The 531,231-nt window shown below is 40.4% G+C and overlaps 1 protein-coding gene across 2 annotated transcripts; it reads left to right on the forward strand.

The window, feature by feature from the left end:
- Positions 1-167,257: 167,257 nt before the first annotated feature.
- XKR4 (XK related 4) lies at positions 167,258-471,322 on the forward strand. Of its 2 annotated transcripts, XR_013959308.1 has the most exons (4): positions 167,258-168,390; positions 359,419-359,618; positions 458,519-460,659; positions 468,160-471,322. XR_013959308.1 is itself a non-coding variant. In XM_080646397.1 (3 exons), exons 1-3 carry the CDS (start codon positions 167,579-167,581, stop codon positions 459,463-459,465), a joined length of 1,959 nt encoding a protein of 652 aa, XP_080502523.1. In that variant the 5' UTR covers positions 167,258-167,578; the 3' UTR covers positions 459,466-460,911. The 2 variants fall into 2 exon arrangements, 1 of the variants encoding a protein (XP_080502523.1); XM_080646397.1 differs by lacking the exon at positions 468,160-471,322 and having other exon boundaries at positions 458,519-460,911.
- Positions 471,323-531,231: the final 59,909 nt, after the last annotated feature.

The raw sequence follows: 531,231 nt of genomic DNA on the forward strand, positions 1-531,231 counted from the left end.
TCTTCATTCTTTAAAGTAGATTCTTTCTTTAAAGAGCCTTACTCTTCCCAGGGCTACTCTGCAGATTGGAAGAGACAACACATGCCAGGCACTTGCCCCCTGGCTGACATGTAGTTGAGCTGATTGCATGGTAGTTCCATTCTCCAGAGTAACAAGCAGACAGGCATGAAGTCACATATACTAGGTAACCTGACTGTTCAGTTATCCTTTTATTTTTGTCACTTAGAATGTGTAAAAAGAGTAAGTTTGCCCTTAAGTGCTAATAGATTCTTGGGACAAAAGTAGTATATATAAAAGTTGGCTTACCTTGCAGAGAGAAACCAGGCTTGGACTATGGGATAACTTCTTGCTACATCTGCTGGGAAGAGCTAGTTTGAGTTCTGCCTCTGAGACCAACTCTGGGTATAAGAAAGTGGGGGAGAAGTTGGTTCTACGGGATTAAGAGCCCTCTATTTCTTCCTCCTAGTCAATGCCAGCATATTCCTTCCTGGTGTTGTAATATCCCCAGGCTAGTCTAGCTCTATAGTCTATGGGAGGAAGTGATGGTGGTGGTGGGCACTTAAGAAAATTTCTAAGTGTGGGAAATGTTATGAAAGAGATTATGAAATTCTGATGGTTTGCTATTACTTAAGCTATTAAATAATAGGGTGGCATTTCACCTTTTTTAATACTCAGAGTTCAGTGTCCTAGATATATCTTATAATACAGAAAGTGTCAGCTTGCCCTAACCGGTTTGGCTCAGTGGATAGAGTGTTGGCCTGCGGACCGAAGGATCCAGTCAAGGGCATGTACCTTGGTTGGGGACACATCCCCAGTAGGGGGTGTGCAGGAGGCAGCTCATCGATGTTTCTCTCTCATCGATGTTTCTAACTCTCTATCCCTCTCCCTTCCTCTCTGTAAAAAAATCAATAAAATATATTTTAAAAAAAAGTGTCAGCTTATAAATCGGTCTTCCTCACTAGATTATAAATATCTCTATGTTAGGGAGTGTGCCATTATTTTCATCTTTGTATATCTGTGGCCTTGCACAATGCCTACATTATTGTGTTAAACATTTATTTAGTTGAACTGAAAATTGTATGCGGTAGATATTATGTCCATTCAACAGATAAAGAAATTGAGGATGAGAGATGTAAAACACCATTATTTTACTCATATTGCAACAGCCAGGATACAAACTGAGCTCAAAGTGATTCCAAAGTGAGTTTTCCACAATGCTACCTAGATAAACAAATACTCTTGGACCATATAAAAAACTTGCCAAGAATACATACTGTGTGGACAGGTTTGTTTCGCTTCCTTGAACTTTGAACATCTGTGTCTTAGCCTATGAGATAAACAAGAGGGTTTTCAGAGTAAAGGGAAGTTCTAGACTCATTGGTACTGTTCCTTAAGTTTGTAGAACTCACCATATTTAGCTTTGATGAAAGTTGCTTATTTTCTTAAAATAAAAACTCATGTTTATGTCATTGGAACTCATCTCAAAACACATTGGTTTCTAGTGAGAAATGTAGTCAGAGTACTGAGCATATGTCTGTTCTTTATCCTATTCTTTCATCTAACTCCTTTCGCATATTTTTAGTCAAGTCTCATGATATTTCTGTCTTATACTCTGTGTCTGTGTAATCCGCTGATAGCTTCTGGAAAGGGCTTAATTTTTAGACTCTGAAAGGGTCCCTGAGACCTTTTCAATTATTAGCAACCAAAAAAAAGCATTTGGTAGGAAGACAAAAATTTAATGTGCTGAATTTAAAACAGTCTGCTATTTTTTTCTCCTTTGCATTTCATTCAGGTTGAAATAAGAAACATTGGAGAGATATATAAAATAAGGATAGGACATGATGCAACTAGTGAACAACCTGAATGGAACTTACAGAAGGTAATGTTTTATATTTTGTGCTTCATAGTTAGTATGAAAAGAAATATGCAGAAATCTTAACCAGTGAGAAAGATAACATATTTTCCTAATTGTTGCTATTAATGTGAACAATTTTTTAAAAATTTTCAATTGCAGTTGACATACAATATTATATTAGTTTCAGGTGTACAACCCAGTGATTAGACATTATATAATTTACTAAGTGATCATCCCAATAAATTGAATACCCATCTGACACAACTGATAGTTATTATAATATTACTGACTATATTCCCCATGAACTTTACATCCCCATGACTATTCTATAACTACCAAATGGTACATCCCTGCAATCCACATCTCATCTGGCAACTATCAGAATGTTCTCTGTATCTATGAGTCTGTTTCTGTTCTGCTTTTTTTTTTTTTAGATTCAATTGTTGATAGATGTGTATTTGTTGCCATTTTATTATTCATATTTTTAATCTTTTTTTCCCCTTATTCTTCTTAAAGAAGACCCTTTAACATTTTGTAATACTGGTTTGCTGGTGATGAACTCCTTTAGCTTTTTCTTGTCTGGGAAGCTCTTATGTGTCCTTTGATTCTAAATGATAGCTTTACTGGGTGGAGTAATCATGTTGTAGGTCCTTGCTTTTCATCACTTTGAATATTTCTTGCCAGTACCTTCTGGCCTGCAAAGTTTCTGTTGAGAAATCTTATAGGAGCTCCCTTGAATATAATGAATTGCTTTTCTCTTGCTGCTTTTAAGATTCTCTCTTTGTCTTTAATTAAAGAGAGACATTTTCCATTTTACTACTGGTGTGTCTTGGTGTGGGCCTTTTTGGGACTCTGCTATTTCTGGACTTATATGTCTATTTCCTTCATCAGCTGTGCCTCTGAGTGGTTACACTATGAACTGTGGTTGGTTCACTAGTGCTGGGCTTAGGGCCACTTAGCAATAGGTACAACACACACCTTGTTTGCAGTTTGTGGACCTTTCAGAGATTTTAGGAAAGTCCTTAGTGCATTCCCTGATTGGTCACTTGTGTGGATTAGCCTTGGAAAGAGGTTACGGCCAGGTGTGTGAATTGGGTAGCATAGGGTCTCAGAGAATCAACAGGGTGGAAAGGAAGTACTATTAGCCTGGTTAATGGATACTCAGACTTGGCACTCACATGTGCCTGCAGTCTGGTTTGGAGGAGGGATCAACAAAAGGACAGTGATTCCTGCTGATACTTTAACTCCAGGCGAGAGCTGCCCTCTAACATTTGTCCTGAAAACAGATAATTCAATTCCTCCTCATATGTCTCTGGCACTTTTTGAGCTGCTGTCCTTCTCTGGAGTTTAAGGCTAATGTTTGTGACTGAGTGAGTTTGTTCTCAGTCCCTAAGACAATGCCTGAGTTTACAGCAGCCCTCCATCTCACCGGGATGAAATCCTTGTTGAATTTTACAGCCAGATATGGTGGGGACTTCTCTTCCTGGCACTGGTGCTCTCAGCTGGGGAGCCCAGTGTTGGGCTGGAATCCTCGCTCCACAGATGAGATATTCCTGCTGATTCTTAGCTAATGCACACGGGACCAGCCCATTAGGCATCTCCACCCCTCCTACCAGTCTTGACATGGCTTCTTAATATCCTCAGTTATAGGTGTTCTGTTCAACTAGTCTTCAGGTGGTTGTGAAGGATGGCTGTTCTATAATTTAGTTGTCATTTTGATGTGGTCCTGGGAGGAGGAGGCAGGCATAGCCTTTACCTACTCTGCCATCTTGATAGGAGGTCCTGTTGCTTTCTGTTTTATATCCCACATGTAAATGAATGAAATCATATAGTTCTTGTCCTTTCCCATCTGACTTATTTCACTTAGTATTATACTCCTAAGATCTATCCATATTGTTGCAAATGGCAGTATTTCATCCTTTCTTATGACTGAGTAGTGCTCTGCTGTGTATATGTACCACATCGTTTTGTTTTCTAATCATTCATCAAAAGATACTTAGGTTGTGTTCATATCTTATCTACTGTGTACTAGTATAATGTTTCAGCAAATATAGGGGTATATATGTCTTTATGAAGAAATTTTTTTAAAGTTTTCATGTTGATACCCAGAGGAGGAGTTGCTAGATCAGATGGTAGCTCTATTCTTAATTTTTTGAGGAATCTCCATACTTTTTCCATAGTGGCTGTACCAATTTACATTCCACAAGCAGTGTACAGGGGTTCCCCTTTCTCCATATCCTCTTTAACAGTTGTTATTTCTTGTCTTACTGATTATAGACATTATAACAGGTGTGAAGTGGTATCTCATTGTGGCTTTGATTTGCATTTCCCTTGTAGCTAGTGAAGTTGAGCATTTTTTTATATATCTGTCATAGAGGCTATTTTTAAAATTTTAAAATTTGAGTTTGCTGCCAGTTGGCTTTTAAGCTAATGGGTTTCAGTCTTCAGGGAAGAAATAATCAATGTAGGGGACAATATACAGAGGCCATCTTTGACTCATTTATATAATAGTTCCACATCTGGAAATATGACTAATGTTTGTATGAATCCAATAATAGTTATCACTTATAATTTGTATGATTTAGAAAATGACTAGTCTATGTACTAATCCATTCTTTTGAGCTCTCCAGAGCTATGGAGAGTTCTGGGAGAAGCTATTAACATGAGATTCCAAGAAACCATTTTAACCTAGAAAAGCTAGGTCAATTATTGCTTTATGATGTTATAGCTAAGTGAAAATGAACTTGCCACAAGTCTGGCCTTAGCCTTTGCAAGGATATAAACTTAGAATCAACTATAGATTCTGCTTTCAATCTGGGTGAAGAAACAAAATCAAGTAGCAAATATAATAATTAGAGAGTAGTTAAAGGCTAAGCTGCATGTTCAGACCCTAATCACAGTAGATTTCTAATAAGAAAAATACATGTGTGCTCTAGAGTAGAGATTTTCAACCTTTTTCATCTCATGACACACATAAACTAATTACTAAAATTCTGTGGCACACCGAAAATTATATTTTTTTGCCAATCTGACAAAAAAAAAAAAGGTATAATTTTGATTCACTCACACCAGATGGCTATTGTATTGGCTGTTGTCATTTTTAAATTTGACAATGTAAGGGAAAAGAGGTCAGTGCCCTGACTAAATAGCCAGGTATTGTATGTTTTAAAAATTCTTACAGCACACGGGTTGAAAATCGCTGCCCTGGAGGAACTGGGAAGGCTTTGTGGACAAGGAGGATTTTAAAGAGCAGAGAGGTGTTGAGTATGGGCAGAGTAGGGAGGGGTGGTGAATGGAAAGTAACTTGAAGATTGCATATTTCTATTTTCAGTGCTGCACATAGATTATCATGAAATAACTATGTATGTAAAATGATTTGTTTCCTAATGAGAGGGAAAATGTCTTTTTGCAAAGCGAAAGTAGATTCCTTGTATTTGAATGGTCTTCAAATAGCCTGAAATTTATTAGACACAAATTGTGTGACCTTGTTTGGGTGGAGTCAGTTGATAAACACACTGACTTATAGGTCTATCAACATCATGTCTTCTCAGGTATACATTCTGTGTACATGATTACCACATTCTGTCTGATATATTTTTTTAGTTTTTATTTAATAATTCTTTATTGTTGAAAGTATTACATTTGTCCCCCCCTCCCCCTGTCTGATAATTAAACTTCAGTCATTATTTCTTTTTCCAATATTTAAAAATTTCACCTGAAGTTTATCCCTATGCAAAATAAAGTTCAATTCATCTATATGTATTGGCTAGTGAAACAATTCGGTGATATTTATATCTTGAATACTAGAGGCCTGGTGCATGAAATTCGTGCATGGGGGGCGGGGGTCCCTCAGCTCGGCTTGCACCCTCTCATAATCTGGGACCTTTCGGGGGATGTCCAACTGCTGGTTTAGGCCTGATCTCACAGGGATCCCTACAGGATCGGGCCTAAACTGGCAGGCTGACTTCCCTTTCGCAATCCGGGACCACTGGCTCCTAACTGCTTGCCTGCCTGCCTGATCGCCTCTAACCATTTGCCTGCCTGCCTGATTGCCCCTAACCACCTCTGCCTGCCTGCCTGATAACCCCTAACTGCTCCCTGGGGGGTAGGGCCAGCCAGGGCGAGGAGCCATGGTGTTCTGGTTGTTCCACTGTTTTGATTGCTGGGCTTTTATTATATAGGATATTCCTTTTAATCAATATTTCCCTTTTCTTAAAGGGCTTTTCCCTTTTTCTTACTAGGTCTAGCATGGTCCTATTCTAATTAACTCTATATTTTGAGACAGGTCAGGACCGAGATAATTTCCCTTTTATGTTTCAATGTGTCTGGGTGGGAGGAAGAGAACAACAGTTCTCTCCTTTGTGGACTTTGGTGTTAAAATATAGAAGAGTACAGATGCATAAAGGCTTACACAATTGTACTCATTATCAAAGTACTTCATCAAGTATTGCTAGCACACCCATTATGTGGAAGAGGTTCTGCTAGGAGTTTGAGCATGCCGGCATGACTAAGATGTAGTTATTTTCTTCAAAGAATTCATTCTATAATTAACCTGACTAGAAACCAGGTTATGGATTTGTTCTCCTTGGAGTTTTAATTTTAATTGTCATATCTCAGCGAAAATGCTTCTCTTACTACATCTGTCCTTCAGAGGATTTACTGAAGGAGGTAAATTGATTTCTCCCATTCTCTCAGGTTCTAAGCAGAAAGGTTGGGTAACCTGACTGAGGTGTTATAACCTCAATGTGTTCATTCAGACATTGTAAATGCCACTCTATGTCTGTTGCAGGCAGCTATTTTTAGGAGGTGTATTTAACTACTTGGTTGAAGTTTCTTAAAATAACCCAGAAATTTAAGGTTTCTAAGAAACAGAGTGAGTTTTTATGGTAATGTATTCTTGTGAAATAACTAATATTTGCTGTTCTAAATCAGCAGGGGGAGCTCAACAAATAAACTTTAGTTTCTATCGAGGCCGGTCCTAAAATGGTTTCTATTCATTTAGGAAAGTAAAACAAATGCTGAAGATTTTATATGAAAAAGACACTGCTGTTCTTTAAATATTTTATTTATTTGTTTGTTTGTTTTAGAAGAAAAATGAGTATATGTTTCAATGAAAAAAATATTTTTGGAAGCTCACATTTTTTCTACATCTACCCCAACATAAGGTTTGGCTTTGAAGTTTAATATGACTGCGTTTTTTTCCTCAGCCATACTGACTTTTTTATATTGCTCACATTTGGCAGCTCTGTGTCAAAGCTAAAGCAGAAGTCAGGGCTTCAGGTTGTTTTAGTCTAGAACTATACTAGATGATGTCCCAATCTGAAAGTGAAATGGAAATGCCATTTTCAGAAAGATAATGGTCAGTTCTGTAATGATCAAAGGCTTCCTTCTGTAGACTAAGAAAATCTAAAAGAAAGTCTGCCATTATTAGCATGTACACCAGGAGGATTTTCCCCCCATCAATCATGATGTATTGTTTATAGCCAAATAGTTCCATGATGTATTGTTTATAGCCAAATAGTGATGAACAACGAGAGTACTTATGGGATGTTATTGTTTTGGGGAAGCCAGTGCTTCTAACAAGTATTTGTTGAAGTTATTCCTGGTGTCCCAAGTTAAAATAGGTGAAAACATGTTTTGTTTGTTTGTTTTGCTTAACATTTAGGCTTTCAGCAGGGGACATTTGCTTTTTTAAATTACTACTTCTTGACATGATATAATAATCTACTTGATATGAACTCCCAGCAGTCTTGAGATTAGCTAAACTAGGTAGGAAATTATTTATTTACCTCTGAAGTTTTAAAGCATCTTGTAAATATTTCCAGTTCCTGTTCATTTTCAGTTACTTCTTCACCTCAGGTTTCTAGAAAGAACCATGGAAAAGAAAGAGCAAGTTCTGAAATGCCGTGAGGAAAATAGTTTGTTTTTGAGGATTTTCTAGTTCAATGAACAGCAGGAAGCACCTGCTTCTTATTCTCCCCAAATCTCCAGTCAAATGTTTAATCTCAAAAGACTCCAGCAGTTTATAAAAATATTCTAAAAGTTGTGCCAGCTTATTTGAACCAAAGATAAATTTTTGCATTTGATAGTCCTTCATTCTATTGTGGATACCATAGTTGATCCTCCTTGTACAAATAGGGTGTCATCACAAGGAATAGTGCCAGAAATAAGGAGACTTAGAATCAAGCTTTAACTTTGTATCTTATTTGTAAGAACAGTTAGTGTGTTCTCTGAGAACACATTTAGACCTTATTTTATTTTCATATTTCCAACTCCAAAAAGAAAATACTAATGACTGACATTGGTACTTGCTAACCTGACCCAAGTACCAGATTCCTCCACCCCCATAAAGCTTTATTACTTTGTCCTATACAATAAAAGGCTAATATGCAAATTGACTGAACGGCGGACTGACCAGTCGCTATGGCACACTGACTACCAGGGGGCAGATGCTCAATGCAGGAGCTGCCCCCTGGTGGTCAGTGTACTCCCACAGGGGAAGCCAGGCTCACAGCGCAGCGGCAGTGGCCGGAGCCTCTCCTGCCTCCGCAGCAGTTGGACATCCCCTGAAGGCTCCTGGACTGCAAGAGGGCGCAGGCTGGGCTGAGGGACTCCTCCCCCCTCGCCCCCCCCAGTGCAAGAATTTCATGCACTGGGCCTCTAGTCTAGTATAATATTTTAAACACTTTAAGGGCCCAACAAATGTGTTGGGGGCTATTTGCCTTTATTATTTTTAAAAGAAGCATTGGATAAATTGAATCTACACTAATAAAAGAGAAACATACAAATTGACCGTACCTCCACTACACCCACAAGCCATGCCCACCAGCCAATCAGGAGTGAGTATGCAAATTAACCTATCAAAGATGGCAGGTAAATTTGCATATGTAGGCGGAGCGGGCAGCGCCATGACCCGCCCCTGGGGGTCCAGGTCCATCGGGGGCCGGGGGAGGCCGGTAGGGCAGCGCCAGACACCAACCTTGGGGTCCGGGTCCATCACAGGCCCCAGGAGGGGCAGTGAGTCTGCCTAGCCATGCTCGTGGGGCCCTGGGAACATCGTCACCCCAGGGAGGAGCAGCTGGGCCTGCCTAGCCACTCCTGTGGGGCCCCGTGAACATCGCTGCCCTGGGGAGGGGAGGCCGGCCCACCTAGCCACACTCGCAGGCCCCGGAAACATCGCTGCCCCATGGAGGCGCAGCCGGGCCTGCCTAGCCACTCCCATGGGGTCCTGTGAACATCGTTACCTGAGGAGGAGCAGCCGGGCCCGCCTAACCACTCCTGTGGGGCCCCGGGAACATCGCTGCCCCGGGGAGGCGCTGCTGGGCCTGCTTAGCCATTCCTGTGGGGACTATGAACATGACTGTGGGGCTGCCTGAGGGGCGGCTCCAGGGCGAGTGCCACAGCTTTGGCAAAGCGGCTGGCCAGGAGGCGGGCGTTCAAAGGGGCCCTGAGCAGTGCCTCACCATTCCTCTATGAGGACACCCCACACAGGCGCTGCCTTTGCCAGCAGGCTCTGGGCGACATCTGCAAATGCTACTGCAACCTCTAACATTCTGGGCAAAGAACTGACTCTGTGCCCCTCTGGGTACCAGGCTTGCTAGGAGTGTGCTGTCACCAATGCCACAGATCAAAGGCAAAAATCTGGCGAGGCGGGGTGCACCAGAGGGGGCTCAGGCTGGGGCAGGGGACCAGAGGGCAGGGATCTGCCTCGCCTGCAGAGAGAGAGGTTCTGCAGTGGCCCCAAGATGCGGGTGGGCCCGGCCGGGGATCAAGGGGCATGGAAGGACGCCCAGGCGGAGGGGCAAGGTGCCACCTCAGTGGAGGGGTGCCGCACTGCAGGGTACCGGACTGACTGAAGTGATTCAGAGAAGCTCCCAGTGCTAACCGGCCTCCCCCAGGCGGCCTTTGCACTTCAGAGGTGGCGACTCCTGCTCCCGCCTTGACCCAAAAGCAAGCCCGCGCCACCCTGCCCCATGGCAGAGCATGCCTAGGCGGTGAGTGCGAAGCCTTCCACTGGCTCCGGAGAATGGGGGGGCACTAAAGAATGGGGACAGGGGACCGGGGAGAGGAAAGAATGTGGAGCGTCCGCAATGAAGAGGTGCTTGAGAACGAGGCTCGGAAGCCTGACGGGAAGGTTTGTTCTGTTTGCCCAGCGGCTGCCCCTTAGGAAGGGCAGAGGGCATGGCTCTGAGGGCTCCCTGTGTACTGAGTCAGGTTCCACAGCCAACTGGAACTGGCCGCAGTTTCCTGGTCTGTAAAATGGATTAAGCATGTTCCAGCGCCTTCACTGAGCTTTGATGGCCAATTGAGATACTATATAAGGAAAATGAGGGAAGAAGTAAGAAAGAAAAGGAAAGGAGAACAACACAAAAGAAAGACTGGAAGGAACCTGTAAACCCATTGTCACTTAAATAGGGAATATTGTCAATAGTGTTGTAATGATGGTACGATGCCAGGTGGGTACTGGAAATATCGGGGAACACTTTGTAAAGTATATGATTGTCTAACCACTATTCTGTATCTAATATAAAACCTGAAACCAGTACAAAATAATATTGAATGAAAATTGGAGTGAATTTTTTTATAAATTTCAAAGTTTAAATAAAGTCTGTAAAGGAAGGAAGGGGGAGAATAAAAATAGCGTTTTTCATTTTACCACTTTATTGTCTTTTCAGTACATGAAAAAGACAGTTGTCTTTATATGGTGCTTTTATACTTTTCTAAGTCATTATCTCATTTTAATTTCAGGGCAACTTAAAGACAAGATAATTATTCCCTCCACTATTCAAAGAAAGGAAACCTTTGTGTCTGGTCCCAATGATTCAATCGTCAAGCCCTTATTGTAAAGCAGGGTTAGTAAAATTTTCTGTGAAGGGTCATATCTATACTAATGAAAGCCTTGGGGGTGATCAGGCCAGCAGGGGAGGGTAGTTGGGGGCAATCAGGCTGGCAGAGGAGCAGTTAGGTGTCAATCAGGCTGGCAAGGGAGCAGTTAGGGGACAATCAGGCAGGCAGGCGAGTGGTTAGGAGTCAGCAGTTCCGGATTGTGAGAGGGATGTCCGACTGCAGGTGGGATCGGGCCTAAACTGCAGTCGGACATCCCCCAAGGGGTCCCAGATTGGAGAGGGTGCAGGCTGGGCTGAGGGACACCCTCCTTAGTGCACAAATTTCGTGCACTGGGCCTCTAGTCCTATCTAATAAAAGAGTAATATGCAAATTGACCGTCACTCCAAGACACAAGATGGCTGCCTCCATGTGGTCAAAGATGGTTGCTCCCATGTGGACACAAGATGGCCACCACAAGATGTCCTGCAGGGGAGGGCAGTTGTGGGCAGTTAGGGGTGACCAGGCCGGCAGAGGAGGGCAGTTGGGGGAGACCCAGGCCTGCAGGGGAGGGCAGTTGTGGGCAATCAAGCAAGCAGGGAGGGCAGTTGTAGGCAATCAAGCAAGCAGGGAGGGCAGTTAGGGGTGACCGGGCCAGCAGAGGTGGGCAGTTGGGGGAAACCAGGCCAGCAGGGGAGGGCAGTTGGGAGGGACAAGGCCTGAAGGGGAGGGCAGTTGGGAGCAGACCAGTCCTGCAGTGGAGGGCAGTTGGGGGGAACCAGGCCTGCAGTGGAGGACAGTTGCGGGGACCCAGGCCTGCAGGGGAGGGCAGTTGGGGGGGACCAGGCCAGCAGGGGAGGGCAGTTGGGGGGGGGGACAAGGTCTGCAGGGGAGGGCAGTTATGGGCGATCAGGCCAGCAGGGAGGGCAGTTAGGGGTGACCAGGCCTGAAGAGGAGGGCCGTTGGGGAAGACCAGGCCAGTAGGGGAGGGCAGTTGGGGGCAATCAGGCCAGTAGAGGAGGGCAGTTGTGGGGGACCAGGCCTGCAGGGGAGGGCAGTTAGGGGTGACCAGGCCAGCAGCGGAGGGCAGTTGGGGGCGACCAGGCCTGCAAGGGAGGACAGTTGGGGTGTCAGGCCTGTAGGGGAGGGCAGTTAGGGGTGCCCAGGCCAGGAGGGGAGGGCAGTTAGGGGCGACCAGACTGGCAGGGGAGGGCAGTTAGGGGTGCCAGGCCAGCAGGGGAGGCCAGTTAGGGGCAATCGGGCCAGCCAGGGAGCAGTTAGGCATTGATCAGGCTGGCAGGGGAGTGGTTAGGGGTGATCAGGCTGGCAGGCAGAAGCGGTTAGGGGCAATCATGCAGAGGCAGGTGAGCGGTTGGGAGCCAGCAGTCCTGGATTGTGAGAGGGATGTCCCAGATTGGAGAGGGTGCAGGCTGGGCTGAGGGACACCCCACCCCCATGCATGAATTTCGTGCACCAGGCCTCTAGTATATAATAAGAATAGAAATGTTACATATTTTTTGTTTTGTAGAACAAAGCTTTATGGCATTTCAGAGTAGGATTTCTAAAAGTATTTTTCTCAACTTTTCTCATCCTAGTACACTCTTTGTTCTTATAGCCAGTGTCCAGCAGACAACTAGTCACAAAAATTTAGTTCACAGAAAGTGTTTGTTTGATTTGGTTTTATATTATTTCTCCTCCAAGAAGATAAGGTTAAATTTAGAATTAAATAATATATGTGAAGAGTATTTCATAAATCAAAGTACAATATAAATATAGGTGATGGTAGTAATGATTTTTGGTTCTTAATTGCACTTAGTCTTGGTCATAACAGGCAGGAAAGGAAGATATGGAGCTTGGGCCAAGGAGAAGGGCAGTTGGCTCACTCTGCCCTAGTGATCCGGCCGGTGTGTTCTCTGAGCTTCCTGGACCTGATCCTTACTCCATTGGGTGTCCTGGTTGGCATGAAAGATAGGCACTAAGGGCAGGTAGGGAAGGGCTACAGGGCCATCTCTGAAGGGCTAAATAGGGAGGACATTAGCAGAAGAGGTAAACACATGGAGAGGAGTAGAGACAATGCAGGTACCTGGGGTTTAGAGAAATGGACATCTTTTCTCTAATGTGTTCCTGCCTGATATTGCAAGTCAGAATGGGGACCACCTCAGAAAAAGCATGCAAAGATTATTCAACTAGGAATGTAGGAGACTAGAAGTGTCAGGAAGCTTTATGGGGATGGGGGGCGGGAGATGCGATAAGTGAAAGAGGGGTTAAAGGATAGCTTTCCATTCCCAAAGACTTGGAAGATCTCTTTCTTTTGAAGTTAGGGGTTTTGCCTTTTGTTTATGGAGCTCTTGACTGATGTAGAGAATTCAGGGTAGGGACCTTACGAGAGGTAGCAGGAGAAACTCCTTTAGATTGACTTAGGGGAGAAGAGGCGAAGGAGGCCTTTCTCTGTCTTCCTAAATTGTCCAGGTCATTCTACCTAGAACTCAGGGATTTAAAATAGAATTTCTCTTTCTGTTATTAAAGAACTGAGCATTTGGCTGAAGTTTTCTTTGTGCTGTCTCTAGGAGGATATTGGAGAGTGAGGAACCACAAGCAATCCCAAATAACAATTAAGAATTCTGATCTCTAATTTCTGTGATTAAGTTTGATACTACTACTAATACCACCACCACCACCAAACATTTATTGGGCACTTAGGGTATAGATCATCACTTTTAATTTTTATGCCACAACAAGGTTGGTAATATTATCCTGACTGAGGATATTGTAATTCATTTTTGAATTGATGATAAGCAGTTCTCAATATCACATAACTGTCACATGGATTTGAAAAAAGTGGTCTGGCTCTTAGGTACACACACTACCCTTTTACGGCCAACCCGGAAAATCAGATGTTCTAAAATGAATCTCCCTTGCAATATCCCTTGGTATTGCAACTCACACTTGAGATTGCTCTGCTTTGGGAAATAATTTCCTATTTGTCTTTTTCGTAATGTGTTTTCAATTTCATTTCATTTCATTCTTGCTCTAAAACATTCAGTCTTCAACCTGGTGAGGCAGGTAGGTATGATACCAATTTTGCAAATGAGGACCTGAAGATCACAGGTCATCATGTAAAACTTTCACCTAAGGACATACATCTAGTAAGTAGCAGGGCCAGGACATAAATCAAAGCATTTTGATCCAAGTCCAAGTTTATTCCAGTTGGCCTTCATTTTAGTCCTGGGCTTATGCATTTTGGTCTTCCAGGAATTGTGACCCCCTTTATGACTTTAATATTTGACATTTTTGTAAAAACAATAACAAACACAACCAACAATAAGATCAATAAATGTATCTTTCTTTATCTATCTACATCACTCTATTGAATTATTGAGTTATCTACTACCCAACTATGTATCTTTCTATCCCAAGATTTTTCAACCTTAGCACTACTATTGACACTTGGGGCTGGATAATTCTTTGTTGTGTGTGGGGGTATGTACTGTACATTGTAGAATGTTTAGCAACTTCCCTGGTCTCCATCATTAGATACCAGTAGCACTTTCCCTAGCTTCCCCAATTGTGACTACTAAAAATGTCTCAGACATTGCCATATGTCTCCTGGGGGTTGGGGGCAAAGATCTCATTCAGTGGAGAACCACTGCTGCAACTCTTAATTGCTTAACCAAACAAACAAATTAACTTAGATTCATTTTTTTATTTGAGGCATCATGACTGAGAAGGTAAATGGAACTCATTTAGAGTCCTCATCCCAAAGGCTTTTTAGTGGAATTAGTAGGGTTTTGTTGTTTAAGAAAAATGACTAAGACTCATCAGTGGGTACTTCTAAAGATGAAGGAATAGTGGCACCTCATAAATGAGTGGTTTCTTGCCAACTTCCATAGGGAGTTTGGTGTAGAGGAGGAACCGTTAGAGTTTCAGCTAGAATGACCTTGTAAAAACTGTGTGCTTCCTGGGGAAGACTTTAAGACTTTAAGACTTCCAGAATCTAGAAGACTTCCATTCACCTGCTTATAATGACCCTTGTTTATCTGAAACATCTACTTGGTTCCATCTGATATTATTTTTATTATATCTTAACCTTTGCATTATGCAAAATACACATAGAACTTATTGTATATTAATAAGTGTTTATTGATATGCATGCTATAATATATTCTTATGTAGTTAAAATATTTTGTGTCTATACTTCACAGATAATCTACAAAATCTTCTTAGTGGTAGAGACAGTTTCTTTTTGTTAAACTCCCAACCATGCCCAGTGCAGTGCTGTGAAAATCCACTGTAAAAATTGTCATTGCAAGGAGACTAAGCAATGATTTCATACTCAATGTTCTTTTCATGTCCCTTTGGTTGGAGCAAGTAAGGACACAATCAGACATTAGTGATCCAATGAGGTGTACTGATTTAGTTTAATTACCTGTGTTGACAAATACCCATTTCATTTATTTAATCATTCAACAAACAATTTAAGGACTGCCTTGTGAAAGCTGGTAGAAGTACCATGTTGAGTAGAACATGTTATGTCCATCGCATCAGTCAAATATTAGGTATTAAGTCATAGTCATGAATAAGTGGTTTCCATGGATCACAAAATAAGGTCACCTAACCCAGCTCAGGGTCTCACAAAAGGCTTCTTAGGAGAGGTTATGTCTAAGCTAGGTAATGAAGGGTGGGCAGATTCAACACGGTAATGAATCACATGAAAGATGTTCTAGGCAGATATACAAGTGTGTGTGTGAAAACTCTGAGGTGAGCAGGAATGTGGCTAGGTTGTGGAATTCTGCTGTATGCCTGCTTTGGTGACTAATCTGACCACAAAAATCTCTTTTGGAGTTTCACCTATAGGTTGCTTGTTTACCAATTGCTAGAGGTGAAATTGAGAGCTTTGAATCAGTCTATTTCAAATCTTGAAGCCTTCATTTTCTTATCTATAAAATTATAAGAATTTAAAAATTCAAATTGGCAATGGTTAAAGGAGATAATTAAAAAAAGTCACTCAGCATAAGTCATTTATCTGGCAAAATATATTACCTAATAAGCAGCAGCCACTGCTACTACTAGTAATCATCATAACCACCACCAGAGTGTGCAGTGCATTTGGCGATCCCTGGGCTGCATTTTGAACTCTGTGTGACATTGGAAATCACACAATTTGGTTATTGATTCTTCTAATCTCAGGTGACCATGCAGCATATAAAGAGCAAGAAGACCCTAGATTTTGCAGCAAATGTGTGGTTATCTTGAAACCAAGCCAATGGGGATGTTGTCTGTGAGCTTCCTGCCATAAAAGGAGGACAAGTTATGTTTCCATGTGTGTTATGATCTGCAGTAACGTATCTTTCATATACAAATTGTTTTACAGTTGCTTAAATTTATTTCTGAACTATTTAGTTATAGAATATTTTTTTTCTATTTCCAAGAGAATTGTTTTACCCATTGAGAAGTGACTTTTTCAGCATCACAGCATGAGTCATTGGTGGATCTGGGATTAAACATAATCCCCAAAAGGTTCTTACTGTCCAGCTACAGTCTCAGGGGCTGAGGCTATGACAAAGAAAAATGTCACATCTGCTTTGTCTGGCTTTGCCTGGTCAGTGGCTACCTAATGTCATTACCTCACTAATGATCTATTTCCTCATCAAACCCTACATAATTTTAAACTTGAAGCATCATGTACAATAACATTGTCACCTTTGCTGCTAAAATACTAAGCATGAAATCTTTTCCTATGCCATACATAAAAAACAATAACAGCCTTTAAAAAAATCTTTTATTTCCCTTTCTTAAAAAGCTATAAGCCCCCTGGGCATTTGTTCATGATGTGAAAATGCCCATTTAAAATTAAAATTAATAATTGAAAGATAAAATCTCTCAGACATAGAAAGTCCAGGTTAAGGGAATTCTCATGTGATTTTGGTTTGTTTTTACTGTAGCCTAGCCCATGGATCTGGGCCCTGTTTGTATGGACTCCCATGTGATGGATTTCCTCTTGTTTCTCTCCCCTTTGCTTTGCCAGTAGTGAGATACCATGTTGACGTCCATACTGGGCAACTGAAGCGAGCAGAAACAGAGTCGGAAGTTTCCCTGTGTCTCTAGGGGGAGAGGGGAGACCCTGGCCTTAGAATGCTATGCAACTCCAACATGCCAGTCAGATTTCAAAGAGGACAGGTGAGTCTGCACAAATAGTCCCCCTGTTCTTCGCAGTCTCTCTGAAGGTGCCCGTATATGATTGAAAGTGAAAGGTGCTCACAGTGCTTCAAGTTTTCACTTTAGGACGTCTTTAGCAAAGTTTCCTGACCCGACTTCCTAATGTGCTTTATTTTAGAAGTTGTTCTCAAAAGAAAAATGGGACACACTACACTAGCTTTGAATAACAGAACAAAGATAAAGGTACTCAAAATTAGTGATAATCTGAGAAGGAGAAAAAGATAAGTTGAGATGATATCAGAGAAAAATATACATGAACATGCTCTGTTGAGACTGAAAGTTACAAAGTTTATGCTAAAAGATGAGGTTATAGAAAGGCCATTATAGTACATTTAACATAATAACACAATAGCCTTTCTTTAAACATCTTGCCTGCCGCCAACTATATCATTTTCACACATTAAAGTCCTTTATTTTATTTTGTCCTTTATATATATATGCAAGAATCTTTCTATGTATATGGTGTCTGAGGAGTTGTGCTGAGATACATAATCAATCCAATTAGATTTCTTTATCCTCACCTGAGGATATAGGTTTTTTAAAATTGATTTTAGATAAAGGAATAGAGAGAGAGAGAAAGAGAGAGAGAGAGAGAGAGAGAGAGATAAAAATGTCAATGTAAGAAATAAACATTGACTGATTTCCCCCTGTATGCCCCCCGACTGGGAATTGAACACACAACCTAGGAATGTGCCCTCACCAGGAATTGAACCCCTAACCTTTTGGTGTAAGGGTCCATGATGCAACCAATCAAGCCACCCAGCCAGGCAATCCAGTTAATTTTTAAAGTTATTTTGCTATATATATAGAAATACAGTGCTATTTAGGGGGTCTGAAATTTAAGAGTAGAGATTATGTAACCCAAGGGTATATTTTTAAAAATGAAGGTTCCCAAACCAGTTGGAGAATGCTGTTTCTCATACTTTTTTTTTTTGTAATTATAGTTCATGAGATATTTTGAAACATCAGAGGTGTTAAAGCTCACCTGAGTTTTTATTTATCATAGCACATTATACAGAAGCTTTCATCAGAATGAAGAGGAAAACTAGAACTGGTGTGGATGAGGGGAAACACAAAATTATGCCTAATTTTTGCTGTGAGACTGAGTTATAAATTTTGAGCAGAAACACAATTTTATATACTATGATATTATTGTTACTATTACGCCAAGTGATTAGTGAAGTTATACACTGGAGAATCTTCCCAGCTTTCCATCAGTCCCAGATGCTCACCCTACCACTTCGTGATCAATTGTGAAGCTTCAGTACCTGCTAGTTGGTTGCCAGCATGCAGTATTGTGTGAAGTTACATGCTCAAGTTTGACAGCTCATCATTTACCACAGAGTGGAGAAGATGTATTATAGGTTGAAATTAAAGTTGCAATCAGTACATAAATAAGTGTCATGATTTTAAAATTTAGAACTAGAGGTAGAAAAGTGTTTTCTTCCCTGATTCATTATAGATCTCACATTTTTCTGTTATTTTCCTCACTGCTTAGAATGTAATGGAAATGCTGAATGATTGCAAGAATTTTGCAGTTAAGAAACTGTGGCAACAATCTTTTGGTTTATCCCCAGAGTAATTTCACACCAGCCACAACTCACATCGTTAGCCACTGATTGGTCTGGTTGTTGTCCAGCGATGTAATCAAAAGGCAGCAACAGACATAGTAGACTGAGTTTAATTTTATCTTCAAAAGTTAAGTTACTTTAAGAGACAGGAAGAAACCAGAAAGCTGATTCAGGAAATCTTTCTGGACCTTGAGGTATTTGCTCTAAGGCAGACCATAAGACGAAGACTGGAGTACAGGCAATTTATCTGGGAGGTGATCCCAGTGAGTACCTTTGAGGCGAAGAGTGGGAAAGTGAGGCAGGAAATGGGGAAAAGCCAATATAGGGACAGTAATGAGTTAATTACTACTGGAACTTTTTTTGTTAGGTACCTTTAGAGAAACTGCAGAACATCCCTCAAATTGTCCCACCACGGGAAGTCCTCAGGCAAAGAAACAGTGAGGCATAGGGACGGAGAAAGAAAGCTGCCAGCGTGCCTACGCCAGCCAGCAAAGCAGCCGATGAGCCCAGAAATGGACTCAGATGACAGGGGGCATCAATTATATCTGCTACAGCAGGTGATGCATATCAAGAAATGTCCCTTTAAAGGCACCCCAGAGAACATGCACAATCATCTGATTTACAGAAATGTCATGGGACTAGTAATTGTTTCGGTTTGGTCTAAACAAGAGATTTCCATAAAAAAAAAAAGTGGAACCAACAGTTGACACCCAGTAATATGTCATGAAATACCAAATTGAAATTTAACCTGGTAGCAATGTAAGCAAAATAAGCAGCCCTGAGTCAGCATTTCTACCGCAAAGTAGAGAAAAGTGGCTAATAGTCAAATGGCATGTCTGGGAATGTCTCAGACATAGTTAAATCCATGACCCTTTTCTCAGATAACTTTAGGGTAGTTATTCCCAGCAACAATCTACGAGGAAGTAATGTGTGAAGGAGTTCTTTTTATTCTCATCAATGTAGCATTTCCTTTAGGTCCTACATCTCTCTGGAAATTCAGTAACTTTTTGGACATGACAAAGCAACCCTACTTAGAAAAGAAGATGCCAGGATGTTTTTTCACAAGAATCCCAAGAATATGCTCTATCTAATTTATGGAGAGAGGTACAGGAGAGAATTTTTGGAGACTGGAAGGGAGAAAGGGGAGGTGGGGAGAGAGGAGAAATTTGTGCCTACGTGCCTCAAAGTAGATCAGCATTCATGAAAACGAAATGTGCTACATATGGGGCCACGTGCTGCAACCTGACCACCTAATAAGCTGCATACAGGGGCAGGAATCCAAGCCAGAGAAAAGCCATGGACCAGAAGCCTTTGTATTAGGGCTTATTTATTTGTTACACTGGATACTACTGCAAATGGAGAAAATAAAACTGCAAGAGAGAAAGAAGCACAGCCAGAAATATATTTTTAATAGATAAAAAAGTAATTTGCTTATTTTTCTTTCCTTATTACCCCTTTTGATGCTGGCTGTAGTAACATTATCTCTTTTAAAGTATTATGCCGCCTCAGGCCATCCTTGGGCTATTATTATTACCTGCATTTGTCATGTGCTGGACTCAAGTTATTTCTGTGGGGTTTTCCTCTGTCTCCTGCACCAGACTGACACATTTCCAGTAGAGGCAGTGTCACTCGGCAAGCTGCAGAAGGTGCTGTTGCGCTGTGAGGCCAGTGACAAATCTCAGTACTGGTCTTGTGAGAAGGTCATCCTCAGAGAACCTGGCACCACGTCCCAGTCCATCTTCACCTGTGAAAGGTAGTGCTGGTCTCCATGGTACTTCAAGAGAGTGTGCTGCAGTGTGGACAATGCTGTGTGTGTGAGTGTATGTGTGTGTTTTAGGTGCGTGGATTTGTGTCATTGACTCAGTATTCCACAGCATGTACCATTCATTGTTGTTTAAGTAAATAATCTATTGGTAAGTATTGCAAGTAAAAATTATCTTGCACCCTAGCTGGTTTGGCTCAGTGGAAAGATAGTTGGCCTATAGACTGAAGGGTTCATTTCTGGTCAAGGGCACATGCCCAGATTGCAGGCTGGATCCCCAGTAGGGGACATGCAGGAGGCAGCCAGTCAATGGTTCTCTCTCAATTGATGTTTCTATCTCCCTCTCTCTTCCTCTCTCAAATCAATAAAAATATACTTAAAAAATGATCTTGCAATTTCTTGGTATTTCAATGTGCTATATGTCACAAAAGGACCAAAAGATTAACACTGAGAATTATCACACACATAGTAAGAATATTTGTTTAAATGTTGGTTTCTTTACATTACTAAAATCGTCACGATATAACAATTTCATAAGGGAATTAAGTGAGGGAAATTTTAGAGAGAACTCTCGGAACAGCACATAAGAAAGACAAAAGACAACGATTAAAATCTAGATAATTTGGGATTTCCCTTAAGCCCCATAATGACAAGTCCAGGAAGCAACTCCCTCCATTTCTGACCTGGCCCTCCTGCCTGTAAGCCTTGCTCTCTAGATCCTTACTGAGTCTCTCAGGAAAACTCCCCACTGGCACGGAGGCACTGAGTTTATTGTCACTTGGTCTCTCAGTCCCAGGGAAGCGGATGGACCCCAGACCCATGAATGCGGTTGAATAAGAAGAGGTTTCCATGTGAAAACCCAATCTATTGTGGACATGGAATAAGAAACTTCGGGCTGTTTTTGGCATTTTGAATCTTTAATGTTGGGAACTGTCCAACAGCCTTTACAGATTTTTTTTTCCCCTAAAAGAGGCCACTCTTAATAATTTCTTGCTATTCTGAGAGTGTATTTGTGCTGCTGCAGATTTCTGGTCTCTTCTTTGTCAGTTTGAGCCAATCCTTGGTACAAAACTGACAAGTAGTGATGGTGGGAAACTGACAGAATGAGGCGCAGGGATGAGTCTTGTTCGTTTTCTCGGTATGGGGCTGAAGACATAGAACCTTCTTACGTGCATTTAGTATTTCTTCTGCCATATTCAATGTGAGTCAGGGTTGCCACATGTAAAATGTATCACAGACAAGATCTATGCTATGTCAACTTCTTATGCTCTTTTCCCACGGAAACAACCCATATTTTTTAGGGCAAGATCACTCAAACACATTCCGTGGTTGTCTACTTTCATCTTAAAAGTCTAGGAAAAAATGTTTTTTCTAGATTTTTTTTGGTTCTGTATTTGTGTTTTTTACTTAGCCCATAACTTTGGGGTGATCTGGGCTGTTCAAGCATGCTTTTTGCGGGTGGCTGCATACATGTATGGTGTTCTTGGATTAGCAAGCCCCTAGCTTTTCAAAAGTGGAAAGATGAGCAGTGCTGACAGCTCAGTAGGACTGTCTGAGCTCACAGTTCACCTTTATACCCCGACTCCAGCACCATCTGGTGACTCCAAGGCCAGTGTGGTGGAGTAAGTCCCACAGCTCAGCCTTGGAATACCTTGGCATTTAGGGGTTCAGTAACGACCACGTTTTCCTGCCCCCCCCCCACCTCTCATGTCTTTTCCAGCAGCTCCCGTGCTCCAGCCACATGGAGTCTCATTTCTGAACCGTTGCCAGTGCTATTTTCTCTCCCCACGGTGCCTTCCTCACCTCTTGTTAGCCTGTCAAACATCTGCTTACTGTCCAGCCTGTCGCTCAGGTATCATATCTTTATTGAAATTGGTTTGTTCTTTATTCATTTACTTCCCCATTCTTGCCATTAAGAAGTGGTCAGTCTCCTCTTCTCCTATAATATCTGTAATTATTTCTTACATCACCTACAACACCTAAAGGTATCAATTGGCGAATTGATACCTTTACACATCTGTTTTCTTCTTTCACACTGAAATTTTCTTCAGCACAGTTTCCTTGTCTCTCTCATTCTTGTATTCCCCAGCACTTAGCAAAGTGCCTGCCACACAAAAGGTGCTTTCTAAGTATTTATTGAATAGATGGAAGGAATGGAAGTATGTTTGAATGTGGAATCATTTGAATAACAGTAACTGTGGTTATTGTGGTAAAGTAGTAACATTTATGTACCACTTAATAGTACATAAAATGTTTTATGTGACTATTCGTTTCAGCTTCACAACAGCTGCAGGCAACTTAGTAAAGAGAGGAGTATCACAAAGCCAGCAAGTGGGAAGGATGCTTTCTGAGTTCAGCCTTGGCTTTTTCTGCCAAAAGGAACTTCTAACACAGAATTTGCTTGGTTGAGAGGGAAGCTGGTGTGATTAGCTATTATTCACTCTGAGTACATTTTCCAAAGCGGTAATATTTTCACCAAATTTTAGGGTAATATTCTTTTTGGAGACAATGAAGGAAAGATATTAAAGAAAGCTATGAGAAAGCAAGACAGAGGATGTTAAAGATACAGGTTGTATTAAAGATTGAGGATTTATTAAAATGGTGGAGCTTATTTTTCTGTGCCAAATTATCCTCAGGCCACACTTTTGAACCTAGCCCACGTATCAGGTTCAGTCTTAGACCTGGCTTGCCTTTGTTACAGCTTGGTATGTGGAGTGTGCTCCCCAGGGACCCCAGTTGCATTTACAAGTGTTCCTGATTGAGGACTGGTAAACCTGAAGGGGTAGATGGTTAGCAGGGTTAGTAATTTGTGTATTTTATTCTGCAAGCCACAGTTGTGACATCATTCTTACCAGTGATGAGTCCATAGTATATTGGATCATGTTTGATTTAAAGCTATTTTAATAGTTACCTTTTAATATTCAAAATCAAAGAAGAATAAGGCTTATTGTAAAAATTAAGAAAAACAAAAATTAATTTTCTCTCTTTTTCTTTTTTTCAGATGGCTTCCCTTTATGTCTCAGGGCATAATTCATTCAGAAATTGAACTTTATCTTCAAGGTGAGGATTAACAAAATCTTCAGTACAAGAAAGTACAAGATGATTTTGATAAACTGGATGTCATGGAATAATCCCCAGTTGTCCCAGAATGTCCTCTTTGATAGTTTACCCTTTGCATCAAATTTATAATTATTTTTCACAGTGAAAATAAAAACGTATATAAAGATGTGTCTTGCAATGTTATATGCCCTACTGTAAGTTATAAATTAGTCTAAGGATTTGCTATACTGTTAAAGAGTTAAACTCATACTTCTTTTTCTTCCACTTATATCATCAGACAGATCTATTATTAACTGCACTTCACTTTTATTTTTTTGCAGAAATGCAAGTAAATCATCAACCTAAAATATAAGAGGAAGCAAATGGTAAATGTTGTTGCCACTTTTCATCTTTTAATCATCTAAAATAACCGATTTCTTTTTCAAGATGACCTGCACTGACTAGTTTTTGTATATTCTTATTGTATATTATTAAACTATTGATAGAAAAATATTTAAAATGAATATAGGCACAGGCATTAAATTATTGCTTGATTTATAGAGGAAGTAACATAAATGACCTTAGCTCCAAATGCTTTTTCCTTTCAATAATTTAAATATAAGAGAAATAATCATTTTTTCAAATGATTAATTTCTATTCATTATACTTTTTCTTTATTAAATTTGCATATTGATTTCTAGTTTTTAAGTCTTTTGAGGTTAGCTTTTTCAATTAGGTCCTCTTTAAATCAACCCCAATTGTATTATTAGTATGTTTACATTTTAAAGCTGATGTGAATGCAATGGATAAATGCAGATAAGCAATATGCAAAACAAGTTAAATAGCCAGTGTTTTGATAGTCATTCAGCCTTCCTTGATAGAACCTTGTTTTACACCTTTCCCTGGCAGACAAAATATCCATTTTTCAACATAGAAATTGAATTGAATGGATTTGACATTGAAACAGTAATACTATGATCTTAGCATCTTCAGAATGTCTAACAGCTATGAAGAAACATTGCCGAAAGAGTTTATTCTCAAACAGTTTAGAGATAATTCACAGAAAGCATAGTATAGTTTGGGGTAAAATATAATTAAGTGATTCTTAATATGAGGCAAGGTTTCTCAACCTTACAACTATTAATTGGGCCGAATAACGTTTTTCTTGTGGGAGACTGTCAAATATATCATCATCCCTGGACGCTAATAACACCTACCCCATTCCCTAAATTGTGACCACAAAATATGTCTCCAGGCATCACCAAATGTCCTCTGAGGCAAAATCACCCCCAGTTGAGAACCACTGACCTAGAGACTAGTGGTCCTGATGGAAGAGAGGCTGAGAAATGTTGAATGGCAAGTCTGGAAAGGCAGATGTGGCAGACTGTATTTGCTGAAAATGTCTAGAACATTTCCTGTCCCATGTGCTCCTCCAGACCTTGGCTATCCCCCATCAGAAGGCAGGACCAACCTGGGCAGACCTTTGAGACTGCCTCCACGGTGAGTGTGCAGCACGTGTCATGCTATGCGACTTTTCCGCTGTACACTGGCAGGTCACCAAAATCAGTACTGCTCTGCCTGGCTGTTCTCTCTTCATCTCTCTCTGGAGATGTTTGTCCTTAGAACCCAGCCACTTACCGCGGCCATAAGGGAGCACAGACCACACGGAGAGCTCCACATGGAGAGGCACAAAGGCTGTTTCCCCGATCCCTGGCTGAGCTTCCAGCCAGCAGCCAGCATCAACTTGCCAGTCATTTGAGAGGCCATCTTGGAGACAGATCCTCCTGTCCGCAGTTGAGCCATCCCAGTTGACACTGTGTGAAGCAGGGGTGATCCTTCTCTGCCAAGGCTGACCCAAATTGCAGATTCACTGGCAAAATAAATGATTATCATTGTTTTAACCTATTAAGCTTAGAATGGTTTGTTACAAAGCAGTAGATAATTATAGCCATGGAATTGGTAGAGGGTAGTTCATGTAGACCTGCATATGCATGTAGGTCAAGATTTGAATTCTGGATATATTGAGGATCATGAGTTGCTATCCTAATGAGTGGCATACCGTGAAGTGGATCTGAAAGTAGGTTTGGATCTAGTAAATTGCTTGGAGGTTGGAAAATGAAGCACTTGAGAACTGTTAGTGAATACTCAAAGAGAAGTAAGAATAGGTTTCTATGTTAGCTAAGGTAAGGTGGATGATCAATAAAGGCAGGGATATGGGGGGGGGAGTGTAGCAGCAACATTGAAGGATAAGCTTGAGGGGAATTTGGGGTAAAGGCAAGATGGAAATGCCATTGATGAGAAGCTAGAATCCCAGTTGAGGATGGCCACAGGGACTCTGGGGCACCTGGAAAGAACATGACATTTAGCTATCATGCTATTCTCCCTGACAAGGATCAAGGTTTGAAATGGAGTTGAATGTACTAAACAGAGGGGAAGGGGTTCATGGTAAACTGCACTGAAGGATTAATAGTTAATCCTTCCTTAACAGTGAGATACAACCAGCTGCCAACAAGCAGAGAGGCTCCTGAGCATCCTGGGTGATAGTGCAGATTCTAAATCTTTACTACATCCCCTGCTCACCGCATGACATGGAGCGATCACTGTGTTTCTCCATGCCTCCTACTTTCTTCCTTTCTTTTAAAAAAATATATTTTATTGATTTTTTTACAGAAAGGAAGGGAGAGGGAGAGAGTTAGGAACATCGATGAGAAACATCAATCAGCTGCCTCCTGGACACCCCCTACTAGGGATGTGCCTGCAACCAAGGTACATGCCCTTGACTGGAATCGAATCTGGGACCCTTGAGTCCGCAGGCCAACGCTCTAGCCACTGTGCCAAACCAGTCAGGGCTACCTCCTACTTTCTTATAAAATAGAGACAATAATAGAAACTATCAGGGTTGCTGTAAGGATTAGGTAAAATAGTATCTATAAAACGTGTACCGATAAATGTTAATTTTTAGACTACATTTTTCCTTGTGTTGAAATGCATCATGGGTCCTGAGCATCTGGCAATAGTCCCTGGAACAAGCATTTGGGCTGGAGCAGGCAGCACACCCAACTACTGTTAACTCTTTATACTCCTGGTTGTCTCTATTCAGCTCTGTAAATTGGGGTGTCTTTTACTACATCCCACAATAATAATAATCAGAATCATTGAAATGACAAAAGATTTACTCTATACTCATGACATACAAAATATATAACAGATTCATTTCTGATAGTGTTTTATGGTTGTTTTCTGAACTTCAAGTGAAGAAAATTGAGCATTATTTGAAACCCTTTTATTCTAAGCAGCATAGCTATTTCTAATTCTGTATCAAATGTCCCAACTCCTGTGCTATTCAGCACATAATTTCTTGATTGCTTTACATGTATACTAGGATTAATATTATTTGTCTCTTAGAAAAATAAAAGTTCTTCTGAAGTACTTAAAAAATTAAAAAAAAATCTCATGATCTTATGAAGCTATATTTTGAAGGACTTGTGAGTTTATTTACATAGACTTGTTTGGAGATAAAATTATTAAAAATTAGAATAAAGTAATAATTTGTCTGTTTATAGTGTCTTTGCCAAATCTCACTTAAATATATTTACATGCCCTTCAAAATTTGGATGATACAAGGTCAATATTGTTTTTATTATTATTGTACTAATAAGATGAATTATGAGGCAAATAACAATGTCCTTGTCCTTTGTACCAAAAAATGACACAGATGAAACCTCATCAGAAGGACTTGTTCTTTTTAAATTATGAAATAGTCAAATATTGTTCTGAAACATTTTGATAATACCTTGAATATTTTCTCACACATGCAGTCTTTTAAAAAATACTCCTTAATGAATCCCAAAAGATTTCATAAATCATTCACTCATTCATTTTTTGAGAGACTACTATGTGTGAAATATTGTACTAGTAATGAGGCAATGGGAATATGGAAACATTTAAGATCAAAAGTTGGCCTTCAAGTGGCTTATAGTCTCGGTGGGTAGATGGGGGTAGGAGTGCACAGACAGATGGCATTTATTCACATATCTAAGAATTGAAGTGTGCACAGGGTCCAACAGAAACAAGGAGAGATGGGTTCATTCCAGTTATTGCGCAGGATGTCTGGAAGGGCTTCTTAGAGGAGGTAACTTGTGAGTTGAGCCTGGAATCAAAGGTGTTCACCAGATGGGAGGAGGAGAAGAGAGAGGAGAAACATTCTGGCAGAGGTATTTCAGGCAAAGTCCCAGAGGTGGGAAGGAGCCCTTTAGGATAGATAAAGGATGGTGCAAGGGGAAGTGGCTATAGGGGGAATGGGTTCATAGGGGGCAGAGCTGCTTGATGGGGTGCTATGGGCATCAGTATCATGAACAGTTGAATTCAGCATTTGACAGGCATGCCTATCTATGAGCCATGTTAAAATATCACTAAGGATGTAAAGATGGAGGTCATTTTATTTACTCTGACCTCCCTCTGGAAACAAAGGGGATGTGGGTGGAAGGAATTCTTGGATTCACGCCCTGGAGTCTGGAGGACCCTCACAGGGCTTTGGGAAAGGGGGTGAATCTGGTTAATGTTAGAGCCTTTGCCCCCTAAGTCACCTGCTGTTCCCATTCTCCTCCATCTTCCTCTGCCACAATGCTCAACCTCTCCACCAAGTCAGAGTCAAATACACCAAGTACTCAGGGAGGTTGCGGTCTGTAGAGGAGCAGTGGGTTTTGTCACTCTCACTGCACCTTACTGCACCCTGCTGTTAAGGTAAGTGACTGTGCTTGCTGTCTGGTGTGTCATCAGGCGAAGCATGCCTGTTCCATAGTTTTCCCTGTGAATCATGGTGACTTAAGCTTTGAGTCTTTCCTCCGTCTGTTGGACTAACAATTACATGGGAAGAGCTTAATTTACATGCATCTTCCCTGCATTTCTTTGAGTACTGTATTCAGTGGGTAGTTGCCAAGTAACTGAAAATGTGTCTAGACACAGATGTTTCTATATTCAACTACAGGGTCCATTTTCTGAGCTACAGAGTCAAATGCATTGCAGCGCTGTGACAGAATTCTGTGCAGAATAAGAAAGATAAAATGTTAAGATCTAAGGAAGAGGCTATTCAACATCACTAGCTATAGGGACTTTGTTCACCAACATAAACCACCTATGCCTTCCTGAAAATAAATCTGCAGTTAATAAGGAAAACTTTGGAAAGGAAAAGGTTAACAGCAGGCCTGCAATCTGTTTCCCCCCTTTACCTGGGAAATGAAAGTGATGCCTCCATCAAATCCCCTGGCATACATGCTAATAATCAGACCTCCTGGTAAACACACTAATGGTATTTTTAAGTAAAAAGATAATAGAAAAAAAAAAGATAATAGAAAGCTCTTATCTGTGGAATGCTTTCAGCAGCCATTCCAGTTTTCTGTTGCTGCACAAGAAACCACCCCCAAATTGAGTGACTCTAAACAATTTATTATCATCTTGCACCTTTCAGTGGGTTGATGTGGCTCAGGTAGGTGACTTTTGCTTGGAGACTCTTGGGGTCTAAGAGGGAGCGTTCTAACAGACCCAGGCCTATTTAGACCCTGGAATCTTGGAATGTCTCTTGTGATGCATTCTATTGGACAAGGGCAACCCAGACTCAAAGGGAGGGGAACAGACTCCACCTCTTAATAGAGCAATAAAATGGTCACTGCAAAAGCGCAAGTGGGTTAGTAGATATCAGTCAGGCCTTCTTTAAATATGCTCTCAGACATAGCCGGATGTGGCTGCTTTGTCCAGGTTGCCGATTGTGAATAAACTTGGTGTTTATGGGTTGGTGGGAGCGTGACTGGAAACGGTTACTTAAGCTGGGAAATCAATGGGGGTTAATAGCTTTGCATGCGTTGTTTAAATATCTCATCATAACCATTTTGTATTTTAGATAGACATTCTTAGAAAAAATAAGTGATCATATTTAAAAAAGTAAACTTTACAAAATAGTAGAAAATACGTATTTTATTCTGACAGTAGAAAAGAAAATGATGCCCAGCCAGGAAAACTTGAGAATCAACAAAAATCACCACGGAAGACATTTCATTAGTGACCCCACCTTCAAAGCTCCTGTCATGGTGACATGCTAATTACAGATGGGAAGGTCACAGGAGCATTATATAATTCAGTGGCTCCCTGCTGTTTGTCTCTGTTTTATTGAACAAGATACGTAAGCCCATGAACAAAGCCATTCCTATCCTTCTCCCTGTGATAGCATGACATGAAAATCCCAGGGTAGGCTCACAGGGCAGAGGAAGGAGGTAAGGATGAGGTGGGAAAGAAGATCTATAAAAAGAGAAAGAGATTCTGTAACTTTTTGAACTATGCATCCAAGCACAGGTGAAAAAAAAAGGCTTTCTGTAGGAACTAATACCATGATAGGATTCTCAATGGGACTATAGTTGGAAAAGCTTCCTGTTTTCCCAGATGAACTGGAATTCCTCAGAGCAAACTTGCTACAAGGTGGAGTGTAGAGTGAACCCCTCTGAGTTCTCCTCCTTTGGCGTTTGGTACTGAGGCTTAAGTTCTATTTTTTTTTAATCAACTGTCGCATTATGCAAAATTTACTTGTTGCAAGTTTTATTAAACGGTTTAGAGATAATCAAATGATCTTTGTGAATGTATTGGGGAGAGGGAATAACATTATGAATTAAAAAGAAAGATAACATCTTAGTGGAGGAGTGACTGAGACTCAGGTGTCCAGAATGGTGGCAGGTCTCACTCATCTTTGTAAATGTTAAAAATACTCACAAGGCAGTATGCACCTGCGGAGCCTTTAAAAATAACAATAAAGACATCTTTAAGTTGTCCCTTCCATCCAGGGGTAACCTGGATGGGTAGGGTTGCACGCCCCACATAGAGTTCTAGCAGAAAAGCCTCTGCCCTCTGTTACGCTTGACTACGTGGTGTGGGCTCAGCATGAGCAGGTTTTACTGCTGTGGGTTTGATGGTGTAATTTTCCAAAGTGCACAGAACGATAAAGAAATCCTATTTCAATTTATTTTTCCAACCCAACCAGTCATAGTACAAGTTGTAGATCTTTTAAAAGATGTTTTCTGTCATGCCCTGCTTGCCTCAGCCTTCCTGGGCCTCCACCATCACCACAGAGATCCAGTCTGCTTATAATATACCTTGTCTTTCTCTATTTCAAATACATCTTTTCTACACCCTCCCTCTCCCAAACCTAACTCCTGTTGTAAGTCCTGCTTTTAACATGTTGCTCCTTATTTATTGGTTCATTCCAACCCTTAGGGGACTCCAGCAATCTTTCTTGAAAATGTTTTTAGCTCTTTTTGCTTCATTTTGGTCTTCTGTGTTCTCACCAGGATTCTGCTAGGACTGTATTACTAACCTCAACCTGACAGGGCCTTTCCTAGTACAAATAACAACTTAGTGTCCGGTTATCAGTATGTTTGTCATTCTTCCCACTCAAAGATTTGACAGTGATGCCTAAATAAACTTCTAATTTTTCCAGCCAAATAATATTAAATGCCTCCAAACACAGCATTTTTGCCCCAAATATATGCTGTCCTGAAAAAGCTCACTGCTTATTTGCTTTGCAATTAAAATGCTATTGTTAATCATGGATTCCTTTTAAGCTAGCATGTGGAGATATTTCTAAAACTTCTCCCCATGCTAGCTTAAAAGGAATCCATGATTAACAATTATCTTAATACTTCTTGATCTCACAAATTATTCATTTCACAACTAAGTAGATTATGTAGAATTCCTCATTTCCTAATATTAATATGATTTCCTCCACAATTTCTCATTGATTTTCTTTTTCCTTTGCAGAAGGAGATTGGAAGGTGACTGTTGTCACTGGGGATCTTGAAAATGCGAGCACCACGGCAACAGTATCCCTTTATGTTTATGGAGAAGCAAGATGTTCAGGTCCAATTATTTTAGGCTCTGGGAAACACCAGCTGTTTAACCCCAACAGTGCAGATATGTTCAAGGTAGAATTGATATGCTATCACCTGCTTGTGAAGATATCTCCTGATCTACAGTCCCTAAGATGAAATAGAGAATTGTGTCTGTTTTGCATTTATGTGACATTTTTTTGGAAAACATGATTTTATTTTTTATTTTAATGGAGTTGGAAAACAGGAGTAATAATAGAAATAGAAGTTTTTGTTTGTTCCCCACATTTTATTTGCATTAAGGAACTTTAGAAAATTTAAAATTTATTATGGAAAAATTTACTTCTAGTTCACCATCAGGTCAAATATTTTCATTTTGACTATCTTTTCTCATCCTTGTTCATGTCGTGGAGTATGATGCTATGATGGAAAGGTGGTGAACCTCATGGCCACGACAGGGTGGAAGGAGTCAGATGGCCAGGATTTGAATGGCCAAGATTTAGCACTTACTAGCATAGCTACTTGTACAAGTTACTTAATTGCTATGTGCCTCAATAACCCTTACCTCAGAGAGTTAGCATGAGGATTAAATGAATTAATCCATGTAAAGTGTTTAGTGTAGTGCCTAAAATGCTCAGTGTGTGTTTGCTATGAATATTATAGTACATAAACATTTTTGTAGTCCCTTATTTGCAAAAGGAGATACAGTCTTCCTAATTATAAATTTTATTAAATAAATGTTGCGTATTTGAAGTTTACCATTTCATTTGCTATTGATGGACATTTAAATGGCTTCTAGATTCTTACTATTATAAATACCTAGAGTCCTGGTGCACAATTTTGTGCATGGGTGGTTTCCGGCCAGCTGGCCCCAATGGGGGCTGATCAGGGCTGGGCTGGCTTGGGGGAGGGTCCATGGGTGGTTGGTGGCTGGCCCCACCCCCTATGGGGTGTGGGTACATGAGGGTTCCTTTTTTTCCGCATCCTCACCAGCACTTGTCATTTGTTGATTTGTTGATGATAGCCATTCTGACAGGTGTGAGATGGTACTGCATTGTTGTTTCGATTTGCATCTCTCCGATGGTTAGTGACTTTAAGCATGTTTTCATATGTCTCTTGACCTTCCTTATGTCCTCTTTTGAAAAGTATCTATTTAGGTCCATTGCCCATTTTTTTATTGGGTTGTTTATCTTCCTTTTCTGACAAAGTACTTTTAATAGTGTCTAATTTAGCCCTGGCCAGGTGGCTCAGTTGGTTGGAGCATCGTCCAAAAGGTTGCTGTTTCGATTCCCGGTTAGGACACATACCCATGTTGCAGATTTGATTCTGACTGAGGCAACTGATTGGTGTTTCTCTCTCATATTGATGTTTTTCTCTCATATTGATGTTTCTCTCTTTTTCCCTTACTCTCTCTCTAAAAATCAGTAAAAATATATCCTGTGGTGCGATTAAAAATAATAAAATTTTTGAAAAGTGTCTAATTTATAGTACAGTTCCTGGCAGGATATAGTAAGCAACTGATAAATTTTCTTTTTTTTTTAAATATATTTTATTGATATTTCACAGAGAGGAAGGGAGAGGGATAGAGAGTTAGAAACATCGATGAGAGAGAAACATCGATCAGCTGCCTCCTGCACACCTCCCACTGGGGATGTGTCCGCAACCAAGGTACATGCCCTTGACCAGAATTGAACCTGGGACCCTTCAGTCCGCAGGCCGACGCTCTATCCACTCAGCCAAACCGGTTTCAGCACAACTGATAAATTTTCATTGTTATTTTTTTAAAATAAATCTTTATTTTTCAGATTATTACAGGTGTTCCTCTTTTTCCCCCCCATAGCTCCCCTCCACCTGATTCCCCACCCCACCCCATGCCCTTACCCCCCACCACTGTCTTCATCCATAGGTGTAAGATTTTTGTCCAATCTCTTCCCGCACCCCTCACACGCCCTTCCCCCTGAGAATTGTCAGTCCACTCCCTTTCTATGTCCTGATTCTATTATATTCACCAGTCCATTCTGTTCTTCAGATTTTTTATTCACTTGATTTTTAGATTCACTTGTTGGTAGGTATGTATTTGATGTCATTTTGTTGTTCATAATTTTTATCTTTACCTTTTTCTTCTTCTTCCTCTTCTTAAAGAATACCCTTCATCATTTCATGTAATCCTGGTTTGGTGGTGATGAACTCCTTTAGCTTTTTCTTGTCTGTGAAGCTCTTTATCTGACCTTCAACTCTGAATGATAGCTTTGCTGGGTAGAGTAATCTTGGTTGTAGGTTCTTGCTATTCATCACTTTGAATATTTCTTGCCACTCCCGTCTGGCCTGCATAGTTTCTGTTGAGAAATCAGCTGACAGTCGTATGGGTGCTCCCTTGTAGGTAACTAACTGTTTTTCTCTTGCTGCTTTTAATATTCTCTCTTTGTCTTTTGCTCTTGGCATTTTAATTATGATGTGTCTTGGTGTGGTCCTCTTTGGATTCCTTTTGTTTGGGGTTCTGTGCGCTTCCTGGACTTGTAAGTCTATTTCTTTCACCAGGTGGGGGAAGTTTTCGGTCATTATTTCTTCAAATAGGTTTTCAGTATCTTGCTCTCTCTCTTCTTCTGGCACCCCCATAATTCTGATGTTGCTACGCTTGACATTGTCCCAGAGTCTTCTTACACTATCTTCACCTTTTTGGATTTTTTTTTTTTGCTTTTTGCATTTTCGTTTGAGTGTTTTTTGCTTCTTTGTATTTCAATTCTTTGACTTGATTTTTGTGTTCCTCTAGTCTGTTTTTGGGTCTCTGTATAATATTTTTTATTTCAGTCAGTGTATGTTTATTTCTAGTTGGTCCTTTTTCATATCCTCGAGCGTCTCGCTAAATTTATCAGCCTTTTCTAGGATATTCTTGAAAAGCCTTATAACCGTGGTTTTGAATTCTATATCCAGTCGTTTGTTTTCCTCCATTTCTTTCGTTTGTGATCTGATTCTTTGATGCCGCATTTTCATTGCTTCCCTGAGTTGGTAAGGTAAATTTGTGTGCTAGGTTTCCAATATGGCCCAGTGGGTGTGCCTCCCAGTTAACCTGAGGTAAACACTCTTGGTGCACCCCTTTGTGGACTGTGTGTACAGCCTTGTTGTAATTAAGTCTTGATTGTTGTTGGTATCACTGGGAAGAATTGACCTCCAGGCCAGTTGGCTGTAAGGATCAGCTGTGTCTGTGCTGGGAGAAGTTCGGTGCTGGAGACAGCCTTATAGGATTAGACTTGCCAAATTGCAATAGCCTCTGTGCTCAGCTTGGATGGGGTGGAGTCTCAGTCTGGGCTTCCCGTCAGCCTTGCCCTCGCGCGCACGTGCGCGCCTTCAGACCTCTGCCTTCCCCGGCTCCTGAGTCTTCGCCCGAGAGTCCAGACTCCCCCCACAAGAGCGTGGGTCCCCAGGGGCTCGCCTGGAACTGGGGTTCAGTGCAGTCAGAACTGGGGCTCAGTGCAGTCAGGAGCCTCTGACTCCTTTCCACTAGGGAAAGCCTGTGGCAACCTCCGCAGCCTTTGTGCGCACTGGCATGCATGAGCCTTCAGACTTCTGCCTTCCCCAGCTCCCGAGTCTTCGCCCGAGAGTCCAGACTCCCCCCCACAAGAGCGTGGGTCCCCAGGGGCTCACCCGGAACTGGGGTTCAGTGCAGTCAGAACTGGGGTTCAGTGCAGTCAAGGGCTTCCTTCCCCCTTCCGCCAGAGAAAGTCAGCCAGGCTCTCAGCCGCCCTTCCTCTCTGCGCGCACAAAGACCCTTTGCCGTACCTCCAATTCTCTGTGAGCTTTTCTCTTTCCTTCTAGTTGTAGAATTTCCACTCAGCCAGCTTTCCTGTGGTTCTGGATGGTGTCCGTTCTGTCTTTTAGTTGTAGTTTTGAAATTGTTGTGCGAGGCAGCAGTTTAAATGCTTACCTATGCCGCCATCTTGGTTTCTCTGGCTTTCATGATTTCTGATGAGAAGTCAGCTGCTAACTTTTTTGAAAATACCTTATATGTGATGAATTGTTTTCTTTTGCCACTTTTTAAATTTTCTTCTTGTTTTTGGCTTTCAATAGTTAGACTATGTAGACTGTCTTCCTGCTGTTTTTCTCAGCTGCCATAGACGCAGTGTTGTTGTTTTTTTAGGGTATTGTGGAGCTTGGGAGAGAGATAGAAATAGACCAAGTTATAATGCACTAACCCTTCTGTTCTTACTAAGATTCATAGCTTTCATTGAATAAATGCTCCTTGGATTGTTGTGACCCTTTGATTAACTTCCAGAATTTTTGAAAATTTGATTTAAAAAGATTTGCCATTGTTCTATGGAGCAATGGATCTATGAAAGGCCTCAATATTCCATTCCATAAGTCTTTCTCTACCTGTTTTTATCTTTATTTTATTTTGTTCTATTTTACTGAAATTTCTATTTCTCTATAAAAACTTCTAATTCTAGCTGTGATTCCTATAATTTTCTGAAGATAAGTAAGAACTGACCCAATGTAAATGTGACTTTGAGCCTACAATATGTCATGTGACCAAATCCATGGAATTTAAGAGCCACCAGGCAAGTGGAGTTGAAACATTGACTATCCCGTTACTGTCAGAAAATTTTCACATTACAGTGAAAATTTTCCTTTTGTATAACTGGTTCATGTTATATGTGGCAATGTGAGGCAACTCTAATGTTTCCCTAACCCAATCATAGGTCTTGAAGGGGAACTTGAGTGTAGTATGCTATAGGAGGAATCTAGTTTCAAAAAAGGAATTGCAAAGTGATGGAAGACCCTATATTAATTTTGGTAGCTACCCTCCATAGATTATAGGGTCAGCCCTATAGGAGCACCTGAAATGTCACTTAGATCTAGACTGAAGGAAATGAGACATCCTCAGGAAAATGACCAACCCAAAAATCAGAACAAAGAGTCCATTATAGCAGAAAGTTTGAAGATAGAGAGGATTTCCTAGACTGCAGGGGCTATAGATCTCATTCATTCGCTAAATCGTGAATAATTTTTTTCTTTATGTTGACATTATTACAGATGTCCCCTATTTCCCTCCCTTTTGCCCCCCTCTATGCAGGCCCTCCCCTCCCCTTTCTCTGGCCCTATCCACATTTTTATCTGAGTCCATGGGATATGCATATATGGTCTTTGGCTATTCTGTTCACCTTTGTTAATCTTATCCATTGACTAGCATAGACTAGACACTCATGAATATCTGTTGAAAGCATGAAAGTTTAATGGAAATGACTTTGCTGGAATGTGTTTAATATATGTTACTTTCACCTGAGGCATTCATTGTTGAATTTTCCTGTGATCATTCTCACCTTGAGGGCATAATAAAGGCATCGCATGTATCTTGTATGGTTATTATTTACTTATAAATCTTTCCAGAGATTTAGCTAAGCTTTTTATTGCATTTTTATAAATCAAAACATTAAATAGTATTCTCTGTTGCTTGGGAATAGTTAATGTCTAAGCCATTCACTCTTAGAAAATAGTTTCCTGTTTCTGGTTCAGCACTATATAAAGTCAATTAATTTTGTAGATAGATAGGTTTAATATTATGAGCTCATAGGGTACTTTCACAATTATTTGAATATCCCTTATGTTCCTAGAATAAAATGTAAAATACATTTTTTTTGCCTTTTAAAATGCAATTTAGGTCAGCAGGAATTAGAGGACCTATATTTGAGTTCCACCTCTGACCTTTACTAGCTAAGGAAATATGGATAAATCACTTAAACATTTCTAAGCTTTAATTTCCTCCTTTGTAAAATGGGTACAATAATACCTTATAATATTATTGTATATATTAAAAGAGTTAAAATCAAAATACTTGGTGTAAAGTATGAAATATTCTTGTCTTTGTACTCCTGCCCACAAATTGGGGTAGGCTTCTTGATGGGGTGAAATTTAAAATAAATTTTCAGATGAATGAAGACAGGAAGGCAGCTTGGCAGATGGCTGGTAGGTGGCTATTGCTGGCATGGGAGTTCTATGTAGAAACATGTCAGGAGGCTGGAGTAGGAGGAAGGAATAGAGGGAGCCAAGACTAGGTTGGCTGGACTAGAGTAAAGCAGTGAATGCATAAGTAATAGCAAGAACGTTTATCTTGGGCCTTTTCAGTGTTTAAAGGTCAGATGTCCGTATGGATCTAAAAATTACTAGCCATTAACTACATTGATGCCAGTGTGTCATTCTGATTTTGGCACAACTCTGTATGACTTCCTTTTTTATATTTTTCTTTTCCCCTCTCCTCCTCCTATCCATCCTCTTTCTTTATCTATTTTTCCCCTCCCATCCTGTACCCTCCCCTCTCATCCCCTCTCCTCTCTTCCTTTCCTTTTCCTGGTGGACTTGAAATTTGGAGTTCAGTAATGGAGTTTGACTCCATTTGGCAGCACTAAGCAGTGTCCTGCCAACACAGCTGACTTTCCTGTGGGTGGTAGATCCCAGGGACAATTTAACTTACTCTTTTCTTCAGCTACCAAACTTGAAGTATTTTCTAAAAGCATATATATATGGACCACCAAATTTTCACATATGAATTCTTATCAAGAGAAGCCAGTGGAGTTTCTCTACTTAAATATAGAACAAACTACCGAAACCAAAACCCCAATACAGAATAAATTACAGAAAACAGATTATCATTATTTTAATAGCTGAATTTTCTCAGAACAGCTAAATATTAAAACACAAAGGTTTTGGCCTCAGATAACAATCATTTTTGTTTGTTTATTGGAGGGTTACCAAAAGAGTTTGGCATGCCCACTCCTGAAGAAGCCAAAACTTTTGTGGGAAGAAAAAAATGGCATTTGCTAATGTCTATTCTGAACTAAATGTTAGATATTTAGTAAAGTTGATGAATCTATTTAACCCTTGCCTTCAAACTACCAACATGCTTATGTCTTCCCTATTCTAAAAATGACCCTTACTCTGCTCTTAAATTACTGCCCACTCTCCTTCCCTTCTTTACAAACCTTTTGAAATATGAACTTACCCTGTTGCTTCACTTCTTTCTCTTCCTATTTTCTCCTAAATCACTTACAGTTTGGGATTCTCCCCTGTCACTCCATATAATCCCTGTTTTCTAGGATCAGCAGTGAAGTCTTAATTGTCTCATCAGTTGTTATTAACTGAAGTTGTTAATCAGTAACCAGTTGATATTATAAGATATTATTTAGAAACATAAATCTAGAATACTCCATTTTCTCGAAGAAGAGAATAAATGCCCTAGACTGTAACAAGGGAAATTAAAGTCATAATCAAGAAAGAACTATAAATCAAGGTAAAATAGTCTTGGAATAATATTTACTATGTTTTCTTCTTCTCCAATAATATTAAACAACTGGATAATTTTTTAGTATATCCTAATTTAGAGGAAAACAGCCTATAAGTAAGAAAATTTACTTTTTAAATTAAAAAATTTCCCTCTAATCATGATCTTTGATATTGTACATGTATTAGACTTTTAAGAACATAGGCTTTTTAAGGAGAAAAATAAGAAATATCTTCAAGTTGGAATAGGAAGACTAGAAAACCCCTATCGCAGTTCTTAGGTGGAATAGAATAAAATATAAACAAAAGGTTGGATCCATTTTCTCAAAAGTAATTTTAAGAAGACTAAATTGTTTCTTCTTTCTAAAGATAGGGTGTTCAAAGGATATTAATTATTGTAATGTAATTCATCAAGTGTTTATAGAGCACACGATATCTTCAACATTGTCTTAAGACCTCTGGTAGGTATAGAACTGTAAAATACAAAGCCATCACATTGAAGAAAAAGGACGTATACACGTGAGACAGATAGGATTCCAGAAATTTTATGAGTTGGTGCCCATTAAGCAGTATAGATGAATATGCTTTAGGGGCTCAGAGAAAGGATCTGCATTCTCTCTTGGGACAAGCCAAAGCTAAACCCTTTATAGCTGTTGACTGGTGGGCCTTTCATCTGGGATCAAGGTGAGCTGGAGATGTCGTTCTATAAAAGCCAGGTAGCTTACGTAGCTCAAGGGAGCAAGGACATTGCCTCTCTTTGGATTCCTGGCTCATTTTTCTCCGGCCTTCTTTGTGTTTCCCAAATATAAGACTGTCAGCCCCAAACACAGCAGTACTTATCCCTTTGCTGAGCATTCCCTACGTCTTCTTAAACTTGCCAGGCAACCAAGACTGCAAAATCTTATATATTTTTTTAAAAATCACTAAAAACTTTGGCTTATTCTTCAGTCATAAGTATTCACCTAAGAAAATTAAGGGTCCAAAAAAATGTATGGAAAAGAATGGAATTTCAAAGTATCATCTCCCAAATGTTATTCAGAAAAAGGTGCTGTTGACTAAGTTCATTAATATAATTCCTTATTGTATCAAGGAGTAAGGTTTATTTTCATATACTATTATTAAGTTTCCAGGATATATTAAATAGTTAAAAAGGTAGAGAAAACATTTATGCTACCATTTATTTAAGAAAAGGGACATTATGTGAATTTATCCATATATATCCATATATTTACACATATATATTCTTAAATTTTAAAAAATAAACATTTGAAAGATTAACTATAAGCTAATAAATGATTACATTTGTGGAAGGAGGGCTAGGTCAGAGGGGTCAGGAAGGGAAACTAAACTTCTTTGAATAAACCTTATATTGCAGTTTTGATTTGGAAACATATAAATATTTTATGTAATTAAAAAAAATAGTAACCCCTACAAGTGAAAGGAAAATGAAACAACTTGTGTATCTGGATGATGTAAGGACACAGCAAATAATTATTTCAAGTTACATTAAAACCTAGACATTTGACTACCAACCCTAGTAGGATATATAGTAATAATTTAGCTGGCAGTAGTTTTGATACTAAATCTGAGACTGTAATATATCTACTGTGGGATAAAACACACGAATGTTAGTATCTTGGAGAACCACTTAAAATTCACTGGTTCAAAAAGGCTAATATAAAAAAAAATGTGGACAAAGATTTACCAAGCAAAAAAGAATAGTAAGAAAACAAGGGCTGCCCGGCTGGCGTGGCTCAGTGGTTGGGCATCTACCTATGAACCAGGAGGTCACGGTTGGATTCCCGGTCGGGGCACATGCCCATGTTGTGGGCTCGATCCCCATTGTGGGGTGTGCAGGAGGCAGCCGATCCATGATTCTCTTTCATCATTGATGTTCTTCTCTCTCTCTCCCTCTCCTTTCCTCTCTGGAATCAATAGAAATATAGTTTTAAAAAAAGAAGAAGAAAGAAAACAAGGGCTGCAAACTGACAACTAAAAGCATTAAAGCCAAAAAACATTAAATGAGATAAAAAGGACACTTTGTAATGTTAAAAGCTGCATTCCACAAGGAAGATAAAACTGTCGTGAATACCAGTACATAAATAACACAAGAAATACCCATACTAAACAAAAACTATGAGGGAATGCAAGAATTTGAATAGAAACCCACTAATATTAGGGAGCTTTCATATGTTACTCTTATTTCAAGACAGGTCAAGTTGACTCAAATTAATCAATTATATAAAAAAAAGTAAACAACATAATCAATAAGGTTGATGTTTTGTTTATATATCAAGTGCTACACCCTAATAAAGAATATTCCCTCATTTCAAATGCACATGGAATTGCTAACTAAATTTGCGTGCCAGTAGAAACATGTGTGGAGTTTTCACATAGAGTTGCTCAAATTTCACCTTGGAGCATATGATTCTAAGGTCTGAAACGCTGCTCACATTATTCTGATTTTTATCAACATCTGAAGAGCCCTGACAAAGGAGACAGATTCCGTAAGGTACATTGTCAGTGTCTAGAATTTGAGAAAATACTGACAAAATATTTGTTACTGAGAATGTTTTAGATCACCCTGGATACAGAGTTTTTATCAACATCCTTGATTTTTTTCCTGCTCAGACCTTTCAAGCATCTTCTGAACGTTGTTTCAATAAATTAATTCTTTTATTCTTGTGAATGTATTTATGCATTTTTATGAATTCATTATGCCTCACTGGTTATTTATTTCTAATGCTAAGCTGCCTTTCAGGTGAAATATCACATTACAGCGGTATTATTGTCCTTGACATTCTTCACTAAGTTTGAATATTGGGCTCCAGCATCAGAGTAAATAAGAATGGTGTTCGTGACTTTTCCACTAAACTAGAGGTATAAATTTGAAATAAAACAAATAATGGGTCAAGATAACATGGACCAATTTTGCGAAAGACACAATTTGCAACACTCATACAAAAAGAAATAACTTTTATCTAATAAAGAAATGAAATCATAATGAATAACCTTCAAAACTGAAAGCAATAGGCCAAGGTGGGTTCACTGATAAGTTTTATCAAACATTTAAGGAAGATTTCTTTGAGAATATGGAAGCAGAAGGAATCCTTCCAGACTCATTTTATGAGATCAACATTACTATAGTACCAAAATCAGACAAAGACATAACAAGAAAAGAAACTATAGACTAATATCTCTGGTGAACATAGATACAAAAAATCCTCAACAAAATATTAACAAAGTGCCCTGGCCCATGTGGTTCAGGGGTTGGAGCGTGGACCCATGCACTGAAGGGTCTTGGGTTCTATTCCTGATCAAGGGCCCGTATCTGGATTGCAGGTTTGATCCCCAGCCTGTATGAATTCAATTACCTGACATTCTGGAAAAGGCAAAACTATGCAGACAGTAAAAGGATTCCAGGGATTGGGTGGTGGGAGAGAGGAATAGGCAAGGCACAGAGGATTTAAAGGCATTGAAAATATTCTGTATGAGATAATAATGGCATTACACATTTGTCCAAAGCTATCCTATATAATAAAAGCCTAATATGCAAATAGACCGGACGGTGGAACCACTGGCGGAACAACCGGTTGCTATGACACGCACTGACCACCAGGGGGCAGATGCTCAACGCAGGAGCTTCCCCCAGCCTGCAGACCCTGACTGGTGGCGGTGGGGGGCCAGGCCAGCCAGGGTGGCTGCCAGCAGGGGCCCCCCTGATCGCCCCGCCGGTCACCCCACAGAGGGAGGAGACCAGCAGCGGTGGCGGAGGGTAGGGCCGGTGAGCGGGTGGCGCCAGGCCAGCCAAGATGGGCATCCCGCTGGTTGCCCTGCAGATCAGCCCTGATCGCCGGCCAGGCCTAGGGACCCTACCCATGTACGAATTTTATGCACCGGGCCTCTAGTAGAATATAAGATATCAGGAGTGAACTGTAATGTATACTATGGATTTTGGGTGAGTATGATGAGTCAATGTAGGCTCATTGATTGTAACAAATTTGTAATTCTGGTGGGGAATACTGATAATGGGAAGGCTCTGCACGTGTGGGGACAGAGGGCGTAGGGGAAATCTTAATTTTGGTGTGAACCTTGAACTTCTCTGACAAAACAAGTCTTAATAAAAAAAGGAAAAGAACCCCCAATAGCATATTTCACACTCATTACTTGAATCTTCTAATGTTAATGGCTTTACCTGTTGTATAGGATACCCTGTGAAACTGTGCCAGGTTAATCAAACTTTGTTCAAAACAGTGACTGAATTTATACAACTGGAAAATATAAGCAACCTAGTCAGACTCTTGGTGTTTTGTCAGTACATTAGTTATGACATCGCTGGCAATGGCACCTGCTTATATCTGTAGGTACCACAGAGGGCACATGAATGTTGTCAGTGTTTTCCAGACTGTTAGAGAATCTTGTCATTACATAAGGCATCTGAAACTTTGTGAATGATGGGTCCTTATGGGTACCAGCACCTCCAGTATATATGTTAGTTGCTAAGAGACACTCATCTCTCTGAGTGGAGATCATGCTGCTCTTGTGCAGAATGGGTGTATCTAGTATAAAAAATGAAAGAAGGTAATGAACGTAGTCTTTATTTTGTTTTTTCTTAACCTAGTGTCAATTGTAGAGCTTAAAGATGGGCATCCTCTCAATGTAAAATCAGACATCTGTCTTAAGTATATGTGGTTAAAAAATACGGAAATTGACCTCTTTTTACAAGGTTCCCTGCCTGCATTTAGCAAAGAAGTATAACTAGTTTTTGGCAAGCAGTAATAATAGCACTGGATTAAAATTTCAAATACAGTTCTCCTGTTCTCACCCCCACATTTGTTTCAGAAATACAATTCCTAAACTTTTACACCTTGCTGTATGTGAACATATGTGCCTTAAGAGCTCATAACTTACATACTCAGGCTTACATTTATTTGGTGATAACTTTGAAAATGGAATATTACCTGTCACAGAAATGCCTTGTATTTCCCCTCCATTTCCTTCCCTGTATTCTTAATAAAAATATTATTTGTTTAAAAAAAATCGTTGCTAGGAATGGATAAGGAAGAACATTTAGTGCCTCCATAGGATGGATGGGTCTCCTCGCCCTGAGACAGAACTGCTGTTAGGTTACCAAACATGGACTCTGTGGTGCCCCAAATAAGCTAAGTGCATGAATTTAAGCTACCGTTGTCTTTAAAGTATGATTTGCCAGAGAATTCGGTTTCTGAGAGAAAAAGGAATAGAATAAGCAGGTTTCTGGTGGCAGAGGTGAGGTGTCTCATTCTTATTTGTATGGTAGAGTGTTAAAATGATATTTATTGATTGCCTGTAAAGGGCCCTGTTTGTTTGAAGTATTCTACGTATCTCCTCTAATTAAATTTCTTCCACCTGCTATAATGTAGGCTGCAAAAGAACAGGTAACTTTTTAAGAACAATAGGCAGCTTGGTGGACATGGCTCAGTGGTTGAGCATCGACCTAAGAACCAGGAGGTTGTGGTTCGATTCCTAATCAGGGCACATACCTGGGTTGTGGGCTTGATCCCCAGTGTGGAGCATGCAGGAGGCAGCTGATCAATGAATCTCTCTCAGCTTGTATGTTTCTGTTTCTCTCTCCCTCTCCCTTCCTCTCTGAAATCAATAAAAAGGTATATTTAGAAAAAGAACAATGGGCACACAACCTTTTTTTTTGGCCCAGGTATATCAGACTCTGTCAGTCTTTCTAGGTTAGAGACTGAGGTACACATCTCAAAGAACCAGGCAGGAGGGTATCACCTGTCTTTTAAATAGCAACTCTTTTGAAGTGGGAATGATGTTTTCTTCCTTTTAGTCAGAAGTAATCATGGTAGTACATAGCTAGAGACTTTCCTTGCTAAAATGTGCCATAAGCTGGGCCATCATCTCACTATATCCATTTACTCCTTTGACTGCATGAGCATAAATGTATGATGTATTGTATGTGTATTTTGTGTATTTCTGATACTTGTCTATTCATTCATTTAGATTTGAGTTTATCCCTTAACCTAGAGAGCTACTAGGTGTAGTGCATTTGCATGAGGGTTTTCCAGAGAAATCAATGATATGTATATGAGAGAGAGAGGGAAGAGAGAGAGAGAGAGAGAGAGAGAGAGAGAGAGAGAGAGAGAGAGAGAGAGAGATTGATTTTCTTAATCAAGAAGATGTGAGCAAAGCTTTCCTTTCTTTTTTTATTTTTCACTTAGATTCATTCTTTACCATTTGTTTCTTAAAAAAACTTACTCCTGCATGGATATAATAACTTTCTAGAACTTAGGTGGGTCTGATGCACAGACATTGATATATATACTTGCTTACATATTTGTCCTTTTCTATCTGAAAACTCTGTTGTGTGATTAAAATAGTCCTTGATGGCCACATCCAGTTCAACCAAGATCCACTTCATAGAGTCCACTAAAATGTGTAAGTTCGTTCTATCTGCCAATATTATCTGGCCGATAGCATAAATAATTAATGCATATTTTACAATGTGAATAAAGAAGATGAGCTATTTATAAAGCTAAAATTCTAGTTCTAGAAAATACTTGAATAGTTTTAAATTATCCAAATGATTTCACTTGGTACTCTGACCTTCATTACATAACTCTTTACCTACTCTTCCTGGGCATTTGCTTTTGTTACTGCCTTTACTTAGAAAGGAATGTGGGTCTATACATGAACTTGCAGATCTTTCTGAAGTGTAGAGGCACATACAGCTTGTTAACACCGTATGCTATCACAAATAAGCGACTCATGTTCTTACTCCTCCGTTTTTTTTCTTCATTCTGTGCTGCAACATTTGAATCAGGATCAGGGGGAGTTCTGTAGATGCTCCCAGAGGAGGTCCAGTTCTCCTCGGACATCTAAATAGCCTGGCGAGACAGTGTCAGTGAAGGGAGTTCAATGGAAGAGATGGGATCCGCTGCTGACATTGAGTTATGAAAAAGATTCATGCAGGAGGCAAGTAGTAAGGGACTGAGTTGTTCTTAAAACCCTTAAATTCAAACATATTCCCTGTATTTACTTCAACCTTGTTCCAGAAAGACATGCTGTACATAAAGATGGCTGTTTCTTTCACAGCCATTGTACCGTAAAGAAAATAAAAATCTATTTTGCTTGATTGCTTTTCTAGGAAAAATAGCACTCTCTCCTGGAGCTAATTGTGCAACATACCTTGATACAGAGAACTGCATGCATGACATTTGCAGTTGTTAGGTGAATGCTGAAAATTAAGTAGCAACTTCAGCTTAAGGTGGGACTAAGAAAGTCATTTGTGATGCATGCAGTGTGATAGTGAGAGCATTTTCTTCCAAATGCAGTGTGAAAAAGAAAGCTGAAAATGTTTGACAGTATTCCAGTTGGCAAACAGTATGCTTTTCATCAGTCAATACTGCTGAGCATTCAGTGTAAAAGCTCACCTGAAAATGAAATCAACTGATGAGAGCTTAGACAGTGAGCACTAGCCCCATTCTAAACAGTGTTACATATGTGTTTGAGCACATACCTGAGTAATCTTTTAAAAGAATGCACACATCTGACCATATGTCCTAGTGAATGCCATTAAAATCCCTGCCATGGTTTTCAGAACAAAATAAACATAATTTGCATTTGGCACCAACATGAACTTGTAATTATCTTGGGATAAAAATGATACAAAGCAATATTTTAAAATGACTTGTATGCTGGAGTTCCCTGCTTCTCAAAAGGCTTTCAGTAAGAGGGATGGGAACTAAGCTGGTTGTTTTTATCTCAGCAAAAATATTTTAGAGCCCTCGCTGGTTTGGCTCAGTGGGTAGAGGGTTGGCCTGTGGACTGAAGGGACATGGGTTCGATTCTGGTCAGGGGGGGACCAAAGGGACCCGGGTTCGATTCTGGTCAGGGGTGCATACCTTGGTTGCAGACTCCTCCCTGGCACAGGTCCTGATCAGGGCACGTGTAGGAGGCAACCAAAAATATATCGATGTTTCTCTCTATCTTTCCCTCTCTCTTCCACTCTCTCTAAAATCAATGGAAAAATATCCTCGGGTGCAGATTAAAAAAGAAAAACGATTCTTTGAAAAGGCATTTTGTGAACATTTGTAATTTTCAGTCCTATTCCATGGGCAATTATTTTCTTGCATATAGTAGCTAATCATTTGTTAAAAAGATTTTCTAAAATTTATCTGTTGAATTTTGCCATTATTATTATTATTATTATTATTGAATTTGATTGTCAAAGTGTTGTTCCCAGGAACTTTCAAATCTCTTTGATAGGCATAAGGTTCCAGCCCTCTTGCTTTGTTATGATGTGCAGATTTCATTGCAAATGTTACCGCTTCCAACCTCAGCCAGACTTTGTCTTTTCACATCTGCACTTCTGCAGCGTCTTTATTATATGGCCCTCCTGCCAGGCTTTTCCCTCTAACCGACTGTCCCCAAATCCACCTTCAGAATATTATCACCAACACTACTTATAATCCTATGCTAGAGGCCTGGGGCACGGAATTCGTGCATGGGTTGGGTCCCTAGGACCTGGCCGGTGATCAGGGCCGATTTTGGGGCGACCGCCAGGGTAATCAGGGGGCCCCTGCTGGCACCCGCCTTGGCTGGCCGTCGCCACCAGTAGGGGCCTGGGGGCAACTCCTGTGTTGAGTGTCTGCCCCCTGGTGGTCAGTGCGCATCATAACGACTGGTCGTTCCGCCGTTTGATTGACTTGCATATTAGACTTTTATTATATAGAATTGAAAGCTATGCAGAAAAAGTTGGTGACTCTGTGGAAGTGAAATATGTGTCTTTGTGTGTGTGTGTGCAGAATAAAACTATGTTTAATACAGAGGGAATGGTCACAGTTAATTTTCTAAATAATTTCCTCCCTTATATATGTAGGGAAATATTTTTTTGTTAAATGACTTTAAAATACCTCATTATTCCACCTGTTAATTCTATTGATGCTCATACAGACATAAAATGTTTTTCTAAAAGTAATATGCACTCTTTTTTTTAATTTATTAGACTTGGGTTAAAGTATTATAAAATTCCACTTATAGAGAAGGTCATAATTAATATGTGGCCTACTTCATTTTACTTTCAGAAAAGAACTATGAAAGCCATTTCGTAATTGGAAAATGTGACCATTCCTTATAGAGCTTGTATTTCCTACCAGGAAGTTTGACCAACCTAAATGCTCACAAGCAGAATTTTTCCATAAAATAAGGAAAAAGATACAAACAAAACTCTTTAATCATTTTTAACATCTCAAAGATTCAGTATGTTAACAACACTTGCTTAGGTCATTTTCTCATGCCAAGGCCATGTTAAGCTGCCCTGGTTAGGAAATAATTTGACTGACAGTTTTGAACCAAATGTGCACTGCATCTGCATTTTTAATTTGCATGCTTCTTATGCAACCTTGGACCAGTTACTTTAGCTCAATTTCCTCAACTGTGAAATGGATTCAATAAGCAGTATCTTTGCAGAAATGCAAAGCGTAGCTGAAATAAACCTTATGCTAATGATGGTCTGTTCTGGCAGGACATTTCCTGTCCTCTTGCTTCTAAGAAATGCTATTTTATAAAACGCCATCAGATTTATTTAGCCCGAGGCTTTTCAGAACAGCATCTATCTCACAACACATTCAGGTTCGGTAACAGTGAGAAATCTCAACATGGAAAACTAAGAGAAACCACAGACCTGGGATGCAGGACATCTAATAGGAACTGAGTCAGAGCTTGAGGCCCAGGTCCCCTCTGGGAGAGCCCCTGCCTGGGGAAAGGTGGAAGGTGTGTGGCAGCACCCCGCCTTGCTCAGGGTGCATGCCACTGGGAAAAGCCAGCCACCTGTCTTCGCCCCCATGAAACTTTCAGAGGCAAATGACTGCCAGGGTCTCAGAACAAGGCAGAGATACTGCCAATCCCAGAAACCATGGAGCCAAAGAAGGAGGAAATGATGGAGTAGCCGAAGGAGGAGGGCCCTGTAGTGAGGTGGAATATAGGAGTGAAGCTCTGGAGACTGCAGAGAGAACTCAAGAGGCCATCCGTTCTGACCTCACCACATAGGACAGAGAAGGGGGGTGGGGGCTGGACATGTGGAAGGATCTGGGAGAGGTGAGGTGCATGACTGCAGGGCCCAGAACACAGTTAGGAGCCTGATGTCCGCGCAAGAGTAAAAGGAGCCCTGGTCCCTAGGAATCCACAGGAAGATCCATAGGAGAGAGTACCCTGAGAAGAAGCATCAAGATAAGGGGGAAAGCGGGAAATGGCTTTTACTAATCTGTCACCATTAATTGTCCCAACAGCAGCTGTATTTCCACACACACAAAACCCACATGTGTCTGCTGGTGCCCGTATTTTGTCTTGAATAATACATACTGCTTAAAAGAATCAGGATACATTCATTCTTTGTCTTCGATCAGGAAAAAAACAACAGAATTGGTCTGGAATATCCTTCTGTTTCTGGAGTCAATGTTAGCTTCAAAAATGTCAAGGGCGGTGCTGACAGACAGAGAATGAATTTAAAGGGGCTTTCACTGGCTAAGCTGGAAGTGCCATCTTCATAATAGTGATAATAATCATAACAGTTAATTGAAACAAGGAGAGACTGTGAAAAGCCATGAATTAGTAATTATATTCAAAAGAGAAAAGAGAATAAGAAACGTAGAAAATGCAGTCATGCAAAGAAGGGTATATATAATAGTTTATGTTTTATTATTTATGATTTTAATAAATAAAGGGGTGTTAATAAATGGGATTCCTGTAAAGCTCCAGCTCATTTGAAATTTTAATAAATTAACTTCTGTAAAGGACCTAAACAATCTGCAAATTGTGACAAAAAGTTACCCAGCGAGTAGCATATTTGATTGTAGGAATGTTAGCTTTCAATGTATCAACCATGATTTTGGATAGTTTTGATGTCATTCAGCACAGCATAGTTTCCATTACCTGGAATACAAAAGAAAGAAATTAGAAAAATGAATCATTAATAATTTAATTTAAATGATAAGTAAATTCTCTTCTATATTTTGCAAATTGTTTATATCTTCTATAGATACAAATGTATTAAATTTAAAAACTGAAATTTTATTGTGTATACCATGAATATATGCTTTGTTTCTTATTTTATTTATGTACAAAAATGTATTTGTTTCTATCTGTATGGGAAGGAAGAAAAAAGTACAGAGCATTGTGAGTAATTCAAATAGTCCAGGAAGAAGTAGACAATGTATTACACTAAGGTGAGGAAGGACTGCCTCCACCCCATGCCATACACAATGGCCAAGTAAAGAGGGGGTTATGTGGGCTTCAAAATGGTGAATTAGCCAAGTGCCTAGAGGAAGAACTATGCAGACAAAATCATCTCCTAGGAGATAAGACCTCTAAATGGCCTTTCTAATCATAATAGAATGCTTATAAGTACATTTTAAATGTTTTTCTTTTTAAAATGATTTTAGATTCACAGGAAGTTGTAGAAATATTCCATATACCCTTCATCTAGTTTTCTCCAATTGTTTCCATTTTACCAAATTATAGCTTAATATCAAATCAAGATTTTGACATTGGTACAATCTGTATGAATAGTTTTTATGTCACTTAATCAGGTGCATAGGTTCATGTAACCACCTCCATAATCAACATATGTATAGAGCTCTTTCATCCCCCAAAGATTTCCCTGGTGCTATTGCTTTCTGGTCACAGCCCCCACCCCCAGCCATGTTCCACCACCTTCCCTGGAAAACACTATTCTGTTTTTAATCTCTATGATTTTGTCATTTTGAGAATATTATATAATTGGAATCATACAGTCTATGGTGTTTTGATATTAGCTTATTTTTACCTTCATTTGACATAATGCCCTTCAGATCCATCCAAGATGTTGCATGTATCAATAGTTTATTCCTTTCTATGGCTGATAGTAGTCCATTGTGTGGCTGTACCACAGTTTGCTTAACGATTTACCTACTGAGACATTTTGATTGTTTCTAATTTGGGACTATTATAAATAAAGTTGTTAGGACAATTGTGTACAGGCATTTGCATGGACCTAAGTTTTCATTTCTCTGAGATAAAGGCCAACAGTGTAATTGCTGAGAGGTATGGTAGTAAATGTTTAATTGATTTGTTTTATTTTTTTTAGGAAACTGCCAAACTGTTTTCCAGGTGGACTACTATTTTACCCTCTCACCGGCAATTTACGTATAACATGTATCAGTGATCTCATGAGGTTTTTTTCATCATTGCAAGCATTTGGTGTAGTCATTAATTTTTTATTTTATCTCTCCTAATACATGTATAGTGATAGTTCATTGTGGTCTTAATATACACTTCTCTATTGCAAAACATCTTTTCATGTGCTTATTGTAATCTGTATATCATTTTTGGTAAAGTGGCTCCTTATACCATTTGACCATTTCATTGTGGTTTTTTTAAAATGTTGATTTTTGAGAAGTTGGTTTTGTTTTTATCTGCACATTTATATCTACCCACATTTATTAAAGGATATATACTCTATAGAAAAATGTGGATATATGCGAATATATAAATAATATACACTAGATATTACTAGTTCTCTTTCAAACATGTGATTTGCAAGTATTTTCTCTCATTCTGTAGCTTGAATTTTCATTCTATTAGTAGGGTTTCTTACAGAGCAAACGTTTTGAATTTTGGTGAAATTCAATTTATCAGGGTGTTTTACTTTTATGGATTATGCTTTTTGTGTCATGTCTAAGAATTCAGATCTTTTTAAGATGGTCAAAAGGTGAAAACTTCCAGTTACAAGGTAAATAAGTACCAGAGGTGTAATGTACAACATGATGACTAAAGCTAATAAATTCTATGAGTTCTCATCTAAAGAGAAAATATTTCTTTTTTTCCCCTTTCTTTTTAGTCTATGTGTGAAGATGGATGTTAGCTGAACCCATTGTAAATCAAACCATCATGCTATGCACCTTAAACTTGTACAGTGCTGCATGTCAATTATTTCTCAGTAAAACTGGGGGGCAAAATCACACTTTCCAATACAAAGTCACTCTGTTTCAGGGCTATTTGATTAGCCCTAGTTTAAACTCAGAAGCATATATGGTTTATTTTCCTTGGGACCCCACTTTAATAGGAAAAAAAACACAATGTATTATAGACTCCAGAAAGTTAGATTATTTTCTTTAGGTCTAACCACTGAATAAATAGTGGATATCAATAATTACAATAAACCATTTATTTTTCAAGGTAATAATAGTGAGTTGCTAAAAAAAGATATAGTGAAAATTAGCTGGATTTAATATATTAGTTTGTCCATGGTCAATGAATTTATACTTTGCCATATGTACTAGCATTTACAAGTAACTAGTTTTAAAGGAAATTAGTAAGAAATATTTAGGGGGGAAGTAGATATTGAGTTCACAATTGAATATGAATTTGTAATTTGACAAATCATATCAGAGATGTAGGAAATTTTATTTCCCTTTTCTCCTTTGTGTTGCAGATTAATCTTAAAGATATTGGTGAAATCTACAAAATACGTATTGGACATGACAACAGTGGAAAGGATCCCAGGTGGTATCTGGAAGAAATTCAACTCAAAAACATGGACACATGTGAGCTGTTTTGTCTAACTGTTGACTCCTGGATAGCTGAGAATGAAAACGATGGCGAAAGATGGAAAAAAATGCTCATTGTGAGAACTAATAAAGCATCTTTGCCAGGTATTTAATTTTGCTTCCTTTGTGATTGGTATTAAAGATGAAAACAATTGAAATGATACAGAACAGAGAATAGGAACCTTTTCCAGTAAAGATCCAGACACCATCGCTTCTCGGCCTTTTGGCTAAGATCAAGTGTAGTAAAGATCCAGACACTAAATATCTATTCTTTGTGGGCCATGAAGTCTTGAAACTGTTAAGGTCCTATAGATAATATGTAAAGTAATAGTGTGGCTGTATTAAAAAATATTATTTATGGGCACTGTAGTTATAATTTTATATAATTTCAATTTATCAAGGAATAATACTCTGTTTTTTAATGTTTTAACCATTAAGAAAAGTGAAAAGCATTCTTAGCTCCTGGACTGTCCAAAAACAGATACTGGAAGATTTAGCTTACAGGCCGTAGCTTTCCTTATTTAGAACATCAGGCTTTAGGATTAACACTTGCACGGTTGTTCAAAGGTGAACATGTACATACAAGGATGTATGTGTGTCGTCAATTCCTCTTTCTGCAAATGGTTTGCTGGCCGTCTCCATGTGGCTTTCTTGTTGGCTATACTGTTAGTAAATGTTATCAATCATGAATTTAGGAGCACCTAAATCCCTCACTCAGGTTTCTGTTTGTTTGTGAACGCACATACTGCCGTAATTTTTCTCTGTCCATTCCATGTGTCTCTGATAATCACCTTGTTTTCACTGCTGTGTTGAAAATATTCTCTCAATGGATATGAATGACCATTTTGTCCTAAATTAACTGTGTGTCTGTGTGTTTTCTGTGTCCTGGAACTCTTTACTGCATTTGACACTGTTGATCTCTCATTTGAATATGCAGAGACGGACTCTGGAACTAGACACACTGGTTTAGTTTTGGCTTGGTGATGTAGTTAGTTGTGCTAACTAACCTTAGCCAGAATACCTCATCTCTGAAATGATGAAAGTGTGATTGTTTGGAGTCATGAGATAATGCACTTAGTCTTCCTGGTACATAGAATCATGTAATAAATACTAGCTATTACCCTCTAACCCTGACCTCGGTTATATGATATAAACATAATTCTTTACTGATTCCTCCATTAAAATTTTTTTTTAATCACTACCTCTACGTGGTTCTCTTTCCTTGAACACATGGGTTTAAATACTTGATTTGTCACTGTCCTTTTGAGCCTCTCCCTAACTCCTGTTGCTAACTTTACACAGAGGACTAACATTTCATCTTCAGCCTTGTCCTCTTTCTTGCCTAGAGCCCCAGGATTTCATTAGGCAATTCACCCTCATCATCTTTAATACCTGTTCTTGGTCTATCCTGCCATTCCACACAAATAAAGGGAAACATACGTATACAATGGTCATGAGCTGCCTAGTGTAATGGGAACCAGAGGACATAAGATGATTCAGACAGGGCTCCTGTTCCCCAGAAGCTGTTCAGTTTTCATGGCTTCAGTGAACATGTTCAATCTGTTGTCTTCCCTCTCTCCGCCCTTTCATCAGTTTCTTCTCTTCGGCTCTCCTCCGAAGGCTCCCCTCCACAGCTCACGGGTGCTTTGAACTACCACATCCCAACCTGAGCATGTGGATAAAAGGGAATCCTAGTGTGTTGCTATTGGTAGGCATGCCATGGTGCAACCACTATGAAAAACAGTATGGCATTTCCTTTAAACGTTAAAAATAAAACCACCATGTAGTCCAGCAATTTCCCTTCTGGGTGTTTATCTAAAGAAAATGATAACACGAATTGAAAAAGATATATGCACTGTCATGTTCATTACTTGCAATAGCAAGGTATGGAAATAATATAAGTGGTTATCAATCAAAATCTTGACATTTACAACAACATGGGCAGATGTCTAGGGCATTATGCTATGAAATAAAATAGACAGAGAAGGACAAATCCTGTATTATCTTTCTTATATGTAGAAAAATACCCAAACAAAAAACAACCAGCTCAGATACAGAGAACAGATAGTTATTACAAGTAGAGAGAGCTGGGGTTTGGGAGAAATGGATAAACTGTCTTTTTTATGTTGTTTAAATAAATTGAATAAAAATTTTTAAAGACTCAGCAAATGCTTCATGCTCTGCTACATGAATCAGTCTTAACTAATAGAGGAATGTTAGCAATTACAGAGGATAGATGAGGAAAAAATTAGAGCTAATATCTAGCAGTCTAGAATTCTAGGACCTAGCTATACTATTCACCAAGTTGCTAACATCAGTCAAGAATCCATTCTTTCTAAAAGTGATATATAGAAGAACTTTTAAATCCATAATGTCAATAAGGAACAGAAGAAATCTTATTGGTCTGATATACTAGTTATTTCTCAATATATTGTGTTTTTAAAAGCTGCATTATTTAAAAAAAGAACTTTACTTAAGCTCAATTGCACAACTATATTGTATGCAAAAACGTAGAAAGCAGTTGTGTGGGTTTCAAAAAAATTCAAGATACAAAAGAAACTCATTGTACTTTAAATGAACTATTGATCTTGGGGGTTCATTTAACTTGAACAGCAATAAAAGCTCAGCATGTCTCCTCTGCATCTTTCTATTCACCCGTTTCTCAAACTAGCTAATGAAACTTTACCCATTAGCATCTCCCATTTAGAGGGGTAATTTCTTAGCTGAAGCACACCAACCCTTTCTTACAGCAATTTCTCCTATAAAGTAATGTCATGTAATACACGACACCTAAAGCTAATCTGATCCAGTCCTTTCATTTTATTCCAGTTCTGGCAAATCAATTCAGCTGCCCTTTTCCCAGACATTGAGGGGGAAAACATTAAAATAAGAAAATAAAAAAATAACGACACATCAATGTTCAGGAATTAATGGGGGATCAAAACCTACTGAGGAGCGAGGGGCAGTCTGGTCCTGCTTAGTATTGCTTTTGGAAAGTCATTCTGGGTGCCACCGACAAGTTCACTTCCTATTCCTGTGACATCAAGGGAAGGCGAGCAGACTCACACCATTGCGTTGGTGCTTCTCTGTTCTGGGTTTGAAAGGAGGGGTTGACCTTCATTTTGGGATATGTCTGTCCATCTGCCAACATTTTCTGAAATAGCTCAGGGAAGAACACAAAGAATAATGTAGGGGAACTTTTTGTTTTTAATGAAGCTACTAATGCTCAGGCTTGCCAGGCTGGATAGAGTTCTAGTGACACCCTTGAGGGTTTTATTTATTTATTTTTTTAATTTAGTGGCACAGAAAAGAGTCCTTTCCCTTATAATTGGCACTTAACACTCGAGCCAATTAATTTTGTGACTTTGCCTCTTCTTTTCAAATGATAACTGGAATGTTTTCAAAAGAAAAGGTTTTCTGAGAGTATCTGTCTATAAATCACCACTCTTCAGGGGCTGAGCTAGATTGCTGGTGGGACCAGAGCAATCTTCTCCTGGGCGCTAGTATGCCAAGCTGAACTCATCCACACCAGCTCCGATTTGCTCATGTCTGCCTGTTTCTGGGGACCGGCACCAGGAGCTGCTGATCGCCCTTGGTTGGTTGTCCTTAAAAATCTTTAGTTAATGGCCGGTGGGGATGGCCCAGAGATGATAAGAATGTCATCTGAGCTCACCATAGCTGCTTCACACATTCTGGCTCCAGGCTTTCTTCAGGAGAGACAGATGGTGATGCGAGGTGAGGTCTTGGGCCACCTCTGTGCGTGAGGAAGTGTTTGATGCTAGGTTTCTGCAAGTGCACAGGTGTGCTTAACGGTTTGCTCCGAAATAGAAAATAACTATCTGTGACTGTAAGAAAGTACCATCATAATAGAAATGTGTCTGCTTCCAAATATATGCATTTATCAGACTTTAAATAGTGAGAAAATATGTGTGTTTCTGAAACATTTTCTGATATCTTACAGCAAGTTGTGGATGATAATAGCCGAGTTAAGATAAGTTTGAAAAAACAAGCAGGTTTCTTTTAATGCTTTAGCCTTTACCACAATACCTAGGTTCAAGGGGGAAATGTGGGCTTTGGACAGAGACAGACCCTTTCATTGACGAAACAGCTGGAGCTCAGAGAAGCAGAGTCTGGATCAAATCTTGGTCTCAATCACTGGCTTTGGAATGAGGGCAAGTCGCACCGCTTTTCTGCTATCACGATGGGAGGGCAAACAGAAAGCTATCACGATGGGAGGGCAAACACAAAGAACACCCTGTTCTCAGCCCCATAGCCAGTGTGGTCTCCTGAAAAGATCAGGCAGATTATGTCACTCCTTTACTTATAACCCTCCAAAGGTTTCCCAACTTACCAAGAGTAAAAGCGAAATCATCACAACTTCCTGCAAGGCCTGTCACCCTCCCCACAACTCGAGCCTCAGTGCTCCCTCAGGGCATCAGGCAAGCTGTCCCCTTAGCTCTCAAGCCTCTGCTCTTCTATTTTATCTGCTGTGCTGTGCTGTGCCTCCCCAGGCCTCTGCATGGCCAGCTCCTTTACTTTGGGTCAGGTCTCCAGTCCAAGGGATCTTCTCACTAGGCCTTGTTGGTGACTGTCTACAAAATAGCAAGAAATTCCACTTCCCTCCCCACCCTGGGATTTCCTCCTACAGCTCAAAGGTAAGATAAATATTTTACCACCTAGAGGCACATGAAGCTTCGGCCCTAAACACCAATGTATATAAAGTCTTGGACCACAAACATTCAGTGCAGACTAAAGTGTCGGCACATGCTTACCACTGAATCTCATTTACCATCTGTATCTGAGATCCGGTTTCCTTGGGCAGTTTGTATCAATGATATCCCCATGATGAGTGCTGAGAAAGCTTCATTCTTGGTGACTTGAGAGAAAGCACTGAAACAGTCCATTAATTAAATCAAATTAAAGATTCAGCCAAGGGGTTTGTCTTGGGAAGTTCAGTTGTGCTGCCTGTAGAGTTCCCCAGGTTTCAGCAGTGATGCTTATGCTCCTGAGGTGGTCGGAGCAGCATCACAGGTACCCATGTGCAGGGAGGAGCCGCCTCACACAGGGCATAAGGGCTCGGCAGGGCAAAGTCACTGAGTATTACCTAGGAACATTTGAACATCATGATAAAAACATGGCACTAGGGAAGTCCCCCAAACATAAACAGTTACATTTCTTTTTTCTAATTAGAAAAAAAATAATTTAAAAAACCCTTACATTCACTAAAGCTATTGTGTGCACTTTGACAAGGATGGGGGCACAAGTGCAAAGTTCATGACCTTAGATGCAGTGATTATTTGTTTATGTCACCCTAGGTTGGTAGGACTGAAATGTTTTGAGAGTCTGTCTCCATGAATGGCGGGAAGGGGACTGAGAAATCAGGGCCCCGTGGCCCCATGGTCATTTGCCAGCTGGAAGGAGTTGGGAGACTCTATGGTACCACCATCTCTGAATTGGGGGCTAAATATTTGGAAGGCCCTGGGTGGAGAATTTTCCATTTTGGGCCCTACTTAAAATTTAAGGTCCCATGAGTTTCACTGAGCATTAATGTGTTTGCTCCCACTCAGGACAGGGAGTGTGTGTGTGTGTGTGTGTGTGTGTCCACCTACACACGTTTGCACAGGGGCACATCCTCTAGGGTAAGTTCCTTTGTCTCTTCCTAATGAAAATTTCAACCATTCTCTGGGAGGAGAATGAAAGCCTGCGACTTTAGGGTAACAGCTGGAAGGATGATATTTTTTATGTGACTCTATTGCTTACTTTAAAAATGGAGATTTTTTTTTTCGTAACAGATTGAGAATTCTTGGGTGATTTGAACCAAAATAGAATAATACCACTAGGCCATACTGCATATAGTAGTAAAGAGGCATTTTAAATAAGCTCACTTAAGAGAATCTTCTAGCACATGTCTGGCCTGAAGTACTTGACAGTGGTAATTCCTTGCCCACCCCTTGCCTTCTTCAGTCACTCCCGTGAGGATGGTAGTCTTTAGAGAGGCTCAGTCTAGGAAGCCAAATTCTATTGTCAATTTCTGATAGCACATATCAATCTAAGACCAGAAGACAAATCCAAAGGGCCAGAAGCCATCTGGACCCTGAAATAATCTGGGCAATGAGAGCAAAGTTAGTAGCAAAAAACGATCCTGGGAAGGTGGGGTTGGTTTGAGACGCAGTCTGGTCAGCAGCCACAGAACCTTTTAGGTGATTCATGCTTGAGCAGTTCTGTGGGCAACCAGCAGAGAGCAGCACACAACACTTTTCCTAGGTGGAGGGAGTAAAAGGCATTCGCTTACTCAGCATTATTCAGGAAACATTTAACATGTGCTAGGAGGTAGGGGTTCGAAAGGAAAAAGACGTGAGCACTGCACTTAACGGCAAATGAGGTTTAGGACACGGAGACCAAGACACTCAATACCCGGATAAGTGCAGTCCTGCAGGATACGCTCAGCATGAGGGTGGACAATGGCTTTGACAATAGACAATCCTGTCAACACTGCTATTGCTTTTTGATCCTTGATAATTATCATTGATAATTCTGGTGACATTAAGAACAGAATTACTTAACATTCTTTCATAATTTACCCCAAATCATCCTAAATTGTGAAGATGGCTTCCCTTTAGGACATTTCTCTGTCAATAGCTGCCTAAATCTAGGAGGAAAATTTTCTGGTCCATTTATGTGCATTAAACTTGTTCCTGGGAACACAGTGTTGAGAAGTATTTGAGGTCTGTGCAGGTAGCAGGGAAGGGGCATGAATTGATCACGGGGCAGGTACTATGGTTGAGGGAGAGCTGAGTGCTGCATTTAGTGCTACAAATATATGGTCTCTGTTCTAAATAATTTTTGGTGTAGACTTTTTAAACCATGAACGATTAGTTTGTTTAACTTTGTGTTTTAATATTTTTTAAAATATTTTTATTGACTTCAGAGAGGGAAGGGAGAGGGAGAAAGAGATGGAAACATCAATGATGAGAGAGAATCATTGATTGGCTGCCTCCTGCACACCCCTTACTGGGGATCCAGCCTGCAACCGGGGCATGTGCCCTGACCGGGAATTGAACCGTGACCTCCTGCTTCATAGGTCAACTCTCAACCACTGAGCCACCAAGCCAGGCTGTTTTAATATTTTAAATGTACTTTTTTTTTTTTAGTTGTAAACAAGTTCACTTATCATCTGAAATGAAGAAAAAATTTCTGTAAACAAAATCATGGTCTCCCTGTAAAGACTTCCAATCATGTTTGTCCACATATTTGTTTTCATGAAGCATTCCAGTGTAAGTTTAGCCAGTTCAGTTCAGGTAGTTGCACAGGTTGTGAGACCAGATCTCTTTTATAGGTAGTTTAAAAGATTTCTTTCATTGTCTTAAATTCATGAGAAGTGTTCTAAATTTTTGCTTCAGCTCAGCCGGCTTTCACTCTTGGGGTATTTTAGAATATGTAAGACTGCACAAGAAGCTGATTTATCTTCTCTGCTTACACCATTTCCCAATATACCACATTTGTCTTTTTAAAGGTCAGGCATGATGGAAATAGGCAATGTTTCTCACGTACCTTGTTTTCTTGTTGGATTTTTATGTCTGAGTTTTTTCGAAAATGTTAATGTACATTTCTATAAATGCAACTGTTCAACTGCACAGAGTATGACTTATAAAGAATTCTAGAACTTGAAATAACAAGTACTCATTGTGTCCAAGATATTATTCATATTCGTAGTGCTAGCAAGAATAGTCTCTTTTCTAATTTTAGTGACTTTTACCAGTGTCTTGGAAATTACCTTAATTCTAAGGTCAAAAATGGTGGATTAAAATTTGCTGGTACCTCACTCTTTCTTTAGAATTATATTTAAATTTGCAATTCTCTAGGATCTTTGTATTTCTTCTCTATCAAGATTATTAAAAATCCACACAGAAGAGTAATCTCCATGAAGGAGCAGCATGAATGGCCAGCTGTGATTAGAATAGGCCAACTTCAGGGGGGAAAAATTGCCACTTTCATCTAATTAAGAGAGAGAAGAGTTTTGTGTGTGTGTGTGTGTGTGTGTGTGTGTAAGAGTTTTTTGTGTATTTTAAGTATAACCTCTTATAATAACTGTGAAAGTGTAGTGGTTAATGGAAGTGCATAATTGTTAACAATAATTACTTTGAAACAGTAGTTGTGGGAATGGCTGGGCGTCTGTATGAATGAGATAAACATGAAGTGGTGGAGAGTATGCTTGAATAGGGGTACACATAAGAAAAGGAGTGGGCCCAAGTACCATAGAGAACGTCGTGTCATCTAGATTAAAGGACGTCGGATTTTTCTCCAGGGTATCTAATAAATTCGAAGAAAAAATAAAAATGAGAAAAATAATATGAGATTTCTGACATTTCGGTGGTGGTTTATGAGGTCTACATATGCACTGACAGGAGGCCACGTGCCGGGACAGAGTCTAATGTATTTATCAACCTCATCGTCTCTGGGGGGGATTCAGGGAATCGAAGGCTTCTTCAGTCCAAAAATAACAAAGTCAAGTTTCAACATGGGCAGGTAATAGAAAGATCCTTATAAATTGTTACCCCCCACCCTTCCTGTAATTTCTTTATCTAAAAAGACACACACTCAGAAAATTCCTGAGATAGTCATTTGGTAGTAAATAGAAAGTACAGAGAGGTGAGGTCACTTCTTGGTGTGTATCTTACTGTTCTGGAGTTGAGTTGAGGTGGGGCTGAACCAGAACAATGCAACCATAGTAAGTAGCAATTTCTCCTATTAAAAATAAACAAAACAAAAATAAAAACAAAACAATCAAGGTTCTACTTCCAGCTAGGGCAGTCTAACTTGTAACAAAATGGCCGTCCTGCTGAGAATTAGAAATGTTTGATGAACATCTTTTATTTATTTATTTCTGCTGTTGTTAATCCTCACCTGAGGATATTTTTCCATTGATTTTTAGAGAGTGGTAGGAAGGAGAGAGAGAGAGAGAGAGAGAGAGAGAGAGAGAGAGAGAGAGAGAGAAACATCGATGTGAGACATATCGATTGGTTGCCTCCCACACAAACCCCAACCAAAGCTAGGGAACATGCGCTTGACCAGAATCAAACCTGGGGCCCTTCAGTCCACAGGCTAATGCTTTATCCACTGAGCCAAACCGGCTAGGGTGATAAACATCTATTAAATAAATTTTAAAGGCATTGGAGAGCTGCCAAGGAAGTTAAGGCTTAAGGGCTCAAGATTCTGGAAAGAAGAAAGTCCAAAGGAGAAGCTGATATGTACCATGGCTTTCAGCCATTTGTAAATGGAAGCTTAGAAGCAAGAAGCCAATCAGAAAATGACAGTTAAGAGCCTGTGATGCTGTGTGGAGACTTAAGAGGTTTTATCAGGTTGGGATTCAGTCTGGGCCCAGCAGTAAAGATAGGCTGTGGTAAACTCTCACTTGAAAAGTGAAACCTTCATGTGAATTCTCCCAAAACAGAGCCTAGGGCAGATCCTGGGCAGGAGGTAATCCAGGAAGCACAGAGAAGAAATGCAGAGAAGGAGAGAAGGAAAGAGGTGAAGACAATATAACCAAGATGTATATTCTAGACTTCACTGCTGTTTGCATCAGGGACTGGGTCCCTCTAGGACCTCAGCATCAATTTTTATTTATTCTTTTTCCACCTTCTTATTGGCAATCAATTAACTCTAAGTTGGAAAGGAATATTTACATACCTAAGTTGGAATTGTTTTTTTAAATATATTTTTATTGATTTCAGAGAGGAAGGGAGAGAGAGAATCATTGGTCAGCTGCCTCCTGCACGGCCCCTACTGGGGAGCGAGCCCACAACCCAGGTATGTGTCCTTGACTAGAATTGAACCCGGGAGCTATCAGGCCGCAGGCCAACACTCTACCAAGGGTCCTCAAACTTTTTAAACAGGGGGCCAGTTCACTGTCCCTCAGACCGTTGGAGGGCCGGACTATAGTTTAAAAAAAAAAACTATGAAAAAATTCCTATGCGCACTGCGGGCCCAGGACGAGTCGGCTGCTAAGCAGGACAGGCAGCTGCACCAGGCGGGCCAGATAAATGTCCTCGGTGGGCCGCATGTGGCCCGCGAGCCATAGTTTGAGGACGCCTGGCTTAGAGCTTAAAAATGGCCTTTACCAGAAAGAAGCATGGGTATTCTAGATACAACCCAAAGAGAAAGGAAGAAGAAAAGGGAAGGTCCCATTGTATAGGAAGAAAATAGATGCATGATAAAATGAATGAGGACTATATAGAGGAAATTATTAGAAAGAGGCAGAAATAAGATATTAAATAGAGGAAGGAAAGACATAATATACTGTCTTCTATACTCGGTGTCATGAAGGATGGAAACTTCTATTGAGATTTAGCTTTTATTCCAAGTCTCCCTGGAAACCGTGCATGGATTTGCAGAAGAGCTGATGAGAGTCAAGATTGTAGACTTGGGCATGAATCAAACAGAGCAGCTAATAGGAATTCCTGGCTTAACCAGGCTCTAGTTTTTAAAAAATCATTTTTGAGACTCCTCTTGGTTGTGAGAGAGAAACAGAAGATCTAACCCCAAATGCTGAAAGAGACGATGTTGAGGCACGGTGGTAACAATAGCAACAGCATCTACAGGGCAATCCCCAGTGACTCCCAGGTCAAAGGAGGAAAAGTTAGGGGTTTGTTTGAAGGAGCAGGCTGGACATTTGTAGGGTAAGGTGTTATTACCAACTAGGTTGATTAAAAAAAAATAAAAATGATGGAAGGAAAAAAAGGAAAGAAACATTATGATTTTTAATGTTTAAAGAGCTAAAAGCTACAAATGTCTTAATACTGGTTTGTTTGTTTTTCAGTGAAACACCGATTAACAAAATCTGTGCAGGTATAGGAAACACTTCAGCGAAACTTGCAAACCTTTTATTTTCCTTCCCATTGTTAAAAAGAGAAGCTACTTAACATTATTCTTTTTCTTTTTTATAAATCTTTACTGTAGAAAGTATTACATATGTCCCTTTCCCCCCCATTGCCCTCTCCCACGCCCCTCCCCCAACATTATTCTTTTAACTTGAACAAAGTTGTATCTGTGGGTATCTAACCTCAAATAGAATAAAGAGAAAGCCTCAGTAGAGCCTTACATTTATAGCAAACTTAGCAAAGACTCAAAATATTCAGGAAATACCTAAATATCTTAAAACAAACACAATAGCCGCCTGGGCCTCCACCCAGAGATTCTGATTCAGTAGTTATTGAATCATCAGAAATATGCTGTCTAGTTTTTTGTTTGTTTGCTTCTTTTTTTACGAGCACCTGAGGGGATTCTGATTCATGTGGTCCTCAGACCATTTGTTGAAAAGCGCTGCCTTCTGATGTAAAAGTGCTTTGTGTCAAATTACAGTGGGAAGGCTGGGGAAGGTTGGGGGGTGGGGGAGGAGGTAAGAGATCAACCGAAGGACTTGTATGCATGCATATAAGCATAACCAATGGACGCAAGACACTGGGGGTGGGGGTGGGGTGAGGGCATGTGCGAGGGCGTAGGGAAGGCCAGGGAAAGGTCAATGGGGAACAAAAGGAGACATATGTACTACTATTTGTAATACTTAAAACAATAAAATAAAATTTTTTAAAAAAAGAGTGCTTTGTGGAGGACCTGCTATGCCCGGCCCTTTGCCACAGGTTGGGCATTCAAATGTGAACAAGGCAGGGCTTAGTGGAAGCAGACACAGAGGAAATAAGCAAGTATAATAAAGTACGACACAGTGTTAAAGTGACACACAGGGTGTTATTGTATCCCATGGCAAGGGGACCCCCCTAGTCCAGAAGAATATGAAGCTCTCCTCCAAGAAACGATGAAAACATGTAGGCATTTAAAAAACAAACAAACAAAAAAAACAATACACAAACATGATAGGCAGGCTGAAGGTGAGAGCTAGATTTTGGCAGGAGAGTTGGGAATTTTGATGGATTTTTCTCATAGGGTAAGGCAATGTGACCTCAGTTAAGAAAAGTTGAAAGTAATTACTATAGCATAATTTTCTTTTTAATTTTTTAAAAAATTATTGATTTGACAGAGAGAGAAAGGGAGAGAGAAACACCGATTTGTTGTTTCACTTATTTTTGCATTCATCAGTTGATTCTTATATGTGCTCTGACTGGGAATTGAACCCACAAACTCGGCGGATGATGCTCTAACCCAGTGGTCGGCAAACCGCGGCTAATGAGCCACATGTGGCTCTTTGGCCCCTTGAGTGTGGCTCTTCCACAAAATACCACGTTTTTAGCAAAGGCCAGCTTAGGAGTACCCTAATTAAGTTAATAACAATGTACCTACCTATATAGTTTAAGTTTAAAAAATTTGGCTCTCAAAAGAAATTTCAATCGTTGTACTGGTGATATTTGGCTCTGTTGACTAATGAGTTTGCCGACCACTGCTCTAACAAACTGAGCTACTCAGCTAGGGCTCTATAGCATAGTGTTAAAAGTCTTTAACTAAACTCTCCTTCCTACATTCTGCATGTTTTTCACTAAAAGAAAAGAAAATTACCATAATAGAAAATGTAGGCTATGATTTTCAAAATTTGTATTATATAAGGTCTGATAACCCACCCCCCACTCTGAGCCTAGAAAATTACCAATACCAGTGCTTCTACCTGTATTTGCTATTCCTATCCTTTCCACCAAAGTAGCTATTCTGAATTTTTGGCTTATCATTTCTTGATGTTTTTATCCTTTTAAAAAAAGGCTTTACTACTTATGCAGGTATCCTTGAAAATACTTTTGACAGTTTTTGTGTTTTGTAAAAATCAAGATATGCTATCTGAAGTCTTTCATGACTTATTTTTCCACTCAAGATTATGCTTCTAAGATTCACTCATTTTCTTATGTGATACTATAGATAATTTATTTTCATGTCTATGGAATATTCTATTGTGTGATTCACATAATTAAATTTTTATCTCTTGTTAATAAAATGTGTTTTTTCCAGTTTGACTATCATAAACAAACTGAATAGACTGTGTACATCTAGTGTATAAAAACAAGAGTTCCACTAGGATAGGGGTTCCCAGTGGAAGTGATTTTGCCTTCTCCAGGGACATTTGGCAATGTCTGAAGGTTTTTTAGGTTATTACATTGGATTGGGGGTGCTACCAGTATCTAGTGGGTAGAGGTCTGATTGCTGCTAAACAGTCTATAATGCACACGACAGTCTCCACAGCAAAGAATTGTTAAGCCAAATGTCAATAATACTGAGGCTTAGGAACCCTGCAGCAGGGTAAATGCATAGAATTAAATTGCTAGATCAACGAATATGATTATATTCAGCTTTATAAGATCAAGCACTTTTCCCCCAAAAGTGATTGTACTGTTTTACTCTTACCTGCAGTGAGCAAGAATTTCTGTTGTGCAGTATCCCCACAAACACCTGGAACACCTAATATTTGCCTTCTCTAAATAGTTATAAAATGGTATCCCATTGTGGTCTTAATTTGCATTTTCCTGATTTCTAAGAAGATTCAGCATTCTTTCATTTTTTTGAATTTCTTCTTCTGTGGAAATACATGTTCTTGTTTATAATATTTAGGGTGAAGGCAAAAGTCATTTCAAAGCAAGTGAGGCGGAAACTGCACACACTACTTCTTCATGTTTTCTTGCTGAGAAATTAGTCATATGTTATACATAGCTGCAAAGAATCCTGGGAAATGTGGGCTCTAACACCGCAGTAACTGAAGAAGGGGAAAACAACTAGCAGTTACTACCACAATATTTTGTCCAGTTTGTGATATATTTTAATGAACTGAAATTATTAACTTTAATGTAGTTGAACTTAACAATGTGGTATTTTTTTTTCTAATGCTCAGTATGTTTTGTATTTTAAGAAGTCTACTCCTAGGGTGTTCTATAAATAAATGTTCATATATTTGTATGTGCATGTATAAACAAGTTCATACATATGCACACATGTATACATATATTAAGCCTTTAAGCTGTAGATTTTTACAGGGTCTGTAGTTGGTATTTGTGTATGACATGAAGATGGAATCCACTTTCATTTTTTTCCTGTGTGGGTAATCAGTTGTACCACCACTATTCATCACCCACTCCATCTTTTCCTCAGTGCTCTACAAAGTTATCTTTATCAAATCCAGGCAGTCCTTGCTTTGCCTGATTTCTGTATGCACAAATTTCAATTACAATTATTTAGTTAATTAGCACAAGTCCACCGACAACATGGTTCAAATGTCAGGTACCACAGTTTATTAATTGTTATTGCATAAAGCATAAACTTCACAGCTAGTTCTTCAGTCCACAAATCACTACATAAATAATTGATGCACATTGTGATCTGCAACCAGTCACTTTACTTCTTTCCTAGTCTTTTGGTGATGTGTTACTACCCTTGTGTCACAAGTTCATGCACAGACCGCAAAGCAGGTCATTGTATTGACTCCATGTCTCCCAGTGATCAACGCATGTGACATTTTATAAAAATGTATACTTCAAAGATGAAAGCAAGACAAAAAAATAATAGAAGGTGATAATGCTGGAGTTCAAATCAAACACAAATGGGATGACAGAAGAAAAATGTGACTGTGGGAATGCTGCCACTGCCACCATTTGAGAAACTTTCTAAGCAGCAGAAAAACTTAGTGAAGGGAGCTTTTGACCATAAGTGAGAAAAGTGGTTGTGACAAAAAGGATGAACATGTCCCAGAGGAAGTGATGTTGGTAAAAACTTTACCTTGAAGGAACTCTCAGAGGTGTTGTACAACATTAACAGCATAGAGCCGTGGTTGGCAAACTGCGGCTCGCGAGCCACATGTGGCTTTTTGGCCCCTTGAGTGTGGTTCTTCCACAAAATACCATGGCCTGGGCGAGTCTATTTTGAAGAAGTGGCGTTAGAAGAAGTTTAAGTTTAAAAAATTTGGCTCTCAAAAGAAATTTCAATCGTTGTACTGTTGATATTTGGCTCTGTTGACTATTGAGTTTACCGACTACTGGCATAGAGTGATAAAATGTTGGAAGCTGATTGAAACTTAGGGGAATAGAAAAGATACTTGCTCTTTACTATATAATATAAAGAAGGCAAGCACCATTCAAAATACTTTAAAAAAATTTATTGTCTGAAGTTTTACATATGTCTCTTTTCCCCTGCTTGACCACCACCCCCCGCCCCAGCCATTCCCACCCCGAGCAAGCCCCCACCACCCCAGTGTCCGTGTCCATTGATTATGCTAATATGCATGCATACAAGTCCTTTGGTTGCTCTCTAACTCCCCCCTCCCCTGCCATTTATCCCTGGATCTATTCTTGTTCATCAAATACTTTTGAAGGCTTTTTAAAAATTTATTTACAAGGAACTAAACCTTATAATTCTCAATGTTTCTGTTTTAAATTGCGGCATACTAAATATTCATGTTGATATTTTTATTTTCTTCTATCTTTCTAACTAGCAGTGAGAGAGTTTTTGATGTTTCAGCAAACATGTTTCACAATGAACAATCATAATTTCCCCCATTAGTTAGTAAGATGGCTTGGCAGGGCGTCAGCGTGCTGTCTTTTATGTGGTTCTGCACCACTGCACAAAGCAAGGACTGCCTGTATCACGTTTGTGCAAATGTGTAGGTCAATCCTGAATTCTTTTTTCTGTTCCATCAGTCAACTTATGTACGCCAACAACAATTCTGCCTTGTTGTAATTAGCATAGATTTACAATACATTTTGATAACCATTAGTCTGACTCTCTTATCTTACTCTGATCAGGAGTGGCTCTGACATTCTTGGGCTTCACTCATCCACATTCATTTTATCATCTGCTCATCAATATTCTTATAAAACCCTGTGGTGAATTTGAGTTAGTTACACTAAAGTTTTAGATTGGTTTGAGAGAACTATATCTCTCTAATTTTTTTGTACTTACAAATATGGGATAGCTCTTTGTTTATATCATTCCTTAAATTTAAATAATTTTTCTACAAATTATACTACATCTGTCTTTAGATTTACCAATACATTATTAAATTTTTATAGCAATTCAACACTGTAAGTTTCATTGAATTATGCTTCTTAACTCTTCCTTTCTGGTCAATAGGAATGTAATTAATTTTTATATATTTAGCACATATTTACCATTTTTTCACCTCTTTTAATTCTATTTTCTGAAATTTCTCTAGGTTTTTAATTTAGAAAGTACATTATTTGTGAATAATGAAAGTTCTGTTTCCTCTTTTCCACCACATTACTTTTCATTCTCTTTCTTTCCTTTTCTTTTTCCCCTTTATTTAATCACATTGACAAGTGCATTAATCAGTGGTTACCTCTAAATTTTCACCATTAAGAATGATGATTGATTGTGACTTTACATTATTATTTAAACATATCAATATTCTATAAACAATGTATTGACAAGCATTCATGTGAATTTACTTCTCTCTTTATTCTTGGCCTTTAAATCCTTTTTCTTTTTTTTCCTCCAGAATTATTAGATTTTGTGTCCCTAATACGGAATCTTGTTTTCTCCTCTGCTTCTACTACTCTGAGTTATATCATCACTCATGTTTTCATTTCTCCACTGGTATAATTGTGATGTGCATATTTTCATATTCAAATTGCCTGACAAGTGTACTTAAAAAAGAAAATTTGGGAGTCTATGAATAAAATCACAATACTAGTATATTTTATGTTAAAGAGTCAAAGTGATCTCCTTTGTCAATTTATCCAGGTAATGGATGGTTTCTTGGGTAGTCTATAGGTAGCTGATAAACAATAGACAGTTTTTTCCCACAGTTCTGGAGGCTGGAAGTCCCAGAGTAAGGTCCCAGACTGGATGGTTGTCTTCTGGTTGTAGCCCTTTTCTGGGTGCAGATTGCTGACTTCTCACTGTGTCCTCACATGGCAGAAGGGGCAAGCTATCTCTCTAGAGTCTTTTTTTTTCTTTTCCCAGTTACATTTTATTAAAAAAAATTAATGTATATATTTATTGGTGATAGTATTACAGATATCTTGCATTTTCCCCCTTTTATTCTCCTCCTCCCAGTGCCTCCCCTCCTCCCACCTCACATACAGGTCTTCACCACCCTATTGCCCATGTCCATTGGCTATGCATATAAGTATATAAGTTCTTTGGTTTATCTCTTCTCTTCTCCCCAAACCCACATCAAGTTATGTCAGTCTGTTCCATGGCCCCAGAATCTTTTTTTCTTAAGGCCACTAATTCCATTCATGAAGGATCTCCTCTTATGACTTAAGCATCTTTCAAAGGATTTCCACATATGACTTCTGGGGGTAGAAGGACAAAAACATTTAGACCATTGCAGTAATATAGCTCAATAATTTTTATATTGATTACATGTTGAAATAGCTTTTGAATTTATTAAAATATTTAAATTAATTTAATCTTTACTCTTTTTCACTTTTTTTTAAAAAAAATATATGTGCCTTGTGTTATATATCTCTGGAAGATTGCTGTTCTAGAGTCTGCTTTAGCAACTAAACACCAGTTATATGAAAGGAGAGAAGTAAAGATTTCCACTAAGGAAAGTCCAAATGAGAAATTTTTACTGATTTTAAGATTTATTAGAATATTGGTAAAGTTATCATAGAATGTTTCTAAAAACTGACATTTTAGGATGAATCAGTATAACTTGAATGTAGGACAAAGGTTTGCTGGAGTTGAATTCCTAAAGATCATTTTATGTGGCTTGAAATCTTAACTGATTTTTAAATTTCTGAGCCCCTCTCTGAAGGCCTCTTTAATCCTTAACTATTTTATTTTTTACTATAAGTAATGCGCCTTCCTTTAACATTTTCATATTAATTGTCTTCCCTCTTTCCCTAGCAGATGGCTAGATGAGTACCAAGATGATGGCAAGACTGAACGGGAACTGCTTGCAGTGTAGTAGGAGAGATCGGATCTGTGGCCTTGTGAAAGGGCCAGCTTGGGTCTGTCACTGTATTGTGGCTTCAAAAAACTATTGATGTGACTCTAGTAATATGTTTTCACTTTCCTTGTGCTGGAGCAAACCCTTGAGAAGGATCACTTTGTGCTAGACACAATTATTGCTTTGAGAAACTTCAAGAGTTGGGAGAAGTACCAGTCAACACCTGACCAAGATCAGCCTATATTTGGAGTACACATATTATTTCTTCTTTTTCTTCTTCTTGTTCTGCTCCTCCTCTTCCTCTACCTCCTCTGCTGCCTTCTCCTCCTCGTCCTCCTCGTCCTCCTCGTCCTCCTCGTTCTCTTCTTCTTCTTCTTCTTCTTCTTCTTCTTCTTCTTCTTCTTCTTCTTCTTCTTCTTCTTCTTCTTCTTCTTCCTCCTCCTCCTCCTCCTCCTCTTTCCTCTTCCTCCTCTTCTTCTTCATCCTTTTCCTCTTCCTCCTCGTTCACCTCCTCCTTCTTCCTTCTTTTAGAGACTCTGACACCTCATAAGTGTCCTGAAATATTTAGGTAGCCTTTGTAGAAAGAAACTGAAGAGGTGCATAACATTTGATTGCTAAAAAATACTTTTACACAACATATGTTCATTTTAAAGTGGAAGTCTTAGTCTTAGGTAATGGCATATTTCTCTTAGTATTGGTGGTAATATCAAGAAGGAAAGGTGAAAAGAAAACAATCGATTTGATTAAATTCATTCTCACTGCACTTCATGCTGGTCCTCATCAACTCGGTCTTTGGGGAGCTGGTCACTGGGGTTGCTGTGGACAGCAGCAGAGGGAACACATATTGAGACAGACATCTTCCATCCATTAGCCACTTTCCTTGATTATCTTCAAATGCTTGTCAAGTTGGTGCCACAGGCAGCTTCTTCCAATCTTTCAAATCGGGCCGTGAGAAAAAACCATTTGTCAAAAGGTGAGATAGGTTCAAAGTTAGTCAAGTTGTGAAAGCAAAGGAAAAGTTCTCATAGGAAATTGTAAGTGCTACTCCAGTGAAATTATGAATGATAAGAAAGCTAAACAGTCTCTTACTGATATGGAGGAAGTTTTAGTGGTCTGGACAGACCATCAAACCAGCCACAGCGTTCCCTAAGATAAAGCCTAGTCCAGAGCAAGACCCCAACTCTCTTTAATTCTATGAAAACTGAGAAAGGCGAGGACGCTACAGAAGAAAAGTTTGAAGCTAGCAGAGATTGGTTCATGAGGTTTAAGGAAAGAAGCCATCTCCATAACACGGGAGTGCAAAGTGAAGCAGCACGTGCTGATGTGGAAGCTGCAGCAAGTTATCCTGGAAAACCTAGCTAAGATTAATGAAGGTGGCTACGTTCAACAACAGGTTTTTAATGTAGATTAAAACATCCTTATGCTGGATGAAGATGCCATCTAGGACTTTCATAGGTAGGGAGGAGAAGCCCACGCCTGGCTTCAAAGCTTTGAAAATCCTAGGGCTCTTAAGAATTTTGCTAAATTTACTCTGCCTGTGCTTTGTAAGTGGAAGAACAGAGCCTGGATGATAGCACATTTGTTTACAATATATAAAAGCCCACTGATGAGACATATTGATCAGAAAAAAATATTTCTTTCAAAATATTACCACTCATTTATAATGTACCTTGTTATCCAAGACCTGTGATAGAGATGTACAAAATTAGTGTTGTTCTCATGACTGCTAACTCAACCTCCATTCTGAAGCTGTGTCAAAGAGTAATTCACTTTCAAGTCTTATTGTTTAAGAAATACACTTCAGAAGGCTATAACTTCCATAGATACTGATGCTTCGGATGGATCTGGGCAAAGTCAATTGAAAACCTTTTGGAAATGATTCATCATTCTAGATGCCATTAACAATATTTGTGACAGGTGGGAAAAGGTGTGCATATCAATATGCACAGGAGTTTAGAAGTTGATTCCCACCCTCATGGATGACTTTGAAAGGTTCAACACTTCAGTGAAGGAAGTAACCACAGAGGTGGTGGAAATAGCAAAAGAACTTGAATTAGAAGTAGAGCCTAAAGATGTGACTGAACTGCTACAATCTCATGATAAAACTTGAATGGATGAGGAAGCGCTTCATATGGATGAGGAAATAAAGTGATGGATTCTGCTGCTGGTGAAGATGCTGTGAAAACTGTTGAAATGACGGCAAAGGATTTAGAATACCTCATAAACTTAGTTGATAAAGCAGCAGCAGGGTTTGAGAAGATTTATTCTAATTTTGAAATGGGTTTTTACTGTGCAATAGTAAAATGCTACTAAACAGTATTGCATGCCACAGAAAATTGCTCATGAAAAGAAAAGTCAATCGATGTGGCAAACTTTATTGTCTTATTTTAAGAAATTGCCACAGCCACCTTACCCTTCAGCCACCACCACCTTGATCAGTCTGCAGCCACCAACACTGATAAGACCCTCCATCAACAAAAGGATGATGACTTGCTGAAGGCTCAGGTGATGAGCCTTTTTAAAAGCACTTTTTAGCAATAAAATATTTTTAATTAAGATATGTACATTGATTTTTTTCAGACATCATGCTATTGTACTTAATAGACTACAGTATAGTGTAAACATAACTTTTATATACCCTCAGAAACAAAAAAAAATTTGTGTAACTTTTTTTTAAAATATATTTTATTGATTTTTTATAGAGAGGAAGGAAGAGGGATAGAGAGTTAGAAACATCGATCAGCTGCCTCCTGCACACCTCCTACTGGGGATGTGCCGCAACCAAGTTACGTGCCCTTGACCGGAATCGAACCTGGGACCTTTCAGTCCGCAGGCCGACACTCTATCCACTGAGCCAAACCGGTTTTGGCTGTGTGACTTGTTTTAATAAGATGTTCACTTTATTGTAGTGGTCTAGAACCAAACCCACAATATCTCCTATGTATGTCTGTAATCACTGATATATTAATCTCGTTGTGTTCTTCTTGTATTGACCAGCAATTAGAGTTCTTCAAAGATCATTGATTTTTTTTTCCAGGTAAACAAATTCCTTTGTGCTTTGGACACTGAGGGCCAGAATTTATTTTACATCACTAAGTAATGTGTCCAGAATTACCTGCATTGTGAAGTCTATTAAATGCTGTTTATGGAACAGTGCTTGGGTTTATAATTTAAGCAATTGAATTAAAAATGTACTCTGACAATTTTGTGGAAAAGCAGACAGCCATTGATGATACTTATGGTAGTTTATACTTTTTTTTTTTTTTTTTTTTACTTTAAAAGGTTTTCATCAACTAGACTGCAAAAGAATTACTAGGGGTTCTTGTTAAAACATAGATTACTGGGCCCTGCATCCTAGAATCTGCATTTTTTAAACAAGTGCAGTTCTTTTGCACAATTTTTCTTGGAACTACTGGGCTTGCCTTTTGATATCAACTTTAAATTAATAGTGTCTGTTCTGACTTTCTGTTCGTGTGCTACCTGGCAATTCTAAAACAAAAATAATCAGAAATTCTCCTGTTTAAATCTGAGGAGTTCATTTGTTTTTAGAAATAGCTTTTTTCATAACATAAGAAAAATTATAAAACATCAACTGCTTTTTAAATCTTAAGTGCAGGGGTCCTCAAACTTTTTAAACAGGGGGCCAGTTCACTGTCCCTCAGACCTTTGGAGGGCCGGACTATAGTTTAAAAATAAAACTATGAACAAATTCCTATGCACACTGCGGGCCCGGGACGAGTCGGCTGCTAAGCAGGACAGGCAGCGGCACCCGGCGTGCCGGATAAATGTCCTCGGCGGGCCGCATGTGGCCCGCGGGCCATAGTTTGAGGACGCCTGCTTAAGTGTATACACATTCAGTATTGTTAAAGTTCTACTGATCAATTAATATATATTTTTGTTAATTGGGAATTAATGAAACCATTAAGAAGTTACTATATTGTCTTTCGTAGGATCAATCATTGTCTCATGTTTCTAGAGTTCATTATGTTGAGTTACATTCCTTCTATACTAATTTGTTGAGAGTCTGTATCATGAAACAATAGTGAATTTTGTCAAATAATTTTTCTGCATCTATTGACATGATTATATAATTTGAGAGAGAGGGAGAGAGAGAATGGAAGGGAGAGAAATATTAATGTGAGAGAGAAACATTGATCAGATATCTCCCACCTGGGATCCAAACCGGAACCCTCCCATACACACCCGGACAGGGAATCAAACCACAACCTTTTCATATGTGGGAGTACACTCCAACCAATCGAGCCACTAGCCAGGGCTGAACAAGCTTCTTCTTAACGCAACCAAAAATGAGACATCAAGGACTCTGCTCTTTGGCACTCAAAAGTTTCTGGCGTTCACAGATAGATTTTTTTTCAGTGAAGTTTACAGTTCTAGAAAATTTGGTATAGAAGGACCTGGTGTTCTGACCTCAACCTACCAAGGTCTTCATGCTGACTGCTATTGCTTTCTCTGTATGTCAGATTGCTAGTCACACAAGATGTGACTTGAAACTAACAAGTACCAGAAGAACTAAATGACCTAAGGGAGGAATATTTAACTCAATTCTAAAGCTATATTTATGAGGGGGTAACTGTAGTCCTCTACTAAGAAAATCTATTTAAGTACCTCTAATTGTTGACGATAGCTCTAAAAATGAATGGGTTGGTGTTTTTTTAATATTATGTTCATAGTTTAAACTCAATGCATATTTAACATTTGTACCAAATGAAGTTTTCTAGTGACACTAAATATTTGTTTTCCCTTTTATGAGTTTGTTCACTTTACAGTTCATAAAAAGTTAGAACACTGTTTTTCTCTTATGGATTTATATCCTTCCAAGTATTATATCTTTATTAAGTATATTAATTCTGGATTTAGCTTCTGCTCCCAATAGGGAGTATCTTTTTTATTCTAATTCTGACAAGACTATGCAAAATTGCCTTCTTCTCATTAGCATTATGCTCTTTTTGGCATTTTAAAAAGTATTTTAAATAATGACTGCATAAAATGTCATAATATTTGGAATTGAGCCCTTTCGTTATATCATCCAATGTGAAAAGCTTTTGAAAAGAGCTGCAAGAACATGTTTAAAAATAAATATCTTCAAGACATTTTTCCTATCACCTGTGAATCAAAATAACTTGCCGTGGTCGGCAAACTGCAGCTTGCGAGCCACATGAGGCTCTTTGGCCCCTTGAGTGTGGCTCTTCCACAAAATACCACGGCCTGGGCGAGTCTGTTTTGAAGAAGTGGCGTTAGAAGAAGTTTAACTTTACAAAATTTGGCTCTCAAAAGAAATTTCAATCGTTGTACTGTTGATATTTGGCTCTGTTGACTAATGAGTTTCCCGACCACTGATAGGGCATCTTGTTTTTCCTTAGCTCCTCCCCCTCCTCAATTTACTAACTTCCCCAATCAGACAAAGTGCCCCAGTCAGCCACCATTCTCTCACAGGTGCTGCATCTATCTGATTTAAAATGTGTTTTGTTTTAAACCTTTGTTTTGACTGGATTGATTAAAAATTATTTTGTGATCTTTACTAACCTAAGAGAGGATGTAATGCCGTGAATTAGGTACATTGTCCCGTGATTCAAAACGCTTTTTCTTAATGTACCAGATTAAGCCAGAAAAAGACTGAAAACCTCAAAACAGGCTTGCCACTGTTTTTTTGGTGTTTTTTATTTTTTTTTCAAGAGTGATTGCCACTTTTTTCAAATTGTACCCAGACAGGAAGATTACTGAATGTACTGTTCTGGAGCAACAGAATCACCTTAAGACAGGGAAAATAACAGTGATTTTTTCCCCCACTGGCACTCCTCAATCTATTGCCTTTTTCTAGTTCTGAGGGCATTGGCAACTTGAAGAGTGACAAATTATCCTTAGTAACATCTGCAGTATTAGCTCCTAATTATTACCTTGATACTTATTAAGGTGCTATTGAGTTATATATAAGGCATATAAAACATTGCTCTGTCTTCTATGTTGGCTCAATCTTTTGGAAGATAAGAGATGGGCCCTTTTGTTAACATAATATATTTTTTGAAAAGTAATTTTATAATGAAAATATCTCCATGTGGTTTTGGTCTATGTTTTTTATTATAAGTGAGGCTGAGAATCTTTTCATAGGGAACCATTTTCAGATTTTAAACTATACAATCATTTTTCAGCCTATTTATCAATAACAACTTTTACTCCTCTATTTTCAGATACTCTATATGTTTATGTAGTAACGTTTTTTAAAAATTTGTTTTTATTGACATTAGAGAGAGAGGAAGCAAGAGGGAAGAAGATTAGTGGTTTGAGTGAGCAGATGGAGAGGGAAGAAATAAGCAGCTGGCTGTGTTTGGCCTGTAATGAGAGAATGAACTCTTACTGTTGAAAATTTCAAAGGATTGAGAACTCTGATAATGACTAAACCCAGAGTTTGTCCACCAAACTGTGGTTAAGTGGAGGGTAATGAAGATTGCTGGCCAGAGAAGGCCAAGGGGTTGTAGGTGGATCCACTGAAGATTGAAATTGCTAGAATGAGAGAAGGGTTAGGATAAAGACAACGGTGCTTATTACCATTTTTTCAAAATCCAAAACAGTTCAATTAGGCTGATAGGTATAAAAACCTGTGCACTAGTAATGGAAACGCGAATGTAAAATCTTGGTCTTTTGCAGATGGAACTTAAGCACATTTGTCCTTTTGTATTGACCTCTAAGTTTATACAACGAAGAAACTGAATTGAGACAAATTAGCATTCTATTTGCTTCAGGAATGAAAAAATAAAAAAGTAAAAGTATCAGCCTGTCTATAGAATATTGGTAGTAATTCAATAGCTCTTACCCTAAGGTTAGTGGATTTTCACACATTTTCTCTTCATCCTCTATGAACTGCTGGATTACTAATTGTTATTCCACTGTGTGTTTTTTGTTCGTTTTAGATTTGTTGCTTCTGAAGAAAAATACCTCCAGGAAAAGTTCACCTTTCTCCCCTTCTCTATATCCTGTTCACGGTAAGATTAGGCAGTGACCCAAGTTTTGGTTTCCTTCTGTGCTTTTTGCATGCTTGTTTTCAGCTCCTGAGACGTAAACTCAATTCTAAACCACTCTGTGTGGCCCTCTGAGCTCCTGCAGGCTGAATGCTGAGTATTCAGAGGCTGTAATAATTGATGGGGCTTCCGGTTCTCCTTTAAGATACACTGTCTGTCTTCCTGCACAAGCGATCATCGTGTGTCATCTTAGCTACGTATGTCCCAACAGCTGACAAGCAATGATATGCTTAGTGGAACTTTAAACAGAGCATGGAAGCTTCTGGAAACACTGTATAACATTGACAGTGGCAGTGCTTAAAATTCCTAATTGCTTCTATACTAGTAGAGCTCAGGGTACCCAACCAAGCCTCAGGGTACCTGAGTTCCAATTCTGGCTTGCCTTAATCAGCTCGTTCCCACGGGCAACTCAGAGTCATTGCACTTTAGTTTTTGTTGTTGTTGTTTTGTTGTTTTTGTGTTTCTTTGTGTGTGTGTGTTTTTTTTACCTAGGAAAGATTCTTAAAAGCCACAAATATAATAGGATTATTTGAACTGTGTTGATGTTATATTTTTAAGGAGATAAGGATATCAACACAAGTTAAATGCACACAAAAATATTCACAAGCTGCCAAAAGGAAGACATATTTTAAGTCAATTGGTGCCCTCCAATGTCTTCCCTTCAGCATCCCCAAGGTGCTTGTTCTTTAATTACAGGTGGAGCAGTACATTCCTCAGGCTGTCGCAGGTTACATTGAATCCCAAGAGTTTTTAAAAAGGTACAGTGTTTGGAATCTAAAATAATTACCTCTAAGCTGATGATACCACTTTGTGATATTTTAAATATACTTAGGGACATTTAATGAAGCATTACTATTTTAACTTCTTTCATTGTTTTAGATTAATTCCATATTGTTCTTAAGTAGTAACACATGCAATAATTTTCAAAGTGGAATTTAATTCTCTCTATAAAATAATAAAATAAAAATAACACATTTAAATAGAACTGCATTGCTACAACGTAATCTGTAAGTGTCTAAGCATTATTATTATTGAAATTTTTAAAGAAGCCTTTCACTTTGAAAAAATAAAAAATCCTAGGTTTACTGGTTTTATGTCATACTAGAGGTCCAGTGCATGGATTCGTGCACCGGTGGGGTCCCTCAGCCTGGCCTGCACCCTCTCGCAATCCGGAACCCCTCAGGAGATGTTGAATTGTCGGTTTCGGCCGGATCCTCGCAGGCCAGGCTGAGGGACCCCACCGGGCACAAATCCATGCACTGGGCCTCTAGTATGCATATAAGATCTTTGGTTAATCTCTTCCCGCCCTCCCACCCCCTTCCCTCTGAGATTCATCAGTCTGTTCCATGTTTCCATGCCTGTGTGTTGAGCATCTGCCGCCTGATGGTCAGTGCATATCATAGCTACCAGCTGAATGGTCAAATGGTCAAATGGTTGGTCGGTCACTTAGGCTTTTATATATGTAGATTATTTAAGTATATTATACTATATTCCTGTTTCTTTTTTTAAATTTTTTAAAAATATATATTTTATGATTTTTTACAGAGAGGAAGGGAGAGGGAGAGAGAGTTAGAAACATCCATGAGAGAGAAACATCAATCAGCTGCCTCCTACACACCCCTTACTGGGGATGTGCCCGCAACCAAGGTACATGCCCTCAACCGGAATCGAACCTGGGACCCTTGAGTCCACAGGCCGACGCTGTATCCACTGAGCCAAACCAGTCAGGGCTATTCCTGTTTCTTAAAGCAAGTGTTGGGGAATGTAGTCCCAAAAGTGCATAGATTTCTAGGGATCAAGTAATTTAGGAGTTTTGGGTTATACTCTTAGTTGGTAATAGATTTTTCAAACATGGAAATTCTCAATGCCCTTTCTTATCAGAAAGTATCCATGTTCAATGAAGAAAAGACAACAGACATTCATTGAGTTCATTTTTAGTAACAAATTAGGAAGGGAGAAACAGAGAGAAAATGGCTACAATTTTCAACCTGCTTGTTATACTGTCCAGAATCTTTCACTTGAGTCTGCCCACATTTTAAATTTCAAAATATAAAAGAAAACATTATTTCCATGTACTTGTTTTTATTTCAATTTATAGGTGGCTTAGATTGGTAAGATGTGAGTCTAAAATGACTGGTTTATCATCTTGACCCATGCCACTGCTTCAAGACATTCATTTTTGTGTGACTTTAACATATACACTTTACTTCAATTTGCTTGAATATTATAAAACATGAATAAAAATACTTTTTGAACCTGCTTAATAGTATTTAGAAAAAAATCCAATTTATCTAAAATCAAAATCCAACAGTGAATTAAATAATGTTTGGAGAAAACAATAGAAGACTGAGAAATTGAGTTAATTTTTCAAGTTTTTTTTTTGAAATGTTTAATTCTAAAATGCATAGATGTAATATTTGAATTATCTAATTAATTAGAATATTAAAGTCAATATATAATTAAATGACAATGTAAAAAAATCCAACTGTATTGGAGCACACCATGATTGAGAAACATACTTTGTATCCCCCATAGTGTCTTGATTCTAGCATTCTAGAAGCTTGTTGTGGGAATGAATCTTCACCCACTCTTCCATCCTGCATCTAATATGCATCCAAAGGTGAGGAATACAGGGGAAATAGAATCTTATTTCCCAGCGGATTACCTTTCCATCACTTCACATACAAAAGCCACGTAAACGCCAGCTGGGACTTTTTGTGGATATGACATGGGGTGTTCTCCCCTCCTCTTCTATAACTCTGTATCTTCAGTACAGAGTTCCTCTGCTTTAATTCTGGTTTGCATATTGCATATTAACGTAAGAAGGTGTTCAGACAAAGGATTGATTCCATAGTGAGGAGGACTTTGAGACAGTATTGTACTAATGTAAAAGTCCAAGAACATGGAAGAGGAAAGTGGTATGAGGGTAGAGATCAGCAAACGAGCCTTCTATTGTCATCCACATACACTTTTTGAACTGCTTATTCACATCAGAGAATGGAGGCCAGTTTCTGTCTCCTGAAAAGGTGATTTCTTGACAGTAAGTCTATATAGGTTGGTTACCAAGGGGGTGGGGTGCTATCCATGCTAGCAACATGTACCACTATGAATCCCGGCTGAACGATGGAGATGAGCATGCTTCCCTGCTTTTAGATCTAGCTTTACATTTCAGGGTCACTGTGGGACTCTTGGCTTCAATAATACAGTCACGCCCCTAGGGATCACAAACAGTAAAGACATTTCACAAGCATTTTTCATAAATGTGATAAATTTTGAAACTTGTGCATTTATTTTTGCCAGCAAATTTTTGACTCATCTAGTTCTTGGCATTCACTGTCAGGATTTTGGCAAAGAGTGTTATTTTCTATCAAAAGAAGAGATCTTTTCTTTTTCTGATCATGCATAGTTTGTAAAGCAAAGACTTGTTTACCATCTAATGTAAAGAATCATTTTCCCTACTCGGATTTCTATCAAATGGGGACAGTGATAGACACTCACTGCCATTTGACTTTATGGTAAATTCCACAGAGTTTTTAGTAAAGCTACATAAAACCTGCCTTCTTACACATTTTCACTTCTATAACTTTTGTTTCTTTTGTCTGGCTTCCTTCAAATTTGTAATGATGCATATATTTATGATATAATACCATCTTATATTTAAAAATGGCCTTTAAGTCAAGCTTTTAGTCTTTTTTTAAATGTATAACTTTTTTTGTTTCTTTTTTTGTTCTTGTTAATCCTCACTTGAGGATATTTATTCCATTGATTTTTAGAAAGAGTGGAAGGGAGGGAGGGGGAGACATCAATGTGAGAGAGACACTGAATTTTATTGTGAGTTACAAAGTGCCATGAGCCTAGGAAATACCATGTAATGCAATATGAAGGAGAAAAACCTATTCCACAAAATAATTTTCTCTGCATTGCCTAAATACAGTATAAACAATATTTACATATGTGAATAATGATAAGGTTAGGAGGAAATGGTTATCTTGCTTTAATAACAGAAGAGGAAAGAGAAAGGGTGTGGGGGTCAACACATCCTTCTGCTGAGTGATGGGTCCCATAATGGCATTGTCAGCGGTGGTCAAGGGGGTCTCTGTCTATGGACAGTACTCTGTGAACCCAGTTCTTGACTTGCTTGTAGGAATGAATTCATACAATAGACTACAAATGGCAGCAAAAACAAGTGAGAATTTATTTGTAGAAAAGAAATACACTCAGATAGGATCTGAGTGGGCAACTCAGCTGGTGAAACTGAGTGCCCCACTTGGGTGGGGTTTGGGACATTTACATCCTAGACTGGAGTGCTCCTCAGTAAGTCTCCCCCTTCCTTATTTCTAAAAAAAAAAAAGTGTCTTTAATTTGTAAGTCTCCTTCATCTAGGTATTATGCCATTAGATCCCATCCCGGAGGGCTCTGAATCTTTCCTGCTTGCATAGGGTCTGACGCCTCCATTGTCTATTTTCAGTTTGTCACGTCTCACACTTAGTTCCTCCAAGCCCCAGCTGCCTCTCCAGCCTCTCCCAGCTCACATCTTTCTATCTGCCTGCTCTAACAGTGTGACTGTGTTGGAACCAGAGGAAAGTCTGCTGCATAGAATATTACAAATCTGACAAATGACCCAGGGAATTCCAGTTTCTGGTTCCACATGTAAGGAGCTTGGAAGTCACCATTTTCTCATAACAACAAGTAAAAAGTTATTGAACAAACTGCACAATAAATAATACTAATAATAAATAATAATAATACAAATTAGAGACCAACAAGCAAAAACAGAGAATTGCAACTTACTAGAGCATAAAGTCAGGAGCTGAAATCTGCACAGGAACCAAGGCCAAGGTAGGAAGTGTTAAACTGTAACGGATGAATTGCTGGAGGCTCAAAGTAGACAGGTTTGATAGTTAAAAACTTCAAGGGGACCCGGTCATTAGGAGCCCCACACTTCTGTGAGTTTTACCTCTAGGAGTTCTACCAGGTTCTCACAGTAGATATTGTCAGGGTTGGGGGGGGGGGGCGGTTCCCTTCACCTCCACTAGGAAGAGGGAAAGGACCCATTTTTGCAATATGCCAGAGCACTCTGTTCTTCTTCGCAAGCCCAACCCTCAGGAGAAACTGTCTAACCAGAGCCTACCTGTTGGGGTTTATTGGAACCTGTCTGACCTGACAGAGGGGAAAGTGCACAGTACTCAGTGCTAGCCATCCTGTCCCACCTAAAGGGAGGAGAAGACAACTAAGAAACACTTGTGAGGTTCACTCAATTAAAAAATGGGCCAACGACTTTAACAGACACCTCACCAGAGAAGACATACAGATAGCAGATAGACACATGAAAAGATGCTCCAAGTCTTATGTAATCAGGCAAACGCAAATGAAAACAACAGTGAGATACCCCTCCCCACTTATGAGAATGAACAAACCCTGACAAGACCAGATGCTGGAGGAGATGTGAACTCCCATTGCCGGTGGGAATGCTAGATGGCACAGCCACTTTGGAAGGCAGTTGGCAGTTTCTTACAGAACTAAACACACTTACCACGCAATCCAGCAATCATGGCCCTGACAGTCAACCAAAGGAGTTGAAAACTCCATACAGAAACCTACCTGTGGATGTTTATGGCAGCTTTGTTTGTAATTGCAAAAACCTGGAAGCAACCAAGATGTTCTTCAGTAGGTGAGTTCTATATAATAAAGAGGGAATATGCAAATTGACCATCATGTCATCACAAAGATGGCGGTGCTCATAGCCACAAGGTGGTGGCGCCCAGTTCCCTCAGCCCCGCCGGAGTCCCCCAGTCCTTTCAGCCCCACCAGGGGTGGGGGGGATGGCAGGCACACGGTGTGGCTGGACCCACCCTCAGCCCACCAGCCACCCAGGGCTGCCCAAGGCTCAGGTAACCAGGGCTGGCCGAGGCTTGCACTGCCGGCAGTGGCAACAGCAGAGGTGTGATGGGGGTGTCGCCTTCCTCTGATCAGCGGGTCGCCTCCTGCCCCTGAGGGCTCCCAGGCTATGAGAGGGGGCAGGCTTGCCGAAACCGGTTTGGCTCGATGGATAGAGCGTCAGCCTGCGGACTGAAGGGTCCCAGGTTTGATTCCGGTCAAGGGCATGTACCTTGGTTGCGGGCACGTCCCCAGTGGGGGGTGTGCAGGAGGCGGCTGATCGATGTTTCTCTCTCATCGATGTTTCTAACTCTCTGTCCCTCTCCCTTTCTGTGGAAAATCAATAAAATATATTTAAAACAAATGGAGAGGGGGCAGGCTGGGCTGAGGGACCCCCCATTCAGTGCATGAATTTTCATGCACCGGGCCTCTAGTTCTATATAATAAAAGGCAAATATGTAAATAGACCGAACGGCAGAACAACCAAATAACTGGTCTCTATGATGTGTGCTGACCACCAGGGAGTGCGTGCAGAACATGGTGGGCATTGGCAGCAGGTGGCAGAGCATGGAACATGGTGGCAGAGCATGAAACACGGCTGTGGCAGGATGGTGGAGCAGGTGATCAGGGGCACCAGACCAAGGGGGGGCGTCCGTCGCTGTCATCTGGGCGAGCCTCTGGTGGTTACTGAAAATTCTTTGCTCCCGCGTGCCATGGTCCTGCCTGGTAATTGCACCTGCTGCCGGCGCCAGCCCCACTAGTACCCACTGCCAGTGCCAGAGCCGCTGTTTACACCCGCTGACAGAGCCAGCTCTGCTTGCACCTGCTGCTGGCGCTGGCCCTAATCGCTCCATGCTGTCAGCAGGTGCACGCAGGGCCGGCACCATCAGCATGTGGGAGCGGCGGCTGCAGGAGCAGGGCTGCCGGCAGACAGGGAACTGGGGGCCATGGCAGGAGGGGCCAGGCAGGGGCACAGAGGATGGGCTGAGACCTGCCTTATGCCCACCACAACCTCGTGGCCCACAGTTCCTTTCAAGGTGCACGAATTTGTGCACTGGGCCCCTAGTCTATATAATAAAAGCCTAAGTGACAGTTATGATGGGACGACTGGTTGCTATAATGCACACTGACCATCAGGGGGCAGATGCTCAACACAGGAGCTGCCCCTGATGGTCAGTGCGCTCCCATAGGGGGAGCACTGCTCAGCCAAAAGCTGGGCTCATGGCTGGCGAGCACAGCGATGGTGGCAGGAGCCTCTCCCGCCTCCGTGGCAGCGCTAAGGAACTGCGAGCGAGCGGTAAGGAGCAGCAAGCAGGTGGGCGTTAAGGAGCGAAGGGTCCTGGACTGCAAGAGGAATGTCTGCCGAGGGCTCCCAGACTGTGAGAGGATGCAAGCCAGGCTGAGGGGACCCCCCCTTAGTGCTTGAATTTTGTGCACCGAGCCTCTATTTAATAAATAAACTGGTACATCTAGACAGTAGAATATTATTCAGCACTAAAAAGAAATGAATTATCAAGCCATAAAAAGACAAAGAGGAAACTTCAATGTATATTACTAAATAAAGCCTTATTATTAATTGGCAATTCATACTATTAATCTGAGAGGCTATCTATAATAATAAAAGTGTAATATGCTAATTAGACTAGATGACCTTCCTGATGAAGCCGCGGTGGGGGGCTGAGGCAGAGGCAGCCATTGTCGTGGCGGGGGCCGAGTCTCTTGCACAAATTTCATGCATCGGGCCTCTAGTATACTATATGACATTTCAGAAAAGTTGGTTTCAAGTCTATGAAGACAGTGAAAAGATCAGTGATTTCTAGGCATTAAGGAAGAGAAAGGGATGAATAGATGGAACAAAGAGGATTTTCAGGGCAATGAAATTACTAGAGGCCCAGTGCACAAATTCGTGCACGAGTGGGGTCCCTAGGCCTGGCCGGCGATCAGGGCTGATCGGGGTTGTCTCACCCAGTCCCAATTGGGGTGAGGCCAATTGGGTCTGCCAGCCAGGGGGAAAGAATAGGGGAGGGACCACGGGAGGTTGGCAGGCCACCGAGGGGTTGGCCGTGGGAGTGCACTGACCACCAGGGGGCAGCTCCTGTGTTGAGTGTCTGCCCCCTGCTGGTCAATGCACATCATAGCGACTGCTCGGCCAATCGTTCTGGTCATTGTGGTCATTTGGTCTGAACGGTTGCTTAGGCTTTTATATATATAGATTGCTGCTTACATGTCATTATGCATTTGTCTATATCCACAGAATATAAAATACCAAGAGTTAGCCCTAATGTAAACTATGGACTTTGGGTGATGATATGTCAATGTAAATTCATCAGTTGTAACACATGTACCATCTGGTGGGGGATGTTGATACTGGGAGAGACTGTTTATGTGTGAAGGGAGGGAGTATATGGGACATCTCTGTACCTTACTCTCAATTTTCCTATGACCTTAAAACTGCTATTTAAAAAGTCTTTAAGCCCTAACTGGTTTGGCTCAGTGGATAGAGCGTCGGCCTGTGGACTGAAGGGTCCCAGGTTCAATTCCGGTCAAGGGCACGTACCCTGGTTGTGGGCACATCTCCAGTAGGGGGTGTGCAGGAGGCAGCTTATCAATGTTTCTCTCTCATCGATATTTCTAACTATCCCTCTCCCTTCCTCTTTGTAAAAAAAAATCAATAAAATATATTTTTAAAAAGTCTTTAAAATAATGACCCAAATTTGGTAAGTTTACCTTTAAAAGTATTAATTTTAATCACAGTAGCTTTTTAAAGGGAATTTGAAAGGGTTGCGTGAAACAGTAAAGAAGCATGGCCTCAGATCTCTTCCCAAGCGGGTGTGACTTGCTGTCTTAACCCAGGCAGATAAAAAGTAACAAAAGCAAGAGATGTGAAGGAAAACCCGTGATCAGAGGAACATTTGGAATTAATTCTCAGACATTTGGGTATGCAGCAAAGACCAGAATTGTCTAAGAAAATTTATTTTGCAACATTCTGCCAAATCCCAAATGCCAGAGAGTCTTGGCAGACGCCTTGAAAATTCAGTCTAGCTGCTCGACATCATTTTCCAAAGCCTGGGCTTGGTGATGTTACATGCAACAGTGTTGACAGGAAGCAAAACTGCTCAGATGCTACCCTACTTTAGAAAAATGTCAATAACCAAATATACTTTAAATTCTATTATGAAAGGATTCTTGTTTATAATGCCTCCCCCCCCCCAATTTATTTTTGTCATTTTATAGTTTCATGTTGAGATAATTAAAGTTCCTTTTCTATAACCTGGCCTATGTTTGAAGAGAGAAATGAAGCTAAACAAGGTACTGCTCAGTATTACATATCAATTGTTACATTTGAATGGATATGTATAGCATTTAACTAATAGATCAAAGTTTTTAACACTGATCATTTCACTCTTCTGTATTTCTTATGGACAGTGAAATGAAGGTAATTTCTCTACTTAGTGTAATAGAAACTTCATGTAAATGAAACTCATGATCAGGTTAGGGGTTAAAAATCTAAACAATGTAGCAAATTGCATTTTTTACATTGGAATAATCTTTTGTAATTAGTTTATTGTTAATTAAATGTATTGGGGTGACATTGGTTCATAGGGTCATATAGGTTTCAGGTGTACATTTCTATGTAAATGATGTATATATTGCATTATGTGTCCACCACCCAAAGTCAAATCATCTGCCACCACATGTTTAGCCCCTTACCCTTTGCTCCCTCCCACTCCCTTGCCTCTGGTAACCACCATGCTGTTGTCTGTCTGTATCACAGCAACTTGTTTTTGCTGCTACATTACACAATTTCCCCCCATCTTTTCCAAACTTCAGTTCAAAGCCTCTGTAATGAAATGAAATAATAGAGAGATCATCCATAGTATTATTTTATACAAACTTTGTTCATATATGGGTGTGTGTGTGAATAGGATTGCAATATAAAATGGATTCTTATTGTTGTCATAGTAAAAAAAAATCTTTGAAAGTCCTGCTATCGTATTTTGCAGCAATACCAGTAAGGCTTCAAAGAAAGATATGCACAACCAAAGGTTTGTAACATGATCCAATGGGTTACGAGAAGAAAATATTAGAATCTCTATTTCTCTTTCTTATTTTTAGTGTAAAAATTATGAAAGGAATATTTTGTATCTGTGTTTTAGAAAATATACAAGGTTAGAAGAAGTTAGGTATTTTATTATGTACTTTCAATTAAAATGAACTTTCACAAAATGCACAGGCCCCTGAAAACAGATCCTGCAAAGAACCCGAGGACTTAAAGGTAAGAATAGCAGGTACAGTGAGAAACAGTGCACTGGCAGTCCTCCTATCCCTGGTGTTTCCTGACCATGCCATAGTTAAAAACAAATGGAAATTTGCCAAGAAGTCATGCAAAACTAAACAAACACACACACACACACACACACACACACACACACACACACACACCCCGCAAAGTTATCAAGAAGACTTCTCAGAATATAAATTTGCACTCACTACCATCCTTAACAATAAAATTTTTCTTTAAGTATATATAGTACCTTCAGATATTAGCAAAAAAAGTAGCATGTAGCCATGGCATAAAAATGTGCAAGGTATTTTAAAATTAACAAATGTTTTATTTTAAAAAGCCTACATATTTTTACCAAGTTTAAATTATTTAACACATGATTCATATTTTATAAAACTTCATCAAATGTTATGCTAAAAGTTTAAAGTTTGAGATTTTTTACTGATAGCAGAAGACAAAAAGACACACAGTGTTGGAGAACCATTCGCTTTTCCTATTGTAGCCACTCAAAGTGGCTAAGGCAACAAATGGACAACAACGTGAAGACAAACTAAAATGTATTCTTTTGTGAGCAAATATTCCTATTACTGGAATACACATAGAAAATAGTGGTTAAAATGGTAAAAAACACATCCTATATAATAAAAGAGTAATATGCAAATTAACCACCACTCTGCTACACCCACAAGCCACGCCCACCAGCCAATCAGGAGCGAATATGCAAATAAACCCAACCAAGATGGCTACGGCCACAGAGAGCAGGAGGGAGGCTTGGGTTTCCCCGGCAATGGAGGAAGCCAAGCTTTCTGCCTGCCCTTGCCGGCCTAGGCCTCCACTCAAGGCTACAAAGTTTCAATGATAGAAGATACATAAATCCAAACAGAAATGGAGGCAGCCACAGAGCTGGAAAGAGCAGGAGGCTAGGGTTGCCCCTGGCGATGGAGGAAGCCAAGCTTTCCTTACATCCTGGCAGGCCCAGGCCTCACTTAAGGCTACAAAGTTTCAATTATAGAAGATACATAAATCCAAAAAAAAAAAAAAAATGGCTGCTGCCACGGAGCAAGCAGAAGGCTTGGCTCTGCTCCAGGCTACAAAGTTTCAATTGTAGAAGATAAATAAAACCCAGATACCACAGCCTCCACTTGGGTCACCAGGGGGCGTGGCCGGCCTGCAAACCACCACAGGCCCCTCACCCAGGCCGCCCCACGCCCCAAGGGAACCCCCACCCTGATCCGGGACATCCCTCAGGGCAAACCAGCTGGCCCCCACCCATGCACCAGGCCTCTATCCTATGTAATAAAAGAGTAATATGCAAATTGACCATCACTCCAACACACAAGATGGCTGCCCCATGTGGTCAAAGATCCTGCCCCCATGTGGACACAAGATGGCCACCACAAGATGGCCAGCAAGGGATGGCAGTTGGGAGGGACCAGACCTTCAAGGGAGGGCAGTTGGGGGCGATCAAGCCTGCAGGGGAGGGCAGTTAGGGGTGACCAAGCCGGCAGAGGAGGGAAGTTGGGGGCGACCAGGCCTGCAGGGAAAGGCAGTTGGGAGGGACCCAGGCCTGCAGGGGAGAGCAGCTGGGGGGTACCAGGCCTGCAGGGGAGGGCAGTTAGGGATGACCAGGCCTGCAGGGGAGGGCAGTTGGAGGGGGACCCAGGCCTGCAGGGGAGAGCAGTTAGGGGCAAACAGGCTGGCAGGGGAGCAGTTAGGCATCAATCAGGCTGGCAGGGGAGTGGTTAGGGGGTGATCAGGCTGGCAGGCAAAAGTGGTTAGGGGCAATCAGGAAGGCAGGCAGGCGAGCAGTTGGGAGCCAGCAGTCCTGGATTGTGAGAAGGATGTCCGACTGCCCGTTTAAGCCTGATCCCGGCGGGATCGGGCTTAAACGGGCAGTCGGACATCCCTTGAGGGGTCCCAGATTGGAGAGGGTGCAGGCTGGGCTGAGGGACACCCCCCTCCCCCGTGCACGAATTTCGTGCACCGGGTCTCTAGTATTAGAATAAATTACACAGCTTTGAACGAATGCTAACTATATCATTAGATGAAAGTATACAAATGTTTTAACATGTTACAGCAGTTTTATTCAATAGCCAGCAAAGCAATTATGAAATGCAAAAAAAAAACAACACTTTTTTTTGTGTGGATCACTAAAGGAAAGAGGTAGCAGAGAAGATATACACAGTGAATATATTATTAATAAAACTTGTATTTTGTGGAAAAGATGTATAAGTGTAATCACTAATGAAACAGTTCTTTTGACTGGATTAAAAAATATCAGGATAAGATACAAAGCAAGAACCTCTCATAATAATCACTGAATTATTCATGTAGCAAAGAAGCTGAAACCAGAAGTGTACAAAGTCCTACAAGACAACATCTGTATCTATATGTATATAGCTAAATTATAAAATATCATCTTTAAAACATGGTAGAATATTTATAACATTTTGTAATGAAACAGGGAGTGATCACTAAATATTTTAAACACACAATTCACTTATTTAATGGCAAAGCACTAAAAAATTATTCAACTTAAAGAATTACTTTTTTCTTTTATAAAAAATGAAATTCAAAATTTGTAGACATTTTCTATAAGTTATTGATACTATTAGAAATTATTATGCTACCCATCATAAATTTTAAACAAAATTAATGCATTTAATTGCTCTCTAAAGATTAAAGTGACTTTTAAAAATGTATAAAATGTTATTACTTTTAAAAATAAATCTGTGTCATAGAAAGACAATTTTGAAAATGGCTACCTGGAAATATATCCCCATTATATTAGTTGCTGAAAACAATATACTGATACTCCTTGATTGACTATGGGGGTTACATCTGGATAAACCATCATAAGTTGAAAATATTGTAAGTGAAAAATGCATTTAATACACCCAACTTACAGAACATCACGGCTTATCCTCACCTGCCTTAAATATGCTCAGAATACCATATCCAAAAAAAAAAAAAAAAAAAATGCGGGCAATGCAATACACTGTGGAGTAGCCATTGTTCACCCTCGTGATCACAAGCCTGGCTGGGAGCTGCCGCCCGCTGCTGGTCCCAGAATCACGAGAGAGAATGCACTGCTGCGGGTGGTCCCAGAATCACGAGAGAGAATGCACTGCCTAGTGCTTGCCCAGGAAAAGACCAATACTCAAAATTTGAAGTGGTGTTTCTAGTAATGCATATCACTTTTGCAGTAAAGTAAAAAAATCGTAAGTTGAACCATTGTAAGTTGGGGACTGTATGTATGTGCTACCTATACAAATATTTTTGAATATAGACTTAAAAATTTGGAAACAGAGTTTTCTAACCACTAAAAAGACTCCAAATGAATAGTTTCAATAAATACTTATTATACTTGTTAAAATATAAAGTGAACACCTTCCCTGTTAGTTTTCAAGAACAACTGATTGATGTAATTACTAGCTGAATTTCAACAACAAAACTTTTGCAGCAGATGAATGCTACTGAAGAGTAATTATTAAAATCCAGGAGGTGCAAACTGATGCACTTCCTCCCTTTGGATTTACATATAATTTTGTGGAGTATCTTTCTCAGTTACAATGGCCATAAAATCCAAGTATCAAAATAAATCCACATGAAAACCAGCACTTCAAAATCATCTTACCTAATAATAGACAAACATGTAAATTGACCATACCTCTGCTATGCCACCAGCCAATCAGGAGTGATATGCAAATCAACCCAACAAAGATGCTTGCGTTGTCACCATGGTGATGACGCAGGCGTTCTGCCCCACCCCCAGTCTCTCAGGGCCTCTGGGAAGCATGGGAAGGCGGGGCCAGAGCAGAAAGAGGCTGGGCCGGAGTGGAAAGGCAGTGCCGGCAGCCAGGGAAAGGAAAGCCCATTCTAGCACGAATCTTCGTGCATCGGGCTTCTAGTATAAAAATAAGTGTTGAAAGTTTGAACTAACTATATTATTGAGAATCATTCTAGTTGAAGTTTCAAATAGATCAAAAATGTTAGTCTTCACAATGTAGACCTTCATTTCTCTTGCATTCTCCCAGCACAGTGGGTGACCAGGTGACCTTCCTCCAAGATGTGATTTAAGGAGCCAGGCTTTTTCCATCACGTAACTCACCAACCCCTATGGTTTTGCATCATCTGTATCCAACCAGTGGAAACAGAGAATGGGAAAACATTAGTTTGGAAAAACATAAAATATTGATCAATGTAAAAATGTATGACAGTGAACAAAATATAACTAATATAAAATAACATTTCTACGGTGTTCCAAATCTTGACATTCAGCAAATAGTCTGTGATTTTAAAATGACCAGAATCAAACCCACAACCTGCAACATTCTGGTATATGGGAGGGCACTCCAACCAACTGAGCCACCCAGCCCAGGGCTGTATTAGAATATTAATATTCCAATTTGGGTCTTGGGAAGATTCAGAAAAAATGACAGTATGTAAAGTCATAAAAGAAATACTTAATAAAGTAACTTATTCCATAAATCCTCTCAATAAAGATTCCACCATTTAGGGGAAGCAAACAAGATTGACTTGTCCTATTTCAAGGAAAAATAACCTTAACAAAATACTTCCCAGTACAAATTCTGGGTCCATTTAATAATACACATCTGTGAATAAGGCTTCTTTCTTAGTATTCACACCAGTAATGACCATGACGTTGGTTCTTGTTCAGTTTATTGCTCTAAGTTCTTATGTGACATTTGTGCTTTACTTGGCCAACGTCCATACAGGGGTGCAGTCAGCATCTGGAACAGATAAAGACATCTTCCCTGCCTATTTGAGAAACAGGATCCTTCCTGTAAAATAAAAACTCAATTTTTGCAACATAGAAGTACGTTTTGGAAAAGGAGAGTTAGAAGTAGATATCTGAGAATGCAGTTACTGCAAATGTAAATTCTCATGTCCCAGCATACTTCGCATGTAATTTATTTAACAAAGGCAAGTTAAAAAAATTATTTGAAACTATATTTTAATATGTACAGAAGAGTGACTTTAAAAAAAGAAGCCTTTACATATATTTTATTAATATTTTAAGTGAAGATTTAAAAAATTGGTAGGGTTTTTCTTTTTTTTCATTTCTTTGTTGATGGTTCCTAAATATTAATATTTGGACTGACATTGTTGTAAACCTATAAAGTGTATGTTGCTTTACTGTAATGTCAGGCAGGTCTTAAAACATTACTAATTGCATAAAGTACTTATAATCACAGTTATTTCTCTTTGAAAAATTAAGTCAACAACTTAAAATAGAGTAGACAGTACATCCATAATGCAATACACAATTCACAATGGGGAAAAAGTAAAAACATAGAGGTGTGCTGATATAAAAATAAAATCCAAAATTCTTTTAAAAGCATCTATATAGAAAAATTGAGAATTAAATAAAACTTCATATGAAAATACTTGTTAATATTGATAAGAAAATATAAGAAATATAAAACTGCTAATTACACCAATTTTAATCATACATTTGGGATCTGGGAGGAGGATGACTGGGACTCTGTGGGCTGAACTTTATTGCAGACTGTCAGGACTTTACTTATTAATTTCACTCCTACATCCCCACCTTAAAGAGGAACCGTAATGACACGTAAGGTCTCCAGTTATAACATCAATTAAGACTCTTCGTCAAGCAGTACTCAAAATACTTGGGTATTCACCTTTCCTCAGTATATATCACCCAAGTAAATGGCCATGTGTCTCTTTGGGACAGACTGGGAGAACCATTAGAGTATATACTTTTGTGGTCTTGTGGGGTCTTCTTCCTAGGAACCTGGACTCTTCTTTAATCAATGATTCCAAATCTGTAAGTCTGCTCAGGTCTTAGAAATACACAGGGGATTGTGACGTTTTACTGGGGACAACTGCCTTCAGTCTTCTTACTCTTTTTGACTATAGATGCCAAGTAGCATGCTTGGTGACTCTCCTATTTTTTGATCACAGGTGTATCATTCTCCGTGAAGCAGGTCTATAACTCCTGTGGGCCAAACCCCACTGGACGCCCCTGTGACCATCCTAGTCATAGTAATTGTGGCCTGCTGGCTTCTGGTGGTCCAGTGCTACCCCCAGGCCTTTTAACTTTGGAGACTATTAATGGCATAATGAGCCCAGTCTCGGACTGCCTCTCTTCTGGTCAGCCCTGCTGCAGAGGAGCCACCACCGAGCTACTTAGAAATGTGGGTACCCCTCTCACCAGCACATTCCTCATGGCTTTGGTGAATGGTGTATCCTCTGGACCGCCTCATGGAATGTAATCCCCTGGGGGGTCTTCTGGCTGCACAAAAAATATTCATTCCAGCTCACCCACCTCCCTCATGTTTTCCATTCCTTCCTCGACCACTTGACAAGGCACCTCGGGCATTTCTGCTTTGCTTGGCATTAGCTGACATCTTCTCCAGGCTTCTAGGACCACGATAGCAGTTGCCAGGTGTTAAGTCTCATTTCCAAAAAAGTGTCTTCACCTTTAAAATATTTGCTAACCCACAAACTCATTCCTGTAATACCAGCAATTTCCTAAGCGAAAACAACTTTTTATTCACCCACGTAAAATAGTAGGTTGTTAGAAACAACGGGAGAAAAACCCAAAGCCACAACAGTAATTTCAAAGGCATCATTTGCAGTGTTCCCTCAAATTACCTTGTCAGGCTCTTAGACCGATCTGCCTTCGACATAACAGAAGTTAAATACTTAGTACGGTTTGAAATGGAAACAAAACCATAACTCCTTGCCTTTCTGTATTTTGTAAATGTATACAGTAAGCATGTCAAATTCAAAGGCTAATACAGGCCAAAGAAATGAGGCATGCGGCCCACGGGCTGTGAGTTTGACATGCTTGGTTCCACTGCAAAATACAAGTCAAATGCTTGTAATAAAAGATTTTGTTTGTCTCATGCAGAGCAGCGAGTTAAAAGTGAACAGGCAGGAAGCTTGGTCTGGCTACTTGCACTGTATCATTTGAGCAACCAAGGATGCTTTTCCCAAAGGGGCTGCAGAGCCAGGTCTACTTGCCTCCTGTGGAGCGGGGCAGGGTCACGGCAAGTGTCAAAAGATCGTTTCCCAGCTTCACCACTTGGTATGTGCGTGAGCTTGGGCGAGTCATTTACCCCCATTGAACTTCACCTTCTTTTCCTGGGACAGAGTGGTAAAGACACCTGCCTTTTTGGCTTGTGTATGATCACGTTAGGGGAAGGGTAAATAATTCAGTATGACTAGATCATGGAGTGTGTTTAGGGGCCTGGAAAGCAAGGAAGCTGGAACAGAGGGCAGAGTTGGGCGGATGAAAGGCACAGAAAACCACAGTAGGGACCTAGGACTGTATTCTACAGGATTTGAATTAGTCAGAAGTTTGTGCTGAACTGTATATTTTTGTTTCAGACCTAATTCTTAATTAAGTTTTTTATTTCTTCATGTCCCCAAGCAAACAGCATCTTCATTTTTAAGGAAAGTCACAGCTTTTACTTAATTAGGACTTTTTCTATTAGAGTATGTCACCTCTTATGAAGAAGGCAACAGTTGATAAAATTCCAACTCTCACCCTCCCCCTCCCAACAAAAAACAACGAGGAAGCAAAAACTTAAAGAAATGTAGTCAAAAATAAAAATAGTAACACTGGGGTCAATAATGCATAAAATACATGTGATCAAATTCATCACCTGCATCAACAGAAGTCCAAAATTTACATTTTGCAATCTAGACCTGCCATGTACAGTACAATAGCGACTAGTGACAAACTCAAAAGGTGCTCTACCTGTAAAACATACCACAGATTTTAATCACTTAGTACAAAGAAGTAATCCTATATAATAAAAGAGTAATATGCAAATTAACCATCACTCTGCTACACCCACAAGCCACGCCCACAAGCCAATCAGGAGCAAATATGCAAATAAACCCAACCAAGATGGCTATGGCCACAGAGAGCAGGAGGGAGGCTTGGGTTTCCCCGGCAATGGAGGAAGCCAAGCTTTCCGCCTGCCCTTGCTGGCCTAGGCCTCCACTCAAGGCTACAAAGTTTCAATGATAGAAGATACATAAACCCAAACAGAAATGGCTGCAGCCACAGAGCTGGAAAGAGCAGGAGGCTAGGGTTGCCCCCGGTGATGGAGGAAGCCAAGCTTTCTGCACACCCTGGCCAGCCCAGGCCTCCACTTAAGGCTACAAAGTTTCAATTATAGAAGATAAATAAATAATTTTAAAAAATGGTTGCCACCACAGAGCAAGCAGAAGGCTTGGCTCCGCTCCAGGCTACAAAGTTTCAATTGTAGAAGATAAATAAACCCCAGATCCCAGGGCCTCCACTTGGGTCGCCAGGGGGCGTGGCTGGCCTGTAAACCACCACATGCCCCTCACCCAGGCTGCCCCATGCCCCAAGGGAACCCCCACCCTGATCCAGGACACCCCTCAGGGCAAACCAGCTGGCCCCCACCCATGCACCAGGCCTCTATCCTATCTAATAAAAGAGTAATATGCAGATTGACCATCACTCCAACACACAAGATGGCTGCCCCCATGTGGTCAAAGATCCTGCCCCCATGTGGACACAAGATGGCCACCACAAGATGGCCAGCAAGGGAGGGCAGTTGGGAGGGACCAGGCCTGCAAGGGAGGGCAGTTGTGGGCAATCAGGCCAGCAGGGGAGGGCAGTTGGGGGCGATCAAGCCTGCAGGGGAGGGCAGTTAGGGGTGACCAGGCCTGCAGGGGAGAGCAGTTAGGGGTGACCAGGCCTGCAGGGGAGGGCAGTTGGGGGGGACCCAGGCTTGCAGGGGAGAGCAGTTGAGGGGGACCAAGCCTGCAGGGGAGGGCAGTTAGGGGTGACCAGGTCTGCAGGGGAGGGCAGTTAGGGGCAAACAGGCTGGTAGGGGAGCAGTTAGGCAACAATCAGGCTGACAGGGGAGTGGTTAGGGCAGCCATGGGCAAACTATGGCCCGTGGGCCGGATCCGGCCCATTCTGCTGTTCTATCCGGCCCATTCTGCTGTTCTATCCGGCCCGCGGAGCCGAAAGAGTGGAGGGTTCTCTTGCTCTCAACTCCGCTCCTTTACTTTGAATTTATATTAGTTCACACAAACACTCTATCCATGCTTTTGTTCCGGCCCTCCAGTCCAGTTTAAGAACCCATTGTGGCCCTCGAGTCAAAAAGTTTGCCCACCCCTGGGTTAGGGGGTGATCAGGCTGGCAGGCAGAAGCGGTTAGGGGCAATCAGGAAGGCAGGCAGGCGAGCAGTTGGGAGCCAGCAGTCCTGGATTGTGAGAGGGGTCCCAGATTGGAGAGGGTACAGGCTGGGCTGAGGAACACCCTCTGCCCCCATGCATGAATTTCATGCACCGGGCCTCTAGTATTTTTATATTGATTACAAGCTGAATGATATTTTAGAATAGTGTTGGATAAAACGTATTGTTAGAATTAATTTCACTTTTTTCTTTTACCTTTTTATAAAATTTAATTTAAATTTTTTTTTACTCCTCCCCCAAGGATATATTTCCCATTGATTTTTAAAGAGAGTGGAAGGAAGGAAAGGGGTGGGGGGAGGGAGAGAGAGAGAGAGAGCAAGAGAGAGAAAGAGAGAAACATCGATGTGAGAGAGACACATGGATTGGATGCCTCCCACGTGCCCCCTGACCGGGGCAGGGGATTGAACCTGCAACCCAGGTATGTGCCCTTGACCAGGAATCAAACCAGTGATCCTTTGGTGCGTGGGCTGATGCTCTAACTACTGTGCAACACCAGCCAGGGCTCTTTTACCTTTTGAACGAGGCTACTAGAAAATGTAAAACTGCATATGTCGCACACCTTCCATTTTGATAGAAAAGCATTATTCTAGATTATTCTATAGCAATATTAGAAGCAGAAGCAGCACTCAGTACCATTATTCTCTTTTCAGGTAATTTCTGAAGAATGATTAAAGATGCTTGAAGACAGAGGTTATGCTCATCTTTATAATTCCTGGAGCAAGCGCAGTATGTATCAAAGGCCATGAGTGTAACGATTTTTTTTTTTGCATTTGTGCTTTAAGTTGGGAAATCACAATGATGTTCCTACCAAAACCTGAGCTTTGAGCTGACCTTTGCCGTTGGCTGTGATCAGTCTTTGTGCTCTGGGTTGGTCCCCAAAGCCTCTCTTTAGAGAGCACAGGTGTATGGGAGAGCAGTGTGAACAGCTGGGAGTCAAGGAGCCGCCATAAACACAGTGGGTCTGCACAGCAGAGACGCCGCAGGTGGAGAAAGCTGAGGCTGCCATCAAGTAAAAATTCAAGTCATTTGCATTCTCTTGTGCTGGTGTTTCACCTTTTCTTATCTATTTCTGGAGGACAGAAAGTAGACAAGGGCTGAGCCCCAGTTCCAAACAGGCAGGAATTTGACAGACCACATATATATATTGAAATCAATATATATTGATTTCAGAGAGGAAGTGGGGGGAGAGAAACACAATAATGTGAGAGAATCATTGATCAGCTGCATCCCACTTCTTCCCACTGGGGATCAAGCCCACGACCTAGGCATGTGCCCTTGACCGTAATCGAACCCGGGGTCCTTCAGTCCACAGGCCAAACCACTGAGCCAAACCAGCCAAGGCCAGATCCTTTTCAATGATAAAACTGTTAGCGTGATTTGGTTTGCTCTTTTACAGTTGTGTTAATGACATGCTATCATGCAAGGTCTTATTTTTTTTAAGGTTCTTATTTTTAAAAAATATTTTAATTGCTAAGTTACAGCATTAAAGGTTTTTATTGTGTTGGAAAATATAACTCTTCTGATTTTTATTAGATAATCTAAAAATTGCAGAATTGTTTATAATTGGAGGAGAACAGCAGGTGGTTGCCTATGGAAATCAAGCTTCAAAGTCACCCCATATCAACCCATTTTCACGTTGTGAGAATGCAAGAGATCATTACTATTGTTCCAAATTTGCTATTATGTGTTCAGAACATATAATCCCCAAAAGGTAATAAAGTGAGTTTCTGGAAATGCTTTTTGACAAAAGTATCTGCCACTTTGGCTGACCTGCTAAAAATGAAAAGAATAGTTTAAGTATCTGAGATGCTGAAGATAATCCTCTGATCACATCAAAATCTCTGTGCAAGTCCCTCAGTTGTAAGCAGATTAGATCCTGATCCATTTGTCCTGGCAATAAAGAAAAAAAAGCAAGGAAAAAACTCTCCTTAAAGGTTTACTAGCCCGCACCTAAGAATATCTTGTTGTTTTTCTTTGTTAAGAACAGAAAGAAAATCTCTATCTTTTGTTAAGTGTTGAAGCTGGTAGGATCATGAAACAAACAGCAAACATTAATCGGCAGGCCCGCCTGCCAATTTCACCATCCTCCTCCTGTGATAGATGTAAGTGGTGGGCCAGTTGGTAAATTAATTCGAAAGTGATTTTAAAGAATGCACTCACTGGCTGGTGGATCTCCATAGCAGGCAGACACTCAGGGTTAGAACTTTGTAATTAGCTGCTGGCACAGGACCCTCAGTGATGATTCAAAGCTACATTAAGAGAGAGCTACTGGAGTAATAATAATAATTCAACCCTGAAGGTTTGCACAGCTGGTGTGTCAGTTTGGCATCGCCGGTCTCTTGAGCTGTTAAGTATGTTGGAGTTTCTCATGACAAACACAGAGAGAGGGCCTCCGTGCACGGCTCATTCAGGTCTGAAGAGTTTACTGATAATCACACTCCGGGTTCTGTGCCTGCCCCACAGGAGCTACAGCTAATTATCAGGAAAGCCCTCTGCAGCGAATCTGCTCAGAGTCAGAATTTCAAAATACAGGCTTCAATGTGATGGGATGTCAGGAATAGTCACTACCAGCCTAATAATACCAGGCATCAAATAATGTAGATGTATGCATATGTGTTTAGGTATATGATCATTCCTTCATGCCAACAAAAGATTTATTTTCATTTTTTTTCCTCCTCAACTAATTTACACAAGGGGCTCTTGTCTTCGAAGTGGCATTATTGATATTATAGTTTCCAACAAAAGTCACCATTTTTAGCAGTTGTGTTTTGTGAATATGCCCTTGCTGATTTGATCTTCCTCTGACATTAAAAAAAAAAGTAGGATAATCTAGATGATTATCTGGAGGGGGTCTAGAGACAGGCAGGCATTTGCTCAACATAGGTGGGAAGCTATGCAGGGGACTTGCATGGGATTTTCTGGTTCCCAATCTACTGTGTAGCACACATTGCAGCAGGGCCACAGAGAAAATGAAACAAGAGCATTTAAACTGAGGGTTATAACAGTGTGTCCACAAAGTGGGCACTATTAAACCACAAATGTCAGGAAGCCCAATGTGACCTGGCCCAATATTGACTTGCACCTCTCTGGGGACCATATCCTAATGGTTTGTGTTGCTCCAGTGACATTCTAGAATGGAGGATATGTTCAGAGTTGCTTCGGCTACAGCATTTCATTGCCTCCAAAATAGAATATGCCCATCTGGGAACACTGATGTTATGAAAAACAAAGGAACAAGCACAGAAGGAGACTATAGCCACAGGGTTCTTGACAGAGGCATTCCAGTGCTTCAAGGTGTACCACTGGACAGTCATAAAGGCAATTTGTGTCTTTTTGTTGTTGTTATTAATCCTCACCTGAGGATAATTTTCCATTGATTTTTAGGGAGAGGGGAAGGAGAGGGAAAGAGAGAGAAACATGGATGTGAGAGAAACACATTGATTGGTTGCCTCTTGCTCAAGCCCTGACCAGGGCCTGGGCTGGGGAGAAGCCTGCAACCAGGGTACATGCCCTTGACCGGAATCAAACTCAAATCCGGGACCAGTTGGTCCACAGGCTGATGCTCCAGTAGCCAAACTGGCTAGGGCGGCAATTGATGTCTTAGCTATGAGCAACCGTATTATCTTTTCCAGTCCTGTTCTTCTGTTAATCCTGTTCTTTGTTGTCATACAGCTGTTCTTAGTAATTCTTCTCTTGTTGTTGTTCTTAGAACTTATTCAAAACCGTTTTAGTTTCTATAAAATAACTGCTTTTTTCCCCCAATTTTAATAATTTGAGTGTTCTGTCATTTCTGTTTGGTGGATTAGCCTATTCAGGCTACCATAACAAAATACCAGTTTGGGTAGCTTAAACAGCAGAAATTTATTTTTTCATAGTTCTAAAGGTTGGAAGTCTAAGACCAAGGTAAAGGCTGAATTGATTCCTGGTGAGAGGTCTCCTCCTGGCTTGTAGATAATCACCTTCTACCTGTGTACTCATATGGGCTTTTCTCACTCACTGAGCATGCAAAGAAAGGGAGCAAGCTCTCTGATACCTCTTTTTGTAAGGACACGGATCTTATTGATCTTGAACTTCTAGCCTCCAGAACTGTGAGAAATATATATTTCCTAATATTTAAGAGGTTTTAAGCCACCCACTTAACCTAGGTAAAATTGTGTCAATCCTGATTATCTTTTCAAATAAAAAACTTTTGGTTTTGTTGTTTCTGTATTGTTTTGTCTCACTCATCTTTGCACTCATTTATTCCATCTATGCTAAGGTTCTGGGAATATAGATAAATAACTCATACTTTTTGCCCTCATGGAGTATGCTGTCTTCTACAGTCTTCTCAGAGTTTAGTGCAAATAAATATCTTCTAGGAAACTTATTTGAAAATGAATATTGCTAGATCATATATACATAAAATATATTTTATTATATCTAGACTCTGATCTAGTTCAGGTCCTAGCCTACCTGAGGATAATTAGGTAATTATTATGCCCTCATTTATGGACCATACACTGAGACTTATAACTCCAGTGAGTGAGTAAGCCATACTAAGATGTAACTATGACACATGCAGGAAGATCTCTGATAGAGGTATGCAGAGGCAGCTGGGAATTACAGAAGCACTAAGAAGAATCAATAGGACTTAGAGGTAAATTTGGGGGTGAGCAGAGAAGGCTATTAAAAGTAAATGATAATTGAGCTTGGTTTAAAAAGCATAACTAAGTCTTATCCCGCTAAAAGGCTTGGGAAGGGGGAGGCTTAGAGGGCTGGAGGCCAGGATAAGATAGGAGAGGGAGGAGAGCATTGTATGTACAGGGAGTCTGACATTGCTGGTGAGTGAAGTGGCATTTCTGTATGAATGACCTACTTGGTTATGCCTTTTAAAATTCATACTTCCTTGTTAAAAATCCTGGTCTAGGTCTAGTTGGGTTGTCATCCTTTGAAGCAAATCTGTGTGGATTTAGACTTTAATTTAGTTTGATTAGGTCAAGATACCATCACTGAGGCACTTCATTCTGGTAAAGATTTCTTACTAAGGAACCCAATTGCTTCATTAGATGAGTCGACTTGGCACATCAGTGAAATGGTTTTCAAGGTATGTGAGCAACCAGATGATGGTGATTATATTAAACTTGACATCTATGCTAGTCAACTAATTAATGGCAAAAGCAAAAACAAGTGCCTTGAGTTGAAGGACATTATGTTTTCTGCCCTCTTAACCAGAAGAATATTATATGTGCATGTGGACAGTAAATGAGAAATAGCGGCATTGACAACCACTACATAAAACCAAAAATAAAATAAAATACAGGAGAGATTTCACAGTCTTCGATATGCTCATCAAAGACTGAAAGTAACTTCTGCTGGGTGTAAAATATTTTCCTAACAATCTATTCTATGCATTTATATTTATAGAAGAACCGTTTTAAAACCAGATCTGCTGGTTTTACTACTCTCTCTGCGCACTTAGCATTATCCTGCTACTCCAGTTAGGGTGCTCTCTTCTCTAAAAAATTTGGCCTGAAGAATTAATGTGAAAAAAAAAACAACAACAGGATTATCAATTTAGCAAATTCTCCTATATGTTCCCAGATATTCAAGGAGTCTTAAAAAATCATTTCCTTCATTTGTTGTGAGGGTTGTTATTCAGAGTAAAAGGTGGGCCATGGAAAGAGTTAGTACCAAAAAAAAAAAAAAAAAAAAAAAAAAAGGTGGTGCAAAACCAGATTAAGCCGAGAGCACAATGTGTTTTTTCCCCTTGAGCCACAGAATGACTTCTCCAAGGAGTGGGATCTTATTCTTAGAATTTCAGTGATGGAGAAAATCCTTAGATGCCTTGTCAATCAGAGCATTCCCCTCCCCCCCAATTGATTCTAGCTTTAATCTTAAAATAATATTTTGAGGACCATGTAACTTCCTGCTACTTAGAGTAGCATGGGGCCAGTGGAACTACTTGTGATGGAAATTACTTTCCATCTGGTCTGCTTCGTGAAACTTCAGCACAGGGCACGTCAGTGAGCCTAGGGTTCCGTTTCCTGAAGCTCTTCACCAGTGCAGAAGGAGGCCAGTGGCTGAGGGTGCAGGTTTAAGGCCGCCTATCCCTCCCAAACACACTCATCATGCTTTTGAGACAAAATACCGAAAAGTCAACCAATGTTTGGGGTTGGTGATACCTTAAATTACTTAAATAGGTACGTGCCACCCAATGAGCTCTTGCTGCTTAGGAGTGTACTGCCAGTACTTTTAGTACTTTTACTTAAATGTCAAATGCAAAGTCTATATTGGGGGGCATTAGGCCTTCCTAAATCTCTTTCCTTATCTGTCAAAAGAATGAATTAAACCAATGGTCTCTCGTTTTCAGTTCTAAAATTCTTCAATTGATGTCACAATATCCAAACACTGCTCTAGTGAAGATAACAATTATTTAAGTTGTATTACTTATTGATCATTTACAGATGAATTCTCTGAGTAGTAGGTTGGCAGGTACAAGGTCACTCCCAGTGCTTTGCTGTGTCTACCACCAACTATGATGTGGAGCACAGTAGAGCAGGATTTAATTTGCTAAATACATTTTCATTCAAATTAAAAAAAGGTGACCCTTAAGAAATTGCTTCATCTCTTTGAAAACCTTGAACAATGCTCTTCCTTGATGTGTTTCTAATTTTAGATCCCTCCAAATGGGCCACTTAGTGAACACTTGTCCCCTGAACACAAATGATGGAGGAATGGTCAAGAGCCAGAAATCTCAGATGGTGTGAAATAATTACAGGATCATTGTGAGCATCTGAACTAGATGCTGAGGTTTTGTCAGCATTTTGCATGCACTTTCTCTCGTCCTGCTTATATTTCCTTTGTCCTGCTCACAGAGACACTGTGAGAGACATGACTATTACCTCTTTCTTATCTATAAGGTAACTGAGGTCGAGTGACTTTAAATAACTTCCATAGGGACACACGATAGTGAGTGGTGCGGAGAGAAAGGGAACCAAGTCTGTTTACAGCTAAGTGGATAATCTCAGCTCAGCCTCTCAGGTTTACTCTTTTTATAGAAGTGCAAAGTAAATACCAGAAAGCTGCTTTAGTAAAACCCACAGAAAGGTTACCTTTGTGATGGGAAAAAAGTTTGCTTTTTATTGAAAATGACCCAGATTTCTCTTCTCAGGTTTATTGACCACACTTGTTCTACTCAAAAGGACCATATTTCTTTACTTTCTTTAACCATATGTTTCCCAGACTATGGAACACTGCACACTTATCACCTCTGGCAGTTGGACACACAGGGTTAGGACCCCCGTGGAGGCGTCACCTCTGGACACAGCTGGAAACATGGACAATGACATCAGTCAGGGGTGGGCAAACTTTTTGACTGGAGGGCCACAATGGGTTCTTAAACTGGACCGGGCCGGAACAAAAGCATGGATGGAGTGTTTGTGTGAACTAATATAAATTCAAAGTAAAGGAGCGGAGGGGAGAGCAAGAGAACCGGATAGAACAGCCGGATCCGGCCCGCGGGCCGTAGTTTGCCCACGGCTGAACCATCCCCATTTGCAATCTTATAGCTAATGCGAGTGCTTTAGCCTTCAGTAAGATTTAACCACAAAGTTGTGGTCCAAAGAACTTATTGCGTCATCAAATCACATGGCGAAATTGATGATGATGCAAAGGTCCTGGTTTGCTGTAGCTCAATCTTTCACTTAAAATGGAAATAAACCAGGTCAAGAGGTCGCATGAAACTCAGTTTAGGTGTGCACCAATCATGAGTGTTTTTAGCTTATGATAATGAGTGCCTCTGCCTCAGGGAGAGAAGTCGTTCCTTCCATCGTTACTGTGGCAGACACACCTGGTGTGCTTCAGGATCCTCAGCAGACACGGGGAAAGAGGCTCAGCAAGAGGAAAGTGAGGGGTCCTTTCTCAGATTCCCTGACTTTTGATTCTATTTCCTTTTTTTCTGAATTGTGGTTATATTTTTATGGACATTTAAACGTAGTATCTTAGGCAACATATTTTTTTTGAGGAATCAGATCATCTCCCTCCTTTTGATATTTTTTTCAGCACAGATTTTATATATTTTTTTCGGGCGGGGGGAGGTTTATAGAATGCTGATTTGATATGAGTGTTCTTTCAACATTTTCAAAATGGTGCTCTGTTTATGTTTACCTTATTTATGTTTAGATATCCCCTATAAACCGTATTCTTGCTTATTTGGGCTCTGTCTTCTCCAATATCTTTTACATTCACTTTAGGTTCTTTTCAGCCATTTAACATAATTATATTTATATTTTTACATTCAATATTAGTTTATAATAGTTTCAGGTATACATTATAGTGGTCAGGCATTTATATAATTTAAAAAGTGATCCCCTCAATAAGTCTAGTACTCACCTGGTACCATACCTAGTTATTACAATATTATTGACTATATTTCCATGCTGTACTTTACAACTCTGTGACTACTTTGTAAGTACCAATTTGTACTTCTTCATTTCTTCACCTTTTTAACCAAGCCCTCTCCTAACTAGCAGCCATCAGTTTGTTCTCTGTATCTATGAGTCTGTTTCTGTTGTTGTTGTTTTTTTAAATATATTTTTATTGATTTCAGAGAGGGAGATGGGGAGAGAGATAGAAACATCAATGGTAAGAGAGTATCATTGATCAGCTGCCTCCTGCATGCCCCATACTGGGGATTGAATCCAAAACCCAGGCATGTGCCCTGATCAGGAATTGCAAGGTGACCTCCTAGCTCATGGGTCAACGCTCAACCACTGAGCCACGCCAGCCGGGCATGTTGTTGATGTTCATTTACTTTGTTCTCTACATTCCACTTATGCTGGAAGCCAATTCCAGCATGTCAGCAGGGCTGAATCACCTGGAAATGGCTGAGGGCATTTCCCCAAACCTGAAAAGGATGCATGAAATGATTGCGTGCTGCCAGACAGCTGAGGGTATTTCAATCTATATGTTACTACCTCCTACTGGCCAAACACCTGAACAGCCATAGGCAATTCTTCCAATCTCACAATAGATTCTGTATACTAAACCCTGGCCTTTGATGTCTATCTACTTTGCCTTAGGACAATTTGTGTTAATAAAAATCAAGGGGTCCTGAGACAAGGGAGAACTTAGTTCCTTTAGCTAAGTCTTTTCAGGCCCCCAAAGTGCCTTCCAAAATTATGTTTCGTCTCTGGACTCTTTAATCAATTTACACACAGCGCCTTCTCCAGATTCTTGAACCCTTCTAAATGCTGGATCAAGACCCCTGGCACACATATAAGTGAAAACATGTGGTATTTGTCTTTCCCAGACTTTATAGGTTTTGATGACTGTGACTTGGTAAAGTCAACCAGGTATCTTGCCTTAGGTCGAGGACAGTGCTGTTTCCAGACCTTGCCTCTTCCAATTCACACTCGGTGTGCGCCCCACAGACCCTTCTTTTTCCTGGTTGAAAGCATCAGTCTTCCTCTGACCCTCCCTCCTGTATGTCCTCTGCTGAGGATTCTCTCGTCCTTTCCTTTCCTCCCCTGCTCACTCAATGGCCAGTCATTGCAGTTCCACCTCTTGGTTTGGGGCAGTAGCGGCGCTTAGGAACACGAGGTTGCTTTACTTCTAGTCCTAGCTCCTCAACACTGAACCACTCTGTGCCACCTTTTTTTTTAATTTATAAAACAAACATGGAAACGGCTACCTATATCAGGAGCTATTCTGAGTGCTTGAGCTGTACCAACTTGCATCCTTTTCACCTTCAGAAGGTGAATGAATTCTTCAACACTGCAACATTCTTTAGGAAATAGTTCACTGCTCCATTAATTGAAATAGAACTTCACTGGCTTAAGTGAGAGCATACTTCTTTAAAAGGTAAATGTCTTCCTCCCTGATTCCTGGGATAATATTTTAAAATGACCGTGGGCTCCTTAGAAGTGTGTCCAAGTCCTAAAAGGAAACTTCCTTGAAGTAAATGATCACCCTGTCCTAAGGGTCACGGGTACTTCTAAATTCAAAAAGGAATTTCCCTCTTGAAGATGATATGTTGCCTCTGAAAAAGATCATTTGCACATTGGATATACAGGTATATTATAATTGATTAGAATTAGTTGACTTCACTCTGGCTGGTGTTGCTAAGTGGTTAGAGCACTGGCTCAAGCACCAAAGGGTCTGGGTTTGATTTCTGGTCAAGGGCACCTACCAGGAGTGCAGGTTCAATCCACAAATTGATGTGTCTCTCTCACATGGATATTCCATTCTCTCTCTCTCTCTCTCTCTCTCTCTCTCTCTCTCTTTCTCTCTCTCTCTCTTTGGCTTTGAATTTTTTTCAGGATCCTTGGCTGATTGAAATAATAGCCAGTGGAAGGATGCTGACCCTTGGCTTCTTACCTTTAGAGGTTATTATTAGGATCTCTGGTGGCTTCAGTACCTAAGGGTGTGTTTCTAAATCCCTGTTCAGTCAACCTGTCAACCTGGTGGTGGTTGCTGATGAAAGACAGGATTGGGATTTGAAGATGGGTTTTAGTTCAAAACCTGTTGTACTTCAGAGTAAGGAAGCCCAGTAAAAACCCTGCCTTCTGAGCTGTTTGAGCCCCTGGTCTTTAAAATGCCATGCCACTTGATGTGTTTAAAGTGTAATCTCTTCTTCTAAACAGGGGTCCTCTCACACTGAAGTGACCCCTCTCATGTAAGTTGGGTGACTCTGGAAGGTAGAGCTGCATTTCTGAGAGCCCAGGTAGGGTAGGGACACAGCCCTGTGACGGTGCTCTAGCCTGAAGCTCAGAAAGGGCAGGCTCAGGAGCAAAAGGGGAGGCCCTGCAGGGCGGTTCACTCTTCCTTCTCAGTCATTATAAGACTTTGAAATAAGCATTTATCTTAAGAAAATATCCAGTAGTCCTAACATTGTTTCAGATTTAAATTTGACTCCCACCCCCTCAAAAAAAAAAAAAACACCCTAATTTTATTGTGCCAGGAACTCTTCTAAGCATTCATGTGTATCAGCAGTTAATCTGTAATAGAGCCTTAGCCAGTTTGGTTCAATGGTTAGAGTGTTGGCCCCTGGACTGAAGGGTTTGATTCTGGTCAAGGGCACGTACTTTGGTGCAGGCTTCATCCCCAGCCCTGGTTAGGACATGTGTGGGAGGTAACCAATCGATATATCTCTCTCACATCGATGTTTCTCTCTCTGTCTCTCCCTTTCCCTTCTATTCTCTAAAAATCAATGGAAAAATATCATCAGGTGAGGGTTAACAAAAAAATAAAATAAAAAAACATCGACCTATGAACCAGGAGGTCACGGTTCAATTCCTGGTCAGGGCACATGCCCGGATTGTGGGCTCGATTCCCAGAGTGGGGCCTGCAGGAGGTGGCCAATCAATGATTCTCATCATTGCTATTTCTCTCTCTCCCTTCCACTCTGAAATCAATAAAAATATTTAAAAAATAAAATAAAAAAATAAAAACTGTAAAACAATTACATAATTCAAGCACTATTAATATCCTCTTTTGTAGTGACCAAGCTCAGGTACAATCAAGTTAAATACCTTGCTCTGGATAATAAAATATGACTAGAATGTAAAATTCCCAAAGTTTGAACTCTGACAGTAAATCTAACCCTAACCCCAACTCTAACTCTAACCCTAAGCCTAAATCTAAGCACAATCTTAATCCTAACCTATTGTCTACAGAAAACTCTTTTTTTCCCTATTGATTAAGGTATTACATATGAGTCCTTATCCTCCCATTGCCCCACTCCCACTCATGCCCTCACCCCACTGGTGTCTGTGTCCATTGGTTAGGCTGATATGCATGCATACAAGTCCTTTGGTTGATCTCTCTCCCTTACCCCCACCCTCCCCTACCTTCCCTCTGAGGTTTGTGGTCTGATCAATGCTTCTCTGTCTCTGGATCTGTTTTTGTTCATCAGTTTATGTTCATTATATTCCACAAATGAGTGAGATCATGTGATATTTATCTTTCTCTGACTGGCTTATTTCACTTAGCATAATGCTCTCCAGTTCCATCCATGCTGTTGCAAATGGTACGAATTCCTTCTTTTTTTACCGCAGCATAGTATTTCATTGTGTAGATGTACCACAGTTTTTTAATCCACTCATCTGCTGATGGGCACTTAGGCTGTTTCCAAATCTTAGCTATAACTAACTCTTAATTACTATGCTATGATGAACTATTACATGTTAATCAATATTATTTGGGGACTAATGAAATCATTCAATACAAAATAAAATGTATAGAAATTATTATCTTGTGAAAAATAAGATACTTTTATTAACTAGACTGATAAATTTAGTGAACGGCCACATATTATGGCTTTGGACTAGTGAGTTAAAGAAGGTAGTTAAAAGGTGTAGCTGCCAATTATGCCTAATTTCCATATAGTTTTAATGTAGAAAAATGCTCCATTAGGACTAGACTATAAAAACATTTGTAAGGATACCAGAAATGGGATTTTTCATTTTTAAAGTTGCATTAGCATTCTTACAAAATACTCTTTTCTTGTAAGATTTATCTGTAAGACTTTATCTTGCCTCAGAGATTCTAGTAAACAGCAACTATATTTTACCATTGAAATAAAGTGCTGTCAAAATATTAAATTAGCTGAAACCGGTTTGGCTCAGTGGACAGAGCGTCGGCCTGTAGACTGAAAGGTCCCGGGTTCGATTCCGGTCAAGGGCATGTACCTTGGTTGCGGGCACATCCTCAGTGGGAGGTGTGCAGGAGGCAGCTGATCGATGTTTCTCTCTCATCAATGTTTCTAGCTCTCTATCCCTCTCCCTTCCTCTCTGTGAAATATCAATAAAATATATATTAAAAAAAATATTAAATTAGTTATACAACAACCCAGCTACTGAGGACACAAATATTAGATCTGTTGCATTCTAGAGTTGGCAATGTACAAAGAAGAATGGAAAACATCAATATTGAAATGGATTTGCCATGAACTGAAAGCTCATTTAGAAAATGATAGACTTTTTCCCCCTTGTGAGCCAAACACCAGCTGTAAGGTCAATGGAAATTAAATTTCACATTTAATCTTCTATTCAAAGACAGTAACAATGGAAATAAAATTCCAGATCCACAAATAGGCCAGGCAAATAAGGCAAGGAGATAACAGAAGAATGCATTTCCATAATAGTGTCGATCTCCAGGATTTTGCTCCAACAACATTTAGAACAGGTCCTTGTGAATCACATAGGTGTCTAATACCTACTTGTTGGTTAAAGGCATGAAATAAACTACCACAGCTGATCTGTATGTTTGAATAGTTCTGGAGAGAGACTTCAAGATATTGATGAACTATATCATATTTTAGCTAAGCTGCCCCTTTCAGAGCATATGGAGAGGATAATACACTTTTTAAATATTTGTTTTTTCTCAAATGACAGAGAAATAAGTTATTTCAACTCAATAAAGAGTCTAAACATGTTAAAATTTCTTTTTGATAAAAAATTTCTCTTCAGCCCTAACTGGTTTGGCTCAGTGGATAGAGCGTCGGCCTGCGGACTGAAAGGTCCCAGGTTCGATTCCGGTCAAGGGCATGTACCTTGGTTGTGGGCACATCCCCAGTAGGGGGTGTGCAGGAGGCAGCTGATAGATGTTTCTCCTTCATTGATGTTTCTAACTCTCTATCCCTCTCCCTTCCTCTCTGTAAAATATCAATAAAATATATATATTTTTAAAAATTTCTCTTCAAAGTAAAATTTGGTTAGGAATAGTGATTGAACTCTACATTGGTAACTCTAGCCATCTATGTAAATTGACCGATTTATTTAAGTTGATAAAATTTCCAATAGAAAGGAAAGAAAGAACATTATACAGCACGTTGTAGTCTCTCCCAGAGTTTGTTCCCTTATAACAGTACAGGGTCACTACTGAGCATGTCTAGCTAAAGGTATTTCGGTGCTAAGTCAATTAAATTACCATTACTCTCTGTTCTTTTCTTCATGGACTGAATAATAAACTTTATGCCTAAAGTTGGGCTGGTTGCTTGATAGAATTATGTGATGGAATATATAACAGATTATGTCACTCTCTTGCTTACATCCTTCATTGGCCTCCTTTTTCCTCTAACATCCTGGACCCTTCATAGTGACTTGTGAGACACCCCCATAAATGCCCTTCTGCCAAGTTGTGCTACATCATCTGCTTTCAGTTTCCTCCTCTATCACTAAGCTTCAGTCAGTGTTTTTTTTTTTGCTCATAATATTTGGTTCTTTTTCTTTTCGCTTGTCACCATTTATCATATTTGTATGTACGTTTTTTTTGTTAGTGCCTTTTTTCCCACTAGATCAGGGCAATGAACAATTTAGGGTGTGTGCTTGTTAAATGAAGAAATGATCACTGACTTCAAAGACATTGGAAGGCATGGGGCGGAGGGGGGAGGGGAGAGACAAAACTATAAACATAAACCAGGGAATTATATAAAAGAAGAAATATCAATTATTCTCTGATTATATTGTAAACATTATGGCAGTTAAGGAAAATGAGTGATCTAAAGTGGAGTTTTTAGGGGAAGGTTTTGGGTGGAATTAAGCCTGAATGGATATAACAAAACTGGTGGGGTGAGGTGGTTTAGATGAGGAAATGGCATAGGCATGAACTTCCTGTAACAATGAGAACTTCGTGTGAGGCTGCCACGCCTTAAGTGAAGTACTCAAAGGAGGAGTTAATGAGGTTCAGGATTTGTGTACATCTTGTACCTCATACCTGTGCTGTGGTCCACATATTGAACAAAGGTGAGGGTTCAAGAGATTTAATACATTATATTTTGTTTCTCAGTGCCTCACATGTTGTGAGTTCTATCAAAGTTCAAGTTGTTGCTCAATATTTTGGAAATGAGAAGGAACAAATTCTTTTATTGGCCTTTTAATGAATATGAACATTGTAATGGGTTGTCAGCTTGACTATTCCTAAATGGAAGTGTTCTACAATATGTGGCCACAAAGCAATGTAGTGTCTCATTTCTCTTTAGGTTATGCTTTTGGATAGAAAAATTCTACCCCTCCCCCCTTTTTTCTCTCAATATATATTTTCTCTTTTTAACCTAGATTGTTCTGAGTGATCTCAGGGAATTTCTTCTGGATTATTTTCATGTATGTAACACCTACTTGAGAATTATTAAAATAGTCATTCTAAAACATAGTTATTTGTTCTTCACCACCCCACCACCAAAAAAGCTTATGATCTTTAAAGAAATCAAACTTCAATACAGCATCAATATGATAATGCAAAAATAACTTATGAAATATAAATAAAAGCTATAAATCACTCTCTTCCTTTATCTGAAAATTAATAGATTAAAAAGTATCCTCCCCCCCTCAAAAAAAAGGCACAAGAACATTTATTTTTCTTTGCTCCTCAAATTTGTCTTCTAGTTGTTGAAAGCAGATGAAATCTTTTATCACTATATTTAGACGTCAACCAGGCAGGTCGGTGCCATGGCAACTGCTGAACAAAGAAATGTGAGCAAGAGAGGCTCATGCATGCTCTCAGGAGGTACTTACTTAGTGCCACTCCAGCGAGATTAAAGATACTGCCTGGCTAAGGCTACATGCCTTGCTGTTCTTCACTCTTGCAACAGGGGAAGCAGGTCATCTGAGCACCACTGTCACCCCATATCCCTGAAGTCCAAGAGGTGGCTGAAGGAGGCATGCCAATGAGCTTTGGGACCCTCACCGGAATCCAGGCCACTCTCTGGGCCCCCATAATGATGCCTTTACCTTAAAAATATCCTATTCACCTTGAGTCCCAGATTATTCTAGATGCTCACTTTACAATAAGATATGGATGACATAAGGTTATTCCTTTGTATCCCAACCTCTTCCTGCATACTTATTGCATGGTTAGGGCTCATGAAGTTAACAAGTTCCTATTAAGAACTTGCCTTTTGCCCAGTACTATTTTAGACACTAGAGATGGAGAAGGGAAATGCCAGGAAGGGACCTTATCTTCTCAGACCTTAAATTCACTAGGAGAGACACATGATAAAATAGTACGTAACAATAGTACATATATAGTAGACATTTATTTTTTTTATTTTTTTTAAATATATTTTATTGATATTTTACAGAGAGGAAGGGAGACGGATAGAGAGCTAGAAACATCGATGAGAGAGAAACATCGATCAGCTGCCTCCTGCACACCTCCTACTGGGGATGTGCCCACAACCAAGGTACATGCCCTTGACCAGAATCGAACCTGGGACCCTTCAGTCCGCAGGCCGACGCTCTATCCACTGAGCCAAACCGGTTTCGGCAGTAGACATTTATTTTTAAATGCTGTACTTGTAAGTGATTTGAAAACTACCAACCAGGCAGGTTTCATACTTAGAGGCTGGTTTCAAGATGGATGGAGCACTCAGGGAGGGCTGCTTTGAAAGGCTGACATTTGAGTTGAGACTTCAGTGATGGGAAGGCTAGCCACCCAAGAGCGGAGGAGGCATTTTCAGTGGTCAGCAATGCAAGGGCACTGCAGAGAGAATGACCTGCCATATTCCAGAATCAAATAGAAGTCCAGTGTGGCAGGAGAGTAGAGAGCACCAGGCAACGTCAAAACTGTGTTTGTCTAATCTATTACCTGCACACCTTGCAGAAGCATTCACGTCTTAGGCACCCTCAAATGGGTCTGGGAGACCCCAGGAAGCCGTGTCTTCTGGGAGCTAAAAGGAAGAGCACATGTCTACCAGCAAGGAACATTGTTTTCCTTCATTCTTGAGAGCTCCAGCTCACCTGCGCTGGGGCAGAAGCCTCACTGGGCTTATGAAGCATAAAGGAGCCTTAGAAAATGCGATTTTACTGGCAAAATAAAGACTTTTGACCCTTCTAATTTTTTTTAAATATATTTTATTGATTTTTTACAGAGTGGAAGGGAGAGGAGGGATAGAGAGTTAGAAACATCGATGAGAGAGAAACATCGATCAGCTGCCTCTTGCACGCCCCCTACTGGGGATGTGCCCGCAACCAAGGTACATGCCCTTGACCGGAATCGAACCTGGGACCCTTGAGTCCGCAGGCCGACGCTCTATCCACTGAGCCAAACCGGTTTTGGCAACCCCTTCTAATTTTTACTTAATCTGGTCACAAATGCTTGGAGGAAGAAAGGAGCAGAATGCATAGAAACAGGAAGAAGGTACCAAAGACAAGCATTTCCCTGGACCAGTCATGCTGGAATATTCTCCATGTCCTAGTGATGAATATGAACTAGAAACCAGAGAATTAATTTTCTTTTTTTTTTAATATATTTTATTGATATTTCACAGAGAGGAAGGGAGAGGGATAGAGAGCTAGAAACATCGATGAGAGAGAAACATCGATCAGCTGCCTCCTGCACACCTCCCACTGAGGATGTGCCCACAACCAAGGTACATGCCCTTGACTGGAATCGAACCCGGGACCTTTCAGTCCACAGGCCGACGCTCTATCCACTGAGCCAAACCGGTTTCGGCGAATTAATTTTCTTTAAAAAGAGGGTATGGTACGTAGGTAGTGAACGTATGAAGTTATAGTTGTGAAAATACATTTTCAGGTTAAAATATATTTCATTTTGTTTCATATGATCTTGCTATTAAAAAGAAGAAAATTACTCTTCCTCTGTGAGGTACTGACCCTTAAAATAGAGATAAAATTGATTATGTCTTATATTTAGTAGGAACTGTGGAGAGAGCCAGGACATTTTGGAACGCACTCAAGAAATATTATGAAAAACCTACCAAGCAGAAAGCACTGCACTAAGACTTTTGAGTGGTTGAGCCCAAGCAAGGCAGTCCCATTATTTGTTCATTCACTCAACACACTGAGTGCCAGAGTAGATTGGTTCTGATTGCTGGTGTCCAGTTTATAGCTATGTTAATAGCACATTCCCTAGGGTTTCCTGTGAGAAATAAATGAGATAAAGTTGCTTAATGATACTTGTTAACTGGGAGGGAATTGGTAAATAATTATTGTCTTGCCCCTTTCTATCCTCTTTAAGATAAAACATTGAATTATGACTCTTGAAGAAATAAACCTTTCAAGCGCCTGTCTAGTTTATTTCCTATGACATTCATGTCTGAAACTCCTATTACAACAATGGTAGAATTTTCTAGTATCACACACCAGGGAGGGGGCGTTTAAACAACTAAACTTTTTGGACCCATGGTTCTGGAGGCGAATGTCCCAGATCAGGGTGTCTGCTGGCTTTTTCTAAGAGCTGTGAGGAAACCATCTGCTCCAGTCCTCTTGCCTTGGTTAGTGGAAGGCTGTTCTCATAGTCACATAACATTCTCCCATGTGTATCCCTATGTCCAAATGTCTCCTTTTTTATTTTAAAAATAAGGAAACCAATTATATTGCATTAGAATCCATCCTAATGATATCATCTTAAGTACTTATGTCTTCAACAACACTATTTCCGTATAAGGTTATATGTTGAGGCCCTGAAGGTAGAACTTCAACATATGAATTGGGGGGAGGGAGGGTCAGGGGGAAGTCAACTCTACAAATGGTATTGTTTTATTTGTAGCATTTGAACACACCTTGTTCCCTCTACTCTTTTGTTCTTTCCTAAAATCTCTTCCTACCCAAATCTTTCTCATCCTTCAAGTCTAATTCAATGCTCTCCTCCTATCTGGAGCTTTTCTTTAATTTCTCTAACTGGAGTTGACTTAATTTAAAAAATCTTAAATGCAGTTATTTTAATTTGTCTTTAAAATAAGTTTATGCTGGTACTTATTTTCTGTATCATTAACATATAGTACTATTCAATCAATAAATATTTTGAATAAATTAAGGTATTTATAAAGATGTTTCTTCTTCCTAAAGAGGCTATAAACTCTCAAAATTTTTAGGGATCAGATTTATACTTCTTTTTATAATGAATGTTTTTTCATACAGATTCTTGTATGTAGAGTAGACAAACAGAGAAAATGCTCGAGTGAGAATGAGGAGAATCATTTGGAAAAGGATCCCACTCAGACAGGACCCCGAAGGGTGGCAGAATTTCAGTCTAGAGGCTAGCACTTAGCCTTGTTAACGTTGAACACTGACTCCAACAGCAAATGGAGAGTGGTTTCATTTTTAAGATAAACACATGCATGAGGTCGATGAATAAAATCAGAACATCAATTTATTAACTCACAGTGAGAAATGAACCATCATAAACACTGAAGGGCGATGTCTCTTGGTTAGTTTTATGTGAGAAGCTGGATAAAACCAGAAGTTTGCTGGGTAAGCATAGATTCATATCAAGGGAAAATCAATAAGTGATTTGAATATTTAATGGCACCAGACTAAGGTAATTTGATGAATTTACCTTCATAGTGTGGTTCATTTGCCAATGGAATAATTTCCTGAGTCTATTTCCTAAGCAAACCAGCATTATCAATGTTTGAATCTTGAACTATTCTTTCTCTTTGTGTAAACTGATTATCCTGTTCTTTTAAGATCTTCTTGGATCAGAATTTTCTTTTAATATCCAAATAAAATACTATATGGCTTCCATATGGTGTGAGTATAAGACATTCCGTCATTTCTCAAATATTTCTGAGGGTTTCTTCTCCAAGTTGTCATTTATTATCTCTCACTTCAAACTACTGCTATTGGGACTCCCTTCCTAATCACTTCTCCATCTAACTACTGTCTCAATATGTTGTTTTATCTCTTGCTGATCTAGTTAGTCCCCTATATGAAATCTTATCTTTATTTCCCAGAAAATAAGGAAACTTGACTGTACTAGTTAACTAACTTGCTGGAAAGTTGTGTCATAAGAGAATTTCAAAAGAACAACAATGAAAAATCGCCCAGATATCACTGCTCCAAAAGATGATTGGCCTGGTCCATTATAGACCATCCCTAAGCACCAACTTCTCCACACCCTGTTGTTGAACCTCCTATCCTACTCTGATTAGTGACCTTCTCTCTTGCCATTTTCAGCCCCCACATTCCCAAGCTACCGTCTGCAGCCTACATGAAAAAACAGTAGCCTACTATGTGCCAAACATTGTGATAGGTATACAAATATAGCCCATTTTCTCAAATATAGCTCATTTTCTCAAATACTAATTTAAAAATTACACAAATGAGTGTATAATTACAAAGTGAGGTTAGTACTCTGATATTTGGGGAGCATCAGACAGTAGCTTCTGGCCTAGTATCAGGAAGAGCTTCTGTCAAGACGTCATAACACTGATCAGAGGACTAGGACAATGAGAAGGTAGAGGGAGGAGGGGAGAGGGGCACAGTCTTCCAGACAGAAGAACACATCACACAGCGGAGGTGCCTGGAGCACTTGGGAGAATAAAAGAAGTCCACTGTGATTGGAGAGCAGTGAGCATGGAGAAAAATGGTTTGAGAGCGCGTGCTGAGGCTGGGAAAGTGTAGGGACTTAGAGGATTGTTAAAACGTACATTAAAGTTTTGAATAAAGTCACTCTGGCTTAAGTGTGTAGAATGAATTGGAAGTAGACCAGAGCCTGTATAATGGGGTACATAGGTCCCCTACTATAATTGTGTTTTTGTCAGTTTCTCCGTTTTGTTCTGATAGTGGTTGCTTTGTATATTTTGGTGCTCCCTGATTGGGTGCATATAAATTGAGAAAGGTTATGTCTTCTTGTTACATTGTCCCCTTTGTCATTATAAAATAACCATCTTTGTCCCCTGTTACCTTTTTTATCTTAAAATCTATTTTGTCAGATATAAGTATGGCCACACCCACTTTTCTCTGGATGCCATTTGCTTGGAGGATCATTTTCTCCTCTTTCACTTTTAGTCTGTATTTGTCCTTGCTGCTAAGAGATGTGTCTCCTGAAGGCAGAATATAGTTGGGTTTTGTTTTTGATCAAATCTGCTCTTCTGTGCCTTTTTATTGGTGAGTTCAGTTAATTTACATTTAGCGTGATTATTGATATATGAAGATTTCCTATAGGCGTTTTATATTTGTTTTCTGGTAGCTCCATGTCTCCATTGTTTCTTTCCTCTTGTGTTTCTGTCTGTTGTTTTAATGGTTGTATTCTGTGATTTATTCCTCTTTTTTTTTTAAATCCTCACTTGAGAATATGTTTTTCATTGATAATAGAAAGAGAGGATGGGAGAGGGGGAGAGAGAGAAACATCAATGTGAGAGAGAAATTTCAATTGGTTGTCTCCCATATGTGCCCCAATTGTGGATCACACCTGCAACCTGGGTATGTGCCCTGACTGGGAATCGAACCCATGACTCTTTAGTGCACAGGATAAGACTACACTCTAATCAACCAAGCCACATTGGCCAGGGCTGTTTTCTTTTTCTTTTTTAAGTTATATCTCTCAGGTTTGGATTTTCTTTCTTTCTTTTTTTTTTTTTTGTGTGTGTGTGTGTGTGTGTGTGTGTGTGTGTGTGTGTGTGTGTGGTTACCATTATGCTTATGCAAAAGAAAGTTTTATATCTACAGTAGCCTTTTTTTCTTCTGAATGCAACTTATCTCCATTTCCCTTTGCAAACTCAGACCTTTACTTCCTCCCCTTTTATGTTTTTGTTGTCACAAATTATCCCTATTTGTGCTGTGAGTTCATTTCCAAATTGCAGTGGATATTGTCTTCTTCTCCTCTCTATTTTTAATGTTTTTACCTCCTTTAACCTTTAAGTTGTATTTAAGTATATAAATACCCTATTCTGAAAAAGGGTTGCAATATCCTGCTTCTGTCTATCTGTTAGTCACCTTACTTATATTTTTGTATTATTTTGTCTTTTGTTTCAGGTAGAATAACCCCCTACAGAATTTTCTGTTTTGGAGGTCTTGTGGTGGTAAACTCCCTCAGCTTCTGTATACTTGAAAAGGTCTTTATTTCTCCTTCATATCTAAAGGATAACTTTGCTGGATATATTACTCTCAGCTGGTAATTTTCTCTTTCAATCGTTTTCTCCTAGCTTGTGGATTTCTGCTGAAAAATCTGATGATAATCTAATGGGATTTCCTTTGTAGTTTACTGTCTTCTCTCCCCTGGCTGCCTTTAGAATTTTCCTTTGTTATTCATTTTTGACAATTTTAATACAATGTGCCTTACCAGTAAATAGACCTATTTGGTTAAGATAATTGGGTGTTCTGTTTGCTCCTTGGATTGGAAGATCTACTTCTTTCCAGGTGTTTGGGAAGTTCTAGTCAACATTTGTTTGATTAGGATCTCTGTTCCCTTCTCCCTTTCTTCTTCTGGTATACCCATTACTCTTTATTGTTCTCTCTGATGAAGTCAGATAATTCTTGTAGAGTTCTTTCTTTCCTTCTTTCTTTTTTTACTCTTAAGTCTCTTTTTTCTTCCATCTGCATCATTTCTAGATTTCTATCTTCAATACTACTAACTCTTTCCTCCATTTATCAGCTCTATTTCCTAAATTTGCTAGTTCATTCTTCATCTCTTTTATGGAGTTCTTCATTGCCAGAATTTCAATTGGTTCATTTTTAAAGTTTCAATTTCTTTGGTAAAGTACTCCTTTTGCTCATTAATTTTATTTCTGAGTTCATTAAACTGCCTATCTGAGTTTTCTTGTTGAGTTTTATCAGAAGTGCAATTTTGAATTCTTTATCATTTAAATCGCATATTTCAATTCCTGGAGATTTTTCATCTTTATTTCTGAGCTGCCTCATTTGATGGATTCCTCTCTGCCTAGGTATCTATGGGAATGATATCTGCTTTTTATTTAAGAACTAGAGGCCCAATGCACGAAATTTGTGCAAGAGTAGGCCTTCCCCCCCTTCCCCCCCCCCCCCCCCCCCCCGGCTGCCGGCATCGGCTTCCCTCTGGCACCCAGGACTGGGTTTCCCTTGCAGCCTGGCTTCATCTGGAAGGTCAACCAGTCTAATTAGCATATTACGCTTTTATTATTATTATAGATAGCAAGCACTTCTCTATTTAGTAGGTTGATAAGAAGTCTTTTTTTTGGTTTCCAGTAGGTGGTGCTGAAGTGCAGTTTTTTAGTTTCTCCTGCAATGCTCTGTCTTCCAGCATCTCTTCAGGTCAGTGGAAAATGCCCTGTATTTCCTGAGTAGGTGGCATCTCCTCTGTGACCAGGTCGCCTTCATTTCAGGACACCATCCTCATGGGGGAATGTGGTGGGTAATGGCTTCTGAGCCTGTGAAATTCCATCTCTGTCCCCTGCAACCAGATGCTGCCCTCACTGCCCCAGGAGTGCCAGGTACCCTGGCTGGGCTCAGCCACAATGGGTAGGGTCAGGGTGAGCTGTGAGAAGTTGGCTGATGTGTTGCAGTAGAGACCTCAGCTGCCTCACCTCTGTATCTCCACCCCTATCACTGGGATTAGCTGCAGCGTGCGTGCATCTGCCACTCAGGGAAAAATGATTCTGCCTCTTCAGTTCTCAGCTCTGCAGATAATGTGATCTGTAGCCCAGCACTCACTGCTACAGCTTCTTCTGGGGCCTGCTACTAGCTCTGGGAGGAACAGGGTAAGGGCCAGGCTCCATGGCTTTGATTTCTGCCTGGCAGTGGCAGCTGCTAGACAGTCACAGCTACACCTCTGTGCTCTGTGTCCACCTGGTCACTGGGCTCCGCCACAGTGCATACCAAACACTCAGGCAGGAATGCTCACTGTATTTATTTACTTTACCAGACTGCACAGAGTGCAGGTGGCAACCTGATTCCTCCCCTTTCTGAGACCCAGAGTGAGCTCTGGGCTGCGTCTGTGGCACCCATCTCTGCCTTTCTCTCTCTCTCTCTCTTTTTAAAATATATTTTTATTGATTTCAGAGAGGAAGGGAGAGGGAGAGAGAGATAGAAACATCAATGATGAGAGAGAATCATTGATCGGCTGTCTCCTCCACTCCCCACGGTGGGGATGGAGCTGCAACCTGGGCAGGTACCATGACCTCCTGGTTCATAGGTCAACACTCAACCACTGAGCCACACCAGCTGCTCTTCTCTCTTTACTTTTCTCCCACTCGCTTGGAGGGATTAAGCAAAGGGAAAAAAACATAGACACAGACAAGAGGTGATTACAAGAGGGAAAGGGGTTAGGGGAAGGGAGGTAGAAGAGGGTGATAAAGGGGCGATACATGGTGATGGAAGGAGACTTGACTTGGGGTGATGAATAGACAATACAATATATAGATGATGTATTATAGAATTGTACACCTGAAATCTATATAATGTTATTCACCAATGACAGCCCAATAAATTCAATTAAAATAAATTAATATGTATAGAAGACATTTATTCATTTGTACTTTATGAGGCCTAAGTAATTACATGTAATATATACATGTGCATACTCTTCTATTTAGCCATTACCTCTTATAGCTACTGCTTAGTTGTCTGTGCTCAAGGATAAACTGCCATTAGGCTTGATAGTCATGAAGAGACCTCTGGTTCACCTGGTAGCTGTCTCAGCAACCACAGACAAGCCCCTTGGGATAAAAGTAGCTGCTCAAGGACCCACACTTAGAAGTATTTTTAATGAAATGAGGAATCATCACAGTAAAAATGTTTCAAATTGACAAAGTGTCTTTGGACTTCCTGCTAATAATTTTCTAAAATAGTATTGGAAGAGAATTGATATAGCCAAGCATTTTTGTTGATGTTGTTGTTAGGGAGCATTAAAACTGTTTCTACTTTATGGCAAATATAAGAGTTTGGATTAGATTCAGAATTACAGGCAATGCTCAAGTCAGCAGAACTTGATTTTATTTCCATTTTTGAGCTCACTTATTGGTAGAACCTGAAAAAAGATAATAATAAATTCACTCGTACAACAACAAAACTTAGATTCTCTGAGCTACAGTAACTGAGAGGGATTGTGATGTTTAATTGGATGATCCGGGCATGTAAAAGTTATCACAAAACCCAACATCATGAGTTGTACTGACCATTCTTGCATCTTGTCTTATTAAATTAGGAAATGCAATTAGAAGGTAAAGTCTGGAAATTTATTAGATTCGTTTAATACTGTTCTCAAAAGGTCCTGGTGTGATACAATTGCAAACAGCAAAATGCTTATCTTTCATGTGTTTTATAACTTATTTCTATTGTAAGAGAAAAAAGAAAATATTTTGTTATTTAACTCTGCATTATTTCCACAGGTTATCTAATTTTTTAATAACCTAGCCTTAATTTTATTATTTTTTTAAAGAAAGTGAATCATTGTTATCTGCTTTTAGAAAATTAAGTTATAGACAATGTGCTATTAAAAATCTTGGATAACTTCTGGTAATTTAACAAATATTTCTGAAGAACAATAGATATTGCAAACATTATTATAAAGCATTTTGCAAATTTCAAGAATACAAAGGGCTTTCACTGACTTTATCACAAAATCAGAAGGAAAGTTGCATTTTATTATTTCCTTCTGTATTGTATTAGGTCTTAAGTAATTAATTTGGTATTAGAAGTATTTCAGATATATCCAAACCAGTGAAAGTACTGAGTATGTCAAAGAAGCATAAAAAAAGGAAAAATTGTGTATAGATTTGAAGTTTTTCAAAATACTGTGTGTATACCCTGGCCAATGTGACCCTGTTGTTTAGAGCATCATCCCATACACCAAAATGTTATGGGTTCGAACACATACCCGGTTGCATGTTCAATTTCTGGTTGGGGCAACATGCAGGAGGCAACCAATTGAGGTTTCTCTCTCATATCAATGTTTCTCTTTTTCTCTCCCGCTCCCTTCCTCTCTCTCTAAAATCAGTGAAAACATATTCTCAGGTGAGGATTAAAAATAAAAATACTGTATGTGTTTAAAAACCAGTTCATTATGCAGAACAGTGTCTAGGAGGATAAAGGTAAGTAGAAAATCACATTGTAGACTTCCCAGTTTAATCTTAATCTAAATGATACTCAACTGCCTCACCACAAATAAATACATATGCTCATTATCATTTACATACTGTTTTGTCAAAACATTAATTTGAATTTCAATTTCCTTTTCAATTAGAATCCAGGAAAGGAGAAAAGTAATGCCTTTGCCACTAAGACACCAATATTGGAAATCAGGTGAGACATATGCCACTGCCACCAATATTGTGCCAGTCAGCTTAAATCTAGTCATACATCAGCTGCTCAGCGGCTAATACCTATGTGAGGATTGCCTTTACAGGAAAGTCTTTTTACATTTTCCTTGTGCTACTCAAAAATAGAGTTATGTTTAGAGTATACTATCCAGTCATAATACACATTTTTATTTACTAGAGCAATTTCTTTTTGGTTCTTAAATTTATCCAAACTGTCTGGTATAAATTTATCCCCCAAAGAAACATATACAATTTGTGAAACAGCTCAGTTCTCCTAAATGCCTGGCTTTCTGCTTTAAAGTAGAAGCAATATAAGCCACGGCAAGAACACATTGTTGGGTTCTGTTCTGCTCAGATAAATGCTTGGTTGAGAAAAGTGAAAATGCATTTCCTTTTCCTGATTTTTTTTTTTTTTTTTTTTTGGCTATCCCAGTTTTTAAAATTAAAACCATTTTATCTTACATTTATTACATCCTTCTATAACTGGGTCAGAAAGTACATGGGAAATATAGCTAAAGGGTTAAGAAAAAAAAACCAGTACAAGAATGGAAATAATCTGGGCCAAGTATGTTTGATTTGGGGGAATATCTGCTTCTGGATTGATGGAGTAGAAATACCTTCCTATATTTAGTTCCACTCAGTACAACTAAAAGCCTTGGACATTATATGTATAACAAACATAAGGAGACTCTAAGAGAGAGAAGGAAGACTGACTAGAGACCTCAGGCCCCACAGAACACAATGGCGATGCATCCCCTGAGTTTTCTTCTTGTTTTTTTTTATATCCTAGACTGAATACTAAACAAGTTTGCAACCCGGAAATGTCAATGGGCACACACAAAAACAAACCAACAACAAAGCCCCAATAAAATGTTTCTTTCTCTAGTCTAATGACCAGGGAAGGAGCAATCTAGAAACACATAAAATCTTTTAGGCAATAATCACTCTGCTCTAGCCAAACATCACAGAAAAGTGTGGCTGCTTTTCCACCCCTGCTGCCAGAGACTGAGTGGAGAGCCTAGCTGCTTACCCTCTTATGACTAGAATAAGGTGCCCCAACCCCCTGGACAGGGTGATATCAAAGACTGTGTAGGAAGCACAAAACTTTCACCCTGCTTGATGGTACTGAACCCCCTGCTTTCATGAGATGTCAATTAAGACCTGAATTTCCATATGATCTGGTAGCTATAAATTGCTCTTTCACCTCCTCTGTGAGGTGATATCAGAGGATTCGTACAAAGTCAGAATTTTCACTACCACACAGGAATAACATAGCCACCCCCATCACGTGAGTGGAGGTCACTTGGGGAGCAGTAATAAGACACTCCTGCCACTCTTAGCCAGGATGGTATCAATGAAGGCCTAGTGGGGGGAATGCTCATCAGAAACCTTAAGAGGCTAGGAAGAAGTGGCACAATATTCTCAAGTGCTAAAGTTTTAAAAGTGCCAATGAGAATTCTATATCCTTTAGAAATAAAGGGAAAATTAAGACATTCTGAGATGAGAAAAAATAAGATAATTTGTTGCCGGCTGACCAACCTTAGAAGAATGACGAAAAGAGGTTGTCTAAAAAGAAAGAAAATGATAAGAGAAGGATCCTTGAAACATTAGGGCAGATGAAAGACCAAGGTAAAGGGGTAAAATATGACTAAATATTCATTTTCTTCTCCTCTTGAATTTTCTAAATTTTCTAAGTTGAAGCAAATATTATAACATTACTGATGTGATTCTCAATGTATGGAGAAGAAATATATACCCACATCCTATCTAATAAAAGAGTAATATGCAAATTGACTGTACCTCCGCTACACCCACAAGTCACGCCCACCAGCCAATCAGGAGCTAGTATGCAAATTAACCCAACCAAGGTGGCTGTGGCCACGGAGAGAGCAGGAGGCTTGGGTTTCCCCAGCAATGGAGGAAGCCAAGCTTTCCGCCTGCCCTGACCTGCCTTGGCCTCTGCTTAAGGCTACAAAATTTCAATTATAGAAGATAAATAAATCCCAACAAAAATGGCTGTGGCCACAGAACGAGCAGGAGGCTTGGCTCCGCTCAAGGCAACAAAGTTTCAATTATAGAAGATAAATAAATCCCAGATATCAGGGCCTCCGCTTGGGTTGCGGGGGGCATGGCCAGCCTGCAAACCACCACAGGCCCCTTGCCCAGGCTGCCCCACGCCCCAAGAGAACCCCCACCCTGATCCGGGACACCCTTCAGGGCAAACCAGCTGGCCCCCAGCTGGGCACCAGGCCTCTATCCTATCTAATCCTATCTAATAGAAGAATAATATGTAAACTGACTGTCACTTCAACCCACAAGATGGCTGCCCCCATGTGGACACAAGATGGCCACCACAAGATGGCCAGCAGGGGAGGGCAGTTGGGGGTGACCAGGCCGGCAGAGGAGGGAAGTTAGGGGCAACTGGGCCTGCAGGGAAGGGCAATTGGGGGGGACCTAGAGGCCTGCAGGGGAGAGCAGTTGGGAGGGACCAGGCCTGCAGGGGAGGGCAGTTAGGGGAAAACAGGCTGGCAGGGGAGCAGTTAGGCATCAATCAGGTTGGCAGAGGAGTGGTTATGGGGTGATCAGGCTGGCAGGCAGAAGCGGTTAGGGGCAATCAGGAAGGCAGGCAGGCGAGCAGTTGGGAGCCAGCAGTCCTGGATTGTGAGAGGGATGTCCAACTGCCCTACCAGGATTGGGCCTAAAGGGGCAGTCGGACATCCGTTGAGGGGTCCCAGATTGGAGAGGGTGCAGGCTGGGCTGAGGGATAACCCCCCATGCACGAATTTTGTGCACCAGGCCTCTAGTATAATTATAAGTGGGTTTAGTAAAAAATGTAAAAAAGGAAAGGCTTCTAAACTTCACTTAAGCTAGAAGAATCAAAAGGCTTGTATAAGTTATGCATGTATAATATAATGCCTAAATAAACCACTAAAAATCTTTGTATTAGAAGCTATATAAAGAAATATACTAAAAATGCTACATATAAATCAAAACTGGAATTCTGAAATAAAATGTTTAACTAAACTAAAGGAAGGTAGGAAAAGGCAACAGAAAAACATATAACAGAACAAACAGAAGACAAAAAGTAAAATGGCATGTAAGCCCTATAATGTCAATACCACATTAAATGTAAATAATCTAATAGGTGGCTTCATGGTACATGGTACATTGGACTTCTAAATGTAAATGGTATAAATGCATCAAATGAAGGACAGGGATTGGCAACCTCTTTATAAAGAAATAATGACAGAAAACTTCCCTAACCTGGAGAAAGAAAAAGTCACACAAGTTCAGGAAGCAGAGTCCTAGTCAAGATGAATGCAAGGAACCTCTCACCAAGACACATTATAATTACAATGACAAACCTTAAAGACAAAGAAATCTTTTTTAAAAAATATATATTTTATTGATTTTTTACAGAGAGGAAGGGAGAGGGATAGAGAGTTAGAAACATTGATGAGAGAGAAACATCTATCAGCTGCCTCCTGCACACCCCCTACTGGGGATGTGCCCACAACCAAAGTACATGCCCTTGACTGGAATCGAACCCGGGACCCTTCAGTCCTCAGGCCGACGCTCTATCCACTGAGCCAAACCAGCCAGGGCCAAAGAAAGAATCTTAAAGGCAGCAAGAGAGAGACAGAGAGTTACCTACAGGGAGTTCCCATTAGGCTGTCAGCTGATTTCTCAACAGAAACATGTCAGGCCAGAAGGGATTGGCATGAAGTACTGAAAGTAATGAAAAGCAAGGACCTGAACCCATCTATCCAGCAAAGCTATCACTTAAAATTTAAGAAAAAATATAGAGCTTCCCAGACAAAAAAACGGCTAAAGGAGTACATTACCACCGCCAGCATGTAAGAAATACATGCTGTAAGAAATATTAAAGGCACAGCTTTAAGAAGAAAAACATATGTATAAAGAAATAAAAAGGGCAATAAATAAGTATGTAACATTAACCTTAAATGTAAATGGATCAAATGCTTCAATCAAAGGACATAGGATAGCTGAATAGATAAGAAAACATAACATATATAGGGAGTTCCCCTCAAAAAATGTATACATACACTTTGAATAATTATAAAGGCAGTGTTTATTAAAAATACATTTCATTTTCAAATACACTGATGAAATAAACAGGTCCAGAGGCATGTATTCATGGAACAGACCCACAGATCTCAGAAGGGGAGAGGGTTGGGTGGATGGGAAGAGATTAACCAAAGAACTAGTATGCATATATGCATAGCCCATGGACTCAGGCAATTGTGAAGTGAAGACCTGGGGTGGGGCAGGGGATGGGTAGAGGGGTACAAACGGGGGGAAAATGGAACCTTTGTAATATTGTCAACAATACATTTTTTTAAAATATATTTTATTGATATTTTACAGAGAGGAAGGGAGAGGGATAGAGAGTTAGAAACATCGATGAGAGAGAAACATCGATCAGCTGCCTCCTGCACACCCCCTACTGGGGATGTGCCCGCAACCAAGGTACATGCCCTTGACCAGAATGGAACCTGGGACCTTTCAGTCCGCAGGCTGACGCTCTATCCACTGAACCAAACCGGTTTCGGCAACAATACATTTTTTAAAAAAAACTATGTCCACAAAAAAAGCATATGTGATTGTTTATAGCAACTTTGTTTTAAAAATCTCTAAACTAGAAACAACAATGTCCTATAATAGGTGAACAGTTAAACAAACCCATGGCATAGAATATTATTCTGTAATAAAAAGAATGCACAAAAATAAAAAGGAATGGAACAACTTGCATACATTTCTAGGACATTATGCCAGGTGAAAAAAATCCAATATAAAAAAGTCACTGTATAATTTCCCATATGAGTCCATTGTATAACATTCTCACAATGACACAATAATAGCGATGGAGAGCAAGTTAATGCCAGGGATCAGGGATGGTGGGAGTAGGAAGATGAGGGTGACTGTGAAAGGATACCACACGGAAAACTTTGTGGTAATGAAATAGTGGTGTATCTTGATTCTGGTGATGGATACACAAATCTGCTCATGCAATGACAGAACCATCCACATGCTTTATCCCAATGTCAAGTTTCCTCATTTTGAGAGTGTACTCAAGAGTAACCAGCATAGGGAAACTGGGTGAAGGTACTCTGGTCTTTTCTGTGCTGTCTTTGCAATTTCCTATGAACCCATAGAGTAATTATTTCAAAACAAAGAGGTTGGGTTTTTTGTGTGTGTTTTTTAAAATCCTAATTTGGCTCTGATGTTCCATGGAGCTCACTATCGATAAGACGTGGTGTGTTGCAGAATCAGGAGCCCTTTAAAGGATATAAATTGAGATGCTTGTCCATCACGTGATAGTTTGGGTCATTGCCTTCTAGGTTCTTACTCTTTGGACTTGGGAATTGATCAATAAAGTCCTACTTGGGCTGAAGAGTTTGGGAAGCAGCAGTGTTTCTTCACTATTTTAAAACGCAGAATAAAGCAATAGTGGATATTTTAGTTGTTCTATAAATAAAACACTTCCTCTTTCTTTTACTGGAGACAGATGGATTGAGTCCCTGCTGAGTGGCCATTAAGGGAAGCACTGTCTGCTAGGTATGTATCTAGTTGCACGGAAGATGATAATTGATTATGGAGCTAATATCATCTAATAGATTTTTCTCAAAGTACTGCATTTTTGGTATGCTTAAAAATTCCTGAAAAGCTACCTATGAATCCTAGATTTCATTCTAATTAAACTGGAATTCATTTAGTTTTAGAATTAGTATAACTAGAGCAAGCTTACTTTTTACACATTTGAAACTTTTCTTTTTTTTAATTTTTAATTTCTTTTTTTCTTTGTTTTTTTTTTTTTGTTTGTTTGTTTTTTTTAATATATTTTATTGATTTTCACAGAGAGGAAGGGAGAGGGATAGAGAGCCAGAAACATCGATGAGAGAGAAACATCGATCAGCTGCCTCCTGCACACCTCCTACTGGGGATGTGCCCGCAACCAAGGTACATGCCCTTGACCGGAATCGAACCTGGGACCTTTCAGTCCGCAGGCCGACGCTCTATCCACTGAGCCAAACCGGTTTCGGCTCTTTTTTTCTTTGTTGGTTAAGGTATTACATATGTGTCCTTAACACCCCCCCTCCATTGCCTCACCCCCCACCTCCCCACTCATACCCTTACCCCCCTGGTGTCTGTGTCTGTTAGGCTTATATGCATGCATACAAGTCCTTTGGTTGATCTCTCCCCCTAACCGCACCCCCCCAGTCCCCTACCTTCCCTCTGAGGTTTGACAATCTGATCAATGCTTCTCTTTCTCTGGATCTGTTTTTGTTCATCAGTTTATGTTGTTCATTATGAAACTTTCCTTACAGTGCTTAGCTAAGTGTTATTTGGTAAGTGGCTCTAGTTTCACATTCTTCAAGATCCTTTGGTGCTACTTCTGGTGCCAGCATGGCCCAAATCATAGAACCAAAAAGGACCTTACACATAACCTGGTCCAGAGGACTCAAAAGGACAGCTAACAAGTGTTCTCTCTTGAAACATAACTATTTTATTGAATTTTAATGCCTTCGGTTGGGCATAAGATACCTGGTGGCCACAAGCCCAAACCAGCCTCTCCCGGTCACCTCCGCTGCTTTCCCACCGTACCTGCCTTACCTGGAATTTGAGTGTGAAACTCGTCCTCTTTGTTTAGTGCTCTCATAGATGAAAAAACAGACGTCATAAGTTTTTAAGGTATTTTATCAAGGTCCCATAGCTAATACATTGCAAAGTTGTGTCTATGTCCATGTCTCAGTCTTCTGATCCCCCACTTACTCCACGGCCCTGCACACCCAGCAGGCGTTAAAAAAAAAAAAAAAAAAAAAAGCCAGGTCCTGGGGAGAGAATCACAAACCCCACACGTACAGAAGAATTTCTCTGTGTGTCCAAAAATGCTCAAAGCGGGAGACTCTGGCCAAGTTCATAGCCATCTCTCGTTGCAAAATCTGGATCAGACCCTACTGCGCAAAACAGCTTGTGTCTCCGCCAGCTCTCCCTCCCCAGCCCCGGCCGAATTGATTTTGTGCTTCCTGTTTTTCTGTGCTTGACAAAGAAAGCAAAAGTAACATGCTGTCAATGGAGAGTTGCCAAAAAAGCAGAATGGCCTTTTAAAAAATCACTTACTTCAAATTTCCCATTGTAGCTCAGGTTGCCTTCCAAGCAGACACTGCATTATGCTAATGATATGCTAAATCATTAAGGTCTTTCTATTTGTCTATTGATTGTTTAAGTAGAATGTTATGACGGGGAAGTATTGGTGCTAGCAGTATCGATCCACCTTCAGTTGTGTTCTTAAGCAGGCGACTCTGGTGTATACATTATCCCAACTCTGATGCATTGTGTGTAAGAAGCCATTTCATCATAAGGTTCTAGAAAAGTTGAGAAAAAAAATAGACCATATAAAATAATACTAATACTGATTACTTGTTGAGTGGTTTCCCTGAGCCAGGAATGGTGCTAGGAATTTTACTTATATCCTTTCTAAAAATCAAAACTATTCATAGAGACTGCTGTCTTCTTTGTACATTTGGTGAAACAGACTCAGAAAGGTAAAGTCACTCAGCTAAACTCTCTTGGCAGGTAATGCCTGTTATCAGGAGTTGAAGCTAGACCCATCTGGGATGAAGTCCATGCTCTTAAAAAATGTTGGTACTTTGCTTAAAGAATATCTCCAGTTTACTTGATCTGCTCTCTCTCTTTGACCTCTGGGGTATCAGACAAAAAGTTAGCAGTTTGAGGCTTCCAATTCTTAGTAATATTAGTTGTCCTCCCCTTAGTGACAAGGCGAAGGACATGGGGATGGAGTGGGTGCTACACAGCAGAGCCCCTCTGTGAAGTAGTAACATACATAATCTAGACACACACTTGGCACCACCCGGAACCCAGCCCACTAACTGGTGATTCCAGGCCACTTATGGTCTAGTGTAGTCTTCAGGGAAGCCAGCAGTAGTGAGTTCTAGGGGGTGGGGGGGACAGGGTTGGGGTGGGACTTGGGATTTGGAGAGTTACGTTGACCCCTGGTCACTTGAATAAAATTTCCAAAATCAAGGATCATTTTTAAAAGACTAAATAGATTACAGAATAGTTTTCATGTTGAGATCCATGGAGATGACTTAACAGACAGGAGGCTGGGGAAAGGGACAGGTTAGAAAGGGATGGGCTGAGGAGAAGGAAGAATTGAAATGATGGTGCTCTGGGTCCCCACCAGCCCCCAGTAGAGCAGCCCTGTCTGTCTTTACACCATGGAGGTGATATATAAGCTCTGTCCTTTCAGGAAAGTACTCTGTGGGGCAAGAGTTCTGAAATAGGAGTTGAATTGGCCTGAAATATTTGAAAATTTTCTCATTTATTTTACTTTAACTTTAGAATTTTAGGAAGCTTTATATTCCTTGACTGTTTAGCTCCCCCTCTCCCCCACCCTCCTGTGCCAGAAGCCAATTCTAGCATGTCAGCAGGGCTGAATCATCTGGTAATGGCTGAGGGCATTTCCCCAAACCTGAAAAGGATGATTACTTGCTGCCAGACAGCTCAGGGCATCTTAATCTACATGTTATTGCCTCCTACTGGCCAAACACCTGAACAGCCGCAGGTAGTTTCACCAATCTGACAATGCTTCTGTATACAAACCCTGGCCTTTGAAGTGTATATCTCTACCTTGCCTTAGGACAATTTGTGTTAATAAAAAGCAAGGGGTCCTGAGACAGGAGAGAACTTAGTTCCTTTAGCTAAGTCTTCTCTGACTCTCCATGATGCCTTTCAAAATTATGTTTCGTCTCTGGACTCTTATTTAATTTACGCACAGTGCCTTCTTCAGGTTCCTGAACCCTTCTAGATGCTGGATCAAGAACCCTGGCATTACTCCTGTTAATTTAGAAAGTGGGATTATTTTACTCTAGCAGTCATCCTGATTCTGATGCCTCTTCAGCAGGGCACAGAACACTGTAACCATCTTTTAATTCTCCATTCACTGACTCACACACTATATGGATTAGCTTTCAGTCAGACAAAGGGACAGCCATTATATCACGCAAAGTAACTAATAACAACATTCTTTCTGTCAAATGGGACTAATAGTCTCTTGCTGCCTCTTCTAGAATTCTATACTCTAAGCTTCAAAAGCCCATTGTTTTCATGATTTTTTTTCATCTTTAACACTTTATCTTATCCAGTCTTCATTCATTCATCCTTCCAATGTATGGCTCATCCTCTTTGCATTGAATGTTGCTCTCTTTCTTGCTTCTACCCCAAACTGTTCTTTTACTAAGCTTTGGGCTCTGTTTAAATATTTGTTTCCCTTCTTTTTATTTTCCTTTCCTCATGACATTATTTACTTAAAAAATTTAGAAATAAAACCTCAAGACTTCCCCAGAATTGATTCTCAATCACTATTTTCTTTAGAGAAGAACAATGTACTATCAAAAATTAGATAGAAAAATCTAGCATTGCTTTTATTTCAGTTCAAGAAACATTTGTTGCATGCTTCCTGCTTGCTACGTCTTCCTGCTGTGCACACAGTCCATGTTATCCCAGGACTCAAACATTCCATGCCCTATGCTCTCTCCCCTGGCCTTTTCAGGGTCACTCTCCACAACTTTCCTCCTGATTCCATGCCACCTTCAGCGCATAAACATCCTTCTCCCCTCTTAAAAGAAAAGTAAACATATGTGTCCCAAAACACACCCATATCCAAGCACAATGATGCGCTCAGCTTCTCAGCCAAACTTTTAGAAATGATGTATTGCATTTCCTCTCTCCAGTCCTTCAACTTGTCTTCAGTGTTCTAATCCACTGTAACCGAGTCCATCTGTTGTGCACCACCCATTCTGCTCCTTCTTTTAAAAAAATATAACTTGCCCTTTAAAATCTGCTCTAATTATTCACCCTACACTTGCACATATCAGTTTATAAGTCTGTCTTCCTTACCAGACTAAGCCCATAAGGACAAGGATCATGTTTGAATTAGTTTGTCATGTTAAATTGCTGTTTAAATTGCTATTAACTGTTTTTAATTTATAAAAACAGCAATTATGGTTTAACCTACTATCTCTGTATTCTTAGCACCAAATATAGTATATGGCATAATGTTTAAGGTCAGTAAATACTTAATAACTGAAGTAATACATATAATATCTATACCATATAGACTTGTTGAATAGTGGTTGCAAACTTTTAGCTGATATTATTTCTCAGAATTTACCTTCTCTTAAATGTGTTGTTCTGAAAATCTTCAAATCAGTATTTTACTGAAAAAGTTATCCATATACTTATAGAATCTAATATATTATACAGATTTTAATATATATACATTACTGATAGTATATATGAAGCCATATTATATATCTTTGAAATAAAACATTTAGTTTGTCATTGTTATTACAATCATTACAGTTGTAGTAAAAATTTGGAACTCATTGTAACTTTCTAATGAAAATGGTTTCAGCTTTTATTTGGGTGTGTTCCTTTTAAACGAAAAGATGATGCCATCATTTAAAAGCAAATTTCTAGGTTATATTTAGAGCATAGCCTTTTTTAGAATGTGGTTTTCTTACCACATGGCAGCATGTGGCAGGTGACACTGACTTCTACTCCTGCTCCTGACTTGGGAAATTGAGTTCACCTTAAAATTTTCATCTTCAGAAGTAGTAGAAGCATAGAGACCTTCTCTCAAATCAGAAGCATGTCCTCAAAAAGGCAGAAAGATGTTCTACTTTTCATTCTCTCTAGAGAATACATTTCTATTTTTTATACCTTTGAATGTTTTCTCTACTCTCTTTTCAATGGCTTAATCACAACCCTGGATGTTTTTTGCTGTTGTTCTTGTGAGGGTTTTTTGTCCTGGAGGCTGTTGAACTGGGAAAACTGCATCGCATTACCTTCCATATTAGCAAGTCAAATGTATCCTTTAAGTAAGCTAGAAAAGTTGAAAGCAAATGTATCCAGCACAAATCACTTGGGGACATGAGTAGCCATTATGTCATGTAGGAAAATCAGAACTCAGGCAGGAGGCTGAAGTATACCAGAATTCTACTTCTGCTCACCCCAGAAAGTCCAGGGTACAATGGGAATAGGCCCTCACTACTGTGCATCCCCATGGCAGGAAGTGTTGTCTCTGTGAAAAATGCACCAGGTGTTATACCTGTGGGGTTTGACCTGACCTCAGTTGAGCAACCTTGGTACTTGAATTCTGGGTAGGAAAGATTTCAGAGCCAAGACTCAAACTATAAGAGCAAGCTTATTTAAAAAGTCACAGAGGTAGCCCAAGCCAGTTTGTCTCAGTGGATAGAGCATCAGCCTGTAGACCAAAGGGTCCTGGATTTGATTCCGGTCAAGGGCATGTACCTTGGTTGCAGGCTTCTCCCCAGCCCCGGCCCTGGTCAGGGCTTGTGCAGGAGGCAACCAATCGATGTGTTTCTCTCAAATCGATGTTTCTCTCTGTCTTTCCCTCTCTCTTGCACTCTCCCTAAAAATCAGTGGAAAAATAGCCTCGGGTGAAGATTAACAAAACAAAACAAAAAAGTCACTGAGATAGAGGAAGTGACCCACAAAAGAAAGGGGCTTAGGAAACAAATTATAGAGGCAAAAGGAGGGCCCTTGGAGCTTAGGAGAAAAAGAGGTGAGCAAAATGTGCTGGGGTGGGGTAGGGAGAGGAAAGGTGCAGGTGTAGAGGGTACTCTGTCCTAAGGGCTGTTAAGGGAAGGGATTTTAGGGGAGGTCCCTGGAAGAGGATCTCAACAGAATATTCATCAGCTTTTCAGGTGTGTTCTTTCAGGGTTGTGGTCTCCACTGATTGGTAGGCACCAGGGCAGGCAGTCATTAGTCAATACAGCTGGTCCTGAGGACAGCCTTGGTGTCACTTGTCCGGTGACCTTGCTGCTTTACTGGGCCTGGAACTGAAACACAACTGAGGCAGGTCAGAATTTCATTGTCCTGGGGACTTAATGCTTAAGGGCTATTCTCAGGTCCCCTTGATTGTTTCCCACATGACTAGCAACATGCCAGGGGAGAAAAGGTCAGGGGAGGGTCCCAACTAAATGACCAGTGATATGAAGCGTCAGGGGGTCTATACCGCCTCCCAGCGATGTGCTGAGGAGGGAAGGTTACCCTGGGGCCGAGGGCCTTGTTTTCCCAGTTTTGCCCATTGCTAGGCACCTGGGATTTACTTTCTGTCCTGGTGACCTTCTGTACCTGGCCTAACTTTCTTGCTGTCTCACAGCTGTCTACTGACCACAGAAGGACACACTTGCTGAATTCATTTCTCCACCATCAGTGAAAGGCCATGGGAAGCAGAGTGTACAGCAGTCCTAGCAGAAGGAGAATTCGGATAAGAAAAGGAAGGAAACTAGTTATTATTAGCAGATACTATGTCATATATATCATTACATAGCCACTGCTATGTTGAATATAACGAGGTAACCCTAGGTAAGGTTCTAAGTTCTACTTTGGCAAGAACATCCAACTGCCCATGCTGAAGTTGAAAAACTGCTTATCTCATGCAAATGTTACATTCACAAAAGGTACCATAAGTCTTTGATTCATTTAAAAGGACAAAAAGAATTCAACCTCCTAAAGGGTGAAATGTTTATGCAAAATTGTACACTGGGAACACCAAAGAGTCTGAAGCCCAATGGGGTGGCTTAGAGTTGAATACTATGACTTCGAGCAAATGCCAGTGTCTTTGGCCATGGCTTCCTCAAATGGAAGTGGAAATAAGAATTCTGTTTCTCAGGGTTGTTGTGAGCACTGAAAGCCTTGAACATTTTAAAGTGTTTTGTACATGTAAAGTGTGAAACAAATGTTAATTATCTTATCTTCCACTTTCTGGGAAAGGAGTTAACAATCTATTCAGAGTTTTCTGCCTCTTAGCACTCTGAAGGCTGCCTGTTATCTCCTCAATGGATCTTGAAAAAGGGTGAGGCAGCCCTACCTGGTTTGGCTCAGTGGATAGAGTGTCGGCCTGTGGACTGAAGCGTCCTGGGTTCGATTCTGGTCAAGGGCACATGTCCAGGTTGCAGGCTCAATCCCCATTTGGGGGCATGCAGGAGGCAGCCGATCAGTGATTCTCTCTCATCATTGATGTTTCTATTTCTCTCTCCCTCTCCTTTCCGCTCTAAAATCAATACAAATATATTAAAAAAAGAAGAAGAAGAAAAAGGGTGAGGCAGAAGTGGAAAGAATGAGGCTGGAGAATTAGAAAGACCTTAATTTGAATCCTGGTTCCATTACTCATGTGCTGGATAATATCTGGAAAATTACTTTTTGGGAGGCTGGGCGACAGCATGCAGAGTGGTTAAGTGATTTGAATTTTGAATTTCATCTCTATCACTTAGCAGTCATGTAATCTTGGGGACGTTGACCCACTTTAATCGATACTTCTATCAAATGGAGACAATGACGTATATTTCTCATAGTATTCAGAGGACTAATAATGTTGCCAGAGAATTGCACCTGTGGAGTTTCTTTGTCACTAGGGTGTGGGGTACTTGTGATATCTTGAGAAAAAAGACTCTCAGAGGAGAATGAGTGGTTTTTATTTGCGTAGAGTTACATCCCTCAGTTTGCAAAGTCCTATGTCCCTTTAAGCCAGGCATAGGAAAGGTGTGGCTGGGTCTTCAGTGGAGCTAGAAGCAGAGCCAGTGCCCAGAGTTTTTGTTCCAGGGCGGAGCTGGGTCTGATGTAGCACCAGGCTAGTTACAGTCCGTTAGTCCATTGTGTGGAGTCCACATGGCTGTGAGCCACATGGAGGAGCGCAGAGCGCAAGAGCCCTGCAAGCCGGGAGTCAAGCGTGAGTAGCAAGAGAAGGAACTTCCTTTGTTCGGGAGCTGAGTATCCCAGGTTTCAGGCCCTTGCAGTGGCCACGCCTATTCTGGCCACTGACTCGTTCCTAGGTGTGACTGACAGGGGAGCATCTTCTCACATCACTCAGACCTTACTGGGCATGCATCTACATTGCAGCTTCCCTTTGCTTCTTTCCAGTTATTAATTACCTGGTTATTACAACAGTATCAGTGACACTGACTAATCATAGTTTGTTTTGGGGAGCGTAAAATAGTCAGAACATGGACAAGCAGACCCTTGCATTATACTGAGATGGCCTGGGAACACGAAGTGTCTGTGAAAGCCAGCGTTCAGAGAAGGAATGTGGATGACCTTTCCAAGTAAATGCTACCTTACTTCCTTTTTCTTGGCTGTAAATTAGATATTAAAGCACTACATCGGAAGAAACTCATAGAAGAAAGCTCATTTATGTTTTTGAAGTGAGTAAATATATTTGATCTTTAAACCCCCCAGGCAACCTGGTGTGTAGGGAGCTTGGGGGAAGCACTTTTAACAAAGATGCAGACTTCTAAATCTCCCCCACATGTGAGGAAAGCACGCTGTCACATGAAGGGGTCAAATGTTTCCACACAGCTATTTCCCACACTACCTGGGCATAAAAAAGAGTAAGACTTTTAAAGATGCTCACCTCTAGACCCCTAAATATGGGTTGTCTTCAATGCCCTGCCCCCTGTGACTGCTCTCATAGAGCACATTGTCAGGACATAGGCAGACATTTCAGTGATTATAGACCCTGCAAATCCTTCTCAGTCCCCTGAATAAGGTTTTACGCACATACAATGGAATAGAAAGCCAATTACCATAATGGACCTCAACTCTGCTATTTGGGGCCCACAGTGCCTATTTTACATTCTTCAGGAAAAAGACATACCCCCATCTCCCAGCCCAGGCAAGGGTCACCTAGTGACAGGCAGCATCACCCAACTCTGCAATGGAAAGATAGTGCAGCCCAAAGCAAAACACTGTTTGTGATCAAAAGAATTGGAGCTGCAAGTCATCTCCTGCTGGAGGTTCAGTTCTGTTTTTTTCACACCTAAGAGAGATGTTGGATGCCCAACTGTAATTTATTATGACTTGGAAGTCCATCTTCAAATGGGTTGGTCCAGCCAACCTCTCTCTTTACAAAAATATAGGTTATAATAATAAAAATAAGTAGTTATTATTATTCATAGAGGACTTTATAGATTAAGAAGTCCTCTTCTATATAGAAGCTCATCTGCTTCTCGCAACAATATAGGGAACAAATGTCAAGCATTGTAAGAGAGAAGCATTTGGCTAAACTCCCAAATCAAGGACTTTTTGCTTAACTGTCTATAATCACCACATATTTTAAAGGTGATGATCTCACAGAATTCTCCAGGCAAAGAAAGACTCTAATACAGTGGTTCTCAACCTTTCTAATGCCGCGACCCTTAAATACAGTTCCTCATGTTGTGGTGACCCCCAACCATAAAATTATTTTTGTTGCTACTTCATAACTGTAATTTTGCTACTGTTATGAATCGTAATGTAAATATCTGTGTTTTCCAGTGGTCTTAGGCGACCCTGCTAGCGGTTCTCAACCTGTGGTCAATTCACTAGGAAGATATAACAATCCTGTTTTTAACTAATAACAGAGCTTCAAAATAAATGTATTAAAAATTGAGACAAAAGGAGAAATATAGTTGAATTCAATTGTAGTTAAATATTTTAACACTTCTGTTTCAATAATTGATAGAACCATTAGACTAAAACCTGTGAGAATATAGGTTTGAGCAAAACGATCAATTATCTTAACCTCCTTGACATGTATGGGACACTCCACCCCAAAAGAGCAAGATACAGCCTTTACCATTGGGTGTAATGTTAGTTGTGGACTTTTATCATGCCCATTATCTAATTGAGGAAATGTCTTCTATTATAGTTTGTTAAAAGCTTGTATCATGAATGAAATTCCTACATAGGGAAAAACACAGTTCCACCTGTGTTTTTTCTCATATGAGTCCCTTTTACTGCTCACATAAAATAGTTCACTTCTGATCATTAAATGTGTGGAGATTTTTCCCACACTAAGCAATTCTCTGCGACACCAGCTGGGTGTCCTACAATTTAATTAAATTCTGACACTATCTACCTAGAGATTTACCTACCTAGAGATAGTGTCAGATCCCAAGGGCTCAGTCCCACAAGACTGCCCCAATTGCTGGCACAGGTACACACTCCAGACACCAGTCAGAAGCCCAGATAATCACCTGTGCTTCTGACCAGCCTGCTATAGAATGAAGATTCCCACCACACCACCTCAGGTTTGATTAATTTGCTAGAGCAGCTCATAGAATTCAGGAAGACATACATCCAAGCCCTGGAGCATCTGTTCCTGTGGAGTTGGGGTGTATCACCCTCCATGCGTGGGTTTATTCACCCACCTGGAAGCTTTCCAAGCCCTTTACTTTTGAGATTTTTATGGAGGCTTCCTTACATATGCATGATCAATTACTAACTCCATTTCCAGTCCCCCTTCCTTCTCTGGAGAATGGGGGTTGGGTGGGGCTGAAAATCCAAAGCTTCTAATCATGGCTTGGTCTTTCTGGTGACCAGCCCTCATCCAGGAGCCACTAGAGTTGCTACATTAGAATCAAAGATGCTCTTAGTTCTCTTATCACTTAGGAATTTATAAGGGTTTTAGGAGTCTTGTGCCAAAAAACAAACAAACAAACCAAAAAAATGAGGGCAGAGATCAATATACTAATATCTGTATTTTCTATAATCTCACAATGATCTATATCTCAATCAGGGTGTGCATTACATACATTTGTCAAAACTAATAGAACTATAAAATTGAGATCTTTATATTTCACTGAGCAGTAAACTGTGCTAAAATTAAGGAAAAATTTTAAAAAAATACCCTTTAGTCACTAGGACAGAAAATCACCCTTATCTCTATTACCTTGAGTTATGTTCAACTGCATCAACCAACAAAGTCCAACGAATAGAAGTAAGCAATGTGTACTGAACACTCTCCGTAAACTAGAATAGTATCAGTATAAGTTGCTTAAATTTTCTATTATCTGATAATTTAGAGAAATAAAACTTGCAAGATACATACAAAGCTTTTCCCCGCTCTCATTTTTTTTTTTTTTTTTTTTTGCTCAGCCCTGGCCAGTGGGTCCCAGGTGTGGTCTGGGGTATCTGGCTCAATGGCTGAAGTCTGAGTCACCTTCCAGTGGAATTAATTCAGTTCCTTACAGACCTTCAAAGATGAAGTAAGTCAGTGCTAATGTTAACAGAGGGGAGAGAGCCTTGTCTCCCTTGATAGCTAGTGGGGGTGGATTTCTTGCAATATCCGGAGAAAAAGAATTTTCTGAGACTTGCACTGGAGATTGAGTGATTTTTATTTGTGTGGCTTTAAGTCCCTGAGTTTCCAATGTTCCATTTCCCTTAGTCCAGTCATAGAAGATGTGTAGCAGGGGCTTTAGTGGAGCTAAAATCAGAGGCAGTGTCCAGAGTTTCCTTTCCATGTTGGAGCCAGGTCCAGTACAGCATCAGACTAGTGTAGCTTGTGTGTCCTCACTGGAACCCATTAGTCCATTGCTTGTGGGGTCCACATGTCCGAGGACCATACGGGCAACTGTAAGAGAGCCAAGAGTCACAGGAGTCATGAGCCAGGCACACCAAGAGCAACAAGAGAGAAAATTCCTTTGTTCAGAAGATTATGTATTCTCCAATGTTTGCACACTTGCAGTGTCCATGCCTACTCTGGCCAATCCATGGTTCCCCAGGCTTTACTGATAGACAGTACCTTCCCTATGTCACCACAGCTTTACAGGTAATGCATCTATCTTCCCTTTGTTGGGTCCCTTCCCCCAATGTTTTGTAGGGAATAGGCTAGTGGTTCTTGGGGGAGTGCAAAGTTGCAGCTTCCTGGTGAAGTGACCCACATGACATGCCTATAATGTCTGGCCTTCCCTTTGCTTCTTTTCTATCCTATATAATAAAAGGCTTATATGCAAATAGACCAAATGGCAGAACAACTGAACAACTGGTTGCTATGATGTGCACTGACCACCAGGGGTCGTGCGCAGAACATGGCGGGTGTTGGCGGCGGTGGGATGTTGGAGCAGGTGAGCGGGGTGCCAGACCAAGGCAAGGTGTTGGTTGTTGTCATCAGGGCGAGCCTCTGGTGATTACTGAAAATTCTTTGCTCCTGTGCTCTGCATTCCCGCCCAGAGCTTGCATCTGCTGCCGGTGCTGGCCCCGCTCACACCCAGTGCTGATGCCCGGTGCCGGTCCCTATTGCTTGGCCTGAGGGGCAGTCAGGGCTGGCAGCTGGCCCCAATCACTCTGCACTGTCAGTGCATGGGAGCGGCGGCGGCGGGAGCAGGGCTGCTGGCAGGCAGGGGACAGGGCCATGGCAGGAGGGGCCGGGCAGGGGCGTGGAGGTTGGGCCGAGACCCGCCCCTGTGCCCAGCGCAGTCTTGCATCCCACAGTGCCCACAGTGCCATTCAGGGTGCATGAATTCGTGCACTGGGCCCCTAGTTATTAATAACTAGACATAACAAATCATCTAGTTCAACCTTCTTTTTTTAAAGGTAATGAAACTCAGGAAGGAAATAACTTGCCCAAGACCATACAGCTCTTAGTAGCCAGGTCTGACTCCTACTCTAGTGCTATTTTACCAAGATTTCCTGGTGAAATATCTGGAGTCCAAGAGCTTTAGAAATCTCAGTCAAATAAATCTCACTTCTCATGGAGTAGAGATCCAGATCAGTAACCTGTTAAATTTCATGGTCAAAAGCGGTGGATTAGATAAAGCCTCTATTATAAAAGGTTTTGGACAAGGACTAATTACAATGGTATCACTAACATTATTGTATTTCCATTGTTTCCCTTTCAGGAGCTAAGTGAACAATGCAGTGAATTACAGCCACCATCCCACATGTATAAGATGTTAAAAGTGTTAGATTCCAGAGCCCAACACCATAGTGCATAAAAGAACTTTATACAATAAATGTCTCCCCAGCAAGCAGAAGCCAAACCATGCTGCCCTCTAGACCTGGATGCTATTATTATGCTATTATTATCTGTAGAGAAGAGCAGAGATAGTGCCTGTAGGAGGAAAGACATAGAGAAAAGGGGAAAGGCATTTTAATTTAGGTTCACACCAATTATCAAAACACTGTCAACAGTGAATTTAAAATGCATTTGGGGGACGTTTCCCATAAGTAGGTTAACTATAAAAATATTACCAAAACTATGCAGACTGCCTCCTCTAAGCAGAATGTCTTCAGAAACACTACTTTTCTGACTCACTTTAGAAACTTTAGCTGCAGGCAACTCTAGCCCTCGGGTCTTCCCCAGGCCTTCTTATTTTCTTTAGCATACTTAATAAATATTTAAACAACACCTTTTTTTAAACCTTCCTCTTTCGTGTCTGCATTCCTATAAGGTACTCCTGATACCTTAATCCTGAATTGCAAAAGACTGCACATCTAGCACAGTCTTTCTCCCCGTGAACGTTTATAACCGAAAGCTCTGCAAGCTACGCCCATGGGTTTGCATTTCTTGGGAAAAGAGGGAGAAAGGAAAAGCAAATGTTCCATTCACTGGTGTCCAAAAGGCCCAACCGAAGCCATTCCTCAGGATCTCTGCGCATTCCAAGGCAAGCCTGCTTGGCCCAGAGGGGTCGCTCTCCCTCCCCTAACCAGGTGGGATGTAGATTCCCATGGCCCACCAAGCTGCAGTTGGGTTTGCAGCTTGAGGTACCTGCCAGGACCTACCCGTGAACCAGCCTCTCTCCTGAAGCTGCCGCTTTTGACTAAAAGTGTGTCAATTAGTTGTGCAGCTGCCTCTGCAGCTTGGGGCTCCCGAGGGACCCTTCCATCACACCCACTCAACTCTACCCCAATACCCAGGTGCTTGGAACTCTACGATGAAAGATTCATGGTTTTGGAGGAATCATTCCTTTCACTGGGCATTTTTAAAAATCAACATCTCCCCGAAAAGAACAAGCTTTGTCTCTCACTCCTACCTTAGCATTGTCCCGTCTGGCAGGTGATTTTCTTTGGCACAAGTGACCCCAGCTTTAAGAGGTCACAAGCTACCTGCTTGGAAAGGAGAGTGTCTCCTAAGAAGGTAGAAGAAAGGTGGACTTGACCACTGGGCACAGATTCCCCCTCACACCCACGGAGCAAACACCTAGTCCTTTCTTGGATGAAACTGGATCAGCATAAGGTAAAGATGACTCCTGGTTCTCTAAGTCTAGAAGCCTAGGTTTGAGCTCTCTTTCCTCCTGATGGGGAGTGCTTAGTTCTAGAAAAACAAGGGACTTCAAAAGGCAAATTTCAAGCTTATTACCCAAGTTTAATCTTTTTTTCTGATGCTTTTCAGCTAAAGTGCTAACAAATCTTATTTTTATATTGATTTACTTGGCAGGAAGTTCATTATTAACCCTGGTAAGCTTGAAATTCAAGAAAAAAAATCTCTTTCATTATTTTTTAAAAATATATTTTTATTGCCTTCATAGAGGAAAGGAGAGGGAGAGAAAGAGATAGAAACATCAGTGATGAGAAGAATCATTGATTGGCTACTGGTAGCCCCACATTGGGGATCGAGACCACAGCCCAGACATGTGCCCTGACCCGGAATCGAACTGTGACCTCCTGGTTCATAAGTTGACGCTCAACCACTGAGCCATGCTGGCCAGGAATGTCTCTTCCATTATTGATTTAAAAGAAATACCAGCACTTACTGGGACTGAAATTATTCTTAATTCCCGGAAGCAAAGGCCTGGCCACAGTATGACTGAGTATCTGATTAAGGTGATTAAGATGATACTAAGGGTACAGGAAGCAGTGCCAATGTCCACATGGCAGTCTGGAAAAAGAAGACCTTGTTTGAAACTCTGCAGCTCCTTAGTCTCAGGCCCATTCAGACCTTTTGGAAGAGGAAAGGTGAGTTTTTGATAAGTCTGTCCTATTAAATAAATGAGCATAGCTCACACAGGCACCATTATTCTCTACATTTTCTGATGTAAAGGAAATCTTTATAAAACTTGATATTTATGTCAGCTACATTTTTCCTATTTTAAAACTCAGAGGATTGGCCACTGAATTAACCTATTTGAGTGTGGGTAGCCTGGGTATCAGCTGTGAGGCTTTGACGGTCAAGTTAGGATATTGTGCTGATTGGTGAGTGTTTATCTGGGTTCCTCAGAGTTAAACTCTCTCTCTCTCTTTTAAAAAAATATTTTTATTGATTTCAGAGAGGAAGGAAGAGGGAGAAAAAGATAGAAACATCAGTGATGAGAGAGAATCATTGATTGGCTGCCTCCTGCACTCCCCACACTGGGAATCCAGCCCACAACCCAGGCATGTGCCCTGATTGGGAATCGAACTGTGACCTCCTGGTTCTTAGATCGAGGCTCAACCACTGAGCCACACTGGCTGGGCTAAACTCTCTTTTAATATATGCTCTAGTTGCACCATCTAGTTCTGTCCATAATTCCTGTGCTATTGCTCTCATAGTCACACAGGTCTGTGGGAGGTTTCTGCACTGTTTTCTTGGTCTCCCTTCCACATTATATTGCTAAGCAGTTCCAAAATCCTTCAAGATTTTTCTTCCCTAACAAGAAATGTTTACCTTGACAACTACATTTGCAGGCTATGTCTCCCAAAATAGATTTATGAGGAAGGAAAACAGAAAGATAAAGGGTATTGAAGGACTTCTTACCCAGCTGAAGATATTTTATTTATTTTTAATTCTTTATTGTTTAAAGTATTACATATGCTCCTTTTTTCCCCATTGGCCACCCCCATCCCCCAGCACATGCTCCCACCCCCCTAGTGTCTGTGTCCATGGGTTATGCTTACTAGTATATGCATGCATACAAGTTCTTCGGTTGATCTTTTACCCCCCACTCCAGCCTTCCCCTGCCTTCCCTCTGAGGACTGACAAACTGTTCGATGCTTTTACTGAAGATATTTTTAAATGTCAAAACACAAGGGACAAACTGCTAGAGAAGGAAGCCAGGAAGAAACATGAGGGGGTTTGGTGGGAGGCCACAGGGGATCATGACTGTACAGGGTCAGGATCTGACACCGAAGGCGAATCCTGAGCTTCCCATTCTGAAAAGGAAGATTAAAAAAACCTTCCCCATTTTGTCAGAATGCATTAGATGAACCATTGTATGCATTGGGACCATTATTAGTCTTTGCAATCATAATTCTTTTTTTTTGTCTGTATGTTTCTTGTCTGTCTAGAATAAAGATTTTAATTTGAAATTTATTCCATCTTTTTACTAAGAGGTTATGAAAAATAATCTTACATTTCCAAACTTATCCCGTATAATTCTCTTACTGGTCTTCCTGCATTCAGAGGGCAGCAATAATAAAAAGTAAAATATCTGAGTATGTAGGATAGTTTCTGAAACAGCAGCCCCTAACCATGCCACTCTCCTGCTCAAAAACCTTCCATATGGCTCAGCTTTCCCTTTCTGGCTTTTTCTTTTATATCTGAACTAAGTGACTTCATGGTACCTCAAGTTTACTCCTCCCACCATCCTATTTCAAAGACATCTGTCAGCATCTGCTAATTCTTTCAGGTCCATGTCCTACACACTTCTTGATTCCTTCTCCTTGGTGTAAACTCTCCCTCTTTCTATCCCCTTAGAAAATGTGCAGGAGTGTGTGTGTGTGTGTGTGTGTGTGTGTGTGTGTGTGTGTGTGTGTGCGCGGGCGCACATTTCATTCATCTTACCTTAAAAAAATTATTTTTAGCCCTAGCTGGTTTGGCTCAGTGGATAGAGCATCGGCCCGCAGACTGAAGGGTCCTGGATTCGATTCTTGCCAAGGGTACATACCTCAGTTGCAGGCCCTTTGTCAGAGGTGTTCTTTGCAAATACCATCTCCTATTTGGTAGGTTGCCTTTTTGTTTTGTTGGTGGTTTCCTTGGCTGTGCTGAAGTTTTTTTAGTTTGGTATAATCCCAGTCATTTATTTTTGCCTTCACTTTCCTTACCTTTGGGATCAAATTCATAAAATCTTCTCTAAGACCAGGGCCCAGGAGTTTAGTACTACATTTTCTTCCATTAATTGTTCTGCCTTGTATTGTAAATTATTTGTGCATCAGCTCTGCCTATGTCTGAGTGTAAACACCTTCCCAGGGGGAAGGAAGGCATCTCCATTATCTGGTATCCTCAGCGGGCTCCACTACTGTAGGCTGCTCAGCTTTGGTGACACTAAATGCCTGTCTGCTGAGTCCATTTCTCAAATTGTAACTGGGTGGGGACCCCATCCCTCTATGTTCTCCACTTCAAAATTAAGAATTGTCAGTTGATAACTTGAAAATTACATGTAAAAAAGAGAATATTAACCCTGAACAAATACAGGAAACATCCTGTTATCCATCTCCTTGGTACAGTCACAAACCTGGACCAGCCCAAATCTCACCTTCCAATACTCTGACTTCTCTATATAGGGTGGAGCCAAAGGGTTACCGTTGCTTGTATGGAAAATAATACAATAATTAATAAATAATAACACAAAAATAAACTGTTTCATGTACTCACAACTATAAACCTATGTTGGCCCCACACCTTTCTATTTTAAAGGCTGAGACATGCCATTTTAAAACAAAGAATCTGGGACAGGCAGAGGGGATTGAATTTGGGCATAATGGAAAAGGACTGGTTAAGTTCTCCTTAAGAAGAACTTCACTGAGCTGGAGTTATCCCAGATAGCTATCAGTGCCTTTTATATTCAAGATACCGCCACTGACTGTGTTGCTAAATATGTGCACGAGGAAGGCTGAAAAGACCAATGTGACCAGCTGTATTTTCTGCAGTGCATTTGAATGAAGGCTGTTCTTTCCCGAGCAGCTGTAGAGGCTGTTTGCTGAGCTTGTTGCTATTTTTGATTCTGCTTCTTCAAAAAGAAAAGGAAAAAAAAAGGAAAAGTCACACCATCTCTGGTAACCCCCATGTCTAGCTGCTCTCTGTGCACCTTCCTTGAGCTTGGACTATACTCAGCTGATACTCCTATGTTTTCTGTTCCCTATTTTCAGTTCAGTCTATTGCAGTTGCTGCTTATGGAATCCACAGTTGCACATTAGCATCTCATGTACAGCAGCAAAGAAGTTGCAAATAGTGTTTCAGGAGAGCAGGTTCACTGGCTGAATTCCAAGGCTTTATTTTTGCTTTTGATTTTTTTGTTCCCACCTAGCAGTTTATTAATGGGTATTGGCTCCTGGGTAACACTGCTGAAGCCGCCCTAAATGATGCATGTGAAGTCTGAAGTGGATCCAAGCCTCTCAGCCTCAGGGATGTAAACCCTGGCACCTGTCAGCACTTAGACCTTCTGCAGCTTAACTCCTCATGTCACCACACCTCTGCCCACATGGCCACCATCTTTATTGGTGTCAGTCATCTGCTTATTGCACGTCTTGACTCCCAGGAACACAGTTTGAATATGCCTTTGGGATCTTAATTGGTGAAGGAAATCTCTGGCTTTATGTAGATGGACACAGAACATCTATTTCCCGCCAGGTTACTGTCCCTTATTGCATGAATGATCAACAGAATGCAATGTCTTGCATAATCCTCCAGGCTCTAGACATTTATGCCTCTGGCCTACATTCATTGACATTAAAGGCCATATACTCCTACCCACCAGGTCCTCCCGTATCACTAGAGTACTTTGTTCATTGGAGTCCGTTACCCATTAGCTAGGCAACTCAAATGTTCCCTGCTGTGACCTTCACGTACAGCTTCAATGTTCTTCTCATCTATCAAGTTCATCCTCAGGTAAAATAAGAACTGTCTAATATTTCCCTCTAAACAGGATTCAATAGAAACCATTATACAATTTATAAACTGTCTAAGGTCTAGCTGATGTGAACACACAAGATCCTCCAAAGTCAATCTTGGTTCTTCTCTTCCTCATGGTGAGAGGCATGGTGCTGGACTTCCTCACTGGGCTTTGCCCCTTGTGAGCTTGTGTCCTGTGGAAGTGATGCACCTTCTAAATTATCCGTACAATCAGGGTAATAGTAGTAGTTACATCATAGGGTTGCTATGACAAATAAATGATTTCCTATATGTGCAAACTATACTAACATATGTAAGTTAATGAAGCTATGGAAAATTCTCATTCATATAAACAATTTTGTATATCACTTATAAAATCTATAAAGTTGATGCAATCCATAGTTTATAGAATGTTTTAATTGGCCAGGTTCTTGCCATCACTGGAGAATTGACAGATGAATTGTTTGGTCAGTTTTTTTATGATCCTCTCTTTTTTCTTGTGATCATGATAAGGATGTGAAAGCCTTATCTTTCTTTGGCAATTTAAAGGTCATGGGACAAAATATGTAGAATATTTAGACCTCCCCTTCTACCAATTATTTAAATTATTAGAGGCAGACTGTCTAACTTTTGGAACCAGTTTCTATAGTACAATAATCCTTACTAAAATACTAGCATGCAGAAAGCCATACATTTTAATCAAATTTCAGTGAGCATTTTTAAATATGCTTGAGTCTACTGTTTTCTTCATGTGCTTTGTCATAAGTCAAATCAATGAATTACATGTCAGCATTTCTCCTTGGAATAGTGGTAGGAAAGTATCTTCCTTATATTTTATGAACATAAATCAACTAGACTGTTAGGATCACTTAGATAAAAAAAAAAAAAACACAAAAAAAAAACAATGCTCATGTTTATTAAATGCCAGAACTATGAAATAAATAAGAATGAGCTGATTTTGTACAAGCAAAAGGAATGCTACAACACTATTCTTTGGGATTCGTATTGGTGTTTGTATTCATTGGAAGTTATAGATTAGAAGGGCTGCATAGACAACTTACCACAATCTTATAATTTTATCTATAAAGTACCTAACATTCAAAGAGGTGAAGGTCACAAAGCTTTTGACCCAGTTCACTGACCTTGACATTGCATGACTTAAGTCAGCAAAGTAGCCTCAAATAACTAATTCGAATGATTCAAAATTGAAATCTGGTACTGATATGTACTTACCAAAATCTCTAATATATTCAGTGAGTAAATACATACAGTCCCAAGCCTAAAAATGATGAAGTAAATTATCTTCATTAAGTCTGACTTACTCAGAAATCGTTTTTTTTTTTTTTTTCAGAAAAACATAAAATCTCACATGACTGCCTGTTTACCTAGCCAGAGCATCAAGATCTATATCATTAGGTTATAGAAACATTCTTTAATAGCATTTCACACTGGGAGAAGAAGCAAAATTTAAAATGTAGAAATTGGTCTTCTATTGGTTCATGTTGTTAATTTAATGGGATTCAGTAAACTGCAGTTTGTACTGTACTTTAACTGAGATCAAAACTCACCTTTAGAGTTTTGAGAATTGTCCTCAAGATGCTCACTATTACCTATGAATAACTTTCAAAAATGACTTGAAAGCTTGGTGACACTAAATGGAGATAGTAATAAATACCTCCCCTGGAGTGTTTCTCTACAAGCCTCAGGCCAGGAGTAAGAATAAAAACACAGAGAATCTTTATATCTGAATGTTTAGCATATCAAAATGTTTTGTCACTTGAGTATTTTTCCCCGATTGCTTATGACTGTTTTCTTTTTTAAAGTAGAAATTAGAGGAATGTTCAGGGAGAAAACACAGCTCCATCTTTGCAGTGGGTCTGTACACAAATTTGTATTTTGTCTTAGAGTGGAACTAACTTGTAAGTTGTTTATAATAGTGAAACTATCTCATAAAATCTTCTATTTATTAATATATTTCCATCTCTACTTCTAAGCTTTCTAGCTTTCTTCACTATGTTAAAGATTCTTTTGATTGCAAGAGATAGACTCAATTAACATTAGCTCAACTCAAAAAAGGAAATTTTTTGTTTTGTTTGGGTTCCTAGGGAACCTAGAGGTGGATTTGGCCTTGGGCAAGGCTGGATCTAAGAATAAAAATAATATGATCAGGTTTTCTCTCTTTCTCCCTCTCTCAGCTTTCTCATAATTTCTTCTGATTATTTCCTATTGAAGATGTGCTTTCTCTATTTTGCCAGTGTAGAAGGCAAGACAGAACCTTAGGTTCATAATTTTCCAACCTCTCTACTTAGCATCATTTGAATAAAGAGACTTCATCTCTTCCCAGTCCAAATGTCATTCCAGAGAATGGTCTCTGATTGACCTTCCTGAGTCAGGTCCCCAACCGTAGTTTAATAACTGTTGCCTAAGAGATGGGTTACTGTTACAGGCCCAGCCTGGGTCACATGCCCACCCTTCAGCTAGAGATTGAGTTTGGGACACAGTATGTGATAGCTCCATCATCAATGGGGAATGGGAAGGAGTTCTGCAAACAGAGGGGGTGCTATAAATATAAGAAAAGGGGATGGGAGAATGTGCTAGTCAAGCCAAAAATGTTAGCTACTATGGTTTGTCATACTTGGCTTTAGCTTTTTCAGCAGGGATAACTTAAAGACAAGGTACATAACTCAAAAAGGCATGATTTGGTCCTACTGATGACTGAGAAAATACCACCACTTCTGCAGCCTCAGGGGGGTTCTTAGCCATTGTCCTTTACATGAGCCTTACTCTCTGCCATGAGTAAGGGTGGGTCCAGCTTTCCTGCCCAGGGACAGAAGTAGACGTCTGAGGTGTGGATAAGACAGAATGGCTATCAATAAATAGGTCACATCATTACTAGAACACATGCTTTGGTGTAAGAGAAGATAGAGGTTCAAATCCCAGCTTGACAATTCAGTGACTTGTGACCCAGACTTTCCTGAGCCTCAGTTTCTACCTCATTGGGTTATTGCGAAGATTTATTGAAATGATACCCGCAAAGCATGTGAATAACATGCTGATAAGTAAGCTTTTAATAAGCAGCAGCCAGCATTATTATCAAGGATATTGTTTTTGTTGTTATTTTCCTACCTCTACTTCTCAAGCCGTGAATGCACCGTAGCGATTTGGAATGTGGAAGTCTATTGAATTAAGAGCCCAATGTTACATTGGTATATACGTGGTTGTATAAGCACACAACGCTCTCTCATACAAGAGCTTTGTATTTTCTCATTTAGTATTCAGAGCCCCCGCTGAGTGGAGGTTGTTAATATCCAGTTTTCCTGTGAGGAAGATGAAGGTCAGTGGGATTGTGATTGTATCAGGTGACACAACTGGTAGTCACAGAGATGGGATTCAGATGTAGGTTTTCGAGTCCAGATTCTGTTCTCTATTAATTGTATCACATTTAAAGACCTATTTTTCTGAGAACGCAGCATGTGCCTCAATATGCCTTGCTAATCAGATGGCATAATGGGCAAGAACAGTGGCCTGAGGAGACCGAGGATTCTCATTAGCTCACCAAGATTTTTAACATTTTGCCAGGGATTGTCTCAGAAGGTGATAATAGCTGGCAAGCTGTGACCTGTTGGAGAGAAAAGTTTAAAAAAAAATAAAAAAAAGGAAGAGAAGCTGAGTGAAAGAAAGAAAAGGATGAAAGTTGGGTGAGGACAACTAAAGTCTGCCTGATTAAACTTATTCCACCTTTTGATGAAAGAAAAGAATTTATCCTTGCCCAAAGACAACAATGATTAGTTAGAAAGTCTAAGAAAGGAGAAGCGATAATACCATTTTAAGAGCAACTTGAAATAAGTTTCTCTCTGAATATTTCATATTTTTAAACTTCAGAAAATGATATTCTTAAAGATTTCTATAAATTCAAATTTATTTTGATAATTTCATTTACTATTATTTCATTTATTTCCCTTCCCCATACAAAATTTCTAAATTTTAACTTATTACTCACAATTTCACCTTATAAAACATTCTTTATTCTATATTGACATGGGGATTTAATTCTTAATTATTACTCTAAACCCAAATTTTGAATTCCCACAGTTTTCTGATATTCCTATCTTCTTTTAGGGAATGTCTTGACAATCTCTTGAAGAGAGCAGAAAAGACATACAGATGAGACATACCATACACACCTGAGCTTTGAAAAATGTCAACAGCTACATCTATGAGAGGAAATCACAAACCTGTCATCTGGGCTCTTTTAAAAATTTATTTAGTTTTTTTTCATTTTGATTTTTAGTCATTCTCTTCCCTACATACACAGGCAAAACCCAGAGAATATAAATGTGAGAACAAAAAATAATGTTATATAGCTTTCAGTCATTCATTTCATCAAATAATATTGTGCTGAAAAGAGGAATGCAAGGCTTATATATATATTATCTCAGAAGTGGGGCAGTTCCACTCTAATACGGGAGAGGAGGTATTGGCATACATATTGCTTTTCTTATAACAAATTCTTTCTTATTCAATTTATTGGGGTGACATTGGTTAGCAAAACCATACAGGTTTCAAGTGTGCAACTCAATAAAACATCATCTGTGCTGCATTGCGCACCCATCGCCCCAAGCAGTCTCTTTCCTTCCCCATTTTCCCCCCTTTGTCCACCTCTACCTACCCCCCTTTCCCTCAGGCTATGTTTCTGGTATTTTGCATTTGAGACGGTTTTACTTTAGAGTGGAAAGGGATATGGGGAAAGAGCATTTGAGAGAAGGTAGCCTTGGGATGACCAGGCATGAGAAAAAGGCATTGCTGGTAGAAGGGAATACGGTGAGCAAATGGATACACCACATGAAGGCAAGAGGGAGCTGCCTGGCTTGCCTGGAACACAGGGATAAAGAGGAAAAATTTGGCTAGAAATTCATTGGAAATAAGATCATGGAGGGCCTCTAGTGTCAGGCTGAGGACTTTGGATATAATATAGCTCATGCAGTAATAAATTTCCAAGAAGTAGAAAGATTCAAATTTGGTAACTCACATTTTAGAAAGTGAGAGTTTCTATTTCTCTAACATCTTAAAAATATAGACTGTATTAGTCTTCTTGAGTTGCTATAACAAAATATCACAAACTATTGGTTTAAATAACAGACATTTGATGGATGCCCTCTCACTGTGTTCTCACATGGTCTTTCTTCATTCCCTGTGCATAGAGAAAGGGGGAAGGGGGATATATATATATATATATATATATATATATATATATATATAGTCTCTTCTTATAAGGGCACTAAACCAGGATCCTATCCTCATGAGCTCATCTAACCCTAATTATCTCCCAAGACCCCATCTTCAAATATCGTCACATTGGGGGCTCAGGGATGGACATATCAACATGAATTTTGCAGGGACACAAACGTTCAGTCCCTAACACAGGCTAATCCAAATAAAATAAATACAATTAATATAAAGATTAGAATGATTAGCTTTAGGGTGATTGCCTGCCTGGTAAGTGTCTGTGAACTTCCCGATTCGTGACCTTCAGAGGAACCTGGCACCTAAGAAGGCAGAGTTGGGAATAAGTTGAGACTCCAACACTGAAGAGGATCTTATTAATAGTGTTGCTTAATTTTATTTTTTCTATTAGTGCTTGCTACATGAACAAAATGTAAAGTGCTGTTCAAACCTGAAATGTTCCTCTTCAGCTGTTCTCCTTGCTAAGTGTGGCCCTCAAATCCTCACTGCCTCTCTCAGCTGTCGTCCAAGAGGTTTATGAACCGGTAAGAAAGCTAATAGTTCAAGAACTAACTCATTTATAGGAAACATAAAACAGGGGTTTTCTCTTGTCCTGAAATATCCACATAATCCATCCAAAAAATGAAATAAATCTCACACCTGGGTGTGCCATGCCGGCATGGCCAAGGGTGACCCTGAGTGGGGTTGGTGAAAGGCTTAGAAAAGACAGACAAGAGGATGAAAGCTGGGTCTTGGTGGGACGCTGCTTCTCTGAGAGACAGCGACCGCGACCACAATCCGTGTCTTTATTTTATAGCAGATGCCACGAGGCAAAGTAAGGGCGTGGTCAAGATGTTTACAACGTTCTCGTGGGTTTCAATCCTACTCAATTACATGCACCTGATCAAGCTTTGTTTACTTGCAGCCTATATCACTTAGGCACCTGGGGCCACGTATTCGGACCATAGGTTCAAGCTTACAACTACAGCTGTTGGCTATAATTGTGCTGGGAGGGCCCTGCCCTCCAAGCTGGGACTTGCATGTGGCAATGAGAGGACTGTGCCCTCTCATCAGTCCAAGGCTTAAACCTGTCCAAACACTGTAGCCGCTCCCCACACCAGGGCTCTTTGCTTTGCTTTTATCTTCATCTCATCCTGGCACAACTTGCTCAAAATCAGAAAATAATCTGTATTTGAATGACATACAGGAGGAAAGGGAAGGGACTGAGCATTTCCCAAACACCAGATAGTGCATCAGACATTTCGTACACATTTTATTGAAAAGCGACAAAAGCCCTTGAGACTGTGTAAATATCTCTACTACACAGATGGGAAAACTGAGGCTCAGAGAGATTCAATGGATTGTCAGAACTCACTCACTGGTTCGTCACAAGCCCGCTGAGAAACCAGGGTCTCATGTGCCAGCAGATGTTACCCATACTGCTCCCCACAAAACCGTAACATTGAAATCTGCAGGATTTTACTCACTTGGAATAGGTTGACTCTTAACAAGCCTTAGCAAATCTTTAAATTTTCTCGCAGGTCAGAATGCTAATATACTTACATAAAAATAGAGACAGCCAGTGGTTTCAGTGGTTGAGAGTTGACCTATGAACCACAAGGTCACAGTATGATTCTGTTCAGGACATATGCCCAGGATACTGGCTGGATCCTCAGTAGGGGTGTGCAGGAGGCAGCCAATCGATGATTCTCTCTCATCATTGATGTTTCCACCTCTCTCTCCCTCTCCCTTCCTCTTTGATATCAATTAAAAAAAAATAGATGGAGCGAGATTGTTGTGGGAACTTCATCAGGCTCACTGCTTCAGCCCTAGTTATCACTGAGGTGCACTCAACCCTTGTGCGCACATTTTGTCTCCTCCAGGGACCCTAACATTCTCCAGTCAGGGGCCACTTTCCCTGTTCTTGGCAGAAAGCTTTTGCACGTACATTGGACATTCTGCAGCCATGCAGTTTAAACCTCAGCTTCCTTTCTCACTATTCTGAACTACATTTCAAGGAAAGTATATATTTTCCCTGCATTTTTAACAACTATTTTCATTATTCCTCAGTTAGTACCTGTCATTCACAAGCCAACTGATATCTTCAAAGAGCCAGATATTTACGTCTGCTGTAGAATTTTAGACCAAACAAATATTTGTATAAAATAAAATAGATAAAATAAAATTTAATTTAAAAGTTCTCCACAAGAATCCTAAATCTTTCCCTTCTCTTCTCATGACAGCGAATACAGCTGGGAGCAAAAAGCAGGTTTTCAGGGGGTATCTATTGCCTGTGTGGCTTGGAGAAAGTCATAGACAGCAGCCAATGATTTTTTTCCTGGTGTGTAGGATGAATACTAGAAAGAGCAATTTAGTTCATCTTCAGGGCATGAGCAGGATGGTCGGGTTTCAGGTGAAGTGGGGATTCATTCTTGCAATTAGTGAGCATATTTGCTAACTGCCTCTTGAATTCGTTGGGCTACACCTAAGGCAAGCATGTTTGGATTTTTTTCTCCCCCACACAGATGATTAATAGAGGATGACAGTGAATTCCTTGTTAGGAAGCTCTACCAGCGAATCTGCTTTTCTTTTGTCCAGCACTTATTCTCCGTGTGCTTCTCTTTTTTCAAGTAAATTCTAATTTCCCAGATTTCTTCATGTGAATTTTAAGGGTATCATAATTATTTATGAAGAATATCAAAACAACACATTACTAACATGGTAGATTTTAAATTTCTTTAATATGTAATCCATTCATGGGCAATATTAAGTACTTTACTAGACTGATGTGTAAGTAAAGAACGAATGGAGAGTCACGCAGTGAAGTTTGTTGTCTGTGTATATTTTCGATATACTCAAGCTAGCTCATACTTAACTTTTTTATCTAAGACTTTGTCCTTATACCTAGAAGCTGATCATCCATGTAGCTTTTAATAAGATGAGATGAATGAGTAACGACCATATGTGGACACACTTGTTTGTTCTCCAAAAATTCTTTACTATATCTATATAGATAAATGGAGCAATGCATTAAATTAATAATGTTAATAGCTGAACTGGGCATTTGTTGGAAGGTCTCTCCTCCTCTTCTTTCCATAAATTCCCAGCTGTGTCATTTGAATAGGATTGCCCTCATGCCCCACGGAAGAAGTCAGCCTTGATGGCTCAATTGTGCTCCATTCATCCAGGATTTGTTATGGATGAACACGTGTTGCAATTCGGGCCAATGAGACTGAGATGCTCAGTGAGGGGCCTCTGGAAAAGAAGCAACCTCTTTCTTCTGGGGGAGCTATCAGAAAAGAGAGAGTTTCTTTCTCTGCATAGCATGCTATGGGTTTAAGGTCTGAACTGCTGCAGCTTTGATACGATCAGGAGGGGAGTGGGCCTGGAGATGATGCCAATGCTGAGAGAACTTCAAAGAAAGCCTGCACTTAGCAACCTGGTACCTCTGTATCAAGCCTCTCCTGAAGCTTGGTCTATTATGATTTTATTGTTGTTTTAATCCTTACCCCAGGGTATTTTTTCCATTGACTTTTAGAGAGAGTGGAATGGAGGGAGGAAGGGGGGGAGAGAGAGAGAGAGAGAGAGAGAGAGAGAGAGAGAGAGAGAGAGAGAGAGAGAGAGAGAAGAGAAGAGAAGAGAAGAGAAGAGAAGAGAAGAGAAGAGAAGAGAAGAGAAGAGAAGAGAAGAGAAGAGAAGAGAAGAGAAGAGAAAACATCAATGTGACAGACACATCAATTGGTTACCACCACACACACCCTGACTGAAGCTGGGGATCGAACCTGCAACTCAGGTACATACCCTTGACCGGGAATCAAACCCACAACCCTTCAGTGTGTGGGCCAACACTCTAACTGCTGAATCACACCAGCCAGGGCTCTACTATGGTTTATTACATTAATCAATATTTTACCAGGTTTGCTCATACCAGCTTGCATCATGCTTTCTGTTTTTGGCAACCGAAGCATGCTAATGAATGCAACCTCCCAGATATCTGAGGAAGAGTCATACATCTATTTCATTTTAGTTGTAGTTTTCCTAAAGCTCTCCCTCTTTCTCTTTGGATCTTTCTATGTCAGAAAAGGCCTTTACTCTTTATTCAAATTTTAGAAAATAATTTAGCCAAATACACTGTGGAGTTCTTCAGCTGCCTCTTACAGAGTTTGAGAGTCTATCATTCAACAAGTGTTCATTGAACACATGCTATGTGACAACCACCCTCTTTTCAAAAATAGCATCTCCATTTTTATGATTTTGCTATTTAACATCCACAGAATATTTATTTTGAAGAAACTATTAGGCAGTTAAATATATGAACTACTGATTTAGCATAACCTTCTCATCTTGAAGATTACAAATTCGAGGCTAAAGGAACTTAAATGATTTGTCCAAGGTCTCACAGTAAATTTAAGGATTAGAAAGAAATTTCTGGTTTTCTGACCTACTTTCTAGTGGCATTTCATTATATTTTACTGCTTCCTCACATTATTATTTATGATATTATTATTTTTCTCAGGTTTTAATGAGCCAAATCACTTTGGTCTGCAAAAATTGAATCTGAAAGCTAGCAAGAACTGACTTTCCTATGAAATTTCTAGCACTTCCTATTTTCAGGCAGGCTAGAAATACCCTGTGAACAGCCTTTCTCATAAGATTTGGCATCTGCTTCTTCCTATGATCAGAAATAAGAATTGTAGAGGTTTCAGAAAATTGACTAGAAAATATACCTGAAGTGTTCTACATACACATGAGAACTTTCAAATATCAGACCCAGATACTGATATTACCCAAGTTCTCTTGATTTTTCCCTGTAGACCAAATGTTTGTCCTGACTTGAAAGTGTTCATAGCAGTCGTTTGCTTAATACAAAGTTTATATGTGATAACACTTATTTAAGAATTAAGATGAAAGCTTTTTGCTCATGCACACTCAGGAATCATTATTGACTGACCATCTTCTATAGCTGTATCCTTTCTCCCAACAGAAAGTCACCAGTTCTTCCTGGAAGTGCCTCTCCTTTTTTTGTGTGTCCTAATAAGTTATAACTCAAGTGGTTCCTTGAAGGATCCAAGTAGACAAATAATGGCATAATATTAGTTCTTCAGAAATATAATTTCTGTAGGGCCTGGTACGGATCTTAACTCTGATCCTGGGAGTATAGTCTCATTACTTAGTATCAGTACTCATTATATAAACCTCTTTGTTGTGACTAGCTGTGTGAATTACTGGTCGCATTACTATGCTTTCATTCATTGTATGTAATGTTAATTCTCTTCTTACCATATTGAATTTTCATGTGTAAATAAACCCTGACTAATCTTATTTTCCATTATGGATAAAGAATACTTTTCTTTAGTAGCTATATTGTTTCTTGGGGCAAAGGAGCTGGCCTTTACCACGTCTGTCTGTCTAAGCAGTGTGCTCATCCATTATGGATCAACAACATGCAGAATAACTGTATTTTGACCTTAAAACACATTCAGATATATTGTTTTTATTTTGATCAAGGAGTGAGGGTGGCAACTTCCATCTCTAATTTTAGAGATCTTCCTTGGAGATTATAGTTCCAGGCCAGCATTTTCCAAGTTGTGTATATGAATAGAGTATTGGGGAAATCAACTGAATGAATAACTGGAAAGGATTTATTTGAAAAGGAAAGAAGAGGCACATATAGAAGAATGGGTTATCCACTTTTAACAAAGAAAAAGGCCCTTTCTCTTTCTGCATTTACACTTTCTGCACTTCATATAGAGATTTAATATATCTGACTCTGAATAAGTAGGTAGGTATATAGATACTCACATATGTCTGTATATATTTAACTATGAAGCATTATTAGTAAATAAATCACTCTAAAAATTCAATCTATTCAGGAAACCATTAGTCAGGAGATTTTAAAATTTATTAGGGTAAAAAGATCTGTAGAGGAATGAAAGTATTTTTGTAATGGCAAGTATTTATTGAGTTAATCTAACAACTTTGATCCTGTCATTTAGCCATTACTCTACAAGAAAGTTGCTATTATTGTTGTTTATCACATTTAGATGATGGGGAGGATGCCACAAGGTATTGAATTTTGTTCATTTGAGTCTTTTCCAACAATATATATTTGAATATATCCACTTTAGACATATTACAGTTTTTATTAATATAACAAAAAATGAACATTACACAAGGTTTCTTTATGGTGAACTTACGTCAATAAAATTCTGTGGGTTTCTTACAATGTGTTGTCAGAACAACAAGCTAAGTTGTGCACCGCAATTTTTGTTTTTAAATCCTCAAAATACAAGTTTATTTCACTCATTGGTTTTACCTGACTTATTTACATCTTTGAAAAGCACAACCATAGACAGATCCCATTTTAAGATTTGCCATGCCCTTTCCTGGGTGGCCAAGAGTAGGAAGTCCTACCCTGATATCCCAGGGGACTCTGATTAGCAGCTAGCTGCATGGTTATTGATCCAGTGTTTCTGAGTGAAGATCACTGTGTTCTTTTCCACATTCCTCATCTCTTACAGGTCTTTATCCTGATGTTTTCAACACAGTTGGAAGCATAACTATCCCCACCGATGACTGGACAACAACACTTTGGTCTACCAGCCAGCTCCAGGGCTTCAACTGATTTTTATTATCAACTAGATTATTTTCAGGATTCAAGTGCAACACAAGACTCAGGAATCTAGAGCTATGGCTCTCTTCCCTCTGTTGATGCTAAAACCATAGCAGTAACAAGTCTTGACTTTCCTAACCCCAACCCTGGCCAGATCCTCTTTTTTACCATGAAGTACCTCTTGTACCAGAACTATCACCTATGAAGAAAGTTGTAGACACCCCATTTTCTTGATTCAGAGAACTCAGTCTACTTCCTCTAAGGTTTGAAAGCAAAGAACAAAGTCCAACTGACCTCAGTGTCCTTGGACTTAATGACACCCAGGGCTCAACCAGAACGAGAGTCTCTGTGAATGAAGCACATGCCAATTTTGGTTATAACTTGTCTATTAAATAACATTCTTGTGTTGAATACATGATGTGACATTTACTCAGTAATTAGCTCCAGGGAATTTCAAATTCTTGGTGAGGCTATTATGGGTGGGCAGTTCACACAATATTCACTATGTATCCCTAGCAAGTTTAAATGAGCCAAATTTCTGATTTGAATCTGCCTTCTGAGAGTTCTTTCACAATCCTCTCTGTTCTTATTCCTATGTGCAGCAGACAATCAGACATAACCTTTGTAAATTTAGAAAATAAAAACTGCTTTTGAGTAGAGAAATTATTTTGCTAGGCTTTTTATGCTATTTAATTTAATTATTCACATTCATCCTCTGTACATTTTTAATATATTTATACAATTCCTTAAGATTTTCCCATTGTTCAAAATAACATCTATATATTTTGGTGGATGCTTTACTAATGTCTGTTTATTATCACCTTAAAAATTGTGTCATGATTTAATTTAGTTCAATTGAATTCAAATTCTCTTGAGATTATTTAGGTAAAAGACTATCACATTTTTATTCTTCCTGACAAGTGGTTTATTATGTTTTCACAATTTATCTATAACATATCTTTGGCAGCAGCAGAAGCACTAAAACATTAAATATCTATTATAATTCTGGCTGAGTGTTGCTGGGTGTTTTTCTTTGCTTTGCCTTTTTTTTTTTTTTTTTTTTGAAAGTGCCATATGAGAGAAAGAGAATTATTCCATCATTAGTCATTTTAATTTTTGTTTAGTCATATCTTTTCTATCAGAATAATTTAAAACACTTTAAATCTACATCTAAAGTATGAAGAAGCAAAGTTGAAATGTAAAGCCACTGGGTTTTTCAATTACTTCCAGTTTCATTAGACAAACAAGAGGGAGTTTCCATTTCCACTGCCTTCCCTGCTTTCATATTTTCTGAAGCATGCATGAATCACCTCAATTTGCTGTAATACCCTTCCTCAAGGAACCTGGGAGCTTAATTAGGAAAAAGAGTTCAGCAGCCTCTGGATCCAGGCCCAGCCCAGTTCTCCCTCAGACTTCAAAGGCTGCTCCTGCTGCCAGAAGATTCAGGAGGAGGAGGTAGGAGGTGAGCATGGACCTCGGGCACTTAAGGATGGGCTCTCTGTGATCCTTTAAAGCTCGGGGAGCCAATCTAGAGGAGGATTAAAGGTAGGGGGTCAGTGTTGTGGAAAGAATTTGCTCATATCAATACCAGAAACTTTTATGTTATAACACAAGATTTTGGTGTTGGCTCAAATTAGGGTTATATTTTGGGTTAGTGTAGGGTTAGGATTAGGGGCTAGGAACAGGGTAGGTTTGGGTTATGTTTAGGGTTAGTGTTAGTATTAGGGTTATGATTAATTGTATTAAAGTTAGTGTTGGAATTAGGAAGAAAGTTAGAGTTGAGGTAAAGTTAGAATTAGGGTTAGAGGTAGGTATGAGTTTAAGATAAACCTTTTTTTTAAAGGATTTCAGTGGACTTATTTTTTCACTAGCCATCTTGAGTATATTCCATTTTTACCTTTTCGTGAAATTTAATTTCAGATAGTTTAGTAAATATGCTATATGTTTTATGCCTCTTTATTCTTAGAAATTCTACTTGCTCTGCTAATTCTTTAGGGACCCTCACCCAACATTATCTTCCTGCAAAGGCATCTCTGATTCCAGGAGTTTAATTATACCTGACCTTGAGTTCTTATTCTATCTTTTATACATATTGCTAATATGTTTGTCATACTATATTACTAGTATGTGTACCTGTTTGTCTGGACTGGACTAAAAGCTCTTGAAAAAATAATTTCTATCTTCTCCACTTTTTATGCTCATCTCCCAGGTGCCAGGATTATTGTATATATATAATATATATAATACATAATATATATATCAACTTACTGTCCATATTGTTGACATTGTCTCTAATTTTAAAAGCATTTTCACAGCCATCACAAAAAGAAAAATAATATCTCAAATATAGTTTTAGTTGAGAAGAGTGAAGCTCAGAGAATGCTGTTCAAAGAAACCACTTTCCCAAGGTAAGCATTCCAGTCCAGGATGAAATTGTGGCCAGTTGGATGTCAAAGTCCAGGCTCACTTAAGGCACCACTATGCTCACTGCCTGCGGGCAGCTACATAGATCACAGTTTCAGACCCTAGGAAGTGTGCAATCAGTATTTGTTGAATTAATGAAGTGATCGATTTTAAAAATTCAGACCACTCCTGGTACTTGAGACTAGGGTCATAGGTGGTATTTTGGGGGTGGGGGGAGGTAGGGGGAAAGACCACAGAGAATTGTCTTCATCTCATTTTTTTAGGGATACCAGCTATCAAAATGATTTATCACTGTCAATGTTGACTACAGCCAAGGAAATGTTTGCCAGTTTCTCCACTGGAACATTTCTTTACTCCCCCTCCCTTCTCAAACTCTATTCTTCGGCAGTGAGTTATTAAAGTGCAGGTCACACTCAAGGTGTAGGGTGAGGGGAGAAATTAAGCTCCTTATTCTGAAGGGGTTTGAATGCTTTTTAATTCTCTTACTTCCCTCTCAAGTACCAGCATCTAATATAAATAAAACTCTTTCTTATTCAATACTGTAGTAATTTTAAAATTTGTCTAAGTCCTCATATGGAAATGATGTGTATTCTGCTTTTGATTGCAAATGAACATTCCAATTATGTCAGGGTTAAACAGGTTTTAACTGACTGACTTGGGGACTTAATCACCATTGAACGTTTTCTTTTCTTACAGAAAAATGCATTTTAAGACCTAAATGACTCACTAACATACTTCAGAAACAAAACACACTTAGCTGTTGATGGCTATTATGAAAGATAGAAAGAAACCCAGGGCTCCCTCTTTTACTACATCAAATCAAAACCTGTGTTCCCAGAATTGAGTGGGAATCTTTGGTAGACACTTTATTTTAGACCCTAAACTGCATCCTATTTTCGTTTCTTTTCCTCAGCTTGTGTTGCTATACCAATTTGGAAATTAAATTAATTGGGGTAATTCAACCCTCCAAATTCCACTAATGATCGTTTTTGGTACTTGTATCCCTTAGCACTCATCTACTCCTTCCCTAATTACTTCCAAACTTTACATTTCTTATATTGCTCTAAATTTTGTTTAATGGCTATTTGTGTTAATTTTTAAAATTTTTATTTCAGAAGTCTCTGTTTGGGGAGCTTTAGCCCTGAAAGCCACTGTTATAGTTCTAATTGTTCTCAGAAGAGGTGCAGATGATTCATCTGAGAAATGTTTTTCCAGAATATTTATCAAATACCTGTTAATATGCCAGAGACTGTGTTAGGCTCTGAGTACAGAGTGTATATGATACGTGATTTTTGGACTGGAACACGTGGTGTTCCCCAGATTCTTTGTTCATCTGAGTCAAAGAATGAATCCATGGACTGAAGATGGTATAGCAAAGGTGGAGATTTATTGAAGAACAAGTACAGACTCCCACATGGGGAAGGGGAAAGAATCTCACAGTACAGACTCCCACATGGGGAGGGGGGAAAATGTCCCATGGACTTCCTGTTTCCCTGGTTTATAACCAGTGCAGTTCCTGTGTCCCGATATCCCCTCTGATTGGTCAATATTCCTTTTTGAATTGGTTACTATAGTAACTCCTGAGTTTAAAGGTCAAACATCTCATGGGACATGTGATGCCCTCCTCCTTCATTGTTCTTCTATTCCTTCTGGGCTTTCTTCCGCCTTCTTTACTTTGTAAATATAGACTTTTTATTACTCCCAGTTCCTTGTCTTATGTAAATGTAACTGTTGCTGCTTCCTTGTCTTATGGAAATGTAATTTCTCTCAGTCTGTGGTTTTTTTTTCATGGACCCCCAATTCTAAAAATTCCCTAAACCTGCCTATATCCCCCTAAAATTCCTATTTCATATACATGGAGGATTGATGGAATATTAAAAATTATAAAGAGTTTAATATAAGATTTCCCTATAATTCTCCACTCTGCTATCAGAATGGTCAGTCTAAAATAAAAAATAGTCATGTCACTCTTTTATTTTAAATTAGAGGCCCAGTGCACAAATTCGTGCATGGGTGGAGTCCGGCCAGCCCACCCTGATCAGGGCAATTGGGCTGGGCCGGCTGGTGGGAGGAGCCGAGGGCTGTTGGCCGGCCAGCCCCGCCCCCTGGTCAAACTCACGGTAGAGGGGACAATTTGCATATTAGCCTTTTATTATATAGGATGCTTTAAGATTCTCTACAGGTTTGGGGGAGGCAGGGGAAAATTAACTTATCTCACAAGAATTGTGTTTTGAGTCTTTCAAAATCTTAAAGTCTTGTTTGACTCTCCCTCTCTTTTTCGATATTATGATAGGATGTTTGTGTTCTTTCACAAACATGTCATGTGGTCTTAATATGGCAATTGTTTTGGAAAAACATAGGGTGCAACATAATTGCTATAATAAAATACCTTAGACTAGGAGGACACAGAGATTCAGTCCATAACACACCACAAGTAGTATCCTTAATTCTTTATTTCACCTCCACCTTTTCAGGGTCAAATCAAGTGACACAAAATATTTAATATTGACTTTTTTTTGTACTCCCTACTTCTCCTGAGTCCATATATTTCCTCCTTAAACTTGGATTATAAGAAAATAAAAACAACCGTAGGTGAACCCTAACATACTCTGCTTTCCCTCCTCTAAACTCGCCTGATGTGAATCTTTTTGGCACACATTAACATTTAGCACATATTAGGATGCTGCTTCTGTGTTGGAGCCTCCTGGATAAGCTAAGAGCCTAGTGGGAAGAGTGTGAGCTCTCTGCAGAATGGGGAGGTTATCCACAGGTTATTCCCAGGTTAGCCACAGAACAAGGCAGAACCTTGAATGGAAAAACTGAGTAGGAGCGTTTGGTAGACAGGCAAAAGAATCAGGCCTCTTTCTCTTGACCAGAACAAAGTGGGTAAGTAAGGGGAAGAGAAGGTCTCTACTCAAATGAAGATGACTCAGCTGGAGGTAAAGGGCCACACGCAGGAAGATCTGAAGTGAAGACTTGGAGAAAATGAAACAAGCCCTCTGGCTACGTGGAGAAGAGCATCACAGAAAGAAAGGAGAGCACATGCAAAGCCCCTGGTATGTCTGAGAAATCGTAACGTGTAGCTGGAGCAGAAGGAAGGAGAGGATGAATGGCAGGAAATAGGGTCAGAGGGAAACTCGTTGCTCGGGAATCAGATTACGTAGGGCCTTGCACGCCAATATGAAAACTTTCCTTTTTATACAGTGCAAGATGAGAAGATGTTGGAGAAATCAGTCAGGGCTGGCTTCATGGGTGTGTGTGACTTGTGCAGGAGAACTGGGCTCCATGCTTAGAAAGACCTCAAGCTTTTAATAAGGTGCAGTTGCCCTCTTTAAACCTTCAATTTGTGTTTTATAAGTGAAGTCCCATGAAGAGGTGGAAGAAGCATGAGGAACATTAACAGATATTGTTTATCGTGTGTTTAAATGTGCTGGACACGATGTTAAACAGTTTATATGCCTCATTTTATTTATTCCTGGCAACTGCATCAGTTGCTAGAGATTGTTATTCTTTCTATTTTACAAACGTTAAACATGAGGGCCAGGAAGGTTACATAACATGTCCAAGGACACCTCTGGCTGAGTCTGAACTCTGAGCTCTTACCCATATGTCGGGTGTACTGGTTGTGACAGAACAGGTGATATTAAAATCTGCATCCTGAGATGTGAATAATAGACTAATGGGATTAGAGACTCTTGAGACGAATATTGTTTGCAAAGCCCAATGATATGCGTTATCTCATTTAATCCTCATATTAACCTTGTGTGTTAGGCAATTTGCCCAGGTCGTGGTGGGGCCAGTAAGTAGCAGAGCTTGGATGTGAATGCTCCTCCTCCGACCTCCTGCTTGGCTACTCCTTCCACTAACTTCTAGGGATGGTTCAGACAGATACTTTAAAGAGTCCAACCAGTTTTGAATAAATGTTAATAAGGAAACCATTACTAGTTACTTCTTTCTTAGAACCCAACAGGGTAAGTTTCATAATTTCATGCGAACATTAGTACAGAATGTAGCATTCTTACTGTTGTGCAATGTTCTTTCCATAAACTCATGCGTTCGTTCAACTGCAATTTATTGAGCAAATAGTCTGTGCAGGCTCTATGATCAGTGCAGAAAATGTGATTAAATAAGAAACAAACCTTCAATGAGCTCAGGCCTCCTGAACCTCAGATACTCTGCAGAACCTTTCACACCTGGTTGAAACTTTAAGGCACTGCATTCAACCTACAATATACTCTATCCCCTAGGACCCAGTTGCCTAAGAGATCATTTCTCTCCCCATTGGTTTGGCACAAAATTAGTTCAGTTGTAGTGCCTTGGAGATGGAATCTTAGATTTGGACCTTAGGGAAATAGAACCAGTGTGTTTTCCACAAAAAAATTTTCCTACTCCGAAAGGGTCCAGTTTTAAAGCTAGATTTGAACATAGACTCTGCCTGGCTGAATGGTACTGCATTGACGCTCATTCACCACGTGATCGTGCCTTTTTCTAGAAAAACTGGACCTGTACATGCCAAGTAAGGCAGTGCCAGGGCACCAGTCTAATGATAAAGAATGATGCCTCCAGGGGTGGGGCAAGTTCCACTTTGTCCAGGTTGGATGAGTTGTAGCACTTGTCTGGGGTGGCTATTTCTACATGCAGAGACATTTGTGCACTCCTACTTCAGAATGCTACTAATTAAGAATGGCACATAACACTAGTTCGAGCTGAGCCTGGTGTCTACGACAGGGAAGGAGGAGGGTGTTATGTTTTGCCTCAAGATTTAGAAGACCACAGTGTAACACGTGTTGCCTCACTTCCCTCTGGTCTTAAAACATGTGACTCACGGTATAATTTAAGAATTACACTCCCTTACTCTCCCATCGCAAGAGCTAGGTAAGACAATTTAAAAACCCAAAATTTTCTTATTAAAAAAAAAGACGAGGATCTTATATGCATTGAGTATTTAAGATTCTTTTTCAAGCAGCAAAATATTTCATATTCTCTTTATGTCTAATTTGGTGAACCACTTTGATCACAGGCTTAATTTATTCGAGTCATTTCGGGAGTCGTGTGACCTTACATCGAGTCTGCAACTCCTATAGCATTAACAGAAGGTAATTCTGGTTTTGGAGTAGGGAGGTGGCACCAGCTTGCAGGAGATCTCCGCCACAGGCTCAGCCTTCGGGCAGGTACTTTCCCGCGGCCTCTGGCCCCGCCCCGCCGCCTAGCAGCCCTGGGAGCAGCCGCTCGGCGAGCCGCGCAGCACCCCACCAGCGGGAGGTGGGGCCCAGCGCAGCCTGCCCCGCCACTCCTCCAGGCTTGGACGCTTCTGGGCCGCGTAGAGCGCGTGGGAAGTACCGTCCAGGTGGCGCAGGCCTGGGCCGCGGAGGGCGCCCGAGCCGCCTCCTCACCCCACTTAGCCAGGTGCCGGGCCTACCGGAGAAGCCCGGAGCCTTTTAGCTGTCCGCTCCTACCCCCGAGGGGCGGGGTCCGGGCTCCTGGTTTCCGGCAGACCCGCCCACCCTCCGCAGCCGCCGCGGCCCAAGGCTGTGCGCCTCGCTCTGCGCCTTCATGGGCTCTGCACACCATCTCTCAGCCCAGCTCTCCACGGCTGGGCACACCCACTGCGACTACCAGTTAAACCCAGTCTCTCAACCCTCTCTGGCCCCATCCGCACACTCAGCCCTTCCCAGGTACCCGCAGAATAGAACGAATACAAAGCGGCCTGCGCCTCCCTAGCCAGGCCACCGCCACACCCGCCGGGACCCTTCCTCTCGCACCTTCCTGCCCCTCCCACCATGGTCGGTCTAAGACTCTAATGCACCCAGTGTTCTCCGAAATCCCGGGATCTGTCTCCCTTGCAACCCCGCGGCCGCTCCTCGGACCCCAGGGACAGCCAAACCCACCACCCTAACTCGGCGGCTCCGCTAGGTCCCGGCCCCTCCTCCGGGGCCCTCCTCTTCCCTTGCCCCTCCCGAGCTGGGGTGGGAGCGGCGGCAGCTGGAAGAGAAGGGATGAGGTCATCCTCTCCCTCGGAGTCAGCTGGTGGAGGAGAGGAAGAGGGAGGAGGGAGCGCGCGCGAGGGGAGGAGAGGAATGTGCCTGTCCGAGAAGCGCCGGGGTGGCCGCTGCTGCTCCAGCTGCTGGCGGCGGCGGCGACTCGGGCGTCAGCGGCGGGGCCGGGACGGCCAAGAGCGCGGGCGGCAGGCAGGGGCGCGCGTGGGGCGCCGCAAGCAGCTTGGCTCCGCGCAGGCAGCCAGGCGGCGCTCCTGCCGGCCCCAGGCGCGCCGCTAGCCCGGCCCAGCGCCCAGTACGGCGGGCGGTGGCAGGCGGCGGGCGGCGGGCGGCGGGCGAGCCGGCGCAGGAGCAGGAGGAGGGGGAGCCGCGACGCCAGGGAGGGAAGCCGAGGCGAGGCGAGGAGGTGGCGGGAGGAGGAGACAGCGGGGAAAGGTGTCAGATAAAGGAGGGTTCTCCTCCGGTTTGGAGGCATCATGGCCGCTAAGTCAGACGGGAGGCTGAAAATGAAGAAGAGCAGCGACGTGGCGTTCACCCCGCTGCAGAACTCGGACCACTCGGGTTCGGTGCAGGGATTGGCTCCGGGCTTGCCGTCGGGGTCGGGAGCCGAGGACGAAGAGGCGGCTGGGAGCGGCTGCTGCCCGGACGGCGGCGGCTGTTCGCGCTGCTGTTGCTGTTGCTCGGGCAGCGGTGGCTCGGGCGGCGGCTCCGGGGGCTCCGGCGGCCCCGGCGGCAGCGTTGCTGGCCCCGGCGGCGGGGCAAGCTCGGCGGCGCTGTGCCTGCGCCTGGGCAGGGAGCAACGGCGCTACTCGCTGTGGGACTGCCTCTGGATCCTGGCCGCCGTGGCCGTGTACTTTGCGGACGTGGGCACGGACATCTGGCTTGCCGTGGACTACTACTTGCGCGGCCAGCGCTGGTGGTTCGGACTCACGCTCTTCTTCGTGGTGCTTGGCTCGCTCTCAGTGCAAGTGTTCAGCTTCCGCTGGTTTGTGCACGATTTCAGCACCGAGGACAGCGCCACAACCGCCGCTGCCGCCTCCAGCTGCTCGCAGCCCGGAGCCGATTGCAAGACCTTGGTTAGAAGTGGATCTGCAGCCGCGGAAGGTGAGGTTCGTCCTTCCACGCCTCAAAGGCAAGCATCCAACGCCAGCAAGTGCAACATCGCCGCTCCCAACAGTGGCAGCAACAGCAGCGGGGCCAGCGGCAAACACAGGTCTGCCTCCTGCTCCTTCTGCATCTGGCTCCTGCAGTCACTCATCCACATCTTGCAGCTCGGGCAAATCTGGAGGTACCGTATCAGGGGTGGGGGAAGAGGGAGATTTGCTGCTGCTACTACATCCCCACTGCTTTGCTTTTGCACGAAAATCGTTTAGGGTTGCTGTGGTAGTAACCCTAGTCATACTCTCTCAGGTTTTTTTTTTTTTTTTTTTAAACTGGGTTCTGCATTTTTAAAATTTGTGATCACAACCTAGGGTGGGAGGGAAGTGAGAAACAAGGGAAAGCAGCAAAGTGGTTTTGCTCACCTCATCCCTCTATCTCCCCACTCTGCTTCACTAGCATCTCTCTTTATATGCTACAACCCTTCCCCCTCCTATTTTTAGTGATACTGTTTCAGTGAGTAGGAAAGGATCCTTGTCATATCGTCTGAGAATCCGTTTTTATTATGTTGAATTTGAGGTGTATGTTGCAATTTGGATGGCTTCTTTTGTTCCCTGAGAAAAATTGCTAATTCTAGTTAAGTGGGAGTTGTTGCTGCTGAAACGTACCCACATTTTAATGATCACTGCTAGAGGAGTGCTGTGCTCCAAGTAAAAAGCTTAATAGGGCCATGGCTTGCCTTTTTTGGAGAATATCTAATATCTCTGTATATCTCCAAAAACGAGTTAGTACACTTTATGGGACCTACACTTACTTTTCCGATGCACTTTATGGTTATCTTGCAATATTACCCTTATCTAATTTCTCATATAACTAAGAACCCCTGGGAAAGGGGCAGTGCATCTTGTAAACTTTAATCGTTCTTGGCATCTTCTTTGGCTGCATTGCTACTTGTCATCTTCCCTACCAAGTCTCCTTACACGCATATCACTTCCACTTTCAAACTGGAGTTTGAGGTTAAACTTGTCAGGCAGAGGGAGCCATCATTGGAGCAGTCACTGCCTGGGTTCAGGAATATAATGGAGCAGTATGCTCAGGAATGTGTCCCTGGGACTTTTATATGTTGTTAAAAGCCTTTGAAGCAGTATTTTACATCTACAGAAATTCTTTGTATCAAAGGATTTACATGCTTACATCCCAGAGCTTTTTGGTTTAAAATAACTTACTGTAAGTAAAATGATGAAAAATCCTAGCAAGTGCACTGTATGGGGCTATTTCTGCTATGCCAGTGTCCTTTTCAATTTCATGTATAGTTATTTTTGTGCCAGGTGAGAAGATTAACTTTGTGATAAGTTAGTAATCTTTTGTAGAACAGAACCAAAAACTTACACTTGTTTATGATGAACAATAGTGTTTTATTGTAAAGAGCAAGTTCAGTGATTATTTTACAACCTTTCCTGGGACTCTTGCTTTGTAAACCAGGGTAATCTTTGCCATAGACAGTGACCTTTGAGATTGTGAAACTTTTATTTTTAAGCAGATACTTTCTGGAAAAGCGGTATATAATATGCAGTCAGGCAAATTGATCTTGGAGACTTCCATATCTTGGACTCAAAGGACTTTATAAAATGTCAGTTAAATGTGATTGCTGTATTTCCCATGGTTGACTATTGTGAAGACATACAGCTTAGTGCTCTTCTTCAAGTTTGATGAAAAACTCAAATGCTTGATTTAATTACTGAAATTGTTTAGTGGCTAGAATGCATATGATTAGCAGTTTTAAGCTGCTTAACGTTGCATTTGGTAACTTTTGCAAACTTTATGCATGATTTGGAAATCACTTTTAATCACCTTTAAAATTCTAGATTTATGTATATAATGCAAACCCTTCTCAGTCTATTAACTGAAGAATTATCCATGTTTCCTACTGATGGATACTTGACGGGAAATTGCTATCAAATTCTGTGAATTGAGGAAGTTGTTTTAATTACAGTTCTATTTACTACGCCTTCTACATCAAACATTTTTCCCAATTAGAAATGATGTTTATTATCTCAAGACTTAAAATGTGGCAAGTGGGAAATAAGAAAAGGGCCTAAACACATCTCAGTGAGACCACAGACACTGGTCAACTGGCCATATAGACGAGCTATCAAAGGGGAGGAGGAAAGGAAGGGGAAGGCTGAAGGCAGAAGGAAAACCACAGGCTGTCAGACAAATGCATTAACTGATCCAGCCCTTGAAGAAACATGTTCACAAACAACACCTTTTTGTTAAGCATTTCTACAATGTTTTCCTGAGGGGCTCTGAAGTTTCTTCTGCTAATGCATGGTCACCTGGGAGGAAGTATTGTTGGAAATATTTTTAGATATTTATCCACATTTCACAATAATGTGTTTAATATGTAAATCTGAATGATCTAATATAACTGTTCCTGGATTGTGGTTCAGATATTTGGGGGATGGTGGGGTAACTTGGTTCAAAGCATGATCTGAGACAACCTCATTTTCTTAAAACTTTAACCTGAATTGAAAGGGGATCAGAAAGTTCTTTGAATTTAACAGTCAGATGCATCTTAAATAGTTTCATCTTCTTTAACTGTAGAATATTTGAATGGAAATTTGGGGGATAGATGCATCTTTGATAACAAACTAGTGAAATGCAATTAATCTAAGATTATTGTACTAGACCACTATGATTTCTTAAATTAGAACATCCCTCTGTCTCTTCTAACTTTTCTTTTCAATGAATAGTACACAAATATTGCAGAAATACAGGAGTACTGAATGGTTCAAAGCTCAGAGGTTATTATTCATGCTTTAACATGCTACTTTCTAAGATCAATAGAATAGATTTTAATCAAGTTGGTAACTGCTCATTGTATATCCATGAAATTCTAGTTACTTTAGGTAAGGGCCAGATTCTAAAAGCTTGTTGTAGATAAAAATCTTTCGAAATAACATCAAAGTGTTTGCTTGTTCAGAAATATCTATTCTAAATATTTTGGACAGATACACATTTATTTATACATTTATTACAGATGCAACTGCTGAAAGCAATGATACATATTCATTTTAATTAAAATTTATTACTGGGAAATTAATGGCAACTTTTAAAGTCACAGGAGTTTATTCTGGGAAAGAGACATTTGAAATAATGAAGTGAACTTTTGCTACAGTGTGAAAAGAGCAATTATGCCTTTAAAGGAACAGTGCCTATGAATGAATGAGAAAGTATTTTTCTTTCTTGTTATTTCAAATAATTCCAGAAGTTGCTAGGAGTGTAGTTCAGCCAGTGGGAATCATAAATGCTCAATCAGAACAGTCTTTAGTCTTTATACCCCTGATCAATTATTTCTAGATGTCTTCTTCCTTCAGAATTTATGACTTATTCTTAAAATTCTACCTGAATGTTTTTGTTTGTTTGTTTGTTATTTTAGCAACTACTCCCCCACTTTTGTAGTAAGGTGGGGAGTATTTACTATTTTTACTAGTTTGGATTTTGTTTCTGAACATCTATCATGAGAGTCACAGGGGTGAAAAAAAACAGCTTTTCTGCTCTTCTCATACTCGATGCTTTACAAGGTATTAGCATGTGTTCCATATTCAAATATATTGGGAAAATGACAGGTTAAACAGATCGCTCTACAGCAGGGCTTCTCAGAGTCTTTAATAGGCTAATGGGCAGTTGTCAATAACTTGTACTTGATATGGCACACAAAGCACTTTGAGGAACATTGTTCTATGCCATTCTTAAACCTGGCCCGAAAGGAACTATAATAACAATTTTATATGGCACTTAAAAATCTACAAATGTACTTATATTCCTTATTTTATTTAATTTTTACAGTAACCGAAGAGGAAACCATTAGTATCTCTCTATATGAGAAACTGGCTCAGAGAGATTAAGCAACTGGCACAAGATCACTCAACTATTATGCGATGTGCCTAGGACCCAAAACCAGGCCTGTTTACCCTAAAGTGTATGTTCTTTCTGCCTCCAAATGCCAACTTGGATAATAAGGACAATAATGAATAAAAGTGACCATTTACTTTGACTAAGGATAGCAAAATGGGAGTTGCAGTTTGGATAAGTTAGGAGATCTTTCTAATAACACTCCAGTAGTTAAATGGCAGAACATAGACTTAAGCTCAGATTGCCTGACTCTTAAGTCCAGTGCTCTTACTATACCATTTGGACGTGTTGAGGTTGTTGTATTAAATCCCAGCTGAGTAACATGATCTTGTAGTAGCGTTAATGATTAAATGGTATAATGTATGTGAAGAATTGAAAGTGCTTTGCAAATGATAAAGAGGTTCTAGAGATAAGAAATGGGCAGGAAAATAGAAAACATATAGATTACCCCTTTGGCTATTGAAAAAAGGCTTTATTGATGCTGAGTTAGTTCTGAATTCTGATATAGGTCAGGCAAGATTGGTGCCCTTTTCTGAGTTTATTGAGTGGTCATTTTCTGTATATTTGTGTTCCCTTTACTGCATATTCATTAGTTTATTCAGTCATCATATATTGAGCACCAAGTCTATGCAGAGTGCTGTGCTAGTTACTAATTATCCCAAGATGAATAAAATACAGATCTTCTTTCAAGGAATCTACCGTCTGACGAGGAAGACAGAAAAGTAGATAAACAATTTCAACACCAGGAAATAAGTAAGCACTGTAATAGAAACAGGAAACTCAAACCACCTAAGTGGTTCAGGTAAGACTCTGGAGCAGTGAATGTTGGAACAAAGGTTTGAATGATGAGGAAATCTGCTCTCTGAATAAAGTGGGGCATTGGCTGTAAAGCCTTGGATATGATTATTGTGAAGGCAGAGGGGCAAGAAAGAACAAGGCAGGTTAAGTGTGTGTTTGGAATAGAGTGAGTGAGAGGTAGTAGCTACAGATGAGACTAGAGAATTAGTTGGGCTGGGCAGTGAAAGGATTTTATATTTTATTCTGAAGGCATTGAGAAACCATTGAAGGATTATAAGGGCAAGGGATTGTTATAAAGTGTTAATAGGTCTTACCCAAAGGAATGGCAAAATGTTGTGTTTCAGAGGACATGCAATCAATTCCCCTCTAACTCAGTCATATTTCTTTAATTCATGGAAATTTATCGATTTTAAAGAGTTTGATATTAGATATAATTGGGGCATATAATAGGCTCACCAAGGTGGAAAAGTTTTTTTCCAGAAAAATAGATTGGTTGAAATTTTTAATTGTATTTATACTAAGGTAGATTCTTGACAAATATTTATTTTGCTATTTTTTTAAGATTTCTTTGTTCTAAGGATTCTGTGGTCTTCACCTTATTGAAATTTAGGTTTCCTGGTCTTTAGAAACTTTTCCTTATATTTTTATCACACTTCAATTTTCAGAGTGCTTCCATATCTTTTATCTTTTTTGATCCTCAGAATAATCTGTGATAATTGACATGGGAGGGGGGAAAAGCAACATGAAAAATGGTTAATGAGATTGAAGATGATTAGGTAGAAGAGGAGCGTAAAAACTTGAGAGCTCTCTAGAAAGCACTGAAATATTTTAACCTAGAAGAGGCAATGGACTCTATGTAGGTTCTGGGATCTACAGGAAGAGATTTGAGTTAATGTAAAGATGAATTTTTTAAGTGGTCAAAGGGATCTCAAGATCAACTAAGATTCCTTAGAAGCACTGAGTTAGTTCCCTGTCACTGAAGTGTCTATTGTTTGGAAAATTATAAGCAGAGTTGCAGAAGAAGAGAATTTATTATACAGAGGATTGAACAAGATTATCTTCCAGCCCTGAGATTTTGACAGTTCCTATCATTACATGCTGCTCTAAACATAGTGGACTAACCTTTGCTTTTTTTTGTGTGGATGGCGAAGAAGGAGTTTGCTTGAAATACTGGAGTTGTGCCACTTTGAAATCTATTCATTGGTTTATGAACCCAATATCTTCAGTGGAGCATCAAAAAATCCATGCAACATCCTTGAGTCCTGTGCTTGGTATTTAAATCTCTGACTTACCTACCATATACTAGTAAATCCACATACAATCAGACAGTCCTCTGAGAATTGACCTGGGTTTCGGTATGAGTTAGAATAATTTATGCATAAATTCATGTAGTAAGTTTTAATACCATTGCAATAACAAGTGCAAAGTTTGTAATTTTTTCCATTTCCTTGAACAATACACTGTTTGCTTCCCAATGGAATTGCAGGCTAACTCCACAGAGCAGCTGAAAGTTATATCTATACAAATGTATGCTATCGTTTTTGAACAGTGTCTACAAATCCTTGAGTCAGTAGCTTTGAAAGTCTTTGCTCAGTCACTTATGTCTGAATATTCAAGCACACAACTTGCTGTTAAATAGGTTTCAGATTTTACAGTTTGAATGAAATAGACTACCTATGAATTTAAATTGCACTAGTCACTGAGAAACAGATAAATAGAATGATTCCCTTTGCATGGACTCGCAGGCTGATCTGACTAGCACAGTTCTTTGACTTGCTTTAGAATTGCATGGCACACTAACGAGGCCTCTGGAAGCAAGACCAGGAATTATCAAATATGAGGTGCAGTGTGGTGTTAGTCCTGCAAAAATGCATACCAGGTGTAATCTCATAACATAGTTGTAATATATAGATGGATTTCGGGGACAACACATTTAATAATTCTCAACAGGAAATATAATTTTGAATAGCATTACATCATTCTGACTTCCTTCCAGCTATATGATGGTGTCTTTGTAACTGCTGGCATGGCTGGTCAGAAAGGAGGACCATGGCAAGTCCTCAACAAGTTCTTCTCGTGGGTGTGGAGCTTCCATGTGTAGGAATATGTGCCCACTGAATATTTACTGATCTTTGAATGAGGCCCAGACATTATTTTTCCTTCTTTATGAGACTGTAGCTGAACTTGTTGCGTGGTTGCTTCTTGAGTTCCTAATGGTACAACGAATCCGAAAAGGTGCAATGTTACCTAGAAAGGATATGACAAATCATCCAGCTCCTTTTTAGATTACCATCATTAGGGAAATGGGGCTACATTTTACAAAATGCCAGTTATCCTCTGGGAAAGATTCATTTAGAATCCTAATTTGGCATTCCTGTTCTTGTTGATAGAAAAGCCAGACTGGGGAAGATTTGGGATAGATATTTTCCCCTTAATTCTTACCTACACTTGATTGCTTGAGAACATACTTATGTACAGAGTGATATTTGGTATTTTGGGTATTTCTGTTTATCTACTCAAAGAAAGTTTGTAGCTCCCACCAGTATGTCTACCACCACCTAGTACATGGATAGAACTGGTACAGATTACTGATTGCTAGGGAAATTAAGGAAGGGGATAGAAATTCCCTAGAGGCAGGAAGTGGTCTGTATGACACCATTCAATCTCTCCTAACACTAACATGAGGTAAAGCATCATAGTTAGAATACCAGTGATGATCTTGTTTAGAGAGGCATCTGTCCTAAGGGGAGTTAGACTCAGTAAAGGGTCAGAGAGATGATTTGGCAGCTCCATAGTTCAGACCCAGACAGGTCACCTAACTGCTCTCACTTACCTGTAGCAACATGGTAGATGAGGTAGCACAGCCTTTAGGGCCCCACACAGTATAGATCTTGTTTCAGTTTCTTTCTTCTGAGTGTCATGTTTCTATCTGTATGAAGTGATTGGTGTAAAAAAAAAAAAAGAATATACAAGTGTTTTTTCTGGTCTAAAATTCTGATCTGATCTTGATCTTATTATAAATTATTTGTATGCCCAGTCCCCAGGGTATAGGCACCAGAAATTCTGAATTTATTCTTCTAAGGCCATTGTTACAGCATTTCTCTGTTTATATACTAGTAAGTCAAAGGGCACTCTACAAAGGATTTCCAAGATTTGGTAATATTACTGTCTAATCCCCAGGAACTGATATTTATACATGAAAAGACAATCTCAAGCTTATTTGTATAATGTAACTTATTTGTCTCATTTTTGAATTTTAGTTATAATCTAATGAAGCTATTTTCACAAAAACATATCCAAATGTTTGGAGCTGATGGTAAAAGTGTTAACTTATAACAAGTTCAAAGGTACATACCATATAGATTGGGGAGCTAAAGTTGGCATCTATAGTTCATGTAGTAAGGAATGCACAGCTGGAGTGCTGTGATTAATAAACAGGAACAATGCTTCACAGGCTTAAAAGGAACTATCTGTTATGTCAACGAGAGAGCTGTTGTCAGAGCCAGATTTGCTTTGAAGTGAAAAGCTTGGCCTAGGCTACACTGTCACTGATCTAATGTGCTAGAAATCGAATTTAAACTCTATACAGCCATCCTGTGTCCAGGGCTGTACTTGTTAAAGAATAGGGATATGTTACACTCAGCTTCCAGAGGAGGACGAAGCATTAACCTTCCCTCATGGGCATTGACTGGATCCCTTGGGTACTAGGGATTTGTTGTGAAGCTGAACAATTTCAATACCATGACAACATTTCAGATTTTTAAATTAAAAGAAAAGTACTTGTTTTAAAGTCATCTGAAGCATGCTCATGTTCATGACTCATAAATAGGCTGTTTGAATCAGTTCTACTTTGTTTGTTTAATTTATGCATATGCCCTATTTTCCTGTCAAGGGAATCCTTGAGGTAAACAAAGCAGTGGGCAGTGTGTGAGGTGGGTGAGGATTAATCAAACAGAAAATCATGACTATATAGAAAAGTTAGGGTCTATAGGGAATAGGAGTCTAAAAGACTTGAAATGACTTTGATTTGACTCCCCATCAAGCACACTCTATTTAAGATGGACAAAGTCACCTTTATGAACCACCAATCTGGAGATTTCAACCATGTCAAAAGCAGTCTGGATTTCTCTTTCTGTAGCTCAGATAATAGTGATGAATAATGGTATTAGTTTTGGGCTGACTTCTTTACTTTTCAGGTTTTTTTTTTATCAGTAGCAGAAAGTCAATAACTAAAACAAAGGTAGCCATTGTAGCAAAATGGTTCCCCATAATTTCCATCATTAGTTCACATGGCATAATCATGGTATCAATATAACATAACAATGAAGAAATGCTCCTTCAGGAAGGCAGGGGAAAGGATCTATAAAGGCTTCTTTTGTTTTGATAGACTTTCAGCTTCTCAATTAATTTCCTGTTTTACAAAAGTTAAATTAATAACAATTTTTTTTTAAATGTAGGTCAGTTCCAGACAATTCCCCAAAGTGATTTAGAATACTTGGGTCTGTTGTTATAACAGAAATTAGGAAGTATGTACCATAGGATTTCGTATTTTCAGGGGATGTACTACTATTAAGGGTAGCAGTCGCAGATGTCCTTTGGGAATTTTCCTGATTTAATGATGGTCGGGTTTGACAAATTGAGTTCTAGATAGAAACAGGTAACATAATACCATCCCAAAGAAAGCATAAATATTAGCTGTGTTCATATTTCTGAAAAGCAATCAATAATAGTTTCAATTACTTAAAGACACAATATCTACTTTAAAATAAGTTTTGAATCAAATGAGTAAATGGAGGATCTGAAGTTGTGATAACAATGGTTACGTTTGTGGGATCAATTTGCTATTAGGGCACCAGTGGGATCTACAATCTGAAGGTATTTGATCTGAGAGTCCTGTGTGATCACACACATCTGAAATAGGCAAGAAGTCAGCGGCCACAGCGTCAAGACCACACAAGGCATGTCATCACAAATGGGAATCCAAGCGAGGCTGGAGACAAACTTGCTAATAGTAAATGTAGGTAAGAATCTGAATTCAAGGGCTTCACAAAAGCCAATCATGATATTCATGCTTCACAATGTAAAACTAGAAGGAAATTTCTTTCACTGATGTTCTCGTTATATAATTTCTTCCTGGTCAGATATTGAGAGCAAGACCAAAGAATGGAGACCAAGTCCTCATTCCACTGCAGGAATGGCAGAGAGCTGTGATGTGATTAAAGGCAGGTGTTCACTCAATCACTATAGATATGTGCAAGTTCATTAAAAGCTCATTGACTAATTACTACTTGGTCATTCTAATCAGTTGCTGAGAATAGCATGACAAAAAAAATAAGTGGCTAATGATAAGTTTTTAAAAAATCTTTATGGTTGAAAGTATTACAGATGTCCCCTTTTCTTCCCCATTGACCCCTTCTAGTCCACACCCGCCCCCTGCCCCTGGCCTTACTGCACTATTGTCTGTGTGCATGGGTTATGCATATATGCATACAAGTTCTTTGGTTAATCTCTTCCCACCCACCCACCCACCTACCCCGCCTTCCCTCTGAGATTCTACACTTTTAGTCAGGGATTCCACAACACATCAGCTTGAAATCATAGCAAGGAACTTATATTAAAAAGGATGTGCTGTCACTGTCTAGGAAAGGAGGCCAGTCATGTTCATACCCCTGAAATCTGTCTGAAACATGTTAAGAGTAGAGCTATTGCCTTGCAACTCAAAGTAGGATCTGCAGCTGCAGTATCAGTCTCTCTTGGAGGTGTCTCAGAATGCAGAGTCTCAGGCTCACCAGAAACCTGTTTAATCACAAATTGAATTTGAAGATCCCCAAGGGATTAGTACAGATTAGTACACACATGAAAGCTTGAGAAGCAGAGTAGCATCTACTCTGCTATAGAAGAAGGAGCGATCCCTTTCCGCTGTAATGGTGAGGGTAAGCTAATTGAGCTGGGCATTATGGTTGATCCTCACGTGTTAACTTGCCTTCTCACCAAAGTTAGCTCACCCAGTATGACAGTGAGGGTTGGTGCTTAGAAATTGTAATGGATAGACACATATACACACAAAGGAACCTTCTTATAGGAAGAAAGAAAACCATGACATCTTCCATTGGTAAAGAAAGTGAGAAATTTTAGTGAATTTTTGTTAAAAATTTATCACTTTATAGTTTTATTGTTCTTTAGGAAAATAATCCAGCTGATCTTTAAGAAATAATCCAGCACATTGACTGCCCACCTTGCCCAGTTGTACTCTGACCTTGTGCCATGCTCTCATTTGGGATGGAGTAGACATTGGGTGGTGAGAGGAAGACCAGACCTTCTCAATGTAGGTGGACACTAAGGAAAGTATTGGGTTCAGAGTAACCAGACCTCAAAGATAGAGAATGAAGAGAGGAATGTAGGGCTGGCACCTTTTACCAAGACTTAGGATCGTAGTCTTTGCTCAGAGAGGTGGAGCTGGGCTGGTTGTGGCATTCTTATTCATGCTTTTGTGAGAAAGAAGCGGCCATGAGGATGAATAAAGGCCCTTCCACCAACAGATATCAGGTGAAGCAGGAGGTCAGGTAGCCAGGCATCTCTCACCCCTGTCTTTAGTCTGTGTGTCTCTACTGGGAAGGAGGAACTAAGGGAAGAATAGGAGGAAATGGAGCTAGGCATCTAGGCCTACAAGAGCAGGTGCTGGCCAGGAGTTCCCAGGGTATTTTTAGATAATAATAAGGAAGGATTGTCAATCCACCTGCTCCATGCAGTTCACCTCCTCACAGTCACCCATAAGGCCCACAAGGCAGGCTATCCCATGGGAAAAAATATGATGGTTCAGCCTGATTTCATACTTTACGGTTTATCCTCCCAATAACATTCAACAATATGACAAAACACAGCACTGTTTGTATTGTAGAATAACGAGATAACAAGAATGGTGCCTTATAAAATGTATATTTGTGTAGCTGTAGCATCAATTTTCCTATTTCGCATTAAACAAAATAGAAAAGGATGACCTTCCCAGAAGTGCTTCTTTTCAGAGTAATAGTTTTCTAATTTCCCTTTCATATGACAGCTGGTGTTGCTATGCTGTCACTTTTGTTGCTAGGGTTCTTTCCCCGTCTATGTGCTGGGATGTGATTGTTTCCTTTAGTGTTCTTCAGTGTTTCCATGGAGAGTTACTAAGTTAATTTTTCACTGTCGGCTTTATCGGTAGGTGTGGTCATCCTGCCAGGCTCTCGACCTGCTTGGCTTTTCAATATGGTAGCTACTAGCTACACATGGCTAGTGAGCATTGGAAATGTGTCTGTTTACAATTGAAGTGTGTTGTGAGTGTCAGATACCCAGGGAATTTTGATTTTGAAGACTTAGTGTAGGGGGAAAAAAAAGAGGGGGAGATGATAAATATCTCATTGATGATTTTTATATTAATTATATGTTGAACCAATAACATTTTGGATATATTGGGTAAAGTAAAATATATTATTAATTTCACCTGCTGCCTTTTTTTTTTACTCATTAAATGTGACTACCCGAAAATTAAAATTACATGTGTGCATTATTTTTCTATTGGGCAGAGCTGCTCTAGATAATGTTAGAGTTCAGTTCCTGAGAAGTGAGAAGAGGGAAAATCCAAAGTGAATTGTTTCAAAATACTAAGAATAAGACTTTGCTACAAGTTACCAGGGAATGCATAGTGAGTAGTTTCACTGCTGGGGCAGGTTGACTTAATGGATTTTGCAAGTAAGATTACCTGCTGGGAAAAACGGACTCTTTGGAAGATAAAACCCTCAATGTGAGTAAAGCCCATTGTCTTCCCTGCTTCCTGCCTTGCTTAGGGCCTAATGACATGCCGAGCTTCTATGGTGGTATAATAAATAGTATTTAATGATAACAATAAAGACTAAACCTTTGAAAGCACCACTGTCGTTTGCCAAGCGCATTCACTCATATTCAACCATCCAGTCTTCTCATCAGCCTCTCAAGGTAGATGTTATAATTGTTGTCATTTGAAGATGAACCGACTGAGGTTCAGAGAAGGTAGGAGACTTGCCCAAGTGCACACAGCTACTGAGCACCAAGTGTCTGCACTCACACTCATGCCTTCAGCTTCCAAATCTATGCTTTTCCCTACCTTCCCACTCCACGATCAATCCAAGAGAATCACCTGGAGAAGCATTTCCTGACCTTTCTGATGGCAACTGTGCTGAAAACTGCGATGAGTTAAATTTTACTGACACCAGTGGGAATTAGTTAAGACCAGTGATTAGTTAAGACTTTCCTCTGGCTACCAGGAAAGGGAGAGATTAAGGGAGGTCAGATTTGATTCGTGACTCTGCCAAAGCTTCTCAACTATAAAATGATGGGTGGGAGACATCCAATAATTTCTAAAGACTCTTCCATATCTATAATTCTATGAAACACGGTATGTAAATGGAGCATATTATACACCTAATTGCATATCCACTTGGGGAACGATATTCATGTTTTATTGACACAGGCTAGGTTTCTAATATACTATTCAGGGGATTGATATTTTATACCTTATTTTAAACACAGATATTATGGATCAATTTTATCCAAAATGTGTCCGTTTCTTTTGATACCTACTGGTAAAATACTAGTACATGTTATTGCCATTGGGAAATCATCACACTAAAGAATATTAAGTAGGCTCCAGTCCAGTGTGAATAGTGTGTAATTAACCTATATTTAAATCCTCAGTTTGCATGCAGTCATGCTTTGCATATACTATCATTCTGCCCCACATCTGTTTATGAATTAGAAATTCAGCTACAAGCATGCATGGCAGAGCCCCTCTCTCAGTCACATCTCTCCCTCTGAGACCAGCAGGATTTACATCTACGTGACATAACTTCAAAATCAACTCCTAAGACCTTCCTCAGAGGACCAGCTCTATAATAGTCTAGCACAGTGGTCAGCAAACTCATTAGTCAACAGAGCCAAATATCAACAGTACAACGATTGAAATTTCTTTTGAGAACCAAGTTTTTTAAACTTAAACTATATAGGTAGGTACATTGTTATTAACTTAATTAGGGTACTCCTAAGCTGGCCTTTGCTAAAAACTCAAGGGGCCAAAGAGCCACAGTTTGCCGACCACTGGTCTAGCATATGCAAGTGCTAGAAAATTCATTCTCAAATACACACAACTCAAAATTTTCAGAAGCAGACACAGCTAAAAAATTCATTCTCAAATGCACACAATTTAAATCGTTAGAATCAGACTCTTTATAAAAGCAATTCTAAATATTCATCTCTAAAGATCAAAAGAATTCCCTTGTGCCTATTTAAAAGATGCTCCCCCAAAGTGGACATGAGTTGCTTAGAAAGGGCTTTCCAGCTGCAGTCTTATTATAACTTATTTGGGGTGGCATTTCATGAAAATGCCATTTTTTTTCTTTCTGATCAATGGCATCTTTGCAAAGTATAATGTTTCTAAGAGATTGAGTAATTTTCAAATGTTTTCTTTTTAATTGATTTTAGAGTGAGAGGAAGGAAGAGGGAGGGAGAAAGAGAAACATAAATCTGAGAGGAACATCGATTGATTGCCTCCTACATGCACCCTGACCGGGGAACAAACCCACAACCTGGGTATGTGTCCTGACCAGGAATTGAACCCGAGACCCTTAGGTGCATGGAATGATGCTCCAACCAACTGTGCCACATTGGCCGGGGCTCCAAATAAATATAATGTTCATGACGTGCAATGGGTTCTGATGTATTAGATTTTTTAGTCCCAAGTAATATGCTTTAAGAAACATGTGTATCGACATTACTGTTATTTTTCTAATGATTTTCTTCTATGTGTTTAGCTGATCATGTGGTTATGTAGGTTAGGATATGCTGGAAAAAGCAGAAATGATGTAATTAAACTCAAATAGCCTGGAGAGAAAATGTCTTCATTCATTCATGTAATACATAGTTCTCAACCATTCACTGTGGGCAGGTTCTGAGCACACCAAGGTCCATGAAATGCACTCTCTGTCTCTCACTTCTACCTGCTTATACCTCAGGGGGTCAAGCATCAACAATGGCAGGAACCAAACTGCTTGGGAGGGTAGGGCCGACATGGGGGACTTCTGTCTGAAAGGTTTCAGGAGGGAGTAACGTATCAGTGGGATCTACGAAGCTTCCGAACAGAAATAAAGAAGGGAAGAGACACTGTACACTGTGTTCTGTAAAGGGTTGTCATGGAAGTTGTGAGGGCAAGAACGTGAGCAGGGAGGTTGAGTTTGGGGCCAAACTAACCAGGGCCTTGCGTGCTTTCCTCACCATCTGGACTTGGTTCTGTTGGTGAATAGAGGCTTAGGGAACACCTTCAGAAATGCGTTCTCCATTGCCTGGTAGCAGTGGGGAGGGTGGACTCGCAGTCTGGAAGTAATGGAGGGGGATGTCTCCTGTACTCTTCAGAGGCAGGGACAAGAAAAAGTGAGAGCTGGACTAGAACAATATAGGGAACTTGAAACTGCTCTGTTATGAGGGAGTGAAATAAAAGCCCTTTCAGTGGGCTTGGCTGGATCGCACTCAGGAGTCTGACTGGTTAAGAACTCTTACTTAATGAGCTATTGGAAAAGGCATAAACATAAACAGAGTTGGGAGCATGTTAAATAAAGATGTGCTGTAAATGCAGGCTGGGTAATTAAAAAAGATTTACTAGAGTAAAGCTAAATACAGTGTAGTGGATAATGAATGGGCCTGTGACAACTCAGTAATAACTACCCTGAACTCTTACAATAGTGTATTAACATATGTGCTCCTCAGAAGGAGGATTTGTTTTTACAGTCAACACCAGTTAGCTTGGAAATTCCCCTCAGAAAAGTTACTCTGGGATTCCTGGTAATGAGCCTGCCGATTAACCTCCCGAGCCAAAGGTGACTGACTGTTATTCATTCATAGATTTCTTTGTTGTTGTTGTTTTGAAAAAAAATATATATATTTTTATTGATTTCAGAGATGAAGGGAGAGGGAGAGAGAGATAGAAACATCAATGATGAGAGAGAATCATTGATCGGCTGCTCCTGCACACCCCCTACTGGGAACAGATCTCGCAACCTGGGCATGTACCCTAATTGGGAATCGAACCTTAACCTCCTGGCTCATAGGTCCATGCTCAACCACTGACGACAACACCGGCTGGACTCGTGGGTTTCTTGTTGAGCCTAAAAGAAGTCTGGTTGTAAATTTGATGCTCCCTTTCCTCAATTTCCTTGCCTCTGGATGCTTTTTTAGTTCTCAGTGGGATTTGCCTTTCTTGCATTAGGAAGTGAATTTCCGTTCTCTTTGTAGGTAGGTGAACTTCAACCTGGAAAAGACTTCTGTAGGTGAGGGAGCATTCCTTGAATGGACAGGGTCCTTTAAGACGTTAGGATGTGGCAAGTGCTCCTTTGATACTTAGCTCAGTAAAGATTCCTCAGAGAGAGGTACTTTTGAGCTAACCTCTTTTATTTCAGTACATCTTCACTTAACAACTTAAAAAATGTTTTCAAGTTTAAAAATAGTAGACTTTACTATTTTTTGAGCTGTTTTAGGTTTACAGAACAATTGAATGGAATGTACAGAATTCTCATATACATCCTTTCACCTCCACTTTCCCCTGATACTGATTATTGTTATTCCACTCATATATTAGTGTGGTGCTTTTGATATAACTGATAGCCTAATACTGATACATTATCATTAACTAAAGTCCATACTTAACATTAGAGTTTACTCTTTGTGTTGTGAATTCTATGGATTCTGACAAATGTATAATGACATGTATCTATTATTACAGATCATAGATCCAACACAGTTTCACTGAAAAGCCCCTGTTTTCCACTTAATTCATTCCTTCCTCCCCTCTGGCAACCACTGATCTTTTTACCCATCCTTAGTTTTGCCTTTTCCAGAATGTCATGTGCTTGGAAGCTGACAGTGTGTAACCTTTTCAGATTGGCTTCTTTCACTTAGCAATATGCATTTAAGGTTCCTCCATATGTTTTGTGGCTTGGTAGCTCATTTCTACTCAGCACTGAATAATATTCCAGTGCCGGATGCACCACAGTTATCTATTCACCTATTTATTGAAGGACCTCTTGGTTGCTTCCAAGTGTTGACAAGTATGAAAAAGGCTGCTACAAACATTTGTGTGCAGGTTTTGTGTGGATGTAAGTTTTCAGCCCATTTGGGTAAATACCAAGGAACATGATTGTTGGAACTTAGAAGAAGAGTATGTTTAGTTTTATAAGAAACTGCCAAACTGTCTTTTAAAGTGGCTGTCCATTTCACATGCCAAATGACCCCATTCGAGGGTACAAAGGTAGTGAACCAGGATGCAAAATGTTATTCTAGAAACAGTTAAGACACCATGAATTTGTCCAAGTTACAGACACACTAAAATTTTGGAGTGTTTTACTGGTTAGAATCTGTGCTTTAGAGTACAAATCATATAATTATTCTTAAATCAGAAATGGGTAAAATAATAAAAATTTAAATTACAGTAAAATACTATAATTATTCCAGTGATGAATTTAAGTCATTGTATGGAATTATTCTGCTAGACATCTAGACATTGATTTCTGGCACCAACTCTCTAGTTTCACATGGATGAAAGAAAAACTATTGGAATAAGATTAGTCTTTTTAAATGTTACCTTTGGAATTAGTGATTTTCATGGATTTATAAACTTGCTCAATAATTATTTTTTAAAAGTCTAACCATGAGGTAAATACTTTCTGTTTTTCAGGGAAAAAATGCACGACCCACTCCAAGTACGCGTGCACACACTTACAGACACATACACACACCTTCTGAAATTCTGGATTTCTGCCAAAGATGTGAACAATCAATTGCCCAGGGGTGGCTACACCTGATGCACTCACTTCTGCTCAGCTTTTACTTTGATGCCCATGGTCTTGAAGGAAAACTGTATACAGTTGAATGGTGGCAAATTAGTTTCTCTACCTTTTAAAAGGCCTTGTCAGAATTGGGTTTTTTTTTTTTTTTTTTCATGTCTCAGATAGGTTTTCTAGGAGTAGAATTAATGGATTTTATTGTAAATTTATTATTTTATTTTTATTTTTTATTTTTATTTTTTTAATTGTTTGAAGTATTACAAATAGTAGTACATATGTCTCCTTTTTTTTTTCCTTCCCCATTGACCTTCCCCCGGCCTCCCCTTCCCCCCAGTACATGCCTTTACCTGCCCCCTCCCCCCAGTGTTTTTTATCCATTGGTTATGCTTATATGCATGCGTACAAGTCCTTCGGTTGATCTCTTACAGCCCCCCCCCCAGAATTGTTTTTTGAATTGTTATGGTATTAGTTAAGATTGATCTGAATTATTTTTGCAATTTTTAAAAGCAGATAATGATTTAAAAATTTTTTTCTCATCTGTTCAACTAAAGCAACAAAGGAGATGCACATGAATACTTTTTAGCCTAAATTAGGTAATCTGATAATTTCCTTATTTCCTCTGTACTACACACACACAACTTGGGTGGCAGTGTCCAGTGTCTTTGCATTATGCATAAATATTCATCTCACTACATGTTCCCAGATTTGTCTCCATATCGCGCCAACTGTTGGGATTTTAAAATTGTATCCAAATATTTGTAAAACTAAAATTGTTACATGATGTGTAATGACAATTCTAGCAAAGGCTGGGAAGGACACTAAAACTTAGTTCATTAAATAAAGTCAGTCATCTTATCTGGTTGAGACAGAATTCTTAGCGGTGAAAGGGATTACGATTGTGCTTCTCTGTCATGAGTATAAATCTAAGTCTGTTGATGTGAATGGGATGATTTGCGAGTGGGCAGTCTGTTGGCACTTTTGGGGTGATTTAACAGAAATGCTGAATAGTCACTTTTCATGTGCTTGAAAGGAAGAGCCACGTTTAAATCATCTATAGACATGAAAGCTCTGAAATCCACCGAATTAACAGTAACGATAGGAAAAGAAATATGGTTCCCATGAACTCTGGTCTAAATGCTGTGACTTGCAGCAAAGTGCTATCTTTCTTTTCTGCTATATAAGAAAAAGTTCATTAACCCGCAGTCACTGGAAGCTTCTCCTGTGGTCAGCTGGGGGCCTCCTAGGGGAATGAGAGGAAGGGCACTGGAAGGAGGGGAGAGGAGAGGCTAGGCAGCCTGCGGATCAGCTGTGTAGAAGAATACCTTCTGGCCTAGCCCGTTTGGCTCAGTGGATTGTGTGGACTGAAGCGTCCGGGGTTTGATTATGGTCAAGAGCAGGTACCTGGGTTGCAGGCTCGATCCTCGGCCCTGGTTGGGGCACGTGCAGGAGGCAACCAATCCATGTGTCTCTCTCACATCGATGTTTCTCTCTCTCTGTCTCTCCCCTCCCTTCCACTCTCTCTAGAAAACAATGGAAAAATATCTTCAGGTGAGGATTAAAAAAATAAAATAAAAGGAACACCTTTGGGAAGCCACTTGGAAGATATTTATATACTGGCGTCCATGTCTTCAATAATATCTCTTGCTTATTTTGAATATAGTTATTCAGACTGATACGTGGCAGTTTTATCAGACTCACACTAGTTACTTTCATTAGTAAATTCTGGTCCTTTCTGGAATGTGCATTCTGTGAGGGCAGAAACTTTGATTTGTTCACTGCAGTGTCCCCAGCATAATATGGTGTCTGGCACATTGTTATCACTTAATAGATATTTGTCGATGAAATGAATGAAAAGAAAATCAGCAGATGATTAGAGAACTTTATTTTCTTTATAATGAAAGACTTGGGTAAATTTCTGATTTCTGTATGTTCCATTTTACTTGTGAATTTAATCCATGGATTGAAAAAAACATATGATGCCCAGGACATGGCCTGGTAGCATGCCTGGTGCCCTTTCTGTTGAATATTGTGGTTGGTATCAGGCCAGAGGACCAAAGGAGTGGATTTCTGCAGAGTCAGGACTGACATTGACCCCAGGGCATAGGCCACAGGACTTCAGAGTCTCTGGCTTGCAAAGACACTGGGTAATCTTAAGTTTGCCTGTCAGTTCCCTTTAAGAACATTGTAAGAGGGGCTGGTGATTCCTAGAGAAAACTATGTACCTTCTTGGGTTCTCAAACCCAAGATGAACCTGGCCCTTAAAAATAGAAGCTTTTGTCTTGCTGTTTGCTGCCCCTTTCCAGAAGCAGCCGCAGAAACCTGTCTTCGCATTTGACACTCCTGAAGGGAGCATCCCACAGGGAAGGTCCCCCGGGGCTCCCTAGTGACAGCCATGAGTTATTACTCCGGTGGTCCCATTCTTATTTTGTCTTATGGAGTAAGAGTGAGCAAGAGATACAACTTCCACCATTTTCTTAGACCCTAAAACTACATTTTACACTTAATTCTGGTGGGACAAAAACAAATGGCGGAATAACCACATCATATTTACTTGATTACATGTCACCATAAAGTACACTCATTTGTAGGAATACTTCTGATACCAACCATTCAGCAATAATTGAATTATGTGGTAAATATACTGTTAAGGTGATCACTCGGTTATCCATTATTATCCAATCAAATTATATTTTGAGCACCTACTCTAATCAAGGCATTGGTTAAGTTAAAGAGGAATCTAAAGAATAGCAGTTTTTCTCAAACCTTTTAAGGGTTATTATGTAATTGGAGAAATAAAATATAAAAATACCTGAAATAATACAAACAACTAATAATCAAAGCTAAAAATGATGAGACATGGACACTTCACAGAAAATTATAGAAGAGAGAAGAACCAACCTTGGAATGAGAGAATACTTTGAATAGAGTATTTAAAATATCTGGTATTGAGGGCACACATAATGGTATTATTTGTACTAAGAAGTATGTTCTGGTATTCTGAAAGAATGTCTTTGCATGTTTAATTTATAACCTCCCATAGCTAAGGAAGGTCTAATACTTAAAGCCAAGAGTTTTGTTTTTTTCTGTTTTTTTTTTTGTTTGTTTGTTTGTTTTTTTCCAGGGGAGGGGAAGATATGGGGCTTAGATTTCTATATTTAAAAAGACAGGAGGAGACTGGCTCCTAGCTCTTTAAAGCCCTGCCATTACTTTGTTATCCTAAAATGGCTACAAAGGAGGGGGGCTAGTTCCAAAGAAAGTTTCTATTTATGTCTGGTCAGTGCAAAGGATGCCTTTTTTGTTTTAGGGTCACCTCATCAATTGTTCCTTTATTAACATTTAGCTTATTTAGGCCATTTTATTAGCTATTAATAAGTTAGTTAAAAAGATATGATGGTGCCTGGCTGGTGTTGCTCAGTGGTTGTCACAGTTTGGTTCCCAGTCAGGGCACATGCCCGGGTTGGGGGTGCAATCCCCAGTGTGGGGAATGCAGGAGGCAGCCAATCAATGATTCTCTCTCATCATTGATGTTTTTATCTCTCTCTCCCTTTCCCTTCCTCTCTGAGATCAATAAAAACATATTTTTATAAAAAGATATGATGGTGTGGCTCAGTTAGTTGAACATCATCTGGAGCACCTAAGGGTCACTGGTTTGATTCCTGGTCAGGGCACGTGCCCAGGTTGCAGGTTTGAGGATCGTGCAGGAAATAGCTAATCTATGTTTCTCTCTCCCTTTCCCTTCCTCTCTCTTTCTCTCAAATAAATAAAAAACATATTAAATAAAAAGAAAAAAGAGGAAATTGATTCTATTTTTGCCACCCATCAATGGGTAGCCAAGAGTGTGTGCTCAGGAAGAGGATGAGGAGAAGGAATCTGCAACATGGAGCAATGAGAGAAGTTCTTAATGTCAACTCACAGGAAAATATTCAGAGAATCTCCTAAAAAAATATATTAGATAAAAACAAAGTCTTGTTTAGATGCTCTAGAAATATATTACAATTACAACAACAGCTAAAGAGTACCTGGATATTTCTAAAACATGGTGTCTGAGAATTGATGCTAAGCTCCACCAAAGCAAAGATGCTGCATCTAATTAAATATAACTTCCTTTTTTAAAAAATGGAGCCAGCAACCCTTCTATGCATGGAAGGATGCCCAACCACCTGAGCCACACCAGCCAGGGCATAGTTTTTCCTATTTATTAAGGCCACATAAATGGAATCCTACAATATATGTTCATTTTTGTCTGACTTCTTTCACTCAACATTAAACTGAGGAGATTTATTCTTGTTGTGTGTTGTTATGGTTCATTTATTCCCCTTGCTGTGAAGTACTTCATCTTGCAAATTTACCACATCATTCAATTATTGCTGGATGTGTGGGAACTTATTCCAGTTTGGGCTATTACAGAAAGCGCTACTGCAATCATTCTTATGCGTGCCTTTTGGTGAACACATGTGCACATTTCTCTTGGGCATATGAATGGGAGTGGAATTGCTGAGTCATAAGGTATGTATATGTTTGGCTTTAATAGGCACTGCATAGTAGTCTACAAAGCTGTTTTACCTCTTGATGATGATTCTAAATTGTAAAGAAATTATTTAACATTTGATGAATTTTTAATTTTTCTCAAAAGAGCTAATATCTTTGAGGTGTAAAAACTGCATTTTGTTCACTTCTGAAACAGTAGGAACCATTAATCAAAGAAGGAAATGGCACAGAAGAGATTGAACTTTTTCATTTAAAAGATCATAGAAGTCATCTAGGGCATCCAGTTATTAAACACATCCCCTAGGGTTCAGAAATACCCTATGACTACATAGTCATACCGTGAAAGAGTGGCAGGGCAGAACTTGCCTTCAAGTCTTTTATGTGTATGATCCATGTTCTTTTTATTATAATTCAATTCTATAGACAAGTTTGGCATCCTCCTCTGGTAAGTACACTAAACATTGAGGGAATTTCTAATAAAGGCAGAAAAAAAAGCATTGTGGTGTAGGAGCTTAAGCCTGCGTGGAAAAGAAAATCTCTACAGTATTTTTGCTGGAGTGATTTTTAAAAATTGATTTTAGAGAAAGAAAGGGAGAGATAGATAGACAGATAGAGACATCAGTTGCCTCTTGCACATGCACTGACCAGGAATCGAACCCACAGCCTGGGTATGTGCATTAATTGGAATCAAACGGGACTATGCTCCAACTAACTGAGCCACACCAGCCAGGGTTTTGCTGGAGTGATTTTTGACTCTTATCTGACATTTATCTCTAATAGCTAATCTGGCATTTATACCAGATTGACCCCTTTCCTTTACATTTTCATTACTTTTTCCCTAATTCAGATCCTCATTGCCCCAGGACTGAATTATTGCAACAACCTCTTACTTAGCTGGCTTCCTCATTGTATTTTCTTTCACCTCTAATATATTTCAGCATATTACTGATTGAATTAGTCTTTACAAAATAACACATTCATTTTGCACTTCTTCTGGTCAGTACTCTTCAACAGCAATTATATACCCATATGCCTATGGGGCCAGGTAATGCAAATGAATAAAGGAGGCCAAATAATGGTCTTTGCATATTATGTATCTTGAATATTCTTTAAGTACATAGAGAATTCTTCTTTGTTCCTTTTTCTTTTTTTTAAACCAAGCACCTCTTGGCCTTGGTTTCATTTCCCTGATTTAATAAAGACCACATCAAAAGAAAAAAAAAATACCTCCATTTTAACCCTACAGTAAGAAAACCAATAGCAACAGCACAAGACCAACTGGAACAGTCGTGGAAACCCAGGAAACCCCCATTTAAAGAGAGATGTCTGCAGCTATTCAGCTCTAGGATCATTGCCATGATTAATTTTGGCCTAGTGTTTTTAGATCTTTCCATTTTTCAAATGAATTGGGAAAGCCAGATTTTTCTGTGAAATCTCTGTATATTTAGATTTTGGGAAAAACTTGTAAGTCAAAAACAAAACAATAGGGGGAAAAAGTTCTGTATGTGAAGTGTGGTTCCCAAACTATTTGTGAGTTCTGCCCTGCATTTAATTTTTCTAATCGTATTATTTGCTCTCATGTTTTAGATCCATTTTTTGTTGCACCCCTCCTCCCAGCAATATTTGGCATAACTTGTGGCATGTATAGAATGTTCAATAGCTCTTTTGTTTGGCTGATAGATTATATAAAATGTGAGATGGCATCTATAGCTCATCAAAATGATCAAAATATTTTAGCAACTATTCAGTTAGTTGCTATGCACACATACTTTATTTAACTCAAAATGTTTTGTTTGCTATTTAAGAACCTAAAACATTTGAATAGTCTGGATTTTGACTTAAATGCATTTAATTATATAAATGCTCATCAAGGTGCGTTTTCCTGGTGAAATCCATAAGACCAGGGTCATCTATTTATAGCTGTCTACCACATAAATTTTGTGTACAATAAATGCAACATGAATACTTGTTGGTTGGTCAGTTCAGTCCAGTAGTCTCATGAGATTTGAAGCATTTTATTATTGGAAGCAGATCTATTTGTGAAATGAAGATATTATCCCTCATTTATATTTAGAAAAATTATTTTAAGCTCCCTTGGTAATATAGATATTATCTTAGGTTTATTTTTACTGGGTGGGTAAGCTGTGAAGTAAAGCTACTGCTTTGGAAATGAACAATGAAATGACATTGTAACCTGAGTTACCACAGAGCATGAAATGTGATCTAAGGCTACACTGTTTTTGTTATACCTTTTATGTTCTGCAAAATGACTCCACTGCTAGTGTTCCAGGAGGTCTGGCATATGCGTTCCTTATCTACTCCCAGAACAAGATTGAAATTCCTAGGAAAAGCCAAGACGTTCCCAGGAGCCCTCCTAAACAGCTGCTATAAACTTCACAGAGACAATAGGCAGGAAGGACATCTTGCAGTGGGGGTGAGAAATACAAGCTTCAGATTTCCAAGAAGCTGATGAAGCTGACTTTCTGAAACTGTGTTAATAGCATGTAATGATTACATTGAGGTGCAAATTAGCTTCCAGTATGACAAATACCATTCTATTACGAAGTACCGTATTTTCTAGAGTAGCATGTTTTGTTATAGAACTTCCTGCGATTTTGGAAATATTTTACATCTGTGCTGTCCAATATGTGGCTATTGAGCACTTGAAAGGTAGCAATTGTGACTGAGAAAATGAAATTTGGACTTTACCATATTTTTCCATGTATAAAATGCTATTTTTTTCTAAAATCGTTAGACTGAAAATCGAGAGGCATCTTATAGAGGGAAGTCAACTGAGAAGGGAGCTGAGGAGGGAGCTGAGTGGGTGCGTAGATGCCCATACCTTGTCAAACAGGTTTCCTCCAATCATGAGCCTTATTGTTACTGACATCAGCTGATGCTGTCATTGGAGGTGGAGGTTGAGAGTAGGCAGATGCAACAGGGACCAGAGCATTCTGGGCCCATTAAGACATCAAAAAATAAAAATATAAATACTGGTAAGCGATTGTCTCACTTTGCAAAATTCAAACTGAATGTAATCAGCTATGCAAAAGAGTACAGAAATAGAGCTGCCAAGAAACAATTTGGACCTCCTCCCACTGAGTGTATGATCAGACAGTGGAGAAAACAGGAAGAACAACTCCTTAAGATGCCAAAAAAGAAGAAGGCCTTAAGAGGAAAACTAGCAAAATGGGCAAACTTGGAGCAGAGGCTTTAGACTTGGATTATGGAGCAGTGCCAGAGTGGCTTATGTGTGTCAACCAAGCTTATTCAGTGTCAGGCAATAATGTTTGCAAGCGAAATGAACATTGTTGATTTTACAGGAAAGGCAAAATGGTGCTTCAATTTCATGAGGGGAGAAGGGTTGGCCATGAGAACACGAACAAAGTTAAAGTGATATGCTGTATAATATCCTAGTACTGGTATGTGAACATTACCTGTGGCAATTACTAAATAGAAATGTGTTCTGTTTTATGTTTAAAATATTGATTTCTTAATTTTGGATTAGAAAAGTGGGGGGCGTCTTATACATGGAAGCATCTTATACATGGAAAAATACGGTAACTTACCAGTCAATAGCCACTAGTGGCAACCATATTGGACAGTACAATTATGGAGGAAAATATAGGCTTAAAATAATTTTTGTTCTTTTTTTAAATATATTTTATTGATTTTTTACAGAGAGGAAGGGAGAAGGATAGAGAGCTAGAAACATCGATGAGAGAGAAACATTGATCAGCCGCCTCCTACACACCTCCCACTGGGGATGTGCCTGCAACCAAGGCACATGCCCTTGACCTGAATCAAACCTGGGACCCTTCAGTCCGCAGGCCGACGCTCTATCCACTGAGCCAAACCGGTTAGGGCTAATTTTTGTTCTTGTTTGGCTCAAGACCCCCAAATGTTTTCAGTGAAGGTCTTTGTGTTTTAATTTCTCAAGGTGAAAAGTCTTTAGAGAGAGCGAGGATGTGGGCAGTGTGAACAAAAGGCAGGGATGACACTGGGCAGAAGAGAGATGCCAGCACTTCTGCTGTCCCTCTGACAAGACTGCCCTCTGGGTGAGGAGACACAACAGCTCCTACCCATGCTGGACCTTTCTTGCACAATAGCAGATGTTGCTATTTAGAGATAATGATTCCATAGAAGTTGAAAGCCACATTCTATCTAATTAGATGAAATTCTGGTATTTTTTTAAAAAATATATTTTTATTTATTTCAGAGAGAGGAAGGGAGAGGGAGACAGAGATAGAAACATCAATGATGAGAATCATTGATCGGCTGTCTCCTGCACGCCCCGCACTGGAGATCGAGCCAGCAACTCGGGCATGTGCCCTGACCAGGAATCTAACCATGACCTCCTGGTTCATAGGTTGATGCTCAACCTTTAAGCCACGCTGGCCGGGCAAAATTCTAGTTTTGAAAATAAACTTGGGTACACCATTAAAGTCCAGGGCAATATGATTTGTGAGGTCCCAGTAGTAAACATATTCGTGCTTATTATTTAAGTAGGTTCTGAGAAAGTCAACCATCTTATCTTTTAGCATGTGTTCTAGAAAATGTGAGAAGCAGGTATATAAGAAAATCCATTCACATATGCTTCATTTTATATTGTATGGCTTCAATTAACATCTCTTTTCATCTTCAAAGGAGAAACTGAAGCTTTATTTGGAAAATCACTGATCATATAATAACAAAATGAAGGGACCAATAAAATAAAACAGTAACTGTAAGTAAGAGATTGGGAAAACCCTGGAGAGGTTAGCTAGGCCAGCTTCAAGAATGAGCCGAGAACACTGAGAGAGAGAAATAGCTCTCCTATTTTTAAAGACCTGTAGAGAAGAGATCTAATAACCTCATTCATCTTTTAATTATGAGGAACATCCTATTTTATGCTGAACCTCATAATTCAGATTCTAATTTACATGCTTTACAGATTCAACAAACTCTTACATGACAAACTCAATTATTTCCAGTCCATCAAGAGCAGAACATGTGGCTTATTTAAGTCTTGGAAGCTGTAATTCAGGGTGGGGGGACTTTGCCCATTGCTGTGAAACTCCTGTTCGGAAGAGGCAGGAAGCTTGTTGACTTGTCCCTTTCCCATTCTTCTAACCCATGCCATGGGCTTAAAATCCAGTGTTTATTAGGGCATTGACATCAAGACTCTGGAAGAATCTCTGTATATATGTGGATAGCAGGTCAGTAAATAACCATGGATGAGCAAAATGTAAAACCCACAAGTCTTTCAGGCTTTGGTACTTTGGTCCTATTTTGCATACTTTAAACTTTCCTGTCATAAATATGAGACTGTGCCCAGAGGGAAATATATAACCAGATCAATTACAAAAACTGAGAAAACTAAAGCTTCTACATTTGTGAGCCAAGACTTTTGACTTTGTGGAGTTGTAGCTGTTTTGACTTTGGAGGACAGGACTGTTGGTAGGAAGGGCCAGGGGCTGAGACTTCTGGTCGCCTTGGACTCATATTCCTAATTTCTTTCACCTGTTTACAAAAGAGGGGTGGGAGGGTTGCATTACAGGCACACCAGTCTGTGTAATAGCATTAATGCATGAACACTGAAGGGTCAAGTGTTTCCAGAAATATGAACTTTCTAATATGTACATTTTAAGAGGTTTGGTTCTAAGAAGGAAACACTTCATAGAGGTATATAGCTTGCTTTTATTAAGACTTACCCTGGCTTAGGTTGACCAGGAACTGATGATCCATCTCTCTGTCCTTGGTGAGAATTGTGTCATATGGTTAGACCTGGGATGAGATACAAAGCTTTCTCCGTTAAGTCACTGTTAATCATCAGGTCAAATAATGTAAAATGCATGACAGTATAAAGTACTTAAATTCTGGCCTCTTTCCTTCCCCACCCCAACAAACAACATTGAATTTTATCCAATTTAATTATCTAGAGGATTATAATTTATTATGTTTCCTTGAGATAATTACATATATATTTTTTTGTTCTTGATTTCCTTTCACAATTAAGACTCAAACCCAGACCCATGAAGTGGTCAGTTAGCTTAAGGTGAAATTAAAATTATGTACAGTTACATTAAATTTGGTGATTTATTTCTCAAAATTGGGTTATTAAATCTTTTGCTCTGTCACAGAAAGAGTCCTTAACAGAGAATGAGCTTTCCTTCCTAATGATTTTCTTTCCTACTATTAATTCTTAAAGTCTGAGAATAAATATAATACAATATTGAAGACAGTAGTACAAATAGGACAAATTCCCCCATCCCTAATTAGATGACATTCAGAATACTGTTCCAAAAACATGTTAACTTTTTTTTTTTACTTTTAAGACATAGTCCAACTTAGGTTGTGCCTATCGACAAGTTAATAATTATTGTATTTGTTTAATGGACAGTATACCATGCTCTGGGTCTCAGGCAGGGAGAATTTGCTAGCCATGTCTATGATATCATTCAAGTTTCTATGACTGCTTCATTGCATGCTTGACCCATCCAAGTGTTCAAATTGCCCACTGAATCATCTACTTAATTGTTCCCTGCACTTATCTCAGTCAACTAGTTCTTTTTTTCATTTGGACTCCCTTTGTTGAAGTGCTAGTGAGAGGAAAATTTGTCATATTGTCAGAAAGAGCTGCCCTAAGCCTGTGAAGGAGAAAATGCAGGGAAACAGGAATGGGGGCAGGAGCACAGAGATGATGCATTTGCAGAGTTTAACACAAACACAAGTAGGCCAATGAGAGAAAGGAAGAAAAGAAGTGGGCCTGGATGGGATGGTGGGGAGCCTTTGGAATTGAGACAAAGTTTAACTTTAAACATTACATAATGTTCCTTAGGATTTCTCAGCAACATGGGGATCGTTTTTGATAACTCACAGGATGATTATTCTCATCATGGTCATCACATGGAAAGAGCATTTCAGAAGATGCCACAAGCTCTGCCTTTTGGAGTATTTATAGCTTGGCTGAGGCCACAGCCCAGCAGCAGCAGCAGCAGCAGCAGCAGACTGGAATTAAGAAAGAACTGGCTGTTGTACTTGAGCCTTGTTCTTTGTAACCTATTGCAGAAACAGATTCTACCTTATGGTGCAATTTATGGGACCCTTTCATAGCAGCATGAGGGGCTAGGTCTAGGGAGGCTTGCCTATCAAAATCCATACTGGGAAGCTTCGGTATTTATTGGCAATAATCCCATACAAGGCGAAACCATATTGATCTGTTATTTATCTTGGAAATGCCTGCCTTTCATTGGTGTACCATGGTGAACTAGGAAGAACTTGGGATTCAGATTGAGTACTAGCCATTCTACCCCTGGCTGGACAAGTCAACGTAAAGCCTCAGTTTTTTTCCATCTGTAAAAATGTAGAAAAATATGACCCTTATTGTGCTTTACATCTCTAAGATAACATAAATAGCATTTCAAGGGTTATTTGCTAAAATTGTCATTGCTTTTTATAACTGAGTCTTGAAATTAATCAAAGCAATAGTTTCATCATCAAGCACTTTTTTATAACTGTACCCAAATACATTGGGTAACTCACTGCAACTGCATTTTTTCTTATTTTGTTGATTTTACGTCCAAATGTATGCTTATAAATGAAACACAGCAGATTTATTGCAAACTAACACTGGTATGTTTTACAAGTTGCTGAAGAAGGAATTGTGAGGGAGAGAGTTGTTAATTAGAGGGGCAGATTTAGCTATTCTAACTATGTAGATCAAATATAATTTGACTATCCAACAATTATGAAATGATCTATATAAAGATATAACTCATACTTAGCTAGTCATGAATGATCCTTCATAACTCTCCCATTTCTAAACCTAATACCCACTACTCCTGCCAGTACCTCTGTACCATAGTCTCACCATGATGCTCACTGGCCCATGAGCTGGCCACGTGTCTTGCTGCTGCTGAGCCCTACACTCCACATGCTGTGTAGAATGCACTCTCTCCCTCTTCACTTTTTCTGCTCAGCAAACTTCTCATCCTGGAAATGCCACTTCAGATGTTATCAGACAATTAAATGTTTTATCTTCTGGACTTGCACAGCCCTTTGTAATTATCTTATAACACATCACTACCACTTGTGTGTTTTTATACTCTAATAAACTGTGAGATCCATAGGAAAAGGATAGTGTCTTCTTTTAGAGAGTTCCACAAAGTCTTGTGCACAGTAAGTGCCAAAAATCAATGTTAGAAAGATTAAGAGAGCAGATGAATGAATGGAGAATGAATGCATGCTTTGTCTAAGTTTACATCAGTAAGAGGGAGCTAATATTTCCCTCCCCATCCCACTTCAGCTCTTTATGAAACAGATGCTTTGCCAAAATATAATTGGTTGAAAATACATGTTTGATTTAGTAATTATCAGGCATGCATGTAGTATTTAAAATAAGTTTAATTATAGTAATATATTAGTACTTTTTCTCTGCACCAGGATTTATAATTTTATTACTAAAGGCCTGGTGTACTAAATTCGTACATGGTAGGGTACCTATTCCTTGCTGGTGATCAGGGCCGATCTGTGGGGTGACTGGTGGGGTGATTGGGGGACCCCCTGGCACCCTCCTTGGCTGGCCTGGTGCCACCCACTCACTGGCTCCACCCCTCGCTGCCACTGGTCGCCTCCCTCTGTGGGGTGACTGGCAGGGTGATCGGGGGGCCCCCACTGGCACCCACCTTGGCTGGCCTGGGGCCTGTGGGCTGGGGGCAGCTCCTGCATTGAGCATCTGCCCTCTGGTCATAGCGACCAGTCATTACGCCGGTCGTTCCACCATTCGGTCGATTTGCATATTAGACTTTTATTATGTAGGATTATCATCTCTCAAGTTATGGGTAATATCCACATCTCACTCAGACTGCCTATCAGAGCCTGTCTCACATAGCACCATGTTAATATTTAATGGACAAGAATAGCACTATCTTATTATATCTAGAATTTATACCTAAATTTGTGGTTTGCAAATTAAAATTCACAACATATTGAAAAGAGAGTGTCTGACCTGTCTAATACCAGATCTGACAGTAAAAGAACCTGAGACTGAGGAGAAAATGACATGAATTACACAAAAGACATGTGGCCAACCACACCACAAACTCATGTCTCTCCTTGTCTAATACATGATATAACCATAAAATGATCTGTGAGCAAGCCACACATAAAATTTCAGGCATCATGCTGCTTTTCCTAATACAGGTATCTACCTATATGACAAGAAATCAATAATTATTTAAAGTACACTTAAACATTTAGTTATTGTTTTTTGTAAATATGAAAATAAGACATTTTCTTAGGTGTTTAAAAGTTATAAAAAATAAAATTTGAAATTTATCACTCTATGCCCTGCACTCATTACTAATATTTTCATGGATTTTGGTTGAAGTACAAAGACAGAGAGAGCTGTGCACAGATAAAATTGGAATCAAGATATAAATGTTTTTGTATCCTATTTCCACCCAACATTTCATTATGAGCATTTATTTCTTCATCAGTAAATGATTTCCCAAAAATATGATTTTAATGGCATATTAATTTCAATATGTGAATTTATCATAATATATTTTACCATTTCCCTAATATTTTTATTGTTAAATACAATGAAGAATATTTGGAGTAATTTTTTGTGTGCATCTTTCCTTGTTTAAGTTAAATTACCAGAAATAATTGGTTGATCAAAATATGAGGATTTTGAAGGTTCCTGGTATGATGGCAAATTGTCTATCTTATCTCATATGTCTTCTAATAGTAGCAAAGTCTACTTAAATGAAAATAATTTCCACGCTTACAATAGAAAAAAAGCAGTTTTGAATTAACCTTAGCTAGAAAACTTCCTGAAAAAGGGAATATTAACAGAATAAGATGCTTTCAACATGATCTATTTTTATGAAAGAGGATCCTAAAGGTCAGTTTCACCAAGGGTTAATGAAGCAAGAGCTTTGATAATTTTCTTCTCTTTTATACATCTAAATACACATAAGATGTTCAATATGTGTCATTTATCCTCACAGAAAAATAGCAGGCTTATACAAAACATTCAATAAGGCAAAAATTAAGAAAATATTGCATTAGCTATGAAAAACCTATTTTGTCTTTAAGGAATGATAAAATAATGGTCAGTCATTTAGATTCTTAAATTCTTAATATTAATAAAGTGTAAAGCATTTTTAAATTGATTCTTTCCAACTTCCATGTAACTTAAATTATATACTAAATCTAGCACTGGTATTCAACCAAACAAAAACTTTAAAAAATGTTAATAATACCAGTGATTTATAAAGTTGGAAACATCTAGATTATAGATTACAAAGTGAAGGAGAAAGTCAACTGATTTATATTGCTGTAAGTGCAGTCAATTCAGCAATTGGATCCAAATGAGAAGTGATATTTATCAGAGAACGGAATGGATCACATAACATTGTGGACTGAGACACTGAGATCTAATTCCATCTCATCTCTTAACTAGATTCACCCTAGTCAAGTGAGTTCATTCTTATGAGCCTTGATTACTCACTTCTGAAGTGTGAGAATTGAATGTTGCCATGTTACTGGAGGGCCTAACTTGCTATGGTACATATTCTTTACAACCCAAAGCTTTGGGCTGGACCTGGTGAAGGGCAGAGGTAATAGTTCCTATTTCAGGCTATGGCTTTTGACCCGTAGTGTTCAGGTGCTCCCTCAGGAGAGTCGAGGCTTACGCTGGGTTGAGTTTAGTGTACGTGTTTGGTTTAGAATGATTAAGACTCAAGTTCCACACTAGAGTTGACCTTAGTTGCTTTAATTGCCACATAAATTGTATCATCAAATTGGCTTTTCAAAGGTCTCTGAATTTTAAAAGGGTTGGGTTATTTGTGTTTACTCAGCTTATATACAACTCTTGGTCCAAGTGAGCTATAGAAAACCTTTTCCTGGAACAAAATTTTAAAAATGACATTTCAGAGCTTTTATCTTCCAGTTTTCTTGCAAGGGAAGATATAAGGGAGAAAGATCCAGTTAGATCTGAAAACATTGGACTTTTAATGGGAGAAATATTCAAAGACTATTCTGTGACGTGTGGATCTTCAAAGAGCATATACAACAACATCTCAGCCTTCCAGAGAGAAGACCAGGTGGAAGTTAGCACTGCTTTTGCAGAACTGCCTTCACTGATGTATATCCACATAATGAAAAAAACAAAACACGTGACAAGTGGGTCAGGCTGATTTCTTGTTTCTTCACACTTAACTGTAGATGGCAAACCCTGAGAACATTCCCTGAGTTCCAATACAAAGGCAACATGTTCAGATTCATAAGTTTGCCACTCTTCGAATGGCTTGTTTTGATACCAAGTCTTAACTTACCTTTAAGTGCCCAGTTCTGTTGAGTTTCTGAGCATGAAAATAGAGATCAAGTCCTTGGTGCAGACAGATCAAATATTTCCTCCGTTACTAACTGATAAATTCAGTGCTTGAGTCTATGCAAATCCACTTGGGAAAGGAAAGTCAGGCTTGCTAATTCATGAAGATATTAGGCATACAGACAATTCAAAGTATTGGGGAATTGACAAAGCATGTTGGCTTTGAGTATACTTTTGATGCCAGTGTAGTCCCAGGAAGGGTAAACACATTGATAAACTCATTGCCCTTGATCTTCCAACACGGATTCTATTGACATTTCTTATAGCTCTAGGTAAAGATTAGCGCTTATATGGCCCATTGATTGCATTTAGGGCTCTTAATGACAGGAAAGAAGATTGAATTCCTCTCCCTATAAACACAGGGAAGGTTATGAGCATTTCATTTTTGGTCTTAACACACACTTTTGAATTTGCAAATCTATTTTTGGATTCTGTTACTAATTCAGTAACTATTTAAAGAGATGGTTTTACTGTAATTCTTAAAAGAATATAATAATATTTTGAATATGATCATTCAAGTCATGGTTTTTGAATCTATATTAACAAAATTTTGAGAAAGTTGTATGAAAAAGGTTTATATTATTCTTGTGATTTGTGTGTGTGTATATCATATATGTATTACAATCTTAAAACTCAGGAAAAGTTGATTCCCTGCCGGCATGGCTCTGTGGTTGAGCGTTGACCTCTAAACCAGGAGGTCACGGTTTGATTCCTGGTTGGGGCATGTGTCCAGGTTTTGGGATCGATCTCCAGTGGGGGGCATGCAGGAGGCGGCTGATCCATGATTCTCATGATTCTCTCTCATCATGGATGTTTCTCTCTCTCTCTCTCTCTCTCTCTCTCTCTCTCTCTCTCTCTCTCTCTTCCCCCCCCCTCCTTGCTCTCTGGATATATTTTAAAATATATTTTAAGAAACTTAGCAAAAGTTGATATTTCTAAAAATTTAGGAACCTTTCTCTATTAAAAAATTAAAGATTATATAGAAAATGTGCTTAATATCAGTGACATCAGATATTAGATTCCACCAAGCTACGTAAAATGTTGGTAGGAACTGGTTAACTCACTTTCTTTGGCTTGCCTTAGGCTTCAGACCTCATAGCATCCTTTCCATATTCATGATACTGGGCAAAATCATCTTAAAAACTTTTACTGGATATATACTGGGGCCAAAGGTCTGTTCTTCAGGACACTGTACTTTAATAGAAATAAGAACCTCATTTTCATTATTAGGTTATTAGCAGCTGTTTATTACCTCAACTCACTTAAACAGCTTTAGTAGAAAGTAGTTATAATTAATTAAAAGCAACTTATTGAGGTGCAAATAGGTTAATTAAATGAAGATTTGGGGGTACATATTGACTGGGAAGGATCATTATAAAATTTATATTCACAGTCAGAAAATAGCACCGGTATACAGTGTGAGGACTAAGTAAGAAGATTTCTGTATACACATGGCAGATTAAACACACGGGTGTCTGAGCAGTTCAAGGAGCTCCCTTCTCTACTCCAGGCAGAAAGATTACTTTTCTCTCTCACCATTTCTGCAGACCAGAAATTGATTTCCTAGAGAAATCTAGTAAGAGAGCTTTAACTTGGGTCAACAGGTCCAGTGGAAGTAGGGTTTGAGATGTAAGAATGAAAACAGAATGAATACAGTGCTGCTGCTGATATATGAGATCCCCACTCTGGTCCCAGACAACCTGTAACTAGCTGTATACTCTTCAGTATTCTTGGAAGAAAGTGAACAACCCCAGAGAAAGTGAAATCACAAATATCTCAATATGAGCAGATACCAAAACTCACCAGACATTAGAACAGTCCCAGTGAAAAACTGAGACCAAAAACTTTTAAAGTAAGAGTTGTCTTTCCCCCAGTTTTATTGATATATAGTTGATATACAAACTGTATAACTTTAAGGTGCACAGATGACTTTACATACATATATTTTCCTGCAGTGAGAACTATTAGGATATACGCTCTCTTAGCAACTTGCATATATACGATGCAGCCCTGGCCAGTATGGCTCGGTTGGTTGGAGCATTGTCCCATGCACCTTATGGTTGTGGTTTGATTCCCAGTCAGGGCATATACCCAAGTTACAGGTTAGGTCCCCAGTCAACCAATCAATGTTTCTCTCTCTCTCCCCGTCTTCCTTCCTCTCTCTCTCAACTCAATTATAAATATGCAGAAGTTTTAATTATAGTTATCATGTTGTTATAGAACCCCCAGAACTTATTTATTTTATAACACTTATTTTACTACCTTTATCCAATTCCCCCAACCCCACCCTCTGTTTCTGGCAATGGCAAATAAATTGATCTCTTTTTCAATGAGTTTGTTTAGCTTCCACATATAAGTGAGATTTATATTATCGCAAATGGCAGGATTTCCCTCTATTTTATGGTTGAATATTATTTCATTGTGGTGTGTGTGTGTGTGTGTGTGTGTGTGACATTTTCTTTATCCATTCATTTGTCAGTGGATACTTAGACTGCTTCCATATCTTGGCTGTTATAATTAATGCAGCAATAAACATGAGGGTGTAGATATCTTTTTAAGAGTTAGTGTTTTTATTTTTATTTTTTTGGATGTGTACCCAGAAGTGGGATTGCTGGTTCTTTGGTAGTTGTATTTTTAATTTTTTGAGGAACCTCTATACTGTTTTCTATGGAGGCTGTACCAATTTACATTCCCACCAATGGTACATTAGGGTTCCTTTTTTTCATTTTCTCACCACCATTTGTTTAAAAGAGTTCTTAGAGGAAACATAATACAGGAGCAGAAGAAAAAATTCAAAATAATATTTTTAAAAGATGATATATTTCATATAATCCTATCTAATAAAGAGGGAATATGCTAATTGACCATCACTCTGTCACAAAGATGGCTGCACCCACAGCTGAGGCCAAGTTCCCATAAGGAGCCTTAACAAGCAATCAGTAGGGACCTGAGGCTATGCCCTCCCCCACCTGGCAGGGCTTGACAGGGGACCTCAGGCGGCGCCCCCCACCCGGCAGGGCTTGACAGGGGTCCTCAGGTGGCGCCCCCCCCACCTGGCAGGGTTTGACAGGGGACCTCAGGTGGTACCCCCAACCTGGCAGGGCTTGACAGGGGACCTCAGGCCACGCCCCCCGCCCAGATGGGTTTGACAGGGGACCTCAAGGTGTGCTTCCTGTCCTGGTGCTGGGCTAGGGGACTTCAGGCTGCTCCCCCAGCGCCAGGCCGGGGTACCTCAGGCTGCGTCCACCACCAGGTGGGGCTTGACAGGGGACTTCAGGCCGACCTCAGACTGTACCCCCTGCCCCAGCACTGGGCCAGGGGACCTGAGGCTGCGCCCCCCCTGCCTGGCTGGGCTTGACAGGGGACCTCAGGTCATGCCCCTGGCCCCAGCACTGGGCCAGGGGACCTGAGGCTGCACCCCGCTGTCTGGCTGGGCTTGACAGGGGACCTCAAGGTATACTTCCTGTCCTGGTGCTGGGCTAGGGGGCCTCAGGCTGCTCCCCCCTCCCCAGCGCCAGGCCGGAGAACCTCAGGCCGCACCCCCCACTTAGTGGGGCTTGATAGGGGACTTCAGGCTGCACCCCCCACCCCAGCACCAGGCCAGGGGACCTGAGGCTGCGCCCCCCTGCCTGGCTGGGCTTGCCCCCCACCCAGCGGGGCTTGACGGGGGACCTCAAGGTGCACCTCCAGTGCTGGGTCAGGGGAACTCAGGCTGCGTCCCCGCCCAGCAGGGCTTGACGGGGGACCTGAGGCTGCACCCCCCTGCCAGTGGAGCTTGACGGGGGACCTGAGGCTGTGCCCCCCTCCCGGTGCTGGGCTGGGGGACCTGAGGCTGCGACCCCCCCGCTTGGTGGGGCTTGACAGGGGACCTCAGGCCATGCCCCCCACCCAGCAGGGCTTGACAGGGGATCTCAGGCCATGTCCCCCACCTGGTGGGGCTTGACGGAAGACCTCAAGGCATGCCCCCCACCCCGGTCTGGGCTGGGGGGACCTCAGGCCACCCCCCTCCTGTCCTGGCATCAGTCCAGGGGACCTGAGGCTACGCCCCCTGCCCAGCAGGGCTTGACAAGGGTGGGACTGGTCGGGTCTGGATCTAGCCCAATTGTGGGGGGGGGGGGGTGGTGTGTGGCCGGGTCTGGGTCTCACGCGATTTTGAGGTGCATGTGGGTGGGCGGGGACTTGACTCTGGGTCCCGTGGTTCGCCCCAGACTCTGACAGGAGGAAGGTTTTCATATACATTTTACTAATTTTCTTTCATCTTTGACACTTCTATTATAGAGACAGGGCAAATAGCAATATTAAATTATTTCCTCTAATTAATGCCCTTTTAATGTGCACGAATTTCATGCACCGGGTCACTAGTATAAAATAAGGAGCTGTTGTAATAAGAGGAACATCAGAAAACAATGAACAGCTCCTGGAAATTTGAAATAATGTTGAAAAGAAAAAAAATGTTGAAGGTTTGTGAGAAGTCAGTAAACCTTCTAGAAAGTAAAGACATTAAGTGAAAAAATGATAAGACTATTAAGTGATTGATCCAAAAAGTTTAACATAACTAATTAAAGTTGAAAAAAAAAGAACAGATTAAAACAAGGGAAGATATTATTTAAGAAATAACACATAGGGCCTGGCCGGCATGGCTCAGTGGTTGAACATCCATCTATGAACCAGGAGGTCATGGTTCGATTCCTGGTCAGGGCACATGCCCAGCTTGCAAGCTTGATCCCTAGTGTAGGGTGTGCAAGAGGCAGCTGATCAATGATTCTCTCTCATCACTGATGTTTCTATCTCTCTATCCCTCTCCCTTCGTCTCTGAAATCAATAAAAATATATATTGAAAAAAGAAATAACATAAAATGCAAAGAATATAAAATTTTAAATTAAAAAAACCATCAAATACCCAATCTAATTAAAAAAGAAAGCACATGCATACCCATGCTAACCATTGTAAAATAAGAGAATAACAGAGATAAAGTGTGGATCTTAAAAATGTTAAAAATGGATCACTTATTCACTCATAGGGAATAGCAGTTAACCATCATATCAACATTAGATAATAGGAAATCGTGGAGATACACCCTAAAATTCTGAGGGGAATATGATTTTCCATATAAAATTCTACATTCAGCGATTTGTCAAGTATAAGAGCAGAATAAAGCTACTTTCAGACGTACGACGACTCACACACTTAAAAAATTATCTCTCATACAATCTACCTCATAAACCTGCTGGGAGATGTGATTCAGCCAAAAGAAGAATTCCCCCAGGATGAGTAAGCCAGCAGATACAAGAAACTGGGCTCTGGACATAGGAGAGCAGCCTTCAGGAGCACCCAGTTTTTTTTTTTTTTTTTTTAATATATTTTATTGATTTTTTACAGAGAGGAAGGGAGAGGGACAGAGAGTTAGAAACATCGATGAGAGAGAAACATCGATCAGCTGCCTCCTGCACACCCTCCACTGGAGATGTGCCCGCAACCGAGGTACATGCCCCTGACCGGAATCGAACCCGGGACCCTTCAGTCCGCAGGCCGACGCTCCATCCACTGAGCCAAACCGGTTTCGGCTGGAGCACCCAGTTTTAAATGGAGCTGGGAATCATGCTGGTGATTGTGGAAGGGGAAGTTCCATGGAGAAAATATGGGGTAGACTGCTATTGTTTTTGTATACTTGGGAAAATACCTTGTGAGGCTTTTGGCAAATCTGTTGGATATTTGGAACATTAGCAATTGATATATAAGAAAACACACATGAAAAAGAGACAATTTGTAATTTAAAGAAATGCTCACAAATATTTGTGAGGAGGGGTATGTAATCAAGTGCACTGAACAGCAGATGATGCTTACATCACATTGTCATAATATGAGACAGTAAAGGCAAAAGTGAGTGGGATATGAGTTAAAGCTTTACCTCAATAGGTAGTTCATTCTGTAAACATGTCTAAAGGCAACAAATAGAAACATAAGATAGTAGATAAATGCTTGTAAAAATTACCTAAAAGAGTTGAAAGTATTTGGGGTATGGGATTGGGCATTGAAGCTAAAAAGGAATAGAGCATGGGTAGCCCTTATTCCCATGTAAATCTAAATACTACTGGACTTTTAAAATAATAATAATAATATAGGTTTAAACTTTAATAAAAATTTTAAAATCCTTAAAGGAATGAAGAGATGGGAAAAGGAATGCACACCATAAATGTTCAGGGAGTCAAAATCTTGTTATTTCCATAGGAAGATCCACATCATTGTGTACAGGGCTAAGGGCTACACTAACAGAATGTCTCCAGAATCTTTTGAGGTAAACCAGCCCCTAAGAAGATTGCTAGCCAGGGAGCTGAACTGAATAGCTTGAGTTCCAAATGTAGTATCTGATCATCTATATATATAAAATCCTAAGTGACCGTTCAACTGTTCGACCAGTAGCTATGACGCGCACTGACCATGAGGGGGCAGACACTCAATGCACAGGTATGGAAACATGGAACAGACTGATGAATCTCAGAGGGAAGTGGGGAGCAGGGAGGGTGGGAAGAGATTAACCAAAGATCTTATATGCATACTAGAGGCCCACTACACGGATTCATGTACCAGTGGGGTTCCTCGGCTTGGCCTGTGGGGATCGGGCCGAAACCAGCAGTCCGACAACCCCTGAGGGGTCCCTGATTGCGAGAGGGCTCAGGCCAGGCCGAGGGACCCCACCAGTGCATGAATCCATGCACTGGGCCTCTGGTAAAATATAAAACAGGTTTTCACAGGGTCCATTACATCATGTTCTAAATTGGTACTCAGTGAATATATATAATCATTTTTCATTGTGTTCTAAGTTGCATGCTGTTCTTGCAGATAGTTCATTGTTCTGTTGTCTTAACTCCCCACTGCGTAGGGACCTAAAAAATGAAATTATCCTTTGCTATTTAGCCAAGTGATCTCTAGGCTATTCACTGCTCTCAAAATGGAAGATTTTCATTTTTGTGCTGGCTCTGCCTGAACTTTCAGCATGTCAGAATATGGTGCAAGATCCACTTCCTAAGTTCTTTCCCCAAATTTGCTCTTTTCTAAATCCAGTGGTCTTTCCTAGAAAGCCTTCAGGTATGTGCCACTTAAGGTCCGGATTCTGCCCAATTTTCAGAGAAATAAAAACAAGAAGAATTAAGGTAATTGACTACCTTATCCACCAAGACAACTTGATCCTTACTCTTGGACTGTCTCATTCCACTTGGTGTTGTACTGATGCTTTTCTTTATTGACAATATCCAGATTTATGCTGACTTATCAGGATACTAAATTGCCTCTCCTGCAGTCTGCACCCTGAGGTACCTCTCTCACTCCAGCTTTTGGCCCCCTATCTGGTCTTAGTTAATGCTATTCCGACCACATTTGTGTTGACCATTTCATCATTGACCACCTATCCCAACCCATTCTGGCTATTATTATCTGCTCCTATAGCTTCTACAGCAACTTTTCATGGCCTAGTCATCCTATGGGATTCTAGAACAAACCATCATCTACATTGTGTGACTTTGGGCAAGTCGTGAACTTTAATGATTTTTTGTTTTATCTGTTGACCAAACAATCATCCTTGTCTTATATTATTTATAGAGATATTTAGCGACGGTTTAAAAATAGAAGTAGTAGAAACTTACAAGGGAAACTTATGCAGTCATTGTGAAATTAGAATACTATAGAAAATTAATATGATTTAGACAAAAGAGAAAGATAATTGGGAAATTCTTAACATTTCTTGCTTTTATTCAGCCGAGATTTAGATATTTCAGACAGCTCTGATGTGGAATGTGAATTTACCAACTCAGAGTTGGTATCTTTATTTTTCTCTTTCCTGTCAGCCACCATGATACCTACAGCTTTTGAATCTGATGCCACTCCTGGTCCTATGCCAAGGTTTCTCAGCTAGGACAACAATCATCACCTAGATTGGCTGCCATGTGACTGTCTGCCAAGAGAGAGATTTGTGTTAGGGGTCCCACAGGCAGAGCTCATTTATAAGAGTACCAAGTTGGAGTTATGTCATGAAAAAAATGTCTCCTTAGCATCACTGTTCTAATCATACACATTTGATAATAGCAGACTAAATCCAGGTGTAACCACGGACTGCTGAGACCACTGGGCTAAAAGTGGTAAGCGGGGAGAATAGGGCTGGGCAAAGGCATCCGCTTTGACTGCTTCAAATCTATTTAAGAGCCATTCCTCTTCTGACTTTCTTAGAGGGGCCAAAATCCTCATGTCAACAGCTTTTAGTGGAGGTAGGGGAGGAAGAAGATTCATATATCACAGGGTATATATAAACCTGGTCCTAATCTGACCTGAAGTATTCTGTGAATACTGCTTAGTTGACAGAGCACCAGAGTCCCAGAAATGACCCTTCCGATTACTCTTTCTGTAAGTGCTTATGCAAGAGGCTGCTGAGAATGCTTAGATGTTGGCTGCATGAGAGGAAGGAACATTGTTAAATTGCCTGTAAATGGCATGAAAGTAACATCAATTTAGAGAAATATTTTTTAAAAACATAAAATATACCTCTTTCCTATTTTAAATTTATTGTACACTTATTATTGGCAAATTTAAATATAAAGAAAAGTAAAACTAAAATTTAAAAATCATCTATAGTTTTACTACATAAAGCCAAACTCTCTCTCTCTCTCTCGTTTTTTTTTTTTTTGCATTTATTGGATGATTCTAATCCCACTGTGCATAGTGCTTTGTGTCCTTGTATTTTTCATTTATCATACTAAGAATTTCCTCAATTTTATAAGCTCTTTAGTAAATATTAGTAAATATTTTCAATGTCTGTTCAATATACATTTGTATGGCATTATAATAAATCATATAACCATTATGTGGAAGATTTGTGTTCAACTTTACTAGAGTGGCTAGAATATACAAGGGTGGGCAAAAGTAGGTTTGCATTTGTATTAATAATACAATAATCCTATATAATAAAGAGGGAATATGCAAATTGACCATCACTCCATCACAAAGATGGCTGCACCCACAGCTGAGGCCAAGTTCCCATAAGGAGTCTTAATGAGCAATCAGCAAAGGACCTGAGGCTACCCCCCTCCCCCGCCCCCGTGGGGCTTGACAGGGGACCTCAGGCCATGGCCCTCGCCCAGCAGGGCTTGACAGGGAACCTCAGGCCACACCCCCTACCCTGGCACCAGGCCAGGGGACTTGAGGCTGTGCCCCCCCTGCCTGGCTGGGCTTGACAGGGGACCTCAGGCCATGCCCCCCACCCAGCGGGGCTTGACAGGGGACCTCAAGGTACACCCCCAGTGCTGGGTTGGGGGAACTCAGGCCATGCCCCCGCCCAGCGGGGCTTGATGGGGGACCTGAGGCTGCACCCCCCCTCCCGGTGCTGGGCCGGGGGACCTGAGGCTGCGACCCCCTCCTGGTGCTGGGCCAGGGGACCAGAGGCTATGACCCCTGCCTGGCAAGGCTTGACAAGGGTGGGACTGGCTGGGTCTGGATCTAGCCCAATGTCGGGGGGGCGGCCGGGTCTGGGTCTCATGCAATTTTGAGGTGCATGTGGATGGGCAAGGACTTGACTCTGGGTCCCATGGTGAGCCCCAGATTCTGACAGGAGAAAGGTATTCATATACATTTTACTAATTTTCTTTCATCTCTGACACGTCTATTACAGAGAAAGGGCAAATAGCAATATTAAATTATTTCCTCTAATTAATCCCCTTTTAATGTGCATGAATTTCATGCACCAGGCCTCTAGTAAATAATAAATAATATAAGAATAGACTCCTCTTCACATACTAATAACTGTAAACCTACTTTTGCTGGCCCCTATATTGCTTTACATGCTTAAACTAACCCTTATAATGTACTTTCCTGACTTGGTCTATATAGTTCTAAAATCACTTCTTGGGGATGTTTATGAATAAACATGGTAGTTTACTTAGAGAGCAATACAAATATATAACTTTTGTAGTAACATTTCTTGCATTGAAGGAATTGTTTTCTCTTTGATTTAAAGAAATAATGATACAGGAATGCAGTGTCATTTAAAGAAGGCAAGATGAAATGTGGTCTCTTTTAGTAACTTAGAACATTACTTCAACTCTTAATATTATGCTTATCCTCCTAAAATATGAGGAAAATGTATATACCTCAAAACATTTTTGGAAGTACTCTTTTAATCCATGAACATGTATTAAATGTCTACTATATACCATACACTTCAAAGCATTGGAGATTTATCAGTGAACAAAACAAAGATCCCTGCCCTCATAGAGTGTATATTCTAATGGGGGAGAGAAAAGACAAATGATAAACAAAATTAGATGATAGATAGATAGACACATTCACATATTTTATGTTATAAGGAAGTATATGCTTTAATAACAGAAAGAAGAGAGGAGTATGAGGAGGTTTAGGGGAGCATGCAATTTTAATATTAAAAGATACCTTTTGAGCAAAGGTTGATAATATCTTTTTTATAGAAATCTTATAAGGATTAAATAAGACAATGTATGTAAATGGCTACTCAATGATCGGCACATAGAAATCACTGAATAAATAATATTATTATGATGATGATTATTTTCAAAGCTAGTATTCAAACCTGAATCTGATTCCAGAATCATCATTCTTTCCACTACCACTTGGAAGTCCCTCCTTGGAAGCAAGTTAGATGCACGAAAGCACATTCATCAATGAGTCTCAAGAGTACAGATTAGGGCATTACTATGTGAAATTGGACTACTTGTGCCCTGTTAATATTCTAACTACCAGTCTAAAATCTACACTAAGAGGGTTTTTTTCCTAATAAGGAAACTATATTAACTCTGTCCATATGAAATGGTTATTCTGAGCTAAACTCGGCAGAATATCTGGACTTAATAATATGCACCTTTGAAGAATTAAAAAAAATAGAATACTCTAAAGTAGTATGATATACATATTATCCTATCTAATAAAAGAATGATATGCAAATTGACTGTCACTCCAGCATCCAAGATGGCTGCCTCCATGTGGTCAAAGATGACTGCCCCCATGTGGACACAAGATGGCCGCCGCAAGATGGCCAGCAGGGGAAGGCAGTTGGGAGGGACCAGGTCTGCAAGGGAGGGCAGTTGTGGGCGATCAGGCCAGCAGGGGAGGGCAGTTGGGGGCGATCAAGCCTGCAGGGGAGGACAGTTGGGGGTGACCAGGCCTGCAGGGGAGGGCAGTTAGGGGTGACCAGGCCTGCAGGGGAGAGCAGTTAGGGGTGACCAGGCTGGCAGGGGAGCAGTTAGGTGTCAATCAGGCTGGCAAGGGAGTGGTTAGGGGGTGATCAGGCTGGCAGGCAGAAGTGGAAATCAGGAAATCCAGGGCAATCAGGAAAGCAGCCAGGTGAGTAGTTGGGAGCCAGCAGTCCTGGATTGTGAGAGGGATGTCTGACTGTACGTTTAGGCCCGATCCAGGTAGGACATCCCTTGAGGGGATGTCGGACATCCCTTGAGGGGTCCCAGATTAGAGAAGGTGCAGGCTGGGCTGAGGGACCCCCTCCCCCCCCGCCCCGTGCACGAATTTCGTGCACCGGGCCTCTAGTACAAATATATAATGTATAATGCTTTACATTTTCTGCAATGTAATGATTTACAAAGAACTAGAACTCATATACATTTCTAGTCCTGGCCTTACTTGTCACCAAGCAAGAGATTTTAGGTTATCATTTCAGCGATATGGGAGTGCCCCCTCCCTAAAATAAATTCACCCCCAATACATACACATATCTGCTGGAACTTCTAAAGATTAACTCTTTAAACTGAAGGTTCCAATGTCTGTTATCATTCAGATAACCTGGGAAGAGAAGACTTATCCTTAGCTGTTTGCATTTAAGTGTCAGTGACATTCAGATCCATTAAAATTGGTTGTGTTTAAGTAGAGGCTTCAGGGCTACACAGTGAAGATCCTGTGGCCCTGAGGGGGAAAATACAGGAGCTAGTAAATGGCAAAGGGACACTTAGGTTTTGTATGTGACCTGCACAGGTCAAAATAGAATTTCACGTCAATGTATAATTCTAAATATTCTTAATTTATCCCTATAGATTCTGGGTCTTCTGAGTCCATAACTCAGGTAACCCTTTTTAAGTAATTAGCAATATTATAAACTAGAGGCCTGGTGCATGAAATTTGTGCATGGCGGGGTGTCCCTTAGCCCAGCCTGCACCTTCTCCAATCTGGGACCCCTCGAGGGATGTGCAACTGCCCATTTAGGCCCGATTCCAGTGGGATCAGGCCTAAATGGGCAGTTGGACATCCCTCTCACAATCCAGGACTGTTGGCTCCCAACCACTCGCCTGCATGCCTGCCTGATTGCCCCTAACCGCTTCTGCCTGCCAGCCTGATCACCCCCTAACCACTCCCCTGCCAGCCTGATTGACACCTAACTGCCCCCCTTCTGGCCCGATTGCCCCCAACTGCCCTTCCCTGCGGCCTGGTTGCCCACAACTGCCCTCCCCTGCAGGCCTGGTCGCTCTGAACTGCCCTCCCCTGCAGGCCTGGTTTCCCCCCCCCCGCAACTGTCCTCCCTTGCAGGCCTGGTTCCCCCCAACTGCCCTCCCCTGTAGGCCTGGTCGCCTGTAGCTGCTCTCCTCTGCTAGCCTGGTTGCCCCCAATTGCCCTCCCCTGCAGGCCTACTCGCCCCTAACTTCTCTCCCCTGCTGGCCTGGTTCCCCCAACTGCCCTCCCTTGTAGGCCTGGTCCCTCCCAACTGCCCTCCCCTGCTGGCCTGATTGCCCACAACTGTCCTCCCCTGCTGGCCATCTTGTGGTGGCCATCTTGTGTCCACATGGGGGTGGCCATCTTTGACCACATGGGGGCATCCATCTTGTGTGTTAGAGTGACAGTCAATTTGCATATCACCTCTTTATTATATAGGATACTATATAAATAATCTTTAAAATAGAGAAAATCATCTAAAAAGTATCCAGCTCACTACAGCATGCATGCATATTTGAGTGTGAGTGCGGGCATATGCACACACACTTCACACACACAACTTTGCCCTTTTCTGTGACCCACTTCAAGACCTCCATTCTCTTCTATTCAGGCCATACCCAACCCAGCCCCACAGGAGCTCATACTGAGCACTAAGCATCACTGGTAGGCACATAGGCGTCCTCCTCCGTCCCCACTGCTTCTCAGTGCTCTTCCTGCATTCCATAGGCATTGGGACCTACCCCTTTTTCTCCATCTCTCTTCTGCCCATACTCTTGCCCTATGCTGGTGGGTAGGATGCTTTCAGCCATTGCTGCATGGCAGGGGAAATGCCCCTTGAACAGAAATAACTCCCATATATTCAGAGATTTAGCCCTGAACAAACTAACATTTTGTGAAAAGTAAAAAATAACTACCTTGAGGACAGAGTTGAAAAGTAAAATATAAGTACCTTGAGGACAGAGGTGAAAGCTTTTCATCTGGGTATTCTCCACAGCTGCAATGTCCTGAACATACTAGTCTTCAGGAACTGTTTAGGTAGTCATATGGGCAAAACATACCCACAGGACCAGCCCCCGCAGTGGCTGGGCCAGAAGAAATGGGGAAGGAGAGCATGCGTGATCTTCTAACACACATTTTTATTTAAAGATTACAGAGAAAGGGAGAGTGAGAGGATAAGACCAAGTCAAATCTGATCCATGTATAAGCAGCATTACCAGTTTTTAAAATTGTTTTGTGTTTTATCCCAATCCTCCTAACCAAAGTTGATATAAAATCCTCAGTGCTCAAGTTGAAAATAAGTGCCTTTTTTTTTTTTTTGTACTAAAAAGTGGTGTATTCTGCTTTTCAATTCCCAGAGATAATTTCCCGACTCTTTCTTACCTCTCCATTGTCCTTCGGGACTGATTGTTCAGAATCAGTTCTTTGAATTCACATGGAGGCAGGGTGATCATTTTTTGGCAGAAGGCAAAAATTTGTAAAATTATGGCTTTGTAGCACAGAGGAAGAAGGATGGTCAGGTCCCATAGAAGGTGAGACCATGAAAATTCAATATTCTTGTTTTTTCCCCAAAAGTTCCTTTTTGGATGAAGAGACAAAGTTGCTTAACTGGTCTTTATTTAAAATTAGAGTGCTGATTTCTAAGAACCTCTCATTGTGAGACTAATGACATCTTAGAGGTGTATTAATGAATCCATGCACAGGAAGACAAAAGAGGAATCAGGGCTAATCAAAATGCCAGCTATTTTAAGATCTTTCCTTGACCATGTAATGACCTTCATACAGATTATGCACCATTAGTATTCATGACAATTATATATATTTTAATTTTCTTGATGTTATAAAACATTAATCATCAGTTCCAGCAATAAGATATTTTTGTTCTTTATTGATTAAGGTATCACATATGTGTCATTATCTCCCCATTGCCCACCCCCCCACACACACACTCATTTGCCTGAGTAGCTTTCTTTTTTTTAATTTTATTGATTTTTTTACAGAGAGGAAGGGAGAAGGATAGAGAGTTAGAAACATCGATGAGAGAGAAACATCAATCAGCTGCCTCCTGCACACTCCCCACTGGGTATGTGCCCGAAACCAAGGTACATGCCCTTGACCTGAATCGAACCTGGGACCCTTGAGTCTGCAGGCCGACGCTTTATCCACTGAGCCAAACCAGTTAGGGCTGTCTGAGTAGTTTTCTATAAAACTTTGGCAATACTAAACTTGCAAATATCATGAAATATGTTTTTTTTTTAAAAAGAAAACAAAAATCTGAAAATAATCTATAAAACCTTTGCTAAATTCTAAATGTCTATAATTAATTTTGGTGTCATAATCTCAGTAAAGAGGTATTTTAAAATCAAAGTGACTTTAATCTTTATCTCTTCACTAAAAGGTAGTTGAGAATCAAAGAAACTTTTGGAAAAATAGGATGTCAATGCTTATATGTCCTGAGAGAAAATAACCAAAGTGCAAATAAAATGAGTGGGGATACTTTTTACTTTTGCTCTTTGTATATCTTTCCCACTCAGGGTCAAGTGCGATCTATTCAGAAATGACTTTGGGCACAACTTTGAACAAAATTAATGGGGAGCAAGAAAACCATTGTATGTGCTACAAAGTCAGTGGAGTTGGCTGTTTCTATCAAGCAAATGAGTTGGGGAAGGAGGAAGTAATGGTGTTGGTGTTGCCCAAACTGTGGTCCAATAACTGTTGCATTGGCAATAATCAATCAACCCAACTGTCTCTGTTCTGTTTAGCCATAGAAGTTATCATTTTCTTTTGCCATGACACATGGCATTGTGGCAATACTTAGGGAGCAGGCATCTAGCCAGAGCATTTAAAGATAAATGTTTCATTTATTAATTTTAAAACATGTCTTAAGCTCCTACTATATGTCCAATACTATCCCTGCTTTGTGGATACAGCAACAAAAACAAATAACCATGTCTCTGCCTATTTATTCCTGAGTAAAGGGGGTCTGAATCCAGTACCACCTCTTGGGCCAGAGCAAAGATGGTCTTCTGCTTTGAGTGAGACATGTAGACATCAGAGTGTTTTGAGTGGTCATGATCTGATTTACATTTTAAAGGGACCATTTAGACTAAGTGTTGAGAACAGATTGTAAGAAGGCAAGGGTAGAAGTTTAAAGTTTTTGCCAATTTTAAAGAAGCTTGGACTGGGCTAGAAGTGGTAAACTGGCCGGAATGGATCTGAGTTGTTTTCATTATTTTTTTGCTTTGTGATGCTGTTTTTCATCAAGGATATAGAGGAAAGAATAAATGCTTTAAATTGAGAAGTGGGAGATGAGTGACATATTAAATTCTTCATCCTGTTTTGTTGAATTCTAAATTACATGAGAAGTTGCTGGGTTATTACTTTATAATAGTTTTTAAATGCATCCATTTCCCCACTTTTGCAAACTTTCCCTCTTTCCTGTGCTTTATTTTATAGAGTCAGAAAAATCAATCTGGAAATATTGCTCTGAGGTAATTAAAATGAATGGCACTTATCCTCACTGAGGGAAGAACAGATGCCCTGTTGTCTACATACCCTGTGTCTTTGTTTGCTCTGTTGTTTTAATTTCATATGCCTATTCAATGTATCTTCTATCAGAATTATGGTAAAAACCCATTCAGATCATTCTTATGATCTTTGGGAAACCACATTCTCAGCTTTTCATTGGTGATTATACCGTCTTCATTTACATAAGCAAGACATTCCAAGACTTTTACCTTTGTTTTACAAATCAGGACATGGCAATTAAGTCTGAAGTATATACACTGAATTCCGTGAGTCTACCGTTCTGTTTGGATCTATTTAACTGATTAACTCTGGTCCTGTGGAACAGTTTTAGCAGACTGCAGGCCTATGGAAAATCCACTTCACATTTGATAGACTGCTCCCTAATGAGCATTTCAGAAACAAGTACAGCTTTTCAAATCATGTTCCTTTAAAACTATTTTTGATCCAGTTTTTATTCTTTCAAGGCACATGTTGCATATTGAATTCTGAAGCGTAAGCAGTCAGGTTTTTAACATGTGCTTTTTGAAATACACGCTTCAAAGTTCTTGTACTTGGTGCATTTGCTAATGTCTTACGTACAGTTCAGAAGGTAAAACTCATTGCCCATGACCTTGGCCCTGGGGAAGGCTCTGCAGCTCTTTGAGCCTTTCTGCCACTGGTGGTTTCTAATCAGCCTGTCTGGACTGAAATTGCCAAGAAGAAGATGGGAGGGCAGGTAAAATGGCAGTAATGCTCATCAGTGGTTTCATTGCTTTGTGAAGATTGAATTTGAACAGTAAATTCCAAAGCCAGTATGAAAGTCTTCAGTTCAGGGTTACACAGGGGCACTGACTTGTTGCTTTCTCAAGGCCCTCAGTGTCTTATGCCCCATTCCTACCTAATACCAGGTGGATAAGAATCCAGCATCAGGGTTGGTCCTTTCACAAAACTGTAATGACTGAAGGGGCACTTAAGACCGGGGCATCCTCCCTCCTGTGTCCTCAGAAATACTAATGTGCAAAATTTTCATTGTTTTCTCTTTTCCATCAAACTAAACTTTACTGATCTCAGATAAAATGATATTGTTTCCTCAATTAAATAAAGACAAAATTGTATAACCACAAGAAATATCTACTAGTCAGAAATTAAGTTTTAGATCTTGGATAATTACACACACACACACACACACACACACACACACACACACACACACACACATATATATCTATTGCAAATAAATACCAAATAAAAAGGGGACATTGGATGTAAGGAGTTCTTACTCTCTTACTAAACGAATATTGATCCTTGTAAGAATAATCAATGTGAGCTAATATCTACTTGACCCTAGTTCAGCTTTTATTTATCTGCCATTTTAGAATCTGTCATGTATGCTGAGTTATGAAAGTAACTTATGTTATACTGTAACAAAACAGGCAGTAGTGGTCCTCCTCTAAACACATATTCATATTCTTCATATTTACTTACTTCAACAAAAGTTTACAGCATATTCCAAACATACCACTCTTGGATTACAAGTGATGAACTAGTCAGGTATGTAGGATACTGTGCTAGGCAGAATAATGGCCCCCCAATGATGTCCTCAGCTGACTTTAAAGGAGGGTGATTATTCTAGAGTATCCAGGTGCACACAGTATAATCACAGAATCATTAAAAGCAGAAGAGGGAGGCACACAAAGAGAGTCAGAGGGAGATGTGACCCAGACAAGGACCAGAGAGATTCGGGGGAGCTGGCTTTGAAGATGGAGGGATGGGACCATGAGTCAAGGAAGGTGGGTGGCCTCGAAAAGCTGGCAAAGACCAGAAAACAATCTCCCCGAGAGCCTCCAGAAGGAACACAGCCCTGCCGCCACCTTGATTTGAGCCCAGGGAGGCCTGTTTCAGACTTCTGGCCCATAGAACCATAAGAAAATAAAGTTGTGTTGTTTTAAGCCACTGAATGTGTGCAAATTGTTACAGTAGCAATAGGAAATTACTAACGAGACAGATGCATTAATCATCTTTCATATCTACTGGTTGCACTCATTGGAATCTAGAAGGCAAGGAGACCACGATGAGGGGTTCTGTGGCAACGGTGCAGTCAGTCAACAGGAACCAGGGCACTCAGGGTAGCAGTGTTTCCCCCCAGAGTCTGACTTTCTGGGTATTGGCAAGTGCATGGTATCTGGCAAAGGGTGACACACCCAGCTCATAGTTTCCCTGTCAGCCCACAGAAGGTCAAGTCTCTCAACACTTCCTTCTTTTCTTTTTTTCCATACAATCTCCTCACAAGTGTGTAAGATAGTTAATATTATTCCACAGTTTACAGATGCGAAAACCTAGGGTTAGAGAAGTCAAATGTCTTGTCAACCCTTCCTCCCTAAGCAGTCAACTTTCTGCCTCCTGGAACTGTTATCCAATAATCAGTCAATTCTTCTGTGGTACATTTTGGTATCACATTATTATATACTTTCTAGAAATTTGTATTTACTGAAAATAGCTAATATATTTACTTCAGAAGGGTGGAAAATGGATCTAAATACTTATACATCTATACACTATACAATAAAAAGAGCTCAGGGAATAATGAAGATGATTTTCAGTATTTATGACAGAAAAATAAAAATGCAATTCTGAATAAAGAACATTTATGAAGTGATAATGCAGAATTTTATTTGTGAGGCATTTGATAGAAAATGCGTTCTTACAAGCATCTATCACAACATCTGAAGGAAGGCAGAGTGGGAAGAAGGGAAGAAAATGGGGCTTGGGGCTGAAAAACATGTGTTTGAATCCCACATCTCATACTTAGCCATACACCCTTTGACAGTCTCTTAAAAAGCCCAGCGTCTTCATGAGTCTACCTACAAAATGGGACAACATGGGTCCTACTTCACAGATTTACTGTGTCCTTTTACTTACTTATCACGGTCACTGACATTTTACCTAGTCATCATGTTAAGTCTCCCTATTCTTTTTTTCCAGCTCTGACTTGCACCACTGCACAGGTGCCTAATCTGACTGAAAAAACACACAACACACATATATATACTTAGTGCATTTTTTTAATTTTTTATTGTTCAATTACAGGTTATATTTAATATTATTTTTATTTACTTTTGGGTGTACATCATGGTGGTTAGACAGTCATATAATTTATAAAGCATTCGCCCTGATATTTCCAGTACCCACTCAGCACCACCCAAGTATTGACTATATTGCCTATGCTGTACTTTAAATCCCTGTGACTATTTTGTAACCACTGATTCGTACTTCTCAATTCCTTCATCTTTTTCACCCAGTCCCCTAAACTACTCCCCTCTGTATCTATGAGATCTCCACCTGAATGTTGCATTTCGTGTGTTGTTTTTTTTTCCTTCCCCATCTCAGTTGGGGACATTGTAATCCATTGACTTCAAGCTACAGACCATGAATTGCACCACATTCTTCCATCGCTTCACCTGCCAATTGGGTAACAGGTTCAGTTTATGTCTCCTTCTAATATCCCTGAGCTCCATTCCCGGGACTTCCTGAGATCAGCCCCTCACCATGCCTCACCTGAACTACTGCCATTGCCTCCTGGCTCCCCTCGCCTCCATGTCCAGGTCTGCCATTTTGTTCTTCCCTCTGTCCCAACAGAGATCTTTGTAAAATACACCTGTCCAGTCATTAAAACTATTTGAGAGCTTCCTTTACATACAAGATAAGGGCTTTCAACAGTTATTTTTTCTCTGCCTCAGCTTTCTCATCTCTAGAAATGGAAATGATAATAGTATGTAACCTTACAGGATTTTTGAATTTTACTGTATTTAAAATAGGTAATATATTTCCATGGTTTAAAAATCAAACATGTGAAAAATCTTACTCCTGCACTTGCCCCACCCAAAAGTTGCTTCTTTGCTGCAAGTGGGCAGTGAATTTTATATTATGCACTAGATGCCTGGTGCACGAAATTCGTGCACGGGGTGGGGGTGGTCCCTCAGCCCAGTCTGCACCCTCTACAATCTGGGACCCCTTGAGGGATGTTCGACTGCCCTGGAGGGATTGGGCCTACACGGGCAGTTGGACATCCCTCTCACAATCCAGGACTGCTGGCTCCCAACCACTCACCTGCCTGCCAGCCTGATCACCCCCTAACCACTCCCCTGCCAACCTGATTGACACCTTACTGCTCCCCTGCCAGACTGGTCACCCCTAACTGCCCTCCCCTGCTGACCTGGTTGCCCCAACTGTCCTCCCCTATAGGTCTGGTCACCCCCAACTGCTCTCCCCTGTTGCCCCAGTCACCCCCAACTGCCCTCCCTTGCCAGTCTGATTGCTCCTAACTGCCCTCCCCTGCTGGCCTGGTCACCCCCAAATGCCCTCCCCTGCTGGCCTGGTCACCCCCAACTGCCCTCCCCTGCAGGCCTGGTCGCCCCCAACTGCTCTCCCCTGCTGGACCGGTCACCCCTAACTGCCCTCCCCTGCCAGCCTGGTTGCCCCTAACTGCCCTCCCCTGCCAGCCTGGTCTCCCCCAACTGCCCTCCCCTGCCAGCCTGGTCCCCCCCAACTGCCCTCCCCTGCATGAATGGTCCCCCCCAATTGCCCATCCCTGCAGGCCAGGTTCCCCCCCCCCAACTGTCCTCTCCTGCAGGCCTGGTCGCCCCTAACTACCCTCCTCTCCTGGCCCAGTAACCTCTAACTGCCCTTTCCTGCAGGCCTGAATGCCCCCAACTGCCCTCCCTTGCAGGCCTGGTCACCTCCAACTGCCCTCCTTTGCCGTCCCAGTCACTCCTAACTGCCCTCCCCTGCAATCCTGAATTCCCCCAACTGCCCTCCCTTGCAGGCCTGGTCCCCCCCCCCCCAAGTCTCCTCCCCTGTAGGGCTGGGTCCCTCCCAACTGTCCTCCCCTGCAGGCCTGGGTCCCCCCCAACTGTCCTCCCCTGCAGGCTTGGTCCTCCCCAACTGTCCTCCCCTGTAGGCCTGGGTCCCCCCAAACTGTCTTCCTTTGCAGGCCTGGGTCCCCCGCAACTGCCCTCCCTTGCAGGCCTGGTCCCTCCCAACTGCCCTCCCCTGCTGGCCTGATCACCCACAACTGCCATCCCCTTGCCGGCCATCTTGTGGCGGCCATCTTGTGTCCACATGGGGGCAGCCATCTTTGGCCACATGGGGGTGTCCATCTTGTGTGTTGGAGTGATGGTCAATTTGCATATTACTTTTTATTAGATAGGATTCTTTCATGTTCTTTAATAAAAATAAAATTGACATATACACACACATAAACACACATATAAATATATATAAAACTTTTAAAATGCCCCCTTTTTTACACTAAAAAATAAAACAACTCAGGATCAAAAGCACTTAGAAAAAGAAAGCAACTAACTTGTGTGGGAATGCAAGGGAGCAAACCGATTTTAAAATAGCACAGGTATTTAAAACACACACATAATGTTACCAAATTTATCAGGTTTACAGTTAGTCTGTTCATAAAGAAAAAACATTCATTTTCTCACATGATTAGCATATCCACAAAATCTGTGACACAGTTTCAGACATCAGCAATGGAAAAGTCAGGGATAAAATGGCTTCTCTTCAGGTATCAGCAATTTATGGAAACCGTTCAAGGTTTCATTCACTTGGGGAGCTAGAGCTAGATGTGTTGACCTGTGTTTTTTGTTGTTGTTTGATTGATTTTTGGTTGGTTTGGTTTCACAGCAGTGTGATTGTTTTCCTTTGACTGTGAATTGCACGCCTTCATCATGGCATCAGGGAAGCTGTCAGTGTTGCTTCCACACCGTTTGCAGCTGGGTTACTGTGGGTGCTCCCGTCACAATGTGCTAGACCTTCAGCTTGGAAGTATCACAGATAAATGCTCAACCACTGCAGTGTCCTGCTCTGCTTCCCCAGGGCACTCCGCTGGCAGTGCCCCTCCAGCAGTGTGGTGAGAATTAGATGGGTTAATGCATGCACCAGCATCAATTCCCGGCCTGTCACGTGGGCGCACTGTTGCTGTTACTATTAGTATAACCTACCCCTCCTTGCTTCTCTAGCCTAATTTCGAAATATTCTCCTTCCTCTGTTTTCTTATAGGTCATGCCCCATCAATACAGAAGTATGTATGGCTTTAAAACATGACATTGTTTCATGCTTTATGCCTTTAATTATGCTGCCCGCTCTCCTTGGACTGCCCTTCTCCCCAATGCTTCCAACACTCTTTCTGGTGTCCTCATGGAGGAGCTGCTTTTTATTCCAGGTTCCTCATCTCTGCAACCCATTGCCTAGTACAGAGCCAGGCACATTGTAGAAACAATGCTTGTTGAACCAATGGATGGTTATAGGGCCGGCCCATTAGCTTTGCCCAAACATACGTGGCTTGTGAGGTAATACCACCAGTTAAGATGAGGATGTTTAATCCAATGACAGTTTTCAGTGTTTATGTTAGAAAAAGGTCTGAAAAAAATGTCTTCTAGATTTCTTCCATAAACCCTTCATCGTAAGATATCAAGTCACCTGGCTTTTAGAAGTCAATTTTTATTTACAGCATAAACAGCATAAATGGATCTCACATCCGCCTAAAAGAAGGGTAGAGCCAGTCTCTTTGCATCCTGCATTGAATTCCTTCCAAAGAACAAAAGGGCATTTATTGCTTGCGCTCTAGCAAAAGAATGGAAACCACACCTTCTATATTTTTCAGTGTCCAGTGCATTGCACAGTGCTTAGTGTACAACATTTAGTAATGCTTGCTGAATATCTAATTGAAGGTTGTTGGTTTTGTTGTTGTTGTTGCTGTTGCTGTTGTTTTCCAGAAAGAGATAAAGCAGACATGCTGTGTGTGGCTTTGTGTTCATTTCTATTACCCTCCATCCATGACTGAATGGCTCCTTGTCATACGTGTTGGGCAGCACGTAGGTAAAGGTTGGACGTCTTGGGGCATTGACCTCTTTCAACTGTTTTTTAGATGTTTGAAGTAGTAAATGTCACTAGTCTCTCCCAGTTGACAGGACAATCACACAGCAGTTAAAGGTAATTCAGGGATGGTTTATCACCTACAAGGCTTGAAATGGAGCTCCTTCGGGGGTGCCAGAAACATCTTCCACAGACGTGGCCTCTGGGATTGTCCCCACCAACTACCTCATGTCATGGCCTCTTTCTCTGGGGTTGTTCTCCACAACCCCCATTCGGAGTCTTCTTCCTCCCCAGATGAGAAGACAATCAGAGAGATGTGACCAAGGCAATATATCTCTCAGTGGTAATCTGGAAGGAGGTAATTTTCTCAGTAGACCAGAATTTTGTATGCACAAACACATTAATGTTAAATAATGTACTTCAAAAATAACAAGGGATAAAATGCTGTTACATTTGGCTCAGAGTATACCCAAAGATAGCATTTTGAACATTATTATCATCTATATAAGATTTTTCAGGAAACCCAGGAGATGGTGAATAATTTGATTTTAAAGCCAAATTTTCACCTGATGGTTGAAGAGGCTTTCAAGACATTTTAATGAGAAGCTTAGGTTTTATAGCACAAAGCTGTAGTAAAAATTGGCTTTGTAAAAAAGCAGTTTGCTATCCAATATTTTGGTTGCTATGTAGTAAAATTTAAGTAGATTATAAATAATATAAGAATAATATAAGGTCTGGCTTTCTAAAGGTCTGGAATCATAGTTAAGGGATACAGCTACTTGACCAATGAATGTTGATTAATTTTTTTAATGTCCAGTTTTATAATTAAAGCTTCCTGCTGAAATAATCAAGATTTGTGCTTTGTTATTCAATGGCTCAAGAAGTCTTCCATGAGCTCTTTACTATGTCCAGAGTTCTGTCAGGACACTAGGTCCATGAAGAAAGCATCCTATTCAAAATTTCAGCTTTCCTAATAGCTAGAGCCAGGGGTGGGCAAACTTTTTGACTCGAGGGCCACAATGGGTTCTTAAACTGGACCGGAGGGCCGGAACAAAAGCATGGATGGAGTGTTTGTGTGAACTAATATAAATTCAAAGTAAAGGAGCGGAGGGGAGAGCAAGAGAACCCTCCGCTCTTTCAGCTCTGCGGGCCGGATAGAACAGCCGAACAGCCGAACGGGCTGGATCCGGCCCGCGGGCTGTAGTTTGCCCACGGCTGACTGCTAGACCTATGTCATGCAAATAGAGGCAGCAAAGAACATCAACTGTGTCAAATTAGAAATAACACACTGTTCTTGATTGAGCTTTATTTTAGGTTCTCTTTATAAAAAGTGATCTGCTTTTGACTCACTTATAAATGAAAAAAAATATACCAATGTATAAAAATATTTAAAACAAATAGTAAATAAATAAAATAAACAAGTATCAATTATGTGACTGGTCCATAAGTTTTAGGGAAGGTGTATATTTAGATGTTTGAGGGTGTAGGACCCTTCCTGCTAGTTACTATACTTAGGGGAAATAGGTTAAGTCACTTAATAGGCACTTCACACTCTATAGAATAGAATTTCTAATACATGTAAAAATGTGAGATTTTTTTCTGTCTGTGCTTGATAGATATGAAGTTGAAACTACCTTCTAAGGCTTGAGATAAGCACACATCCTCTAAGTTACCTAATAAAGTAAATCACAGAGGATGCAGGTGGTCTGTGACAAAACGCAGATCTGCATTGTCAGAACAAAAGAACAAATTCTGCACAGCAACTAATATAAATAAAACTTACATTTCATCATTTTTCAAGGAGCTTAGAAGTATATAGTCTATAAATATAGCATCTTGATTTAGGGATTAACATCACAACATAGGTTAGGTCCCTTCATGACCCAAAGGGCTCAAAATGAACCCATCTCTGCGTCCTGTGCTCAGCCCCTGCCTCTAGAAGAGACATCTAAAGGCAGAGCCCCTACTCCATCATGCATTCAGACACTCCACGCGTGGACTGGGGGCTAGTGTGTGAGAGCATGTGCATGTGCATATGTAGGAAAGCCTCCCAGTTCATTCTTATGTGTGTCAGGGTTGGAAGCACTGCAGGAAGCCATGCTCTCTGAAAGCAATCTATTCCTATTTTGGTAGGCACCAGGCATTCACAAGGGCTTTCTCTCTGGACCTTTGTAAAAAATGTCTAAATTTTCAAATGTGGCCTAGCTTCTGATTTTGATCTGACCTATTTCTGTCGAGAATCGTGTGTTTCCTGTTCATAAGCCTCATGGCACACCTTGGTATACTTTTCACATTTATTAAAAATTTCTCCCACTGGATGGCCATTTTCTTTCTTCTTTTCTATTTTTGCAAGTAAATGATAGTCTGATGATTGGAATCATATGCCAAGGATGAGGGTGATGGGTTGAGCCATGGAAGTGTGGATCAGTATCTCGCTCCCTGGCAAACTCACTTCTACATGCCAACATTGATCTCACTGTGCACAAGGCAAATTTGTGCACCAACAAATTACAAAATAGCAGATGTAATTACCTAATAATAATTTTCAAATAATTACATGCAGAAATGTTAAATTCATAAATGTCAGTGGTGTACCCTTTTTTTTTTAAACTATGTAACACAATATACTTCTCCTTGATTGACCCTTATATTTATAAGGATACCTAATCAGTTACATGTTGGGCTCCCACCCAAGAGCCATCTCAATTCAAGCATAGTCAACTTTTCAGGGAGAAACTGAGCGTGGCAGAGTACCTAAGTATCAGCAGAGAATCTGTGCCCCCCTCCGACTCTTCTTTTTACTAGACATGCTCCTCATGCCTACATCTCCCATTAGCTTTGAAAGGTATTCTTCCCAACTTGAGTTAGCTCCGAGGGTCTCAGTGAGCTGGTCCATGAGCCCTGGAAGTTTCCCTCCCGTGGGAAAAGACTTGTTCTCTTTGTCATTCCTTACACATAGCATTCACTGACACCATCTGAAGAGATGTCATTGTTCTGAAGTTATAAATGTCACATTGCTTCTTTCCAAGAGGGTTTGGTTTCATAGCATGGCTGCTGTGAACTTTAAGATGGTTCTGATTTGTTTTGCATTTCTCATATTGTTCTTTATCTCTTGAAAGCAGATTTATTTTTTTTAAAGTGATGTCCACAGAGTCCCTGCTCAACTCTAGTTCCTTCCCCTTAGCCCACTGGCCAGAGCTACATACTAATAAGCAGCCAGTGACCAGCATTGGCTCACCCACAGACACACACTGCCCTAAAGAGGGGCTCTGGAATTGTCCTATCAAGGATTAAAGCAAATCTCACCATCATCAATTTCTGCATTGCTGTCTGGTTTTAACACATTCTTGTGCTTGTAGGTATATAAGGGGCATAGAGGTAAGAGGTATTGGAGGCCCTTTAGGAAAATTTCAGCAAAGCAGAGGTTATTTCTTTCATTTGTTTCATAAACTATGTGGCCTAAGAGTTTCATCCCTTCGTTGTCTTGACTAAGTAATAGCTGAGAAATGTTAAATGATCTAGTTGGGTGAATTTCAAGGACAAGCTATGCCAATTACTATGTGATCTTGAGCTAACAACTTAAACTCAGTGCCTTGATGTCCTCATTTGCAAAACAGAAATGGTGATATCACCTAATTCATTAAATTGTTGTGAAGGTTAAAAATGATATTGAACATCAAGCATTTAGTGGATGCCTGTCATACTTTAAAGTGTTCTCAGTTTAATAATTATTAGTAAAGCAGATCTGCTGACCCTAGCCAGCAGAGGGCTTCTTCTATCATTCCATCATGTCTTCTCATGGTAAAATACCCTATCAATGTTTGTGTACTGTGGGAAAGGACAGAGCCCTGCTGACCATCAGAAAACTTGGTTTCTAGCCCCAGTTGGACACTACTAGTCATGTGACCTTAGAAAAATCAATTCTTCTTTTGACCTTCATTTCCTCATATATAGCATGAAGACTAGGAAATACAAAACCCTGGGGAACTATGTCATCTCTAACAGTTCTTTTTTTTTTAATTTAATTTTATTCTTTTTCATTGTTTGAAGTATTACAAATAGTAGTACATATGTCTCCCTTTTTTTTTTTCCCCATTGACCTCCCCACCCCCGGCTTCCCCTACTCCCCAGTACATGCCTTTACCTGCCACCCCCCCTCCCCCCGCCCAGTGTCTTGTATCCATTGGTTATGCTTATATGCATGCGTACAAGTCCTTCAGTTGATCTTTTACAGCCCCCCTCCAACCTCCCCTGCCTTCCCGCTGTAGTTTAACAGTCTGTTTAATGCTTCTTTGCCTCTGTATCTATTTTTCCCCCCCATTTCTTTCCTTTAAAAAGTCTTGCCTCTGGAGACTAGAAATAAACATATAATAACAAAAAATGTTTGAGTCCCAATTACAATGTCCAACAGTTCTGAGTCCCCGTTTCAATGTCAAACAGTTCCTTATGTGTACATGTCAGCAATGATATCTGGTCTAACAGTTCTTGGTTTATAAATATGAAAATAGCCATTCCAACTGCTCACTCTTGCATCAGGATATTGGGTATTACCATGGCTCCAACTGCCTCAGCTTTCCTCGCAGAATAATCCAATCCTACTCTTCTAAGAATTCAGAATATGTTGTTGTTTTTCCTTTTGTTAATTGAATGTGGTAAGGCAAAGTGGATTTATCTGAGCACTGGGTTAATAGGTACATAAGAACCTGGTTTTCTTTTTTTCCTCTAAAAAGTAGACAAGAGGAAGCAAGCTTATGGAGCAGATTGAGTGAGAATTTGTGGAATCGGAGATTGGTGTAGAGTAATAGAATATTAGAATTTGTTAGTAGGAAAAATCCCAATAATAATAATCATGAATTAAATTACCAAGCAGTTTTTGGAATATCTGCCTTTGAAACTTTAAAACAGGTTAATTTTCCTGAGATGGTTAAAGTATTGCTCTGTTCAGTGGCAGGAGCATGTGGCCACTCGACCTATTTTTTCTTTAAATATTTTTATTGATTTCAGAGAGGAAGAGACAGGGAGAGAGAGAGATTGAAACATCAATGATGAGAGAGAGTCATTGATCGGCTGCCTCCTGCATGCCACACACTAGGGATTGAGCCCGCAACCCATGCATATGCCCTGACTGGGAATCAAACCCTGACCTCCTGGTTCATAGGTCTACGCTCAACCACTGAACCACATCACTGGGCAGACACTCAACCTATTCATCCCTCAGTCATCTTGCCCTGAGTGTGTGCCTGCTGTAGGACAGTGTTGATATGCAAGACTTCGCCAAATCCATTTCAGTTCTAAAATTCTCCAGTTTTATTAAGAGAGAGATTGTTTTGCCCCCAAACAGGTAATCTTTCACATTTTCAAATTTCAACTCATCTGTAGATTTCTACCAATTAATTGATTTTGTGCTATGCTTCTGATCATTAGAAAATAATCTATAGCCTAAAAATGGTTGGTTTTTTAAAATATAGTTTATTAGTCAACTTTTTATATAAATTATGGAAGTTTCAGCTTTGCATTCGGATTGGCAAATGCCAAAGGCATAGCTAACTCTAAATAGGGTATTTATTCTCTACATTTGTAACCAGAAAATGAGCAACTCTATTTTTGTTGCCTAGATAATAAGACAGCTTTGTTTGGGCTCCTTGGATGCACCATAATAGTACAGAATGGATTGTAATAAAAAGCAAAGTGTGGCGGGTGTAATGGAATATAGTAGGAATTCTTTCAGCTTTACCCATTTTTATTTGTCTTTTGTGCTATTTCCATTAATACCCTTATTATAATAAAATTATAAGTAACCAATATAATTAGATTTTCATTTCACTGAAAATTGGAAATGTCTGAGAATCCTTTTTAGAAGAGTTTCTTCCCCTTCTAGGAGAAACTAGAATTATCTAGTATGCTCCTAGAAGACTTTGATTAAAGTCATTCTTTTTGTGCACCAATGTTCAAGCACAATATTACTACAATTATATACATAATGAGCTACATATTGATGTCAACACATGGATTATAAACCTTTCTATTAGAATTAAATACTGGTTCAAGTGAACTAAACCATCTTAGTTTGGATAGTTGTAAAGATTCACGAACAAAAGGCATTTTATAAAGGCCATTGATGGCATAACATATTTCATTATTTGTTGACCATTAATCCATCAGAGATTACCTGGATAGGCACAGCTGCATGGAGTGGTGTGTGAATACTTCTTGCGTGAATGAGCATGAATTAGATGACTATGAAACTGATGTATCAGTCTTTGGCAAGAAAAATGAATATGTAAATTTCATAGCTCCAATGAAAGCTACCTGCGTACCTTACTTAAGAGGTACCTCAATCCCCACGCATCACTTTTGCTGTTATTGTTGAGGGGGAGGGGGCGGGTGTCAATGTGGCCAAAGGAATTTGGGAGTCATTCTTTTAGTTTTATAATCTTAATACTTTTGAACTATTGCCAGGTATTTTCTCTACTGTAAGTTACCATTTTCCCTTTACAAACTATATTCTTTGTAAGCAAGTCACTACTCCTAAGTCCAGCCCATTCTCAAGGGAAGGGAACTTACCAGGTAAGCTCTGCCTCCTGGAGGGAGGAATGTCAAAGAATTTGTGTTTAGATGTTAAAATGACCATAGTAGTACATATTTTGGAGGAGGTACTCTAAGGCTATGCAAATATTCTGTTGTTTCTCAGAGTTGCACTCAGTAATTTTAGCATTCACCAATGAGTTTTTGCCTGTAGCAATTATTGCCATAGTGATATAATAGTGATTTTTTTTTTGTTTCTCTAACTTTCATACATTTGTTGATTATAATGTTTCTATATGGAAGACTTGTGGCTTCTCCCCCATTTGTTTACTTATTTGGTCACTTATTTATATTTGCTGGCATGGATATTTATTTTACTTTTTGTGTTAGAATGCAGAACTATTATTATATTTTTTATTGCTAAAAATTTTCCAGTTTTGGCCTTTGGGAGCTTTTTTAAAATTAGCCACTGTGCCTTTTTCATTTGGCCCATGATTAACTTATGGGGAAAGGAGTGGTTATGCACTTTCTTACTTTTTAGCACAGCAAGAGGCTCCAGGCTCATCTGGTATTTCCCCTATTCCTATAATCAACAGTTTCTCCAAGGAGCCCAATTCCTTCTTTTGGAGAACGCAGTTTAGAATCCAAGATCTGGGCACTAGATGTGTTGGTTGCTACTTGGGGTTACAAGTCCTTTTCACTAGATACTAGTAGTTAGGAAATACATGTAAGTATACTAAGACATATATATATATATACACTTACTATATTTCTACCTCTATCATCTATCTATCTATCTCTATCATCTATCTATCTATCTATCTATCTATCTATCTATCTATCTATCTATCTATCTATCTATCTATCTATCTTATCTATCTATCTATCTATCATCTATCACCTGACATCTATCATCTATCATCTACCTGTTAAAATAAACATGAGTTCATACTGATAGATTAAACTCTAATTCAGCATCACAGGGTTCATTCTGGCATTTCATTTCGGTTCATGGAGAGGAATCCTGGAAGAGAGTATGAGTCCTCCTATTCTGCACCTCCAGGGACTTACCCTTTTATGGCCCATGTTTAGTCTTTAGCAATGTGGTAAAAATATTTTTAGCTGACTCCTCTCACCAGTTCATATGGTGCCCAGCAGTGTTGCTCCAGGTAAACAAGTGCTTGGGTTCTGTTGCCCCTGTAGATGTCTTTCTTTCCCCAGAGTTCATCGTCATTGGTTGCTCCTCCAACCACAGTTTTCTCATAGGTTTAAAAAAAGTTAATTTGCTTTTGTCGAGTCTTTTTCTTATAAGAGCGGGCATGACCCTCTCAACATCCCCAAGCTGAAACTAGATGCCCCACAGATATTTTTGAGAATTGAAAAATCTCTGTTTTTGTTGTTGCCACATCTCACTGATAAAAATTTGTGCTGTTTTGCCCTTGGGCTTCCCTGTTTATAGGAATCATGGTCTCTTGAAGCTCTCTGCTGGCAGAATATTACTTACATATTTCTAGACACTTATAAGCACTGACTTTTCACAATAAAAATTTTGTCTTTTCCTGCTGTTCTCTTCCATATTCATGTATATCTGTCCTGTGTGTCTGTACAGCTACATTGGTGCTTTTTAAGAAACAAACTCCTTGTAAGTCTGTGCCAGAGTGGCTCACTCTTGAGTACATGTTAAATGAGGACGGTAATGATCTCAGTACTGTCTGTGGTAAACATCACTTTTTTTTTTTTGTAGTTTTTAAAGCTAATTTTCTCTAGCATTAACCTTAGCTTTTCTGTCTTCTAATCAGGATGTGTTGTGTTTAGATAATAAAAATCATTCTTCTTAGGAATATTTTAATTTTTTACTTTTTAGGGCTAAATCATTATTAGTCACATCATAATAATATGCAACTGTAGAATTAACTATGAAGAGGCATAAATATCAATTATATTAATATTCAATAGTGAATGCCAATTTTTAGTTATAGTATTTTAATCTTATAATCTTATGCCACTTGAGAGTCCATTTAAAATTATAAAAAAACCCAACACAATAATTTTTGCATATGCACTGATCCCAAGACATTGTATTGTTAAGCAGTGACACAAAGCAAGTTTATATTTTAATAGCCTGGCTTGATGAAAAGGTGTTAGAGAAATATGGGGATTCTGTTTTTACTGCTTGAGGCAGCCTCATTTGCAAAACCATTTCAAACCAAAGCCCATCTATCACTATGTAAATGACCTCGAGTAATTGTTTCTAGTATTGATATGTTTGAGTTTAGAAGTCCCATGCCTGCCTAGTGGCATTGAGGCAATCATTTCCTGTTGAAAGGTCACCTTCCATTGCTTTATTCTTTCCTTGTCTCCTTTATGCATCCAGTGCACATGTACTCTCTTTCATGAGTCTGTTTTGATATCTGCTGGGTTTTCTGATGGACACGAACAGAAAATAACCACAATTTGAGTGACCTTTTAAGTAATTGTAAGACAATTCAGAAATTAATGAAAGGCCTTCTGGCTAGCATACCCATTAGTATAATAACTAGAGTAATAAGAATGGAACTTTTTGTTGAAAATCAGTGGTAAATATTTAAGCATTATATGGAATGCAAAAACTCTGGACTCTTAAGGGTTTGCCATCACTTTCTGTGGTTAGGCAAAAAAAATGTCTGGGTAAAATATGTAGTTCTGTAGAGAACTACATGCATCATGGTTGTAGTTGAAATTAAAGACTATTAACATTAATATACAGTAAAAATTTCCCAGAAGAGAGTAAAAACACCTAGGGAGGCTAATTGACTGTAAACTCGCTGCCATCTTTGCCCAGCCCAGGCCTTAATTATAGTCAGGTCATTGCCAAGTTCCTGCGAACTTCTTAGGCTCAAAAAAGCCAATGGGGTTGTTAATGGAACCAAAGCATGGAATTACTCATCAAAAATGGTTGGTAACTTCTAAATTATTTATGTTTTTGGGGGAAGAGTTTCATATTTACGTTAGTAAAGGGTCTCTCTAAGGTTCTAGACATTCAATGTGCCCCCAGAGTGTGATAAAAGCAAACTGCAAACTCAGTGATTTAATGATCCCACCCTCGCTGGCAATGGACTGTTTCACCTCTCAAAATAGTGTGAAATATCAGTATAAGTCCAAGCTTGATCCACATAACAAAATTATTAATTGATGTTTTTCCGAAAGGGCAGGGAAATAATAGTTTAGATGTAAGTCTTCTCTTCTAATTCCTGCAGATACCTGGACCCCATTTGTGTTAACAAAGCGCTTAAGCAAGTCAAAGAGATTACAAAATTAGTAAGAATTTTAAAACAAGATTTAAAAAATCCAAGTAGGAGTGATCCATCTGAGATAATCAACTGAATTTTTAAACAGAGTGTATATTTTTTTCAACCTCAAATGTGCTTTATAATATGTCTTGCTTTTCTTGAAGGAAAGTATTCTCCTTAGATTAAAATAATAGTAATAATGAAATAATAGACCATTATATTTGTAATCAGTAATTATGTAGTCATCAAATAAGTGTCCAGTATCTAGGGAACAAGCAATTATGTGAGCTGTGATTACTAAAGAAGTAATTACGATGAGAGATAAACCACTCTTAGTTATGTCTTTTTTTTTTTTTTTTTAAGACTGGCATTTACATAACACAGTCCCTAATCCACAGAGAATGTTTGTTTAGGTCTGACAGAATATGTATCTGTTACGCACAATTTAATACAGGAACCCTTGGCATTTGTGAATTTGACATCCTCAATTTCAACCTAGTGGCTAGTGGCTAGGACAGTGGCTTACTGTAACTACTCTACTACATGAATTTGAATCATTTCCTGCAGTGTTTCTTTGCAGGAACCTAGACTGCCTGGCATTGCATCCCAGGGTCATGACACGCAGCGTCTCTTGTCCAGTGGGAGGAGCTCTGTGTCCAGGAACAAAAGATAAAAATACCTGCTATTGGTAGTGATGGAACTCAGGAAACATAGTTGCTATGGTCTGAATGTTTGTGTTTCCTCCCCCACCCTAAATTCATATTTTGAAAATCTAGCCCTCACAGGTGATGGTCTTTGTAGGTGGGCTTTTTCACCTGTTCTCCTACTTTGACAACTCCTAGGACACTTCCCACACATGACAATCCCACTGAGGCCTAACCTTCACCCACCTGAGGCTTGATTCTCTTACCGAGGCACAGTCTGGGGTGGCCCAGGGTCTCACTGTGGGCCCCTCATTAGCATTTCTGGGGTCCATGCACTTGTGTTCCCCTTCCTGACCATGCCCTCAGGAGCAAGTTACTCGTGTTCTTTCCTGTAGTGAGCAACAAACTTGCTTGTCTGCGGAAGCAGGAGTCCCCAGGCTAGGAAAGACCTGAAACAATGCAGAGCCCAAGCCTCCAGGGAAAGACTGGAGCTCTCAGTGGGATTTTCTCAGAAGCTCAGGGCAGGCGCCCTCAGGCTAACTGAGCCCCAGCCACCGAGCTGCTGCTGAGCCACGACCCTGCTGCATTTGGGGGCTCTGGGTATGAGATCACTGAAGGACAGATGCAGGAACTTAGGCCACCTGCCTGACCACTCTCCCAACTCAAACAACAGCTTTGAGAACATGAGGTCTCTGCAGGCTCCTTGCTGGCCTTGCATCCTCTTCCCCTTCCCCAGAGGGGCCTGCCATAGTCTCCCCTTACATTGAGCCACAGGTCACAGACCTCCCTGCTCAGGTCTCCCTCCAACCCCCCTTTACCTTTCAGTCTGTGCTCTAGATACCCTGCAGCACTCACCTGCCTCTGGGTCAGCTGCGGCCTTCCTTCAGAGTAACAGAGTAACTAAATGCCAGGTCAGATTTTTCTGATGTCTCAGAGAAGGAACAGCTCCTTAATCCCCCTTGAATGATCTGGCTGTTCTGCGACTGAACACACTGACAGATTGGTGCCCCCAGCGGCCACTGAAATGACAGGTCATTCAACCCTGCAGTGCCTGGAATATTTTTAGTCAGCTCCCCGCAAACCTTGATGACTGTGGGGTGCCAGCCCACTCTCTCTGGCTGCTTCAAATAAATCTTTCTTCCTGAGGAGCAACTTGGGTGCTATGGCAAGTCTTAGGGCTGACCTACTTCGAGGACCTCATGAGCAAGGTGAGTGAGTGTCCCTTCTCCCCACAGGAGATTCAGGGTTGGGCACCTTTGGCCCATATATCATGGCTGTCTGACACCATTCTTTTCTTATACTGTGTACACCCCATGGACACCAGTCTGTTTTAGAGAATCTCGGCAGACTTTAAGGCAAGGCCTTGTAAGGGCATAAACATACCTTTGGAGAAACGTGGTTTTGAGCAGGTTATGGGCTCAAAGAGTTCTCAGATCATCTGTTTCCCTATGTATTTTCCTAAAATTAATCTACACATCTCTCCCCCTTTCTATTATCCCTTTCACAGTCAGGCTTTTTCAACTTTAGGAAAAAAAAGTCATATCCATTTGGGACCCTAATATGGTTCATAGTGCTAGAGCTTACACACTTCCTAGGTGTCAAATTAATAGAGCAGGAATGCTGTTGTTAAAAGAAATTAGTGATGCTAATGAATGGGTAAAAATTATGGCTAACAAATCCTTTTACAATTAGCTGGTTTCCAATACTTTGCTTTAAACAAAATTGAAGGAGGACCTAAGGAAGTTGTAAGGTGATATGATTAGAAATTGTATTTTATAATAAATGACTGTGATTTGATACATACGACTTGGAAGAAATACAATGAATTGAGTAGGTCACTACAATGAAACTACTTCCATGCACATCTGTTTGGGTTGACAAAGTGTTCTATTTCTTAATTGTAAAAAAAAAGGGAGAAAAAAGGAAGAGTTAGTATTGCCCTTTGTCAATTCTAGCTATACATTTTCACACATAAGTACATGAACTAATTGAGAAAAAAGCATTACCCATCTTATTTCTTGATGCATTTGTCATCAAATTTGAGTCTTAATGTTAATAATTATCTATCAAAACTATAATATATTTATATTTTTCATTATTGTATACTAATAATAATATAATGAAAACAAAAAAGTTTTTTTACCAGTGAGACACTTCAGACATCTACAGTACATGTTAATTTTTTTCATTTTTATTTAAATATATAATGTTTCAATTAAATTTTCAAAATAAAAATATATTAACTTAAATTACAATAAAGGAAGTAAAAAGGAAATACAAATTTAAGATAAAATAAATTATTTTTAAAAATCTAGTTTAAAAAATAATGTTTTCATATATTTAAGTGGACAATTTTTGCTATCAAATTGCTCAGATATGTAGACTGCATTGCAAACATTTAAAGAGATGATATAATAGTTAAAAATTTATAGTGGCATAAATCTTGCAATTTTTAAAACTTATAATGAAAAAGTTTAGATTTTTTGCTTTTAAATATCAGAGGAGGTGTCTAGTTTTATAATTCTTTTGAGTATACAAACAAATATATGAAGACTACTGTTTAAGATGCTGACCATGAATTGGAAAAATTAACATCATTAAAAGGTCTATACTACCCAAAGCAATCTATAGATTCAAGGCAATCCCTATTAAAATACCAACGACATGTTTCACAGATCCTTCCACTCACCTTCATATTAGGTAATACATTGCTAGTGTATTAATAACATTTGTTAAGAAGTATCCTTAGCCACAACAATTGTTCACGAGCTTCTTGTAAAAATTAGATTTTTGATATTCTATGGACATTAGGCATTCACTTTGTGATCATTGTAATGTGATTCAATAAATGGAAAAAATAAGCTCCTTATGAGCTTTATATTTCAATCTTTAAAATAGAATTTGTCCATCACCAAAGCACTGGCTTCAACAAAATTTTGAGAAATGAAGTTTTATAACTAAGACCCCTGTTTGAAAGTATATTACAAAATTTTCAGTAAAGCTTTGTCTAATATTTTGAGACTGTCAGAAAAACCTAAAAGTATCTACGGGGGTCAAAAGAGTGGTGTTTTTTGAAAATCAAAGGTCTTGCCTAATTGGCAGTATCAGCCCCTAGTGCTCCTCTGTTTTTCAGGAAATATTGGAACATCATTATCATGGCTGCCATTGATCCCAATATAGCAGCCAAAATAGAAAGAGTAGAAGTTCTCTGCCTGCACATATCAGCTAGGTGGGCCTCCATGGATGGACATATATCTGCTATCCTGATAGTGATTTTATCATAGTAATGACTCGTCGTAAGGTTAACTTTCATCTACTCTACATCAATAACTTAGTTTGATGTGAAATCTAAAACAGCTTCCTGAACATCAATAACCTTTTTTACAGAATATGCTATAGATGATTAAAAAAATCAATCAAAATCATTTTTAAAAAACTTAAAAGTGATAATGAGGATTAAATTATTGAATGTCTAAGTCACCAATAGTTATAAATATAACCTTTTAAGTATATAAATATTTTTATTATATACAAATATATGTTATATAAATACACACATTTATATAGACATAACCCATATGAGTACCTTTAAAAAAAATTAAGAAGTAGGCTCCACTTTTGAATATACACTTGTCATCAGTTAGAAAATTGTTGTAAAACACTTATTTTTGTTAGAAAAATTGTACTCATCTTTAAAACTGTCAGAAAAAATATACTCATATATGTCAGAAATTTGTCACAGTAAATAAATAATCATTACAATGTGAATACGTGTAGGTGGTGGCCCAGAGTCCTATTATAACATTAGGACAAATATAACAAGCATATCTCAACCCTCTCTGTTTTATGGTGAAAGTGTATATTCTATGTCTACAGAAAATATAATTTGACCATAAATTTAGCACATTGATAGTCTAGCCTTTGAACCAGCTAAAAACATCTCAGTTTCTTTTGGTTGGAAAGGATATATAAAGTGATTTTAAAAGTGAAGAAAGTATTCATTTCACATACAAAGAAGCCATTAAAAACTTATCTTAATGTAGGCATCAAGATTAAGGCAATAAATGTGGTCAGAGCTCTATTTCTTATGTATTAATGTAGTAGTATAAAATGGTCCATTACAACGCTAGAGGTAATAAGAGCACAATGACAAAAGGTCAAAGGCATTTTCCAAACTACGATGGACTGGGCGGGGCTTTAAAAAATAATAGCAAGGTAAGGGAAGAGAGGTTAAAATCAGCAAAATTCCATTTACATAATCTCAGATTACACGTAGGGACAGGAGATAATGCGTCTAAAGTGCTTAGCACTATGTCTGCCTCATGTGGAACACTGGATAATTGTTAGTTATCATCATCAATTCATCGTTACTTCCTACCCATTAATAATTGCTTAGATGTCATAGGTGCTGTACAATTTAAAAAGTACTTTTACATATGGTTATTTTATTACATCTTCTTGACCAACCTTCCTGTAGGTTATTTCCTATTGTGTAGATAGGGAAGAAAGGCTCAGGGACATTAATGACCTGCATATTCAGTGGTGGGCAAAAGTAGGCTAATAATAATCCAATAATTATAAATAAATAATACAAGAATAAGTTTTATGCTCTCATAACTGTAAACCTACTTTTGCCCATCCCTCTGGTTTCAGAGTAAGTTATAGGATTAATGCACAAAGACTGCACTCTTAATTCAATGGCCTCTCCTGTTTGCCAGCTCTCCTGACCTCTAATTAGTCAATGGCTGAGTTAATGTTGAATTATATATATAAAATAGCTACACAATATTAACCTCTAATGTTTTCCCCAAGCTTACTGTGTGACAGTGATTGAACTAAGCACTTTACCTGCATTGTCCTTTAATCCTCTCAATATCTTTCTGAGGTAGGTGCTATCATCTCCATTTTTAAATTCATTTTTTATATATTTTTATTGTTGAAAGTATTAGAGATGTCCCTCTTTTTCCCCCCCATTGACCTTCTCTATCCCACTCTCACTTCCCCCCAGCCCTTTTTTAGATGAAGAAACTCAGGCTTAAAAAGATTAAGTTACTTTCCTGAAATCGTATAGCTGGCAAATTGGGGAAACTATGAAACATCCAGAACCCTCAACTCCTAACTGCTTCATTACATCAGTTTCACTTCAGTTAGCAGATACCATGTGGCTAAGTCTGCACCCCAGCTACAGTTCCAATCAGAGATGGTGAGGACAAAGGTAGCCAGGAAAATTATTACAATTATAGTGAAATATTCAGAACTTTTGGTAGATCTTTTAGGCAATCCCAAAGTTTATGTTTCATCTATGTGCCAAGAAAGTTAATTGTAAAAATGATATCAGTGAAGTGCTATTGGAAATAGAAGTGATACAAGTGTTCCCAATCATTTTAGAAGTTAGTTAAAAATCACTGTATTTATCCAGTAAATCTGGTCATTCTCTAATTCACATTTGCAATAATATGTTGACACAGTAGTATGATTTAGCCTGGTTTTTTACTATTTAAGAAAGCCTTGTTTATGAAAGTTGTAAGAAGCATTGGTAGCTTGATCACCAGTCTGTCCTTCCTTGACTTCCAGGACAAATGTCAGCAGAAACAATAATGTTTTTCATGTTTTAATAACTGCTGACCAGGTTCAATGTAAGGTAACAAACCAAGACAAACTAAATGTTTATCAACAGTTGCTTTAAGCTATACCAGTATTGAATCCTAGTTAACAGTGTAGACTAGCTGAATCTCACTAAAACATTTTAGTTTGTATTAGCTATAATGAACTAATATTTATTTGAGTAGCATTTCCTTTTAGCAGAACATCATATGAATCTCTTCAGGGATTTTGTTGTTGCTATTACTGTTTTCTGGCTTTTTTAAAGGATAAGTATTGGTTCCAGCCCAGATAATGAAACAAATGTGAGTCTGAAAGTAAATCAAGTACATAAAGCTGACTTTATATCTCCTAGTTGAAATTCTTGAAGAAATCAAGATTAACCAGTACTTTCTCTGTCTTGTCAATTACATCTACAGAGCCTTGGATACAGTACAGGCAAATAAAAGGGACTCACAGATATTTGTTGCTGCAGATTGAGAAGACAATGCATCTGCAAAATTGTCATGTCACTGGGACATTTCTATGCCAATGATTTGTGTGGTGACTGAGCCCATGCTGTTATAATGCAAACTTAGTTTAACCCGAACAGTAAGGAGAATACTGTGTTACATTTACATATTCCTGTCTTCCCTAGACTCCAGAGTAATTTAAAATATGTCATTTTCTCATAGCGTTTCTGGGAAAATTGTGACCAAGAGAATTTTTATAATTCACCAGAGATTGCACAACTGTGCAGTGAACAGCCTTCTCCTCCCTCCAGCTTCACCTCTTACCCTGTCTGTGGAACTGGCAAGAGAGAGAGCGCTTTGTAATTAAGAGATGTAAGGATGAAGCTTCAGATCTGATTCTGGAATTTTCCAATGTTCTGTGAAATGAGAGGTGACTACTGCATGGCCAAAATGAAAGCCAACATTCTGATGGCTCTGCAGAGGCACTGAAATTGCCCGTGGATTCCCATTAAGTTTGTGCAGCATCTTGTTGTCTTCATAGTTGAACATTTATAGGAAGAGACAGCTTCCAATCACTATCTTGTTGTCCAAATAAGGGCTTTATTTATGTCGTATGGGAAATGTGTTATTAAATCAGATTCACTCTAAATATTAAAGAAGAGCATCATTTTTTGCTTGCTAAAACTGAGACAAAATGTCTTTATGTATAAAATGGAAGCTTTGATATTAGCATTATTCAGTATTTTCTAGAGTAAAGAATAGTCATTGCTCAAGAATTTTTCTGACTTAGGCCACTAGTGTGAAGAGGAAGGAACTGGTGCCAACAACTATTCAGTTTCTCAGAAGGACAAAGTCCTAACAAGGGAATTGGTTCCAAAATTTGAAGGATACTCAACAGCTTGGGCTTGCCTTTTAAAAGCTAGTGAATATCTAATCAGCCAGGGGCATGAGGGACCAGAAGTTCGATATGTCATTACAGCCCGTTGGCTCGAGGCCTTACGAGAAGTGAAATGATTTATAGAACCAGAGTGGGATGGCTACCAAGGGAGGTTGGGAGTTGCCTCAGGAGGTTGATAGGAAAGGACTAAACAATGTACTTTCTAGACTGGAGTGTTACCTTGAAAGGATGCCCACCCTACAGGGACCCTTGACAGATTTTGAATTCATCTTCCATGCCTTCAGAACAATTCCAGACCAATCATTAACGTTTACCAGAGATATATTCTTTATGCTTCTCAAACACATTAGGCTTACTGCTCAGCATTTTACTTACCAGTTACTTAGACAGTGCTTCCCAACTTTTTGTCATCACTGCTGACCTAGAAATGATCAGCACTTATGGCTCAAGGCCACTGGTCTGGGGACTTCAGCTGCTCCAAGGCCCTGCCCAAGGATCGCTGCACACCTGTGACCCTTTTGAGGTGTTAAGAGTGCCTTCTGTTGGGTAAGATTTAATTTTGCTTCTCAGCCAAGGACAGGCAGACTTAAACATATCATCATGGATGAAGACAAAGAAACAAATGAGACCATTTCGAAAGTCAGATGCAAACGCTATTTTTTTTTACAAGGTCTGAGAAAGCAGCCCTTAGAGATGGCAATTTTCAAAGTCTACAGAGCAGCTCAGCCCACCCACATTCCCAGACCTTTAGGGAGGACCTTTGAATCCAGCCACAGTTGGGGGGTTATTCCCAAAGGTGCAGGCATTTGAGGTGGCAGATGAGAACATGTCACTGAGTGCTTGGTCCGTGTGGAACAAAGTCCAGAGCTGGGCATAGAATGGCTGCCAGGGCGCTTGATAAAATGACAGGCATTGGTGTGCACGTCACAGTTGGCACCAGCCTGTGATTCATTGTCCGTAGTAATAAGCAGATGTGAACACCTGCCAACAGTTGTCCTGCTTCCAAAAGCTGTAACTTGGCATTGGGCCATGCTGTCCTCCCCGCCTCTGCCTCCCAAACCATACCTTACCACACCTCATGTCTGCATTCACTGGGGAGAAGGGACTTGGAAGTTGGGATGAAAATAGCGTGGCTCTGATGAATGTGAGTTGGCAACAGTGCACCTCATTCCTTTCAGAGGAGCTGGAGCCATTTTCAAATTCCTTCTTCAAATATCCCGATGACAGAAATTATTGCGGGTGGGTGTTTAGATTGTATATGAGCGACTCCATCTCAGACCCACTGAATGAAGTGTATAGGATACCTTGGTAATCTGCATAGGTTATACCCTTCCAGGTTATTCTTCACAGGGCGGTCTGAGGAAGAACACAGCCGGAGCCGTGATTCTCAGCCTTGGCTGGAGATAGAACCCCTGGCGAACTAGAAAGCTCCCACTGTTCAGGCCATACCCATACCAGTTAACTCACAATCCTTGGTAAGGAGACCCAGGCATCTGTAGTTTTCAAGCTCCCCGGTTAACTTGAATGTGTAGCCAAGACTGAGGACCACTGAGCTGGGGGGAGGACTCATCAAAGGGTTCCTTCCTAGCTGTTGTGAAAGTCTATGTCCTCACAGGCACTCATTTGACAGTTGTGTACAGAGCACTTGACCAGGCACTGTGAACATGTGAACATGTGTGGCCTTATTTTAAGGAGCAGGAAGTTACCTACCTTTCTGGAGGCTTGAGTCCCTGGAAGAGAGATATACTGGTACATGAAATAAACACACAGTTCTTGAACAGCAAACCACAGTGTGAAGTGGTGTTAGAAACTGAATAATATCAATCTCTGGGCGCACAGATTGCAGCGAGAGATCAGAATCTGAAGTGGGGTGAGGAAGGGGTGGTTCCTGGAAATTGTATTTTGAGCTGGAATTTCGTGTGTGCACCTTCTCACCACTGGGAATACTTGATAAAAAATGTAAACGTGCATTTTCCACACTTGGCTTCCAATAGTCACAGAGAGGACACAATGGCAGTTAACCAGAACGTGTCAGTGACACATTTAATGTTTTCAAAGGTAAATAAAAAACTTTAGAGAAACTTCCCACCAGGGCCTCCTTGGAGATGGGCTGAAAGGCTGGGCTGGGGGACACTGGGGGCCTAGTTAGGCATCACTGGGATCAAGTGTGGGATGTGTAACTCGCTTCTCTAGTTGCTGCCCTGTGCCGCGCCGGCACAGCCAAGGGTGAACCTGAGTTGGGGCGGCTGAAAGGCTTAGAAAAGACAGACAAGAGAATGAAGGCTGGGTCTCGGTGGGACGCTGCTTCCTGAGAGACAGCGCCAGTGCCCACAAGCCGTGTCTTTATCTTATAGCAGATGCCACGAGGCAAAGTAAGGGCGTGGTCAAGATGTTTACAACATTCTCGTGGATTTTGATCCTACTCAATTACATGCACCTGAACTCTATCAAGCCCACATCACTCAGACACGTGGGGCCACGTGTTCGGACCATAGGTTCAAGCCCACAACTACAGCTGTTGGCTATAATTGTGCTGGGAGGGCCCTGCCCTTCAAGCTGGGATTTGCACGTGGCCATGAGAGGACTGTACCCTCTCATTAATCCGAGGCTTGAACTTGTCCAAAACACTGTAGCTGCGCCCACACTGCCCTACTAGTTGTGAAGACTTTCTAGACTTTCCAGAGTGTTCTGATTAATACTAGCACAGTTTTTAAAAGAATATATATTTTTATTATTTCAGGCAGGAAGGGAGAGGGAGAGAAAGTGATAGAAACATCAATGATGAGAGAGAATCATTGATCACCTGCCTCTTCCACACACACCCATCCCACTGGGAATCAAGCCCACAACCAGGGCATGTGCCCTGACTGGAAATTGAACCCTGATCTCCAGGTTCACCTGGTTCATAGGTTAACGCTCAACCACTGAACCACACCAACTGGGCGACCAGCACAGCTTTGAAAGTAAGAGACACACATTTGGTTCTGTGCTTTCTTATATTTTCTAAAACATAAATAGCAAAAAAAGTATTTGGAATGAAGACGATAACTATTAGCCCCATCTTTTTTGTTGTGCTTTGTTTTTTAAGGTGCAAAAATGCTTTCCTGCCTAGTTGATCACGTTTTAAAATTTTACTGTCACAAAACATACTCATTGCATTTCCAGATACTTTATTTTGTTTTGTACTTAGATTGCTTGGCACACACTTGTTGTTATACCATTAGATTCAAATTCAGAAGTCAGGAATGTTTCTTCTAGTTTCATGCTGAAGACTCAATAAAGACTTGTGGGATAAATGAACAAAATGTCCTTGATGTCAGCACTCTGGAAACAGCCAATTCAGAAAAAGAAGCACAGGGTTATCTCCTTGGGCAAAGAATGTGTCTTCTAATTTCTTTTGAAAAGTTAATTATTAGTGACAAATTTGACCAAGAGAACTCAACACTGTTTAATTTCTATTCTTTTGTAATACGGTTTATTTAACAAGCTAAGGAAGTTGTAAATCCACAACAAAATGTCTATGTTTGATAAGACATCAGATGCAAAAATTCAAGTAAATGCTTTGTTTGTGAAGACCTCATGGTGAGAACTTTATGTGTCATGTCTTCTTATGGCCCTAAAAATAGTATATGGAGTCTATGAAGTTTCCTTTTATTTATGTATTTATTTATTTATTTTTAATTGATTTCAGAGAGGAAGGGAGAGGGAGAGAGATAGAAACATCAATGATGAGAGAGAATCATTGATTGGCTGCTTCCTGCACGCCCCCTATTGGGGATCAAGCCCACAACCCAGGCATGTGCCCTTGACCAGAATTAAACCCAGCACCCTTCAGTCTGCAGGCCAACACTCTATCCACTGAGCCAAACTGGCTAGGGCTATGAAGTTTCCTTTATCCACAATACACCGTAGTGATGTGGGCTTTTTCTGTTCATATGCATTTACTGAGTGTCTGCTGTGAGCCAGAGATGAGAGTAAGGCAAGCCTACAACTATAATGAAGAAAATCCCAGCCTTTGAGAAAGAAACTGCTGGATAAACTGAAAATATTGTTGCAAAAGAAGCTGCATCATTCAATTGGCATGTATTTGATTTCTGACGTATTTATAAATTTGGAAAGAGGCCAATTTCTGATGAAAAATACAGTTTCGGAAACTGCTTTTTTTTTTTCACATTCAGGAGTAAAGATGTAGCTTGGAAGTGGTGAAGGAAATTCCATATAATTATCACAGAAAGAAAGGAGGTAAATTATACTAAAGATACCAAGGCTTAGCATGACAGACCATTTCTGCAAGAAGGCAAGTGGAGTCTGTCTTGTTCACCAGAGTAATGAGTGAACATTAGAATGCCATTCAGCCTCACGGGAACAGTCTGTCTACTCAGGAACACCCAGCTGCCTGAGTCCTGTGAACCTCATGGCATTTCAACTAGAAACAGAGGCTTAAAAGAAAAATTTCACACTCCCCAAATTCCCAAACCATGTTGAAGTTTGTCATTCTTTTCTGAAGGTGCCCCAAGCAGAGGAGGGGAGACAAAGCTATAAATAACTTGGTACTTTGCCCTACCACGTTCTCAACTATCCCTGCCTCAGCTGTGAGGACAGTTTTATTATTTCCAGTTATAATTTGAGTTTTTAGTTATAACTTAACATCTAGCATGCATGGGTCCTGGGGGCCTGGCTCAGGGTGGGATAGGCAGAGGCTGTGGACTTGACCTCAGCCCAGTGGCTTGCCCAACACCCCTGCTGCTCCCACTGGTGGGCCATTTGTGCACTGACCTCTGCACAAATAGAGACGACCCAGCTCTCCCCTCCCTGACGTAAGCCCCAGTGCTTCTTCGGGATGCTGTGTAAATCTCACATTCTCTGTCTCCAAACCTTTTCTCAGTGGACTCCCTGGCCCTAATTCCCATGAAGTCTCTTCCCTTGGATGGGATTGTGCTTGTACTAGGGTTTCTTTTATGTATGACATTTTTGTCAACTCCACTACATTTTGAGTTCTGCCATAGCAGGTATCATTATTATCTTGTCATCATTATCCTCGTCCCTGCTCCTTCCTCTATTGCTTTCTTCATTTCCCTGCAAACACTACTTTACCTATCCTACACACACACACACACACACACACACACACACACACACACACACACACAATGTCTCTTGCCCCTGTGGAATGCCTAGTACAGGGGAACTTAATCCCTGTTTATCTTCTCATAAAGTGGGTCAGGCCACACAACAAAGGAAGCTAGGTAGAGGAAGAAGAAGAAGGAAAAAACAAACCAAGTTCACATCTGCAATGTGATTGGATCAAAGTAAGCCAGTGAGGTCAATGGTGGTGTCTAGACCTTGCCTCTACCCTCGTCCTTCTCAGGCCCCAAGTTCCTCTGGCCCTCTCTCCTCATCCTCAGCTCCCCTGAATAAAGCTGCTGTGGGAAAAGAGTTCATACACGCACTGATAGATGTTGAACCCACAGGCTTCCTGCTACCTCCCCTCTTGAGCAGAACGATGGAGATACTCTCATCCAACTGCTGTTTTTTAGTTGAAAAACTCAAGTTTATGGCACCAGACCAGATAGTACTATGACACACATCGTTGTAGAGATATCATGAAAATTCCTCATGTTCCGTTTTCCCTCCCAATACATCTCTTAACCACTCATGAAAATATGCTAAAGGAATTTCTAATTGTGCTATTTTGAGTACGGTGATTAAGTGGAGCAGTTACTCATTGCCGTGGTTTGTTTTGTTTTATGAAAGGAATCCCTACTGAGTGGGGATCCCTCACTCCACCCCCACAAGCCTGGCCTGTGCTGATACACAGGAGTAGACATGCTGTTCTGTTGTCAATCCCCACCTATTACATACACCATCCTTCTGGTGGATAGACGCCCAGCAGAGAGGGTGCAGAGGATGAAGAAAAGAGAGTTCTGTTGTACTCATAGCCTACTGGCACTGCCAATGGTTTCCTTGTTCTTTCCTGTTTTTTTTTTTTTCTCTTTTTTCTCATCTTGTAAGTTAATATCTTCCCAGAAAAGTACTCTTTGCTCCCAGGCAGTAGGTTCCCAGTCGAGGCCATGCAGTGCCCAGTGGGAATCTCTGGAAAGTCAACCCACTCAAGTGAACGCCAGCTCTACTGTTTCACAGTTCTCGAAAGTGAATGTGCCTGATCAGACAGCTGTGGGACCCAGGCCCTGATTATAAATAGACTATTATAAGTTAGCTAAACTCCCTTTCGACTTAGAGTGTTTTTAATTGGGGGGAGGGGTTCTCAGAACACCCCCAGGAGAAAGAAAAATTGCAGGAAAAGAGAGAGAGCAGTGTCCGTGTGTGTGTGTGTGTGTGTGTGTGTGTGTGTGTGTGTGTGTGTGTGTGTCTTAAATCTTTTATCCTCTTACCTAGTGCTTCCTAAGTGCAGGTACTGTGCTCAGCGGCTTGTGTGCGTTTACATACTTGATTGTCAGAATCACCCTTTTGGCGTTATCCTCTCCATTCCCATTTTACAGACCAGCAGGCTGAGCCCAGAGAGGTCAGTTAATCTGCTAGTTATTTAGGTTCTCGAGCTAGCTAGTTGGCAGATCTGGAATTTGAACCAGGTGCTCAGGGGCTCCAGAGCCCATTGACCATATTCCCCATGCTGCAACCACATCTCTGGGACTATTCTGCAATATGGTCAATAGTGTCATGATGACTGTGTGGGGCCGGGTGGGTGCGCTCTGTGGAGTGTGTGGTTATTTGACTACTGTGCTGTGCATCTGAAACTAGTACAAAATGATATTGAATGTCATTGAAAAAATAAAAAAACTTTAGAAACCACCCTGTGTAGCCTCTACCTGACCCTGTTAAAACACCGTTTTTAAGGTAGTTGTCCAGGGAGGTAGGTTGAGGGACCAGCAATCCTAACTGTAAAGTTTGCAAAATTCTTTCACACACCTGCTATGGTGTGCTCAGCAGGCATGTTGATGGGGTAACCAAGTTCACCTCAAGGTCCAGGGCAGCCCAAAGTCCTGCATATGGCTTTGATTGTGACCTTGCTACACCCCCAGGTGGATCTTGCTGGATGCAGCTGTTCTTCTGCTCTGTAGGTCAGGGGAATCTCTTCCTGTCTTCACCTTACAACACACAGCCCTCCCAGTGACATCCATCAGCCATAGCAGATCCCTTCCCAGAGAAGCCTGCGTATGGCTTGAGTTCCTGCCTTCCAGGTAAGATTTAAATGGAAGGGCCAGTGCTAGAACCATGCCTTTTTCTGATCCAAGTCCACATCCCCCTCCACCCCCCCCAAACATAAGTAAAAGAATTTTAGATGCAAGAGTACTTGTGTTTTTGTTTGTTTGTTTGTTTTGTTTTGTTTTTTGCCCTGGCCAGTTGGCTCTGTTGGTTGAACATTGTCCCATGTACTGAAATGTCATCAGTTCGATTCCCAGTCAGGACACATGCCCAGATTGCCGTCTGGTCCTTGGTTGGGGCATGTAAGGAAGGCAATCAGCTGATGTGTCTCTCACGTCGATCTTTCTTTTCCCTCTTCCTTCCTCTCTCTCTAAAATTAATAAGAACATATTTTTAAAAGAGCACTTGTTTTTTCAAGACCTAGTTATGGAAAGATCCAGTGATTTGTACAAAGGTTGAACTATGACCTCATATTGGAGACCAGGTCAGGAAACACAGATATCATCTGTTTTGGAGTCCTATGTCTTCACATGATCAGTTCTTTTGATCTGGTCTTGGAGTTGACATTTCTTTGGCAAGTCTGGCCCACAAAGGTGTGATCAAAATGAACTAATGTGAGCTTAAGTTATTTTCTATGGCAATCGTTAGAGCTTTTGCATATTTTAAATCTGTTTCTCATGAATAAAGTGGCAGATTTGTAAGTAATTATAAGAAGAAGGAAAAATAGAAATTCTTGTGGGTTTCAAATTGGGTTCTTAACTTGTTAATTGGTCAGAGACAACTTTATTAAGACGGTCCTAAAACATCTAAACATCATTCACAGTATGTGTATATTTTTCTGAAACTTCAAGTATTACTGTTTTGTTATTTATATATACCTATTTCAAAGAAGAGGAAAATTTGACTGCCCCCGCCCCATATTTGATTTGGGATTAAATCAATACTTTTACAAGTAGAATAACTGAGAGAACTAACAATTCAACAAATGGTGCTGAGTCAATTGTTTATTAATATGGGAAAGTTGAAGTTGGATCTTACTTCACATCATACAAAAAATAAATTCCACATGGATTAAAGACAAATATTAGAAGCAATACTTTAGAAGTCTATATAGGGTAATATCGTTAATTACTCAGGGTAGGGAACGATATTTTTAAACAAGACAATAAAAGGTTTTAGTCATAAAAAGGTGATGAGTTTTAAACAAAGCATAAAAAGTGGTAGCCATAAAAGGTTGATGAGTTCAACAACATTAAAATAAAAAAATGTCTGTTAATAAAATTACCATAAAGATAAGGGAAGAACAAGCCTCAATCTGAAATAAGATATATGTCCCATACATGCAAGCAAGAAAGCATTAAAATTGCAAATAAATAAATATCTTTGGCAAAAAAAGTTCAAAAGGCTATTCACAAATAACATGGATAGTCTTTTCACAGAACAGATAAGTGAATGACTAATAAGCACATGAAAATATGCTAAATCACATTAGTAATATGAAAGATCCAAATGAAATCTACCAAGTGATACCATTTTGTATCCTCTAAGATTCATAAAGTTTAAGAAATCTAGTAATAACAAGCACTGGAGGAGACTGAAGCCATAAGATCTTCTATAATACTGCCAGTGGGAGTTAAATTGGTGCTACCACATTAGAAAGTAACTTGGCATCACCTTGTAAAATTGAACAGAAGAATGCTCTCTAGCCTCACTATTTATTTCCTGAGTCTATAACCTGGAAATACCTTTGTGCTTTTGGGGTATATTCAAATGATGGAATATTGCTCAGAAATAAAAATGATTTATGTAAAACTATAAACAAATGAGTTGTAGATACAATCTATATAGGAGCAATACTATGTTTTTTTAAATCTTTTTTTAAAATATGTTTTTATTGATTTAAGCAAGGGGAAGGGAGAGAAAGATAGAAACATCAGTGATGAGAGAGAATTATTGATTGGCTGCCTCCTGCATGCCCCTACTGGGGATTGAGCCCACAACCCGGGAATGTGCCCTTGACTGGAATCAAACCTAAAACCTTTCAGTCTGCAGGACAATGCTCTATCCACTGAGCCAAACCAGCAATATAATTGTTGTGAGGTTGTTTTTTTGTTTTGTTTTTTGTTTTTTGTTTTTTTTAGAGAGAGATTAAAAGCACACAAAGCTAAATCAGGAAGGATGGATGGCTAGATAGATGGTAGACCTAAATATATGTAATATATTCTCAGAAGACTGTTTTGCAAAGACAATGAAATTATAAACACAAATCTTAGATTAGTAATTACCCCCTGGTGAAGGGAAAAGTGACAGAAGCAGAGATAAACACATGAAGACTCTGTTCTATTCAGTATTTGAATGAGAAAAACAAAATGAACCCTAGCTGGTTTGGCTCAGTGGATTGAACATCGGCCTGCAGACTGAAGGGTCCGGGGTTCGATTCCGGTTAAGGGCACATGCCCGGGTTGCGGGCTCGATCCCCAGTGGGAGGCATGCAGGAGGCAGCCAATCAATGCGTCTCTCTCATCATTGATGTTTCTATCTCTCCCTCTCCCTCCCTCTCTGAAATGAATAAAAATATATTTAAAAAGAGAAAGAAAAACAAAATGAAAATAATAGTAAATGATGTTTTCTAACTCTTCCCATGCCTCTCTGCCTTCATTTTTTTCCTAGACGTTTTCAAAATTGTCTCTCTCAAAAGGTAATAGGGGATGGAGAACAGGGATTGTGGGGTCAGCACATAACCAATGTTCTCATTTACACCTCACCAGAATCAGTAAGCTGCGTATTATGTTACTGACTCTAGAGATAAGAAAACTAAAGCCAAGGAAGTGTAATTATCCACACAAAGTCACATAGCTCTAAAATGGTAGAGCTAAGTTTTGCAGTCACATTTATGTTATGAAAGCTAATTTTTGTAACAAGTGATTCAATTATGTCATGTGACATGTGGTTATTATCCTTTAAAACCAAAGGATGTTTTCTGTAGGAAGAGGAGGACTTCCAGTCTGCTTTTGTCAAAAAACGAAACTCTTTGTGCAACATAATACGAGGGAAGATAGCCTAAAATTTAAGTGGGAGTTATCTACATATAAGAAGAGTCTGAGACACCATCTCATATGTATTTATTCTGCATAGATTTTAAGTGATAAAAATAAATAAAAATCCTCAAGCAGAGTTAAATTAAACAGTAAAACCTGGTATCAAAATTATTGCAACTAATTCCTTTTCAGTTATAAGAATAGGGAGATTTTATGTCTCTTTTGAAACCTGGTTTTAAAATAGTTCCAATATTTGTGGGTCCACAGATCTTGTTTGCCTTCATGACATAAACCTTCATACAGAACATTTCAGTTTTTAGTCACAAGTTAGCATATTCTTTGAAGTAGGCATCAATTTGAACAAGCAAAGATAATGGTGCCACAATTTCCATGATGTTGTTACATTTCTGCAAAAAGGAGCATTCCCCTCATCCACCCAGAATAGTTGCTTGGTTTATTGAGAAGTTAGCATTCTGCAGGAATTGTTCTCACACCTGAGACACACACAGGAGCAAGCGCGGCAAACACCTCCAAGGTTCAGTAAGATCCACCTCACACGGCATTCTAGAAGCAGTCTTTTTTCTTTTGACAAAGACCTTTATTCTGCCATGAACCCTGCCAGAGTTTGGACTTCCGTAAGCCATTCCCAAGCAATCTGGTGCTCAGTTCCCTTCCTCGCGAAGGGATGACAGGAAATGGTGGTAATGCTTCAGGTACATGTCAAATGCATTGTTGTTTGCCAGGCCCTTGAATAGCAAATGATGGCTGCTTCATTCATGGTCCTGCCATGGATCTTTGTTCTTCCCATTCAGAACAGCTCTTCCCACTTTACCCTGGATGTTTGCAGCTCCTGCTGAGAGTAGCAATTCGTTCTTGGCAAAGGCTCACACAGCTTGGATCGCACAGCTCCAGTATAACTGCCCTGCGATGAACGCGCAGGCTGAGGTGCTGGCTGAGGTGCAGTGATGGAAGTGGCCTTAGTGGTTTCTCAAAATGGATCTGCTTACCAAGAGGCTCTGGAAACTAAAATATCACAGTTATTTTTGCTAAACTCTGAAAAGGATGTGTGTGTGTTTCTGCATAATGAATGATACTCGCTCTTCAGCCAATTTCTGATAAATCAGGAAGGTACCCAAACCTCAGGCCTTGCAAACCAACAACCTCTCTTCACCCTTTTTCAAAGCCAAACAGTGCATTCATTCCCACTGGAATAAATATTTTTTAAGACACCAAACCTGAGATTTATAGATAGGTAAGCTATTCCATAGGTGTTTGCTTTCTTATAACCTTCTCTATTCTTATACTTTGATGACAAGAGCATAGAAATAGAGTTAAAATATGATGTATATGTCTATACATGTTCTGTTCTAGGGAGGATTTTTAAAAAATATATTTTACTAGAGGCCCAATACATGAAATTGGTGCAAGAGTAGGCCTTCGCAGCCCCGGCGGCTGCCTCGATCCCGAGCTGCAGCCCAAACTTCGTCCGGGAAGGATGTCTGGTCTAATTAGCATATTACACTTTTATTATTATAGATTGATTTTTACAGAGAGGAAGGGAGAGGGATAGATGAGAGAGAAACATCGATCAGTTGCCTCCTGCACAACCCCTACTGGGGATCGAGCCTGCAACCAAGGTATATGTCCTTGACTCAAATCGAACCCAGGACCCTTCAGTCTGTGGGCTGATGCTCTAGCCACTGAGCCAAACCAGTAGGGCCTAGGGGAGCTTTAAGGAAAGAGAAGAATTGGAAGTTCCTTTTTTGTTTTTCCTATGCATTCTTTTAATCCTCACCTGAAGATATATTTTAGAGAATGAGAGAGAAAGAAACACCGATGTGAAAGAGAAACGTTAGTTGGTTGCCTCCCACATGTACCTCCACCAGGGACCAAAACCACAATCAGGTATGTCCCCAGGAATCAAACTAGCAACCTTTCGGTGCATAGGATGATGCTCCAACCAATTGAGCCACACCGGCCAGGACTCTCCTAGGCATGTTTTTACATGTGTTTACTTTAAACCACGAGCTTTCAAAGGCTGAGAACATATTTTCTTCTTAATATTCTCCTCACATTGCCCCATGGCTAGCACATGATTGGCACTTAGTACATTGGCACTTAGTACAATCTTAATGAACTGATGCATTACCTCCTTGAGCCTTATATAGCAACGCTTTAAATTATGTCCTTGTAAAGTTCCTGATAATTATAGAAACTAGACTATTAAAGTTAACAAGCAAGTGATAAATAGGTGTTGCTAAAATAAAGAATTCTCAAGAAGTTGGAGCATGTCCTCCCATAAAATGCTAGAGTATGTGCCCATAGCAAATGCATTGCTTAAACAGGAAGTCCTAGAAAAAAAAATTGTACCTCTAATTCAACATCTATCTTTCCCTACAGATGACTGGATTCTTCATTTGTTAGATCAAAAAGTTGTGGTATTAAAAACTATAGATTTCAAATCTTGGCTTGTATAATCAGGTGAATAGAATAAATGAGTGATTAAGTATAACAAAGGCAATACTCTGGAAATAGTTAAATGCCACAAAGGAAGGAAAGCTTGTGAGTCTTCTTGGATATTAAATAATGAGATGATTAATTTTCTTGGGATAAAAAATAAATTTTTAAAAAAATATAACAGTGTCTGTGGCTCCAGCACCAGGTAGCTTTATATACTGAAACCTGCAATTCCTGAACCAATACACATCAAGCCCAGCTCTTGGGGAGGTGGGGAAGATTATGATGTGACTGGGCAAAGCTTCATAAGGACCCACGTGCCCCCCGGCCCCAATCAGATTCTTCCATTGAACTCCACTCCTAAACCTCAGCCAGTTTTGTTTGGGCTCTCTGTCCTGTAGGCTTAACCATCTCTTTTCTCTATCCCCTACTTCCAATATCTGGTTCTAGCTTTACCACTTACTAACTAGTTGATCTGGAGCTAGTTACTTAATCTCAATTTTATTCTTTAATCATAATCTTTAAAATAAGGATGTTAATTTACAGGACTGTTGTGAAAACTAAATGTAAAGTACTTAATACAGTGCCGTGCATATACCACACTCTACATTAGTGCTAGTGAGGACGCTTTTGTTCATCTCACAGAGCCTTCTCTGATCACTCAATCTAAAGTAGATCAGGAATATTACCCATCATAAAACTTCGTTAATTCCCTTCATAACAATAATCACAATCTGTATGTATTTTATCCTTTTGTTTATGTACTTATCTCTGTCTCCGTAAGTGAAAGATCCAGAAAGGCTGAACTTTGTCTTGTCACCATTCTATTCCAAGCATCAAGCCCCTGGTGCATATTCCTTGAATTATTGATTTAATGACTGAAAACTTTACTGCTTGTGTATATATAAGGAAGCCTGGTTCTCGGGAGCATTATGATTCTCTGTTTCATTTACCTAATTCTGGCTAATTTTTTTTCAAGGAAGGGACTCTCTCTTCTTCTTTTTTTTTTTTTTTTGAGAAATATAAGGTATTCATGCACTAGAAAGGGCAGGAGCCAGGCAGCTTCAGGGATCAAGGTAGTGGATATAGAGGACTGTCTCCTTAGGGCAACATCATGAGGTTCAATGCTCTCCCCTTGATGTTCAAATTACCAGCAAGGAGCATCTGATTGGCTGAACTTGCATCGCATGTCCCACTCCTGACCAGGAGAGGACAGAACACCCTACTGAGAGCGAGACTGCAATGGGAGGCATACTCAGTCACTCAAAGAAAAATGGTGATGCTGTTACCGCAGATAAGACTGGATAAACAAAACCAAGGATGTCCACTAAACACAGGTGTTTATGACTACCATTATTGCAAGAATTAACAATGACAGCCAGGGTTAAATGTTGGCTACATAACTGAGATACCATTTCTTAGTCTCACAAATCCTTCACTTCTCCAAATACATATGATTAATAGAGTACTTACGTTGTACTCTGATTTTGTATTAGTATTGTTATTCATCAATTTGTCCAGAGAGTATTTAAAATGTCATTTTGGTTCAGTAATAAATGAGATGCTGTAGACATTTAAAAGATGAAAGCGAGGCATAGCGCGCCCTTCCTGCCACTTGCAGTCCATGTGACAGTTAAGATACTTCACACATCCAGGGAGTGATGTAATGAAAGAATGCTTCAAGATTTGTAAAGAAAATGATGGCATTTATCTCAGTCTGCATTTCAAGAAAGTAGAGAAAATTGTTTCAGTGCATTCCTAGAAAGTAGCTGAAATTCCCCTAAATTTTTTAGAGTAGTTAAATGAAAAAGGTCGTTGGTTACCTTCAGTCCAAACCTCCTTGAACAGTTGCTCGAGCTGTTAGTTGATTTAATATAGGGGTAAGGAAGACAAAGGCTAGGTTTCTGTCATGCGCACTTGGACACATATTATTACCTGTCTTTGGAGGGTTTCGAACTTGGCAGGGTGAGGAGAGATGGTTTTGGTGTTAGACATGGTAAGGTTAACCTGTTTATTCTTCCACCAACTTCTCTTTACTCCTGGTGACAGATATGCATGTCTGCTAGTAGAAAAGAAAAAAAAAATCAAAGGAGAGACTTAACTCTAAACAATGACTAAATTTGCAGGTAAAAATTATTTAAACTTATTTACATTATATTTAGTGAGAAGGAAAGAATATTCTTTACTAAATTTATATAAATTTATTCATCTGCTCCTTACTCTTAATTTTTTTTCTCCTCTCCCTCTTCATTGTTTCCTTCTTTCTCTAAGAATTTTATTCTGTTGTTTCTTCAAGTACTAAGTATCCTATTTCTTTTCATTTTGCAAGGGTACTCATATTCCCAGCAGTATTAAATTTCTTATTTTCTAAAATTAGTTCCAATTAACTGAATCCAATTTAGCAAACCCTAGAATAAAAAAATATGTATAATCTTCAAATAAAGAATATGGGTAATCATATATGTGTCTTGAAAGTAAGTTTATATTTTGATAAGAAAAAATATAAAATCTCCAGTTCTAGAATTTTCAAACTACTCTATAGATTAGTTTGGAATAGAACACTAAAAGGAAAGATATGTGGCTCTTGTGAATCTACAGGATCATGTCGGATGACTTTGTTCACTTTCAATTTTGTCACTTAGTTATTCTTAACTCTCCACAATTGATTTGGGCTATAAAATCACTTCAAAATAGCACTTCCCAAAGTGTGCTATAAGGAACTCTAAGTTTCATGAAAATTTAATGTTCAGAATTGGGGGGAAAGAGAATGGGCTAGGAAAGTACCGGGTTTAACAAACACAAGTTTCACTTCTCAAGTGCATTTGAGAGTCACTGAGGTAGGATATGTTCTTACATGTTGCACTTCCTAAACATATTTAACCACACGTTTGTTTTTTCTTATACAGAATCATAAGGGTTTATTATTTTCTGATAAATATTTTGGAAAATGCTAGATTAGATTACCTAAATATTGCTTTATGGAATTTCTCATTCTGCAGAAACATTGGTTTCAGGTAAAGGCATTTACTGTATATGATTTCAGAAACACTGATGGAGTATAAACTCACTTTAAAAAATTAGGTGATTTCTGATATTGATGAATTATCATTTATGATATTAAGTTTAATATACATCCTGATTTTGGTATAAGGTATTCTCATGCTAGTTTTAAATAATTTTAAAACTTAGTGCATCATAAATATTTAGAATAAAACATGGTATAAAATTTACTATACTCCTACCCAGGTAGCGTGGCTCAGTGGTTGAGTGTTGACCTATGAACTAGGAGGTCATGGTTTGATTCCCGGTCAGAACATATGTCCAGGTTGCTTGCTCGATCCCCAGTGTGGGCGTGCAGTAGGCAGCCGATCAATGATTCTCTCTCATCACTGATGTTTCTATCTGTCTCCTTCTCCCTTCCTCTCTGAAATCAATAAAAAAAATATATATGTTAAAAACTTACTCTGCTCTTTACCCTTGTTGAGCTTTTCCTGTGCTCCCCTTAACCTATTTATGTGAGTACATCTATCTCATTTAATATAGAAACAACATAAAGTCACACTACGTGACAAGCCATTCTTCAGATTTCACGAGCTTGAATGACTCTTTTACTTCCTCATTTGGCTATTTTTAATTTTTGGTAAGGTATAATGTTTCAATTCATACCCTCGGAGGAAAGGTAGGGGAGGGTGGGGGTAAGGGACAGAGATCAACCAAAGGACTTATATGCATGCATATGGGCCTAACCAATGGACACAGACAACAGGGGGTGAGGGCATGAGTGGGGGGGATGAGGGGGTAATAGGGGAATAAGGATACATATGTAACACCTTAATCAATAAAGAAATTAAAATAAATAAATAAATAAAGATGTGGAAAGGAAAAAAAAGATAATGACTAACTCAACAAGTTATATAATTATTTACATATAAGCATATGTATTGTATAACACAATTTAAAATTTAGAAATTGCACTTTAGGTGGCATAGATTATAAAATGAGCTATTTGGTGTTTGCTTGTTAGCCTCTTTACATTTCCTACAGCCTAAATGGGTTGTGTAATAGGATCATTGTTATCATTGACTCCATCATGGTGCTATGACAAATGCTTATATTAATGATATGCTGTGCCTGGAAAGGTAGATGGGACTGTCTGTTCTCTTCCTATGGAGACAGACGGTAGGTTTAGCAGTGACCCATAATGCTAGCTAGTAGACTCCAGAGCCGAAGGCTGAATTAAGCATGAAACCATCGTTCTTAGCAAATGCCCACAGCATCATATGTACGTCAAAGTCATTCCAGCACAGTGACTGGCTGTTTTGAATGAATGAAATTGCACTGTGTGGTGCTGACAGTTTTTGTTGTTTTCTAGAGAATATTGGAAACAGGTACCAACCAGCAAGTAAAACTATATACTCCACATCAACTGTATTGTTATAATGTCTCAAGGGTATTAGTTTATTTTAAGCTTTTTTAAAGTCAGGAAGTTTGTTTTCTTTTGTAAGAGGTGAAGCAAGCCCTAACAGGTTTGGGTCAATGGATAGAGCGTCGGCCTACGGATTGAAGGGTCCAGGTTCGATTCCAGTCAAGGGCACGTACCTTGGTTGCGGGCACATCCTCAGTATTTGCAAGAGGCAGCTGATTGATGTTTCTCTCTCATTGATGTTTCTAACTCTCTATCCCTCTCTCTTCCTCTCTGTAAAAAAATCAATAAAATATATTTTTAAAAAAGAGGTGAAGCAATATGGGAGGCATTTAGTGACCAGAGTTGACAAGAGTGGAAAATGGCCAAAGTCTTAGGACCCATGTTTCTGTATGAAGCAGATAACTGCCCTCTACCATGGCCATCCACTCCGCGTCCACCAGCGACCATGGTCCATCCACATGGATGCCTGGGCCAAAACTATCCATGAAGCAGCATTTAAAAAGCCCTTCAAAATATAACCAAGAACCTCAACATTCCCTAATGAGGGTAGGCCAGTAGCATTTTTATACATAAAGATTAACAAAATATAGTTTATTTAAGGGTTTATGAAAGGAGACAGAAAAAGCAGGAAATGTGATTTAAGAAATTTCAACAATAAAGATAAATTTTAAAATATATTTATACATATAATCATACCTATATATAAATTATACAAGCATATCTCAGAGATATTGTGGGTTCAGTTCCAGACCACCACAATAAAGCAGATATCACACCAAAGTGAGTCCTACTCTTTTTGCTGGTGGAAGGTCTTATCTTCAATTTGTAAAAACCACATCTGCGAACCACAATAACATGAAGCACCGTAAACAAACAAACAAAAAAGAAGTTTCAAAATTAAGGTAGGACTATAATTCTTTTCTCAGATATACAGGAATTTTGAATTAATTCACCGAAGAGAGAAAACGCACAGCCAGTAGGGTGACTGAGCATATAAATTAGACTGAAGGAGAAATTTTGTTAGGTGTGAAATTAAAAGAATGATAAAGAAGGACTTCACACAGTCTGTGACCTGTGAAATGAGTGTCTGCTTATAAGAATGGGAGCAGTGTTGGAATGAGACAAATCCTGTTGGATAAAAAACAAAACAAAACAAAACAAAAACAAAAACATCTTCCTGATTCATTTTTTAAAGATCCTTCCTAGATTCATTCCTCTTCATTGGAATCCCTGATGCCCAGTAAAATCAGCCAGTGTGACCTGTCCTACTTTCTAAGAAGCTCCCAGCACCACCTTCCCCTTGCTCCCACTGGATTTGTGTGTGTAGTCTTTATGTTCATTTACATCACATGATACCATTACTGTTTTTAGCATGCCTGTCTTGTAGGAATCGAGATAGTGAAAGATAGGAGACAGAAGGCATGCCTATATTTGAGTATAGCAAATTTTACAACATAGCCATTAAGTTCAATTTGCTATAAATACCAGGTGTCAGGAAAAAAACACTTCAAAAGTAACTACTCTTCATCTAAAGAGGGTGAACCTATAGGAAATGGTAACTTCTAAGGAAAGTCATCTTTTAAAGTAAAGTCATTTCCGAATATCTTTTATTTATCATGTATTATTTATCTGACTTATTGCCAGAGCTCTCATTTCTCAGAAGCCTTGGGCACAGGTGTGAAACAGAAATGGAATAATTAAATTCAATAGTTAAAATCCCCACAAAGGAAAAAAATCAGTATGTTGTTGGTTACAATTTAATTAAAGAAATTGCTTAAAATATGTAACAAGGCCTTCACCCTCATCTACAAAGTGAGGAAATTAGATCTAATTAAATGCAGGACTTCTCTTATTGCTCCTTATATAGGAGCATCATATCTGTATTCTTCATAGCTTACCATGTTGTAATTATTTTATTTGTTTTCATTTTGTTTCATAAATATTTGTTGAAATGTAATTCTGCATTTATGTGCATACGTGTGTGTGTGTGCGTGTGTATGTGCGTGTGTGTGTGTGTGTGTGTGTGTGTGTGTGTGTGTGATTTCTGTCTCTGAACTGTGATTCTGGATCTGGGAATTTATTAAAAGTAAAGGTTGTTTCCAACCAACCCTGGCTATTAGGGCTCTTCTGTTTGGCTGCTGTTTGGTTCAGGAAGAATTGCTTTCCACTTCAGTCAGAAATGTCTCTATCTTGCCATGAAAGCCTTGTTCTTTCTGAAGAACTGAATAAAGTCTTGGCAAAGGAGCAGAGCAGCAGCTGCTGTTCCCAACTGGATGATGCTGTCAGGCATCCATGGGGGTTCCCAAACCAAGCAGACCTGCCCTGGATAAGGATCCTCATGGTCTTTGCCTAAATTTACTCAGCCTGTAACATAGGCAGCAATGGGAGCCTGCCCTGCTCCCTGAAACAGTTGACAGCATTTACAGTCCACATCTTTTCTTTTTGGCTCAGCACTCTGACAGATGCTTCTGATCAGGACCAGAGGTGTGAGGCAAAAGAGCATGGGGAGAGAGAGATGGAGCTGGGGGACCCTGAGCTGGCAGAGGGAAGGTACATCCTCACCTTGCATTCCACCCTTCACTAGAACCTGATAGCTTCCTTCTCCAAACCTAGACTGCAGGATTCACCTTATCCAGAGCAACATTCTGAGTCTGGAATATAGTAAATGCTCAATAAATAGATGGATGAAGAGATGGGTAGATGAGAAGAAGGATAGAAACAGGGAGGTAGAGGGAGAAAGCAAGCAAGGAAGGACTTGAACCTAATTTCCTTCATATTAAAACTCTCCTTTCTTCCAGGGTTTCTTCTCTCTATTGGGCTGATGATCTTCTGTGTCCATCACTCTCTGCAAATCCTTCCCTCTCTAAAGGCACATATTACCCTCTCCAGCCCTTGGTCCTCTGTATGTCTCTCTTCTCTCCATTCTTGTGGCTCCTACATTTTTGTGGCTTTCCCTTAGTATTCCCTTGGCCTCCCTACAGAATCTTAGTTCTGCTTGGCCAAATTTCCTCGTTGGATATTCTCTATTATGCATCTACTATATCCTCAAAGCAAATATAGCAATCACCAAAGTAATCAGGTTTATTTTCCATTTTGCTAACTTCTATAGGTTTTCCTGGACCCTATGTAAATTATTACCATTTGAGTGTCTGAGTTTGAAATCTCCTAGTCATCTATGCCTCATGCCTCTCCTTTGTTTCAGCCTTTACTGCCCCCCTTCCCCCCGCCCCCCAGCTCATTCTTCTTACTCTATGCTGACTGCGATGTAATTGTTTTCTAGGCAGGCTTCCTGACTCCATTTTCTTTCTCACTAAAGTTGATTCTATCCACTGAAGAACAATTAATTTTCCCAAATTACTTCTCTGTTCATTCTATTCTCTGATTTAGAACTCTCCAGTGAGTCGTTATGGCTCAAGGCAGTGGTTTCCCAAAATTTTAGATATGACAGAGCAGTAAATAGAGCAATTAGAAAAAGAAAAAAAGGAAAAAAAATTAGAGAAATCGCTTATTTTATTTTTCCTAGAAAACGTTTTTAAAATTGCCATCTATGGTAGCCATTATTACGTTTAAGGAAAGACATTTTAATCTAAAAAGTAGGCATGACAAACTCAGAATAGAAGACAACCGTTTAAATGGGAAACAATGCTTTTATGAAAAGCTCACCTTTATCTCCTTGTTCCTTGCACTGGCGATGACGTCCCTGCAGCAGCATGCACTATCCAGCCCCACTGAGCCTCAAGGAGCTCTCTCAGTTTCTTCTTAGTCTCTCTCTCCTCCTGACGCAGCCCCGTCTGATTACCTCTGACACTGGTGATTTTACTTAAGAGGCAGATAAATGATGATGGAAGGAGACTTGACTCAGGGTGGTGAATAGACAGTATAACATACAGATGATGTGTTATAGAATTGTACACCTGAAACCTATATAATTTTATTAATCAATGTCACCCCAACACATTCAATAAAAATTAAAAAGAAAAACTTAAAAAAGAGGCAGATGACATGTTGCCTGACCTCTTTAGGCCTCACTTTCCTCCTCCTTGAAATGAACACTTTGAAATTAAAGATGATGAGGTTTCTTCTAGTTCTAAAGATTGTATTGTTGCCCTGGCTAGATTACTCAGTTGGTTGAGCATTGTCTTTTTTTTAAATATGTTTTTGTTAATTTTAGAGAGAGGAAGGGAGAGAAAGAGAGGGATAGAAACATCAATGATGAGAGAGAATCATTGATCGGCTGGCTCCTGCTCACTCCTTACTGGGGATTCATCGAGCCCACAACTCAAGTATGTGCCCCAACAGGGAATCTAACTGTGATCTTTTGGTTCATGGGTCAATGCTCAACCACCAAGTGACACCAGCCAGGCCGAGCATCATCTTGATATGCCAAAGTTGCAGGTTCTATCTCCGGTCAAGGCATATACACGAATCAACAATGAATGCATAAATAACTGGAACAACAAATGTATTTTTTCCTCCTCTATCTTCCTTTCTCTCTAAGATCAATCAATAATTTTAAAAAAAGATTGTAATGTTGATTGATTTACCTAATCAAAGGTGATAATTATATTCACTTAAATCTGGTTTTCTATTACATAAACTCAAAATATATAGGATTATAGGCAACGATTTTCCCATCAAAGGATGAGGGAAAAGCCAGAGTATTAAGTTGAAACCATTCTTTATTCACTCCTGCTTAACTGGCCATCTGTAAATTGGGAAAGCAGAGAACATCATGAGTGAAGGGTGACAGGATGATGAAAAATACTCCTTTCATACGCATCATTTCAGTGTGTGTGTGTATGTGGGGCTGAGGGGGTGGAATCCATCACTGATTATCATAAGAGTGATACACCAGCAAAAAGAGTAGGACTCACTTTGGTGTGATATTTGCTTTATTGTGGTGGTCTGGAATTGAACCCACAATATCTCTGAGGTATGCTTGTATAATTTATATATAGGTATGATTATATGTATAAATATATTTTAAAATTTATCTTTATTGTTGAAATTTCTTAAATCACTATCTTCCCTCCCACTTCATTTAGCCTTGAAGGAACTACTAATTTAACTTATATTGTTGTTTTTAGTCACTTGGATTTTGCTTTGTTACCCCCAAGGTAGAGGTCAAGTTGAGCTATCCAAAACAAAACAAAACAAAACAAAAAAAGGGAGGAGGGTGCTCAATCAATCATAGCAATTAGTATTTTTTGGCAAAGGAATTATGAGGTTTGTGATCCATAATCTTGGCCTATGGGTGTGATCTCATGAGCCTGTATTGTAGACTTCTATCCTGGAAGAGCTGAGTGAAAAATGAGTGCAGGACATGAACACAGGGTCTACAGTACTTAACCGCAGAGCACAAGTACTTAACACTATACATTCTACTCTGATCCATCTAATTTGAAAGATTCCCCACCAGTCAGTGTAGTGAGGAACACTGGGCTGAGAGAGCTAAAGATACTTAGCTGGGGTATATTCATATGCAGATTTCCAACCCTGGGGCTGAGAGGGGGGATTATCGTCTCAGATTCTTTTAGTGTACCTGGAGCTTTCAAAAATACTTCTTTGGTATTGACATCAGAATCAAACTGATGGATGGGCTCATAAAACAAAGATGTTTTTTCCTTTCCAGTTTTATGTCTTCCGGAGAAGACACTATTGGTTCAAAATTGAATCCCTTCTCACCACAGATCACATCTTGCCTCTTAAAAGTCATGGCCAAATGGAGGGACCCCTGGATAGCTCTCTTCAAATGTAAAAGTGGAATTCTCACTTTTGGTGTGCACAGGCAACTTGCTGGTCCTCAGTAATGCTTGACTGAGAGCCAGGAATAGGCCATTAGCTGGGAGCACCGCTGGGAAGAGCCCATTAGGGCCCAGCTGCCAGCCAGGGTTTGGGATGTGAAGTGTGCTATATATTCACAGCCTTGAAACTGTGCTTCTCTCAGTATCTGCAGACGGTTGCAAAGCATGTAAAGATGAATCATACACCACCATTAGGTTAATACTTTATCCCTAGATATAAAAAAGAAAGGAAAATTGTGGTCAGTCCCCTGTACATTTGGTATATGTGGAGTTTGCATGAAAATGTCAGAGAAATGACCAAGCTTTTTTATCTTTATGAACATACTAAAGGCCCGGTTCACAATTTTGTACACCAGTGAGGTCCCTCGGCTTGACCTGCGGGATTGGGCAAAAAACCACTCTCTGACATTCCCCAAGGGGTCCTGGATTGTGAGAGGGCACAGGCCAGGCTGAGGGACCCCACTGGTGCATGATTGGGGCCAGGGAGGCATGTGGGAGGTTGCCCAGCCAGGGAAGGACCTTGGGAGGGCTCCAGGGCGTGTCCTGCCTGTCTCGCTCAGTCCCGATTGGCCCGACCCCAGCAGCAAGCTAACCTACTGGTCTGCCCCCTGGTGGTCAGTTCATGTCATAGTGACTGGTCAACTGATAAACTGTCTAAGCAGCCTTAGCATATCATTAGCATATTATGCTTTGATTGGTTGAATGGATGACCAGGTGACAGGACACTAAATATTAGGCTTTTATTATATAAGATAGAGAATCATGTAGAAGCATGGAATTTTCTCATAATAGGGTTTTGTTAAATATAAAACCCATATTTAACAATTACTCATGAGCTAATTAAAAAAAATAATAATGTATCGAAATTTTAGGATGGAGCATCTGTTTCATTCCATATCTCCCATCTCATTTGTGGGCATTTCCAATGAGGAGTGTTAATGTAAGAAACATATTCACACCTGTAAAGAATTTTAGTGAGTTTATTTGAGCCAAACTGTGGACAGTTGCTCGGAAATAGAATCTCAACTCATTGAGGCAATTCTCCAGAGAATGGCAGTTTTTCATTAGGTAGGCTGGAGAAAGCAAAGCGGGGCAGGGACGAAGCCTCGGGATTGGATCAAAAGTAAAATGATAGACACCTACTTCTTCTTAGGTGGGTGCAGGATAGTTGACAGTCAACAATGAGCAGATAACAATAACAATGAGAGAATCTGTGGTGTGCACCCTGGCTCTGTGGGATCCTTTTGTCCCTTGCAGCCCCTTCTATGCCTACATTCTTTTCAGGCTGTGTCTATCTATGTCTTCTTTGCCTACTCTGAGTGGAGCCTGGACAGGAAGGAGGGACAGTGCATTAATGGTAGAGAAAGTGGTATATGGAGGCTGGACAGACTGATTTGGGGAAAGTTCTCTTTGTTGGTCACTTTTCACTCTGTATTCTAATCTAAGCAATTGATTGGAATTAGTCACTCAGTGGGAAAGGGAAATGCTTTTTAAGGACATAGAGATCTCTCACAGACTTGGCCTCAGAATGGGCAGGAAGTAGAGCATGCTCATTGATCTCAGTTCATGGACTTTTACTTTAGTGTTCTGCCATGAATGAAAGTCATCTATTTTCCTTCATGTGTACTGGTTCCTGTCTTGCTACTAACTTAATCTCTTATCCCATTCCTAATTCCCCATACGAGAATCTGATCCAGCCCACCCTTTTTTCTATCAGTCCAAAGGTACTTGGCACCCTTTCAGGTCAAAACTGCACTTGATTCAGTGAGCTGTGCTGGAGGAGGGTGTGCCCTCATGCCTGCACTCATTCCACAGGCTCTGGAAGGAAGTGGATTCTCTGAGAAGGTATGGGCATGCCACCTATGCAGAGCACATCTAATTACATGGCCAAGAACCATGACCCCTGCCATAGCAAAGTAGACATGATTTCCCAATCATAGAGCTTCTTTGTGGGGGAGAAATATCCCCAGAGTGTACAAATGGCTAAACTATGACTTTAAGAGAAAGCAGCAAAATTGTGAAGTTGAGCTTTTCCCACATTTGCTTTAGCTCCTTGTCTCCCTAACCCCATCGAAACACCGTCCTTTAATATTGGGTTAAGAAATATAACAAGAGTATACCGACTGCAAGTACTATGAAAAAATGCGGGAACAGAATACAGTATTTCAGAGGTTGTGATTATTGCATTTGTGAATTTAGAGATGAAAAACAGAACTTAGATAAGAAAAATTGTCCTAAATGGGAAACCCTGAAAATGTGTGTTAGAGCCAGGAGGAGCTGATGGGTAAGTACCACAGTTAAGGCCATTATCAATCCCCTGAAGTCTAAATTAATATCACACAAGATTTAGGAAATTGTGGCCAAGAAAGATATGAGCAAAATGTAATTCCCATGGACCAGAATAGAGAAACCTTCATTACCACATAGATGAAGCTTTCAATTTCACACTAGTATAATTTTAACAGCCAGGAGCTCCTCAGACCTGAAAATCTTTCAAGCTCTACCCAACCTATAGATTTGAATATTTTTCTAAACAAAAAGTAAATTGTTCTTATTACATTGAAAGCAATGCAGAGTCAGATTTTTGGGAAAATGCTTTGTTTTCCATTCTTATACATTTATAACTACCTTTAAAATACTTTTTCAAAAAGCAAACACATATTTTGAACTAAAATGGTAAAATCAGGAGGCACAGATTTTGTGGTCACCCCAAACTAAATACCATTGAGGGCCGAGTCTCAGACTGCCTCTGAACTTCCATGTTTTCAGCCTGGACCAGACATTTCTAAATGTCTTCTCCTGAAATCACTCCACATTACACATATCACAAAACCTTATTACTTCCAAATTCAAACTCCTGTTAAAATTTGTATCACCCCAGTAGTTTTATATCAGTAGGAACACTGGCAATGTTGAGTGATTTTAAGGTAATTGGAGCATATTTATTTTAACAGGCATTGTAATCTGGCAGCCAGTGAAGCAAACACAGGAATATTATATAGCAAATGGGGATATTGAATGGCTTATCCCCAAGAATACAATAATCATATGCATTGAAGGCACAGGGAAAGGCAGGTATGAAGGCTAGGGAACCTTTCAGGACCCACAAACCCCTTTGGCTGTGGAAGCAGCACAGCCGAGTGATTAGGGATAGGGACTCTGTACTTACCACCATGTGTCCTTGGGCAAGGGCTTTGTCTCTGTATTAGTTTCCTGTGGCTTCCATACAAATTATACAAACTGAGTGGCTTAAGACAACTGAAATTTATCCTCTCACAGTTCAAGAGGCTGGAAGTCTGAAATTAAGGTGTTGGCAGGTTTGTTTTTGTTCTTCCTGGAGGCTCTGAGGGAGAATCCGTTTCATGCTTCTCTCCTAGTTTCTGATGTGGCCAGCAGTCCTTGGGGCTCCTTCGCTTGTAGATGCATCGCTCTAATCTCTGCTTCTATCGTCACGTGACCTCACCTTTATATCTGTGTGTCCTCTTCTTATAATGTTACCAACCATTAGATTTAGGAGCTACTCAAATACAGTAGGCTCTCATCTCAATTCTTACTTTAATTATATCTTCAAAGACCCTATTTCCAAATAAGGTTACAGCCTGAAGTTCCTGGTGGACATGAATTTTGGGGGAAGTGGTCACTATTTAACCCATTATAGTTGCCTCCATTGCAAAATGTGGATGCTAAGACTATTGGCCTCATAGGTTGTTATGATATACTAGTAGCCCTGCGCACAAATCCGTGTACCAGTAGCTCTCTACAGGGCCTGGCCGCTCACACCCACTGCCCAGAGGCTCTCTGTGGCCCAAAGGCTCTCCATGGCCCAGAGGCCCATCTGCAGCCGGGCGCAGAATGCTTGCCTCGTTGCTGCGGTGATGAAGCAAGCATTCTGCCAGGCCACTCACACTGCCGGCTCTCAGTGGCTGCCCCCCCCAGGACTGGGGGACTCTGGCGGGGCTGAGAGGACCGGGCGCCGCCATCTTGTGGCTATGGGCGCCACCATCTTTGTGACGGAGTGATGGTTAATTTGCATATTACCCTTTTATTAGATAGGATCAGGTAATGGAGATAGTGCTTAGAACAGTACTTTGTATGTGGTAAGCAGAGCATGTATGTTTTAGCTATTAATTACTGTGATAAGTAAAAAGATTACACTTAATAAATGTAAATTCATTTTTATTTGTTGTAGAGTCACTTGCAGGTACATTTATAGGCACGCCACCTTTCCCCACAACATCAACTACCTCCCTACCTCTCTTCTCCTTTACATACAAACTGTCCATGTGTTGTTGTTTTTAAAAAAGGACCTGAAAGCAAAACTTGTCACAAAATGCTGCCACAGTAATAAAAAGGGAAAAGAAAGCCAAACCAATCCACAGCCGGATCCTGGGTGACAGAGGACAAAGAATCCGTCAAAAAAGCATTTTGCTGCTGGTTGCCAAGTTACAAATTGAGCCTAGATAACCAACTCACTTTAATTAAATTGCCTCTGACTGAGCTCTGGGCTATGATTTTTCATATTGAGTTTGGCTCTGTGGTGAGCCGGCTCAGGCCTCTTGGCATAAAGTTGTGGTCTGACTATTTCAAAACCCAAGGCTTGTCTCCCTCCTGGCCTGCTTAGCCAGTGTCAGCATCACACCTGGTTTGCACTGAAAAAGTGCTACATCTTCCAGCCAGCGGGGAGCAGGAAGCAGAATTCAGAGCAAGCATGGCTAAGGTGGAGACCTGGAGTTACTCACATCACTTTTGCTCACTCACTTTGCCCCGAACTAAATATGGCCACACCTAGAGGCAAGATAGGGAAGTCATGGTCAGGAGCTGGCTGCCATGAGCTCAGCCAAAACCCTGGTGGAAGAGGTGGTTCTATCAGTAGAAGGAGAAGGGGAGAATTAGTGCTGGAGCCTAGTCAGCTGTCTATCACATACAAGAGAAAACAAACACATAAATTACAACCTTAAATATTGTCCAATTATGTTGGTGACAAAGCTGTTCTGATTGCACTTTAAGGATGAATACATGAGGTTCAGTGAACATGAATAATTTATCTCGGTTCATATAGAGAGTAAGTAAATAAATGGAGTTTAGACTCAATCCTAAATCTGACTTCAAATCTGTACAATTGTCCTCTACTCTACTAGTTATTGATGCATTTGAGTGAATACATTTTAAGATTTATTTCAGTTTCAATGGTTAAATATCATGTTTTATTTTTTATATTAACCCATGTGAAAAACGTCATCATTTGGGGGGTCTGTTTTAATGGCCTTCATCGTTCACAATTGTAAAATTTATTTTTACAGTGCTGTTTGAAATATCAATAGATTCTTAGGACATGAAGCTTGAAAAGCCTATTAGCTTCACTGCTCCATGTTAGGTAGAAACGTCATGAATTCATGTCACTTTATACGTAAAGTATCTTGTTTGGTCATGGGTGATAGCTCAAATTGTGTTCAGATAGAAAAGGAAGGCAACAGATCAATATCCATAAACTCTAGGCTCTACCATATGATGCTTTTTATATGCAAAAGACATACTGCCTGCAGCCCAGCGCAATTTAGAAATGCCTCTTGCTCCTTGAAAACCCAGCAGCATCTTTTCACTGGCGTCCAGCCCCTGAGAATTGAAGCGTGTCTCTGTGCACGGTGCTTCCTACACTGTCCTCGCCTCTGTGCGCTCTGCCCTGCTCCTCCGCCCAGTTCCCATGCCATCGTTGTGCTGCTCTTCCTTCTTTGGCCTTTACATGCGGACACGCTTCTAACACTCTGCCCTGGAACTCTCTTAGGCTGGGTGTTCTCCTTTAAAAACCCGTTCATCCCCGTTTCTTCAACAATTAGGAAAATGACCAAATTTGTATGTCTAGCCATGACCCCTCCTGGCATATTATTATTATTTCCTCATATCCCCACTCTAATTTTTCTATCCAAGTTCCCATTCCACCCTGTACCTTTCAAAAGCGGCCTCCTTCAAACAGATTGCTTGGTAGTTGGCACCTCACAGAATCTCCCAAAAGTAATGACTCTTGCAAACCATTTTCCCAAAATGCTTCCTATTCACACTTGAGCTAATGCTCCCTCTCCATTTCTCAGCCCCCTCTGACACCACCCAGATAACAAAATTCCCTGATTCTGCGAGCCCACAGATCTTGCACTTACAACATCTCACTGAGCTTGCATGTGTTTCTGCCTCCCCTCTAAACTGTGAGACCCTTAAGGCAGGGTGTGCTCCCATCCCCAACATGTGGTGCAGGGCCTGGCACACAGTCTCTGTGCACACAGCTTTGAGCTGAATTAAACAGATTCTATGCTTCCAGTTATTTTTCATGAGTTGGCCAGTAAGATCACGTTTATTAATACCCCCAAGAGTAAGGATCATGAAGATTTTTTTAAAAGGGTAAAGACACAGCTTAAAACATACAAAGAACTCTGAAACCTCAAAAATAAAAACTAAAAACAAACAACCCAACCAAAATGGGGCCAAAGACCCCAACAGACATCTCACCAAAGAAAAAATATAGATGACAAAGAAGCATATGAAAAGATGCTTCCCATATGTGTCCATAGGGCAAATTGAAATAACAATGAAATGCCAATATACACCTATAAGCATACCTTGTTTTTGTTATTGTTGTTAATCCTCACCCCAGGGTATTTTTTCCATTGATTTTTAGACAGAGTGTAAGGAGGGAGAGAGACAGAGAGAAACATTGATTGGTTGCTTCCTGCACTCTTCCCCTATTGGGTCAGGATCAGGATCATCGAACCTGCAACTGAGGTATATACCCTTGACTGGAATTGAACCCTGGACCCTTCAGTCTGAGGGTCGATGCTCCAACAACTGAGCCAAACAGGGGAGGCATAGCTTGTTTTATCGCACTTTGCTTTATTGTGCTTGACAGATGTATTTTTTACAAATTGAAGACAAGATCCTCCACCAGCAAAAAGATTATGACTCACTTTATTGCAGTGGTCCAGAACAATACCTGCTATATCTCCTAGGTATGCATGTATTAGAAAGGCTGAAATCTAGACACAGAAAATCCCAAATGCTGATGAGGATGTGAAGCAATGAGAACTCATTTATTGCTGGTGAGAATGCAAGACGGTATAGCCACTTTGGAGGACAGCTTGGTAGTGTGTGTTTTTTAACAAAAGACAAAACTAAACATGCTAACCATGTCATCCAGCAATGGAACCCTTGCTATTTACCCAGAGTTGAAAACATATCCACATAAAAATTTTCATATAGCCCTAGCTGGTTTGGCTCAGTGGTTTTGAGCATCGGCCTTTGGACTAAAGGGTCCCAGGTTCGATTCCAGTCTAGGACACATGCCCAGTTGCGAGCTCGATCCCCAGTAGGGAGCGTGCAGGAGGCAGCCGATCAATGATTCTCTCTCATCATTGATGTATCTATCTCTCTCTCCCTCTCCTTTCCTCTCTAAAATCAATAAAAATATATTTTAGAAAAAATTTGCGCAGATCTTTGCAGCAACTTTATTCATAATTGTCAAAACTTGGGAACTACCAAAAGTCCTTCAGTACATGAATGGATAAATAATCTGTGGTACCTCCAGACAATGGGATATTATTCAGAATCCCCTCCCCCGCCAAAAAAGGAGTTATCAAGCCATGAAGAGGCAGGGAGGAAACTTAAATGTGTATTACTAAGTGAATAAAGATAGTCCAAAAGGCTATATATACATTGTATAATTCTACCTATCTCACATTCTGCAAAAGCAAAACTATGGACTTAGTAAAAAGACCACTGGTTGCCAGGGGTTAAGGAGAGGGAGGGAAAGGAATGAATAGGCAAAGCACAGAGGGTTTTAGGGCAGTGAAAATACTCTGTATGATACTATAATAATGGACATATGTCATTATACATTTGTCCAAACTCATATACTACATAACACCAAGAGTGGGCCCTAAGTAAACTAGGGAATTGGGGTGATTATAATACCTCAATATGTCAACATATGTTCAAATGTACCATTGTAACAAATGTACCATTTGATGGGGGATATTGTTGATGGGGGTGGCTATGCAAGTCTAGGGGCAGGGGACATAAGAGAAATCTCTGTACCTGCCCCTCAGTTTTGCTGTGAACCTAAAACTGCTCTATAAAAACAAAGTCTTAACAAAATGAGAAGTTAAATGGAAAACAGGAATGAGCTAGACGGATGAGAAAGGCCCCAGAAGTTGGGAGGCTGTTTGTATTAAGGGTAAGCCTTGGGCAGTGGAGAAAAATAGAGGTTAAAGAGTGAGAGAGAACATGATTAAATGGAACAAAAGATTAAAACTGTAGGTGGCCAAGAATTATTTGAGCCTCACTCATCACACTAAAAAGGGTGATAGGAGAAAAATAAACTCTAATGTTCCCTACAGGGAAACTGAACCCAGGAGAGAAGTCGATCTGGAAGCCAATTGTGATGAAAACAATTCCAATTTGAGAAAATTTTCTCATTTCCAGTGTAATGCTCTGATTTATAGGAAAGGTAAGCCATTCTACAAACCCGGCAGTGGCCTACCTGGCCCTCTTATAACAGACTATTTCACACTACTAATCAGACCATCTTTAGCCAGCAGAGACCAAGCATCCAGTCTTTTTATGTTGTTGTTACACCTAGTTGTTAGCTGTGTGCAACAACAATGTTGACAATAATATGGCTATATATGTATTTATAAATCTGAAAGTCCTAAACTTTTAGTTCTTATCTTTCCTAGAAACATTACTATTATAAAACTATTTTATATTCTAAATGATTTATAAAGTGCCAGAATGAATGCAACTTATATGCATTCACTTATTAAATACTTGCTTTGTTCTTACTCTTTTCAACTTCTTTCTATCTGATTTTTTTTTTCAATCAGCCCTAATAATAGCACCCGTAGGATGCCATAACAAAATATCATAGATCAGGTGGCTTACAACACAAACATTCAGTCCTAAACAGTCCACCCCAAACCCCCAACATTTATGTCTTTGCATGCAAAATGTATGTATTCCATCCCAACAGCCCCAAAAGTCTTAACTCGTTCCAGCATCAACAGTAAAGTCTAAAATCCAAAGCCTCCTCTAAGTATCACTTAAATCAGATATGGGTGAGACTTTAAGATATGTTCATCCTGAGGCAAAATTCCTCTCCAGCTGTGGACCTGTGAAACCAAGTGGCTATGTGCTTCCAAAATACAATGATGGAACAGGCATAGGATAGACATTCCCATTCCTAAAAGGAGAAGAAAAGAAGTAAAGGGTGATGGGTCTAGGCAAGTCCAAAACTTAGCAAGACAAAACCCATTAGATTTTAAAACCCAAGAATATTCCTCTTTGGTTTGATGCTTTGCCCTCCAGGCCTGCTGGGGTGGCAGCATTATCCCCACAGTTTTCTGTGAAGCTCTGTCATTGTTGTAACCAATGAACCCACGTTTACACATCATTATCATTTGGAGTCCATGGCTTACATTATGATTCACTCTTGATGTTGTACGTACAGTACATTCTATAGGTTTTAACATGTATCCAATGTTAAATTTTATTGCCCTAAAAATTCCCAGTTCTCCACCTATTTATTCCTTTCTCCCCCCCCTCCCCCCACAAATCCCTGGTAACCGTTGACCTCTTTACAGTCTCTGTAGCTCTGCTTTTCCCAGATTGTCATATTGCTGCTATCATACAGTCAGTGGCTTTTTCAGATTGCCTGGGTTTGGTTTTGTTTTCCCCCCAGTAAAATACATTTAAGTTTTTTCCATATCTTTTCATTGGTTGCTTGCAAAATTTGGCAATTATGCATAAAGCAGCTATAAACATCTTGTGCAGATTTTTGTATGGAAATAACTTCTCAGTTCTTGTGGGGAAATACCAAGGAGCTTGACGGCTGGATCATATGGTAAGAGTATACTTAGCTTTGTTAGAAACCACCCAACAGTCTTCCAAAGTGGCTGTATCATTTTGCTTTCCCACTAGCAATGAGTAAGAGTTCCTGTTACTCAATATGCATGTTTTAATTTCTATAAGGCTAGCAGGTGCAGTAGGCAAAGACAGGCTCTGGCATCAGAAAACCTGAGTTAGCTCAGTTGGAGCATCATCCTAATATGTACACTAAGGTTGCAGGTTCGATCCCCAGTCAGGGCACATATAAGAAGCAACCAATGAATGCATAAATAAATGGAACAACAAATTGATGTTTCTTTCTCTCTCTAAAAAATCAGTTTAAAAAAACACACCAAAAACCCAAGTTTTAGTCCCTGCTCTGCCAAGGGAATAATTCTAGGAGGAAGATGATTGTGAGATCCCTGACACCTGACAACTAACGGTGGAAATTTAGTGAGACAATGAAGGTTATTGCACACACAGTGCCTTCCATGCACTTGATAAATTCTCAATGAACATTATAATTATTAGAGACCCGGTGCACGGATTCGTGCACAGTGGGGTCCCTCAGCCTGTCCTACATCCTCTCGCAATCTGGGACCCCTTGGGGGATGTTGGATAGCCAGTTTTAACCTGATCCCTGCAGGCCCGATTCAGACAGGAGGGAGCCCGATCCTGTGTGTTGAGCGTCTGTCCCCTGGTGGTCAGTGCACGTCATAGTGACCAGTTGATCGGTCGTTTGGTCACTTAGGCATATATATATATATATATATATATATATATATATATATATATACTATATATGTGTATGTGCATGAATGCTCATTGAGGAAAAATTGGCAATGGCTATAAACTGAATATTAAATATTCTGATTTTTCTTTTTTGGTTATTTTACATTTTTCAAAAAAATTTTTACATTTCTTTTGGAGTAAGGAAATACAGCCTTTTCTATGAAAAAGAGATCCTACAGTGAGGTACAGCAGTTTAAAATAAATGGCTTACATGTCTCCCAGTTAATCAATCCAGGCTATTGCTTGTTCTTTAGCCTGCTTATTGCTCCTCTTAGTTGTTTTTGTTTGTGTTTTTGTGTCTGGGTTTTTTGTGTGTTTGTGTGTGCGCGTATTTTTGGCTGGTCCCATTTCTCTTGCTCTTGATCCTATTGCCTATTCAGCATCTCTACTTGGACCAGTAGTTTACCAAGTCCAAGACAGAACTCTCGAATTTTCTGCAGACATTTGCTACCCCAAGAGTCTCCTCATTTCAGTGAGGAACCGAAGATCTCTCTGGACCAGGCCATGGCATTTCATGCCCTCCTTGACTCCTCTCTCTCTCTCATGCTACACCCAACCCATCACAGCAACAGTTAGCTCTATCTTAGAAATGTGCCTCTCCATCCCACCCAGCCACTTCTCACCATCTTGACTTGGAACACCCAAATCGAGTCATCATCATCTCTCACCTGTAATATTTGCACTAAGACTAGCCTGCTTGTTTGGGTAGTCACTTCTCCACCTTGCAACTGCAGAATTTCTATTGAAGCCAGATTATTTCACTCCCCTACTCAAAGCCATTCAATGGAGGGAAAGCTAAAACTACCTCCCAATGCTTCCCATCTGAAATTTGAGTCCAAATGAAATTCAAAGTCATTGCCACAGCTTTTACATAGTGCATTACATGATCTACTGGCCCTCTAGTCTTCGAGCATTCCCATCAATTTGATCCCCCCTTGTCATTCTTCAGCCTCACTGTCCACCACCTGTTCTGTGATGGTGCCAGCATGCTTACATTGCAGGAGTTTGACTTTCACTACTCCCTCAGTTAGAACACTCTGATTCTACTTATTCACATGGTTCACTCCTTTACTTTCTTTGGTGTCCACTCAAGTCTCATCATTCCTGACCACCCTCTCTAAAATAGTGAGCTCACACACAGTTACATACACACAACATGCACTTCAATCCCTATTCCCTTTTCCCCTTTTGATAGTCTCTATATTTTATATTTTGATTTGGGGATTGTGACTACTTTGTGCATCACGCTGTTCCTAGTACTCTAGCACCTAACAGTATCTGGCATATACTTCTGCATCAAAGAAATGGGAGAGGCTCGGCCGGTATGACTCAATTCCTGGTCAGGGCACATGCCCAGACTCATCCCCAGTGTGAGGAGACAGCTGATCAATGGTTCTCTCTTATCATTGATGTCTCTATATCTGTTTCTCCCTCTCCCTTCCTCTCTAAAATCAATAATGTAAATGTAAATAAATATATATATCTATAATAATAAAAGTGTAATATGCTAATTAGACTGGGCATCCTTCCGGACGGAGCCAGGGCTGCGAGGGAAGCCCGGGTCCTGGGTGCTGGAGGGAAGCTGGTGCCAGCAGCCAGGGAAAGGAAGGCCTACTCTTGCATGAATTTCATGCATTGGGCCTCTAATATACATATATATACACACACACACACACTGAGTGGCCAGATTATTATGATCTCTGAATGCATAATCTGGCCACTCAGTGTATATCCTATATAATAAAAAGCTAATATGCAAATTGTCCCCTTGACCAGGAGTTCGACCAGCAGGCAGGCCGGCCAAACGCCCATGTCCCCTCCCCCTGGCCAGGCTGGCCGGACCCCACCCATGCATGAATTCATGCCCCAGGCCTCTACTACACACACACACACACACACACACACACACACACACACACACACACACACACTGAGTGACCAGATTATTATGCGTTCAGAGATCATAATAATCTGGCCACTCAGTGTATATATAAGAAATGGGGGAGGATTCAAAGCAAGGCTGGTTTGAATGAGAATCTCCTGTTGCTCGAAGTCTGAGTAGCAATGGACATAACCTGAGGCAGGTCATTAGGGCAGACAGTAGGGAGGAATAGGAGAAGAGTTTATCACAGGAGAACATGGCTGTGGTTTCCTTAGAATGTCAGCAGCCAGAACATAATTTGGGAAAAGAAATGAAAGAATATCCTGGTCAGTTGTATCTGTGGAAAAATCAAATAGACTGATGAGCTTTTAACTTTGTGGCTTATGGAACCAAAGATTTCTTTGTGCTAATCCCTTGAAAGGATTTCTTCTACCCACCAGGGATATAATTAATAGTAGGGCATGTAAATTTTCCTTTGCTCTTCAATTTGAGATGTGTAAAGCAAATGCCTCCAAAAACTATTGAGAGTATTGAGCATTCTGGGAGATTTCAAGAAGAAAGACATCAGTGAATTTCGAGCCCAGACTGAAGAGATTTGGATTCCATTTTCAGCTTCATCAATGACTTGGAGTGGTGTTTTGAATCAATTACTACCATTTAGCCCCCAACCTTCCTCATTTTCCAGCTCCCAGAGCATCATGGAGATCCCTTTGTATTCACTGTGCTCTGGATTTCGGGGATGAAATCTCTAGAGGTGAGCTGAGTGCTGACCTGCAGAGAGCGATAAGACATCTTATGTCTGGAGGCGGGTCACATAAAATCCAAGCCAGAAAGACAAGGAAAAGGCAACGGCATTCTTGGAGAACAGAGTTATGGGAAATCATCCCAAATATTGCTCCCTTTCTCTCCCCACCCTCCACATATGTTTAAGCCAAATATAAAGAATTGGGTTAATATGAATAGCAAGGGGATTTCTGAAAGTGAAAATGTGCCTCCAAATAATAATGAAGCCAGAGGTTCCAGTTGTGTGAGTGGGAAGATCAAGGGGCTATGAGATAGACATTATCCTAGAATTATATGGTCAGGGCACATGCCCAGACTCATCTCCAGTGTGAGGAGGCAGCTAACTTAAGAATCCACCGCTTAAGGGGGGGAAACCAAGATGGCGGCATAGGTAAACACCTAAACTGCTGCCTCGCACAACAATTTCAAAACTACAACTAAAAGACAGAACGGACACCATCCAGAACCACAGGAAAGCAGGCTGAGTGAAAATTCTACAACTAGAAGGAAGGAGAAAAGCTCACAGAGAATTGGAGGTACGGCAAAGGGGCTTTGTGCGCGCAGAGAGGAAGGGCGGCTGAGAGCTTGGCTGACTTCCTCTGGCGGAAGGGGGTTAGGAAGCCTCGGACTGCGAGCTGGGAAAGGCAGAAGTCTGAAGGCGCACACGGGCCAGTGCGCACAAAGGCTGCGGAGGTAGCCATAGGCTTTCCCTAGTGAAAGGGAGTCAGAGGATCCTGACTGAGCCCCAGTTCTGACTGCAGTGAACGCCGGTTCCAGGCGAGCCCCTGGGGACCCACGCTCTTGTAGGGGGAGTCTGGACTCTCGGGCGGAGACTCAGGAGCCGGGGAAGGCGGAGGACTGAAAGTGCGCACGCGCGCCGCGCCGGTGCGCACAAAGGCTGCGGGGGTTGCCACAGGCTTTCCCTAGTGGAGGGGAGTCAGAGGATTCTGACTGCACCGAGCCCCAGTTCTGACTGCAGTGAACCCTAGTTCCAGGCGAGCCCCTGGGGACCCACGCTCTTGTGGGGGGAGTCTGGACTCTCAGGCGGAGACTCGAGCTGGGGAAGGCGGAGGACTGAAAGCGCACATGCGCGCAGGGGCGGGGCTGACAGGAAGCCAAGACTGAGACTCCACCCCATCCAAGCTGAGCACAGAGGCTATTGCAATTTGGCAAGTCTAATCCTATAAGGCTGTCTCCAGCACCGGGCTTCTCCCAGCATAGACACAGCTGATCCTTACAGCCAACTGGCCCGGAGGTCAATTCTTCCCAGTGATAACAACAACAATAAAGACTTAATTACAACAAGGCTGTACACACAGTCCACAAAGGGGTGCACCAAGAGTGTCCACCTCAGGTTAACTGGGGAAGCAGACCCACTGGGCCATATTGGAAACCTAGCACAAATATCTACCTTACCAACTCAGGGATCCAGTGAAAATGCGGGGTCAAAGAATCAGATCACAAACGAAAGAAATGGAGGAAAACAAACGACTGGATATAGAATTCAAAACCACCGTTATAAGACTTTTTAAGAATATCCTAGAAAAGGCCGATAAATATAACGAGACCCTCGAAGATATGAAAAAGGACCAACTAGAAATTAAACATACACTGACTGAAATAAAAAATATTATACAGAGACCCAGAAACAGAATAGAGGAACACAAGAATCAAGTCAAAGAATTGAAATACAAAGAAGCAAAAAACACTCAACCGAAAAAGCAAAAAGCAAAAAAAAAAATCCAAAAAGTTGAAGATAATGTAAGAAGACTCTGGGACAACTTCAAGCGTACCAACATCAGAATTATGGGGGTGCCAGAAGAAGAGAGAGAGCAAGATACTGAAAACCTATTTAAAGAAATAATGACCGAAAACTTCCCCCACCTGGTGAAAGAAATAGACTTACAAGTCCAGGAAGCCCACAGAACCCCAAACAAAAGGAATCCAAAGAGGACCACACCAAGACACATCATAATTAAAATGCCAAGAGCAAAAGACAAAGAGAGAATATTAAAAGCAGCAAGAGAAAAACAGTTAATTACCTACAAGGGAGCACCCATACGACTGTCAGCTGACTTCTCAACAGAAACTATGCAGGCCAGACGGGAGTGGCAAGAAATTTTCAATGTGATGAATAGCAAGAACCTACAACCAAGATTACTCTACCCAGCAAAGCTATCATTCAGAATTGAAGGGCAGATAAAGAGCTTCACAGATAAGAAAAAGCTAAAGGAGTTCATCACCACCAAACCAGTACTATATGAAATGCTGAAAGGTATTCTTAAAGAAGAGGAAGAAGAAAAAAGTAAAGAGAAAAAATTATGAACAACAAATACATATCTATCAACAAGCCAACCTAAAAATCAAGGGAATTAAAAACCTGAGGAGCAGAATAATCTGGTGAATATAATAGAATCAGGGGCATAGAAAGGGAGTGGGCTGATAATTCTCAGGGGGAAAGGGGTATGGGGGGGGGGGTTCATGAAGAGAATGGACAAAAATCATACACCTATGGATGAGGACAGTGGGGGGGAGGTAAGGGCAGAAGGTGGGGTGGGAAAGGGGTGGAGGGGAGCTATGGGGGGGAAAGGAGAAATAATTGTAATAATCTGAATAAAGATTTATTAAAAAAAAAAAAAAAAAAAAAAAAAAAGAATCCACCGCTTAAACTACTTGCCAAACTGCCCAACCCCAACCTTGCCCTGGGACTCCTCAAAGGGATTTTTTTAAAATGATGGATTTTATATAACACCAATTTTCAAAGTACTTTTACAAGCATTAGCCCTTTTGATTTTCACACATTCCTTCCATAGAGCAAAAGTCATTATTATCATTTTACTAGAGAAAGGAAATGGCTTTTTGAGCCCATATAGCCAAAAGTGATACAGTCAGATGGAAACCCAGGGCCTCCAATTCTAAATCCTACATTCTCTTAACATGGAAATGTTATTAAACACTCAGGGAGATGGTGCTGGAACTTCCCTGTCACCCTTATGCTTTCATCCCCTTTGCATTTTCTTCTGAAAGCCCAATACTTTTAATCTTTAAGTTTCCAATATTTTTGTCTTCCCTTTTCATAGGCATACAATGCTATATCTGCTTTCTAAATAGCATTTATCCCAAAGAGCATTTATCCTCTGTTCTGTAATTTAATTTCTGTCGTTTTACATTCATACATATATGTGATTGCTTCTACTAGCATCATAGCTCAGGATTAGTAGAAATGTCAGCCAAGTTTGAAAATCATATTGCATTGCACACAGCTTTTCCCTCAGTGTCCTTCATACAGTGATGAATACCGTATTGCATATCAAAATAATATATTACCATAATAGTGCCTTATAAATACAAGAAAGCTTTTCTACATCTCAACGTACTCATATATTCACTCTGCCTTACTTATCCTAAGTTTTTTGCATGTTTTGTAGAGGCATCTGCATGTAAATAATTTACATGTTCTTATACTAGCAGATATAAGTATCAGCATATTTTCAAACTTAATATTCCTTTACACAAGTTAAACTTTATTTCCTTTGCTTTTCCCAGATTCTTTTCTGTCCCTATCAATTTGATATTTATATAAAACACTACCTTGAGGAAGGTAGGCAGACTGGAGTCTCAGAATAGCTGGTTGAGAGCAATTTGATCTTAGACTGACTTGTGAGCAATTTTTTTTCCATATTCCACTTCACTGTCATGTCTCAGTGGAGACATAAAGAAAGGATGACTGGGTTTTTAAGGCGTGGTTAAGGCATTGGGGCATAACCTACACTGTTAATCATGTCTGTGAAATCACTTAACATGATTTCTGGAGTGTAGGCACACACTCAGTGTTGGTCAAATACAATTTTGAAACACTTTTGCTGGTGCCCCTATTAGCCTAAAACTTCTTCCTCTTCTTTTCTCATTTCCGTCCTACTCAGTATTCAAGGCCTTGCTGCCCTTTTACCCTCACCACCTTTCCTTTCCAGATTCCTCTAGAGGAGTTTATATTTCTCTCTATGTAGTCAATGCATTTAACCATCGTTAGTGATCACTAAGTATGGTTCTTAAGTCATGGTCAAAACAGGCCATGTCCCTGCTTTCATGAAGTTCATATTCTGGTCAGCAGTTGTTTGGTTGTGACAAAATAAAGCTATTCATGCTAATGAAAGGGGTCTGTAATGCAATTTAAGGCATGAATATAATAGTATTCATGAAGAACTAGATCTGAAATGCAGAAGTCATTGGAGATAACATTGTCCCTTTTGTGGAGCCTTGTGGGCTTTAGTGTCTCTCTTGTTGTTCACACAACATCATTCTTCTCTCTGTAGACTGGCTTTGTCGACTAAGGTTACACAAGGTCAAAATGGTTGCCTGGGCCTGACTTCATGTGACCTCCCAGTTGAGTCTCTGAATTCCTGGTTCTCATGTTTAGCTCTGTCCACCCAGTAGGCATTCCTGGACCAATTGCCCCATGCTGCACACATGGTTTATGGGTTGGCAACTTCAGATTACCATTTGAGTTTTAAGTTTTGGGGACTTCTATCAATAATAATGTTCTTTCCAACTGTCTGGAATCTCTCTTGTACTAAGCATTAGTTGAAGAGGCACCAAAAAATGTCCAGAAAGACCTATAGAAAGGTGAAATAGAAAAACTTCGTTTAGCCCTAGTTGGTTTGGCTCAGTGAATAGAGCATCAACCTGTGGACTGAAGGGTCCCAGGTTCAATCCCAGGTCAGGGCACTTGCCCAGGTTGCAGGCTCCATCCCCAGTAGTGGGTGTGCAGGAGGCAGCCGATCAATGATTCTCTCTCATTGTTGGTGTTTCTATCTGTCTCTCCCTCTCCCTTTCTTCCTGAAATCAATAAAAAACATATTAAAAAAAAGAAAAACTTTGTTTAAAACCAGCCAATGATGTAGCCACATCAAATTAAGTGTCCTATTTATGGTTAGTATTCTGTAGAAATAATGTGTCTACTCCTATCATTCTTACTTTATATCCATATTGATTAGATTAATTTTATGTGGAATTATACATCAATAAATAGCATCATTTTATTTGTATTCTAGTATATAAGAATGTGACTGTGAAACAAAAACTTCAATAACCAAGGAACTACTTATTAACACTTTTTTAATATCTTCTGGAAAATTATCCAAAAAGTTAAATGTGTCTTTTTTATAGCACAAACAAGTTACATGAGCCTTTTTTTCATCCACTAATATCTTAATGGCATTTGTTAATGTACGTTTTTCAAGGTCATTTTTAAATTTCATAATTCTTTCAGAAAAAATATCTTGGGTTTACAATGGTTTGGACTAGAAAGTTATTATGGATATTTAAGAAGAATGAACTATTTATTATAAAGAAATCCATAGAGCCTGAGGGATGTCTACAAAAACAGGTCATCAGAGTCTCCTTTAGGCATTTGCTTTTTCACATTCTAGCTCTGGGTGCCCTGGTACTGTATGTTTGGATGTCTAATTTAGAGCTTCAAAAGAGACTTTTCCCTAGGCGCACTAGATGAGTTCCCTAATTCCTGTGAGGGAATTTAGAATTACTTGGCAGGGGCCCAACCCAGCCATCGTCTCAGTTCATCTAGTGCATCCTATCTGGCCCATCTTGCAATGGATTCGTCTAAATTAAAAATATTTTAATAGGTTATAATATCAACATTTTTACTTTCTAGTATCTAATATATCCTCTGACTTGTGATCATCTTGTTTGAAATGGAAAAAATGTAATATCAACTATGAATGCCAATTTTAGAATGTTCAACTAAAGTAGAAATGAAGACAGAACTTAGTATATATCAGGCAATTCTTTTTGAATAATTCAAATAATAAGTGATCTTTACCTTTAAAAAATGCAAACATTGCTATTTTGCAATTTGACAACAAATTGATATTATGCCACTAACTGTGGTCATCATACTTCATCCTTATTTCTGGGAGAAAATATATTCATAGATTCCACAATATTTATTGACTGTAATGTGGCGTGGCTAAGGATCCAACTCAGAATGAGATACACCTTCAAAAAGCTGTGGACTGAAGGGTCCCAGGTTCAGAATAGAACTAGATATAGTTGTAGGTATAGGTATAATTACAGATGAGGTCCTTTCTTTGTTACCTGCTCCCATCAATGTTATCACTTTCTATTGTCCAGACCTCTGAAAATAACCCACATCCATTTAGGGTTAAGATAAATGGAGTCTGATACAGCTTTCAGCTACTGAATCCTAAAGGGAATGTTGAATTTCAAATTGCATATAAGTGGCAGCTGGCTATTCTGCAAGGTTTATGTGGGATATTGTCTTTGTTACTGCTGTCAAACTATTAACTTTTTTAGATGTAAATATCATTGGATGAGATCATTAAATATGGAGCTAGAAAAGAGGGTGTAGACTCATATACCTTGGAGATAGTGAGGGACTGTTTCTGATTAATGGTTTAAGTACAAAACACACACACACACACAAAAAAAAAAAAAAAAAACAAACCAAAAAATTTAAAAAAATATCAAGATCTAAATCTCTAAACCATGAAGAAAGTCCATTATCCTATATTTGATTTTAATACAGTAGCCTAGGAGGTTCAGAGTGAGCATGAAGTCATTGTTCTAGTACTTTTGCCCCTTATGCCTCTTTTCAAATACAGTAACAAGGGTAACATTCATTTTTTCCTTTAGGGACTTCACAAATGTTTGGTTTGAGCCATCAGTAAAAAAATATGTCAGCATAGTTTATCAGTCTCTAAAACAAATATATTCACTTTTTCATCCCTAAGACCACCTTGCTTCCATGTCTGGTCAGTTTTTATATCCTATATTTGTTCTGTTTGCCATTATGGGCTGTGAGAGTCATTTCTTTCACAGCATATTATTCTCACTGGCAATCCCATGAGTACCGAGGCTTTTGTGTATCTGTAGAAGTATCTGTTTCCTCCCAGATATAAAATCTGTATTTGTCCCACATTAGAAGAGAATGGATAAAACTTTGTGAAAATGTCATTTCCCCTCCAACAGATTTAAATTGTGTGCATTTGTAGAAAACTTCCCCAGTTAAATTCATTACAGCCTGTGGTTTAAGAAAGAGCTGCTCAGAGCAGCAGCAACCGCACACTAAGCATAAGAAAAGCAAATGGGTCCATGACTTCATGTTTTCTGTTTGATTCTCTACGTCACGCTGGAGAAGTCTGCTGAAATGTCCTATTCAAAAACAAAATGCGGATGTAGAACTGTATAAGTGATTTGCCTTTGATACTCCTGTTTCTCCCCAGACTGAAGGATCTCAACCATGCACCCTGGAAGGCAGGACTATTTTTGTTTTATTATCTATATATATAAAATCCTAAGCAACCGACTGACTGAATGACCGGTTGACTAGTTTCTATGACGTGCACTGACCACCAGGAGGCAGACACTCAATGCAGGCGCTGCTCCCTGGTGGTCAGTGTTCTCCCACAGCCAACCTCCCATGGCCCCTCCCTCCAGCCGGCCTCTCCCTCTCACCCCCATCAGCCCGATTGTCGGCCAGGCTGAGGGACCCCTCCTGTGCATGAATTCATGCACCGGGCCTCTAGTTGTATCATAACTGCCTAAGCTTGGAACCATCCAGATATTTAAGTGTTTGCTGAAGGGCTACAGCATGAGAGACTGCATGATGGGAACTAATTTGCCCCAGATGAAAAATCAGGAGATGCTGCAAATAATAATGTGATATCCATAAGCTGTATCAGTCTACCATCTTATGCATAAAGTGCTGAGACTTTTCCCTCACCAAACTGGGCCATTCCCAGGAGGAGCTGCCTCTAGGGCCATGTATTAAGTAAGAACATGTGTTGTTTATGCCAGGAAGTGCATTGGTTATTGATTACTGTTTAGCTGGTCTATGCGAAAGGCTTCTTGGATGGAAGAGACACTTCTAAAAGTATCTGAGGTGATATGAGACATGCGCTGGGGTTAGCTCATTTCTGTGTCCCGGCAGAGGGTCCGAGGCAGAAGATGGAGAGAACGAATGTGAGTTAGAATCAGAAAGAGCAGAGAGATCAAATGAGATAAGCACAGGCTATTCCTGGAGTTCACGGCCCCAGTCTGCCCTGTACTCAGGTGGGGGATGGAAAGGAGAAAGTTAATTTGGTTTCTGGGTTTCCTAAAACCAGAGCCAGTAGGGTGTGATACATGAACGCATAGGGTAAGGTCAAAACCAAAAGTCAAATCATCTGCCTGAAAACTACTTTGTTGAGGAGTTCTGTGTGTGTGCAGAAACAATTTGCAAAAAGATGGCGTATTTGGGTGATCTGAAAATTTTAGTTGCTATTCTATGTTTTTTCCTTCCTATGTTAATATTCTATTCTTAATTCACTGTTAGTAAAATTAGCAGTAAACTTCTATCCTCCACGGAAGCCAAATGCAAAGCAATGGTAACGTACACCATGTTGTTTTCCTGGTAGATGGTAGAGAAACCCACATTTTTGGTGACCTTCATATTCAATTTTTACTGTTTATAGCAACAATTAAAGTACCAATAGAATAAGTAGGAAATTGATCCAATTGGGGGCAATTAAAGCTTACCTATCACTACTTTAAATTTCCTATGGCTTTTTTAAGAACAAGAGGAAGCCATCAACCCACAAATTTTAAAATAAAGAATAGCATCAAAAGAGTTTATTCAATAAATATATATTCACAGTTTAATATATAAAAATAAATATTTCTAATGAGAGGGAAAGGCACCTTAAAAAGGAAGGAAGAGTGGGGGGTAGAGGAGAAAGAGAATAAAGAGCAATAGAGAGGGAGGAAAAGAGGGAAGGAGAGAGAGATATCAAAATCACAGGAGAAAACAAATTCCCTTTCATGAGAATTTGAAACTACTCCTGGCCACTCCTCTGCAGAATGTACTAAAAATCCTGTAGCAGCCCTTTTCTGTTTTTCTTCAAGTGGGAAAACTTAAACTATTATGCAAATATGTACAGAATCAACATTATATATACATATATATCCCAAATACCCATGGGTTTCCCTTTTAAACTTTTAAGGGTATATGATGCTTTATTAATATTGAACTGATATAGTAACTACTCACTCTCAAATGAAGGGGCTCACAGAGAGGGTTTTTTGCATTCTGTTTCTTTGTCTCTCTGACTTTCAAAATGTTTCTCAGGTCATACTTGTTTCCTCACACACAAACTCTGTTCTCTCCTCTGAGGTGTCCCTTCCACTGGCTACTAGGCTTCTTCCTGCCACCAGTGGAGCACTACAGAGTGGATATGGTTAGTGAAATGGATCAGGCCACAAGCTCTGAACAGGAGTAGACTGGCCTGGTTCCAATCCGAGCACTGGGTCCTGAACTGATGACCTCTGGCAAGGCCTCTGTCTCAGTAATGTCAAATCCAAAGTAAATCCAATTAGTTTTATTGTATATTTAACCAACACAAATCTTAATTTAATAGTTTACTAGTGATCATTTCTATTTTACTATTATTTTAATGATCAAATCTGCACTCCTATGGGGAAGGGGCCTCTAGAGTGCTGATCGGTTCTTTGCTATCCTGTATAAACCACAGCCTTGAAAGATCAGAGACTGGCTGGGCTGGTAAAGTGCAGCCACCAGGGAGCCATGGGAAAGCATCTTCGTTTTAGGATCTGTGCAGATTTAAGAAAACTGCCTTCTCTTGGCCAGATGGTGAATCGAATGTGTTCATCACAGTGAGACTGAAATTTCGGGACAGAGAAGGAAGACTCAGTCACACTGCACCAGGAACTCCCTGTTGGCGGTGCTCACCAGAGGCCTTGACCCCTGGTGCTGAGGGTCCACAGACTGCCGGCTGTACTAGGAGCAGGAGAGCATTGCTCTGACCGCTATCAGTACTTTTGCTGGGACAAGATGTTCTGTTTACATAAAATTAGTTATGGTTTTTACCCATGAAGAAATCCCTTTATAACACCCTGGCTTTATTTGGGACACAAAGAGATAAGCTTCTTCCCTTCTAGTTAGAGAGACATACACATAACTTTTTAAAAAGGACCTTCACCCAGGGCAGTTGTACTTGTTCGTTTGTCCCCTCAGTGTAATTTGCCCATATTTATTTTTAATTTAAAAATTTTTTCTATTATAGTTGACATACAATATTATATTAGTTTCAGGTATACAAAATAGTGATTAGATGTTTAGTTAACTTATGAAATGATCACCCCAATAAGTATAGTACCCATCTGACACCATATATCATTATTACAAAATTACTGACTGTATTCCCTATGCTGTACCTTATAGTTCCATGACTGTTTTTATAGCTGGCAATTTGTACTTCTTAATTCCTTCACAGCAATAGAAATAAACTGATGTTGAAACTGCCCAGTCTGTCATATTTTTTTGTAGCAGCCTGAGCTGACTAAGACAGTGATAGAGTTGCCAGCAGAACCCCACCCTGACAGATTTTAAAGTCCATGCTGGTAAGGATTGGGGATCAAGGAAGCTGTCCACGGGCAAGGGGGCATCTGCACCAAAGGATTTTGGGTCACTGTTGTCCAAGGGGCTACATAATGGAGATCAACTCCCTTTTCACCAAAGTAGAAACCTAGAAAGTAGACAATATCTTTCTAGGGCTCCCCCTTCCCCACCAGTACCCTCACAGAATCAGTCTCTAAGCCCTACAGCATCTATCCTTTTACCTGATTTCCAGTCCATCTTTCTGATCTCCCCTGCTCTTCCTGCCTTAATTTGGCAACTTTTCTCCCCCTTGGTCTTTCTGTCTTTAGTCTTACCCTTTCTGTCCATCCTAGCTCTGGAATGATCTCTTTAAAATGAAACATTTTTTATATTACTTTCCTGTTTAAATCAGTCAGTGGTACAAGGTGCGATGGGGGAGTGGCAGTGTTCCTCTGTAGGAAACACATGGGGTGGGCAATAGTGTGTCCCCCAATATCTTTGTGGAAAATACAACCCATCACAAGGTGATGCTGAGGGCGGCGCTCTGTGCCCTGTCCCCGTGTCTCCTTTGCATGACCCAATAACCTTCTTGGTCCCTCCACTGCCTTCCGCCTTAAGATCAGCCAGATCCAGGAAGCAGGCATGCTTGCCAGGGATAAAGGCAGACATAAATACAAAAATAGTTACTTACCATTTTGAAGCTAAAATTGTATGCAAATGTAAATAATGCATATTTAAAATAATCAGTCATGCTATTTATATAACACCTTTTCACCCAAAGATAGCAAAGCAGTTTATAAATATTTTCTCTGTAATCCTCATCATTTTTCATTAAATTGTTCTGTAAATGTTATTTCAAATGATGAATTTCTTTCTCCCTTTCACCTTCCAAACCATCCCTGGATATTTTGTAGAGTTACCTGACATGGGCAGCTAGCTACCACACATAGATGCCGCATTTGAGAATAAATGTCTTTTCTAGTTGGTCATGTGTAACTTCCTCTATTGCCCTTCCTGTGCCTCCATTGTCCTCAGCCAAGGCTTCAGCTTGTTGAAGTTTCCTATCGGATGCACCGACTCAACCCTTCATTCCAAAGGGGACTGAATCCTCAGTGGTCCTTCATGTCTTTGGTGCCATAGTTTTTAGTGGGCGTGGAAGAACTAAGGGATTGAAACACAGTGCTCAGCTGTGACAAACACCTGAGTAAGTACAATCATCAAGCCACACTCAGGTGTGCAGAAACGTGCCAAAGGTTAGGGCCCTTCTCCTTTTCTTGATTGAAATTAGGAAACTAATACTTACCAGTGTGTGGATGACCAGAGCAACTCCATGCTGTTTTTACAGCAGTATGCTACCTTGGCCATCCAGAACACGCCCTATGGCTGAGGCACAGTACTTCTGTGCCTTCTGGACTCTATATGATCTGCCTCCTGACCTCACTTGCCATATTTTATCACCATCTTCCTTGCTCTTCTCACTCCTATTACTTTGGTCTTTTTCTCTTACAAGAGCATACTATTCATGTTCTGGCCCCAGGACCTTCAAACTTGCTCTTCTGGCTGGCGACTCTTCCCCAATTGTCATCCCAGTTCACTCCGTCACTTTTTCTGGGTCCAGCATAGCATCCCTATCCCATCTTGATTCCCTTTATCCTACTTTATATTTCTTCTCTGTCTTCATCAGCAACTGGCAGATTTTATGATTATATATTGGGTTTTTTTTTTCCTCCTTTCCATAATACAAGCTCATGAGAGCAGGAAGTTGGCCTATTTTTTCACTGTTGTGTACTCTATGCCTAAAACTGTGCCCAAAACATACAGGACCTCAATAAATATTCGATATATGAATAAATAAGTGGGTAAACAAATGCCCTCTGGCTAATGTCTATGGTGTGATTAGAACAATCGGTATATTTATTTACAGTTGTATTTAACTGTTCTTAAGGTATATTTTTTAAGTCAAGCTTTCAAACACATTGGTAATTAGTATATGAAACTATGTTTGAATTTCTTTGAGATTTGTAATTTTATATAGAAACCACATAAAAGGAAGATATTTTCATGGTCTGCAAGTTGTCATCAAGGCAGAAACTCTTACATAAATGATTAAGTAGCCTGTGAATTGTGACGCATGAATGTGATCATTATTCATCACTCCCCTTCTGTGTCTGATTCTTTCTATACAGAATATAGACATAATGCATGTACTGTGTCTGTATATGTGTGTATATAGTATGCATACACGTGTATAATATACATGATTTTTATTTGCTTCTGAAAAATAATTTTAAGACCTGGCAATATATATGAGAATCCCAAACTCCAAAAAAAAAAACAAACAAAAACCCCTTCTGCTGGCTTCCAGATGGCTCTATCTGCTGCAGCTGTTTCCCAGCAATCCACAAACCATCTGCATTATCTTAAATTATGGCTTTTTTTGACCATTCAGTTTGCACTCATGAAGGGAAACCTGCACATTCTACTATCAGCCAGTTTCTACCCTTTGTCCGTCAAGCAGAGGGATTCCAGCAAATAGGACTTCAGTACTGACAGATAGATTACATTCCAGAGGCTTAATCCTGGTGGTCCTGTCAGTTCTGTGACCAATATAACAAAACTATTCTGAATGTAGAGATCCATCATCATACAGACCATTGGCAGATTGTTATCTCCACTGAGTGTTCTCCAACGTGTCAGGAAATATGGACTAGAAAACTGTGTCATGTGAGATCTTCCATTGCTTCAAAACATGCATTATGCATGTGCCTATTTCAGGGCCAGACTCAGCTTTGCTTGTATGCTACTTAGAGGCAGTTATGAATTATTCCAGGGGTCCAGTACCCCCACCTGGCCTCATGGCTGGCCTGTACTAGTAAGTACACCCATCCAGGCAGCTGGTTCTTTAGCAGAGGGATCCCAAATTCCTGAGCTGGGTTTGAAGGATGAAGTGATTACCCAGAGAAGGAAAGAGGGGAAATAATTAGAGAGAATATAAAGACCATATTCAAGCTAAGAGTAAGAAATGGAAAATTACAAGTCTGATGGTCTAGTCTTAAGAGGCAACCTCTGAAGCAGTTATGAGGCAAAGTTGACCAGGAGCTGGATGAGTATGGTCACGAGTGAAGGTATAAGAGAGGGACAGAGCAAGCCCAGTGTTTCCAGTGGCCTGCATTCTTGAGCCAGCCCTATAATCATCAGTGTGTCACGTGTCACTGGGCAGTCCTAACTTAAAGGTCTGAAGTCAGGGTGGTCGCAGATATCATCCATGAATAGAATAATAGCAGAAAAATAAGGGTAGCACACCAACAAAGGAGGAGTGCTCAGTTCTTTCTAAAGAAGTTATACATTCAACACACCTTGAAAAAGTTGAAGATCAGGTCAATTTCAACCAGTGTCATATACAGGGTGTATGCATAGAAAGAGAGGAAAAAGCAATTTGCTCAGGTACAAGATCAGAAATGAAAGGTTTTATGACCTTTCATTTAGTGCTATTAAAGGATCAGGAATCTGAGATTCTCTATAAGAACAATCAATGACTGGAACAGCCATCTATTTTTCACACCCCCACCCCAACATTCTTATACCCCACTCTACCTCCACCCTAACTGCCCTGGACCTATTTGCTCCTCTTAAAGGTGCATGGCCTCTTTCTCTGGACTTCTCTTATTCAAACCAGGTAGAGAGCACAGATTTTAAACAGTTAATATCATGCCTAAAAATCATTAACATCACCTGCTTATGGAATAAATTGTTATGTGTTCAGTACTAGCCAAGAGAGGAATTATAGGAGTTGCATGCAATAACAATGATTGTCAAATTGCATTTGCTATATTTTCTCCCATCATACATAAACGTCTCAAAGAGTAGTTGATATTTTCATAACTGCTGGAACAAAGGAAGATGGAGAACTTTGGGGATGGGGATGGGGATGTGGATGAGGATGGGGATGGGGATGGGAATGGGAATGGGGATGGGGATGGGGATGGGGATGGGGATGGGGATGGGGATGGGGATGGGGATGAAGATGAAGATGGGAATGGGAATGGGGATGGGGATGGGGATGGGGATGGGGATGGGGATGGGGATGGGGAGGGAAGCATTTTGTAGGGTTCAGTATAATGAGAACATGAGGTTGGTTAGAATAGCAGGTGGGCAGGGGGGAAGACAGGAAGAGAAGCTGAAGATCAGTAGGCTAATTTAGAAGCTCAGATAAAAATAAAATATAATTAGGATTATTCAAACTAGGAAATAATAACTTGTGGGTTACTATGTAGTAGGCTTCTTTTGTCTCTCAGGTATTACAAATAAAATAGATAAAATTGGAGCACACAAGAAGACCAATGTTAATAACCAACATTTACATGGCACTGCACAGGTTATGAAACACCATCTACATGTAATGTATATTTTACCTTTCACAACAACCCTGTAGAATGGTGTGGTATTATTACCCTCAGTTACAGTTGAAGAAGTGAGATCCAGAAAAACAAACAATAGTCTCTAGGACAGAAACCTGAATTAGTTTGGGGACTGCACACTAGCTACTGTAAGAAACCATTCCCAAAGTGGCTTAATAAACAGAGACAGATTTCTTGTGTTAAATGATAGATGATAGATAGATAGGTAGACAGATAGAATTAGCTAGATCATAACTAAGAGATTTCAGTAATAAACAGTAAGCAACATCTTAGCAAGGGTTGTGATAGTGTTGTAGGCTTATGGATTTTATTTTTTTAATCTATTTTTGTCCATATTTGTAATAGAGTTTCCTTATTTTTGTAATGACTACAATAATTTTATAATTGTCAAAAGATGAATTTTTTGCCACTTTCTCAACTTGGGAGGATAGACTATTTGAGTCCTTGTGCTTATGTGGCATTATTTCCTTTACCACACTTGTAAGTGTTCCACAGGAAGGGAAGTAGTCTCATGAAACATTTGTTGACCTGCTGAGTAGTTTATAGTTATGTATAAACTGAGACAATGTTATTTTTTTAAATGATGTTAATTTAGAAGAAAAAAAATTCTGGCTAAGGAATAAAAAAGTTATGGAAATGTGAGACTGAGAGATTAATTGGAGGGGAAAAAAGCAATGCAGTTTGCTCTGCCCTATATTGGATGTTCATTACATCAACTAATGGATGATATATGCTTATGAAAAGGCGTTGTCGAAACAGTACATGAGTCTATTGATTTTGCCATCATGAGTACATTATACTCTTACCTTTGTGAGATTAAAATGAATAGAGGGAGTAACAAGATTCTCCATAAATTAAAATCATTCATTTTCATTTCGAGAAAGAGAAGCATGTCATATTTCAGCATTGTAATTGAGATCTGGCAATGATAACTTTACAAGATAATAATTTTAAAAGGAATTTATTTTTATCTTAATAGTAAATAAATACAATAATAGCAATGGTAGCCTCAAGGTAAAATGTTGAAGAAATAGCACCAAAAAGGAAAGACAGTTTGCAAATGATGTTGATATTTTTAACTGGGTTATCATAGATATGGTAATAGGTAGTACGGACAATTGCTATATGATATAATTGGTATTTTTATTCAATAAATATTTATTACATACCTACCAAAAACAAAGTCCTGTTCTGAGTGGTTTAGGAAAAAAAAAAGAATTTTTTCATATATAGACCCTGCTTTAAAAAAAGGAAATTATCTAATTATAGAAGTAATACACATGCTACAATCAATCTAATAATAACAATAACAAAACCGACATCTGTTGAGCGCTTACAATGTGCCTAGCACTGAACTAATTGTTTTTACCAGCATTAAATCATTAATTCCCACAACAATCCTGTAAGTATGCCTTATTTCTATTCCCATTTTATAGATGAGCAAATGGAGGCTCAGAGTGTTTAGCTTTGTCAAAGAATAAGAAGTTCTACATAAATAAATATCCAGATAAATAAAGAGACATTCATAGTCCCTACATTTGTGTTAAACATTTTGGATGAACTTGGACTAAAGCATGTAGCACATGTTCCACTGAAAAAGAATTCAATAAATCTTTCCTTGATTGCTTAGATTACTCACAGTGAACTTCACATGTTTCATTTTGTTCTCATTTGGCTACAGCCTCTATTCTGAGTGGTGTCAGACTGACAGGACCCCAAATAGTTGGAATTATGTATAAAATAAGAGTAAATGATCTCTCAACGAAATTCAGATGACTTGCTCTAAACAAAATAATACACTTTTGAAATAGATTGTATGTATTTTGGTGGCTCTAGAGCTTTTAGCTATTTGCTTATATTTTGGTCTCTTTTTGTTCTAAGCTGTGATTTAAACAGTTAGGTTGTGGCATATCTGAGATACTATTGCTTAAGTTACAAGAAGAAAATATTAGTATTACTTTACTTTCTATAATTCCTTTTATGATCACTCAACCCTTAGCAATTATTTAATTTGGAAGTATCAGTATGGTTCAGAAAGCCTTCAGTTTCAGCTTCCATGACAAAATGTACTTCTGTACATACGTGATGTTACCAGAGTTGTTGAAGGTGTGTAAATTCTCCTTTCCCAGAATACTGCACGTCTGTGGACAGAGTAAGAATGGTGATATGAGGGATTAGAATGAGAGCTATCCCCCAAAGGCATGTCTAGTAAATAATAGGCTCAGAGCCAGGGTGAGGGAGGCTGGCCTGCCTCATAAAGGCAGCACCTGTGCAGAGCTACCATTAGCCTTCAAGAATCCATTTTTTTTTACACCTGCCCAAGAGCACAGACTGAGTGGACAAAAACCCCAAAGACTCTTGGAATGTAGAAATGGATGCTCTGTCTATTGTGGGGTTTTTTTTTCATATTTTCATGCTGATAACAGTGCTCAGGGATTCTACGTAAACTGGTAAATGAGTAAACTGGACACTCCTAGTATAGAAATACCAGTAAATAAGTTCTGAACAAATAAACCAGTAAAGAGGTTAACTGTGGTAAGTTGATGGTACAAATGTCCTGCTTTTTTTGGAAGTATAATTTGGGAGTCATTGACATTGCTGTTATCTTTACCTGATATCTATAATAATAAAAGCGTAATATGCTAATTAGACAGGACGTCCTTCTGGACAGAGCCCGGGCTCCGAGGGAAGCCCGGGTCCCGGGTCCTCGGAGAGAAGCCCAGGTCCCGGGTGCCAGAGGGAAGCCGGTGCTGGCAGCTGGGGGAAGGATGGCCTACTTTTGCACAAATTTCATGCATCGGACCTCTAGTTTATAATAATTGGCCAAACACCTACTCTGTGCCTTGCCATGCTGTGGCTCAGCATGCATTCCATTTGTACCTTAATTCCTACCTCCTATTATTGCCTCTGCTGAGATCTTGGCCATTTGGAATCTTCTTGTCATCCTTCAAGTGGCAGCTCAAATGTTTTTAATCTTGGACCCCTCTTCATGCTCACAGGAAGAGGTAGGTGTTTCCTCCATGAACAAACTCAGGGCTTTGGACCAGCTCTGCCAGGTGTTGATCTTGTTGTTTTGTTTGCCTACATGATCATCCCCATTGTGCGCTTCTTGAAAGAGGCACCATGTATTATCCCAGTTTATGTTCCTGGGGTCTAACATAATATCTGCAGCATTACAGGTACTCACATGATATGGTTTAAATTTAAATACACCCCTCTCAGAATAGATTATTCAAGCTTACTTACATTCTAAAATGTAGGCTAGCCTGCTTTGCTAAGAAGTCCACAACTTTTCAGAGTGGTAGAATGTGAATCAGGTAATAGATCAGGATAGGTGTTCCATTTTACTGATGGCTCTGTTCACAGGGCCACTCATTTCTTCCTCAACATGTGACTTCCGGGTCACTCTGCACATAGCCATCTCAGCCAAGAACAGGGAGTAAAGAGGGACTATACCTTGGCTTTAAAGGTTCTGGCCTAAAGTGTACCACATCACTTTTGCTCAATCCCATAAATCAGGACATTATTCTCTGGCCATACCTAAGAGCAAGGGAGGTTAGGCCATGGGTTCTATTTGCATGCTCAAGAAGAATGGAGAGCATGAATTTTGGTGGATGGCTAGCACCCTCTACTACACAGCCCTTCTATCAGACTGCCACTTTTTGCTTTTGAAAGTATGGCCATATTCCTCATCATTGGGCTTCAAGCCATCACGGTCATCTTTGACTGCTAACTCTTCTTTCTCACCCCTCCCATATATGTATGTCCTCCCACATAAAAAGTCATTGGGTCCTAGATTCTTGATCTGTGAAGTCTCCTGTCCTTCTCCACTGCTTCCTTCTTAATTCAAGAGAACATAATGTCTCAGAGTTAATCATCCTATATAATAAAAAAGTAATATGCAAATTGACTGTACCTTTGCTACACCCACCAGCCACGCCCACCAGCCAATCAAGAGTGAGTATGCAAATTAACCCAACCAAGATGGCTGCAGCCATGGAGAGAGCAGGAGGCTTGGGTTTCCCCGGCAATGGAGGAAGCCAAGCTTTCTGCCTGCCCTGGCCTGCCTTGGCCTCCACTTAAGGCTACAAAGTTTCAATTATAGGAGATAAATAAATCCCAACAAAAATGTCTGCAGCCACGGAGCAAGCAGGAGGCTTGGCTCTGCTCAAGGCTACAAAGTTTCAATTAAAGAAGATAAATAAATCCCAGATACCAGGGCCTCTGCTTGGGTTGCCGGGGGGTGTGGCCAGCCTGCAAACCACCACAGGCCCCACGCCCCAAGGGAACTCCCACCCTGATCCGGGACACCCTTCAGGGCAAACCAGCTGGCCCCCACCCATGCACCCAGCCTCTATCCTATCTAATCCTATCTAATAAAAGAATATGCAAATTGACCATCACTCCAACACACAAGATGGCTGCCCCCATGTGGTCAAAGATGACTGCCCCTATGTGGACACAAGATGGCCACCACAAGATGACCAGCAGGGGAGGGCAGTTGGGAGGGACCAGGCCTGCAAGGGAGGGCAGTTGGGGGCGATCAAGCCTGCAGGGGAGGGCAGTTAGGGGTGACCAGGCTGGCAGAGGAGGGAAGTTGGGGGCGACCGGGCCTGCAGGGAAGGGCAGTTGGAGGGGGGGACCCAGGCCTGCAGGGGAGAGCAGTTGGAGGGGACCAAGCCTGCAAGGGAGGGCAGTTAGGGGTGACCAGGCCTTCAGGGGAGGGCAGTTAGGAGTGACCAGGTCTACAGGGGAGCAGTTAGGCATCAATCAGGCTGGCAGGGGAGTGGTTAGGGGGTGATCAGGCTGGCAGGCAGAAGCAATTAGGGGCAATCAGGAAGGCAGGCAGGCGAGCAGTTAGGAGCCAGCAGTCCTGGATTGTGAGAGGGATGTCCGACTGCCCGTTTAGGCCCAATCCTACCAGGTCTAAACGGGCAGTCGGACATCCCTTGAGGGGTCCCAGATTGGAGAGGGTGCAGGCTGGGCTGAGGGACACACACCCCCGTGCACGAATTTTGTGCACCGGGCCTCTAGTTAATAAATATAAAGCTAAGGGAATGAGGCAGATGGAAAGCAGTAGCAACTATTACTAAAGAAAGTATAAATTTTGACTCTAAAAAGAAATATACCCATGGAAATATACCATATCTTTATGGCTTCTTTTTTGTTTGAAGGCTCCAAAAGTAACAATAAAGAGAAAGAAGGGAAAATTGGTAGAAATAAATGAAGCCATCTAAATGAGAAAAGCAAAGAGTATTTTGAGCTCACTCTAGCAAAGGGGTCAGCCATGTTACCTGCATTTTGGCAGAGACTCAAAGGCATGCAGATTTGTGGGAGAGCTGCTTTACAGTGCAAAAAAGGAAGGGTTCTGGTACACCTGCCCTGATTGAAGGCTGTTGGTGTGGGGAAGCTGTCAGTGAGCTCAATAGAAGTGGTGCAGTCAGGGATTGGTAGGGGAGTGTAATGGGCTTTCTCTGGTTGGTCCTAAATTGGAAGCAGGGACAGAATTTAGAGAGGCTGTCAGTTATTAATCAAGTCCTGGCCATTTGGGGCTGGTTATTACAGAAGTTATTGTTTAGCTTCCTGGATTGTTGCTAGAGATAGCAATCTGACTTACAGTCACTGGCTTCCTGGGTTGTTTATTGTAGCTATGAGGTTGGTTTCCTGGGCAGGTTGGTGCAGGTTGTGAGTCAAAGTTCTATTTTTATGTATGTCATCTGGCCATTGTCCATTTGTATGTTCTGTCTCTGAAGACAGAGACGTGAACTAAGAATTAGCTGCTTCGTAAGCATGGTGGTGGCAAAACCTGGGGTGGAGAGTTGGTTACAGAGGTGTTTAGGTGGAGCCAGGGGTGGGCAAACTTTTTGACTCGAGGGCCACAATGGGTTCTTAAACTGGACCGGAGGGCCGGAACAAAAGCATGGATGGAGTGTTTGTGTGAACTAATATAAATTCAAAGTAAAGGAGCGGAGGGGAGAGCAAGAGAACCCTCCGCTCTTTCGGCTCCGCGGGCCGGATAGAACAGCCAAACAGGCCGGATCCGGCCCTCGGGCCGTAGTTTGCCCACGGCTGAAAGAGAAACAACTGCTAGCAGAGCAGGGAGTAAGAAATGATGTCATTCTCCATAAGAGAAGCAGCTACTAAAGTGGCAAAGGCATCTTCATACAAGGATAGTCAAGTACTACCACTCTTAGAGCAAGGACACAGTAGAAAGCTTTTAATCTGAAAAAAAAAATTAGACTAAGTTAGTAACCCAAGATTAACAAGCAATTGGATTGCAAATAAACTTTAGGACGGTGTGAGTAGTGCCTTAAAGATGCTGCCAGGGAAAGCCACTGTGGAATGGGATAGCTCCGTGGTCGGCAAACTCATTAGTCAACAGAGCCAAATATCAACAGTACGATTGAAATTTCTTTTGAGAGCCTAATTTTTTAAACTTAAACTTCTTCTAACACCACTTCTTCAAAATAGACTTGCCCAGGCCGTGGTATTTTGTGGAAGAGCCACACTCAAGGGGCCAAAGAGCCCCATGTGGCTCGCGAGCCGCAGTTTGCCGACCACGGGGATAGCTCATTAAGAAGAGCAGTGGCAAAGGAGAAGACATCCAGCAGAACTGAGGAGGCCCTTCGTTTGCCACAGAGCTTATGACAATACAGCTTTTAGATCGAAGCCTGCTTCCTAGAATTGCAGATTTGTAACATCTTCGACAGGGTCTTAGCACTTCAGACCCGATTTCTGCTAATTGTCCATCTGCCAGGCTCAGCGATGCCCCCAGGATCTCTCACTGAATCTGTCTTCTGCACCTGCATAAGCTGGTGTCAAACTGCCACTCCCTGGTTTCTGGCTCTACTATCCCAAAGATGCTAAATCAGTGAACCCAACAAGGGCTATGTTTTACTGAAACATTCTCATTCCCTTTAAATTGGCTGCAGATGACACCTCTGTGTTCAGCTGCCATTATGGTGAATAGCTGATCACTCTATTCTGTCCTTTAAGTAAGAATTCTGTTTTAGAGTAAATTTTAATTATCTGTAGAATGATTTACTTTTCTCTACTAATGAATGATTTCTGGAGATAACAAAATTATTGGACATAAACTCCTGATAAATAATACCACTGCCCAGTCTTGCCCAGTTTACTGAATTTCAACAACAAAAAATGCCTATAATGCCCCCAGCTTGTCTCCCAGGGATGTGACATATAATCACATTCAATGGGAGCAGGCATGACAATATCTGGTAGCTTAATTTCCCCACCAAGTGTAATAGGAACAAAACAGAAGGAAGGTAATACAGTATCTGAAAAAGGGTGTGTGTGTGTGTGTGTGTGTGTGTGTGTCTGTGTATGTATATGAGAGAGAGAGAGTTGTCATGCCTTCACTGACTAATTATGCCTTTGTTAGTACATTTCTCACAGTTCTGGAGGCCAAAACCCCAAAACCAAGGCTTGGTCGTCAGCAGGGTTGGTTGCTTCTGAGGCCTCTCCTTGGCTTGCAGATGGCTGCCTTCTCCCTGTGCATTTATGTGATCTTCCCTCTGTGTGTTTCCTCTCTTTTAAGGACACCAGTCATATGAGATTGGGCCCACTCTAAAGACCTCATTTTCACTTAATCGCTTCTTGAATGGCCCTAGCTTCATATTTAGTCACATTCTGAGATACTGAGAGTTAGGGCTTTAACATATGAATTTTGCTCTACTAGAAAGTCCAAAATCACACCGTGAACCCCTAATGATTGAATCACACCTCACACAGCATTTAAAATGCCAGTATTTTTCTGGTTCTCATATTGAATTGAACAGAAGCTTCGGTTCTTGGAATGCACCAGTTTGGTGATGAATAGTGGAAAGCCAAAGGTGCTTTTACCTGGAGAAATCAGGTTTCTCAGTAATATATTTTACTTTCTCCAAAACAACAGATTTGAGGCAGAATTATGTCCGTGGTCTGACAAATGCATATGAAGGTTGCTTGTCTTTTGAATTCCCTTTGCTCAAAGAGTCATAACATAGATAGCAAATGTAACAATAGTGATGCCCAGTGCCTCCCTTCATATGGAAATCAATAATCACTCCTAGTCTTCCACCTTTTGGCAGAAGACAGCTTGAACACTAGGAAACCATAGTGCAGCTCTTCACAATTTGTAGACAGTGATGCAAAGATAAAATCTTAAGTATTTTCTATCCATTCCTTAGAACCCCACAATTTCTGAGAGTTCTAATGTAAAATAGTCAATCATTTTTCTTAACTGTCTTCTAAATAAGTGATTTCAGATAAATTTGATTTATACTACTTAAGTAAATATTGGACACATTAATTGTTGATTTTGAAATGTCAAGACAGAAACAAATCATTAACTGTCATTCCATTTTGCAATAATTTTTTAATAGGGCGACTTTATTTATTTTGCAAATTCCAGAGATAAATCAACATCCAGTATCTGAGCTGGAAAGGGAAAGAATGAAATAAATACAGTCAGACAATAGAAAAATAAATTATATTTTAGGCAAAACCAAGTAAATTACAGTATTAGCATGGAACATTGTTGTTTTTTGTAGCTATTTATGGAGGATTTAAACCGAAGGACTAGACTTTATCGGCTGCCTCTGTGTTTAGCTGAGGCTGAGAGCATTTGGAGAAGCCAGATATAAGCCAAGTTGGATTATTAAGCAATGCTTGATCGAATGACTGCCTCCCAGGATTTATGTGCAGATCCTGCCCTTGAGCACACTCACTCAGCTCCCATGGAGGTCAATATGAGCTATGGCCATATGATCCTCCAAACGATTGCTGTTCAATTATGTGCATCTCTCGGATACCATCATTCGTTTACTATACATCATTTATAAATCCATGATGCTAAGGTGTTGCTAATGGAATAGAAAAGTATATCCACCAATATATTATTTGATAACTATTTTGTTAGTGTATATAGGTACTTACATGCACATATCTCCTGAGACATGTTCAGGCTATACAACAAGAACACAGATGGAGGCCAACATATCATGTCTAAATATTTAAAAGTTATAAACCAATCTTAGGAACTATTGAATGAAATATGTTCTAGTGTGTTCCTCCTCCTACCTTAATAAATATGCTTTCAAAATGTCAAAATAAAAAAGTTGTAAATATTGTTTATATTGCTTATATGTGACATCAAAATACAATGCTAAGACAAATTATTAATGTATAAGTCTAAGTATTAGGCTATGAATCAGCAGCACTTGCTAAATAATAAAATACAGCATGTATTACTCACAAATTATTATATATTTATTCCAGAATATTATTTTTCTTAATGTTATATCAGCAATATCACTAAATATGTAGCTATTTATCACACATTATGAAGATATTATTATAACTTCATAAAATTTTTGTTGTAAAGATAATATTGTTAAAATAGAAATTTTTGTTTGGTTATTATAAAATTCTTTCATTAATTTCAATTTGTAGAAAAACATCATCCTATCAAGGAAGTACCAACTGGGATTGTCAGTGAAATTTTTAAAGCATCACTTTAGCAAGATATTTGGGATTTGGGGGAAAATATTTGGTTTAAGATATGAAAATAAATTATTCAGAGGCCATTTAGTGATAATATCAATGACTTTATTAAAATTAATAAAAGTTTAGAAAAACAGAAATAATGACTATTCCATACATTAAAATTTTATACTACATGTAGGTTTAAAGAAGAAAATTCATCCTCTTTCTGTTGAACATCAAAGCAAATTCCCCTAATTAATATAGTTCTAGATTGGTCTGAAAGATTTTATTCTGAATTTGAATTCATGGTTTTATTACAATGAACTAGATGAAGAATTACATGTCCTACCATTTTCTGCTTTGTATCTGAGAAAAAAGAGGAGTGATTCATAATAGTTCAGGTTTCAGATGAGAACAGGAACCAATGGAAAAATAAAATCCTGGTTTGCCTCTGGGAAAATCACAGAACTTTTGGGGGGGATTAGTTTTTCTATGTAGGAATTGGACAATGACTTTCCTTAAGAAAATCAATGTTATTCTTAATTTTGGGACAAAATTACTAGGTTTATGTCCTAGCCCCGTGGTTGGCAAACTGTGGCTCACGAGCCACATGCGGCTCTTTGGCCCCTTGAGTGTGGCTCTTTCACAAAATACCACGGCCTGGGCGAGTCTATTTTGAAGAAGTGGAGTTAGAAGAAGTTTAAGTTTAAAAAATTTGGCTCTCAAAAGAAATTTCAATCGTACTGTTGATATTTGGCTCTGTTGACTAATGAGTTTGCCAACCACTGTCCTAGCCTATCAGACCTCTCTTACATTATTCAAGACATTACCTCATTCAGGACACTGGGCATCGAGCATGTGTTTATTTTCTAATAGAAACAAGAGGAGGCTTGCAGGAACTCTGCCGTCATTATTGATTCTTCACCCATTGCGTGTATAAATCTACCTTCTGAGGAGGCTGCACGGAGCCCTGCAGTACATGGCTTAAGAATAATAGTCACATTTGTTTCCCATAAGTAAAAAGGATTGTCATAGGTTTTGTCAAAGAACCCCAATGCTAAATAAAGAAGATTTTCCCCAGGTTCTCCTATTTCAAAATGACAATTGTGAAATGAGTGGTTCTGGTTCTGAACATAAAATGGCAGAGGAAGGACAAGGAATCACACCGCAATGAGGTTGGGGAAATCAGAAGGCAGGGAGGCTGGAGTTGGGCTGAAAAGGAAAACATAGAATTTATGAAAATGGGGAGAGAGAGAGGACAACGCAGGGATAGGGTTTAGTCTTCAGGGCTACTCCCAGGGAAAGGGTTTAGTCTTCAGGGCTACTCCCAGGGAAAGGGTTTAGTCTTCGGGGCTACTCCCAGGGAAAGGGTTTAGTCTTCAGGGCTACTCCCAGGGAAAGGGTTTAGTCTTCAGGGCTACTCCCAGGGAAAGGGTTTAGTCTTCGGGGCTACTCCCAGGGAAAGGGTTTAGTCTTCGGGGCTACTCCCAGGGAAAGGGTTTAGTCTTCGGGGCTACTCCCAGGGAAAGGGTTTAGTCTTCAGGGCTACTCCCAGGGAAAGGGTTTAGTCTTCGGGGCTACTCCCAGGGAAAGGGTTTAGTCTTCAGGGCTACTCCCAGGGAAAGGGTTTAGTCTTCAGGGCTACTCCCAGGGAAAGGGTTTAGTCTTCGGGGCTACTCCCAGGGAAAGGGTTTAGTCTTCAGGGCTACTCCCAGGGAAAGGGTTTAGTCTTCAGGGCTACTCCCAGGGAAAGGGTTTAGTCTTCGGGGCTACTCCCAGGGAAAGGGTTTAGTCTTCGGGGCTACTCCCAGGGAAAGGGTTTAGTCTTCAGGGCTACTCCCAGGGAAAGGGTTTAGTCTTCGGGGCTACTCCCAGGGAAAGGGTTTAGTCTTCAGGGCTACTCCCAGGGAAAGGGTTTAGTCTTCAGGGCTACTCCCAGGGAAAGGGTTTAGTCTTCAGGGCTACTCTTGGACATTAGGCTGCATTTATCCTCCCAGGCCCCTCTTGTGAATGCTCAGAACAGACATCTTTCAAAGACACCGGGCCAAGTAACAGCCTCTTTGCTGTGGGAGCACTGGGTATGAAGCTATGGGTCCTGGCTTCATGGGCACATGGGGTCGTGAGGATTGTGCTTTGGGTGGGAGCCCACAGGGAGGCAGCAGTGAGCATCCTTGGAGAGGCAGAGCCCTCCGACAGCAGGACTGGCACCGGTTCCTGGGCATGAGGCCAGCAGCCGGTGTTGTCCAGGAAACAGATCTGCAAGCCTTTTTGGCGATGTGCCTTCAGCTGAAAGCTGATGACATGTGGGAGGTTGTGCCCTGTCCTCTTTTCCTGGGACCACAGAGCCTATTCCCTCAGTGAATGTGTATGATAGGGAGCCTCCTTAGATGTGATTAATAGTGTTAAACAACAACAACAACACTAATTTCCATGCCTGAAAGTCTTTTTAAAAGAAAGGATTTGTTAGGCCATTGTTAGGAGGAGGAGGAGGAGGAAGAGGATGAGGTGGGGGGAGAAGAGGAGAAGGAGGAGATAGCCTTGGGGCATGGAGTATAAACCACCAGCCACATGTCCTTGGTAGGACTTGGTAGGAAAGACATATCCATTGTCTCAGAGTCTGCAAGTGTTTTTATACATCAAGTAGGAGGAAGGGGAAGAAAGATGCAAGCCACCTGAAGGAATTTACATTGGCTATAGGCAAAGGGGTGGGGGAAGGCGAAGCGGGGCCAGCTCTCAAATAAGCACAGCATTCCACTAAAGAGATGTCCGTCCTGTGGACTGGCTGTGGGCAGCAGTCTGGAAAGCCCACCAGTAAACAGAGGCAGAGGCTCCTGCAATGGAGGGTGTCCGAGTATAATAATCTGCGAGAATAGGCATGTGGAAATTAATTGGAAGTTCCAACAGACATGGAAGGAATAGGAACAGGCTTTTGTTATCTGGCCCACAGCCACTACGAAGAACAGTTCAGTCTCTTTCCCTCACTCTCCATCCGCAGTAATTTAATTCAGAACATCTGAGAATTTTCTCCTTGTCAGGACCCACCTCCCATCAGATAGGACAGCCTTTCTTCAAAATATCACCAATGTTAAAGGTCTGTGTCCCAAGGAAAGACACGTGAAGTGACCTGCTTAGGACCAAATGAATACCCTCCCAACAAATGTGTCTTTCAACTGTTTAGTCAGCATAGTTGTTTAGTCCAGGGGGTTATTTACTTCAAAAAATACAGCAGAGTTTTGTGATATTTCTTGATTTACATTGTTTTTCATTTTCAGCGTCTCTATTTTTCTCTCCATGCTTTACAAACTCTTTTTATGGCAAATTAGTTCTAGTTCTTCCCATATCTGTAACACATAAAAACTAACAAAATCTAGTTGGTTAGAGGCTCTCTGTTTTTGAATTTTTGTAGACCATCAAATTACAGAAAAGAAAATTATACTTTGAGGTTGGACATCTAAGTGTCCAATCGAGGTATTTCAAATATTTCTTGGGGGAAAAAAAACCCTCCAAACACCCAGGAAGCATTTAATTTTTCTTAAAAATACAAAAGCATATCACCAAACATTTTCAACCAATTTATATTTTTGAAAAATAAATAGTCAATTAGCAGTGCTAAAAGTTGGAATGCAATCTGCATACTGAGTGATCAGACTCTGGTCACTGGAGATTTCAAAAGGGCAACCTTGCAGTTGGGCTGTTGAGTTTCCAGGCCATATTTAGAAAACCAATTTAGATGTAAGTACATTTGCATACTAGAGACCTCAGGTGCATCTCCTAAGCCTGAAGTGCTGGTGAGAATAGGCCTTCGCAATATCCAAAAACCAGTTCTCAATATCCAAGATGCTTCAACTTCTCCTAAGAGGCCTTAAGGATTCCTGTCAGGGAACCCAGAGCAAAAGAAAATCTTTTACCTAATGAGAGAGGGGTCGTCGTGGAAATGGATGCAGAAAAGTGCGGTGTGCTCACCAGATTCAGCTGTACTAACAAAGCCCATCCCAGAAGGCCTTCTCTGCAGACCAACAGATTGCTCGCCGTGTGTGGGAGGGGCACAGCCACGCCACCCTCCTTTCCCATCCCTGCCTTCCCAAGGGCCTTACACGGAATGCCGTTCCTGAGGGGCTTTGCCTAGGGCAGCTATCGGCAAACTGCGGCTCGCGAGCCACATGTGGCTCTTTGGCCCCTTGAGTGTGGCTCTTCCACAAAATACCACGGCCTGGGCAAGTCTATTTTGAAGAAGTGGCGTTAGAAGAAGTTTAAGTTTAAAAAATGTGGCTCTCAAAAGAAATTTCAGTCGTTGTACTGTTGATATTTGGCTCTGTTGACCAGTTTGCCGACCAGGGGCCTATGGGAATTAGAAGCCCTGTTGGAGAGAACTGTATTGTTGCTAAAAACCTGCCAACTGAAATGTAAGTAGAGGCTTCCTCTGAATACTGCTCATCCGAACCGTGGGACAAAAAGTAGCTCTGACTTACTGCTAGGACCTGGCTGAATTTCCTCTGCACGAGATGTCCTTTCCGACTCTCATCTCAGAAGATTATGGGAAATTGTATCAGGTGTGGGGCAGTGTGTCCCCACCAGGGGAACATTCTGTACTCAGCCTCACACCAAGACTGCAGCTCAGCTTTCAGGAACCCAGGAAAGAGCCTGTTGTTTGTGACGACGACTATGCCTGGTGACTTCATTTCAGGTTTTGCTGCTTTGCCTTAATTAAAAAATAATGGCTAAAGGGGTTGCCAAGAAAATGAAGGGATGTAAAATTTAATACACTTAAGAATTTTACGCTTCAAAACTTCAAAATAGTAGCTTCTACAGTGGATCCCGAGGTGATTTCTGGAATGAAACGAGATATTATAATTCACACATAAGAGTAATTTTCATTTCATCTTCCTAGTGCACCAAATAATTAATTTTCTGCTGCTGTGTGTGCTTTCTTCCCCTAGTTTCCCCCAATGGTACATCTGGCAAAACTTGAATACAATATCACATCCAGGATATTAACATTGACATAGGAATTTTTAGCACACTGAACTTCTTTCTATCCCTAATTTAAACCCTAGCAACCACTAATCTGTTCTCTTTTCAAGAATGTTACATAAATGGAATCATATGTAACATTTTAGCATTGTATGTAACCTTTTAGCATTGGCTTTTTATGCAGTTATGTTCATCCAAGTTGCTCCAAGTAGTAACAATTTGTAATTTTTTCATTGCTGAGTAGTATTCTGAGTCATGGATGTACCCAACAGTTTGCGTATCATTCCCTGTTGAAAGACACCTGGGTGGTTTTCAGTTTTTTACTGTTATGAGTAAAGATGATAGAAACATTTACACACATTTGTATGAACATAATATTTCATTTCTCTGGACTAAATCTTCAAAATGCAATTTCTGGGTCATATGGAAGTTGTATGTTAAACTTTATAGGAAACTGTCTAATTATTTTCCAGAGTGGCCATGGCATTTTACATTCCAACCTATAATGTATGACGGATGCGGTTTCTTTGCACCCTCACTAGCATTGGTTTTGCTGCTATTTTTCATTTTAGCCATTCAGATCGGTGTTTAGCGATGTCTCCTAGTGGTTTTAATTTGCATTTCCCTAATGGCTAAGGATGTTGAAAATCTTTTATACGCTTACTTGTCACTGGTACTTTCTCATTGGTAAAATGTCTCCTTATATTTTTGCCCAACTTCCAATTGGATTGTTTTCTTTTAGTATTGCTAAGTTTAGAAAGTTTGTTATGTATTTTAGGTACTAGTCCTTTGTTGGATATGTGGTTTGTAAATGTTTTCTTTCAAACCATAGCTTGTCTATTCATCCTCTTAACAAGGTGTTTTTCAGAGTAAAAGTTTTTAATTTTCACATAATCTATTGATCTTCTTTTAAAGATCATGTTTTTGGTATAAAATATATGAATATTTTGTCTGGCCCTAGACCCTGAAGATTTCCTGTGTTTTTCTAAATAGTTCCTATGTTTATTTTAAAAGATTTATCATTTTAAAATCTGAGAAACAGTTTGCATGTTATTAAAACAAACAGTTCATATGTTTTGTTTATTAAAAATTATAGTATTCTAGTAAAGCCACAGATTTTTGTTTCCAACTTAGGAAGAAACCGGAAAGATGACCCTTTTTTAAGAAAATATACTATTTTAGACTATTTTCCTAAAACCATTCATGTACTAAGTGTTAACTATTTTTGTTTGTTTCTTTGTATAGATGGGTATTTATAAGGTTGAATGAGAAATCTGAGCTTAGGTTATTAATTTGACTCATTCTTTCATAATCAACTTGATGTGACAAACCTAGACCAATAGTTGGGAAATAAAATACTCAGGAAAAAAAATCATTTCATTTTTTGTTTTTTAATATCTGAATTTAAGCTCTCCATTTTAGCTATCATCAGATTAACTACTTGAATGTCCCATCAACATCTAAATTTGATTTTTTGAAACATTAAGTCATTAAAATTTTCCATACCTAGGACACTGGGAAATAAGAATATGAGCATTGAGACCCGTATGGAATCTTCAAAGCCTTATATCAACTTACCTTATGTATCTTCAATTTTATTTCTTATTATCCACCATCACTATTTTATTTATTTATTTTTAAAATATATTTTTATTGATTTCAGAGAGAAAGGGAGAGGGAGAGAGAGATAGAAACATCCACGATGAGAGAGAATCATTGATCGGCTGCCTCCTGCATGTCTCGCACTGGTGATTGAGCCCACAACCCAGGCATGTGCCCTGATTGGGAATCGAACCGTGACCTCCTAGTTCATAGGTCAAAGCTCAACCACGTAGGCAGGGCACTATTTTACTTATCAATCAATAGTCCCCATTACTCATGAATTGCTTATTTCTGCTAGTTTGCTTCCCAGTCTAGGATTCTCTTCCAGGCATTCTCTACTATCTTCATGGACTTAATTTAAAACTCATCTTCTCTAAGAACCTCTTGAGCAGGGAAAGGCATTCTCTGCAGTCCCGCCTTAATGGTAAATTTCAAACTAACGACTCCTGTGTTGGTCAAGTGCATGTCCTTCATGTTATTGTCAATCCAATATATCCATGTCCCCTCCACTTCCCTAACATACACTAATCTCTCCACCTTGGCTCTGGAGCAGTGATTTTACCTGGACTAATTAGATGTTGTGAGAGTGTGGGGCTCTGGAAAGAGCCTTGGACATAAATGAACATCTCTCCAACTAGAAAATTGATGGGCAACATCTGATGATTGGTAATTCTTAATAGACAACATGAAGAGCAGCAATTCATTGCTGACTCTTCACCCCCATAACTTTGAAATGGTTTATTCTTGATCCCTGTTCCTCCTTATCTCTAAGCCTATTCAATCTGTTTACCTAGTGTCTAAGGATTTGGAAATTTTATTGTTCTGATATTCTTTAGCATTCTTAAGGAATACCTATTTTGGTTGCTTAATAGGTGACTCTTTTAGCCTTTGTTTCTGATTTTATCTTAATGCTATAGGGGTAAAATGAAGCCCTCCAGATACTAGTGAGGAGATTTATACAAAACCAGTTGAAAATGTAACCCAACCACATTTCTATAATGAACCTCATTTACTTTCATATCTGTTTGCTTCCTAAGAAGTCAATACAATAGTATTAAATTAATATATCTTTCATATTTTCTTTGTTTATTATTATCTCTCCATGCATCATCAACAAAACCACTTGGATAATTTATTATAAAAACATACCTAAAATATATGTATTTCATACCATGTATTAATCTTACCTAATAAAAGAGAAACATGCAAATTAACTGTCACTCTGCTACGCCCACAGCCAATCAGAGTGAGTATGCAAATTAACCCAACAAAGATGGAGGTTAATTTGCATATGCAGGCACAGAGCAGTGTGAAGCCTGCTATGAGGGGAAGGGGGGCGGTGGAGGGAGCTACTGTAGTGGTTCTCTGGACAGAAGTGAGGATGTGCCTGCTCCCGGGTGGCAGGGGAGCAGGGATGTGCTGGCTCCCAGGTGCCCAGGGAGCGGGGACTTGCCAGCTCCCAGGTGCCCGGGGAGTGGGGACTTGCCAGCTCCCGGGCGGCTGGGAGTGAAGCCAGGAGCCTATTCTTGCACGAATATCATGCAACAGGCCTCTAGTATATTAATATACTAGTATGTGTTAACACTACTGATGCTGGCCATGAAAGGAACGGAGAGGTGATTCTGGCATGTGTTCCCTTCTTCCATTGCTTTCAAGCTCCACATAGGAGGGAAGAGGAGAACTATGAATTTATTTGACAGAAGGTAGTAATAAATGACATGATATAGACACAGTAAAGGTGTTATGAGAAGTTGGAAAAAGAGGTCTTTTCCAGCTATGGGCATCAAGTACTGTTTCTCAGAGGAAATTTAATTTGAGGTTCATTCTTTAGGTTTGATAAGATAGACTTTTGGATGGTGAAGAAAATGTTTAACCATTCTTTCCATGCATATTAATTGAGCATCTGCTATGTGCTAATAGCATGGACGAAGAAACAACAATAAAATATTAAGTGATTCTTACATCAGACTGAAATTGTCAGACTGAAATTATTCAGTTTAGCTGGATCAGTGGGCTGTGTGAAGTGGGGGTGGGGGGATAATAAGGGGTAAAAGGATGTGTGTAAAATAGGATCATTGAGAAAAGAAGTTACTTAATGATTTACAGGGTATGTTTGTTTGGTACTCACTGGATTTAAAGCTTCTTCTTGGTTAGAATTTTGTTTTTGAAGATTATTGCCAAGAACTTAAGTAAAATGCCCAATAGAGTATAAATACTAATAACCTGTCAATTCCTGATAGCTTATAAATGAGATACATTTATTGATCATATGTATTCACTTTATGTTCAAGTGGTTTTAGTTCATGATTATTCTATTTTTATTTCATACTCCACAAATCTATTAAGACTTTGATTTAATAGCATTAAATGAAGATCATATTTCATAGGCTATCAGTTTGCCTGCTGTAACAGAGAAATTCAAAATAATGGTGACATAGATAAGATAGAAGTTTATTTCTCTTTCATACAAAACAAAGATGAATGGCCCACGGCTGGTATGGGCCTGGACAATTGTCAGGGATCCAGGCTCCTTATATCTTGCTGCTCTGACATCCTGTCACACATCATCCATCCCATCTACCACCAACATACCAGCATTACAAGCCAGCAGAAAGGAAAAGAGAGAATAGTGGGGGCATATGCTTTCCCTTTAAGGGAATGAACCAGATATTGTACATATCACTCCATTTTCATTCCACTGTTTAGAAGTTGGTACATAGCCACCCTCAGCTGCTGCTGCTAAGGGAGTCTCTATCGGAATGTCCATGGGACCAGCTGAAATGTGGCATCCTATTATTAAGAGAAAAGTGTGGCTTGGATATTGGGCAGTGACTAATTTCTGTCATAATCTGTTAAAATTTTAAACAAGTCATATCATTGATGAAGGCCTCTTGCTCCTTTATCCATCTGCCTAGTGCCGTGGTCGGCAAACTGCGGCTCGCGAGCCCCTTGAGTGTGGCTCTTCCACAAAATACCACGGCCTGGGTGAGTCTATTTTGAAGAAGTGGCATTAGAAGAAGTTTAAGTTTAAAAAATTTGGCTCTCGCCGAAACCGGTTTGGCTCAGTGGATAGAGCGTCGGCCTGCGGACTGAAGGGTCCCAGGTTCGATTCCGGTCAAGGGCATGTAACTTGGTTGCGGGCACATCCCCAGTAGGAAGTGTGCAGGAGGCAGCTGATCGATGTTTCTAACTCTCTATCCCTCTCCCTTCCTCTCTGTAAAAAATCAATAAAATGTAATTAAAAAAAAAATTTGGCTCTCAAAAGAAATTTCAATCATTGCACTGTTGATATTTGGCTCTGTTGACTAATGAGTTTGCTGACCACTGGCAGTGTATCACTATTATTTTTTTCTTATGAAGATAACAAATGCAGATACCATACAAAAACTTATCATTGGAATTAAATTTCAATGAAAATTTAGAGAGTTAATAAATAATAATGAGCCAGTTATACATGCATAAAGGTCATAGTTGAGCTCCTGTTGAGAGCAGAAGATGGACATAACCGTTTTAGATATTTAGATCGGAGAAGACCTTAAGATTGGGGAAATCAAGCAGGACTGCTGAGATAAAAATGCAGCTTTCACACTCACTACAGCTTTTGTTTCAGATCAAAGCATTTATATGTTTATGAACATATGTAGGTGAACAGAATTATATTTTAAAAAAACAGAATTATATTAAAGAAAGAACAGAATTATATTTAAAAAGAAAGAGCAACAGGTGGTAATGAGGAAGCCTGGGTTCTTATTACTGTCCATAGATATTTAGCAGTCCTGAACAAGATGTTTAACTGCCCAAGGTCTCTATTTCTTCATCTTAAAATGAGAATGTCAAGTTTGATTTGTCAACAATGGAAAATACTCTGTGAAAACCTTTTCTGTGCCACATAGCATTCTAGACATGAAAGTAAATGCTTCAAGGAGCTTATGTTCTTTTGGGTTGAGCCTAGGGCTTGCTGAATACTAGTAGACAGGCCATTGCAATACAGTCTAATAAATGCAGTTACAAAGAGAGATATTAGATGCTTGGAAAACACTATTAGAAGGGGCTCCAAATTCAGACTGGAACTGTCAGATTTGATAAATGAGTAATACTGAACTAAAATTTTATTAATTAAAACCAACATCCAATACTAAATTAAAATTGACAATCAAATTAGAAGGGACAGAAAATGTGCAGTTTAGGCAAGATAAGTTAGAATGGTGCAAAGCTTGAATTGGGCTGGGTCCCTATTCTTAAAAAGCCTACAACGTAACATTACCATGTAGGATCCAAATTTTAGGAAGATTTTTGAGAGTTGGTGTAAAGTGCCTGTCGTATAATCTGGTCATGACTATAGCAATACAAAAGTGCATCCTATAGGGCAAAGGCCAGGGTTGCTTTATTGGGAAAGGATTGAAACTAAGGAAAAGAGGCTCAGAAAATTGTCATAATTTTTAAACCTATACCACTTTTGTGAATACTTCTTTCTCTAAGAAAGACATATACTCCTTAGGTATGTAGATATCAAATAACCTGAGATGCTCCTAAGGAAGGCTTTGTCTAAATGTGCTTTATTCCCAGACCCTATCAGCCAAGGCTATGGAGATGGAACTTATTTGCTTTCTTTTCTCTTCATTGTTAAAGCATGCTTAGATTTATTTTCAATTTTATTAACCACTATATAGATATTTGCTTTATTAAATTAGAAAACATAAACAATAAGGAATATAAAATCATGTAAAATTTTGTCAACAATTTCATTATTCAATGATAATATTTTAGATAGACTCAAAATTCTCCTAAATATTACATATGATTGATTATACTTACAATTTATTCTTCTGGTTTTTACCCAGCAATTTTTTTAAACAAAAACATTTTGTACTGTAAGAATTTCTATAACACCTTTTAATTTTAGCTCTAATATACCAAAAATAATGATGAGAACAGAATTTCTCACTTTTGCTTGACAACAGTTATAAAACTAAAAATCAAAACTCTTAGAACTTCCTTTTAAACTTTTTTGGTAAATAATTTCAAACTTACAGAAAAGTTGCAATAATAATACACAGAGCTCCTATATTCTTTACCCTAAAATCACCAAATTTAATATATCAATACATTTTTTTATTATTTCTCCTCACCCTCCATGTGTGTATATATATAGGTAACATGTATGTATTATACATGTTAAGGTTAAAGCATGAGAGAGAAGCAAACAGACTAGAGAGATAATCCAGAGTCAAGTGCTGAGGGTTTTAGGACATGAATTTGATTCTGAGGGTAATGGAGATCATTGGAGGACTTTAGTCCAGGGCATATTTTTTGTTTCTTAGAAGGGCAATGTCTTAAAGATAATTTAGTGAATTGATCTTATTGAGAGTGCTGAAGAGGGGAAATTATTGTGATCTGGACTTAGTAAAATTGGGATGAAAATTGGAGCACATTGAAATAAATGTGGTAGAATATCTAGAGATAGAATATAAAGAATGAAGACTAGGGAAGTTCAGTGTGACAATTAAAATTCTGTTGTGTGCACTGAATTTCACGTGTTATAATCCACTAAGACTGGGAACATTGGAAGAAGCAGCTTTGTAGATGAAGGAAGTGGCTGGATACACTTTTAGACATGGTACATTTGAGATATCCGTCAGACTTCCAGATGGAGCCGTCCTCCAGGACTCTAAGACAGACATAGATTTAGGCATCATCAACTCACAGTCACTGAAACTATGGACTAGAGAAGATCCTTTAGAGAGTAAGGTCTGCCTGAAAAATGGAATGGAGAGTGACTAGAGAGCAAGTAGGACTGTCAGTGTATTGATGGCCCCACTGAGGTTGGAGAACCATGAATTCATAGACATCAACATGTTAATAGAGTGACCTCCAGGAACATGTTATACTCAGATAAAAAGTGAAGCAAGCAGTTCAGTTGAACCAGTTGAGTGTATGTGTTATAAATAGCAATAAAGGAAGGGAGTTAAAATTATTTGGCAAATAAACAATTAAAATGATAGATAACAGACTAAGCTGCATATTAAAGGAAGTAAACCTAGAGGGAGGCTGATAGATGAGTGTTGGGGGTAGAAGTTTCTGGAGGTTAAACAATAGATTCAGTAGCTGTATCTGAGTGAAAAGAAAGGAGTTATATATAGGAGGTAGAAATCAGAGATTGGAGTGTTTATGTTTCTGAGTTTCTTGAGTGTACTTTGGAATAATGACCAGTTTGAGGACACTTGATTATCAATAGCTCAGGTGGAGTGACATTGGAAATCCTTGAGATTAAGGAGATTAAATAGGTTAGGTAATCAAGTCTTAGCTATATTGTCCTCATGGATGATAAAAAAACACATATCTAACTGGTCATGGGTTTTGGAATAAAAAATAAGTCTATGGACAAAGTACCAAATACTTCAGTAAATTTTGGAAATGAGAGGAGATAGAGCGGCATGACAGAAAGGAGGAAGAGTAAGTATGTAGAATAGCCCGATAAAGGGGAGAGGATGGTCCAGAATGGTCTTACTAAATGTGGGGTAAAAGATGCCTCCACTTGAGGGGCTGCAATACAGAGTCAGATTCATTAAGGCAGAAGGATGATCCCAATAAAGAGGACAACACCATTGAAGAAGAACTTCCTGGAGAAAAGGGTTTTCAGAGGCAAAAATGTTGGTGCGAGAAGGAGGGAACAAGGAAGGAAAGGTTGAGCATTATTACACTAAGAGCAAAGGAGGATTATATTCTAATCTAATAATAGCGATGAGGTGAGGTTCATAGGGTGTTTATCACTTTTCTCATCAGAGGCAGAAATAATAATTTTCATAATGTCAGAAAATATAGCTAATAAAATGAAATTTTTAAACAAATGAAATAATAAAAATTAAACATGTATCCATGGTTTTGTAATGCTAAGAAATAGGTCAAGATCAGAAATGGTGGAAAAGAAAGAGGCACCCAAATTATGCTCAGCCAGCAATGATGGAAAAAGAGAGGGAGTGTTTAGAACTTGCTGTCCTATATAGCAGCCACTAGCCTTATATAGCTATTCAGATTTAAATCTAATTAGTTAACATTAAAATTCAATTCCTCCTAGTATTAACCACATCTCAAGTATGTGGCTAGTGGTTGCCATATTGGAGCACTGATTTAAGACATTTCTGTCATTATAGAAAGTGCTTTGAACAGTGTTGTTCTAGAAGGAACACCCTGTGTTGGGTGAGGATTACTGGATATTCATTTTTCTATGGGAAGGAAAGCTATGGGTTTCTCATCTCTTGGTTCCAAATTGCCTTTGTGCTTGTTAGAGTAAAATGAATACTGGTCTTCAAGTCAGAATACTTCAATTAAGTTTATATGTACCATGAATATGTCACTTACAGATGTTACCTTTCTAAATTGGGAACAATAATACCTTACAATGGCCACGAGGATTAAAATTTAAATATTGAATAAAGTTGCTTAATAACAAACCCAGTATTATTTAAACATTAGGAATAATACTGGCAATTTCAGGGATATAAGCTTAATAGGATTCCAATAATCCTCCTTTCCAATCCACCTCTCTCAAATCCCTGAAGGAAAAAAAAGTCTTGTTTATCTATATATAAAAGCCTAAGCAACAGTTAAGACTGAATGACCGGACAACCGGCTGGCAGCTATGATGTGTACTAACCCAGACCTTGCTGCTGGAGCCCTGACAGCCCCAAATCTGGTTCACCTGAACCCTGGACCCAGACAGGAGGGAGGAGGGAGCCTGGTATCTCTCAGAATCAGCCATTGGTTAGCTTGCTGTTGGGGCCAAGCTCCCGCAGACCCTCCCCCAGGCCGGCTGCCTCCCCCCCATGGGCCCCGATCACTGGCCAAGCCAAGGACCCCGGCCCATGCACGAATTCATGCATCAGGCCTCTAGTTGGTTTATAAAGTTATTCACCACTCTCTCCCCCAATAAAAATAACACTCTTTCCTACCCAAATTAGATACCAAAACTTTAAAAGTACAAATGAATGGCAGGTGTAACATTTGAGCATAAATGCATTTCAGTGTATTCAATCAAGAAATGTAAATAAGTGGTTTAGTTCTTTACCTTCTGATAATGAGGATCTACCAAAGGGGACTGTAGAATTTGGGTGAAGAGAGGACAAGAAAGATGAGATCTAGGTAATGCTTAGAGAAGGCAAATTTCAGTTGCCACAATTTTGTTTAAAGTGGCATATGTGTGTCTACACCTAAACAAAGACACATAAAAGCTCTGTGCACTTTTGTCAGAAAGCTGTGCATGTGACAGATAAACTTTACCTGGTTTATAAACATTGAAAAGGATGGTGGGCTGGTTTCATTGAAGGAAATGCTTATTGAGATAATAATATACTTTGCTACTCAGCATCTCTTTAGGTATCTAATCAACTCTCAAGTATTAGAGACACAGAGAAGAAGATTAAATATAACTGAGTCTAATAAAACCACTCATAGTGCAGAAGGAAACATGACATGCTATTAAAGATTGTGGATCCACACAAATGTACTCAACTGATTTCGACAAAGATTTAGGCATTCAAGGAGGAAAGATAGCCTTGGAGCAAGAACAGTTGGTACTGGGGTAGTTACACTTCTACATGCAAAGTCCGCATTTCCTTGAATTACAATTTAAGTTGCTGGATCAATTGGGCATGTGGACCTCAACCTAAACCTTGCAACTTATACACACATTAACTTAACATGGGTCATAGACTTAAACATAAAATCTAAATCTAAAATATTTAGGAAAAGATAAGAGAAAATCTTTGAGATCTAAGACCACAATGAGTTCGTAGATTTGATACCAAAAGAGGAAAACTGATAAACTGGACTACATCAAAATGAAAAACTTTTGCTCTGTAACAGGGGATAAAAAAGTTAAGCTCCTAACTGGGAGGAAACATTTGCAAACCACACATCTGACAAAGAACTAGTAGCTAGAAGATATAAATAACTCTCAAAATTTAACAGCTAAAAAACAAACAATCCAATTAGAAATTGGGCAAAAGATATAAAGAGACATTTTACTAAGGAGGATATACAGATGGCAAATAAGCACAGGAAAAGATGTTCAACATCAGTAACTACTAGGGAAGTACAGATTAAAACCACAATGAGATGTCACCACATGTCTATAAAAGTGACTAAAATAAAAAATAGTGATAATACCAACTTCTGGCAAGGGTGTGGAAAAACTGGATTACTAATATATTGCTGGTAGGAATATGAAATCCTACAGCCACTCTGGAAAAACCCTTGGCAGTTTTTTATAAAACGAAAAATGTCACCACCATACAATCTAGCAATGTCAATCTTAAGCATTTATACTAGAGAAATGAAAACTTAGGTTGACACAAAATCCTGTACCAGAATGTTCATGGGTGCTTTATTTGAAACAACCAAAAACTGGAATCGGCCTAGATATTCTCCAATAGGTGAATGGGTAAATTAACTGTGGCATGTACTATTAGGGTCACCGAAAGAGGAACGCACGAAGCCACAAAGGGGTGAAGAACTGTGAATTTATTAGGTCATCTGGATACCAGATGGGCTGAGCCCCAAAATGGCGCTAGCCCCCAAAGACGGGGAGTCGGAGGTTTTTAAAGGACTCTAGGCAGGCTCTTTCTGGACGGAGAATTCTCTGTGCGGGTCTGCATTCCAGGAAACTCCAGAGGGGAGAGATAATGGTCTTAGCAAGTGGAATGTGGTCTAAGCAAGTGGAATGTCCATTGTGAAGTGGCCTAAAGGTCAATCACCAGGGGAGAGGTATCAATTCAATTATTTGATCAGATCTAACATATATGTATTGTAATGTGCACAATAATGGTCCCTTAATGTTATCCACATCCTAATCCCCCATAACCTGTGAGTATGTTAGGTCACATGCAAAGATAAATTAAGGTTGCAAATTAAGGTTGATAATCAGCTGACCGTGAGATGGGAAGAGTGTCCTGGATTTTGTGAGTGGGCTGAATATAACTTGAAGTGTCTTCAGAAATGTAAGAGGGAGGTTGGAGTTATACAATGTGAGGAAAACCTAATCCTGTTCTTACTGACTTTGAAGATGGATGTAGGGGATCATGAACTATGAGTGTAGGCCACAATGCAGGAAAAGTCAAGATATGGATTCTTCCCTAGAACCTCCAAAAACTCACAGCAGTGCCAACACCTTAATTTTCACCCAGTGACACCCATACAAGATTTCTGACCTACAGAACCATAAGATAATGTATTAGTGTTGGTTTAAACCACTAAATTTGCGGTAATTTGTTACAGCAGCAATAGAAAAGTACTACATGCATCATGAATGGTTCTCTGCAATAGAATAACTATTGATGCACACAACAGCTTGGATGAATCTCTAGAAAATTATATTGAGTGGTAAAAATAGCCACAAAATGTTTGATTTTTTTAGGTAACATTTTTGACATGACCACAAGAGGACAGATTTAGGAGTTGCCAAGAGTTCAGAATGGGAATAGGAGGGGAACATGGAAGGAAAGTGGGTTTTGTTATAAAAAAGCAACATAATGGGTGTTTGTAGTAATGAAATTGTTCACTATCTTGACTGTGGTAGTGTATACACAAACTTATACAGGTGATAAAATGGTATAGAACTTAATACACACACATAAATATGAATATGGAAACTTGGAATACAAATAAGATTGGTAAATTGGTAGATGTCAATATTCTTGTTGAGATATTATACTATTATATCTTTGCAAAATATTCTTTTTTTTTAATCCTCACCTGAGGATATTTTTCCATTGATTTTTAGAGAGAGTGGAAGAGAGGGAAAGACAGAGAGAAAAATAGATGTGAGAGAAACACATCGATTGGTTGCCTCCTGCACGTGCCCTTGGGCCAGAGGAGCCTGCAACCGAGGCATGTGCCCTTGACTGGAATCGAACCCAGGACCCTTTGGTCCACAGGCCGACACTCTATCCACTGAGCCAAACCAGCTAGGGCTGCAAAGTATTCTTATTGAGGAAAAGAGGTTGAAGTGTACAAAGGATCTCTCTGTATTATTTGTACAACTGTATGTGAATATAATTATTCAATAACATTTTCAGTAAAAATATTACATAAAATTATCTTTGCTGGTTAGTATAGCCATAACTGTGAGCTGTCTTAGTTAAAATGTGGAAGTGAGGAAGAAGGCTATTTAATTGTCTTTGTGCAGCTCCCTCTCATATGCCAGTAATCATCTGGGTGCTGTTTATTAATGGTGATATGTCTAAATAGACCTTCAAGCAGGGAATGTTAACCTGTCTCTGTAGATTCAGGGTTCCTTATTTCACCTGCAAATTATATTAAACCATATACGTGAATGTGTGTGTATCTTTCAAAAGAGTATAATTTTCAAAGGATTCGATACCCACCTTAAAAAAAGATCAAGAATGATTGCCTGAGAATATTGTGATACTATAATTTAGAAATAAGGCCCTTAGAAACATACTAAGTATAAACTTTAAACATATATATATATACACACACACACATACACACACACACACACACACACACACACATATATATATATATATATATATATACACATATATATATATATGCTATTTAAAGTAAAGTTATGCACAATTGCATCTTTTTTTAATATCAGAAAGCATGTACAGTTTTAGTAGAATGGTCTTTGGGTTCGGACTTCCAAATTTCAAATCCCTGAACTGCCATGTACTAGGTGTGTGATCTTTGACAAGGTTGTTATCCATTCTAGACTTCAGTTTTCTCCCCTGAAGAATGAGGAAGATAAAACTGCATGTTTTATATTTATTGTGAGTCTTAAATAAAATAGTGTATATAAATCATTTAGCATAGTAAAAAATCAATCAATATTAGCTCTTATTAGTGTTGTTAGATTAAAACTGAAAGAACTAAAGTTTCTGATTATGCTTTTCAAAGGAACTTTTCAAAATAACATAATAAAGGGTGAATAATTTAGTGGAAGGGATGCTGATGTTGGTAGACTTGCTTTGCTATTAACTCACTGAGTAAGTTTGGACAAATCACACTCTTTCTGAGCCTCAATTCATAAAAGAAGAGGGTTAAGACTGGAATTTGGGGTGATTCTATGTCTGCTTATCAAGGTGCATTAATTCACTCAACAGGAATGTATGGGGAATCCCTTAGGCTCTTAGGTTGAATTCCCCAGAAGCAAACTTTGAGCAGGGGATTCATGAGAAAAAACTTATGCTAGAGTACCCAGGAAAATCTTAGCGGGGATGGGGAAGTGGGACAGAGAAGAAAAGAGGTCAAGTGAAGACCCACAAAGGGTCAATCCTGCAGAAGGCACGAGAGGTGATGAAAATCACCCCCAGCATCATTTCCACCAGAAGCCAGAGAACTGAGGTATTTATACCTCCATACCAATTGGTCATTATTGAATGCAGTCCATGCTCATGTAAATTCCCAGGCACTGCCTGCTCCGTGCAAGAGGCAGTAAAGCAAATTCTGACTGCCTGAGGGCAGCCCTTTGGCAAAAAGATGCAAGTGCTGGCTTTTAGAGGAGAGAAAACACACCTGGGAGCTGAATGTGTCGGAAATGGAAAAAGGCATCCAAGGAGACATAGGCAAAATATTGACAGCATCTGCAAGGTGGAGCTTTTCTCTCTCTATGGCACTTACAGTGGGGTGGCGGAAAGTGACAAACAGCTACGCAATTAGAAAGGGGTAGATACACAGAGGGTGCTGAAGACTGCAGTGGGATGGCCTTAATGTCAGCCTCTGGTTGCAGGGAGGGGCTTAGGGAGGGCTTTCAGAGCAAAGGAAGGAAGAGAAGGAATTAGATAAGCAAAATAGGAAGATGGTGAGAAGTAAGCATGGTCCAACTAGCTAAAGAGAACATAGTATGCAAAGAATTAAAATAAGCTCAGTATAGAGTAGTCCGCTCTTATCCCTGGGAGATATGTTTCAAGACCCTTGTGGATGCCCGAAACTCTAGATAGTAACAAACCCTAAATAATATACTGTCTTTTCCCCCTCTATCTACATACCTATGATAAAGTTTAATGTATAAATTAGGTATAGTAAGAGATTAACAGCAATGACTAATAAAATAAACAATTATAACAATATCCTGTATTAAAAGTTACATGAATGTGGTCTCTCTCAAAATGTTCTATTGTACATGGACAGCATGGAGATGCTAGACAAAGGGATGATTCACGTCCCAAGCAGAACTGAGTGGACAGAGGGAGATTTCATCATACCACTCAAAACGGTGCACAATTTAATACTTAGGAATTGTTCATTTCTGGAACTTTCCATGTAACATTTTTGGATCGTGGTTGACCCTGGGTAACTGAAACCATGGAAGGCAAAACTGCAGGTAAGGGGGACTGCTGTACCAAGTCCAAGGAGAGAGGAATGGCTGGTGGTGAGGCTGGAGGGTAGGAGCAGCTGAATGCTGAAGTGAGTCAGGTGAGTTCATTTATGAGATCTTAGAATCATTCTCTGTTTGAGTAGAGACAAGTATTAGCTGAGAAGAAGACCCAAATTTCTTAAGATACAGTGAGGTGATAGCCTGTAGAATGCATTCTATTTTCCCATTAACATCAATGAATTATAGAGAAAGGCGTCACTGGGGATATATGATTATTTTTAAAGAATTGAATCTAGGTAGGTTTAAAATTTTTATGTATCCTCTGCATACTGAAAGTCAAAAGCGAATTTATGTATAGCCTAAAACAACCCAAAAAATGTCTCTCTAATTTTGCTTAAAAAAACAAACACGAGAAGAATTTCTGTGGTGATTATATTAATAATGTTATGGATTTTCCTCATTTTGTGTTCCAGAGTAATCTGCTACCTACTGAATTAAATCTGCAGGTTATTGTTTAGATTTGCTCTGAAACAGCCTGTTCTAGCACAATTTAATTTCATGGTCAAATGATAATTATTCCAAAAAGCTTTTAGCCGTGAGCCTCTTTGTGATTTTTGGTTGCAAATGTACCCACTTCTAAACCTATTCTGTGGTTTTTAGGAGTGGATACAATAAAGATTTTGCCTGTTCCCTCTGAGTTTTGTATTTCTTTTGATGGGAAAAATTAGAGATTTCCATCTGAAAATAGGACATCAACTTTGTATATTTCTGTTGATACAGATTACTAACCTATTTCAAGTTAGTTAAGACCAATAATTCAGTCCTTATTAGCCTACAATGAAACTGTTGTCTTTTTCAAGGTTCATTACATGAGACTTCTGAGTAATAAGTTTGATGTTTATTTCATTTACTTATATGAGCAATTACAACAACATTATAATTACTCTGCATATTTCACAAGTTGATATAAACCCCCAAAGTGTGATTATATCTGCCACCTCAGAGAGCCCTAAACCAGGATCACAGTTTAGCACTTTCGGTGGGATTTTAACAGTGAGTCTTTAGTCAAAACTGCACAGATCTAAGGGTATGATCATTGGAATTTATTGTGGATACCAACATTCCTTCTGTTGGGTTTTGGTGGAACAATTCCATCATTAATGTAATTATTGCCCAACAAAAACTCACTTTTCACGAATTTCATGAGTATTTTTTTAATAATGAAGGTAAATTTTGTTTTATTGTTTTGGAATTAATGTAAATCTTTCTGATAAAGCTCCAATCCCTGGAATCCTAAGCCAGCTGCTGTCTAAGATCCCTCCTTGATGAAATAAAGATGAGGAGAAAGACAAGACCCAGACTTCGGTGGCTGTTAGATGAGAATCATTTTGTCTAGTCCCTTAGGTTAGTTTTGCATTTAGATGCCTTAAACAAGATAGATCATTTGATTAGTTTTTCTTAAAGAACATCATATGACACAGTTATTTGGTTACATTATTCTCCTTTCTTTCTCTGGGTTTATAGCATTTTAATTGTGTTTTAATCTTGGCTTTATATAAAGCATACATAATTCTCTTGGTGGGTAGAATGCATGAAAGTAAAAAATGTAGTTATTATGCATTTCCTAGTCTGTTAGTGCTTTGATAGATTCCCTAATTCATTCTTCAAAATAAAATTGCTATATACATTGCGTTCTTTTTACAACATTACTATCATGAGTAGGAGGAATACTTTAGGTTAGGATAAAGAGTAATTGGCAAGAAGCTACAACATTGATTTATAGAAGCTTAGTGTCCAGCCCATCTGAGGTTGCTATTAGAGTAATGGGTGCAATGGAGGGAGTACTAATTGGCTAAAATTTATTTCGGGAAAGATTAAAGTGGTATTAGGGCTTTGGAAGCAGTAGCCTTGGCAGTCTCCTGAACACTTTCTGGCTCCAGTAGAAAAGAGTAAACAAGTTATATAGCAGCAGCATGATGTTTGGGTGGAAAAAAGGTCCAAGATGCTGAGAGAGAGCAGAGTGCTATCAAAACTAGCTCCAGGATTTTCAACGGGTGTGCCACAAAAGAATTTTAAAACACGAAATAGCTGACTATTTAATCAAAGGCACTGACCACCTTTCACTTAGACTATCAAATTAAAAATATAACTATAGCCATCCAGTGTGAATGCCCTGTCTTGAACCATAAATATACAGATAATATAATAGAGTTGCATCTGATTGGTCACATTGCATGACTGGTGTCTGATTCCTGATACCAGTTAATTCTTGGTACCAGAAATCCTTATATACAAGTATAGGCACTTGATTTTTTAAAAAGTCACTTTAGAGCAAAAAGAGTAGGTAATTACTTTTTTTTTATTTTGTAAATTAATCAAATTATACCTTTTTTTGTCATCTCATTTGTGTGCCACGAGATGGAAAAGGTTGAAAATCATTGCACTTGATGGATTGGGTGTGAGTACTTATTCAGTCTAGTCAATACCCCATAAGCCAGCTGGCAATAAAGAAATATGAGGGTAAATTCCGTATTCCCCAATGCCATGTCTCTACAGCAGCGAACTTCAACCACTGTACTGAAAGAATTTTTAAAACATGCAGTACCTGACTATTTAGTCAGGGGTACTGACCTCTTTTCCCTTATCAGGGGTGGGCAAACTTTTTGACTCGAGGGCCACAATGGGTTCTTAAACTGGACCAGAGGGCCGGAACAAAAGCATGGATGGAGTGTTTGTGTGAACTAATATAAATTCAAAGTAAAGGAGCGGAGGGGAGAGCAAGAGAACCGGATAGAACAGCCGGATCTGGCCCGCGGGCCGTAGTTTGCCCACGGCTGCCTTAGATTATCAAATAAAATAATGACAACCAACACAATAATAGTCATCTGATGTGGATGAATCAAAATCATACCTATTTTTTTGTCATATTGGCAAAAAACATATTTTTTGTTGTGCCACAGAATTTTAGTAATTAGTTTATATGTGCCATGAAATGAAAAAGGTTGAAAATTGCTGCATTACAGAAAGGGAAATATGCTGAATATTATAAGTAACCTCAAGGCTGCTGTGGCCACCTGCTGTCGCTATGATTTGACTAGGGAAGGACCCCAGTTAGATCTTCTGATCCTTGTGTAACCAGACAACCAAGGGGTCCTGGCCGCCTGTCACTCCTTGAGCCAATTAAGCAGAGACAGGGTTGAATCCTATATAATTGTTTATTCCAATAATGCCGGCAGTATGGGAGAGCAGCAGGGCATCCACAAAAATCTGCTCTGACCCCCCACTTGCCAGTTGGCTGGTTATATACACACGAGGGAGAAGATAGCTACATGCAGCTGGGAGCCACAAGTGTAACATGGAAAGGGGAGGGGAGGGTCTGCAGTCAGGCCTTCAGGAGCTCAATGTCCAATAACAAGGTGGCTAGTCTTTTATGATGTTACAAACAGCTCAGCCCATTCCTGGGACTGGAGAATGGTCAGTGTTCCCGAGAAAAACTTCTAAAGGGCGTCAGAGTCTTGGCACAGCAACCAAATCAAAGCATATCCTGTCCTTGGTCTGTTCTCAAAATGTATTTCTTTCTGAGCAATGGGCCCATGGAGACAGCTTATCTTTTTACAGCCTTGCTTCACCCTCCAGTTTCTCAGGGTCTGTAAGAAAATCTCTTAACTCTAGTTAGTGAGGTGAATAATTAGTAGATAACTGTGGCTCTCTTCTCGTTACACTAGTGACCCAGTGCATGAAATCCATGCACATTAAAAGGGGATTAATTAGAGGAAATAATTTAATATTACTATTTGCCCTTTCTCTATAATAGAACTGTCAGAGATGAAAGAAAATTAGTAAAATGTATATGAAAACCTTCCTCCTGTCAGAGTTTGGCACTCAACCATGGGACCCAGAGTCAAGTCCCCGCCCACCCACATGCACCTCAAAATCGCGTGAGACCCAGACCCAGCTGGCCAACCCCCATTGGGCTAGATCCAGACCCGGCCAGTCCCACCCTTGTCAAGCCCTGCCAGGCAGGGGGCATAGCCTCAAGTCCTCTGGCCCAGCGCCAGGACGGGGGGCATGGCCTGAGGTCCCCCAGCCCAGTCCGAGGCGGGGGGCATGCCTTGAGGTCCTCCGACAAGCCCCACCAGGTGGGGGACACGGCCTGAGATCCCCTGTCAAGCCCTGCCAGGCGGGGGGGGGGGGGGGGGGACACAGCCTCAGGTCCCTCATCAAGCCCCACCGGCAGGGGAGTGCAGCCTCAGGTCCCCCGTCAAGCCCCGCTAGGCAGGGGTATGGCCTGAGTTCCCCCGACCCAGCACTGGGGGTGCACCTTGAGGTTCCCATCAAGCCCCACTGGGTGGGGGGCGCGGCCTGAAGTCCTCTGTCAAGCCCCACCTGGTGGGGAGCACGACCTGAGGTCCCCTGCCCTGGAGCTAGGGCGTGAGAAGTAGCCTGAGGTCCCCTAGCCCAGCACCAGGACGGGAAGCGCACCTTGAGGTCCCCTGTCAAGCCCTGCCGGGTGGGGGGCACGGCCTGAGGTCCCCAGTCAAGCCTAGCCAGGTAGGGGGGCGCAGCCTCAAGACCCCTGGCCCAGTGCTAGGATGGGGGGGGTGCGGTATGAGGAACCCTGTCAAGCCCTGCTGGGTGGGGGGGTACAGTCTGAGGTCCCCCGGCCTGGTGCCAGGGTGGGGGGGTCCAGCCTGAAGTCCCCTGTCAAGCCCCACCTGGTGGGGGGCGTGGCCTCAGGTCCCTGCTGATTGCTTGTTAAGGCTCCTTAAGAAAACTTGGCCTCAGCTGTGGGTGCAGCCATCTTTGTGATGGAGTGATGGTCAATTAGCATATTCCCTCTCTATTAGATAGGATGCAATTCCCTGGTATCACTTGGAATTCCTGATTGCGAACGGCATTCCTCTGGGAAACCAGCCAATGTAGAATGACAAATATAAGTGAGACTCTGTCTCCAGAATTATGAGTAATTCTGGCCTCGTCATTAAAACTCTGGGTGCCATAGTTTTCAGCCTTGTCAGTGAGAGCCACCAACAATGATGTTAACTTCTGATTTATAGGTGAGCTCCAAATGTGGTCAGTCCCCACAGAAATGAAGCCAAGGAGAAGCGGCAGCAGTAGCAGTGGCAGCAATTTCAGGATTTAGTCAACACCAGATAGAAATTCTATCCTTTGGTTAAAATTTTTCTAAGACTTTGGCCGACTGATAAACTTGGCAGACCCAGCTATTATAGCAATTAAGATTTTTAAATGGGAGTGAAATGATGAGCCAACCTTGTGCCAAAAGCTGGCAGACAAATACCCTGAATTTAGGTCAGGGATGTTTTTCCCTGTATCAGAGGTAATTCAATTACAGCCCAGCCCCAGACATGCACATGCAGATCCCAGGAGACAGGGCAGTTCTAATAGGTCTTCTTTGGGCTACAGATATCCTGGCATGCCCTTCCTGACCCAGGCCCACATCTCTGGGGCACTAACCTTGAAGAACAGCAGGAGGCACCATTTGTTCTGACATTCAGGTCCTTGGGGAACTGCCATGCTCACAAGACGCTGTGATGGCCAAATTCGCCTTTGCTGTGTTTATTACAGATTACTGGAGAATTGCTTCATATTTCTGATAAGATCTTAAACTGGAAATGTTTTTGTTTGTTTTTAAGGAGCAGACTTTTTTTGACCATAATATTTTAATTTTAGCCTTAAGAAATCTGCCTTTAAAACCCTACTACTACTATTTATTATTATTATTATTATTTAGATACTGTGACCATAGTAAATTTCTTTTTTTATTTTATTATTTTTTTTAATAAATCCTTATTGTTCAGATTTTTTAAAAAATATATTTTATTGATTTTTTACAGAGAGGAAGGGAGAGGGATAGAGAGCTAGAAACATCGATGAGAGAGAAACATAGATCAGCTGCCTCCTGCACACCTCCCACTGGGGATGTGCCCGCAACCAAGGTACATGCCCTTGACCGGAATCAAACCCGGGACCCTTGAGTCCACAGGCCGACGCTCTATCCACTGAGCCAAACCAGTTTCAGCTATTGTTCAGATTTTTACAGTTGTTCCTCTTTTTCCCCCCATAGCTCCCCTCCACCCAGTTCCCACCCCAACCTCTGCCCTTACCCACCCCCACTGTCCTCATCCATAGGTGTACGATTTTTGTCCAGTCTCTTCCCGCACCCCCTACCCCCTTTCTCCCGAGAATTGTCAGTCCACTCCCTTTCTATGTCCCTGATTCTATTATATTCACCAGTTTATTCTGTTCATCAGATTTTTTATTCACTTGATTTTTAGATTCACTTGTTGATAGATATGTATTAGTTGTTCATAATTTTTATCTTTATCTTTTTCTTCTTCCTCCTCCTCTTAAAGAATACCTTTCAGCATTTCATATAATACTGGTTTGGCGGTGATGAACTCCTTTAGCTTGTTCTTATCTGAGAAGCTCTTTATCTGCCCTTCAATTCTGAATGATAGCTTTGCTGGGTAAAGTAATCTTGGTTGTAAGTTCTTGCTATTCATCACTTTGAATATTTCTTGCCACTCCCATTTGGCCTGCATAGTTTCTGTTGAGAAATCAGCTGACAGTCATATGGGTGCTCCCTTGTAGGTAACTAACTGTTTTTCTCTTGCTGCTTTTAATATTCTCTCTTTGTCTTTTGCTCTTGGCATTTTAATTATGATGTGTCTTGGTGTGGTCCTCTTTGGATTCCTTTTGTTTGGGGTTCTGTGTGCCTCCTGGACTTGTAAGTCTATTTCTTTCACCAGGTGGGGGAAGTTTTCAGTCATTATTTCTTCAAATAGGTTTTCAATATCTTGCTCTCTCTCTTCTTCTGGCACCCCAATAATTCTGATGTTGGTATGCTTGAAGTTGTCCCAGAGGCTCCTTACGCTATCTTCATATTTTTGGATTCTTTTTTCTTTCTGCTTGTCTGGTTGGGTGTGTTTTGCTTCTTCATATTTCAAATCTTTGACTTGATTCTTGTGATCCTATAGTCTGCTGTTGGATCTCTGTATATTATTCTTTATTTCAGTCAGTGTATGCTTAATTTCTAGTTGGTCCTTTTTCACATCCTCGAGGGTCTCACTAAATTTATCGGCCTTTTCTAGGAAATTCTTGAAAAACCTTATAACCATGGTTTTGAACTCTATATCCAGTAGTTTGCTTTCCTCCATTTCTGTCATTTGTGACCTGTTTCTTTGTCTCCGCATTTTGGCTGCTTCCCTGTGTTGATAAAGTGGCTTTGTGTGTTAGGTGTCCTATAGGGCCCAGTGGCTCAGCCTCCCCAGTTACCTGAGGTGGACACTCTTGGTGCACCCCTTTGTGGGCTGTGTGCACAGTCTTGTTGTAGTTAAGCCTTGATTGTTCTTGGTATCACTGGGAGGAATTGACCTCCAGGCCAATTGGCTGTGAGGATCAGCTGTGTCTAAGATGGGAGAACTGTGCTGGAGACAGCCTTATGGGGCAAGACTTGCTTCAGTGGGGCTTTGGTGCTCACTGAGTCTGCCCCCTGAGTGTGTCCCTTATGGATCTGAGGAGTTGTAATATGGATGGTCCCTCTCTGACTACTGGGTACACTGGCTCTTGGATCTCTAAGGAGGTGCTAATTTAGCCTCTGCCTGAGGCCACCCAGGAGGAGCTACAGAGAGATCTGCAGATTCCTCTTCTTTGTTTGGGGTTTGGAGGTGCCCAGATGAGGCCCAGCTGTGAAGCAATGCAAGCTGCTGTGGGGCCTTGGTCCTTCTTTTGGATGTTCTGGGTCTCACTGACTCAGCTGCAGTTTGTTTAGTAATTTTAGATTGCAAAGGGCCAGGCCTTTCATATGCAAAAGCCTCTGCACACAGCTTGGGTGAGGCGGGGTCTCAGGGAATTAACAAGGTGGAGCAAACTGCTATGGCTGATCCTCAGCCCTGCCCTAAGAGGCCCCGGGTCTCAGTGTCCCATGGTAATCGCTGCAAGCACCTCTGAGAGTAAGTCACCCTTGAGTTCCGCCCGCTGCCAGACAGTCCAGTTTCTCCCCGTATGAGTCTGGGTCCCCAGAGTGTCACCCGGAACTGGAGTTCAGAGCAGTCGGGAGCTTGTGTCTCCCTCCTGATTGACAAAGACAACCGCGTATTCAGTTGCCAGCCCCTTTCCGAGCGGGCACGCCTCCGTACCTCTGCACTTTACTTCCACACCTCCTCTGAGTCTCAGTGTGCTTTTCTCTTTCCTTCTAGTTGTAGAATTTCCACTCAGCCAGCCTTTCTGTGGTTCTGGATGATGTCCGTTTTGTCTTTTAGTTGCAGTTTTGAAATGGTTGTGCGAGGCAGCAAGTTCAGGTGTTTACCTATGCCACCATCTTCGTTTCTCCTGTAAATTTCATATATAGTTGAATCTCTTCACGTCAATATATTAAAGAAAGGTATTTTTATGACAGCAAGTGTGCATCCAAGATGGTCCTTATGAAGTGATATTAAGACATAGTTAAAAATAAAATAAACAATTTCAAGCTTCCATTTTTTCCTATTAATAATTTTTAAGTCAGTTGGCCCTCATTTCGCTCCTGATTAGAGAAGAAAAAAATAAGAAAATATATTCTTGCAAAGTTTTTCTTTTCTGTTATCCTTATGTTCCTATTCTTTCCTCCCTCCCCAAACAGTAACCATAACAACAAAAAAGATCTGACAGAAAAAGTGAGAGAGAGAACACAGTGGGTAACAACTAGCCTAAGTCTGGGAGTTAATCTCCTCTCCTCCTACCTAACTGTTGAGAGAGTCATCTAATAGGCAGAACTCATTTTTCCATCCATAAAATAAAATGGCAAGGCTGAATTAGATCAAGAGGGGAAGGCAGCTTCTTCTGCAATGCCAGATCAGAGTGGAGAAGGCTCTGAGGTCCAAAGGCCCACCTGGAAGAAACATCCTGATGGACCATCAATGTTGACTATAGGGACAGAAGATGAGGGTGAGAGCATCAATGCCATTCATTTGCCATCCCTGAACTAGGTGATTATATGGCATTGTTTTCATTAGTAGCAATCTTTAAGACTTTTTCGAAGTCTTCTAGTGAAAGAGCAATTCCAGGTTAGAGCAATGTTACCTTGATACCTGAGTGGAATGGGACAGACCTATTTGAAACCACAGGTACTAACTTCATTACCAGTTAGCGCTAGCACTCATTCATGGACTAGCTGCTGTGCACTCAGCACTGTACTGGACTCCAAGGACAAAGAGATGAGTGAACCAGGTGCTAAATGTCAGGAGTTTAAAGTCCAATGACTCTGATGGAATTTTGGAAATGCAATAAATGGTTGAGTCTCCTGTCCAGCCTTGGTCAGTGTCAGGGAGGACTATTTTCTGGGCCATATTGCAGAATAAATAAACATAGCTTTGCAAGGATAACGAACCTGGTCATTGAAAGAGACCTTCTGGACAGATCTGCTGCTGGTGACCATACCCTTGGGCTGTGCCATTCCCAAGAAGGACCTAGAGCCCATTCAAATTAGAAGAACTATTTATACTACAAAACCACCTCATGATGCCTTTTATCCAGAAAATCCTTAAGATGTGCTTAATAAATATTCTATGAACAGAAGAAAGTGGCTACCCATGATTTTAGTGATTTACAGAAAGACTGGAGTTTTTTAATTCACTTTCCATATTTTTAATACTCTTCACTGAGTAAAAGCCTTAGCACAGGAACACTATACCATCTCTGAAAATGCTAAAAATTGGATGGACCCTCATGGTTTGGGGTGATTTGAATTAAAGGCATGAGAACTTATTCATGAGCTTCTTAGACTTTGGCTCACGGCTACATAAAGCCAAACAATCAGCTTGAAAGTAAAGGAGTCATTCACACTGGTTATTTGAATTAGTGGAGTCTTTAAAACATAAGGACCTGCATGATTTCAGATAAATCACTTTATGGTGGTTCATCATAACAGTGATATCTGTTACTTTTTCACAACTTCTAAGTCAGATTCACATGCATCCTCCCTTCAGTTTTAAAAGTCTGTTGAAGGGAGTTCCCCACCCAAACACTGAATCTTCCCTGTTCTTGCCCTTATGACCAGCAGCACCAAATCTCAGGCGGTGGAGAAGGAGTCACACGCAGGCCCCAGCTTCGCCACGTCCACCCCACACTGCTGGGCTCTCAAGTCCTGATATGTGGTAGTGCCTAGGACATAACACATCCCTTTGATTCAGGAGTAAAGTTGTAACTTGTCTAGATAAACCACTTTTTCAAAGTTGATTATAGCACAAATCTATTTAAAACTGAAACTCTGCTAAGCAGATGTATCATTCGTAGATCAACTTAAAAAGAAATCGCATTGATTTTGGTTTAGAAAGATGGTTTACAAAAACTCAGCTGCCCTGTGTTGCCACTCACCGCATATAATATCCCATTCCTCCCTCTTCCCTTTGTCCCTTCCTCTGGTCCTGCTCCACCTGGTCCCTGTATGGCAGCTAACCCGGCTGAATACCCAGTTCCCCTTTCAGTACTTTGTTCTGTCCTCGGATCCTGCTCTACTCCACCTGTTCTCTACCTCAACCCCCAAGCGTATTTGCTGTGACTCAGAGGCACAGTGGTTTGGACGAAATTAAAAGAATGAAAGCATAAAGAAATTCTTATACTCACTGTATCTAATTAATTTCTCTGGTACAAATTCAATATTAAGTGCAGATTGCAGCTAAAATGGTTCCCAAGGGAATAACCGAAGGATATCAGATCTTCAGTGGACTGCTAATTGAAAGGGATAGTTGGCTGGGAAGCTTTTAATAAACATGTACTCTCTATGGCTTAAAACGTAAGATCGCTAGAGGGTCAGGGAGAGTGTAGGGATGACTCTGTAGCCTTTGTTAAAAATAGCCTGAGATCGATTAAATTTGCTTATAATAGTTAAGAATCCATCTTTCTTTCCTGGCATGTTAGAGGCACTCGGTCAATTAAATCTGTAACCACACCTCCCACGAAATAATTGCTTCAGGAAGACTTCAATTAGTGGTGGCCGGTGCTCTGCACATAGCTCATCAGAGTTCTCCAGAATTTTATTCATGTAAGCACCTGCTTATTACATTACATTTTTTTCAACTATAAAAATCACTTACCCAAATCCTCCAACAAAAACAACAACAGAAGAATCACTTACATCCTATCCCTGCTCACATCACTTTACATCATCCTCTCCTTTCTATAGCCGTTCTTTTTCTAGGCCACTTTTTCCCATAAGACAAGCTGTTCTTGGCATTTCACTCTCTGAGTGTCCCACACAGAATTCAGGGTAGTAAACATTTGATTTACTAGTGTTTTGTCAGCAAACCTTGGCATAATTCCCCAAAGACAGAGGGATCCAAATGAATGGATATGTAAATGTCTAAATAACACAATGGGCAAAGAATCTGCACGAAACTCTGGAGATCTGAATTCTAATTCTAGGGCACTTTGCTCTCACGTATCTCATCTACAAAGTAAGAAGGTTGCCTGTATGAACTTTCTAAGATCATTCTTAGAAGAATATTTGTGGCTTTGTTATGCCAAATTCTTCCACCCTAAAATGGTTCTTGTTCCTCTATTATGCAGAATAGAATGGGGCAATACTAGAAGAGAATAAATGCAACTCAGTTCATTGTGTTTAAACTTGAATTTTTTACTTTGTCGACTGAAAATTAATATTGACGAGGTGTTTTGTCACCAAAACGATTTATTCAGGAAAAATAAAGGATTGCAACCCACTGTGTGCAGACATTGGCAAGCCAGAGTGACTGCCTGGTGTGCCAAGATGGAGAGATATTTATTCACAAGAAGAGGAAGTTAAGGCGAAAGGAAGTTAGACTCATACAGCTTTATTACAAGCATAGAGCCCCAGTTCCTCCCAGAGACGCTCAGACTGGCTGTTTTCTTAATGGTCCAGTTAGTCTTTATCATTTCTCTCCTATTATTCTATTTTCCTTCCCCCCATTCACATGCACCCCAGCATTCCTACCATGTTCTAAAACAACAAACATCTCTTTTTTTGCAAGAATATATGAAGACATCTGCTCTGGAAAGTTACAAACTAGGAACAAAAAAAAATTCAGATCATTTTCAGCTTGCTCATTTCTGAAAGATTTTATAGTCGATCATTTCAAATATTTATCTGAATTACTTGGCATACTATCTTAGATGATGAGTGGTCAAAACAATTACATCTGAAGTAGCATGGAATTCGTCTGTTTTGCATCTAAATGTGTCTGAAACATTGAGTACCAATAAACAAATAAAAACTCAATGAATCCCTTTCCCCCCAATTAGCCATCATTTTTATAATGTCAGATTTATTTTGTCACTTTGGGTCTGGGATTTTGGTCTTTCTTTGAGCAAGATTTTGGTAAATTAAAATATTCTCCCATTTAATTTTTGTAAGAAAAAAATTTATATCACATCTGAGAAAGCAGGATTCATATTATACAGTGTTTCCATGTCAGCTACTCATATTGGCTCTGATATCTCTGTGGATAAGAGTTTTCAGCTCAGATTTCATTTAATGTCAGCCCTAGCCTTCCAGCCAGTGATTGTGACAGACCTTGGTCTCATCCATGCTCAGCCCAGGCAGTGATGAAAGGCTCAATATCTGGAGGTCACTCCACTGCTGTGGGTGACAGGCTGCTGTGCACAACCTGTACAGCAGGTAGGCAAGAAAAGCATGATGTCAGGAAAACATTCTGGAATCACCTAGCAGCCCAGACTTGATTGTTGGCAAAGAAGGGGCAGAGTCCTGGCCCTGGAGACTGACTTCAGAACAGGACCCTAAGCCTGAGGATGATGTCTACAACCTAGATGCAATTGAAGAATCCAGAAAAAAAAAAAAAAGAAAGAAAGAAAACAGATAGGAAACCATTTCCTGAAAATGTAGTGCTCAGATGTAATTTATTCACAGGGACTAAGTAATAATTCCATTTACTAGAATTAATGGTCAGGGTCAGACTACAACCAGTACAAAGCTGGCCTGATGCTAAGTTGCATCAGTATTTGGCTTGGGTTCATCTCTCTTCTAGTAATGAATCATGTTAAGTTTAGAGCTAAGAGACAGGCACAGTGATCTTCTATTTTGTAAACATCTTGCTGAAAATCTACCCTGGAAAGCCTGAATCATTGGCCCATTTCTTTCATCTTATTGAACTGTGACAAACTGGTACAGAAATAACAGATAATCTTGAGAATACTGAAGCCAAAAGTAGCATTATACATTTCTTGATCGTAAAGGTTTATTCTCGAGTAAAGTAAAAATCCAATGAATGTTTCCCATTTGTATCAGCAAATGTTTAGTGAGCACCTACTATCATCTGGAGAAAGTGCAGGAGGCTATGATGGTATAAACAGAATACAGTGCCTGTCCTCTGTGCCCGTTAGCCGTTCGTTCCAACCTCAAACAAAAACCAAGGTTATCTTCATTGCATGGCCCAAACCAGGGCGGAGGCAAAGTGCAGTGTTGCCTTTTTGTGAAATGGGAATTCTCAGAATTGGGAAATGGAATTTATGCTTTCCACCTGGAAATATTTATTGAGAACCTACTACGTGTTGAACATTGTGCTGGACTCTTGGGATGCAAATATGAATACAGATGGTTACTGGTTTGAAATAGGTTATAGTCCTATAGAAAGACCATTTCTACAGGAATGAACATGTCTGCTCCCATCAGACACCTAACCTCAACACTAAGATTTGGTACAAGACAGTGCTCCCCACTTTGCAGGAAACCAGTTATCACAAGTTTCTCTATTATCAGATGTAACAAATAGGGCAATATAGATCCACAATAAGAAAGAGCATTTGGGAATAATAAAATTCGGTTTCAATATTAAAATTTCAGCATAAGAATGTGCTAGTACTGTACATATTGTCAAAACAGAAGATTAGTGCCTCCCAGGAAATTGTAAATTGTCTGGCTTTTGTTCACTTTTTTCTCTTTGTGGCAGTCTGCTCTCTCTGCACCTAATTTTTTTTCCATGGAAAACTATTAAGGTCATTGTGACATCCTATGTTACAGTGAGAGAGGAAAGAGAGAAATACACTGCAAAATTTTATTATCATGTCAGATAAAAAAAGACTCTTATATTACCTATCTTTCTGTTTATTTTTTCTAAGAAATATTCAAAAGAAAAGTAAAATAGTCCTAAGTTTGTACTTGATACTCAGAAATAAAGTATATTTTGCAATTTGTGATACTTTGGTGAATTTTAAATAGTTTTACTACATAAAAACAAAAGCATTGTTCCTTAACTATTATAAGAGGAGGTTGAGACTAGGGGATAGGAAATAACTTTTCTAAGATCAAATAATTAGTAAGCGTCAGCACAAGGATTCAAACTCAAGAGGGTCTAATACAAAAACCTATACTTTTACTGCGACCTTACACAACCTTATAAAGCCTCCCCTTACCATAACAAACTTTAAAAGCTTTTCAGTTGGCCTCCTATACAAATGTTTTACCACCTTTCAGAGCATATGATCCTATAGGGCCATTGGTAATTGTATATCTTATGTCTTCAATATGAATAAAAGATTCTTGAGAGTCTAAAATGAATTTTCTATTTCTTTTATGTATCTCTCAAAATATGTCACCACATATTTAGATGCCACAAAATAGATGATAAATAAATGCATGTTAAAGAGATTTGAAAAAGAAATCTAAATGAAACCCAGTCAAAGGAAAAAAATATGAGGTATAATTTTAGCTATATTTTGGCTAGCAGCCTCAAAGAGTAGTCCATTTGGAAGATGCTAGCATGTCTATGCTATATCAGAAAACAAAAACAGAAGAATATGTTTCCTGTACACTTGGCTAAATATTTATTTTAAGTTTGATGGATTAGATTTCATTATATAAACTGAACTAAACTTTGAATCTGCTCCCAGGGCCTCCTGCCCTCAAGAATTACTTTCATTAATCTCTCTGTTTTGAGTATAAAGATAGTGAGATAGAAAGATCTGATTCTGACCCCTAGTCTCCCACTGACTTACTGTGCAGGAATAAATAAATAAAATTATTTAGTGGGACCTTCAGTTTGTTTTAAGATGAAAAAAATTTCTCCTTTGAATTTGAGAAATTTTATTTACAACCTAAAGAGTTTTGAAGACTTTATGAGAAAAACTTTATGTAAACTGTCCTTTATGTCAATTTTAAATGTCATTTTCTTTTCTAATTCTAGAAGGATTCAAGAAGATGTGACCAAATACAAAAAGCACTAGTTATTAAAATATTGCTCACTTTCCTCACCATTGTATTCATAATTTTCGATCTTCTTGCCCTATAATGTTATCACTATCAGGAACAATTTTTTTAGGAAGTTTCTATGTAAGAGATACTATACAAATAGATTCCATGGGAAATTTTTTAAGAAGAATGAGTCATGGTAATTTCTGTCTAAGAAACTCATATACAGTTTCAGAGATAAAGCTTATTCACAAGGGGGAAAAACTATTATACAATGTAGAATATGATAAATTTAAAATCGGAATCACAAATGTGCAAGTGATTAGAATAAAGATAAGGATGAAGTGTGGAATGTGTAGCTTTTGATTTTGAATGCCAAACCAAATACAGCGTGGGCAAAATTAGGTGTATAGTTGTTTATATGGAAAAAATACAATAATCTATAATAATAAAAGGGTAATATGCTAATTAGACCGGGTGTCCTTCCAGACGTCCTTCCTGACGAAGCCGGGGCCAGAGGGAAGCCAGCCCGGGTCCTGGGTACCAGAGGGAAGCCAGTGCCAGCAGCCAGGGGAAGGAAGGCCTACTCTTGCATGAATTTTCATGCATCGGGCCTCTAGTTAATACATAATTAAACAGGGATAAACTCTGTGTTTCATGTACTCACAACTGTAAGTCTACTTTTGCCCCAACCTATATTTTGGATTTGATCCTGTAGTCAGCAGAAACCACTGAATCACTGAATACGTCTGAATTGCAGAATGACCAGATGTGAGTACTATTTAGGATGATAAATGTAGAGGGAAGAAAACTGGAGGCTAGCAGACCTGCAAGGGGTATACTATAATTGTCCAGGCAGGAAGGGAATGGGGTTATTGGTTATAATAATGACCACCATTTGTTTAATACTTTCTGTTTCAGGCCCTGTTATGGGTGCTTAACATGCATTACTTCCAATTCTCACAATAACCAAAAAGAGCTGTATTATTTGTTTAATGAGATTTATAAATCAACTTTCTCTGGATCCTAAGCTGTACTACACAATGTTATCCTCAAATGTTTTTGAAAGTTGTGAAAGTTAGGTGAATTAGGATTATGGATGTAGCCTGCAAAATTATATATGCACCTAAGCCTATTTAATTTGCATTTTCAAGGACCAGGAAGCCTAAAGAGGCCAGAAAATGAATATGACCAACAGCTAAATGCGGGGCTGTTGCACAGGATGGCTTCAGGAACAAGGAAGCCCATTCACTTGCTCCTCCATGCTTGAAATCATTTTACAAGAGGCAAGACAAGAGCTAGGATGCTAGTAACCCCACAAGAAGAAACACACATCAGTTAAGTTCATTCCAAAGCATATAAGAAACATGTCTAATCATTTCTGGCCCAAAGGTTTTGACTAGCTGTCCAGAAACCAGAGCATAAGGTCAGTAGGCACCTAAAGGAGGGGAACAGGGCAATCATAAGAACCCTGACTTATTGCACAGAATGACTACAAGTGACCTTGATGTCAGGGCCCTTTCATTGAAGTTGCTAGATGTTTTTCCCCATTTGGAAAAGTAAAATGTTTACAATATGTGCTCAAAATCCATTTCTTGCTTTGAAGCCTTTAGAGTGTCCCCAAATCAAGAGGAAGAAGGGAAATCGGTGCCTGTAAAGGAGACAAACGGCCAAGTACTATATTTAAGGCAGTCCCCCCTCCCTTTTTTTGAACAAACAATATTAATTTCATTGCTGGGCATGGCACTGAGGTCAACCTGGAGCTAGAAATAAGCCTCCCCACTACATGATAATTAGGGTCATTATAGGATTAAATTGCTTCAGAGTTGTACTTTGCCAAAGCCATTTGTGAACGAGACCTTGCAATCAAATAGTATTTGTGTCCTTTAGTAAACATAGATGTAGCATTGCATCTTTCAGTGATTGCCCCACACTTCATTAACATTCTTTAGTCATAAAGAACCATATTTGACATACAACTCAGCAAAATACGGGAGTAAAAACAAATGTTCCTTATAATAACTTTGACTTTTGTGACATTTGAAATGGACAGAAATAAGTCTGCCTGACCTTTCAGCCATAAGAAGATGCCAGTTGCCAAATTCACATGGTTAACACTGGCAGCAGAAAGTGAGATACAGCTTCATGATCAAAATGTTAGTAAAGTGTGCTGATGGTGTCAAGCAACTCTTAGAAAAGTTCACAGTCCAGTTTCTGTGAATTGAATTTTTTTTTACTTTAAATACTTTTTTAGTTTTTCAATTACAATTAATATACAACATTATATTAGTTTCAGGTATACAAACCAGTGATTAAACATATGACTTACTACGTTACCACCCCAATAAATGTAGTACCCATCTGACGCCACACATAGTTATTATAATATTATTGACTATCTTCCCTATGCTGTGTCTTACATCCCCGTGACTATTCTGTAACCACCAATTTTTACTTCCTAATCCTTTCACCATTTTCATCCATTCCTCCAACCCCCTTACCTCTTAAAGAAAACCCTTTAACATTTCCTGTAATACTGGTTTGGTGGATCCTTTTAGCCTGTGTTTTGCATTCTGTCTCCACTTTGTTTAGTTTTTTCCTAAAGTTTTGTTTAGTTCTTTCATTTGGGACATGTTTCTTTGCCTCTTCATTTTGGCAGGCACCCTGTGTTGGTTCTTATGTATTAGAGCTGCTGCATCTCCAGGGCTCGGTAGAATGGCCTTGTGCAGTAGATGTTCTGTCCCGTTCACTGGAACAGCCTCTCCAACCTGAGATGCGCACTCCAGGTGCAACCCCACCCCCACCCCCCAGTGTGAGCTGTGCACATTCTTTCGCTGTGGTTGAACCTTGATTGCTGTTGGAATGTCAATGAGAGTGATTTACCCCCAGGCTGATTAGCTGTGAGAACTGGCTGCAACCTCTGTGGAGAATCAGCTGTACAGAAGCTGACCCCATGGAGCAGAACTTACTTCAGCAGAGCTCTGGTGCTCACTGAGTCTACCGTTTAAGTATGTCACTTGTGGAGGTGGCTCTGGGGCCTGCCAGGAGGTGCAAGCCAAGGTCAGCTGTTGCCTGTATCCTGCCCAGGGCCACCCAGCTTGAGCTACAGAGCAACCTGAAGATGGCTGCTACTTGTGCTGGGCTTGGAGGTGCCCAGGAGAGGCCAAGCTGTGAACCAAGGCTGGTTGCTGCTAGTTTATGGGAATGAGGCCATTTAGGGAGAGGTATGGGGCACCGAGACCAGATGGCCTTTGTTTGAGAGATTTTAAGAAAGGCTGAAGCTTGAGCCAAGACAGGCCGTTGGTATGGAAAAGCTACTGGAAACAGCTTGGGTGGGCTTACAAGTCAGATGGGGTTGAGTCTCAGGGAATCACCAGGGTGGGGCCAATAGAATTAGCCTGGTTGTTATGGCTCCTACCTGCCACCTCTGTGTGAAGAGCACTCAGACCAGGAACAATGGCCTCTGTCAGCCCTTCTCTGTGAGAGAAACCTGCCCCTACAGATCTTACCCTGATATCTGACACCTCAGTTCTTCCCCATATGTCTCTGGTGCTCTCCCAGCTTCTGCCTCAGCACTGGAGTTCAAGTAAGTGGGTCTGAGTTAGTCTGTGTGCAGGCCTCTTAAGAGGAATGCCTGGGCTCCAGCAGCCCTGTATCACTCAACCACACTCCCCTCTAGATTTTACAGCCAGAAGTAATGGAGACTTCTTTTACCAGCACTGGTGTTATATTGTAAATCAGCGAGCTAAAACACAAGACGCCTTAATTAATAAGCCAAATTAATTGGGAGTCTTTTATTATGCTAGTGCTAGCGGGCTCAGAGGAAATATTGCTTCTCATATTCTGGGTCCCACATGGAGGAAGTCTTCCCTATTTATACTTCTTCCAGCTCTTTGTCTTCCAAATTTGGAATGAAACTTCCAGACCTTCTGAGAAAGAAGCCATATGTGCTGGGAAGGGGCCATGAGACCATATCTCAAAGCCTGGCCTGGCGCCAGCACTGACAACTCTGTCTGGGACCTAGTTTATGGCCTCTCTGAAATGGGAGTAGTCTTATTTTTTCCTATTATTTAAGTAAGCAAGGGTTTACAGAAGCCAAAATAGCAGGGTTAAAATTTTAAACAGCAGTTTTTATGTAAGATGGAAGTTACTATGCTTCATTCCACACTGGTTTTATGTACATGAGTCAATTCATTGACTCTTGTGGGTCATTATCAGGGAGAGAGTTATATTGACCCCTGAGGACTGTAATCTTGATAGAATTAATTCTCTGCCAAATAAAGTCAGTGGGCCAGTTTATAAGATAAGGGCCTGGAATGGGGACCAGGAGTCTCTGGACTCTCTATTCTGCCTGGGCTGCCTTAAGCCGGGTGTGATGAAGCCACGTTGGGATTCCATCCACCTTGACTGCCGTGAGGGTGGTCAAGATGACAGTGTGTGGTCCTTTCCAGGTAGGAGTCAGTCCTTGTGTGGCAAATTTCTTTACCCAAACAGAGTCACTAGGTTGGAAGGGATGGACCAGATCAGAAGTTGGTACAAGCAGAGCATCTCGGACGAGCTTCTGGACTGTTTTCTGGGTGTACTGTAAAGCCTGTAAGGACTTGAGTAAAGATTGGTTATGGAGTGCACTTTGCCCTGAGTAGGGTGAAGAGGAGTAAGGTGGTAGCTATAATGGCGGCAGTTTCTGTTCTAGTCGGGTAAGCTTTACCTATTCTGAGAAGGTGTCTATGAAAACTAAGAGATATTTATACCCTGCTGCCATGGGCTTGATTTCTGTGAAGTCTATTTCCTTCTTTTCCATGTTAGCTGGTGAGGTGGGTAGGTTAGGGTCTGGAAGAGGTACTAGATTCTGTAAGGGCCCCACTGGTTTTAGGGCAGCTTACCGGGCCGCTTGTCTGCCGTCCAGTTCCCTCTTGCTTCCAGGGAGTCCCCTTTCCTTGTAAATAGCACTATGTATGTGAGCCATTGCAAATGCATACCTGCTATCAGTATAAATCGTTACTGATTTTTCTTTTGCCCACCTGAATAAGGGCAATTACCTTGACCTTCTAATGCCGACGTCCCATGAGTGAGTGCCTGAGACCAGATGGTTCGGTCTAAAGTAACTACCACTGCCCCCGCATACCTGATTCCTTCCTGGGTAAAATCACTCCTGTCCCTGAACAGTACCTCATCCGAGATGCCAGTGGGGTGTCATTGAGGTCTGGGCGGGCTGACTGTACTAAGTCGATGACCTTTGAACAGTCATGTAGAGGTTTTTCAGAGTCATTGTCTGGGAGGAGGCTGGTTGAGTTGATGGCAAGAGTCTTATGGAACGTGATGCATGGCTGGTCGAGTAGAAGAGCCTGAAACTGGGTGATGTGAGTGGTTGACATCCAGTGCTCTGGTGTGCTCCTGAGTAGAGCCTTAACCTTACGTGGGGCGGTTAGGATTAGCTTCTGCCCTAGGCAGTTTGTCTGCTTTCTTGACAAGTAGCCCGGAGGCAGGCGGGCCACCCAGACGCAACAGGGTCGAGTCTTTTGGACTAATAGGCTACTGGCCTTTTCTAGGAGCTGAGACTTTGGGTGAGAACCCCGTTGGCTATGCCCCTTGTCTCACATATGTAGAGGAGGAAAGACTTAGTTACATCTGGTAGCGCTAGTTGGCCCGTTGTCCTTGCTCTGCTCACGTCTGTCTTACTAACTAATATATCCCCTCAAGGATCCTGGCTCTGAATTCTTTCAGAGAAAATGGACGTCTGTGGGCTCCTCTGACTACTTCCATGCTGAAGGGGGACGGAGTTTTCTTTCAGAGCCAAGAGATCCTTGCTGTCTGTCAGAGGGATGATGAGGCCTGGGCACAGAAGGAAGAGGGCTTGTGACCTGGCAGAGACAAACTGTATTATAAAATTTAGTATTATTGAGCACTTAGAATAGCAAGAGTTACAACAAATGGTCTGGTGAAAGGGAAAGAAAACATTTCAGTTCTAATAGCTTCTATTGAAATGGAATTTTCCTCCTTAAAATTATCCTTATGTTTATTAAAAGAGCTAAATTAAGACCAGTTTATCTATTGCATTTAATTTGGCCTGATTGTTTGCAGAAACACAGTAAGAAGGGTAACTGACTACCTTTGCCAGAATTTTATGATTGAATCTTAATGTGCCCCGGAGGGCTGGGAAGCCAAGCCATCCAGCTGCCGTCAGGCCTGCCTGCAGTATCTGCTGAATTAGGTGAATTCCTCACCTGCAGTGGCTCTACCCGGGCCCATGCCCTAGGCTTCAATGCCCATCTCAGTAGCCCTCCTACTCCTTGTGGCCTACAGTATGTGGGGGTCCCACAGGGATGCAGAGGTACCCTTATTGCCCCCCTTCTACTCTGACCAACCGCCAGTGATGGTAGGGTATGGGCCTGATGCTCCAGCGCCATCTATTTTCAGATACCAGGCTTTCTCCGTGGCACTCTTATTGGCTTCAAATCTTCAGAGTCCAGACAGGGCTCTTTAAAATATGATACTCCAGTCAAAGTTTTCAGTCAATATAACCACTATTGGAAACTGGACTTCTTGAATTTATGCAAAGAAATGCATTACCATGATTTATTTATTAAGAATTGCCAAATTTTGGATGAATTATATAAGGAGAAAAATATACTGACCTGCTTTAAGATCTTCTGATTTTCCTTGCCAGTCCTTTCCATGAACTCTTTAGAGTAATATATTTTTTAAATGTATTATAACAAAATAGTAACTGTCTTTAAATGACAAGAAGAAATTTAAAATGTGTTTATACTCAAATAGATAGTCACAGCTGTCCCTGTAGTAGGGTTCCCCCTACTTGACTTGTCCTTAAACTACATATGGTCTCTGGGAGGGGTGACATGCCCTCTTAGAATGGACTAAGGGAGTACCTCTTCCAGATGAGCTTTTCCCCTTTACAGGGTTTCACATGTCATAGGACCTCACAGGGTCTGTAATTCCTGTGACAGAGGGCTGGTACTCACCACTTCCCTCTGTTCCAAACAGGCCTCCCCCACTTTCCTAAAGTTGGGGTTTGTGCCACCCCTGACATGGGCATGGTCACACAGGCCTGCAAGGCAACACGCAGGCTGCCAACCACCTCTCAATAAGAGAGCATTGGCTCCTAGTTTTCTTTCATAACTGGGACCAAAACCTGATGGGTATCCTTCCCTGCCCATTTGGAATATGGAGGTTACTATGTTTCACTGGAACCCTGGGCTTGGAGCCTGGTGTGGGGCTGAGACTCCTCACTCCTCAGGGGGGACCTCCACAGCTGAGATATCCCTCCCGATTTTTACCCACCACACATTCAGTCCAACACCTGTGTTTCTAGAGATTTTATTTTGTCCCTTTGGGTGGGGCATGCCCCTCTGTTTCTTTGTATGCTTTGTGATTTTTGCTGAAAGTTTGGCATTTAAAAAACAACCACTTCTCCTGGTTTTTGCAAACTGGCTCCATGTGAGAGCCACTAATCTGAGATCGTCACTAATCAGCCCAGTGGGAAGGCTTAAGGTCAGCTCAGGCCTTTTCTCAATATGCATCTTCCCTGGGTTTGTGAGTGTATATGCTTGTTAATAATTCTCCTCTTTTCATGACTGCTTTTAAATGTCTTAACTTTTTTAAAATATATTTTTATTGATTTCAGAGAGGAAGGGAGAAGGAGAGAGAGTTAGAAACATCAATGATGAAGAGAGAATCATTGATCAGCTGCAACCTGCATGCCCTACACTGGGGATTGAGCCAGCAATCTGGGCATGTGCCCTGACTGGAGATTGAACCGTGACCTCCTGGTTCATAGGTCAATGTTCAATCTCTGAGCCATACCAGCAGGGCTTAAATGTCTTAATTTCCCTAGGAGTCTCACCCCTGCTTCTTCTAAAGGATTTAGATGTTTTATTGCATTCCTCAAACAATAGTTTCTTGCTGCAGGCATCTGTGGGTCTGTAGTTTCCTTGAGGCATGACCACTGTCATCCATGGCTTCTGCTAGCCTGAAATCTAAGCTGTGCTGCTATTAGCTTTCTGTGTTCCTTGTTAAGTGACACAGAGACCAATCCCTCAGCTGCACCCAAACAGGTTAAAGCATTGCAAATTTTGTGTGCTCTGTTCTCTCTGGTTTGTGGAAGGACCCTGGTGACCAGGATGCTGCTTCCCCCAAACCATGCTGCATAGTGCTGGAGAGGGGTAAGAAAAGGGTGAATAAAATTGCGTGAAATCTCCTACCGTTTTTAATATGTTTTTTTCTTGATTGTGGGTTCACTTGGTTGTCATAGATCTTTGATTGATTTCCAGAGGTCTTCTCAAGTTATTTTAGCCAGTCTCTCTTGTTTATTTAACGGCTCCCTTAGGGAGCAAGCACCTGGGGCCTCTTAGTTGGCCATCTTGCTGACATCAGTCATTGTACAATTTTAAAAAAGAAAGAAACAGAAAAGAATAAAATCTTTTAAACCTGAATATGTGAGCACAGAGAGCATTACTTGCGAATAGATGGCTGGCTGAGAGGAGCAAATGGCCTGGAATGTTGAAGCTCAAGTGTTTGGTAATTGCTATGAAGTAACTGTGTAGGGGAACAAAAGTGGCTGCTGCCAGAAAGAAAATATGGGGTCAGTTATTTCACAAATACATTTATGGAGGTCCTCTGTGAGTCTGGAGGATACAAATTAAATCAGAAGGACTGGTACAGGTGTACATATTAATCAGGCATAATTGTGATCTTAGGGCTGGGTTCTAGTCCCACTCCATCTACAGGAAAGATGCTCAACATCATCCAGCAGCTTCAGAAAATACTTCTTCCCTGTCTTTGATAAAGCAGAAACCCTGAGGGAAGGTCTCAGCACTTTGTGTTTTACCGTAACTAGATTCCAGGTGATTCTTATGCACACTTAAACTTGATCTAATCAATATTCCTAAGCCCCTTTTTCCAATATCAACTCTCTGGAATCACCAAAAATACCAGGCTCCTATACCTGTGACTTCCAGAAGTTTTAGGTATCTATCTATATATATAAAAGCCTAAGCACCTTCTGACCATCCAACCGGTAGCTATGACACGCACTGACCACCAGGGTGCAGATGCTCAATGCAGGACCTGCCCAGTGACAGCAACTTTGCAGAGTGCCCTCTTGCACTCTGGGACCCCTCGGGATATCAAAGAGCCAGTTTGGGCCTGATCCCCGCGTACCAGGCTGAGGGACCCCACCTGCCAGAGGGAACCCACTCATTCCGCAGACGCCCTTCAAGCCATGGCACCGTCCTAGGTGCGGCCAGCTGGGGAAGGACCATGAGAGGTTGGCTCCAGGGCATGTCCGCCCGTCTTGCCCAGTCCCGCCCCACTGGCTACCTTCTAATTAATTTCCTTTCCATGTGCACGAATCTCTGCACCGGCCCTCTCATTTTTAATAAAGCAAAAGATGGCCTGGTGGCCTGAAATGTTGATGGATATAGGTATAAATATATAGATAACCTGTGGGTTTTTCCTGGAGTTATCCTTTTCTACATAAGAAAGCTTCACAAAACAAACAAACAAACAAAAAACTTTGTGTGTCTGAAGGACTTTATATGTGCCCTCTAGTCTTGTGTGAAAATCATGTACTTAAAGCCTGTTGCTAATTTTTCCAGGCCCTTTTGCTAATGATGATACTGCTCCTGAATTACTTCATGCTGTTTCTGGGTTATTCAGCCATGGGACTGGGATCAATAAATGCCAAGGTCAGATGTTTTGAGTTTGATAACAACCTACAGAAAGCCTGGGCCTATGGAGCTGCTCCATGCATGGGTAATGAGCTCTGCAGCTGTGAACTTTGAAAAGTTCTTAGACAACATAGAGATTTTACTGTATGCATGACCTTGGTCTTATCTTACACAGCTGCTGTTAGCACCTAACAATGTTTTCATCAATATGTGAAACCATGAAACAAACCCAGAAGCAATAAATATATACATTATATTAAGAAACCCCAAAAAGTAGAAATCTAAATTCACTAAACAAATTATGTATGGGGTATATACATTTTTTAAAGAATTTTTTGCTTTATAAAATGACTAAATATAGGATTCTTTGAAGAGCTTCCTTGCAATACTATGCAGCAGTTTAAAGAAATAATCTTTATATGAATTAGATATACATAGCAATATCTGTGGATCATAAAAACATGTCACTGGGTGAAAAATAAAGTAAAATATTTTTAACACAATGCCATTTAGTAAGCTAATGCATGCCAACAGAATAAATGCCAGTGTCTCAGAATGTTATACATACATTTACCATGTGACCTATTTATTCTAGAGAAAGAAAACTTACATTCACACAAAATGCTAAATTTGATTGTTGATAGGAGTTATATTCATAATCACCAAAACCTAAAGAAAACCCAAATTCCCTTTAAAGAGTAAATGGATAAACAAATTGTGATACTCAGCAATGAAAAGAAATGAATGATTTATATATGCCATAACTTAGATGGGCCTCAAGGGTGTTATGCTGAAAGAAAAAAATTTAATCTCAAAATATTAAACACTGAATTACTCTATTTTATATTACATTCTCAAAATGTCAAAAGTATAGTGATGGAGAATAGATCAGAGGTTGCCAGGGTTAGGGTTGGTGTTGGGTATAATTATAAATGGTTAGCACAAAGAACTTTTTTGGAGGTGATCTGTATCCTGATTATGGTTCCAGTTAGATGAATCTATGCATGCTATGAAATTTGATAGTTAGATAAATCTATACATATAATAAAAAAATAACTAAACATACACACACTAAGAGAGAAAAAAAAACTGGTGAAAGGGGAAATAAGGTCTGCTGCTTAGTTAATAGTATTGCACCAATGTCAATATCCTGGTTTGATAACTGCCCTATGGTTAAATAAGATGTTATCATTGAGGGAAGCATTCTATTTCTCCAGTTTCTATATGAGTCTAAAATTATTTCTAAATGGAAAGTTTTTTAAGAACAGTTGCCCATTAAAAGAATGCATATTAAGTACATTTTAATGATTATGGGAAGAAAGGAATGAGGGGACTACAGGGAGGAGTGAGATATTTCAGAGTATATTTAAGCCCTTGATTTGTCATTTTCTTGGGGGTCACTACCAAGAAAACCTTTGTTACTAGATTATAAACACTATGAGGTCAAGAATGAATTGTTAGTCTTTTCTGGATCTCTCAGTGACTAGCATAATGTTGTGTATACAGGGGGTTTTCATGTACTCACAACTGTAAACCTACTTTTGCCCCACCCTGTATATTTGGTTCACAATGAACATTCATTCATTCTATTATTAAACAAATAACAACTACTGAACATATCTATTTCATAGTTGAACTCCATAAAGCAAATAATCCTAAATTTGCAAGTGTTTGGGGATAGAAATGTTGACATTTTGTAAATACATACTTCATATTGAGGTCTGATGTATCTTTCTGTGATGCAGTTACATCATGTCAAACTCTGTGGATGTGACTGCCCATCTACTCATGAATTCAGTGGGAAATAGCAAATGGGGAGCCAATATGGTATCATCACTGCGATGGCCCTTAGTGTCTCTTATCACCCAGATTTGTCTTTTAACAGAAAAGAAATTATAGTTCATAGAAATGTCAGCATGTGGTTTCTGGAACCAAGCTGGACTCACTCTTGAATTAGACTATCCCATTCATCAAATACTGTTTTTTTGTTTCACTGGTCCTTACACTTTCCTCATGCTCCTTTTTCATCTTAAGAGGGTTTGCATGTAATGTAATATTCCTTTATAATATTTTATGAGTCAAGGCCATTTTTCTCAACTAGTAATTACCGTCCTTAAATGTGTAATGAGCCCAGCCGGGTGTGGCTCAGCAGTGGAGCGTTGACCCAGGAACCACGAGGTCACTGGTTTGATTCCTGGTCAGGGCATATGCCCAGGTTGCGGGCTTGATCCCCAGTGGGGGGCGTGCAGGAGGCAGCCAATCAACGATTCTCTCTCATCATTGATGTTTCTATCTCTCTCTCCCTCTCCCTTCCTCTCTGAAATCAATAAAAATATATTTTTAAAAAATGTGTAATGAAAGCTGTTCAGAAATTCACCAGGTCATACTTTCTTACACTTCATTGCCAGTTTATGCTGGGGAAGAGTGAAAACATCTGGGCAGGCATATCATATTATCTATTGATGTGGAGAAAAGACAGAAGCTAGTAGAAAGCAGAGAGGGAAAAGGGGGAGGAAATTATTAGCGTTTGGCTGGTGATGCAGGCTGTGAAAGAATTCACAACTAAAAGAAAAGATTCAGAGAGGAAGTTTATTTTTACTTTTCAAGAGAGTAAAGGGCCAGTGCATTGCTAATCAATACAGGGCTGGGAACAAAAAGCAGCAAGCAGCTTCCACTTTTAAAGAGTAATGGCTGCTGTTGCTAGGTGACAAGGAGGGAGGAGGATTTGGGGCTGAAGCTGAGCAGATACTGAGAGTTGTCCTGAAAAGTTATAGTTTGTTTGCTTTCCAGGAGTTCGGCAAATGTCTTAGGGAGGTGTCTTATCAGTATTTTTCCCAAGCCTATAAAACATGCTTAGAGCAAAAGTTACAAAGAGTTCGAAAGGGGAAGGTTTGGATTTGGAAGGGAGGGGGAAGGGCACTTTCTACTAACTAGAAACTCTTTGGGGAGGACTTTCTCAGAGTCATTAAAACTGCAGGGAGGAGGAGGACACAAGAGTGTAGTCTTGAGAGTAGCTTATTTTGCAGTTTGAACAGAGGGGCTGTTTGAATCAGAGGAGCTAAAAATCTTGGGATTTAATTACGAGGTATTTCTCATAAATTGTGGAAGGCCACAGCAAAGAACCATCCCCTTATACTCTTCTATCAGTGTTCGATCTTGTTAACCCTATGACTTCTCCTCCTGTTTGGTGACTTCCAAATCTGTACCCTCTCTTTATGGGCATCACACCCATGCCCAGTGAGATGACATGCCATGGCCCCTAAGCTTCTAGCTTATTTCTGACCTTATAGGGATGAGAGAGAGAATTTGTAGGTGGTGGAAGGGACACTGGTAAAATAAATGGGTATTTTAATAAACAGATATGAAGGAGATGGCTCTGAAGAGTTCACATAATCTGAAAGCATTATTGAAATACCTTGGATGAAGGTTTTCTAAAGGGAGACTCTTTGGTAGCTTTTCTCAGCTCTGAACCCTGTGGTTCTTCTGAGAACAGGATAAGTAGTTTTTTATATTCTTGACAAGAAAGGCAGGGTATTTTCCTGATGGTGTTATAAGAAAGTCAAACACGTAATGATTACCCTGCTGTCACATTCAACATGAAGTGTCTTCCTTTTGCTATGAACAGCATGTCTTCTGTATTGTCTCTTGCCTGAGCTGCTGGAAAACATGAACTGATTACAGAAACAGGTGGTTTGGCATGCCCTGTATGACAAAATTAATTGAGCAATAAGTTTTAAAAATGTAAGAATTCTGTCAGGCATGGTGAAAATGGAAAGTCAGATGGATTTGAGAGAGAGCCGCTCGTAAAAATAAAAAAGAATCTATTTTTTAAAATTGCTCTCCTAAATTTTATTTTTAAAATTGCATCTTTAATCTGGGCAACTGTCACTTACCTAGTCCCTCCTCCCACACAATCTTTGAGAAAAATCAAGCTTTAGATTCACTTCTGGTAAACATCTTAGCCTGAATCTACCAAAATCCAGAGCCTGACCCAAGAGGGAGTATGTACGTGGTTTATTCGGGGAGGTGATCCCAGGGAGCAGGAATGGGAGACAAAATGGAAGGCCTGCCAGCCAGGCTGCTCTGTCAATCTGGTCACCATTGTGAACAATGGAGCTGGCAAGCCTAGAAAAGGGAAGAAGAGAGCTTTAATTCAATGACTCTCTCATCCTCCCTGGTCAAGGGTGATCCTGTGGGTAAATGGTCCAGGGACAGTGATTAGGAGGAAAAACTGCAGCTTCAGCAAAGTGCTATTTGGTTACCCTTGTGCAAAGCCAATGGACTCAGCAAGGGCTAGAGTGAAGTTGGACTGGAGGCTGGGAGACAGGACACAATGAAGTGAGGTGAGTCAAGCAGGATCACTTCTCAATCATCTCTAGCCTTAGGGCATGATTTTTGATATTTTGGATTTATAGAGACAATTTTACAGATGCTCAAGAAAGATCATGCTTGTTTGTGTGTGAAGTTCATCAATAAATAAATGCAACTGTCTCATGCAGCTATTGATAAGCAGACTGCTTGGTATTAGGAATCCCAGCCTTGCCTTCTAGAAACTCACACTTCAAAGGCTACTCTGAACTGCATGGTATATCAGGTTCAAGTCCATATTAAGGGACCTAGTTAGTTCTAACCCAAATAGTATTTTAATATAAGGCCAGTGGCAATTCAGTCATGGGTAGTTGACATCTTTTCCTGGACTGGAAACCTGAGGTTGCTTAATGACTTAGGATGCTAGAAAGCGGAAATGGTTATGTCTAGATAACATGGATTTTGGAGGCTGAGAAGCATAGTGTCTATGATCAGCTCAATTGCTCACTAGCTGTGAGCTTCCTAATTGACCAAAGACTCCTATCGCAAAGATTCTTCATAGGTTAAAGGGTGTGAATAACACTACCTTTATAAAGTGTCCTGGAAGACCAAAATATATATATATATATATGGGATTGTACCCAGTACCAGTATATTTTAGGTAGAAAGTTGTTATTAATTCCTTTTACCTGATCATGTGCATTCATTCGACGGGACTGAGTGGCAGAAGCCAACCTTGAAACTGCTCACATACACTGGCATACCTTCCTCAGGTTAGTTCCATGGACTGCCCCTCAGCTACCATTCAAAATCAGGTCAGAAGTTTGAGTCTGGGTGGGATAGCACTTTTTTTTTTAAATCTCAGGCAAGGGTACTTTTAATTCTGGGCAATGGTAAAACCACAGAAGGATGTAGAGCATGTTAGATTTTTACTAGTATTATTTTTCTTCAAATCCATCCTCTAAATAAAGCAGGAAATCAGTTAGATTATCTTTTATGACATAGTGCAGTGAAGGCCAGGGGTAGGGGGTATGCGGGAGCAGGGTGGGGTAGGGGGGTTAATGGAGGGAAAAAGGGAACATCTGTAATTCATTCAACAATAAAGATAAATTTTAAAAACACACAAAATCAAGTCACACTGACCATTGATGTTACTGAATTGAGTCTAAAACACAGCATATAATTTTAGTTCATAAATTACCAGTACAGCTCAAATTATATCCTGAAAGAATGAGTGTACATGCCCAATTCTCTCTTGATTTATTTTGTGATTTTAAAGAAAATTGGCTCAGAGGCACTCATATGTGTTATGGCACCAGAGAGAGATCTGTGTAGCAGAATGATCAACTGAAAACAAGCAAAGTATTAGAATTTTTAATATTTAATTACATTCATAATTGTCAATTGTCAGCCAACAAAGATGCATTTTCAGCTGAGCCTGTCTGGCATATGGTGTGTTCATAAGGATGTTAGTTCTTGACTATATATATGAATGATGAGGTTCAAACTCATATATATGACATGGACAACTCTAAGTATAGATTAATGAATCAAAATTTAGACTGATGAGTTAGATAGGAACAAAGCAGGAAAGAAAATATGTACCACAGAATAACCACCTTGACGGGCTTATTATAATCTAACTAGAGGCCTGGTGCACAGATTCATGCACTGGTAGGGTCGCTCAGCCTGGCCTGCACCCTCTCGCAATCCAGGACCCCTTGGCGGATGTCAGACTGCCAGTTTTAGCCCAATCTCCACAGGCCAGGCCGAGGGACCCCACTGGTGCATGAATCCATGCACCAGGCCTCTAGTATGCATATAAGATCTTTGGTTAATCTCTTCTTCCCCTTCCCCTGCTCCTCCCTGCTTCCCTCTGAGATTCATCAGTCTGTTCCATGTTTCTATGCCTGTGCACTGAGTGTCTGCCCCCTGTTGGTCAATGCACATCATTGCTACCAGTTGAACAGTCGCTTAGGCTTTTATATACAAAGATGAGAGTCAAGATTAAAAAGCACATGAAGCAATTTGAAGTTGCTTTGGCAAGAGCTGAGCAGAGCAATCAAAATACAATAGAAAAATTGGGAGCCATTTTGGAGTTATAAGCATGAAACTGAGATGATGCCAGTGATATTTTTGGAGGCTTTATGACCAGAGGAACAAAGTGCATCATTGGGGTGCTGCTGTGAACCTGTGATGTAACTAGGGGGAGGGTTTGAGTGTAAGTGGTTTATTTGAAGGCAATTCTAGGAAGCACTGGTAATGACAGGGAAGTAGGACAGGGTAGGTAAGGCAGTCAAAGAGCATATGTTAATGAGTAGGTTACCACCATGGGCAACTGGGACTCCAGCCTGCCAGGGAGTAGAGAGCACATTTCGGAATTATTTAATGTGAGGCAGCTAGGATATTTATCCTCCTACTCCCCCTTGTTACTGACAGAGGACAGACCCAGGACATTAGCTCCTCAGCCTTGCTGCCCTGCATATGAGAGAAAACCCTTAGCATGTGCTAGAGCGTGTATGACAAGGGGCCATGGGCTCACACTCGCCCTGAAGGTGCCTTAGATTCTCTGTGTTTACTCTCCTTCCTTTCAAGTTAAGGGGCAGCCCAGCCATTTCTGACTACTTTACAAGTAAGAAGTTTCTGAATGTAACTGGTTTTTGCCAGCATAGCCATTGAGAAAAAGATGGTTCAACTTTTTCTTAGGAGTTTCAAATAACCCTGGCACCTTAGGCAGCCAATCCTGGGCCCCATTAGGTAGTCTTCCTTCCCCACTCCAGGCCTTGGGAAGGGACAGACTTCCTAAGAATTCACACTTCCCCAAGAGAAGTTGGATTCCCTGCCCCTGGAGTCACCTCATATATTTAGGTATGGTGCCTTTTAAAGGAAAACCCCTCTCTTTAGGGCATCGCAGCCATGCCCAGTGAGATGACATGCCAAGCCTATTAAGTTGGCACAATTTCACTGAAAGGGTGATCTCATCTTGTCTTGTGGCTTTAAATACTGTAATGCCTCCCAAATCATCCTGAGACTTTAGAAAGAGGAGAAAACATATTAAGGAGATGAAAATTTCAGAACATAGTCCTTTATCAAATGTAAGGGATAAGAAAGGGATAAGATCCTAGCATGGCCCCTAAGCTTCTAGCTTAAATGACTGAATGAATGGTGGTATGGATTATCAGTATAGGAGATGGGACAAATTTAGAGGCAATAAGGTGTTTTGAATATGTTTGGTTTCATATACCTGTGGGAAATCTGGAAAGCAGATGGACATATGTGTAAGCAGATGGACATACAGTTTCAGATCTCTGGTGAGGGTTGGAGTGGGAGGTACAGATCTGGAAGTCACCCAACAGGAGGAGAAGTCATAGGGTTAACAAGATCGAACATTGATAGAAGAGTATTATCAATTGAATTGTGTTCCCCTAAAAGATGTTGAAGTCTTAATGTTCTGTGCCTGTGAACGGGATCTTACTTGGAAACAGAATAGCGTCTTTGCAGATGATCAAGTTAAAATGAGATGTTAGGGTGGGTCTTAATCCAATATGACTGTGTTTATAGAAAGGAGAAATTTGGACACAAACTGACACAGAGAGAGAGAGAAAGAGAGAGAAAATACCACATGAAGATAAAAGCTGAGATTAAGGTGATGTATCTACAATCTAAGTAATGGCAAGTTTGCCAGCAAACCAGAAGCCAGTAGAGAGGCACTAATAGAGTCTCCTTCACAGCTTTCAGAAGAAAGCAACCCTGCCAACCCTCGATCTCAGACATCTAGCCTCCAGAATTGGTGGACAATAAATCGCTGTTGTTTCAGCTACCAGTTTGTGCTGCTTTGTTAAAGGAGCCCTAGGAAACTAATAGACAAGGTAGAGAGGTAAATGCACGGAAGAGCGAATGATTATTGGTAACGATTGAACAAATACTGTCAGTTCAAAAACAAGTTTGCCCATCAGAGAAGCAGGAAAGGCTATTCCTAGGCTATTCTAAGAAAAGAACGAGCTTGTGAAAAAGCACAATCATAAGAAAGGTAACACCAGTGGCTTGCTCTGGGCTGGTCAACAAGCTATATGTGTGGAGTGGTACAGGAACATGGGTTTTTCATGGAAGTTTCTGTAAATTGCACTGTAGCACACTTCATCTTATAACTACTAATAGAGAGAAATCAAAGACTCAGAAGGATGATTAAATCAGTTTTGTGTTTTAAAATGCTACTGTTCTGTAAATATAGTGGCAATGGCAGCAGTTTTCGAATGTACCAAAAGTATGCCGTTAAAATAATCACAGCAAAACTGAAGAATCATGGACAATCCTATATAATAAAAGTATAATATGCAAATAGACCAAACGGCGGAGCCACCAGTTGGCGGGGGCAGGGCCGGCGAGCAGGTGGCGACAGGCCAGCCAAGGCATGTGTCAGTGGGCAGAGGGAGGGAACGGTGATGGGGAGCGGGTGGCAACCAGCGGCGGTGGAGGGGCGATGGGGGGCGGGGGCTGGCGCTGTCCCCTGATCCCCTGTCCGGTTGCCTCCTACGGAGGGAGGCAGGTGGTGGCGATGGCAGGGTTATGGGGGCGGCGCCATCCCCTGATCCCCTGTCTGATCAGCTCCCGCAGAGGGAGGCTGGGCGGCAGCAGCAGTGGGGTGATGGGGGTGGTGCTGTCCCCTGATCGGCAGGCCTGGTCACCTCTCGCAGAGGTTAGGCCAGACTGCACCTTAGGCCCGCTCCCCACAGGGAGTGAACCTAAGCCCTCAGTTGGACATCCCCTGAGGACTCCCGGACTGTAAGAGGACACAGGCTAAGGGACACCCCCCAACCCAGTGCACAAATTTTCGTGCACTAGGCCTCTAGTGTATATAATAAAATTCAGTGCTGAGATTCCTCCATAATTACCCAGGAACAAATTAATGACAGCTTATAAGAGCCTCGTAATATCAGCAACTATGCAGGCAGAGACAGAGGGAAGGCCTTGAGATGAGGAGAACTTCCAAATCCCCAACAGGCACTCACTGGAAAGTGCATTGGGCCAAATTAGAGGAGCATTAGAGACTAGAAGTGTGTTCTCAATGGTTCAATGCAAGAGTGAGCCAACGGGGACTGTAAGGCAATAAGGGTTTATACTATTAAAGCTGAGTCATCCCTAACAAACTGAAGAGCCTTCCACAAGCCTCCACACTAAGGAGAATCTGCAGGAATAGATTTCAAATTGAGCAAGACAAGGACAACCCCAAGCAATGAAAGAAGGAAGGGGAAGGGGAACAGAGGCAGCTGATCTCAGAAAGTTAACAGGGGATGTTGTTTTTATTACTTCACGAGAACAAGGGAGGAAGGCCTCTGAAGTTTTGACACGAATAAAGCTATCCTAGCCCACTTAACCCCTCCTGAAAGTACATGAAAATTAAATTAACTAATTTTTAAAACTTGTCAATGAGAAACATTTCAAAATTATTATGAGAAAAAGGGAATAAGAAAAATAGTGATTTTTCTACAGATAATGAAAGTAAACCAGAAAAACACATGTAGAAAACACATAAAAACAAATATTTCAAAATGACCTGGTAGAATTTAAGAAAATTATAAAAGCCACAAAAGAACAATATAAATCATAATTAGAAAAAGTCAGAAAAGAAATGAGTAGAGCCCAGCCAGGTTCAATCTCCAGTGGAGGTGCATATGGAAGGTAGCTGATCAATGCTTCTCTCTCTCTCTTCCTTTCTCTCTAATAATCAATACTAAACATATCCTCAGTTGAGGATTTTTTTTAAAAAAGAAATGAGTAGAAAAGCTAACATTTAAGAAAATGATATAACTCAATATAGAATTCTCATTTTTAAAAACAATTAGGTCAGAAATGAAAATTCAACTCGAATTTTGACACTATTCAAACACCGTAATTTGAAGATTCATAAAAGATGGAAAGGGAGAAAAATCTTTATATGAAAATCAATTTTAGATTAAAAATATTCAGAGACGCTAATAGATATAGGACATACAGAAAATAGAACATAAATAAATAGGAGACCCCAAAGAAGAAACAAAGCAATGGATTTGAGAAGAAATACTAAATACTGGAGTTCAAAACCACTTGAAACTGCATATTGAAACTTGAAACTACAAAACGAAGAAGCATACCACATTTTGGGAAACTGGATGTAGAACAGCCAATATCAAGATATATTCTAATAAAATCATAAGTCTTAAAAAGAAACAAAATATTTTTTGGACATCCAAGCAAAAAGAACAAGTAGCTTATAAGAGAAGGAATATAAGATTTTTATCAGACTTTGCTACAACAACACTTTATGCAATAAAGTAACAGATTTAACATGCGCAAATAAATAAATTGCAGATCTTGGATCTTGCACAGCATAAGCATGGATTTTACAACTGTCCAACCGGACCTTCCAGATAAAAAGGTGCCCAGGCTTTTCTGGTCTCTCACTTCCTTGCTGTATCCCCACTATTATTCTTCTCTCTTGGCATCCAAGAGCCTTCGTATTGGGTAGGTTCAGTTCTTTCACATATCCTAGAAATGGGCACCAATCTCCCAAGTGAAATTGTGAGACTTTAGGGTCTACACAGCAAAAGAAACCTTATCTTCTCCCAAGGCAAGATTGATAACCATGTGCTGTTATAAACATGCCAGAACTCAGAGAACAGTGTCCCTGAGCACCTTTTTAAAAGATCTACTAGAGAATAAGCTTCAGACAACCGAACATACTGTAAAGATATTGACATAAGGGCTGCAGAAGTAGTCTAGCCAATAAAAAGAAGGGTAACATATTCAGAATATCAGTATTTTCAGTCCCTAAAGAGTGAGTGGGCCGAGGATATCATTTGTGGATGATGACACCATAAAAGAGAACATTAGTACCTCCTCAAGAAAGTATCCCTCAAGGAAGTCCTCAACATCATCTGCTAAAAATGACCAAACTTGAATCTGATCAAAACTCTAATACTACCCACATGAAGAAAATAAAAAGAACAGAAACGTTAACCACTCCACACAAATACAATCGTCAAAATCAAGACACTAAAAAATATACAAGAAATGAATAGAAAATGGGAGGGGAATTCATGGTGTAAAAAAGACTTAAGAGACATATCCAATACTCATCATGTGTGGGCCTTGTTTGTATTTTATTTCAAACAAACTGTAAAAAAATATATAATCAGGAAAAAATGAACACTGAGTATTTAATAATATCAAAACTGTCCTTATATTGTAAGTATAATAATGGTATTGAATTTTTGTTTGTAAATTACCTTAATAAAATACTTACAGATGAAATAACATGATGTCTGAGAGTTGCTCCAAAATAATCTGGTGGCAAGGAGTAAAAATACAAAGGGAAAAAAGATTGGGAATGTATTGGTAATTACTTAATCTAGATGAAGGGTATAGCGGATTCAATACACTATGCTTTTTCTCCTTTGGCATATGCTTGAAATTTGTAATGATAAGTTTTTAAAAGGCATAAGGAGTATTTACAAGCCCATACATTCTAGTCCTTAGACTTGCGTTGTGCCCCAGGAGAAATCCATCTTCTGAGCACCGCTGAGCACATAGAGAAACTGACCCCAGTGTGTATGTGTGTGTGTGTAGATTTTCAAAATAGCAAATCTCTCTTTTTTTCAATTTATTTTTATTTTCTTTATTGATTAATCTCTTCTACACCCAAGTTTCTAACACATTTCACCTCACTCTTCATATTGCATTTCAATGAATATGCTTTTAGTGAGGACTAAAATTGCAGTGCCTTCTCAGAGTGAACATTTAAGAATAAGGGAACTCAAACAGTTAACGTTGGGCCTGAAAATAAGCCACTAGAGTAATTGTTTCTTGTGTGTGCTGGCATATGGTGGCTTGCATTAAAAAAAAAAAAAAAAAGCCTTGGTGTTTGAATGATAAATTATCACTCATCTCTTTCTTATTCTCCATGTTTTCTTTCTAGATATTTCCACACAATATACTTAGGTATTCGAAGCCGACAGAGTGGGGAGAATGACAGATGGAGGTTTTACTGGAAAATGGTGTATGAGTATGCAGATGTGAGCATGCTGCATTTGCTAGCCACCTTTCTGGAAAGTGCTCCCCAGCTGGTCCTGCAGCTCTGCATTATCGTACAGACTCATAGCTTACAGGCCCTCCAAGGTAAGGGCTTGCAATTTGGTTTCTAAATTTGGGGAAAGACTGACTGGCTACTTTTGTCACATCCAAGGAACTGTTCTAATACTCTTTGTTGATACAGGCCATGGTGCTTCCCGTTATACGCCTGCTGTTTGGCACTGAATTTGTGAATGATGCATATTTTGTTCTTGGCCATCACTTGTCAGCTCTAATTTATAGAAAGACATTTGTTTTAGCCTTCAAGTTGCCCTCTGTGTAGGAAAAATGAATTTTGTGATTTTGCACTTAGCCACTATGAAAATACAGTCAACTAAGGTTTTCTGGTTTGTATGCTAGAGTAATATTTTTTTACAAGCTGAATAAGAGTCATAGCTCTTTCTGTCTCTCTAATATCTATCTATACATATGAATATTAGGGTATTCTTTACCATTTTCTTTTGACTTTAAGAACCAGAGATTAAAATAAAATGGTAGGGATTAGCTTAGTATTTTAAAAAGGACACCTGGAAAAAAATGTCAATACTTAATGATATATTGTTTATATACTACTAAGTCTTATAAAATGAATATCATTATCAGATGAATATTTTCATGTTTTTCTGTGTTCTTTGATAATCTCATCAGTAGTACTCTCCCATTTATGACAGATTTGCTCTGATGTTTCTGAGGGCCTGCTGCTCAAATCTTTTCTAGAAGCAGAAAGATTAGACAGACCAGTGGTAGACAGGTGAATAAATAAGTAGATGCGTGATGGATAGGTAGCCATTTTCTATAGAAAGTTTCCTGGCAATGTGATAATCCTGTAACTAAATAGATGTTATTAAACAGTCACACACTGTGCTTGTTTTGTTTCCATTTCAGCAGAGCCTTGCTGAGACTTCCTCTCTGCCCACACATGTCTGGGTCATGCTCTAACTTGAGACTTGATCTGGTTGGCCTGGAGAATCTCTAGAATATCTTTATAAATTTTCATAACGAGAAGCACATTAGCTTAGGCTGAGTGATTTAAGTGGGGAGTGGGAGAGGCATATTATAGGTAAAGGAAAATGGAGGGTGTCATGTAGCCAGTGACCCATTTATTTATGAATTCTTGGTTCAAGCCTGGCTCCACGCTGAAGTAGCTTTGGTCTAAGATGTTAGAAGAAAACTCCAGAAAGATCCATGGGGTGTGATTCTCAAATGTCAAAACGCAAATTGGGAGAAAGAGAAAGTGGAGTGTTTGAACAGAAATAGAAGAGAAAATGTGGAAGAAGGCAAGGCTTATCAACTAGTTGTGAGTGACTATGTTTCGCAGTGCAAGCTGCACAAGGTGGTTCTGGCTTTGGTTTTCTCATTTCTTGCTGTGAGATCTTGTGCAAGTCACTTAACCTCTCTGGGCCCCAGTTTCTCAAATGCAAAGGTCACAAGCTAAACTAGATGACCATTCTTTCCATCTTTGCATCAATAAATGCCCAATAAACTCATAGGGCCAGCATGCATTAGAAAATGGTCTGTAAGTGAGCGTACAACTTGAAAGGCAACATCAAACAAAATCTCTGTCAAAGAATCCAATACTCCTCTCCAGAACAACTTGGCCACTTCTCAGTATAGTTACACAGTGAAAACTCTCTGAAAAGGAAAACCCAAGGACAATTGTGGAGGGTTGCTAACCACCTTCCTGTCGCCCAAGATTACTGAGTGTCTTTGCTAATTGTCTCAATGATTTAGAAAATTATGGAGAAGTTTTTATCCTAAAGAGGATGGAGATAGAGGAGGAAAGGCGAGAGGGGGGTCTAAGAAAATGAGATCATCTTTCATTTTGAGAGTTTTATGTAAAATTTTATACCAAAAAGAAAAAAGATCATCTTTAGTTTTTATCAGACTATTAACCCAAAACATAGGGATCAAAATGTATGTTGCTTAGAGTTGTGGCTCTTTCCTGACACCACATATTCCCAACTTAACCTGCTAAGCTCACATTTGCATCAGGTTTGCTACAGACTTTGGGAACCAGACCTCATCCTTGGCCAAGGCAAGCCTTGATGTCAAAACCAGAAAGTCCTAGGGAAATTATGTTCCATATCACTCCTGTGGTGGTCAGACAGGTTGCTACAAAGATCACTAGGATCAATGCAAGTAATGAAGCACAAGATGAAGAATAAGCTCGCTAAGTTAATCTTACGGCTGCCATTTTTTAACAAGGAAGGTGGGCAGAAAGTTGTATTAAAAAAAAAAAGAGTGGAAATACCTGACAGTGAACAGCAACATCTATACAGCCCCCTGCAAATAACCTCAGGCAATGCTATAGAAAGCCTTTTCCATTGTGAAAATAAACCTGTCTTCAGAAAGAGCTTCTAAATTCAATAATCCTCCTCTGATAGATGACAGAGGAACCAGTTTATAAATTAAATTGATATGAATGATAAGAACAGAGCTTTTCCCCTTTAGAAAAAGAAAAATTAATGTGATGGAACCTAGTCTAACTTATATTTTCCTACATCTTTATGGTAAAAGATGCTTGAGATTTATATGTAAAAACACAGCATGTATAGTGAATACCAATAATCAGTGGCATGACACCTGTGGAGAATTTGCAGATAGCTCTGAATTAAAATCTCCAAAATATTCTTATTTAGCAAATAGAGAGTGATCCTAGGTCTGCAAGTCATTTTCATATATGACTATGCCTAAAATTATTTTTTTAGGATAGAAAGAAAATTGCTTTTTTAACCCGACTTTAGCCATCTACTACTCGCTGAAGGACACTCTTTGAAAACCAATAAGAAAATCAAACAAGAGATATGACATTTAAAAACTTTTCTTTAAAAATTATATTCTTCTTATGGAAGTTGATGTAGCCCTGCAATACTGTTAGCTGTGAAAATCTTTTCTCTGCTCTCCTTAATTATTGAATAATTAAATCAGAGACAGCTCCTTGTGCTGCAGGCTGATAGGTTCCATGGAGAACTGTTCAAGTATAATTGTTTCTCAGTTTGTACTGTTCCAGGAAGAACAGATTGGTTCCTGTTCTGAGACCAGCAATCAGGGAAGAGCGGAACCTTGAATGTGAATGCAATTTTTTTCATGCCACACTGTCCTTAGACATAACTGTTGCATTTTCCCTAGGAACATCCAACTCTGAGGAGGATGTTCACTCAAGGAGGTCCGAGAGTCCATGCACAGCTAAGATGGCACGGTAGATGATACAGCACCTGGTATAGCATTCTGTGATCAGAGAGTTTCCAATTTATACTTTGTTATGATTTTCCAATCCAATCCAATATTCCCTCCAGAAGAGACAGGAGTGGGGAGCATGGAAGCAAGGGAGGGAGGGAGAAAGAGAGAGAGAGACGAGAGATGAAGCGGGGGTGAGAGGGGAAGACTGCCTGGCAAACAGAGATGGGCAATGGAACTCCTGTTAGTCTCCATGCAGAGGACACATCAACAGGAAGATGTGGTCCAAGACCTGTCAGTCCTATTTTCAAACAACATCTCAGACCCATCTAGGACCTTTGACTTTATCTAAATGGTGAAAGCAAAGATAGGAAGATACATGTCCACCTTCTATAGAGAGCAGGTACCCTACCTGGTCTTTGCACAGCCCTGAGAATCTGTAAAATGAGCAGGCTGGACTAAAGAGTTTCTAAAGTCACTGGTAGTTTTGTGAGTGTATTTTCTGAACATTCAGTTTTGATTTTATAGACCCAGCCTCCTATAGTTGACAGAGAAGATACTGATTCATTTACAAACGAGGGTCCACACAAGCATGTCAAACTCCAAACTCCAAACTTGCGGCCGGCGAGTTTGACATGCTTGGAGGCTTTCCCTAGCAACCTAGCAGCTCCATGCTCCATGTGGTCCATGAGCGTTCTCCACGGAGCAGCCTGGGGAATGCTGTGCAGGACCAGGGCATGCCATGTAACCTTCACAAAGGGTGTGTAAACCCCAGGCCAGTCACCTGGCTCTGACAAACAGGTGTGCGTGCCCATCATGCAGAAACAACCCTTCCTTGTAGAGGAGCCATCTAGATAACACAAAAGAAATCAGACCATTACCAGATGCCAATCTACCAGCCCAAATGTTTCCACTTTTCCCTGATAGCGCTAGTTCATTTCCAATCTCCACCTTTCTTACTATCATTGGAAAAATCTCATTCTGCACTCTAGATGTATTTAGCTGTCATGTGTAGAGTGAGTTATGAACAAATGCCTTCCCACAGGAAGACTTTGCTTAGCAGGAAAGCACACTTACACCTATTTCTATTCTGATTTCTTAGTATTCTAAAAACTCACGTGTTGCCCCTTTTGCCAACAGTTTGTTGTGACTAATGTGTAAGAGAGAGAAGAGAAAGCTGAAAGAAGTTTCTAATTATTCTTGCCTTGCATCCCGTGAGACTGCCAAGGAAGTCAGAGTTAAAGGGGCTGTCCCCATACATGTGGCAGACACTGTCCCAGCTAACTAGGGTAACTAAGACACCCCTGAAGTGAGAAAACCATCTCATTTGTCATATCGTGATGAGGACTCTCAAGACCTGAATCACTGGATTTAGTTACTCAACTTTGTAGTAAAGCAGGTAGAGCCACACCTAGCTACCTTTACTTGTCTCAGGTTAGAGAAGAAACCTAGCTACCTTCAGGCCCAAGTCCTTCCATCTCTGCCCCCTCTCTGCATGTGCTTGAGTCGACCTCTGGATTCCTGCTGGGGAGAAAGAGGGCATAACTTTGTATTCTCTATTACACCTGCTTTTGAAGATAAAATAGAAAACACAAGTATGCAAAAAGAGAAAATAAAAATCACCTTCCTGCCACTCAGGAATAATAAAAATCTTGCCACTGAAGAGTAATTAAGAATGACATGTATTTTATTGCTTACAGTTATAAAACTTCTTTCATGTTTTAATATATTATGTTAAAATAGAATTAAAAATTTTTTGACAGCACATCACAACAACATATATAATTCTACATCATTTCTAACCACTGCATAATATACCAATGTATGGATTATCCTTTTCCTTTCAACTAAGTCCCTGAAATCATAAGTTATCATCTATATTTTCTATAATAAATAATGTTATGATAAACACATTAAGAACTGAGTATTTGCAAATATCCTTAATTATCTTTTCAACAATAAGTACCTAAAAGTATAATTACTAGATTCAGGGACACGTCAGGTTTGAAGGCTTTTGATCCATAATGTCAAACTGCCCATTTTAAAGTACATTTCTTGAGAAACATCCTACAATGTCTCACATTTCTGGTCCAAATGCACAGGAGGTCAGTGAGTGCAATATATGTGACAAGGACTGAGGTTGGGGCAAATCTCTTGAGATTTGGGAAGGAACTCTTAATGGTACCTATTCAAATATGAAGGGCTTAATTCCAAGAAGTGTCCTAATTTCTTCCCTTGGAACCTCGTTGTATCTGGCTTTACAAACTTGATTAAATCTAGTCTATTACTAGTAAGCAGCAGTATATCATTAGTGATGAAACAAAATGTTAAGAACAGCTTCATCAGAGACTTTTGATTTGAGTCAAAATATAAGGAAAGCAGAAATAAATTCCTCAAAACGTAGGACAAAATTCTGACTAAAGAAAACCTGTAAAGAGCTAAACCACACACACACACAAATGTGAAACAGCAGCCTCTCCACTGGACAGTTGTGATTTCTTTTGGCTTTGTAAATAGGTTAAATTCCTCCCATAGCATTCAGTGCAAAGCCCTGTGGGGATGCAAGAAAGACAGCCTGTCCTCCCTCCCAGGTGCTGACAAATGTAGTACAGGCACACAAACAAGGGTGATGCTAGTGATGATGCTAGCACTCAAAGGCTATTACACATGCCTTCCTGATAGCATGGAACCACCATACTTGGCACATAGTAGGCAATCAATGGATAGTTGTTAAATGAAAGAAGAATGGATGCCTGCTATGTGACAAATCCCTATGCTAGTTGTGATTCATAAAAAAAAAAAAAAAGGCATAGCTCTTGCTCTTAAAGAATTCAATCTAATGGAAAAGAAACAAGACCAAAATATTTATTATAATTCACTGTGCTATGTTCTATTGTTGGCCATGTTAAGGCCCTTTGGTGACACAGAATGAGCTCTTATGGAAAATGATATAAAGTAGGAAAGCCATGCATTTTGAAAGAGATGGATGTCAGGGAATGTTGGAAAGTCAGGAAAGTTTTCATGAAAAAGGTAGCCTTAGGGCTGTGTCATCAATGAAGCCTAACGTTTTGTCATGTACTGTAAGGAAAAGGAGCAACATAAAACCAGCAAAAAGTTTGGTCCACATCTAAGTCTGTTCAGCAGTCCTGGTGATAATAGTGTCCTCAAAACAATAGGATAATTTGTGTTATTTATAGCACATAATAAGGTATATTCCTCATACTTGAAAGATCTCTCTAGTAGGGTAAATCCTTGCACATATGCTTTTAAAAAAGCACACTCCATTTTCCTGTATTTCTTACTTTTCAGCCTGTATTTTGAATTGTTCAATACGTGGGATTATCCTACCTAATAAAGAGGGAATATGCTAATTGACACTCACACCATCATAACCAATAAGGAGGGAATATGCTAAATGACTGTCCCACCCTCAAAGATGGTGGCACCCACAGCCAATAAGGAGGGAATATGCTAATTGACTGACCTGCCCTCAAAGATGGCGGTGCCCACAGCCACAAAATGACAGCACCCAGTCCCCTCAGCCCCACCGGGGCTGCAGGTGTGCGGCAAGGCCGGGCCCACCCCCAGGCCTGCCTCCGGAGTCCCCCAGTCCCCTCAGCCCCCCAGTCACCCAGGGCCAGCCTGAGGTGCAGGCAAGCCTTGGATGGCGGCTGCCCAGCCGCCCAGGGCCGCCTGAGGCTCAGGTAACCAGGACCGGCCAAGGCTTGCGCTGCTGGTAGTGGCAGCAGCAGAGGTGTGATGGAACATCTCTTTCCCCTGATCGCCAGGTCACCTCCCGCCCCTGAGGGCTCCCAGACTGTGAGAAGGGGCAGGCCGGGCTGAGGGACAACCCCCCCTCCAGTGCATGAATTTTCATGTACCAGGCCTCTAGTCAATTAATAAATCAGTAAAATAGTAAACCACCAGTCTGCTTGATCAGTACATTAATGGAGTTGAGTTTTAAAAACTCATCACCATCAACAACTTTGTAAGGAGAGACTGACATGGTGTATTGGTCATATTGCCTCTACCCTATTGAAAAATATTGGCAGAATAAACAATGAAGTGTAATGGGGTAATGATAATATTGATCTCTTCATTGCGCATTCGATAGCCTCTGAGTCATGATACCACCCCAAGTTATACTTAGAAGAACAAAACAAAACAAAAAGATATGTGGGAAGAAAACTAGAGAAATTTTCATACAGAATGAATATTAGGTCATAAATAAATATCGCAGTTAGGATCATAAAAAAAAAAGAAGTAGAACAGAGAGAAGCTTCATTTGCTTATGATTGATTCAAGTACTTGAAATCAACTCTATATGGTTAGTCAGGTCTCAGCACAGCTGTGAATAGTTTTGAATTTGAATCATTTTGAACATGCTATGAAATAAGGGCCTGTTTTTAGGTTCTACTTAATTATCTCCAATAATCAAGTACACATCTTGGTATCCTGGTATTTTTCCACTCACTATTCCTTCTCTCTCCCTTACTCTTCTTTCCTGTGAGATGTGAGTGAGCTCAAAGGCATATTCAGACATAGGAACATGTGTGTGAGTGAACAGATAGTGTGATTAATTGCACATGCATAGCTATGGAGGGGAGAGGCCTGGTGAAAGGTTTTTGTTAGCTAAAACACTAAGTTAAAATTCAAATTTTAAAAATCTAAAACATCATTGGAAAATGATGTAAACAGGAAACAGATACTTTGGTATAACCCTGTTTGGAACAAAGCACACATAACGGACTGTCTGCAGTGAAGCATGTCCCCAGACACTCACTGTTCCTTTGTCTTTCTCATGGCTTCTTTCTTTGCCAACCTCCAAGCTCCTCATATTTGAGTAGTTTTTCAGCACTTTCACACCTTCAAGGAAAGGAGCCCCATTTATTTTCCACTCACCTGACCTTTATCCCAAACTCAGAGCAGGTTACTTAGGCTGAATATCAACATACTTTGACTATTATTTCTAAACACTAAGAATAACTACTGTGAATAGTAATCAAAATGCTTCCTGAGCAGGGACAAGGTGAGGTCAACTTAATAAAAAATTCAAAAATGGCTAACTGTGCTAGTTCCCCAACCAGCTTTTTTTTTCTAGGAAACCATAGACAGTCACATGATCAGGATATTCTGACCAATTCTGGTTGGGTGAGTGGTTGAGCAAAGCTCCCACAACCACTTAAATAGTTTTCACTATGAAACTACAAAACCTGTTCTTTATAGACAAACTTTGCCATCCTAAAAGGTACCTTTTGTTATAGAAATATATTTTGCATTTATTAGACAGATTGGAGTTAGACTGAGTTTTAAAGCATTCCTTAGACACATAAGCTAATGTTTTCCTGATGACTCAGCAGGAATAAAGAACTGGGATCATTTCCTGTTGAATGATTCAAGAAAGCCTTTTTTTCCTAATATATTGCTCATGCATGGAGTGTGTATGTATGCAACAGATCTAGAGCCCTGCATACTGTGGGAGCCAGATGTCAGCAGGAGGGGGGATAAGAGACTGATTCGATTGGTATGTAAACATTCCTTGGAATAAAACCACATGGAGATTCATTCCTCAAAGCTCACAATGAGCCGCTGATTGCTGAAGGACAGAGCCTGCTGAGCACACTGCCTGCCTAAGGTTTTGTCAGCATTTTCATTGTGAACCTAAATTTCCACAGCTATCCAACAGCTGTAGAAAAAGTCTGTGAGACTAAGAAGACTCCAGAACTCCAAAACTTTCTAAACATCCACAGTATTATCCATTCAAACACTTGGACAATTTCATAGGGTATGAAGTTCTCAGGGTAGGATTGAAATGTAGGCGTTTGCCATATGTAGGCTTCTATGAAGGCAGTTACTTCCAGATTTTTTGTTAGCTGAAACACTAAGTTAAAATTCGAATTTAAAATATCTAAAACACATTCTCAATTATGTAAAAAGGAAATAAATATTTTAACATAGGCTTTTGAACTAAATGACAGTAAATAAATGCACAGATTTTAAAAACCAAAATTAAAAAGTGAAGCAGCTACCAAAATTATTTAAAGTAAATTTCATTTTTAAATGTTTTGCGGACACAGAAGGAGATATTTATTTCAAATTCAACGATGCTAGGAAATTTTGTGGAAGACGTATTGGACCTTAAAGAATGAGTGAAATGAGTTTGAATGCTTGGGAGGCAGATCTGCAGGGCCATGAGAAGGTGAAAAGAAAGGAATGGAGAAAACGCAACAAACAGCCTGAAATATCACAAGTCAAAGATAAACACCAGAACCAATGAGTTTATTGTGCCTGCATGCCCTGGTGTTGCCATAGTTTTCCAGTTCCTTGGTGCTTGCTGGGACATCTATGTACTGCACCTGCACCAGGTGCTACAGGAAAAAATATGGAACAGAAATCTGATATTATCAGACCCCAGAAAGGCATTTGTGGAAACACTAATTAGATTTTCTTCAGCCTTCTTTAATTTAGTGAGTTCTAAGAGAAGATCACACCTCCTCTAACACTTATAAAGAAAATTTGTAAGTGAGATTGTGTGTGAGTAATACCTATTCAATGCTCAAAGCATTGTTGCCATGGTACCAATCAGATATTGTCTTCATCAGGGAATAGAAATTACAACTGTCTTGTTTGTCCCCAGTAAACAGTTTTAATGCTTGGAAAGAGGAAAAGTCTGATTTTGTTGTTGTTATCTGGTTTTGAAACAATCTATAATAATAAAAGGGTAATATGCTAATTAGATCAGACGTCATTCCTGATGAAGCCAGGGCCCGAGGGAAGCCGGTGCCGACAGCCAGGGGAAGGAAGGCCTACTCTTGCACAAATTTTCGTGCATCAGGCCTCTAGTAGTACAATAAAATAAGTAGAATACGAAATAGTGCATTGAGATTAGAGAAACAGAATCTCCAAAAAAGCTCATTATTCTTACGAATTTTCATTATCTAAAGATGTGGAAATGCATGAGTTCTTAATGGTCAGAAACAATGGTGTCATCTCAAGTCAAAGGGACTAATGGGTACAAGTGCAAGATTGATCTGGAAGCCTAATTGGCTGTTTTTATGGCTTTAAAATTCTGACCTTATTTTACAGCTATAAAATATCCATTGTGCTTCAGGGAACACTTGTGCATTTGGCTTTCATAATAAAAGAAATATTGCAAATCAGGAGAGGTAACCTGCTATGGAGAAAATGCTTAACCTGAAATTCAGGAAAGTGGTTGCCCATGAGGATGAGGTGGAGGGAGGGAGGGACTTAATAAACACTGGTAATGTTCAATTTCTTAAGTTGAAGAGTATTTATTCTTCTTCTTGGAACTCCACATAGACTCTATGTACACTCACAATAAAATGTACTTAAAGAGATATATGGAGAGAGTAGAATATGGCAAGTAAATGGACTGGGGGTAGTGGATTCAAGTCTTGAGTCTCCTACTAACTATCTAAGTAATTAGCATGTCACCTTAGTGTGCTAAATGGTCACTATATTTCCTTCCAGCTTGAAACTATCCAACTCTGTGTTTATCATATGAAATAAAATATTGTTGAATAAGTCACGTTGGGGAAATACTATCTTTTAATCATGCAAAACCAAAAAAATCTTTTTTTAATCCTCACCTGAGATTATGTTTATTATTATTATTATTGACTTAGAGAGAGAGAGAGAAAACACATCAATGTGAGAGAGAAACATCTATTGGTTTCCCACTGGGGATCGAACCTGAAACCTAGGTATATACTCTGACCTGCAATCAAACCTGCAACTTTTGGGCATATAGCATGACCCTCCAATCAACCGAGCCACCCAGCCAGGGCAAACAACCAAAACATCTTAAAGTCACCATTCAATCATCCACCCCAATTTGATTAGAAGAGTAGGTTATTTTCTTAGCCCAGGTGAACCCTATAAGTAACCTTGCTATTAGGTGAGCAGAATTTTGGAGGGTCTTTATAAGGCATGATAGTAAGTCGGCGATGGGCCTTACAGTGTGGGAGTGAGAGGTCCTGTCTGGCACCGACACTGTACACTTCTCTCTGTCACCTTGTCATTTAGAGCTTCTCTGAATGTAAAATACCAATATAATGAACTCAAGAGGCATGTAATTATTTCAGTTTATTTAATGCTGTCAGTTGATTTATAGTTTCTCCAGAATTACCAAAAAAAGTAACTATGCTATTCAGGATTAAGCTAGCACCATACCAATAGGGCTTCCAGGAAATGCTCCCTTTTGGTTTGCAGAATCCAGAGACAGGAACATCCTCTGTCTTCATTTTTTCCACGTGTGGTTATAGAGAGCCTACTGTGGGCCAAGTCCCATGCTGGCTGCTGATTCCCACTGAATTTCTCAGAGCACAGATAGGAGCTGTGTTTGTTACAAATGTGCTCGGGGCATTGTACAAACTTCCCAGGCTCTGGTGCTCACTCGTACTCACTTGGATTTGTTAGTCAAATGAGAATAGGTTTGGGTTGCTGTCTTCTGATTTTGTTTCAGGCTCCAATGTCATCTGAATCAAGACACACTTTTGTTGGCCCTGCCAGCTCCTTGGTCTCCATCCTGAGAGCAGAGCTGCCTGCAAGTGCCTTGGTGGTTCCCTGGCCAGAACTTCTTGGGGGGCTATGGGAAAATGTACCACCTAGGCTCTGAAGTTGAGCACCAAGCTCTGAAAATTGGGGCAAATGTCTTAAACTCCAGAAGGCTCAATTTATTCCCTCTGAAATTGGGAACTACCTCAGATATTATAATGAGCACTGTGAACACTTTATTATAGCATAGTGCATGTAAGGCACTGAGCTCAAGGCCTAGTACTTAATATTAACTCCAAAAAATTGCAAGTGTTTCCTCTTAATGTTTTCACTAACATAATTAAATGGTTTTAGAGAGGAAGGAAGAGGGAGAGAGAGATAGAAACATCAATGATGAGAGAGAATCATTGATCAGCTGCCTCCTGCATGCCCCCTATTAGGGATCAAGCCCACAATCTAGGTATGTGCCCTGACCTGGAATCGAACTGTAACCTCCTGGTTCATAGGTCAACATTCAACCACTGAGATACTCAGGCCAGACCATAGTCATGTTTTGAAGGAAAAGCTTTAGTCCTAAGAAGTACTGTCTGCTGCCTTCTGGCTCCATTGATTCTGATGAGAACCCAGCTGAGGGGATCTGGCATCATCCAATTCTCTCAAACATGTCCAAGCATCCTTAAGGAATAACCAAATTTAAATTTAAATGCTGTGCACCAAATATGTTATGGCATCTTGAGAAGCAAAGTCAAAAGACTGCTATCATCAAGAGACTACTGTGAAGGTGCTTTGGCATAAAAGCATTTCCACCTCTATCATGCCCCTTTCTCTCTCTATACTTGGGATCTGTATTCTTGTTCCCATTTTCCAAATAGGGAGATGAGTTTTAACCTAGAAAGCTAATACTAGCACTAAGGGGAGAGGTGTATCAAGTTCTGAAAGAGACCCGTGTCTTGTCTTCCAGTTAAGCTGTGTTCCTATTATAAAGCTCTTCAAAAAAAATTAAATACTATGAAAATTCTAAATACCACTAGTAAAGGAAAGAGTTATTCTTTAACTCTTTTTTTTTTAAAGCATATTTTATTTATTTTTTACAGAGAGGAAGGGAGAGGGACAGAGAGCTAGAAACATCGATGAGAGAGAAACATCGATCAGCTGCCTCCTGCACACTCCCTACTGGGGATGTGCCCGCAACCAAGGTACATGCCCTTGACTGGAATCGAACCTGGGACCCTTGAGTCTGCAGGCCGACGCTCTATCCACTGAGCCAAACCAGTTAGGGCTCTTTAACTCTTAATAACATTAAAATTGGAGATGCCTTTGTCAACTTCCTTATCCTAAATGACAAAGAAAGGGAATTATTATGTGTCTAATGCTGAGGTTTGATATTTTAGTAGAACTCAAAGAATGACTGTATTTAACTCTATTCCAACAGGAACATGCAGTAATGAATGGAAGTAGTCATTGACCTGGAACAAGATCACTTTGAACATGACACTTACATAAATTGGCAGCATTTATTTTCAGATCACCACTTTTTAAAAGCGGTTGTGAATATATCTTAAAGAATAAAATGCTAGCTTCTAGATTTTGAAAAGCACAATAAAATATGATACTGAGTTACTGAGGGGTGATATATTTTGGCTGATATGGCTGAGGTGGTTTGCTTTAGAGTTTATAACAATAAAGGTAATCAGGTGATGCTTAATGTTGCCAAGAGCAGCGAAGCCTTTGGAAGAAGTAAGAGAGGGCATTTGGAAGGTCAGAACTTCACTTCTGAAAATGCCAGTTAGGTATTGACTCCATTGACACTTACAGCATCCCAACGGTAGAAAATCCTATATAATAAAAGGGTAAAATGCAAATTGACCCTATCAGCGAAACATCCGGAAACAATTGGCTGCTATGATGCGCACTGACCACCAGGGGGTGCAGATGCTTAATGTAGGTCAGTGCGCTTCCACAGGGAGAGCATCACTCAGCCAGAAGCCAGCTCATGGCTGGCCAGCACAGCAACAGTGGTGGGAGCCTCTCCTGCCTCTGCAGCAGCGCTAAGGATGTCCGACTAAAGGCTTAGGCCAGCTCCCCGCCATTAGTCGGACATCTCCCAAGGGCTCCCGCGCTGCCAGAGGGATGTCTTACTGCCAGCTTAGGCCCGATTTCGCGGGGGAGCAGGCCTAAGCCTGCAGGTGGACATCCCCTGAGGGGTCCCAGACTGCAAGAGGGGGCAGGCCGGGCTGAGGGACACCCCCCCCCAAGTGCATGAATTTTCATGCACTGGGCCTCTAGTTAGTCTATAAAAAATTGTTTTGTTATAGAAGGTTGCCCAACTAATACCAACTGCTAGCTTATATTCTAGAGCAGTGGTTGTCAACCTTTCTAATGCCGCGACCCTTTAATACAGTTCCTCATGTTGTGGTGACCCCCAACCATAAAATTATTTTCGTTGCTACTTCATAACTGTAATTTTGCTACTGTTATGAATCGTAATGTAAATATCTGTGTTTTCCGACGGTCTTAGGCAACCCTGCTAGTGGTTCTCAACCTGTGGGTCGTGACCCACAGGTTGAGAACCGCTGCTGTAGAGCCTAAGACCATCGGAAAACACAGATATTTACATTACGATTCATAACAGTAGCAAAATTACAGTTATGAAGTAGCAACGAAAATAATTTTATGGTTGGGGGTCACCACAACATGAGGAACTGTATTAAAGGGTCGCGGCATTAGAAAGGTTGAGAACCACTGTTCTAGAGGGAAGTTCCATTTATAAACACTATACTTTTTAGCATCTTTTTTATTTCTCAGTATTTTATTTTTATTTTTTCCTAGGTACAATAGCGGGTTCTTTTCTGGTTCCTCAAAGCTTACTCAGTATTTTAAGTACATGATCTCATTGATCCCCCAGATATTCCAGTGGATAGGCTGAATGGTGGTGGAAGTCAGATAAGTACATGTATACACCACAGGGCAAATGCTGAAGCCTAAACAAACAGCAAGCAATTGCATTCACCCAGGCTTTGATCTACCTAATCTGACCAGAAAAGGATTTTTTTACATATCTCCAGTCTCTGGCACATTTTCTGATCCTCAGTACATACATAAGAGAGCTACAGGGTTTGCTTATGGGCCTGAAGAGGGACATGAAGGAGAGTAAATCATTTAATCAAGTGTAAAGGGAACCCCTGAGACACTCAAGTTAGGCATTTTAAGCATTTGAAAGAACAGAAAGTTTTGGTTTGGGGTTTTTATTTTTTATTTTTTAGGCAACTGGTGCTATAGTTTGGAATTTGCTAAGATAATATGTATTAAATAATTAACGTTTTTGAAATGATTTTCATTTTCCTAATAATTAGAACAATGATCTAATTGTTGCCCTATTAATTTCATTTAACCTTCCCAGTGGCCTTTAAAGTTCTAGTGTTATCCCAATTTTATCTGAGAAGATTGGGTAGGCACTTTATTATCCCAGTGTCAATTAAAAGGAAATAGAGGTGCCAGAAAGTAATATCTAAGATACTAGGAAGAAAGGAGGACGGGACCAGGATTCAAATTTAGTCGATCTGGTTGCAGAGACAGCACATGTACCTGCTCCACTATACTTCACACTGTATTTCCCCATGAAATGTGTCACATTCTGTCTCACATTATCACATATAATCACTGATGGGAGGAGTCAAGTGAGACTTCTGAGTCCTAATCCACACGCGTTTCTGCTGCAAATCGCCTTTGTGTTATGTTGGACATGCAGAATGTGACTCGAAAGTGTAATATTGGGGGGGATAACTTTTCAAAGGAGGAAACAGCCCATGTCAAAGCACAAGGCATGAGGTGTGTTTCAGGAATAACAAACTGTGCTCTGTGCCTGAAGGTGTCCAGTGGAGTTGAGGATAGGAAGTCTTGGGCTACGTTTGGAAAAGCAAGTTGGAGTCAGATGTTCCCTCGGGCAGAAAAGGCATGCGCACAAAAGTTTAAGGAAAATACTTTTCTGAAGGATAGGTGAGTGTGCATTGGGAAAACTGTGCAAGATATCAAGTTTGTTATTTATTTTACATTAGCTTATTGACAGTGTCTAACGTCAGATTACGGTTAGAGTGAGAAAGAATGGCTACAGGGTCAGAACACAAAAGTTGTAGAAATAGTAGCCTTGCAACTCCCATTTGACTGCTGAAATACTTTTACCAAGGGAGCAGATAAACGCCAAAAAAATAGGATGAGAAATGGCAATTGCAGATGAGGCTCTGTGCTTTTGGCTTTGTTTGCTTTTAACTGAACCATTGGGTAGAATGACTAAAAGAATTAGTTAGGGGTATTCTAACTGGAGGAAAAAGATCCCTGAAGCTACTGAGGCAGCAAAATACTGTGGAAACATTTACCTACAAACTAGTAAACAGAGAATTAGGCATAATGACAGTAAACATAGGCTTTTGAGAAAACCAATGGAAGCCAGTAGCAGAGAGTGGCTGGGCGATGCCTGTGAAACCATCTATCAGCCCACACGAAGTATGTTTATAAGTTAATAAGTCTGAGTCTGTAGAAAATACACCTAATGTACAAATTTCAAATAATTTACATCATCTCCAAAACAGATTTCATGGCTTAGTCATGCTTAAAATACACCAGGGACTTCTCTTTGAGAATTACCATCATGACTGGTGACCTCAATACAACAAATTGAATGTCCTCAATACAACAATTTTTTAAAATTTGACAGTAAATATGATTTTTGGGAAATGTAAAATATTACAGAATTATGTCTAGTAAAGAAGAATGCTCTAAATTTACAATACAATGCGGGGTCAACAAGAAATTGTGATTATAAACAAAGAGATAGGTGATATTGACTGAAACTCCTCCTATTAGAAGTTCTGCCAACTGTCTGGCCAAGTCTTTCTGCATTTCCCATAATCTTCTACTTGAATGATAGAAAATATTTCAGTACTCTAAGCTTAGATACTCTAGGCCCATGTGATTTTCATTTACTATTTACTAGGCCTGAACCCTGACCCCTTTCCATTTCAATCTGGCAAAATCCATTAAGAGTTTGTTCAGATATTACCTCCTCCCTGCAAAGCTTTCTCTGACCCTCAGTAGAACATGAAACACATATCCACTGGCGTGTATGTACCTTTCTTTCCCCTTCCTCTCTAAGCTGTATGCTTCTTGAAGTCAAGAATCATGTTTCATTTGTCTTTGTGCGTGGAGTTTCCAGAGAGCACATAATAAGTACACAATAAATATTTTGCTGAACAAGTGAATGAAATAAGCCAACTCCAGAAAATGTTAAGCAAAGTTGCATCACAGAAGAGAGGAGATAGAACAACCTCTTTAGAAACCTGTTTAAAAAATCAGTGTCTTTCTTTGATGTATACATCTTGGCATATTTGTTAAAAGGAAATGGTCCATTTTTAGTTTGACTATTTAGAAAGTACACAGCTTTACTGCTGTACATAGTGTGCCTATCCCATTAGAAAGAACCAAGAGGAGAGGCATTCCATTTTACTAACAAAAGGAATCCAAAAAGAACTATGAGTGTGATAGAAACAAAAATATAATCATGCCTTCATATTCTGTGTGCTGCCTTTGTTTTCCTCTATCAGTTGCTTAGATATTGCATATGTACAGTATTTTAAAATTCTTTTAAAACAATTTATCCAAAGGATATTTTTAAAAATATTTTTATTGATTTTACAGAGAGAGGAAGGGAGAGGGAGAGAGAAAAGAGAACATCGATGTGAGAGCAGAACATTGATCAGCTGCCTCCTGCATGTCCCCTAACGTGGATCAAGCCCACAACTGGGGCATGTGCCCTCACCAGGAATAGAATCGGCAACCTTTTGTGGCAATGCAGATGTCCAACCAACTGAGCCACACCGGCCAGGGCTATCCAAAGCATATTTAAAGAGATTCTGAAATCAGAGCAGCTACTATATACACCTATGCCTAATGAAATGGCAAGACATCAAAATGCTTATCCATTATATAGAACTACAGAAGAACAAATAATCACCAACTTAAGCATTGAGGATGCCAAATTTAGTAACATTCAAATCTATAGAGACCACTTCCTGGGATTAGGGTATGTATTGCATCACTGTGTTTCAAGTTTACTGGGCCTCCTCTGAGCCGGCCCCAGAGAGCTCACTCCATGCATGACCTTCACACATGAGGCGGGGACGCCTGACAATACCTCCGAAGGGAGTCATGGCCCTGATTTTTCTTGTGGCTGGTTGTCTCCAGTAGCCAATTAGCACACCTCACAAAATAACTGATTAAAGCGTTTTTGTAAAAATCCCATCTAATGGTCTGTAGATAGCTGAACAAAAAGGCATTCATTTAAATAATGGCCAGGCAGATTGACATCTTTGCAATATGTGTGCCCACTTTTTAAATTGTGGCCAATAAAAAGTTTTCTGTACTGATGAAGTTCCACCCATTAGTGCCAAAATGGAAGTGAAGGTGATTCCATTTATGCTGCCCCTATGGCAATTTGGCTTTAATATATCATGGGATGTAGAAGCAAATATGAGATAAGTATGGAACTAATAATAATTTTTTAAAAAATAACCTCTGGAACCCTATATTTCACAATGAGAATTGAAAGTACAAACCAGTGGAATTAATGTACCTTATTTTAAATCAGTGGGGTTTGCCCTTTTAACACATTTACTTAATTTTGTTTTTAAACAATTTTTCAATTCCTTTCTAAGAAAAAAACTTTATTATAACATGTATTATATTTTCTAGTCCCTCCCTCCTAAAAAAAATCCAGATTTAACATATACCACTTAGTAAATATCTTATTAACAACATAATACATCGAATGAAATATCATATGAAGTTACAGCAACTTGAAATCTTGGTCTTAATTTGCCAGTGCTTTTGCTGGATTCTCTCTGTCTCTTTCCCTCATCTTCACTTAGGCTTCTACCTGGTCTGTCTCTGTTGGTATCACACCTGGCCATTAGACTCCACTAATTACTCACTGATTGCTCTATCATCCTATATAATAAAGATGTAATATGCAAATGGTTGTTACACTGTGAAGCGTAATGACCTGATCACGGATCAACAGGAGGGTGGGGCAACAAGCTACAAGTGGGCGGTGGAGAGCTACAGGAGGGGGCAGGGCAGCAAGCTATGAGGGGGGGAGGGGGCAGGGGTGCTACAGGAGGGCGGGGCAGCAGGCAGAGAGCTACTGGAGGGCAGCAGCAAGCTACTGGCAAGCTACTGGTGCACAGATTCGTGCGCAGGGCTACTAGTTTCTGATAATACTCTGTGGCATAAATTGTCCATGGTCTGATCTAATTAAAATTGTACCCCTTTGAAGGGACAGGACGTTGTCAATCCTGAGGCTGCTCTGACCCCAGGAGGGCTCTTCCCCGCTGTCTCTTTCCTTCCTTCTCTCTGTTAAACTTCTAGATCAGTGGTCGGCAAACCACGCCTCGAGAGCCACATGCAGCTCTTTGGTCCCTTGAGTGTGGCTTTTCCACAAAATACCACGGCCTGGGTGAGTCTATTTTGAAGAAGTGGCGTTAGAAGAAGTTTAAGTTTAAAAAGTTTGGCTCTCAAAAGAAATTTCAATTGTTGTACTGTTGATATTTGGCTCTGTTGACTAATGAGTTTGCTGACCACTGTTCTAGATGATCTATCATTTCACTCTTTTCTATGAAGTGTCATAGATCACCTTCTTAATTGCTCACCATTTAGATCTCCATTGTTTTTGGCAATGCCCTTAAGCATAAATTTCTGCATACTACGTTTCAAATAAAATTGGTCCCTTTTAGGCAAATACGCTGGAGTACTCATTCTGTTCTTAAGTCCTACCTCTCCCCTATTCACCTAAAAATAAAAGGCCAAAATGAGAGGCAACAAGCATTTATTTGAGATAAAAAAGAATTGCAATTTGGGGAGCACAGATTCAGGCAGAAACCCAAATAGTGTCCTAATTACAGGGTGAAGTCAAGGAGTTTTTATGAGAATAGAAAGAGAATAATTACATGAATAGAAGAAAGAAATTTCTATTGGTACTGACAAGCTGTATTACTCTTTTGCTATAGATGACTGGTTACTGATTCTATGAAAAAATGTCCATAATCAATAGTCATTGAGGTGAGGATGTCTGCTTTTCCGTTGACTTTACAATTGTTTGTAAGACAATGTTGCTAGGGCCCGGTCCAAAGGTTATTTTGCCCAGATCAAGAGCAAGACGTGCAAGGCAGTTCCTGAGTAATGGCTATTCTTGCTCCATTTTAAAATGGCTCCACTTGTGTCACCTTTTCACACCCCCTAAGCATAGTCTCTATGCCACTGAACCAGCAACCCACTTTTCTCAGAACAAAACCCCTGCTCTCTTATTGGAGTTCTGGTTAGAGATAGTAGACCCCAGTCTTCTCAGCTTGCCCCTCCCAGCATAGAACATCTGTCCTATGGGGCAGGGAGATCAGGGCCCAGTATTTTCAGCCAGCTACGTCCTTGCAAGTGGGGGATCAGTGAGGAAGAAAGCCCCATCTTCATGGCTGTACCCAGCTGGAATAAAGCTTCTGTAACACAAAGCTGGAAGCTGGGGGTGATACCAACAGCCTACCCCTCCCAGGGTGAGACTGCAGCTCTAGACTGAGTGATAGGACAGGGAGCCACAGCTTCTCGGCCACACCCACCCAGAATAGAGCTTCTGTCACTGAGCTGGGGGAAGGGAGGAGTGAATGTGAGCGCATTCTGTCTCAAATATAATAGTGTCTTGCTGTTTTCATAGAGATTGAGTAGATTTTCTTGAATAGATGCTTCCTCATTTTATGTAGTCCCTTAGGACAATTTTTGGAGACTTTAAGTTTTTTAAAAAAATAATTATTAGCATTAAAAAAGTTGTTTCGCTGGAGGGAGCGTGTGCTGAGCTCCTACCACTGCCATTAGGAGTCAATCTCCCCTTACTTTTAAAAATTCTCACAATGATGCAATCTATCTACCTTGTTTGCATTGTAGGTCAGAAGATTGTCATTTAATATTAATCCTTATGTTGCTTTACAAATTTTAATATATGTGTTTGGGCATCTTAGTAAGATAATTTGCTTTAAGGCCAGTTATATAGCTCTCATTCTTACTGGAACTTTTTCAAAAGCCTTCTTCTGGGGGGAAAAAAAGAGCAAATTTTTAATCTTAAATTTTCCATATTGACAGGCTTCCTCAGCTACATCCACCTCATAAGACAATGGAACATAATGGGTTTTATTAATGCCTTGGATTGCATTCAGGCATTTCATAGCAATTACTTGATTTCCATTCATAATCTCACCATGAAGATCTCTCTTATGAGTTGAATTGTGACACCCAAAAATTCATATGTTGAAGTCCAAACCCCTAATATCACAGAATGTGACCTTCTTTAAAAATAGGATCTTTGTAGATGCAGTTAGTTAAGATGAGGTCACTGGATAGGTCCTAATCCAATTATTACTGGTCTACTTTTAAAAAGCAGCAACTTGGAAACAGACACACACACACAGAATGAACACCAGGTAAAGATTGGATTTTTGGTGCCGCAAGCCAGGGAGCTAGCAGAATGTAGGAGAGAGGCCTGGAATAGGTCCTTCAGAGGGAGCATGGCACCGCCGACACCTTAATCTCTGACTTTGACTTTCCAGAACTGTGAGACAATAAATTTCTGTCGTTTAAGCTGCTTAGTTTGTGGTGCTTTGTTATGTAGCTCTAGCAGACGAATACAGTCTTCATACTGATGGAAATGATTTCTGCTAGCTGATGTGTCACTCCAAATCATTGTAACTCACTCAGAGTTTAAATAATGTTCAGAACATACAAGATTATTATAAAACTAGAGGCCTCCGAGGGGTCCTGGATTGCAAGAGGGTGGTTCTCGGGTGACACCCCAGAATCAGGCTCCCTCCTCTCTGGTTCCGGGTGCATAATCCAAGAACCACAGCTGCCAAGTCACCACAGCTTGGCAGCCCCTACATTGCGCGTCTACCCCCTGGTGGTCAGTGTGTGTCATAGCTACCAGTTGGAGCGTCTGCCCCCTGGTGGTCATTGTGCATCATAGCTACTGGTCAGACGGTTGAACGGTCGGACGGTTGCTTAGGTTTTTATATATATATATACTAGTGACCCATTGTGCGAAATCACATGAGACCTGGGACCCCCTCCCCTCCCCGCGCCATGGGACCACCCTGAGTCCTGGAGTCCTGCCCCACATGGCCAGTGCACCGTGGGATGGCCCCGAGTCTTGGAGAGCTGCCCTGATGCCCCACTTCCGGGCCGTGCGCAATGGCCACCGAGCCCTGCCCCCGCGGCGCGCACACGCGGCCACGGAAACCCCAGCAGAAGCCATAAGAAGTGGCTGCCAGGACTCCCACACCCCCGTGGGGCCGCAGGAACCCCAGCGGAAGCCACACGGAGCAGCCGCTGGCCCTGGCCCCGCTGCCCCACCCCTGCTGTGCATGCCGCCATCTTGTGACAGCGTTACAACGTGAGGATCAATTTGCATATTACCTCTTTATTATATAGGATATCTACATTGTCTCTTTAAAATAAAGAGCAATATAAGAGGAAAACTACATAGGGATTAATGGATACTGTTTGTCTCATGGAAGCCAAAAATATATTGAAAGAAGTGCATTTTAATATAAAATTTCAAGGGAAAATGGAATAAATCACCTGGCAAATAGTAAAGAAGGAACACAAATATACCATACGTGTGAGAGGAAAAAGTCAGTGCTCGATTTTATCTCCTATAGAAACTACTCCAGAGTTCCACAATCCTTTACTCATTTAATAAATATTTATTGAGTGCCTCTAGTTTGCCAGGTTCGTCTAGTCCTGGTACTTCTTAACTATCTGCTGAAATAAAGTGAAGTTGTAAACCTATCTTTAAGTCCCTGCAGAACCACCCCCATCTCTGCTTAGTTACTTGTATTTTCTGTTACTTGGAAATATTTCTATGTCCTCGGGTTCCCAGTGCCTGCTAGAACCCATACATCTAATACTTCTTATTTCTGTCTGACCCAAGGCTCACAGTCAAAGTCCCTGCCACGGGCTAGTTTCTCTGTTCTAATTGTTATGTGCAAGCTGTACAGGGGCCTCTGTGGTAACCCTTGATCCCGGGGAAAAATGCTAAGAGAAAGAACCACTTTTTGACAAATGGAAACACGGGTCTCCAGTTATCTCAGTTTCCGGTAAGGTTGCCCATAGGTCAAGAGATAAATTTAACAACTCATTTGTGAGCATGTGGAGGCTTCAGGCTGAGGTATATTTAAAAACAAAAAGAAAATCTACTTCTTTCCTTAGTTAACTTCTTGGCCTTAAGCTTCTAGTGATGTTTTTGTAAGTCACGCACACATACACAAAAAAGAGGAAGTTAGGTTATTGGCATAATTTGTCAATTTTAACCTAAAGTTTATGGTTAGCAATATAAAGCCTTAATAATAAATATAAGTTGAATGTCAAAGAGAAATTCGTCTTTGTCCTGTGTCATTTGCTGTCACATTCGAGAATTCACAAAGTAAGCCCTGCATTTTTGTCCCATCTACATACATTATACTTTACACCAACTTTTCCTTAACATGGAGGAGATCCTGATGTTACCAACACCTTTAGCATTGAGTCTTTGGAACTTTCTTCTTACATTAGAAGCCATGTTTGAATCAGTTTAATTTGTACTGTGTCTCATGGAAGCCATCAGAAAATATATTGGAAGAAGTGCATTTTAATATAAAATTTCAAAGGAAAATGGAATAAATCAACAGGCAAGTAGTAAAGAAGGAACACAAATACACAATACATGTGAGGGGTAGAAATCAATGCTAGATTTTATCTCCTATGGTAATTTGCAAAATGGTATTTTGCTCTCTCCTATATTCTCCATTTGCCAACTTCTGGCCCTAAACCACCTGGAGCTGGTTGCTTCCCCAGGGCCATAGTGGTGACCATGACAATAAGTTGGCTCCTTTGTCATTGCCAGTTGCACTGAGAGGTTTAATTATCTGAGGTAGCCCCCCGAGTATATTAGAGGGGGAAAAGTTGTAAATCATTCCCATGTTTTTCTTTCCCTGTCACCAAATTTTAAAATCTAAAAATAAATTTGACTTCTCAAATTGGCAGGTTACATGGTGAGTTTGATTAAGTGCTTTACTCTAAAAATAACCATAAGTTTGACAACATTCTCTGTTGGCATATAAAACACGCAAAAGTGGTTTACCACTAACGGTACGAGCAACTGCGCCGAGATGTCACTACTTTCTTATAACATTGACAAAATCCAAATGTGTGACAGTTTTGTCTGTTGGGGCAGCTGTGGAGAAACAGGAGCCCCTGGGCAGTTGATGACGGCCACACAATGATACAACTCTGCGGACTGGGGCTGGACAATAACAAAGTTTACTCTTGCATTTCTCCTTGACCCAGCAACCCCACTTCGTAGAATCTACCAAGAAGTTATGACTCCAAAATACATAATATTTAACAAGTTTATTCATTACAACATAAACCATAATAACAAAAATTAGAATCAGCCCCAAATGTCCATCAATAAGACACTGGTTGAATAAATTAGGATATAGCTACACAATGAAGCATAATTTAGCTTTAAACAGAAAAGAGAATGAAATCTATCTTCCAGTTGGAGCAATTTTCAAGATATACTGTTAAAAATTAAATTTTTAAAGAAGTATTTTAGTAGATAGCCTTCTATATAAGGAAAAATCTCTCTATGTCTCTCTCATTTTTGCAAAAGGAAACAGTAAAAGGGAAAACCAAAATTAATGAAAATTGGAAAAAATAGGATGGGAGGGACAGGAATGAAAGGGTATGTCTCTAACTATACTTTGTAATACACAGTGTGGGGCAAAAGTAAGTTTACAGTTGTGAGTATGTAAAACAGTTTGTTCTTATGTTATTATCTATTTATTATTGTATTATTTTCCACACAAACAACTTTAAACCTATTTTTGCCTCACCCTATAAATTTTATTTTGGAAGTAACATAAAAATACCAAAAAATAAAAATAAGTATGTGAATGAATCTACCTGTAGGCAAAGTTAATAACATAACTACAAAGAAAAGACTTGCTTTAAATGTCCTTAAAACAGTATTTGGGCTAAGCTAACTTAGTGATCATATTCTAAAGAAAAATAGAGCTACAAAGAAATCTGAACTGTAAGCAGTCCAACTCATAGTGTAATATTAGTGCCAATCATTTTGAAACTATCCTATATATGGTGCCAATCATTTTGAAACTATCCTATATATGATGTGCAATGATGAATAAAGTAATTACATTAATGGTGTTAGAAACCAAGATTATTGGCATAAAAGAAAAGTTTACAAATATAAAATGAAAGAAGGTAAGTAAAAGCTATTATTTCCAGTTTATATTTAACATGACAGTATGAGCTCATGATTTTTTTTCCAAAATATATATTTCACACATATGTCTACTAAAAAGGAATAGAAGAAATGAAAAACTGCAGTCACTACATGAAGAGCCCTGACTGTCAATTCTAAATACCATTTGCTACTGAGAGGGAATTCTTTGGAGGAAAGGCTGATTCCCAGCCCAGGGGAGGAAATATACAACATGAACCTGGAATATCTTGTTGTCCCAGAAAGCAAAAATGCTACCAAAGACTCATAGGTCATACTAAAAGGAAACCTAAGCCAACATGAACAGACTTTCATTGCCAAAGATGGAACAATTTTAATTAAAATAACAACTGCAATTGATTGAAATGCATTAATCTATTTTAAAGCTATGTTTGAGTTGTTATGCATATATTTTTAAAGCCCAAAAGGGGGGAAAGATTATTAAACACTTTGGAAATAACTTAGATCCCAACATTTTACTCCAAAGTTGCCAATTAAAAACAAGGAATGTGAGGTGCCTGTTCAAAAAAGAATTTCAGTTAATAAATTGGAAAGAATGATAGAATTATAAGAAAATCACTATTTTGAAATGCCAAAGCAAATAACAGGCTTAGCAAGGCCCATTAATGGATAAAGTCATGTGGTAAAAGCTTGATAGGAAACTTCATAATGTAGCATCACAGAGTGGGACAAGACCTTGTATATCCCCTAAAATGAAGCATTCTGAAGGACATAACTCCACTTCCGCTCCTGAAAAGAACAAAAAAATGTAATCAAGTTACATAACACCGTAATGAATCAAGCAGGAAATTCTAAAACCTGGGATTTCTAAAGCATAACTGGTCTTGTTTTTCTTCTGAAGTAAGGTTGGAATGACAAATGCATGGAATATACTTCTTAAGGAAAAATGAAAAGAAAGGTAGGCAGACTAGCAGATGAAATTATGTGATGAATATACGCAGGCTCATATTAATCTTTCCACTTTTGTTTTGTTTGAAACTTTTCTTGATAACAAATTCAGAAAAAGTTTTATGTTCTGATACATGGAAGCCTTGGAGCCATTGGCTTGCTCTGCCCTCTGCAGTCATCAACCCCATCGTAGATGACACTGTCCCTGGCAAGGAAGGCATGGTTGGACATCAGCAAGCTGGCCACTAGTTTCAAATGGATATTCAAAGCATTCCTTTTAAAGAGATTGGTAATAATCAACATTCTTTTCAAAGAAATTCCATCTTAAACCATAAACTAGAGATGCCTCCTTTTCCAAGTAAATAAATGAGAACTAGATTTTTCTCAAATCTTGAGATTGTACCTGTGAATCTACCTGAATAATTCCCTAGCCATCACCTTGACCTTCTTCCATCTTGTGTGCATAACAATGCACTTCTGGCCAGTGAGGGTTAAAAAAGATAGCAGACTGTCTCAGTCCACTGGGGCTTCTAGAACAAGATACAGGCTCACCTCCTTTTGTTGCGCTTCACAGATCCTGTGTTTTTTCACAAGTGGCAGGTATGTGGTCACCTTGTGTGGAGAAAGTCAGTCAGTGCCATTTTCCAGCAGCATTTGCTCACTTTGTGTCCCTGTGTCACATTTTGATATTTCTCACAATATTTCAAACATTTTACTCATATTATATTTGTTATGGTGAACTGTGGTCACTATTTGATGTTACTATTGTAATATTTTGGGGGCACCATAAACCATGCCCATATATGACAGTAAATTAAATGGATAAATATTGTATGTGTTCTGACTACCAGCCATTCCCATGACTTTCCCCCTCTCCTTGGGCTTCCCTATTTCCTGAAACACAACAATATAGACATTAGGCCAATTCTACTAAGACCTCTAAATATTCAATTAAAAGGAAGAGTCATGCTCAGCCATAGTGGCTCAGTGGTTGAGCATCAGCCTATGAACCAGGAGGTCGCAGTTCGATTCCCAGTCAGGGCACATGCCTGGGTTGCATTGCAGACTCTCTCCCCAGTGGGGGGCTTACAGGAGGCAGCTGATTGATGATTCTCTCTCATCATTGATATTTATATCTTTCTATCTTCTCCCTTCCTCTCTGAAATCAATACAAACAGACACTGAGTGGCCAGATTATTATGATCTCTGAACACATAATAATCTGGCCACTCAGTGTATATCCTATATAATAAAAGGCTAATATGCAAATTGTCCCCTTGACCAGGAGTTCGACCAGCAGGCAGGCCAGCCAACCGCCCATGTCCCCTCCCCCTGGCCAGGCTGGCCGGACCCCACCCATGCACGAATTCATGCACCGGGCCTCTAATATATACATACATAATATATACATATATATATGTGTGTGTGTGTGTGTGTGTATACACACACACACACACACACACATATATATATATACACACACACACACATACACACACACACACTTAATGGCCAGATTATTATGCATTCAGAGATCATAATAATCTGGCCACTCAGTGTGTGTGTGTATATATATATATATGTATATATATATATATATATATATATATATATATATATATATATATACATATATATATATACACACACACACTGAGTGGCCAGTGTATATATATATACACACACACACACACACACACACACACACACATACATATACATATATTTTAAAGGAAGAGTCCTATGTCTCTCACTTTAAATCAAAAGCTAGAAATGATTAAGCTTAATGAGAAAGGCAGGTCAAAATCTGAGATAGGCTGAAAGTTAGTCCTCTTGGACAGTTGTGAGTGCAGAGAAAATATTCTTAGAGGAAATTAAAAGTGCTACTCCAGTGAGCACATGAATGATAAAGTGAAACTGCTTTATTGCTAATATGAAGGAAGCTTTGATGGTCTGGGCAGATCAAAGCAGCCACAACACTGCCTTGCCCTGTGATGCCATGAGAGCTCCTGAGTGTAACCAAACAAGAGGCCAGGAAGGCAGGACAGACCCAGCCCACAGGACATCCAGAAAACAGAGCTCATGTGGTTGGTGACCGGTAACCAGGGAAGGTTATTGAGGGGAGAGTAGCCTGGACCTCACTGCTCAAAAGTGGTCACTCAGCACAATGAGCAGGATGAATGCATTGGAGAAGCAAGAGCTGAGGACAAAGACCCAGTGAGGAGGGGTTGTAAGTAGCTGGGTCCATCCGGGACCTCACGTCTAGGTGCAGTGTAGTCATCCCAGAGGTACATTTAAGGGCAGCAGAGAAAGCTGCCCTTCACAAATTATTTTCCCACTGAAACTACTGCTGACAGTTTTTATATTACTCAGTGGACTCAATTCTTGTGGGACCCATGGCTTTTTTTTTTTTAAATGCTTGTGTTGTTGGTTGGGGAAAATCCCAACAGCAAATCTATCTTATGCTCGCTGGTTTATCATTTGGGTAGGCAGATACACTGCCACAGTTGCGTTGGGACAAAGGGCCAGAGGAACAATATAGACATGAGGCCAATCCTACTGCAAGGGATGAACTCATTGTCGTGGAACATTCAAGGTAATTGAGGGTCAGTTTGAGAGCATCGCCTGATTGAAGGAAAGACAGTTCTGTGGCCAGAGCCCCGGAGCGGGTGGGGAGAACAAGGACAGCAGAGTGGAAGGGAAAGCTTTCACCCACTTCCCAGCTGTACTTCAGGCCAGCACCTCCCCCTGTATTTCGCCATTCCTCACTCTCGGATATTGACTTTCGCATGAGAGAGTGAAGTAGAACTGACAACATGCGGTTGTGATTTCTTTGAAGAAGAATAAATATATCCTGAATGCACCTTTCTCTGTTCATGTTACCACCCAGCCAGGGGCTTGTTAAAAATAAATTGATGAAGTTTAGCAATGCTTCAGTAACTAAAACTATGCTTTAAAGAAGGTGCACTTTGGATTTTCCAACTGTTGTAGTGGCTGAGTTATAGTCACGTTATTTATAAGAAAAGCACAACATTTACTGCGAAATCTCTTTGAATGTATTTTTCAACATCTGACAATAATTATAGCCACCCTTGTATTTCAAAGAGCAGTTTGTGTATTACACCCTTAAAACAAGATAAGATGAAGGAAATGTTGGTAAATTTTCAAATTCTGTCTTTTTGTTTTGCAGACTGAGAGTTCCCCACCATTTCTCTATAATTGGCTCGTCTAATTCTATGTCTGTACATGTAAAGTGAGCAACAAGGCAATATTCTAGATAATTCAGAATAAAATTAACTTTCACCTCAATTATTCTCTTTATTGCAATTGAACATTTTTAAGAGGTGAATTGTGTGGTGTTCACTTAAATTCTTCACCAGACACTGCATGTCACAGATCATGTTAGTCTAATTTAAACTTTTTTGCCGCAATAATTAGTCTCTATTGTGTAACCTCGATGGAAAGGTTTTCAGACACAGTGCACAGAAAGCCAGAGCCCCCCTCAGCTGTGCTCAACAGACCTCCACGCTCTGTCTGAGCAGCACACTGACACCGAAACGGTCGCCTGTCTGAGGTGGCTTAGCCGGTTTGGAAACTTGTGACCTGAAAGTAAGAGGTGGCTGAGGATCAACTGCCATCGATACCATACAGTGAGTGAGCTGTGACTTTGCTGTTACCAGAGCTGGGCTGCTAATGAAGCACAACTTTCTTTTTATCTCCTCCGAACTCCTTCCTGTTGTTCCACCCCACCACACACATGTGCACACACACGCACACACTTACACGCATGCACATACGCACACTCAAACGTGCGCATGTGCACACACACTCCTAAGCGGGGTGTGCATTTTAAGTCACATTATCATAGTCAGCTGTTACCCAACGAAGCCCCAGGTCTCATTGCACATCTTGAAAAATCTTGCTGCCTGGGCCCTCCCCTTGATATTCTGACGCAGTTAGCGGATCCGTTTTAGCTGATTCTGTGTAGGATGAGTGGGCCCTGCTGCAACTCATCCCAGGCACCTCCTAAAGATCTCAACACCACCCCGCCCCCCGAGAATGTGAACTTTCCTGAGGGGTTCTGATCTAACTACTCAGGGGTGACTTCCTCTTTGGGGGGTCCATATACACCCTAAAACATCATTTAAAATCGGGCCAAACTAAACTATCTCCCAGTTTTACTTACAATCCCTGTAGTCTTTTTACAGATAGAAAACTAGTTTTTACATAGAAAGGCTCTTGATATCCCAGCAGGTGTGTGTGTACTTTGAAAGGATGGGAGAAATAAAACTTTCTCACCCTCCTCGGAAGCCTCTTTCTCTCCAAAATGAGCTGCCCATAGCCAAAAGGGTTCCCAGGAGTTGTGGGACCCCATACCTGCTCACAGTGCAGCTGGTCACCCCACATCAGGGCGGCTGCAGAAAGGGGGTGACGATGACCTCCACAGGACCCCCAGCCAAATTAGGGTTCAAATGAAAGCTTCTCAGTGGCTCAAGGTCCTTGTTCAGATATTGCTTAGATTTGGTCTGTGCTGTCATTTTGGAGATATTGTTTTATGTCTTTACAAATTTCCATATCAGACAAAATAGCATACTATGTAAAAATATATCATAATTGAATTTTTAAAATATATTTTTGTTGATTTCAGAGAGGAAGGGAGAGGGAAGGAATGAGATAGAAACATCAGTGATGGAGAGAATCATTGATCGACTTCTCCTGCACACCCCACACTGGGAATCGAGCCCGCACCATGGGCATGTACCCTGACCAGGAATCGAACCATGACCACCTGGTTCATAGGTTGATACTCAACCACTGAGCCAAGCCGGCTGGGCTTTTTTTTTTTTTAAGTTTTGTTATGTGTTGCTTGAATTACAAAATTGAGGCAAGGCAGCATCCTGCAATGAAAGAACACTCAGTGGAAGTGATGGGAGATGGATGGGGTATTAATCTTTGCTTAGGCATCAATTGGCACTGTGGCCTTAAATAAATTACTTTACCTTTCTGTGCCTTCATCTTCAAAATAAAGATCTGAAAAACATATCCGGCATCAGATTCATAACCATCAGCTGGAGACAAGAAGGAGCTAGAAATGAGTGAACAGATAGGGTTGTAAGGAAATAGGGCTGGATGGAAATCTGAAGACTTTTAAAATTTTAAAGTCAAATAAAACATTTGGTAAGTTTATTGCCTCGACATCCTGGGTGACCCTTTCACAAAAGAGTTTTTAAGGTTCTTATTGCCTTCAAATATTATAATCTGAAAAAAATAATGCTTTGGTGTATTAGGGGGTTTTATAGAAATGGTAAGATTTCTACGAAAGTTTACTTGCCTGCTAATTTTGTAGTATTTCAAATTCAAAATTTTATTATGCGTCTTGGCAATATCTTAGTGCACAAAAGCACTGTATTTCCTGTTTTCCATGTACCGCCAATAAAGGGTTTCTAGGGTGAGTAAGCTATTGCACTGCACTGGTCCACCTCAAGGAAAGAGAGTTATTCAAAATGGGATTGGAACCTGTCTTCTGCCCCCGACTCTATAAGAGGGATTTGCATTTCCCACAACACGTGTCTTGGCAGGACCATATGGTACGGCCATGTCATGCTCTCCACCCTAGCACTTTCTATAGCTATTACTGTCCATATGTACAAAAGGTGGATGACTGTCCATATGTACAAAAGGCGGCAGAAAGGACCAAAAAGAAAAGAGGTATAATTCAGCCTCAATACAAGTGGCATTTATAGCCACTGTTCCTGGAACAAGCCAGTAGCTAAACAATAGGTTTGTGCGTTAACTTAGCTACATGTTCACTGTGTCAGCGGAAGAATCTGTGTAATCTTGAATTTTACCTGATTTTATTAAACCTCTCTTGCTATTTCTGTCATTTAAAATACATGTCCCTGTTCCCATCCCCACCCCCCCCCCCCCACACACACACACAATGGGTAGAAATGTATTGGAGGCCTTGAGATTTTAAAGGAGAGTGCAGACAGGAAGCCAAATGTGTGATCCCCGTTGTCCTTGAAAGGGACACTGTTCACATGGTTTCCTGACATGGGTGCTCTTGCCAGTTAAGCCCCTGGGGAGGGCAGAGCAGGCTGGTTAACAGGCAGGGGTCAAACAGGCGATTGTGCCTTTTTCCTGGGCAAAGTGAGTACAAGAACAGGAGAGAGAGAGAGAGAACCCCACAGAGAGAGACACACACACTGGGAGGCTGTAGAGGACACGCTGCCCGGACAGGGCAGCCCAGCATGCCAAGGGTTCTGGGAGGGGCATCGAGGAGCTGCAGTGTCTCCAGTTTGCTGCTACCCCGTTGGGTTTTCTCCATTGTCCCCAACATGCTAAGTATCTGTTACTCTCCTAAAAGCTCACATTCTAGGACGGATAGACATCATCGGTGCCTTTGTGGCACAGCTCAGACAGATTGGAAGTCTCAAATTCCCCATCCATACACAATGAAGAAAACATCATTTCAGAGAATGCAGCCAACATATAAGTCAGCTTTTCAAACGACAGGTTTCAAATTCTAAGGAAGCCAACTGGAGTTGCAAAGAACTTTACTAGACCTGAAATTCTCTTTCCTGTGAAAAGCTGCCTCACATTTTCCTCCCACTCCTTAGATTCATTCACTTCCATCTTACTTCCTCTTCCCTAAAAGGGATCTGCTAAAGATTGTCTCTCTAGGAAATACCAAAAGAATCTCAGACCTAAGCTCCCCACACCTCCCCCAATGTCATTTTCCAGTGTCCTGTTCATAACTGAGTTGCGACTCACTGTACCTCCCAAACCATCCCTTCCTTCCTAGTCCTGCATGGCAGCCATACAGGCTTCTGGAATATTCAGTGAAAATGCTCAGATAAGACCCCGACCTTAGATTCGGGCAAGCGTGCTCTATAAATCAAGGCCCCAAGATTGAAATAATGTAATGATTATAATGCAATGGTCCTTCAGTTTGGGCTTTGTCAGAACCACCTTGGGCCCTATGAATACAGCTCCTCCTTCCGTCTCCCCACCCTGATCATCTGATGGAGCCTGTGTGAAGAAAGAAAGCATGCGATCACTAAAATACCCTTGGAGAAATGTTGTCTTAGTGAAACAATGACCATGAGGCACACATAGTCCCTGTGGGATCATTTTCTTTTTGAGGTCATAGGACCAGGCAAGAGAAAGAAACCCCGCTGGGTGGGACTGAGAGGGTCAGAGCAAGGTTGAGGCAGACAGATGGATGACAGTAAAACAGCATGAGAATCCACAGCCAACCCAGATTCTCCCCATGCTGCCCAATCCATAGTGTAACCCAGCCGTGGGCAAACGACGGCCCGTGGGCCGGATCCGGCTGTTCTGTCCGGTTCTCTTGCTCTCCCCTCCGCTCCTTTACTTTGAATTTGTATTCGTTCACACAAACACTCCATCCATGCTTTTGTTCCGGCCCTCCGGTCCAGTTTAAGAACCCATTGTGGCCCTCGAGTCAAAAAGTTTGCCCACCCCTGGCTCTAATCCATCCCAAGAGGTTTCCTTCCCAACAGTGAATGGAAAGATCTCGAGTTCTACCACCTAGGGGAGCAGTGGTTTCCCGAATGACATAGATTTGGGCATATTTACATATTGCTTTCAAAGTCTGGAGTAATTGTGCTTTGCTTTTCCTACTCAACATTGTGTTCCACGTTTGCCTGCGTATATGCTGAGCTGGCTTTGTGAGGGTGTTGCAAGTCTCTGCCTCCCGATGACTAGTGAAGTCTGAGTACCACATGGAATCACCTAGAGAAAGACCTTAAGATCATAGCCTTAAAGTCCCACCATGGGAGAAAGACATGCAGGTGATGCACAGACTCAGGCTCACACAGCTAGCACCCAGCCGGCAGGCGCGTGGCTGCCCATGCCTTTCCATACACATATGGCACTTGATTAGGTCCGTTCTGGTGCCTGCCCCGGGGAAAGCACGGATCTGCAAGGAGCAGCCTAGAGGCAGTCGCCAAACGGAGACACACAGGAAACATGATCTGTGTGGACTCCCCACTTATGGGAGACAGTGGTCAGACGCCGTGTGCTCCCCTTGTTCCACCTGTAACCGGAGAGGACACAGCAGCTGAGCTGGCGGTGACATGGGCCGTCCTCGTGCTCCTCCCTGAGTGAGTGAAGTGGCCCATCTCCTACCATCTGGTATCCCAAAGCACAGAGTGAGCAGGAGGCATTTTAATTATCATGACTCTTCAGGAGAGGACAGATAAAGAGGGAAGGAGAAGGAGCCCACAGGAGTGAATTAGGTCCTTGAAGTACATCGAAAGCAGCCTCCTCTTTGCATCTGGCTGAGGACAAAGGGACAGATGAGGTCAGTCTCCTCCCCAGCCAGCGGCTAAAGGCCTGATAGGCACGGCAATGGAGTGCCTGCTAGCTACCACTGCTCTCCATGCTGCATCTCAGCTCACCTGCAGGGTCTCCCTGGGGCTTAGTCTTATCGTCCTTCCATAGGTGAGTAAACTGAAGTGCAGGGAAAGTAGGTGAGTGAATTGAAGCGCAGGCACTTCAAGACAAGTCAGGATTCAAGCCTGACCACCTTGGGCCCTGTGAATACAGCTCCTCCTTCCATCGGTTTCACTCCAAAGCCCACGTATCTCCCACTAGGACAGTGGTCTGCAAGCTTTTGGGGATCAGGCACCCTCCCCAGTTGCTAGAGTTACTGAGGATCCCAAAAGGCCTTTGTGTTGGCCATATATGGATTATTTACCACCTTAGAGATTAAAACTGAGAATATTTTAAATATTCACTTATTAATTCATTTAAAATTATTATTACATGTTAACAAAAAATAGTCTGTTTTATGAAAAGTAACTTCATTGTTCAAAACTAAGAAAAATGAGTGACATTGTTTTACATTTCTGCAAGTCTCTCTAATTCTGATTAATGGAAGATTCTTGTATCTCATTCTGCATTCAGTCTGTTGTAATATCATCATGTGGCCTCTAGAAAACTTGATGAGGAGAGTGAAAAATATCTAAGTAGTATTTTGAAAACAGGATTTACCTCAAAGACCTTCCCCACCCACCGTCCCCGCAAGAGTGTCGGGGATCCCAGGGGTCTCCAGGCCACACTTGGAGAACCACTGTCCTGTGGCCACACCCTACATGGAGAGTGGAGTTGGCTCAGCCCTGTGCAGGTCCCTGGCTGTGTGTGCTCTGGAACCCATCACCAATGCAGGCCAGTCACTTAGACCATGAACCACTGTGCACGTGGGTCTTAGAAATGTTACATTATGGATCTCGGGGCTGAAGCTTCCTCTAAGGAGAGGATGGTTTCTCATGTGCTAGTGTGGTCCCCAAAGGGTAACCTTGTCACTCTCATGGTGCCTGCAGGGCAGTGCTTCTTAAAAGGTGGGATTGCCACTCCCTGGAGGCCAGGCACAGCTCCTGCCCTACCAGACTGACCCAGCAGGAAGCCCAGTCTTCTGAGGACCGGTTTCCACAGCTAGTGTTCAAACGATTAGAGGCATTCATTACAAAGTGCTTGCTCCTCTAATTTTCACTGTGAAAATATGTACCCTTCTCCGTCATGGGGCAACACAACCAGCACTGCCTGCTTTTCTCCATTAGTGGGTTGCAGAGTCAGGGTCACATTCAAGATAATGACCATCAACTGAAGTTTCAAGCAAGGGAAGCAAACAAGGTGGAAAAAGAAAGTGGATATCCAGGTTCATAAGCTGGAGCCAGATGAATGAAGATGACCCAGCAGAGAAATGCAGCAATGGGAGGGGGGACCAACCCACCAGCCAGAGTCAGGATGCCACCCTCAGGCAGACAGACTCCGGCCAACTCAGCTCAAGGCGCATCACAAATCAGAATCAGAAAGGACAAGGCAGGCCGGGCGTGGCCTTCATCCTAAAACTCTCTGTTGGCAGCGACAGGCTTCCTGGATATGGAGGTCCTGGTTCTCTGCTTGCTCCACCGGATGCCACTGGTGTCCTGACAGAACCTATCTAACACCATTTTAATAATAGGATATTATGTACTTATAGTCAACTTTATCAGTAGTTAATTTTTTACTTTCAAAAATAATATTTCATGTCAGCTTTGAGCATTTGAAGATTTCTATATATGCTTTTGAACTACAGTTTCCATTAAATTTGCAAGTGTTGCCTTTAGGTTGAAAGTGACCTACTACTTGGGCTTTTAAATAGTTTTCCCAACTTTTTAACATTCTCTCAGTTTATAGCAAGGCTACTTATGTGGGAACAATTTATAATTAAAGTAAGATAAGTAAATTAGAAGTAACGTGTTCAAACTATAAACAACTGCCTGCAAAGGACAAGTGAAAAATAGACTTTCCTTTAGCCAAATGCCATCCCCTTGCAGACAAGCCTTTGCTTTTTGGCAGACAGCCGTCACTTCCCGGCTAGCAATTAAGTAATTAAAAGGTTGCATTTCCATTTGTCTCATCACCATGTATTAATCTGGCAAGTCTGTATAAGCAACACCATGGAAAGTAAGATGCTGTTTGACAGTTTAACATTAACAATTACCTGAAGGATCAAAGCAGACTCTGTCAGACTTTCTACCCAGCCGTTCCCCACCGGCTTTCTTCTCTCTCTCTTTCTCTTTACTGCCTCTCTCCCTCACTCATTCAATAAACATTTAATAAGAACTTCCATGTAGTTAAAAACTCTGGGTTTTACCCAGTGGGAAGCTTACTGGTGTCACTGCTAAGACCTGGCAAGTAGCACATCTTAGAAGTTCATGATCAGGGCACACCTGGCTGCACCCTTTCCAGCTGATGTCAACATCACTCTTCTGGGACCCCTAAATGCCCTTGACCAGCCTGCTCTACAACCTTGGAACAAGAGAGCAGCAGAGTCGGGCTAGTTACAGTTTCTGAAAGATAGTGTATGTGAATATATGTGTGCATGTATACCTATATACTAGTATGTATATAGGTATTATGTGTATAAATATATAAATTACTATAAACTATGTTTATAATATCCTTATATTATTTCAAAATATTAATGCTGTTTCTATTGATATCTGTTAACATTAAGAATATTAAACAACTAGAGGCCCAATGCATGAAATTTGTGCATGGGTAGGGTCCCTAGGCCTGGCTGGTGATCAGGGCCGATCTGTGGGGTGACCGGTGGGGCGATCAGGGGGCCCCCGCTGGCACCTGCCTTGGCTGGCCTGGCACCACCCACTCGCCGCGCCCCCCCCACAGTTGCCTCCGGTTGCCTCCCTCTGTGGGGTGCCTTGACCAGCCTGGGGCCTGCGGGCTGGGGCAGCTCCTACGTTGAGCATCTTCCCCCTGGTGGTCAGTGTGCATTATAGCAACTGGTTGTTCTGCCATTTGGTCGATTTGCATATTAGCCTTTCATTATATAGGATATGTGTGTATGTAGAAATAGAAGGTAGGTAGACAGACAGATATTTAGAGCACCATCCTTTTGTTGCATGATTAGGGACCTGAAAAATTAACCTGAAGTCACATTTAGCAACCAGGATGAGCAGCAAACCCCGCTGCCTTATGCCTTCTGTGTTTGAAGCAGAGGTAGAGTCATTCCCTAGGAGCTTCCAGCCTGAAGAAACAGCAAGTAAACAAGCATTCACTCCCATGCCAACTGCAGCAATACCGTGTCCATTTATCTTCCTAATCCTGCTGTTATCTTAATTTTTGTAACCAATCCATAACAAGATGTACATTTCACATGCTTAAACTGCTCAGTCCAAGCCCATCTCATTGCTCAATAGTAAGACTTCGACCAAAGTTCTTAATATATAGGATCTTGATTCCTGACCGTCCTGCTGGCTGCTTCGTAGGTGGAAAAAAGAAAGTGGATATCTAGGGGGCAGAGAGAAGGAGGATAACTCTGGCAAGGCAATCACCTGCCCATCGTGGCAGAGGCATAAACTGTGTTTGGATCCATTTCACTCAAGAGGTATATTAGTGCCTACTTGCCTTGCTGCCTCACAAAGAGACAAACACAGATTACATCTTTGATGCTGTGGTGTGCTATGGCTTTATGTGATTTGACATCTTTCCCAAATCTCTGTCTCTCCACGATGGGAAAAAAAAGAAAAAAAAGAAAAACAACATCTGTTACAATTTGTTCAAGAAAGTGATGCCTTAATATACCGAGTGGTTTAGACATTTCTTTTAAAGTGTTTCTCTGCTTGGTGAGAATGAAGAGCTGTTTGCCTGAAATACTAATAATATCCTAGGTCTCCTAACACTCTTTGGACCAGAGAAGAAACCCTCTCCTCCTCTTTTGAAGTCAAGCCGTCAGTATTGTAATGGTCAGATAACAAAGAATTAGGTCTGACAGCCTGGATGGGCAGGCCAAGAGAGAGGCCAGAGGAAGGATAAGGAAATCTAGTAGCAATAGACAGCAAAGCCCGCCACCCACATTGGGATTTGCTCCCTGAAAAAGCTTAAATTATAGATATGATGGCAACTGGCATCAGGAAAGCATAGCTAGTTGGCTTTATTATTTGCTTTCTGAAACGTCAAAAATCCCACCATTTTTACAGCAAGGAGAGCTGAGAGACGCCAGCAAGGCATCACCTCTTTGCTTCCCAGATTCTATCAGTTATATATAAGTTAAGAAAAGAAGATGTTATAACTCATGAGTTGTAAGACATTTGCCTCTGAGAGGATTCAGCAGGCCCTAATCAGCTAGTGAGGCATCTATAGCCTACTGCTGACACACACTCTTAATGTTCTTCAATTCACAAATTTCTTTAATTTTGGAATACGGCTACTTCCGGGGCATCTGGACAAGGAAGTGGGTTCAGAAATACACTCTCAATCCAAACACAGTGTAACTTACCCAAAATGAAGTAGTTCTACAATAAGAACTTTACGGCTGCCAGTTAAGTGGTATGCTAAGGGGAGAACATGGGTAGTGGAAATTGGCTTGGTGACTTTGAGGCAGGAGGCCTTCTTTCTAAGTGAGGTCTTCTGTTTGCATGCAGGACTAGCCAGCATCTAAACCACTCAGCAGTGAATATCATCAAGGCCGTGTGATTCTGAACCATCGTTAAAACACACCTAGATTTTACAATTTTAACTAATTTGCAATTGATCCGTTAACCCTGGGCTCGGCAATGAGATGTCTCTTTTCCTCCTCAGGCAGCTGGTTGGAATCATGACCTTTGGATAAAAGTGATTTGACAGTAATAAGATTTGTAACATTTATTTAATTAGTGCTCTTATAAAGACATCAAGAATATTAATGGGAAGGTTAGACCTTGGTTTATCTAAGTAAGATAACATACCTAGAGTGCTGGGTGCTAGAGAACCTCCTAGAAGTTCCTGGGGAGATCACGCACTGCACAGGCTGCTTTTGTCTGCTAAATATTTCAGGAAAAAGGTTTTGTTCCATATGGAATTTTTGCTTTTGCGCTTCCATAGGGAAGTAACATCATGCCCATTATTTTGTGAAAGACAAAACACAGACCAAGAAAGGCTTTGGTGGGACCTTAAAAATAGGGCCAACGGATTCCATCTCATGGTATATTTCCGATGCCCCTGTGTAGCTAACCTGAGAACATGACACCAACGTTCAAAAGCATGTCCACACTTACCCAGATGAATGGTGCAGTAAGTAAAGGCATAAATCAGTAACAAGCCACGTTAGAGCTGGGACAATATTGTTGCACCAAAGCATATCCACAAAGGTAGTGCTTAGGCTTGCTGTAAACTTCCTGTTACAATATTGAGCACAGGGAGAATGCAGGTAATTAGTTGTAAGAAGATGAGTGCCAAAATCCATAGCCCTCAGCTGAGATCAAACATTTTTTTGTCTCTACCATAAATTCTTATGTCTCATTTAAATCTTGTAACAACCCTTGGGAGTTAATATTATCATCTCGATATTTCATCTAATGAAAGTGATGCCAACAGAAGTAGAAATTTTTGCCTAAATACACACTCTAGGTGGTGGACCTAAATCCTATAGGAAATGAAAGAGAAAGCATGGTAAATGCTGATTCAGAAGTTAGGAATCCAGGCTTTGTGCTATTCACTAATTCTGTGTAAAATCTCAGGATTAGGAAGAGTAGGTGTGGGGGCAGGACCCAGGAGCAGCTTCTCCCAGACAGGTTCTGAAGGAGCAAACACAGCCACAAAAGGGCCGGAAGTCCAGAGCCTCAGGTGGAAATACTTCCGGACACAATAGTCCTGAGAGAGCCAACATCTCCTGACGGGTGGGCAAAGTTTGGCAGCCAGGAAATGAGACGTTCAAGCTCAGGACTCATGGGAAAGTGACAGGGCCCCGGACTCTGGCTCTAGCTCAGATATAGAGCTGTGGCATCAGGAGGAAGTCTAAATCAGGTTCTGATGTCCAGCAGGGACTAAGATACTAGACAGGACCAAGATAGAAACAGACACAGAAACAACACAGACCTTCAATTAGCACAACTGGGCTGCCAGGGATCTGCTCTTAAGAATAAGGTTGAAGCCATGTGTCAAAGCTGCGTCAGAAAGACATCTCAGACCTGGCAGCCAGCTCAAGTAACCTACCTGCCTAATAGAGTTCCTTAGATCCCTCCTGCCCAAGTGACGTTCACCCTAGGAGGGTGGGACTGAGTCTGCGGGCAGAGTGAGAAGATACTGCAACTATGGGAGCTGTAGGCTTTTCCTGGTGAGGTCCAGAAATCTCTGGCCACAAGACTTTGGGTAAGTCATTAACTAGAGTGAGCATCGGTCAGTAAAAAGAAGAGGTGGAATGTGGTGGTTTGCACAGAGGCTTCTAGTTTTAAGTCTCTAGGTTTATAAGTGTCCTAACTCCGCAAGAACAGATATTGACATGAGGTTTGTCTGGAGAGGTCAATGAAATCAAACAAAGGTTTTATTTCTTTTTTAAGCTGCCTAACATACAATATTTAATTTTAGGAAAACCTTTGACTTTGATTTGCTCAGCTATAAATTGGGGATAGAGAGATGAGTTCTTTAGACATGCTAAAATAATTTAAACTAAATGAACTGTACCTATGCTTGGATGATATATAATACTAGAGGCCCGGTGCACAAAATTCGTGCGTGGGTACGGTCCCTAGGCCTGGACTGCGATCAGGGCCATCTTCCCTGGTTGCCGGCAGGTGGCCCCACCCCTTGCCGCTACCCACCACCTGTTCCCCATTCCCCATTGGGTGATCAGAGCCTGCAGGCCAGGGGGAGGGACCAAGAGGTTGGCCCTTCCCGCCAGCTTGCCTGCCCTGCCTCCCACCACGGGTCACCCTCTGTATGTGGGGCAACCACCCACCCCCAATTCCCCGTTTGCCATCAGGTGATCGGAGCCTGCCAGCCAGGGGGAAGGTACTGAGAGGTGGCCAGCAGGGCTGGGGGCAGCTCCTGTGTTGAGCGTCTGCCCCCTGGTGGTCAGTGCACGTCATAGCGACCAGTCATTCCGCTGTTCGGTTGATTTGCATATTACCCTTTTATTATATAGGATTAGAGGCCCGTTGCATGAAGAGATTCGTGCAATAGGCCTTCCTTCCCTTGGCTTCCAGCACCGGTTTTCCTCCGGCACCCAGGACCCAGGCCTTCGCTCCAGCCAGTCTGCCTTCTTCATCTTTGCTGCAGACTCAGGCCAGAGTCTGCCATCTTCCTCTTTGCTGCAGACTCCGGCTGGAGTCTGCCATCTTCATCTTTGCTGCTTCGCTTCAGACTCCAGCCAGAGTCTGCTGTCTTCACCTTTGCTGCAGACTCCAGCCGGAGTCTACCATCTTTGTCTTCGCTGCAGACTCCGGAGTCTGCAGTCTTGTCTTCGCTGCGGCACTTTGCTCCTGTAGATCCCTTCGCCACCACCACCACCCCCCGCACCAGCCCTCCGTCTCATAGCAGGCGTCCTACCCCGCCCAGCCACTCCGCACCTGGAGCAGCTGGGCAGCCACCATCTTTGGCCTTCTAATTTGCATACTCACTCTGATTGGTTGTAGGTGTAGCGGAGGTACGGTCAATTTACATGTTTGTCTATTATCAGGTAAGATAAGTACTGAAAATGATGGAAATCTATGATTCTAAGATCTTTTAAAAAAAATAGAAGGAAAAGAAATAGCTTCCCTTTGATTCCTATAGCCAGAAAGACAGAGAATAAGGAAGTTCTGATTGCTTAGAAGTGGAGCAAGCACAGCTGCAGAAGAAACTACAACTTAAATACTTTTGCTGCAGTGGCTCTCTGCCTTTAATCTCTTTAATTGACTGCTCCCAGGCACATTGAAACACATCTTCATGTGTCTGAAATAAATTGTGTTGAACAGTCTGACTAGAGCTGGGGGATGATGGAGAATTGCTTTATTTCTGTTTGCCATGACTAGTTGATTTCTCTCTATCATTTGCCTTAAAAAAAGTAGTAAGGCCTTTGAAATGAAAATGGGGGAAGTTCTCTCTGTTGCTTAAAGGCCTCTCCTGCCATCTCTTGATTCACCCTCCTTCTTAGACCCTCCTTCTTATCACATCTTTCAGATGCCCCCTGACCCAGAGCTCTCCTCTGCTCCCTGGGGAAGGTGCCTGTGATCCTGCCTTCATCCTCTTGTCTGCTTCTCCACTACCTCCCTCAACCATCCACCCACTGTGGGGTTTCACCAGGCATTTCTACACTAATGGCTCTCCCTGGGTTGTACTTTGGGCTCCCCTAGGAATTTTCACATAGGTGATCTGCAGGGCCCTCACACACCCACAAGAACTGAGTCTGTCACTGGGGTTACCATCCTCAGCTCAAAAACCTGTCCTTCCCGGCTACCTTGTCTTCCCCAGAGGCTCCTGCAGCCTTTCTAACACCCATGCTAGTAACCAATGTCCTCCCCGCCGTGTGTAAGCTGTCACCAGGCCTTCCACTGCCATGTCTCTACTTCTCCTTACATCCCCCCACCCACCTGTCCCTGATCTACTTCATCCTCTCCCACCTCTCACCTGGGCCCTGACAGGCCTCCCGCTCCCATCTCTCCAACCTCAATCTACCTACTGACATCAAAGTTGCTTCCCCAGAACATTGGGCAGCTCATGACGCTCGGCTCTAAAATTTAAAGTTGGTACCTATTGTCTACAGGATAAAATCCACATAACTGGTTTCGATTCAAACTCATTCATGACTTTGTTCCAAACTGCATTCCAGGCTTTTCTCCCACCTGAAGTCTCTGTGGAGCACACACTCCTGGCCTGCCCAGAACTAGCTTTGCTGAGACACAGCACGCCCCTGCCTTGGTCCATCCCCTGCTTATGCCTCAGTCAGCAGCATTCTGAGTCACATCCAGCTTTTTTACCTTGTACTCCCACATCAGTAGTGCTTTCACCACTATTTAATGATTATTTAATTTTGTCTCATACTAATGCTAGTTATTTGCATGTCTATGAAGACTAGAAGTTTCTGAAGTGCCACCCCCAAGGAAATCACAAGTTTCTTGGGTCCTAGGTGGTGGTTAAGGGGCCAGGCCTTGCAAAAGGACCACCAGGACCTGAAATATGAGTCCACCACTAATGAGCTCTGGATTGCTGAGCAAGAGACATGATTATTCTCCCTTCACTTTCCTGATTCCACTTCCTGTGTTTAGCTCAGAGACTGATCCATAATTCATGTTCCTTAAGTGTGATCTTTGATTTTTTTAAAATTATTATTATTCCTCAGTTTTGTACTCAGAATAGTAGAAAATCACTCAGTGCATTTTCAAAATGGAATTCTTCCAAGAAAAATTAGTTAAGTCCAGGGACTCAGGGTCACATGCAGACAATCCCAGAAGGATGTGAAGTTGGAATGTTTCTGCTAGTTCTTGGTCAGCTGCCCACTTGCCTATGTGACACTGATGCCCAAAAAACAACATGGAAAATCATGCTAGAAGTTGAAGACCCAAGCTCCTTCACCATGGGGGAATGGGGTCAACCTTGCGAAGTAGGTCAGCATTCTCCTCCTTTTCCCTGACCATCAGTGTCTGTCTTTAAGCCAAGTGAAATGGAGTTTTATATTATCATTACTAGCGTAGGGAAATGGCACAGGTGCAGGAATGATCAATCACAGTGGGTGCCCAGGGCCCCCAGGCCCAGACATGCCTGACGGCTCTCTGGCTGCACTTATTTGTGAAGGACAGTGACAACACATCCTGTCAGCTCATGGACACAGAAATGCCTTCCACGAAGAGCCCGCTTCCCTGGAAGATGCTCATCTAGATTCACATTTAGCCTCTCCAAAATCACAGGGAGCCTACTCAGGGAAACATTGCATCACAATCCAATCTCTTTAAAGCAGTTGAAAATTTCTGTATGGCTCCAGACTGTAGGGAACTCTGAAATCCATGCATGGCTGACAATTGTAACGGGGCAGTAGGGTAGAGGCTAATTCAGGTGGTGTTATGTATACATCTCTAGACTATTCACTACGAAACAGAAGTAAGTATGGTGGGTTATGGACTGAGTCCTGAACAAGCTCTCTATAAAGCTCAAGCTCAGGCATCCATTGGTCATCTGTGAAAATGAGAATTCACTTCTCTATAAATGTGAGGTAGAAAGGGGCAACTACATGGTTTCCAAAGTCCTTTCCAGCTCCTAAGTTGTCATCCTATAAACTGTGATCCCAGTCCATCATTCTCAGATAAGGAAAGATGAAATAACGACCTCTTTTATTGTAAATAAATAAATAAAAGCAAAATCCATGAAGTTATCATGGCAGACCCAAGACTAACATCCATGGCCTTGACTTATTTATGCACAAATTTGTACCAAGTACCCTTTGCTCACCCAATGTATGCTGTCCCCTTCCTTCAGTCTCAAGAGGCCATATGACACATATATTTGATACATTTTAAGCCCTCAAAAATGTATTTATAAAATGATTACAATTGAAACCTAAGAGTAATGGAGTACCTTCTTGCTAGTCTGTGTAATTTGAATTGGAGAATCTTGGCTCAGAAAAGACCAACCATGTTACGGATGTGGGAAGACTCGGGAAATGCCCTCACACTTCTATTCCCACCATGCACACACACCTCTTGAGGAACCTAACTGAAGTTGGCTAAACCAAGTGATGTTCTGCCATGTCTGATGGACAATGGAGGCAGGAGGATCATTTGTCCTTTAAGGTGTCATAGGAAGGAAAGATTAAATTTCTGAAACTCCCCGATGTGGCTTTGATGAGCAAGTAATGAAAAGCACCAGCAGAACTATCCTCATTGTTGAGTCAGATAACAAAGTCATTGACAGTAATGGTCTACGCTGAAGGGTGGGAGACAAAAGACAAATAAACCAGATTCACCCTGGATAATTTTATTGACATTTCCAGCTCCTTTAGTTAGTAACATTTGTACAAAAATCATATATATATATATGATTTACTGATTTACTGCTTTACTGATTGTTTCCACTTTATGTGACAAGAAATGAAAATAGAGAAGTCAGCTGCTATATTGACAATATGCCAATGATGTATCTTCACTTTCCTCTAATAGGCTTAATTAAAGATTCTTGTCCTTATTACTTCCTTTTGTGATGTCAACAAAAGGCCACCTTTTAAATTTCCTTTAATATAAAAAAATTTTTAAACCCTGATTAAGTCCTTCAAAACTCAGCATCATTCATAACAATTTGCGTAATAACCAGAGTGGCATGTTCTGTTACACAAGCAACATTAGTTTATCTCAGGTTCACAGTTTCCACTTCCCCAAACTGATCTTGGTGACCATCTTCTCCTTCCTGTACTAGTTATGTTTATGTTAAGAGATAACAATAACAAACTACTAGCAGACAAGAATATAAACATAAATTTTTACATGCAAATACTGCTTTGCTGCTTATTAGTAATAGTTCCACGAATTGCTAATGAGACAAGCTCATTTTCTTATACATTCAAGTGATTGCTAATTTTTACAAAAAAAATGTTGTTTTGATTTGTGATTGCATGTTATAAACTCCCCACATCATAGAGAAATAATGAAGCCACGTCATTTATTCAAGCTTTAATTGTATCTTCCACAGTAGAAATCTCAGCAGAGATTATTCTTGAAAGGCGGTTATTAATACATTAAGATGTATGAGGAGTCAGGAAATGATTAGCAGATCAAATAGAAGCCTTGTCTAATGTCAAGTTACCCAGCTGCATCTTGGTCCTTAAAGGCAAGATTTATCCACATATTTACTAGTCAGATATTTATTCAGCATTTGCAACATGTGAGGCTCATTTCTAGGAACTAGAGGAAAGAAGAGGAATTCAAAAATTAATAGCAGTGAGATTCTGTTTATTGACAAGCAGGAGAAATGACACATCTATAATATAGGTTAAAATCTGGTGCATGCCACGAGAATTTTATCACAAAGGACAAGGAACAGAAAACACCAGAGGAGTTTAGTAGAGGGAAAGCTTTTTGCATTTTTAATATCATATTAATTATTTATTGATGTTCAATAAATCATCCCCAAACTTGGAGGTTTAAGACAGCAAAATATTTATTATATCACAGCTACTGCAATACAGGAGTCAAGGTATGGCTGAGCTGAGTTCTTCTGTCTCAAGGTGTCTCATGAGCTTACGGTCAAGCTTTCAGCTGTGGCCACAGTCTCATCTGTGGTCTAAGAGAGACAGCACCCAAGATGGAAGTCACAGTTATTTTATAACCTCATCTTGGATGTGCTATATTCTATTTGTTAAGTCCAGCGCACACCCAAGGATAGGACCTTACACGAGCGCATGAAGACTAGGAGGTGGGGATCACTGGAGGCCGTCTTAGAGGTTGTGGACCACAAATATACTATAGTTCTTATTTAAATGCTAACTTGGGATAATGAGATTCACTATTTTGTTTGGAGTTACCCATTTAATTTTCCAAAGCTATCTTAAATAAAAAAAAAATAATGCGAATGTTGGCAAGGGGAGAAACATGCTGTATGCTTCTTGCTCAGTCTTCTATAGTATTAAAGAATCATAATATTTTTTCCCCAGCCATGTCAAGCGAGGAGCTAGGAGGCAGTGTGTTTAAGTGATAGCTTTACACATCTCCGTTCCTTGTTTCCTGTTCAGAATGTTTAGTTCTATCAAAACAGGCAGAGCTCACCTCGCATAGCTAACAAGAGTCTGTGATCATACTGAAGAAAGGACTGGAATCTGAAAGACAGCTTAACAAAGAAATGCCAGACAGCATTATGTACCTCCTTTTCAAAGTTATGATTTCATCTTAGATTATTTAGGTAAAGTATAAGAGAAAACTTTTACCTTTCTGAATTTCTGATTGCCCTGTTGCCTTTGTGTGAGGCAGGGAAGTGAGGGGGCACCACCCTGAGGCAGGGGAAGGTCAGACCTACACATGGGGGGAGAGTGGAAAAAAGAATGTATTAATCTGTCAAAAACTGCATTTGTCCAAAGTCATGATTACATCTGAAGCTAGGTGCATAACAGCTGAGTTACCTTCATGTCATGTGAGAAAAGATATAGATTCTGAAGTCTTACCTTGCATTCAGGAAGTATTTATTGAGTTTTTATTATGGGCCAGGTGCTAGGTCCGTGGATGAAGAAGAAAAACAAATCTGAATGTCCATCAACAATGTATTGTTTTTGTATTTAGAAATCATTAGACTCCTTCAAAGGGGACCATTACAGAAGAACTTCTAGCCCACAGCATTTTTAGTTTCTAATTTTCAAATAATTAAAACTTCATTAGAAAACAGTTTTAAGGAAGTGGTTATGCAGTGAATACACATAATTATGGCATCAGAGAGATATAGGCTTCATCATGGCCCTGCAAGTTAAAATCTGTGACCTTGGACAGAAGGCTTAAATTCCTAGAGTTATGAGAAATAAGTACTATACCTCTTGAAAATCCTCTAGTGCAGAACTTGGCATAGAATAACCATACAGTAAATAGAAGTCATCATTATTATTAATAACTAGAGGCCTGGTGCATGAAATTCGTGCATGGGGGTGGAGGAGGGTGTCCCTCAGCCTAGCCTGCACCCTCTCCAATCTGGGACCCCTTGAGGGATGTCCGACTGCCCTACTGGGATCAGGCCTAAATGGCAGTCGGACATCCCTCTCACAATCCAGGACTGCTGGCTCCCAACTGTTCGCCTGCCTGCCTTCCTGATTGCCCCTAACAGCTTCTGCCTGCCAGCCTGATCACCCCCTAACCACTCCCCTGCCAGCCTGATTGATGCCTAACTGCTCCCTTGCCAGCCTGTTTAACCCTAACTGCCCTCCCCTGCAGGACTGGTCCCCCCCCCCAACTAACCTTCCCTGCAGGCCCGGTCACCCCCAACTTCCCTCCTCTGCTGGCCTGGTCACCCCTAGCTGCCTTCCCCTGCAAGCTTGATCGCCCCCAAATGCCCTCCCTTGCAGGCCTGGTCACCTCCAACTGCCCTCCCCTGCTGGCCTGATCACCCATATCTGCCTTCCCTTGCAGGCCTGGTCCCTCCCAACTGCCCTCCCCTGCTGGCCATCTTGTGTCCACATAAGGGGGCAGCCATCTTTGACCACATGGGGGCAGCCATATTGTGTGTTGGAGTGATGGTCAATCTGCATATTACTCTTTTATTAGATAGGATAGAGGCCTGGTGCATGGGTGGGGGGCAGCTGGTTTGCCCTGTAGGGTGTCCCAGATCAGGGTGGGGGTTCCCTTGGGGCATGGGATGGTCTGGGCAAAGGGCCTGTGGTGGTTTGCAGGCTGGCCACGCCCACTGGCGACCCAAGCGGAAGCCCTGGTATCTGGGATTTATTTATCTTCTATAATTGAAACTTTGTAGCCTTGAGTGGAGTCCAGGGCCGGCCAGGGTGTGTGGAAAGCTTGGCTTCCTCCATTGCCAGGGAAACCCAAGCCTCCTGCTCGCTCTGTGGCTGCAGCCATCTTGGTTGGGTTAATTTGCATACTCGCTCCTGATTGGCTGGTGGCCATGGCTTGTGGTTGAAGTGGAGGTATGGTCAATTTGCATATTACTCTTTTATTAGATAGGATAATCACACTGATAAAAATTATTACAACCTCAAGGTGTAGAGCAGCAATTTTCAACCAGTGTGCCATAAGAATTTTTAAAACATGCAATGCCTGACTATTTAGTCAGAGGAACCAACCTCTTTTGCTTTAGATTGTCAAATTAAAAAATGACAACAGCCCTCTGGTGTGAATTAATCAAAATAATACCTATATTTTTGTCAGATTGGCAAAAATATATATATTTTTTGATGTGCCACAGAATTTTAGTAATTAGTTTATGTGTGCCATAAGATGAAGAAGGTTGAAAATCACCAGCTTAGAGTAATATGAACCTAAAAGTTAACACAATAGAAACAAAGTAATGTTTTCCTTAGAGGCAAGCATAACACTAAGCAATATGAGGTTATTATGATTCCACTCCCACCATCACTTTTACATTTGTAATTAAAGGCCTGGTCTGGAACCCTGCACATTAAATGAATGTGTAGAATTAGGAGACCTCTCTAGAGGAATGCGCTGAGAGTGATTAAAGGGCTGGAAAATCGGGCCAGTGAGAAAAGCCCACAGAAATGAAGCTACAGAGTGGAAAGCGGATGCTATGGAGGCTTCTAACTGATGGCTATGTAAAGGATGGTTGTTATTCATTTCATGTAGGTTTTTGCAAAAGAAGCTTCTGGGTTAACAAAGGAAGTTTCAGAATCTCTTTTGAAGATATTTTTGTTGTGGGTTTGAATTACATGCTTCCCTTCTTAATTATTCTGCTCATTTCTTAACCTGTATGAGCTATAGCTTGCTCCACAAACTCATTTGCAGAGCCACGCAGAGCAGCTGAGAAGGTAGGCCAGAATCACATGAAAAGCTTTGAATACCGAGTTGAATGATTCATTACTAACATCTCAGGCTGTGGGATTCCATGAGAAACTGCAAGCACAGAAATGATAGAATGCAGCAAAGCATACAAGGAACTAAAGTAAGGGGGGAAATAGAACACAAGGAAGTCAGTGAAGACAAGATAGCAGTAATTCAGTAAGAGGCAACAAGAGCTAAATGAGAAGTGGCAATGGGAGGAAGAGACAATGCAAAGTGGATGGATTATCTTCCTGCAACATTGATGCACATGCAAATGTCTTTGAGATCTATGAGGTTGATAGAGGCAATATGCTAATTAAAATGGCAGTAAGTCCAGGACCATGTCCCAGTCAGTGTGTTCTTTAATAATATAATCTATTAAATCAACAACAACAATTTGAAAATCACCCTAAAACTAAATCTTGACACATAATCAAGAAACGGTGACCAGCAGAGTCAAAAGATGGTTTACTTAATCCTATATAATAAAAGGCTAATATGCAAATCGACCGAATGGCGGAATGACGAGTTGCACACTGACCATCAGGGAGCAGATGCTCAACACAGAAGCTGCCCCCTGGTGGTCAGTGCACTCCAACAGGGGGAGTGCCACTCAGCCAGAAGCTGCTCATGGCTGGTGAGTGCAGTGGTGGAGGCGGGAGCCTCTTCCGCCTCTGCAGCAGCACTAAGGATGTCTGACTGCCAGCTTAGGCTGGCTCTCTGCAGGGAGCAGGTTTAAGCCTTCAGTTGGACATCCCCCAAGGGTTCCCAGGCTGGGCTGAGAGACCCTCCCCCCCCACCCCCCCCGCTAAAGTGCATGAATTTTGTGCACCAGGCCTCTAGTTTTATAATAAACACTGTTCCTACTCTTCTTGAATTTTTCATCATTTTTCTTGTTTGGCTGACTCTGTTACTGAAGTTTAAATGTCAGTTTTGACATGACTTCCTTTGGGAAGCCATTGCTTATCCTTCGGATTAAGTTAAGTGCTCCTTCTACGTGCTGTACTATGAACCTGAATTTATGCTAGTTCTTGCTGAATAGCCTGCCTTCTTCATTAGACTATAAACTCCATGAAGAGTGGGAATTTGTCCATTTTGTTCTCGTACCCAGCACCTGGCTCAGTGCCTGGTGCATAGGAAATGCTTAATTAAAATTCACTAAAGGAAAAATGCTTTATAGTGTAAGACAGACTTTTTAATATGCATAATTCTTGTCAGATCCAATCAAAATCACAAGTTCTGTCTCATGAGGTCAGCTGTATCCCCTTACCACAGAGGGTCAGGAACAGATTTTTTTGTTACTCCATTCACTTGAAAGACAAGAGGTGTCAGTTGTGGTAATAGGAGCAAACCTCTTTCCCCTCAAGCAGCTCCACTATCGAGAGCAACCCCCAATCCCTACAGGATCCAAAATACACATCTGTGCCCTCCAGGAGCTCAGCAGGAGGGATCGTATTTGTATTAGCATATACAACTGATTGGCAATTAATTTGATTTTGCACCTGCTTAGAATCACTTCAGGGCATTGCCTTGTATCCAGAAATCAATTTCCTTAAAGTACAGCTTTCAAAAATAGGGTTGCCTCTCAAATGGCTGCTCCCACTTCCATGAGCAAAAGTCACATTTACATTCTGTAAGCATTATTAAATCACTTGTTTTAGACACATGGGCAAGTTGCCAAGTCAGACATCATATTCATTATTATAGCTAACCTCTTTCACAGATAATATAAGCCAGAACATGGGCTTAACACTTTATAGACATCATCTCCCTTTATTCTCAGGATAATTCTGTCAGTTGGTATTATCATTGTGTACATTTTACAGGCCAGAAAACAAGCACAGAGAACCCAAGGACCTTTCTAAGGCATCCTTTACCTGTATTCTATAATGAAGACAGCTGAGGTGCCCCCTTGTCTTTAAATCATCACAGATGCCCTCAACAGAGCCACATATGTGGCAGCAAATAAGTGGCAGAGTCAGATATGAACTAATCTGACACCAGCAGCCAAGTGCTGGCCTGGCTCTTCTACCACAAACACTGAGGTTTGTTTCAACCACATGTCAACATCACAGAAAATAACCAACCACAAAGGGGGGGAAGCTCCTAATATGTAATTAGTTTTTCAGAATTTGTGACTTTTATTCACCACTAAATCCTTCGAAACTGGCACATGTTAGGCACAAATTAAATACTTGTTGATGGAATGCACTCCCTGTGAAGGGGCCTGCACAAATCCCTGACCCTCAGCATTGTTCTCAGCCATTCCAACCCAAGTTCCCTTTTGCAGAGAGAACAAAGTGTAGGCCACAGACATTGATATTTTCCCTTGGTCCCCGCATGGTGTTTTAAATTTTTTAACTTCCCCAGATTGAAAAAAGTGGAATCCTATCTAATAAAAGAGTAATATGCAGATTGACCATCACTCCAACACACAAGATGGCTGCCCCCATGTGGTCAAAGATCCTGCCCCCATGTGGACACAAGATGGCCACCACAAGATGGCCAGCAGGGGAGGGCAGTTGGGAGGGACCAGGCCTGCAAGGGAGGGCAGTTGGGGGCAATCAAGCCTGCAGGGGAGGGCAGTTAGGGGTGACCAGGCTGGCAGAGGAGGGAAGTTGGGAGCAAACAGGCTGGCAGGGGAGCAGTTAGACATCAATCAGGCTGGCAGGGGAGTGGTTAGGGGGTGATCAGGCTGGCAGGCAGAAGCGGTTAGGGGCAATCAGGAAGGCAGGCAGGTGAGCAGTTTGGAGCCAGCAGTCCTGGAATGTGAGAGGGATGTCCCATATTGGAGAGGGTGCAGGCTGAGCTGAGGGACACCCACCATGTGCACGGATTTCATGCACTGGGCCTATAGTCCTATCTAATAAAAGAGTAATATGCAAATAGACCATCACTCCAACACACAAGATGGCTGCCCCCATGTGGTCAAAGATGGCTGCCCCCATGTGGACACAAGATGGCCACCACAAGATGGCCAGCAGGGGAGGGCAGTGGGGAGGGACCAGGCCTGCAGGGGAGGGCAGTTAGGGGCAAACAGGCTGGCATGGGAGCAGTTAGACATCAATCAGGCTGGCAGGGGAGTAGTTAGGGGTGATCAGGCTGGCAGGCAGAAGCGGTTAGGGGCAATCAGGAAGGCAGGCAGGTGAGCAGTTCTGGATTTTGAGAGGGATGTCCAACTGCCCGTTTAGGCCCGATCCCGGTAGGGCAGTCAGACATCCCTCGAGGGGTCCCAGATTGGAGAGGGTGCAGGCTGGGCTAAGGGACACACACACACACACACACACACACACACACCCATGCACAAATTTCGTATTTTACATAAAAATCTGGACTTAATTCTCATGAAAAACTGGAAGAGTGTGCATCCTCTTCCTGTATCCTGTATCGAAGACAACTGAGGTGTCCCATCGCCTTTAAATCAGCATACAGGCCCTCAATCACTAGCCATTTATTTTCTAACAACCAAGCAGCCTCTGGTTGATATTACTTGCCTGGCCCCTGGAGGCATACAGTAAGCTCAGACCCGGGCTAACTAAGATTCCTACCTAAAGTTAGGCCATCCGTAATTTCAAAGTCACAGAAAGTAGCACCAATGTCCATTTTGGAATTCACATGCTTACCTAGAGGTTGATTTCTCACCCTTTGAGAATTTAGTCTTTCTTAGAATCTGTGTCTGCCCAATTGTTCATTTCAGTCTATTCACTCTCTACTAGACTCTCTCACTATCTTGCTTGTGACTAAGATTATCAGATGGAGACCTCTAGTCCTGAGCTTCTATTTCCTTTAACATCTCCACCTGCATGCCTTGGAGACACCTCCAATTCAGCATGCCCAAACCTGAAAGTGCATCTTCCTTCATAGTCCATATGTGTCAGTGCCATCCTCTCACTCATCAGCACCAGAAATCTGGGATGATTTCCCCCTTCTCTTCTCACCTCATTGAAACACTGAGACCTGATGATCATCTCTTTTAAATATTTCTCAACCCATTATCTCTTCACCATCCACTCTGCTGCTTCCTAGTTTGAGCTTTATAGCTCTCAGCTGACCCTCTGTAGTAGCCATTCTGCTGTCCAAAGCTTCTGCAAGGGCACCCTGCACAGAAACATCAGAGTGGTCAAGCTAAAAATTAAATGTAATTGAGTCACCCCAGCTGCTTAAAACCAGTAGTGACTTTCCTTTTTCCTTCAATATAGCAGAGAGGCTCTCAGTGCTTAGAGCCCTCCACACTACCCCACCTCCAGACTGAATTCCCATCACATTTTACGTCCTTCTTGGTTTCCCAGCAACACCAAAGTGCTTTGAGTTCCCCAGGTAACAAGTAGATAAATGATTGAAGCTATCTCTAGGATGAAACAAACAAATAGGTAGAGACTATTGTAAGGTATTTTTTCATAAACAGCAGTAGAGAATTCTATTATTTAGTCAAAAAGAACCTAACTTTTCAAAGTTAGATTCAGGTAGGAACAATTGCAGAGTTTATTTTGCTTCGGTAATGCTAATTCAATTCATTTTGCCTTTGTCTGGATCACTTTTTTCTCAGTGTTCAAGAATCTGTTCAGGTAACTTCTCTCAGAAGGCTTTCCTAAATTTGTAGCATCACATACCCCTGACCCCCCTGTATGTGTCTCTCTTCTTCACACACATGCATGTAGAGGCTGAGTTTGGTGCTCTTAATGTATGTTCCCCGAAGAGCCTGTCCTTACAGTTACCAGGGAACTTAATAAATCATATTTTAATTGCCTTCTTTACATTTATATCTCTCTTACTAAAACTTGTGCATGCTTAAAGGCAAAACTATGTATTATTCTTCTTCAATTTCCCAGAAGTAAGCAAAACTACTGAATGAATGAGTGAGTGAATGAATGAGAAAACAAATAATGACACCAGAAACTTAAAAACATGGATCAGAAACTAAGAAAGAGTTTGATATACAGAATAATGTAATAATGAAATCAGTTAATGTTTTTACCACTCTCCAATCATGAGACCAACCCAAATTGTGCTAAAAAATTGAGCAGTTGAATACACTTTCTTTTTGTCTAAAAGTCTTAGTATCTTAGACAAAAGAATTGTGTCACTCTATCATACAGATAAATTGATTTTTTAATATTGACTCACTTTCTGTAAATTCATAGGTGATGTAGTAACATTTGAGGAATAATAATTTCCTACCACTGTCTACAGTTGCCACTCACAGCAAATCATTTACCAGAATTTTCAGGTAGTAAAACCAAATTAGCTCAGTGCTACATATAAAATATGGTAATTGTTAGTAACAGTCTTTTAGATTATTACTGTAATACTATATTTTGCATTCATATAAACATATATTTAGATAATAGCAGCTTATTGAATTTGATGTTCAGCACTTACCTTAAAACAGCCGTAAACAATGTTCCACCGTATATAGAATAGACATCCAATTACTGGAAGAGAAGTGCTCAAAATAAAAGTATATTAGAGGATTATTACCAACGTGGCTGAAAAAATAAAAAGATGTATTAACTCTAAAGTCTGTATGGATATGAGCAAGTATAAAAAGTTGACATATTTTATTTCATTAATTAAAATCTATTCTTAACTATAAGTTGAAATTTTTGTTATAGGCCAATATATAGTACAAGGGGGACAATTCTCTCCATTTCCATAAAGTCAGCATGATATAAAGGTTTATTGGTCATACACACTCTGTGTAATAAGCTCTCTGGAACTGCCTGTATTTAATTTTAGAAGGACTAGTTATTTCCAACTAAATAATAGGCTCTCTCAAACAAATGTTCTTGAACAAATGTCTTATCCAAAAGTCTCTACCTACTTAATGGTTATATCCTCCCAGAGATATCATTTGTTTACCCCTCCAATAAATGTTTATTAAGCCCTTAGTATGTGTTCCAAGTTTATGATGGTAAAAAAAGAAGCATGGTCCCTTCTCTTGTAGCTTAGAATCATTATCTCAATTCTGCAGATGAGCTAATTGAAAGACCAATACTCAGTTTCTCATAATGGGACTGCTATAGGAAGTCTCTAAGTGCAGATTATCATTTGTGTGAACTGAATTTTATTGAGACAAATAGAGTGTTGTGTAATTTTTTCAGTCGATTAAAACTGGATAAGGCTTGTGTAACTTACTGTGCCTTTAAAACATTTGTAGGGCCTGGCCAGAGCGGCTCAGTAATTGAGAATCCATCTATGAACCAGGAAATCACAGTTCAATTCCCGGTCAGGGCACATGCCCAGGTTGTGGGCTCCATCCCAGTGTGGAGCATGCAGGAGGGAGCCCATCAATGATTCTCTCTCATCATTGATGTTTCTATCTTTCTTTCCCTCTACTTTTCTTTCTGAAATCAATAAAATATATTTTAAAAAATATTTGTGGGACTTCTGCTTCTGGGAAGATATATATATATATATATATATATATATATATATACACACACACACACATATATATACACATATACATATGTATATATGTTATATACACATATACATATGTATATATGTACATATACATATATATGTAATATATATAAGTATATACATATATATATTCTCACTAAATACAATTACTCTGGAAATGATATACAAAATAAAATAAATATTAGAAGGCTCTGAAAGGTATAGAGAATAAGTGAGACTTAGTAGAGACCTTGGTACACAATGAACAACACAGCAGTAAGTTTCCTGAGTTTTCTTTGTGTCCCATGTATTCCAGAATTTAAGCCTGGCAACCTGGAAATGCTACCTCTAGCTAAATGACCAAGATTGAGGTATCCCTAGCAAGACAGAAAGCTTTTAGATAATAACTGCTATACTCCAGCCAAACACCACAGATAATACTTCCATCCCAACCCTACTTACACCAGCAAGGCTAAGTGGGGAAGCTAGATTTCCCTCCTCATCAGATTGTAACAAGTTGTCCAAATCCCATCACAGTGGTATTGGAGAAGATGAGTAGGGAACCTGGACTTCCTTCCCCACCAGGCAGTGATCATTTCCATTATCTTAACCCCTCTCCATATCAGCAGAGACCACATGTGGAGGCTGGACTTCCACTTCCACCCAGCAGCCCTCCTCCTTCTGCGAAAATCTAACAAAACGTGTACAGGACTTTGATACCGAAAATCACAAAACACTGATGAAAGAAAGCGAAGAGAAAAAAATCAACTTAAGTCAAAAATTATACAAAAATTAAATCAGGATGGGTCATAGACTTACATGTATAATGCAAAACTATAAAACCTCTAGAAAAAATATACATGAAAATCTTTGTGATCTAGAGCTAGACAAAGATTTTTTGGACTTAACACCAGAAGCAAATACATAAAAATATTGATAAATTAGACTTCATAAAAGTTAAAAACCTTTGCTCCATGGAAGACCCTGTTAAAGGGATAAAAAGACAAGCTAGAAACGGAGAAGATATTTGCAAACCACAAACGAGTTAGTATCTAGTAAACATAAAGATCTCTCAAACTCAACAGTAAAAATAAATAAATAAATAAATAAATAAATAATCCAACTAAGTCATGAGCAAAGACATGAAGAGCATTTTGCCAAAGAGATTTATAGATGTCAAATAAACACATGAAAAGTTCAACATCATTAGCCAGGAGGGAAATATAAATTAAACCCACAGTGAGATATTACTGTATGCCTATCAGAATGGTAAAATAAACAATAGCTATTACACCAAATGCTGGTAAGATAACGAGAAACTGGATCCCACATACATTGCTGATGGGAATTAAAATGGTACAATCTCTCTGTAGAACAGTTTTGCAATTTCTTAAAAAAAACTAATTATGTAAATTCCATAACCCATAATTGAACCCCTGGGCATTCATCCTAGAGAAAGGAAAACCTATGTTCACATAAAAAGCTAGATATAAATGTTGATAATAGCTTTCTTCTTCATACTCAAAAACTGGAAACAACCCAGATTTCCTTCAACAGGTCAATGGCTAAACAAACATATAATTCCATTTACATAACATCCTTGAAAGGCCGAGATTATCCAAATGCAGGACAGATTAGTGGTGGCCTGTGGTCAAGGAGGAGGTAGAGATAGAGGGAAGAGGGTATAACTATAAAAGGACAATATGAGGGAAACATGTCAATGAAATGATTGTGCATCTTGATTGTATCAATATCATGATTTTGTACTAGAGTTCTATAAGCTGTTACCATTAGGGGAAACTGAAGAAAGAGCATACGGGTTCTCTGTGTATTATTTTTTACAGCTGCATATGAACCTACAGTTACCTCACAATAAAACGTTTAATTTTAAAAGGTATTTGTAAAGGTGTTTGATTAAGTAATAAAACAAATGTAGTTAAAGTAACTGGACATTTATTAAGTGGAAAAATAATTAGGGTTGCCCACAATGAAGTTTAGTCTTCACCATGAGATAAAGCAAAATGCTATTAGATGAGAGAAAGAACAGCAGAGTGCCTCTGTTTGCTTTCCATGGATAGAAAGAAGCTTATTTAGTGATTTTCATTGACAGAATTTCTTTAATCCCCAAAACATCATTAGGCTTTGTAATTTTATATATAGATTGAATGCAAATTCACTTCAAGTTGAAAGGAATTCAGAATCAGAGCTCAAAATGTTCTTAAATGTCAGTATTTAATAATAGCAGTAGACACAACTAAAGATCAATCTTGCCTTGGACTCCTGAGATTTCAGGAATCTTTAGCTTGAGGACTCCTCACGTTGTATCTATTATTTTGAATATGAAGTGTGCATGCCTGTGTCTATACTGTCAGAGTGAATCCTTTGTTGGCATTTACCAAAAGCATCTGAGCGATAGATTGTGTATGCAACTTCTCAACCTTGTGAAAGTTTTTTAGTACTATAGCCACATACAGTAATCTCAGATTGTACTTTTCAGTTCCTGGCATAAACATTTTTTGTAGTAAATTTTCTTCATCATCAGATATTTCCTTTGATATTTTCTAACTGTATTCTTGGGGAATCTAATGAACTACTCAAGGAAAACTCACTATTATAAGATGCATTTCTTAGGGTTGCTCAACTGTACTATTCTGGCATCTGATCCTTCATGGACTGGAAGAGCAAACCATTGATGGTTAATCCAATCATGACCACATAATATTATAGACTGTAGCATTTACCTCTTCCTATAATTTAAAATGCCATATCTCTATGGTTATGAAGTCTAAATTTTATCCAAGAGGAGGCGATCTGCAATCTAAACATTGACTTGTGTGTATGTGTTGGGTGGAGGACAAGAGGAAGCTTGTCTTTGCAAAGTATAGTACTTAATAGCATAAGCTCTGGAGCCTGACTGCATGCCCTGGAACTCTAGCTCCACCATTTATTTGCTGTGTGACTTAGGACAACTCTTTTAACCTCTCTGTGCCTCATTTTCCTTACCTGTAAAATAAGAACAATTGTAGTACCTACCTTCTAGGACTTTGGTGTAAATTAAATATTTGTAAAGCTCTTAAAACACACTTGGCACAAAGTAGGTACTCTACAACCTGCATATTTCTTTGTCCCTGAGCTGTTGTAAAACACCTACTCCTTGTATCCAGTCTAGCTTTGTCTCCAACTAGAAAAAAGGCAGATAATGGTGGGGTGCGGGTAGGGGTGCAGTATGGGGAAGCTGCACTGGTATTGGCAGTAATGTTTAGGGTAAACTAAGTGGTGGGTAGTTGGACATACATACATTTGTATATTGTTTTGTGAATATGAAACCATTTATGAGAGAAATCTGAAGTTCTAAGAAAATTTCACTTATCAGAGAAATTACATTAATTGCATTTTAATTCCAATTTCTTCTCGAAAGCTTTCTAATCTGACTCCCTTGACCTTATTTTGGTCAACTTTTCCATGAGAAGGCCATACTTGATCCTTTAAAATATAAACTCCTTTCCTCTTTGACTTTATCCCCGTCCTAATAACAGAGAAGGACAAAGAAAAAGATGATCATGGACAAAATGTTTTCATATGGGTCTCTCTGTGGTTCACCCAGGGCCTCTCACAGCAAGATAGATTCTTCATGCACCTCCCCTCCTTCCTCATCAACATTAAGTCACTAATCACTGCCCACCTTCTGCGTGCAATCTTCAGGGAGACCAACTGGCTCTTAAAGAAGTATTCCTTTTTAGTTTACAAAATATTTTAAAATTTATATTTACAATACAAATTTACTTTTGTAATTATCTATGATACTTTTTTTTAGAATAGCATTGTCTTCTTCCCAACCAAAGAATTATTTTATCCATTCAAAATATCGAGACAAAAATATATCACAGAGGAAAAGAGCTAAACATCTATAAATGCAATTGATTTATAATATCTTAAATATTAGTTAACTAACAAGCTTTGCCTTGGAATTATACTACATTATAGAAGATTTATTTTTCATTAATGGCATACAATAATAGTGAATTCATGCAGAATACACTAAGTGAAGTCATTTCACAGTTTTTGCTTATAGAATCCAGGAGTTCTTTTTAAAAAATATATTTCTTATTTCAGGGAGAGGGAGAGAAAGATAGCAACAGCAATGATGAGAATCATTGATCGTCTGCCTCCTGCATGCCCCCCACTGGGGATCGAGCCCACAACCTGGACATGTACCCTGACTGGGAATCGAACCATGACCTCCTGGTTCATAGGTTGATGCTCAACCACTGAGCCACGCCAATCAGGCCAGAAGTTCTTTTATTATAACTATGACTGAACAATGATTAAAATTGGAATAGACAATAATAGGAAATCATTAATTTGAGTTTATTTACTTTTATGTAATCTTATTTTTAAGTCTACTGATTTAAGTGAAGTCTCCCTTCTTGTGATTCTATTGGTCATTCCTCTTATAACTGAAGAGGAATTTGGTTTCTGTGAGTCTGTATTTCCCCTAGAGAAAAAGGCATCACCCTCTCTCCAAAGGGAAAAACATTCTTCAAAGGAATGAAATCTTTTGGAAAGGCAAGCATAATCAAAAGGAGAGAACAGCACTAACTGCATGATACAGAATAGACAGTCAACAAATAGTTATTAAATGAAGAATACAAGGGAGTGATTGAAAACAAGAGTCTAGTTCTTTAAATAATTAACTCTAACCAAAGAAAAATATAATTCAAGAGAATATGCTTCTCTTTTTATTTAAAATAGCTTACATTAAAAATATATATAAATAATGTGAAATATGTTCAACTTATATGTACATTAAATAAAATTTACAGTGAACTATAATATAAATCTACAGTATATTTTTCTCTCTGTTCTCTAAAACTTATAGCTTAACTGAATCAGCTGTGAAGGGAGTCTTCCTACTTTAACTTTTTGCTGATTTGAATAATCCTACCAGTGGAAAGAATTAAATGCAGCTTTGAAAATATCTCATGAAAGAACTTAATGTGAATTTGAAAACCTTCATTTGAGTTGTTTGTGCTTGATTCTACACTTTTGTCTATAATTTTACATACACACACACACACACACACACACACACACACACACACACACACATAGTACACATATATAAGCAAATGGCATTCAAGACAGTTTAGATATTAGTTAATTGGATAAAATCCAACCATAGCATAAAAGCCAGATTGAAAATGAGATTCCATCATGAGACTGTGCACAATCTCATGTGCACAGAATAAAGTCTTAATATTTTCATTTTATCGTTATTAGTCACCATACAACGTGTTTGTGAACAATCTCCTGTGGATGTATTGGACTTACATGTGTAAATCTGCTCATGGTAATGGGATATCCACCCACTCGGTATGGTGAAGATGAGCCCCATTGTGTTTCTACTTAACAGTTTTTTCTTTGTTCAGGGGAAGGACAGTTTAATTTGAAAATATTTTGCACAGTTACACTGCACCTGCTTACTTAAGCCCCAGAGCTATCCTTGCTTAACTTCCAAGACAGTATGAGGACAAGACTGCATGGCTAGCTTTCCCTTTCCTGACATGCAAAGTGGGGTTAATCTTGCACCCCATCATATAACTGCTGGTACCACAAAAATCTACGAGTTCACTACACACACACCTAAGTATACTTACAGACACTTCTAAAAGTCTAAGGAATGTTCATGCTTTTGAACACAAGACCATTCACACACATTCACACAGAAGTCTTAGCTGGTCAAAACATGCCCCCCATCAGTCTACCTGAGTGTGGACCAATCCTATCATTAGTGCCAATTGCTCAGGACCTTCTGAAGATGCACACATTTTATCTGGGCTAAAACATTCAGTCCACTTACAAGGTTAATATATTGGTTTGATGACACATTAACTAGGATTAGTTTGAATTGCCAACTCATTATTAGCCACTAGAGGCCTGATGCATGAAATTCGTGCAAGGGGCTCGGCCCTCGCAGCTACCTTGGCCCTCACAGCCCCGGTTTTGTCCAGCAGGTCATCTGGGAGGACATCCAGAAGGACATCTGAAAGGTCGTTCGGCTGTCCAGTCTAATTAGCATTATTACGCTTTTATTATTATAGATTGTGCCCTAGACAGAGGAGGGGTCTCCTTCCTTAGAATGCAGTACAATGGAGGAAAGCGCCCATGATGAGAGGAGTCACATTTGAAGTTTAGGGCATTTCTTGAACCCTGTGAGCCCCCTACAGGTGGGGTGCTGAGAGCAGAAAGATGCCAGCATATGACTGCAGCAGAAGGAAAGGAACTCCCAAAGCAAATGTTGCCCATTTCATGGTTTTACCAATGGCTAGACCTAGCAGGCATCCTAACTTTTTAAAATCTTTATTGTTGAAAATATTACAGATGTCCCCTTACTCCCCATTGACCCTTTCTAGCCTGCCGGTGCCCCCCACCCAGGCCTTCACTAAACTATTATCTGTGTCCATGGGTTTTGCATATAAGCATATGAGTTCTTTGGTTAATCTCTTTCCACCCACCCATCCCTGCCTTCCCTCTGAGGTTCCACAGTCTAATCCATGCTTCTATGTCTCTCAAACTATTTTGTTCATCAGTTTATTTATTCTGTATATTCCACATATGAATGAGTTCATGTGATACTTGTCTTTCTCTGACTGGCTTATTTTGCCTAGCATAATATTCTTCAGATTCCTCCATGCTGTTTCAAAGGGTAAAAGATCCTTCTTTTTTTTACTGCTGCATAATATTCCATGGTGTAAACGTACCACAGCTTTTTTATACACTCATCTACTGATGGGCACTTGGGCTGTTTCCAGATCTTAGCTATTGTAAATTGTGCTGCTGTGAACAAAGGGGTGCATATATTCTTTCTGATTGGTGTTTCAAGATTCTTAGTATATATTCCTACAAGTGGGATTATTGGGTCAAATGGCAATTCCATATTTAATTTTTTGAGGAAACTCCACACTATTTTTCATAGTGGTTGCACCAGTCTGCATTCCCACCAGCAGTGTACTAGGGTTCCCTTTTCTCCACATCCTCACCAGCACTTGTCATTTGTTGATTTGTTGATGGTAGCCATTTTGACAGGTGTGAGGTGATACCTCCTTGTGGTTTTAATTTCCATCGCTCTGATGATTAATGACCTTGAGCATTTTTTCCATATGTTTCTTGTCCTCTGTATGTCCACTTTAAAGAAGTGTCAGTTTAGGTCCTTTGCCCATTTTTAAATTGGATTGCTTGTCTTCCTTTTGTTAAGTTGTATGAGTTCCTTATATATTTTGCATATTAATCCTTTATCAGATGTATTGTTGACAAATATGTCCTTCTATACTGTGGGCTCCCTTTCACTTTGTGGATGGTCTCCTTTGCTGTGCAGAAGCTTTTTATTTTGATGTCATTCCATTTGTTTATTTTCTCTTTAGTTTCCCTTGCCCTAGGAGACGTATGGGCAAACAAGGCATCTTAACTTTTTAATCCTCTTAAAATACATACTTAGAGATGTTAGCTGCCCCTGAAACCTCCCAGCTGATCCTCAAAGAGCTGCAGGTGTTCATTTTGAGGATAAAAAAACATGTAACATTCTGCAAAATTATCTGCACACTGAGCTGCCCCAAAAGCTGCCCTGTTACAAATCACTCTTCGTTGCAGCATATTTTTGTCAAATGCTACATATTTATCAAGTACACAGGTTTTCTTACATATGCAAATCTATTATCTCTATGTTAATCTTTAATGTGCAAGCCATTTTATGGATCGGGTTTTTAATGAACCATATAATATATTCAACCAGAAACGTTTTTCTTATTAAGACAAAATAGCAGGTTCTTCATTCACACCAAATGCCTAGGTGCCTTATTTTACAGTGCTTCTATTTTAATAACAGTATTTATTTAGCCAACCAAAAAGTAACCCTTGATTGCTGCAGTCAAGAAATGAGTGTGTCACTGGTCTTACAGCTCTGCTAAGAATACTACACAGATGTGCTTTTTAAGTAAAGAGAGATTTAAAAATAAATCTATTTGACAATTTGCTGATCAGAAGCCTATATTTAACACAACCAAATTAGAATGGTGTTGTACAAAAGTTGAAGTTTATCCTGGAAAATTCCTGAGATGTGCTCCAATTTGACCTCAGAAATCCTTTTTACATTAGTTTGGAAAGACATTTGGCTCCCTGTTTGTATAACTCCAAGAGGACTTTTGTTCCATGGTCTTTGACCTCCAACCCCACACACTCAGAATTTATTGCCAAGCATATAGGAGCAGAAATGGCCTGGTCCTTAATATTGCTCAGATTCCTACCAGTGCTGTATATGATATAAGGCAAGATTTATTTTTTCTAAAAGCCGAATAGGCAACTTTATGTAATCATAAGATAAATACATTTTTGCAAATAAGATTATGTAATAAACTGCAGCCCTTTAAAGTTGCATACATTACAATGGGTCTGATACTGCAGATCTCTGTAATGGGGAACATTGTTTAAATTCTAGCATTAAGCAGGAGGCCTCATTAAGACAGCAACAGAGAAAATCTATGTTTCTTGCCCCCACAGAGGCTCCTTCTATGCCTTCTGAACTGCAGACAACTGGGCACATGCATCTTGCAGGTTGTCATTCACAATCACACCATCAGAAAACTAGCCGAACTGAGTCTCCACTTTTTGGGCTAAATCCTTTATCTTTTGTAGGTCTTCATCCTGCAGGACAAATTAAAAATATAAATATGGAAAGCACGGGCTTCATGCAACAAATAGAAATAATACACAGTTTGTTATGCTGTCACATTCAGTTGTGAAGCTATTTATAAAAACAACGAAGTCAAAGAAGTGTTCTCTATTCTAAACCACACACACACACACACACACACACACACACACACACACAGAAAGAAATGGCTCAGTCCCGTGCTTCTATGACAATAGGCACAGGGTTCAGGGATAGTCACCATGCAAATCACTTCTCTTCTCTGAGCCTCCATTTCCCTCTCTGCAAAGTAAAGGTGTTGGACTTGATTATTTCTATGCACCTTTCAAGTTTCAAGAGCTGATTGATCCAAATACCACAGAAGATCCAGCTGCTAGATCATCTGAGCCCGGGGCCTGTGTGCTATGAAAGGCTCTCAGACACACACTTCTGTGCTCAAAATTTTTCATTGCTCTCATTTCTATACCTTCCATGCCTAGTTTCCTAAACAAGGAAAAAAAAAAACACCTATGTTACAACAGTTATGGGATTTGCTGTTTCTGCTCAGAATTGAACATGGAGATTGAAGATTGAATATGTATTCTTCACAGTTAAAAAAAAAAATTGTAGAGGAAGTAAGATGTGCATGAAGGTATTGATAGCAGGATTCTGATAGCCAACCTGAATCAAGAAGTGATTTTAGCAAGCAGCTTATTCAATCTGCTATATTAAGGAGGGAAGTATCTAGCCCAAATCAAATTTAGAAGTTCACGTGTGGTGTTTGAATCAGGGTTGCAATATAGCTGATAGTCTAAGGATTCTGATCTAATCTGAAGGGTTTATAACCTGAGTTCAAAGCTTCTTTTATTGTAATTAGATTCCTAGCTACCTACATGGTCATTTTAGAGCCTTTTTGTAAAGAAATCCAAGCAGCTCCCCAAAATCATATGGATCTGAGAATGTGAATCATATAAGGAGGAAGAACAAACACTTGTTGAGTGCCTACAATGCGACCCAGACAGTGCTAGCTACTATACATACATTGTTTTATTTATTAGAAGGCTGTCTAGGTCAAGTCCATCTAAACTATTCAATAACAATAAGATGTAACCATGTTAGTTAATCTGTATATACTTCAACTTCCTCATTTACAAAATGGGGATTTTAAATAATACCTACTTCTTGGGATAGCTAACTATCCCAAGAGGATTAAATGAAATAATGCTATACAATGATTAAAACACACAGAAAATACCCAAGCCAAGTTAGCAAATAATAGGTCTATGTTTATTATAATTTTGACTAAGCATTGTTTCGCATGTGGTTCACGGATAAGGCCCATTGGCGATTTAGATGCACCAACAATAGGAATAAGAAATTTACAAAGAAAATGTTAAGTGAGTTACAAAGAGCAAAAAAAGCAGGAATGTGAAGAAGCATGGGTTCTCCTTTAAAGAAACTACAATGAATGGATTAAAACCTAAAAGGCCCTGGGTATAACCATGACAGAAGATGTGAGAGTTGGCAGCTGAAGAGGGAGAGAGGGTGGATCCACAATGACTTGGTGAGTGGCACGCCAGGGGCATATTATCAGATTTTAAAAGTTAACTTAGTATTGAACTCAGTTCAAAGCGGAACACCAAACAATAAACTAAAGCAATGCACCAAAATGCATGGTCAGGGAACAGTGACTCAGAACAGGTCCCTTACTGGCCTAAAGGTGAATAAAGTATGGAAATAGGAGGCAACACACAAAGGGAGGATAAAAAAGAGAAGCTTATCAAAGAAGGTACCAAGAAATGAGTCTGTCCAAATGAATTTAAAGAAGGGATCAGTGGTCTTCTATGCCAGCTACTGTGTCCTATTATATGCATAAAGAAAACCCTCTGGTCAAAAACTCATAAAATATTGGAAAAACTACATTTTAAAATATTGAGGCGTATCTGAGTTGGCAGGAACAAAAGAACAAGAGAAGTACAAACAGCAGGAAAGCATAATCCAGAGCAGTGATTATGAAGCCAGGTTTTAGTCCGAGGACATCTGCTCATTTCCATTTGCAGAGAACCTGACTTTTAATGAGCCCAAGTAGTGAAGAGGGCCAATCAGAGGTTCCCATGTAAAGCCAGAACTGCCAAGGGTTAGAAAATCAGAGCAGAGTGGAGGTGGGAATGGAGGGAATGATCTTGCATAGGGAACTTGCATGTCTCAGCCGAGACGCTGAGCAGAGAAGCAAATAAGATTAAAATGTCTCCAATAAGAACTTCCAAGCACCTGTTCACTCTGATATGAATGTGTCTTAAATTCACATTACCCATAGGACATACAAAGCCTCAAGCCAAAAATTTAAATGGAAGTGGGATAGATTGATTTTTCCCCCTTTAAGCATTTGTCATAAAAAAACACAAATACACTTTAAATCCATGCCTCAAATAATGTCCACATACACACTCCCAAAGAGTATAAGCTCCCTCCCAGCCAAAATTCTCTAAACATACTAGGAAATCAACCACCATGAATGAGAGGCAGAAGTCCTCAGAAATAGACCTGCAAAGGGAGCAGCCATTGGAATTGTCAGAGTCAAAAAACAAAATAGGCAGTTTTAGTCTAGAAGTGCAAGCAATGTGCAGAAGCAAGAGGCAATCAGGTAGAGCAGGACCAATAGAATGTATAGAAGTGAAACATTAAAAAATTAAAGTTAAAATCTCAATGGCTGGCTTAAGCAGCAGATTAAATACAGCCAAAAAAAGTGAAATGGGAGAGAAATCTAAAGAAATGCAGCATAAGGAGACAAAGACATAGGAAATCATTTTCAATGTTAAAGTGTGTAATAGATAGAGTAAAAAAAAAGAGTTACCACATATTTGATTGTAGTTCCAAAAGAATGAACTGTTTCCCTGATAGTTAATGATGTTGAGCATCTCTGATATATCTGTTGGCCATCTTGAATGTCCGTCTTGGTAAAGTGTTGATTCAAGTCCCCTGCCCATTTTTTTAACAACGAATATTTATATTGTCACAAACTTTTTCCTATTTACACAATGCAACTGAAAATTCTTTTTCTTTACCTGCTTATTAGATTTTGTATGACAAATTCCTTTTGAGTCCAACAGTACATACATTGTAAATTTTTATGGAGATTGCTAAATTGTCCTCCAAAATGTCTACAGTGATATATAAATATATGAATTAGTTGAGTGGAATTTTCACATTTACATAAACTATGTAAAGAAAGGACAGGCATTTCTGATCATTGGACAGTAACATATCTGAATGACCCTGAGAACAGATACTTATTGCTCACCTTGCATGACTTCACTCTGAATTTTTATTTTGACCCAAATTTAAGTAATTTCACATCAGTTCTGATCCTAATCTAATATCCAGCAGGCAAATTCTGTTCTCTCAATTTAAAAAATAAATTTATTTTACTAGGAGTTATTATGTTCACATAAATTATGTATTTAGTGATAAGAATACCTTTCTTCTTAAAATGTAATGTTTTATTTGTGAAACCAGACTTGGCCTTAGGAAACATTAGACTAAGGTTGATGTAGGCAAAATGACAGACTAGGAGGTCCCAGCCCCCTGAGATCTTGACAATTTTTTAATCAAGTTGTTTGCATTTTGTTGTTCAGTTGTATGAATTCTTTATATATTTTAGATGTTAGCACCTAGAGACAGTATCTTTTGCAGATATTTTCTTTCATTAAGTTGTTTGCCTTTGTGTTTCTTTTGCTGTGCAGAAGCTTTTTAGTTTGATGCAGTCCCATTCATTTATTTTTGCTTTTACTTCCTGGACTTTGAGGTCAAGTTCACAAAACACCTCTGAGATCAAAGTCCATAAGTTGGTGGCTATGTTTTCTTGTATGTATTTTGCTGTTTCGAGTCTTTAATCCATGCTGAGTTAATGTTTGTGTTTGGTGTCAGAGAGCTTTCTGGTTTCATTCTTTTGCACGTGGCTTTCCAATTTAGCCAATACCATTTAATGAAGAGACTTTCCATCCCCCCTTGTATGCTTTTGGCTCCATTGTCAAAAAGTAGTTACCCGTATATGTGTGGGGTTATTTCTGTTCCATTGATCTGTGTGTCTGTTTTTCTGCCAATACCTTTCTGTTTTGCTTACTGTAGCTTTGGATGTGCTCCCATACTGCCTATTAAAGTTTAATATGCATACAGCCCAATGGCTCAGTAATTGGGCTGTATGTAGATTAACGGTGTGTATATATATCCACTAGAGAAATCCTTACACATGTATCAGAAGATAAATATAAGATTATTCATATCAGCATTATCTGTAATTATGGCAAAGGAACCTAAATATACTTTGATAAAGTGGGAAAATAACAATTGTGATATAACCATATCATGGAATCCTATTCTGCCATGAAAATGAATAAACCACAGCTCTATTAATATGAAAAAAATTTAAAGTATAATATTTAGTGGAGTAGAAGCAAAACACAAAAGGTGCTGTACTCTGATTCTTTTATATCCATTTAATCTTATATAAAGTAACTATATGGATATATATATATATATATATATATATATATATATATATATGCCCTATTAATGTGAGACTCTCACTGAACTAATAAGGAGGGCTTGCTAAATATTTCCTCCCTTAAAGGAACAACCTAGAAGTCATGGATTCAACTTTAATGCCTGAAATTACATCATCTAGGGTGAGTTTTTTGGACAATGAACAGAAAGAACGTGATTTCTCATAGCATGCGCTGGCTGGGGAGGAATGTTAGAACTTAGCCTGCTGATTAGGCACGATTGCCTTCGTCAAATCAGAAGACATGTTCCTCTCCCAACACACACTAAAGCCTTTGATAGAAAGCAAAAAATAATTACAACAGTAACTGTTTCCACAGTAAGAGTAGCAACAGCATTATTCTTATTCACGTGCACAGATGCTCAAAACCAAGCTTTGCAAAATAGGCTACTATCCTGTGTCTGCAATGCCAACTGCATGACCCCAAGTGCCCTGTAAGAAAGACCTCCAACTGCATGCCCGAGGAATGCTCCAGAGAAAATTCTCCTGTGCTGTCTGGGGCTCCGAACCATTTCTGTGTAAAGGGCTGAGCAATCCAGTGATCCAACAGCAGATGATGGTCCTCAACCAGCAACCTCAGTATTTCTTGACTTGTCCTCCTTTTTCCCCACATCCAAGTGCCTAGCTTCCCCTTCCCCATCCCAAATCTACAGCTTTATTCCTAGGGATGCAGAGGAAAGGTGTGCTAAAAGTCCAGCTTATCCATCACATGGAGATACCTGGCCCAGCACAAACTGATCTTGGGACTCATGTCTAGATGCTACCGTGAGTTGGTGGGGATTGACCTTGGCAGGCTCAGCAGTTCCTCCAAAAATTTGGCACTGGGGGATTATCCAAGAGCTAGACTGAAACAAATATGCTTTAACTCACCAATTTCAGCAGGGGGGTCAGTAGTAATTCCATTGCAATGAGCTTGTACAATAAAGTTGTAGGGACAGTGGCTTCAAGTAACTACCATCAAACTGATACCTTATTCAATGGCAACCAAGCCTTTTGCCAGGCAGTGCCTTCTGGAAGAGATTTCTCCAACCATCCAAGGAAATGGCTACCTGCTCAATCAGTTAGCACCTGTAAAGTGAGGGACAGTGAATCTCCAAGGAGCAGACCCTTACAGAAAAGTATACTGTACCACCCATTTCTATGCTTATTTTAAAAAATACCTCAATCCCTCTTTTATGAAAAGTTGGGTAGAAATAAATCTAATTTACATTAACCTTAGAGAAGAGACTTAGTCTTATATCTCACCCAATTTTTTAATAGGTATAACCTATTTGATTGGGGAAAAATAAAGCAAAGTTGAAATAGAGACTAAACCCCATAACAATAAACATGTACAGACAGAGACCTATGTGGACCATTTTCTGAACAGGATCTGTATGTTCTGCCAGTTATGAGACAATAGAAATGACATCTAAGCAAGTGTTAATAGTTAAAAAGCCAAAGAATACAGGAGAATATTAGAAGCTATTTTATGTGGCAAGAGTTGAAAGAAGATATGACCTAAATCAGATGCACAGTGGGAGCCAAATCTGTGCATCATTCCAAGTTTGAAATCGTGGAAGATAAATGGTGTTCTCTTACCCCCAGTGCTCTTGTCATGGGTGGAGAGGGGAGGAAGTGAAATTAGCAAATGCAGATTAGTTTTTCTAAGAAGATTGGCCAAGGAAGCAAAGAAGGAACCAGGTTAGCAGCAGGGGGTGGAGGCAAAGACTTCCCTGGTTAAGTCTTTTTTACGCTCTTTTTCACTGCTATGTTAGTCTTAGTCCATTATCATTATTCTTTCATTGAAAGTTTGTTGAGTGCCTTGAAAAAGCATCCATCCTCTGCTATCTAAAAGACAACCTGGCAGGCCTCCTGTATAGAAAAGAAACTGCGTGTCACCAGCAGTCATTTTGCAGCTTGCAATAGAATTCAGGCAAGATACTTTTTTTCTTGAGACCTTTTCTAACCTGTGGGATTTTAAGAGGCAGCCAATATACACCTTACATTGCCATCAGTGTGTTTTTTCTAGCATAAAAATTAGGACTCTAAGACTGGGGACTTTGAGACTTTCTTAACTCCGTTTTGATGCTTGGTTTATTAAACCATTCATTTTGAAAGAGGGTAACATTAACCTCTCACCGTAAATGGTGCCTGTCTGTCAAACACGCTTGGTAGGATATTGGACAACACCAAGCAGCCACCCTCACTCCTGATTGAGCCAGCTGTGGTTACAAAGCTCCCTGGCAGGCAAGCTGCCTGTCACTTAGGCTAAAAAGAACAGTAAAGTAGGAACAGCCCAGCTTGTACAATTTTGCACTTTCTTTTTTCAGTGTATTTTTAGTTTGGAAGAAATTGGCTTCCTTCCTATGCTTTGTATGTTTCTATTAATATGTCTGACATGACCAGATGATTTATTAAACTTGTTTTTATTCATATAAAATAATCACCGCTCTGGGAAAAAAAAAAAAAAAGAGTGAATCAATGAAGTGCTCATACATCTGGACTTCTAGCCAGAGATTGAGATGCAGTGTGTCTAATGAACAATCAATGAGTTGAAAGCCATTTTGTGTAAAATAAAGCTTAGCCTTAAAAACCTAAACATTTCTCTTTTATAAGTCACTGATTGAAAGGATCTTTGCAATCAGAATAAATCCAGGCAAATCCATGGAACAGGAATTTGATTTAATTAAACCGAAAGCTGCTCATCTGTGTAACGTCTAGCTCGTAAATGAGAAAATTAAACTAGCTGATCCTTTAAGGCCTACTGTGTTCTGATTCTTCTTGATGTTCAACTCAAGGTTTTTTGCTTAAATTTTTTGGTTGACCTTTTCAAACACTCAGCCCTAAGTCTCAGCTTCAGGTTGTCCCTCTTAATTTTCAGATTTCTACTCGGCATTCTTATAAAACAATCCATTATCATATCAAAGTCAATAGATCCAAAACCAAACTCTTGCCATCCCTCTCAAACTTCTTGTTTTCCTTATTCCTGGGATTTGTAGCTCTCTCTTTCTCAGTATGCAGGCATTGAAATAAGGGATCACTTTTCATCATCTTTATCTCTCCCCATATTTAATCAGTCTCCACAATCAGAATATTTGTTCACTGCAATATTTGTTTTCTTAGCTTTATTTCGATCTTTACCAGCATATTAGTTCGGGCTCCTAGCATGTCATTCCAGGACTCAATGTTGGAAGTTCTTTGTCGTCTTTATCTTCCCTGAAATGATTAACCCAAAGCACTGTAGCTGTATTGATGTTCTTGTAGTTCTCTCCTGTCTGTTGACAATGCAGCCCCTTTGCAATCTGCCCAGCCTAGCTTTCCAAGCCTTTCTTTGTCTTCTCCCACTTATGCCCAGTGTCTGAGCCACCCAGCATCCTTGCTGTTTCCTAAATGCATTCTATATTTTGCTATTTCCTTGCCCTTTTTGTTTGATTTTGAATTCTTATTTTCAGTGTTTAAATGTTTAAAATATATACTTTAGCTAAAATAAGAAAAAACAATAAATAATAATTTTAAATCTTTATCCTCATTCAAAAAACTCAATGTTTGTTATTCTTGGTGCCAAAAATATGTTACATATGAGTGAATGTAGCAGCACTTTAAAATAAAAGGTCTGTGTAAAAGACACTGAGGGTGAAGGGTGTTAAATCAGGACAGGCTCTTGAGAGCCTGTACCTCAGTGCCCCACTGGAAAAAGCCAGAGAAGTGAGTCAGCTTACTAAGGTCACACAACTGCTCAGGAACAAATCCTGAACCAAAGATTTGAACAGTCTTCCATAGCTCAAGGAGCTATCAAAACCTACATTCTCATAGGACCTGGCCCATTATTCTCTGAACAAACAGGTATTCCGTGCCTGTAATGGGTGATGAGCGAGGTCTTGGAAATACAAAAATGAAAAAAATGGCCTTCCTTTCCAGAAACACAGTCTAGGAGGAGGAGATACATGTGGGCAGAAAAATGTAATAAAAGGTGATAGATGCTGTGATAGAAATTGTGCATTGTTCAGACAAAAAGGAGGGAGTAGTCAGCTCTGACTAATGTGACAGGGGAAAGCAGAAGGATTTCATAGATAAGGTAACCCCTTGGGTTTAATATAAAAAGGACTCAATGTTTTCACCAGGGTAGACCAGCAAGAAACAAACCCAAGAAAAAGCACAAGAGCATGAATTAGGTGACAATATTTGAGGAAAATGTGAATAATTTAGAAAGTCTGGAAGTTAAGCACAAGACAAAACTTATCAAAATTAAAATGGGAAAGCAAGAAAGTTCCACATTGTGAAGGGATCTGTATGCCTTAAAAGGAGTTTGCAATAATAATTATTATTGTTACTATCATGTTTATTAATGATTATCAGTTTCTCAATAAAATAATGGGTTCTACTTATTGATCATTAACAGACAAGGAAATTGAAAATCAAAGATTAACTCACTTGCCTAAAGCAGTGGTCAGCAAACTCATTAGTCAACAGAGCCAAATATCAACAGTACAATGATTGAAATTTCTTTTGAGAGCCAAATTTTTTAAACTTAAACTTCTTCTAACGCCACTTCTTCAAAATAGACTCGCCCAGGCCGTGGTATTTTGTGAAAGAGCCACACTCAAGGGGCCAAAGAGCCGCATGTGGCTTGCAAGCCACGGTTTGCCGACCACTGGCCTAAAGCAACACAGCTATTAAGTAGTGGAGCCAATATTTGAATCAGGTTTACCTGATTTGAAAGCTGAGCATTGATTACACTATAACCCACCTTTAGTCTGTGAACAATGTGGAACCATCAGAACATTTTAAACAAAGAAATATGAATGGATTCTTGTCTTGGAACAGTATAGAGTTGCACTATCTAATATAGTAGCCACTACTTACATTGAAAATTAAATAATAATTTAATAATTAAAAACTCAGTGTCTCAGTTGCAGTAGCCACATTTCAAATGCTCAATAGCCACACATAACTAATGGCTACTCCATTGGACAGCACTGGTATAGGAGATGCATTGGGGACCATTACCTAAGACAAGTGAGAAACGATTAGAGAAAAAAAATAATAGTAGAGACTTAATCCAGTGATTTCTAAAGTGTAATTTGCCCCCTCCTGCCCCACCCCTGTCCCAATCAGCAACAGCAGATCACTTGGGAACCTGTTAAAAAGGCAAATTCTTGGCTCTACGCCAGACACACTGAATCAGAAACTCTGAGAACAGGGCCCAACCATCTATGTTGTAACAAGCCCTGCAGGGGATTCAGATGCTTACTAAAGTGTGAAGATGACTGATTGAGAGGAAAGGACAGATTTGTAGAGAATGGCACTGAAATACAAACAGCTTTGTACAGGGGAAGGATGAATCTTGGATAACCTCAGGTAGGTTGATGAATCTAGGAGGAGAAACGTACTCAAGGGGAAATGACAATAAGTTTGAGTTTGAGTTCCTGAGGAACACTCAGGTATTGTAATTCGATGGGAAGTGTTAGTCTGGAAATCAGGACTAACTTCTGGAATGGTAATACAGATTTAGAGTATTTTGGTGGTATATTGGATGGGTGGCTCTCAATGTTTTTCCTCTACAAAAATGACACTTACAATGTGTCTGGAAATGCTGAGGGCTTTGTTTAGGTTTAAATGCAATCCTTCACATGCTGGTTTCTTTTTTTCTCCTATTCAAGAAGTCATCTCAAAATGCAAATGTGGTCTGTTAGATGTGAACATGTTCTATTTTTAAAAGTACATAATTAACCTACATTGTCATTCTGAGTATTATTAGTACACTAGAGGCCCGGTGCATGAAATTTGTGCATGGGGGGAGGGTGGTGTCCCTCAGCCCAGCTTGCACCCTCTCCAATCTGGGACTGCTGGCTCCCAACTGCTCGCCTGCTTGCCTTCCTGATTGCCCCTAACCACTTCTGCCTGCCAGCCTGATCACCCCCTAACCACTCCCCTGCCAGCCTGATTGATGCCTAACTGCTCCCTTGCCAGCCTGTTTGCCCCTAACTGCCTTCCCCTGCAGGCCTGGTCACCCCTAACTGCTCTCCCCTGCAGGCCTGGTCACCCCTAACTGCCCTCCCCAGCAGGCTTGATTGCCCCCAACTGCCCTCCCTTGCAGGCCTGGTCCCTCCCAACTGCCCTCTCCTGCTGGCCATCTTGTGGTGGCCATCTTGTGTCCACATGGGGGCAGGATCTTTGACCACATGGGGGCAGCCATCTTGTGTGTTGGAGTGATGGTCAATCTGCACATTACTCTTTTATTAGATAGGATAGAGGCCTGGTGCACAGGTGGCGGCCAGCTGGTTTGCCCTGAAGGGTGTCCCAGATCAGGGTGGGGGTTTCCTTGGGGCATGGGGCGGCCTGGGTGAGGGGCCTGTGGTGGTTTGCAGGCCGGCCACGTCCCCCGGCGACCCATGCAGAGGCCCTGGGATCTGGGATTTATTTATCTTCTACAATTGAAACTTTGTAGCCTTGAACAGAGCCAAGCCTTCTGCTCGCTCAGTGGCGGCAGCCATTTCTGTTGGGATTTATGTATCTTCTATAATTGAAACTTTGTAGCCTTAAGTGGAGGCCAAAGCAGGCCAGGGCTGCAGAAGCTTGGCTTCCTCCATCGCCGCAGGCAACCCTAGCCTCCTGCTCTCTCCAGCTCTGTGGCTGCTGCCATTTCTATTGGGCTTTATTTATCTTCTATAATTGAAACTTTGTAGCATTGAGTGGAGGCCTGGGCAGGCAAGGGCAGGCGGAAAGCTTGGCTTCCTCCATTGCCAGGGAAACCCAAGCCTCCCTCCTGCTCTCTGTGGCTGCAGCCATCTTGGTTGGGTTTATTTGCATATTCCCTCCTGATTGGCTGGTGGGCGTGGCTGGTGGGTGTAGCAGAGTGGTGGTTAATTTGCATATTACTCTTTTATTAGATAGGATAGAACTTCTCACATGGGATACACAGAATCCTAAAGTATGTATAGTGAAAAGAAGATGAAAGAGTTGACTGCCTTTCTCTCCAATCCTGGAGTGTGGGCTGCAGCAGAGAGACCAGCAAGAGGGGAGGAGAAATGGTCAGGAGGTAAGAGGATAGTGTCCCAGAAGTCAAGAAAAGAGCATTTCCAACAGGAAGTGATGAACACTGCCATATTCCAGAGAGACCAGTACAAGAGACATTGGGCTTTGCTCTTAAGCATTCATTGCTGAACTTTATCAAAGTCATTTCTATAGGGAAGCTGAGGTTGCTTTGACCTATTAACTAAGAAGACTGAAGTAGTTGAATCAAAAATAGAAGATAAGGAAATGGAGACAGCAAGGGTAGATTTATGATTTGCACTGTTCTTTGGTTATAAAAGTCACCTTACATTCTCAGTATCTTACAGAAATTTCAGTGAAACCACTCTTCTAAGTGTTATACTTCTCTCCCCCAGGGGCCTGGCATAAGTATAGCATGAAAAAACTAGCATACTATAAATAAAATCATTCTACCCACTGATATTGATCCATTGATCCTAAACAATGATGGAGCTCACCTTAACCCTATCTTTACCTAGAATAGGTTTGTTTTTAGGGTTCTTCTTATCCTGCACAGTCTGGCTTGTCCTGCCCCATTAACCCTAGTGATGTGTCTGAATCCTCAGAGTAAATGTAACTTAGACTTTAAAGCTGGACCTTCTCTTAAAAAAATACCATTGGTATTGTTCCCTATAATTGACCTGACCTAAATTAATCCTCACAGCCATCCTGTGAAGTAGATAGGAAAGTATTATTGTGCTTATTTTTGCAGATGAAAATTGTCCAGTATCTCCCCCCTTATAAATCACAATGTAACCATCTTATTTCATTTATTGTATTAATGTAATAATTCCATATTTTTCCAGGTAGGGGCATTTGAAAAAAACTAAGAGTAGAGTGTCAAGACTAGATGGTAAAAGAACATAGATATTCAGCTGTTCAATCTACATAATTGGCATAGCTCAGCTTTAAATTTAGCTCTTAAGTTTTTTAGCAACCAACCAAAAAGGCAGACACTGTCAATTACACAGTTTCTATTTTCATAAAGAAATATGTGTGCCAGTTTCTCTGAGAAACCCAAGTACCTCCTTGCCTAAATTCTAAAAGAAACTTCAGATCCACATCACAAATGGCATTTTCTGTGCACAAGTGTAGTGAAACATTTCATGTGGCAGCTTCTAATAATTTCTTCCAGTAAAGCTTCATTTAAATATTAAATTAAAAACTGACTTTTCAACACAAACACGCACTAATTTTCTGATCATTGATGAGCAGCTACCACAAGGATATGAAACCTTACTTTGGGCTGTATCTCGATTTTCATCGTTGTGAATAAATGCTACCCACTGATCAGCACACATTAATGAAATATGCACTCTCCTCATTAAAGCTAAAAATCAGATAGCCTTGCTAAGTGTTCACAACCTATGTACACACCACACACACACACACACATACACCACTGTCATCTTAATATTTTAAAAAATAATATAAAGTTCTTTTTAGAAGAAGAAACTAAAGCATTCTTGGGTTTTTAGAAAATGCTAATTGGCTTAAGTAAAATGTCATCCATTATTCTAAGATGTTCCTAGAATAACTATACTTTGAGGTGACTAGAATATAAGCAATCTGGGGGGCACTTCAGTTATAATTAGAGCAGATGCTGAATAACTATCTTCCCTGACTCTCAGGCACTGATGATCACTAACATTTTTAATTAATCACAAATCTTTCCTGGCTGTTCATAAGACTATACCAAAATGGCACCTTCCCTCTCATGAGCTACCAAATGAACCAAGCACCTAATGCTGTATCCAGTATCCCGTCAGGTAACCTATACATGGATATCCAGGCACAGTACCATAGAGCTCCCAGGGCATACTCGTCCTTCTAAAATTGAATATGTGCATGCAGAAAAGCAGTCTGTTAAAATTCATTTAATGAAAATTGTTGGCCTCAGAGTTCTGAGCAAGGCACTGTTGCAGATTATTAAAGAAATAAGCCATCCTCTTTGTCTTCAGGGAGCTTAAAATCTGGTCAGGGAGACAAAATATACACAATGTATGCAACTAAAAAAAATAACCTAAGAGCCTATAAACACATGTAAAAAGAGTATAGTATGTCATCAGTGATACTCAACAATACACAGATACCAAGGCAGTAGGTAAGGATAGCAGCTAGTGATGGAATAAAGAGTAAAGTAGTAACCTCTGTTTCCACCAGCTGATGCAAAAGTGATGTAAAATGGCAGGCAGACACAGACAGCAATATTTGTAAATATTTTTATTGATTTCAGAGATGAAGGGACGGGGGGGAGAGAGAGAAAGAGAGAGAGAGAGAGAGAGAGAGAGAGAGAGAGAGAGAGAGAGAGAGAGAGAGAGAGAGAGAAACATCAAGGATGAGAAAGAATCATTGACTGGCTACCTCCTGCATGCCCCACACTGGGGACCGAGTCTGCAACCTGGGCATGTGCCCTGACCAGGGATCAAACTGTGTCCTCCTAGTTCATGGGTCTACGCTCAACCACTGAGCCACACCGGCCAAGCCATAGAGAGCAATACTAAATAGACCACACTATATCTAATGCCCCAGGGATGTGGGTAGATGAGCCAATTCTGCCATGTGCAGGGAAATTCCATACCTGAGAATATGGATTGTCTTGTTTCAGACCAGTAATTTATAAATTTTAACAGGGTCTGACTTTACTTAGAATGCTTTAAAAAAAAGAAAGCTGATTTCGGGATGACGTTTATATTTTCCAGTTCTATGGCTAAGGATGGAGCCTCAAAGTCTGCATTCTCATGAGTCTCCCAAGGAAAGAATGAGTTAAAAAAAACTCCCGTGTGAGGCCCACTGCCAATGATGCTCACTCCAGACCAGCCCATTGTGACATAAGAGGGAAGTCAGTAACAGTGTTCTCAACTGCCATTACTCAGCAGTACAAAGGAAGGGAAGGATTCTAGAATGATCTCTCTAAAGGTCAAAAGGCCACTCAAAGCAAGAAACAGCATTTTAACTGGTGCAATCTCATGTAAGAAATTATCAACACATGTCCATACCTACATAGAAAAGTATGATTCTATAATTCATTTACTAACCAGTACGTTTTACTGGATGATTATATGTTGATTTGGTTAAAAATTATTTAATTAAATTATTTGAACTGAGAAAGAAGTATAATATAAATTCAAAGGGTTACAATAAAATGTGATTGTTTGCATTAAGTTTGCTACCTAATAATTTTTATTGAATGTATTTTGGGTTTTCAAAAATAATTTTTATATTCCATTATTCAAAAGGCCTCAATTATATGTACTTGTTCTCTGAGATTAAATACTGTAATAATATTCTATGAAACCTCATGCTATGCTATTATTAATGTGTTTTATATGCTTTTAAAAGCCTTTGCAGCCGAAACCGGTTTGGCTCAGTGGATAGAGCGTTGGCCTGCGGACTGAAGGGTCCCGGGTTCGATTCCGGTCAAGGGCATGTACCTTGGTTGCTGGCACATCCCCAGTGGGAGGTGTGCAAGAGGCAGCTGATCGATGTTTCTCTCTCATCGATGTTTCTAGCTTTCTATCCCTCTCCTTTCCTCTCTGTAAAATATCAATAAAATATATTTTAAAAAAAAAAAAAAAAAGCCTTTGCAGCTATGAGATAGTTTTGCCCCAGGCATTCTGCAAATTAATCATTATTAGCCCTGTTCAAAAGAAACTCAGAAAACATGAGGAATTCACTCAAATTCTCAGGGCAAATTAATATGAGTGAGAACTGACAATAGAGTCATTCATTCAAATGGCAACAGACAGACATTCATCAGACATTCTTAAGTCATGTATTCTGTATTGTGTGGGAACAAATTGGGTATATGGTTAGGAACCCAAACTCTAGACACGAATATGATCACTCTTTAGGCTATTTCTGTTTCCTCAGAATCATCACTTCTTATTACATTTCCATAATTTCAACTGCAGTGTTTTTCTAAACTAAGAAATAGAATAGCCTTAGATGACTTTGCAACCATTATTTGGAAAGCTAAAAGAAAACCTGATTATAAAAGAATCCTAAGTATAAGCAAAAATTTAAAGTGAGAAAGGCCCAAAGTAACATTCAGAAGTGGTTTGGAACATTAAGTTATGCTGGAACTAGGGCTTCTGTGGCAAGCATTAATGGGAAAAGGGGCTCTAAAATAAATTGAGCCAAACTGTGGATTTAAAAGCCAAGCTGATCCCCTTACTCTTGCATTGTCAGTGAACGCCAAGTGGAAACATCTGGAAAGTAAACAATGCACTTCAAAATATGTCAAAGATGAAGTCTCAAGAGGAATTTTTAAAAATTCAATAAATGAATTTCAGAAGAAAAGGCAGCCTTTCAGGGAAGGTTACGAATCCTGAGTCAGAGGAGAACCCCAACATTGAGCAGGGTTTGATAAACCTCTTGGCAAGAGAAGCTGCCTGGGTATGCTTGGGGCCTACCACATGAAGAAACAGGAAAACAAGGCAGATTAGTTGACGTCTGAGAGGTAGGAGATCTGAAAAATGTAAATCAATGTATTTAAGTATTGGTTGGTGTGGATAAAGTGGGGAAAATCTAGGATGGAGTGTGTTGATCATTGCAGGTAAAATATTGAGAGAATCAGACATATTACAGTTAAATACACAAGTCTAGAAATGTAGCCACAGATAGAATGAAAATAGTTTAGTACTGAGGAAGCAGCAAGATCAAGAAATTTTTTAGCTAAATTTCTTAGAAATACACAAATAAGAAAGGCTGTCACATTTATTGGCAGAAGGAAAAGAAACTAGAAAGAAAGAAACTGACAATGATAGTAGGAGAGAGGATGCAATTAAAAACATGCAAAAACAGCATTTGTGAGAAGGAATAAATTAACCTTACAAGCAATGATACATCTTCCAAAAAGGAGGAAAGAAGAGAAAAAAGAGGGAAAGTTAGATCGTTTGCAGTAGCAGGGATAGAAAATGAAGATCTCATTCAACCACTATCCTCACTGCCTGGGAACTGGGGCTTGAGGAGAGGAGAGAGTTCAGAACATTGGTCTTCAAATTGGGATGCCAGGAACCCTGAGAGCACAGGGCATGGAGTGCTTGAAGGAAATCGATTTCCAGATCCTCTACTTGCTCATGGTTTGGCTCATCTGTAGTTCTCTGTTCACTCCCGCTCACAGCCTCCCTTCCTGCACTTCCTCAAAAGTAGGCAGATCTCTCATCCATTCCATACATTACCCAAGTCTAAAAATTCAGGTGTAGGAAACAAATAAAAAGTTTAACAGTTTCTTATACCCATTTCTATCAGTCTAATTACGATATGCCTAATTCAGAGATTAAGATATTTGCTTAATAATATTCTCAAACTCTGCCATATACTTCTGATGTTTTGATCAAATCTATACTCATAATTATTTTCATGATAACCTAGTCCAGAAAAAAAAATGTGTTAATGCATAGAGTCCTGTGGTCATAGTAATTAAAAATGAATAAATAAAGTACATAAGCCTTTAGTTGTGTAAAGTCTGATAGAGTGATGAATAAACAACATTAAGCATAAAAGTACATTAGAATAAAATTTGGAGGAAGCAGAATGGAATATGAATTCAAGAGATAAAAGGAATAATGTGAAATCTCTGTTAAAAAAAAAAAGTCTTTGTTGGTGTGTGTTTTTAAATGGATTGCTCATTTTAAATAGATAATGCCAGGTATTTCTATTGCCAGGCGTTTATTTTTAGGAGTGATGCAACACTTTTATTTTTAAATGTCAATATTACAATATTGCAGAAAGTATATATTTTAACTATTGAAATTTGCTAAAAGCTTTTGCATGTTCATTTAAAAATGTGTGTGAACATGGATAGATTTTCAAAATTATTTTAGGATATACACCTGTTTAGAGGACCATTCTGGTCTACTAAGGAAACAAAAAGACATGAGTGATGAAATTGAGGAGCAGAAATGCGTGCCCATTTGAAGTTAACATGATGTGTAGCAGATCAGGTTGGCAAAATTCCAGCATTTTCTTTGGCAATGATCTGAAGCCCAGGAGCAGAAGTGAGAATAAATTATATGAAATGATAGCAAATTGGGCACAGCAAGGTGCTAAGAAGGCCTTGAATATTAATAAAGATCAGTTAAAATACTGTTACCTGTTACCTGTAATGTATTCATGGTACCTTAATACGATAGGGATATAAGTGAGAGCAGAATAGTGATAACTGTAAGTTAGTTGGTTCCCAGTAGTTAAAGGCTGAATTAGGATCAGAGAAAGGGAAAGAGAATGAGAGGAGCATGCCAAGTCCAAGCGTTTAAAAACAGAGCAGTATAACGCAACAATAAGGTTATTATTTTGTGGTTGCAATTAGGAGGTGGAGATTTTCATGACAAGGAGGTCAAGCAATCATGAGGCTAACAGCAGTAACAGAAGGCCAATATAGATATTGAAATGTATTGAAATGGCTAGAAATGCTGTCAGAGAATGAGGTGGGCTGATAGTGAACAGGATGTCCTGGCAGCAAAGTTATGGAAAGGATGCAAAGAAAGAGTTTCATGTTCCAGAATTGACATAGGGACTTGTACAGAAGTTGCAGAATCATACACTCTACGTCAGTCATGCATAATGGAGCTTCATTCTCCACATCTTAACTTGCTCAAGAGCTTTGTTTACATGAAAGGTAAGGGGAAAAGGAAACAAAAAAATAATCTTAATCCCACTCCATTGCAAGTCAGCTCTTCCCGTTTTACAACTTGGTCTATCTGAGATACATATCAAGTCAAATTCAGGAATCTCCCAGGAGGTGATCTAAGTTTCTAGGGTTAATACCTACTATTGTCCAGGTATCAGGGAAGAGGCACCTGTTCAGATTGTTAATGACAGAATCTCCTTCCATTTCATTTCTAAGCATTTGCTATGAATTGATTCAAACCAGGAGCCTCGGGAGTCTCTCTACTGACAGCTTCTGCAGCTCAGGCAAACCCCCATCCAGCGGCTGAAGAACTCCCCACACAAACCAGGGCCTAGATGCCACGTGGCCATGTGAAGTCCACTGTGGCTAGCCTGAGATGTGATCTGTCCTCAAAATTTTAGACAGAAAGCAAAGCACTAAAACCTTACAGATGTCTAGGGTAGTTATGCTGCCTTCTCATATGCTGCATCTTCCTTTTTTGTGGTTTAAAATCTATGGTCATCCCAACAGGAGTATCTGAGCCAAAGCCTCTTGAGAATGCAAATTAAACCATTTCTCTCTCACGCACATCTTGCAGCTGAAAATCAGATTTCCCAGACCCTACTTGGGAATCCAAAGCCAAGAATCACTTGGTGTAAAAGCCTCTCCCCTGAGAACAGTGCACGTAGAGAGTGTTTACTTCCTGAATGGCAGAGACTAAAGTTGGTCCCAGAAAGCCATGGAACAGAAGCTTTTTCCTGTCTCTGAAGGCCATCTTGCTATTTTTGGAAAGGAGGCCATAATGACCGTGTGAGGGAGCCTCCAAACGAGACAGTGGCATGGATTACAGAGTCTTCAGGAGGAACTGAGCTTCCGTCCAGGTGTATGAGTTCTGGGGAGGAAGGCAAGGAAGAGACCCTGGTGAACTAGCCCAAACCTTTCTCCTGAACTCAGTACCCTATATCCAAATAGATGTCCAAACGGGACACAAATCTGACAAGCACGTAATTGAATTCCTCTTTCTCTCAAAACTGTCTGCAATATCAAAGGCACGACCTATGAAAGAAATAATTGATAAGCTGGACTTTATTAAAATTTAAAATGTCTGCTCTGTGAAAAAAAAAAAGTGTCAAGAGAATGAGAAGACAAGCAAAAGACTAAAAGAAACTATCTGCAAAGACACATGTGATAAAGGACTGTTATCCAAAATACATAAAGAACACAACACTCAATAATAGAAAAACGAACAACCTGATTTTTAAAAATAGGCAAAAGAACTTATCAGACACCTCACCAAAAAAAGACCTACAAATAAGCATATAAAAAGATTAAAGCAACTTCCTCTCAATATCATTCGTACTACCTTTTGAAAAACATTTCCCACCTTCCATGTGACACACATTGGTTAATCCTTGGGACCGTGGAAGCAGAGTGTTTCAGCTCCAGATGGCTCCATCTTTGGCAAAGACAATGACTGTTAAAGTATCTTTTCTGGTAATATTTTGGCTAATTTACAGGTTAAGGACTTGAAAAGTGTCCCAGAAGTGTGGTCAGTTAACAAGCAGAGAGAGCTTGCTCTCCACATCTGCAGTGACCTGTTGTGAGACGGCTCCTGGGACCCATCAGGCCATGGAGCTGAAACTTGCAAGGATGATGGGGTGTATTCAAAGCAACTGATTGCAGCAGTTTGGCAAGGAAAGCCATCATGCACTAATAATACTAATTTGGTCTCTAATTATTTATTTACACAGTGTTCAGCTATGTATCCAGACCAGCTGTTGCTCTGTCTTTAGCTCACAATTCTGCTGATTTTGTTTTGTTTTGTTTGGGCTACCGCTGGAATTCAGGAAGGAGCCTAGAGATTTTCCTTTATTTTATGAATGTATTAATCTTTAAGTGTGCCTTCCTCCTTTTTGTATGAACCAGAGCATGCATTTCTCTTGAAAGTAAGAGGGAAGAAAAATAATAGCCAGTATCAACAGTTTAATAACATTCATTGTCTTCTTTCATTTCTTCCATCCTACTTCTCTAGAGTTTGAGAGGAAGGGCTGTTACTGCCCAAAATGTGTCCCCCAGAATGCTCTGTGCTGTAGGGAGGAGGGGCAGTTTTAGGAGCAAGTTGGTCAGAAGTGCTGAAAAGCAACTGCTCCTGCAAATTGTTCCCCCAAAATGTAGAGAAATGAGAACATTGCAAGAAAAAGGAAAGAATGAATAGTAAGCTCATAATCCTTGCGTTCCCTCTTTTCTAGTTTTCATTATTCTCCAGATTTCTGCAAGCATAAGGTATTAGCTTTACCAGGATTGAAAGCCATATTCTATTCCCAAAGGTCATGATGACCTATTTTTTCCCCTGCAGATTGTCATCAAAGCTAAGTGAATGCCATTTTCATGGTTATTTTACCATGTTGACAAAATTCAGTCATTCTCTACACACATATTAAGCAGCATGTTGGACCTATGATAAAAGACAAAGACGATCATTCCTTGCTCTCTAGGATGTTACAGTTTAGCTCTTCACGGGAGACCCTTATGCAAACCACCAAAGCCACTCTTCCCATCCTCTCCCAACACTGATCTATGAAAATTGTATAATGGTCACCGTTTTCTTTCAAAGGAAGACTGATCACTTATGGAGACAAAGAGAAGAAGGAAAACAACTTTTGCTGAACCACTGATGCCCGATAAGCACATGCTATGTGCTTTTATATTTACAGTCCCATCTTTAATCATTTAAGTTTTCTTTTTTTTTTTTGTCAGTACTAAAGGTTTGTCAATTTTGTTTATTTAAAAAAAAAAAAACGTTTGATTTCACTGACTTTTCTATATTGTTTTTCTATTTTATTCATCTCTGCTCTAATTATTTCCTTTTGCTGGCTTTGGGTTTAGTTTGTTCTTATTTTTCTAGTTTCTTAAGGTGTAATGTTAGATTTTTTATTTGAGATCTTTCTTCTTTTATAATATAAGTATTTACAGCTATAAATTTTCCTCTTTGCACTGTGTAGTCATAAATATTGGTGTGTTCTGTTTTTATTTGTTCCAAGATATTTTCTAATTTCCCTTATGGTTTCTTCTTTGACACATTGATTCATTAAGAGGGTATTGTTTAATTTTCACATATTTGAATTTTCTAGTTTTCCTTTACTATTGATTTCTACTTTTATTTCATTGTAGCAAAAAGATACTTTGTATAATTTCAACATTTTTAAAATTATTAAGATGTGTTTGGTGGCCTAACATGGGGTCTATCCTGGAGAATGCTTCACATGCACTTGAGAAAAAAATGTATATTCTGAGACATTATTGGGGAGAATATTCTGTATATATCTGTTAGGTCTAATTACTACATCTTGTTGTTCAAGTTCTCTATTTCCTTACTTGTCTTCTTTCTGGTTATTCAGCACCTGATTAAAAAAAATGTAGTAAGCTAAAGAAAACACTAAAATATTTTAGATACTGTTCCAAATCAGGCCATGTTCACCACATGTAAAATAATCTTCCTCTATCAAAATACATATATTTGAACATTTGAAGCAACTTTTTTCAGTGTTGTCATATTTGTTCATATGGGATATGGATTTGTGAATTGGATTTTGCTTTTAGCAGAGCAATAGCCACAATTTCACAGCCCTGGGAAGATGAAAGGGTAGAATGTGGTTCTTCTCCGAATATATCACCTGTATTCTGATAAAGGTTTTGTTGTTCCCTCTCTCCCATGAATGCTAAAATGTAGATGCAACTCAGCCCACAGGAGGGCTTAGGAACAGGAGTGATGGAGAGAAAAGACACCTGAGTCAGTTTGAGATCTCTACCACCTGAAGATCAAATCGATAGTGTTGGAGGGCTCACAGTGGAAATCACACCAAGTGCCCCCACTCAAGACCACCGAGAGAAGGAAGCGCTGCATGCCGGATATGCACAATAGTCCTGTCCTTCAAAGTTTCATTCAATCCTACTTAGCAGTAGCAATGTCTTCATATCTGCCTGCTTTCTCTCAGTGTCTGATAAAGAACTGTTGAGTCCCAGGAAGGCCAACTCCCAATTTTCTACCTTGCAGCGAACACTGATTTTGGTTAGATCTTATCTTTTTTTGCAATGTAGAGACCATCTTACATGCACACCAGTTCCTTATCTGTTCATGCTTGACATCCCCTTTCCCTATTAATAAACAAAAGCTGGTTTCACGCCATCCTTGATTCTGATTTTAGGTCCATCCTGCCCTTCTTATGTCTCATTTCTGAGAAGACAACTACATGCATTACAGACCTACTGTGTATATAAACTGGCTTAGATTTTTGAAAAGTTTATAATGGAAACAATAGTCTGTGGACCCACCCCATGAAAAATGCAATGACTGTGCTGGTTCATTACTTTTACAACCTTCTACTAGGACCAGTACTGTTTGCTTTTATCCCACAGTGAGAATTATTTTACTTACTTATTTAACTTATTTACTTATTCAGTTAACTTTAGCATCTTGTGAGTTCATAATTTCAATATTCTATTAGAAAAATATTAGCCTAGGTGTGATGTTACTCTTTCTTAGTTATTCTCTATTAATCATTTATTTAGTTATGTTTATTTGATAATTATCTGCTTCAAGTCTTTTTTACAAGTTTATCATTCAGAATAAACTGAATGATGCCTATTGGCTTTAGAGAGATTATGTAATGGATATTGGACTACTTGTATATCTGCCTTTCCAAATTGTACTGTTCCTTGCATTATACTAATCAAAAAATTCTGAGACATGTGGTGTAATCCCAGGATTTTTTTTAAACTTAGATTTAAATTTCCCTTAATACAATAAAAAAATCACACATATTTGTGTTTAGAAAGCTTGAAATAATTTATGCTGGTCAATTTTAGGAGATTTGGAGGGAGCCTTGAATCTGGACTTGGTCATTTCCATTTGAAGGAATCTTTCTTCGGAAATTACTGTTCTTTTACTTTCTTAGGATACACAGTTCTAATTGAAAAAACCTTTACACCTGGTAATGGCATGCATTTAATTTGCTTCTATCCTATTAGGAGCATGTCCTGGTCAGGGAAGGAATGCACATTGGAATCTTGGTGATTTGTGAGTTATACACTCTGTCCCTGAGGGCTGGCGCAGCCCCACGCCACAAATAAATAGTCCCAGATTCAGGTCATTTGTGCCTCTTTATTATAGGCAAGAACAGCATCTGAACAATACTTCAATTTAAAACATCTCCAAGTTCAGTTCAGTTCATTTCAGTGCAATTTATCAAGTAATTATCAAGTGTGCTAGGCGTTTTCTGAGTCTCTCGGAGTATAGCAAGAACAGAGCTCTATCCATACCTGCATGGATTCCACAGAAAGAGAAAGGCTAATAAATAGCTCGAAAGTTAAAGTGCACATGAGGTGCTAAGGGAGCACGGAAGAGCAGATTCTGGGTGACAGTGCGAAGAGGGCAGGATAGGTTTTCCAAAGGACATGGCTCCTGGAAAGAGCAGCTAGTTCCTCTCTGCAAGGCAGTCGTCATCATAGTATCAGATGCTCTCATAGCCTTTCCTCTCAGGCTTTCCTTTCTCAAAAGCACAGAGGCAGTCGTGTAGGGGTTTGCCAAGGGACCCCTAAAGAGGAGAGGGGAAAGGACTCGGGTCCAGCAGGCGGCAGAGAGAGTGAGGAAGGGGTGGCTGAGAAGGCTGACTTTGGGCCATCTGTGCGGCCTGGGGTCCTCGTTGCAGGATGCGCTTTCTCTGAGCCTGTCCAACCACAGCAACAGATAATGCTACACGTATCCGTGTCCTCCGGATATTGAGCCATTTTTTTGTAAATCACCTAGAAAGGCATTGCTGGGCTGGAAAGCACCATTTATTGCTACATTATTAAATGGTCCCAGCAGCCAGCTATATTCTTTTTACTGACAGAGTGAAAATGAGGCAACCCAAAGGGCAAGGTAACTGGGAAATGGGGCGGGAGCTGGGGGTCCCAACCCACACCCCCCACAAGAGGCCTCTTCCTTAAAGAAAGCTACCTCTTAGGAGAAGCAGGATATTTTTAATGGGCATCCATTTCTGGCAGAAATTGTTTGAGGAATAAAACCAGGAAAGTAAGCAAATCCAAAGCAGATAGCTGACGTCTCTGTCGCCCTTCCCAAGGACCTCATCTTGGTTGGAGGGCAGCCATTCCTTCTCCCTTGCTCCTGTACCCACCCCTGTCCATCGCCTTCTTTCCAGCCCTCGGAGGGACCCATCTGGGCCTGGAGATCTGAGCCTGGAGGTCCTGGGGTTCGAGGTCACCCTGCTCTAGGCTGAGCCATGCCCTCCTCATGAACCCTCCTGTGAACTAAGACTGTCCCTGTCCCCTGGGATTTCCCAAAACCAGCCCTTCAAAACCTGCCTCATCCTTTCCTGAAAACCCTGAAACCATTCCCCTACATCCTCTCCTTTTTTCCAACCAAGTGGCCTCTTTTTTTTTTATCAGTCTTTAACCCAAATAAAATGAAGTACATAGTCCACCTACATAAATAATGCCACCTATTTTTCCTCCAGCTTTAAAGTGAGTGTTAGAAATAGTATCCTGTCAAAAGAATTTCTTTAATGCCTGTGAAGAAAATGTCTTTAATATCTGTACCACTCATTCTATGCGTTTTCTGTCCTTATTCTATTAAAGCCAACATCCTCAGGTAACACGTCCTTTAAATCCAGGCATAAAAGAGTTGGGGGTGGGGGGGGGGAGGCAGAAGAGGGCAACATTGAGAAGAAAGCTAGGGTTTGTAATGACTAATATTTATATAGAAAGTGTTTTTTTCTATTTATATATAAAGTATTTCTCAGGAAATTCTTTGCACTTGATCTTAGCCAAAAGGCCAAGAGGTGATACAAAATACTTCAATAGACACCATTTCATTAATTCTCCCTTAAACCTGAGAGGAGTAGGTACAGTCAAGTGACTTTTCCAGAGTTACACAGCTTGTAGGTCTGAGTCCCCTGCTCCTCAGTGCTGTGTTCCCTGGATGTATTGTAAAGCCTCCCATCTCTGCCTGGAGTGCCCCCTGCTGTCACCCTGCCACCTCAGGGTTCGCACACCTTGCCCTGAGGCTGCTGTAGGTGCCATTGCCTCCATGAGGAGGCCCCAGTCCAAGTCCTGTTCTGGTATATCAGGTCCACGTCCGCTGGCCAGCTTCCTGCTCCTCCTCAGACACCCCCCTCCGGCCTCAGCCACACCTGCAAGCTTGGCGCCTGCCGTCTTCCTGAGCTGCCGTCCCCTCCAGGACAGAACCTCAGGACAAAGCCTTTCTCTCTCTGCGCTACACTTCCCCTCCAGGTTGGAAATCTGCGTGCTGCACATAAATGCCCGTCTCCTAGAGACTGCCAGTGCCTCGGCGCCTGGCACTAATAGGTGTTCCAGAAATGTCTGCAGGAGGAAGGAACTGAAGGGAGGACAGAGGGAGGCAGGGAAAGTGGGGAGGACCTGAGGCTGAGCCTTCTAGATACAAACCCCTGGCCCCTGGAAGATGCTGCCAACCGCACATCTGCACCAATGGCACAGCCCTGCTTTCCCTCCCACCTCTTCTTTGGAAACGCTCCCATCATGGGTGTTCTTTCCTTCTTCCTCTCTCCAAGGTAGGCAGAGCCCCATTTAAACAGACTCTTACCTCTCCCCTACCGGAAAGGAGCTGCAGCTGCCGCTGTCCATAAGCACAAATACTTAGGCCACTTCTTACCATCATGGACATCACACGCCAGCAACCGCCCTGGATCCTTGGCTCTGCCTCCACCCCATGCCACCCACCAAGCATGCCTCACTCGCCTTAGTTTTATTTACCCAGGACACAGCTGGGTCCCATTTCCCATCTTCTGGGCTCGCTTCCAAGTCCTCTAAGCATGGATAACTCTGAATGTGGGTGACTGCAAGCAGTCCTCATTAGAGTGAGCGCTTGATTATAAACCCTGGGGACCCAGACTGTCACTGTCCCATGGAATTACAGATCCCCCTAAATAGGCCAGTAACTGTCGATACTGGTGATGCAAACAGGTGATTTGTGGCACACGGCTCATCAAATTCCTATGCATGGCAGACTGCAAAGGCACCTTGGGGGCATAGGAAAGGAGAAACAAGGAAAGATTTTGTCTCAGATGCTCTGCCAGGGACAGGGGCTGGCCCTCCACAGGCAGGGACAGAATAAAGCCTGCAGGAGACCAGCCTGCACCCGTGAGCCCTCTTGCCCTTCACTTTGCAAATGAGCCCACTTCTGGGAATATATCACAAGAATCCTGAAACACCAATCAGAAAGAATATATGTACCCCTATGTTCATAGCAACATTATTGACAGTAGCTAAGATCTGGAAACAGCCCAAGTGCCCAGCAGTAGATGAGTAGACAAAATGTCTGTGGTACATCTACACAATGGAATACTATGCAGCTATCAAAAAGGTGGATTTCTTACTCTTTGCAACAGCATGGATGGACCTGGAAACCATTATGCTAAGTGAAATAAGCCAGTCAGAGCAAAACAAATATCACATGATCTCACCTATATGTGGAATCTAATGAACAAACTAAACTGATGAACAAAAAGGTCCAGAAGCATGGGTGCATGGATCAGACTGACAGAACTCAGAGGGGAGGGGGTTGGGGGAACTTGTATGCATAGATGCATAATCCAAGGACACAGACAGTAATTTGGTGAAGGCCTGGAGTGGGACAGGAGCTGGGTGGGGAAAGTGGGGGGAAAATAGGGAACATCCTATCTAATGAAAGAGTAATATGCAAATTTACCATCACCCCAACACACAAGATGGCTGCCACAAGATCGCCGGCAGGGGAGGGCAGTTGTGGGCCATCAGGGCAGCAGGGGAGGGCAGTTGGGGACGATTAGGCCTGCAGAGGAGGGCAGTTAGGGGTGACTGGGCTGGCAGAGGAGGGCAGTTGGGGGCAACCAGGCCTGCAGGGGGGGACAGTTGGGAGAGACCCATGCATGCAGGGGAGGGCAGTTGGGGGGGACCCAGGCCTGCAGGGGAGGGCAGTTGGAGGGGACCAGGCCTGCAGGGGAGGGCAGTTGGGGGGGAACTGGCCTGCAGGGGAGGGCAGTTGGGGGCAACCAGGCCAGCAAGGGAGGGCAGTTAGGGGCGACCAGGCTGGCAAGGGAGTGGTTAGGGGGTGATCACTCTGGCAGGCAGAAGCAGTTAGGGGCAATCAGGCAGGCAGGCAGGCAAGCAGTTGGGAGCCAGCAATTCTGGATTGTGAAAAGGATCGGGCCTAAACGGCAGTTGGACATCCCTTGAGGGGTCCTAGATTGGAGAGGGTGCAGGCTGGGCTGAGGGACACCCCCACCCTCCCCGTGCATGAATTTCATGCACTGGGCCTCTAGTATATAATAATGTCAACAATAAAAAATAAACATAAAAAGAAGGAGAAGAAGAAGGAGGAGGAGGAGGAGGAGGAGGAGGAGGAGGAGGAGGAGACACTTTGCCTCTCCCAACAACTTTTTTCAACTACTTTCATATTAAACATTTTTTAAATTTCAATTCAGTGTCTCCCTTATCAACCCTTTAACAGCCTTACAATTTGCTTTGCAAAGAACTTGAAATCCTCAGAATGGCTTACAAAAAGAATGCATATCCCTGCCCAAAATGAATATATTAGAGCATTTAAATATTTTTAGTAAGAATATTACAAGGCTTAAACCAGAGATAAATGGTTTCAATGCAAGAAGATTTAGACCCCCTTAGGCCAGTGGTCGGCAAACTGCAGCTCGCGAGCCACATGCGGCTTGGGAGCCGCGGTTTGCTGCTCTGTTGACTAATGAGTTTGCCAACCACTGCCTTAGGCCCAGTGGAGCTTGTCTTACCTTCCTTACCTTCACCTGCACTCAATAAAGATGAGAGCCCAGAAGGCTTTACTTTTTTTTTCAATTGTTACATTCTTTAAACTGGGTGCATTCAATAGGAGCCCAGCCAAGTGGAGCTACTGCTTTTCATATCTACCTAAGAGACAAGCTCTGCATGGAGAAGAAATAGAAAACCATTGTGTTTCTCAGTATTCGTTTTATGACCCGCTACTCTTAGATCAGCTCAAATCGGGCAGTATTTTTCTTTTGGTGAAAATCCAGGAAAACTAAGAGAGTTGTTTTAGTTCAGCAAATATGAAGAAATGAATAGCATGGTTTTCCTCCCAGGATCTTGTGCTTCTGATCCATTTTGTGAAGTTAATCCAAAATGGGATACATTGGCCTGGGGACAAATATAGTTGCTCTGAGCCTGAAGGAGCAGGTGTGATGGGAGTCTCTTGGGAGTCAGATTCTTGGAGATTGGGGGGTCATATGCGAAAGAGATGGCATTATTACAGGGTCATCGACATCCCTCCATGTTGTTATCTCATGAGTTTAGATTGTGGGAGATTCAAGAACTCACCTTCCCACTTGTTGGTACAGATAGCCATACCAGTCTATTATTGTGGTGTTCAGAGTTGTGAATTTATGCAATTGGATGCCTGCCCTTCTTGATAATTACATGATCTTGGGAAAGTCATTTAACCTCTCTTCCTGAGTGCAAAACAGTGCTTGCCTATAAGTGTCATCATGAAATTTAAATTGGACGAAGGATGTAGTTACCGAGCACATCTCTGCGCAAAACAAGGACCCAACAAATGCTTGTTCCTTCTTTTGTCTGTGATTTGAGCTTCAAATTCATTAAGGAAATAATTAAGTTCTTTGACTATAAGAAACCAATATTATGTTTTCATCTAAAATTCAGTGGTTGGTTTTTTGTTGTTGTTTGTTTGTTCAGGGACTGTACCATTAGGGTAAAAATTATCATGTTTGTGATAAACAGACTGAATATGTTATGAATGGTCATAGCATAGTTTCACCTCCATAGACAAAGAGGGTTATCTTGTAAATCATTCGTTCCCAAACTATTGGTGAAAACACACTTTAAATTTCTCCCCAAAATATTGAAATTGACAGGCAGGATAGAGAAATGGGGAGAAAGGAAGGGACATCAACATGTTTGCAATCAAAATGGTGATCAGATAGGGAAACAATATGACATCCAGCAACTGGATGACAAATGTACTCATTTCAGAAATTGATGCACAAACAGAGTGACAGATGCTGGGGACACGATGGTCAGCCAAAGATGGGGAGACATGCCCATCAGCACCCACACAGGTAGATGACCACAATGATTGTGCTGAGGTATGCTATCTAGAACAAGCAAGCACAGTGTTGTAGCACTTACAACGAGGTGATTGGATTTAGATTTTAGGGGCTAGGACAGGCTTCCCTGTGGAAAGGAATGATGCTTAAACCAAAAACTGAAAGGTGACTTTTCAAGGAGAGCAAGCATTTCCTGGCTCTGGGAAGAAAATGTGGTCTTATTCAGCATGTGAGGAATAGAGAGATGGAAATGTGGCTGGATCACAGCGAGGCACGCCAAGATGAGCCGGGGTGTTCCCGTGGCCCAGAGTTACCAGGTCAGGCTGCCGAAGATGTGTGATGAAACACCAGCTGGTAGCCAGTCAGCTTTCAACACAGTTCTTCTGTCTGTCAGTTGGGAGAAAAGAGCATTCAGGGAAGGGCAGATGCGGGAAGATTCAGGAAGGAGTGGATCCAGGGCTCCATCGAAAGGGGTCCCCCTGCTGGCCAAAAGTTATGCTTCCCTTTAGATGGCGTTTAGAACTTGGTAAAAGACTTTAGTTGATGCTGCATGAAGGGTATATCTATTGTATTATTCTCTCTACTTTTGCACATGTCAGGAGTTTTATATAACAATAACTTTTTAAGCTAAAAAGAAGAGCTCCTTCTCACCAGCTGCACTTTGGTTGTGAAGATGGGCCAGTGGCCAGGTGTTTCCCTGAGACTAACCTTTGACTGGCCTGTTGTGGGGCAAGGGCTGTGGTTATTTCCTTCAATAGGAGAAGGAAAGAGACGCACTCATTCTGTTTGTTGAAAAGTCATAGAATTAGAGTAGTTGGTTTAATTCCCTGGACTCCATACATTTAGAAAAGTAGGCTGTAAATCCTAAATCCTCTAACACATTATCTGGGGATTTCTAGGAATTCTTCTTTACACCCAGACAACAAACCACATGACAGGCGTACAGATTTTATTTCACAGTGTTTTGTAAAAACTAAGAACTAAGCATTTCATGACAGGTATAAATTTGTAATGAGGAGTAACTCTAGAATGGCCCTATATTTTCTGTTCAGGAATATATTTGCCTTCTAAAAACTAATTGCTAAACAGATGAAAAAGAAAATCATAATCAAATGAACAAGGGAAATTCTAATTGTTGCTAAGTCGGAGAATTCATAAAGTAATTTGTCATGATTCACACTTCTTTAAAAAATTATTTTTATTATTGAGGGTATTACAAATGTCCCCTACTTTCCACCCTGGGGTCCCCCTCCACCCGGCTCCCACCCCACCTTAGACCTTCACCTCACTCTTGTCTGTGTCCATGGGCTATGCATATATGCATATAAATTCTTTGGTTAATCTCTTCCCATTGCCCTTCCCTCTGAGATCTATCAGTCTGTTCCATTCTTCCAAGTCTATACTCCTATTTTGTTCATCAGTTTATTTTGCTCATTAGATTCCACATATAAGTGAGATCATGTGATAATTGTCTTTCTCTGACTAGCTTATTTTACTTATCATAATAATCTCCAGGCCCATCCATGCTGTCTCAAAGGGTAAGAGATCCTTTCTTTTTTACTGCTGCGTAGTATTCCATTGTATAAATGTACCACAGCTTTTTTATCCACTGATCTTCTGATGGGCACTTGGCTGTTTCCAGACCTTAGCTATTGTAAATTGTGTTGCTATGAACATAGAGGTGTGTATTTTTTTCTAATTGGTGTTTTGGGGTTTCTTAGGATATAGTCCCAAGTGGGATCACTAGGTCAAACAACAGTTCCATTTTTAATTTTTTGAGGAAACGCCATACTGTTTTCCACATTGGCTGCACCAGTCAGCATTCCCACCAGCAGTGTACTAGGGTTCCCTTTTTTCCACATCCTCACCAGCACTTGTCATTTGTTAATTTATTGATAGTAACCATTCTAGCAGGTGTGAGGTGATACCTCCTTGTTGTTTTAATTTGGATCCCTCTGATAACTAGTGACATTGAGCATTTTTTCATATGTCTCTTGGCCATTGTATGTCCTCATTGGAGAAGTGTCTATTCAGGGCCTTTGCCCATTTTTTAATTGGATTGTTTGTCTTTCTCCTGTTGAGTTGTATGATTTCTTTATATATTTTGGAAATTAACCCCTTATCACATATATCATTGGTATGTCTTAAATTGTAAGATACAGAGAAAGCAAGACTGATAGAAAAATCTTCATTTTCTACTGTCAGAATAGTGTCTTCACAAGTTCCTTGGGTGTCAAAGCAGGCTGAATTAATAAAAGGTATGAAAATTACAAAAGAATTTGAACTAACCTAATTTTCTAATTCTTTTAAATATGACAACAGATAATTTTATGATGCTGTTTTACTCTTTTTCACTGCTTTGACAAACAGCCTTTAATAACATTTTCCTGTGCAAACTGGTATCCTGATCTGACAATCCTGATCTAGTCCACTCCACTGTTTTGCTCAAGCCTGACGGACCATGCTGAATCTTCCTGAAGGTGGCGCTGTGCTGAAACACTGTCCTACAGGATGTGGGTTGGTAAAAGAAGGAAGCTGTGCCTGTGGAGAAGCTGCAATCCACTCACAGCTTAAAAGCATAAAGAGAACACAGTCTATTCAAGAAGCAGTTAGTACCATTGCTAATAGTACTGGCAAAGAGCGAGGTCATGAGTGGCTTCTGTGCAACACAAGGTGTTAAAATTAAAATTGCACAACTTCTGTTCTTACATCCTAAATTATAATAAGTATATAATTCACAGAGTCATTATTCCATCACCTTTTATTTCCCATCCCCTAACCTTCTTTCTTCTTTTGTAAACATTTTCTCCTTTCCTCTCTTTTCACTTACGAATTTGCTTTGTAATTGATGTATCATTGGCGAATATGTTTCCACCGTGTAAAAATTACATTAACATAAACTCCTTTGTGTACTGGTCTCCAACTGACCTAAAAATATTGCCATAACTGCCTGAGAGTTACAGAAATAAAAGATTTTGTGCTGGCCAGAGAAAAACTGAAGGTCCAGTATAGGATGAGAAATTCTACGGACTTTATTGGGAATAGATATGAGACCTGGGTGTTAGAAAACACTTTCTTTATTGATAATTATTCTTTGGAATTCATCTTACTCAAGGAGAATAGTAAGAAATAACTATTGAGGTTGAATGTTTTTTCTATCAATTAATGTGGCTCTTTTCCAGAAGAGTCATTTTTAAAATTCATTTTCAAGAACTAGAGACAACAGCTCTTCCCTATTGAAATATAACAAAAGGAAAGTACAAGTTCTTGGCAATCCCCTCCTATTACTTCCATAACGGGAGAAGACTATAAGGTGGCCTGATTATGATGAGTAGAGTCTGGTGAAGAAAAGCCAGCAGGACTTTAGAACACAAAACTATTTGTAGTCTCAGTAAGTCTTGGTACAGCTCAATAAGTACACCCACTGCGATGCAAATTGATAGAACATTTCAGTGGCAAAGTGGAATTCCCAAACCATCTCGCTCCTAAAAGAAGCCAGTGTGTTTTTAGTGAGCCCTGTGGACAGCTGGACCATTGAGGTGATGTTTCAGACAAGGTAAATGGAGCAACAGTGAAAGGAAGCAATACAAATGATTTTTAAATTTTGGAAACATACTTTGAGAAGGAATACTAACCAAATGGGGCTCATCAAACAATAAGAGAAGTGGGTGAGGAGTGATTTCTGTATAATCTTTAATTTATGAAAGATTCAGAGATGAGAGTGAGCAGACATTTCTTCTTCTAAGGGAAAGACAGTACAGAATATACAAAAGCTGTAGTAGCAAGTGGCAGATTATATGAGGGACAAACTGCACAGCAGGTATCACAAGAAACACTGCCAACGAGGTTCTATGGACTCCTTTTCTTATTCTTTTTTTTTAAATATATTTTTATTGATTTCAGAGAGGAAGGAAGAGGGAGAGAGAGATAGAAACATCAGTGATGAGAATAATTGATCAGCTGCCTCCTGCATACCCCCCAGTGGGGATCAAGCCCACAACCCAGGCATGTGCCCTTGATTGGAATTGAACCTAGGACCCTTCAGTCCACAGGCTGATGCTCTATCCACCAAGCCAAACCGGCTAGGGCTCCTTTCCTTATTCTTAAGTCAACTTTCTTGTTTAGAAGCAGAATGGTAAACCAGCTAGCCCCTCGAGTTTCGTGGGACTGTTCATGCTTTTAGGTCACAGATTCTCAAAGCTGACAGGGAGCCTTAGAGATCATCTACTTTATAAATGAGGACACCACTTTAAACAACTGTCTAAAGCAGCCGTGGGCAAACTACGGCCCGCGGGCCGGATCCGGCTGTTCTATCCGGTTCTCTTGCTCTCCCCTCTGCTCCTTTACTTTGAATTTATATTAGTTCACACAAACACTCCATCCATGCTTTTGTTCCGGCCCTCCGGTCCAGTTTAAGAACCCATTGTGGCCCTCGAGTCAAAAAGTTTGCCCACCCCTGATCTAAAGTCATGCAGGTAATAAGTGGCAAAGTTAAAACAGCAACCCAATTTTGTTAACCTCCAACCCACAGCTATATTCCCACTACACAAAACTACCTCCTGAGTCTATGTACACCAAATACATGGAAGTTAAACCACACCCCATTTCCAGATCCTAAATTCCATGATTAGTTCATGACTTCTCCACGTGGTTGGGTCCCATCGAGGACAGATACTAGGAGCCCCCTCTGAGTGTTTGGCCCAGCTAAAACTCAAAGAAATGACAATCTTTGCTGAGGTCAAAGCTAGCCTGTCTCAAGCCCCCAGCCTGCATGACTATTTCCAGGGGACAACACTGCATCTCACTTTTGACAGAATGTCTTCCTGTTTGCCTTTATAGGTTTCACAGCGGCAGCCTCCCTGGTGTCTTTGGCTTGGGCCTTGGCCTCATACCAGAAGGCCCTCCGGGACTCTCGAGATGACAAGAAGCCCATCAGCTACATGGCTGTTGTCATCCAGTTCTGCTGGCACTTCTTCACCATCGCTGCCAGGGTCATCACCTTTGCCCTCTTTGCCTCGGTTTTCCAGCTGTACTTTGGGATCTTCATCGTCCTTCATTGGTGCATCATGACCTTCTGGATCGTCCACTGTGAGACAGAATTCTGTATCACCAAATGGGAAGAGATTGTGTTCGACATGGTGGTGGGGATCATCTACATCTTCAGCTGGTTCAACGTCAAGGAAGGCAGGACACGCTGCAGGCTCTTCATTTACTATTTTGTGATCCTTTTGGAAAATACAGCCTTGAGTGCCCTCTGGTACCTCTACAAGGCTCCCCAGATTGCAGATGCATTTGCCATCCCAGCGCTGTGTGTGGTGTTCAGCAGCTTTTTGACGGGTGTGGTTTTTATGCTGATGTATTATGCCTTCTTTCACCCCAATGGACCCAGATTCGGGCAGTCACCAAGTTGTGCTTGTGAGGACCCAGTCGCTGCCTTCACCCTGCCTCCAGAAGTGGCCACGAGCACGCTGCGGTCCATCTCCAACAACCGCAGTGTTGTCAGTGACCGCGACCAGAAATTTGCAGAGCGGGATGGGTGTGTACCTGTCTTTCAGGTGAGGCCCACAGCCCCATCCACCCCATCATCTCGCCCACCACGGATTGAAGAATCTGTCATTAAAATTGACCTGTTCAGGAATAGGTACCCAGCATGGGAGAGACATGTTTTGGACCGAAGCCTCCGAAAGGCCATTCTAGCCTTTGAATGTTCCCCGTCTCCTCCAAGGCTGCAGTACAAAGATGATGCCCTTATTCAGGAGCGGTTGGAGTATGAAACCACTTTATAAAACAAAAAGACTTGGAGGAGCCACAACTGCCAGATAAAGGGTGGTGGCAGGCCTGTGGCAATAATGAAACTCCATCCTAGAGTAGGGAAATGAGCTGTCATGCTTGTAGTCTGACCGTCGTCATGGTTACTGTCTGACCCTCCACCAGCTGACTGCCTGCTGCTGGTCTTCTTTCAAACAGCAGCCCCGACAGTCTCCTGCCACTGGGAGGACTCCTGGTTGCTCCGACTTCTCCTACACTGTCTTTCAGCGCATCCACCGGAGGGTCCTATGAATATGGAAAATGTTGCCTCTGATCAATAGGGTGTTTTGATGAAATTAACTGATCTCTGCGTAAAAATATATTGTCATACACACATACACTAACACACATACACACACACAACACCAGTCCTCTGTCAAAATAGCTTAGGTGATTTTTCTTGATGAAAAGCTCTGATTCTCACAGGAATATTAAAACAGAGAGAGAATATATCCCTCAAGACTCCAGGAAAAAAAAAAAGTAGTACTGCTTAGAAAAGAATTCATAAATCATGCTCATTTGGAAACTAATACATACCATGTGTGAAAAGCCTGTCCAGTGGACAGCAAACTCAAGTGTGTTTACACGTGTATTAGAAGTGAAGGAATGGTTCGTTTTCAACACATGTCAGGATTGGCTTTTTATCTTAAGTTTTCAGTTGAGAACATCTTTAATGACAGAAATCCTATGCAGCACATGTATGGAGTTTGGTAAGACCAAGGAGCTCGATAACTTAGTGACATAAATGGTAATCGTGATTCAGTATTCAATTGCAAAAATTTAATGAACACAGGAAGAGAAAGTGGGGAAAAAGGCTAAATGAGCGTCTGATTTCCCGGCCTGTGCAGCGCACATTGGAACGTAAGAGCAGATTGGCGAGAGAGGACCGGGCTGGAACTGGATGTGTCAGGTCTCAGAAGGTGTGGCTCTGCCTGAGCTCAGGTAGGCACAATTCCAGAACACGCCGTGCCCCATCTTTCTAGTGCCAAACACCGTCCAATCCCAGGATTCACCTGGAAACCCTGGATAACTGAGATGGAGTGGCATGAGACCCACAGAAGCGGAAACTAGAATGAACATTCTTCAAGTTCTCCACTGTGTACAGAGCCCCCCACCACCACCAATTCAAGGTCAAAGTGATGTGTCTTTTAGAGGCTTTGGGACACTTTTTAGTAAGTATGAGCAGACAAACGCAGTGAATATGCTAGGGGAAAACCCTTCTGAACTGATTGAGGGCTTATCACTAGAGTCAGCTAAGATTTGTATTTGAATCATTTGTAAAGTTGTACTCTTACAACAAGCTTCTGGTTTTAAATACCTCCATACAGCAAGTAAGCGTTCCCCGTTTTCTGTTCCCAGTGTCCTCGGTCATGGTGCTTTTTGTTGCATTAAAAGTGCCAGTCAAACTTTGATAGTATTTTTTTATAACTGGTGCAGAGTGGAATAACTCATGGATTATTTCAATATTTTTGTAATAAAGAAATATAGGGTATACATATAGGCATCATCACTTTTTATAGACCTGGAACTGTTTAAAATACTTTAAGTATCACAATTACTTGGGATGTCAGAAACTGGTCCACAAATTCCATCAGTCTGCCTTGGCATATTGAGAACACTTGTCTTTTGCAAGATCACCCTACTGTGCCATGTCTGTGTCCCCAGGAACCTGGCCAAGGGTGCTGTCAGAATATCAGGTGATGAGAGAATCAGCTTAACTAGAAAGGGCTTGTCAAGACTGGCCACTGTTTCCCAGGAAATCAAAGGTGTCATCCATGCATTATGACAAACTTGACCACAGTGGAAGATGTCTTAAATTTCCTTCCCTGGTTTATATGAACCCAACTGACATATTAGTCAAGTCTCTAAATAAAAAAGAAAAACAGTTTAACTTCATTATCCAGTTATTGGGACTGTCCAATTAATTTAAAATAGTCAAGGTCTATAGCCACCACCTGTAATGGGTGTGCCATACAGAGACTGCTGTCCCCATGATGACATCCACAGGAAATGATAGAGCACTCAACATAGGACTTCTTTTGATACAAGCCCTAAAGCCATGTTTAAAAATAGACCATTTTTATCAGCAGACATACTTTCCTATTCTGCTATGATTTGATCCTCCAAGCAAGATTCTCACTAAAAAACAATGATCTTTTGATTGGACATGAAAAGATTGCCTAGTCATCAGTAAAGGCCCAGGAAGATACCCCTCTTGTCAGCAATTGGTGAAAACGTTCTGCCCCCACTGTAGAATGAAAAAAAAATGATTATATTGACAAATTCTCCACTTTTATGCAGAATCATGAGTTATTAGCTTTATTATTTCCAAGAAACCTTTTAATTGATGATCTGTGGAAACTGAATTGCTCAGTTGAACTATACCTTTGATTCCATGAGCAAATAACAGATAACAGTACAATAGCGTTAATCAACACAAATGCCACAGGCTCCATCACTCTTCAAACATGTAAGTCTGAAATTATTTCTCAACTGTATCACCCATTTAACATGTTAAGAGTCAAAATGAGTGCTATGTGAATTTAAAAAAAAGATAATGTACTGTGCTTTGTTTAGAGGTGAGAATGTAGTCAGGAGGGTATAAGAAGTTTGAATTTTTCAATAATTTCCCAAATACTGTAAATACTCTGTTATCCAACATGCTTGAAGATTATGATGTTTTAGTCAAAAATTCTTGCTAAGGAAATGACATCTCCTACATGTAATAAATTACAATTTTTCTCAAGATTATAACAACAACAAAAATCTACTCCCAAGGTAAATCATGATTTAATCTTCCATGACTTAGAAACACTGCCATTGGACTGTGTGGTGATGACAACTTATTAGTTTCTAGACACACGGATAACAGAGAGTGTAAAGTATTAGGATTTAAAGAGACATTGTCAATGTACAAAGGAACAGAGTTTGATATTTATATTTTAGTTCTTCCTAAGATTTCGTTTTCAATCTGCCATTAAACCCTCCATAGAGAGTACGTGAGGAATCAAAAGGAAGAAGCCATGGTTAACATACAAACTGGAAATGCTGGACTTTTTCTCTGTGGGCTCCAACTTCCTGTGCATAAGCTTATTGGATTTCTTGAAGAGGAGGGGTCTGCTCTCAGTACTCACTTTTTGCATAGGACCATACAATTTTCTTAAAGAAAATATTATACATTTTTTCACTTTCAAAGTAGCATTTTAAAATGAAACCATAGTTAATATTTAAAAACATATGTATCTTGACCACACAGACTTCAAGTATTTGTGTGGAAGAAAATAATTTTTTACCTAAGTCAAAGTTTGGTCCCCCAAAATGACTATGTCCTTTAAATTCTCTTCATACATTTGCTTTGTCCTACTTAACTGTGTACTGTCTAGTCCAGTAATATTGACTTTGCAGACAATCAGTTACTATTCATTTATGATAATGCAGTGACCTCAACAAATGAAATAAATTCTTATTGACATAACAAAAATATGCAGTTCAAGTATTAGCAAAATATATAAAGGTAACCTGAAGATAAAGTATAATGAAGTTCTATGCTTAATTTCTAAATGCCCACTTTATTTTGATCTATGAGTAAATGAAGTGATAGCATAGCAATGAGAACTTAAAAGTAAATGGGAAAAAATGACATCTCAATGATTTTTTTAAAAAATATATAATCCTATATATGTGTGTATGTTCTAGATCATACTCACACACACACAATAGAGTAACAGATGAAAGGGATAAAGTATATGCTCCCTTTTTATGCATATAAATTGGTATGTTACTCACACATGAGCTTTTAGATAAATAAAACTTCTTCCTCCTCATTTTTCAGCACCAACCCAAGCTTGCAGGGCCTGTCTGTAAGATAGCAGCACACCTGTGAACTTCAGCTGGAAGTACCTAGATACAATCCAGCACTTTTAGCTTGAATGAGCTTTATCACTTCTTAAGGATCTCATCCTTTAAGAAGCTGAAAAGAAGAGTTTTGAGTCATTTCAGAGTTTCTTTCTCTGAACTGATTGAATTCAGCAAAGAAAACCTCTGGTGTCCTTACCAGGGTTGTGTAAGGTGACACATTTGCCTTTAAATGCACCAAATGCGATTGAGCGGAAAGAAATTCTGACACAATGTTTAGACAAAAAATCCAGAGATACTTTTTTCTAATGAACCATTTTCTAGACTAAATATGCGCTCCCCTGCATTCTCACACGTCTTTGCCATTAGCCATTACTGTTTCTATATAAAGCTTGGATGAGAGGCCTGCTTCTCTGAGGAGAGTTCCGTACAGCCTTTTAAAAATAGCTCAGACTGCCTTTCAGAAATATAGCTCAGAGCATGGCTGAAGTGCATGATGAAAACACAGCAGGCCTGAAGTGGCTGGTTCTATCATTTCAGTGATGGATGCAGATGAACTCATGTTCATTTATCTTCAGGAATCCAGTGTCACTTTGACAACAATCAAAATGATTGCTTAGCCAGCTTGTGACTCATAACACCCCTTCCCCCCATCGGAAGCTGGAGCGTTTCAAAATGGCTAAGGACTGGCCACCTCCCTCTACCACCCAGGCCCATTTCCAAATCTCTGGCCCTTACCTGGATCAGGCTGTGGAATGACAGTCGGGCTGCACCCCCTCCCTCCCTCAGGACGGTCCACAGAAGACTGTCCATGGACAGAGGTCTTATCCAGATGCTGTGTCAATATGTGCTTGTGTCAACAGCCTCCACAGTATAATTACTCGGTCAAAAGCAAAACTCTTCGGAATGTGGGTGGAATTGTATCAAAACACGATGAGCCATTTAATTTTGCCAATTGTAGCAATTAGGCGAGCTCACAGACAACCTGCTCTCACAGCAGAAAGCCACCCAGAAAAAGTGGCAAACAGCCATTTGCCCACAGAAATGAGGAGTTCAGAAACTCCCTTGAGTATTTAAGGTATCACATTGCTTCATCATTTATTTGGAGCTCTTTCTCTCTAGATTCTGCAAGGAAAAAAATCAGACTTTTGTTATTTTGTACCCAGTGATCTAGCCCAGAAATATGAAAAACTCCAGCCAACCTCTGTGGCCTCTGTTCTGCTAAATAAGGGATGGTTTAATGTCCCTAAAATGTCTAATTGTTTTGCTAAAATATTTTACTGACAAATAATACACTGACATAATATGTCAGAAACACTGGCTAAATCAAATTTTTCTTTGGTTATTTTTCCCTTAGATTTCCTCACAGTTCAGTTCCCCATATTGCAAGTAGCTTATCACGATCAAGAATTTACCATTTGCCTAGTGCTGTGTTAAAGAGCTACGTGTATGTGATCTCATTTAACCCTCACAACCATCTATGAGTTAAGTACGGTTTGCAGATGACAAAACTTAAGCTCAGAGATATTAATCAATGGCCAAAGTCCCACAGCTATGAAAGAGTGGAGCTGAGAGTTAAACACGGCTTGTAACAACATTTAACAACTGCAGATCCTTCTGGGAGACCAAAGAATATTTTCCCACCAAAATTTATTCCTGATTTGGCAAGATTTCAGGGGAAACAAAATCATGGTCTGACGATCAAATTTTTCAGAGGAAATTTTATTTAAAAGTCAAGGATGCCTTTCAGAAGGAAATGTTAAAAATAAACAAGTCAATGATGAGAAATGAAAGTATCACCTGTAACTGAACTTTACTTCAACTCCCTAATTCATAGTAAGCAGATCAGTGCTACTCTTCCATCCCAGACAACTGGGCCCCTTCATGGCCCTACTCTACATTAAAGTAAGTAATAAGTATAAATTAACTTGATGGTTCTTCTCTTGTATCCTATACATGTTAGCTACTGTCATCCAGTGAGGCAGACTAAAATGTAACTAAACCCCACAACTTACTTTGATACCCTGACCAGAGAGAGAGAAAGAGAGAGAGAGAGAAGAAGAAGGAAAGATAGATCAACAAATCCTTGAAGTGCCATTGTTTTATTCCATTGCCATAATTTTCCCCCTAAATTTTATTTATTTCATGTTTTTCAGATCACAAAATTTAATATTTAAGAGGTTTATTATACCACTAGCTTCACCCATCATATAAATCTAGGAACCTTCTCTTAGACTGAAAAGTTGGATGCAAAGACTATAGCAAATGTTTGGCAAACATTTGTCGAATTGATTATAAAGAAATTAATGTTTCATCTCCCTCCTCATTTTAGATGTAAGGTGTCTGCATTTTACAGGAAGACAGAGTTATAGCCCATTTAATGACGCTGTATAGTAACTCTGTCTGTTGTTGTTTGAACTGATGCTAAAAAGTTAGTCAATAATAAACCAGAAATGTTCTTAACCCTGATGATGATCAATCTGAATTTAATGTATTAAAAATATAAGTAATTATCCATCTTCTTACTTTGATAAGATTTAAGCCGATTTTTATGAAGTTATATTAAATTGGAAGTCACTAATTTCTATAGAAAATAGCATCTAAAAAAGATGCAAGTGTTACTTCAGCACATTTCTTTCATAGATGAGACAACTAAGCTTCCAAAAAATCAGGAAATGTTTGTAATCAGGATTCCTTCAGTCTTTCATTCAAAAAGCATGATCTATATAATTTGTATTATTGGGCAATACGCAGTCAAGTACAACAGGGTTCTCACACTCCAGCAGCTCCCATTTGGTTGTTAGTAACAGAGTAAGAGTCTTCTGACTTCAACTCTACCTCTTTTCTGCTCTACCACACTGCTTATCTTTTTAATATCTATATTTAATTCTATACCTGAGCAATAAAGAAACATAAGGGTTTCCAACATTGTATTATGTAAGCCTCACAATGACAAATATGAGGTAATGATATAAATCCAAGATAAAGGCACAACAGATGACGGCCTATAAAGAGAAGAGTAATTTTATAATTTATTTTTATGCTGCTCCAACACTATATATTTTTCAATCAAAGTCAAAAAGCAACAAAAAAAAGTTGAAATACTCTTTTGACACATAATATTTGACTCAAAGCAATCACCTCTGGATAAAGTTTGGGGATATTCCTAAGACTTTCTTTTTAGAAAAGGCATGAAATTAGATGCCTCTCAAATGTCTGAAGAACTTTTGAATAGGCCACTTCTCTGTCCTTTAGAAAACATCCTTCACCAGCACATAATATCTGTCTCCAGCATACCGATTATTTAGGAATAACAAATTTCCAGACATGAACCTCGGTTACTGCAACCTGAGAGATTGTGCTAAAGCCATACCTGGGGCGCCCAGAAGAGCAACCCTGTGTTGCATTACCTTCAGGAGTCAGGACAGCCAGACCCACCCTGTGTGGAAACTCACGCTGGCGTTATGCCCAACCCAAGTCTCTCTGCTTTGTGGCCCACAGGGATTGGCTTCCCACATAGCTAAGGAGTTGGTTGCTTAAAGATACCTATTAACTTGCATAACTAATTTTTATAAGTGAAATAATTCTGGTCAGGGACTGTATAAACCCATAGGTCTTCTATAGAGTAAAAGGAAGGAGAGGAAAAAAAGTATAATAATTTTTACAGATTCCAAATAATTCAAAGAATTCCTTGGTGAGTCCCATTAGGCATCAATAAAATAGTTGACTGAATGATGGTGTGAGGTCCAAGGCACGATTTCTAGGTTTATGCCCCATTACCCTGATTAATGCTGTTTTAGCCATTGCACCAAACAAGAAAAGCATAGTTTCCGATGCAATGTCTGCAGAGCAAAGATGTTTAACAAAAGAGATTAACATCAAAACTAATTAATCAACTTGATAAGCAAATATTACCAGAACAGTACCAACACAATTTTCTCTTGTGTTATTATTGCAGCCTGTCACCTACTCTGTTATTAGAATTTCGGAAAATGTAAGGTTTCATGTTTTTATTATACACTTGTCTACAAAATTAAGCTGGTAGCCCCCTTCTCTCTCTATTGCTTGATTTGCATTAAAATGGAAATAATCAAGTTCTTATTTCATGAAATGCTACAAATATTAACAAATGGAGATGTTGAGTTTAAGCTAATTTAATCTAACTGGTCTGGTGGCATTCTGGTATCAAATCAACACAATTATTTCAAGTTAATTCATTACCAGTAAGTTCTAAAACACCCCCAAGTGTGTGGAAAATATAGTCCGGGTTTCTATTATTTTAAGAGATTCCTATTTGGTTACAAACCAGTAGAACATGTCTTAATCAACACAGGCATTTCAACCCATTGTGATTCTGGAAGATGAGCTCTTGTGTTTGGTTGTGTTAGGTACTGTTGCATTAACTTAGCAACTGACCTTTGACTTGTAACTTTCTATCTAGTCCTCCGGAAGTTCTTATTCTATTTAAGTTGGGAGCTATCGCACATATCCTGTAAGCAAAGAAGATCTGTCAGCTAGTCAACGAATTGTCCTTTTCTCTCCTTCTTTCAAAGAACTAAAATAGTTGACTTCCTTTATTAACCCTTCTAATGTATTGTACATAGGAAAGAAAACAGATCTCTGAAGTATGTTGCGAAAGCCTGGGGTGAAACATTTTCCTTGGTCTGAATCAGAAGCTTGGTGTTGTGTGAAAAGAAAGAAAACTCTCCGGCCTTGAGAAAGGGGAAGGGGGTGAGCCAGCCACACGCAGACAGCAAGCCTCCATGTCACAAGCTGCATATTGCTGATGCCATCGATTCCCTTCTTTTTTTTTACAGAACCGTCTGGGAACTTGTCAAGCTTTACTGAAGGTGATTTGTGTTCATTCATTCAACAGACCCTTGAATCTTGCAAATTCTTGACTTGTAATATGGTAGCCAAGCCACTGCAAGGGGAAATTAATCAGTTAGTGGGAAGGAGCCCTGCCCTCGGTGCCATGTGGTGATGTGCCTGGCCTGCCGAAGAGAAAGACCCCGGTGAAGTAGAGCACTTGGGAATTCCTGCTACTGCTTCCTCATCATTCATGCTATGAATATTCACCCACTTCATTTGCTTTTGCCAGTAAGCACTGCTTTGAAAAAAAAAAAAGGAAAAAAGATTCAGTGGATTCCTGGGGCCTTGCATAGCTCAGAAAATTGGTACTGGGTCATAGGGACTCACTTTCAATGAATACAAATCTACTTGTGTTTGAAAATGAAAAAGAAATGATATTGTCACCTGTTTCATGATTGATCTGTCTGGGTATAGCTGCTGCCCTTACTTCAGTTCTTGGAAGTGCCGTTGTCAGCATTGTAATAACAAATTTATACCAATCAAATTTATAATTCAATTTCAGAGTTAAAATCTGCATGGATGTAGCTATTGAATAATTTGATTCCTGCCTTGCTAGGTGGTGACACTGCCAGTTTCAAATGGAGATGCATTTGTATGTGGTACTGGCTCTCCTGTTGCTTAGACCCTTGCAAAATCTTGGTTGTGAGCTCTAAAATCCCCAATCTCACATTCTCAGCTCACATACACGAAAAACAGATATTCTCCTAATTTAAAACCGTGCTTCTTTTCCACTTGCTTCTTTGTTTTTTAAAGAAAGCTTTGAGCTGCAGGGTAAGAATGAATTGATTTCATGTTATAGTTTCCTAGTTTGCAACAAAGTCAAGCATCTCTATGGTGTATAATGTTTTCTGTCTAAATGTCTTCATATAAGAATTTTAGGAGTCAACCATAGATGAATGAGCAAAAGTCATCCAATTTATCCAACGAGCAATCTAAATGAAAAAAAAAATAAGAAAAAGAAGCAGGGGTCATTTTCCTTGTGTTTCAAAGATGTTTCTCCTGGGCGATAGTCCCCGTTTTAGGCGCCAGTGTCATGCGGCATCCCCTCCCCTGGCAAGTCATTTTCAGAACTGAAATTTAATGGTAATAAAAGTGGCCTACCACCATGTGACTAATTTGCAGTGGCAAGGCAATGGAAACCAACACGTTGAAGAAAATGTTAATTTCCTGAACTCCAAAGCCAGAATAGGCACAAAAGGTACTCTAATATACAATGAGTTGGTTGACTGTGGAGACACAGGAGCAATAAACCATTCTCTTCCACAAGGCTTATGAGTAAGAGTGCCTCTGAGTAGTGTTGGGACAGAAGGTTTCTATGAATGTAGAGGTCGGGTGTGGGATTGAAGAGTCAGTGGGTCATCAGGAATACTTGCCTTCTTATAGAGCAGAGGTTCAAGGTGGCCCTGCCGTTTCATAACTATGACAACAGATGTGTCCATTTATGAAAGGCCAAGGCATGACTGCAGTGGGAAGAGAGAGAGGAGATGCCAGTGGTTTCCTGTCTGAGCCTAACTCTATCCTTAAGGAAACTATCCCCCATGACAATTCTCCTTGGACACTGGAGCTGCCAAATCGCTCTGCATGCCAACAGCTTCTGGTGGATGTGATAGTTTAAGGTCTTGTAAGTACTTTTGCTTGCAGGACATGATCCATCGAATTATCTCTCATTTCAACAACCGTGAGATTCAGGGTCACCATGGTCTTGCTCATGATCCCATTGTAAATATATCATGACATCACAAGGACCTCTGTGTTCCCAGTCACTAAACCTGGCTTGCACATATTAACTGACTCATTTAAACGTATTTTGGATCTTGATTCTGCCATCACCTAGTCTGTGCATCTATCCCCAAATTGGAAAAATAATTCTTGTGAGAATGATTTTCAGAATAATGGAAGGGGAAAAAGGCAATTTTTCAATGTAGACAAAACTACTAGACCACTGATAGCCCTGAAGCTCTGATTGTTCCTCATGGTTAAGTTTCTTTTCATTGGGGGCTTTTAACATCTGAATTTCCCAGATGGTTGCTAAGCCATCTTCACTAAAGTGAAGTGGACACTATGGTGTTATTAAAAAACAAAGACTGTCCACATGAATGCAAATCTCCCAATGGAGGTGAAGCATTAGGTCACTCAAGGAGTAAATTTGATCTTTGTGATGTCAAACATCTGGATATTTGGGAAAATCTAGGTGTTTGAATCGTAGTTTTTCATCTGGTTGTCCGGTGTTGCCTAGAGAGACAGAAAATGCTCAGGTGTTATAAGGAATGGAATTTAACTTTCTTGTGCAGTAATCTATTGCTGGTGATATTCTGCTGCTAAATAAAAACTCTTTGTTGTGCAAAGAGAAGTAAATAATGTAGAGAAATGCTATTTGATTTTTATTTACTGCCAACAAACACGTGAATGAAAGAGGTTTGAGAGGCTGTCCTAGGTGTACTCAGACGTGACTGCACCACAGGGCTCCTTCTGAAACCCGGCCCTTCCTGGCAAGGAACCTTTTCATTCAGCTCTTTTCCATCTTTCATTATTTTCTAGTTACCCCTCTGCTCTTCACATATGCTTAATCATTCACAGTGTTTGACAGAATTGTTCAAGAAAAATACAAGTTTGTTAACTTTTTATTCTTCAAATGGGAGTTTTAATTTTAAGAATTTTTTATACCGTTAGGCATAAGAATAGTTTAAACTGCTTGAAGCAGTTACTTCATGGTGAATTTTATAGTGTCGATAGAAGTGAAATCTTTTTTTTTTTTTCCCAAATTTAAAAAAATACTTTTTTTTTTCTTGTGGCTTGGTTGGTCTATGTCATTCTGATTGCCAAAGACCAACTGGTTATCGCATATTAGAATACTGGTGTTTTCTTTATAGTCACCATTAAAAGAAAAAAAAAACGTATCAAAGAGAAATTGATTTTCCAGAAAGGATGCTTGAGATATTCATACAACTCTTATTTTTTTTAAGTTAATAAATCTTTATTGTTCAGATTATTACAATTGTTCCTCTTTTTTCCCCCATAGCTCCCCTCCACCCGGTTCCCACCCCACCCTCTGTCCTTACTCCCCGCCCCAATGTCCTCATCCATAGGTGTACAATTTTTGTCCAGTCTCTTCCTGCACCCCCCTCTCCCTTTTCCCCCGAGAATTGTAAGTCCACTCCCTTTCTATGCCCCTGATTCTATTATATTCACCAGTTTATTCTGTTCATCAGATTTTTTATTCACTTGATTTTTAGATTCACTTGTTGATAGATATGCATTTGTTGTTCATAATTTTTATCTTTACCTTTTGCTTCTTCTTCCTCTTCTTAAATAATACCTTTCAGCATTTCATATAATACTGGTTTGGCGGTGATGAACTTATTTAGTTTTTTCTTATCTGTGAAGCTCTTTATCTGCCCTTTAATTCTGAATGATAGCTTTGCTGGGTAGAGTAATCTTGGTTGTAGGTTCTTGCTATTCATCACTTTGAATATTTCTTGCCACTCCCGTTTGGCCTGCATAGTTTCTGTTGAGAAATCAGCTGACAGTCATATGGGTGCTCCCTTGTAGGTAACTGTTTTTCTCTTGCTGCTTTTAATATTCTCTCTTTGTGTTTTGCTCTTGGCATTTTAATTATGATGTGTCTTGGTGTGGTCCTCTTTGGATTCCTTTTGTTTGGGGTTCTGTGCGCTTCCTGGACTTGTAAGTCTATTTCTTTCACCAGGTAGGGGAAGTTTTCTGTCATTATTTCTTCAGTTAGGTTTTCAGTATCTTGCCCTCTCTCTTCTTCTGGCAACCCATAATTCGGATGTTGGTACGCTTGAAGTTGTCCCAGAGGCTCCTTACACTATCTTCATATTTTTGGATTCTTTTTGCTTTTCCGGTTGAGTGTTTTTTGCTTCTTTGTATTTCAAATCTTTGACTTGATTCTTGTGATCCTCTAGTCCAGTGGTCAGCAAACTGCGGCTCACGAGCCACATGAGGTTCTTTGGCCCCTTGAGAGTGGCTCTTCCACAAAATACCACAGCCTGGGCGAGTCTATTTTGAAGAAGTGGCGTTAGAAGAAGTTTAAGTTTAAAAAATTTGGCTCTCAAAAGAAATTTCAATCGTTGTACTATTGATATTTGGCTCTGTTGACTAATGAGTTTGCCGACCACTGCTCTAGTCTGCTGTTAGATCTCTGTATAATATTTTTTTATTTCAGTCAGGTATGCTTAATTTCTAGTTGGTCCTTTTTCATATCCTCGAGGGTCTCGCTAAATTTATCGGCCTTTTCTAGGAAATTCTTGAAAAACCTTATAACCATGGTTTTGAACTCTATATCCAATCATTTGCTTTCCTCCATTTCTTTCATTTGTGATCTGTTTCTTTGTCTCCGCATTTTGGCTGCTTCCCTGAGTTGACAGAGTGGCTTTGTGTACTAGATGTCCTATAGGGCCTAGTGGCTCAGCCTCCCCAGTTACCTGAGGTGGACACTCTTGGTGCACCCCTTTGTGGGCTGTGTGCACAGTCTTGTTGTAGTTAAGCCTTGATTGTTGTTGGTATCACTGGGAGGAATTGACCTCCAGGCCAATTGGCTGTGAGGATCAGCTCTGTCTATGCTGGGAGAACTTCTGTGCTGGAGACACCCTTATGAGACAAGACTTGCAAAAGCCTCTGTGCTCAGCTTGAATGGGGCGGAGTCTCAGGGCGGAGCAGACAGCATTGGTTTCCCATCAGCCCTGCCCTAATAGGCCCCTGTGTCTCAGTGCCCCGTGGTAATCACTGCAAGCACCTCTGAGAGAAAGCCGCCCTCGAGTTCCACCCTCTGCCAGACAGTCCAGTTCCTCCCCAAATTAGTCTGGGTCCCCAGAGTCTCGCCTGGAACTGGAGTTCAGAGCTCTCGGGAGCTTTTGTCTCTCTCCCGCTTGAGAAAGCCAGCCGCCCACTCAGTTGCCAGTCCTCTCCGCGCACGTCTCAGTACCTCTGCCTCCTGCAGCTCCTCTGAGTCTCAGTGTGCTTTTCTCTTTCCTTCTAGTTGTAGAATTTCCACTCAGCCAGCCTTCCTGTGGTTCTGGATGATGTCCGTTTTGTCTTTTAGTTGTAGCTTTGAAATTGTTGTGCGAGACAGCAGTTTAGGTGTTTACCTATGCCACCATCTTGGTTTCTCCTCATACAACTCTTAAATTTATGTTTCTTTGTGGACATTTCTTCCTTGTTTCATCAGATTTGGCTCGGGATTGGTGAGCACGTGTATTTCCTCAAATTGTGTGCTTACCTTACTGTTCTGAAGCTGGGCAGAAAAACAGGCAAGCAATTCAGTCCAATTTTCTTTTAAGTGTAAAACTTTTCCCGAAGCATTGACAACAAGCAGGCACATGGAGCACTGGGAGGGATTCAGCTATGCAGAGATCATGAGGGGATTGCCAGAGAAAATCGAAATGTTCGTAGGTTCTTAGGAAGAGTTCTGATTGTGTCAAATCCTACATTTCGTGCCAACTTAGAACGCCTTCATGGGGAGGCAGTCCCCTTCCTCACTGAGCCCTTCCTGCCATCAGATGCAGAAGTTTCCCAGGACCAAGTGGCCTCTCCCCTTGGTGTACCACAGGACTCCAGCTACTGGCGTCAGGGCTCTGTGTTCCGTCCATTCTCCCTTGGGGGCAGGTCTGTTTGCTCGTCACACACCCTCCAAAGCCTCCAGGATGACAGGCTCCTACCCAACTTTGCTTTGCTTTGCTTTGCTTTTTCCTTGCGAATTTCACTTCACTGCATCCTTTTCCAAATCATGTATGCCTTCATGTTATTGACAGGATGTTTGGTTCAATGTTTAGGTGGATTGGCAACAAAGAGACAATCAGTTGGCAACTGCAAAAACCTGATACATTTTTCTTCAGTTATTTTTTTATGTGATAATTGAATGGAATTTATGGTTTAATAGAAAACCAAAAGTCCCTGTGTTGAATATAATTACTGTTTTATGTTACTTTTTTTTACTTGAGAGAGAGAGGTAGGGAGAGAGAGCAGGGGGAAAAACACATCGATGCGAGAGTGAAACATCCATCAGTTGCCTCCCTCACGCACCCATACTGGGGATCGAACCTGCAACCTGAGGATGTGCTCTGACTGAGAATTGAACCCACAACCCTCCAGGGAAGGTAATAACACTCCAACCAACTGAGCCACACCAGCCAGGGCATGTAGTGACTGTTTTAAATATGCTTAAATATATTCTATGACATGGTATCCTTCTACACTCTGGAATAGGTTCCATTCTGGAGGCCAGGGCCTGGAGGGGCTTGGTCTGGTGGTGGAAGCACAGTGTCTGGGGGTCTGAGCTCTCGTGTCCTCATCCTTGGTTGGTCATTTTAGCCTCAGAAACTCACATTCCACCTCATTTTTCCATTTTTTCATACATAAAAGAGGGAATATTTATCTACCTACCTCATAAGGGTGTTGTGAAGAATACTTAGAGTTCTCAAAGTGCTTTGACCCTTGATAACTAGTATTAGCACAAAGGAGAACTGTGCACGCCCAGGAACAGGCTGTGGTGGAGGAGGTGGAGGCAGCTTAGGAACACAACAGCAATAACTCGCCAAGCAAAGAATACCATCATTCTTCATCACTTAGTGAACATGGGAGTTTTTCCTTCAAAGGTCTATGTACAACTCTTTTCAATTATCAGCTTTTTAATGAGAAAATTAACTCCTTTCATACAGAGAAGCTTCGTAGATAATGACAATCTTCCTCTGAGCCAAACTGAATTTTACAAAATATTTCATTAAACGTGTCCAGAAAACTGGGCTCCTTCTGAGGCCTAAGGAGTCTGCATGCCTGATCCCACGCTATGTTTTTCAGGATGCATGCATGATTCTCTGGTTCAATAGTAATGATTGCCATGTCGTGGTCTGGAACCCGCTATCAGGAGGGGAAAAAATTGAATAGATATTATTCAAATCAGATTTGTGCGTTGTTTACAGTGTGATTCTCTTTCATCCCTAAGGTGACACATCTCTCCCTTTACAACCCTTTAACAGTGTAACGCCTTATTTCTGCCTGGAACTCCTGAGTTGATGCATTTTCCAGATTATAAATATTTTAAATATTTCATACAAGTGTTTACACCGGGCTTCAGCTACACATTGATACACACGTGTACTTGCACGGACATAGATAGGAATAAAATTAAAGGACAAAGGGTGGGAAAACCACCACAGACACCATCCTGGACAACTTCCTCCCAAAGTCACATGTTTTCTTTTTACTTAAGTGTGTGCTAAATAACATGATTTGTCCATATTGAGTCATGGAGGCGATATTTTAAAGTAAAAATACACCCAGGAACTATACTAACAATACAGAAAACGTTTTAATGCTGTGACTTCATGGAGCAAAGTTGTGCATGAATATTGTCATTGTGCCCTTACTTAATGATTATATTCCTTTGCAAAACTAACTTGCAGGCTCTTGAAAATAAAAAATAAGGTTTCAGAAAGTTTATCTCGGTAAGAGGGTTAAAAAATCACTTTGTACCTGGAGCTGACAACACATCCACGTTCAACAATCTTCTGGATTCCAAAATTCTGTTGCCAGTGGTAGGTCAAAGGCTTAAAATTTCAGATTGCTCACACATTTCTAATGCATGGTACTAAGCTTTCTGAAGCATGAATTTAACCCAAGCAATTATCTGATCCATTAACAAAAATTTGTGTCACTGCACCAGACTTAGTTAAATATTCTTTTTTCTAGACTCCAAATATGAGTATAGAAGTGAGTCGAAATAATGTGGGCTTCTTTCCCCCCCCCGCCCCCCCCCCCCCCCCCCCCCGCCGCCCAGGTACCATCATCAACACTTTTCCAACCAAAAGTGCAGCTGAATATCCTTTGCTACAGAGGGAAATATCTATGTCTTTCCTTTGTTTTTACACAAGACAACTGAAATTGACTAGATGTGAGGGCCTGGGAATAAGAACAGGTGTGGCAGCTTTTCAGGTGGACTGGCCCGGATGAGAGAAGGGCAGTGGGGAGAATGTATCACTGGGAGATTTTTCCATAAGGGTGCAAAACAGAATCTAACAGTGTTAGAGCTGGACAGTTCTTTAAAATGGTAGAATCTAAGTTCTAGAGGAAAAAAATAGGAGGATACAACATGCTATTAGATATAACCTATATATCTAATTACTGGGGAAAAGGACATTTGAATGCCCCATACATTTTATTCTTTTTAAGGTTTTCCAGCCCACATGAAAATTTCCAGTCTTGCCTGAAAACCAGAGACTCTTGAAAACTATTTTTTAACAAAGATAAATGTGATATACTGCTATGGACCAGCCATTATGTAAATCATCACGTGTGATGCTTTTTTAGATGTTGCTATCAACTTTCATGGCTACTTCCAGTTAACATTCTATCCCTAAACAAGTGGTAAAAACACATGAAAAAGTCTCATTTGCTCAAAAAAGAATGTTTTCCATCTTTTTTATATCCATATTGCTATCATAAAACTCCTTTCATGTCTGGATGGTATGAGATAGCTGAAAGACAAAGCTTTTGGTTGATTGCTCATGAAAGCTCTCAGCTAACGCCTCTCTTTAGTAAAGGGGGCAAGCAGAAAAGAGAGGACCTTGGGTGGAGAACTTTGCCGCTGCCAAATTGTTTCTGCTGTTCTTTTCAGTTCCCAGATGAGATGATGATGAATATGCAAATTGGGTTTTTCCCTTTCTCAGAACAAAGAGGGTAACCAATGAGCCAGTGTCCCTCCCACTTTGAAACCAAATAGTACATTGAATTTAGGGCTAACAAAAATATTGTAAAAGCAAGAGCAAAAATTGTCCTTCCTATGGATACTTTTCTCAATTTTTATTAAATTCTTCTTACAGTTTAGATCAGAAATTTCTAGTAATGATAGCTAATGCCACTTTGTTATAGCTCCAATGCAGAAATGGTGAAAGCATGAGTTGCTAACAAAATCACTGGGGATACAGACTTCCTTTGTACTGATCAAGCGAATTGGAAACAAATATTACTATCACTAATGTTCTGGCTTAATTAATAACATCTCATAGAAAAATAGAAGCATTTATACCATTGCACAGTATAAACCTGCTTTCAAATGACAACGATTTTTGCTACTGACGTTTGTCCTTCATTCTCCAGTTATTTTAAGTAAATAAGTTTCACATCTAACTACCTCAGCTAGTGTTGTTTAATTTAGAAACATGAAATCATGCACTTTGTAACCTACAAGTTTTTCATTTAAAATTCCAAAAGGATACTTGGTGCAAAGCAATTTTCAAAAACGTGTGTATAACCTAAGCAACTCAACCTCAGGAGGTTGCACTTCACTTTGTCGTTTGTTTCTGTTGGATTCGGGGTAAAAAAAATCCTCATTTCCACTCAACACCAAGAGAAGCTGCTCTATATTTGCTTAATTTGCCTTAAACATATTGTGCTCCTTTCCCTGTTCAATTTTTCTTTTTTCATTTGAAACCTATCTCTGAAAAAGAAACTGTAACAGGTGGCAGATGAACAGCAGACTTAAGAGAATGGACCGATGGTTTCTCAGTCCCCTGTTGTCAGCTCTCTGCATGACATTCTGATTGCCATTCCTGTGCTTCTCTCTTCCCCGTGACCATTACAGAAATCAGGTCTGAGAGACCCCGTGTGTGTGTGTGTGTGTGTGTGTGTGTGTGTGTGTGTGTGTGTGTGTGTGTGTGAACCGTGTGACATTCCCCCCACTACAAGCACAGTGCCTGGACCCGAATGACAACCTTGGCAGCTCCTGTGCTTTTACTTTGTGAACATTGTACAAATGTATTTGGCCTTTTATTTGAAATGAAGAATTAAACTAGTTATTATTTTTTTCCTTCCTGTAAATATATATATTTAAACTCCATGTATCCAAGCATCCCTTTAGCATTCAGATTATAAGAGTGTCTTCATTGGCTGGAGGCCGCTGCCTCGGGGCCGCGGTCCCATGTGCTCTAGTGGACAGCACAGTGTGTGGAGTATTTGATGTTCTGCAGTACCATCGTTCTTTTGGTCTGTTAAGTAAGTTGCAATTTGTGATGAAATGAAGTGGAAAGTAGTGCTTCATAATGAACAAGTTTCCTTGGTTACATGATTTTTCTTGTAAAACTTTTAAAAAAGAAGAAAAAACTTGAAATTTTATATATTTGGATTTTGTAGATTTTTTTTATTTTATTGCAACACAAGGTACCAAAATCATTAAATAAAGTACACTGTGGTCATTTTAACAGAAGTCTGCGTTCTTTATTCTTTTAGGAATAAAGTTTAGGAAGAGAGCAGGGCATTGTGGGGGTAAGATGGGAAGATAGGAGGAGAAAGCCATATCACGGGCATGGCTCAAGACAATGTGATTTTGCCAAAACCGGTTTGGCTCACTGGATAGAGCGTCGGCCTGTGGACTGGGGAATCCCAGGTTCGATTCCGGTCAGGGGCACGTGGCTTGGTTGCGGGCACATCCCCAGTGGGAGGTGTGCAGGAGGCAGCTGATCGATGTTTCTCTCTCATCGATGTTTCTGACTCTCTATCCCTCTCCCTTCCTCTCTGTAAAAAATCAATAAAATATATTAAAAAAAAAAGACAATGTGATTTGAAACCTTAAAATTAATAGAGCTGAGATCTGTCAAGTCGGAAATAAATTTAAATTATATAGATTTCTAGGATATGTTTCATTTATTTTGTTTCTGAAAAGTGTCAAGAATGTTTGTCTAGAACCACTATTAAAACAAACAGATGTTTCGGATTGTAGAGAGGCTTAAAAATACAAATAATTTGTTTAAACATTAATAAAAGGAAAAAATGTCAGCGAACACAAGCACTGTTTTTAAAAATGATGTGGCTAAGTGCCTGATTTTTTTACAAAAATGCTTTATGTAACTGTTTTTTCTTAAAATATTTTTGTTGTTGTTGTTGTCCTACTGGTTTATAAAAGCCTTCCTTTATAAAATGTTAAAAGGAACCAATAGCATGAGCTCTGACTATATATGTACAAACTACTATGGATAACAAATAGGAACAGATAAAGAAAACTGTTGGAACAAAGAAATGAAATTTTTTTAAAGAATGTTTCCTTTTTAGAGAAATTTATTAGAGTTTTCCTTTTTTCTGACTATAATAGTAACACTTGCTAAATGTAAAAATATTTGAAGCTCACCATTTTGATGTGCTTCTTTTCAGTTCTTTTTGTAAGCATTTATATTTTTTACATTGTGGTTTTAACAATTTTTTAAAAATTACAAGCATTTGATATGCATGTTATCAGGGTTATAAATATTAATAAAACACATTTTTTCTGAAAGAAGACAGTCAAGTAGGGAAATTAGTCCAGGTACACTAACTATTATAGTATTTGGTGGTAAAAGCAAAAGTAGGAGATCTGTGCAGACTGTTCCGGGAGCATCTAACATAGCCTGTAAGGGTGTGGGTGGGGGAGGGAGCCTCAGTCCTAAAATGAGTGGATAAAACAGAGTCCCCACCCGACCCTGGATGAACCAAAGGCATGAACAAAACATAAATTTATACTGTGTTGAGCTACTGTTATTTTGCAGTATTTGTTACAGCAGGTAACCTTTCCTGACTTTGCAAGGAGCATTTCAGAGATCAATGATGGTACAATTAGCTGAAGAAGGAGTGTAATTAGACCACTCTCTCTACTGAAGTTCAAAAATTAGTAAGAAAAGAAATGGCCCTTTGTCTATATTTTCATATGTTCTCTACAATGAGTGGGTCTTGTTATTGTAATCTGAAAACAGATAAAATGTATATTTAAGGAGAAATATTTTAAAAAGAAAACCACATCATATCCCTGAATTAGAAAACGTAATTTGGTAAGGAATGCAATTTGCCCCTAAGTGATCTGGAAACATAATACAACTCCAAACAAAGCCACAAAGATATTTTATAAAACTTAACAAAATGATTATAAAGTTTATAGAAAGAATAAAAATATTAGAATAACCAAGTATTTTGTCTTCAAATAAAAGTATTGACAGAATTTTGCCTTCCCAACCTATTATAAGTTACATACTATTATAAGTTACATAAGGGTATACTATCAGCACAAGAATATATGAACAAGTCCAGAAATAGAATCTCTTTGGAACGACCAGTCACTATAATGTGCACTGACCACCAGGGGGCAGACGCTCAGCCAGAAGCTGGGCTCATGGCTGGCGAGCGCAGCGGTAGTGGCGAGAGCCTCTCCCTCCTCAGCAGCAGTGCTAAGGATGTCCAGCTGATGGCTCCCAGACTGCAAGAGGGCACAGGCCGGGCTGAGTGCACAAATTTCATACATCGGGCCTCCAGTAAAGATATAACTGCAACAAAAACAAAAAAAATACAATTGCAAAAAGAATATATCAATATCACCTGAGATGGGAAATATTTCCTAAATTTTATTCCAAATTTGAAAGAGAGAGAGAGGAGGAAAAGAGAAAGGGAAGAAGGGAGAGAGGGAGAGAGAAATTATAATTGATAAGGAAGTAGGCTAAGTAGATATGTATATATATATTTCTATTACTGTCCATTAAAGAGAATCAGAACTGTCCAAAAATCAACTGAAAAAATATTGAACCTACTCGATTGAATGAATATCCTAAAATGTATATACAAAGATGTTTATAACAGGAAACATTAGAAATAACTGAAAAATAAACAGTAAGAAACAAACATCATTCTTATAATGAAACAGTCTCTAACAATTCAAAATAATACTTTAAAAGTAACTTTATTGCATTAAATAACAATATTAATTGTTAAAACTTCATTTTGAAAGTAAAGAACAAAGAAACAAGTGTCTTGGTAAACCATAAACAAAAATGCATTAATACATGCTTCAGCCAATGGGACGTGGCAGAGGTGTGGCTCTGCCAGGCCCAGGCCTCTCCTCCCTCCTGGCACTTGGCTCCCATATTGATAGGAAGCCCCAGTAGCCTCGTGGAGGAGGGTGATGGCCCAGCCCCCTGAGTCAGCATATTCCAAAGTGGATCCACCTGCCCAGGTTGAGCCACCCAGGCAATGCCACAGGCCCCAGATATGAGCTGTCTCTGCCAAATCCTGTCCACAGTGCAAAACCAAGAGCAAATAAATGTTGTTTTAAACTAAAAAAATAAATAAATAAAAAATGCAGTAGTACATTAGAATATCAAGCTAATAATGGTATAATGAGCAAAGAATATTGAAAGGAAGACGAATTGGCTTTAGCTAAATATGCAGCTGCCTGAGAATAGTCTTGTCTGACACACCGGTCGATCAGTGAGTATGCAATTGGCAACTATAATAGGTGTGAATTGAATTTATTTGACAGACTTTTGAGAAAGATGTAATCGTGCAGAGGAGCAGTTGAAAGCTGCTCTGAAGAATTTGTTCCTAGAGTGATTGGGTCTAGAGAGACTTTAAAAAAAAAGTGATTGGGTCCAGAGCAACTTTTTAAAAAGTCTGCATTTTTCAGATAATGAAAGTAAGGGCTAAAATGAGAGGTGATGAGAAATGGCCATCTTGAACATGCATGCCAAAAACCAAGACGGCTGAAGGAGTCTTGCAAAGAAACCACCTGGGGTTAATCAATAGCGTCAAAAGTTTCACAGCACCTACTATATGCAATAGGGTTGCAGCTGACTAAGAGGATCAAAAACCAGCAACTACCTAAACAATTTAATTGAATCAGTGCTGTCTTTAAATCCTACCCATTTCCAGGTAATTTCCTTACTATTTCTCTATTATGACCAAGCCTGCCAAGTCTCTTGTTCTGTCCTGACCCTTCACATAAGAGATGCCCTGGCTGCCTTACTATCTCACAGACAAACCAATAGACATACCCTCTCGCCCTCCTCCTGTGTGCGGAGCAGCTACAGTGTTTGGACAGGTTCAAGCCTTGGACTGATGAGAGGGCACAGTCCTCTCATTGCCACGTGCAAGTCCCAGCTTGAAGGGCAGTGCCCCCCCAGCACAATTATAGCCAACAGCTGTAGTTGTAAGTTTGAACCTATGGTCCGAACACGTGGCCCACGTGCCTGAGTGATGTGGGCTTGATAGAGTTCAGGTGCATGTAATTGAGTAGGATCAAAACCCACAAGAATGTTGTAAACATCTTGACCACGCCCTTACTTTGCCTCCTGGCATCTGCTATAAAATAAAGACACGGCTTATGGACGCGGTCGCTGTCTCTCAGAGAAGCAACGTCCCACCGAGACCCAGCTTTCATTCTCTTGTCTGTCTTTTCTAAGCCTTTCACCAACCCCACTCAGGGTCACCCTTGGCCGTGCCGGCCCGGCACACTCCTGAAAATCAAAATCTATCTGTATTTACAGCCATCCTTGCCACTGTCTCCAAGAGACATTCCTATGGCCTTTCCTAAGGTATAGCTTGCACCTGTGTTTTTAAATTCCATCAGTTTTTACTTTGTTTATAAGACATCACTTCATCTACTCTCCCCTGTCTTTCGTATCTTTCCTGAGGTTATTTTCATGCTGTGCACCATAGTGCTGCAATCCACCGAGACAAAACCAAAAACCTTGTCTCATCGCCCCTCTCTCCTCCAGTCCTCTCCCTTTTGTTCTTCTTGAATAAAGAATTTGCAAATTTAACAGGATTCATTCAAAAGCAAAAAAAAAGTGTGGATTCCTTCAGAGTAGGGATTATGTCATGAATTTTTTCAATGAAGTGAAGAGATGAATATAACTGTAGACAAATTTTAACACATTGGAAGCTCACTTATTTAAAGGGTGGATGGTGGTTTGGGTGAAGGCAGAGCTGCTGTAAGAAAGCAGGGGATACGGTGGCTATGACTGTAATAAATAGCAGACGTTACTGCTGCTAAATTCACTCTCCAAAATATAAGTTGCTCGTTCTCAAGTTCAATGGCCCTTTTTCCTACTACTTGACTTTTCTGGCTGCATTTGATGTGTGCATGTTAAAGACTTTGGGTTTTTAAATCCTTATGTTTGTGGGGGTTTTTTTAATCCTTTATTTCTGTTCTTCACTACCAACTCTACTCTGAGAATTCCTAACCCGATGCTCCTAAACCTGATCTGAGCTCCCTCAATACTGAAGGCACAGGCCCCAAAGTTCATCCTAAGCTCTGTGTACTAGGAGTGTCCGACCCAGAGTCTGCTAGGTCTAAGCAAAACTGTTTTGGGGCAGTCTACATGGGCATGTTTGTGTCACATAATAGCCAGTGGTCGGCAAACTCAGTCAACAGAGCCAAATATCAACAGTACAACGATTGAAATTTCTTTTGAGAGCCAAATTTTTTAAACTTCTTCTAACGCCACTTCTTCAAAATAGACTCATCCAGGCCGTGGTATTTTGTGGAAGAGCCACACTCAAGGGTCCAAAGAGCCGCAGTTTGCCGATCACTGGCCTACCCAGTCACATTCCACTGGGTAAGAGCACCACTTCCTATAACGTTCCAAGCACTTGCCTTTTGGTAGTGATATGGCGTTGAACAAGACCCACATGGTTTCTGCCCAATGCACTCACAATCTAATAGCACAGAGACAATTGGCACCAAATGCAATAAAGATGCATGCCTGAGAAACTGAACCAGCGGTGACCTAGTGTAGATGGATGAGCTATGTCAGTCTACAATGTAATCCACAACAAACCCGCCTCAGCAATGCAAGAAAACCAACATCTAGGATTTCTTCTCCGCGGGTCTCAACACCTAGACAGGTGCAATGGGGACTATAAAGATGCATGAGAGCCTACCAGAGGCTCAGAGGACTATGGGAAAGACAAACTTGTATTGGGGCGCAGCTACAGTGTTTGGACAGGTTCAAGTCTTGGACTAACGAGAGGGCACAGTCCTCTCATGGCCACGTGCAAGTCCCAGCTTGGAGGGCAGAGCCCTCCCAGCACAGTTATAGCCAACAGCTGTAGTTGTAAGCTTGATCCTGTGGTCCGAACACGTGGTCCCACATGCCAAAGTGATATAGGCTGCAAGTAAACAAAGCTTGATCAGGTGCATGTAATTGAGTAGGATCGAAACCCACGAGAATGTTGTAAACATCTTGACCACGCCCTTACTTTGCCTCCTGGCATCTGCTATAAAATAAAGATACAGCCTGTAGTCCATGGCGCTGTCTCCCCATCAGGGAACAGCGTCCTACCGAGACCCAGCTTTCATTCTCTTGTCTGTCTTTTCTAAGCCTTTCAGCCGCCCCCACTCAGGGTCACTGAACCTGGCTGAGCTGGCGCAGCACATAAGGCGCCCTGGGGCTGAGTATGCCATGGCCGTGCCAGCCCGCCACACTTGTACACAAGCAAACCTAATGCAGGGTCTACTGTAATCTGTGTACAACACAGATAGCAACAAATGCTATAGAACTGGGAAGGAAGAAACGAATGATGACTGGCAGATCTGGAATATGCTGTTGAAAGAGATGTTTTGTGCAAGGTCTTAGGGGTAAGAAATATCTCATCAAAGGGAGTAGAATATTTTTTAAAATCTTTATTGTCGAAAGGATTACATATGTCCTCTTTTTCCCCCCGTTGACCCCTTCTAGCCTGCACCCACTCCCCACCCCAGGCCTTCACCACCCTATTTTCTGTGTCCATGGTTATGTATATAAGCAAAGAAGTTCTTTGGTTGATATCTTCCCACCCATCTACCTATCCCCGCCTTCCCTCTGAGATTTGAAAGTCTGTTCCATGCTTTTCTATGTCTCTGGATCTACTTTGTTCATCAGTTTATTTTGTTCATTAGATTCCACATATGAGTGAGAAAGAGAAAGAAAAGGGGTAGAATTTTGACATATGGGAAAAAATATGACTTTTGGTTTTTCACTAAGGTTTAAAACTATAAGGAAAACTAGTTTTAGTGCCGTTAATAGTGTTAAGGTATCACCACCCAATGGTTCTTATTTACAGACCAGGATAATAACTTCCCTTTCAAAAAAGTCTGCTTGGTAAAGGTTTTGGTTGACTTAAAATAGAGGTTTGCCCTTTTTCTTTTTCTTAGACACTTTTGTTCAAATAAAACTCTATTTGAAACAGCAGAGCCCCTTCCCCAGCTTCTTCCTCATACCCTCTCCCTCCCCACTGTAGCTCCCAGCACAATATGAAAACCAGTAATATAAATAAAAACTTATTGCACAGCTAGAGGCTCAGGCACAAACACTAACATTGCCTTAGGTGTAGATAGGAACATTCCCCAGAGCTCATACCCTAATGCCGTGGTCGGCAAACTGCGGCTCGCGAGCCACATGTGGCTCTTTGGCCCCTTGAGTGTGGCTCTTCCACAAAATACCACGGCCTGGGCGAGTCATTTTGGAGACGTGGGGTTAGAAGAAGTTTAAGTGTAAAAAATTTGGCTCTCAAAAGAAATTTCAATCGTTGTACTGTTGATATTTGGCTCTGTTGACTACTGAGTTTGCCGACCACGGCCCTAATGCACTTCTGAAAACAGCATGTGTTACCGAAGGTGGCACACAGGTGGTGGATGTTACTTGTCAGTAAAAATGAGCTCTTCTTTGAATGTGCATCTTGCATTCTGAGTAGGAGTTCTTACTTGGCTTCCGGGACTGAATTCTGAGATTATTAGGACCCTGGTGTTGTACCCACCCAAGGTGATCAGCCGGGCTTGGCCTACATTCAACCATGGAGGCAGCACTTCCCTTTGAGGCTATCCTATCAGAGAGAAGGTCCTAGTTAGTTCTGACAGTGGAATTATTGAAAGCGCCAGTAAACATGGGAAAGGAAAACTGGCAGCCATTATAAGGAAGTGAGTATCAAAGCACACTATCAGAGGGAATGGCAGAAAGGTTAAGCATGTTCTTGCCTACAAAGATACCTTGCAAAAGTAAATACCTGGGCGGCCTAGGCCTTTGCAAGTGAGCAGAAGCCCGAGGAAATGCAAACCGGTCCCTTTGCTTGCTCAGAGCCCCACAGGGGTCCTTCGTGCCAGGGGGGAAAACAGTGGGGCTGTGCCCATCCTCAGTGGCTCAGTGGTTGAGCATGGAACTATGAACCAGGAGGTCACAGTTCGGAGTCCGGGTCAGGGCATATATACCCGGGTTGCAGGCTTGATCCCAAATTGATCCTGTACGAGGCAGCCCATCAATGATTCTCTCTCATTGTTAATGTTTCTTTCTCTCTCTCCCTCTCTTTTCCCCTCTGAAATCAATAAAGATACATTTAAAACAACAGTGGGGCTGCAAGTAACAGTTCAGTCTTTCTCCTCTAAAAACATTTCACTTCACCTTTACTGAGAATTTACTATGCGTGTGTGAATACCACGACAGTTACTACTTCTGTCACATCCATTCTTACCAGGCCTTCCCCAAATTTGATGACCACAGTGGCCCTTTCATGGCTTCTTTGTCCATCTTTCTCTTCTCCTTCCTGCTTCCTTTATTCTTTTTCCTTGGTTTCATTTCCTTTTGTCACCTCTGGAACTTTCTCCATTAAATTACTCTATGTTGCACCTATGACCTTTCCCCTAGGCCTAAGAGAATTATGCTTCTGTCTTATTTTAAAAGTTTCCTTTAGCCCTAGCCAGTTTGGCTAGTGGGTAGAGCTTCAGCCTGTGGACTGAAAGGTCCCGGGTTCAATTCCCATCAAGGGCACGTGCCTGAGTTGTGGGCTTGACCTCCAGTAGGGGGCATGCAGGAGGCAGCCAATCAACAATTCTCTCTCATCATTGATTTTTTTTTTCTCCCTCTCCCTTCCTCTCTGAAATCAATAAAAGTATTTTTTTAATGTCTTATTTTCTGTAGAAGTGTCTACACAGGCAGGTATTTGTTTGCTCTTCACATCTTTTTATTTTCTTTCTTAGAAGTGTGCTGGCATTTCTCACTAATCAGCTGCAATTGTTCTGAAGAATTCGCTCACTATATTTACATGTTTGCAGCTGCAGCAAAACCTGCATGCTTTGGGATTTTTCAGATTGCTTCCCATACTTAATTATTGTGCAAGATATAAAAGCTGCACCTGGTTTTAGAGTTGTAAATATCTTAGTGAATGTGATTTTAGAAACGAGAAGATATATTTGGGCTTAATGGAGGTCCCTAGATGATATCATTACCTTCCATAAAATTGTCCTCAGCAGAGCGGTCATAATTTCTTTAGGGTTAAAACACCCTATAAATCTCTCTGTGCCAGGGAAGGTTTTTTTATACCATTGTCCAGTGCCATCTATATATATAAAAAGCCAGTGACCAGAACACCAAAACGACCTGAACGACCAGTCACTATGATGGCCCACTGAGGCCAGCAAACCAGCCCAATCAGGGGATGGGGCTGGTCAACCTCCTGTAGCCCTTCCCCCTGGCCGGCCCTGCCTCCAATGGGCTCCCACCACCCCAATAGGCCCGCAGCCCCTCCCCCTGGCCGACCCCACCCCTGATCACCTCCCCACACCATTTGGGGGCAGGGCCAGCCGGCCCACTGCCCACAGCTCCTCCCATGGCCAGCCCTGCCCCCAATCAGCCCCCCACCCCAAAAAGAGGCAAGGCCTGCCTGCCAATCGCCCTCAGCCCCTCCCCCAGCCAGCCCAGCCCTGATGGGCCCAATCAGGGCAGGCTGGCCGGCCAACCTTCTGCCGTCTCCTCCTCCTGACAGGCCGAGCCCTGATGGCCCAATTGGAGCTGGGCTGGCCGGACCCTACCAGTGCACGAATTCATACACTGGGCCTCTAGTATCACTATAATTGCTGTATTTTATTATTAGTTGTTGTTAATCTCTTACTGTGCTGCCTAAGTTATAAACACAACTTTATCATGGGTTGTATGTATAGGAGAAAACATAGTATATATAGGGTTCAGTACTATCTGCAGTTTCAGGCATCCACTGGGGGTCTTAGGACACATTTCCCATGGGTAAAGGGGAACTAGTGTATTGAATTTAATCATTATAGTTGGGAGGTAAAGGGATTAAAACTTGAATACATTTATAAGTGCATTTCCTTATTTATGCACTAAGATTTGAAATGTGTGACTGAAAAAGACTTGCCCTTTATTTTAATATTATAAACAATGTTGCTATCCCTGCAGAAATTTCTGCATATTTGTTCAATCTTGTTTCACTTACAAATGTTTGGTAGAGGTTAAATTTTGGACGGGCCGTATTTAGTTGAGGTAAAGGCCTTGACTGTTTCTTTAATAGTTTCACTGACATTGTCCTTTGGGGATTTATCCAGCTGACAGTGACCATGAAAATGTTATAATAGCAGGGGCTGGGCAGGTCATTTTTCCTGTGGGAGGTCTATGGCAGTGAGGACAGCTATTTTTGTCACTAAATGTGTTAAAGTTACAATTATGGTAAGTAGGGAGTTGACGGGCTTACTTCGACCTTAGGTGATAGAATGACCAGTAATGATGATGAATCTACAACCTTCCAACACAGAAAATCATTCCTTAATAGGCATTTAATTCACCTTTGGTTGTATTATTAAATTTTCTTGGGAAATTTTCTCCATATTCCAGGACTATTACAAGACCATTTCTATCTCTTATGATAATACACTACAAGAAACTTTTATTAGATGAATGTATTAAGTATCCTTAGTGAAATTCTGAGATTAAAACTAATTATTCATATACCTTTGACCTAATTAGCTATGGATAACCTAAGCTAAGGTGTTCAAAAGAAAAAGGTGTATCTATCTGCTTTGGATATTTTCTATACATTTTCTTTGTTGTTGTTGTTAAACCTCACCTGAGAATATTTTTCCATAGGTTTTTAGACAGAGTGGAAGGGAGAGGAAGACACACACACACACACACACACACACACACACACAGAGAGAGAGAGAGAGAGAGAGAGAGAGAGAGAGAGGCATTGATGTGAGACACATCAATGGGTTGCCACCCACACACACCCTGACCAGGCCAAGGAACAAACTTTCACTGGACTCGAACCCCAGACCCTTGTCTGTGGTTTGACACTCTAACCACTGAGCCAAACAGAGTGAGGCTTTCCTATACATTTTCATTCCTCCTCCTGCATGCCTCAGGTGACACAACTGCATTTATACTCTCCTTGGGTGACAGACCCCAGACCTTGAGACATACAATGAGGAAGAGCCAAATGGACTGGAAAGAGTCATGGCAAATGAACAAAAACTGTCCTTTCAGGGAAGATTCTTAACATTATCATGGAGTCATTATGAAATATTTCTGAGAGGACTCTCAGCACTGACCAGTAATAGCCTCAGCAAATTTTCTGAAGTCAGATTATCTGTGTTCAAATCCTGGCTTTATCATTTCTTCTCTGTGCAACTTTCAGCAAGTTATTTAACATCTCTGACTCCTAGATGTTATTCTTTCATCGTCAGTTAATGGGGATGTTAATAATCCTGACCTCACAGGGTGTTTGGGCTGAATTCTGTACCTCAAAATTTGTATTTTGCAGTCTTAACACCCAGTGCTTCAGAATCTATCTATGTGGAGACAGGGCCTTCAACGAGGTGATAATTTAAAACGCAGCTATTAGTGTGAGCCCTAATCCGATCTGACTGGTATCCTCATCAGAAAAGGAAATGTGAACACACTGAGGGACACCAGCGATGAGCACACAGAGGAAAGACCATTTAAGGACATTGCAACAAGGCAATCGTCTTCAAGCCCAGGAGAGAGGCCTCAAAGACACCAACCCTAACCTTGACCTCTAGCCTCTAGGACTGTGAGGAAATAAATCTCTGTTGTTTAAGTCACCCTGTTATGACAGCTCTTACAAACTAATATACAAGGTATCGTGATGACTAATAGAAGTTTATGAGTTTCACTATTATTTGGTTTATAAGATTTATATTTTTACTTCTTGCTTCTATGTTCTAAATCTATCATAAACATGAGGTAAAATTCTAATTAAATCATCCTACTCCGCCAATGTTCATGTGTCCTCTGCAAGCCACTTACCATCTCTGAGTTTCAGTTTCCACATCCATAAAAGAAGGAGATGGCATTCTTTAATCTCTAAGAAAATCACGTTCATCTAAAATAGTGATTTGAATGGATTCAGGTTTGAGGAAAGAAGCTACTCTAAGAAGTACGATTTGGCTCCAGCAACAAGCAATTAGGCCTGGGCTAGGAGAGGAGCAGAAAGAGTGATTGTCCCCCTGACGGGCCAGCTCAGGGAGGGGCCTCTGACACCCGCTCAGAGCCTGCAGCTCCCCACCCCCGCCACCCCCGGTCTAAGGGAGACAAATAAAAGAGGCTGCACAATATATTCTACTCAGCCAAAGAAAGAAAAAAAAAACAATTTGGGGTTGAGCAGAGTGAATGATATTTCATTAGACAATCCCCAAATGACGCCAAATATCAAAAAGGAACCGTAGCCTAAATAAATAAATAAAAAGACTTGAAAATTAATTTAGGAGTCATAGCTAGCATTTTAGGAACAGAAAGACATAGAATAAGAGACAAGAGAATGTGGAGAACAGATGAAAAACAGCATTTTATAAATAGCCGTGATGTGCAGAGCACGGACTTAATATCCAATATACTTACCTCTGGCTGCATATCTCGACTTCTTCCTGGAATAAAATGTATTATTGGAAAATGGGGCATAAAAAATGGCTCAAATGAAGGAAAGATAAATGCATTTGGTTTACATTTTAGCACATTTTAAACTGCCTTTCAAATAAATAAAAATAATTAGCACAGATACATGTCACCCAAGTAATGAGGATTGCACGCTGAAATTAAATTTTTTTACCCTGGAAGATCAGCATGGGCCCTTTTAGAAGCTGTCTCCTCTTAGCTGTCTGTAAATATTCTAATTTTTTCTGTACAGTGAGTATGCATTTGGGAAATCTTATTCCCCAAGCAAACTCTCAGAGGGGTCCACTTGCAAACTTCTGCTCCCTCACCGCAGAGAAAAATATAACGTTATCGCAAGGCCTAGCAGTCATTGCTGGGGAATCAATTACTCCAGAGACGTCTCATTCTCCTTCCCTCACTGCCCAGAGCACAATTGCTGCTAAACGGAAATGAAGCTAAGCTCCAGCTCTCTCCAGATGGTTTAGGGTATTTTATCAATGGGAAAAATGAAAACTAGGGATAAAAATGTGTGTAACTCATATAAAACGTATGTGTTACCCTTACTAATTTGGGTAAAGAAAAAACATTCTAGAGTGCCATTTTTATGCTTCAACTCTTGCTAACTTACTAAGTAGGCTTTAAATGAAGGCAAAATCTAACAGAATTTCATATCTGGTACATTTTTCTTTCAGCAATTCTCCTTTTTTAATATGTTTTTATTGATTTCAGGAAGAGGGATAGAAAGATAGTAACATCAATGATGAAAGAGAATCATTGATCAGCTGCCTCCTGCACTCCCCACACTGGGAATCGAGCCCACAACCCAGGCACGTGCCCTGACCAGGAATCGAACTGTGACCTCCTGGTTCATAGGTCAATACTCAACCACTGAACCACAGGCACATTTTTCTTTAATATGAGCATTTCGTGGAAACCTTAAAGGGGAGGGACTGATGTCTCCCCCCTCTTATTTCAAAAACAAAAACCCCTCCTAATGATTCTAGAGGCAGTGACACATTATGGAGTAGAAAAAAGAGTCAACTGAGAAACAAAAGATGAAGGCTTTCATCCTTTGCCACCAATTTTAGCCAAGTCACTTAAATTCCAAAAAAAAATCAGTTTCCTCAACTATCAAGTGACAAGTTAGTCTCTAGGAGCCCTTCTGACTCTAATATTCTCAATCCTTGAGCAACTGTATATTGCTCTCTAACTATATTTGTCTCCCTCCAAGCTTCCCCTTGGAAACTTAATCAGGTGCCCCGTTAACCAGAGGCCCTGAGCTCTGCACCAGGCTGTGCAAAGCACAGCATCTTCCCTACCTACAAGCAAATTGGAGCTTAAAGGCAGCTCTTGAGTCCTTGCATCCAGAAATCCCAGCGGAGTTATCAATGCACTTAATGTGTACACATGTACGTCATCTGTGTGAAGTTCGCTTTTAGGAAAGAATTGCAGGATTATCGTGCAAAAATAAGGAAAATTCTGAAAACGAGAACATGAGGGTGATCTAGCCCTGCAACAAAGTATTAGTGGTACAAATGATTAACAGAACAGTACTGGGGTATGGATGGATAGGGAGACTGACACAGAAGAGCAAGTCCAGAAGTAAATCCATATAGAGATGAGCATTTAGCTAGGAACAAGAGAGGCTCTGCATATGAGTATGGGTGTGTGGGGGGAGACAAGATGGACATCTCCATCAACAAGAGCTTTTGGGGGGGAAATAATTCAGATCTCTCTCTCTTGACACCAAAATAAACTCCAGATGCCCAACAGATTTCAACTTTTTTTAAACAAAATGAAACCTTTATAAGAGGATTAGAAGGAATCTTGGGAGACCGTCTTATTATTGCAAAGTGGGAAAAGCCTCTGAAATAAAGACTCAGAGTTTCAGAAGCCATTTAAAAAGGGGAGAAGGGACTTGACCACATTATTTTTTTTTCAGATGTCTATACTCAAACAAAAACCCTAAAGTTAAAAATATATATTTCTAGGTCTTCTACCCTTGAGTAAGACAAAAACATCCTTGTTTTGTGATAGAACTGAGGCTCATGGAATTTAGCTCAAGAGATAGACCTAGGACTCTGGTCCCTCTGTGAAAAGGGATGACCGTGGAGCTCCTTCCGAGGTTGTTGTTGGGATAACATGCAATAATGCATGACACAGAGTGTTCATGCTGAGTGTGAAGTAACTAGTAGGAGCTCACTGCTCACGGGTTGTCTCTGCTCCACCTGCCAATGTCGATACAGCACAAGGAGAGGTGCTTTGAGGGTGGAGAAAAGAAGAAATAACACTCGGCTGGGAAATCAAGAAAGGCTCCTGAGGACAAAGCATGGGACCGACAATGAGAGAAGGAAACCTCAGGGCACAGGCCCACTAGAAAGCACGTCACACCTGCAGACAGGTGCCATGGAGCCCCGTGGGAGCCATGGCGGGTTCGCTGTCAGGACTGCCCCAGATCCAGCCATTTGTCCTGCAATGGCCTGTCTCCCTTTGCAAGTGGGAAGTCTTTGCCTTTGCAGTATATATTTGGTTTCTAAATTGTGCACATGTGTGGGCTCACCACAGTAAAATCTGTGCCAACTAAATGTCAGCTATGCAATTAGTCAGTTTTATGTAATTCCAGGATATTAGAGCTGAAACACTAAAAAATAATCACTACCACTTATTTGGCACCTATTCTGTGTCAGGCACTATACCTGACATTTTATATCCATATTCAATCAAATATTTATGGCGTACCCCTATGGCCCATTGGTATCACAAGTGCTGGGGATAGTCCCTGACTCTGTAGCTCTCAGAGCTCAGTGGGGTATGTGGACCAGTAAACAGACAACTATAACACAGTATGATATATGGGTGCTGAGTTGGGGACATGCCTTGGGCTCAGAGGACACTTCCAATAGGAGGTGCTCCATGCTGAGGGCTGACAGAGGAAGAGCAAGAGGAGGGCAATAAGGTGCCCTCAACAGAGCAAGATTGCAGCTGAAAGGGAGCCCAGGAGACCTAAGAAGTCAAAGAGCCTTCAGCTGGCAGGAACAGCGGGTTCGGGGTGGGGAGGAGAGAATAAGGCTGGAGAGGGCATAAAGGCCTGGGACGTCCAGGTTTCCTCTTAAGAGCAGTGGGAAGCTACCAAAACATTGTTTAAAAAAATATTCAAAGTTGTGTTTTTGAAGGATCACTCTGGCTGCAGAGTAAATAATAGGGGCGGGGGAAGGGGGGCGGGGGGACAGAGTAGTCCCGAGGTCAGGGAGAAATGAGTCATTGAGACTGGTAAGGATGGGGTTAGGGATGGGGTTTGTGAGGAAAGAGAAAGAGCTTGAGCAAGTAGGTATATGTAAGGACAGGACATACCAGATGGGCAAGATTCAGTGGATCCTCGCCGTTACATTACAAAGTAAAAATGTTATTCCCATCTTACCCATGGGAAAAAAACAAACAAACAAAAAACAAGGCTCAGAGGGGTTAAGCTAAAAGTTCAAGATCACACAGTGGGGAGGAGGATCCAAGATGGCGGCGTAGGTAAACACCTAAACTGCTGCCTCGCACAACAATTTCAAAACAACAACTAAAAGACAAAACGTCTATCACCCAGAACCACGGGAAAGCTGGCTGAGTGGAAGTTCTACAACTAGAAGGAAAGAGCAAACAGCATTGAGGGGTGCACAAGCGCGGAAAAGCTGAGGTACGGAGACGCGCGAATCGGGAGCACTGCTGTTTTCAACCCGAAGGGAGACAAGCCCCCGATTACTCCGAACTCCAGTTTCTGGGGAGACGCGGGGGACCCAAACTCCTACGGGGAGAAGCTGGACTGTCTGCTGTGGGGTCGGAAACTGAGGGAGGCTTGCTTGCAGGGCTGCGCGCAGGAATAATTGTTTACTGTGCTGGGGCGCGGGACGCGGGGACAGGGTCGGAGACGCAGAGCCAACTTCTGGCAGCCATCGCTGTTTGCCACGCCCTAGCCTAGTCACGAACTGAGACCCCGCCCCGCACAACCTACAAACCCACCCAAGCTCCAAGCAGCGGCTTTAGCATATGAATGGCCTGCCCTATTGCAGCTTAACCTAGCAAACTTGCAGCCCGGGTCAGACAGCTCCAAAACCTCCAAACCCCAAGCAAAGAGGAGAAAACTGTAGTTCTCGCTGTAGCGCCTGCTGGGTGGCCTCAGACAGTAGTTGACCTGCACCCCATTGGAGATCCAGAAGCCAGTATACCTAGTGGTCAGTGTGAGACACCAGATTTCAACTCCTCACATCCATAAGTGACATATTCAAGAGGCAGACTCAGTGAGCACCAAAGCCCCACTGAAACAAGTCCTGCACCATAAGCGTGTCTCCAGTGCATCAGTTCTTCCATTATAGACACAGCGGGTCCTCACAGCCAATTGGCCTGGAGGTCAATGTCTCCCAGTGTACCAACAGCAATCAAGGCTTAACTACACCAAGACTTTGCACTCAGCCCACAAAGGGGTGTACCAAAGGCGTCCACCTCAAGTGATTGGGGAGGCTGAGCTACTGGCCCCTATAGGTCACCTACCACACAAAGCCACTCCATCAACACAAGGAAGCAGCAAAATGCGGAGACCAAGAAACATGTCACGAATGAGAGAAATGGAAGAAAGCAAACTACTGGATGACATAGAGTTCAGAACCACATTTATAAGGTTACTCAAGAATCTTCTAAAAACCGCTGAGGAACTTAGTGAGACCTTTAAGGATCTTAATGAGAATACCAAAAAAAATGGAAAAGGACTAGTCAGAAATTAAGCATACACTGTCTGAAATAAAGAATATACAAAAACTCAACTGTAGATCAACATACCCCAAGAATCAAACCAAAGATCTGAAATATGAGAAAACAAAAAACACCCAACCAGAAAAACAAAAAGAAAAAAGAATCCAAAAATATGAAGATAGTGTAAGGAGCCTCTGGGACAACTTTAAGCGTACCAACATCCAAATTTTTGGGGTGCCAGAAGAAGACAGCAAAATATTGAAAACCTATTAGAAGAAATAATGACAGAAAACTTTCCCTACCTGGTGAAAGAAATAGACTTACAAGTTCAGGAAGCACACAGAACCCCAAACAAGAGGAATCCAAAGAGGACCACACCAAGACACATCATAATTAAAATGCCAAGGGCAAAAGACAAAGAGAGAATCTTAAAAGCAGCAAGAGAAATACGGTTAGTTACCTACAAGGGAGCACCCATACGACTGTCAGCTGATTTCTCAGCAGAAACTATGCAGGCCAGAAGGGAGTGGCAAGAAATATTCAAAGTGATGAACAGCAAGAACCTACAACCAAGATTACTCTACCCAGCAAAGCTATCATTCAGAGTTGAAGGTCAGATAAAGAGCTTCACAGACAAGAAAAAGCTAAAGGAGTTCATCACCACCAAACCAGGATTACATGAAATGCTGAAGGGTGTTCTTTAAGAAGAGGAAGAAGAAGAAAAAGGTAAAGATAAAAATTATGAACAACAAAGTGACATCAAATACATACCTACCAACAAGTGAATCTAAAAATCAAGTGAATAAAAAATCTGAAGAACAGAATGGACTGGTGAATATAATAGAATCAGGGACATAGAAAGGGAGTGGACTGACAATTCTCAGGGGGTAGGGGGTATGAGGGGTGCGGGAAGAGATTGGACAGCTTACACCTATGGATGAAGACAGTGGCGGGGAGTAAGGGCATGGGGTGGGGTGGGGAATCAGGTGGAGGGAAGCTATGAGGGGAAAAAAGAGGAACACCTGTAATAATCTGAACAATAAAGATTTATTTAAAAAAAATAAAAAATAAAATAAATAAAATAAAATCAAGCACAAGAGTAAAATTTATTAAAAATAAAAAAGAAATTGATATAGGTCCAGGTGCCATTGTTATTCACAAAAAAAAAAAAAAAAAAAAAAAAAAAAGATCACACAGTGGACAAACAGAGTTAACATCCTTTCTGCTTCACCCTGCTGAAAATACCATTCCAGGCTCCCTGGCTCAACCTCTTCCTCTGATTGGGAGGTAGGAGGAATATGGGGAGTGGGGGGGTGTTGGGGCGCGGCTACAGAGTTTGGACAGGTTCAAGCCTCGGACTAATGAGAGGGCACAGTCCTCTTGTGGCCACATGCAAGTCCCAGCTTGGAGGGCAGAGCCCTCCCATCACAGTTATAGCCAACAGCTGTAGTTGTAAGCTTGAACCTGTGGTCCCAACACGTGGCCCCATGTGCCTGAGTGATAGAGTTCAGGAGCATGTAGTTGAGTAGGATCGAACCCCACCAGAATGTTGTAAACATCTTGACCACGCCTTACTTTGCCTCGTGGAAATCTGGCTATAAAATAAAGACACGGCTTGTGGGCGCTGGTGCTTTCTCCCTTCATTCATTCTCATCTCAGGAAGCAGCGTCCCACCGAGACCCAGCTTTCATTCTCTTGTCTGTCTTTTCTAAGCCTTTCAGCCGCCCCTACTCAGGGTCACCCTTGGCCATGCGGGCACAGCACAGGGGTGCATATCACTCATCCAACTTTGCACTAAGCTGCTGGAAAGCAGGCCTCCCTGGAGCCTGAGTTCCCTAGCTCCCAGAAGTACTATAGCGTCCCTGAGATATCATTCGTCACCGGTGCTTTCCCCTGTAACAGAAGAGATGGGGCTGCCGTGGGCAGCCTGGAGAGTCAAGGGCATTCCCTGGAATGAGTCATAGTTACAGGTGCAGCATGAGGGATGTTGGGATTCCCCAACCACATCTCTCTAGGCTCCGTCATATCCAAACATCCCATCAGTCACTGAGATGTACTGAGTATCTCTCTATTAAATGCCTGTGCTGATTCCAGTCTCCTGACAGCAGATGGCCCAGGACACAGCCAGGTTTCCTCTGAACTTGCTTCTTTGCTGCATCACGCTAACAACTAACAATAGGTCTGAAACCTAGTCTCCCCTGGGCTGTGAGGCAAATGACGTGTACCCTTCCACTTACCCTTGACCATGAGGAGGGGTACGATTTAAGAACTAGAAGCTTTGGAAATGGACAGATTATGCTCATTTCCTGGTTTTGCCACCCCTAACCCAGTGACCTTAGTTTAGGCAAGTTCTTAAAATTAGGCAAGTTCCTAAAATGGAGTAATATGTTATATAATTTTTAAAATGTCTCCTAGGGCTTTTCACATAGCAAACATTAATAAATGGTGGCTATTATAGTTATTAATCTACACTAAGTACATTTAAATACTCCAAATATTTACATGCCATCATTTTATATTATTACATGCATCACGACTTGTATTAATCACGATAGAATCGACAGCTTTGAAAGGGAAAAGGCGATCACAAAGCACCTGAGGGAAGACGTGTGCCCCTCCCTTTCTCTGGCCTTGGTGTGGTGGGTGGAGAGGCTGAGGTTCGGTGTGGGGAAGGTCTAGTTGTTCTCCAGGCTATGACCTTCCAGAACCTCGTCTGCTTCCCAGGCCTCACAACCCAGTGTTCTTTCCAATTCCATCCCCCAGCCAATCACTCTGTGGGTAGATGCCTCCCTAGTCTTGCCTCTCCCTGGTAGGACCGAGTCCTGGGACTATAAAAACTCAGTTCTGGTCTTTTAGATCTCTCTCTGCAGGAAAGGTTAAGCAGTGGGCTACAGGGACAAGCTCAGTAGGCAATCCCATGACCTCGTCAAGTTTCTACACTCTTTAAGCCTCTGTTTACCCATCTGTAAAAGGGGCTCATAATGAACTCACAAGATGGTGCTGAGTACTAAACACAAAAATCCTAAGGCTGTTCTCCAGACCTAACGTGTATTCCTTGAATGTTAACTAGTCTTATTGGTGTATCTAATCTCCTTTAGCAGGTTTGTGTTTCAGAAGAGCAGAAGACGGTGAGGTTTTTATTATGCATTTTTAAAACGGAAATAACTTCTTAATGCTGATATTCTTTTTCTACTAAATGAAGCCAAGGAACTTTCACTCCACATTACTGGAACTTCCCACTTCTCATAAAGCCTAGCCAATGTAGCCTCCCCTTTGCAGGCTGCAGCAGTGCAGGGCGCGCAGCGAAAGACATGCCAGGTCATCCAGCCTCGCACATAATGCGGGCTTCATAAAGACTTCCTGAATAAGGAGGCAAACCAGTGCATAGATTTAAAACAGTGAGACACAGAGAAATGAAACAATTCAGCCAAGATCAGGGACCTCTTCCGTAACAAGGCCAGGACTAAAATACATGATCTAATATATTTAGTTTGATATTTAGCCCTGTCTCTAACTAGCTCATCAATTCTTGGCTCCAAAACCCACAGTCAGAAGAAAATGGAAATGGGACAATGCATTTCCTTTAGCATCAATTACTTTGTTATCTCTAAGCACTATTTAGTTGTTTCCATGGCTCCTGGAGAACATTGACTTTTTGATCTGAAGTAGATCTTAATTCTCTCTGTCCTTTTTCTAAAACAAATGTAACCATTTCCTTGCTCTAGTATTTCTCTTACAATCCGCAATAAGCCCTTGAAAATCGCTTACGTGAACACGTGCTATCATTTATCTGTGTTTTGTTCAGTGGTTGGAGAACTGCTTATGAAGACAGTTTTTGTAATATTCATTTTTTATTTCTTTGAGCTCTAACTTATTGCCTCCTCTGCCCCTGATCATTTTCATAACTGTCTCGGGCCTCCTTCATCAGTTCTTCTGTATTTTGCAAGCATTCCACGTGTGTCCTAAATTGTTCTTCATCCCCCGTCGCTGCCAGATGGGTTTCTACGGTTCCCTTATACCTTTGTTATAAATGCTAGCTTTATTTCTATAGTCAATCTTTCTAACTCCTTTTGTATGTTTAGACAGATGTGGTTTCGCTCTGTCGCCCTGAAATGATGAATGGACCAGGATGAGTTGATATTTCCCTAACAAGACAACTTACTCTTTTTGTAGGATTAATTTGGAAATCCTTGAACCATGTCCATGAAACAATGGGCAAAATTGAATTAAGCAGTTCCACTGTTTTAGCAATTTTTTCCCCTTCATTTATTCCCATCTTCAGAAAGTTAAAAGTGAGGTATTTACCTGTTACTGAAACTAAATTATTTTCCTGATTATACCAGAGTCTTCTTTATTTAATTATTTTGTTTTAAATCCTTGGGATCTCTCTAGAAATACACAGGTAGTGAGGTCCAAGCCTTGAAGCTGCAACTGCAAACATGGTGAACCAGTGGCTTCCGCTCCCCTCGCCACCTGGGCACTCTACCAGGACTGAATGCTGTAAGAACTGGGCGTAGCCCATGTTCATGGAGTTGTGATGGAGGCCAACAGCCTCTCTGAGAGACCTACCTGAGAGGAGTGGATTTATCAAAAGTGGTCCCCAGTTTTTTAAGATGAGAAAAAACAAAAGGACTAGCAAGTTTGGTTTGGCATATATTGAGATTGAGAGCTTGTGGGAAAGCCGAGTGGGGGAAATTGGACATGGGTGTGAGGCTCAGGATAGAGATGTGGTGGACATTTGGAATGCCAATCAATTATGACATAGAGAATGATTGAAACCAAAGGAGAGATGCCGAGAGAGAGAGAGAGAGAGAAGGCCTATGAAAGCCCTCTGAGAACCATCAATATTTCTTTAAGGAATGCATGTTCCAATGGAAATAAAAAAAATATGAAAATTAGAGGTAAAATCAGAAGAATGTGCTATCACAGAGAAAAAGAGAAGAAAATGAATCAAGAAAGAGAGCATTGCTAACAATGACAAATGCTGTAGGAAGATAAAGTAAGATAAGGACCAAAAAGTACCCATTGGATTTTTATTGATATATTTCACATATCAAAAACCTCACCATTTTAAGGTTTACAATTCGGTGGTTTTTATTATTCACAAGGTTGTGCAACCATCACCACACTCTAATTCCAAAACATTTCCATTGGGATGAAAGGAAACCCAGACCTGTTGGCATTCAGTTCCCAGTCCCCGGTCTCCTCAGTCCCTGGCAACCACTTTCTATCTTGATGACTTGGCTTATTCTGGTTGTTTCATATAAATGGAATCATACCCTATGTGGCCCTTTGTGTCAGGCCTTATCTATTTGGCATATTTTTAGGATTCATCCATGCAGCAGTATATATCAGTACATCAGTTTTTTATGGCTGAATAATACTCCATTGTACACCAACTGACTATTAAAGCAAGGTTGTTCCCTTGCTCTCAAAAATATGTGAAAACACTTCAGAGGGGTAGATAAGTCCTCTTCCGTGGGCTCTATTTCAGCTAACTGTTGTGGGAACCCCTGCCCTCTACTGCCTGTTAAAGTGGAGTCCACGAAGCCATGTTTATCACTAGCCACATAAATAACAAAGATAGAAGACCATAAGAGGAATTGGAGACTTCAAGGGCATATATAATATGTACATATATTGTTTATGTTTTTATATATTGCACATTATCCTGTGGACAGATTTGTTTGGTTGCTTCTAATTTGGAGTTATTATGAATAAAACTGCTACTACAATGCAGATATAAGTCTTTTCATGAACATATGTTCTAATTTCCCTTGATTAATACCTAACAGTAGAATTGCTGCATCATAGATAGTGGTACATTTAATTTTGAAAGAAATTGGCACAAGGTTTTCTAAAGAATTTGCATGAAGGCATCCTCCCACAGCAAAGTAAGATAGTTCTAGTTGTTCCACTTCTTCATTAACACAGAATGTGGCTTCTACCCACTCCGCCCCACCAAACAAAGCCTGCTGAAATTTTTTATTGGGACACCATGCATGCTTATTACAATACTAGGGGCCCAGTGCTTGAATTCATGCATGTTGAAAGGAACTGTGGGCTGCGAGGCTGCAGTAGGCACAGGGGTGGGTCTCGGCCCATCCTCCAGGCCCCCACCCAGGCCCTCCTGCTGTGGCTCCTGGTCCCCTATCTGCCGGCAGCCCCGCTCCCGCCCCCGCCACCACCACTCTCATGCACTGACAGTGCCGGCCCCCCTCACACCCTCTGATGGCACGGAGCAATTGGGGCCGGCGCCAGCAGTGGGTGCAAGCAGGGCCGGTGCCATCAGCATGTGGGAGCAGCAGCTGCTGCCCCAATAGCCCCTCAGGAGCAGGGGGAGGTGGAATAGCCTGCAGGGGCAATCGGGGCCGGCAGCCACCGCTTGCACCCGCTGATGGTGCTGAGCGATCAGGACCAGCACCAGGCACCAGCAGCGGGTGCGAACGGCAGCTCTGGCATGGGCTGTGGGTGTGAGCGGGGCCAGCGCTGGCAGCAGATGCGAGTGCCAGGCGGGACCATGGCACACGGGGGCAAAGAATTTTCAGTAACCACCGGAGGCTTGCCCCAATGACAGCGACCAGTGCCCCACCTTGGTCTGGCGCCTCCCACTCACCTGCTCCACCATCCCGCTGCAGCCAACACCCGTCATGTTCCACACACGCCCCCAGGTGGTCAGCGCACGTCATAGCAACTGGTTGTTCAGTTGTTTGGTTGTTCCAGTTGTTCCACAGTTTGGTCTATTTGCATATTAGCCTTTTATTACATAGGATTATTGACTATATCCCCTATGCTGAACTATATATTCTGTGACTATTTTTTAGGTACAAATTTGTACTTCTTAATGCTTCACCTTTTTCACCCATCCTCCCACCCCCAATGCCTTCTGGCAACCATCAGTCTGTTCTCTGCATCTATGAGTCTGTTTCTGTTTTGTTTGTTCGTTCTTTAGATTTCTCATATAAGTGAAATCATACAGTATTTGTCTTTCTCTGTCTGACTTATTTCACATAAAATAATACCCTCTAGGTCCATCCATGTTTGTTTGTTTTTGGTGTTGATTTGTATGAGTTCTTTATAAGTTTTGGATATTAACCCCTTATGAGATGTATCATTAATGAATATCTTCTTCCATTCAGTAGGTTGTCTTTTAGTTTTGCTGATGGTTTCCTTTGCTGTGCAAAAACATTTTAATTTGATGTCATCTTGTTTTTTTCATTTTTTTCTTTTGTTTCTCTTGCCCCAGGAGACATATCAGAACAAAATTATTGCCAAGAGAAATATCAAAAAGTACTACATTTAAGTCTTTAATCCATTTTGAGTTTATTCTTGTATATGTTGTATGGAGGTGGTCTAGTTTCATTTTTTGCATATAGCTGTCCAATTTTTCCAACACCATTTATTAAAAAGACTAAGCACACCAACTGAAGAAATATTACAGTATTGTGGAAGGTCATGTTCTGTCTACTAATAGCATCAGGCTAGAAGATTCCCTGATGGGGGTAAGCGAAAAATAAATAAAGATGAGAGGTTTGTGAATTGTCTGTCTTCTGGGATGTGAGTACAACTGTCACTTAGTAATGAACTTGACTTCTCCGCTGCTGGGATGCTCCAAACAAAGAGTGATTACTGCATGTCACTTGGCACTAAGTTTAAAGCAGAAACATAAACACTTCTGAATTTTTTATAACTTGTGACTTTGGGGAAAACCATGGATCATAAGAAAAGCAGATTATTTTAAGATTTATTTTTAAAAGAACTGTGCCAGTCATGCCCTGGGTTCAGTACAGACTTGGCTGTATTTCCCATGGATTTTCCAGAAGAGACCGGGGCATGGTCTGAATGTTATGATGGCCTCAGGCACTGCAATAGCTTCAACCTTCAAAGAAATGTTCAATTTTGTTCAGAGTATTTCACTTAGTAAGTTACTAAAGTAGAGAAGTTGAAATATACATTTTGGACAGACTTTACAGCAACAAAGAGAGTGTGTAGGATAATCTGGTAACTGAGATAATTTCACCAAAACATCTCAGTTCTTCCACCTTCTGCCCATTATTTTTTTTCTTTCTAATATATTTTATTGATATTTTACAGAGAGGAGGGGAGAGGGATAGAGAGTTAGAAACATCAATGAGAGAGAAACATTGGTCAGCTGCCCCCTGCACACTCCCCACCAGGTTGTGCCCACAACCAAGACACATGCCCTTGACCGGAATCGAACCCGGGACCCCTGTGTCTGCAGGCCGACGCTCTATCCACTGAGCCAAACCGGTCAGGGCCTGCCCATTATTTTTTTTATTTTTTTTTAAATATATTTTATATTTTACAGAGAGGAAGGGAGAGGGATAGAGAGCTAGAAACATCGATGAGAGAGAAACATCGATCAGCTGCCTCCTGCACACCTCCCACTGGGGATGTGCCCGCAACCAAGGTACATGCCCTTGACCGGAATCGAACCCGGGACCCTTCATTCCGCAGGCCGACGCTCTATCCACTGAGCCAAACCGGTTTCGGCCCTGCCCATTATTTTTTAAGCAAAGGAAAGTAAAATGTCTACATGGACAAAAGGTGAACAATCCTAACTTGTTGGTGGTCCTTATTTCATTGCGGACAGGCTCTGCTGAGCAAGGTTCTCTCCTCCTCCAGGTGTCATAGGGCATCGGGCTCTGCTACAATTACTGATGTGTAGCCAACATTTCCAATATTGCTTTGGTAGAGCTGTATTTATTACATATCATACGTTTATTTATTCATTTACAACAAACATCTTTTGAGTAGGCACTCTGGAGATAGCTAAATGCGCAAAACACAGATGGGCACACAGTCCAAATGAGGACCTAGGTTTACAGTCAGAAACACTTCAGTTCGCAGGGATGAGCAAGTACAAAGATCTGTGGGTGCACAGAGACTGTGCAAACTAATGGTGTTACTCAGGGCTGTGAATGAGGCGTCATGAGGCAAAATGTCACAGAAAGTTATTTGGGTTGGGTCTTGAACAACATGGGAAGTTCTTCAGATTTACGGGAAAGTAGCACCAGCCCATTCCCACCAGGGAAAGTCCTCCCATCTTTGTGTTCTTCTGTTTCTCCTGGGCCAATGGTGATAGCTGTCCACATGCCTTGCCTGCTTAGTGCTCATTTTACCTCTTCTCAATGGCAATACCCTCTTGCAATAGGAAGGATGGAGATGACAACCACTGGGAGATACTGGGAGATGGCTGTGGCTCCTCACAGCCATAGGGATGCTCTGTGGGCCACAGGCTAAGAATACAGCCATTAGCGTCCAGCTTTTTGTTCAGAACCCTGTAACCTGAAAAGAATCCAAGGAGCTAGCAACATTTCAGAGACCTCCCAGTAGGTCACAAGACAGGCAAAATAGCAACTCCTCCTTTTTGTATGTAACTTATGGTTATTGAGGAAGACTTCCCAGGATGTTAGAACAGGGCATGTCTTCAGAGGTCTGCAAGTTTCTCTAATAAAACATAGACCCTGCTCCATGAAGATATCTTCTAGAAGAGCTTATATATTTTTATTTTTCATGTACCCAAATGTTAGTTCACATAATTTGTTAAGATCCCTGTCTTCTGGGTATTCAGTATAGCTGGCTCCTTAGGTCACTCAGACCCTTTTGGCTCACTGAGAATGTCTAGCTGATAGAATCTTTGGTCAGTTTTATTTATTTATTTTTTAATGTATTTTTATTGATTTCGGAGAGGAAGGGAGAGGGAGAGAGATAGAGGCATCATTGATGAGAGAGAATCATTGATCAGCTACCTCCTGCACACCCCACATTGGGGATTGAGCCCACAATCTGGGCATATGCCCTGAATGGTAATTGAACCGTGATCTCCTGGTTCATAGGTCAATGCTCAACCCCTGAGCCATGCCATCCAGGCTCGTCGGTCAATTTACATATAAGAAAGATGCCTGGGAAACAAAGCCCTGGGAGCTGTGGTGGAAGACAGGAAAGAGGTGATGGGTGGAGGGACAGAAATTAGCATTACTCCGTCCTCAGGGTCCTTGCACTTACTGTTCCCTCTGTCTGTGCTGCTCTTCCCTGAGTCTCTTCAAAGCTGGCTCCTTTTCACCCTTGGCTTCATCTTCAGGAAAGCCTTCCCTGACCACCAGCACTCCCACTGTGCCCCCAAATGAGTCCTTGTCCATAACCCTGTTTCAACCATAGCATCTATAATAATAAAAGTGTAATATGCTTATTAGACCAACATCCTTCCAGACGACCTTCCAGACGAAGCTGGGGCTGCAAAGGAAGCCCGGGCCCAGGTGCCTGCCGGCGACCGGAGGGAAACCCGGGTCCCTGGTGCCAGAGGGAAGCCGATGCTGGCAGCCGGGGGAAGGAAGGCCTACTCTTGCATGAATTTCGTGCATCGGGCCTCTAGTCATTTTATAATGATCTTGGTTTTTATTGGTAAACTACTTTTCAGTCTATGTCTCCCATTAGATTATAAATTCCTAGGGGGCAGAAAAATGTGTCTGTCTTTTTCACTGCTAAACATGGAGTTTCTAGGAAAGTGTCTGGCACATGGTATGGGTACAGTTGATACTTGATACACAGTGCAATTCAATGAAACAGGCGGGAGCCTGGGGGGGAGGAACATCAGGCCTCCCGCCACGCGTGGTGAAGCTGGCCTTGCGGGGGAGGACAATTTCTATAAATGAATTTTTATTCCCAAAGTAACTCACAGCCCTTACGCTCTGATGTCGAAGTTACATAAATATTAACCAGGAGAAGTAATTGGAGGAAGAGGAAGAGAAGCCTGTTCTTGATAACACTTCTCATCTCCGCCGGATGGTTCCTGCTCTGTGGACTTACCGGTTAAAGTTTTATTTCGTAGAACATTTGAAGATAACCTGAGTCTGCCAAGTACAAAATAATATGAAGTTAATCTAAGGGATGGGGGGATTACTATAATTTTAAGAACCATGATAATGTAACATGAACATGGCATTAAAGTACCGTCACAGAAGTTATTTTGGAGAGAACACCACGAGGACTAATGAAGGTTAAACTTGAATTCTGTTACAAGCACAACTTTTGAAACCCTGAAGCAAATACTAATCTGTTAATGCACACATTGCCAAAGGGAATGAAATGTGAGTTAAAGGGGCCTGGCTTTAGGAAAAATACAAGTTTCACCCTCCTCTTGGAAATAAGAGCTTCTAAAGGGTTTCCTTTTATCAGCCTCCTCTCTGGTGTGAGCACTCAGCTCCTGCTTAGATAAAACGAGAGTAATATGCATTCATCGAAGGATGTCTGCATCTCTGGGCGTCACCATTCCAGACAGCCTGCTTTGAAGTTGCCTTTTCTGAATGTTCGCTTGTGGATGAAATTTGGCATGTTTAGAGGAGGGGAAGCATTATAATATATGCAGCTGATTCTTCAGCTTGGAAGTGATTAAGTGAACTGAAACTAATTCAGGGCTCTATTTTACATTTTTGGCAAACGAGCAAATATGCAGATTCGCCCCAAACAGATGTGCCTGCCAGTTACCCCAGCAGAAATTCCAGAAGCTGAGGTTCATTGAGCTAGTGCTCCAATTAGTGAGAACATCGTAACAAGTATATAATTATTCTGAAACCTGTTGAGCTTTCATCTGCTATCAATTTTATCTCATTTACACCCAATTCAGGCTGAACTTGAAGTGAACTCTATTATTTTAAAAGGAGTTCTGAGATTGGCACAACTTTCGTGTCTCGCACGTGCTTCAGGGCTGTAGTCAGGAAATTGGAGTGGCCATGATTTGTAATCAGGTGAGGGCTCCTCTGTAAATTTCCCAATGAAAAACGTGAGTTCCAACGAAGAGGTGGTAGGTAACTTGATAAATACTTTGTACTGTCATTCAGCCCATTCACACAGTTAATGGTCATTCACAATGTGCTGGGCACTGTAATGGGGATGGAGGTGCTAAAATGTGGTTTCTGTGGCTGGGAAACAGACTGGTAGAGGAAGTAGAGCAATCCAGGCGGATTACAACGCAGTGCCCCTCGGTGCGCAGAAGAGGGGAAAAGGAACTGGATTTGGGGAGAGCTCTGAAGATTCAGCGACCAGCTACACCTGGAGAGGCCCAGGAAGGCTTCCCAGAGGAAGGGATATCTGATCAGAGTCTTGAAGGGTAAAAAAAATTCTCCAGGGGAAAGAATGCTGCGAAAGGGAGAACTCCACGTCAAAGAGACACATGCAAGGACAAGGCCCCTGAGTGGGCAGGACATGTTTCAGAGATAATGAGAATTCAATGGGAAAAAGATGTAAAATTTAGGAGAGAAAAAAAAAAAAAAGACGAGAACAAGAGTTCCCAAACTTCTTGGTTTATTGCAACCTCTGTATCTCAGTAATCTTTTTCGTGCATCTGTGAGCCCAAAAGAAATAACCAAAGAAGAAACCAAACAAAACGTGGTTTTATTTCATTCTTAAATAAAGTTCATTAGTTAATTGGGGAATGTGTATATCAGCTGGGTATCACACAACTTTTCAAACCGTTAAATCAGATTGAACAAGGCCACCCTCACTTCCTGTCCACATTGATTTTCATGTAGTACTTGCTTTTTATCAGAACTACTGCCAAAATCTCAGCTTCACAAAGATATTATTTTAACAGAATGTATCACTACCTTATGCTGAAACTGTAACCTATCCTTAACTAGTACTACCTAGTTTTGAGTACCTTGAACTTGAATTATGAAACATTCCTGCAGTGCCTTCTGATTTCCTTACCATACCCAACAGCACCTCAGAGCTCAGTTTAAAAATCACTAGGCTAGTGATTAGGTTGAAGTCAAACCATAAATGACCTTAGGAAACATTTCTGAAATACAATTGTGATATGGCCATGACAATGAATCATCAACTGGCAATGCCTTTGACTAAATTTCTAAAGGTGATTTGAAAATATGTAGATGAGACAAGCAAATAAACACTTTCTCTTCACATCCTGATGCATAATAAAGTAAATAGAGATTCTTTTTTCTTTTTTAAAAATACTTTTTTATTGATTTCAGAGAGGAAGGGAGAGGGAGAGAGATAGAAAACATCAATGATGAGGGGGAATCTTTGATTGGCTATCTCCTGCACATCCTCCACGGGGGATCGAGCCTGCAACCAGGGCATGTGCTCTGACTGGGAATCAAACTGTGACCTCCTAGTTCATAGGTCAACGCTCAACCACTGAGCCACACCAGCTGGGGTAGAGATTCTTTTATTTCTTACTCCCAATCCTCAATGGCTTCTGGACTAGCCAGAAAAATGGTAAGGTCCAGCATAATTGGATCTTGACTAGCCTAGCCATCAGTATTTGGTCAGCTAAAATAAACTCTCAATAACATGCACTTTAAAAAATAGCAATCTTGCCCTAGCTGGTTTGGCTCAGTGGATAGAGCACTGGCCTATGGACTGAAAGGTCCCAGGTTCAATTCTGGTCATGGGCATGTACCTTGGTTGCAGGCTCTATCCCTGGCCCCAACGCTGCGTATGGGAGGCAACCAATTGGTGGGTCTCTCTCACATCAATTTTCTCTCTCTCTCTGTTTCTATGTTTCCATTCCACTCTCTCTAAAAAAAAAATCATTGAAAAAAAATATCCTTGGGTAAGGATTAACAAATTTATAACTTGTTCACTAGCAGCATTATTCATGATAGCCAAAAAGTGAAAACAACTCAAATGTCTAGCAACTGATGAATGGATAAACAAAATATGACAAAGGTACAGTGGGATATTGTTTAGCAATTAAAAGGAATTAAATACATGCTACCACATGGAAGAACCTTTAAAACACGTTGAGTGAAAGAATCCACACACAAAGGACCACATGTTGTAGGATTCCATTCACATAAAAATGTCTGTAATAGACAAATTAGATTAATCCATAAAGACAAAAATAATTATCAGGGGCTGAAAAGCAGGAGGAGTGGGAGTGACTGCTAGTGGGCATAAGGTTTCTTTTAAAGGTGATAAAGATATTCTGGCCTGGCTGTGGTTGCTCAGTGGTTGAGCATTTACCTATGAACCAGGAGGTCACAGTTCGATTCCCAGTCAGAGCACATACCTAGGTTGCAGGCTCAATCCCCAGTGGGAGGCATACAGGAGACAGCCAATTGATGATTCTCTCTCATCATTGATGTTTCTATATCTCTCTCCCTCTCGCTTCCTTTCTGAAATTAATAAAAAATTTATATATTTTTAAAAGATATTCTGGAATTATATAGTGGTAATGGTTGCCTGACTCTGAGAATATACTTTAAAAAAAACCTGTGAATTGTATACTTCAAGAGTCAACTTTATGGCATATGAATTATATCTCTAGAGGGAAAATCAGAGTGGCATCAGTTGCCCCCATTCTCCACTCCAAAGTCAAGGATTCACTCCTGTCTCTATAGGATGACAGTGGAAGTGTTATTAACTGTTCCTCTTTGGACAGGACAGCTACTGACCCCTAAATTTACAGGTGATTATATTCTGGGAGAAAATAACAGGCTATAGATAGGATTAAGGCCTTATCTGAATTAGCAACCCGTGTCCACCATCACACTGCTCCTCCTTCCTGCCACACCCCCTGCAGTTTTCCTGACTTTCTCTGTAGTGTGGGAAAACTCACCTCACTTAAGCTCCATGCAGTAGGGAGTAACCAACACAGCTGATTAAAATCTCTATTTTTCAGGCATGTGCCCCTGTCAGAATCCTGACTTCAGTATTGTTCTATAGTTCTGTACCCTGTTACCATGGAGGGAACGGTGAGACCTAGCAAGGGTAAACTTGATTGGCCCTGTTTCAAAATATCAAAAGAAAGAGCTTGTTATTCAGCAGGACTGTTACAACAAGTGACACTAAACCATAACACTAAAATCTTCACCTCACACCTTTAGTCACAAATTACAATCTAATTACCCATAATGAGGACTCTAGGACCCTATTCCTCTTTCTTCCAATTACTTTTAATATTTCAGAAAAGTTCCTTGATATTTTTAGACCTTTATTGCACCATCTGGGAAAAAGAGATAACATTGTTTTTATTGGTTAGTATTCATAAAGCAACAGTAACTATACTGAAAAAAGAAAAACTAAGGAATAACTACAAGGTCAACGTACATGAAACACCCAATCCGTGGCATGACTTGTGCAGGATTCCAGTCATGTATCATCCTCACTTCATCCCTTCCTCTAGCATATGGAGGAGACGCACCTTCCCACTGAATTATGGCAGGACCCTCCAAAGGGACTTGGGTACATTTGCACTAGGGGGCAAGGTGATCTCTTGAGGTGCATCAGGAAAATGCTAGAACATCATTTCTTGTGATACGTATCTTTATCGTATCCTTTGTTAATGTTTATATTTTATTCTTAAACTTATATTTCCATTCTATTTCTGCCATCAGATTTTATTCAAATTTAATATACATTTTATGTTTGAAAGCTTTTTTATTGATTATCCTAAATGAACGAAAATTAAAATTTCAAGCTGGTTATTTCCTATGAATCAAAAAGCTTACAATTATTTAAAAAATTGTATAGATTGAATTATCATTACAATTGTTAGTAGCATACCACTAAGAAAAATGATCAAGTCCTATATAATAAAAGCCTAATATGCTAAGCGTCCAGTCGTCCGGTTGGCCATTCAACCAATCAAAGCATAATATGCTAGCCCTCACCAGTTTGGCTCAGTGAATAGAGCATCAGCATGTGGACCAAAGGGTCCCAGGTTCAATTCCAGTCAAGGGCACATGCCTGGGTTGCAGGCTCAATCCCCAGAAGGGGGCATGCAGGAGGCTTCCAATCAATGATTCTATTTCATCATTGATGTTTCTCTCTCTCCCTCCTCCCTTCCTCTCTAAAATCAATAAAAAATATATATTTTTAAAAAGCATAATATGCTAATGATATGCTAAGGCTGCTCGCTATGACATGCACTGACCACCAGAGGGCAGATGCTCCAACCAGTAGGTTAGCTTGCTGCCAGGGTCCGGCCAATCAGGACAGAGCGAGATGGGCCTGACACACTGGAGCCCTCCTGCAGTCCCTCCCCAGCTGGCCAACCTCCTGCATCCCTCCTTGGCTCTGATCGTACACTGATGGGGTCCCTCGGCCTGGCCTGCACCTTCTCGCAATCCAGGCTGAGGGACACCCCCCCCAAGTGCATGAATATTGTGCACTGGGCCTCTAGTATTACATAAAAAACTAAAAGAGAAATTGGAAATTTCATCTTAAAAGATATTGCAGTTCTTTTACTGATGAGTTTCTATATTTTTATTTTTTTAATATATTTTTATTGATTTCAGAGAGGAAGGAAGAGGGAGAGAGAGAGATAGAAACATCAATGATGAGAGAGAATCATTGATTGGCTGCCTCCTGCACATTCCCTACTGGGGAATCAAGCCCACAACCAGGGCACGTGCCCTTGACCGGAATCAAACCTGGGATCCTTCAGTCTGCAGGCCAATGCTCTATCCACTGAGCCAAACCGGCTAGGGCAGTGGTCGGCAAACTGCGGCTCACGAGCCACATGCTGCTCTTTGGCCCCTTGAGTGTGGCTCTTCCACAAAATACCACGCGCGGGCGTGCACGTACAGTGCGATTGAAACTTGGTGGCCCACGCGCAAAAGTCGGTTTTCGGCTCTCAAAAGAAATTTCAATCGTTGTACTGTTGATATTTGGTTCTGTTGACTAATGTGTTTGCCAACCACTGACCTACACTATAGGCAGATCAACTGGTCTGCAAGTTGAGGTTTACCTTTAAATTTAAACTCCATACTCACATAACATGGAATGCCTTCTGCATTCCCATACCTCCAACTCCCCCAACACTCTGGCTCAAGTAGCCACTGGCTGGGGAGAAGAGAGAGGTACTGAGCCACTACCTGACAACTGTTGGAGAGTGGCCAATGAACAATACTCTGTGGCAAGGTAGCCCAAGGTCATTTAAGGACAGGTGTGTCTAATGACCACTGTTAAGTGGTTTGGGATTCTGCCTGTAAAATACTCTCTGTCTCCCCCAACTCTTCCTAAAATCTGCCACACACAGTGCATCCCAAGAGAGAACTTGTAGAAATCAGCTCCACTTGAGTCAGCACAAAGCAGAGAGAAGAGACCAGCTGAAGAAGAGAGACAGGGAGAAGTTCAAGAACCACATGAAGGAGAAACTTCAAACCAACATTGACTGTGGGAGCAAAAGCCTCCAAGAATCTGCAGAGACCTTAGGAAAACATTGTTTTTCACCCAGAGTGTAAAACAAGAGCTTGAATTAATCTTGTCTTTATCACAGAGAACTGGACACCTTCAGCTAAAAGCTTAGTCAGTCAGGGTAAATTAACACCTGAACGAAGAGTGCAGAGACAACCAAAGTCCCATAGCCACTGGGATCTTACCAATGCCTGAACCAAGGGTTTGGTTCCGAGACATGTACCCAAAGCTTCCTACTCTGCCACCTACCCTCTGATGACCTGGTGAAGTCATTGCCATCTCTACGGCTCGGTGTCCTTGACTGTATTAATACACCTTGCTCATTCATTCCTTGTGAAGATTAAGTAAGATCATGTCTGCAGCACATTGTTCACAGTCACTGCCAGCTATCATTACTATTGGTTCTGTTCTTGTATTCTCTGCTTAAAGAGTGTATGTCCAGATTTTCTTTATACACCTTCTAGAATTCACCACTCATTCATTCAGCAAATATTTATCAGGTGCCTTTTACATGCAGAGCACAAGGAAAATAATTAACTTTATATATTATTGTTTTATTTATTCGTTACTGAATTTATAAATTCACTCCTAAAGTATTTAAAGAATCAGAAGTGTATGTTGAATAATTTAAATGTTTTACCCCAAAGACTAAAGAAATGATGGCAAAGGGAGAATTGGTGTCACAGAAGGAGATTAAAACAAGGAAAGGTAACATCTAGAAATATATGCCATAATGACATGCACTGTTAGTTATTAAAAGTGGACCATGCCACCCTGACCAGTGTGGTTCAGTTGGTTGGCCATCCTCCCATGTGCTGAGGGGTTGCTGCTGGTTGGATTCCCAGTCAGGGCCTATGCCCAGGTACAGCTGGATCCTCAGTAGGGGGCGTGCAGGAGGCAGCCACTCGATGTTTTGCTCTTGGACGGATGTTTCTCTCTTCCTCCCCCTTCCTCTCTCTCTAAAAATAAATTAAAATCTTAAAAAAAGGGGGGGGGGCACGCATTTAATGCTAAATTGCCAAGTTGCCAAAACAAAGCCAAAAACCTGCTCACAGCATTCACATTGCCCATATGGAACAACGTTTACTTACTTGAGAGGCTACAGCTGTCAGTAGCAGCAAGCAGAACTAAGGAACATTATCCCAGGTGACATTGAATGATGCGCTATGAACTGACACAGTGGATGACATCTCAAGGAGTATTTCTACAATAGCTACAACAATATAGCATTTCTATTTTTTAATTTTATTTTTTCATCACCTTTTACCTCCTCTATGCCCTCTTCCACCTTCACCCATCCACTCCACCTCTGCAATCACCACACCATTGTCTATGTCCATGAGTTCTCTCTTTTTTAAAAAAAAAAAATATATATTTTTATTGATTTTTTTAGAGAGAGGGGAAGGGAGAGGGAGAAAGAGAGAGAAACATCGATGTGAGAGCAAACACTGATCAGCTGCCTACTGCACACTCCTTACTGGGGAGCAAGCCTGAAACCCAGGCATGTTCCCTGAATGGGAATCCAACCAGCGACCTCTTAGTGCACCAGGCCGATGCCTGACCAACTGAGCCCCACTGGCCAGGACTCTTTTTCTTTCTGCTCAATCCCTTCCACCTTCCCCTCCCCTCCCCACCCCCCCACACCCCCAACATAAAGCTGTCGGCTTCCTCTCTATGAGTGTGTCTCTATTTTTATAGCATTTCTATTTAAAGATTAAAATAAATATTAAAGTAAAAATGTAACTGGAAACTTCTTCTGCAACACAATGGAGAATAAAAGGGGGGACAGTCCTGGCCAAAGAGGGGAGTTAAGAATTCCTGTTGCTCCCGCTCCAGCCAGGGAGCAGCCACAGTGATAGTGGAAAGCAGCCACGCTGCTCCATCCACCAGCATTCACAGTGATGATGGAGAACAGATGGGGGCTGCGCAACAGCTGTGGCTCCTCAGAAAATTTGATGATTTCTCTACACATCTGTTTCTTCCCAGGTCTCTGAAGGCTTCGCGCCAGAACACAATTTAGTAAAAATGACTCTGCGATCTGGCTTGGCCCCAGGTAGATCCACAATGTAGAGAGCATGGCGTCTCAGTTCAGCGAGTAACACTGCTCATTTAATCGCAGGCTTCTTTGCCCCATTCCAGAGATTCAGATTTCAGAGCTGCACAGTAGGGCCAGGGCCTTAGCATTTTTAGGGAGCTCCTCGGTGATTCCATGCTGATGGCCCGTGGGCCATACTTTGTGAAGGATGGATGAACTATACATCCTTCAGTGAAACCCAGCTCTGCAGACAAGCAGGTTAAGTTCAGGGTTGTATTTGCTGACAAGAGCCAGAGTACATAGTCTTGCTGCAGGTTTTTAATAGATTTGAATCATCTCATAAAAGTCAAGAACATAATCAGACTATGTCAGACTAGAAGATGGATAAGGAAGAATATTCCTAAGTTAAAGTCAACATTCCTTCAAAGCAGAGTAATGTGTGTGCTTCAAAGCTGGGTCCCAAAAGTCCACACTGGAAGACATCATTGATAGCATTTTGGCCTGGGAAAAAAATAAAAGGCACTTATAAATGACCCGCCTTTGCCTTGAATAATAAAAATCTCAATGGTGTACCCATGAAACAATTCATTTTAGGCAGTGTTCTGGTAAAACTTCCAGATCACAAGTCGTTGGAAAACGACTGAGTTATATAAATGAGTTAATACTACTGCACATAACTGTTGACTATCAGCCAATTGAATGTTGAAGGGCACTTCCTGTAAATGTTGCTCTAAAATATGTTAAAGTAGTTGGCTTTAAACCATTGTTTCTGACAGTATTCACAAAGCACAAGCACTCTGGTGACTACTTCTACTGGTGACTATAAACCCACATCTTCAGCAAACAGAGCCATAGGAGGTGATCCTAACTCACCTAAAAGCAGTTTGAATCATGAATGCCCATTTTTTATGAGAGGTATGAAAGGAAAGCAAAATACGTTCCTCTGAAAATACTTATACTTATCTAATCTCTCCGCAGACTGTCTTTCCTGCTGCTTTTGAACCTCACAATAGTATTAATTTACAAGTTTTGTGTACACATGAGAACTGGGATATATACTCAGTTCATGTGACTTAGTTCTGACGAGTGCCTAGCCGAAATCAAAGGCGACAAAGACTGTGCACAATCTAGTCCCTCACCGACTTCTCCATAACAATTAACAGTGGAATACACGTTCTCAAAGCCCACCTATTAGACTGAGAAACACAACTGTCAGTTTGTCAAGGAACAACTGCTATATTTAGACGGAATGCCTCACATGGGCCAGTAATTTAGGGGAGGAAAGAATTTTCTTGTTTAAATATGGGACAGACCAGTGTGTTCATAAGTCGAATCAGATGAAAGAAAAGGGTCAGAACATTGGGGTCCAGGACTCCCCCACTGCTCTAGCCACAATAGGTCTTATTTTATCTGTTTTCTTTGGCTGTTCTTCCAGGGAAGATTCCATCTAGGAAAAAAGTTTTCTTGTCAAGAGTTTAAACATAACTTAGAAGAATTATCCTGTGTACAAGCAGAGAGGACACTCCAACAGAGTTGGTATGAATAAACAAATTCACCATCTATATATATAAAAGGCTAAGCCACTGTCCTACCATCTGACTGGTAGCTATGATGCACAATGACCACCAGGAGGCAGATGCTCAACGCAGGAGCTGCTGAGCTGTGGTGACTTGGCAGTGGTGGTTCTTGGGTGACACACCCTGGAACCAGAGAGGAGGGAGACTGATTCCAGGGTGAATCACCCGAGAACCGCCCTCTTGTAATCCAGGACCCCTTGGGGGATGTTGGAGAGCTGGTTTTGGGCCGATCCCCACAGGCCAGGCCGAGGGACCCCACCTACCGAAGGGATCCCACTTACTCCGCAGATGCCCCAGTGCTGCCCCAGGTACAGCTAGCCGGGGAGGGACCGTGGGAGGTTGGCTCCAGGGCATGTCCGGACTGTCTTGCCCAGTCCCACCCCACAGGCCACCTTCTAATTAATTTCCTTTCAATGTGCACAAATCCATGCACCAGGGCACTAGTCAATTATAACAGACCATGAGGAATTTGGGTGGTTGGAAGTATTCATCAGCTGTTTTAATTACTTTTCGTGTCTAAATATATTAATGAGGAAGCATTATCAGACCAAGTAAAGGAGGTGTGTGCAAAGTCCAGGGCACTTTGTTCCCTGGGTTATAAAACTGCTTGGAACCCCTGCTGAGACGCCAGTTTCTCTTCCCACGGATCCTTTCAGCTGTGTGGACGTCTCTGCCGAAACACAGCCACCGGCAATAAAGAACGAAGCTCAGATTGCCTGAGTAAATCCCCTAAAATCTGGGAAAACAGAAGACAACAGCCAGAATAAACACCATGACCATCCCCATTTGAAAGCTTACTTTATTTAGACCCACCCCTTGGTTTACTGGCCACTGTAAGAGAGGCAGGCAGGGATGGATGACATGCTAGTTGGTACAATACAGCTTCTGGGACAGACTTGTTGGTGTTTCCTGCCTCCCTCACCTTCCACCTAAAATTCTGGGGGCATTGAGGCTCCCTGTAATATGTTGCCAGTGTTTATTTTTTCTTCGTACACTCATAAACCTAGGGATCGGGGTGAGGGATGCTCACTGGACTCTCCTCATAAGACTTCCCTTCCCTCTCAGCTATCCCAAGTCCACGTAGACAAATTGGGAGCAGGGAGCTTCAAATTGCAAAAGATATTGAAATGTATTCCATGGTTTGGGGAAGGGGTGGGGTGGAGGAGATAAAATGGTATAAATGAATTTATTTACTAAATCAACTCCTTTGCTTCCTCAGAGCCAGGTAAGCAGCCCACCAAGAAATCATTGCATCTTTGCATGGCAGCTAAGCTCTAGCTTTGAACTCGGACACGCTGAGTTCAAATTCCACCTGATGGACTAATTGTGTGACCTTGGGCAAATTACTTGTCTCTCTCTTTTTATTTATTTTTTTATTTTTAAATATATTTTTATTGATTTCAGAGAGGAAGGGAGAGGGAGAGAGAGAGAGAAACATCAATGATGAGAGAGAATCATTGATCAGCTGCCTCCTGCACGTCCCACACTGGGGATCGAGCCTGCAACCTGGAACAGAACCATGACCTCCTGCTTCATAGGCAACACTCAACCACTGGCCACACCGGCAGGGCTCTCTTTCTTTATTTTCAATCATTTCTTTTTTTATTGAATTCATTGGAGTGACATTGGTTAATCTCTTGACATCTACATTTTCACATCCAAGGAGCTGGAGCGAATATAACAGCCACCTCAGAGGGTGGATGTGAGGGCTCCATGACAGTAGGTGTGTTAATGCACTTAGCCAAGTGTCTGGCACACACATGGTCCTCTGCTCTCAGATGGGACAAAGGAGACCTCCATGGTCTGCCCTGTAGGAAGGCGGCGGGGGGGGGGGGGGGGGGGGGGCGGGGAGGGGCAGGGCACCTGGCCCTCTCTGCCATCTCTCTTTCATGCACTCATCCTCCGAAAAACCTTGTGAAAATATTGGAGACGAATCTGCAGTAAGAGAAACCAAGAGGTGTGTGCCCAGCAGCTCCGCTGCACGAGAGCAGGCGCCTTGCCTTTCGTGCGGACAATGCCACCCAGCGTTTCAGTGTAGGAGATGCTGATTGTCACTAGTCCTGAGCCTGACTTTGTGCTAGTGCTTTGAGCATGGCTTTTATTTGCCATATTCTGATGCTTTGACATCTGGCATCTTCCGGAATCTGGAGGGACTGCCCCTCCCAACTCACCTGCCAGTGCACTTTTCAAAAGCAAACCAACCAATTTAGAGCCCTGTATGTCAGCTGCCTCCTTAGTCATGTTCTCACACTCTGAGCCATTCTCTGTGAGTCCTAATCACCCCAGGCCCAGATACCAGACAACCAAGAACAGCCCCTAGGCCCCCAAGCACCCTGAAATTATCAAACCAGCCAGTCCTAGGCCTGTTTTCCCTGCCTAGCCTGTTCCGGCCCTTGGAAACCATATTAAAGGCTCTGGTCCACTGTTCCCTTCCTGTTCTCTCTGCCCCCTGGCTGAGCCCACTTCTTCCTGTGCTCCCCATGTGGCCCTGCGTGGCATGGAGTGCCCCCTCCTCCTGGGAACTGTGCGTGACAAACTATCTTTTCAATGGTGACCATCTCCTGGTCTGTTGGCCTCACCATACCTAAGTAATAATAAAACCGATATGAAGACAGCTGGGCACTGGGAATTTAAATGAGAAAAAGACAGCTCCTCGGGACATTCCACACCCAGCCAGCCCGTCAGCTAGCCTGAGCTGGTTCCCAGAGGGTACAACAGCATCAATAGACTGTCTCTCAAGTGTACTGTGGGTCATCTCGGGATTCTCTACCTGGGAGAATGTACACCTGCCCCACTTCCTCCGCTGTAGCGGAATCTTGCAGTGGAGATGAGAGCTGGTCCACACTCATTGAGGCTCCCTGCCAGGTGCACATGCTCACCACACAAGGCATCATGGTTGTGAGGAGACCCTGAGGCTGGCCTCCTAAGAGAGGCCAAAGGTCAGCAAAGACTCAGGAAATGCTAATCAATTACGCATGGCCTGGTGCTCTCTACTCGAACTTCTTTTTTATCTAGTACTAGAGGCCCGATGCACGAAATTCGTGCAAGAGTAGGCCTTCCTTCCCCTGGCTACTGGCACCAGCTTCCCTCTGGCACCCAGGACCCAGGCTTCCCTCCAGCCACTGGCAAGGACGTCCAGTCTAATTAGCATGTTACACTTTTATTATTATAGATTTAAGCCCTTTAATATGATGATCAATAAATCTTCTGGTTCAGAGAAATTGCAGAATGAGGAGAGAGTCAAAGAGAGACAGAGAGAGGAGGGGGAGGAAAAGGGAGAGAGCAAAGCAAGGAGGGAGGGAAGGCAAAGGAAAAAAGAAGGGAGGAAAGAAGGCTAAGAGAATTACAGAAGAGTAGGAAGTAGTTTGATAGGGGAAAGAATTTTTAAAGCTTACTTTGAAGAAAATTAATGTGTTAGGCCGAAACCGGTTTGGCTCAGTGGATAGAGCATCGGCCTGCGGACTGAAGGGTCCCGGGTTCGATTCCGGTCAAGGGCATGTACCTTGGTTGCGGGCACATCCCCAGTAGGGGGCGTGCAGGAGGCAGCTGATCGATGTTTCTCTCATCGATGTTTCTAGCTCTCTGTCCCTCTCCCTTCCTCTCTGTAAAATATCAATAAAATATAATGTGTTAGGTTAGCAGGGCTGCCATAACAAAATACCACACACTTGGTGGCTTAGACAACAGAAATGCATTTCTCCCAATTCTGGAGGCTAGAAGTCCCAGATGAAGGTGTCGGCAGCTTTGTATCTCCCGAGGCCTCCCTCTAGATAGCCTCCTTCTCGCTGCTGTGTCCTCAATACTCTTCTCTCAGCGGGTGCGCATCCCTGGTGACCCTCCTACAGGAAAAGGAAATGTTTGTGTCCAGATCTCTTCTTATAAGGACAGCAATTACATTGGATTAAGGCCCACTTTAATGTCTTATTTTAACATAATCACTTCTTTAAAGACCCTACTCCAAATATGGTAACATTCTGATGTACTGGGGGTTAGAGCTTCAAGACATGAATTTTGAGGGGACACAATTTAGCCCATAGTAATTAGTAACTTTAACCACGAGGCAGGTATATTGACAGATGGCCTGGGTTTGGTTCCAGCTTCAGCCATTTACAAGTTGTGTGAACTTTTGGCAAATTTCTTACATTCTCGGTGCCTCGTTTCCCTCATCTGTAAAAATGGAGATAATAGCATCTACCTTATAGAGATTTTTATGAGGATAAAAAAGGCAGGTAGAGCTCTGGCTGGTATGGGTCCATTGGCTGAGCGTCATCCTGTGTACCAAAGGGCTGCCAGTTAGATTCCTGGTCAGGGCACATGCCTGAGTTTCGGGTTTGATCCCCAGTATGGGGCGTGCAGGAGACAGCTGATCAATGTTTTGCTCTCACATTGATGTTCCTCCCTCTCTCTCCCTCTCCCTTCCCCTCTCTCTAAAAACCATTTTTAAAAATCTTTTAAAACAAAGGCATGTAAAGCAGAGACAGGCACTTGTTCAGATCAGAAAATGCTACTATCATTATAAGAATTATTATGTCAATGGAATTTACTCTGCACTCAGTGAGTCGGATCACTTACACTGTGCAGCTGAGTAAAAGCCACATTGTGAAATAAAAGAAAACTCCAAATAAGCTAAAATGTCAGTTTATATCAGAAACACATTTATGTTATTTGGAATATACAGAAAGGTACAATTTTAAGTAATAAAAATCAGTTTGTCTTGCATTCATTTAATAAATGTTGAACAACAGCCCAGCCAGAGTGGCTCAGTGGTTGAGCATCAACCTATGAACCAGGAGGTCATGGTATGATTCCCGGTCGAGGGACATGCCCAGGTTGTGGACTCGATCCCCAGTAGGGGGCATGCAGGAGGCAGCCAATCAATGATTCTCTCTCATCATTGATGTTTCTATCTCATTCTCTTTCTCTCTCCTCCTCTCTGAAATCAATAAAAATATATTATTTAAAAATAAAATAAATGTTGAACAACATGTAAAGATTATCAACTTGGAGGAAGCAATGTTATTAGCCCTTAGCAGGGTCTCTGTCTCACTCCAGTAAATGTATGTGATTGTTTTTCCCAAAAGCCTTGGGGACATTCACTAATCCAACCAAGCAAGGTGTTTGGCATAATATCGAGGAGGCTGGACTAGAATATATGTGTAACTAACAAGTTAAGTGTGCTGGGCATAATTATGAAAGCACTGGGATACAGACGGGGACACTTAGCATGGAGCCTGGATAATAAGACATTTGAGAAAGAGAATTTGCAGGCCTTTATCCAGCACCATCAAATGTGCAGCCATTGCATCTGTGGACAGAAGTCTCCCTATCACTAGAGAGCTCTGCCAAGACATGTTCACCTGATCTCACTCCAACCCAAAAAGTGGCTCCAGTGTTTCTGGAATTTATAATCTTCAAAAAGATATTTAAATTCTCTGTGTTTTCCATTTCTTCAGCTGTCAAACAGAAATGATAATATCTTCTTTGCAAGGCCGTTGTGAAAATTAACAAAAATAGAAATCACTCAGCAATGGCAGGTCTTTTTACTGTTACTGTAATCATTATTCATCTCTCTTTGCCCTGTTTCTGTATCTGGAAACATCTTGTGGATTATGAAGTTAGCTTGCAGAGACACAGACACCATGACGTAGAGCACCCTGTCCATCAGACACAAATATTCTGGTCTCTGTTGCAAACTAGTAAATTAGCTTACTGGTGTACATGCTAGACTCTTATGAGTTTGGTTAGGTCAGTGAGTCTGATCAGTCTGGAACAGTAGTAAAACTAAAGCATATGTAAAATGGAGGATCCCACTCTAGAACGTCATCTTATGGTACCACCATCATCCTAAGGCTGGCCACCAGATGGTACTGCCCTATCCCAGTCCTCAACTTGCAACATATGAAGCTTGGAAAGTCAAGGGTTTGAGGTAAAACCATTAATTTTCCATAAAACTCAGACTATTTGGTGAGACCAGGAAAAGGAAACAGTTATAATGCTTTTATTTTAAAATACTTTTAAAGTGTAGCATATAATTTGATTCTGATATCAACTTCATGGATGTAGAGAGGACAGTGAACCACTGTCTTTTTTATTAAAATAAAAACTAAAATTTTGATAAGTTAAAAGTCTTGCCCCAAAAGATACAGACTTCCAGTAATAAAATAAATAAGTCATGAGGATATAAAGTACAGACAGCATGGTGAATATAGTTAATAATACTGTATTGCAAAATAAAGTTGCTAAGAGAGATCTTAAAAATTCTCATTACAAGGAAAAAATTTATAACTATGTGTGGTGATAGATGTTAACTAGACTTATCATGGTGATCAGTTTGCAACATATACAAATATCAAATCATTGAACACCTGAAACTAATATAAAGTTATATTTTAATTATAACCTCAATATAAAATCTACACTAATAAAAGAGAAACATGCAAATTGACCATACCTTCATGATGCCCACCAGCCAATCAGGAGTGAGTATGCAAATTAACCCAACAAAGATGGTGGGTTAATTTGCATACATAGGCGCCAAGTGGCCAAACCGCTCCAGCAGCTCTGGGCCTCTGGGCAGCATGGGAAGGCAGAAAGGTGGCTCCGGGCTGGAGCGAAGGTGGTGCCAGCAGCCAGGGGAAGGAAGGCCCATTCTTGCACGAATCTTCGTGCATCGGGCCACTAGTAAATAAATGAAAGTCTTGCCCCCAATTATGCAGTTGTTATCAGGTGGAGTCAGAATTTATACAAATCACTCCACTAGAACCTCCTGCAAAATAATTCAGGGTTACATTCATACAAGACTTAGCCAACTTTTACTTTTTAAGAGATATTTATCAAAAACTATTTCTTCTTTTTTAAATGCTTTTATTGATTTTAGAGAGAGGAAGGGAGAAGGGGGGAGAGATAGAAACATCAATGATGAGAGAGAGTCATTGATTGGCTGCCTCCTGCACATTCCACCTGGGCATGTGCCCTGATCGTGAATCGAACCATGACCTTCTCATTCATAGGTTGACACTCAACCACTGAGCCACACTAGCCAGACAGCCAACTTTTTTAATTCTCCCTTTTTAGAGGAAATCTTTCCCTTGCAATTGTTTTTAATAATGCAGTAAAACGTTTTAATGGCCAATGGGACGTTATATTGAAAAAAAGAGTAGGGAGAGCAACATATATTATGGTAAATTGGAAAAATTAGGCTGAACTCTTGACCTTACAAAGATATTCTAGCAATGGCTGGGTAGTTCTTACTGAACCAATCTTCCCACAAATAACAACTATAAACGCTGGATGAACTATAAAAACAACTACCTGAAGACACTAAAGAACAAACAAAAGCAGGAAGACAGATACTGGGAGGGGATGGAAACAAGGGAGAAGGGAAGACCCTGAGTGTTTCTCATTTTAATGGTTTTGATCTGAGGGGAGGTCCCAGTCTGTATCATAGGCTAGACCTGGGATTTTAAAAGTTTGTTGTTTGGTTTTGTTATGTTTTATTTCATTTTCAAGTCTTATTGGCTTGAAGAATTTGAGAACTGGGATTGGGCAGAACTAGCAACTGAAAAATGAGGAGAAACATCTCAAAAGAGAGAGCTAGAGAATCAAGTTCTGTGTTATAAACATGGCCCAGACTCTTCGCCAACCTCTGAATCATACTTGCACAGCCAGTCCAGGCTGGAGTGCAACAGGGAAGACTTTGTAGTTGAGGTTCAACAAGTTAATGGCCAGCCAAAACCAAGTGTCAATGCTTTTTGTAGTAACATAGCAGAATACACAATCGGTATAATATCTTACTCACAATATCCAGGACAGATTCCAAAATTATTTGATATAAAAAAAGCAGAAAAACATTTAAACTTTAAAACATTGCATGCTGAAAGGACCATCAGCAAATACTAACTCTGTGATGACCCAGAGGTTCATCTATAGATAAAGATTTTAAAGCAACTGTGATGATTGTGCTCTAGGACATCAAAAATTAAAATAAAAGTAACTCATCATTAATGCAAAGAGAGAAAATTTAGGCAGAGCAATAGAAACCATAAAAAGAAAGAAGAACCAAATGGAAATTCTATGACTGAAAAGGGTCATACTTGAAACCGAAAATTCTCTGGGTAAGTGTAAGAGCAGGTTAAGGGTGTCAGAATAAAAATAAAAGATTAAAATATGAATTATTCAATATGTAAAAGAGAAAAAAATCATTTAAAAAGTCAACAGAACCTCAGGGAACTATGACATCCCTAGAGGAAAGCAGGAGTTTGCAAGTCATCAATACTAGTGCTCATACATAATTGTCTCGAGATGATCTGTTAGCCAAATGTCCCAAAGATGGAATTGTCCCTTATTCATGTTAGAAGAAAACTCTGAATAACCGTATTAAATAGAATGCATACAACCCCCAAACTTCCAGTAATACTAAGAAATCAAGTCATAATGGCAAGATAAGCTTGATAAAGCAGGCCAAGTGAAAGTAATACATATAATTTCTTGGAAATACATGAAGCTTCAAGAACTAAAAGCCCCCTGAAAGACGTGGACTGGAAAGTCTCATTGATGTAGAAGAAAAACTTAATTATGAAAAGAGGCTCAGATTTAAAACTTTGGATGGCACAAGAGAGGCAGAGTCCTGATCAAGAACCGCTTTCTTGATAACCAGGCTCTGCAACCTCGGCTGGCCGAAGGAGGTATTCTTTTCCAGGCGGGTCTTGTAAAACTCTGCAACTCTAGAAAGACAATCCTAGAAAAACATAAGAAATCAATCAACCTACAGCTTTGCCTCATTTGTAATCAGTCCTGAAATCATTGCTGTGCTCTGCGCATCTCTTCTGCTTTTTAAGGTGTTTGAAGCATTAGATGAATGAGATTTGTGATTGTATTTAATGTTTAAAAGAGTCTGATTAAATAAGTTTGCAACTGATGCTTAAGCATTGGAGTCATTTAACTTGTTGAATGCATAAGTTTTGATTTATTAATCTAAGTAGCATGTAAATACTTAGAGGAATATTAATCATTTATGCTTAATGTTTGAAGGAATTTTAATCATTTAGATAAATTACAACATTAACAAAATGAACATTAAACAAAATATAAATAGTTGCTAGTGTTACTTACTGCTTGAGGTACTTTTATTCATGGAGAAGAAACCAGTCAACAATTTTTTACAAAGTTCTATAGCAATTGTGGACAAAACCTAGAAGGAAATTGATATTTTTATGTGCATTTCCATAATATCACATTGTACATTTCTCAAATTCCAACTAAAGATATTTCTGACTTTAGTGTTCTAACTTTCATTTTCAAAAGATCCAATTTAATCTAGTGCTGACCTGAAAATAATATATTGTCTCAACAACTAGAGCTACAGATTCAGGAAAAAGATCATTTTTGCATTCCTGGCTGTGATTCATACCCCACAAGAACTATGCTTGATATTCTATCTTTTTTTTTTTGAATGTCCATATCTAAGCTCATCTGTCAGACTGGCAAGGGGTCCACACACAAAGTAATAACTAAGTTTTAGCAAAAATAGATACCAAAACAAGAGGCCGAAAAGACAAATCCTTCAAACTGGCTGCAAATGTTATTTCTCCCTGCACCAACCGTTTTGTTTTGTTTTTTTTTCATAATTCTTTTATATGTATTTATTCATTTTAAGAATACTGTAATTAATTAATTGATGCCCTATCCAAAAGTGACTGATAAGTGAGGAATTATTTTAGCATTAGACAATTATAAATATTAAGATGACTTAGTTACATATATGAATTTACTAGGCTCATTATTCCTTTTTATGGTCAAATTGCCCTCTGTAGATGCTTCCTGTGTTTTTTTGCAGATGACTCTGATAATGTTTTAAATTGTGGTAAAATACACAGAGCATGAAATGTACCCTCTTAGCCATTTTTAAGTGTACAGTTCAGAGGCATTTAGCACATTCATATTGTTGTGCAAGCACCACCACCCTCTCCAGAACCCTTTTCGACTTCCAAAACGGAAACTCTACATCCATTAAACATTAACTCCCAACTCTCTCCCCCAACCCCAAACCATGCCCAGCTCCTTGCAACCACCATTCTACTTTCTGTTGCTGAATTTGACTACTCTAGTTACCTCATATAAGTAGAATTATAGAATATTTGTTTTTTGGGGACTGTATTATTTTACTTGACATAATGTCTTCAAAGTTAATTCATGTTGCAGCATACATCAGAATTCCATTGCTTTTTTAGGACAAATAATGTTTTATTTGTAGTATGCACCACATTTTTTAATCCATTCATTCATCAATGGACACTTGGGTTGCTTCCACCTTTTAGTGGTTGTGAATGATGCTGCTATGAATATGAGTGCACTAATATCTATTTGAGTACTAGACTTATGGGGGGACATCATTTTGTAATTTATATAAATATCTAACCACTGTGCTATATGCCTGAAACAAACATAAAATAATATTGACTGTCAAAAAAAACCACCAACATTAGCCCTAACTGGTTTGGCTCAGTGGATAGAGCATTGGCCTGCAGACTGAAACGTCACAGGTTCGATTCCGGTCAAGGGCATGTACCTTGGTGGTGGGCACATCCCCAGTAGGAGGTGTGCTAGAGGCAGCTGATCAATGTTTCTCTCTCATTGATGTTTCTAGCTCTCTAGCCCTCTCCCTTCCTCTCTGAAAAAAAATCAATAAAATATATATATTTTTAAAAAAAAACACCACTTTAAGTCCTTATATCCAATTCTTCTATGTATGGATCCAGAAATGGAATTGCTGAATCATACAGTAATTCTGCTTATTTTCCAAGGAACCACCATACTGTTTTCCATAGCAGCTACACCATTTTACATTCCCACTAGAAGTATAGAGGGTTCCAATTTCCCCACATCCTCACCAACACTTGTTATTTTCAGGTGGTGCTTTAAAAAAAAAAAAAGAAGAAGAAGAAGCTATCCTGAAAGGTAATTTTTGCATCCTGGCTGAGATTTATGTCCCACAAAAAAAACATGTTTGATGTTCAATCATTTCTGTTGGCTGTCCATTTCTGAGCTCATCTGTCAGGCTGCCAAGGGCCCACACATGCGGAAATGGCCAGTGACTGCTTCATGGGTGTAGGGAAGAAACGGTCTTAGAACTAGATAGAGATGCTGCCTGCACAACACTGTACATTTATTACTAAAAGCCACTTAATACACACTTTAAAGTAGCTAATGGTTATATTTGTGCTACGTAAGTGTACCTCAATTGAAACCAAAAAATCTGTGGACTGGGGAAAAAAAGAATAGATGGATGAGAAAGAGAGCTTTTGAGAAAAAAGAATTCCAGGCCAGACGTGTGAGGTAGCAAAGAGAAGTGATACCGCTAGTAAAGTGTATCAGACCTTCAGTGTTTCCTTCTATTTCACACTGAGGTGAGGGGGTTAGAAAGGCATAAATTACTGCTTCAAGATCCTTCCAAATTTCTCTCAATTTAACTTCAGATATTTGGGACTAAAAGGGAAACCAAAAATCAAACAGCCAATAACTTAACTGTATACACCCCAAAAGCGAAGTGTTAAACAATAATAATTACCGGCAGGAGGTCACTGTAGCCTCTATCAGATCCAGGTCACTTGTTTTGTGGGACTGAAGCCTCGTGGCTTCCATGGCTTAAATAAAATTTTCTCACCAGAATTTGATCAGTGCTTCCCCTGTCAAGGAATCAAAGTGATTAAACAACAACAAGTATCATTTTTGCCTAACAGTTAGGCAAAATGTTAAGATTACTAATAGCTGGTATTGGTAATGTGTGAAGCAGCATACTCTCATGCTGAGATGGTAGCAGTACAAATAAGATACAAATATCTAGGCCCTAGACTCTAGGGAGTAATCTGGCAATATGTAATCAAGTTTTTAATAGGCATGCTGTTTACCCAGCAATCTGACTTCTGTGAATTTATCCTAAGGAAGTACCTGGAAAGGCATACAAAGTTATATGTATAAGTATGTTCATTATGGTGTTATTCATAATAGTGAGAGACTGGAAAGCGTATTTTTTCAATTTTCAATAGAGAACTCATTAAATAAATTACAGCACAGCCACGCACTAGATTGCTCCTATGCAGATTTAAAAATAATCATGAAGATCAATATTCATTATAAGAAAAAATATTCATATATCCATATGTTACATTTAAAAAAAAGAAATTACAAGACAGCATTTTTTAATATATGCATGAAAAAAACATAGCAAGGCACCCATCAAAATGTTAATAAGCTTTCTCTCTGGGTGGGGGCAAATTTTCATTTTTACTTTACACCTTTTTCTATTGTCTGGATTTATTTCTATTAATGTGTTATTTTTATTACAATAAAAAATAAAGTTATGTTTATTTTGAGAAGCAGTCTAGGAAAGAAAATATATGAGTGAAAAAAGATTTTTAACAAAAAAACCCTTCCAGGACAAAGGTACTGGTGGACTTGGCCTGGGTTGGATGTCCAAGCTGAACCAATGGGTCCTGGCCACTGGTTGCCTCCACTGTCAATCAAGACTCCTCTCAAAGATGGAGGCTTACCCATCATGAGCCAGGTAGCCACCCCAATTTTTGTGTATTATGCAACTTCAGCAAGTTTATCAACGCCCTGAGGGCAATTCTTAGACCTTTAGGTTTAGACAAGGAACTCTAATTGAGGATACACATTAAAAATACTTAGAAGTGCCCTGGTTGGTGTTGCTAAGTGGTTAGCGTCTGCATGCACACCGAAGGGTCATGGGCGGGCATATGAGTTTCAGGTTCAATCCTGGCCCAGTTGGGGCACGTGCTGGAGGCAAGCCAGTATATGTGTCTCTCTCACATTGATGTTTCCCTCTCTCTTCCCCTCTCTCTCTCCCCTCTACTCTCTTTAAAAATCAATGGGAAAAAACATTCTTGGGTGAAGATTAACAAAAACAAAACAGAAAACACTCATAAGCTAAAAAAAAAAAAAAAAAAATCCTACCACCACCAAGCCCCCAACATTCTGATTTAATTAGTTGAGGGTAAGGCCCAGGAATAATCACTTCAGATGATTCAAATATGTAACCAGCACTGAGAAACAATGGTTTGGGCCCAGTGTGAGACATTTTTGCTCTGGAATTAGCCTCTCTGTAATCTAGAACACAGATTCTCAAACATGGGGGAGAAGTTAGAAATGCAAATTCCCTGGCATCGACCCAGATATTCTGATTTAGTAGGTTTGGGGTGGGGCCCAGGAACTTGAATTTCTAACAAGTACAATGCAGGTGATTCTGACTTTGGAGTGGAAAAAGCAGGCAGACAGCCTTAACCAAGTGACCAAGTTGGCCTCACCATTATTAGGAGGAAGGGACCTCGGTGGCTAATGCTAGCTGCACCGAGAAAAACTAAACAGCGCTTCAGTTTAGCAGAACTCCTGCCATAAATGCATTGCCTAAATTAATTACGAGGAAATATCAAGATCAAACAAATCACATTTTACAAATAAAAAAGAAAATCCCAATTCAACAGGCTCTCAACAAAGGAAGATCCCTTTATCGTGAGGTGGGACAGGTTCAGGTTTACCCAATTTACCATTTCATCATCTGTTTCTGCACATTTTCATTCAGCCACCCTTTGCCTGTCAGTTTAGCTTCCCTGTGGTTGGGAGACAGTGGCCATGACTCCTGTTTTATGTTCCAGACACAACAATGGGCAAGGGAGATAAGGAGCTATTTCTTCTGCTATTTATCACTCTTAAGCAGTGAGGAAAGTGTTTTAACTAAAAGGCCCAAATAGAGTTAGCCTCCGGGGTTTTTGGCCCAAGTTGGGTCACATGCCAACTCCTAAACAAATCTCTGACAGAAAGAAGGGGATGCCCTATTCAGCGACCCTCTGGGTGCCATGCGGTCACCCAACCAAAATGTGACTCTTCAGCAAAAAAAGAAACAGGAATGGATGCTTCAAGATAGTCAGTGGACCTCCAAGGTCAAGGCCGGAAGGTTAGATGCAACTTGGAAGGTTAGATGATTCATTCAAAGGACACTTGTAGGGGAACTAGGATGACCCTGGGGGAAAGTTTGGGGCACGAGATTATACATTGTGCAACTGGAAGTCAGTAGACAGCAGCAGTTAAGACACATGAATGATGCTATAAGCACAAGATAGGAACCTGAAAATAAGCTTTTGTTTGGTTAAAATGGAAATACAATGGCCTTGAAGTGGTAACAGGCATGGCAATGTGAAATGCATAAAAAAATCTTCTAATCTATCTTTTTCATAAAAGCTGACAACATCCTCAATGGTAGTAAGTAGGAAAGGGAGATGAGAGAATACATGCTCAACTAATGTAGATGAGGGAAAATGAAGTTTTCCTGGGAGAAATGGATGGAATGTATCTTTTATGTAGTATTACCCTTTTTTTAAAAAACAAAACAAAAACACTCTTTGGGATTCACAACATCCCTGTTAGTCTATGACAGTGCTTTGTCACCTTGAGGACTAAGAAACTTAATCAATACCATGCTCACCTGATTTAAGACCAATTATTCTTTTCAATTGTAAACACACATGAAATACAATTGTTCATCTCCAAATGTTATCCTGCACAGATTTCATAAAATCTATTTAATTGTATCCTGGAACATGTAAAAGACAGACCTCTTTATAGCATTTCATAATGGCAGTATCAATCAATAAAAATAAACAATTCCTGGATTCGATTTGCAGAGTGCTCAGTACAATAATTTTTACAGAGAAAATCTCTTTGTTTTGTCTACATTCCAGACTCAGCATAGTCCTGAGCATCAGTTTTTAGGGAAATCAAGTTCTTTTGATTTATCAATAAAGAAAAACATTTGAGAACTGATGCTAATTTTTCAGCTAGTACAACATGTAGCTTGGGATTTAAATACTTCGGTGCATTTTTAAGCACAAGTCTTCTTGGGCTTCCTAGTTGCTGGTGCCCACATTGGACTGTCTGTCCCTCTTCCAGCCAGTTAACAGTCACTTATACTATTTTTGATCTAGTGTGCACCCTCAACCACCTCATCTATTTAGC

Source organism: Plecotus auritus (genome assembly GCF_963455305.1).
Source record: "Plecotus auritus genome assembly, chromosome: 11".
In the NCBI taxonomy this organism is placed as follows: domain Eukaryota; kingdom Metazoa; phylum Chordata; class Mammalia; order Chiroptera; family Vespertilionidae; genus Plecotus; species Plecotus auritus.

Coding starts and splice junctions, on each gene's coding strand:
- XKR4 (XM_080646397.1), top strand. CDS start 167,579: ATGGCCGCTAAGTCAGACGGGAGGCTGAAAATGAAGAAGAGCAGCGAC. Junction 168,391..359,418: donor CAGCTCGGGCAAATCTGGAG/GTACCGTATCAG, acceptor TTTTCTTTCTAG/ATATTTCCACACAATATACT. Junction 359,619..458,518: donor TAGCTTACAGGCCCTCCAAG/GTAAGGGCTTGC, acceptor TTGCCTTTATAG/GTTTCACAGCGGCAGCCTCC.